This window comes from Canis lupus, chromosome 14 (genome assembly GCF_048164855.1).
Source record: "Canis lupus baileyi chromosome 14, mCanLup2.hap1, whole genome shotgun sequence".
NCBI lineage: Eukaryota > Metazoa > Chordata > Mammalia > Carnivora > Canidae > Canis > Canis lupus.
Window position 1 is genome coordinate 2,424,933 of NC_132851.1, and position 465,365 is coordinate 2,890,297.

The 465,365-nt window shown below is 38.8% G+C and overlaps 3 protein-coding genes, 1 long non-coding RNA gene, 1 other non-coding gene and 2 pseudogenes across 14 annotated transcripts; 4 read left to right on the top strand and 3 right to left on the bottom strand.

The window, feature by feature from the left end:
- The first annotated feature begins 32,096 nt into the window (after positions 1–32,096).
- Positions 32,097–48,574, top strand: KCNS2 (potassium voltage-gated channel modifier subfamily S member 2). Its single transcript, XM_072773967.1, has 2 exons — positions 32,097–32,211; positions 32,815–48,574. The coding sequence occupies exon 2, from the start codon at positions 32,857–32,859 to the stop codon at positions 34,288–34,290; it is 1,434 nt and encodes a 477-aa protein (XP_072630068.1). The 5' UTR covers positions 32,097–32,211; positions 32,815–32,856; the 3' UTR covers positions 34,291–48,574.
- An 8,218-nt stretch (positions 48,575–56,792) lies between these two features.
- STK3 (serine/threonine kinase 3) lies at positions 56,793–432,335 on the bottom strand. 8 transcript variants are annotated; one of them, XM_072773990.1, is made up of 12 exons: positions 330,192–330,414; positions 295,931–296,011; positions 287,669–287,797; positions 274,547–274,661; positions 249,805–249,969; positions 249,129–249,296; positions 180,213–180,350; positions 174,245–174,370; positions 141,594–141,786; positions 128,556–128,731; positions 123,839–123,998; positions 56,793–58,164 (listed from the first exon to the last, which is right to left on the bottom strand). In XM_072773990.1, the coding sequence occupies exons 1-11, from the start codon at positions 330,215–330,217 to the stop codon at positions 123,861–123,863; spliced, it is 1,455 nt and encodes a 484-aa protein (XP_072630091.1). In that variant the 5' UTR covers positions 330,218–330,414; the 3' UTR covers positions 56,793–58,164; positions 123,839–123,860. The 8 variants fall into 8 exon arrangements, with proteins under 8 accessions (XP_072630091.1, XP_072630098.1, XP_072630096.1 ...); XM_072773997.1 differs by lacking the exon at positions 123,839–123,998 and adding an exon at positions 292,715–292,750 and having other exon boundaries at positions 330,192–330,395; XM_072773995.1 differs by lacking the exons at positions 123,839–123,998; positions 330,192–330,414 and adding an exon at positions 432,317–432,335.
- LOC140603599 (nucleophosmin pseudogene) lies at positions 250,245–251,169 on the top strand (annotated as a pseudogene).
- Positions 306,140–306,562, top strand: LOC140604226 (U1 small nuclear ribonucleoprotein C-like; annotated as a pseudogene).
- LOC140604406 (U6 spliceosomal RNA) lies at positions 344,994–345,097 on the bottom strand. The gene has a single exon (XR_012007308.1). It is a non-coding gene; the product is annotated as a U6 spliceosomal RNA (small nuclear RNA).
- Positions 430,898–443,312, top strand: OSR2 (odd-skipped related transciption factor 2). 3 transcript variants are annotated; one of them, XM_072774000.1, is made up of 4 exons: positions 430,898–431,004; positions 440,101–440,869; positions 441,872–441,971; positions 442,735–443,312. In XM_072774000.1, the coding sequence occupies exons 2-4, from the start codon at positions 440,214–440,216 to the stop codon at positions 442,915–442,917; spliced, it is 939 nt and encodes a 312-aa protein (XP_072630101.1). In that variant the 5' UTR covers positions 430,898–431,004; positions 440,101–440,213; the 3' UTR covers positions 442,918–443,312. The 3 variants fall into 3 exon arrangements, with proteins under 3 accessions (XP_072630101.1, XP_072630100.1, XP_072630102.1); XM_072773999.1 differs by lacking the exon at positions 430,898–431,004 and adding an exon at positions 435,742–436,140; XM_072774001.1 differs by lacking the exon at positions 430,898–431,004 and adding an exon at positions 435,742–436,140 and having other exon boundaries at positions 442,817–443,312.
- Positions 443,313–457,546: 14,234 nt separating this feature from the next.
- On the bottom strand, positions 457,547–464,083 carry LOC140603603 (uncharacterized). Its single transcript, XR_012006523.1, has 3 exons — positions 463,926–464,083; positions 458,845–458,930; positions 457,547–457,664 (listed from the first exon to the last, which is right to left on the bottom strand). It is a non-coding gene; the product is annotated as an uncharacterized lncRNA (long non-coding RNA).
- Between the last annotated feature and the right edge of the window lie 1,282 nt (positions 464,084–465,365).

Sequence of the window (465,365 nt, forward strand, 5' to 3'; positions counted from 1 at the left end):
CAAGTTCATAATAATAATAATAAACTAATTGGTCACCTAGGAATATGCTAGGGAACTAACTCATTATTCTGAAAACGAATTAAATATTCTACTTCTTCAAGTAGTCAAATAGTTGATGTAGAAAAGATCTTTATAGAAGAATTCTAGCCGACAACTGAAGAAGGAATTATAGAATCAGGATATCACCATAACATTTGTAGCTACCAATGTTACAATGGGACTAGGCAATATCAATGGCTGCTACACTAATATATTATCTCTATCAGTGGCTGCTAAAAACATTACTGAAAAACTGAGGGGATTCTTCATAAAGAATGGTTTACACTGATAATACCAGAACCCAATGATCAATCTGAATATGACAAAAAAAGAGAAATGACCAAACATTGCATGCCACCTGATGTGATGCATTTGGAAGCACACACTACCACTGATTATTCCTCATATATTATTATTATTCCTCAAAAAAAACCAAATTGAACTCTAATCAAGCTTCAAGATCTAACCACAGTTTCCAGGGCATAAAAGGGACAAAGGAACATATTAATTGACACGAGTGGGATGAAGTCTGCTAAATCTAGAATCTTACAAATAAATTGCAAGGAAAAAAAGTGGGAAGGGAACCTGTAAGTTTTCAAAGAGACCTACAAGGCCTATTCACTAAATTCAATTTGTGAACCTTGTTTGGATCTTGACTCAAACACATCAAAAGATTTTGAAAAGACAGTTGAGAAAATTTATTATTTAATAGTATAGGAAATTGTTAAATATTAGCTGATGTCTTATGCCATTATGATAAAAATTCACTCTAATCTAGTACGCAGTGCCTTACACTTGAATAAAAAGATTTGGTTTAAGTTCTACATGTGCTACTTACTAGGTTATATATCCTTTAAAGAAGTCATTGAATGGCTCAGAACCACCTAACTAAATTCTTATGAAAATATGAGACAATGAATGTGAGAGCACTTTATTTTTATTTTATTTTTTTTTTTTGAGAGCACTTTATAAATCATATAGAACGTCTTCCATAACTAACCCACATGATTCCTTCAGGTATACCTGAGTCGTTGCCTTTGTTCACGTAATTTTTCCCCCTACCCAGAGTATTTTCCTCTATCTTGCGTGCTTATGGGTGTTTCACCTTTCCTACTACCTCCAGGCCAAGTTTTACCTCTTCCATAAAACCTTTTCTAATCACATTAATCCACAGTGGTTTTTCCCTCTTCGTGGCCCATATATATTATCTATAATGTTCACTTGGCTCTTTGAAATGGTATTTTGAGGTATAACTGCCTTCTGATCTAAACAGAAGGACTAAGAAAAAAAATAAACAGAAGGGCTCTTAACAATATAGACTCTGTCTCATTTATCCATTCTTCCCTGTACCACAGATCCTAGCACAATATTTACATACAATAATGTATTTGCTGATGGTGATAGTTGCAGCTTCAAATAAACTGTGTTATTCAGAAATGTTTTTTTGTAGTGACAGAAACCCAACTCAATATAGCCAAATTACAGGAAGGTCATGGGCGGGAGGTGTCAGCCTGAAGGATGACTGTTACTATGGGCTGGATGTGCAGGATGCATGATATCTCATTCTCTATTACTGCACAGTCTTTTCCATGTGACAGGGACACAACTTCCTACCTCACATCTCCCTGCCTAATTCTGATTCAAGAGTCCTGGGAAAGTACTCTCTTGGTCTGGCTTGGTCTATACCCATCCCCAGAGCCAGGGAGTGAGTTGAACTCTTATTGGAATATATGTTAGAGATAGAGGAACTGTTGCCCCAAAAATAAGCCAACTGCCACCAGAACGAAAGAGAGGAGCTGAATATATAAACCATGAAGTTTCCACTATATAAGTTAATAAGATGTTCACTCTGTGAGCCACCTGAGACAATGGTTATGCTATTTTACTAAGAGATATTTAAGTACCTTCTCCTATGGATTGTAATTTTTTATTAATTCAAAGAGAATTGACATTGAATCTACTTACCATGTGCCAGGCACTGTGCAGTAAACAAAAAGACGAAAACCTCTGTTTTCATGAAGTGGGACATGAGAGACAACAAATAAACAAATAAGAAATTAGATGGTATGATAAGTTGATAAATGCTATGGAAAAAGACAAAAGAGAAAACAAGGAAAGACAGTGCCAGGGTAAATAGAGGAATTTTCAGTTTTGAATAGAACAGTCAGGGGAATTCTCAATGAGAAGGTAACATTTGAGCAAAGACCTGGAAGAGATGGGAGAGTCAGCCATATAGACAACTGAGGGAAAAAAGGTCCAGACAGAGGAGGCAACAAGTGCAAAGGCCCTGAGGCACTGGAGCCAGTTTATCTGCAGAGGAGCATGAGAGGGGAGAATAGTAGAAGACATCAAAGAGGTAATAAAGGGCCAGGTCATATGGGGCCTTAAGTGTTAGAGTCAAGACTGGCACTTATTCTGGGTGAGCTGAGGCACCACTGAATTGAGGAGTGACATGATTTTGACATGATCTTATACTCTTCCTGCTCCCCATGTCCTCCCACAGCACTGATTTTTAGAACTGCAGTTTAATGCATGTCTTAGAGTACCCTTAGGGGGGTAAAACCGGATATCAGAAATAGGCAAAACCAGAATACCTCTGCATTTTCAATAACACTGTTTCCAGCCATTTACCATTTCTTTTGCTTTCTCATCACTCTTGATGTTCTGAGTTTCTCATCTGGTATCATTTTTCATTTGTCTGGAGAACTTTATTAGCAATTCTTTTTGAGCAAGTCCACTGGGAACAAATTCTTTTAGCTCTGCTTACTCTGAGAATGTCTTTATTTCACTTTCATTCCTGAAACATATTTTCACTAGAATTATGGGATGACACTTCTTGTCTTTCACCTCTTCGAAAATGTCATGCCACCACCTCCTTCTGGCCTACCACATTTCTGATAAGAAGTCCTCCATCATTTGAACTATAGTTCCATATTGTGTTGTTTTTCTCTGAATTCAAGACTCTCTTGTCTTTAGTTTTTAGTAGTTTGGTTATGAAGTGGCTGAGCATAGAGTTCTTTGGATTTATCTTGTTCATGGGTCACTCAGCTTCTTAAATCTGTAGGTTTATGTATCTCATCAAGTCTTGGAAGTTTTCAGACATCTTTTTTTTTTTTTTTTTGAGTATTTTTTTCAGCACTGCAATATTTCCTCTCTCCTTCTGGAACTCTGATGACATAAATATTGTACTTTTTTATATTGTCTGACAGGTCCCTATTCTCTGTCCACTTTTCCAACATTTTTTATTTCTGTCATTCAGATTAAATAATTTCATTATTATTAATTTCATTAATCTATCTTTAAGTTCACTCATTGTTTCCTCTGACACCTTCATTCTGCCGGTGAGCCCAAGTGAGTTTTTATTTCAGTTAATATTATAGTTTTCAATTTTGAAATTTCCATCTTGTTCTCCTTCATATCTTCTATTTCCTTGCTGAGACTTTCTAGTTTTCCATTCCTATCAAGAGAATTTGCCCCTCTATTTAAAAGCTTAACATCATGCCAGCTAACAAAAGAAAAAATATTTATATCTCATATCCATTATTGCAGAACAGGAAAAAAGAGTGAGTTTGGAGCTGAGAGGCAAGAAATTGATAACCAACAAAAACTGATGCTTCTTTAGCAGATATGTCTTCCTGTTTCCTGCAGTGAACCAACAAAGCCCCCACGTCAACAACAATTTTGTGTAAATGATATGTTCACCATCAACTTTCTTGAGAAATGGAAAGTCAGTACTTGATTATTCATTAAACATGCACCTTCATTTTTTTAGGCTGATGCTAATAATTTTTTATTAAAAATAATAAATAAAATTATAACTAAATATAAAATAAAATATTATTATAGCAAGACCAGAAGAGAGAGGAAAACAAAGAAGAGAGGGAGGGGATGAGAGACAAAGAGAGGGAGAGAGAATTTGTCCTTACTTTTGGATCATTTATATAATAGGTGCTCTAAATTCTTTGTTAGATAATTCCAATATCTGTGTCATCTAAGCATTGGCATCTATCACTTACCTTTCCCCATGCAAATTGACATTTGTCTGGTTTTTAATGTAACATGTGACTTTGAATTGTATCCTGGACATTTTGATAATTATGTTATGAGACTTTCAGTCTTGTTAAATCCTGTGAGGAATGTTGTTATTTTTGTCATAAGAGGCAATGGATCTGATTAAGTTCAGGCCTTAAGTTCCAACCTGTCTTCTATGGGCGTGATTCCAATGTCAGTTCAGTTTTCAAGTTCTTTGTAGTGTCATTGATATCTGTCCATGTATATGTATTCTCCACTAGCTAGTTCGGGATAGAAGTAGTGGTTGATCAGTGTGTTTGGTCTGTTATTTGGGATCAGATCCACACATGTACAGCTTAGCATGAGCCCTCCAGCTCACAAACACCTTTATGTGGTCACTTTCTCTGGTACTTTCCAACTCTCTGGGGTTCTTCTTTTCATTTCCCTAGTCAGAAATCTGGGGCTTTGCTTACCCCACCCTGTCATGTACCTTCCACATCTGCATTCACTTTTAAGTCTAAGCTGTAAAGGGATCAGAAGGAAAAAGTGGTGAAGTTTTTGCTAGTTCAGTGGTACATCAAATTCTGGTTTTCCTTCCCAATTTGCCTACTACTATTTGCTTTTGAGTCCTCAGTGTCCCAAGAATTCTTTCCAGGTTTTAGAACTGCATTGCCCTAAGAGAGATAGGGTGGAGTGTGTTTACTGCATCTTACCTGGAACTTGAACACGATATACTAATTTAGAAGTATCTAATTTAGAAGATACTCTTCAATATGTTCCTTGATGTACCTTATATAAAGACTCATCTCAGAACTCAAGCTCAGAAAAAAGCTAGTGATAAATTTATTTAGATTTCTTTTCTTCCATTCTTAATTCCTTTCTTTTACCCTGGTTACTGAAAAGCTCAGAAAAAAATAATTTGGCTCATGCAACTGAACTGCAGTGTCTGGCACACAGGAGGTGCCTAGTAAACATTAGTGATCTCTATATTTATCTGTCTATCCTGTTATCCCTCAGGAGCTAAATTTTATGCTCACTTGAAGAAATATTTCTTGGTCTGGTGTTTGGATATAATTTTCCTCATTCCTATTCTTTTTATTACTTGGCTTTTCTTGTAGTTCTGTGATAGTAGTTTGGGGACTTATTTTCACCATATTAATCTTGTGAGCTGCCTCAATTCTGTTTGAAAGCAGTGAAGCTATGAATGAACAAATAAATGAAAAAATTTTATATTTATGGAATGCTTCATATTTCCAAGGCTGCTTTCACACTTGTTTCCATATTTTATCCTAAAAAATATCCCAGATGAGTGAAGAAGAAAAGGTAGCATGAGCCTCCTCTACAGAAGAGGAAGCTGGTATCCAGCCAAAACAGGCTGACTTGAAAATTCTTTGGGTACCCCTCCTACTCAACAATGATGAACTGTTTTAAATTTTTGTGTTCTGTTGAATGTTGCAGCGAGGCTAAAAGCAGTTTGGAAACCACTCTAGAGAGTTCTGGGTATCCTCTAGGACCCCCACACTCCAGGAACTCCAAGCCTAGAACTTTCCCCACCAAGCTCTCTTTTCTAAGACCATCTCATGATTGGTTTAATTATCCCCTGGGGACTCAGGGACCCCCTAAAGATGCTGAACGTTTGATGCCACTTGAGGGAGCATAATAAAAGTTTCTACCCCTTCCAATCTGACTTAGAATAGGAACTCACCCCTGAATAGGATAGACTGGTCTACTCAATGAATTCTCCACTCCTGTTCCTGTCCATGAACCCTTCTTAGGTTGGCACTAGAGATGAGACAAAGAAATTGACCTCCTGGCATATGTGAAGGATGATGGTCGCAACTCATTCTTATTCCTCATCTACATCCTGGGGCTTCCATTTTTAGCTCAAAAGGAGGGTCAGAATGTGGCCTTGATCATAGAGAGACCAGCCTGAAGCTGGCATCTGAATTAGCCTTTCTTCTTCTTTCTCTCCCTCCCTCAGTCACACTCAGAGGGGGCACAGATTGCAGCCACCTTCCTCTTAGAAGGCATCCACCCAAGAGTGACTTGCCGCCTTTGGCAGTCCTAGGAAAACAACACCAAGTAGGAGGCTAAAAAAGAGAGAGTTACTCAGGAGACTTCTTAAACAGTCCCTTCTCCCAGTTCTTGGTGAGCTTTAGAAGCCATAGTCAGGCTCCCTTCGCATTCTCTGGGTTGAGCTTGAACTTAGGCTCTGCCTACTGCCATGGTATTGGCATGTGTGAACATGGTCAAAGTCAGAAGACCAATAGTAGGAGCAGGAGTGATTCTGAGTGAATCTGGGCCTGTCATCAAATATCTTCTAGCCCAATCCCCCTGGACTCTCATCTCAATTCTAAGGGGAGGCTGTTAAGTGTTACCAATATGATAGTAGCCCTTTACTCTCCCCTATATCCATCCATACCCTTTGCAACGCAACTTTCTAGCTCTCCCCTCAAGAGATGGAGTCTTTCTCATTTCCTTGATTCTGGGCTGATCCTGTAACTTTCTTTGGCCAATAGAATCTTAGTATAAAAGGCATTTTCCAGTTCTGAGCTCAGGCTTTAAGAGGGCTTACACACTTGCCTTTCTCTTGGGACTCCTCCCCATCCATGTGAACTAGGCCACTAGAGAATAAGAGGCCATGTGACCCAGAGCTAGCCCAGTTATCCCAACTGAGACCCTGGACATGTGAAAGAGTCCAGTCAAGATTGGCAAAGCTGACCCACAGACACAAGAGGAAGCCCATCTAAGACCATTAAGACCACTTAATTCCAGCCTTAAGTGTTAACCCATAGAATCACAAGCAAAAGAAATGGTTGCTGTTTTATAGGCCTCTGTATTTGAGGGTAGTTTATTGTATAGTACTTAGCTAACCACTGCAGAGGCTGAGCCCTAAAATAAGTGTTTTCTTTACCATTTCTTAGGCTATTGGGAGCACAAGGCTTTAATGATACCAGTCAGCCAATAGACTGAGACAGGAAAGGATGGGTATAGTGGTTGGTAGCAGTGCAGGCTGAGTATTTGGGGACGTTGCTGTGGTTTTAGCATTTAGCAGTGATGGCAGTAACCAGAGAAGGAAGAAAATGGAATAAACAGGAGTCCACAGTATTAGCCAGAGAAATACCCTTAAAACTATATCCAGGGATTCCCAGAAATACTTAGGAGAAATATGAAGGGGCTAAAGGACTTACAGAATGAATGTAGTTAGAGCCAGGGAGAGCAAATGATTTGAATATTACATATTAGGATACACTTGTTGAACTTTTTTAAAACCTCAAATAAGAATTTTAACTTCCCAAAGGACATTAGAAACAGGAAGTTTTCATAAGCTTATTGTGCATGAATTCTTCCAAAAGTTACTACTCATAGTTACTTTATTCTTCCTCAAAGTATTCTGTATTTTTCTCTATAATGCCAATTCTTTGGGGATAGTTAAAAACCAAAAATGAGAAATGGATGCAAAGGCTGGCAGCATTTATCACATATTCTTTGTAAAAATGAATAAAATAAAGTATACAAGAACAAACATTAAGATATTGTGGCACAGAAGTCTGAGGCTTACTCCTATTTGGTTCTCTTCTTCCGGGCAAGTGTGAGGATTTCACATCTCTGCTTCCCTGGCAGTCAGAAGAGCCCTCATGATCAGGTGGGTCAAGGGGTGGTGAACATTAGTGACCCTGTCCTTTCTAAACTGAAGCATTTGATTGTTGGTCTCAGATCCTCCACCATCCTCACCTGCCACACTGACTGAGGAGGCCACGTGTGCTGGTGGTAAAGCTGCAGGATGGTGGCATCTCTGTTTGCCTGGGTCATTGAGTTACCCTGTAGGGAGGCACCTGCCCTAGAAGGCACTCAGTCCTGCAGTGAGTATTGCACGAATGCGAAATCAACATTGGTCTGTCAAGCTATGAAGTCTCAGCGTTGCTTGTCCCTAAAGCATTCTCTCACCTAGTCTGACTAATAGTATTGAAAAGCTGAAATTTTAAAAATCTGATTAAAATAAAAATTATCAATGCCACAAATAAATTACAAAAATGAAAAAAAATTTATGCTGTTGTTAAATACAGATTATACACGGTTTAACTTTTGGCAAGCAAGGTCCAATGTGCAGAGGAGCATCCAAGAAACTTTATGAGCATGAACATGATAATGGGAATTTTATCCATTTGGCAGAACTCAGAGCAAAATTTGATAATATTATGGCAGAGCGTTTATGCATAATATAAATATTTACACCAAATAATATCACACCTATTTAGGGGATGAAACATAAAACTAAATAATTAAAATTGTAGTAGATGCAATGAGTAAAATCAGTCTGAATAAGGTAAGAAGAGCTAACTATTACTCATTATTTTGACTACAAACTTTGATGTTGTTGTATTTGAGACACAACCTCTAATGAATATAGTATAGATAACAATGTTTGTTAGACTGTGGATTCCCAAAATGCAAATATTTCTAAATGTAAACATGTTTAATTTTTTCCAGGAGATGACACAACTGGAAAAGGATTATAAACAGTGTTAGTAGAGTAACTACAAAAACAATCAAGAATAAAATAATTTGAGGGGCCATGGCTATCGCGATGCTGCAAATATTCATGGAAAACACAACAGATTGAAACAGATGATTCAAAGAAATGATTCTATGGCATTTTCTCTTCCTTGACTCGATATTTTAATCTTGGCAGGAAATGGTGCAGCAGAAATCTCTTCTGACACCACTGAATTTTTTTTATTCCATCCACTATCTACATTCAATACACAATGTTTCACTGAAGCCAAAAAGCATTTGTATAGATTTGTGTATTAAAAACACATTTACCAACATAAATTTGAAACATTGTCAAATGAAGGATGAGAAGGTTAAGTTTATGTCATATGGAACTAAAAATTCAATTAGATACTCTAAGCAATTCTTGTTTAGAAAATAGTGTATTAATAAAGACAAAGATTGTGGCATTCAAGCCAAAGGCAGGCTTTCAAAAACATCCACTATTACATTTATTTGCTCAGGGCTAATTTGGCAAGACATTTTAGGTAAAGGTAGTGTTACAGCCAAACTGAAACTGAAGGTGAAATTCAACATACCGCCCTAAGAAGCATCCAGAGAACGCTGTGTGTCTGCAGATGGTCATGGCATAGGCTGGATGGGAGCTGGGGTGAAAGCATGCAGGTCTCCTGCAGAAGCCTGGAGAAAGTTGCTTAGGTCTGCACTCTGTGCAAGAAGATAGGTCACAGTCATCCTCTGAAAGCAGGCCAGCCTGCCTTGCAGCCTGGTAGGCAGGGGACTGACCAGGAGGGATCACTCTGAAAAGACCTTTGCCATTGACACCTTAGAATTTTCATATGTGCTGGCCCAGTGGTCAGTGATCTCTGCACAGACCCTCAGGAAAAGTTTGTCAAGCTCCACAGTCTCAATTTAGGTCCGCATTCAAAGCGGGAAGTGCAGCCTGTCCATACCAGCCTGGGCGGTGGTGACCAGGCAGTAAGAGAGAATGGAGGATGCCGTGAGAAGAGCTGGAAGAGGTGAAAAGCCACAGCGGTTCCTAGGGCAGAGCTTCCCACTGGAGTGTGATTCTGACCACCATCAGGACAGCTCTGTACACTGCCATACATGGTGACTGAGTGTGTTTGACTCAGCCATGTCATTCCAGGGCCATAGATAATATTTTTTGGAGTTACTGTGTGCTAGGCCCTATTCTAAATTCTTTTATGTATTAATTAATTCTTCACAGCCACTATATCAGTGTGCTCATGCTATAGATTAGAAAACTGAGGTCCAGAGAGGTTATACGACTTACCCAAAAGGTCAAATTAAATGGCAGCCAGGACCCAGCAGTGTGGCTCCAGAGTCCACACTGTTAATAATTGTGCTGTAGAATTTGAGTGTTACCCTCATAACCAGAGAGTTCACCATAGTGTTCTGATTTAGCCCTAAAAAGAAAAAACAAACACACATACTTTTCCCCCCCAAGAGATAAATCCAAAACCTGCTGCCACGTTGAAGCTGCTTCAGACCATCAGGGTTTCAGGAATGGTGACATCCAACCTCAGAATCTGCCTCTTCAGCAGGGTCACAGCATTTTCCCAGTGACAGCCACTTCTGGTCATCTGCCTCCCCATGCAAATTGTAGATTTTTCTACCTTTTAGGGTAGGTTCAGAGATTGTCAGTGCCCCATAGCCAGCAGGAAAACCAGCTGACTTCTCTCAGCAGAGGGAAAAGGGCATTAGATATATAGAAATTAGGCCAGGACTCAGCTTTCCACTTTTACTCTTACAGCGATGGGGGCAATGCGGAATCTATCTTTCCAGAGCCTGAGGCCCTGAAGTAGCTGCTTGCAAAGGAAAGTTTCCTCCCATCCCAACCAAAGATCTATCTTGATCTTAAGGCCTGTCTTCCAAAGTCAAAGACATCAAAGTTAGAGTGACCAACTTGTCCTGGTTTGCCCAGAACTTTCCTGGTTTCAGTACTGAAAGTCCCACATCCTGGAAAACACCCTCAGTTCCCAGCAAATCTGACAGTTGGGACCCTGATCAAAGAAGAAATCAAAGAAATTCTCACCATTGTATCCTCAAACCAGGAAGGCCCAAACCCCACATTTCTCCTGATCTGTGGAAGTCAAGAGCTCCCCAAATTGTCACCATCAGGCTATAGATTGGTCTTCACTGCTCTCCATACAAGGGCACATGGTATCTTCTTGGAGCACAGAGAAAAAGGCATTAAGGACACAGACCCCAAATTCCATCTGCATGTTCCCATATCCCCAGAGGCTGAAAAAAATTGGACACTGGGAGACGGAGATGCTTGGTGGCTGGAGTCACTCCCAGCCTCGGGCAAATTTTTGAGGCTTTTACATCTTTGGATGAGATGGCAATATTCCCTCTCGACTCCAGATCCACATGGCTCAGGATCAGATGCATGGGAAATTGGCCAAAATAACTTTCTCTATGATAAAGAGACCACAGAGTTGAATATCCTGTGAGTTAATGTATAGGTGACAAAACATTTGGCACGATTTGGCCAGCACTGACAAGAAGCCATGATCACTTCCAAGGCGTTCTCCATCCCTAGTGGATTCTGGAGAATCCACTCTCTGGAGAGAGGTCTTGGTCCTCAGCATGGTTACAGATATTCACTGTATATAATCCAGACCTCATCTAATGATATAAGTAAATAAACTCTGGACATTCAGAGAAAACAAATCACCAGTCCATCAAAATCCTTGGGGTAAATTAGTTCAGCAGACTGGACTAGAGACATACTCCATGACTCACCCTCACCCAGAGTAAATAAGAGAAGATTAAGCACGACTTGATTGAATCATGCTGAAGCTTGGCATAGCTCAACAAACAGATCAGCCTGAAATCTCACATTAGGAACACATAAGCTCATAAAATTTATGACTGTTATTGCTCACCACATATGTTTCTGGGTTACTGTGTGCTGGGCCGAGCAAGTTGCATTTCTGGGGTCTTGAGGGGCCTGCCTGCTGATCCACGACATATTTCAAGAAAGAAGACACGTTCCTGGTTGACACTCTTTGGCATGGTCTCCAGCATTGCCTGGCCACGGCAAGGAAGGGGCTGGAGGGGGATATCGGCAGTGTGGAAGGAGGCTTGCACCATGCCCCAAGCTTGCACCATGCCCCAAGCAAGCAAGCAAGCTTTGCTTGAGATGCTGGTGGGGAGACAGGTAGTCACCTCACTTGTAAAAGAAGGGCAGAGCATTAGATGATCTCCAAGGTCTTTGCAAAGCTTCTCAAGGTCTATGAAGAAGATCAGAGGGAAAACTTGTTTAAAGAGGAACCAGACCAAAGTGTCATCAACTGAGGCCAGCAGAGAATAGGGATGGGTACAGGAGGCTATAGGCTGCTAGCTCTGAAAATCTGGAAGAAAAGTTAGATAGCCAATGGCTTTGAGAGGTCTGTTGCTGCCCAATGCTAAAACAATCAGGAGCTGTCTTCAGAACACCTTGCACTGCCAATTAATGTTGGCCCTCTTTCCCTCTGAGTGCAAAGGCAACCTTAGAATCCTTCTTAACACAAAAGCCAATGCTCACCCATCAGATCTGAAGGTGAAAGAGAGCTGCTTTCCAACCCAAATGACCCTGAGGCTCCTCTAGGACCAAGATGAGATATTCTGAGTCTGCTATGAGGACTCAGAATGCAGATTTGGTGAGAAGCAGAGCAAGAGACTGGAAGTGATTTCCCCTGCCATGAAGGGCCCCCACTTGCAGGAGATGTTCACTGAGGTGGGATCCTGCGGATACCAGCAATGAACAGAGGCTGAGTACATCCTTGACTCACTTGTGGGAATCCAGAGTGGAGCAGGAGCTTCTGGGCCCCCACGGCTAAGGCCCCCCAGGCATCCCCACCAAGGGGACCTATGTGCCTACTGTGCTCATTTTGGTGTCCCTCAACTCCCTTCTCCACGTACCCATCCCAGTCTCTGTCCCGAACATTTCATCTCAGCCATCTCTCATGCTCATCCAGGAAATCCCTGCCAACAGCCAAGGTCTGACCCTTCTGACCCTCGGGCCCTCTTTCAGGATTTTCCTATTCCATTTCCAACACTGCTTAGCTCCATCCAAGAGTTTTGAACAAGAGAGTAACATTTTTCTTTCTGGCTCGTTCATTTTCATTATGATTTTCACAGCCAATTCCAGTAAATCTGCTACACTAAAAGTCCCTATCCATCATCCATGTTCTTCTAAATAATCTTAGATTTGAGTGGAAGTCTACTCTGTTAATATTTTGCCTTTAAAAAAGAAAGTAGTTTTGTTTTTTTCCTGATTGTAACTCAGATATCAGCTGGGGACCACCATGCCCTTCAAAATCTATCAAATGTCTTGTGGCAGACTGTATTTGGCCAAAATGGCCATGACAATATTTTCAATCCCACATGCTCCATTCCAGAAACTTTCAATTCTTCCATCAAAAAATGGAGCCTGTGTCATCCCCCCTGGAGTCTGGGTGGGCCTTTTGAATACTTTGACTAATAGAATGTAGTAGAAGTGACTGTGTGACTCCCAAAGCTGGGTCAATAGGCAATATAGCTTCCACCTGGTTCCCCCTCTCTCCATACACAAGCCTTCAGAGCCAGAAGGGCCACGTAAGAAGTTCAGGCCCCCTCAAGACGACCAGCTGGAGACGCCATGTGGAGAGACCACATGGAGACAGAGAGAAATCCTTGAGGAGCCCCACCTGCTCCAGCCCCAGCTGCATGAGCATTTCTAGCCCAGGCGCCATTTGCCTGTGTGGGGAAAGCTTTGGCATGGCTCCCTCAGCAACACCATCTGAATGCAACCACAGGAGGTACCCTGAGCAAGAACCACCCTGCTGAGCCTGCTCAACCCCCAGAACTATGAGAGAAGATAATAAATGATTGTCGTTGCTTTACACTACTAAGTGTGTGATGGTTTGTTATGTAGTAATAGAGAACCAGGACAATGTGGCCAGAGCTTGAGCAATTCTATGCTCTAGGTCACTCAAGAGGCTTCCCCCTCCCCCCCCCCAAAAAAGAGGCTTCCCAAGATTTCTGCTGATTCTGGAGGAACCAAATGAGTTGTTCATTGTGAGTCAAGTGTCCTCAGACACTGCCTCTGTCCTATCCCACATTAATTCTCTCTCTCTCTCTCTCTCTTTTTTTAAGATCTATTTATTTATTTGAGAGAGACAGCTAGCATGCAAGTGGGAGGAAGGGCAAAAGGGAGAGAATCTATGCAACTGCAAAGCACAGACCAGGTGCTGAATAAATGGTCAAACTATTATTAATACTGATGATGTCTGGGGAAAACAGAACCAGAAGGATAGTGTGATTCCATTTGTGTAAAGTTGTGTTATACTGATAGGAGGCTTGTCAAAACATTAATAGTAATTGTGCAGACTCCCTGCTGCACTGAGCCTGATATGGGGCTCAATCTCACAAACCCATGAGATCATGACCTGAGCTGAAGTCAAGAGTCAGAGGCTTAATCAACTGAGCCACCCAGGCACCCCTACCCCACATTAACTCTTATGTGAAGTTGGGTCCCGGTTTCAGTGCCTACAATGAAAATCACTCTTACCAAGGATCTGAGTGAGCAGACTTCATGGAAAATATAGATACATGCTATTGACCCCATGAACTTCTGTCAACTAGCTGCCTCTCCCTTCCCCACCCTACCTCTTCTACTCTCACCAGACCCTTAGGTGAGAGTTGTTCTAGGAGCCCAAATCCTTCTTCTGCTATGAAGAATATTTCAGTTCTCCTCACTCTCCCAATTGAAAACTTTTATATTCAAGTGCATCAAGAATCCAACCTTTACTGGAACCCAATGAGGTTATAGATAGGCAATTCTTTTTATGTGAACATGCATTGTAAAAATATTTGAGGAACACACAGCTAAAAAAAAAAAGTAAAAATCCCCTTACCCGGAAACAATTACTATTAATGTTTTGACAAACCTCCTATCAGTATAACACAACTTTACACAAATTGGATCACACTATCCTTCTGGTTCTGTTTTCCCCAGACATTATCAGTATTAATAATAGCTTGACCATTTATTCAGCACCTGGTCTGTGCTTTCCGGTTGCATAAATGTGACATTATCCAATCTTTACCACACCCTGAAGTGCAGGCTCGTTACCATTATCTGCTTTTTCCTAAGGGATGAGAGCTGGGACGTGAGCCCAGGCCCACCTAACCCTAAAGTCTTGCTCTTTCCACTGAATCATAGGCTTCCAAATCCTTTTCCCAACTTACCTACCACTGTGGAGGCGCTATCCTGGCCCTGCATAACTCAAGCCAGATCTAGAGCCCTGACCAACCCCTGTTCCCTCTTTCAGAAGGCTAATGAGTTCAGAGCTCCCTGGGGTCTGGCTCCTGTGCCTGTTGGGGCTAAGTCTCTGAGAAAGGGAAAAGGTCTGTGCCTGATGGGAGGGGCAGGGCAGAGCCAGAGGGGAGCCCCCGGAGTCCCCCTCTGCCTCTGTGTCTGCTGGACCAAGAGAGCCCTGCTCTGCTGAGCCTGGGGACGGCCTCCACTGGGTTCAGCACGTGTCATCTGCATCCCCCACCCTGGGACTGTGTGTCCTGACTCATGAGGGCTGCATCTGTGTAGGGCCAGCTGGGTGAAGAGGACATGTCTGCAGGCAGTTTGTGCCTGCTCCTTCAGTCCTAGAAGAGACGCTGCCAGGTGGGATTTGCTCTTCCCAGAGAAGGAACATGCAGCATGTTCTCTGTAAACCTTCCCTGACGAGCACATTTTCCAAGCAGTGCCCCAGGAGACCAGCATCTGCTTTTTCCCCTCTAGAGGGACCCTGGGTGGGCCGCTGAAGGAGGAGACCTCATGCTGCTGCTAGCACCGAGCACATAGCCCCAGAAGAGGAGGAGAGCCTCCAGGGAGATCCTGACCTTTCTTTGAACAGCTTTCATGGCCTTGAGCTAATTGTGAAGAAGAATTCAAAACTGAGCAATCAGCCTGTCCCCCAGCTGTTCCCCTGGCTGCCCTCACTTTATGGGGGCAAAGGACAGCCAAACACTTCCCCGCCCCTCCCACACACTCACAGGCCTCCACTTGGAGGTGGTCCCCGTCTTGCTGCAGTTCCCCTTCGAAGCCAGGGGCTGTCAGACACTCACAATCCAGGGTAGGCCTTGAGAAGTCAGCCTATGAATCATAAGCTCCAGATTTGAATCCTGGGTGCCTACTTATTAACTGGCAACGGCGCACAATTTGCTTCACTTCTCTGATCGTGGGGCTCCCCGTCACCTTAGTTTGGTTTCCCCCGCAAAAAAAGACCCTGAGAGGATGATTCTAGTGCAAGTGGGAAGCACCAGAAAGCATCAGCAGGCCAGCTCAAGGAGGGAATGGGGCCAGTGACAGACGCAATGTGAAGCAAGTGGGCTGAAGTGAAGCTTCGTCCCACCCAGCACTCTTGGACACAGCGCAGAACAAGTGTTTTGGAATCACCACCCCCACAGGGGCAAAAGAGCTGGGGTATTGATCCTCAGTTCCTGGTTGGTTAGTGACTGGTTGATAGCTGCCCCTGGGGAGAGGGTCAGGGCCGGCCTGCTCTGAGCACAGGTGAGCAGGCTCCTGCTGCCAGAGAAACGCTTCGGCTGACTCACAGCCTAGGCCAATGAGATTAAGGAGAATTTGTTAGCATGTCCCATTCTCCCCTTCTTCTTCCTGGTAGATATACAGACACACCCTGGGAGGTACAGCAACCTCTTGAGACCCTCAGGTAACAGCTTGAGGAAAAAGACCGAGACCATCTCTGAGAAGCCAGCTCCGTAGAACAGTGAACTGGGGCCTCCAGACAGCTGTCTGCAGGTTATTTGTGAAAATGGCTCCAATTGAGTCTTCTGTTACTTGCACTTGAATGTGATTCCTCCCTGAACCAGGTGGGAGGACTTTTGACTCCTGAAGAGGTAAATAAGACATGGTATATATAGTTGTCCTGCCACATGAAAGAAAACACCTTCCTTGGGTAGCTTGAATCCAGAATTCGGTTTGGAACTCCCAAGTCTGAAAAAGAAGGGGTTTGGACCAATGATGGCAAAGGTCAGTTCCAGCTCTGGAGACCAGCACGCAAGAGGAGGCCACATTTGTGCACGTGTATGTGTGTGTGTGCATGCGTGTGTGGTATGACTGGTGGCCCTTTAGCCTCCAGACTGGTTGAGGGGAAAACTTTATGCCCTCACTTCTCAGTTCTGGTGGGTGCAGGACCTCTAAATGGCACCTGTAATCCTCTGGAGACTGAAGGAAAAAGGAGACAACAACGCCCTCACCATATGTCAGGTGCTGTGCTGGCACCTACGCGTTTATCACCCACAGGGAGCCCAGCCCGCAAGGCAACAATGATCAAACCCGCCTGATGGACTTTGAGGACAGGGCTCAATGAGCCCAGGACTCAGGACTGACCAAGCCACTCACCCTGGGTTTTAGTCTTGCTTCCACAGTTTATATCTTTGTGGCTGTGGGCAAGTCACCTAACTTTTAAGGACTTCAATTTACCCTCTGGAAAAAAGGAGCAGTTTGGAGTTGGAGGTACATTTGATAATTCTTACTTTGCTTAGTCCTCTGTGTTATAGTGAGGATGGAATGAAATAGTATTTGTGAATATTTTTTTTAAATTGTCAAGTGCCGTGACAATCAAAGGATTATAATTATTTTCCACAACAATAATAATAAGCTAAATTTGATTCTGGCGTAAAAATGCAAATAGCTGAAATTCAATGGTGTAGAACAGATCAATTTAGGGAAAATTATACTCCATCTGCATTTCACAAAGCTAGTGGGAATGCATATTGCCATAGCCAAGAAAAGGACCAGAAGAGGAGAAAGGTCCATTAATTCAGTAAGCCTGCCCAATTCCTGTTGACTAAAAGGCACAACAATTTATTCATGAATAACTCTGCCGAGCTTAGGGGAAGATTCAATGATTAAAATATATTCTTTAAAGCCTTTAAGAGGGTTTAAGCAATCATTTGTATTCTAAATAGGTCTCACTGACACAGTCTCTTTCAAACGTTAGATCACACGCACACAAAATCGAAAGCCAGGGGCTAGCTGGCAATGCTTCTTCTGGTTTTATAAAGTCGACCGTGGGTTCCCTTTCTGCTGAGACAATAGTCTGTATAAATAAGTGCATGTAACCAGAGTTTAGGGATGCAATCAAATGAACCTTTCAATCAAGTCAATCTTATACTGCTTTGGCAAGTTTTCCAGACCAGTCCTAAAATTCAGATCCTTTACGCTATTATCCAAATATGTCTCCTACTATACGACCCAATTTTGAGTTTGGAAGATAATGTCCCCTGTCACGTGGTCTACTTTTTTTCTATAATGTGGCTGGCCTTCTTTAAGCTTCATAAACATCAGTGACCTAGTATTCCTCTACCTGCCTTATTTTCTCACTCAGGACCTCTCATCCCTAAATTGTCTATTAAGCCCCATGTTCTCATTCACTTAGCTGAAGCTTTCTGGAAATCCACTGCTAATGGTACCCTGGGAGAATATTATTTTGGGTGAGAGGGAGGCATCATCTCTTGGAACATCTAGAGTCACCATCCCACGAGATGTAAGAGCAGTGCTGGGCCCCACACAAGTGAGAAAAACAGCATCTCTCATGTTTTGTGGGTGAGCCCCAGAGCAGTTTGGCTTGTGTCCAGACTGTCCCCAATCTCCTCATGAAAACAACCCCTTTGGCTTTCTTTCCAAGCCCCCTGTATGCATGGGGAGTGGCTCATGACACTCTGCCATTCCCTGCATCCTTCAATCTCTCTCCGTTCCTTCCCAGGGCAACTGCCACCCTTCCTGCCACGCTCTCCAGCCAACAAGGGCCCTGTGCATGTCACTTCATGTAAACGGGTGCTCAAAGTCTGACATATGGACCATCAGGTCAACCAATGGCAAACCTCCCCATCTTGCTTCGGACTCCACCATACCATCCTATGATGTGAATTTTCTAATTCCAGATTTTCTGTCCTATTGTAACTCACGTGTCAAACCATGTGTTTCAATTTTAAGGCTTAAAAAAAATATGGTCAGCATGGCTTTGGGGCCTTGTACTGGCGGCCTGAAGTCCCTTCTGACTCATCTGCAGCTGTCTTCAAGTTCAGAACAGTGCCCCACACCTTCTCTGCCAAATGCCTTCTAGGCCAGGCTTGGTTATGGAGGGTAAGTCTGTGTCTCTCAAACCCCTTCATCAGTCCCTTCCTAAGCCAAAGAGGGCCACACATCCAGAAGGAAAGAACTGACCCAAGTCAGAGGCCCAGCAATCAGATTTTGTTGGGACAGAAGGCCTTTGAATCAGTCCCATTTTCTCTGCACTTGAGTTTCCTAAGTATTTCCACATTATTTCTAATCTGGGCTGTTAGAAAAGGGGAAAAATTAAAAACCACTGATCTGGAGAATAATGGAATATATCTTGGTGGTTATTGCTGGCTAAGAGGGCTTTGGAAGGTCTTAGAAGGCTGTCTCTGACTCAAGCTCTGTACAAGTCATAGCTAGGAGTGTGCACAGGCCAAGGAATGGCTGAAATGCTGAGGATCTGCCTCCTTCTTGTGAAAACACATGTGGAGACATGTGAGCCCTGTTCTCTCATCTCCACATTGCTCTACACATAATGAGTAGAGAAATAAGGATTACCTTTTGGATCGGGGATCCTCCAGGCATCTCTAGCATGTGGACCTCATTTACTATGTGGCCTTATTGCTCTTTACCCCTTTACTCGTCTATATTGTTCAGAAGCCTTACTTAATAAGTATTTGTCAAATAAATGAAGGAGAGATCAGAGATACGACACATTTAGGCTATCTCAAATGCTTTTCTTTCTTTCTTTTTCTTTCTTTCTTTCTTTCTTTCTTTCTTTCTTTCTTTCTTTCTCTTTCTTTCTTTCTAGAATTAGATGTACAGGTGTGAATGAGTGGATGCATAGACAAATAAATAAATAAGCAATCAAATTGTTGCTCATTCAATGATATGATTGATAAAAAAACACCTGTACCATTTATATTAACTTCTCTCTTTGCTGACAATGTATAATTTAAACAGTAATATTAAATGTGTCCATGATATGAATCCTACTGTGTTCTTTTCTACCATAATCTCACATCTTACCTTACTTTCAGTTCCTTCTCCATGGACACACACATATTCATGTGTTCACTAAGACAAAGCCATTTGCAAATGGTACAGGCAGTAGGAGGAAGAAAAAAGATGGGGAACAGATTTGACATGCTTCTCCTACAATGGAGAACATAATTTTCAGCAGTATAGTCTTTACGATGGCATTTCATTATTACAATGAATCACATACTAACAAAGTATCCATCACCACCTTCTCCGAAAGCTTGGCCAATTGGTTTTAATACTTAGATGAGGCTTATTTTCAATCAGCTTCATCCATTTTTCTGTGTCCTTTTAAGTGTAACCCACACAAATCTGAGTGCCCTCATGGCCCTATCTGGTCATTTACAGTCAAAAGAAATAAGCATTCAACTCTTAAATCTTTGAAAGGAATAATGTAGACTCGGACAGATTTTCTTTTTTTTTTTTTTTTTTTTCGGACAGATTTTCTAAATGAGGTGGCACAAGGATTTTGCATGATTCTAGCAGCAATACTTATGAGAAGCAACCAACCAATGCTCTACTCTGTCTGAAAGCAGTGCAATAAAATCTTTAAATGTTTCCAGAGCCAACAAATCAACTGCATAACTCCCTTTCAGAAGTACACAGTCAAAATGTCATATGACCTTGTGACCAATGAATCCTCTCTCCACTTTCAACTTATCCTCTTGCTCACCCTAGATTCTCCCTTCTATTTCCTGACAGTTTGGAGACATGGGATTTAAGATGTTGGGCATGCTACCTTTGCAATATGCTTCCACCACTACTTATTGCATCATTGACATCTGAGACCACCCACCCCGCCTCATTCACCAGAGTCTCTGCCCCTTGGCAATCCCCACAGACCATACATCTTCAGTTACAATTTGAGATGTTTCTTGCCACAAATAAAACACACATGTCACTTAATCCAATGACCATGATAGCCTCAGGGTGACACTGTCTCACTCATGGTAAAGCCTGAGAAATGGCTTCTATGTGACCAACAATACCCTTCTGGGAGCAAATTCAGGGGTACTGTCTTCAACCTAAGTCCTGGGCTGGAATCTGGGTATTTCTTGAATAGGACTAGGGAAGCTGCTCTCCCATCCATCTTGCCTCTCAAGATGAGGCACACTGGTCTCCCAAATTATTCTGACTGTCCTGGTTTGCATTCCATTATCCCCTCTGGCTTCCAGAAAGTGCCATATTGCCTTTCTTTGTTCCTTCAGGTTCAATTAGGCATATTAACAGAAGGAATTCAGGAAGTCTCACCAAGTTTAAGATCAGATCTCGAATTGCTCAGCCACTTTTTGCTAAAAGTCGCTGATCTTTCTCCCACAAGGATTGATCCAAGTGCCTCTCATTATCCAAGCCAGCTTCTATGGCTCCCTTGGGGATGACTTGCTATAGCAGTTCCTCCTACTGCAGCATTGGAAAACATTTGTGCTGGTGGTAGAGTCCTAATTATGAACCCAGTATATCAATCCTGGCTTCTCTCCACTCTACCCTTTACTTGCGTGAGGGCAGTGAAGTGGCTGGCCACTAAGTCAGATGCCTGGTGGCTTGAGAGCTGCACACAATCTCTGTGGTACTTCATCTAACAAGGTCTTTGCCTTCAGGGCTTGCCATCCTTGAATCCAAGAACCACTAACACGTCTCAAAGTCCTTTTCTCTGGTTCCTTGCATAGAACTTCTTAAGTTTCTAGTACCAGTCAGCTTGTATAAATAATTCAAAGCCAACTTGATTGCAAGCCTCACAGTAGCAGCCGAGCTGCAGGGGAGCTGGCCCCAGCTGGAGCAGGGCAACTCTGAACTAGTCCAACTGTGTTTACCATTAACTTCCTCACTCCTTGCGTAAGAGTCTCTTATGTCTTACAACGGTTGGGTGTCTACGAGGATTAGATTAAATGCTAACATCCAGTTTGCAATCTCAAAAGAGAGTTCTTGAAGGCATCCTCCATTTAACCAACTAACAGGGCCTTGCATTTATTTAATTCTCTGTGGGGCGCAACCTCTTCTCTAAAATTGTGATTTTAATGTCAGAGTGGGTTCCACCGTGTGTCTCAGACTTTCCTGTGCTATCAGTATTTGTAACTGATTCATCTACACTTGCTTGTACTATAATTCCAACAATTTGGGGATCCCAGAAGGTATATCTGTGACTCAGGTCTATGATTATCATTTTAATCTAAAAAGCAGAAAACCATGCCTTATGGGCCACTCAGGCTTTCCAAGTGTAACCTGCACAGAGTTTGGTCCACTTATGGCTCTTTCTACACTCTTTCTACATGGAGTTACAATCTAAAAGCATACTCAAATCTGACTTTGAAAGAAGGAAGTCCTTTTGTGACATAAACTGGTCAGGTCCTCACAGGCCCAATTCCTCTGCCACCTGGTGGCACAGCTAGTTAACATTCCCCAGCCTCCCTTGTAATTGGGAGTGCACATGACTGTGTTCTGCCAATGAAATGCCACCCCTAGGTCCAAGCTTTAGGAACATTTCAGATCCATCTTCACACCCCCCTTCCCCCCACTGCTTTACCTTCACCTGGCTGAATGAAGGTAACCCTACAACATAGGAAGGTTGTGTTGACTATGGGAAGGAGGCCAATTCCCCGAATCACCACTTGGAGGAGAACTGCCCACCAATAGAATGAATATTTTGACATTTATGGATAAGAAGTAAACTTCTACTATATTTGAGACATAATACATATATATATTATACTGGTTGGCATTACCTTAACTTATACATTTTAACAGGGGTTTTCTTGGTGGGGCAGCATATCACACAGAAAAATCTTCTTAAATTCTTCCTTTTTTTTTTTTTAAAGATTTATTCATTTATTCATGAGACACACACACACACACACACAGGCAGAGACATAGGCAGAGGGAGAAACAGGCTCTCTGCAGGGAGCCCAATGCAGAACTCGATCCCGGACTCCGGGATCACAACGTGAGCCGAAGGCAGGTGCCCAATCCCTGAGCCACCCAGGCATCCCTTAAAATTCTTCAGACATCTTCTCACCTCAGTATTTCCCAAGCACTCACTTACTGTCTTCTTTGGTAAGTCAATGTTTTCATTATGGACCTGCCCACACCCATAATTCTCTGAGAAATGAGTCTACTTCTCATTCTGACTACTTTTATTTTGAGGAGTTGCTTTCAACCTTACCCTGGAATTTCAGTAAACTTAGAAGCCTCCTTTTGACACGAAACTTTTGCTTAAATAAGCTAAATATGTTCACCAGCAATCTTATTCCAATCCAACAAAAGTAAACTTCAGCCTGTTCTGGACTAAACAAGACTGATGATTTTGAAGTTCCAAAATAATCTAACATAAATTAAAATAATGTGGTGCTATTGTACAATGATTATTAGAAAAACATTATTTGTTGTATTAATCAGGATAGAAGAGACTTCACTGTGGGAGACAACCAGCTCTCCTTAAAGCTCAGTGATATAGTCCAACTAAAATGTACCTCTTAAGCACACAAAGTCTGCTTCAGATTCAGGAGCATCCAGGGCAGCTGTGCTCCACTAGGTTGCTCAAGGATCCAGGCTGTTTTGATCTTGTGGGACCATCATTGCAATATGTACTCTCCTAGCAAGGGAAGAAATCGCTGCAGCCTCTCACACTGGCCATGAAATGCTCTGGCCCACATATGACATATTACCTCCAAACACAGCTCATTGGCCAGAACAAGTCACATGATTCCCTCATACTTGGAGAGGTTGGGGAAATGTCATCCTTCCTTATACCCAGTGTGGGTGTGGGTGAGCACTATGTACTAGAAGACTGTACCTTTGAAACTTTTGATCTTTGGTTTCTTAATATTTATGCTATGAATTTTGAAAAAGTCCAAATTTTTTCTCAGAAATAATTCTGTAATTTAAACCTTTTTTTTTCTTGCTAAGTCACTTGGATTCTTCAACGCCAGTTAGTTAGAAAGAGTGCAGTGTAAGGAAACTAGCTTCCGTTAATAAAAACAAGAGCAAAGAAAACTAGAATCCCAAGAAGACTGCATCTTTCCTCAGATGTGCTTAATGGGGCAGGCCTGGGAGGTCAGTCCCAGATAGGAAATGGGCAAAGGAGGAGGCATTTCTAGCATTGTGTTCCCCACCTATTCCCAATCACATTGCTTCCTACCATGATAAAAATATCCAGACCCTCTGTCATCTTAGCAAGATTTAATTAAAACTGCCCTAAATTAAGAAAAATCTAGTCATTGTTTGCATTCTTAGATGCCTATGTTTAGTTGAGTTGCACGTAAGCAGAGAAGTGAAAAATTAGCTTAATTTTTTGGCTGCAGGACAGAGTGTGAATTGGTTTTTTGTCACTCGTGGGGAACATCTTGTGTCTTCCCTCAGCTCGGTTTCTCTGATGGGATTGCTTCTTCCCACCCTCCTGAAGGCCTCTGAGGACAAGCTGCAGCTTGGCTATGACCTGAGAAAACCCCTAGAGCCCACAGACAGACCAGTTCAGGGTGATAAGGGTCAGAGAACTCCCTCTGAGAACAGCTGTGGCCCACCCAGGTTTCTGAGCAACTGAGAGCTGCTGTCAAGTGGGTCTAGAGTGGAAAGGGGGGTTTGCACATACAGCCATTTGTCACCTCCAGCGCAGAGCTGAATGCCGGGGAGGTGTTCAGAAACCTACTTCCTATCTTGAAAAAAATGAATTAGGGAAGCTTCCAGAATCCCTGAGTGGGAAGGAATGGCTGTTGAGAGGTCTTGAATACAGTGTGTAAGAACAAATCTCTACAGTCAGACTGTTTTTCTGTAAATCCCAGCTCTGTTGCTGCTTAGCTCTGTAACCTTGAACATGTTACTCAATATTTCTGTGTCTGTTCCCTCTCAGATAATCATAAAATGTACCCCCAGTGGGTTGTCTTAAGGATTAACCTAGTTCATGGACATGAAATCCTTAGGACAATGCCTGGCTTATAGCCGGTGCTCAGTAAATGTTAGCTTTTATTATTATTAAAAATTATTATTATTTTTTATTCCACTTGGCTTCCTGTGACAGCCTCCTAGACATTGTACTTCTAGAACACCTCTCTGTTCAAATACTAGAAAGCTTTTATTTTAAATCCAGGAAGCTGATCACTTTGATGGACCAATGTGAGAACAGTGTGTGATCTGCAGGTAGGGAGACCATTAAGAAGTGTGGGACCCCACAAGCCATCCAGGATTTGAGTCCAGCAGTAACGCTGTTTTGGGAACAGCCTAGAATGGAGATTCTTTCAGTAAACCAAAGCAAACTCAGGCCCTGGAGTAACCATAGTAACAGGAGCCCACAGAGGCATCCAGGGTGTGGGATGGGTAAGTGGGTGGATGGATGGATCAATCGATAGATGGGTAGTTGGGTGGGTGTCACTTTCACAGAAGGAAAGCCTGGTAGCAGCAGCTGTGGGCACCTCTGAGATGAGGGAAGTTTGGGGAGCAGGGAATGTTCCCAGGGTAGGTAGTTGGGCATGATAAAGGGCAAGCAGGCCAGGGCAGAAAGGAAATCTTTCCCTGAGAAATTTCTCCCAAGTTCCCAGCCTAGGGAAGGAGTGAGATCAAAGGAAGAGAAAGGGAGTGGGGCTTTTAGCCCCTGCAGCTTCCACATCTGGTTTCTTGCCTGCAGAGTTTGTGACCTACCTAGTATCCTTTATTACACACTTCTGCTTAGTTGTCTGCTGCTTCTAACCAAGAACCAAGACCCACATCTTTCTTCAAATGTAGGGTGTGGAAAAATTCCAGAAAAAAAGGGAAAAAAAGTCTTTTCTGAGGCAAAAACTATTTCTCAGTGCCAGCTCAGGACTCCTAGGGAGACACAGGATGTCTACCAGCTTCTAAACACTAATTGGCAACAGAGAATGTTGGTGCCCCCAATTTCTCTTCTTCGTGCAACCATCTCTGCTTCTCCAGTTTCATAGGGCCATGTGATTAAGTTCTAGCAAAGGAATACGGGCAGAAATGAAGTCTGCCCCTTCCAGACCTGGCCCTGAAAACACCTCATGCCATCCTCCACATTCTCTTTCTTCATTTGCCATCTTGATGCAAGGGATCCCAATGAAGGGTTCCAAAGCCCTGGAAGCTGGCAAAGCTCTAGGTAGAAGGAGCCTGGGTTCTGGAATCACAATGTGGAAGGCTGCTCCCAAATACCCAATTGGACTTCATAGTAGGAGAAATGATCCTTTTATCATATTAAGGATTTGGGAATTATTCCTTATAGCAATTAGGCTACCCTAATTAATTCTGCACCTTCTTGAGATGGTTAAAAGGTGAGATTTGGGAACCAAAGAGCCATGTTTGAGTTGAAACACCCCACTGACTGGGCACTAGTAAAATGAGGTTAATAAGAGTACCCAAGTGAGGGCAGGAGACAAGCAGAGAGCCTAGCCCGGAGTGGATCACATCATAAGCACTCAGTCATTGGTACTAGTCATGGTTAACATTTGAAGCACTTGCTATGTGCCAGCCCTTGCTACAGCTCTTTAATGCTTCTTTTATTCTCACAATAATCTTGTGATTAGGGTCTCTCATGGCCATGGACTCAGCCATTGGATTTCCTTCTGCTACTGCCCTCACTGTCAGCACACTCTGCCTCATTTTCTCCACCACCTTCATCTTCATCAGCCACCTGCTGGGTTGAAACACCAGCCACTCCCCGAACACAAGTGAGGGCCTCAAGGTGAATTGTCCTGATCCTGTGTCTCCATAAGCCCAGAGATTAGGGCCAGGGCAAGAAGTGGGGGCTTCAGTTCACCCAGGGAAGGGTCAGGAAAGGAGGGACAACAGAAATGACATGTCTGAAGCAGAAGAAGAGGAGCTCCTGGGTCTCTGGGGCTCAAATTCCACACTGTGGGCTTTCAGGAGGGCCTAGGGTAGAGGAGAGCCCACCAGAGCCCAAGGGGCAGGTGAAGATGAGACTGGAAGGGCCCCTATCTGGGTGCCATGTTGTCTTCAAAGTGATTTTCCTTGTGGGGACCTTAAGTCTAAATTTAAGTCAAGTTTATCTTAATTATTCCAGCCTCTTCCCAGGATATTCTGGGAAATCAGGTAAGGGCCCCCATGATGGGGAACCCAGGAGGGCTCCCAAGGAGAAGGCACTCAGAGCAGAGATGCAAGAGGCAAGACGTCCAGGCCCCAACAACTGTACCTGCAGCCATGGGACATCTGGGCATCTCTTTTTACTAAGGGACTCAGAGAGGAGACCTTCAGAAACTTCCCTCCCTTGTTGACTTCCAGGGGGCAAGGGTTAGGGAGCTGCAGGAAGAGAGGAGGGTGGCTTCTGGGGATATAAAGCCAAAGGGCTTAGGCAAAGACTCACATATAATATATTCAGTCCTGCAACCAGAAACAATGCAAAAGCAATATAAATACTTACCATTGCCTCTTGAGAAAATACTTAATGAGGAATTGCATTCGTAATGCAGCAAAACTTAAAACCCTTTGTTCCTCAATTTTTCTCTTAATCTCCCACATCAGTCTCAGTCCTCCTCTCCCCCATGCCCTTCTTACTGAAGCTCCACTTGAGGCTCAAGCCAACTGCCCAGCTCAGGACAGGCCCCCCTCCCGCTCCCCTCTTCTATTCAGTCGGCCTCTGCCTCTAGCTAGTGTCTGGCTTCTCCAGCGTTTTCCACTGTAAATCCACTCAGACAGGCCTGCTGGCTCCTGCATTCCCAGTCCTCATGACCGCAGTTAGCATAATAAAGGCTCAGGAATGGAGGTCCTTCCAAGGTGCAGAAGAAATCTTGACTATTTCCTACTCACAGATTATCTTTAAGTGATTCAGAGAGGCACACATATACCAGCATTTATGGTGCCCCACTCTGGGTAGGCACTAACTTTACAGTTGGGGTAGGTGTGGGTGTTTACAAAGCTGAGTAAGACACAGACCCTTGCCTTTGATGCTGACCCTTGAGCTGCACTTATGCACAGAGTTGTGCGCGCATGCCCCCAATGACATGCTGCTCAAGCTCTCAACCTTGGCTCCACATTGTGATTGCTTAAGGGGCTTTAAGAAAACATTGATTCCCTGGCCCTACACCAGGGATTCTGATTTAATTGGTCTGGGGTGAGACCCAAGGCATCTAGGGGCTATTTTAAAAGCTCCTGAGTGATTCTAATGTGCAGCCAGGGATGACACCCATTAGTCTAACCAATTACTTGGGAGAGCATCCCAGAGTCTGGGGTTCCCAAGCCATAGCCCCCCGCACAGCAACTTCTCCTTTGCCAACTGCCTTCTTGGTCCGTCAGAGGAAGAGGAGATGGGGCCAAGACTCAGGCTAGCACAGCACAACATTAACATAGGAGTTGGAGCCTCATTCATTCATCATTCAATCACATATTCAATAGCTATTTAATATAAGTTCCGTGTAAGAAACGATAGAAACTGACTGCAGGATCCAGCCCAGTTTAAATTGGGCATTTGGGCCTCTCTGAGGAGGTGACATTTAATGCAAGACAAGAGTGGCAAGAAACCTGCTGTGTCAAGCTGCCATGACAAGCAGAGAGAAATAGTAGGTACAAAGGCCCTGTGGATGGAGCAAAGGGGCATGTGGCTAGAGTATAATTGGTGGATACCAGACCAATGGGATACAATGAGCTGGGCAGGGGTGCACCATGAAGGGTCTTGTAATTAGGGTAAGGAAGTGGCTTTGTTTTCAGTTTGATAGAAAACCCCTGGAAGGTTTTCAGGAAGGAAAGACATGACCTGGTTCGTGTCTTTAAGAGACGCTGGCTGTGATGGGAAGGGTGGCTGGTAGGGAGCAGGATGGATGGACACGGGTGACTAGTCTGTTCCAGTGGGATGGCAGGCACCCCAGGGAGAGGATGAGCGCTCAGCTCCTCTGCAGTGGGGAATGTAGGTCAGGCAGCCCAGCTTCCTCAGCCAAGCTGCCAGAGCAGCCCCCTCGCCTGTCAGAGAAAAAAGCCGACTGAGATGTGTGGGCTCAACTGAGATCAGTGCTGACAGGGGATGCAGAGATAATAGTCACCCAGGTGCAAGGATCTGGGCCACTGTCTGGGGGTCCCTTTGTCCCCCTTCTCAGGGTGTCTCTCCCTCCACCCCTCCACCCCTCCAGGATCTCCCTGGCCTGCAGGCCAGCCCAGGGGCAGGCCTTGATATGTGCCTGGAGCAGGTGGCTATATTTTAAGATCAGGGCTCAGACCTCTAAATAAACCATAAACACAGCCAGCTTCCCTGGTACAGAAGGAGAGAGACGGTTCTATTTCTCTTCAGCACAGTGGCTGGGAAATAAACAAGTGGCTCTGCCTGTCACATATACTTAACCCTCTGCAAAGACATCTGTCAGACACACAGAGCTCCTGCCTTAGCCTTTCTAAGAAATAACTGAGATGCCCCAAACTTGGGCTTCTCTTTGCAGCCTTTAAGTGCATTTTTCCTTCAAGGTAGGGCGGGCATGGGGGCTTGCCCTTGACCCCAGGCAAAACTAACAAGGGGCAGGTGTGAAATCTAAGCTGCCCGGTAGCTGGGGGGGGGGGGGCAGGTTGGCAGGGGTCTGTGGGCCATGGGAGTGGACAAGAGAGTGGTGGAGACGGAGGAAGTGAAGGGGAATGGAAAGGAGGAAGCGGGCGGGGTGTAGAGCCACAATGAGTGAAAGCCCAGGGGGCCTGGGAAGAGCACAGGTAGAGTGGTCACAGGTGTGGAAGGAACAAAGAGAAACAAAAGGCAGAGGGGGACTCCCTCTTCATGAGCCCATGGAGCGAGATCTCCCACGGCCATAAAAGAAGAAGGAATGAGCAAGAACAAAACCAGAAAGGAAGAGAAGGAGGCAAGCAGGTAAATAAAGCAGGGGAGGGGGATCCCTGGGTGGCGCAGCGGTTTGGCGCCTGCCTTTGGCCCAGGGCGCGATCCTGGAGACCCGGGATCGAATCCCACGTCGGGCTCCCGGTGCATGGAGCCTGTTTCTCCCTCTGCCTATGTCTCTGCCTCTCTCTCTCTCTCTGTGTGACTATCATAAGAAAAAAAAAATAATAATAAAGCAGGGGAGGGAGGAGAACCCCAGAGTTACCAAACCCAAGCATTTCCTCCCCGCGGCAGGAGGGGGGGCTCCTAATTGGGCAGAAGATGATGTTTACACTGAGCTAAACCAGGGGGAGTCAGTAGTGAGGCCAAGGGAATGGGAGTGGTTGGGAATGGTGGCTGTGCTGCAGAAACCGCAGACATGTGGTGGTGAAGCAGAAGGGGGCCTGTGAGCTTTAGGGTGGCCAGAAGCCAGCAGCACGCAATGAGGATGGGAAAAGAAGGTCAGAGGGAGCTGCAGGGCACAGAAGGCCAGCCCAGCAGGTGCTGCTGTGAAGGACACCTGCAGCAGGGAAATCTCCCAGTCGCTCCTGCCCCCAAGGTGTGGGAGGGGGTGGAAAAGAAACAAAGAGGCAGCGATCACGCATGTTCTAAAACACACACACACACACACACACACAGACTCAGCAAGGGCTGGCACACTCTCAGCAGCTTTCCCATGGGGATAAAGGAGACCCAGAGGCCTCCAGACTGTAAACCAGCCAAGTGTGGAGGGAGCCACGGACTTCAAATGATAGATCCAACAGACCTGAATAGGGGATGAGGTGTGCAGACTCCAAAGGCCAACCTGGACAGAAACAGAGATGGAGACAAAGACAACAAATACCAGATTCTCTTTCTCTCTCTCTCTCTCTCTCTCCCTCTCTGTCACTCACACACACACACACACACACACACACACACACACCTCTAAAGGCATCAGACACAAGAGAAAGGAAGCTCATGTGGCCCTCATCACCCTATTCTCCCCTCCCATATCTGCCTGCCTCCCTGGAGTTCCCTGCACTTGCAGATCCTGCAGGGATATGGCTGTGGAGCCCTCTCAGCAGGCAACACATCTGCACCCCCCCACACACACACATATCCAGAGGCAAGTAGCTGGCACAGGGACAGTCCCCTATAAGTGAGGCCAGGCTTAGATTCAGGAACTCCCACAAAAGGCCAGATCAAAGGTCTTCCCCCACTCTCCAGGGAATCTCAAAGCATTGGCGCTTCACAAAGCACTTGTATAGGTGGGTCCTCAGTGCCAGGCCCCCAGAAAGAAAGGATGTTTCTGTGCTGGCTTCCCTGTGGGTCCACAGCCACACCACAAAGGTTTTCCCCAGTACTTCTGACTGAGACTTGTAGCCCACTAGCTCCCTGCCAAGCTCACATCATGCACCAGTCTTTGCAAATGGGGTCTACGAAAAGGGCTGAACGACCAAGGGGGGAGGGTTCCCAGAGCTGTAGGTCCATTTCTCAACTCAAGCTCAAGCCCAACAGGCAGTGACTTAAGGAACAATCTTTGGGGACCAAGAGCTCAGATTTGGGCCACAAGTCTCCTGGGGAATGGGGACACAGATACTGAGCTCATCTACACTGGCCCATACCTGGATGGTTCCCATGGTGTCTACAGGCACACACTTCTCATTGTGTTTTACACAGACCCTGTCAGTCCCACTGAATGCTACACTATACAGCACACAGTCACCCATTGTGATGCATACACTGACATGCCCTATATCTCCTGTTCTGACATACTGTACACACCTCCTCACCCTTCACAGTTTCCATTTTTATCAGCACTGCACATGCAGACATTGAAAAATCCTACAGCCCTCAGACTTACACACACACACAGCCCCCACCATCCTTTAAAGCCTGCACACCACACCGGCCTGTGCACTATACACAGGGCGTCCACACAGAATTCCCCGAAAGAACCCTTTGCTCCCCAGGAGGTGGATCCCGCCCCTGGCAAGCTAAAATGAGCTGACCTCAGGCTTCCCTGCCCCTTTCTTCCCTCCCGCTGCCTTTCCCCAACGCCCACCCCCAGCTTCAGGAAACTTTCCATCAGATCCCTAAAAGGGGAAACCCGGGCTTCCTCGAGCCCTGCCCCCCCAGGCTCACGCAAGCTGCCCCCCCTTCCCCGGCTGGGCTCTCACCGGCACCCAGAGGGGAAAGGTCACCGTAGGCGGTCCCCTGCCTGCGCCCTGGGAGTGAACAGCTGTCACCGAGACCTAGGGGAGGTGCCGGCCCCGTGTCGCCGCAGGAGCGCAAAGGGGTCGCGGGGACGCTCGGGTCGAGCGTCGAGAAGCCGAGGCGGCGGCGGCGGCGTCTCCCGGGCCCGGGGCGGCCGAGCCTGGCGCTGGGGCGCGTGGAGCTGTCCGTTCAGCACCGGCGCGCGGCGCCCCAGCCCCACTCCCGCTCCGGCTCCCGCGGGCGCGTGCGGCGCGGGCCGCTGCCTCCCTCGGGGGCCGAGGGGCACGCAGAGCGGGAGGAGGGGGCTCTGCGAGCTGCGGGGCCGCGCAGCCACCTGTGAGCCTCCCGCGACCACGAGCGGCGGCGGCATCTCCGGCTGGACGCGGCAGGAGACGCTTGGCGGACCCCGCCCGCCGGCCCGCCGGGCGCACACACACAGGCGCACACCCGGGCGCACCCGCGCGCACACGCACAGCCGGCCGCGGCGGCCGCGGCGATGCCGACAAGCAGGTCGGGGAAGTTTCCCGCCGGCCTCGGCCGCGGGCCCCCGTGCTCGCAGGTAAGCGCCTCCAGAACGCGTGGGGTGAGCCCTGGCAGCCCGCTGGGTAAGGCGCGGCGCACGCGGCCCCGGGGCACCGCGCCAGGCGGGCGGGGAGGCCCGGGGCGGGGAGTGAGGGGCTTCCGTCTTGAGGGCCGGACGCAGGGGATGCCAGGCTGCCCGCCCCCAGCCTGGGCTGGCGGACCCAGGCAGCGAACCCCCCCCCCCCCCCCGGGGCTGCGCGCCGCCACCCCGCTCGGCCCAGCCCGGCCGTGCGCATCCCAGGGACAGTCCCGCCGGTCTGCGGCGGGCGGGCGGGGGCGTCTCCTCGGCCCGCCCACGCGCAAGGTCGGCTGCCTGCCCCCCGGGGCTCTCAGAGTAAAGCGGCCCACGGGACCCCCGCGGCGAGGGTGCAGGCGCGGCCACGCTCCTGGAATTCTACCCCCTCCTCCCGAGCCTTTCCTGGGGAAGGGGCCAAACCGCACGGGCCTCCCCCGTCCCGGAGCCCGCAGGCCTCGGATGCCCGCCCGGGGAGGGCTGAGCCGGCCGGGGACGCGCGGCGGAGAGGAGGGTCCCGGTCCCCGAGCGCCCCGCGCTCACGAGGCGTGACTCCCCCGCCCGCAGGTGTAGCGCCGCCGCGCGGCACGGGCGCCGGGAGCCTCCAGCATGACCCGCCGGAGCCCGTGGGACGCGAACGAGGCCAACGTCGAAGACGGGGAGATCCGCGTCAACGTAGGGGGCTTCCGGAGGCGGCTGCGCTCGCACACGCTGCTGCGCTTCCCGGAGACGCGCCTGGGCCGCCTGCTGCTCTGCCGCTCGCGCGAGGCCATCCTGGAGCTCTGCGACGACTACGACGACGCGCAGCGCGAGTTCTACTTCGACCGCAACCCCGAGCTGTTCCCCTACGTGCTGCACTTCTACCACACCGGCAAGCTGCACGTCATGGCGGAGCTGTGCGTCTTCTCCTTCAGCCAGGAGATCGAGTACTGGGGCATAAACGAGTTCTTCATCGACTCCTGCTGCAGCTACAGCTACCACGGCCGCAAAGTGGAGCCGGAGCAGGAGAAGTGGGACGAGCAGAGCGACCAGGAGAGCACCACGTCCTCCTTCGATGAGATCCTGGCTTTCTACAGCGACGCCTCCAAGTTCGATGGGCAGCCGCTGGGCAACTTCCGCAGGCAGCTGTGGCTGGCGCTGGACAACCCCGGCTACTCGGTCTTGAGCAGGATCTTCAGTGTCTTGTCTATCCTGGTGGTGCTGGGGTCCATCATCACCATGTGCCTGAATAGCCTGCCGGACTTCCAGATACCTGACAGCCAGGGCAACCCTGGAGAGGACCCCAGGTTCGAAATTGTGGAGCATTTCGGCATTGCCTGGTTCACGTTTGAGCTGGTGGCCAGGTTTGCTGTGGCCCCTGACTTCCTCAAGTTTTTCAAGAACGCCCTAAACCTCATTGACCTCATGTCCATCGTCCCCTTTTACATCACTCTGGTAGTGAATCTGGTGGTGGAGAGTACACCGACCTTGGCCAACTTGGGCAGGGTGGCCCAGGTCCTGAGGCTGATGAGGATTTTTCGCATCTTGAAGCTGGCTAGACACTCCACTGGCCTCCGCTCCCTGGGGGCCACCCTGAAATACAGCTACAAAGAAGTAGGGCTGCTCTTGCTCTATCTCTCTGTGGGGATTTCTATCTTCTCCGTTGTGGCCTACACCATTGAAAAGGAGGAGAATGAGGGCCTCACCACCATCCCCGCCTGCTGGTGGTGGGCCACCGTCAGTATGACCACTGTGGGATATGGGGATGTGGTCCCAGGAACTACGGCAGGGAAGCTGACCGCCTCTGCCTGCATCCTGGCAGGTATCCTGGTGGTGGTGCTGCCCATCACCTTGATCTTCAATAAGTTCTCCCACTTTTATCGGCGCCAAAAGCAACTTGAGAGTGCCATGCGGAGCTGTGACTTCGGAGATGGAATGAAGGAGGTCCCTTCCATCAATTTAAGGGACTACTATGCCCATAAAGTTAAATCCCTCATGGCAAGCCTGACGAATATGAGCAGGAGCTCACCAAGTGAACTAAGTTTAAATGATTCCCCACATTAGCTGAGAGGACTTGTCATCTTCAAACCCACACTGCTGAGTTGCCTCCTGTGCCTCTGGCACAGTTCAGGCACCTTGTGGTTATGGTGTAAGAAGTACGCCCAACCCTAAAGGGGAGAGATGCATGGGATATGCACCCCAGGTTGCTTTTACAAGTATTTAGAATCATTTTTAGAGGGTGTTGTGTCAGACACCATGCCTTTGCACCCTTCAATGAAATGACACTCACTGGTCTTTGCTTTGTGGGCATAAAATGTTCACCTTTCTGCCAGAGGAGTACCACCCAGAATGCTAATTTTTCTGTTTATTGTGTGCTCTACTCTAGTGCTCGTGGCCCAGTACTGTCTGTGAGTTGTTTGTGCTCTTGTCTCTGAGGTTGTCATGTGAGTTTTGTACAAAATGCTCCCACAAGTCCATCCAGTGAAAACACATCTGTGGGTTCAGCAAGAACGTGATGGGATTTTTGCTCAGTCAGGTGAAAACAAAATCTCAGTCCTTTAGCCACCGCTTTCATTTAGTTTTGTTACCAAAACAAAGAATGTGAAGTTAAGCACACATGACCGATGCAAGTCCGTGTGTTGTTTTTACAAATAATCTGTAGCTCTGTGGCTTGCATGGGCACACGGGTCACCTTTAGGATGATGTACACTGATGTTCATCTTGTAAATGTCGCCTTTAGAGAATGTGACTCAGTTAGACATGTAGTGATGATTGAAGTTTTCTTTTTGTTTTGTTTTGTTTTGTTTGTTTTGTTTGTTTTCCAAGAAGAGAAGCACTAGGGACAGGGCTTCAGCTAAATAGGCCAAATCGTGGGATATCTGAAGACCTTTCAAAGTCAGGCCTTCATCTTTCCAAGAGTGGCCATAGAGACATTTATTTCTGGCTGAGGTTCCTGCTCTAGGCCATTTGATGAAAGTTTGCTGTGTCTTAGATATACGCATGTTTCTTGAAATATTTATTTTTTAAGATGTTTAGAAATAAGGTCTTCTTGTCTTTCTCAACTAAAAAGAGGTTTACTGTCGTATTAGCTCCCTGAGGCAAACACTATTAGATCGCTAGCGAGGGCCGTAGCTTGGGAACTTTGTTGCCTCCTCTGGAAGCTCATAAAATGAGAGCCCCTTTATATCAGAGCAGAATTTACCTAGATCCTTTTGCTTCTAGGATACAGTATGTTATATGTGATGCTCTAATTGCCCTGCAGTTCCTGGTATGACAGGGAAACCCGGCAGTGTGGAAGAGTGTACTCAAAATATAGACATGCATGAATGAATCAAGTCTGTGTGGCTAACCCAGGACAGAAATACTGTAGTGCTTACTTTCATTTCAATGACCTTTTGGGAGAAGGTGGGTAGAGGCCAGGAGCAAAGAAAGAGTTGTAAAATAAAATATCATTACTTCATAAAATGTCATAGATAACTGCAAACTTCTTGAAAAGCTTACTGCTACTTAAAAGACCTTTCAATTTTTAAACTTGTGTTGAAAGTTGAGAACGCTTTCCTTCTCCACAATGCCCTCTTGCCCCTTCTTCAGTCAAACTAGCACACAACATGGTGAAGGGAACCTAGGGCAACTTTGTAACATAATTCTCTAGGTAATCAGGTGGTTCTTCAGGCGGCTTCCATTACTGTTTGGTCTTTGGAAGGGCTACTGAATCCAGGGGTGTAAGTGAGGAGTTAGGCAGGCTTTCTATCTAAGGTTTGGGCCTTCTCTAAAGACGTCCATTTTTAATCTTAGCTGGTTGAAGAAGATACATACCTCAGGATTCTGTCAGAAGGCTTTGTTACTTATGGTTGCTGTAGCTTCTACAAAGTGGGCAGTTGGTTGGATGAATGCACTAGTCCCTCACACCCTTGAGTCTCCAATTCAAATCCTCCCATGAGACTGGAGCCTCACAGGGGGCATAGAGGTGGCCGCCTCCTCGTGCCCGGGGGTCTACCATCCACATCTCTTTGCCAGAAGCATCAGAAAAGGTGAGATGACTTGGGGGCGACTGGCTTCCCAGTCAGAAGAGCAGGTTTGTTTTTTAGAGTTTGCACATGGTGTACATGGACCACCAGATTTGGCTCATGTTTCCAGCACTAGATGGCAGAGAATTTACAAAATTACCCCAGCTGCATGGAGGGCAGGTGATGGTACAAATTTGTGAGCACTGTTCAGTTTGTCAAGGATCATAGTTCTCAGGGCACTGAGCATGGTGTCCATGGTCACTGACCATAAAGCCTGTGAAAAGCTGAAACAAGGAAGGAGGCAGAATAACTCAGTCACTCTCATGAGTATTTTTTCAACAGGCAGGTCTTACCACCAAAAAAGAGACCGCTAGTGGTTACTCTTGACAGATGCGAAAGCTAAAAAACTGGACTTTCCGTTTTAGTAATGACTTGCATTTATTTGGTGCCTTTCACTGGGGGAATCCCAAAGTGCTTTAGAGACTGTCTTTTTAACATCTCTTGTACATATTTATGCACTTGTATAAAATATTGCTGTGTCCATCCTGGACCTTTAGTCACTTCTGAGAGTGAGAATGTCTTAATAGCATCGACTTCTCCAAGCTGTGGTTTCACATTAGAGGGAGAGAGAACAACCCAGCTGACTTGAACCCTGGAGTTAATTCCCACAAAGGGTGGTGCCTGAATGTGGCGTAGGGAGAAATAACCTTCCTTTCCTTCAAAGTACCACCAAGGTATGGAGTTCACAAGTGCTCTCAGTTGGGCTCTAACATCTTAAGTAGCTGTTTCTTCTGGTCTCTGAAACTAAACAGGGAGGATCAGGTGAATTTTATGCTTTGTCTCTGGAGTTAAGAATACAATTATGAGGTGACATCATTGGCCACCAGGCTGTCAGATTGACCCATAAGCCTCCTTTAGGGGGACACAATAGAAGCTTCAGATCACTTATTTCCAGCTGTGGCTTAAGAGCAACTTCAACTTTCAGCATTTGAATGTTGTTATTTTCAATGCCATTGGGACAAATGTATGGACCAGGGTCTTCTGACAACATATATGATGAGCATTTCAAAAGTGCCAGTTGGAAGTGACACTGTGTCTCTATTGCATGGATAATGGTTATAGATTTGTATTTGCTGCCAAACACCCTCATTTCCTGGGTTTGTTCCTGAGGAGAGGTGTGTTGTAATGCCGAGCTGATTTGTAGTTCCTAAGGTACTAACTGGTATTTAACATTTGGATTTGTTATTTCTACTTCTCTTAGTACTCAAATAATTGAACTACCTACTAATTCTTGCCTCATTTCAAAGAAATGATTTGTTCTGCACTTTGGGAGAGCAGCAATCTGTACTGGCTCTGTGTTATCTACTTGAAGGCTTAACTGGTATTTCTTGTATGTTTTAACAGCATGACTTGTTACAGAGTTGTAATTTTCAAAATTGAAAACGCTGTATTTGCGATGTCAGTTTTAACACTCATTAACACACTACTGTGCAAGCATTGAGATGGGCCCTGCTGAACCATTATGTCTGGTGGCTGAACATTAGTCTCCGTGCCTCGACTCAGGAATGAGGAGGAACGCTGACACACTCAGGACCCCAGCCCTGAAGACTGGATAGAAAAAGATTATTTATGCTTCCTTAAGGCACTTCAATTACATATGGAGTGGTAAACACAACAAGGGTGTTCAGCACTGAAGACCAGAGTTCCTGGGAGAGGCTGGGCTTTTTGAGCATTTGTTGGGAAAGAAGAGCTATTATTTTTTTGTGGGCACATGGAGGTGACACTCTATTCACCAGGACCTAGAACCTCCGGCCTGCTTTGTGGAAGGGATGGTCATTTATTCTTGGAACCCTGGTGAAAACAGACAGCCTTAGGATTTTCCCCTTCCATACTGCCTTGCTTGGTAGCACTGAGGGGCCTGCCAGCACCACTCCCACCCCTATCAGCTGCATTGTCCCTGCTGCTGTAGCACCTCCCCGATGGTGACGTGGGTCCTGGATAAGCTAAGTGCCCTGTGGTGTGAATATTGGGGATGCAAAGAACCAGCCCTCAGCACCTACTTAACTTGGTGGGGCCAAGTTAAGGTATTAGACCATGAGCTATTGCAAAGGCCACACTATACTATAGGAAGGTCACTGAGTTCTACTCCCGGTTTTGCCTTCAATTCTATGATCTCACGTACATCATCTGGCCTTTCTGAGGCTCCTATCCCACTGCTACAAAGTGAGATGGTTGGATTAGATCATCCCTAAAGCCCTGGCCAGTTCTCCATCTCAATGTAAAACCCAGAATTTCTGCAGGCCTCTCCACTCCATATTACAGCAGTGAGCAGGTCCTGATGTCCTTAAGCAGAGAAGAGGGACTGCTCACAAACCTATGTGCTTTCATTTCTCTCTTTAGTCCCCAGCCACGAGAGCCGAGAGTTTCAGGAACAACAATACCAGGGAAATCTTTGGACTGGTGTCCATGCCAGGTGAATAGAGTTTAACATAAAGAACAAGTGTCTCCTTTGGGCTTTAAACTATTTATATATCTAATCCAAATTCCTGCTATCAAAAAAAAAATCATTGGACACAGAGGAAAATCACATTGATCCCATTTGGCCTCAGGGCTCTTTGCCATTGTGTGGGTAGTGTGTGCGGGTGTTCTCTTCTGCAAGACCTGCAGAACGGTGTGCAGCAGGCCGTGTGAACCTGTCTCCGGTCTCCTGGGGGTTCAGGAAAGGTGCTGCCCTGGGAAGGCTCTTGAGGCCACCGGGGTCCTTACATCCCACCACAGGGAGCAGAGTGCATGTTTCCCCTCCGACAGGCGTAGAAATGAATGTTTGGGGATATTCTGGGGCCAGGATGCCTTGCATCTTAAAAGGAAAAACAAACACCTCCTCTTGAGGGAAGAACTTAAATACACGCTCACGTGGCTTATTATCTCCTCTTATTTATCTCCTTTTAACTAGCACTTCTACCTGTGGACCTTGTCTGGGTGTTACATCCAATTGATACAATAGGTCTTGAAAATCTGCAGTTTCCTTCCCTCGGTGACCTCATTTGTCAATCTGATCATCTTCCTGGCTGAATTCTCCAAAGCAAGTGATTGTGTCTGCAGGTGACAAGCTGATGCTTTTTAGAAGAACATGGAGACAAATGAGGCCTCAGAGATGTGGCTCAGGAGAAAGATCCTCAACAGAAGAAAGGGGACAGTCATGCCTAAGAGGTAGTGCAAGCTCCTACAGAAGGAAGAAGAGATAGAAAGAAGCCAGGAAGAAAGAGGGAAAACACACGAGGGTACAGAGAGAGTGAAGGAAGATAAGGCAGGCAAAACAGGAGAAAGAGCAGAGAATTCGGGAGGAGAGGAGAGGAGAGGAGAGGCTAAGTTTGAATGGGTTACTGTAGGCCTTCTCCTGAATTCATTGGACTTCCTGTCAGTGTGGCCTGCTCTCAGCCTACCAGTGGCTTCCTGGGAGGTGAGGGGGGCTGGCTGCACCCCCACCTCCACCCGGGGGGCACCTGGCACCTCCACCTAAGAGGTGCACGGTCTGGTAGAATGGAGACGTGGAAGCTCCCGAAAGCGTTTCGGATGAAAAGGGGCGTGAGGCCACGGGGAGCGGCGCAGTAAATGTTTCCTGCGGGCGTCTGAGCGGCCTCCAGACGCAGGGACCCCCAGCCCAGCCCAGGAGGCCCCGCGGGCCAGCGGGGGGCGGGGGGCACAGCGGCGAGCAGTGGAGCTGCATTCCTTGGTCACCGGGTGGGACATGGGGCGAATCAGTGCCCGGAGAGCGCGACTGTCCGCGGGGAGGCCCGGGAGACCCGGCTGAGGGCAGATGTGCAGGCGGGGGGCTGCGTGGGTGCCCCCGAGGTGGGCTCTGGGCCTCGGCCTGGGTCAGTGACTGCACATGGGTCAGCTGGGCGTCCGGCGTGATGGGTGGCGGGGTCGATGGTGGTGCCCCCAGGAGAGACGGGAGCCCTTGGATCTGTCCCTGAGGTTGAGCCCTGCGGCCTGAGTGCCCGGGGATGACCGGAAGGGATGGAGGTATGTGTGGGGGTGCCCAGGGGAGTCTGGCCCTGGACTCCCCAGCTGAGACGTGGAGTTGGAGGCCCTGGGTGGGACAGCCCGGGAAGGTCCAGGAGAAGAACAGAAGAAGGGAAGGTCCCTGCACCAGAAGGGGCGCTGGGGCAAGTGAGGCCCCCTGGCCACCCTGGCTCTCCTCTGCCTGCCGCCTGGAGCTGCAGGCCTGGTTCCCTCTTACCCCTGAGACCCTGCGGGGGGCTGATCTCTGCCACCAGCCTCAGCTGTCCTTCATCCATTTCCTTGTTTTATCTCTGCCATCGGTGCCTGTTCCTCCCACTCTCTCCAAACTGCTTTTTGAAAGCTCACCAGTGCTCTGCTGATAGTCAAAATCACTGGCCTTTCCTCAGTTCTCAGGCTCCTCCACCCGCGTTCTACCCCATGGGCCAACCTTCACCTTCTTTGCACTCTCTCCTCTGTTGCTTTTTGGACAGTGCACATTGCTGCTTCTCTCAAGGGCTCTGCTTCTCCTTCTCACATTCCCACCAGGGGCTTTGTCCTCCTTCTGACCCTCTTGACCATTCATTTCCCCTGAGGTTCTGTCCTTAGCAGCCCGCAGTGCACTTCAGCCAGGCAGCAGGCTTGACCAGTGTGCACACGCCTTGCATTTGTCCTTGCCTGACCCCACATCACTTCTGAGCTCCCAGCACATCGCCTATGCATTTGGGTATCACCATGTCTGAAACTGGACTTCTTAGGGTCACGCAAGCTTCTCTTCCTCCCACCTTCTCCCTCACTTCTGGCAATGGAGACACAGTGCTCTCAGCCAGCCAGGTTGGAATTTTAGTCATCCTTGGATCTTCTTCACTTACTTAGACATTTTCTCACCATAGCAATCATTTCTTGACACCTGACTAATTGCTGAGCACCATATTAGACGTAAGGGAAGGAAATGTTAAGGGTATTGCTTATAGCTCTTAAGAAGTATAGACTTTAGAGGTACTTTATTTGTGCATTGAAATCATCTGGGGAGCTTTCAACAAAGTAGATTTCTGGGCATCACTCCATCTACAAAATCAGACTCTTGAGGGTGGGTCCCCAGGAATTTGTAATCTTAAAATGCTCCTGTGTGATTTTGAGGCAAGTGGTGTTCAGACCCCTCCGGAGAAACAGTGACTCAGGGAGTCCCCTGACAGTCCTCCCCCTCCCCCTCATGCCCAGGCCTAGTGGGCACCAGGTCTTATCACTCCTTTCTTCACTGCATTTTGCACATTGGTCTCTTCATATTCACTCTAAAGACTTCCACCCCACTTCATTGCTCCTTAGCTCATGCGTTGCTCATTTCCAACAGACTCATCTCCAGGCTCTCACCACCAAGCCATCCTTCCCTGCAACCCAGGCTCATCTTTCCCTTCCTGTATCTTAGACTTACTGGTGACTATTGAAGACATAAGCACCACTGACATGAAGAGTCACAGCTGAGGAAGTGAAAAATCTGCATGGACAAAGAAAAGTACTCCTCTAGGAAGGAGTTGCCTTTCAATGAAGCAATGAGGGGCAGGTGATGGGGACATAGAGATTTGCAAGATCGAACATGAGAGTTGGTGGTACAAAGGGCTTGAATGTTGGGTGACCGAACTCACTACCTGTCCAGCATGACCAAACCTGAGTCCTAGACTCACGGTCTCCCAAAGAGGCGTGTGAGTCTGTCCAGCACTGAGTCGTCCCTGGACACCCAGGGATTATGGCATGAGGTAGGCAGACTGGGGTAATATGCTAGAAACGGAATTGGGGTTCTCCAGGAGGTTTTTCCACTCAAAACTCTTTTCGTCTCTTACATCTCCAAACATTTAAAGAATTCTGAGCTATTTTCAGACCTACTATGAAAAGAACTGAGGTGTTATCAGTCAGACACCAATCTAATCATTTCCTAAGAGGCAAGCTGGCATGACTCACTTTCGATCTGTCAGCTTTGTATTGGTTTTTCTGGCAAACTTTGTGGGTCTGCCAGGGCTGGCTGTAGCAGGAGCCACTGAATTGTAACCCACTGTGTTCAGGGTCCATTCTTACGAGGGCCACCGTCACAGGGTTGTAGCCTGCATTTCTCTTTGTGGAATATGCGGGAGGAGCAGAGAGAAACTGCAACACACAGAACTTAGGATGTCCCTAGGCTTCCCCCGCTTGCTAAGAGAGAAGCCAGACAGCTTTCTTTATGCCTCTCTCAGATTTAAGATTTGAGTATTGCTTTCAGATGAGGTGCTGGTAGAGCTGAGGGGGCCTGGAGGTAATTGTGGGTTCCTTCTCATGGCAGGTGAAGTCACTGGCTTCCACTCTGCCCTTCCCTCTGCCATGGAACTGGGAAATCAATGATGGGAGGCGTTTAAATATATTACTATGTAATCTGCCAATTTTAAAACATGAGATCACTGATTATTCAGTAGTCTCATTTTTTTAAAAAAGCCCTCTCATGTTAAAAAAAAAAACAAACTAAAAATTGCAGTCAAATCAAAATATCTTACTGGCCTTCGCATTTACCTGAACTCCCCTTCGCCCACCATGGGAATATGTATGTAAATGTGTGTCAAAGCTTCAGAACTAGCAGATGCTCGGAGTCTTGATGCTAAAGGACTCATTTGAGCTGGTATTTCAGGGATGAGCTGATGCCTGGAAACTGGAATGTGCAGATGTCACATATTCAGAGAGACTGGAGTGCTGGCCTCAGCAAATGATGCCAAGAGAGGAACTGAGAGGCTGAGTTAAATCAACCAACGGCCATCATCTAACTGGGTGCAAAGCCGTTTGCCAAGTGCTGTGCTGAGGGCGATGGCAACATCTTCCACATGTGCCCTCCGCCCCTAATATTTTCATATGGGCACCATCAGGTGAAAAGTCACCTTGGATGGCCTTTCAAGAGCAGCTTTGAAATGTCACAGAGGGATGTGCGCCTGCACATGTGCATGTATCCATGTGTGTCTGTGGGTCTCTGTGTGAATCTGTGTGTCTGTGTGTCTGTCTATGGGTGTGCTTGCGCCCCTGTGTGTTTGTGAGTGTGGAGGGTGAAAAGGAGGTGGGTGCAGCTGCTCTCCAGGACTCCCAGAGACATTATTTTCATAGGCTTTGCCTGCATTCCGCCCAATTTAAATTACATTTTTCTGCAGCTAGTGCCTCTGCTTTATGTTTTACAGCAGCCAGTATTTTTTCTTCTCAGCTCTTATTGCAATTTATCATTTTTGTTCATTGGGTGATGCCTGTCATCCCCAGTAACTGGAAGATCCCCGGAAAGTTTATCTCCAGTGCTCAGTATAGTACCCAGCACAGAGCAAATGCTGATAAACAAGAAGTAAACCAAGGGCTGAGGGGCCAGCCTAAAGTGTGGAGTTCAAGTCCTCTCATTGGGAGTGATGCTAGAGAAATCGCAGGTTGCTGGGCAGTAGATCTGACTTGCCACCTAACTGAAGTGGGGTCGGGAGGCCTCATAACGGGCTTTCATTGAGTGGACATCCTTAGCAAAGCCCCCCAGGCTGCAGACCTGTGACATGTGGCTCAGGCAGTGCTACCAGTAAGAGTGGATGCACATTTCTGAATGAGCTCCGGGACTGAAGAGGGGCTGCCAAGACATTCCCACTGGGTAATGACTAGTGCATAAGCCTGTGTGCAGGGATCAATGCATAAGCACCCCATTCCTCTGGGGCAGGTCCAGTAGAGATCATCCACATTGTCAGGCTTTGGAGTGGAGGGCACTGGATGTGCCAGCTGTTGGGATGGCAGGTATCATTTTGTACTGGTTGGAGGGGCAGTCTTAACATGAATGTTTCACGACTGATCCTCCAACAAAAACCAGAACTCTGAAACTGAGCCCTTTACTTAGATATTTCTTCTTTGTGGCTAGCTAAGCAAAATGCAGGGTGTGTACTGAGTGGGCTCTGCAGTTCACCAACTCGGACACTGACGGAGCTGGTGAGGCATGTGCTACTGTGAACGTGTCACATACACTGGCTGAAGTGTTGGGCATGACACAGCACCTTTGTGGCCTTCAGAAGACAGGGGACACCTGATCTGGGCCTTACTGTGAGGAGGGGTGTCAGAGAGAAGAGCAGGTGCCAGGTTCCTGGGGGCAGGACCTCGGAGGTACAGCTGTGGTGAGCATACAGCCTACTCTGTTGGATGGGGACAGACCCAAGAGGGCTGAGCAGACAGGTGGGAAGCTGCCCGAGGTCTATGTAGGAGTGAGTCTTGGTGGGGAACTGGGAGGAATTCAGATCAGCTGTGGGGAAGGCCATGGCCAGAGGCTCTGAGAGCCCCCAGCTAGACTGGCAGGCTTAAGGCAAATTTATTCCATATTTAGCTTTATTTATTTAAATTGTGCCCCAAATATACATATCAAAAAGTTACCATTTTAAGTGTGTAGTTCAGTGGTGTTGAGTACATTCACATTGTTCTGCAACCATCACCACCATCCGTATCTCCAGAACTTTTTCATCTTGCGACACTAAGACTCCCACCCCTTAAACAATAACTCTCCATTCCTCTCCTCTCCCCAGGCCCTGGCCCCTAGTGAGTTCTGTGTTTGTTTTGTTTGTTTATACATGCAGGTAGAGTGGAGAAGGGAGTTCCCACACAGTACAGTGGAAAAACACTTGCGCAGATCTGTGTTAATACTTGAGGTCAGACTTTTCCTAGCTATGGGGACTTGGTTAAGTAACCTCATCTTTTGAACATCTGTCTTCTCAGCTAAAATATAAGGATGAGGATGAGGATGTTAATAGATAACACTACGAAGGGCTATTTGGAGAGCTTGATATGTATTCCTGCATTTAATTGTCCCAACATCCTATAAAACAGGTTCTATAATTATTCTCACTTTGTAGATGAGAATACTAAAGCAGGGAGTGGTTAACTAAGCAGCCCAAGGCTGTGCAAAACCTCTACCTTATAGAATATATTGGTCATGGAAAGAAAGTGCCAGGCACAGAGTCAGAAATATCATTTATTGCTTCCTTTTCCAGGAGTCCTGACCAGGTACAGTGTCTGTAGTCTGTGTACACTTGTGTAACAAGAGCTTCTTTATGCCAGGAAATGCATTTTATAGTCATTGACTCATTTAAGTCTTCACTACAACACTGGCGGGTAGATCATTTTTAAATGTATTTAAAAATTTTGCATTTTGAAAAAGTACCCATGTGTGGTAGCTCAGTTGTTTTAAGTGTTTGACTCTTGATCTCAGCTCAGGTCTCAATCCCAGAGTTGAGCTGAGCATGGAGCCTACTTTCAAAAAAAATAGAATTTTATGGGAAGCACTCCAGATTTATATTTCCAACTACCTTCAGGATGCCTGCAGGGGATATCTCTTAGGCATATAAAATTCAACATGTCTAAAACTGAACTCATGATCCTATCCCTCAAATCCACTCCTACTGAACTGTATCACTGTTTTGGGGTAGCCCAAGTTGGGGTTCTCAGGGCCATCTCTGACTCCTCACTGTTCTTTAACTCTCCAAATCCATTTAGCTAACTTGTTCCACTGGTTCAACCTCCCAAATAGTTCTTGGATTTGCCCTCTCCTCCTCATCACCAGTCCCATCAGCATTCAAGCCCTCATCCTCTTTCCCTGGATTAGCACAGAAATCTCTTCCTTCCCAGTTCTCCCAGGCCCCCAAAACATACAACCTGTTCTGTTAGCCCTCCACTCAGCTCTGTGATTACAGGTATATTTCTAGTTGAGGCATGGGTCACGTTCCAATCATCTGAAATCTCTGGTATGTGTCTACAACTCATTTAGTTGCCTGAATGTTTGCTGAAGGAACTGTCAGCACCAATGACATTACCAGTAACACTAGATCAAACCACTAATGTGCTGGTTTGGGGGAAGTCGTGAGAATAAAGACAAAGCAAGATTTCCAGCTGAATGCCTGAATGTGTCATTGAACTGACTGAGGATTCTTATTAGCTGATCGCAGGTCTGTCATCAGTCCTTGGATTGTATATATTAATCACACATATAGAAAATTTATAAAATATGAAATAGAACTGGTAGCAAAATACATAGTATTGCTCTGACTTTACTGCAAGCAGGTACATTTTTATTTTCTTACCACATCATCTTACCATTCAACATTCAGTTGAATGTTTCATTTTATAAAGCACTTTTTAGTATTATGGTTGGTTCCTCATGATGTGGTAAGCCTGAGAGTGTTCTGAGAAACATAAATATCCTTTATTCTTCGTACAGTTTTTTGTACCATTGACAACAGAATTAGAGTAACAAAAATTACACTGTCTCAGAGCTGAATAAAAAAAGATTGTTCCTTTTCTCATATTTATGTGGCATATATGTGATACAGCAGTCTGTTTTGTATGAATCAAAGGGTCTGGAACTCCAGACATGTGACCATTTTTACTGTGTAATAACAATAAAGCAGTTCATGTCTCCCCTTTTAGAAACTGGGGAAAATTCACTGAGGCCTTATAATATAGTTGGATACAGGGAATACAGTAGTATTTGTCACATGAATTTTCACATTCAATAGAATAATTATTTTGCTCAGGGGCAAAGTAAATGCTTCCTTAGGCTCCAAAGTCTTGGGTACTGAGTAATCTTGGTTTGGGAGATGACACAGATACAGTGTTGTGAATGTCAGGCCTTTCTCAGGAAAGCCATTTGTTTACAGCTCATTTCTCTGTCTGTATCTTTGTTCATTTATCCATTTACCTTCCTACGCAGCCATCCAGCAAATACTGAATGTCATTGGAGATGCAGTGGTGAGCAAAGTAGACAGGATCCGTGTCCTCGGGACACCTGGGTGGCTGGCTCAGTGGTTGGGTGCCTGCCTTCGGCTCAGGTTGTGATCCCAGGGTTCAGGATCGAGTCCCTCATCAGGCTCCCTGTATGGAGCCTGCTTCTCCTTCTGCCTGTGTCTCTGCCTCTCTCTTTCTCAGTCTGTGTCTCTCATGAATAAATAAATAAATCTTAAAAAAAAAAAAAGGATCCATGTCCTCATGGAGAGAAATAAAGGTATTTAATATCTAAAAGTTGGATTTCTAAGATTTCTTAGCCATTTGCCTAGATACAAAATTTAATTGTATTTCTTTTACTTGTGGTTCATTCATTATTCCACAAGCATTTATTAAACATTGCTACGTCAGGGCCTAAGCTGGTGCTACAGAGATTATGAAAACATGGGCCCAGTGCTGGCTCTTAGGCAGCTTAGGTGGTGAGATGGAGGGATAAGTAGATATGATAATGATACTATATGGAAAGTGCAATGATGGGGATCTATGGGCGTTCAGAGGACACATCCCCGATGAACTTTTTTTTAAAGATTATTTATTTATTTACTTATTTATTCATGAGAGACACAAAGAGAGAGGCAGAGACATAGGCAGAGGGAGAAGCAGTCTCCCTGCGGGGAGCACGAAGGGGGACTCCATTCCAGGACCCCAAGATCACAGCCTGAGCCGAAGGCAGATGCTCAACCACTGAGTCACCCAGGCACCTCTAATGAACTTTATTCTGCAAGTGATGGGAATCCATTGCATTCTGGATTGATGGTGCCAGCAAATGGGATGGGGGGAGTGATCTGAGGGGCTAAACCTGGGTCAAAGACCTGTTAAAGGGATGCTGCAATCATCCAGGCAGGAGATGATGAATGCTGTGGGGCAGTGGGGAGAGGATGGAAATGAAGACACAGATTCAAGAACTATTTGGAAGTCTCAATTGGCAGAGGGATGGTGTGGGTTGAAAGACAATGAAAATTCAAGGAATCCCAGGTTTCTAGCATTGGTGTTTGGACGATAGATGGTAGTGCCAATTGGATAGAAAATACAGAGGAATAGTATTTGGTAATGCTGAACTTGAACGTACGTGTGTGACATCAGGAACGCCTGGGTCTGGAGTTTGAAGAGGCAGCCTTGGGCTGAAGGCAGGATTTCAGGAGCCTTTAGCATATGGGTATTTACTGAACAGGGTGTGATGCCACTGACAAATACTAGAAACACCATACAAGACAGACCTGCAAAAGTCATCCCTGTGTTTACTCTGAGAGTATTGGTAATGAATATTGATGCTTTCCAATGGGTGCTGTTAGAGAGATACTTCTTACCTAGGTACTAGGTACTAAGAATGGTTAGGTTTCTTCTGAGCAACTGAGTATGCTTTTATCTTTTTCCACACCCAAAGTTTAAAATTTTTTATTTCATTATTATAACATAGTTAAATATAATGTATTCATTTTTTAAAGTTTACAGTTTAGTGGTTTGTAATATATTCATAGAGCTATGCAATCATTACCATAATCAATTTTAGAACATTGCTGTAACCCCTAAAAGAAACCTTATACCCATTTTTCTTTCCTTTTTATTGTTGAACCATCTGCCCTGGCATGGATATACCACACTTTATAGTCCAACACTGTCCAATAGATTTACAATGAGAACCACAAATGTGAGCCCATAGCTGATGTAATGTTAAATTTTCTAGTAGTTGTATTTTTAAAAAGTAAAGAGGAGGGGCAGCCCGGGTGGCTCAGCGGTTTAGCGCCACCTTCAGCCCAGGGCCTGATACTGGTGTCCCGGGATCGAGTCCCACGTCGGGCTCCCTGCATGGAGCCTGCTTCTCCCTCTGCCTGTGTCTCTGCCTCTCTCTCTCTCCTCTCTGTGTATTCTCATGAATAAATAAATAAAGTCTTTAAAAAAAAAAAAAAAAAAGTAAAGAGGAACAGGTAAAATTAATTATAATAGGATATATTAACCCAGTATATCCAAAATATTATCATTTCAATATGTAATAAACATTAAAAATCATGAATGAGGTATTCCACATTTTGTTTTATACTAAGTCTTTGAAATACAATGTGTATTTTATAGTCAGGACTCATCTCAATGTGGACTAGCTTCATTTCAAGCACTAGTGGTTACCACATTGAATAGCATAGATGGTGTAAGCTGTCTGGTTTCCTTCTTCACTTTTGCTTCTAGGAAGCATTGAACCAAATGCAATGTAAACATGTTTTCTCTTAATACGATTCATGGCTCCAGATTGCTGGTCTACTTTTGTTTTTTCTTCATTTTATCTTTTTAAATTTTTTATTTATGCTACCTTGTTATACTTTATGACCCCTCCTTTGTAAATTGCTTTAATTGAAGGTGGAAACTACTGAAGGTCTTGAGAAGAGAACCAATGACAAAAAGAAGATAGATGCTTCAGTTGAGGCAAACAGCTGGCGAACTGATTTGAGGAACTGAGTACAAGCCTGTTCCTTTAGATGCAGCTGCTAACCCCTCTACCCACCTTTCTCTGGTCCCTTTGGCCCAACAGTCAACCTCAGCAAGCCACCATAGATAAAACTTCTTCTGGATAATACCAAATAATAGAAATGGGTGTAGCTGAGTGTGACTGGTAGATAGAGGCACCAGGAAACAGGCCAGATATTACTTGGAATTAACTTATCTAGAAAATATTCAATGACTTAGTAAAACAAAAAATAAAAACCAAACAGACCACGTGATTCTGGACCTCCTAAATTGTAGGATAGAGAAAGCAAGCAAGACAGAGGATCCTTGATGCATTCCCATCACATGCTTTCATGTAATGAAATTTCTAAGCCACTGAAAGGCATACCATATGTTCTTTCTCATCTCTCTGCCTTCCCACATGTTCTGACCTCCCTATTGCTCCCCTCTCCCTCTCTTGCCTTCCCAAACTTTTAGGCCCAGTTCAAATATCCCTGAAGTGAAGGTTTCCTCAATTCCTGCTGCCACAGGGCTTTGTTGGCACCCTTCTTATTGTACTCACTACACTCATGTACCTGTGCCCTGCACCAGGCAATACACACCAGCTCTTGCCTAGGAACATGTTGCCTTCATTTTTGTGTTTCCACATTTAGCTTGTGTTGGTGTGGTGCTCAAAGGGTGTTTGTGAGTAAAGAAAACGCAAGTAGCTAGAGCTCACTAGCTGCTGGGCTGTGTGCTTTACGTGTTTCTCACCCACTTTTCACCACCCTGAAGTTGTTCCTTGATAAAGAGGGTGGGACTTAGGCAAGGTCAAATAACTCACCCAAGGTCATGTAGCACGCTAGTGGCAGAGTTTCAAAGATACCTACCTTTGAGGAGTACCAGTCTGTAAAAGAGAGAAGTTTTGTGTCTTTTTGTAACGGTCTCACATACTGAAGCACTGAGTTTTCTTCACATTAGACAGAGCAGGGATAGGCCTTTTCTACCAGAAGAAGCTATTTCTTCCTTTCAGGCAAGTTTGAAATGGTTACTATAGACAAATATTGTATATATTTGTTTGTTTGTTGAAGATTTTATTTATTCATGAGACACACACACACACACACACACACACAGAGAGCGGCAGAGACACAGGCAGAGGGAGAAGCAGGCTCCATGCAGGGAGCCTGACGTGGGACTCGATCCCGGATCTCCAGGATCAGGCCCTGGGCTGAAGGCAGTGCTAAACCGCTGAGCCACTGGGGCTGCCCATATTGTACATATTTGTATACATTATATATGTTTGCTGTCATTGCTTTGAATACATGTCAGGGGACTGGGCAAGACAACAAGAGTCATTGAACTAAAAAAACTAGCAATCCATTCAACTTGTGTGAAATTTTTGCATTAAGGACTTTAAAAACATCGTGTTTGGGCTTCTGTGACTGCCTGCCACACTCAAGATTCTGAATCACACCCCAAATCACTACTTCGCATTAAAGCAATTAATTTACTCTATAAATTGAAAATCCTCGCTGAAACGTGTTAAGGGCCAGATTCATTAGTCTATTAATATCAGGTATCATTTCCAAGGTCTGCATTCTAAGCATTTAAGCTGATTTATAGTCATCTGCTGGTATGCTTTAAAAAAAACAACAGAAACCTTCTATATATTTCATGAAAGTCAACAGAAAATGAATTCATGAATTTGCACGTGGATTCATTAATAATGGAATGGTTCTACATTGTCAGATTTCTCAGTGTATCTTGTTTTTAACATCAGAGACTTTAGTTCCAACTGCTATTACGTCTTCTCATTTGAATATTTTTGCTCAGAATATTTTCTTTTTAAATAGGAAGGAAAGCTGTCGTGGAGTAAATAGAGAAGCTGAAGAAGTGCACAGCTGCAGGACCACCCCCTCCCACACACTCTGTACACACTGGAACATTAGGAAGAGAATATTGAAAAACTGAGAGCTTTAGTATCAGGTGTTATTTAGCTTCCACTCAACTAATTTTCCCCTTGGAAAATTCTATACGAATGTTAAAGACAACTAGTTGCTTGGTTTAAACGTGGACAGGCACTGAATTTTCTTCTAGAAAAACTTAAGAATGTGTTAGCTTTGAGTGCTTTCTCATAAAATAGAATAATAGACTTGTTTCCCTATTGAGGAAATGTGGGATATGACACTTTGTAATTTTTGGTTACAGCTGTCATTTTTAACAGGTGAAATCTATTTCCCTTTGCTCTTTCTCTTTTTTTTTGTTCATATTCTTCTCTTTTCTTTTTGAATATGAAGTAGCTTATGAATAGAAGAATAAAAATGGAAAAGTACTGAGAGGTAGGTAAGTTTCTTTAGAAATTCTGATCTGTGGGCTGACCCAGGGCTGGAAGGAATGGTGCTTGCCTGGTCATCCTAAAGCAGTTTTTGTGTAAATGTGACTTGTACAGGTTGCTGAGGGCAGGACGTGCAGGGGCCAAGGGCATTATGGTGTTGTCTAGCTTGTCTCCTTCCCAAAGAGGAGGGACAGGGATTCAGTCTCCAGGAATCTCAAACCCTAGGGATCCTTTGCTTTCCCCAGGTGGTAATACCCATATGTGGAGGATTCCAGCAGAGTTCTAGGTGCAGGACCTCAAAAACAACCCAGTACCATATTAGACACCCATAAGACTACTATGAGAAGATATAAAAATTATGGGAACCAGATCCTTCTACATATGGTGGAAGGATGAAAACCTCCATAGATTTTTTTTAAAGATCCCATCCATTTATTCATGAGAGACACACAGAGAGAGGCAGAGACATAGGCAGAGGGAGAAGCTGGCTCCCTGTAGGGAGCCCGAGGGGCGACTTGATCCCTGGACCAGGATCACTCCCTGAGCCAAAGGCAGATAGATACTCAACCGCTGAGCCACCCAGGCAGCTCTTCTTTTTCTTCTTAAAAATCTTTTCAGTTTTTATAAATATAGGATAGTGGAAATGGAAGTATGCAGATCATAGAATCCCATAAGGCTATTAACTGTCAATTTGATTTTGAGCTTCCTGGGACCAAAGCATGTTGGGAAACCATCAGTTGCATGACTCCTATTTGGAAGGACCAAGAATGCTAAAACTTTTGTGAAACAAAACATTAAGGGCATAAATCTAAAATTTCCAGATGGGTCTTCATAAATGTGGCCATAGATGTTGCCCTTAACAATATCTCTAAAATAGAAAAAGTCTTAAAGGGGCAAGGGAAATGTTTAGCTTATGACTTACTTTGTTTTAGGTAGAAATGAAGTATTTTTAACAATTGAATATTATTCTCTTCAGTGCAAATCACTACCTGAGAGTAGGCCAGGCCCATAAAGGAACACACGTCCAGGCTCTAGGAGACTCTAATGCACTTCAGAAGTCACAATAAATTTTCTTCATTCTTGTAAAAGGAACACACTAAACCAGAAAGGATTAAAAGTATTTTTAAAGCTAATGTCTATGTGCCATATGCCAAGAACTTTGTTAAATATTTTACGTGTACTAGAACATTTGATCTTCACAACTGCTGTGTTATTACAGATGAAGACATTGAAACACGGATTAGTTGCATGGTTATTCCTGCTCAGGACAACAAAAGTATAAAGGAAGAGTTGGGGTTTGAACCCAGGTAATTGAGTTTCTGAGGCTATGTACCTTCCACTATGCTGATTAATGTTTCTCCAAAGGACTCATGCATTATCCAAGCCAGACTAGAATATGTCTCAGTTTATAAGAAACATAGATTTTCAAGGCACAAGAACTCCAAATATAATAATGAGGGAAAACAAATCTTTGTACAACTCATCTTGGAAACTTAATGCACTCTGCTTTTTTTCACCCTACAGATAAAAAGGATGCCATTTCAGAAAATATAGGTCCCATGAAATGGAGAAACATCAGCTAACAATGGTCTTCTAAGTTTTAAGTGAAAAGATCAGCAAGCAGGCTTAGCAACCCCATCCAACGTTCTAAAGTCAGACCTCCTGACCATATTAGGCAATATGGTCCAGTGGAAAAAGCAAAGGTTTTGGAGACAGATGCTGGCATTGACTAGCTTTGTGACCTCATTTAATCTCTCCTATCCTTTCTTTCTGAGAAAAAGACCGCATCTTATTATGAAGGTTTGAGATAATGTATCAAAAGTGGCTTAGTAGATGCTCAAAAAGTAATTGATACTAGTATTATTGTTGTTACCATGATTACCTGGATATAATGAGAAAGATTAGCCTTTATGGCTAATGATGACAATTTTGTTGTTTGAGCTAATAGTATTCAATGAAACTTTATTTACTACTAATTTCATCTAACATCCCGGAAGGCATGTAGGGAAACAAGACAATAAACACCAAGTCTCTGCTCCCAGAAACATTATAATCCAATAATAAATCACATAATTATAATAGAGTTTGAAAGAAGTCTGGTTTGGTGGAAGAATGGGTTCAAATAAAGCAATAACATAAGATGAGTTGGGGCATGATGCAGGTCTTGACTGCCAGGAGGCGGAGTTCATTCGTAACTTGGTAGGCAAAGTTCTGCAGGTAGAGGAACGACCCCTAAAATCAGAATTATAAGAGCTTAATCAAGTGAAAAAAAAAATGTTTGGCATGGAGTCTGGCTACTGATAAGATCCAGTGTGAGAAGACTTGAAGTTGGTTTTCCAAGATTGGTGGAAGAATCCAGCCAGTCATTTGCTTTCTCTCTTGGGGTCTTTCCACACCTCAGGGAAATGTTTGGTTGAGGTTCAAGTATTTTGTGTGGACATGGAACAGGGAGAAGCTGACTGACTCCCTGAAGGATAAGCCACCATTCAGTGGCACCAGACTACCCGACTAAGATATATATCCTTGAGACCACAGCTCATCAAATTGCTCAAAAAGCAAAGAAAAATAGTTCTCTCTTTAGATCCCCAATTCTTGGGCTTTGTTGGGACCAAAAAAAGTATCTCATACTCCAATAGCATTTTGATGAAACACCTAATGCCTATGCCTGATAATAATTTAGTGGTGCAATGTAACTCCAATTATTTTTATTTTTTTTAAATATTTATTTATTTATTTATTTATTTATTATTTGTGATAGAGAGAGAGAAAGAGAGAGAGAGAGAGAGGCAGAGACACAGGAGGAGGGAGAAGCAGGCTCCATGCTGGGCCAATTATTTTTTTAAAAAATGATGTTCTATTTAGAGTGTTATATCATTAGTATTTTCAGGATTTGTTTTAATAATTAATCTTTAACATACAGGATAGGAAACAAAGATAGCACTCCTATTTGAATGCTAATGTGTCAGTAATTTGAAAAGATTTCCTGTGACTAAGTTAAAAACATCTTATTAATGTATTATATAATTTTTGCTAGAGAAGCTAGATATCCTTCAGTGAGTAGAGTGATTTTTAAACCTTGGAGATGTGATTCCGTAAATAAGCAGAGGAAAGAAATACAAAAGCATGTAATGTATGTAAGATGTTCAGCACAGTGTCTGACAAATAATAAGTGTCCCACATAGTAGACGTTATTTTGAAATCCATTTAAATAAAAACATTTTCTTCTCCAAATTATATTGGCTAAATTAGCTCATATTTTTAACATTAAAGTATTTCTGCTAAAATAAGCTAAGTGTATTGTAAGTCTGTAGAAATGAGTCATCTAAATCTAAGAAAAAACCTTCTCATCTACAGACTACATACAATGATGCTGGCTTTTCAGCAAGACAAAATCCTCACTCATTAGCTACAATTACATTTACAATTCTGCATTTATGAAAGGACGGGGGTGTGCAGAAAGTACACTTACCTATTTTTGGAATGTTCTCAGAAGCCAAGGTTAAGATAATAAGAGGCTTCTTCTTAAACTCATTAAAATAACTAGAAAACTCTTTCCTTAGCATCATGACTAATCAAGGCTTACCTAGACTCGAAGGATTCTTTCATGGCTTTTGGTTCTTCAAAACTTGCCATGAGTTCTTTTTTTTTTTATTGGTAGGGGGCAGAGACAGAAAAGAGTGGAAGAGTTTTGCAACAGATTATCCTAAAATATTCCGGAGTTTCCTGAGGCTCTAAAATAAAAATATGCTCACTGTTCTTAATTCTCTTAAATATACATGTGTTTGTGTATAAAGAATAAAAATAACAAGAGTTTAAAATGTATTTATATACAAATTACAATGTGATTGGAACAGTCAATGTTTACTATTAAAAGGAGGATTCTGGGATCCCTGGGTGGCGCAGTGGTTTAGCGCCTGCCTTTGGCCCAGGGCGCGATCCTGGAGACCCGGGATCGAATCCCACGTCAGGCTCCCGGTGCATGGAGCCTGCTTCTCCCTCTGCCTGTGTCTCTGCCTCTCTCTCTCTCTCTCTGTGACTATCATAAATAAATAAAAATTTAAAAAAAATTAAAAAAAAATAAATAAAAGGAGGATTCTTGTTGAGACTGAATTAGTAAGAATGGTTAACAGGCCTCATTGAATTATTTTGCATAAATTCTCTAATTTAGCAAACTGGAGAGAAATCATCTTGATAGGTTTCTTGACATTTCATGTAGGTGGTTTTACTTGGGTGATATCAAGTCAGTCATTGGATTTCATCAAATTAGGCAAGGTATTAGACAGGTTACCGAAAAGACGAACACTTTACAAAGGGGAAGTAAAGGGTAGAGTGCTTGAGTTGACTGACTCAGTATGCTGACCCAAGTAGACTCCACAAGGATGTAGCACAAGCATATGCTGTACAGTCTTCATTGTTAATGACCTTTAGAGACTTTTCAATACTCACCACTACACTTTAGTAATCTTATAATTCATATCCAGCCACACAATTTACTATTCATAAGAACTCAGCAGGGCAGGGATATATATTACTCCAAGGCATGGCCTGGGGTGCAACTGCCATTTTAAGATAGAACTAAAGCTTCCAGAGATGCTCTACCCCCTGTGGCAGTCATTAACGAACCCACTGGCATCTCCCTTCTCTCCCCTCCGGGCACACAGGTGAGGTTGTCTTTCCTCACTCCCTTGAAATTAGGGAGTTAGTGGCCACGTGACTAGTTCTGAATACTGGTTGTGGCCACCCTGACATGTGTCACAATGTCAGCACTCCTCCCCTTGCTGTCGTGACCACCAGTGTTGCAGATGGTGGAGGTCCTGGGGGTGAGTGACAGAAGCAGGGTGTCTTGCCAATGTGGGATGGGCATGGAGCACCAGTGAGGAATCCACACTGAGCCCCTGAGGCTCCCAGTTGTTATGGCTACATCAGCCAGGCTGTCCTCACGAACAGACCTTCCGTGCCAGGAAAAGAGAGAATCCAGGTGGTGAGTTCTTAAAAGACATAGAGATGATATGTGCTGGGTGGCACAGTAAAATTTATTTTTCTTTATGATTTACACATAGTAATTAAACACACAAAAGAACAAACACTGTCAAGATGGCCATATGTAGCTTAGGAACTGACTGGTCCCAGTTCAATCATACAAATGTTCATTCAGCTTAAAAATGAGTTTCTTTTTAACATTTTTTTTTTTTTTATAGTCCCCAAGGCTTGCACAGTTCAGTACAAATGTTTTTGTTATTTTGTTATTGTCAGGCACATGATGTTTATCAATTCCCAGGAAATGAATGAAATCAACAAAAACGTCCTGTGACGATTGAGCACAAATTTTACAGAAATAGATTTGATGACAGTTTGATAGTTCAGCTAACAGATCAATAAATGAAACATGAAACAATATTAACAAATTACATTTGTCTTAAGGATTTATTTCTTCTAAAATATTTACCATACTTCTTTGTGCAAGGGTTCCACTGACTTCTTTGGTTTTAAACATTATAGCCCTGTGTGTCCTAAATATATATAGTTCTATTTGTACCAAACATCGAGAATAAAAACATTAAACAAAATTTCAGAAGGTAAAAATGGAATTATTGCTTCAGTATAAAAAAGTGTCTGGGCCCATCTGGGTACTATTGCTATTATTGCTTTGCTTCTATTGGAAAACTATCCTGGAAATCAAGGAATGTATCCCATCACTACCTGCTGAAAGTATAATTTGGTTGTATATTATCATCTATTAATACGTCCCTCCCTTCACCAAAGCTATCCTAATCTTGTCCTTAAAAACAAAACAAAGTGAAACAGCATAAATAAATAAGCTTACCTGGGGATACAATAAATAAGCTACTAGAAATAAGAATAAAGAAGATTGTAACACAAAGCTCTTCAGTGCTGTACAATTAAACAATAGCTTCAGATTTTCAAGGTCTCTAAACACAGCGTTGGTTGTAGAACAGTTTTAGCGCTGATGAGCACCTGACAGATCTAGAGAGGAAGACATTTCTGTTGTTTTCACTATTTAAAGAATGAAAACCTAGAGGCTACAGTTGTAATTTCTGCCTTTTGGGAATTTACTAGGTATGTACCATCAACGGTTCTGGACTGCTGCCTAGTTGTAGAGCACAAATCTTAGGGATTTAGAAAAAAGACAGTAAGAATATTCCTTCAATTCTTAGTGGTTTCTTGGTCTCCAGAATAGTTAAACAAACAGAAAAAAAATGAGACTCAAAAGTTTTGCTGCCTTCTTTTCTTCGCATCCATCGCATCCAGAATGGGTTGTCTTTTTGCAGTGTATCTTTGACGAAGCTCTTCTATTTCTCGTTCCATCATGGGGTCCAGCGCTTTTAACCGCATCTGCAGTTCTTCTAAACTGAGATTTTTTAACTAGAAACAGAAAAAAAAAAAAAAGAAGATATTAACACAAAATTATCTACAATAGGATAAAATCTAATGGGCTTTAGCATGAATATTTCAGCAGTCTTTACATCATCTTTGAAATGTAGTTCAACAATTAAAATGGGAATACCTTCTCTGAAGAACCAAGATACCACACCTTGTAAGAACCTTAAGTAATCTTGCAACAAAAGCAATAAAAAACTCTGCTTTTAGGAAAGAGCAGAGAGAAAAATAAGCTGATGAAAAGTATTTGTTTTTTTTAAAAAAAAAGGCAGAAAGACAAATCCACCAGTGCCAACACACAGACATTCAGGATATGTTCCGAATATATCTACTCCAATCTCTCCTATCCTTTCCAGCTCTGGAGCACCGCCATAATTGTGAGTATTTGCAGAGATCACCCAAGAATGTGACAAGATTGAATACAGGTTAAATTAAGCATTCTATCTTGCATTTCACCAAGTGTTTAAATTTTAACTACCTGGTTAATCAGAAAATTAAATTATCTAGAATACTTTTGTCCCAAACATTTTGATATAATAAGGTTTTTAATTTATGAATCAAAATCCTGAGCCTGATGTAAACAAAGATGTGTAAATTCTGACATAAGCTTGGCTAATTTGAAGATATAGTGCCTATCAATTTTTCACTATGTATATTCTAGTTTGACAACAATGGTAAGATTTGACTAAATGGTATAGTTTGACCATAATGATTTAGTTAAATTATACTGCCTTCTGGAGGCAAGACCAGCACATCCTTTACTGGTTTTCTGTGTAACAGCAGGAAAGAAGCCTCATATATATGCAGGATGAGATCCATTCCACATAATGGGATTGGTGGCATCCTGAACTTTAGTGTAATTATTTGTATGTCACAACAGCAAGATATGGATTATCTCTTGAGAAACATATTTTAAGATATCCTGAAATATATAACCTAACACTTGGGTTTTTATCTTATTAACCTTAAAAAAACCCCTAAATCTCTTGTCTCCTTCAGAAACAATGGTGGCAGGTAGGTGGTTTTAAAAGGTCTGTTAGACGATAGTGATTTACAGAATGCTACTACATACTCAGCATCTTGGTAGGTATACTCTAAGGAAAGCAAAGAAGCACTAAACTACTTCCTTGCCTTAAGAAACTTACAAATTAGTCAGAAGGGTAAAGATCAGGAACTAGAAACACTTAGGACCTGACACAAGACCTTACTGGATGCGGGACAGATTACAGCGAGAGGTTCTCAGGCCCACAAATAAGCTTCGCAGGTGCAAAATTCTGCACGTTCATGCATACATTTTCCTGGGGAGAGTATCTATTATTGTGTGTGTGTGTGTTTTTTTTTTAAACAGATTCCCAACAAAAAAGAGAAGCCTCATTATAAATTCAATGGAGAGCAGATTCCCTTTAGGGAGCAGGGACTGTGTTGGTCCTTGAAAAGGGCGGTGTCTCAGAGCAATGAGCAAGGCCCAAGGAGGAAGCCTCGCCATTGTGAAGAAGGACTAACGTCACTGCAGAACTGGGGGCTGGTGGGGTCCCAAGCCAGGCAAAGCAGGGTTTGGACTTCAGGGAGTCACGATCTGCTCTAGAGCAGAAGATTCTATGAGAGTAATTCAGACTTGGTTTTAATATGCTAAAAAATTTTGTTTTACTAAGAGAACTGTTTTTGTTATTTTATGAGTCAAGTCACTAAATGCTCTCATTACTTTATAGTCAACATGTCAATTTTAACAAAAAAAAGTTATTTTTCAGCTTGATCCTCCATTTTACTCACCTTATCTGTCCCTGAGTTACTCTTGGTTCTAAAAATCAAATTTATTCACAACTGAAAAAGATTTGTTGCCACTGAGGATACTGATAAGAATGAGTCACAGGCTCTGAAGGAAATTCAAAAGAGGATTTCCAAAAATATAGGCATGACAGTGTTACGGGAAAATGTAAATGGGCTCCCAGGATGAGAACTCTGAAGGTGAGCACCACTTGCCTTGGTATATGAAAAGTTCTGGCATATATACAAAATATGCCCTATTCTGGTATACATATAAAATATGCCTTATCATGAAAAGAAGCTAGCTTACTGTATCATACCATCATATGCATTTATATACAATGCATTGTATTGCATATTATATTCCTTCTTCATTAATTTTTAATCCAAATATTAATCATGCATCTGTTAGATGGTCAAGGATGTTCAAGTCTCTGGGGGGATAAAGAATAAGCCAACAGGGGATCTCAGGACTTTCTAAACTGTATGTACAGGTGATGGTGAGATGAAGGGCCAATACAGACCACACACAGCTATATTTTCCCAGGAAAGACACACTTGGGTGCTATCTACATAAGATCCAATTTCACTTTGTCTCTTTTTCAGCCCATGTTAATCTTCCCATCTCTGAATTTCTATATAACATTAATAATTTAAACAATATAATTTTTTAATTATATTTATAATTATAATTATATTTAATTATATTATTATATTTTATATATATATTATATTTATATATATATTATTATATTTATAATTATATTTAATTATAAACAATATAATTTGTTTAATAATTTAAACAATATAATTTAGTATTTGATTCTAGTCATTTATTATTTCATAATTCATTTTTATGCATGAGTTTCATGTCTCCATGCTAGACATTCCAAAAATTATTTAAACTTTAGAGACTGTACACACACGTAGAAACTATAAAACTGTACTGCTACATATCATGGCATAAAGATAGGTAAGCAGAAAAAAAGACTCAAAGGAATGGGTTACTCAGTAATTAGGAGAAAGAACATCAAACAAAGCAAACAGTTTTGCATTAAGATATTCCTGTAGATATCTTATGCTACCTAACTGGGGCAAATTATCAAGTTTATAAATATTATATTATAGTAGTGGACTGAATTCAGAGATAGAAGGCAAGTTTTACTCCTGTAATCAACTGTAATATTTTCAATATGTAAAATTTGTGACAAACAGATCTGTGATGTTGGAGAACCATTAGTAGTATTGTTAGTGAATTAGGTGTTCCATATAAGTAAGTTCATGAAGTATCTAAATCTTAGTTTTTTAAGTGGTAAAAACTTTGCTTTAACCATTTTGAAGAGAAAATCTTTATAAATACTTTTTTTTTTTTTAAAGATTTATCTATTTATTCATTCAGAGAGAGCGAAGAGAGAGGCAGAGACACAGGCAGAGGGAGAAGCTGGCTCCAGGCAGGGAGCCCGATGCGGGACTCGATCCCGGGTCTCCAGGATCACACCCCGGGCTGCAGGCGGCGCTAAACCGCTGCGCCACGGGGGCTGCCCTCTTTATAAATACTTTACAGAATATGTTGCCTTCTAAAGCGGAGAGTACAGGACCTAAAGCAACTTTCCCTTGATGATGAATCACCATCATTAATTTCTATTACTAATCTGTGCTGTATGTTAATTTTCTCTCCCCTTTTTGGCTTATTTATCTTCATTTGAAAGAAAGTTGCCAGCTCCTTTTCATGGCCTTCATTAGACATATATCATTCTCTCTTTACTTCAAGCTTATTTATCTGTTGGGAACCAGAAAAGCAATTAATCCTCTAAGGCATTACACTAAATAAGAATAATATATTAAAGAAAGCCTGAGACTGTTTTAGGAAAGAAAGAGCATGGTTTTAGTGCTGAACTTTGTTAACACCTGTTTCTAGTGTTTTTCTTATAATCTGATTTCAGATTTGTGGCTCTAGAAGGTCAAGGTTACAGGAAATCAGACACCTATGTATGAAACATAAATAGTTGTATTTTCAGGTATGCTGTCAGAGAAATCCTGAGTACTCATTAATTAAAATATTTATTGATATTTTCTATGGACCAAGCACTGTGTGTACAGAGATGAATAAAATACTCTACCTCCACAAAAAACTTAAAATCTAGCTGGGAAGACGTCTATACATAGCTAATTCTCTGAAGGATGGGGACACTGAGAAGATAGGAAACAAGAGGGGAAAATGGAAGGAGCATGAGAAGAAACATGTAAGGTGCACAAATGCCTGGCATCCTTGGAGATGGCAGATGGCCACTGGGATGTGGGGCAGACTCATGGGAGGACAGGAGTCAGGAGAGGAAACAGGGAGGAGAGCTAATGGCCGTAAGCATGCTGCTACAAACTTTCCGTAGCCAAGAAAGAAATGCTAGATAATTCTGAATATGATTGGTGACAGAATCACGTATGAGATAGAAAAATATATCCAACAGCAGGTATAGAAAATGGATAGGCAGGGATCCCTGGGTGGCGCAGCGGTTTGGCGCCTGCCTTTGGCCCAGGGCATGATCCCGGAGACCCCGGATCGAATCCCACGTTGGGCTCCCGGTGCATGGAGCCTGCTTCTCCCTCTGCCTCTGTCTCTGCCTCCCTCTCTCTCTCTGTGTAACTATCATAAATTAAAAAAAAAAAAAGAAAATGGATAGGCATGGGGGGGAAGATGGAGGTATAGGAAGGCCTGTGATAGGTCTCTAGACTGCAACAGAGAGGATGAGGCTTGGACTAGGAGAAAGGAAGTGGAGATTGAGAAGGGAGGGAGCTGGGAGACTGGGAAGCAGAACTGGTAAGGCTTTCTTTGTGGAGTGATTATGAAAGATCAGGAAGAGGGAAGGGCTAGGGTAACTCTGCCTTCAAGCTAGGGTGATGGGATTGTCACCATTAATAAGGTAGGGGAGTAAATAAAATTGAGTTTTAGTCTCGTTGAGTTTGGCAGATGAACAAAGCACTGAGGTGGAGATGTTAGATATGGAGTATAATTTGGAGGTTTGGAGCTCAGGGAGAGATGAAAGCTACAGATGTAAGGAATCATCAGCATTGAGGCTATAATGGAAGCCCTTGATGACGACAGGATTATCCAGAATGAAGTTTTCTCCTTCATCTTACAATTTGACTATGGTGTCCAACAACAGAAAATCATCCCCAAACTTCAGCATTTGTGATCAGAGGCTCTTCTCATTTTGTTAATAGAAGGAAAATACCAGTAGATTCTAAATAACTAGATTATGGTGTCACCTAGACAAAAATAAATAAATTAAATAAATAAATAAATAAATAAATAAATAAATAAATAAATAAATAAAAGTGAAGTTAACTGATAGAACTTTTTACTTTTTATATAGAGTGGGTATGATTTATAGACATGAACTTCTGGCTGGGTTTTGACTTATGATTAAGCCCTAATAACATATATTTAGCACTCTGTATTTCTGTAGCTACTGAACCTCCCACAGGCATGAAAATGTTTTGGGGAGGAAAATGCGACAGAAGCAGCTTTCCAATCTCTTGGAGAGCAGTACTGCTTGATGGCTTAGTAGTAAATAGGGTCACAAACCAGATAAAATTTTATGGACACTCATAATGATAAAAATGATCCTATAATATTAAACAATCACTATCACCCTTTTAGAATACTAATCCAAAGTAAAACAATTTTGGGAGCTAATGAGGATAATATTAGAAGGAAAAGTTGAACTTCCTGAATTATCAATATTATTGTGACAAAAGTTTCATTCACCAAAATTAGGTTTCTTGAAAATCTTCACAAAAAACGAAGGGAAATCACTTTAGAATTGTTATGTTTGTGGGTCAACAGAGTTTGTGGTAAATTAACTTGAATTTATATTTTTTTAAATATAGCAAAGAAATGTTACTTATGAACCATCTTTCTACAATACAAGGAATTCAAAGCAGCTGTAACTACCATAGCCATCTGTCAGATGACTAAGTTCAAAATAAATTCAGAGTAAACCAGAGTTGGAGTATCACATCTTGGTCTACATTTTTCAGTTTAAAGTTCCGTAAGTGAAGTCAGTAAAGAGAATTTCAAGATATGCATACATTGTGGTTTTTAGTGAACAAATGTACAAAAATGAGTAATTCATCCAGAAATGGCCTTTATATGTTCTAGGCTAATTCTATTTAATGAAACTTGGTTTTGAATTTAATGATAACACAGAACTTGCACAACTAACCATGAGTCTTAAATTTTCAGGTCTTAACATTCTGAAAGAATACTGTAGTTTGACAATCATTATAAACATTATAGAACTTGATTAAGTGACTAAATGAGCTGACATGCAGTAAGAGAAAGGGCCTGAAAGCAAAGACAGAACTTCTTCAAATACACAGAGAAATGGAGAAGAGTTTTCAGAACAATATGGTTTTATTACCTCAGGCAATGTTTTTCTATTCACAAGAAGTTTTGCTTTTCTTGGACATTTGAAACGACAAATATCAGGGGGCAAGACATATTAAGGGCACAGTATAAAATCAATTTCTATAAAAAGAGTTTAAACTGAGGTCAGGTAAATTGAATCATACGGACCTCTGAGAAACACACTGGAATCTGGGACTATTAAACACCACTGCAACATATGAACAAAGCATTGTTTAACATGAGTATAAACTATAAGGTTGGGTTATGAGTTAAACCTTGCAGAATCTTACTGCAAAAGTAAACCTCAGAGATGACCTACTTTAGCTTCCTTGTTTTTGGTGAGAAAATGGGAGCCAGGTTGTTCAAAGTTACAGACCTGGATGATGATAGAGATAGGACCTGACCTCGATGGAGATCAATGTATTTTTTTTTTCATTATACCAAGTTTGATATTTTTTAAAATTTGTTTTTATTGATGTTCAATTTGCAACATATACTATAACACCTAGTGCTAATCCCATCACGTGCCCTCCTCAGTGCCCATCACCTAATCACCCCATCCCCCACCTACTTCCCCTTCTGCAACACTTTGTTCATTTCCCAGAGTTAGTAGTCTCTCATAGTTTGTCTCCCTTTCTGATTTTTCCCACTCAGTTCCCCTCCTGTCCCTTATAATCCCTTTCACTATTTCTTATATACCAAGTTTGATGTTTTGTTTTTGTTTTTGTTTTTTAAGTTTGATGTTTTTAATCTAGCACTGTCAGAGTGTTCCAAGTGTTTGAGTCATCACGAATGGGGGTGGGGGTGTGTGTGCTGCTAAGAAATTTCTAGGGTCTTCAACCTGAGCTGAAAGGGAAAATGGTTTGTAAGTGTTCAGCTGTGAAGTCCACAGTGAAGAGAAAACCTTGCAGATGACATTTTTTTTGTTTTTTTTTTTTTTTTGATGACATTTTTATAGAGCAGTTTTTTTTAGAATGAAATAAACTGCAGAAATTTAGCAAAAGGTAGAATTACCATCGTCTTTAAGTTTCAGGATAGTTGGTAGACTAGGATTTCCCAGCTCTTGTTTAAAACAAGTCAGACTCTAAATAAAAATCCCAACTTCTAAACAATAATTTAATGATGAGTAGTTTATAGGTTGTTTATAAGTTAAATGAAAAAGTCAAAACTACTTTTCAATAGAAGTCAACATTTGTCTGAAAATTGGTACAGTTTGGTACATAAGTGACAGCTTGAATGTGCAGACCGTTTTGTTAATAATCGTCCTGGATTATCACATTTCATCTGGGAGTAAGAAGATTACAGGTAAATATCCAAAAAAATTATATTTAACAGTATCCCTTAAAAAAGGAAACAAAAAAAAAAAAAAGGAAACAAAATCCAAATAAAAGATGTGCAAATTACTAACTAGCTCTTGCATAAAACAGCAACATAACCCAATGACATGAGAAGATAGAAAATGAGATTAAGTCTTATAAACTGATAATTTTGATAGTTTAAACTTTTAGTCATTAGGATGATTTCTAAACACTATGAGAAGCATTGAAAAACTGCTAGTTACTGGTCAGGAAGAGTAGTCACTAACATTAGAACTTTCTGCAAGTTTATATATCCAATCTAATATAAAGACCTAGGATATCACATTCAAGTGATAAGACTGAATTACTTTCCAAAATAATATCGTCTTAGGAGCTCTTGGAGGAAAACACTTAGATTTTTTTTTATATTATTTTGTTTTGTCAAAAATAGTCCTAATTACATGAGAGTTTTAAAAAACTCTCAAAAAGTAGCAGAAACAAGATTATAAAGTTTTTAAATGCATAAATGTGGTAACATTCAAGACTTAATGGGTCTACAAGTTGCTGGTATAATCAGTCTGTCAAAATAAACAAGACACCATCATAATGAAGCAGTCTTATATATTAATGTTAACACATTTAGTCAAATAGTCAATCAAGAAAATCCTGTACAAGGTTTGCTGTGTTTACTGGGAAAACAAACTCTTCCTAGCAACTGTTTAAATAAACTTCACAGATGCTACACACCTTATTAGTGGCTTGTGATTAAAAAAATATGGATTGTTAATACTGTATCCTGACTCATCTATTTTCCCATCTGCTAGCAATTCTAACAATATGAACTATCAACAGAATGGCTAACAACAATAATTTTCTATGGCAATTTTGATGCTGAATTGCCTATAGCACTTTTTTAAGATTTACCAGTGCATGCCTCAGACTGTTTTGAGTTGTTTATGGCCTAGAGCAACATACTCCTTTCCCCCCTAATATTTCATTTTAGCTCAAATTTTTACTGTGTTGAACAGAATCTGGTTTGGTTTTACAAATGCCACACTTATTTGGTTAACAATGAAAGTAGGAAATACACCAAAGAAAGTACTAGCAAAAAATCAGTCAAGGCCACTGATTAGTTTAGATATATTTAAACAGGTAAGGGACCTTCTTCCAAAGAACTGAACAACAGGGACAATGGGTACGACACTTAAAAACACTTAAAATATCAAAAAGTAAGGCATTTCCTGATTTAATTTCTGCTCCAAGAAGAACAGAATAAAATAAAAGAGCTCTCAAATCAATCCAAATACTATAAAGCCTGCTAAAGAAAAGCATACATATACATTTAAAATACACATTTACAAAAATAATGAAGATTGTGACAATTTCAGACAATTGACATACTAGAGAATAAAACTGGAATTCTTCACTATAAATCCCTTGTAAAACATGCCCTTAAAAGCTGCATTAATATTAATCTACTGGCAGAGCCTTCTCCCCAAAATAGGTGCTATTTACCTACCTGGAGGGAGGATTATATGTAATGTTTGAGCTGAGTGGCCCCCATCTTCTGCTGATTGACTGAATGACTATTAATATTTTGGGACTCTAACTAGAAAATGCCATGAAGCATCTGTTTAATCTCAGAGCATCTAGAGTAAATTTAAGACATTTAGATTTTATTTGCATTCCCAAAGAAAAGGGGGAAAACCATTTCTTGTGGGTATCAGTAGAGAAGAGAGAAGTACCAACTACTGATCATTTACAAAAAGTGAGACACTGTCCTAGGTCCTGGGCATTAAGTCATTTAATCCTAGCAATTACCTTATGGGGTAGATATTACCAACCCTATTTTATAGGTCAGGACACCCAGAAAGACCAAGTGATCCACCTGAAGTCACACAGCTGGGAATGTTCATGTTCACTCACAGACTACATCAAACCCCCTAATATAATTTGGGATTGAAGCCTACTAAGAGCTGTTTCTTAGGTCTCCCAAGAACCACAAGCACTTCAAAATCCAGATATCATATGAAACAGTTTCTAACAGATTATTTATAAATTAAAAATAGGGAAACACTTTTATTAAAAATACTGCCTTTCCTGTCAGAATATTTTATGTCATTAATGTATTTTAGCTATAATTGGCCTTACAAAATAAATGCATGTAGGTTTAAGCATTTAATTCAATCAGCTCTCTAGCAAAATAAACACATTTCTACATAGTGATGTGGGATAAATGCCATAATTTTTTCAATAACAGATACGCCATGACAAAATCAACAAGATGTGTCCCCTTGACACAGAAGCAGGACTTTGCTTATGCCCTACTCAGACTGCCCCATCATTGCTTTGGTGTTGTGTTCAGCTTCGATCTAGCAATGAGCTATGAGCTGATGAGCACTACTACAGTTATCCTGACCTGGAGAGATCTGAGCCATCCATACGGAAAAACAAATGATGAAATTTTAGTTGCATTCCTCAATAGCAGTTGAACACCCATTCCTTATATGCTTTTCAGTTTCTAGTAGTAGTTTTGCCTGCTAAAAATATCAGGAAAAAGTTAATTCATGCATAGCTCTGCTATATTGTAAGCAGCTCTAAAATTCTAGGCTCAACACAACAAAATCTGAGCATATCAAAACCAAACTACTAATTAAATCTTTCTAGATCTGTTAAGGGGCAGATGACCCTTCTCTCAGTGATTCTGATAAATACTTGGAATATTTTAAGACATTGATTAAGCTATAAATGAGATTAACAAATGAAGTGATTATATATATTGTTTCTTTAAAAATTAACTATACGACTAGTTCTGGAAGAAAATAAATTTTTAGAAAACAGTTCTTAAAATATATCTGTAATCAGCTTATTGGGCAAATTTTTATGTAACTATAATATAAACTTAAAAGAGTTTCATTTTTCTCCAATCATACTCTTTTAGCTGTGCTATGCTAGATTTCCCTGACACATCTCTTAAGGAATCTTGGGCAGATCTCACTGATTTCTGGTCACTTTTAGTTTTATGCCCCGATAAATTATAAACTCCCTCCCTTCCTTCTATTAGCTTGCACAGAGAAACCAAGAGGTTGTAGTGGGAAGAGACGCTGTCTGCATCTAGAACCTTCTCTCCATCTCTTTTCAAGGTCTAGCTCCTCCAGTGCTAGGAGTTGGGAAGGAAACCAGGATCCTGTGATAGACATGTTACTTCTCAGTGCAAGGAGCTTTCAGTCTCTGGTTTGGTTGATTACTGGTGGTCTGTGCAGAAGGGGTGTGTGCAGGTTTCCTGATATGGTGGCTGGTATTACTCTGGTGCTCTCATCTCTTGGAGGTGGGCAGGTCTCTGGATGGGGTATTGTCTCCTCTGACCTGAAAGCCCCCTTGACAGTATTATGATGTCTGATCTCTGTTTTTAGAGTCAGAGAGACCACAGAGGTTGTTCTCTAGATTCTCCAGGGCCCCCAGAGACCCAAGGGGAGAGGCCCCCCTGATCTCTTCTTTCTAAGCACAGTCCCCCATAGCCTATAGTTATCCTGAAGGCCTTGGCTCTACCTGCTAAAGTCTCCTACCTACAGAACTCTTTGGGAGAGAAATAGACATCATCCCCCCCCCCCCAAATATCTTTTCTTTATGTCTATGTTAACATATCCCCCAGACTCCCAGGAACTTATTCACAAGCTCTGCTCTAGTAGCAAATCAGTGGGTCTGTAGGTTCAATCAGCTTAGCAAGCAGCTGGCTGGGAGAGTAGATGCCAGTCTCTCTTTCCTGTAGACACCACCAATTTCTAATAACAGGCTCAATAGCCAATAACAGAAATTGGTGTACCAGCAGACTGGCATCTACTATCCCAGCCAGTTGCTTGCTAAGACATCCCCCCACATCCAACTCTAATCTAAGCAAGAAGAGTGGTATTTTCTTCTTCCATGAGACCACCAGATTATGAATTCCATAAGGATAGGAACTTTTGCAATAGCCAAATCCCCAGTGCCTAGAATACTACCTGCAACAGGTACCTAATAAATATTTACTAAATGAATGAAAGATGGTGGGACTCTTGTAAATTCTGGAGAGAGGTGTCTGCTTTCAGTTATTCTCTCCTCAGAATATGGGGGGCATACTGCCGTCTTCAGCTATGTGCCCCCGTGCTAATGTGTGGCAACAGCAAAAGTCCCTTTGAACATTGTAGCACATAGCTGTTAACTCTTAAAAAAAAAGTGTGTGTGTGTGTGTGTGTGTGTGTGTAGGGGAGACAACTTAAGTAAAGAAAAATCGGTATTATCCAGCATATTTCATTTATTTCTGCTACAGGATAGTCTCATGCTCCATTACATGTTTATTTCACAAGTCTGATAGATTTTATTTTTATAAAGATTTTATTTATTTATTCATAGAGACACAGAGAGAGGCAGAGACACAGGCAGAGGGAGAAGCAGGCTCCATGCAGAGAGCCTGATACAGGACTTGATCCAGGGTCTCCAGGATCACGCCCTGGGCTGCAGGCGGCGCTAAACTGCTGCGCCACTGGGGCTGCCCTGATAGTAGATTTTGATTTTAATTCATTCTTTTCTAGAAAAATGGCTTCTGTCAAAAAATTCTTCAAAATGATAATAAATATCATAGCTTACTCTTTTGGCTAACATGCACTGAATGAAGGATAGATTTCTTACTAATATCACCCAGTGCAACCATTTATACAATTTTCTACTGCAGCAATGTCACACTACTTAGTCTGACAATTTAAATTGTAACCAGTTTCATGCCATAAAGTAGCAAAATTTACTTTGCCAAATCTATAAAAAGAGTTTTAAAATAAAATAGAGCTCAGCTGAAAACCAGAAATCATGAAACTCAGATTGCGATAATTTTTTTTTCTTTTTGGACATTTTTAATTTTTATTAATTGGAGTTCAATTTGCCAACATAAAGCATAACACCCAGTGCTCATCCCGCCAAGTGCCCCCCCCAGTGCCCATCACCCCATCACCCCAACCCCCGCCCACCTCCCTTTCCAGTACCCCTTGTTCATTTTCCAGAGTTAGGTGTCTCTTATGTTTTGTCACCCTCACTGATATTTTCATTCATTTTCTCTCCATTCCCCTTTATTGCCTTTCCCTAATTTTCATATTCCCCAAATGAATGAGACCATATAATGTTTGTCCTTCTCCGATTGACTTATTTCACTCAGCATAATACCCTCCAGTTCCATCCACGTCGAAGCAAATGGAGGGTATTTGTCGTTTCTAATGGCTGAGTAACATCCCATTGTATACATAAACCACATCTTTTATTTATTTATTTATTTATTTATTTATTTATTTATTTATTTATTTATTATTTTTTATTGGTGTTCAATTTACCAACATACAGAATAACCCCCAGTGCCCGTCACCCACTCACTCCCACCCCCCGCCCTCCTCCCCTTCTACCACCCCTAGTTCGTTTCCCAGAGTTAGCAGTCTTTACGTTCTGTCTCCCTTTCTGATATTTCCCACACATTTCTTCTCCCTTCCCTTATATTCCTTTTCACTATTATTTATATTCCCCAAATGAATGAGAACATATACTGTTTGTCCTTCTCCGACTGACTTACTTCACTCAGCATAATACCCTCCAGTTCCATCCACGTTGAAGCAAATGGTGGGTATTTGTCATTTCTAATGGCTGAGTAATATTCCATTGTATACATAGACCACATCTTCTTTATCCATTCATCTTTCGTTGGACACCGAGGCTCCTTCCCCAGTTTGGCTATCGTGGCCATTGCTGCTAGAAACATCGGGGTGCAGGTGTCCCGGCGTTTCATTGCATTTGTATCTTTGGGGTAAATCCCCAACAGTGCAATTGCTGGGTCGTAGGGCAGGTCTATTTTTAACTGTTTGAGGAACCTCCACACAGTTTTCCAGAGTGGCTGCACCAGTTCACATTCCCACCAACAGTGTAAGAGGGTTCCCTATTCTCCGCATCCTCTCCAACATTTGTTGTTTTCTGCCTTGTTAATTTGCCCCATTCTCACTGGTGTGAGGTGGTATCTCATTGTGGTTTTGATTTGTATTTCCCTGATGGCAAGTGATGCAGAGCATTTTCTCATGTGCTTGTTGGCCATGTGTAGGTCTTCTTTGGTGAAATTTCTGTTCATGTCTTTTGCCCATTTCATGATTGGATTGTTTGTTTCTTTGCTGTTGAGTTTAAGAAGTTCTTGATAGATCTTGGATACTAGCCCTTTTATCTGATAGGTCATTTGCAAATATCTTATCCCATTCTGTAGGTTGTCTTTTAGTTTTGTTGATGGTTCCTTTGCTGTGCAGAAGCTTTCTTATCTTGAAGAAGTCCCAATAATTCATTTTTGCTTTTGTTTCCCTTGTCTTCGTGGATGTATCTTGCAGGAAGTTGCTGTGGTCAAGTTCAAAAAGGGTGTTGCCTGTGTTCTCCTCTAGGATTTTGATGGATTCTTGTCTCACATTTAGATCTTTCATCGATTTTGAATGTATGTTTGTGTACGGTGAAAGAGAGTGGTCTAGTTTCATTCTTCTGCATGTGGATGCCCAATTTTCCCAGCACATTTATTGAAGAGACTGTCTTTTTTCCAGTGGATAGTCTTTCCTGCTTTATCGAATATTAGTTGACCATAAAGTTGAGGGTCCACTTCTGGGTTCTCTATTCTGTTCCATTGATCTATGTGTCTGTTTTTGTGCCAGTACCACACTGTCTTGATGACCACAGCTTGTAGTACAACCTGAAATCTGGCATTGTGATGCCCCCACTATGGTTTTCTTTTTTAATATTCCCCTGGCTGTTCGGGGTCTTTCTGATTCCACACAAATCTTAAGATGATTTGTTCCAACTCTCTGAAGAGAGTCCATGGTATTTTGATAGGGATTACATTAAATGTGTAAATTGCCCTGGGTAACATTGACGTTTTCACAATATTAATTCTGCCAATCCATGAGCATGGAATATTTTTCCATCTCTTTGGGTCTTTCTCAATTTCTTCCAAAAGTGTTCTGTAGTTTTTAGGGTATAGATCCTTTACCTCTTTGGTTAGGTTTATTCCCAGGTATCTTATGCTTTTGGGTGCAACTGTAAATGGGATTGACTCCTTAATTTCTCTTTCTTCAGTCTCGTTGTTAGTGTAGAGAAATGCCACTGATTTCTGGGCATTGATTTTGTATCCTGTCACACCCCCGAATTGCTGTATGAGTTCTAGCAATTTTGGGGTGGAGTCTTTTGGGTTTTCTAAGTACAGTATCATGTCATCTGCGAAGAGGGAGAGTTTGACTTCTTCTTTGCCAATTTGAATGCCTCTTATTTCTTTTTGTTGCCTGATTGCTGAGGGCTAGGACTTCTAGCAGTGGTGAATAGCAGTGGTGAGAGTGGACATCCCTGTCATGTTCCTGATCCTAGGGGAAAGGCTCCCAGTGTTTCCCCATAGAGAATGATATTTGCTGTGGGCTTTTCGTAGATGGCTTTTAAGATGCTGAGGAATGTTCCCTCTATCCCTACACTCTAAAGAGTCTTGATCAGGAATGGATGCTGTATTTTGTCAAATGCTTTCTCTGCATCTATTGAGAGGATCATATGGTTCTTGGTTTTTCTCTTGCTGATATGATGAATCACGTTGATTGTTTTATGAGTGTTGAACCTGCCTTGCATCCTGGGGATACATTCCACTTAGTCATGGTGAATAATCTTCTTAATGTACTGTTGGATCCTAGTGGCTAGTATCTTGTTGAGAATTTTTGCATCCATGTTCATCAGGGATATTGGTCTATAATTCTCCTTTTTGGTGGGGTCTTTGTCTGGTTTTGGAATTAAGGTGATGCGGCCTCATAGAACGAGTTTGGGAGTACTCCATCTCTTTCTATCTCTCCGAACAGCTTTAGTAGAATAGGTATTATTTCTTCTTTAAACATTTGATAGAATTCCCCTGGGAAGCCATCTGGCCCTGGACTTTTGTGTCTTGGGAGGTTTCTGATGACTGCTTCAATTTCCTCCCTGGTTATCGGCCTATTCAGGTTTTCTATTTCTTCTTGTTCCAGTTTTGGTAGATTGTTGTTTTCCAGAAATGCGTCCATTTCTTCTAGGTTGCCTAATTTATTGGCATATAGCTGCTCATATTATGTTTTTAAAATTGTTTGTATTTCCTTGGTGTTGGTGGTGATCTCTCCTTTCTCATTTATGATTTTATTAATTTGAGTCTTTTCTCTCTTCTTTTTAATAAGGCTGGCTAATGGCTTATCTATCTTATTAATTCTTTCAAAGAACCATCTCCTGGTTTTGTTGATCTGTTCCACAGTTCTTCTGGTCTCTATTTCATTGAGTTCTGCTCGAATCTTTATTAATTCTCTTCTTCCACTGGGTGTAGGATCTATTTGCTGTTCTTTCTCCAGCTCCTTTATGTGCAAGGTTAGCTTGTGTATTTGAGTTCTTTCCAGTTTTTGGATGGATGTTTGTATTGCGATGTATTTCCCCTCAGGACTGCTTTTTCTGTATCCCAAAGATTTTGAATGGTTGTATCTTCATTATCATTAGTTTCCATGAATCTTTTAAATTCTTCTCTAATTTCCTGGTTGACCCTTTCATCTTTTAGCAGGATGGTCTTTAACCTCCATGTGTTTGAAATCCTTCCAAATTTCTTCTTGTGATTGAGTTCTAGTTTCAAAGCATTATGGTCTGAAAATATGCAGGGGACAATCCCAATCTTTTGGTATTGGTTAAGACCTGATTTGTGACCCAGTATGTGGTCTATTCTGGAGAAAGTTCCATGTGCACTTGAGAAGAATGTGTATTCAGTTGCGTTTGGATGTACAGTTCTGTAAATATCTGTGAAATCCATCTGGTCCAGTGTATCATTTAAAACTTTTGTTTCTTTGGAGATGTGCTTAGAAGATCTATCCATTGCAGAAAGCACCATGTTCAAGTCTCCCAGTGTAAGTGTATTATTATCTAAGTATGTCTTAATTTTGGTTATTAATTGATATACTTGGCAGCTCCCACATTAGGGGCATAAATATTCATGATTGTTAGATCCTCTTGTTGGATAGATCCTTTAAGTATGATATAGTGTCCCTCTTCATCTCTTACTACAGTCTTTGGAATAAACTTTAATTTATCTGATATGAGGATGGCTACCCCTGCTTTCTTTTGAGGACTGTTTGAATGGTAAATGGTTCTCCAACCTTTTATTTTCAGGCTGGAAGTGTTCTTAGGTCTAAAATGAGTCTCTTGTAGACAGAAAATAGATGGGTCTTGCTTTTTTATTCAGTCTGAAACCCTGTACCTTTTGGTGGGATCATTAAGCCCATTCATGTTCAGAGTTACTATTGAAAGATACTTCGGGTCATCATAATACCTATTCAGTCCCTGTTTTTGTGTATGGTTTCCTTGGACTTCCTCTTTCTTTTACAGAGTCCCCCTCAATATTTCTTGCAGAGCTGGTTTGGTGGTCACATATTCTTTCAGTCTCTGCCTATCTTGGAAGCTCTTTATCTCTCCTTCTATTTTGAATAAGAGCCTTGCGGGATAGAGTATTCTTGGCTGCATATTCTCTGAATATATCTTTCCAGCCCTTTCTGGCCTGCCAGGTCTCTGTGGAGAGGTCTGCTGTGAACCTAATACTTCTCCCCATAAAGGTTAGGGATTTCTTGTCTCTTGCTGCTTTAAGGATCTTCTCTTTATCTTTGGAATTTGCAAGTTTCACTCTGAAATGTTGGGATGTTGAATGGTTTTTATTGATTTTAGGGGGGTGGGAATCTCTCTATCTCCTGGATCTGAATGCCTGTTTCCCTCCCCAAGTTAGGGAAGTTCTCAGCTATGATTTATTCAAACACTTTCTGGTCCTCTGTCCCTTTCGGCACCCTCTGGAACCCCAATTAAACGTAGATTTTTCATTCTGAGGCTGTCATTTATTTCCCTTAACCTTTCCTCATGATTTTTTAATTGTTTTTCTCTTTTTTCCTCTGCTTCCTTCCTTGCCATCAACTTGTCTTCTATGTTACTCACTCATCCTTCTACCTCAGTAACCCTCGTCGTTAGGACCTCCAGGTTGGATTGCATCTCAATTGATTTTTAATTTCGGCCTTATTAGATCTAAATTCTGCAATCATGAAGTCTCTTGAATCCTTTATGCTTTTTTCCAGAGCCACCAGTAGCTTTATAATTGTGCTTCTGTATTGGCTTTCTGACATCAAATTGTAATCCAAATTCTGTTAACTCTGTGGGAGAGAGGACTGTTTCTGATTCTTTCTTTTGTGGTGAGTTCTTCCTTCTAGTCATTTTGTGCAGTGCAGAGTGGTTAAAAACAAGTTGTACTGGAAAAAGGAAGGAAAAAGAGAGAGAAAAAAAGGGAGGAAAACAAACAAACAAAAAACAAAAAAACAAGGAGGGTATCCTCTGATTCTATATACTGTAAATCCCTCCACTTCCCCTGGAGCGTTCCAGCGCTGCTCAGTGCAGAACTTGCTCTTCCCCTGTCCTTCCACCTGGTCTTCTGGAGTAGGGGCCTGCTGTGCTGACTCTCAGGTGTGTACCTGGGGGAGGTGCCCCGCCCCCTGCAGGTGCACGGCTCAGTGGGAGCTGTTTATCCTGTGAGGCCTCTGCTCCCTGGCAGTCCCGCTCCATCCCAGGCACAAGGTGACACCAGGAGAAACAACAACAGTGGCGGAGGCCAGCTCTCCAGTCCTAGAGTCAGTTCCCGCAGTAACTACCGTAGTCTCCCAGTCCGCAGGGACCTGGATGCTCTGGGGGAGGGGGGTGCTGATCTGCACAGCTCATGGCCCCAGGCGGCAGAAGCATCCTCAGTGTCTTGTGTCCTCCCGGCCTCCGCCTGTTCCAAGGGGAGCGCTGGATCCTGGTCTGTGTCCCCTGGTGCCCTGGGCTCCAGGGCCCGCGCTGCTGCCCCAGCTGCTCTTGGGGCTGCGCAGCCCCCTCTGCTCGGAACTGCTGCCTGAACAGCTGCGATAATTTTTTAAATAGTGAAGCAATACCTACAAATAAGCAGGATTCCTAATACTTTAGTTTTGAGGCATCTACATCTATAGGTCTTTTAAAATACTTCAGAATAAGAATCAGGTCTGATAGCTATTTACAAAACAACAGGAACTCAAAATATAGCAAAATGTTTTTTAAAAACTTAGCAAAAGTAAATTTTGATAAAATTATTCATCCTTGCTTGCCACCTGAGCCTTAGAAAATAAAACTGACCAAAAGGGTAACATTTTAACATAATTATTTATTTTAGATAGGCATGATTTGTGGCTGAAATAGTATTTTAAATTTCCCAGATATTAACAGATAAATCTACAAATTCAATTAAAACCCCATGAAGATATTCAGGGATTTAAAACAATAAAGGGTTAGCACCTGGATGGTGTCTCAGTCAGTTAAGTGTCTAACTCTTGATTTTGGCTCAGATGATAGTCTCAGGGTCATGAGATTGAGCCTTCCATCTGACTCTGTGCTGAGTGGGGAGCCTGCTTAAGATTCTCCTTCTGCCCACTCCCTCCTTCTCTAAAAAACTAAACTAAACTAACTAAACTAAACTAAAAATAAAAAAGCATAGGAGGGCTCTTAGAAAATGTTAACAAAAAATCCTTGCCTACTTTAATAAGTCTTATGCAAATTTACAAGCAAAACCACTAAATGAATAAAACTGAAGTTGACAGCTTCTGCCCTTGTCCTTTCATTAACAATTGTTTTAAATATATTAATAAATGTTATCAATCTAAAAGAAAATAGAAAATGAGACAAAGTAAACATAGAACTGGCAAATTATTAACTTAAGTATGTCTTATGAGGGAGGCATCAACTTTCAAATGTAAATGTTTCAAACTTTCTCAGTTAGGAAGAGGACAATAGCCTTTATGGGGTATGTCATCATCTTAGACTGACAACTAATATGCATAAATCACTTAAAATTAAGATGACAAAGTCATATGCCAGTACCATTTGCAAACTAAATAGCTTAAGAGTAAAAACTTATTGCAAACTAAAATTTTTATGCTTAGAGACTACAGTAAAATGAATTTCTCATGAAAACTTTTTTTTTTTTTTTTTTTTGGTCTGAGAAAGGCACCAAATTAGATTTTTAAAAATTGTTTTTGGTTATCAACTAATTTAATAGGGAACATGGCATCAAACTGGTATTTGTAATTCCACCTTGTAAAATGAGTGCATTCCTAAATGTTCTCAGAACTTTCCAGCACTGACTTGGAACAAGCTATCACCTCTCAGAGGCAGCAAGACTTTTGGCGAGATCTTCCCTTGAGCCAAACACCTGCTTGCTGAGTGCACTCACCACTAATGTGGACATGAAAGCAGAGGCAGAGATTTCACAGAGACTGGCTGATCTCACTTTGCATCTCCTGGGGAGCCAGGAGATTGTGGTCACTAGTGGAAACTTGGGGATCAGAATGTGAGCTCTGGCTTGAATAATATACATTTACATGAGGTAGTTCTGCTAGTAAATCTTAGCATTTTATTTTTCAGGATGAAATTTCAGCTCAGCCTTAAAAAGTCCAATTTTATTTTATTTTATTTTTTTTTTTAGAAGTCCAATTTTAATAAGGATGAAAGGAAAAATACATCTTTAATTACTGATCAAATAAAAGATATACTATTGGTTTACCTCCTGTGGAAAAGTAACAAAAAAAGTATATGGCTATTAAATTCAATGTGCTCTTGAGGAACTTGTTGTTAGCAAGTGACTGGCTATTCAAAGAGTAATAATCCACAGGATATTTTTTCTAAAATTATTTTTTAAAAATATTTTATTTATTTATTTGAGAGAGCATGAGAGGGAGGAGGGGCAGAGGGAGAGGGAAAAGCAGACTTCCCACTGAGGGGGGAAGCTTGACTTGGGGCTCTATGCCAGAACCCCAGGATCATAACCTGAGCCAAAGTCAGACGCTTAACCAACTGAGCCACTCAGGCCCCTGAAATTATTTTGTGTTAACATACAATATCAGGTAACTCCCAATCCTTAATAAATGACCTAACAGACTTAATGATGAGTACCTGGTACCAAGAGATGCCAGAATTCTCTGAAGCATCCCCCCCCCCCCCCCGCAAAGCATTCTTATACAACAATATTGTGAGTAAAATTTCCTTTGCCTTATTAGATTCAGAGTGGAGGTATAATACCGGAAAAAATGAAGTAATTTTGAAAAACACTGCATGCAAAGAAATTACCTTCCCACTGACTTGCAGTAAGCACTGCAATCTGGTCCACACAAACTGTCCATTTCCAGCTTCCCATGACATCCAGCCTATTTTTAGTTAGGAACAACCTTGTAAATGAACCTCTTTCTGCTATAGTTCTTTTAACCAAAGTGCATGATCTTGTAATTGTCAGGCAGGTCCACCCCAGTCTTGTGGTCAACACCAGGCACATCTCTTCTACTCACCAGCAGGATGAAACAGGCACTGGCCCCTTCTCAGAGATATGCTCCAAAGCCTCCTCTCATCCTACTCACTCTAGAGTTTTCTAAGTAGACCATACTCACTCTCTCAGCTCACCTGCCAGTCAGAATAGCTGAATGTACTACTGGACAATGCTGTCCAAGAGAGAGGATACTTTCTGTAAAATACTGAGGCAGTTGTAGATGTTATTAGCTATCTCCTAGTTTTCTTAAGTTTTTCAATCACCAGAAATTTTGTTTTTTATTGGCTTTTAATGAGTGTCATCCTGAATTATACCAATTAACGATAAAGAAGGCAGATTTCCTATTGGTAGTTTTGCTAGGTCAACAGCAGAGGAAGTTTCCCCATTCCCTGTCAAATTTCTGCTCTGAGTATAAAAGAGAAGGCAGTATTTATTGATTTTTTAAGTAGTGGGTCTTTAACTTTGCAGGGTGACCAAGTATTGAATAAGTGGTAACTATTTTGTAAAATCTCTTAAATCCCACGAGAAATTAACGTCTAGAACACTGGAGAGCAGCAAAAATGAAAGCAATAGGATGGAATACAATTAAATTCTCCTAAACCCACTGAATTGTAACCAAAGGGATTTCCAAATGAGCAAACCTTTCCTGAAAGTGGCAGGGGTGACATGAAAGCTTGGCTGGCTCAGAGTTAACAGTTTGACAAAGGAGGGGAATAGGTTTCCAGCTCAATTCCTGGTCCTGTGAAGGAAGATGGGCCACTCTCGGATCAATGGTGATTGGAACTGAGAAAACATGACACCACTGAGTTCCACAGATGTGATTAGTGGCAGCTCCTGAACCACTCTCACAAGGGCACCATCTCAGCCTCTGAAGGGCTATGTCGCTGGCTATCCGGTACCCTCTAGTGGCCAAATTCGGCACCACAAGATTTTTGCCTTTTTAGAATATATATATATTCTAAATTCTTGTAATTGTCAGGCAGGCCAACCCCAGTTTTGTGGTCACCACCAGGCACATCTCTTCTACTCACCCAGCAGGATGAAACAGGCACTGGCCTGTTTTTTCAAGAAGAGACCGTTTCTTAGAGATTTTTAAATTAGCTAGAGAATAGCATAGAGACTTGCCAGTCAATGATGCTTAAACGATAAATGAAATCCCTATGCCAGCTGTGTTCATTTCCTAGAACATTTCTTCAAGTATGCTTCAGGGTCGAAGGGGGAGCTTCTAATTGGCCAGGAGAGCTTGTGATCTAATATTTTTCAGACGATAATATATTTTGAGATATTTTACAACTTACAACCCATATTTGTAGATATATCAGATGGACCTCATAATAATTCTGTGAAATGGGACAGTCTGGAAATGGGCATTATTCTTACTTTATAGGTAAGATTAATGAGGTTTAGAATGACTAAGTGACATCCTTAAGTAACATAATTTTTTCAAAATTCCAGATGTCTCAAATGATTGAATGTACAAGGAGTTAGGCTAAGTCTATAATCTTTATCTTCTGTTACATGCAAAACAAAAATGAGAATTTCCATGAGAAACCAAAAGATATTTTACTAATGCCAGAATATTTGGTTTCACATTATTTCTACTTTATTTCTATAATTAATAATTCAATAGTAATTACAAAAAAATAGTAATTACTATTGCTGAACAAGAAGAAGGAAATGAAAATCGGAAAGTAAAAAGCTATGGATCATAAAATCCCTACTAAGTTGGGAGCAAAATGGCCCCCAAATTATGAAGGTAAGATTAATAATCATACACAGCCCTTTATAAAGTGTCTTCAAAAATTTGTTACTTTTTTTATACCCCTGAGATATCATTCAGAGGCATAATAGCTTTTACATGGCAGATAAAGAACATTTCGAAAGTACTATAAAAGCAAGCTATTATTTTTGCTTAAAAGAAAATGACTTGTGACTCGCACTACAAGACAAAGTCCCAAATTCTTTCTGAATATAAAGTGTTGTATTTGAGAAACATGACCGCCCACCCATCTTCCATACGTTCTGTTTTAAGGGAAGACGTGTACCTCCCTCTGATCCAAGACCAGGCTGTCCTGGGGTAGTCTTAGAAACTAACTATATGGTTCTTTTCTTGTGTGCGCCATCAAACTCTTCAAGCATCAAAATTGAAATACTTTCCAAACATACCCTGTTTTCAGCAAAGCACACCACCCATCTACAGTTGCCACAATTTTCTTCTCTTTTCTCCTCTTGAAATTCAAACTTCTCAAAGGTGTGGAGAAAAGTGTCTACTTTCTAAACTGGTAATCACACTTGAACTCTCCCTACACTGGCTTCTGGCTCTGTCATGCTCTCCAACCTGCTCCTTGGGTCACTAAAGTCAAATGATTCTTTTTATAGTTTTTATTTTAAGTCCCACCCCCAAAAGTTCCACTTTACCCTGTTGTCCACCCCCTCCCTCATTTCCTTCAGGTCCTAGCACTTAGTAGGTGCCCAAGAAAGGCTTGTTAAATAAGCTAGTAGACACAACTAAGCATAAACATATCCCTATCAGTCAAAGCTCTTCCAACCTTGTAAAATATCTTTTCAAGGTCTGTAGTTCATCTTGATTCTGTTTAATTTTTGAGGTGGAATTTTGCCTTGGCTAGATACTGAAAAGCTTGAGTTCTTAAGAATCAGTGTACAATTCTTCTAAAGAGCTGGCAATCACAGACAAAAGAGTAGATATTACTATTTTAGGAATATCTCTTAATAGTAGGTATTAACAAGGGATGACTCATCATCACCCAGTCCGTGAATCATCAATAATACATTAATAATAAGAGCCATTTTACACTTCAAAAACTACTATGGAAGATTCCGTTTATCAATTTATCAGTGTTTATTATCACTAGGGCACATTTACAGAAATTCAGAACATTCAATCATTAAAAATGCTACTGTGATGAAATTTCCTGAAATCAGAGTTCATCTGTATATCCATAATCAATGAACTAAAATGTCTTAATCAATGTATTAGCATAACTCTCAAATAAGGAACCTCAATTCAAACTGTTGACATCTTAATCTTAATGTTGGGTAGAAGCCAGAGGCTAGTGGACTCCCAGGTTCATGTGTCTGAAAGACTTCTGCTTACGATGGGACTATAAGCTTGGTTAGACACATCAAGAACAGTGGCCAGAAGAGGGGGCACAAGGTAGAATTCATGTGCACAATAAATAATGGGGGGAACGACTGGCCTATCTTTGCTTATCTCCAAAGCCTTCATTACTCAAGCACAATGAAAACAGTTTTAGAGTTGACTGCAATAGTTTTTTTAGTAGATTGTTCTGAAGGCTGCTATGTTTTGGAAAGTTAAAAAAAAATCACAGTATCAGAAACATTAATCCATTATAAGATTAAATACTATTCACTGAAGAAAACATTCCATGTAGTATTATAAAAATTAGGTCTGAGCAGAAAAAAGTGTGTATTTGAAATATTTTAAAATAAAAATAAACAGATCTCTTCAGGTTGTTTAAAGCATCATCTGACAGCTATACTACAATAATACTAAGCATCAAGCTTAAAGAAATGAAACAAAACACTGCCACCATGCTCCTGTAGGCTAAAGCTCTGAGAATCTTGTAAATAGCAGATTTAACAATAATAATCCCCTCCCCCAAACTCTGAACTGCTCCCCTAAAATTTCTTGTTCTATGTGCCAATGACCTTTCTTAGTTTACCCCCAAGTGGCATCATATAAATGGCTGATTGAACTGTTATTTAATCATGACAGGTAATCATGACATATTGGTCATGACATAGTCATGACATTTGGTCATGATTAAATATGGCAGACAGAGGAGCATGATGTTCTAGTTTATTTTAAAGTGAACTAATATAAAAAATAGCAAAAGGGAATAAGGGGAAAGGAGAAAAAATGAGTGGGAAATATCAGAAAGAACATAGACTCCTAACTCTGGGAAACGAACTAGGGGTGGTAGAAAGGGAGATGGGCGGCGGGTGGGGGTGACTGGGTGATGGGCACTGAGGGGGGCACTTGATGGGACGAGCACTGGGTGTTATTCTATATGTTGGCAAATTGAACACCAATAAAAAATAAATATATAAAAATAAAAATAAAAAAAAATAAAGTGAACTATCTAGCACTGCACTATCTACACCTTAGATACATTTCAAGGCATATTGGGCAAAGAAAACATCAAAATCGGACATGTGACATTTAATCCAATGTACTTAATATAGTTAAAAGTTTTCATTAAAACTACTGGGAGAGAAAAGTTTCATGTTCCATGTGTATGCAACATCATAATGTCCTCTGTTTTTTCAAGGTAATTTGCCAAAACCAAAGGTATGGAGGGAAGGTGAGAATCATGCAGTGATTTTCTTGCAGATGTGAAGACTTGGGAGCACCTCTAGTGCAGTGCCCAGAGCTTTACTGTCCCACAAACTCTAACATAGGCAAACTTGGGATCATACTGGTTAGGTGATGAAAAGTCCAAGGTAATTATCAGGACTACTCAGAATTGCAAAGGGCACTGACATGAGGTCGTAGGAATAGAGTTATACTTTATATTTATCATTAGTCTTAAATGGCTATGGGTAAATGTTCGGGTGTGTGAGCCTCTTGTAACTAGGATATCCATTCCAATAGAAAAGGGGGAAAAATTGATTCCAGGTGGGAAAAATGTTGCCCCTCTCTCTTTTTTTGAAGTTGAGAACTGACAATCATGTTATTGGCAAATGAAAAAGGCAAATGCAGGAACAGATTTTAGAGTTGCAATAAGACAAATCTTACAAAAAAATCAACGTGGTATTTTTAATGACATAAAGGATAGATACTGAGCAAGTGATAATTATTCATAATGATTTCATTTCAAAAATAACCACAGCCAAAATTATTTTTATAGTCAACCCCCAAATTTCCTAAGTTCCCTAAGATTCATAAATTATATCATTGTTGATTTCTTCAACGTAGCACCAAATACACATTCATTAAAAGACATGTCTTAACTCAGTGCCATAGCAGTCAAGGTACCTCTGCCATGGCCATGACTGAGGACTGATGGTTCCTATCCTCCTCTTCTCTACAAATCCCACACATGGGTTCCTTCTCAAGAGTCCATTAGCATTTCATTCAGTTACTGCCCATCCTACTAGATGTTCTTTTCCAGAAAGGGCCACCACTGAAGCTTTGACAGCTGGACAGGCCCAGGACAGCTATAATTCTGGGGTATAAAGTTCCACTACTGGCCTAGCACAGTATTAAGACTAGGAGGAATGGCCCTAACAAAGGAAGGCAAGGGACAGGGAAAGGAAAGGACACAGAAAGAAAGCTCTAGGAGTCTGTTCCAGGGTTTTTCAACCGTGGCTGTATTGATATATTAGGTTGGACAGCTCTTTGTTATGGAGGGCTGTCCTGTGCACTGTAAATGGCTTGGCAGCAACCCTGGCTTCTACTAATTAGATGCCACTAGCATTTCCCCCAGCTGTAAGAACCAAAAATATCTCCAAACATCACGAAATGGGTCTGGAGTGAGAGGTTTTGGAGGCCTGGTTGAAAACCAGTGGACTTCTCTGAGTGTCTTGGACAGAGAGAGGTGTAGGAAAAAAATTCAAGAGAGGGACCTGATTTCAGACCTGTTAGCTATGTGTAGAAGAAGTTAATGCCTCTTAGAATATGCTTCTCTCCCTCTGAACAATACTCAATGTAATAGAAATTTTAGAGTGAGCATAAGGATAAGGGCACTAGAGGTCAGAGAAGTGAGAGAAATCTGTAAGGAAGAATTCTAACCTCAAATAATCTGCCCCTCACTGACTGGGTGATCCCCACGTGTATCTTCGTAAGAGTACTCAAACTTTTTTTTTTTTTTTTTTAATGATAGTCACACACAGAGAGAGAGAGAGAGGCAGAGACACAGGCAGAGGGAGAAGCAGGCTCCATGCCGGGAGCCCGACGTGGGATTCGATCCCGGGTCTCCAGGATCGCGCCCTGGTCCAAAGGCAGGCGCTAAACCGCTGCGCCACCCAGGGATCCCCAAACTTTTTTTCTTAAAGATCTAGCTTATAAAGCCCATCAAGAAGTAGACTGAGATGGCAGGGGGTGGGGTGGGGAGAGGGCAGAGAAAGGAAGAGGAGCTAAGAAGCGGAGGGCTTACCATAGCTCAACCATGCTTAAGGCAAATCAAGTTTGCCTTCTCAGCAGAGAGTAAAGACCTAAAACATAGAAGAGGGTCATAGTGAAGCTTCTTAGCTGACTTTTCCAGGCCTGATACCTGGGCTTCTCACTGAGGAAGCTGGCAGAACCAAGAAAGACTCTTCCATTCCCCAGTGTTTCCAAAGGGACTCCAGATGAGTAAAACCAACCTGAGGAGAGCAAAATGACATTTTATTTTCTGCCTAATCATTTATTAAGTTATGTGGTTTGAAGAAAATTATCTGAGTTCTTTTTACTTTCTGAGCCCCTCAAATAAAATGTAAATACTAGACCTCACTTCACAGGGTGGTTCTGGAGATTACATAAAACCACATGGCAAAGGCCAAACACAAAGGTGGGCATGGCATGGCTGGCTCCTTTCTCTCCTGTCTCTCCTCCTTTCTAAACTCTTTTCCTTTCAGCTCATGCACATAGCCTGACACCCCCACCGGCCTGCACTAACAGAGCTTCCCTCCATCCACTCTTACATACTCTACTTCCTAGCTTCTGTTAGCACCTTGTTCTGAGATCTTCCTCTCTGCACATTCCTGATGAGGTGGCAGGGGTACCTGTTGCTAATACATCAAAGTTCTTTCATCTCCGGAGACAAGAGTGCACATCAGGGTGGCAGTGAGGAGGACACAGAAACAAGGATGCCAGTTGTGAGAGTGACAAACTTCACCTTTGTGACTATTTGACCCTTGGCCGCTCTGACTGATTCTACCCAGGTAAAGATATAAAGGAATTTTTGTCTGTGTGTTAGTACAGGCACATAGGTTAGTAGGCAGGTAAAGGGTCAAAAAGCATGTAAGAATTCAGCTTTTGGTACATTAGAGTAAGCTCCTAATAGACTCTTTCACAGATAACAGCCTTCAACTGTGGACAAAATATAAAAAGCAACTACTCTAGGCTCTGAAGGGTCAGCAGAAACACTTGTCCCTTCCACCACAAAACATTCACAATGTCTGGGATATAATGAAAAATTACTTGACATTTCAAGAATCAGGAAAATGTGATCCACTCTCAAAGGAGAAGACAATCAACATAGACCTACCTTGATATGATCCACAGAGAGAAATTGACGGACTTCAAAGCAGCTATAATTAAAGTCAGGAAGGGAAAATATGCTTTTGATGAACGAAAAAATGGGAAATCTCAGCAGAGAAAGAGGAAACATAACAAAAATACCAAATGGAAATTTTAGAACTGAAAAACTGAATATCTAAAATAAGAGTTTACTGGATATGCTTAATGGCAGAATGGAGATGACAAAAGATCTGCTGGAAAAAGATTAATAGAAATTATCCAATCTGAACAGAGAGAAATGAATGAAAAAGAAAAAAGAGTTTCAGGGACTTTGGGGATAATATCAAATGATTTAACAGGTACACCAGACTCCCAGAAGATAGAGAGTCAGGGAACGGGCAAAAGAAAAAAAAATCTAAAGAAATAATAACTGAAGGAGTCCCTGGGTGGCTCATTCAGTTAAGTGTCTGACTCTTGATTTTGGCTTAGGTCATGATCTCAGGGCCATGGGATCCAGCGTTGCACTGGGCTCCTCACTCAATGGGAAGTCTCCTTGAGATTCTTTCCCTCTGCCCCTTCCCCTACTCTGTCTCTCTTTTAAATAAATAAATAAATAAATAAATAAATAAATAAATAAATAAATAAGTTAGTTAGTTAGTTAATCTATCTTTTTAAGAAAAGAAATAATAACTGAATACATTCCCAGTTTTAGTAACATGTAAATTTACAGATTTAATAAGCTCACAAACTGTCAAGAGGATTAAAAGCATTGATCACAAATACTTATTCCTAAATTTGCTGAAAAACAAAAATAAAGAAAAAAGATCTTGAAAGTAGAGAAAAATGACAAGTATATGTGATATATTAATCCCTTGTATATAACAATTTATATCATCATAGACTTCTCTTTAAAAAATATGGAGACCAGAGGACAAGTGGAACATTTTAAATGTTCAGGGGGAAAATATACTTCACTTTAAATATAAAGGCATAGATAGGTTAAAGTAAATGGACATAAAAAGAAAGCATGCAGACAGGAAACACAAGAAGACTGGAGCGACTATACCAATATTCGGAAAAAAAACTGTATCACCTGCCTTGCTGATACAATATAGTTTTTTTTTTTTTGTAAAGAAAAGGAACATTCACCAAGAGCAAACAAAAAGCCTCTTCAAATGTACTATGGCATTGAATTCAAACCATATCAGAAAATCTAGATGCAGTGTCTCTCTATAACAATCTTGACATCCTAATTACTGCAGAGGCCACCCAGACAAACTCAACTTTAGTATGCTTTACACTACTATCTCCCCACCTCCACAGTGAAATTCAACAGAGTCAGAAATTCTCTATTTGGGGGAAATATTCAGGCTATGCTCTTGCATCACAACTGGCTGGGGAAAATACACACACACATATATACATACACACATATAAAGCAAATATGGAAAAGTGCTAGTATTTGTTGATTCTAGGTGATTAGTGTGTAATCACTGTACTATTTTTCAGCTTTAAAAAGTTCCACAATGAAAAAATGTTGAAGGAAAATAAGCTGGAAGAACTTTATTTCAAATACCTTCCCCTGTCTTTCCTCCATATGTGTGTGTGTGTGTGTGTGTGTGTGTGTGTGTGTGTGTGTGTGTATTTTATTAAAGAAAGGGATGGGTCAGTGCGGGGGGGTGGGTGCGGACGGGGGGAAGACTTTTAAGCAGGCTCCGTGTCAAGTACAGAGTCTGACCAGGGCTCCATCTCACAACCCTCGGGTCATGACCTGAGCGCAAATCAAGAGGCAGACACTTAACTGACTGAACCACTCAGGAGCCTCTTAATATATTCTTGCTGGGGAGAGAGGAATGGTAGGGTACTGGCCATATACTCTGAAGAAAAAAAGCCCTCACATGATTTTGATATACATCAACTGCTGCTAGAAAATCCACATGGATAAACACTGCCAGAATTTATGTTAAAACTTTTTGTCTGAAGGTTATAAAGTCTAGGAGTCTTACACAAAGTTCTTACACAAAGTTCTTAAACATCCAAGACAGCTCTCATGCATTCATTAAACAAATACTCCTTGAAATCTACTATGTGACCAATGTATTAGTGAATAAACTAGCAGAAGTCCTAGTCCCTGGTCCAGTGAAGAAGAGACAATAAGCAAACATATGTAAGACGTTGAGTAGTGATAAGTACTAATGAAGAAAGAAAACAAAGTGGGGTAAGGGAACAAATGACTGACTGTAAAGTGACTAAATGAAGTGAGGATATCTGTGAGAAGAGCATTCCTGGCAGCATCAGCCAAAGCACAGGCCTCAGGGAAGGAGTAGACTTGACTCTACTTAAAGATCAATAGGGAGGGCAGCCCCGGTGGCGCAGCGGTTTAGCGCCGCCTGCAGCCTGGGGTGTGATTCTGGAGACCTGGGATCAAGTCCCACATCGGGCTTCCTGCACAGAGCCTGCTTCTCCCTCTGCCTGGGTCTCTGCCTCTCTCATTCGCTCTCTCTGAATGAATAAATAAATCTTTAAAAAAAAAAAAAAGATCAACAGGGAAACCAGCACAGTCAAAGCAAAGTGAGCAAAGAGTGGTAGGAAATGAAGCCAGAGAGATGGCTGGGTGCTAGGACATGAATGGAACCAAGAGATCATAGTAAAAACCTCGGATTTTACTTTGTAATGGAAAGGTTCTGATATATTTTAAGCAAAAAAGTGACATAACTTGATGTACATTTAAAATGAATCAATCTGGCTCCAGAAAGAAGAACAAAATATGGGAGTTAGGAATAGCAATAGAAAAATCAGGATATCAACTGGCTGTTGCCAAATATAACCACTATGAGTGGAAAATACATAAAGAACTTTTTACTACTCCCCTCCTTCAAAGGCAGGAAAATAAATAAGAGATGGGAGTAAATATTATATACTTATCAATTACTAAGGCTCAAGTACCTGTCTCTGTTGGTTTGAGTAAGGAAGGGAACTTCAACTGGAAGAATTATTCGTGTGAATACACTTGACATTTTTTAAATAATGGAATGAAGTTTTGAAAATCAGGTTTCCCTTGTATTTGTCAGCTAGTCCTCCCATACTAAAAAAAAAAAAGTCATTGAAGTGCAATATTTATTCAACTGAAACTGGTTTCACAAATTTCTCATACTTTCCTCGAGCTAGCATCAAAGATTAACTTAAAAGGTCATGAAGGAATTCAAATTCAAGGTTTTTGAATTCCTGCCTGCCCCATCTCAACACTTAAAAGTAAATGCAAACATATATCCTCAGGTTGCTTCATCTATAGCATTCAGCTTCCCAAGGAGCTCTAAAAGACAACACCCTGCAGGTGGATTTGACATGCAAATCTTGCAGACAAAAAAATACAGCATTCCTTCCAAACAGTTATGTATTCTTAAAACATTATTTCTCCCTGAATAGAAATAAATCAGAGAGTTCTGAGTCCTAATAGCAATTAAGGTCAAATCTTAATGTTCTCAAAATAATTTTATATTGCTCTTTTAAAATGTTCTTCAGTTAAATTTTAAATAAGAATGACATATGAGAGACAGCTCAGATGTTTTTATAAATACTGTGAGAAAATTATATAAAGATCAAAATGAAATATATAATAAAATATAACAATTTGTAAATGAGGGCAAGGATTGGCAATGCCTAGAATGGGTAGGTCTCTGCATCTCCTTATGAGATGGTCCTCAGGAGTTGTTAAGTCTCAACATTTGCTCAGCAGTGATTCAAGGACCAACACTCAAATAGCACCTCCTTTGATACTCTGTGCATGACCTCTAGCTGCTTAGTGCCTAACTCTGCACACATGTCAAACAAAGACGAATAATTGCTAGCTACCTCTCAGCAATTTGAGAAAATTTAACGAGACAAGGGAACCAGACCTCCATGGTGAGTCAATTATTCCTTGGGTGGAAGTTACGTTATTTGTGAGGTGCTGTAACCCTAAGGATAAGACACTGTTGTACAAGTTTTACAAATAGCTATTCTTGATTCCCTGCAGTGTTTACATTAAAGCTTTCAGAATAATGCACTCACCAAGTAACAAATGGTCCCATGTTTCATAAAAAAAAGTTTGAGTTTGATGGAATGAAATCATCAAACAGATTTTATAATGTTGTTTTTCTCCTGACTATTAATAAAAGAGAGTACACCATTTGGGACAAATGGGTTTAAAGGAACAGACAGATAAGGAGGAATGGAAGGTTTCTAACTGAATCCAGACCTATTAAAACAGCCTGGTACTATGAACTATATATTTCATTGAGCCAAGACCAGAGTCCACTAATTCCAGCTTGCCCCAGGCAAGGTCAGGGTATTGCTCTAGAAAGAAAAGACATGGATCTGGTAGCAAAATATGCTTCAACTCTTAAAAGAAATATGGCCCAATATTAATAGACAGTTGATTAATAGAATACATATAAATGAAGGCAGTAACAAATACTTAAATTTGGATTAGTCACAGGCTCTTTAAATAGTTCACACAGGATGGTCATGCTCTCATAAGTTAAAATGGATAAAATTGATTTTTTACACCAGATTAGCCACACAATATTAATCATATGAAATATTTCCCTGAAAGTCTTGGCACAAAAATGGGCCAATGTGTTCTGTTGTGGATATTTTTTTCCAAAGTAAATTTAGATGGGGGAGAAACTTTAGAAAGCAATCACAAATTTCAAAATCAATAAATTCAAATTGTTTTTAAGGCGGTGAATGCATAGGCCTGCCAAATGTTGTAGGAAATTGATGTACAATCTGTCTGGCAGCTGGACCATGTGAAAAAATTTTAGGAACGACCTTAAAATAACCAAGCTTCTGAAGCCTCAACAAAACTCATTTTAGTAAGACCATTTTCCTGATTCATAAAAAAGATAAGGAAGGTGTGCAATAACCAATTTAATATAGGGTGTGGTGAATTCTCTTGGGTATTTTTAATTGGTACTTTCAATTTGGGCCTGGGCTCAGAAGAAAGGTTTACTATTGCCATGAAGAGCAGCTGCTTGGTGGCATGAAAATTAAGTTATCCAAAAGAACACAGCAGTGTGTTTAAAAACAGAGGGTAAGTTCCAAAAAAACTAAGATTGCCATTTCTGTTCAGTGAATATTAATTTCTTAATACCTTTCAAAAGCTGCCTCAACCAATCTGGTAGTAAGACTGAATGGGAACAGTTGGTTTCCCAACAGAAGTGCCACTATGGCTTAAATACTTAACGCAGCCCACTTTACCCTAAGTCCCACAAGTTTTCAAAAGGACCAGAAAATATTTACACAAAATAATTCCTTTCTGGGCGCCTGGGTGACTCAGTTGGTTAAATGTCCAACTCTTGATTTCAGTTCAGGTCATGATCTCGGGGTCATGAGATTGAGCCACATGTTAGGCTCTGTGCTGGGCGTGGAGCCTAATTAAGATTCTCTCTCTCCTCCTCCCTCTGCACACTCCCATCTTTCTCTCTCTCAACAAAGAAAAGAATTCCCTTCTATAAAAACTGGGGCGGTAGAGGGGGATGCCAACTTTCGTCTTTAAGAACAGTTCAGTTTGATACCATTCAATACTATGAGCAGATGCACTAACATTTTATCTTTCTGTTCACTTAAAAATTACAAAAGCAGTACACATTTAATGAAAACATTCAAACCATATCAATACGAAAATCTACTAGTGAAAGTCCACTTCTGACTCTCCATTCCCAGCCACTTAATTCACTAAAGAAAACTGTGATTTGTTGTATAAATTCCACACTTTTCCACACTAAAGAAAACTGTGATTTGTTGTATAAATTCCACACATGAATATTTTTACAAAAACAGAATCACTTTTTTTGTCTTACAACTTTTTATTGCATAGAGAGTATATCATGAACAATCTTCTGTATCTGTATATACGAATCTACCACTTGCTTTTAGTGGAGGCAGAGATATACACACACACACACACACTTAACTGCAAAGTTCTTCCAATTGTTCATTCATTCATTCTACAAACCTTTACTGGACGTCCACCATGTTACAAATGCTGTTCAGGTATAGTGCTAGGCTGGGCATGATAATTGCCAGAGAGGAAAAAAAGCAATTGCAGGTGCTACTGATATAAATTGGGGAAGGTGGGCTTTCTTAGAGGAGGTACACCTAAGATTAGTCTTAAAGAGAAGCTAGGTAAAGAAGTGAACAGTCTACATTAAATTTAAATATGAAAATGCTCAGTTCATGAGGTTTTTATACCAATATATGTACTTCCATGTTAATGAACTATTTCACCATATTTTTTTCCAAAGTAAATATAAAGAAAATAAGTGAAACTAGATTTTCAATAGTGTAACTAATAATGATTCATTTAAAGAATACTTTATATAATGGAAAATATAAGCTTTAAAAATTTAAGATCCTCTTTTATATATATGTATAATATATACTAATGAATGTATACACATATACACAAACTGCACATTATAGCATACTAAATACTGAAGGATAAAATAAATAGGGTTTTTTTTTTTTTTTTTTGCATTCTTGACAAAAGCAAACCTAGTCATTTGATGGGTGCAAGAATTTTGTTTATAAATCCAATGCTTTTAGAAGCAGGCCAAGAAACGACCCATAATCAACTAGTCCATTTGAATTTCACATAGAACCATTACTGTTGCCCTAGAAGTCAATTCATTTTAGCCATCCAAAATTTTATGGAGTATGTTTTTATGCAAATTATTACATGAAGCTCTGAAATATAGTCAGCTTAAGTTATAGTCCCTACTCTCAAAGGGCTTCCAACGCATTATCAGGGGCATACATAATCTCAAATCAGTATAATATAAAAACAGCACACACAGAAAGAGATTAATTCTAACTCGGGGAGCTGGATAATGTTTAATGGAAGGCTCACGTGTCAGCTGAGTGGAATTTCAACTGGCAAGACAAGGATGGAGGATACTTCCAAATCGTAAGAAAGGCACAGGTAAAGACAAAGAAGTTGGATGTTGCCATGTGCATGGTAGAGGACAGGGACATGGCAGGCGAGGCTAGAGCTCAGGGGCACAGAGAAAGCAGCAGTGGGAAATAAGGCTAGTGAGGTAATGGGGGATGCTCATGGAGCACAGTAGCTGCTTATCAAGAAGTTCAGCCTTTATTCTATAGAAGCCATCATAGATACCTCAAAGGAAATGGTATGTTCAAAATAATGCTATGTGAATAGGAATGGGAAAGAAGACACAAATGGGGAGACAGCCTAGGGAATCATAACAAGCTCTAAGGAAGAGGTGATGAACAGCTAAGGACAGTAGTAGTGGAAATGGGACGAAAGAAATAGAGTGAAAGACACCTTTTGGAGGCAAAATGAAAAAGGTAAAGAACTTGGTCCCAGATTTGAATTTAGGCTTCTCTAAATGCTTGTTTTCTGGCATTGGGCAAGTTTGGCTCTTAAGTGATAGCTTCCTCATTTATAAAATAGAAATAATGTACCTGCATGTGTGGAAAAAAAATTATCAGAAAAACACAGGAAGTTGTCTAGATAAATCACATCCAGTTACTTTTTCAACACCATATAACAACAAAGAGGAATAAAATGCAGCTCTTATCTGGCTGGGGAAACATATATAAACACAAAGGAGAGAGACAATCTAAAGGCATTGAAGACTGGGTAAAGATGGTGAATTGATAAGGAAGTTCTCACAGAGGTGACATCTGAAGCAAGCTAATCACAAGTTGGAGGTGTTTTCTTCTTCCCTTGAATGACTAGGTCCTCCACTTTATGGCTTGGTTTTCAACTTCACCATATACATTATGGGGCAAACCCCTAGGACACTGTGCCATTTGAATTTTAGAGGGTAAAAGGCAAGTCAGAAGAAAGTAGTAGAAATAAAGGTGGAGCTAGAGGAGGAAGGGAAAAGGCAGAAAGATTAGAGGAATAGGAATGAATCTTAGGCAAATATCTTCTCAGGAAACAGTACTTGAAAGAAAGCCAAACAATATTTAGATTCCCAGTGTGCTACAATGTCAAGGCAGCAAAACTCAAATGAAAAAATCTAACGAGTTCCAGGTGGCAGTTTAGTAGATTTTTTTTCAGTAGGTGAAGCTGAGTTGAGGTGGCCATCAGTTGTCAAGTGCCCTATCCGAACAAGTTTTAACCTAACTTCAGGCAACAAATATAAAGACTTTTGTTTAGACTGCATCCATTTGTCCACTAAGAGCCCAAATAACTTGTCCTCAGAAAGTAAGAGAAAAATATGGTTGCAAAGATGTTGTCCTTAATTCTTTCATATCTCAGGTAATTTTATCTCATTTGCTTGGTAAATATTTACTGAATGCCTACTCTTGACACAGTGGGAGGATAAAGGAGTGGGTATGATTCAGATCTTGTCACCCAGAGTCTCATAAATAAGTTTACTATAAAGTAGAAAGTGATCAATTTAATGAGTGGTACAGATAAGTAAAACCCCAGCATAAAGGAGGGAGAGAGTACTTTCAGCTGAGATCAGGATGTGGCACTGGCAGTAGGACAGGAGACTATGCTGTGATATTCACCTGATACATATTTAATGAGTATACATAACATGCAAGCCACTCACCTAAAAGGCAGTGAGGCTGTGAGGTGATTTAGTCCAGCTCCTTTCCTGAATTCACTAGGAAATGAAAGTTCGGAGACCCAAACAGACAATTCAAGCACATCATAAGCAGAGGTAAAATTAGAACTGATATCTCCAGGCTGCAAGTTCAGTACTTTCTACTACTTTAATCTGTCTTCTTCAAATCCTTGTCTAAAGATTCTGTGATGGACAATCCTTATTTCAAAATGTACCCCCATTCCATTTCTGCATTAAATCTAATTTGTTGTAAAATGCCTCCTCTAACATGTAGTTAAAATCTACCTTCATTTCTAACCAGTGACCCCCTCTGAAGCTACACAGAACATCCCACGGCCATATGACCATTGCTTACATACTTGAAGACTGTGTTTGTGGTTCTATTATTACAGAATCAGATATCACTGTGATTGGGGAACAGGCATTGAATTAGGAAGATATGGATATGGAATCCAGCTTCTACATCTAGTTGGTGTGTGATCATGAGCAAGGTTACTTAATTTATATAATCTGTGTCCTCATGTAAAAAATGGGATGTCTATTATCCTTCACGCCTCCCACAAAATGTAACAGCTAATAGCTATCCATGATGGAGAATTGGTTCAACTTTTGGTGCAACTAAGAATATTAGAGTTTCTCTATATACGTTAAGCTAGCACAGAATCACTTGAGAAAAGTTACAAAACTGAAAAACTATGGCAGTGCTCCCCAATCTCTCCTGTTCTCTCCCTCTCCTCCAGTATCCCATTTTTCTCCTCTCTGGCACAGGCCAGTTAACAAGTGACAGCTCTGAAATATTGAAGAAAAGCTAGGAAACTATCATGGCTTCACCACAGGATGTATGCAGAGAGAGCTGCTGGCAAAAGTGTAGAAGTTTTATTAAGATAAAATACTGAAAAATATTTTCCTATCATATAAAGCACAAATATGCTTCTTTCCTTTTTAAATTAGAAAGATCTTCAAGGGTAGCATTCAGATACAAACTGATACAGTGTTTCCAATGTATTAAAGGACTGAAAATGGTACAAGGAGTGCTCCCTCTGTGTTTCATAAGTTCTAAACAATGCTGTGCAAAGCTGACTGTGCTTCTTACTTAATTAACTAGGGTGGGGAAGGAGTAGAAAGGAAGAACAGAAGATTTGGAGTTGCTTCTTTTCCTACTTTCAAATGTTACAAACCAGCTGGTAATGTTTAGTAGCAATAACCTCATCTGCTAAGCACTGCAACAAATTTCCTGTATTTGGGTACGAAGAATGTATCATGTTTCAAAAAATGACATACTGACAGGGAATTTAGTGACAGCCCCTAAAGATAGATACATAGCTCCCAGGGATGAGAAAGTAGTCAAGGACTCACCTACATGACATACAAACAGGACACATGGTTTGTGGAAACAGAGGCAGAATGAGTCAGTGCCCTTAAAAGAAGGGCTAACCTAAGAAATGGAAGATGCAAATGCAGAGGAGAGGGAGCTATCCCTTAATATGTTTTACCTTTCTTCTGCAGAGTAACATTTTTAGCTGGCCCCAGGACCATAAAGGCAACATTTTCCAGTCTCTCTTGCAGCTAGGTGTAGCCATAAGACTAAGTAGTGGCCAGCATTATATGGCAGTTTCTGGGCAACTTTCTCAAAAGGTGGAGGGGGCATGCCCTTTCCATCCTTCTCTCCCCATCCTGCTGCCTGGAATGGAGATGCCTCCACATTTGACTAAGAAAATGAGAGCAGATCCCAAGAAATGGCAAGTGGTGATAACTTCTGACATCTCTATTTTATTAGATTATATTCCTGGAATTGGGTAAAAGGATAAAAAACATTCTCAAGTTTTTCATACATATAGCCAAACTGCTCTTAAAGTTTAAATTTACATGTGTTTCTCACCTTCCCGGCCCAATACTAAGTTAATCTTTTTTTTTTTTTTTTTTTAAGATTTTATTTGACAGAGAAAGAGGGAGCACAAGCAGGGGAAGAGGCAGAGGGAGAGGGAGAAGCAGCCTCCCCATAGAGCAGGGAGCCTGATGAAGGGCTCGATCACGTGACCCCAGGATCATGACCTGAGCTGAAGGCAGATGCTTAACCAACTGAGCCACCCAGGCACCCCTTAGTTAGTCTTTTTATGATTAATTGTTAAGAGCTCTTTTCATATTAAGGGGATGGGCACCCTATTACAAATGCTTCTTTCTTATTTAGCTTTCATTTAGTTGGTTATCTTGTTACTGTGCAGAAATTTTAAATCTTTATATAGTCAAATAAATCCCTTTAAAAAAAAGTGGTTCTTGCTTTTACTATCATACCTTTTTTTTTTTCTTTAAGTAGGCTCCATGCCCTGTGTGGAACCCAATGCAGCACTTGAACTCATGACCCTAAGATCAAGACCTGAGCTGAGATCAAGAGTTGGATGCTTAACTGCCTGAGCCACCTAAATGCCCCTTCATTCCCATACATTTAAAAAGCCTTCCCCACAACAAGACCACATACATATTCTTTTTCTTTCTTTTTTTTTTTAAAGATTTTTAAAGATTTACTTATTCATGAGAATAAGTATTCTCACACACACACAGAGAGAGAGAGAGAGAGAGAGAGAGAGGCAAAGACACAGGCAGAGGGAGAAGCAGGCTCAACACAGGGAGCCCAATGCGGGACTCGATCCAGGGACTCCAGGATCATGCCCTGGGCCGAAGGCAGATGCCCAACCACTGAGCCACCCAACCAAATACATATTCATCTACATTTTCATTAATCTTTTACTTTGAGTCTTTAATCCATATGGAATTTACTTTCTTCACACATTTAGCTGATTGTACCAACACTACATTCAACACACTCAATAACAGATAGTAGTGTGTATCTCTTCCTAATAATTAAAAATTCCACTTTTATTCTCTTCTATTTTACTGTATTTTCTATTATCTTTTTAAACTTAATACTATTTTAACTGTTGTTTATTCAAGTAACATCGTTTTTTTCTTTCTTTCTTTCTTTCTTTCTTTCTTTCTTTCTTTCTTTCTTTCTTTCTTCTTTTTTTTTTTTTTTTTTGGCAAAAGTCTGTTTGGTTTATTCTTCCAGGTAAATGTTAGAAACACACACACACACCCCTGAAATTTTAATTGGAATTGTTTTGAGTGATGGAGAGAGATTTGGAGTGGGAGGGAGAACACATAACTTTAAAACATTAACTCTTCTCATTCACAAATATGGAATGTTTCTCCACTTATTAAATTGTTCTTATGTCCCTTAGTTAGGTCCTATAGTTTGTATAGTTAGTTCTACAGTTTCCTTAAGTTCTATAGTTTACTTCATTTTATAAACTTCTAAGTATGGTTATAGATCTTCTTTCTCTATTTATAAGTAGAATCTTCAAAAACATTTATCTGTGCTAGTATAGAGGAAATAATTTTAAAATTTACTTTGTGACTGATCTTCTTACTGCTTAGTTCACACCTTTTAATAATGTGTATAAATGTTGGCTGATTATCTTGCATTTTCTAGTTAGTCAATAATATTTTACATTGCCTAAGATAGTATTTCTCGCTTCCTTTACAATATACTTCATTTCCTTGTCTTACTGTATTAGAATTTTTAAAACGATATTAAATAGTAGAGTTAAATAATGGTAAGAGCTGACACTTTTACCTTTTTCTCCCCTCTAACTTTACATCTTTGGGCACTTTGCTCTTTAGAGAAGTATACACAGTTGTTATGTATCGGTCTTTCCCAACCCCCAACTATACTGTAAACTCCTTGAAGGCAAAACCGTGTTTTAGTAATCTTTAAAATAACTGCAGCACACAGCACAGTGTCTTGCACAGAGAAAACAAATCAATAGATTAGCGGTTCTCAAACCTGGTGGATCACTGGAATCACACGGGAGCTTTATTTTAAGGTTTTTTTTTTTTTTTTTTGAGAGAGAGAGAGCAAGTACATGCATGTGCACATACACACAGGAACAGTGGGGAGAGCGGCAGAGGTAAAGGGAAAAGCAGACTCCCTGTTCCCTGGATTCCCAAGACTGAGAGATCAATGACCTGAGTGGAAGACAGATGCTTAACCAACTCCAATGAGGTGACCCCATGGGAGCTTTTTAAAAAATTGCAAGTTCCAGAAACCATTTACAGACTACAAATTCTCTGTTCATATGGAGGAAACCTAGCTGTTTTAAAAGCTTCTTAGGCTGTTCTTATGATCTACCAGGTTTAAGAACCGATACTCTAATACTTTTATCATTCTTGGAGATTCTGTTTCAGAGTCAGTGATCTAATTTTTAACAAATCTTTCTAGATCCATATGGAGGCAAGATTGGAAATTACTTAGATGGTAATTTATAGAAGGGATCAGATTGTTTTTTTTTTTCCCTCATGCTCTCTGCATTTTATATTTTTAATACACAAAAGTGAAGAAAGCAAGACATAGAAAAAGATAATCTTCCATCTCTCCATCCTTGAAGTAACAATTTATAATATCTGTTAGTGGTATCCTTCTCCACACCTTTTTCCTTGCTTACACAAGATAAACACAAAAGTGTTTATGTGTATGTATGTATGTGTGTAGTTTTCTTTCTTTCTTTATTTTTTTTTTTTAAGATTTATTTATTCATTCAGAGAGAGCGAAGAGAGAGGCAGAGACACAGGCAGAGGGAGAAGCAGGCTCCATGCAGGAAGCCCGATGTGGGACTCGATCCTGGGTCTCCAGGATCACACCCCGGGCTGCAGGCGGCGCTAAACCGCTGCTCCACCAGGGCTGCCCTGTTTTAACCAAACAAAATAATAGTAAACCCATCACTTTGTAATTTGGTATAGTATATTTAAAATATGTTATTGCAAATATCTAACAATGAATGGTCTCAAGATCATTTGGCATACTTATTAGTAAAATGAAAACACATAATGTTTTCTCAACCTACTACAGACCTAAAACTAGCAATGAGTATGAAAACATTTTAATTTCATTTTAACTTTTTCCCTTTTTAATCTGTTAGCAAGTACAGAAAATTTTAGAAACTCAGCTAGAAAGTTTAAAAATTAAAACTAAAGTTAATATACAAAACAACATGGGTTCATAAACCAAAATAGCATCTTAAAACCACGAGAATAGTATTAATATCGGAAGGCAAAAAATGGCACATAAAGCTTTCTTTTCTACACAGATAATAAAATAATTAAAAGCCACAAAAAAAGAAATCCTATCATAGATGTTACTTATACTTCATTATTACTCTTTGTGTAGACAAAGACTATTTTTAATGCGCAAGTAAAATTAAGCCTCAACTGACTTCCACTTAATATGCTTTAACAGAACACAAACGGTAACACTTAAGTGGTATGTCTGAAATTAAATTTTCTAAAATAGAACTACTAATAGGAGGAAAGAATAGAAATTACTGGCTAAGACAAAAAGATCATATTCTAAAAGACTAAGTCATGACTTGGTGAAGTCACTACATTATTCATTTGTTATTACTAAATTTTCATGAAGTTTCTTCTCCAAGAAGCTCAATGAAACACCCTAATGAGTATTAAAACCATGCAAATGAATATTCCTAAGTTCACCAATACTGATAAGGAGAAGATAGCGTGGGAGTGGCAGAGGAGAGAGAGAAAAGTAAAAATAAAAGCAACAACCAAAGTAAGTTAGAGATCTTCCTCTCTCAAAAGTAAGCTAACCTGCAATTTCTGGTTCATTCTACAAGGATCCTTCTCTAAGAGAAGGATTTAAAGAAACCGATGTCTTCCTGACTGTCAGGAGTTTGTTAGAAGTGTATTTGATTGTTAAATTGGAATGGGAGAGAACACAGTGGGGAACCAAATTTATCTAGAAAAGACGTGAAACTGAGGAAAGACCTAAAAATCTAGTATCAATATGCTGAGAAGAATAATTTTCAGAGGAAATAGTTTTGAGAAAGGGAACAACATTCACTGTGGTGGTTGCAGTTAAAAGAAGTGATCCTAAAAATAGTGTTTTGCTTTTCAGGCAGGAATGAAATGGATTTTGTGGGTCGGGAAATCAGGGAAACTTACAATAGTAGTTCAAGTTTGAAATAACTAGATATTTCATAGGAGAATTGATCACTGGAAAGGAGATTAATGATTAGGTGACATCTCCAACTGCTACTCCCCTCCTCATCTCCAAGCCAGGGCCCAACCTCTTTCCCTAATTGCTCTGACTCAGAATAACACCTCTCTCTTCTCATCAAACCTGGTTTCTCTTCCTGGGTCTCTTCCCCTATTTCCTTAGGAACTTCATTTCTTTGATTTTCTTCAGTCAATCCTCAAACTCCTGCCATAGCTCTTTCCTATACATACAAATCCTCAAGCTTTTCATATCTAAACTCAAACCAAAAGAAAAGAAAAAGTTTCTTTAACCTTATGTACCCTTTAAGTATCATCTGATCTTTCTTTTCACAAGCCACTCCTGGAAAGAAGTCTACTTCTTCCTAATTCACTCCTCACCCTGAAGCAACCCTGCTTTAGGGCCTCATCATCTCCCTGTGGCTGTTCCATTTAAAAAGCAACACTGATCTTCTCGGTGGCAAATCTAATCTCTAGTTTTTAGTCCTCATATAAATGAATCCTGCTTAAGCTTTTTACACATTCACCTCCTCTTTCTGGAAAAGATCTCCTCCCTCAGTACCTAACACATCACATCATTCAGTGGAATTCTCCCTCCCAGTTATGACTTCAATGATGCCAGTTCAAAAATTATCCACAATTCTGAATCTCTAGCCTTGATAGATATTTCTGTGGAGCTCTGATTCTAAATGTTTGACAATACTTACATGTCCAAAACTGATTCATCATGTCTCTCCTTAAAAAAGTCACTCATTATTTCTTAACAGTGAATGGAGCCATCACATACCCTGGGAATCACCTGAGATTCTTCCCTCTTCCTTACTTCCCAGAGTGAATCACTAAGGACTAGAGATTCTTTCAAAACTGTTTCTTTGCATTTATTGCATTGCCTTTGTTCATTTCTCATTTGGACCATGTCGTACTGCAACAGTCTCCTTAGTGATTTTTCTATCTCTAATCTCAATCCATGTAACTCAGTTTCTAGAGGAAACTGGGTTCTAGTTTTTCAGTGGCTCTCAGTTATCTACAAGCTAAATTTTCAACTTTGTCTAGATAAATGTACCTGTCTACCCTACTTCCTCATTCCCACCACTTCCCAGCACAACTTTATGCTCCAGCAACAATGAACATGTCTTGTGTCTAATTCTTCTGTACATGCTGTAACACCGTTTTCCCACTTGTCTGCAAGTATATCCTTACTTATTTTTAGATATCTATTTAAATGCTTATTTCCTTAACAGCAGCCTTTTTCTCTATCAGGTAGACTTTGGTGCCCTTTTATACATTCTCAACTGTAATTCTGAAGATTCTTCCATTAAACAATTACTTTACTGCATTATAACTGCTTGCATGGGCATCTTAAGCATTTCACTGGCTTACATTAGGATATTAAAATAGATCTCTTATCCCAGAACAGTGGTTATCAAACTATTCCCTTAACTTAAAAAGTTTTATAACACCAAATGTCCAGAAAGATCTTTTAATTAATTTTAAGCTATTTGAGTTAAGCTCTAGTTAACTAGAGATGGGATAGGTGGGATAAGCGACCACCTCCTATTATTTTTGTTTTACCATAGTCTAGTATAGGATCTAGCACAGAGTAGTAAAGATCTGTAGCATCTACCCAATGAGTATTTCACTGAACAAACACTGTCTGAATAACTGTTATTAGCCAGAGACCATTCTTGGCATTAGGATACAGTGCTGAACATGACAATCAAGATATCTACCTTCGAGGAAGGAGATGACAGATACTTAAAAAGTAATCCCAAATGTATATAATGAGAGCTTGACAAGAGACTACAGAAACATTTATTGGGAGACCTAACCCATACTTTCTTCTGAGTGAATCAATTTTAATCAGTGCCTAGAAAGACAGGCAAACGAGAAGCAAGATAAAACAGGAGTTGGTGATGCTCGAGAAGTCCAGGAAAACTAAAACACAGATACTGCAGAGTGGAGAACAGCAAGGAAAAAGCCAAGAGGCACCTGCAGCTGAATTGTGAAGGGATTTCTAAGAGAAGTTTAAGCTTTGTGCTTCTAGTAACTGATTCTTACTTCTCCATGAATCAAACCACACTAAATTAAACACCTGTTTTCTAAAAGGATACTTTCCTGAACTATGAGAAGAAAAAATACTCCAAATAAAATTCTTCACAGACATCCCATCCCACGGCACCCACTGTGACTAAGCACTGAGGAAACAGATTAGACTAGAGATGTTTTGCTTGCACATCTCCAGGGTCTGTGAAAATGAAAACAACTGAGACTCAGAACTCTCAGAAGTGATTGGAGCTCTAACCATGAACTAACTCGGTGTGGCAAACAACATATTACATATTCACTTTTGAAACAGGAAGAGTATACTTTACTTTTTATTTGGGATAGAACATGAGATTCTAATCTTTTGGTTTTCCATTCAGATGAGCACAGTAAATGGGATCATACTTCTCTAATACAGGTACATTTTTTTTTTGGAAAGTCTGTGAACACTTTAATTTAAAAGCCATGGATAGCAACCTAGAGGAGCTCTGACCATGCAAAATGTTTTATAAATAGTTCCATGTGCACTGTTCATCTGGAGTCTCACTAGAGATGGATAATGACCTTGTATTTTGTACTCATTTACTCTGAATTAGCCAAACCTCTGTTTTTAATTATGTACTTAATTCACCTAGCATGGTCTAATTACAGAAAACAAAACATCATTTAAACAAAAGGTGGCCTTGAACTTAATTTATCAAAACACCAGTTAGTTGTAAAAGTTTTCAGTTTTTAATAAACTGCCAAGACATGCAACAGCAATTTTCCAAATGTGATCATACACTTTTATAGCAACAGATTTACTACATAATCAAACATCTGTATATACTTTGAAATCTCGATGTGTTGTCTCACTATTAATGCAAATCTTAAATTTTGATTGACCTAAAGCAAAAAAATCTTAAAGCTGAAGTACTACACATTTCTTACACATTCAAGGTCATTTTGGCCTTGAAATGGTAAGTTATTATAACCATGGCTACTTATTTGAGAGATGTTCCAGAACTCTATGAACTCATTTGTAGAATTTTCCCTGACACCCCCAGTGTAGTAGCTCTGCTCTTCTATGCTACTATAGTACCTATGTATCTCTCAACCATGGTGTTTACAATAATGAATTGCAATTCCTGGTTTAAAGATCTGTTTCCTGACTAGATTGCCAACTTCACAAAAGCAGAGTTTATGCCTTTTATCTCTGTATTTACAACATGGGACATGACGCCTAACGCTACAGCAAGTCCTCAATACATGTTTGCCGAATTAATGTATTTTAACACAATACTAGAGAACTATCTCAATTTGTGGATGACATGATCATGTATACAGAAAATCTTAAGGAATCCATCGAAAAACTACTAGAAATCACAAATGAGTTCTGCAAAGTTGCAGGATACAAGATCAACATACAAAAATCAATTGTATACCTATACAGTAGCAATGAGCAAACCAAAAATGAAATTAAGAAAAAAGCAATTCCATCAAAAAGTCTAAGTATTTGGGAACACATTTAACAAAAGAAGTGTAACACTTACACTATGAAAACTACAAAACATTATTACTGAAGAGCCCAGTAAATGAAAAGACATCCCATGTTCGCAGGCTAGAAGATTTAAGATTGTTCAGAGGGAAACAGTCCCAAAGATGATCTACAGAACTGAGAGATTCAAAGCAGTACCTCCCAAATCTCAGCTGGCTTCTGTGTAGAGACTGACAAGCTAAACCTAAAATTCATATAAAATTAAAGGAATTAAAAATAATAGCCAAAGCATGAATGGAATACCATTCAGTCTTAGAAAGGAAATCCTACCATGCTACAACAGGGATGAACCTTGAGGACATTATGCTAGTGAAATCAGCCAGTTACTAAAAGACAAATACTGTATGAGTCCACTTATATAAGGTATCTAAAATAATCAGATTCATAGAAACACAAAGTAGAATAATGGTTACCAGGAGCTGGGGGGATGGGGAAACAGGGAGATATTTAAATGGATATAGTTTCACTTCTGCAAGATGAAAAGAATACTGGAGATGAGTCGCACAACAATATGAATGTATTTAACAATACTGAACTGTATAATTAAAAATGGTTGAGATGGGGGCTCCTAGATGGCTCAGTCTATTAAGTGTCTACAGGGCTCCCTGCTTGGCTAAGAATCTACTACTCCCTCTCCCTCTGCCCCTCCCCTCACTCATGCACGTGCATGCTCTCTCTCCCACATAAAGAAATAAAATCTTTAAAAAATGGTTGAGATGGTAAATTTTATGTTATTTTTTAAAATCAAAATTAAAAGATATTTTAAAAATGAGCCAAAACAATCTTTGAAAAGAACAACAATGTGGGAAGACACTCACTTCCTGATTTCTGATTATGGAGCTACAATGATCAAGATAGTGTGGTCCTGGCAGGAGGACAGGCATATAGAGCAATGGAATAGAATTGAGAGTCCAAAAATAAATCCTCACATTTATGGTCAATTGCCTTTCTGTAAGAATGCCAAGACAATTCAATGGGGGGAAGAATAGTCTTTTCAACAAATGGTACTGGGACAGCTGGATAGCAACAAGCAACAGAATGAATTTGCACTCCTATCTCACATCCTATACAAAAATGATCTCAAAATGGACCAGACACTTAAATGTAAGAGCTGAAAGTATAAGACTCTTAGGAGAAAACATAAATCATCTTAATCTTTATGACCCTGGATTAGGCAAAACTTTCTTAGAAATGACACCAAAGCACAAGCAAAGACAAACTGGACTTCACCAAAATTAAAAACTTGTGCTTCAAGGGACTCCATTAAGACAGTAAAAAGACAACCCTAAGAATGGGAGAAAATGCCTGCAAATCATGTATCTAATAAGCAATTTGATGTGGAATATATAAAGAACTCATAACTTAGTAACAAAAATATTAATAACCCGATAAAAAATGGGCAAAGGACTTGAAGATACATAAATGAGAAATAAACATATGAAAAGATAATAACATCGTTAGCCATTAAGGAAATACAAATAAAAACTGCAATAAAATACCACTTCATACCCACCAAAATGGCCATAATCAAAATATAGATAATAGCAAGTGTTGGTGAGGATGTGAAAAAACTGGAACCCACATAAACTGCTCATGGGAATAGAAAATGGCACAGCCTAGAAAACAGTCTGGCAGGTCCTCAAATGGTTAAAACCTAGTAGCACTATCATATGATTTGGAATTCCATTTCTAGGTCTATATCCAAGAGAAATGAGAAGTCCATACAAATGTCCACACAAAAACTTGTGCAATATTATTCAGAGCAGCATTATTTGTAATAACTAAAGAGTGAAGAGAATCTAAATGTCCATAAGTTTGTAAATGAATAAACAAAATGTGGTTACACTGCTACAATGGAGTATTATTCAGCCATAAATAGGAATGAAGGGCTGATATATGCTGTAATATGGGTAAACCTTGAAAACATGCTATATGAAAGAAACCAGACACAAAAAGCCTCATACTACATGATTACGTTTGGATGAAATGTCTAGAATAGGCAAACGTATAGAATGAGGAGACAGAAAGTAAATTAGTGATTGCCTAGGGGTTTGGGTGGGGGGAGAAGGTTGGGGATGCTGGTTGGAGGTGTGGTTTAATTCTGAGGGTAATGAAAATGTTCTAAAATTGATTGTGGTGATGGATGCCCAACTCTGTGAATATGCTAATATAGTGAGTGATAGTTCACTGAACTATAACATACTTTAAATGAGTGAATTGTGAATTATACCTCAATAAAGCTATTATACACATACACAGTGCTTACAATATTAAATGACTGAAGTATGTTTCTGGGAAAGCAGCAAACAATGATGAGAAAGTACAAGGCTGCAAATTATTAAAGCCATGTCTTCACACCTAAACTGTTTCCTGATTCCTGACAGGAAAACTACTGGCAATATAAGCAATTTATTTACATTTTAGATACATTACAACACAGACATATAAACGCTGTCCCTCTCAGCAAAGAACTTTTGGCTAGTGCAGTGGTAATAAATAACCTAGCTAAAGAAGCCGTAGCTCAAATTCCAAAGTAAATTTTTCTTAAAAAGCAATTAGGCAAAACTAGAAGATTTAAAAAAAAATCATAACAGAGTATTAGAAATCTCATACAGAAAATGGTAGCAGCAACCCAAGAGAAACAGTTGAGTAAGAGAAGTTGAGTAAGAGAAGGTTATAGGCTGTCATGAAAGGGGTTTCAGCCTGGTGAAATGAAAAATTAGATGTGGATCCAGTAAAATGAGAGCTTGGAAACTAAGAGAAATCACATAAGAATGAGCCTAGAAATATGCAAAAGATGGGAAATATACAGGTAGGGAGAGCTGTGGCTGAGAATGGAATTTTTTGAATATATGAAAAGAAATCTCCCAAATCTTTCTGTTTTTAAATCTCCATGTGAAGGTGTGAACTGACTCAGGAGTAGAGAAAAATGTTTTTTATCAAGTTCTTCCAGTGGGGCTGGGACAGAGGGAGAGAGAACTCTTAAAAAACTGCTAAGGAGGGGATCCCTGGGTGGCTCAGTGGTTTAGCACCTGCCTTCAGCCCAGGGTGTGATCCTGGAATCCCGGGATTGAGTCCCACATCAGGCTCCCCACATCAGGCTCCCTGCATGGAGCCTGCTTCTCCCTCTGCCTGTGTCTCTGCCTCTCTCTCTCTCTCTCTCTCTCTGTGTGTGTCTCATGAATAAATAAATAAAAAAATCTTAAAAAAAAAAAAAAAGCTGCTAAGGAGAGAAGATCCCAGAAACCAGTCTCTGTGTTCCATTCTGGAGCAACCTGGGTCTCTCAGCTGTAAGTAACAAAACAGAAGGGGTAAGAACCCCCACTGTGGTAGGTGCCACAAAAGCATGGCATGGCCCTGCCCTTCAAGAGATTTTGTTCACAAAATATATCATTATTTCATGTTACTATGATAATTCTTATCATTATCTGGAGCCCTCAGGAGGATCTTTTGTATTTCAAGAGTCTGTGAACCCAAATTACTCATCAAGATCACCAATGACCTGTAATAGAAGAATAATTTGACAGCTGCCATATTGGTAAAAATTCAAAACTCTAGCAATAGGAGTTAGAGAGTACAGAGCAATGGGAAACATGTACAGAAATTTTTATAGGAGTACTGTTTGTGATGGCAAAAAGAATGAGAAATCACTCAAATATTAGTTCATAGAGAATGGATACATAAAACTATGGAATAATCATTTAATGGAATACTATATAACATTGAAAATGTATGAACTAGAGTTTCACGCATCCTCAAAAACATACCTACCACTTTACCAGGTAATGTGTTGCAGTCAATAGTTTGACTCCACTACAGTGAAATTCATTTGGACTTCAACTTACAAGAAATGTAAGAATAAATTTGCGTTAAGTCACTAAACAACTAAAAAAATGTGTGTGTATACACATATATATATATATATTTAAGAATCTATACTGGTTGGCAAAACTAAAAAGAACAGAAATAATTACCATAAAGCAAGGACAGGACAGTGGATATTTCTATGGGGAGGGGAGGAGGACACACAGGGGACTTTCATGGAACTGAAATGGATATTGCTTGACCCAGGTGGTAGGTATTTGGGCATGTGTGTTTTATTCTTTAAACTGTAAATACAATATTTGTCTCATAAAATTTAAGGATATAAATACAAGTGCAAGAATTATAAAAAGGTAAAGGTAGAAACAAATACAAATAAAAGCAACTTTAGAAATTTATGTTGTTGTCTTGAGTCAAATATTTTTAAATGCTATATACCGTGACAAAAGGAGCATAAGTTACAGAAAGGGAAAAAGAATGTATATATTGTTCCCTAACCCATTGTGATAAATTTCAGATATCCCTAGAAAAGTTAAACCAACAGTACAATGAACACACCTATATATCCTCTGCTTTGGTTCAACAATTGTTAACATTTTACTATATCTGTTTGCCTGCTTTCCTCTCTCTCTCTCTCTCTCTCTCTCTCTCTCTCTCTCTCACACACACACACACACACACACACTTACTTTTTATTTTGAACCACTGGAAATTATATGCAGAACATCTTGGTATTTTGCACCTAAATACTTCAGCACACATCTTCTGAGAATAATTAAGTACATTTTCCTACATCACTGATTACTATCACTGTGCCCAAGAAGATGGTTGGTAAGTCTATAAATCACCTTATATCCAGGGACTACATATCGTTCTAAAAAACAGAAAGCTTGGGAAACTATTATAAGAATAAAGCTAACTGAAAGATTACCCACCATAAGTTCACTGAATATTCTGAGGGAATATTTATTTTAAAATTCACTGAATTTATTACCTATGAATTAAGTTTAACTAGGGCAAGATGGGTGCAGCCAAATTTCCCAACAATGTATACAGTTATCAAATTTTTGAAATAAAAAAAATCACAACATGTGGCTTGACACTGGAATGGAATATGTGAAATTAGAAACTCCAAGAAAAACCAAGCTGTGTGGTCACAGCAAAAGGCTACAAAGAGATCAGGGTGGTTCTGCTGTAAGGCAAGTTTAACAGAGACTACACAGGGAAGTTATCCTGAGCTGAACCCAAGGAAAAAAACAGTGTGAATATCAAGACTTCCACGCAGGATGAGCTAGGCTCTTGGGGCATAACTATATATGTATTACAACTGATTTTTAATATATAGAAAAGTTAAGTACCATAGTATTTAAGGTCCTGAGAGAGTAAAAAGTATTTTATTTCAGACTTCAAAGTACATCTATGCTGCCTTAAGAAATACTTTGTATTATCTATTATTATTCCAATAATTGGCAAATTCCTAAGTCAAAAAAAGATACTCCGTCATCCTGCTATTATAATCCCCTACCTAGCAGACAGGTAGAAAAAATAGTCATGGCTCATACTGTATAATTCTATTTATGTGAAATGTCAAGAAAGGCAAAACCGTGGAGACAGAGATTATGGTTGCCTAGGGCTGGGGGGAATGGGATGTCAGTGGGAAATAAGGAGTGACTGCTAATGGGTGGAGGGTTTCTTTGAGGGGTGATAAAAATATTCTACAATTGATTGTGATGATAGCTGCACCAAACAAAAACAAAGCTGTACTAAAACAAAAACAATGCTGAATTGTATACCTTAAAAGTAAGAATTATATGACATGTGAATTACATCTCAATAAACTTGTTATAAAAATTTTTTAAAAGTTATGGCCGATAATGTTTTAGATTAATTAAAAGACATAATTTATGAAAATACTATGGGAAAATTAATTTAAAATAAAGTTCTTAATAACTGAGGACTAAGAATTACTATCACAATTTGACAGAAATTAATTAAAGCAAAATTATTTATTGGTGCACATGTTCCAAAAGCTTTCCAGTAAATATTTTAAACATATGGCCTTGATCTCTTTTAAGATGCAGAAGAATTAAGAAAGGTCAAGTTAAAAACTAATGAAGTATTCTTACATGCTTTATAAAATGAGTAAACAAAAGCCCAGGGAAACTGGTCTAAAAAAATAAAAAGCCTTCCAAAACTCATTCCAAATTTGCCCAATCAAGCCTTTTCCTAATTATCTACTTTTGACTTTTTTTAATCTAAGAAGTCTGTCTAATGATCTAACCTGATAGAGATTCTGCACATGATGAAAGGGCACTTGCAGAAAGTAAAATAATTATAGGAACAAAATACCTTTCCCTCTCTTCACTTAGACAAAATATGTTTAGACAGGATTAAACAGCAATTTCTTAGGCAGTTCTCTAAGGTTTTTTTAAACACTCTTATGGCTGGCCCATCAATATAAATTGTGTTTTAAACTTCTTAAAAATTGCACATGTAATTCATGCTCAAAACAATTTTGGTAAAGTGGTGTTTGTATATGTGTATGTGCGAAAAATATATTTTTGTTTAAAAAATCTAGATTCATAGCATTAAAATCCTTAGACTGTTTTATATAAACTACCTTGTGAACCTTGTGTTGAGTTAGATGACAATCATGCAGATTATTAATAGGTTGGTGAATTTAATGAAAACATCTTTTTTTTAGTAAAGATTTTATTTATTTATTTGAGAGAGAGAGAACACAAGCAGTGGTGAGGGGCAGAAGGAGAGGGAGAAGCAGGCTTTCCACTGAGAAGGGAACCCAGCTTGGGGCTCGATCCCACGACCTGGGATCATAAACTGCCAAAGGCAGATGCTTAACTGATTGAGCCACCCAGGCATCCCTAATGAAAACATCTCAATGGAATTATTTTAGTAAGGAAAATTACTTTGACAGACTTTAAATTTTGATTGGATTTGATTACTCGTGCCTAGTAATCAAACAGCTTTTCTAGCAACAATGGCATAAAATAAACCAATCTCATAAACCTAAGCCTAGAGTTTGTCATAGATTAAGATGACTTTCAAACTTTCAAATGACCATAAATCAAAATACATACTGGGGAATAAAACAATATGAGAGTACAATAATATTCTAACAAACCATCTTTTAACAAGACTATAAGTAAACCTAAAACTTATCAATATTAAATAATTTATCTACATATTAAAATTAGTATTCCATATTCTATCAAAAAATCTTTTTCTACTCACAGAAGTTTTTATAGAATAATAGAACTCAATAATAAAAGTTAATCCAAAAAATAATTAATATTTTTCTAATACTTGCTAAGCCTTTATTTGAAATATATCTATTCCTCATTAACATTTACTAAACTCACTTCTTATTTAATAAAAGGTCTTTACTTTGAAATTTTATAGGGCTTAATATCAAAGTATTTTATTAAACAGTAACCTAGAATAAATTCAAAAGAAAGGTTTAAAAAACAAAACCACTAGCTTTATTTTTTTTATTTTTTTAAAGATTTTATTTATTTATTCATGAGAGACAGAGAGAGAGAGAGAGAGAGGCAGAGACACAGGCAGAGGGAGAAGCAGGCTCCATGCAGGGAGCCCGACGTGGGACTCGATCCCAGGTCTCCAGGATCACGCCCTAAGCTGAAGGCGGCGCTAAACCGCTGAGCCACCCGGGCTGCCCAAAAGCACTAGCTTTAGAATGGATCCTGTCAATATTGGCATTCGGTCCACACAAACGTAAAAAGAAAATCAGAGCAGAAATTGGCATAATGAAAGAACAATTTTGAAACTTATCATTCTAATACATAATAAATTTCCATAATGAAGAAAGGATTATCAGGGACACCAGATGCGATTTTCTTATGATGTTACTAAATATTATTTAACAGTCAAATTCAATTTAATGCCTAATCCAGAGCCACATCACAAATATACTAGGTACATTTTGTCTATGTCAAAAGATGGTTATGTATGCTATTTTTCTCCTTGCAATTTCTTAATTAGTTTTGCAAATAACTACAGATTTTTCACCAGGCTACTGGCTGCATGTTCCCTACCCCCACCCACAGAATTTCCTTCTTTTTTTAGTCCCTGTAACATCAGAGGACTTTTAAACTGTAAATAAATCTTAACTAGTTAGGAGATTTATTCATAGATGTTCTCAATAATATTATGAACTAGTATGCTTTTGAACTATTAATAATTTATATAAGATATTTAAATCTAGTTTTTTTTTTTTACAGCCAGAATTCACATTTGTACAAATAAGCAAGCACCAAACAGACTGAAGGTGAATTTAAAGATGTACTGTTAGTTTTACTAGTAACTAATTCTTTGTTAAGTTTAATAAAGTCACTGGCAGTTGTTTGCTTTAATTTGGAAGCATCTGATTTGACTAGGGGTTAGGATCTAAAGTCTAACAGCTACATACAGATAAAGTAGGATGCTTTTATTCTGAGCAAAGTAGGAAGAGCAGATCACAGTATAGGGGATCTTTTGCAAGTGATTCCCTTGACTGAGTTAATTTTTAAAGGGGAAAAAGAAAAGCACAGAGAGGATACTTACAGTAAACTTTTGCTGAATAAACATTAAAAACTAAAAAGGAGGTTTAATTGTTGATATGTTACTCTAAAAATAATAACTAAAAGTAGAACCTTATATATTAATTAATATTTAAAACAAATAATCCCGGGGCACCTGGGTGGTTCAGTTGTTTAGTGCCTGCCTTTGGCTCAGTTTGGGATCCTGGGATTGAGTCCCACATTGGGCTCCCAGTTGGGAGCGTGCTTCTCCCTCCCTATGCCTCTGCCTTTCTCTCTGTGTCTTTCATGAATAAACAAATAGAATCTTAAAAAAAAAAAAAAAAGCAATCCCAAGTAAGTCTCAAAAAATATAAAGAACTACATGTTCTAACCTCAATATTAACTACCTTATTAATATTTTTCCATGGTCTGGAAATACCAATTAAAAAAAATTGATTTCTATTCAATAAATGAATAAAGACTAGTGAAATCAGTGCTTATTCATATGTGTTGAATTTGAATCACTTCAAATGCAATATCTAGTAACTTAATAATTATGAATGTAAAAATTTTAAAATATAATAAGATACTTAATTTTAAAAATATGAAGTAGCTACCTGTGATATATACCTGTATATAAATGCCTGTGATTATTTTTATTCACTAGAGATGCAAATAAATTAAATTTCTTTCCATTCTAAGAATCAGAAAGAGAATACATAGTCATGCTTAGGAAATTTAGAACATTTTCCCTTAAGGAAAAGCTAACTGAAGCTACCCTAATTACAAGAAGCCAAATATACTGTTAAGTACATTAATATGAAATTGAGTAAAAGTATGAACTGGTATGTTTCTTGAATGCCTTCTCTTATACTGTTATCATTTCTTTTTAGAATTTATCATGAATTTAAATAATAGCTTCCTAACAATGATCCAAGAAATGTATGGGCACATAAATATAATCCCCTTTTTGCTGGAAATCTATTATGTATCTGAACACAGAACACAAGGCCTTAGTAGAAAAATTCCAATGTTTTAGAAGTACTTTCCCAGCCATTAGAGGTTGGTTTTATTTTTTCATATTTATCTCAAGTATTAATACAAAATAAGTTTTTCCTAAATTATAAAATAAAGGTGACATTAGAGGTATATTCATTTAACTTAGAGAATATGCGTTAAGTTACCAACAGCAAAACTGATATACATCATAGTGTTTTTTAATGTTTTAGCTATGAAACAGAAACTGGGATGAAAAACTCTGTATGTATCACATTTAAAAATAAGCTTTAGCTTTTCAAATGGATGATTTTTTTATCCAAATAATAACCATAAAGAGATGATGATGTTTGGCCTGAATTTTTCTAAGCTCCTTTGCACAATAAAAAAATTCTGTTTATATTTAGTTAAACCTTCAGACTCAATGTTTATAGAGTAAACAGACAAATTATAAGGTATTATCTTGGAGATATAAAATGAATATAATTTTTGAAGTCTCATTATTATAGAATTCTAGATGGCAGGAACCAGAACTAAACAGATAAACAAATATTGGTCACATATGTGCAGTACCCACTTAATATTAGCATGAACCTAAAATTTTTTTTTTTTAAGTAGGCTCCACACCCAGCATGGAGCCCAACATAGGGCTTGAACTCATGACCCTGAGACCAAGACCTGAGCTGAGATTAAGAGTCAGATACCCAACCGACTGGGCCACCCAGACACCTTGAAGCTAAAAATTCCTTATCAGAAAGTAGGTAAAACAGACATTATCTATTATCTTATTTAAATCACTCTGAAAGAAACTTAAAGCTAAATATTTATTATCTATAGTTGTACCAATATTTATATTTATAATCTATAAGAATTATCAGTCTGGTCCATGTGATTGCAAGGTCTTATGTATCCAAGGCCAACAGAATTTCTGTAATGCATGAATTCTGAATGTCAGTCAAACATTATTGTTGAGTCATAAGTTAGTCTCAATTAAAATTTCACATTTTCACCTTAAAAATTTTTGAGCTTACTGATTCCACCACACCATTTTTCAGATTAGTGGGTAGGGCCAACTTACCTATGGATGAAATTAAGTGCTTGTATGTCTATTCCTATCAGTGACCTAGGGGCTTCTCCAGGGCAGGAACTTGTTTAAATTATAAGTATGCAGAGTTTGGCATGTGGTAAGGACCAAAAAATGTTAAATGCATAAATGATGAATGAAGGAAAAAACTAAAATATTTCTGTAGAGATAGAAACATGAAGTGCTCTTAAATGTATTTATCAAGTCAATAATATTTATTCTTATAAAGAATGCTGAGTGAGACTTTTTGGCTGTCCCTGAAGACTATTGCTCATAGCAAAGAGGAAGATGGGGCACAAGTACACCCTATCTTAAAGAGAGCCACTGACCAAATGTATTTTTAGTCTTTTGTATAAGTTCTATATATTTTGGATATTAAGCCCTTACCAGACATATCATTTACAAATATCTTCTCCTCTTCAGTAGGCTGCCTTATTGTTTTGTTGATGGCTTCCTTTGTATGAAAACACTTCTTATTTTGGTGTAGTCCCAATTGTTTAATTTTGCTTTTGTTTCCCTTGCCAGGGGAAACATATCTAGAAAAATGTTTCTATAACTAATGTCAAGTAAATTATTGCCAACAATTTCTTCTAGTTTTATGGCTTTGGGTGTCACATTTAGGTTTTGAGTTTTTGTATGGTTATAAGAAAGTGGCCCAGTTTCACTGTTGTGCATGTGAGTGTCCAGCCTTCCCTGCCTCACTTATTGAAGAGATTGTCTTTTTCCCATTGTATATTCTTGCCTTCTTTGTCATAGATTAACCATATAAGCAGGGGTTTATTTCTGGGCTTTCTGTTCTGTCTCATTGATCTATGTGTCTATGTACTGTGCTAGTATCATACTGTTTTGATTACTACAGTTTTGTAGTGTATCTTGAAATCTAGAATTGTGATACCTCCAGCTTTTTTTTGTTCTCAAGATTGCTTTGGCTATTCAAATTTGTATGGAATCATAAAAAACAAATTTGATAAGAGTTACTTTCCTGATAACAATTCTGTACTGGCTATCCACTGCTCACAGGATTAAGGTTAAATACATGCTAGAAGCAGTCTCAACTTGCTGTTAAGGTCTTTATAACCTAGGTCATTCCTGCATCATATTCAGTATTACTCTGTTCAGTGGGCATTATCTCCATTACAACCTGTTCTCTGGCCCAGTTGAAGTGTATAGAAATCTTTCTGTTTTGCTAGCAAAGCCAACTCATTCTGAACCCTGCACTCTGCCCACCCCATGTCCAAATACCTACTTTATTCTAATGATCTTTAGTTGTGCTTCTACCCAGTTCGGTTTTGTCATGATTCAACTATCCTCTTCTTTCTTTGATTAATGACTTAATCTTAGGACTTAAGCTAACCTCTTCACAAAGGCTTAATAACACTGTGATTATTGAGCAGTACTGAGCTATACTCTAGAGTCATAGTTCCTGGGTTCAAATTTTGGCTCTGCCACTTAGAAGCTATGTGACTTTGGCCACTGAACTAATTTGTCCTTTAGTTTCCTCAACTTAAAAAAAAAAAAAAAGTTGCGTGTGTGGGAGATAACAGTACCTTCTGCAAAAGGTCACTGTCAAGAAAGTACTTTGAAATACATTCAACACATAGCAAGCCCTCAATATATATTATTTTTATTAATAGTTTATTAGCTAGAAGCAAAAGGACAAAAAACATTCTGAGCACTAGAATTATACATGCAAACAAACTGCATAACACTTTGAATTTAAAGAACTAGTAGTTAGAAAAACAATGTCAGATGCTGAAGTTTTTTTTTTTTTTTTTTTTTAATTTATTTACTTATGATAGTCACAGAGAGAGAGAGAGGCAGAGACACAGGCAGAGGGAGAAGCAGGCTCCATGCACCGGGAGCCCGATATGGGACTCGATCCCGGGTCTCCAGGATCGCGCCCTGGGCCAAAGGCAGGCGCCAAACCGCTGCGCCACCCAGGGATCCCCTCAGATGCTGAAGTTTTAAAGTTAACGCAGCTTCGTATCAGGAATTACAGCAAAATGGGACTGTATCCAAATGAATGAAAGCTTGATAGTTTTAATGTGGAATCAAGAGAAAAAAAGTATAAATGATTCTAAATAAGGAAGAAATTCTCGCAGATGAGAGCAGCTTATAAAATACAGAAGGAAGCTCATAGGTTGACTAAGTTCTGGAAAAGACAGGGATATCCACTCTTACCACTGTTATTTAATATTATACTGAAAGGCTAAACACAGCAATCAGACAACAAAAAGAAATAAAAGGCATCTAATTATCAAGGAAGAAGTAAAACTTTCACTATCTGCAGATGACATAACACTATATATATAAAAAACCTGAAAGATTCCACCAAAAAATTGCTAGAACTGATACACAAAATAAGTAAAGTCACACAATACAAAATCAATCTAAAAGAACCTGTTACATTTCAATACACCAACAATGAAATAGCAGAAAGAAAAATTAAGCAATCAATCCCATTTACACCTGCACCAAAAACAATAAGATACTTAGTAATAAACCTAACCAAAGAGATAAAAGACCTATACCCTGAAAACTATAAATACTCCTGTGAAAGAAACCTAAGATGACACAAGGAAACAGAAAGACATTCCATACTCATGGATTGGAAGAATAAATCCCATTAAAATGGCTATGCTACCCAAAGCAATCTACACATTTAATGCAATCTCTATCAAAATACAGTGTTTTCCACAGAGCTAGAACGAACAATCCTAAAATCTTTATGAAATTACAAGACCCAATAACCAAAGTGACTTTGAAAAAGAAAAGCAAAGCTAGTGGTATCATAATTCTGGACTTCAAGTTATATTACAAAGTTATATTACAAAACAGTATGGTACTGGCACAAAAATAGACAAATAGATTAATAGAACAGAACAGAATATCCAGAATAAACCCACAACTATATCGTCAATTAATCTTTGACATTGCAGGAAAGAAAAAGACAGTCTCTTCAACAAATGGTACTGGGAAAACTGGACAGCCACATGCAAAAGAATGAAACTGGACCACTTTCTTACACCATACACAAAAATAAACTTAAAATGGATAAAATACCTAAAATGAGACCTGAAATCATAAAAATCTTAGAAGAGAAGACAGACAGTAACTTCTCTGACATTGCTGTAGCAACTTCTTTCCAGGTATGTCTCCTGAGGCAAGGGAAACAAAAGCAAAAATAAACTACTGGAACTTCATCAAAATAAAAGGCTTCTGCACAGCAAAGGAAACCATCCACAAAACTAAAAGGCAACCTACAGAATGGGAGAAAATATTTGCAAATGACATATCTAATAAAGAGTTCATATCTATAATATATAAAGAACTTATGAAATTTAACACCTAAAAACTAAATACAAATCAAAACTACAATGAGATATCACCTCACACATTTCAGAATGGCTAAAATCAACAACACAAGAAACAACATCTGTTAGTGAGAATGTATTTATCAACTGATAAATGGATAAAGCAGATGTGGAATATTACTCATCCATCAAAAAGAATGAAATCTTGCCATCTATAACAACATGGATGGAGCTGGAGAGTATAATGCTAAGTGAAAATAAGTCAGTCCAAGGGAGAGACAAATATCATATGATTTCACTCACATGTGGAATTTAAGAAACAAAATAAGTAGGCAAAGAGGAAAAAGAGACAGAGGCAAACTAAGAAATAGACTCTTAACCTTGGAGAACAAACTGATGGTCACAAGAAGGGAGGTGGTGGGGGGATGGGTGAAACAGGTGATGGGGATTAAGGAGGGCACTAGTTGTGATGAACAATGGGTACTGTACGGAAGTCCTGGATCACTATATTTTATACCTGAAACTAGTATTTCACTGCTTATTAACTAAAATTTATTTATTTTTTTATTAACTAGAATTTAAATAAAAACTTTAAAAAATAACAAAAATGGTGAATTTCTACCATATCTAAAAGAGCTGCTGTTAAATGCTGACTGTTAAGGGTTGTGCAATGACTTAATTTCCTTAATTCAGTTATATTAAGAATTTTTTTCCATAAGACAATATCTATAATACTATAATAAAGTAAAATGGAAAAATAGAATTTGCTAAAAGATATTAGCTGTAATTAACTGATCTCTGCTACTCAAGGGTGGCACTTTCCTGTATCTTATTTCTATCGTGCCTTATATGGTTAACCTAAGGGAAAGCTTTCAGTGTTCAGAGTCAGACAAGAATGATTAAATGTTTAAAATTAAAAAGTAAAGCAATTTCAGGAATTTTGTACCATCATTGAAATTTTAATGAGATAAGACAGAAAATTTATTTTCTTTTTTTTTTTAATTTATTTATTTATGATAGTCACACACAGAGAGAGAGAGAGAGAGAGAGAGGGGCAGAGACATAGGCAGAGGGAGAAGCAGGCTCCATGCACCGGAAGCCCGACGTGGGATTCGATCCCGGATCTCCAGGATCGCGCCCTGGGCCAAAGGCAGGCGCTAAACCGCTGCGCCACCCAGGGATCCCGAAAATTTATTTTCATCAAAGAGTATAATCACTAAAACGATTAGCTGTTTTAGATCTTTCTTCCATTAGCAACAATAATTCACATTTCATCTGGCCAGTTACTAAAAGAGCAAGGCTGATTATTAGCTTTTTATATATTTATACATTTGTAACTTTGACTATTATGTAGCTTCACTGCATTCTCACATTAATATAGACAGTCAAAAACTAAACTGAAGGCCTATAAAATTACAATTTGATAACCCCACCCAGGTTACTGAGCCTTTTTGTAAGACCTCAGTAATTAACAACAGCTCTAATTATACCATACACTGTATATCAAATTAAACATGCATTATTACTTAATTCATAAAGAAAAAAATAGTTCCTTTATTAAGAACCATGAAAAATGTCTCTTCAAAATAAATTAATGAAATTAAGATGTTTTCCAAAATTCTTTTATCTGCTACTATATATTAGTTTGATACCCTCTTTCATCTCCTTAAGATTTGTCTATATTTATAGGAATAAGATTTTTCTGCTATTGCTAGGCAAATATATGAACCAAAACTAGTTTGGTTTTGAATCAAGACAACTAGGCTTTGAATTAAAAGCAAAACAAAAAATTTAATTTACTGGAAAGCCTTCCAACATAATGAATCTAACCTAATGAAATTTTTCTATTTGAATGAGTGAGAAGTACTATGGGAAAAAGTCACCAAACTAATGTCAGGAAGGGAGAGAATGGTGTCAGTATTAGTTTAACCATGCCAACAAATCTAATAAGCCCAAAAAGAACAGTATACTTCTGTGAAAGATATATGCTGGAAATTATGATGAAAGCTACTTATGTAAAAAAAGAGTTCTGCCACTAAGCTACCGTGTATATTCTGAATATCAGAATTAAGTACGAAAGTACAAACATAATTTTAGATTTAAAGAAATTTCATTTATGACAGTCAAAGGAAAAAGCAAGTCTTCTATTATTAACACATTATTTATACACACACACACACGCATATATATATATATATATATCTCGTAACCTCAGTTAGTCCTAACAACTTATTTGAAATCTAATGGTTTCTTTAAGAAGTAAACACTATGGGGCTTCAGTTTTAAACTAAAAGGTGATAAATTATATTGTTTGCTCTTTGATCCTAAATGCCATGATTGGTTCTTAACATCTCTTTTGATGTAATGATCCCAACAGTCCCCACTGCTTATTGACCAAACATTCAAAATGGGGTTATGAACAAAAAGCCCACATAGTCCAATTAACTTCCTCAGACATTAGCATTAGCTATAACATATGCTTGGAGTATCGTATCTTTGTTTTAAAATGTAAAGTAGCCAATTTTTCAACACAATCCTCTAAGTAAATGACATTTTTAAAAGAACAAATTACTATGAGGAAAGTTTATGCTTGTTAGAACTCTTCTTGGTAAGCCATTTCTCTTTTTGCCATGTGCTTTAAACATCTTAATAAATTCCAACATGATGACAAGAAACCACATGGTGCACCTGTGCTTTCTATCTTAATTAATCCAATAAGTACAGGCCTGCTCACTTTAATTTGTAAAGGAAATGATGATATAGTCGGTTTTAACTTAAGGTATTAATTATCTAAATAAGCAGAATTAGCTTAATGTTCCAGTAGACCTTGCCCGGATACAATCACTAAATAACATTTTCTGAAATTATGGAAGTTTTAAACAGCATATTTGGGAATAAGGAAGCAAAATGCCCATTTTACCTGAGGTGGCCAAATGCATTAAGTTATATTGAAGAACCAATGTAGCAGTTCAGAGACATTAAAGTTTTTGTTGACTTTAGCTACTATAGAATCAATTAAATTCAGTTTATTTGCCCAGTGATTAACTATTACTATTTTATTCCTACCTGTATATAAAGCACATATATTTCAAGAAGGCTACCCTCCTTCCAAATAAATAAAGGTTATGACTATCTTAAATGCCTCAGTATACTGATGGTCAAAATCTTACAAAAATTCTACATGGACCTAGAAAATCACATGCTATAACTGCACACGCCACACCATCTGTTGGATAGGACTGCCAGCACAGATTTCGTGAGCTGGCAAAGGACTGTAATAGTCAAGAATTCTGCAAGTATTTCAAAGTACAGGCTTCTCATTAATTTTAATTTCCTGTTGGCTCTACAAGGAAGGAGTGCATAGTGAAAGCACAATGTGCCACATATACTCAAGTTCAGTGCCACATGTACACCTGTAATCATAAACTCTTATCCAGGGCTATTCACTAAAACACTTGAAAGTCTGTGTTTATTTCTTCTTTGCCCCAGAAGAAATAAATCTGCAGTATCTACAGTTATCTTTTCATACTTTGTTAATACTCTTGCAAACATCTGGAAATACTTGACAATAATCACTTAATTAATGCAAAGCTAATCGATGACAATATGCTTAAATACCTCATTCAACTGAAGTGGTTTCCTCAGTCCACATAACTAGGGACTGAAGAGAACAAGAAGTTCTTTGACTAAGGGGTATACTACAAGGGAAACTTCTAGCCAACATCTCTTTGAAAAGATAAAGCAGATGACAAGACTACTACTTTGGTCAAAACTGGTGATGCCGCTGGCTTCAGTTTTCACCTCCAGACCTTTGACAGGGCCTGGGTAGCTGATGACTTTCCAAAGGGCTGGTGTTGCTACAAGTGTCTACATGGATTTTGTATTCCACCACTGTCTCCACTTGATTACCCTGCATTAAGGCTGACTGCTGTAGGAAGGTGAAAAGATCCTGAGAAAGAATATTTCTCCAGAACAAAGGACGATTCCTAAAATGCACATGGTGACTCCAGGAGCACTTTCTCTGGGTTTGCTGTTTTCTATGTTTTGCAGCAGTGAGGTGTTTGTTTTCTTATTTGCTTCCCTGGAACCATACAGACTTGCCAATTAAGGGATCAGTGTAAAAACACGTAGGAAAGTCTAAAGCAAATTTATACTTGGATTTTCTCCTCTGCTACTATTTTTTTTTTAAGATTTATTTATTTATTCATGATAGACACAGAGATTGAGAAAGAGGCAGAGACACAGGAGGAGGGAGAAGCGGGCTCCATGCCAGGAGCCTGACGCGGGACTCGATCCCGGGACTCCAGGATCACGCCCTGGGCCAAAGGCAGGCGCCAAACCGCTGAGCCACCCAGGGATCCCTCCTCTGCTACTATTATTGAGACTTTTTCTCTAGTTGCTCTGGATGATAGCTTAAAAGAGCAACACAAGTTGAATAAATATTTAAGAATCATAGCAATCAAGAAAGGTTAACTTACATTTCAATCTGAGTTAAAGACCAAAAAATGGCTGATTTACCTAATCCCTCTTACACTAGTAATTATTGTCAATCCAATTTTTTTCTTTTTTTAAAGATTGGAACCAATATAGTAGGTTAACAGATGGTTTTTAAAGTTTTTGTTCTTATTCCAAGATCTTTGTTACTCAAAATATATCTATTTAAGTACGATACTGTAATTTCTGCAAAACATGATCTACAGGCTCTCTATTTAACAGTAAACAATCTGGATGCTAAGGCTGTTTGGAAATAATTCTAACAAAAACTGAAACATCAGACTAGTGCTATAATAAACAGATTTGCCTTTTACATTTGTTTTAGGAACCTTCATAGGCACACCCTTTATAAACAGAATTTTTTTTAGGAGAATTAAAATAACTGGTTTAATTAGCCTGAATATATTTTGTCCTCTCTTTATATTACCTCCAAATTGGTTAAATCATAAATTAATACTATCACCTCATTACATCCAGAACATTAACATGAAACAACAGTTCACAGGAAAATCCAAAGGACAAATGCTTAAATAAAATATACAAATTACATTGCATAGAGGCTTTAAGATAAATAATGCTTCCTACCTACTCTGCATATCTGTCTAGCAAGTACCTCTCTGAATAAGTTTTGTCCTTTAGGAATCTGTCCTGAATACTACAAAAGACAATGGAGTGTTCTCTTTGATTTTTCTTTCCGAAACCTATTTTCCTCAATGCAAAAGGAGCTAAGCCTTCTATGTGCTGGAAATATGGTCAAAACAACCTTGGGTTGTTTTACGCAACTTCTGCTTAATAGACAGAGGAATCATATAAAAGTCCAGTTCTTTTGGAAGGTAGCCTTGAGACACATCATAAAGAGGGGAGATAAACACATAAACCTTAGCACACTTTATATTTTGATGAGTCACATTTTTAACATTCTATATCTAATGTATGATGGGATGAATAAGACCAGATTTCCCTTATCATTACCAGCTGGTGTTGTTAGTGGAAATCTGTCTTTGCTTCCAGTCCATTTCCCTACTTTGTAAGCAAAGCATCCCATCCGACCCCTTCCACTTTGTCCCGCCTGTGCTGCCTTCCTACTCCTTTAGCCTCTGTACGCTCTTCTTTGTCTTTTACCACACTCACCAGACTCTTGGCAATTCTTTGTTCATCCCCTGGTCATCCTTCTTTTACTCATCTCCTTTTTATTCCCATTTACATTCCCATCAGTAGCTATGACAATATTTTCCACTTTCCTCAAAGTGATGAGAAGGTCGAGCAGTTCCAGCTGACAGATGAGGAAATGCTGGAGAAGAAAGAACTGCTCTAGTAACTCTGTCATTGCCTGCCCCCTCCCACTTCTCTTTTAAGGCTATATGTATGCCCTGTATATATCAGAAAAGAAGTAATTCTGCAAAAACTGGATCTGGTCATGCCTCCTGAAGTCTCTTTCCTACTCTAAGGACATTCTCTCTCTCTCTCTCTCTTTCTCTCTCTCTAATTTTCACCTTCTACTATCCAGTTCTCACTTAACCAAAATTGTATTCTTTAATCTAGTAAGTCAGCTATTTCTGTTTTTTAATCCTTTCTAATGTCTTATTTCCCTCACCTCTAGTCTTTTCCTATCAATCAATCCTGCATGCTACCATCGAAATTAACATTATAGAATATGTTCATCATGTCACTCTCCAACTTAAAAACCTTCCGTGTTTTTTTATTATCCAGGAAATAAAAAATTTAGACTTTAAAATCTTCCATATAAGGCTTCAACCATCTGAGCCAGACATACCTTTCCACTTTATTTATCATATCATTCCAAATAACTTAACTTCATAAATTTATTTACCTATAGTGCCCAGCACAATCCAAAGCAAAGAGTAGGACATTTGTTAAATTTGGTTAATGTTTTCTAACAAATTTTGGAATTTTCAGATAGAAAGACTCTAAAATCTATGATAGCTGATGAGGTTACCAAAAGTTTACTTATAGGAATGGGCCACTGGAAAAACCAATGTTCTAATTCACAAAACTAGAATGAGCCTAAGAGAGACAGTTGAAAGCTGTGCGTGAAAATTAAAAAGCAAGGTAACTGAAATGGTCCTTACCAGAATCACAAATGGCCGCCAGTTCCAACTTCAATATTCTAATTTCTGTTGCATTTTAATTATGACAATTTCTAGTAGGATGTTTGCAAAGATGATTACAACAAATCCTTTCATTCCACAGAGCTCTCTACAATGTGACTCTGCTGTTCTCCCCATCGTGAGGTAAAATCTATTTCCAAATCTCTTGAATCTGGATGGCCTTATGACATATTTTAACTTAACAGAATATGGTAAAAATGACACTGAGACTTCTCCCCTTCCCTTATTTATTTTAGTGTGGTGAAATATGTATACCTTAAAATTCACCATTCTGACCATTTTTAAGTGTACAGTTCAGTGGCATTAGGTACACTCATACTGTTGTGCAAACATCACCACTGTCCATCCCCAGAACTTCTTTCACTTTGCAAAACTGAAACTCTGTTAAACACAGTAACTCCCTACTTTCCCTCACTCCCAGCCCCTGGCAACCACCATTCCAACTCTCTGTTTCTATGAATTTGACTACTCCAGGTACCTTATATAAGTGAAATCACACAGTATTTGTCTTTTTGTGACTATTTTAGCATAGTATCTTCAATGTTAGAACGTTAGTCAGAATTTCCTTCCTTTTCAGGCTGAATAATATCCTATCATATGTATATAGCACATTTTGTTTATCTATTCCTCCATCAAAAGACACTTGGTTTGTTTCCACCTTTTGACTATTATGAATAATGTTGCTATGGACATGAATGCACAAATCTCTGTTCAAGTTCCTGCTTTCACTTCTTTGGGTTATATACTCAGAAGTGAAATGGCTGGATCACGTGGTAATTCCATGTTGAATTTTTCTGAGGAAAGCCATTTTATTTTCTACAGCAGGTGAACCATTTTACATTCCCCCCTGTAGTACATAAGGAAGGACTCAACTTTCTCCATATTCTCACCAATACTTATTTGCTCTCTCTTTCTATATATGTTTATATAATATTCATCTTGCTGAGTATGAATTGGTATCTTATTATGGTTTTGATTTGCATTTCCCTAATGACTAGTGATAGCGTGTCTTTTTATTTGTTTGTCAGCCACTTGTGTATTTTCTTTGGAAAAATATTTGAGTCCTTTGCTCATTTAACTTGGTTGTTTTGTTTTTTTTTTTTTTTACTGTTGAGTTGTAGGAGTCTTTATATACCCTGAATGTTAATCCCTTTATCACATATGTGATTTGCAAATGCTTTTTCCTATTCCATGGATTGCTTTTTCACTCTGTTGATAGTGTTCCTAGGTACACAAACATTTTAATACAGCTTAATTTATCTTTGTTGGTGTTGTTGTTTCCTGTGCTTTTGGGGTTATATCCAAGAAATCACTACCAAATCCAATGTCATAAAGATTCTCTATTTTTCTTCTAAGTTTTATAGTTTTAGTTCCTATGTTTGGATCTTTGATTTATTTTGAGTTAATTTGTGTACATGATGTAAGGTAAGGGCCCAACCTCCCTCTTCTGCATGTGACTATTCAGTTTTCTCGACATCCTAAGTTGACAAGACTGTTCTTTCTCCATTGAATGGTCTTGGTACCCTCATCAAAAATCATTTGACATATATGGGACAGTTTATTTCTGGGCTCTCTATTCTACTCCATTGGACTATATGTCTCTCTTGTTTTCATTACTGTAGCTTTGTAGTAAGTTTTGAAATCAGTTAAGTATGAGACTTCTAACTTCATTTCTCTTTTTCAAGACTGTATTGACTATCTGAGTCCTTGAAATCCCACATTAACTTTAGAATGGATTTTTCTATTTCTGAAAAAAAAATGTCACTGGGATTTTGACAGAGATTACACTGAATCTGTAGATTGCTTTGGACAACACTGACACCTTAACAATATTAAATCTTGTAATCCATGAGCATGAAATATCTTTCCATGTATTGGTATCTTTAATTTCTTTCAGCAATGTTTTGTAGTTTTCAGTGTATAAGTATTTCATCTGCTTGGTTAAGATTATTCCTAAGTATTCATTCTTTTTTGATGCTATTATTAATGGACACTGTGCAGGTTCCAGGTATAGGTCTGAAGAGGCCTTACAACATCTGCTGCCATCCTCTTGGTAGGCTGCTACTGCCAGATAAAAATGCCAGTCTTGCCTGATAGCATCATATGGCCTAGCCTAGTGTGGGCACCACTGCCAGAGACACAAGACTGAGAATTTTAGAAAGATCATTTAGATCCAGTCAAGCTGCCAGATAATTACAGCCACTTGAGAGACTGGAGGTGAGACCAGCAGAAGAACCACTCAGTTGAACTTAGTCAAAATGCTTACCCACAAAATTGTGAACAAATAGTTGCTATTGTAAGCCACTAAGTTTTGGAGGTGGTGGCAAAGACTAACTAAAACAGAATTAAATCCTTTTATTTGCTATTTCTTCACCAAGGTAACTTATTCATTACTTTGCTGCTCATCTCAAACTATTTCCCAGAGGCTAAGACTTATTCCAACTAAGACAAGACAGAATTCTAAGACAAGACAGAATTCTTTGATGCTAAACACTCTACATAATTCATCATGTTCATGAATAATTTAAAGCTTGAATGTTAGCATTCTAAATAGTTTATGATTTTTAAAAAAGTAGACAGCTTAAAATGATATCTTATCAGAACTATAGAAATACAGGTTTTATTTACTAATGTCTAACTTTAAAATAGAAAAAACAAAACTAAGTAGATATTATAATTAATGTTTTCAGGCAAACTTGTACCATCGCTAATATTTGCTAGCAATTTGTACTAACTATATTGGGGACAGATTTTGAAACTTTGGTATCTGATTATTTAAAAATACAAATAATCACAATATTTAGGAGAAAAGTACTTAACATTAAAAATATTTATAATCCCAAAACTAAAATTTAGAGGCCTGTTGATTAAGCAAAATGGCTTAATATTACTTAAAAAATTTAAAGATATCCATATATCTAAAATTCTATTTATTCATACATAAATGTACTTATTAATATATATAGCTATAAAGGATTGTAGTTATTTTATGCGGAAAAAATCTTACAAAACAATACGTAAAAGTAACATTATTTAAAACATGCTATAGCAAAAATTTACTTCATAAAAACTTTTACTCCATTAAAGAACTCATTTGAGAATTTACTCCCTTGAGATGTGGAAATAGTTGCTTTAAAACAGTTTACCTGTATTATACGCATTCTTTAAAATAAATGAGTAACAAGGAGCAGAGTAGAAGAAATAAAGAGAAAATATAACAAAGAAGCAATAAGGCATAGTTTTATATTGAAATTTATATGCTAACTAGATATTCAATAGGACTATTATTTCTGACAAACCAAGTGGCATTAACACTTAATCAAGTAGAAACTAATTCAATTAACTTTCAAAGTTGAGGTAAATTTCTCAGTCTATGTCACAAATAGCTTTGCATCACTTATTTTGGAAACTGAATTAACTGTCAGAAGTATCTCATATTTGCATTATTAAAAACATTTTTTGACATGGTTGTCATTTTAAAGGGTCCTAGACATTTCCTCTACATTTAGGCTCTGATATAAGCAATTATTTACATTTTTCTGCAAGTGCCTATCTACCAGTAAACTATGGTCTTATCATTCCCATATCCACATATATAGCTACATGTTGAATATTAATATGCAGTCTAAATTTAATACAAACATACAAACTATGCTGCTCAATGTGATGGTAAAATGAAAAAGGATAAAACACAAGTGGAAGAATTAAAATGTACTTACAAAGTCAAAGTCTCCATCTTGAGGAACTTTCCAGTTATCAGGAAAGACATTTTTGGACATAGGGAAGGGTTCATGCATGTTCTGATTACAGTTTTCATGACTCTTATTCTTGAAGTCCTGTTTATCGAAGTAGTCCATGAAAGATGGTCTTTGTACTTGTGGTGAAGTTGCATTTCCTTAGGTAAACAAAGAACACAGGGAGGGTATAAATTCTTAAATTTAAAGAAGCTTTTATTGAGGTACTTTTTTTTTTAATTCAGCAATATAATACATTTGCACTGGTCATATTCAAGGCTAACACTGTCAATTTAATGAAGAACAAAGTAAAACGAGATAGTGAAAAACCAAAAATATCCAGGCCACATAAAAATTCAACTAATGATTAATTAGGCAGAGATCCACAATATTCTTAGATTGTAGAAATCTTTAAGAATTTTGGCAAGATGGGATGCCTGGGTGGCTCAGTGGTTGAGCATCTATCTGCCTTTGGCTCAGGGTGTGATCCGGGAGTCCTGGGATACAGTCTCACATCCAGTTCCCTGCAGGGAGCCTACTTCTCCCTCTGCCTATGTCTCTGCCTATCTCTCTCTGTGTCTCTCATGGATAAATAAATAAAATCTTTAAAAAAAAAAGAATTTTGGCAAGACTATCATAATTTTATTAAAAATCATTTCAATTATATTTGAAATTTGTCAAATGAAGTAAAATTTTAAAACCTAAGTGTTTAGTTTTAAGCATTTAAGTTGTATTGTTATTGTCATTGTGCACCACTCTAAGCTAAAGAAGTTATAAGGACTTACCCAGGTTTGTCTTAGACGACTTCCTTCTAGTCTCTCTAGCTGATTCCACCTCATCCTGGACTCCCATGGCTTTGCCTGCCATATTTATATCTGACTCCTAACTCTCACTTCAGCCCAGACCTTGCTTCTAAGTTCTATTTCTAAAGCTCTGCCATATTTAAAGTCAGAAAACCAATTTTTTATTTCTAAAGCTCTCTTCTAAGTTCTATCTCTGACTTTCCTGCTGCTTACTACTGAATCACTCTACCAGAGGTGAGTTAGTGTTACCTCAAACCTGTAAGTTCTATTTATTTATTTGTTTGTTTGTTTATTTATTTATTTATTTATTTATTTATTTATTTATTTATTTATTTATTTATGATAGTCACAGAGAGAGAGAGAGAGAGAGAGAGAGAGGCAGAGACATAGGCAGAGGGAGAAGCAGGCTCCATGCACCGGGAGCCCGACGTGGGATTCAATCCCGGGTCTCCAGGACCGCGCCCTGGGCCAAAGGCAGGCGCCAAACCGCTGCGCCACCCAGGGATCCCTCAAACCTGTAAGTTCTAAAGCCAAAGTTCTGTTCTAAAGTTCAATGTCCTTAAGGTTCATCCATGTTGTAGCATGTGTTAAAATTCCCTTCCTTTTTAAGCTAAACAATATTCCATTATATCTATATGTTACATTTTGTTTATCCATACATCTGGCAATGAACACACCTGACTTGCTTCCATCTGTTGACTATTGTGAATAATGCTGCAATGAACATGGGTTGTACAAATAGCTCAAGATCCTGTTGATTAAATGTTTTTAAGATAACTATTCTTTTAAGTTAAACAAATTTTTCTTTATACATCTGCAGATCTTTATTTACAAGTGATCTTATTTTTTAATACCTACGCAGAGGCCTTTTTCATTTTTTTTCACGAGTGTTTTGACAGTTGAACTTAATCCCTGATCAAGTGAGTCACTATGATACAATGTAAGCAAATAAGAATAACTATTAGAAGTAATGCTTATGTTTTTTATTTTCAGCCTATGAATTATGCTTTTTATATACATTTCTGAGTTTACCTTTTCATTAAATTGTAAGTTTCCTAATGCAGGAAACCCGAATCCTTTACCCAAATAATTTCACTAATAAGATAACTATGATCATCAGTGAGTGTTTTTGATTATCCACCCAGATGTTCAACATCAATGGCATGAGGAAGAGCTAATGGGTTGGTATGTGGCTTTTCAACATCATTACTTTTGAATTAGTAGAGGCTGCTAGTATTGCATTACTAGCAACTGTGTATTGGCAATAATAAATTTGAGAAATTATTGTGACTACTACAGTTCTTAGAATGATCTGTCTCAGTAATGTCAGAAGGAATCTGATATTCAGAGTATGCATGTGTTAGTGGAAAAACAGAAACAAAAAACTGTTTATCTAAACACTCATCCTCCAATTAGAGCTGCTCAGGCTTTAGAAGGCTTGAAAATAAGTGTGACAAGACATCTGGGACCCAAATGGTACCCCCTGAAAAGATACTGAGGCAGTCCATCAAAATTAGGATAAAACATCAACATTCATAGTAAACTTTAAGGACTTAGAACACTCTCATATCTCAAATACAAAATTCATGAAAAAAGAACTCCTTAGGGACAGTGTATCATGGTAACAGCCAAAGTTGCCTTGAGATTCCCTGTCAGAAGAGACATCAGTGGTAGGTTAAAAATGAACAAAATATAGGAGAAAAGTTATAATAGCTTATGATCAATACATGTAATAGAAAGATCTTGTGTTTACAGTATTTTATTCAACTTTCTTCTCTAAAATCTCCTACTATTAAAAAAGGAAGTTAATTAATCTGACAAGGCTAAGTTACTGACATTTGGATGGGACATATACATTCCATTAACATTTTCAACAGATTTTACGAATTCTCCATTCATCTCTGGGCCTCATCATTACAAGACATCTTTCTCAGTCTTCTGAATTGAAATTTGGTTCCTATGACAACCTTTTATTCCAAAATAAATCCAGGAATTTAATCCCAATTATTCTCCACCTGTGCCCCTTTTATGAGAACAAAAATAAAATATTACAAGTGTAGCTCAATAGATTTTCTATAAAATAACTGAGTAAATCAAATGATGGAGGGGGAGAAAAATAATCCCTCAAATGAAAGCTTTCTTTGCTCAATACTCTTTTCTTTTTTCTTTTAAGAGTAATTTTGTAACAGGATTATTTATTTGTGTCCTAAGTTCTTATTTTAACTAGTGAGTCTTAAGATGGGTCACATGCATAAAGATCTCAAAACTCTGACATTTGATGCAAGAGAAGGTTATCAATGTTTATATAGCAAAACCAGAATCAGAGTGAGTAAAAATTATTTTACTGGAAACTAATTCCTGGGAAAGTAAGAAATCCATGAATATCACAATTACTAACTGCATTTGACAAATACAGAGAATGTTTCATTGAAACAAACCTCTAGATAGCATACTTTTAAAAATATATCTTGTATATGTAGGTGCTTTGAGAAAAAAAAATATTATGACACCACTAGTCCACTGAGGAAAAGGATACTCCCTGACCTCTGCTCCTCCCTGCTCCCCCAACCAGGCCAGGCTCACGCTGCTCTTAGTCCTTTCCTTTCGAGGCAGCACTCGCTTCAGCACAGAGACTCTAACTAGCCTTCCTTGTTTTCTCCTCAACCAGGAGCAATGATACTCTTCATCCCAAAATTTTCACCAATGTCTTGGTGCTGCACTGAAACAGTCAGGGATTTCTTGATATATCAGTGACTCTTGATTCAGATCTTTGTATCTGAGTAAATACAAGGTTAATCTTGGAAACTAATATTTATAGAGTGGATATTCAAATATGGCTCACATTTTAAGAGCACCAACATGCACAAGGGGAGGAGAAAAATAAAATCTCCAAAGTTGTTTTTCCAATACAGAGAAAAATGTGGGGGAAAACTTAAATCTTTTATAAAAACCTTCATAACTATACTTCTATCCCAATTATCCTGTGCTGGTTCTAACCCTATCTTAATCAGGAGCTTTATCCCAAGTCATGTGAGCCAATAATAGTGTCCCAGTGTTTCCAAGGGAAAAATCTGCCTACCTAATATCTACAGATCCTTCCTTCCTTAAGGAGAGGGATGGCCAGGTAACACAATTCTGGCTAATGACACAAAAGATGAAGTTTTCTAGGAAAGCTCTATTTTCTACTCCACCCTTTTTCTTCTTGCTCTTTCCTCCCACCTGGAATGCAGACTTGATAGCTAAAGATCTAGCAGTTATTCTGTAAGCAGCAGGACAAGCAGCAGGACCTCAAAATGGTATCAACAGAAAGGATCTCTAATGACAGCATGAAATAACTCTATCAATGCAGGACACTCTTGTTTCTGGATTTCTTGTTAAATGAGAAAAGAAATTAATCCCATTTTGTTACATATCACCAAATTTAGTCCCTGATACTTTTCTATTCCCAAGTAGAGGATGCAGGAAGTGGTAGGAGCAGCAATCTTCAGTTTTACTATAGGAATACCCCAATTTGAAACTTGAAATCTACTATTCTACACAGTGGATTAATTTTCACTGCATTTCAGATACATCATAGTTTTAAGTGTCTTTTAAAAACCTATGGTAAAATGCCTGTTGGATTCCACACTCAAAATTTTGGAAAATGATCCATTCCTAAGTTAGAAATAAACATTCTCACAGAGAGTTAACAGAAGTCTATAAATCAACTTAAATAAAAGAAGGCAACTATTCCATTAGATTTTTCTTTTTGAATGACTTATAACAAGATATGCTGATACATATTTTTTATTCAAATGTATGTGCTTATAGTTTTCCTTTGTTTAAACAGTATTAACATTTAGAACATATCTTTGTTATATGTGAAGAAAATTTTAAGGACAATTTTTAAAAAGTTCTAAGGACAAAAATAGGTCAGGTTTGTTTTAAAAGTAATGGGTTTGGGGGGCAGCTGTAATTGCCTAGTGATGTTTAACTACTTAGGAATGCCAAACACATGCCCACAAGGTGCAGTGGAGTCTCCAAGGAGATGCATGTTCACAGAAGTGTGGGACAGACAAGATGATGTTCCTGGCTCACAATTTATTTTTTAAAAAAGGAAAAAAGAAATAGTAGGTCCTTCAACAGAAGAGTGAAGCAGGGCAGCCCGGGTGGCTCAGCGGTTTAGCACCGCCTTCAGCCCAGGGTGTGATCCTAGAGACCAGGCATTGAGTCCCACACTGGGCTCCCTGCATGGAGCCTGCTTCTCCCTCTGCCTGTGTCTCTGCCTCTCTCTCTCTCTCTGTCTCTCATAAATAAAATAAAATAAAGTAAAATAAAATAAAAAAAAGAAGAGTGAAGCAGCACATCTTGAGGTTGCAAGCTCTGTCTTATGTGATTATGGTTGCTATGGCAAATACTTTTTTTAAACACAGAAAGAATAATCACATTAAATTGACAACAATTTCTCCAGTTACAGCTGAATTCTGACCCTCGCTTATAACAATATATTTGTATTTTTATAATAAATTTAATGTCTCAAATGACCTCGTTCCTCAAATTTGGCCCCAATTCCTTCAACTACTTGCTGTGGAACTAAAAATTCCTTAGCAATAAAGAATTTAAAAATCATCACTTGATCCCTTTGTGTATGTGAAATTTTAAAGAAAAAAATTGTTTTCCTTCTCCTTCACACATTCCCCAGAATATGCACAAGGAAACTAAATTGTATGAAATATAATACCTTGAGCAAATATGCCAGTGTACCTACAATTAGCTATTAACTTTCATAATTTGCACATGTCTTCCAAACAGGCAAAATGCCTTCAGGGAAATTTAAACATAGAAAGGAATTTCCAAAACACTTGAACAAAATGTAATTTGTTTAATTTTTAATTTCTCAACATGAGCATAACAAAGACAGAAGTTAGGGAATGAAACAACAATTAATCACAACTTTAGCATAAGATATTTTGAGATCAAAGGGATTTATGAATATTACCTAATTTGTTCTAAAAATATTTTAAGATGTGGGTGTTCCACCTGATTAATGATCTTGGAAATCTGTCCTTTAATTTGTTGCCAAGAGTATGGTGAATACATATAAAAACCAGGATGTTAATACAGAAGCTACTGACATCAGCTCTTTCTTAACTTCATCAGACTATTTTAAAACAAAGGAGGATACAGACAACATGGAGAAGATCCAGAGGCTATTCATAAAAAAGTTTAAAAGCTTAGAAAATAATACCTGCACAAAGGTTAAAGGAACTGAAACTGTTCAGCCAGAAAAAGTTTGAGGATACAATTTAGTAAGTATCCAAGTATATATGAAGGATTCTTCCACAGAAAATAGTGACCAGCTGTTTTCCATTTTCAATGAGGACAGAATAAAGGGAAACAGATAAATTGAAGCCCAAGAATTTTAGTTAAATAAAAGGGATGATTTCCTGTGTGAGTAATGACCATTGTAATGGCCACTGTGTGTCTATGGAAACCCTTTCTTCAAAGGCCTTTACAAGAAAGACAGATTTTCATTTGTACAAGGAATGCTTCTATTTACATGCCTGTCTGTGCTTTTGCTAGTAAAAGAGGTATCCTATGACCAAAATATCCACACCAACAGGCCCAAGCTGGGTCACACATTATTAAAAATTCCCCAGACCAAGAGCACACATGAGAGCAGAACATATTCAGTACCCACAGGCAACTCCAAACCACTGTAGCCACACATTAGCTAGATTGTTTGTACCTCTGTAAAGGAAAACCAGGGGATGCTAACTGCCCAGTATTACTATAGGTATTTGCACCCAGCTGCAACTGGGAGCTGTAGTTTACTGTTGTCACCTTTATTACATCATGGGCAAGATCAATCTTATCAGTTAAAGATGCATGCAGCAGTTTTTCATGAAAGAATGGTAAGATCTCTGATGTGGCAACAGGATTTCCCCTACACACTCTGCTACACTGGTTAATTGTTTCCTGGCAATCAAATTCCACCCTTAGTGATTTATTCCTTTGGCCCAAAGCTTTGTAATTTTTGGGAAAAAAACCCTCACGAATATAAAACATTATTAATCACTTTATAACTACATATCTGATGCTTTCCTAAAACAGGTTTTGGGAGGAAGAAGGAAGAAAAGGATTTGAACCAGACCTTGGAGAGATGTTACTAAGCAAAGAATGGGACATGGAAGTTGCTTAGAGCAGATGATCTCTCACTTACAACTTCATCCAGGGACATTACATGAATGAAGAAGAGGGAATATCCAAAGGTCAGTCTCTCCTCCTTGTTATCTCTCCTAAATCCTTTAAAAATCAACGTAGAATCTATTTCCAGGATAAACTTCTAAAAATCTAAAGCAGAACTTCATCTTTTTTCTCTTAGTAATTAAGTGCAACTACATAAATGTATTGTCCAACATGAAATAATAAACTAGGATATATTTTAAAAATCACTATGTATTACAGGTATATGGGAAGATGACATTAAAAATATGTATTCAATTATAATTACTTGACCCTATATTTAATCATTGATAAACAGGTTATGAAAGGTTAATATAAACAATATAAAACCTAAACATGACAAGTTATTCCTCTACCTGTTCCTTTTTTTTTTTTTTAAAAAAGTAGACTCCAAAGCCAACGTGGAGTCCAATGCAGGGCTTAAACTCACCATCTTGAGATCAAGGACTGAGCTGAGATCAAGAGTTGTACACGTAACCAACTGAGCCACCCAGGTGCCCCTCCTCTACCCATTCTTAATACAACATGGCCTCCACTTTACATCTGGCCCATTCTCTACTCAATATGCTCTACTGTGTGAATACCCCAGGTAAATTCTAGGCCTTGAGAGCAGAGTGAAGCTGTTCATTTCTTTATTCTAAAAAAATGGTTATCAGTTCTAGCCACACTTCAGAAGTATTTGTATAGTTTCATTGTTTTGATTTTTTGATTTATTTTTTAGAGACGCCCAGGCCCTCCTCGGGCCTGCAGAACCAACATGTCTGAGGGGATACTGCTCTGATGTACACTTGTGAAGTTAGTTACCCAGACCCAGGATCAGGGTTTATCTTGTAAATCAAGTCCACTGCTCCAGCCTGTGGAGATCTCTGAAGATCCTGATTGTGTCTTAGAATGGATTTTTATTTGGCTCCACTTTGTGTCATTTGCCAATTTTAACAGACTTTGATTCTATAGCTTCATCCAAGTTTCTGTAAAAAATGTTGAGCATAGCCAGGGCTGAGGTCTAAGCCCTAGAGCATACAATGAGAAACCTTCTCGTTGACAATTTATGATTTAACACTATGGTTGACCAAAATTTAGTAACCACTGTATTGCCCCTGGAGAGCAAATACTGCATTTCCTAGAATCTCCCTGCACCTTATCCTGAATAAACATGCTTTTTCATGAGTAGGAAAGCAAGAAGTGAGGCAGAGGCCATGAGTCTCTGGCCAGTGTGGTTATGAAGATATGAGGGTCTCATAGCAGCATGCCAGCATCCAGCTACCAGCCTCCCATGTGCAGTAGCACTGATAATGTTTGAATCCCTGTAGAACAACAGGGACTGAGTTCAATCAGTACTACTGAACTCCAGAGGCCAGGGCTGCCTCCAGATTCACTGTCTTCCTGACTACAGCAGCAGTAGTAGGTTCCATACCGGGTCACTTCTGTGATACAGGAGTCATCCCGGGAAGCCTAGTCTACATAGCCCTCTCCTCCAATCTTTCCACTGATTTTGTTAATATTCACATCTCTGACTTAAATCTCTTTATGTTTAAAACACCCGGAACAGTTTGTTTCCTCCAATAAACCCTGATACAAGCCTATTCAGGTAGAACCATTCAGCCCTTATAACAGACTATTAGCCACTTCATACTACTGCAAGGATATCTTAAAGAGACCTTGTCAGATACTTTTCCAAAATCCTAAAACACAATATCCAAACCCAGGGCTTCTTCCAGCCTAGAAGTTTAGCAATTTCCTTTCCAAAAAAGGAAATTATATTATTCTGATATGATTTGTTCCCAGCAACCTATGCAGAGTTACAATGATCCAGGCCTCCTTTTCTAAAGGATTCACAGATGTTCTAGAATCCTGCCCAAGAAGGATGTCAAGTTCACCAGCCCATGAATAATGATATGATTGGGGGGCCAAACCTGGGTCTGTATACTGGTTCCACCACTTACTTGCTATGAGACCCTGGACAAGTCAATTCACACTGCCAAGTCTCAGTTTCCTTAGGGACAAATGGTAGTAACAATGCCACTCTACAAGGTCCTTGTGAAGGGGCAAAGAGATCATGTATGCAAAGTCCTGAGCACAGTGTTGGCCCATGCCAGACCCTCCACTAATGATAGCTTATAATTTGATAAATCCACCCATTTTTCTTTTCTGAAAATAAAAAATAATAATAATAAAATTTAAATTTACTCTTTCATGCTTCTGTGATACTTTTCCCCATTTTTCTCAAAAAGCCATCAAATTTCACAAACAGTGTAATATAGTTCTCCCACTTACAGGTTATCTCAACACACATTATCGGTCACACTCCTCCTTAGGAGATACGAGGTCAACTGAGTGCTCCATTACCATTTCCTCATCTTGCCATTCAAATCATTCACATTTACATCTGTGTTACTCTGTTCATTTTGGAGGTCATTATTCTCTATAGAATCCCCTCTGGCTATCTTACTGAATAACTAGAAATGGAGCAAGGTCTGGGAGGAGGATGGGGAAGGTGGGAGCAAGAATTTGCCTTCAGAATGAAAAGGACAGAGCCACTGAGCACACTGGCTGGATTATGTGCAGTCCCAGGAAGACCAGGCCTCCCTCACTGTGTGAGAAGCAGGGACGGGCTCTCCAGATGCTCCAGTTTTCCAAGCTGCTGGAAGGCCAAACTCACAGGCTGAGCAGATGGAGATTATCCCTTACTGATGACCTACTCTGCTAGGTGTTTTATGTATTTACCTAAACTAATCCACACTCACACACACAAAAGAGAAACAAATATACATCATATAAGCTCAGAAAAGATGAACACAATTAAATGTGGTCTGACTTTAAGTCCCATGGTGTTTTCATTTTCACTACACCACATCACTTGGTCAGGAAATATTTAGTGAACTTATTCTAGTGTGCAGGATGTTGCACTGAGCATTGGGAATGCAGTGGGGAGCAGAGAGGTAATCATCTCACAGCAACAAGCAATGACAACATAGTGTGACAACTGCAGTTCAGAGTAACACCATGAAGTGAGGTGGCAGTCTATGGGAGGGGCTAATATCCCCAACCTGGGTCAGTATGGGAAGCAACCCCTTAACCAAGCCTAAGAAGATGAATATGAATTAGCCAAAGAATCAGCAACCTGCTTATACCTACTGTCGAACTTTCATAATTCCAACTGGATAAAGCACAATATATAAGAATGGAGACACTCATTTGTAAATACTGGCTGGTGCCAGACTGAAAGACCTGGCTTGCCATGCAGAAGCCTGGACATCCCCTGGGCTCTGAGGAAGCCCTAGGGGGATGCAAATGGGTGCCATCACTGCTGAAAACAAGTTTGGAGAGTTCTTCTGGGGACATACCCTTATGCCCACTTTTTAAAAAAAACAGATCAAATTTTAAGTATTTCATTACTTTTCTTTGCTTCCCTTCAAAAGGTCTTTTTAATAATTTTGCTTCCTAGAGTCATATCACCACACTTTTCAGAAGTAAGGAAAACAGGTCCATAATTTCTAGCTTCATGAATAAAGGTATAAAAGAACATGCAAACATAATTTAAACTGACAAGAATATGATAACTAATTTGAGACTCCAATGGAAAAGGTTATGGAAATCAGGATCTTCAGCATACAACATTGTAAAGATTTTAGAAAATTAAAAATAATATATTGCTATTATTTGGGGGGGAACAAAAATGCCAAGAACACATTAGCAAATGTGGCTTGGTGTGACATAATCTGAGAACTCATATCAACTAATGTAAGAAGTTTTAAAGAAGATTTAGATCATGAAAAACTGTTATAAAAAAAAAAAAGAAAGAAAAACTGTTATACTACAGTATGACAAATCCTGCGGGCTACACTAACAACACTTGATTAGATTTTGGGGAACACATTAAGTCCCACATTATACAATGATGTCTAAATTGCAGATACTTAAAATACATGTAGAGTTGGCTCATGGGACTTAAAATTTGCTAAAGTACATAAACAACTGCAAATATATAAGCCACTATTTGCTCAACTTAAAAATGAGTTTTCAGGGGAGCCTGGGTGGCTCAGTGGTTGAGCGTCTGCCTTTGGCTCAGGCCATGATCCTGGGATTCTGGGATCGAATCCTGCATCGGGAGGAGGACTACTTCTCCTTCTACCCATGTCTCTGTGTCTCTCATGAATAAATAAATAAAATAGCTTAAAAAAAAAAAAGCTTTCAGTAAAATCTCTGTGGCCAAAAAATATCATACTTAGGACACAAAATTATAACATATATTGAATGATTTCTGTGGCTGTCAAAAGTAAAACTCACTACAAAAAATATGTGGAAATCTGCACTGTAATTTAAAAATATGATGTCTGATAAATCACCATCATATATCTCTTCCTTGAAATATAATCCAACATGAATTAGACTGCATAAAAACTAGTTTTTAAGAATCACTGCTTGTATTTAATGTTCAACTATGTGACTGCATAGAAAAAGTTGTTTATGTAGTTTTGTAGGGAGCTCAGTAGCTCTCCAGAAGATAAAACAAAGCACTCAAGGGTCATCTAACTGGTCTGCTAAGAATTATACAGTTTGACTAAAATAATTTTATCAGCTGTAGAAAAGTGAAGCTACATGCTAATGGATAATATGTTATAAACTGTCTTATAGAGTCTTTTTAATTTACAGGGCACATAACTTATAGCCTAACATGGCTTTGGAGGCTCCGAGATCATCTGATACAGATGGGTAAGCATATTACAGATGCAGAATGCCTACTGTAGTCAGAAGCCTAGCTAGGAATACAAGTTTCAGGTTGCTTTCCAGGGCAAAGGCTCAGGAGACTCAGCAGTTTTGGGAGATTAAAAACAAATTCATATCCCTTTCCCAGTTCCCACCTAGGAATAACTATATGGCAATCTGCTCCCATTTTGTGCTGCATGGCCCTCCCTTTCAAAGTATACAACCATAATGTGCTGTATGTACTAGGAAATGTAAAGAAAGCAAGAGCAGTGAACAAATGGATTGAAGTCATGATGTGAGACTTACTAAGCAGCCTCATGGAGTGGGGGAGTAGCAAAAAGAAAACAGAAATGTCACAGAGGAAACTGTTGCCTATTTCCATTTTATAATAGCAGCAAATCCCTGAATATTTATAACTTTCTAGGCTTTATAATGCAAGAAATCATGTATTACTGCTTCTGTGCCATTTAGAAGCAGTTCTGTGTAGTGGAAAACAGCCTCCTGCTTAGACTTTGACACTGACCACATGTGACCATGGTAGGAGTGGGAAGAAGTAGGGCAGTAGGTGTCAGGAGATAATTAATTTGCTTTTGCCTAGAACTGTGAAATCACAATGCCCTACCTTATTAAGTGCAATCTTAAAAGCTATATATACACAAAAAGGAATGCTAGTCTGTGAAAGTATCTCTATCTTCATTATTCTGTAAGCAACAAATGAGAGAGAATGTCTTAATCATCATTCTAGCCCCTGCAGCACACCTGGTACTGCGCCACACACAAGACAGGCGGTAGTAAATATGCACTGAACCAAATTTTCTGCATGAGTATCCCTGTCTCTTGATCCTTCTTTCCAGTGCTTCTTCTTTTCCAAAACAATCCCCTATTTCTTCTCTTAGCTTGCACCCCCTACCAATGTGGCTTAAATGATAATTTAGACAACATGAAATAATATTATGTTGTATTTACTGAAACAGATTTTCATGTTCACTTTCTTATTGGAAAAGTAAATGTTAGGAATGCTATCTTTTTATCTCTAAAATACTTTCCAAATTAAGTTAAGTTATGGGCTAGCATCTTTTAACAGAAAAAACTTCCATAACCTAAGTTAAAGATGTACTGTATTACATTTTTAAAAATGTATTTATCCCATACTTTTTTTTTTACTGTTAAATCATGCCCAAAAACAAAATTTTGCACAACTGGCTGTAAAATATAAGAACTATCCTGGTTTTGATAGAAGTGTGCTTTTAAAATAGAAAATTAATACTCAAAGGGAAAAACCACATACTTTTCATAGTTCCATCTTCTTCTTCTTCATCTTCACTGTTTATAACCATGGTCCCCAGGTCAGACTCTAACATTGTGCTATTATGTTCAATCATGGTCTGGGCTCCTTCACTCATCGTGCTCGTGGCCTTCATCGTGCCCACACTCTCTGAGCTAGTCTTCACCATGGTGTGGGAATCCAGCTCATCTTCATCCTGCAAGCACAAATACTGCAATGAAGGAAGACTTTTCTAAGGCAGCTGGATTTCTTAATCCTTAACAACATGACAAGTATATTATCCTTTTTTTACTGATGTACAGTTGACATACAATGTTACATTAGTTTCAAGTGAAATAGTGATCCAACATTTCTCTATATTATGCTATGCTTACCACAAATGTAGCTACCATCTGTCATCATATAATACTATTATAAATACCATTGTCTATATTCTCTATCCTACATCTTTCATCTTCATGACTGACTGACTGATTTATTTATTATTTTTTAAAGATTTTATTTATTTATTCATGAGAGACACATGGAGAGAGAGGCAGGGACACAGGCAGAGGGAGAAGCAGGCTTCCCACAGCGAGCCCAATGCAGGGCTTGACCCCAGGATCCTGGGATGACAACCTAAGCCAAAGGCAGATGCTCAACCACAGAGCGACCCAGGTGACCCTCCATGAAATATTTATTACATAACTGAAAACCTATAGCTCCAACTCCCTTTCACCCTTTTGCCCATACTCCTCCTAATATTTATATAAATATTTTATAATAATTTAAGAACATTTTACTTTTAATAATGAAAAATATTATTATAACTACTAACATTAATATAAAGACAAACACATAAGTGTTATCATAAGAGCCAAAGTTATCCCAAATAACCTAAAGTTCTAGATAATTAAAGTTCAAGCAATAGAAATTGTTTGATGAAATGGAAGGTTGCTAGTTGTTTTTTAAAATAAGGATTAACAATCAAGAAATGGGCAGAAGACATAAACAGACATTTCTCCAAAGAAGACATACAAATGGCCAAAAGACACATGAAAAAATGCTCTACATCACTTGGCATCAGAGAAATACAAATCAAAACCCCAATGAGATACCACCTTACACTAGTCAGAATGTCTAAAATTAACAAGTCAGGAAATGACAGATGTTGGCAAGGATATGGAGATAGGGGAATGTACAAGCGTTCCCTCTTGGTGGGAATGCAAGTTGGTGCAGCCACTCTGGAAAACAGTATGGATGTTCCTCAAAAAGTTGAAAATGGAGCTATCCTATGACCCAGGAATCAATCTACTAGGTATTTACCCTAAAAATAAAAATGCAGTGATCCAAATGAGTACCTGCACCCCAATGTTTATAGCAGCAATATCCACAATAGCCAAACTATGGAAAGAGCCCAGATGTCCACTGACAAATGAATGGATAAAGAAGATGGTGGGGTGTGTGTGTGTGTATAATTATTATATATATAATAGAATACTACTTAGCTGTCAAAAAAGAAATCTTGCCATTTGCAACAACGTGGATGAAACTAGATGGTATTATACTAAGCAAAATAATTCAATCAGAGAGACAATTATCATATGATCTCACTCATGTGGAATTTAAGAAAAAAAAACAGAGTATCAGAGGGGAAGGGAGGGAAAAATAAAACAAGACAAAATCAGAAAGGGAGACAAACCATAAGAGACTCTTAATCATAGGAAATGAATTGAGGATTACTGGAGGGGGGGTGGGTGGGAGAATGGGGTAACTGGGTAATGGACATTAAGGAAGACACGTGATGTAATGAGCACTGGGTGTTACATAAGACTGATGGAAAAAAAAAAGACTGATGGATCACTGACCTCTACCTCTGAAACCAATAATACATTACATGTTAATTAACTGAATTTAAATATAAAGACTAAAATAAGGATTAAGATATGTAAATTATCAACAAATGCAAAGCAAAGAATATGGTGACAAAACAAATACAAGACAGCACACTAATGACAGAATATGTTGGCACTATTCTAACAGCCAGAACATTTACACGAGTTTGTACAATGCAACTGAGTCTTTCTGTTAAAATTATGATAAATATATATAACATAAAATTTGCCATTTTAATAATTTTTCAATGTACAGTTCTGTGGCATTAAGTACATTCACAGTATAAATGCAGTCATTACCAACATCCACCTCTTTAGTCTCTCCTGTCTGCTGCCATCACATCCCCAACAACCACTACAGAGCACAGTAATCTTCATTAGCTACCTGAGAGTAAAAAAGTCAACAGGTCTTCTTAGGCTTACTCTCTCTTTGATTCCCCATATTCAATCAGTCAGCGAGTTCTTCAGAAATCTCTCTCCCAGCTCCATCTCTTCTTTTCTATCCCAGTGCTACTGAGTAAATTCCTTACCTCATACTTGGGTAAATAAAAGTTCCCTGATAAACAGTCTCACCCATCCTGACTTTCTAGAATCAGACAGATATTAGTTCAAATCCTGGCTCAAATCACTTAACAGACATAAGACCTTTAGGCAAGCTATTTAAATTCTCTAGACTTTAGCTCCTTTCATTGGAGTTATGAGAAAAGACATGCAAAATGCCTATATATGAGAAAAGACATGCAAAATGCCTACATATTACTAGGAACAAAGTAGTTTCACACTCCTTCAAAGTCCATATACCGCACCAAACTTTCTTGAATATTATTGTATCATAATATCCTACTCTCTAATGACCACAGCTCTTGCCTGAAGTAAAAACTAAACATTTCTGCTTAGATTGAAATGTCTTCTATGTTACCTTATTTTAGCTGGCTAATCCTATTTTCTCATTGTTCACATATCTTCTAATTTAGTTACGCTGACCTTCACTGAATCTCCAGCTGCTATAAACCCATGCCATGCCATGTCATTATGATTTCCTCTTTGTTCATGTCTTCTGTACCCAGAATGCTCTTTCCTCCCTATCTATTTTAACTAAAAGTTATATAGTCCCAGATCAAGTATCTATTACCTTCATGGCTAATTCAGTCTATTGATTATCCCCTTTTCCAAACTTCTATAGAACTTATAATTTGCATCATACACTTCTGCATTTAAATTTATGATCTCATACTGTGAATACCTGTTCTGTAAAATCTTTTATAAATGTAAGTATCTTATAGATGAGAATGCCTTACAGTACCTCTGAATCTACTTTAGTGTTTCATCTGGTATTCCATATACAGTAAGCATTCATTATATATTTACTTTTTCACAGAACTATAAAATCATAACCTGTAATAATTCAACCTCTCATTTTATATATCTGAAAAAAATGAGGCTTATAGAAAGTAAGAGACTTACTCGGGGAACCCCAAGGACAAATGTCTAAATGCAAAGATATAAGAAAGCAGTTCCTATTATTTCTTAGTCCCTGCTCTATTAAATGCAAGTACCATATTTCCATTTAAATTCTGATCTACTTGGGGACACCTGGGTGGCTCAGTGGTTGAGTGTCTGCCTTCGGCTTAGGGTGTGATCCTGGGGTCTTGGGATCAGGTCCTGTATTGGGCTCCCCGCAGGAAACCTGCTTCTCCCTCTATGTCTCTGCCTTTCTCTCAAATAAATTAAAAAAATATTTTTGATCTAGGGACACCTGGGTGGCTCAGTGGTTGAGCATCTGCCTTTGGCTCAGGTCGTGATGCCGGAGTCCTGGGATTGAGTCCCACATCGGGTTCCCTGCAGGGAGCCTGCTTCTCCCTCTGCCTCTTTCTGTGTCTCTCATGAATAAATAAATAAAACCTTAAAAAATTTTTTTTGATCTACTTGAATGCTTAAAATATATGTACAGCTTTACAATTTTAATAACGTATGTCTAATAACCAGCTGCTGTTCCCAAAGAGTCTTCTACAAATTATTTGGTCCATCCTAGTGAAACTCACCATCTTCTCTTATTCATACTATTAAAAACAGCTATTAAAATTGTTAAAAAATTATACACTATATATGTAAACTATATACATATATGTAAATTGTTAAAAACTATTTAAAAAACAGCTTCTGCACAGTTTTCACAGTTTCTACTTTTGCTCACGTCAGCCTCCCAAATAACAGATTGGTCTTTTCAAAAGATAAATCAATCACATTATGTTATTCTCCTGCTTGAAACCCTGAATTTGGCCTCCTATCACACTTAGAATAAAATCCAAAATCTTTCTCGGCCAAATGTCATTTGACTCAGTAATATCTGCCAAGCCTATCTCCTATCATATTCCTTCTCACTCACCAAGTCCCAGCTATGCTGGCCTCCTTGGCTGTTTCTTCTAGCATTCTAAGCATGTTGCTCCTGCAGCTTTTAAATTGGCTGATCTCTCAAGCTGTAACTCTCTTCCACAGGAGAGCTTTATCCTTTACTAAACTCAAGTCCCTGCTTGGATGTCACAACCTTAGTGAGACTTTTTTTGCCACCAAGTTAACATTAAAATCTCCATCAATCTTTTATCCTTCTGTATGCTTCAAAGCCTTTTCTCTACCACTAGAATGTAGGTTTGAAGGCAGAAGCTTCTTTTTTTACTGATGAATTCCCAATGCTTCATACAATTGGCACATTAATAGGTACTTATTAAAAATTTATTTAATGAATGGCTCTATTTATATTTTCACTTATTAATCATTCAATAAGCACTTATTATAAATTTACAGTATGTCAAGAAGTAGAACAGGCATTGGAGATACAAAGATAAATACGAAACAGTTTTGCTCCATTTTGTTTTTTTTAAGGAGTTAGTGTCTAAGAGAAACTGACTGATGTGAACAATAAATTCCAAGGCAATTTGCTAAGCACTATGAGAAAAGTGTTGGCAAAGTACAATGGGAGTACCAAGAGTAGAGCCTCTAACTCTGCCTATAACAAATGAAGAAAGCCTCACAGAGAAGGCTGCCCTTAAATTAGGTCTTAAAAGATACACACTATATATGTAACATATGTGCATAAATTTGAGTGATATATTACTTCTTTTTTTAACAGAACCAGACTCAGACATCTCTTCTCAGCTGAGACACTCTGAGACTGAATTAAGTGTCATATTTTGTACTGTCATAGCACTTCACACTTAGGCCATTCATATGCTTACTACACAGTACTGTAATAGTCGTCTATACACTTGACTTATCCAAATCTCCCATTAGATCCTAAAATCTGTAAGTGCAATAATTAAATCCTAACAGTTATATTCCTGGTATTGAGTACAAAGCTTGTTCTTATTACATGTATCTATTAAACTAATGTCAAAGCCCTTATTATGAAGTAGTGCCAAAGCATAGAACTAAGGACAGTGTTATATAAGTTCTAGAGTAGAAATTTATTTCAACTAATTTCGTGTTTTAAAATATAGAATGGCTATTGAAGAAACTTTGAGAGGGAAAATAATGCTATTAACTAGAATTTTTAGTTGATCATTTCTCTAATAACCACGAAAACAGTTATCAATTATGTAGAAGTACTATACTAAGCACTTTCTGTAGACTATTTCCAGTAATGCTCCTATCAATTATGTAAGATATTATTAACTCTATTGTGCAAATGATGAACCTGAAATACAAATGAGTTTAATAATTTGTCTAAGGTCATACAATAAGTAGAGGGGTAAGGATTCTAATGAGGTCATTCTGATTCTAAAGCCCAAGATCTAAATTCTAATTTTATAAGGCTTTAAAATTATTTACAGCATTTCTCAAGTCTAGCTGAATCTGTATTACAAGTTAGCCAGAGCATGTTTTTGTTAAGAGAAAGAAACTGACATACACACAAACCAACAGATTTGTACTTGGTCCAAAAGTTAAAAAAAACAAAACAAAAAAAAACCCCCAGAAACTTGAATTTACTCTTTCTAGTAGACCCTACTGAAGAAGGCAAAAAGTTGATTTTCTACCAGTTCTTTTAAAAAATTGACTGCTAGTTTAATATCTTATTTTATCATGGTTGCAACCAGTGTAATTCCCAAAACACTAAATCTATTTTTATACGTGTGAGTCATTTCTCTCTTATCCTTGTAAGATTCAGTGCTATGACAAACTTAAGAAACATTCCATTTGGTTGGTATGAAATAATACTTTTAGTCCTCCTATATGCCATATTAGAGGTGAATCGACAAGGGGATAATGAGAGTTGCGCCTCTGGATTAACACAACTGGCTCAGACAATCTATAAAATTATAAAAACAGGAACCAAGTTTGGAAGGCACTGCTTTTACAGCATATTATTTTCACTTATATAGTCACTTTGCTAAAGAATGCTAATCTAATTTACAAACTGGCAGTAAAAAAATAGGAATGCAAAAAAACCAGAAGACTCAATTCACTAATCAAAGGGTGGCAATCCAACAGTAATTAATAAAGTACAAATGGAATGAGAACTGGTTTATATGAAATTTGAAGACTTGAACACTTGGTGATGGTGGTAAAAACCTTTCAGTAACACTTTTTACTCTTTTTTTTTTTTAACACTTTTTACTTTTAAAAATGATTAACTCAAATTATTCTTGATGTTTTAGAGTACTAAAATTTCATTTGGTATTTATAGCATTTTCAATAGAAGTTATTTAAAATGTTTTTCCAAAGTTATACTTCATTGATATATACTCTGTAATTCCTCACAAAAGAAAAGCAGAAGAAAAATATGTTGATACTTTATAGAAAAAGGGTCTGTGGAACAGATGCTTCTCCACTGTAGAAAGGAGCCAATTCCAGTAAGGAATACAATAGCATTTCAATCAGTGGTCATCATGTGCCAGGAATGCAAAACAGAGTACTGATGATAATCCAGGTTATGAATCATAAAATCCACATGGAATACAAATATTTGAAAACATTATTAGGAAATCCTACTCCATTGCTAAGACAGATTTATGCTGTAACAGTCTGAGAAATAATCAGACTTTGCATTAGGTATCTTCACACATGTAATATTTATTACTTTAAAAGGATTTTGTAAATATTCATCTACTCTTTGATTTTAAAGATACTTACACAAACACTTTAAGAAAGCATTTGCTATTTGTAACATTAATGAGACAGACTACCCTTAAATAGATGTCCTTCTAATTAGAAATATTCTAATTATTTCTCTTCTTGAGATATTAATTACATCTTTATTACTATTTATTACAATTATACAACAGCACATTAACAGCATATAGCAGTGATCTTAACAGTTTTGATTCAACTAGACAATTCCACTGAGAATACATCCTGCTATACCATAAAATATTTATGTTTTTTTCCCCAAAACTATTTTTAAGGGAAAAAATGAATGTGTAAGATATACAAGTGAACCAATTATACAAGAAATTGCAATATTATAGTGGTGTGGACATCTTTCAAACCTTTTAGAAGTGCTAATCAGGATGACACTGAAACAGCAAACAATGTAACAAACATACTCTAAATGCATAACTGAGCTTTCAAGATATTAAAGGAAATCTGCAAGGGCACCAAAGGAAGCTGGGAAACAGTGAGAATAAGCTAAATCTGACATTAAGGGCTGCCCTAGAGGCTTAAGATGATGGAGGTGGGGTAGGGATGGGGTATCCATTTTAGTGGATAAAGGGGGACAAGTGACAAGTCTTTGAGTTCTCTCCAAAGTGGAACTGAAACCCCTGCATAAAGTTGGGGATTTTGAGGGTCTACAACCTCAGTGAAAGTGTAAACAAGAAAAAATGTACTTGCATTACCCACAAGGTCTGGGGAACCTCATGCAGAGAAATTAAAATTAGCCTAATGCATTCCTACTATGAAGTACCTGGGGTGCCTGATGGAAACAAAAATCTACCCTGGGTAGGGACTCAAACTCAATCTTCAACCCAGAACTCACACCATTCTCAGAAATAAAATCAAGCAAGAGTTGAATTCACAATCCAAAAGATAAATAATAAACAAGGTACTGAGAATGGGTAGGAACAACAAACAGAATTAACACATCTTCCTTAAAATTAAGTTAACCCCCTTAGAAAGTTGCATCTTTCTAAGACAAAAATTTCTAGGATAAAAATTAGGAGTATACAGTGGCATTCTAGATTGGAGAAAAACAAGTACAAAAGTAGAAATATTCTGGCTATAAGGGAAGGCATTAAGTCAGTTTGACTGCATTAAAAAGTGACCTACAGTTTATAGAGTACTCTATACACTAAGAACCTGCATGAACTGCTTGGCAGAGAAGTGACAGGAACCTTGGAAACTAAAGGATGACTAGGAGAAAACTGGAGAAAGAGAGCTTGGAATCAGGTTATTACTGAAATCCAGATTCGAGGTAATCACAGCCTCACAGTACTGAAAAGGTCTATAGAAACAGAAACCACAAGTCAAATCTGAAAGAAATCTTGAAAGAAGAATCAATATATTACAGAAACCTTCTGGACAGTTAAGTATCAAAATAACTCCAATACTCTAAACTTAAAGAGATGAAACTGAAGCTAAAGAAAATAGTGTGAAAGATTCTCACTTGAATAGATGAAGACAGAAAATAGACAATGCCAGTTATTTGTAACTAAAAAACCTAATGGAATTTGCTACTTCATCACATGATGAAGGCACTGAAATCTTATGATCAATTTGTGGTGAAAGGGTCAAATAAGAAATCAACAAGGCATGTACTGTACAACTTCAAGGGAATGGACATACAATTGGGGGAGAGTATGGCAGGAATCTTTCACTTTTCTCCCTGTTCATAACTAAATTCGAAGTTGTTGATTCTGCTAAAATGCTAACATGTGTCAATAAATAAATCTGAGTTATTACTTGAATTAGTAAAGGCAAAAATCAAAGGGTACATTTGCTTGTATTTCTCACATCCTGGAAGAGCCCAATGTACAAATGAACTAAAAATACTTCTGTGCTATATAGCAAGGTGAAAATACTGGTGTGACACACCGAGCATTACCTTCAAATTTCCACTTCCAAACACTGCCTTCCTTACTTACCTCACTGCCTCTTTATCAATAAACCCTGTAGTGTCTATTGTTTCTGTGTTACCAGCAAAATGGCCCACAGCAGAATCAGCTGGTTAACTCTGGTCTCATTAATACCACATTCAACCCAACTGAGCTAAGAAATACTGAGAAAGCATCAAAAAATATTCTCCTTCAAACAGCTGCCCTTAAGCACCGCTTCAATGTCTGACAGACTGAAAAAAGTAAGAAATTGGTATTTACCAATTAAAAGCTACCAAGATTTATAGTATCTGAAACGTGTACAAAGAGTGAACTTTCTTCCCACTGCTATAAGTAGGTGGTCCTTCTACTTCACTACAAGAGCAGCATAAGGGCTTCTACAGCTGCTGTCTTTGACATACCTGTCTTTAACAAACAGAAAACTTCTGCCTTCATGGATCCTATTTTTTTGCATGTTCACGAAGGCATGGTTTAAAGTTACATCAAAGCATTTAAGATCTCCAAAAGTCATAAAAGACTTGTTCCTCAGTACAAACCTAAATAGTGAGAAGGTGTGTGGGCAGGACTTCAGAGGCTCCACAAAGCAAGACTGCACAAGTTCTTGGCATTATATTAAAAGTTTCCAAACAAAAGATTATCTTACATCCCCTGTGCACAATACTAATATACAAGAGAGTAAATTAAAAAGTAAAAGCAACTTTAGCCATGATTTTTTTTCTCTTACAGCCAAAAGCATGTCAAAAGATTAACAAAGTATAAAGATTATAAAAATCAAATATTTAAAAATAAAAAATAACATCTTTAAAAATCGCTGTTGTTACAAGCAGTTTATAAAAAATCCACAAGAGGGCACCAAAGACAAAACACTCAAACAAATTCCATTAGATTTTTACAGATAATCCAGGTTTATAAAACAGGTTATTATATTTACTAACATACTACCAGTACTTTTAAGAAAGAATGGCTACTTATTTTAAGCTGATATATTTCAAAATATCAACCACAATTGTCAATTCCACAAAACTGACAGAAGCATACAATAGGAAATAACATTCATATTAATTTATCACTGCATTCTAAACAGTTTTACATTAAAAGATTTATGATTATATATCTTATGTTTGTAGAACAAATATAAGGGCTAATTTGTCTTTGAAATGAAATTTTTCTTTTCCTTGTCCTTTATGCTTTTTCTGTTCTATTATGATACTGTTTAACAGCAAATAGAAACTTTAATATACATTTAAAAGAAGAAATATTACTGTATAAACTTAGAAATGATAAAATTATGAAATGACTTTGAGAAGTCACCCTCCAAAGCATTTAATTCAGAAGACGACTGAGGCACACTAAAATAACAGTAATTTTGATGTGTAATTTACATTACTGATACAAATGATACTCTGGAGCAGAGGAGTGTCAGAGAAGCAAAAAAACAAAAAACAAAACATAAACAAGCAATCCCCTCTACACCTCCTAACCAAATATTTATCACATTTGGTTTAAGAATTGCATAAGGAAAATACTTCAGTACCAGTATTATGTACCTTATTCATTTTAAAATGAATTCATTTTAATAGGAATACAGTCTGTGCTGATGATAATCATGTGTACTATGCTACATAATAAGGAGTAAAAGTTGGGTAAAATCTATTATAAAGGTTTTACTATAAAGACAAGTATATATTATAGATATAGCTGTTGATTCAGAATTAAATATATATTAAATACTGTGTGCCAGGCAGTGTGCTAAAATATTTTTTGTCCTTGAGAAATGCACAGTTTAGTAGAAAGAGGTAGAAAGTAGATAAAGTCAAATAAATATTCTCAGAGGTAAAGAGAAGATACCATACTGGAACCATATACAGGAGCACTTCCTCAACTGAAGCATAGAAGAGCATCATGAAACATTCCCCCTTTCCAGAGGAATCAATGTCCAAGATGACTCCTGAAGGATAAGGAGTTCATTGCGCAAATCAGTGTGAAGTAAGTAGTCTAGGGAGAAGTTGCAACTTGTAATTTTCTTTAAACACTTTTTAGCAATCCTACTTTTGCTTATGGTTTCACTATCAACTGCAAAAAGCCTGTTGATTCCTAATCGCCTATGCTCTCCTTTAGAGTTCAAACCTGTATATCCAACTGCCTGCTACACAAAATGATGTGGATGAGCTAGGGACACCTCAAACTAAACAAGTGCTAAAGCAATCTCATCTTACCCAGAGGGTCGCCTTGGAGAGAGTACTACTGAGAGAAAATTTCACCACCGTGTAAGGGGTGGACAGAAAATGTGGTTAAGTGAAGAAGCAAGGGTTCTGACTACTGTATTGTGAAGTTTGTTAGCAAATAGTTTGTTGATTTTTCCCTTTTTATTTTAATGGTCAAGATAGAACTATATTTTTAGGCTGAGGAAAGAGGCCCTAGAAGAGAGAACATGAATGACAGAAAAGGCAAGTAGAGAAGACATCTTTAAAGGGAGGTAGAAAGAATATCAAGGGGCAATAAAGCAACAATTTCTGTTCTTAATGCACATCTTTATCACACTACTTGTCATATCATATTGTAATCAGTCATCAGTTCACTTGGTGTCTCGTGCACCAGACTGCAATCTCCTGGTATGCAAATATTATATCTTAGTTTTCTTCTAAATGAATATTTATGAATGAAAAAAAGATATATCCTCTGAAACAGGGAGAAAGAGAACCCTAGTGACGATACAGAAATATTAAAGGAATACTGAGATCTAGTTTTCAGTAAGATAAAAAATATATATACATATATATATAATAAAGATTGCAGGAAAGGAAATAAAACTACCTTTATTTTTTTATTTATTTTTTTAAAGATTTTTTATTTATTTATTCATAGAGACAGAGAGAGGGAGAGGCAGAGACACAGACAGAGGAAGAAGCGGGCATCACATAGAGAGCCCAACGTGGAACTCAATCCAGGGTCTTCAGGATCACGCCCTGGGCTGCAGGCGGCGCTAAACTGCTGTGCCACCGGGGCTGCCCAAAACTACCTTTATTTCTAGTTGACATGACTATGCAGAAAATTTCAAAGAATCTACAAAAAAACTCCTGGAACTAATAAGCAAGTACAACAAGGTCATACGATGTAAAACCAAAATAAAAAATCATTTGCTTTCTCTATATAACAACAGTAAAAAATCAGAATTTGGAATTGAAAACAAAATTCTTTAATCTTAAATGCCAACTCAATTTAGTTTTCTAAATGAAGCAACTTGGAATTTAGGCCAACTGACTGTGAGTCTGTAGTGTCATACTTTTGGTAAGGTAGTTTGTATCCTGCTGTGTTCAAGTGCAACAACGGTAGGCCTTGGGTACTCAGCAGAGCTGAGGATAGTTGGTTTCTTTCTTGCTTGCTTTTTAAACATTTTTATTCAATTTATATTAAAAAAATTCTTCCATTTCTCTCACTCACCTATTCCCCAGCCTCAGCCTCTTGCAGCAACTAAGCAGTCCTCTTTATCTATGAGCTTGCTTTTTGGTTTTTCTGTTTTTGTTTTTATTTATTAGATTCCATACATAAGAGAGATCAAATTTTTTCTGACATTTAGCTTAGCAAAAGGTCCATCCACGCTGTCACAAATGGCAAGATTTCACATTTTTATGGATGAATAGTATTCCATTGTATATATAACACTATCCATTCATTCATCCATTGGTAGACACTTAGGTGACTTCTATATCTTGACTATTATAAATTATACTGCAATGAATGTGGCAGAATGTATAGGTCTTTTTGAATTACTGTTTTTGTTTTCTTTGGGTAAATACCCAGAAGTACAATTGCTGGATCATACGGTAGTTCTATTTTTAATTCTTTGAGAAACCTCCACACTGGTTTCTATAGTGGCTGCACCAATTTAAACCCCCACTAACAGTGCACAAGTGTTCGTTTTCTCCATGTCTTTGCCAGCACTTGTTATTTGTCTTGATAATAGCCATTCTAACAAGTGTGAGGTGACAGATCATGGTTTTGATTTGCATTCCCCTATTTTTTGGGAGATTCTTGATTACTGATTCCATTTCTTTGCTGGTTATGAATCTGTTCAAATTTTCTATTTTTTCCTGTTTCAGTTTTGGTAGTTTATATGTTTCTAGGAATTTGACCATTTCTTCCAGATTGCCCAATTTGCTGGCATATAATTGCTCATAATATTCTCTTTTAATTTTATTTCTGCAGTGTTGGTTGCAATCTTTCCTCTTTCATTCTGATTTTATTTGGGTCCTTTCTCTTTTCTTAAGTCTGACTACGGGTTTATCAATTCTGTTAGTTCTTTTGGAGAACCAGCTCCTAGTTTCATTGATCTGCTTTACTGTTTTTTGATTCCTGTATCATTTATTTCTGTTCCAATGTTAATTATTTCCCTTCTTCTCTGGTTTTAGGCTGTATTTGCTGTTCTTTTCCCAGCTCCGTTAGGTGTACGGTTGGGTTGTGTATTTGAGACTTTTCTCCTCAAGAATGAAGAAGGCCCATATTGCTATATACTTCTCTCTTAAGACCACCATTGATGTGTCTAAAAGGTTTTGGAGTGTCATGTTTTCATTTTCATTTGCTTCCATGTATTTTTTAATTTCTTCTTTAATTTCCTGGTGAAGCCATTCATTCTTTACTAGGATGTTCTTTAACCTCCATGTATTTGTGGTCTTTCCAAATTTTTTCCTGTTCTTCAAGTTTCATAGCATTGTCATCAGAAAATATGCATGGTATGATCTCAATCTTTTTGTATTGGTTGGGGCCTGATTGGTGACCAGTGTGTGATATATTCTGGAGAATGTTCCATGTGCAAAGAAAAGAATGTATATTCTGCTGCTTTGAGATGAAATGCTCTGAATATGTCTGTTAAGTCCATCTGGTCCAGTGTATCATTCACAGCCCTTGTTTCCTTGTTGATTTTCTGCTTAGATGATCTGTCCATTGCTATGAGTGGGTGTTAAAGTCTCCTACTATTATTGTATTATTATCAATGATTTTCTTTTGTTATTAATTGATTTATATATTTGGCTGCTCCCAAGTTGGGGTTATACATAAATATTTATAATTGTTAGATCTTCTTGTTGGATAGACCCCTTTATTATAATATAGTACCCTTCTTCATCTCTTATTATAGTCTTTGGTTTAAAATGTTGTTTGTCTGATGTGAGTACTCTGGCTTTCTTTTGATGTCTACTAGAATGATAGAAGGTTCTCTACTCCCTCACTTTCAATCTGGAGGTGTCTTTGTTTTTTTTGTTTAAATATTTTATTTATTTAAGAGAGAGAGAGAGAGAGAGAGAAACAAGTAGGGGAAGCTGCAGAGGGAAAGGGAGAAGCAGACTCCCAGGGAGCCTGATGCGGAACTCGATCCAACACTGGGATCATGAACTGAGCTGCCGGCAGATGTTTAACTGACTGAGCCACCCAGGCACCCCTGTAGGTGTCTTTGGATCTAAAATGAGTCACTTGTAATCAGTATATCTATGGGTCCTGCTTTTTTTTTTTTTTTATCCATTCTGATACCCTGTCTTTTGACTGAAGCATTGAGTCCATTTACATTCAGAGTAATTCTTGATAGGTATGAATTTAGTGCCATTGTATTACCTGTAAAGTCGCTGGTTCTGTAGACTGTCTCTGTTCTAGTCTTTTTTGCTTTTGATCTCTCTTTCCTGCTCAGAGGATCCCTGTTAGTATTTCTTGCAGAGCTGGTTTAGTATTCATGAACTCCTTTCATTTTTGCTTGCCTTAGAAACTCTATTTCTTCTTCTTTTCTGAATGACAGCCTTGATGGATAAAGTATTCTTGGCTACATATTTTTCCCATTTAGCACGTTGAATATATCATGCTATTCCTTTTTGGCCTGTCAAGCTTCTGTGGACAGGTCTGCTGCTAACTATGCGTCTACCCTTGTAGGTAAAAGACCTTTTGTCCCTGGATGCTTTGAGAAGGCTCTCATTATCTTTGTATTTTGAAAGTTTTACTATATATATATATATTTTTTAAGATTTTATTTATTTATTCATAGACACAGAGAGAGAGAGGCAGAGACACAGGGAGAGGGAGAAGCAGGCTCCATGCAGGGAGCCTGATGTGGGACTTGATCCCGGGTCTCCAGGATCACACCCCAGGCTGCAGGCGGAACCAAACCGCTGCGCCACCAGGGCTGCCCACTATATATATATTTTAAAGATTTTATTTATTTATTCATGAGAGACAGAGAGAGAGAGAGAGAGAGAGAGAGAGGCAGAGACACAGGCAGAGGGAGAAGCAGGCTGCATGCAGGGAGCCTGATGCGGGACTTGATCCCAGAACTCCAGGATCATGCCCTGGGCAGAAGGCAGGTGCTAAACCACTGAGCCACCCAGGGATCCCCGCAAGTTTTACTATAATATGTCTTGGTGTCGATCTGTTTTTGTTGATTTTGAGGAGAGTTCTTTGTACCTCTTGAATGCCTGTTTCCTTCCCCAGATTAGGGAAATTCTCAGCTAGAATTTATTCAAATAAACCTTCCGCTCCTTTTTCCTGCACTTCTTCTTCTGGGACTCATATAATATGGATATTATGCACTTACTGGAATTGCTGAGTTCCCTAAGTCTATATTCATGATCTAATAGTTTTCCTTCCCTCTTCTTTCCAGCTTCATTATTTTCCATAATTTTATCTTCTATATCACCTATTCAATCCTCTGCTTCTTTCATCTTCACTGTGATTACATCCAGTCCATTTTGCATCTCAGTTATAGCATTTTTTATTTGGCCTGACTAGTTCATCTCTGCAGCCAGGGTTTTTCTGCTGTCTTCTATGCTTCTTTCAAGCCCAGAAAGTATTCTTATGATTGTTACTAAATTCTTGTTCTGATATATTGCTTATATCTGTTTTGAGCAAATCCCTGGCTGTGATTTTTTCTTGATCTTTCTTCTGGGAAGAACACTTCTGTCTTATCAGTATGTGTAGGTTTCTGTCTTTTGTGTATTATGAAAATTTGTTACGTTTCTTGCTTCTGAGAGTAGTACTATATTAAGAAGGGGTCATACACTGTCCAGGGCCTGGTACTTCAGGAAGTGTTTCTGGTGTATGTATGCTGGGTGCACTCTGCTATTTTGTTTTGGCTACTCTTTCCCATAGGTCAGTCCTCTACAGAGTTTCTCCCTGCTTGCACTAAGGGATGTCTGGACCTTTAACTAGGTGTGCTTTAATTTGTTTGCTAAGATATGCCTGGGGAGGGGGGGCGGGGGCGGGGAGGCCTGATCCAAGAAAAAAGGAAAAGGAACAAAAAGCAAACAAGAAACTATAAGACTGATTACAAAGAATAAGAAAGGTCGGAAAAAAGAAAACAAAAAGCAAAAAAAGCCTGACCCAAAAAGTAAGAAAAGGAAACAAACCAACCAACCAACAAATAAAAAATTATAAGCGTGATACCAAAGAAAAAAGGGGAAAAAAGAATAAATAACAAAATAAAGGGAAATAAATTTTAAAAAAAGAATAAAAGAAAGCCTGGTTCTATTTCCACCAGAACTGAAGCTGACCCTTTGGAGTAATCTATGTAATCAGCAGACCTGGTACAGGGGTGGGGGTGGGGGTGAGCCCTGTTTTGATCTTCTGAGGGATAGGCCTGCTGGACTGGCTCACAGTGAGACCTACTTTTGCAAAGATGTCTCTGCCAGGCACGGGGGTGTGGGGGTGCTGTGGGGATGGTGGACTCCAGCCTCCACCAGAGATGCTGTGTTTCTCTCTGAAGTCCAACTGTGCTGGTAGGCAGTGGTGTGGGTTGGGGGAAGATGGTCCCACTTTCTGATCCCTGGGGAGGGGAAGGCATGGCCACCGCTGTTCAGGAGGCCCTCACAGAAGAGTGAACAATCTCCTCTCCTATGTCCTAGGCTTTCATCAGACTGCTGCCCTCAACCTGTCTGTGCCTCAGGTTGGTGTCCTCAGGACCATAGTTCTGTTTTATCTCTGGCTGGTGGCTGGGATTCAAACCTCCAGATTTTAAAGGGCCCAGCAAGATGTGGACCTGTTTCTCTCCCAGCACGCTCAGCACCACTGTTCCAGAAAAAGAGCTGCACAGCATGCATGATGGCTGGATTCTATCATGATGCACAGAGAAAAGCAGCCATGGGGTTATCTGCCCTCTGTGCTGGCCTCTCTCCCCTGCTGCTAAATGGCCAGCTTGATGACTCCTGGAGGGCCTGTTGTCCTTGGAGAGGCAAAATATCCTCTTCTAAATGTACTCCAAGGGGGGGGGGGGAGTGGCAATCCCAGTCAACCCAGTCAACCAAAGGGATCCCCTCCCTGTAGTATATTGTGCCACTGCAGCATACTGTTCGAACAGTATGTGACACACTCTCTCCCGCTCTCTTCTTTTCTCCCTAATTTTACTCCATAAATAAAAAGGGCTCCCTCCACTTCACAGCACCATGGCTTTTCTCCCCCCCAGTTCACAGATCTGAACCTTGCATCTGCCAAATTCTCTCCTTCCAATTTTGCAGACTGTTTTCTTAATCCTCAAATCTATTTCCTAGTTGTTCAAAAGGATTCAGTGTTGATCTAGCTGTGTACAAAGGACAAGGCAAGCTCAGGGTCCCCCTACTACTCCACCATCTTTACTCGTCCAGCATTCCTCTATTGAGATGACATTGAGCATCTTTCATATAACTGTTGGCCATCTGTATGTCTTCTTTGAAATAAAGTCTATTCAGATCTTCTGCCTATTTTGTAATTGGATTGTTTGGTTTTTGCTATTAAGTAGTGAGTTCTTTCTGTATTTTGGTTATTAGCTTTTTATCAGATATATGATTTATAATTATTTTCTACCATTCAGTAGGTTGTCCTTTCATTTTGTTGATGGTTTCCTTTCCTGTGCATAAGCTTTGTAGCTTGATATAGTCCCATTCATTTATTTTTGCTTTTGTTACCTTTGTTTTTGGTACTAGATTTCAAAAATCATTGCCAAAACCAATGTCAATGAACTATCTTTTCTTCTACAAGTTTTATGGTTTCAGGTCTTATAGCCAAGCTTTTAATCCATTTTGAGTTAGTTTTTTGTGTATGGTGTAAGCTACTTATCCTGTTTCTTTTTTTTTTTTTTTTAAGTAGGCTCCACCCTGGACATAGAGACTAATACCGGGCTTGAACATACAAACCTGCGATCAAGACCCAAGCTGAGATCAAGAGTTAGACACTCAAATGATTGAGCAACCCAGGTGCCCCATCCTGCTGCATCTTTGGCATGTAGCAGTCCAGTTTACCCAATACCATTTATTGAAAAAACTATCCTATCTCCATTGTATATTCTTAGCTCACTTGTTGTAAATTAACTGACCATATAAGGGTAGCCTTGTTTCTGGGACCTCTATTCTGTTCTACTGATCCCTGTGTCTGTCTTTATGCCAATATAATATGGTTTTGATTATCATAGCTTTGTAGTGTGGCCTGAAATCAGGGAGTGTGGTGCCTCTGGCTTTGTTCTTTCTCAAGACTGCTTTGGCTATTCAGGTCTTTTGTGGTTACATACAATCTTTCTGTTTCTTTTATTTCTGTGAAAAATGCCATTGGAATTGTGATAGGAATTGCATGTATCTGTACATTGCTTTGGGTATTATGGACATTTTACAATATAAATTCTTCTAATCCATAAGAATGGAATATCTTTCCATTGATTTGTATCTTCTTCAATTTCCTTCATTAATGTCTTACAGTTTTCAATATACAGGTCTTTCACCTCCTTGGTTTTATTTATTCATAGATGTTTTACTCTTCCTGATGCAATTATAAATGAGATTCTAAAAATTAATTTCTCTCTCTGATAGTTCATTATTAGAGTAAAGAAATGCAAAATATTTTTGTATAATGATATTGTATCCTGCAACTTTACTGGATGCATTTACTAGTTCTAATAGTTTTTTGATGGAATTTTCAGGGTTTTCTTGATATAATATCATGTCATCTAAAATATGGTGACAATTTTACTTCTTCCTTTCCAATCTGGATACCTTTTATTTCTGTTTCTTGCCTAAATGTCTGGTTAGGATTTCCAATGCTGTGTTGAATAAGAGTGGTGAAAATGGACATCTTTGCCTTATTTCTGATCTTAGAGGAAAAGCTTCTGGCTTTTCATAGTTAAGTATGATATTAGTTGTGTGCTTGTCATATATGGCCTTTATGATATTGAGGTACATTCCCTCTATACCTGCTTTGTTGAGAGTTTTTTTTTTTATCATAAATGGATGTTGAATTTTGTCGAATGCAGAAGCATCTACTGAATGATCATATGATTTTTTATGGCATGGGGAGGGGCAGAGAGAGATGGAGAGAGAGAATCTTCAGCAGATTCCAGGTCAAGCATGTGAGTTCAGTGAGGGGCTCCACCCCACACTCTGAGATCATGACCTGAACTAAAATCAAGAATTGGATGCTTAACCAACTGAGCCACCGAGGCACCCCAAAATGATCATATGATTTTTATCCTTCTTTTTGTTAATGTGGTATATCACATACACTGATTTGTGAGTATTGAACCACAAATGTATGAAACTAGAAATTAGTTATAAAAAGAAAACTAGAACATTTATAAGAATGGGGAGATTAAACAACATGCTACTGAACAACCAGTGGGTCAACAAAGTAATCAAGAGAGAAATAAAAAAGTACCTGAGACAAACAAAAATGGAAAAATAACATACTAAAATTTATGAGATTAAGCAAAAAGTAATTCTGAGAGGGAAGTTCATAGCAATAAATATCTACTTCAAGAAAAAAAGAGAAGGCTCAAATAAACAACCTAACTTTACACCTCAAGGAATCAGAAAAAGAACAAATGAAGCCCAAAGGCCCAAAGGAAATAAAGATTAGAGCAGAAATACATGAAACAAAGACTAAAAAGACAACAGAAAAATCTATTAAATGAAGAGCTGGTTCTTTGAAAAGATAAAACTGATAAGCCTTTAGTTAGACTCCCAAGAAAAAGTGAGAAGACTCAAAACAGAAATGAAAGAGAGGTCACAACTGATAACATAGACATACAAAGGGTCATAAGAGACTACTATAAACAATTATACACCAACAAACTGAACAACCTAGAAGAAATGGGTAAATTTCTAGAAACACACATCCTACCAAAAGTGTATCATGATGAAACAGAAAAATAAAAACAGAATACCTAAACAGATCAATTACTAGCAAGGAGATTGATTCAATAATCAAAAACCAACAAGCAAAATTCCAGGACCAAAAGACTTCACTGGTAAATTCTACAAAACATTCAAAGAAGAATTAATACCAATCCTTCTTAAATTCAAAACATAGAAGAGGGGAGAACTCTTCCAAACACATTTTACAAGGCCAGAATTACCTTGATACCAAAACCAAACAAGTATGCCACAAAAAAAGAAAATTATAGGCCAACATCCCTGATGAACACAGAGGCAAAAATATTCAACAAAATATTAGCACACTGAATTCAACAATGCATTAGAAGGCTTGCATGTTGTGATCACATGGAATTTATTCCAGGGGTACAAAAACAAACATTTTTAATAGCATCAAAAAAACCCCCGCCCAAAACCACATAGGTCTAACAAAATATGTACAGAATATGTGTACAATGATGAAAGAAGTCAAAGTTCTAAACAAGTTGAGAGACATTCCATGTTCATGGATTAAAAGCCTCAATACTGTTAGGATGTCATTTCTTCCTAACTTGGTGTACAGATTCAATCAAATCCCAATAAAAATTCCAGCAAGCTAATTTATAAACGTTGACAAAATGATTCTAAAGTTTATATGGGAAGGCAAAAACCTAAACAGGCAACACAGTTATAAATAAAGAAAATAAAGTTGGAAGACTCACAGTACTCAATTTTAAGACTTCTACTATAATCAAGACAGTATAATTTACAAAAAATAGACACATATATCACTGATAAATCAATGGAACAGAATAAAGAGCCCTGAAACAAACCCATAAAAATACAGTCAACTGATCTGTGAAAAGACACAAAAGGCAACCTGGAATGCCTGGGTGGCTCAGCGATTGAGCGTCTGCCTTCAGCTCAGAGCATGATCCCAGAGTCCCGGGATCGAGTTCCACATCGGGCTCTTTGCATGCAGCCTGCTTCTCCTCCCTCTGCCTGGGTCTCTCCCTCTTATGTCTCTCAGGAATAAATAAATAAATAAAATATTTTTAAAAATATATTTAAAAAAAGACACAAAAGGCAACTCAATGTAGAAAGGATAATCAAAGGGTGCTAAAACAACTGGACAACCACATGCCAAAAAACAAGGACCAAGACACAGATCTCATGGCTTTCACAGAAATTAATTTGAAATAGACCACCCACAGACCTTAATATAACATGCAAACCCAGAAAACTTCTGGAAGAAAATAGAAAATCTATGTGACCTAGAGTTTGGCAGCAGAGTCACTGATAAAACACTAAAAGCAAGATACATGAAAAAAAAACCTGATAGTGGATATTAAAACTAAAAACTTCTCCTCAGTGAAAGACACTGTTAAGAGAGTAAAAAGAAAAACCACAGGTTGGGAGAAGGTATTTCCAAAACATATATTATACAAGACTTGTGTCCAAAATATACTAAGAACTCTTAAAAATCAATAATAAGAACAAACAAAACAATTTTAAAAACAGGAAAATACTGAACAGACACTTTATCAAAGAAGATATATAATTGGCAAATAAGCACTTAAAAATGCCCAACATCTCTATCATTAGGAATTGCAAATTAACACTGAGATAGCATTAAACATTTATTAGAATGGCTAAAAAGCAAAACACTAACTCCTATGAATTGCTGGTGAACATGCGTAGCAACATAAACTCTTATTCACTGTTGGTGAGAATTACAAAATGGATAGTTTGACAATTTCTAGAATACTAAACAAACCATAAAATTCAGCAATTATGGTCCTAGGTATTTACCCAACTGATTTGAAAACTTACATCCACATAAAAGCCAGCATGCAAATGTATACAGCACCTTTATTCATAGTTGCCAAAAACTAGAAGTAATCAAGATGTCCTTCAGCAGGTGAATGGATAAACAAACTGTGGTACATCCACAGTGAAAACATGAGCTGACAAAAAGACATTGATAAATCTTAAATGCATTTGTTAAGTGAAAGAAACCAGTCTGAAAAAAAAAAAAAGAATAAAGAAACCAGTCTGAAAAGGCTATATGTCATTATGGAAAAGGCATAAATATAGACAGTTAACAGACGAGTGATTACCAAGGGTTGAGGGGTAGAGGAAGAGTTGAATAGGTAAAGCGTGGGTATTTTTTAGGGTGGTAAAACTATTCTGTATGACACTGCAATGGTAAATATGTACCACCACACATTTGTCAAAACCCACAGAAATTTATACCATAAAGACTGAACTTTAATGTACACAAATTTTTAAAAATCACTTAAGAGGTCTGGAGATCTCAGAATGGGATGTGACATACACACAAATATACTTGTATTACAAATGTGTAAAAGAACTTCACTTAAAAAAAAAATAACTTCACTGAAGGAGGTAGGTAGAAAAGGTACTAACCTAAGTAACCTTAGAAGTGAGTCAAGTCAGTAAGACTAAAAAAGAACTGTACATAAAAACTGTGTCCTAGTTGATAAAGTTGTTTCCCATGGGGCTATAGATTAACAGTTCTGAAATCACTATACATGTATACAGGAATTGAATATTTAGCAAAGGAGTAGCAGATAAATGGGAGCTAAGTTTCTCACCACTGTAGAGGAAGGTTATAAACAAGCAAGGGGAAACACATAGAATGAGCCATGTGATAATGAGTTAGTCAGAGATATCAATATGAACTAATGTTCAGCTTAATATTGACACAGAGAAATATAGATACAGATATATACAAATACATACATATATAGATATATAATTCATAGGTATGTGTTCATACATAGGTTAGTATAAATACATTTGTTTTGTCAGCTGAGAGGGTCTACAACACCCCACCGTAGCAGTAAGCACACCAAGTTCAGGTCTTTGGTTTGAACATCATTCTCTAATGAAAGGATCTAGGTTCCTAGGACTCCAGGACTGTGGCAAGATATATACAAGATATACAAGTATCTTATAGTGTTAGAGAGTAAGAGAATACTAAAAACAGAAAACAAAAATCCTAAAAAAAAAAAATCCACAACTATGGGGGTATGTCAAAGACCTAAAGGTGTCAACTGGGGAGGCTTTCAATTGTCAAAGCTGGAATACTTTGAGAAAAAAAAAAAAATAAAGCAGTATTAAATTCAAATTGTAAAGTGTAAATTAGATAACCATGAATTAATATTGACATAAATGACCGAATAAATGAGAATAGACAAATCCTCTGTGTAGAAAAATGACATGTAATATATATATAGACACTCACAAACAGGAGGGGCATGACTCTCCACTCCTTAAGTGTAAGCTGTATAGTGTGATTTCTTTCCAAAGTGTGAAGTATGGAAAGGGGAAAAGAGTAATATCATCGTGAGGAAACCTGATAAACACTAAGACAGCAGGTGATCATGGGTAACATCAACAATAATAAATCATGTTGACAGAATGCATTTGTGATATTGTGACATAACAAGAAATATGTGTTAGCAAACTTCAATATGTACATGCTTTAAAAAAAAAAAAAAAGAACACATAGAAGCCTGTCCTACTTTTCAAATGGCATCCTTTACTGGATAAGATTTTTTAAACTTATATGGCAGAAACAATCCAAATACCTTTGCTTTATATATTCTGCTATTCGTGTTCCTTGGTAACAATAAAATATTGTATTTTTAAAGTTCTACTGAATTGGAAGAGCAACTCTATTAGCAGATACTCTTTAAAAAGTGGACATTTTAGAGGCAATTTAAGTATTTACAGTAAATATGAACCAATACAATTATTTAGTCATCTCACACTACAGATTTGAGAGTATCTTCCATTAACATCTAGGAAACAAATGCTTTCTATGTTATATAGTTGACCCATCTCAGAACCAAATTTATATCACATGCTCAGAAATGCCAAGAAAAAAAATCTTTGTTATGTTTAGGAATGCTTAAACTAACACAAAAACCTTGATATTGGGATTAACCTGCTGTAGAAATCTCTGTTTGCAATTTAATTTTTAAAATCTGTACAATTACCTCAACACCTATCAAAACATGTCAATTTGTCAGGATATATTCTCATCAGACTAGCTTTTTCTATAATAGGTATAAAAATCAAATTCATAAACCACTATTTCCACTCATGTCCCATACCTTTCTTGAATAAAAAAATATTTAAGGAGGTTTGTTTATAATAGTTACCCAGGACACAGGTGTACAGAACTAAAATTTTTAAAAACAACATATCTTGAAATGGTTATCATAAACTGTTTCCTTTTCAAAAGTCACATTGAGAGTTGATGGAAATATCTAATTTTAGGCCACAAATTTTTCTCCATCTGTAGTAAGCTGAACTATGTAGAAGAAAATTAAATTTAGAAAAATTATAAGTTGATATCGGTATAACTCCTAAATTCTCAGGAAATTGCACTCACTGAGAATGGAAAAAGCAGGATCCACAATGAGCTCAAGTATTAATACTGAATATCAAGTATAAATGTCTCTTACAATGTAGCAACTCAATATGGTGAATTTCACAGCTCAAGATTTTTAAGATCAGGAAAAGAATTCAATCTACACTATTTCAAAATTTAGCTTTATAAAATTTTCCAGTGGTCCCAGGCCAACCTGGCTCTGTGTCCTATTAGCCCCATCACTAGATAAGGCCCAATCCAGCTACTATAAAGGTTGTCAAAGAATACAGTCCTTCAGGATAAAAATAAATGCAGAAATAAAAACTGGCAGTACACATCTCCCACCATGCTGAAAAAAAATTCATCTTTTTGAAATAATCAAAAAGGAGGGAAAACTAATGGGGGAAAACCTCAATGAAAACAACCAGGGTATCAAAATACCCATCCAAAACCTCCTGGCATATCCTAAAAGGTGACCAGTCTCTAGAACTATAACTAGCAGGTACTGGCCAAATAAATCTCCCAAATTGGAGCAAGTTAAAAAAAAAAAAAATCAGCAAGTTTCATGGGTCACCAAGATGAGTTACAAATGAAAATAAGGAGAGGTTGCAAATCAACAACCTTGACATCACAGATATAAATGTTAAGACAAAAATAGCATCAATCAGATAATGGTTTATTATAATTATTTTCAAATGCTCAAGGTTGGAAGGTCCAACAGTGCACCTTTCTTTAGTCCACCATCTAAAGAGAATTAGTTGTAATAGACAACACAGTGATTCAGAAAAAGAGAAATATCCATTTACTTCTTATCAACTACTAATTTGCCTTAAATTGTCCTGGTTTTGTGTGTTACTTTTTAGAAGTTTCCCTTCCCCGCTTAGGTCACTGTGATTTACAAACTGTCCAGAATATCTAGAACAGAACAGACTATAATTTTTCTTTGAATTGTGCTAATTTATAAGTACTCAGAGTTAATAACTATATGAAATTTTACAGATTTACATATATTTAATATCATATTAAAACTCAATGTTTCAAATTATGATTTCAGAACACTCAAGAAATTACAAGTGATAATAGTTTCCATTAAAATAGAGGACTAGGGATCCCTGGGTGGCGCAGCGGTTTGGCGCCTGCCTTTGGCCCAGGGCGCGATCCTGGAGACCCGGGATCGAATCCCACATCAGGCTCCCGGTGCATGGAGCCTGCTTCTCCCTCTGCCTATGTCTCTGCCTCTCTCTCTCTCTCTCTGTGACTATCATAAATAAATAAAAATTTAAAAAAAAAAATAGAGGACTAAACATGTGGGTTTGTGCCTATCCCTCTCAAAACTCTTCCAGAATTATAAAGGCACAGAAAAGTAAAAATTCCTAAAGACAAAGATTATGGGAGAGAGAAAATAGCAAACAGGAGATGTCCAAAAATTTGGAGCTTGAAAACAGATAAATATATAAGTAGCAACTAACTCACCAGACCGAAGAAATCTAAAACTTAAGCTTGCATGGAGAGAAGTCACAAGAAACAAGCAAATTCAGGCCTCAGTGCAGTGTATGCTACCATTTTTTTTTTCAGTAAAGTTCACAAGTCAACTAGTTCTACTCTTACATACAGAATTTTCAGTAGGCAATTTTAGAGCTTCTCTCAAATACAATAACTAGACCTTTGAAGAAAGCCCATAAAGTGAAGTCAGAGATCAAAACAAAGAAAATAGAGACAAGGTAGGAAGCAAAAGAAAATTCAAAGTGATAATAAAACAACAATGTGGAAGAAGAGAACATTTTGGAAATTAAATATTTGACATGGGAAAAAAAATAGAAGGTTTAGAAGATAAACTTGAGGAGACCTCCAAGGAAAAACAAAAAGAGAAAACAATGGAAAAAAAATCACTGAATGATAAATCTAAGAAGTCCAAAAACCAAATAAAATAGTGCCAGGGAAAGAGAGAGAAAATGTACAAGAGCAGAGACAAGTAAAGAGATTAAAGTATCATGAAAAAGCACACATAAAATGACACAGCAGTTATAGTATTTCCAAACTGAAAGGGCCAAAAGATACTCCACACAATGAATGAAAAAAGATCTACAAGGCACATTGTCATGAAAAATTTAAACAATAGGGAAAAGTGAAGATCTAAAAATCTTCCATAAAAAAAAAAAGATCAGGTATCAGATTGTCATTTGTCTTCTGCCAAGTTAGAAAATAGAACAAAACCTTCAAAATTTTAGGGGAACATTATTTCCAATCCAGTATTTTATGCCCAGAACTTTATACTCAATCTCTTAAGGGTAAAGGTAGAAGAAAGATAGGGTCAGATAAACAAGGGCTAAAAAATAAACAAACCCTGCTAATGTCTGGAAGGTCCTGGAAAATAAGACCTATCAGAATAAGAAAGAAAACAAGAAACACAAGATTCAGGGAATAGAGGATCCATTATAGAACAGAACAAAAGGAAATTTCCAGGATGATGCTGAAGGGAGGTCTTAGTCTGCTCAAGACTCTAGAAAGTAGTCAGTACAGACTAGAGGAGGCAAGAGGGCCAAAGAATGCGTAGAAAAAAGTATGAAACTAATAAATAATCTATGTTTGAACATACACAAGTCTATGGCTCCTACAGAGAGTGTAGGAATGTAGCATTTGAGAAAATACTACATAGAAAAAATAACTACATAGCTACATAGAAAAAATAGCTACATAGAAAAAATAACAACAAACAACAGTAACAAAAACGGAGATGATCATTAGTTCTAGAAATCACAAAAAAAGAGAGAACATGTAACCAAAATATAATGTTTCTCTGCAAACAGTATTTGTATAGCCATAACTATGTAAACACTGAGTAGGGGTTTTTTAAAATTGTGATTTAACTGTATGCGGAAAATGAAAATTAAAAGTAATCAATTCTGTTAAGGAATTTTAATTTTGATCAAAAATTTTACCTCAAATATAAATGTTCCTTACTAAATCTAATTTACTTTCAGGAAGTGAAGGAACAAGAATAAATTTTCTTTACTGGTTTTCTTCAAATATATTTTTTGTAAGCTTAGAGCACGTTTCCAAAAATCTCTACCAATTCTTCCAAACACATCTGGCCACTTAAAGTTTGTCTTAAAATACTTCAAAAGAAATTGTGAATATAAATTTTACTTCAGATTTGATCAGTGACAGCATCCTGTTGGCCCTTTGAGTAGCAAACTAGCAGCAGCACCAACTACTACCAAAGGAACCAAAAGCTAAACAAACCAAACAATAACGAAAACAAAAAAACCTGGTCAAAATGTTATAATTAATAGCAATATTGCTGGTACAAGTAGCAGCATTAATGAATATGAAAGCTAAACTTTATTGAGCATACTATGTATAATATACTGTTCTAAGTGCTAAAATATATTTTTAAAAATTATATTCCCACAGGACTCTATGAGATGTAGTCTATCACTAATTTTCTTTTTACAAATAGTGAAAGTGAAGTGGACAGGTTAGCAACTTGCCCAGACACAGAGTTATATGTGAACACAATCAGGACTCAACTCCAAGCAGTTTGTCCTGCTCTTAGATCAAGTCTACCCACCTCATTTAACCAACTAGGTACATTACAGGCTTCTAGACTGAATGAAGTTGATTTTTCTTTTTCTTTTCTTTTTTTTTTGAAGCTGATTCTTTTATCTATTCTCTACCTAGGTCAAAAAGGTCTTAGCAGGTAGACCGATTTGAAGTTCCCTTATGAAACAGGGGCAGGGAGAAAGTGGAAGGTTCTGAAAAATGCTCATATGGAGGCTATACCATCATCTGTAGGGGAGTGAATTTTTCAAAGCACCCTTGCATTTCTCCCCATATCCATGCTGAGAATTACTGCTTCCGTGGATTATTTAAAGGCGATGCACCACCCCAAGACCTTAAGGACCATAGCCTGAGAAGCTTAGAGTTCAAACCATAATGAAATCACCAGAAAGTCCCCATTTCTTTTCCAAAAACAGAACCTCTAAGACATAGTCTCAGGTCAATTAATAGGCAGAATCTTTTTCATTGAGTCATTACTAAATTAATATGAAATTTAAAAAACCTTCCTTTAGGTGGAAGTGAAAATAAAGGGCCTGATACATGCAAATAATATAGACGTGCATATATATATATATATATATATATATATACACACACACACATATATATATACATACATACATATACACACACACACATATAACATCAAGAAGTATCCTACTTTTTACTCAACATTTCACTTAATATACTCTTCTAAATCTGTTCAACTCCTTGTATTTTACTTAACTCCATGATCTACATGGGAAATGCCTAAACTCCAGTGACAAGGCAACTCTTGTAAACTATCAACCTTTTAATCTTCTTAAAAAATAACTGCTTGTCAAGGTGCATTTGGTGCCTTATCTCATAAATTCAACTTATTAACACCATCTATTCTGCTTTTAAGTAATCATCCAATATACCACATGTGGAATGTTTCCCTTGTTCTTTTACTTAAAAACAATAAGCACTAACTCTTTTACTGTATAGATATTTAAACATTTATTCAACTGCCTGTATAATATTTCAATAAAACACACCAGCTAACTTAAGACTAGTTTTTTTTTGTTTTTTTTGTTTTTTTTTAAGACTAGCCTTTAAAAAATCATTGGTTAATTAGAGTTTAAGGACTACCTGGGAAGACTGAAGAAAGGATATTCTCATTATCTTGTAGCTAAAAATTTAGGACATGGTTATCTATAGTAGCCAGGGAGTAAAAAAAATGTACCTAATAAACTGGGTAGTCTACCTAGGGAGATTTCCAGGCAGAGTGTTTAAGGTGATGCCTGGTTTCTTCCTGCTGCTTACAACAAAATGCAAAAGGAGAGAAATAATCTTAAGAAAGAATTAAAAAAAGAATCAAGACTTGCTGGTTTTGTAAGTTCCTAGCCTCTAAGACAGCAAGCAATGCTACAATTATGAAGAAGCTTCCAAGCAAACGTCAAATCCAAAACACATTCAAAAAACATCATTTAAAAATCAAGCTGCAGGGGTGACTGTAAAATCCTTTGCTAAGACCTCAGAAAGAGTCAAGATAGGTAATAGGGCTTTTAAGAAGCTTAAAAGCATTGCCCCATAGCAGTCTTAGCAGGAACCCAAGGTAAAGAAACAATTATTTCAACAAAATGTGTAAGTGTCGCCTGCTCTAATGGAATGAACCACAATAAGATTCATAGGACAGCCACAAAGCTTTTTGGCAGAACCACGAGCACAGTCTCAGTAGGACTCACAGTTCCATTCCATTGGTCTATATGTCTATCCTTATGTCAGTAACACATTTGATTATGACAGTCTTATGTTAAGTTTTGAAATTGGGAGGTAAGAGCTCTAACTTTGCTACTCTTTTTCAATCTTGTTTTAGCTACTTAGAGTCCCCTTGGTCCATCTGAATTTGAGGATTGGCTTTTCCATTTTGCAAAAAAGACCACTGATATTTTGATAGGGATTGGATTAATCTATGAATCACTTTGGCGAAATTGTTATCGTAACATTATTAAGTCTTCCAATCCATTTATACAGGACGTCCTTCCATAGATTTAGGTACTCTTTAATTTCTTTCAGCAATGTTTTGTACTTTTCACTGTACAAGTCTTTAACCTTCTTAGCTTAAATTATTCTGATGAAAACATAACTGATTTTTGTATATGATCTTATACCCTGTAACTGTGCTGAACTTGTTTATTAGCTCTAGTAAATTCAGATGTTTTTGATAAACACCATCCCGGAGGCTGCTCTAGCTCAAGGGGGGCAAAACAAGGGCAAGTCTCTGCGCTGGCTCCTCAGGGAACCACCAGGCAGGTCAAAATGCAAAGCCACAATTTTTTGGGAACAAGGTTCTTACTGCTTTCCCCTATCACCTCTCCTTGTTGCTGTTTCCACAGCTGCTGCTAAGCTAGAAAATGGGGGATGGCAGGCATGTAAAACTGTGGAGGCAGAGATTCTTGGAGCTCCCTACTCTACCATTTTCCATGACCAGTAACTTATTTTAACAAACAGAATGTGGGGGATCCCTGGGTGGCTCAGCGGTTTGGCGCCTGCCTTTGGCCCAGGGCGCGATCCTGGAGTCCCAGGATGGAGTCCCACGTCGGGCTCCCGGCATGGAGCCTGCTTCTTCCTCCTCCTCCTCCTCCTCCTCCTCTCTCTCTCTCTCTCTCTCTGTGTCTATCATCAATCAATAAATCAAGCAATCTTTAAACAAACAAACAATGTGGCAGAAGTGACAGTGTGTAAGTCTTGAGACTGTCATAAAAAGCATTAAGATTTCCTCTTGGATCACTTACTCTGAGAGAAGCCAGTTACCATGTTGTGAAGACTCTCACGGCCCTAGAGAGAGTCCTACATGGCAAGGAACAGAAGCAGCCCACCAACAGCCATACGAATAAGCTAGGTTAGAACTCCAGTCCTTGTCAAGCTTTCAGATGACCACAGCTCTCACCAACACTTAGACTGCAACCTCATAAGAAACCCTGAAAATCATCCAACTAAGCCACTTTTGAAATAAGTGATCTGCAGATATCATGAAATAATGGATGTGTATTGCTTTAAGCTACTAAGTTTTGGATGGTGATATTTAAAGCTGAGACTCAAAAAGGTAAGAACCAAGTGACTCCAGTTCTTGGGACGAAGTGTTTCAAGCAGAGAGAGGAAAGGTGTTTGGCACATTAAAAATAAAAAACTTGAAAGAAGATCAATCAGTGGAGAAGAGGAAAATAGTGAAGAAACAGATCATAGAAATGGCAGAAAGTCACCAAAGTGACTATAGCAAGGTCTTAAACCTAGTAAAAACTGGTAAGTTCTGGAGTAATCAATGGTTCTTTAGCCATCAAAAATGGAAACTGGCCTATAATTTAAGCAAGGAAGACAGAACAAAGCAAAACAATCATCTGCCCACTGACAGCTAAGTGAAGGCAGGTCTACCAGACTAGCACTCATATGAAGCTTGCATGAGGTGAAAGCAAGGCAGATGGGTGCCACCACAGAAGAGCAAGAACTAGACATTTTTGTGAATATAAACTTACCAGAAATTATATAACTCTGATTATATAACTCTGATAAGCCAATGTTGTTTATTTCTAAAGTACCAGTAAACATTTGATTGCAAAGTAAGCATAAAGTATTGATGAATGAACATGGGAGCTTACAAGTAAAAACCTACTTTTACTCTTGGTTCTTCATTAGCTTCATCAACTTTGGTAAATCTTTTCTCTCCTAACCTAATTTTACTCATCTGCCATATGGGATAACAACACATAATATGTGACCAATCTTACTTTTTCTAAAGATAAAATGAAATAATATATGATAGAAGTGCTTTAAAAACTACCCAAAAAATCTAGAAAAAAATTAACATTTATAAATATCAACTAGAGAGAAATCAATTAACCATATCTATCAATCAATACGCAGGAACCTAGGGTGGGATTTATAAAGCCTTTTGAAACCAAGAACCAAGGTCTTTACCTCATTCCATATCACTTATTTCACTTTGTAGAATATACAAACCCAAAGTTACAGATAAAACCACCTTTATAAAAATGTTATTTAAAATTCTGAATGAAGTCGTTAGTAAAAATCTTACATCTAGAAAATAATTTTAAAATATCTTTCTCAGCAGGCAGTCCATAGTCACTGCCAAATGAATAACTGGTGTAGTTACATGTCTAAAAAAAATATGATCATAAATCAGCTCTGCAAAGACGTACACTTGTCCTGGGCTACCTTATAACACAAAGTTTAATAATTGATGAAAAGGGCATAAAAGAATTTCAAAAGAAATCCCAATTGGATACCAGTCTCTGAAATTTGAAACAAATATAAATTAGCAAAATAATTATTTTTAATAACTATAAGATTAGAACTATAACTTTAGTAAACTATAAGATTAAAACAAACTTCAATGGGAAAATAAAGATATTATCAATGACATTTTCAATCAGTAGAAAAATAAAATGATATTTTTGTTTTCAGATTTTATAACTATCTGAATTTCAAGAGGTATTCATCTCTGGATCTTCCAGAAAGAAAATTTATAATTTAAAACAAGGAAAACATCATTATTGAAGAACAGAAGCATTGGACATCATAAAATGTGATACATAATTACGTTATTTTGTTATTAAAAGTGACTCAGAAGAAAAAAATGGATTTTTTGAAGGTATTTACTAACCGAATTTTCTTCCTCCTCTTCCAATTCTCGCTGCTGCTCTTCATGTCTTTTAGCTTTGATCTCCATAGCTTCTGTGATCAGGTCTCTTAAAATTGATACAGGCTTTGCATTCTTGATAAAAGGATGCTGGAAAAGTAAAAGTCGATGGTATAAATTCAAAAGATTTCTCTGAATTATGCCTAAAATATGTTAAAACAATATATAAGTGCTTCATAGGTTTCAATGATTATTTCAACCAGAATTAAATGTAAACATTAAGAAAAGAGAATATTTCAGCTACTTTAGAAATAAAGAATTTGTTTTTAGGTTTACTTGTCTTTAGAAAACCATTAAAGCACACATAAAAAGTGCAATCCTTTTAATAAAACTACATTACCTTTAAAAATGTAATTGTCCAAAGGAACTATACATTAGGTAGTGAAAAAGATAAAATTTTTTTAAAGACTGGTGATTTTCAGTTACCACAGGGGAGGTGGGTGATGAGGATTATGGAGTGCACTTGGTGTGATGAGCACCAGGTGTTGTATGGAAGTACTAAATCATTATATTGTATACCTGAAACGAATATTACACTGTATGTTACTAACTGGAATTTAAATAAAAGCTTTAAAAAATTAAAAATTAATTAAAAACATAAACAAGATTGGTGATTATATTACATATAAAAATAAAATTATTCTAGTAATATGTACAAATTTAATTAATCTTAAACTGACAGTGATCAAAAGGAGGGCAACTACTTTGTTACTTCTTTTACATATTTTTTTTACTTTAGTATATTTTCAATAATATAATAATCTCCAATGGAGAAATAACAGCAATAAAAGAAAAATACCTTTCAGAAAATATTGTCTCATTTCTATACTATGTTTACAACTTTTAACTTCTTTTTTTTTTTTTTTTAAGATTTTATTTATTTATTCATGATAGTCACACAGAGAGAGACAGAGAGGCAGAGACACAGGCAGAGGGAGAAGCAGGCTCCATGCACCGGGAGCCCGACGTGGGATTCGATCCCGGGTCTCCAGGATCGTGCCCCGGGCCAAAGGCAGGCGCCAAACCGCTGCGCCACCCAGGGATCCCTTAACTTCTTTTTTTATATCATCCTGATCTAGCTAAAATATCTGAGTTTGCTACAATTCTTATAAACAGAAGGGAAACCACCAGAATAGACCAGGGTTTTCAAAGACTTTTTTTTTTTTTAAAAAAGCAGGAAAGAGAGAGAGAGAGAAAGAATATCTTAAGCAGACTCCACACCCAGCACAGAGACTGATGTGGAGCTCAATCTCACCACCCTGAATTCATGACCCGAGTCTAAATCAAGAGTCAGGCGCTCAACCAACTGAGCCACCCAGCACCTCTTTTATTGAAGGGGTGGGGTAGTGTGAGAGAAAGTAGAGGGACAGGTTACAAGTACAATTTGAGGGATCCCTGGGTGGCGCAGCGGTTTGGCGCCTGCCTTTGGCCCAGGGCGCGATCCTGGAGACCCGGGATCGAATCCCACGTCGGGCTCCCGGTGCATGGAGCCTGCTTCTCCCTCTGCCTGTGTCTCTGCCTCTCTCTCTCTCTCTCTCTGTGGCTATCATAAGTAAATAAAAATTTAAAAAAAAAAAAAAAAAAAAAAAAAAACAAGTACAATTTGAGATAGATAACCTTTCGAGGCAGCCATACAGTTTCAAAATGTAATTTTCACAATTATATGTCAATATATAGTTATTTTAATAAAGATGAACAGAATATAAAAATATTTCCTTCAGGAAAGAAGAGAAGTTCAGACATTCTCAGATGAAGGAAAACTAAGAGAATGTTACTGTAGATCTATCTTTAAAAAGTGGTTTCCAGGAAGTCCTCTAAACAGAAAGGAAGTTTAATAAAAGAAGGGACTGTGAAAAGCTAAGAGAAAGAACAATGGAAAGAGCAAAAATGGGGTAAACACAATAGAATCCTCTTATTCTTTTGAGTTTTCTCAACTGCTTAAAGGTTAAAGCAAATACTATAACACAGTTTGATATAGATCTCAATGTATGAAGAGAAAGTATTCTGACTACTGTAAATGGGAGGGACAACAAGGTAAATAAAGTTTCTACTCCTTAGCTGAACTGGTGAAATGAAGAATAAGGCACATGTCACAGGAGTGCAAAGAGTAACCAGGATGCCATCTATAACAGCCAAGCCCAGGGGTCAATTCAAGTAATGGCAGCTCTCAGTCAACCTCACATTCTCACAGAAGGACATCCTGGAGCAGGAGCCCACTTCAGGGTCTGGGTTTCCCATGAGCAACTCTAGCGCTGGTAGGCTGAACTTGAAACCTGTCCTTTCATTTCTTTGGGGTTTTAATTTCCTCATCTTTTGAAAACTACTATGAGTTAACTAATAATTTCAAAGGATCCTTTCAGTCCATGATTCTTTTAAATTTATACAATTATTATGTTGTACCATGAGAATAAACCACTATAACAATTCACCATGAATTTTTAAAAATTTTCTTTTTCAGGATCTAGAAATCAACATGGTATCATCTGTACAGGTAGGCTATAGACATGTCCACTAAAATTTGGTGATAAGGCTGTCCTCTGAGAGCCATAACATGTAAGACATGTGCAAAACCCCTTTAAGAGACAGAATGGCTTCTAGGCATCTAGCAAAGTAAGACTCAAATGCGTCTAATGAGACTCAATCATTCTATCTAGTACACATGTATTAAGCACTGGATACCAATAGGTGATATGAACTTATCAAAACACCAAGGAATGACAACTAGCCTAATAAACAAGGATGAGAGGAAGGCTTCCTGGAGGAGTAGCTAATCTGAATTCGAAACAATTAGATAAGAGTAGGAAGGAGCCTGTTGGTGAACGGGGTTTTAAACTAGGTAGGGGATGGGGAAAACAGTGTGAGAAAAGGTACAGAGGATTGAAAAAGCATGGTCTGTATAAGAAATTACAAGTCCATTATTTCAGAATCTATAGAGAAAAAAAAGGAGGTAGCTAGGGGTCAGTTAAGAAGCTAGACCAGCGGCATGGCTGGGTGGCAGTCAGTTAAGCACCCAACTCTTGGTTTTAACTCAGGTTGTGATCTCAGGGTTGTGAGATTGAGCCCCAAGAGGAAGGCTCTGCACTCAGCACAGTCTGCTGGATATTCTCTCTCCCTCTCTGTCTGCCCCTCCTCATGTGCTCTCTCTCAAATAAATAAATAAATCTTAAAAAAAAAAAAAAGACAAGAAAGAGTACATTATAATAGAGGGCCTTGAATGGTCAATAGCACAACAGAAAAAAAATCAAGAAAGCAAATATTAGTTCATAAGCACTATATTATTAAATCAGTTGCACAATTTGCTCTTGTCATAAAAAAAAAAGATGTTTGAGCTAAACCAACTAGAAGGTAACAGAACTAGAGAGTAACAGAAGTTGTTAATGTAGCCCATACAAGTCAACTTCCTGGACAGAAAACAGAGTAGAGAAAGAGTGGAGATGGGGGCAAATGGAATAAACCCACAACAGTCATGTTCACTGTGTGATATTTAGTGAGTCATTTAACTTTTCTGGGCTTCAAGACCTTCATCCACAAAATTAAGGAATTGTACTAGAATATTTCTTTTTATTAAAGATTCATTTACTTGGAAGTGGGGGGAGAGAGAGAGAAAAAGAAAGGGGGTATGGGGAAGGGCAGAAGGAGAGGGAAAGAATCTCCAGCAGACTCCCTGCTGAGCACAGAGTTCAATCTCATGACCCATGAGATCATAACCTGAGCTGAAATCAAGTCAGAGGTTCAACCTACTGAGTCTCCCAGGTGCCCCTAGAATATTTCTTTTTTTTTTTTTAAGAATATTTCTTAAATGCTTTTTTATCCTAAGGACTCAAAGGATAAAAAACAAAAACCCAGAATTTCTTAAGATTAGAAAAGATTATAGAAAAAAAGACTACAAAGAAACACTAGTTACATTATCTAAAATTCAGTTAACAGTTATATTTGGATTTATTTTCATCACCATTTTTTGTGCCCTATCTGTCCCACTTCTTCTGTTTTATTCCCCCCTCTCCTTTCTTACCGTCCTCGGGGTTAAATAATTTAGATACTCAATATGATAACAATACCGAATGGCTCTTGATTTACATGCTCAAAACTCCTTTGAAATGCTCAAAATATTTCAAAATAAATATTTCAATTAATTTTTGAAAGGCAGTATTTGCATCTAACACAGAACTCAAAAGGCTCAAAAAGAGAATTCAGCAAAATGTATGTCTCCATGCCACTCCTTCTTCTCAGCTTTATAGTTGCTTTCTCTGAGGTCAGTTTCTTGATTATTTTTCCAGAGCTGCTCCACTGCAAGCACTGGCGCATGCATACACACACATGCACGGTTTATAGATGAAAAACATTATAATGAAATATATAATTATATAATTATTATTGTATATTAATACAACATATTAGTGATATATATGATTGTGTGAGTATTATAACCAATACTATAAACTACAACGATACATATATATACACACGTGCAGGTGCGTGTACTCTGTCAGCCACTCCTCCCAGGGGACTGCTTCCAACTTGTGGACAGATATTTATGTTGTTTCTGATCTTTTGTGGTTACAATGTACTATGAATACTTTTACACATCAGTTATGTCACACATGGTTAAATTTTTCTGTAGAACAAATTTCTAGGAGTGTAATTGCTGGGTCAAAAAAGAATGAACTTCCAGATATCAAGTTTTATTAATGTGAGACCCACTTATTAGTTTAGACCTCTAAGCCAATTGGGAAAATAAAGATACAAACACTTTTTAAAAATGTTACAGGACGGGATCCCTGGGTGGCGCAGTGGTTTAGCGCCTGCCTTTGGCCCAGGGCGTGATCCTGGAGACCCGGGATCGAAATCCCACGTCGGGCTCCTGGTGCATGGAACCTGCTTCTCCCTCTGCCCATGTCTCTGCCTCTCTCTCTCTCTCTCTCTCTCTCTCTCTGTGTGTGACTATCATAAATAAATTAAAAAATTTAAAAAAAAATGTTACAGGACACCTGGGTGGCTTAGGGGCTGAGCGTCTGCCTTTGGCTCAGGTCATGATCCTGGGGTCCTAGGATCGAGTCCCACATCAGGCTCCCCACAGGGAGTCTGCTTCTCCCTCTGCCTGTGTCTCTGCCTCTCTCTGTGTGTCTCTCATGAATAAATAAATAAAATCTAAAAAAAAAAAAAAAGAAAAAAGGGACACCTAGGTGGCTCAGTGGTTGAGCATCTGCCTTTGGCTCAGGTCATGATCCTGGGGTCCTGGGATGGAGTCCTGTAGCAGGCTTCCTGCGGGACTATGCCTGTGCCTCTGCTTCTCTCTGTGTGTCTCTCATGAATAAATAAATAAAATCTTTTAAAAAATAAATAAATAAAAGTGTTAAATTATTTCTAATTGCATTAAATGTCAAGGTAGATTAAAAAAAAAAGCCTCCTGATACTCTGGATATAAAATATACTCATACCAGGGGTACTGAAAAGTATTTAGATAATCTTATAACCAGTATGTATATACAGTATGAAATCTTTTCAAGGGGCTCAAGGATCTTGTATTTATATACCATATGGTAGATCAAAAAGTCAAAGACGAAATACCGAGGCAAGGAGTAACACATCAGGGGAAAAAAAAAACACGAAAAATACTAACAGTGGAGAAAATAACTCACTTCTGAAATGAGAACCCTTTGGAAGTTTTGTTTTACTTTGGAGAAGAGTTGACAACAAAGAAACAGAAAAAAGGGGAAAGGCAGAAGACTCAATTTGGAAAACAGAAAAGAAAAAAATGAGACAAAGAGAACATGTAGGAGAAGAATGATGTGTATGTCTTTGATAATCCATATTTCCTTAGAGGTTTACATCTTGAGAAATCAGTTAATAAAACCCTCAGCAATTCTGGTTAATGTGAGACAGTTACAGAGTATAAAGAAAATATTTTTCCCTTAGATGCATAAATACTGACCTGTAAAAGTTGTGTTGCAGTAGCTCTCTGCTCAGGATTCTTCACTAGGCACTTTTTAACAAAATCAGTGAAATCATCAGACCAAAGTTCTGGCTTCCTGAATGTTGGTGGTGGGTTTGTGGGAATCATAAAAATAGCCTAGCAAAAATGAAATAGCCAAAAGACACAGTAAGAATCACGACAGAACACCAAATAAACAAATCTATCTTTCTATCAGACTCTAAACCTGAAAAACAAATTTAAGCTGTTCTAGGATTTCCAGTAAGATTGCAATTCAGGAAGCAAGTCCATCTGCTACTAATGTAATCATTTCCCATTAAATTTCCTCTATTTGAATTGTAGCTCATTGAGCACATCATTCTTTATTTTATCTATTATTTTTAATCAGTCTCCAAACAAGACTGCAATTCTAACCCTTTTACCAAACTAAGGACATTCTCTAATTAAACAGATGTATTCCCTAATATTGCTATTGCGTGCCAGATTTACTTCCCATTTCAGTTTTATATAAGTACTGCTGCTCAAAATGGACAGCAGCAGTCCAATCTGCTTCTGCAATCCAGATTATTTAAATATAAATAAAAGTACTACTGTGATTTGAAATAATACTAATAGAGCTAAGACTTTTATTTCCTTTTCTAAATACATAAGTCAGGGGGATCCCTGGGTGGCGCAGCAGTTTAGCGCCTGCCTTTGGCCCAGGGCACGATCCTGGAGACCCGGGATCGAGTCCCACGTCGGGCTCCCGGTGCATGGAGCCTGCTTCTCCCTCTGCCTATGTCTCTGCCTCTCTCTCTCTCTGTGTGTGTGTGACTATCATAAATAAATAAAAATTTAAAAAAATAATAAATAAATAAATAAATAAATACATACATACATACATAAGTCAGGATTCCAAACGCAAAGTTTTGAAGGTAATATAACACTTAAATTTATTGCTAATGATTTAATTTAGTATTAGTATCTTAGTACTAATTAAATACATTCAGATAGTTCAAAATTCAAAAGTTTTAAAAAGTCTTCCTGGCATCCCTGTCCTCCTAGCTATCTAGTCATCCTTTTTCAACCAAAAGAGTCAATCCCTAATGTTCTTAGGAAATCACTATATGTAATGAATTAACTGATCCTGTTGGTATCTACAATAGTTCCTGATAAAATATTATCACTAAAACATCATTTTCTTTGAAAAGATATAAAAAATAAAAACACAATAAAGTTAAAACAAATGTGTCAGCACTACTACTACAATCAACTGTGACAATAAAGTTGAAAGTCATCCAATGAAATAAATATAAATGAGGTAAAGATCATTAAGTAGAGAAAATATAGTCTTTTCAACACATGGTAAGGAGAAGACGGAAAATACATATGCAATAAAAATGAATTTGGATTCTTATGTTGTATCATATACAAAAAAATTAAATGAAAATGGATCAATGACCCTAACAGTAAAAGCTAAAACTATAAAACTTACAAGAAAACATAAGAGGAAAGCTTCAAGACATTGGATTTCGCAATAATTTCTTGGATGTGACACCCCAAATCCAGGCAACAAAAGAAAAAATAGGTAATTGGGCTTCATCAAAATTCAGAACTTAGGGCAGCCCGGGTGGCTCAGCAGTTTAGCCCCACCTTCAGCCCAGGGCATTATCCTGGAGACCTGGGATCAAGTACCATGTCAGGCTCCCTGCATGGAGCCTGCTTCTCCTTCTGCCTGTGTGTCTCTGCCTCTCTCTTGGTCTCTCATGAATAAATTAATAAAATCTTTTAAAAAAATTCAAAACTTATGCATCAAAGGACTCTATCAACAAAGTGAAAAGGGAGTGAAACAGTGAAAATGGGAGAAAATATTTGCAAATCATAATATCCAGGATATATAACTCAACAACAACAAAAAAACCCCAAAGAACCCAACTTAAAAGATGGGCAAAGAACTCAAAAAGATATTTCTTCAAAGAACATACAAATGGCCAATAAGTACAGGAAAAGGTACCAAACATCACCAATCACTAGAGAAATGCAAATCAAAACCACAATGAGATACCTCTCATATCCATTAGCATGGCTATTATTTTTTTAAAAACAAAATAACAAGTGGTGGCAAGGATGTGGAGCAACTGGAATCCTCATGCTTTGTTGGTGGGAATGCAAAATGGTGGAGTTGCTTGAAAAACAGTATGGTAATTCCTTAAAAAATCAAACACAGAATTATCATATGATCTCCTAATTCCACTTTTGGGTACGTACCCAAAAGAAGTAAAGGCAGGGAATAGAACAGATATTTGTTTTTTTTTGTTTTTTTTTTTTTAATTTTTATTTATTTATGATAGTCACAGAGAGAGAGAGAGAAAGGCAGAGACACAGGCAGAGGGAGAAGCAGGCTCCATGCACCGGGAGCCCGACGTGGGATTCGATCCCGGGTCTCCAGGATCGCGCCCTGGGCCAAAGGCAGGCGCTAAACCACTGCGCCACCCAGGGATCCCTAGAACAGATATTTGTATACCCAAGTTCAGAGCAGCACTATTCACAGTGGACAAAAAATGCAAGCAACCCAAGCGTTCATCAACAGATGAATGGATACACAAAATAGTGGTTATACTGTAAATACACATGCAATAGAGTATTGTTTAACCTTAAAAGAAAATTTTGACACATGCTACGATACCCATAGACCCTGAAAATATTATGCTGAGTCATGAAAGGACATTATATGATTTCTCTAATATGAGGTTCCTACAGTAGTCAAATTCATGGAGACAGAGAATGGAATGGTGGTTGCCAAGAGTTGTGGGAAGGGGGGAATGAAGACCTAGTGTTTAACAGGCAGAGAGTTTCAACTGGGAAAAATGAAAAAATTCTAGAGGTGGATGATAGTGATTGCCGTTCAGCAAACGTGAATGTACTTGGTTTCACAGCACTGTACATTTAAAATGGTTAATTTTATGTTATGTGTATTTTACTACAATAAAAAAAATATGGATGAAGGATAACAAAGTAGTAATCAAGGTCAGAAGTATCTGTTAAGTGCCTGCCACACAGAAAGCATGGTGTTGAGCATTAAATGGAGCTCAAAGCAGCAGCAGGAAATATTGCCACTACCCTGAACGAACTTCTAGCCTAGCCTGATAATGAAAGCACAAACAATAAAAGAATTAAATAACAGTATAATAATAAGAGAAATGATACAAGGCACACAAAAGAAAGGTCATTCTCCTAATAAGGAAAAGCAAGAGAATGGAATGGAATGTTCCTCCATTAGGAGGAACAGCGAACAAGCGAACAAATGACTGCCTGGTAAGGGACTAGGAAATGAGAATATTAGAAGGGGAAAGGAGGATATGAAGTTTAGTCAGCAAGAAAGTACACACCTAAAAAGTTTTTTCTGGAGTGTATGTGTATTTGTTTTTGAACTGAGTTGTTTATAACCCAAGAAGTAGATTAAACAAAAACAAAACCCTAGAAACACTCTAACTATGGAATAGAAAAGGCAGTTAGGGGCTAGTAGAGATGCTCCAAGATAAGTAAGGATGAGTTCAAACTAGTTCCTTCATTTCTACAGGAATGAAATGGAAGAAATAAAGTAGGAGATACTATAAAGGAAGAACCAAGAATATATCCTAACAGCATTGTTTGGGAGGGGTGGAAAAAAAGGAGAATGAACAATTACGCTAGAATTCAAGAAATAAAAAAATCAGTACTTTAATTGCAAGGCACTCAGGTATTTTAACAATTCACCGTATCACTCTTTTGAAAGCCCTTACAGAAAGGAGGGAAACTGAGTGGGTAAAAAAATAGAAAGGAAGACAAACCACGAAAGACTCCTAACTCTGGGAAACAAATGGCTACGGAAGGGGAAGAGGGTGGGGGGACGGGGTAACTGGTGACAGGTACTGAGGAGGGCACTTGATGGGATAAGCACTGGGTGTTATACTATATGTTGGCAAATTGATTTAAATAAAATATATATAAAAAAATAAAGCCCTTATAATATGGTGCAATCACTGGCTTCTCACTTGGAAAGTTCCAGAGGACTTTCCACGGACAAAGCAGTGAAGATTCAATATCCAAGTCTGCTGATACTAGGATAAGAGTTAATTTCTTTATTAGTATACTTATCTTCTTTCAAAGTGGGAAAATCCTTTAATAGAAGAGATTATTCTTATACATCTTAACCTCATATTACACGTATTTACATCTAAGTCCTCTTCAACAGCCCGTTTTATGATACACGCACCTATCAAATGACATTTATCAAGTACTTTCTGCATGTTCAAAACTATATTCTAATAAAGTAACAAACTTATACACCATAGGCCAAATAACACCAGTGGACATATTTTGTTCAGGCAATATCAAGTTCACATTTCAACAAGGTAAGAATCTGCTGGAATGAGGCTAGTTTTACCCAGGATGTTTTCCCTTTTACATGGGCCTCGTTTAGTCTGGCTCAATTACCTACTTTACCTGATGGCTCCTTCAAGTACCTAACTTTCTGAGCCCTGCTATTACAGATTGTAAAATAAGACACATCTCTCAAAGCCACAGTCAGCTTGTGGAGGAGAAAACTAACACATAAAACAAATAGCAAACAGTGAAGGGCTAGTAAATAAAATTCTTCTGTAAATAACCTAATTAATCTCAGCTCCATAGTTGGAACCTAGTCTGGCTTTAAGGATGGGCAAAATGGGGTTAACATCAGCTGCTGGAAAAGGCACACAAAACTACCTACTACTTCAATTTTTCTTTTTTTTTTTCAATTTTTCTTTTTAAAATATTCTTTCATACTTTTACAGTGAAAGAAGCATTTTAAAAAAATTTTTTATTTATTTATTCATGAGAGACACAGAGACAGAGAGAGAGGCAGTGACACAGGCAAAGGGAGAAGCAGGCTCCATGCAGGGAGCCCAACGTGGGACTCAATCCCAAGTCTCCAGGATCACGCCCTGGGCTGAAGGCGGCACGCTAAACCACTGAGCCACCAGGGCTGCCCCTACTACTTCAAATTAAAGAACAAAAATAAATTTGAACTCTCATCTCTGCAAAACCGGTTCAAAGCACCCACGTAAGCCCCTATACAGACTGACCTCAAACTGCAGGTAAATGATACTAGATTGTCTTGATAAATGTTGTTCATCTGCACTTGTTACAGATTGATGGCTAACAATTCAATGATTTATGTTCCTGTAGCTAATGCTGCCCTTTGAACTTTGAGCCAATGAATTGCAGTCTTATCTTCAGATAATCTTAACATATAAGGCTCACCTCAGCAGTAGCTATTAGAAACTCGAGGATAAAAAACTTAACTCTCTTATTTACCCAGTACTATCATAAAGATCCTAAAATGTTCACCTTCTATTCTCAAACAAGCAATTAACTGCATACAGTTCAAACAAATAAGTCTTATTATATGATCTACCAAATGTAGAGATGCTAAAAGTCTCCAGGAAAACCACTTTTATTTCCACTTCCATTTCTTTAGGTTAGATAATCAATAACAAATGGGCAGACTTTCTCACAGACTTAATTTTGTTCAACTAATTTAACCTAATCATGAATCATAAAAGATCCTCTTAAGAATCTCTAGGTTTTGTATGAGCTAATTAGGTAATAGGCCCCTGCTGTAGAAAGTTTTGGCAATCAGTGGCTAGCCTTAGACTAACAATTCACTCCCTTCCTTGCCACCAACCAAATCGCATGGACACACATTACAGCCATATAATTTATCTTATCTCTAACACCATTTTGATTGAAGAATGTTAGTACAATAAATGATATGATTATCCTTGTGTTTGTTTCTACACAATGTGTTGCTTAACTACATATTGAATCTCTGATTAAGTTTTAGAACTTCCCTGATCACAAGTAGTCTAAAGAAGCCAAGAAATAGAAGTGCCTTAAAAGAACTAATTGTCTCCATGCTTGGAATTTCATGCCTTAGGACTCCAGGAGTACCCAGATGTGGAAAGAGCTGGAGCTGAGCAACTACAATGCCTGCACTTTATCATTTCAGTGGAGTGAGTCAACACATAAGCCTGAAGTGAAGGTAGATGGATTTGTGAATGTACAGAAGCAATGGACATGCTGGAATAACAAAGGATTCAAGAACCTCAGGTATAGGAACAAAAAGATTATCTTCACAACAAATAAATGAGATAAAGAATGAGAAAGCACTTTTATAAAACTTCAAAGAACCAAACAAATGTAGCTGTTCCTGATAGCAAACATAATACATAGACAGCAAGCTACTAAGTCAAATAAAAATAGATAGCTTCTAAAACGGATATATAGCAATAATAATTTTTAAAAAACTACACAAATAAGATGGCAAACAGTACAACAGAATGAAGCCAACAGGGAAGCCCGGGTGGCTCAGCGGTTTAGTGCCGCCTTCAGCCCAGGGCTGGATCCTGAAGACCCGGGATCAAGTCCCACGTCAGGCTCCCTGCATGGAGCCTGCTTCTCCCTCTGCCTGTGTCTCTACCTCTCTCTCTCTCTCTCTCTCTCTCTCTCTCTGTTTCTCATGAATAAATAAATAAAATCTTAAAAAAAAAAAAATGAAGCCAACACTGAACCCAAGTCAGAAAATAGGCTTGAGCTCTTAATCATCCTCTGACTGACTCTGACTGTGCACCTTCAGTTTCTTCAGATAAGTGAGGACACTGGACTAGTATTTTTTAAGGTTCCTTTTTGGGTCTAGAAGACTCTGGCACACTAGCTGCCTAGCAATTGAGGAGTTAAATACTCACTAGACAAACACTGTTAGGAAAGGAGATGGAAGTGGGGTCTCAGAACAGGGAGGGAGAACAACAGGCCTACTAGACATTAATACAAAAATACAAATCTACATTTTTATTATCACTCCTTCAAATGCAACTTTGAAATAGAGAATACTAAAAACCAGAGTGAACCTTGCTCTTAGGGTGCAGCTTCTACAGTAAGCACAGTTAAAGTATCGTGAACATGACCTCACAATTCACTCCAACACCAGTTGCAGGAACTGCAATAATCATTAATCTGTCCAATAAAGGCCAATTTGCCTGCCTATGAACCAAATTAAGGGAAGAGATGTGGCTGGTGTCCTGGCAGTACAGAGTTAGTAAGAGAACCAGCCCTAGAGGTCTAAGCCAGCTTAGATAGAGCTGGGTACAATAACAATACCTGACCTATTTTACTTCTCTGTGCCTATTTTCACATAGGAGGAATGAAAATAATAGTACCTACCACACAGAGCTATTCTGAAATTTAAATCAGTTAACCCAAGAACAACAAGTACAATGGCATCTGTTACCCTGTAAATGCACAATACTGTCAGCTATTTTATTAACCCCAATTTACCACTGAGACCAACAAGGGTAAACTAGCTTACTCAAGGTCACACAGCCAGTGTGTGTGCCCAAAACTGGAACTCAGGTCTACCCGCTCCTTAGCTACTTCACACTACCTCTATATTTCCATTAAACTTCTGCCACAGATAAGCCTATTATAAGATAAAGCATCTATAATTTGAATACTGAGTCTCCAGAGAAGAAAATGGAAAGCTATTTGTATAAAGACAGTTCTGGTTCACTTTCTGTAATGGTGGAAAATCGCAAACAGAAAATACTGACTATTAAGAAATGGCTAGTCTACTATATTATCAATAAAGTAGAGTAACATATTGCCATTAAAATGACAAATATGTGAATTACAAAATTACAACCAAGCGTTTTATTTTATAAAAGGGTGAAAAATGAGAACCTAAAACAGCACTCTGTATTGTATGATTATCTTCACACAAACATGACATGTAGCAATAAAGAGTGAAAGAGGATACAGAATCTCAAAAATTCAAAATATCAATTCATAACAACTGTCTACAAGACTGCATAAGATTCTTTTTTACATTTTTTTATTCTAAAGGCCACTATATATTCAACTTTTAAAACTCCACTCACAACTGATTCAAGTCTTCATTTAGAACCATTGCTCAAGTTACAGCCTACTGCAGTCTGCCTCTACAACCACCTCACGCAGCATAGTTTAAACTCCAACACCTTTCATGGCTTCCATCTTTCAAGACTGAAATGTAATGTCCCTTTAATACAATGCAAAAGTATTAAAAATATATATAGCTACAGAAGAATAAGAAGCAAACAAAAGCCAAACTTAAGGAACTTTATCACCCTACTCTCTCCCCAGTCTCCCAAATTAGAATTCCTGTGTGTGACCAGTTCAACTTTTGAGCACATAAAATGTATCCATACCTCCATTACAAGAATTTCTTTAAAAAATACTTTCTTCAAGAAGCTTAGAATCTAAATGGGATAGGAAAATGCACACCAGATCATTTCAATAAATAGTGTAAGTATTAAAATAGATGTGAACACTGGGCATTATAAGATGACTTAGCCCAAACTGATGTTTAAAAATAAAAAAATGAGACTGAAACTGAGTCCTAAGGAATGAGTGAACTAATGAGTCATAGAAAAGAGAACAGCATGTTCAAGATGTGAAGTCTGAAACACCAGGGGTTCTATGAGGGAATGTGACTGGTTTCAGGCATGGGGAAGGGAAATTACAAGATGAGCCTGAAGCATCTTATTGGCCCTTAAAGACTTAAAGAAAGGAACCAAAGACCAACAGAGTCATGTCAAAATAAGTTCTCTGAACTTATGGAGGACTTAGCTCCACCCATAAAAGATTTTGATTTACTTGATTTGAAGTAAGGAACAGGCACAGTATCTTTTATCTCCCAAGTAATTCTAATGTTCTAGAAAATAAAATATAAGGCAAGTATTATAACTCCATATACCCCAATTTTAGTACCTCCCATATTTTAATTTGCACTCTGGTTAGTTATACACTCTAAATGCCCTGGATAACATAACTTAAAGGCAAAGGCACAGTGCCTCAAGTTTTGTACTCCCACAGTCACTTCTGCAAAGTAAAACCTAAATTTATATTGAAAGTGTTGATATAAAGACTTATAGTTAAATATGGTTATTTGAACATACTGATTTACCTCAACTCCATTCCAAAAATCCTACCAAAGGTCAGTAAGAATTTAAAAAAAAAAAAAAAAAAAAAAAAAAAGGACAACAGCAGCTCTACCCCTAAATGGCTATGTGGCTTTGACTCAAGTCTTAAGTCTTCATTATAAAAGAGGTAAGAGGGATCCCTGGGTGGCGCAGCGGTTTAGCGCCTGCCTTTGGCCCGGGGCGCGATCCTGGAGACCCGGGATCGAATCCCACATCGGGCTCCCGGTGCATGGAGCCTGCTTCTCCCTCTGCCTATGTCTCTGCCTCTCTCTCTCTCTCTGTGTGACTATCATAAATAAATAAAAATTAAAAAAAAAAAAAGTTTAAAAAAAAAGAGGTAAGAATAGTGTAGTGTCATTTGTTATTTTTTAAACCCATCCAACTTAACTTATATAAGTATATACATCCAACTTATAAACTTATATAGTTATTATTATATAACAGCTTACCTGAGACATAATTCACATATCCTACAAAATATGGACTATATCCAGAATCTGACCACGTCTCAACACCTCTACTTTTACCACTCTGGTCTAAGCCAGCATCATTTTAGCTGGACTACTAAAAAAGTAACCTCACTGTTCACTTTGCTTCCATTCTTGCCCTGCTACAATCCCAACTCAACAAAGAAGAATAAGTCTTTTACATCATATGTCAGACCACATCAATCCTTACTCAATCCTTAGCTTCCTGTCTCACTCAGAGTAAAAGCTAAAGAGCTCACCATGGCTTACTAACACTCTAAATGATCTGGTCCTCTGCTATCTGTCTGACCTCATCTCCCACTTCTTACCCCTCCTGGGCAGTTCCAGCCATATAAACCTCCACCTTGTTTGTTAAACACCAAACATACTACCACATCAATTTCCTCTGACTAGAACACTCTTTCGCTAGAAATCTGCACGTCCCATTAACTAATCTCTTTAGATCTCGACTAAAAGTCACCTTATTAGGCCTTTCTTGACCATCCATATATATTCTGTATCACAACCCTGCCGTTCTGTATCCCTCTTATCTTGCTTTATTGTTCTTGTACAGTGGCACTTGATATATTACAGTGTTTGAGTATAATTTATTGTATCTATCTGCTACAATATAAACACCTAAAAGGCTGGAACTTTGTTTCATTCACTGCTGTATTCCAATACCTAAAATATAAGATGAATTAATAATACATGACAAACTCAGTCTCTCTCAGCTTTACTGAGATTTTTTATTTCAAAAAAAAAAAAAACAAAAAACCGTGGGATTTAGATGTAATGACCCCTAAGGCACCTGTACAGCTTTAAAATCTACAAACCTAGCAAAGAGACAGAACTAGAGAGCTAACGGTAATGCATAAAAATGTAAACCAGCCTTCTACGAAAAGAAGGAAGATTTGACAGTAAATGATTAACTACCAAAAGAGTAACGTATATATGAGAGGTACCTCCAAATAAACATGTGAAAGACTTTATAATAAAACTATATAATTAAGCACAGAGAACAAGACTATCTTGCCAAGATTTGCTATCATTGGCAAAAATCCATATTAAACTCAGCTTCCTCAATTCCAGATACAAACAGAATCACAAATTTGGCAACTCACTGGAGAGAAAGACTGAAGTACAATCTGGGTTCACATTAAAGTTACCTCATTCTTCTCAACTTCAATCTGACCCAGAGGAAAATTTTTAACAGATTGTGTTGGACTAGTGCCATACTATACTCAGTAAGGTTCAAAATTAGCATTTTAGATACTAACCTAAAGGATTTGTATTTTGTTTCCCTAAAACTAAAGTGGGTTAAAAATAAAATATGACGAATTATGAATATAAGATGAGTTATTTAAAGAAACATTTTGTCAAAGGAAAACCAAATTATAACATCAGTCCTTCCCTCTTGTGATTTCATTCATGCAGTGTCTCACCCAGGTCTGAACACATGGTAGCACTCAAGTTGATAAGAGATAATTATAATTCTCTTCTTTCCTCTCAAAGTTTATTCAGATTTAGTGATATACTATATATATATATATATATATATATATATATATATATATATCCACCTCAAACTTCCTAGTCATCAAAAAATGCAAATAACAATTATGTACTTCAACTTTTTATACAACCATTTATTTTATACCTATGTCACAAAGCACTGTATTCTAGATAGACACTAAAGTCACAAGATAAAAGCTACCATGCAGCTCTCAATAAATTTATAGTCAAACAAAGTATAATAGAGTCTGATAAATTCTGTGATGTTGGTATACAGAGGGTGCTAAGGAAGCCCAGAGGAAGGGTTTCCAGGTTGGACTGTAGAAGAGAGATTAGAGAAAATACAGGTACAGAGAAGTAACACTGAGTGGAGAGTAACAGTAAAGAACCTAAAGTATCTGTAAGTATTAGGATGGTTAAAGGAAAGTGGACATCACATAAATAAAGAGGTAGGAAGAGCCTCAAGGCTTTGTATAACACCTTAAAGAGTTTGGCTCTTAACCTAGAAACAAACAAAAGAAAATGATTTGAAGTAAAGGAATAATATGATCTGTGTTTCATTTTGGAATGATCAATCTAGCAGTATTATGAAGAACACTTTGGAAAGGGGAGTGAAACCAAACTCTAGGAGACTATTGTAGAAATCCAAAAGAAAAAATATGAGGTCTGAAATAAAAAAGCAAAGATGTAGATGGAAAGAAGGGATATATTCAAGACATATTAAGGAAGTAACACAGGTAAAAATTGGTAAATAACGATAATTCATTACTGAATTAGCTTAGTGGCAGAGAAACTATATATAGTAAGGAAAGGAATTGCAAGAAATTTAGGAGGCAGCCATCAACAGGCCTTGGTGATTGACTAACGGTGGAAGATTGGACAGATGAAGTACATTCTCCAGATTTTCAACCTGGCAACTGGTAGAGGGTAGTGCCATTAGCCAAGATAAAATATATAAAGGTAAAACCAGGATGATGAGAAAACAGTGTAAAGAGATCTGGAGCTATTGGATTTGAAGTGTCTCATGACAGTAGAGAAAAGATTTATCTAAACAGGTAATTTGAAATGAGTCTAGAGCTCAAGACAGATAAAAAGAAAGCCAGGAGATAGAGAGATCCCAGAAATCAAAAGAGGAAATGGATTTAAAGGAGAAGAAAATGGTTACCAATGCTAAATAGAAGTAAAAGTTGGTGAAAATTTTTAGTAGAATGGTAGGAGAAAAACAACCTAAGTCTGTTCAGGGGTAAATGGGAGGGAACTGGGGAAATTGAGGCAGTAAGTCTTTTCACACATGGCTCTGTGTGAGACACAGCGGCAAGTGAAGAATAGTGTAAATCCAAAGGAAATTTGTTTCTTTCTTAAAATGAGAAGAATCTGAGCCTGTAATGTTCCATAACAAAGAAGAGGTAAATGATGGATAGAAGATGGAAGCCAATAATGGAAAGAGCATGGCCTTCCACTTAAACCAGAAAAGAGAGAAATTAAGCCCTTAAAGTTCAGGCACCTAAATTAAAGCTAGTTAAGCAATACTTTTTTTTTTTTTTTTTAATTTTTTTAATGATAAACATCCTGCATGCTGAGGTTATTTTTAAAAAATTTTTGTTAGGTAAATTTTGACACATTTACATATTATACATGGTAAGAATAACTGTTGTTGGTATTACATTTACTCTATATAGACAATGTGTATGGCAATGTACTAAGTGGCTTTACAAAAATTATTTCTTTTAATCCTCATCAAAACCCAATGAATGATTACTACTCCATTTTGTACATCAAAAAACTGAGGCATAAGGAGGTTAAATACCTTATCCTTGAAAATTCAGCAAATAAAGGACAGGGTTGGAAATTGAACCCAGATACTATAGCTCCAAAGCCAATATTCTTTACCAATAAGTTGTAAAGCCTCTACAAATAAGGAATACTATTGGGTCACTAAATTAGCCTTAAGACAACATATTTTCTATCAGAAAATATTTCTGATTTTAGAATAGAAAAAAAAAACTGGAGTTTACTGATAAAAAAAAATTGCTAAACATTAAACATTAAATTTTAAAAGCCTAGATAAATTATAATATATTATTAAAAATATCTCACCCCTTACTTAACATCACTAAACACAGTCTTCTCATCTGTGTATATATATGTATATATAGAAATATACATATAAATTTTACCATGCATCAGAATTCCTTGGAGGGCCTGTTAAAATGCAGATTGTTAAACCTTGCCCTGAGAATTCCAGATTCAGTAAGTCTAATATGGGGGCCCAAGAATTTGCATTTCTAACAAGTGCTCAGAAGATTTTTTTTTTTTTTTTTTTTTTTAGTGCTCAGAAGATACTAATGCTATTGGTCTAGGCACCACACTTTGAGAACTATTACCTCATTACAGTAACTCTATATAAGAGTTAAGTGACATGAATATAAAAACCTAGCAGAAGGTAGACAAAAAGTAGTATTTGCAAAACCTATTCTTCAAAAGTTTACCTAATATAATTCTCTCAATGAAGCCATATATGCCTTCTACAATTCCAAAGTACCTCTAAATTAAAAGAGAACAACAGGGATCCCTGGGTGGAGCAGCGGTTTAGCGCCTGCCTTTGGCCCAGGGCGTGATCCTGGAGACCCGGGATAGAGTCCCACGTCGGGCTCCCGGTGCATGGAGCCTGCTTCTCCCTCTGCCTGTGTCTCTGCCTCTCTCTCTCTATGTGACTATCATAAATAAATAAAAATTAAAAAAAAAAAAAAAGAGAACAACAATGATATTATTAATCAACATTTGTGGGGCATCTCCAAGGGTTTTACATGAATCATCTCACTTAATTCTCATAACAACTCAGGATAACAACTATAATTATTCTCATTTTATATACAAAAAAAAAAGAGATATGGAAGAAACAAATTTGCTTTTGGTGATAAAACTGGCATGGAGAAAAGCCAGGACTCTACCATTGCAATTAAACTATACTAACAACTGCTAGACTGTACAGTACTTGGATGTTGTTTAGATAATAGATTTTTGTAAATACCAATCTCAATAATTTCCTTATTTATTTTTACATTATTTAACTAATATTTATTGCCTATTATATGCCAGGCCTCATATTATGCAACAAGGAATATCAGATTTTTTAAAAAATGGAAAACCCAGTGCCTGCTCCCTTGAGACATGCAGTACAGTGGGGAAGACAAATCTGAAACCAAAAATCACATAAATATTTCCATAAATAAGTGTTAAAGACAAAAAGCACAAGTTTCTTGGAGATTAAAATAGGAAGATCTAGCCTATCTATAGCTATTGTACTTTACCTTCAGTGTCCTACTACAAGGGTATAAGTAATGCAGAATATAACTTTCAGAACGCCGAATAACTACATTTTAAAGTGACACTTTTGAAATCAAATTAAGTGATTCAATTATAAGATCAAAGTCACAAAGTTTGCTCCTTTGGCAAATGTAACTGTTGCCTCTCTGAAACAATGTAATCAATATAAAAAACTAATAAAATTGCATCTGAAGGGGCCTTGCAAATAATAGTCATGATAAAGGGAAAATAACATGCCAAATAACATGCCAAGTTCCTGGCAATCCTAGTAGTGTGGAAGAGAACTTCCATTTTGGACAATGCTAACTTTCTTAAGATTAAAGGAATTAGATCCATGACTTAATATACTTCATTTGTAAGGTTAAAAAAGAAAAACAAAAATAAAAAAAAAATTCCTTTATAGTAAGTTTCAAAGGAAAACCAATATTCTGTTATAGGAAAATGTCTAAAAGTCCAAAATACTGATCTTACAAAAAGACATGAAAGGTAAAATCAAGTATGAACTAGGTCTGGATCCCCATTATCTTCAGTTTCTATTTATCAAACAGAAAAATCTTTCCAACTTTCTCCTTTCCTGTATAAGACCAAAACTATGCGATATTCTGTTTGTATTACAATTACACTAATTCAATGCAGGTCACTTGCTTTTTACTGAGTCCAGATGACATTCAGTAAACTAAACATGGGCCAATTAGTTTAAAAAAGAGAAAAAAAGAAAAGAAAAAAGAAAGAATGAAAAAAAGAAAAGTGCATTCTGATTGCCTTTGGGTAAGTCATACAGTGGCTACAGAGCATGATGGCCTGACCTTCATTCTGGCTAACACCAATCATACACTAATACTAAGGACTAGCATTTTTCATTCCTTTCAGATTTCTCACATTTGAAAATTCTAATTTAAATACATATTCTGGTGAAAGTGAGGACAGTACTGTTATACACAGATCCCCAGTCTGGGGATCCAGACCTGGTTTTCCTTTCCTTAAACTCAAATGTCTTATTTTGGAGCTACTAAGAGGGAATCTGCATATTGTCTTAAAATGTCTGATTCTTTTAAAATCCATTATTTTTTCTTATCACAGCTATGAATAAGTAAATAACACTGCTAAGTTAGCTGACACAAAGAAAAAAAAGTCATTCTATGGCTCATCAACCTACACCACATGACAAACTGGGTAATAAGAAGATATATTAATAACTAAACAATAATTTTCTTAATATCAGGAGCTGGCACTCAACATTTTCTTATAGTCTACTGTGTAAAGAAAGGTGATTTACAATTCCTTTTAAACTCTGCTCACTAATATGCATTTTGGTTAAAATATAAAAATCTTTAAAAGGTTGTAATGCAACTATAAGTTAAAACTTACATAAAATCATTATCTGAAATCAGATTGCACTCCTGCATAAAAGCCACATTAATTAATTTTCACTATACTTACCTATCATTAATTGCTGGTATTTTAAGTTAAAAATCATTTACCATTATTATAAAAATATAAGTCTCCAAATGTTTAAATTAGCCTGATTTTTTAAAATGTTGTTATTTATTTTTAGCCTGATTTTTGTAACTTGTATAAATTTAACTGAAGAATATTATGTTCCTGCAAGTGTTCATGAATACAAAGATAGAGTAATGGAGATGGAAATTATTTACTCTGCAAATCCTGACTGCATGACTGTTAAATCACTTACATACGGCCAAATGGTCTACAAGGAAGCAGGGAGGTCCTGAAATTGTGTACTCATATCCATTTTCAACTACTGCACAGGTGACACACTCAATCAAGTCATTACTGAAACAGAATGGGAATAGAAGGCACTTGGTGAATAAAGGTGACTTCTCTAAACAACACATAAAATGAAAAAAGAGACTATCACCATCTCATATTAAAAAGTAGCTATCAACTATAGATTTAAGAGTATTTCCTACTCTCTGTGGTGTTCAGTAATGTAGGTTCAACTCTGGACACTATATTATATTCAATATATGGGATACAGAAAAATATGTATAAAATAATTCAGTAATAACAAACTCCTTAATAATAAAGTTTCTTTTAACACAGTTGATATTCTCTGCAGAGAATCAACAGAGCCTATAGCCTGCATAAGTTAGCTGATGATTAAGGAAGAAGAAATACTGGCACCATATCTAGCACAGAACTATGACAAGCAGGCAAGGGACCAAAGCCCAACCCAAGGGAAGAGCTCAGCCAAGTGATGGATGCTTAACTGGTATATAAGAAATGTGTAGTCCCATATATGGGTTAGTGGAATAAGGCCCATTCAGTCCAACTGAAGATCAGGAAGCCCAACTTACCAATTTAGGAAAGCCTGAGAAAGAAAGCACAATGAAAAGGAAATTTATATCCTAGAACCTACCTCTGAAGGTTCTTTTTTCTACTCTTTACAACATAGTACACTATCAGAAATTTCCTCAACATAAGTGCTTCCTATTCTAAAGAAGTGCTTTGGAATTGTTAAGTGCCTTGGAACATAAACATTAACACAAAAAAAAAGGTCAAAACTTTATTCATTCACTTTGTATCCCTAAGTCAACTCTATACTATTATCTATCTATATATATAAATACAATGTATCTATGAGCAACCCCAGATCACATAAACTTTTCTGTGTATGGAATTCACTGTCAACCAAATTTCTCAATGCTTTTTATGTACACTGCTGTTACTCCATATCTCGGCCCAGTGCTGAACTCCCTGCCTAGCCTTGTTTATGGGGGATGAGGGTGGGACAATATTCAAATTTAATATACATTTAATTTTATCTTCTTTTTTTTTTTTAAGATTTTATTTATTTATTCATGAGAGACAGAGAGAGAGGCAGAGACACAGGCAGAGGGAGAAACAGGCTCCATGTAGGGAGACTGACGCGGGACTCAATCCCAGGTCTCCAGGATCAGGCCCTGGGCTGAAGGTGGCGCTAAACCACTGAGCCACCCGGGCTGCCCTAATTTTATCTTCTTGGACTTAGAACTATTGCTTCATCCTGCAAGATTTTTCTATATCCTGATGATGCCATTTAATAATACTTACTTTCCCTACTTTCTTCTTTACAAGTATGAAAAACATGCTTTCTTGAAGTCATTTATAGAACATGTTCAATCGCTGAGAGAAACAGAAACTAAGAGCTTACTTCATGTATCTACTTACAACAGCTGACAGTAAGATTTCATAAAGAGGCTGATTATGAACTAGACTAGGAAAACAGGGTATATACTGGCACTGGGGCAAGAGAATAGTGTGGATCAGAGTAGTAGCAGCAGGCACTTACATGCTACTCATACTAAGAAGATAATCAAGAGTCAAGGGATGGAGAAGGATAACACCAGCAAAGACAGAGAGGCAGTCATGACTTTAGAGTGTGAGAACAGCCCAGTTAAGTATTTCTAAATAGAAAACCAGAATGGATACGTTAGGCAACACACACGTATATTATCAAACTAAACATTTTAAACTTTATTAAATAGCCAAAAGAGTTGAACATGGGGATCCCTGGGTGGCGCAGTGGTTTAGCGCCTGCCTTTGGCCCAGGGCGCGATCCTGGAGACCCGGGATCGAATCCCACGTCGGGCTCCCGGTGCATGGAGCCTGCTTCTCCCTCTGCCTGTGTCTCTGCCTCTCTCTCTCTCTCTCTCTGTGTGACTATCATAAATAAATATAAATTAAAAAAACAAAACAAAACAAAAGAGTTGAACATGGAGCACAGAAAAAGTAAGAAAAAATGGCAGTTTCACTCAAATATTTAAAAGAATACTTGCTCATCATTAAATCAATAAACACTAGTCTCAAAAACTTAACAATAACATACAATGAAATGTGGGTAACATAAAAATCTTATTCAAAGTAGTAGTTACAGTTTTAGAAAACAGATATTTTAAATATCAAATAAAAAACTAACAATAGGTAAAACAGGCTTATGGTCTAAAATACATCACTACATATTACGGGAAAGGGTTACTATTATAAAATCTATGCACAGAACTATAAAAATGCAATAGTTACACTGGTCTGTAGAAACAATATTCTAAAACTCACAATGCAGATATTAATCCCTCTAAAATAGACAGGGTTTTAAAATATAATACTTTAGCTGCCTCAGTTTCAAAGTCAAAATTTGCCCTTTCTTTGTTGAAAATGACATGGCACTATGAATGCTTAATTTAAAACAGAATTTTTAAAATCCCACATAATAAATTCTCATAATGTTTACTACTTTCAATCAGCTGCATGACTGCTAATGTTTTGGGGGAAATTTTAATTTTGTGCTTCTTCATTTGCTTTTCAAAACCAAATGTATATAATGGTTCTTTATGCTTGTATAACTAGGTTTGATCTAAGGTCACTGATATCTTTGGTAGCTTTTTAAGTGCTTTTCCATGTTAACTAAAGCTTTATTAACTTTATATTGAAAGAAATAAAGTAGGATTTATATTTCTTCAATTTCCAAATTTTGGTTCCTCATTTTAGAAGAGAAAGAATGCTTCCAGCTTCAAAACTTTTTAACAGTTTTCCCTCTTTTAAGTTTTCCTATGCTATTACATACTCTTTTTATTCAAAATTATGGCAAGGGTTTAAGGAAGGTATTTCTTTGTAGTTCTCTAATTTTGTGAAAAAAAATGTGTTGTATAAAATGTAATATTTCATGATGTACTAATGAAACATTCCTAGTATTAATTTCAACATATTTAGATTTATTTCCAACCTATTTTAATACCATTTTTCTTATAAAATATTATTTCCAACATTTTCATTGTTGCCAATAAATAACATTATAATCAACTACCTTATACTTACTATTAAATAAAAAATAAAAAAACCCAAAAGCATTTCCTTGAAAGGAATATTCTGATATGTTACTTCAGTTGTTCTTGGTCAATTGTTCATGTTTCCCTCTATAAATATACTATACTTTAAAAATTCCTATATAAACATTGTGTTAAATATTATTATTAAACTTTTACAAATATTTTTGTTCTCAGAAAGAAACCATAGGCCTTCACGTAAAGTTTATAGATCTATTTTCTAGTTCACTGTAAAAACATGAAACAAAAAGGACAATTAAACTACTTACTCATCTTAAATATTTAAGAGCAATACTATGAATTTAGTCACATGACTTTCCAAGTATATTTCCTAATTTCCTTCACTTACTACTTTAACTGTGTAGTTTGCAATTCATGAATTTCCCAGCACTATATTTTCTCACAGAAGGATTTCTCTTACTAGGTAGTATTAACACAAAACGTTTAAGTATTACTTAATAATAGATTAAATTTGAAAAATATTTAGAACTTCTATTTTCATTTTTCTTTCCTGCTAATTAACTTTGACTTTTTATTAAAATACAGATCCAAATTGGTTAAATTTCTGCCCTCCAAACCAGGAGCCACTCTAAAGCAAAGGTGTCAGCTGACTGCAAGCTCTATTGGAGCTTATCTACTAATTTAAGCATTCATTCTAGACCACTTTGTCAGATTTGAATCAGTCTAACAACAGAAGAATATTCTTAAATATTAAAGGTTCTATCTTTGATATATAACATTTATTCATTTAACAAACACCTATTAACTACCTACTAAGTGTCAAGCACTGTTCTAGTGGTTAGCACGTATTAATGAATGAAAGAAAGAAAAAATTCTTACTCTCATGGAGCTTTCACTAGGTGGTAATAAGTAGTATTAATTTACCATTCCTGGGCTTCACACCAAGAACAAAAAGTTGAAGACATTGTCCTTTCCTTAAAGAATATTTAATATAATTATGGTAGCAACAATAAAACCACAATACAAATGATCACATAATGCTACAAAACACGTGTCAATGGTAGGGAAAGCATTACAAAGTGCCATGGAAATAGAAAGGAAATCATCTCTGCACACATGTTACTGGGTACACCACCACAAAGACTACAATTCTTTCTGCTTACATTAACTAAATATAAGCATTACATCCTGAGAATAGGAATCCCTAGGACAACAATAAATTTTATATCCAACTCTATGATATCTTTTCTAGAGGTTAATCAAGGTGCTATCTTACCTGACCTTCATAATCTGCATCCCATTAGCATCTTCAATGGTAAATGAAAAGGGTAGGAAAATTCAAATATCTTCATTTTGCCAACTGTTAGTAGTCAAGAAAAAGGTTCTCTCAGGATGACAATGAAACAATTCTGTAAAATTTCTATGTCAAATGGGCCTCAATAACCCATACCATCCTTATCTCTTATTCATATGAAGACATTAGCTATCTCTTATGAAGTGCCTCCAGTGAGAGTAGAACTGTGAAGACCATTTATATACATTATTTCTAAGGCTTACATCTTTGGATTGCTATTTTTATTCCTCTATTTTGTACATAAAACAACTGAGGGTCAGCGAGATTACGTAATTTGCCCAAGATGGTACAAAATAGGGCTGGAATAAAAACCAAATCTGTCTGAACACAGGGCTCTGAATAGGAAGGATATCAGGGATCTTTCACTCTATTTCATAGCCTCTCACTCCCACAGGGAATCTCGTACTGAGTACTACTAATTCCCTTCTTATAGTTATTCTAACCATCCTATATATAGATATATATGTGAAATGATCTAAATCAGGTAATGTCCTTACTGAAAATAAGAGGGGGGGGGGATGACAGAACAAAATCTCAGGTATAATGTTATCCAAACAAAACTGTTTAAATATACTCTGCAGTATTCTAATCAGTCTCCAGTGGCAAGTACAAAAACTATTTAACAATATTTCAAAAAGACAAAGAAAAAATAAGCGTATCTTGAGATCTTCATAACAACTTTATTACCTCAATTACCTCATCTCCCTCTGGCTCACTTCAGCCACACTGGCCTCCAAGTCAAGCTTCTAAGAGCCACGTATAGTCCCATATCCCAGATTTTATACTCTCTGTTCCCTCTAAACAAAGAGGTCTTAACTCATATATCCAAATGGCTCACTCCATCATGTCCTTCAGACCCTTGCTTTAATGTCTCCTTTTACAAGACTTCCCCTACCATATTTAAAAGTTCAACCAGACCTTGACATGCCTCATTAGCATTTTCCAAAGTGCTAATCACCATCTAATACTATATACTGTCCTTGTTTCATTTATTATCTGTCTAATCCAACTGGAATGTAAACATCATGAAGGCAGGAATTTTTGTTTTATTAAGTGTTGTACCTCCTGCCCATAGAACAGTGCCTAGTGCTCAATAAATATTTACTGACTGAATGAATAAACTTATCATTTAGAAACTAGAGAAAATAGGAGTTAGATTTTAATATTGCTAAGGAATTCAATTAATGTTTCTTCAAAAGTATAATTCTATATTAGTTAATATATATTAAACCTTCCCATCTTTTATTCTAAGATTTTATTTATTCATGAGAGACAGAGAGAGAGAGAGAGAGAGAGAGAGAGGCAGAGACACAGGCAGAGGGAGAAGCAGGCTCCATGCAGGGAGCCCGATGTGGGGCTCCATCCCCGTAACTCCAGGATCACTCCCTGCGCCAAAGGCAGATGCTCAACCACTGAGCCACCCAGGTGTCCCTAAACCTCCCCACTTCGTAAACTATTTACTTCCTTAGTCTGGTCAACAATTGTCTTTTCATTGCTTTTTAGAAGTTTAACATGAAGAGAAATCCAAAACTTTGATTTTAAAAGTCAAAGTTTAAATAAAACTAAAAGCTTGTATATACACATCTATTAATTCTCACTTCTATAAACTGTTATTAATAAACACATAACTTTTGAGAGAAAAAATCATAGATTAAGAAATAAAATTAAAATTTTGATGTTTTCACATCCTTTATATCAAATGGGCATCAACATCTATTACACTGAATGTGTTTAATATTCCTAATCATTATAAAAGCTTCTGAGAAAACTGAGCTCATACAGAAATGTGCTGTCATCAAATATTATAAGACATTCACATAGCTAAAGCATCCCAAATACAACAGAAATTACAATATCACAACATACTGAAGCTTTAAACTATCCATGTCTTTCATTCTTTCACGTTTAACAAAGAATCTCTTATCCAAAAAGATTTAAAAATCTTCTTTTTCAACAATAACCTCTCTCCTAAGATAAACAAAGGCCTATAGCACCCCCCCATTATATAACTTTTTATTACTTCAATTAAATAATTAACTGATCCCAGCATCTTTTAATATCACCACCCCTAAACATTTGGAAAGAGTAAATAACCTAGAGATCAAAATACACAGTAAAACCATAGGAACAGCAGTTTTTCATTGCCAGCTCTCTCTATATAAACACTGAATGCAATTCTATGAAAGTATGGCTCCACATATTAAGATGAGGAATATGTCTGTTTACATGTGTCTCTTTCCTGCTCTCTATTATACTGGAACCTGTGTGTGCCTCTGTGGTTAAGATTTACTTCATGTTCATATTAAAGTCCCATTTCCAACACTTAAACACACAGCCACAAAGACCAATTACAACAGTTATTAGTACAACCCTTGGTGTACCAGAGATTTGGGAGTTCATAAAATTGGAATTGATTGTTTATGGACAATTACAGGTACTGAGATTATTTAAAACATTTCAATTTTTGTTTTGCTCTACTGAACCAGAGAGTCTCATTTAAACAACAGAACCAGATGCAGAGATTTACATATCAACTTTTAATCAAAAATCACCACTAATGTCTTAGCAGGGTGGCCATCCTCTTGCTCATTAAAGAGTCTTTAAAGATACAGTGATTCTGAGAAAATGGTAGTACTGGGGCAAAACATTTTTAGATTATATAAAAATATGTTGATAAAAAATATTTTACTTAGCAAAAATATGTTAAACCTGGACTTTCAGCTTAAAGAAACACATAAGATCTAAGAAATAATTGCATATGTTGGACAGTCTGGAATAAATAAGTGCATTTTTTAAGCTTATAAAGCTGTCTGAGGCTAAATAATATCTATAGAGTACACTAGAAGCATTTTCTTGCTAAATACTGAATTACATATTAAACTGTAGCAAAGATAAATGAATCTACTAGAAAAAACTTCAACTGAATATTTGCAAGCACCAATTTAATGTCATACTCACAAATGGTAAGCTACTTTAAGCCTGAGAGTGTGTCTGATTCATTCATCTTTGAATTACTAGTGCTTGAACATAGAGCTGATAGTCAATAAATACTGAGGGAAGAAAGGCAGAAAGCACAGTAATGTTGAAAAGTAAAGTGTGTGCCACCATCATCCCTCACCTGGATTATTGCAATAGCCTCCCAACTGGTCTCTTTGCTTCTACCTTTGCACATCCCTCTCCACAGTCTAGTCTCAATCAAACTAGTCTCTAAACCTTTTAGAACAGTAAGTCAGATCTTCTCATTTTGCCTCTCAATGACTAGCAAGGATTAAAAATGTCTAAAAAATGTCTACAAGCCATTACTCCTGATCTGATCTACCATTACCATTAGTTTCCTTAGTTCTCTTACTTCTCAGATCTCATCTCTTGCTTGTCTCTCCACCACTCTGTTCCAGCTTCAACGGCCTCCTGGCTATTCCTCAAACACAACAGGTTTTCCACTGGCTATTCCTTCTACCTGGAATGGTCTCCCCAGGTCTGGTTTACTCCCACAGCACCTTCAAAATGAACATAGGTACATTCTGATATCCTTTTCCAATGCCTTCTTCCTAATCAACTGTTAATAACCCATAATAAACTATGGCTACCAGTCTCAGAAAAGGTATATACAATTCCAAACTTTTTATATGTGTCTCATAAAACCCAGTGTATACCAGGAGGTCTGCTTTTTGCCTCAAACCTTTTTATTGCCGCACTGGTAGTACTCTAATTGAGTCCTCTTCAAAGATGAGCCTGGAACTAAGTGAGCCTCATCCCAAAGTTCCTACTTTGCTGTTTTCATATTTTTCCCTATCCCACCCCCCACAAGTCCCAGTGTACTGTTCCATAATTTGTTCTCCATCCTTATATAATCACAAACAAACATACACAAAGGTTTGAGATTTTTGTTTGTTTCTTGGGAGATAAGGTTGTCTCCACATACAATCCTCTACATTGTACTTTTCTCATTTCATTGGAGGCAGTACAGTATAAGCACATGAGCCAATACGGGCACAACTTCAGACTCCGTAACGGGTGTGTAATGAATATGGATGAAATGTATCAAAGGAATTCAACACTTCCTTCCTCGTTTCCAGTTTTTTACCACTACAGACAATACTGTAAAAAGATCCTTATATAAAAAATACATATATCCTTACATATTGGTGCCTTTCTATGAGACAGATCCTCAGGAATGAAACTGCCAAATTGCTTTAAAAAAAAAAAAGATATGAACTTCATATTTCTTCCATCAATGCCCATTTCTCAAATTTCTCCCCAGCACTGAATGTCCTAAGTCTTTTTAACTTTTAAAGTCTTTTTAACCTAAGTGAGATAACACAGTATCTCACTGTTATTTCAATCTGCACTTCCCTAACTACTATTGATCTTTTTTTTGGGGGGGGGGGGGAGGGCTATGTGGATTTTCTCTTCTGTGAATTATCTATTCATATCTCTTATTTGTTTTTTGTTTACACTGGATTATCTTTTTTGTTATTAGTTTGTAGATTCTCCTATATCTTAAACAACCATCTGTCTGTCATTTGAGGTATAAATGTTCTTCCCCAACTTACTGTTTATTTATTTTGTTTATGGGATCTCACACAAAAGTTTCTAATTATTATGTGATTGGATTTATCTTTTCTTTCATATCTTCTGGTCTTCCTGCATTGGTTAGAAACTTCTCCCCAACTTCTAAATTATACATTCACTGTAGGATTATTTTTTCATTTGTTTTTGGTACATCTAAAATTTATTTAAGTATTAAAACAAACTGAAGATTCCATTTTCTCTTGTGTACATCTCTTGACATTATGATTATCATTTTCCTAGTAAATTAACATTTTTACCTTTACCAATTAAATTCCCATTTATACTCGAATCTATTTCTGACCTCTATGTTTATAAAACATATGTCAGTGCCATACTATTTTGATTAACGTGACATTAGAGTATCTTTTCATATCTGGAATGGCTATTTACTCCTAATTCCTTTTTTTTTCTTAATTTTTTGGTTATGAAACATTAATGTTATTTTACTCAATTCCTACATAAACTCTGATGGAATTTCTTTTTTTTAAATATTTAATTAATTAATTAATTAATGATAGTCACAGAGAGAGAGAGAGGCAGAGACACAGGCAGAGGGAGAAGCAAGCTCCATGCACCAGGAGCCCGATGTGGGATTCGATCCCGGGTCTCCAGGATTGCGCCCTGGGCCAAAGGCAGGTGCTAAACCACTGCGCCACCCAGGGATCTCTCTGATGGAATTTCTATCTGAAGTATGATAAATATTTTTCTATTATTTTTAGAGAAGAAGGAATTATGACTTAGTTCTTAGATGCCAACACACAACCATAAGAATTGGGAATGTATTTTATAAAATCAGCAAGCTTTTTTTTATTTCAGTTACAAATGAAAACCATAGTGAAAAAAAAAAAAAAAAGAAAAGAAAACCATAGTGAGACACTACTATTCCCATGTTAGGGTGGCCAAAATTGAAAAGAAAATACATGTGACAGCAAGGATAAGGTTTTCAATGAGATTTTATAGCTTTTTTCATACTGAACTGTACTTCTTACAAAATTCATTCCTAAGTATTTTCTAGTTTCTAAAACTACTCCGAATTATCTTTTCTAATTTCCCTTTAGATTATCATTATTGAGAAAGTTATTAATTCCTGTGTATTTATACAGCTGTTTACCAAACGCTCTTCTTAATTCTATTAATCTTTTACTGGTATCTTTTGAAATATTTAGCCACACAATAATGCCAATAAAGCAAAATTCATTTTTTCTTTTATTCTCTAATTTATACTAATTGTCCCATTATTTTGTCTTACTGAACATGTTAGAACATACAAAACACTGGATAATAATTATAGGGGGCTTAACTATTATCAGAGATAGTTTAGCATTTCACTAAATGTTAAAATAATATATGTTTTTTTGTTTTTTATGCACTTTATTACATTTATGCATTTTGGAAAAGCTGTTGAATTTTATCAAACCTTTTTTTTTTAGCATCTATCGATATAACTAACTTTCTTTTTTCAATTTGATGAATCTCATATGTTCTGTTCTTTTCACTCATTCATGGTTTATTACCTAAAGGTTATTAATTAGTTTGTCCTATGCATTTCAAGGATTCTTTAGTGTACTTTCAGTCACTTTATCATTAGTCATTTGGATTTGGTAATATATGTTGAAATGTTCATTGCCTATAACAGTTTCCTCTTCTCTTTATAATATTCTTTGATTCTGATTCAATTGCTCTTTGGAATTTTCTTCAGGTGGAGTATGAGAGATAAGTTCTGTGCTTCTCTGAAATATTGTCCACTCTGACAAGTGAATGAAATATTGGCTGGCTCACTTACTCATTCAAGCATCACAAATTTACACTATGGAACATGCCCGATTGTTGGTACTAGAGATAATCCATGGAAAAAACAGAGTCCTTGCCTTTAAAGAATGTATATTACAATTAAGGGAGACAAAAAAAATGCACATAAATAAATAAATAAATAAATAAATAGATAAAACAGAAATTTATTAAAACCTAAGAACAAACAGTAAGTCTGGGAAGAGAAACTTATGGTGAAGTAGAAGTGCTATTTCATCTATACACAAGTGCATGCATGCACACACAGACAATAATCAAAAAGAATCTCTAATGATGGCAATAATGGTAATGATGGTGACAGCAGTTAATCTGCATACAATGCTAAGTGCCAGGTACTGTGCAAACAACTGAATATATGTCAACTCATCTAAACCTAAACAACTGTATGATATGTTAGTATTAAAATAAAAATTGGGGACGCCTGGGTGGCTCAGAGGTTAAGCGTCTGCCTTCAGCCCAGGGCATGATCCTGGAGAACCAGAATCGACTCCTGCATCCAGCTCCCTGAATGGAGCCTGCTTCTCCCTCTGCCTCTGCCTGTGTCTCTGCATCTCTCTGTGTGTCTTTCATGAATAAATAAAATCATTTAAAAAAAAATAGAATGTTGGAGGGGCAAGATGGCGGAAGAGTAGGGTCCCCAAGTCACCTGTCCCCACCAAATTACCTAGATAACCTTCAAATCATCCTGAAAATCTACGAATTTGGCCTGAGATTTAAAGAGAGATCAGCTGGAATGCTACAGTGAGAAGAGTTCGCGCTTCTATCAAGGTAGGAAGACGGGGAAAAAGAAATAAAGACACAAAAGGCATCGAAGGGGGAGGGGCCCCGCGAGGAGTCGGGCTGAGGCCGGGGCGAGTGTCCCCAGGACAGGAGAGCCCCGTCCCGGAGGAGCAGGAGCTGCACCAGCCTTCCCGGGGGTAAGGGGCTCGCAGGGAGTTGGAGCAGGACCCAGGAGGGCGGGGATGCCCTCGGGCTCCCGGGGACACTAAAGACACCTGCGCCCCGGGAGAGTGCGCCGAGCTCCCTAAGGGCTGCAGCGCGCACGGGGGACCCGGAGCAGCTCGGGGGGGCTCGGGGGCGGCTCCGCGGAGGGGGCTGCGGGGCGGGAGCCGAATCCAACAGCGCAGGCCCCGCAGCACAGGGCGCCGGGACACAGCCCAGGATCCCGCCTCCCCCGGGACAGGCAGAGGCCGGGAGGGCCCAGGACAGCGAGGACGCTCCTGCCCCAGCTGAGCAGATCAGCGGCCCCGCCCGGAGCCTCCAGGCCCTGCAGACGGAGAGCTCCGGAGTTACTGCGGGGGCTGACTCCAGGGCTCCAGAGCTGGCCCCGCCACGGTGGTGGTTCCTCCTGCGGCCTCACGGGGTGAACAACCCCCACTGAGCCCTGCACCAGGCAGGGGCACAGCAGCTCCCCCAAGTGCTAACACCTGAAAATCAGCACAACAGGCCCCTCCCCCAGAAGACCAGCTGGACGGACAAGTTCCAGGGGAAGTCAAGGGACTTAGAGTATACAGAATCAGAAGATACTCCTCTGTGGTATTTTTTTTTTCTTTTTGATTTCTGTTTGCTTCCCCCATCCTTTTTTTTCCTTTTTCTTTCTTTTTCCTCTTTTTTTCTTCCTTTTTTCTTTTTTTCTTTTTCTCTTTTCTCTCCTTCTTTCTCTCCTCTCTTTTTCTCCTTTTCCCAATACAACTTGCTTTTGGCCACTCTGCACTGAGCAAAATGACTAGAAGGAAAACCTCACCTCAAAAGAAAGAATCAGAAACAGTCCTCTCTCCCACAGAGTTACAAAATCTGGATTACAATTCAATGTCAGAAAGCCAATTCAGAAGCACTATTATACAACTACTGGTGGCTCTAGAAAAAAGCATAAAGGACTCAAGAGACTTCATGACTGCAGAATTTAGATCTAATCAGGCAGAAATTAAAAGTCAATTGAATGAGATGCAATCCAAACTAGAAGTCCTAACGACGAGGCTTAACGAGGTGGAAGAACGAGTGAGTGACATAGAAGACAAGTTGATGGCAAAGAGGGAAACTGAGGAAAAAAGAGACAAACAATTAAAAGACCATGCAGATAGATTAAGCGAAATAAACGACAACCTGAGGAAAAAAAACCTATGTTTAATTGGGGTTCCTGAGGGTGCCGAAAGGGACAGAGGGCCAGAATACGTATTTGAACAAATTCTAGCTGAAAACTTTCCTAATCTGGGAAGGGAAACAGGCATTCAGATCCAGGAAATAGAGATATTCCCCCCACACACACAAAAATCAATAAAAACCGTTCAACACTTCGACATCTAATAGTTAAGCTTGCAAATTCCAAAGATAAAGAGAAGATCCTTAAAGCAGCAAGAGACAAGAAATCCCTGACCTTTATGGGGAGGAGCATTAGGGTAACAGCAGACCTCTCCACAGAGACCTGGCAGGCCAGAAAGGGCTGGCAGGATATATTCAGGGTCCTAAATGAGAAGAACATGCAACCAAGAATACTTTATCCAGCAAGGCTCTCGTTCAAAATGGAAGGAGAGATAAAGAGCTTCCAGGACAGGCAGGGACTGAAAGAATATGTGACCTCCAAACCAGCTCTGCAAGAAATTTTAAGGGGGACTCTTAAAATTCCCCTTTAAGAAGAAGTTCAGCGGAACAATCCACAAAAACAAGGACTGAATAGATATCATGATGACACTAAACTCATATCTCTCAATAGTAACTCAGAACGTGAACGGGCTTAATGAACCCATCAAAAGGCTCAGGGCGTCAGACTGGATAAAAAAGCAGGACCCATCTATTTGCTGTCTACAAGAGACTCATTTTAGACAGAAGGACACCTACAGCCTGAAAATAAAAGGTTGGAGAACCATTTACCATTCAAATGGTCCTCAAAAGAAAGCAGGGGTAGCCATCCTCATATCAGATAAACTAAAATTTACCCCAAAGACTGTAGTGAGAGAAGAAGAGGGACACTATATCATACTTAAAGGATCTATCCAACAAGAGGACTTAACAATCCTCAATATATATGCCCCGAATGTGGGAGCTGCCAAATATATAAATCAATTAATAACCAAAGTGAAGAAATACTTAGATAATAATACACTTATATTTGGTGACTTCAATCTAGCTCTTTCTATACTCAATAGGTCTTCTAAGCACAACATCTCCAAAGAAACGAGAGCTTTAAATGATACACCAGACCAGATGGATTTCACAGATATCTACAGAACTTTACATCCAAACTCAACTGAATACACATTCTTCTCAAGTGCACATGGAACTTTCTCCAGAATAGACCACACACTGGGTCACAAATCAGGTCTGAACCAATACCAAAAGATTGGGATCGTCCCCTGCATATTCTCAGACCATAATGCCTTGAAATTAGAACTAAATCACAACAAGAAGTTTGGAAGGACTTAAAACACGTGGAGGTTAAGGACCATCCTGCTAAAAGATGAAAGGGTCAACCAGGAAATTAAGGAAGAATTGAAAAGATTCATGGAAACTAATGAGAATGAAGGTACAACTGTTCAAAATCTTTGGGATGCAGCAAAAGCAGTCCTAAGGGGGAAATACATCGCAATACAAGCATCCATTCAAAAACTGGAAAGAACTCAAATACACAAGCTAACCTTACACCTAAAGGAGCTAGAGAAAAAAACAGCAAATAGATCCTACACCCAGCAGAAGAAGAGAGTTAATTAAGATTTGAGCAGAACTCAACGAAATCGAGACCAGAAGAACTGTGGAGCAGATCAACAGAACCAGGAGTTGGTTCTTTGAAAGAATTAATAAGATAGATAAATCATTAGCCAGCCTTATTAAAAAGAAGAGAGAGAAGACTCAAATTAATAAAATCATGAATGAGAAAGGAGAGATCACTACCAACACCAAGGAAATACAAACAATTTTAAAAACATATTAGGAGGGATCCCTGGGTGGCGCAGCGGTTTGGCGCCTGCCTTTGGCCCAGGGCGCAATCCTGAAGACCCAGGATCGAATCCCACGTCGGGCTCCCAGTGCATGGAGCCTGCTTCTCCCTCTGCCTGTGTCTCTGCCTCTCTCTCTCTCTCTGTGTGACTATCATAAATAAATAAAAATTTATAAAAAAAAAACATATTAGGAACAGCTATACGCCAATAAATTAGGCAATCTAGAAGAAATGGACGCATTCCTGGGAAGCCACAAACTACCAAAACTGGAATAGGAAGAAACAGAAAACCTGAACAGGCCAATAACTAGGGAGGAAATTGAAGCAATCATCAAAAACCTCCCAAGACACAGAAGTCCGGGGCCAGATGGCTTCCAAGGGGAATTCTATCAAACCTTTAAAGAAGAAACCATACCTATTCTACTAAAGCTGTTCGGAAAGATGGAAAGAGATGGAGTACTTCCAAATTCGTTCTATGAGGCCAGCATCACCTTAATTCCAAAACCAGACAAAGACCCCACCAAAAAGGAGAATTACAGACCAATATCCCTGATGAACATGGATGCAAAAATTCTCAACAAGATACTAGCCAATAGGATCCAACAGTACATTAAGAAAATTATTCACCATGACCAAGTAGGATTTATCCCTGGGACACAAGGCTGGTTCAACACTCGTAAAACAATCAATGTGATTCATCATATCAGCAAGAGAAAAACCAAGAACCATATGATCCTCTCATTAGATGCAGAGAAAGCATTTGACAAAATACAGCATCCATTCCTGATCAAAACTCTTCAGAGTGGAGGGATAGAGGGAACATTCCTCGACATCTTAAAAGCCATCTACGAAAAGCCCACAGCAAATATCATTCTCAGTGGGGAAGCAATGGGAGCCTTTCCCCTAAGATCAGGAACAAGACAGAGATGTCCACTCTCACCACTGCTATTCAACATAGTACTGGAAGTCCTAGCCCTCAGCAATCAGACAACAAAAAGACATTAAAGGCATTCAAATTGGCAAAGAAGAAATCAAACTCTCCATCTTCGCCGATGACATGATACTCTACGTAGAAAACCCAAAAGCCTCCACCCCAAGATTGCTAGAACTCATACAGCAATTTGGTGGCGTGGCAGGATACAAAATCAATGCCCAGAAATTAGTGGCATTTCTATACACTAACAATGAGACTGAAGAAAGAGAAATTAAGGAGTCAATCCCATTTACAATTGCACCCAAAAGCATAAGATACCTAGGAATAAACCTAACGAAAGAGGTAAAGGATCTATACCCTAAAAACTATAGAACACTTCTGAAAGAAATTGAGGAAGACACAAAGAGATGGAAAATATTCCATGCTCATGGACTGGCAGAATTAATATTGTGAAAATGTCAATGTTACCCAGGGCAATATACACGTTTAATGCAATCCCTATCAAAATACCATGGACTTTCTTCAGAGAGTTGGAACAAATTATTTTAAGATTTGTGTGGAATCAGAAAAGACCCCGAATACCCAGGGGAATTTTAAAAAAGAAATCCATATCTGGGGGCATCACAATGCCAGATTTCAGGTTGTACTACAAAGCTGTTGTCATCAAGACAGTGTGGTACTGGCACAAAAACAGACACACAGATCAATGGAACAGAATAGAGAACGCATTAGTGGACCCTGAACTTTATGGTCAACTAATATTCGATAAAGGAGGAAAGACTATCCATTGGAAGAAAGACAGTCTCTTCAATAAATGGTGCTGGGAAAATTGGACATCCACATGCAGAAGAATGAAACTAGACCACTCTCTTTCACCTTTCATTTAGAAAGATCTAAATGTGAGACAAGATTCGATCAAAATCCTAGAGGAGAACACAGGCAACACCCTTTTTGAACTCGGCCACAGTAACTTCTTGCAAGATTCATCCACGAAGGCAAAAGAAACAAAAGCAAAAATGAACTATTGGGACTTCATCAAGATAAGAAGCCTTTGCACAGCAAAGGATACAGTCAATAAAACTAAAAGACAACCTACAGAATGGGAGAAGATATTTGCAAATGACGTATCAGATAAAGGGCTAGTTTCCAAGATCTTTAAAGAACTTATTAAACTCAACACCAAAGAAACAAACAATCCAATCATGAAATGGGCAAAAGACATGAACAGAAATCTCACAGAGGAAGACATAGACATGGCCAACATGCATATGAGAAAATGCTCTGCATCACTTGCCATCAGGGAAATACAAATCAAAACCACAATGAGATCCCACCTCACACCAGTGAGAATGGGGCAAATTAACAAGGCAGGAAACCACAAATGTTGGAGAGGATGCGGAGAAAAGGGAACCCTCCTGCACTGTTGGTGGGAATGTGAACTGGTGCAGCCACTCTGGAAAACTGTGTGGAGGTTCCTCAAACAGTTAAAAATAGACCTGCCCTACGACCCAGCAATTGCACTGTTGGGGATTTACCCCAAAGATTCAGATGCAATGAAACACCGGGACACCTGCACCCCGATGTTTCTAGCAGCAATGTCCACAATAGCCACACTGTGGTAGGAGCCTCGGTGTCCATCGAAAGATGAATGGATAAAGAAGATGTGGTTTATGTATACAATGGAATATTCCTCAGCCATCAGAAACGACAAATACCCACCATTTGTTTCAACGTGGAGGGTATTATGCTGAGTGTAGTAAGTCAGTCGGAGAAGGACAAACATATATGTTCTCATTCATTTGGGGAATATAAATAATAGTGAAAGGGAATATAAGGGAAGGGAGAAGAAATGTGTAGGGAATATCAGAAAGGGAGACAGAACATAAAGACTCCTAACTCTGGGAAACGAACTAGGGGTGGTGGAAAGGGAGGAGGAGGGGGTGGGGGTGAATGCGCGACGGGCACTGAGGGGGGGCACTTGACGGGATGAGCACTGGGTGTTATTCTGTATGTTGGTAAATTGAACACCAATAAAAAATAAATTTAATTAAAAAAATAAAAAATAAATAAAAAATAAATAAATAAATAAATAAATAAATAAATAAATAAATAAATAAATAAAAATGGTATTATATCCTTAGATTTGACCTTAGGTGGCTGAAACAATTCCATATATCTACAGAAAAAGGTTTTAATTAAAATGTTAAGCATTGATCAATTAAAGTGTTTAGAATTAAAATGCTAAAAAAAGTACAGAGAATATGTTATTGTGATTTTAAAAAGACTTCTAAAACTAAACACCAGAATTATACAAAATGAAGAAATAGACACATTCTCAATAAAAAGAAACAAGGCATCTGGGGGGTACAGTCCATTAAGCATCAAACTCTTGGTTTCAGCTTGGGTCGTGATCTCAGGGTCGTGAGTCAAGCCCTGGGTTGGGGAGGGCTGCTTGGAGTCACTGTGGAGTCTGCTTCAGATTCTCTCTTCATCTACCCCTCCCTGCTTGTGCTCTCTCAAATAAATAAATCTTTTAAAAAATAAAAATAGAAGTAGAAATAAGATCAAAATGTCTGTATATTGCCCCACTGTACCAACATGTTACTGGATCCTTTATATGCAATCTCATTGAATTCTATGATTCCAATAAGTCTATTATGTCCATTTTATATCTCAGGAAAGTGAAGTTTAAGAGAATATCTTACCTAAACTTACAAAAGGATAAAAGGGAGAAGAAATAAAAACATGAATTTGTACAAATGGCATGATCATAAAGTGATCGTGAGCCACGAACATCAACTTACTACAGGTAATATACATATTCAGCAGAGTTGTAGGATAAAAGATAAATCCAGAAAAGTGCTTTCCTATCCAAGCTGGATTGTACAATGGATAGAAAATGGGCTTTGGAGCCAAATATGCATGATTCAAGTCAAGCAAACTAACCTAAGGAGTTAAGTGAAAAGCATGTGTTGCTGAGATCAGTGTCTACAGGGTTATGTTTACAATAACCCTAGCAGACACCACAGTGACAAAGTTGCTCAGCAACAATAGCAATCTAAAGCAATTCTAAAATACCTGATCAAACAGCTATTCCTGGTTCTGAGAGATCAAAGGCAATCATCTCAACTATGTTAAAAGTTGAGAACCCTAACTCCCTCTAGGCTCCAATTCTCTTCTTCTTTCTCAATAGAAACTACCTTCACCCTCTGTTAACCACCTCACTCTTTTTTCTTCCCTATTTGACTCGTTTTCTTTTTTTTTTTTTTTTTAGGGTTTTATTTATTTACTTGACACAGAGTGAGCACAAGCAGAGGAAGTGGCAGGCAGAGTGAGAGTGAGAAGCACCTCATCCAGCTCTCTGCTCCTGTGTCTCTGCCTCTCTCTTGCTCTATGTCTATCATAAATAAATAAAATAAATAAATCTTTTTTTAAATTAATTAATTTATTTATTCGAGAGAGCGAGAGAGAGGCAGAGACACAGGCAGAGAGAAAAGCAGGCTCCATGCAGGAAGCCTGACGTGGGACTCGATCCTGAGTCTCCAGGATCACACCCGGGACTGCAGGCAGCACTAAACCGCTGCACCACTGGGGCTGCCCAAAATAAATAAATCTTTAAAAAAAATTCTTTCATACAATTTTTAATTATTTTACAAAATTCAAGGAATGAAATACAACTTATTTAACACATTTAACAAGTAATCTAAGAAAATTAGTGTCAGAAACAAACTCAGTTATTGCTTTAATGTCCCTCAGCACTATATTTCTTTTCTATTTGGACTTAATAACACCTCACAGATATAAATGATTTACAAAGGAAGGACAAGTCATTGACAGTTTACTATTGTGGGAATCAGAAACCGGTAATTACACAATGCTTTTAATTCTTATCATATTACTAAAATTTAATCAGAAACAGATATCAGCAGCACATTTTGATGTTAATAGTTAACTTTTCTTTCACTTTCATAACAAATTAAGCATTGCTCAGTTGAAAAGTTATAATGTCACAAGCCTTGAGGCAACCTTAGGTGGTTGGTAATCTAATCTAAATAATCTAAACTGGTACAGTGTAGCTTATTTGCTATTGGAAAATAATTTATTGACCTCATTATTGGTAATTACTAAACTGGTAAAGTGCCAGGTTCTTTTAAAATGTCCAATCAGTTAAATATCTGAAGAAACTAATAACTCAAAGATCTCTAAATATATAATTAATATAGCAATATATAAATTAGCAGTACAGCAGCAAAACAGGTGTAAAATATAACCATTAATCTGATTTCCAAAGAACAAATCAGACAAATGTTTTATAGCTCTAAATAAGCTAAAACCTAGAGATAAAGAAATTTAGTGGATGAGAAGGAAAGACATTTATCCGAGGAAGTCATACAGAGGGCCAACAGACACATGAAAAAATGCCCAACTTCACTAATCATCAGGGATATACAAGTCAAAACCACAATGAGATATTATGTTTACACTAGTCAAAATAGCTAGCATCAAAAAAGCAAGAAATAACAAGTTTGGTGAGGATGTGGAGAAGAATGCTCACACATTGTTAGTGGGAATGTAAGTTGGTGCAACCACTGTGGAAAACAGTATTTCTAAAAATGATCCAGTAATTCCCTTACTGAGTATTTATCCAAAGAAAACAAAAACACTAATTCAAAAAGATTTATGTACCTCTGTGCTTACTGCAGCATTAATTACACTAGCCAAGATATGGAAGCAATCCAAGTGTCCACTAATACACAAATGGATAAAGATGCTGTCATATATATTCAGTGAAATATTACTCAGCCATAAAAAAGAATGAGATTTTGCCATTTGAGACAATATGGATGGACCTAGAGAGTATTATGCTAAGTGAAATAAGTCAGAGAAAGACAACATATGATTCACTTATGTGTGGAATCTAAAAAGCAATGAACAAACAAAATAAACAGATTCTATAATAGAGAGAACTGCTGGCTACAGAGAAGAGGCAGATGGGTGGATGTGTGAAATAAATAAAGGAGATTAAAAGGTATAAACTTCCAGTTATAAAATAAGTAAGTTGTGAAAATGAAAAGTACAGCATAGGGAATATAGTCAATAATATTGTAATAATGTTGTATGGTGACAGAGGTGACTACATTTATCATGGTGAGCACTGAATAATGTATAAAACTGTCAAATCATTATGCTGTACACCTGAAACTAATATGACATTGTATGTTAACTACATTTATATTTTTTAAAAATGGGATTTCTATTTCACTCCTAAAATGGAGACAGTGTGGGGCACCTGGATGGCTCACTGGTTGAGCATCTGCCTTTGGCTCAGGTCATGGTCCTGGGGTCCGGGAATCGAGCTTCACATCAGGCTCTCCACGGGGAGCCTGCTTCTCCCTCTGCCTCTGCCTCTGCCTCTGCCTCTCTCTCTGTGTCTCTCATGAATAAATAAATAAAATCTTTTTTAAAAATGGAGACAGTGAAGAGATAAAGAAAATATAAGAAAAGCATCTTTGAAAATAAAATGCTTCAAAACATGTGGTATATGAATTATACTCTATGTGTCATGTATCACAGACATACAGTTACATCTGTAATTTGTTATTTTGCCTCAAGGTGGTTTCTCTTTAAGACTTTATTTGAGAGATAGAGAGAGCGCAGGAGTGGAGAGAAGCGGCAGGGGGAGAGGGAAGGGCCCAATCCCAGGATCTTGAAATCATTACCTGAGCCAAAGGCAGAAACTTTACTTAAAAAAAAAAAAAAAAAGATTTCATTTATTTATTCATGAGAGACCGAGAGAGAGAGAGAGAGAGAGAGGAAGAGATACAGGCAGAGGGAGAAGCAGGCTCCCTGCAGGGAGCCTGATGTGGGACTCGATCCCAGGACCCCGGGATTACAACCTGAGCTGAAGGCAGATGCTCAACCACTGAGCCACCCAGCGTCCCTAAAGGCAGAAGCTTAACCAACTGAGCCACCCAGGTGCCCGTTGGCTCAAACACTAACCTTATCTTGTTCATTTTACATCTCTTGAATCTGTCCCTTTCTATTACCACAACTAATAATACCTTAAATCTAGGTTATCATTTCTCACCTTGATTATCAGAGCTTCCTAGCTGGTCTTCCTAAATCTACCCACTCCACCCTAATTTATTTCCTACACTGCTGCCATTAGTGATGTAACAAAAAAAAACAAACAAACAAAAAAAACAAAACAAACAAAAAAAACCCCACAAACAAAAAACAAAACAAAAAACAGATCCTATCACTCTGCTTTAATTTTTCCAGTGGTTCCTCATAATATTCAGGAAAACAAAATTAATATTCCAGGATAAAATGCAGAATGCAGTTCACACAATAAAATTCATACATGATCACTATTTTTCTCTCCAGAATTACTACCACCGTATATATAAATGATCTATATACCGTATATATAAATGATCTATATCCATACTCTATGCTATAACCCTTGGGAACTATTCAGAACCCTGGAATGTTCTATGTTTCCTTTTACACATGCTACTTTCTCTGGTTAGAAAAACTTTATGTTCTACCATCACCTCATCCTCCCTACTCCAGCCAATACTTCCTTTTCTTCAGGACTCAACATCTATAACTACAACCACTCCTACAGAAGCACAAGGATTATTTTTTTATTCTTATTTTTTATCCCTCCATTTACATATTGTACCTGGCACAATGGTAGCAGTTAATAAACATTTGAAAAATATATCAAAGGATGAAGCACATTGTACATTAATAGACTGCTCAATTTGAATTTTCTACAACCACATCAAATATCTGAATTAATAATCTAATAAAACTGAAACACCAAATTAATCTTTAGTAAAAATAAATAATAACATAATATAGTTCTTAATTATTATAGTGCTCATTCTTTAAAATATATTCTTCTATTACAATGAAGCAGGACCCAGTGAAAATATGGAGACTGGTCCCAAAAGCTTTACAATAAAAAAATGAGTTTATTTCAAATTCTAATCCAGAATCCACAATAACTTTGCTGTAAATTAAACAGCAAGACCTGTGATTCAGATGTAGACCTCTATTCTATATGTAGATAAGAGAAATACACTAAATTTGTTTTTATCTTATGGTATAAATTAACAGTATTTGAGGGATTTTTTAATAGTTTTTAAACTGAAAAAGTAAAGCTAACAATTATTAATAGTCTGCAAATATGTTAAATAGGCCTTGAAACCATAAAATTTCCAGTAGACCTAAAAATGTGCTCTATTCCTGGTTATATTTCTAAGGTTAGAGAAAGGTCCCATAGTCTGTAGTACTTTCTCCTTCAGATCCAATTTTTCCTGACATACAAAAGAGAGCTCACAATAATACCTCCCCCCCATCAAACTATTGAAAGGATTAGAATTTATGTAGCGCACTTAGAATTCATGTTTCACACTAGTAAGAGCTGTTTAATTATTACTACTATAATTATTATGAAATTATACTATTTCCATGGCCAGATACAACCTATTAAAAAAACAGGCAAATTTAAACAAAAGAAAGTAGTCTGTAGTCTGTACACCCAATTCTTTCAAAGTAAACCAAAATTTTCCCATATGAATTTTCCTTTGGAAAATACAGAAATAAATCCCACTTGATCAAAGAAACTGCCAAAAGAATACATGCTAATCTAACATAGGTGGTTTAGTTTGCTTATTATAAGACACTCAATTCTGTTCTTTGGACATGGAAAATTAATTATTTTCAGCCACTTGTTTCAGCTGCATGTAAGTCTCAATTACCCACAACCAAAACAGATAGAATAATGACATTTCATGATGTCCCAAAACATGAATTAATAATACAGAGGGGAAAATATAATGCAGACCCTTTTAGAAAAGGTAACATTTGTATCAAGTCTCAACAGTATAAATCTTAATTCATATATCTTGACTCCTCAGAATTTACCAGAAAAAAAAGATTATGCTGCCTTAGAAGAAAAAAAAAAAAAAAAAGACTCAACTGTCAGTAAATGAAAGTAGGAATACCTTTCCAAGATGATTTTCTAAGTCTAGAAACTTTTCTTATTGCTGTCAATTGCTTTTCTAATTTCTAATTCTAATTCTAATAAAAATTTTAGCATAACTAAGAAAGACAAACCAAAATTACTCAGGGATTTTTACACAAAACTTCCCATTGTGTGTCCTAAACTCTTTTACTCCAAAGTGAATTCACAAACTCTGACAGATGTTTTATAACTCTGTTTAAATATTTAGTCAGTAAAAAGATGAAATAAAAAAACTCAGAATGATTTCATTCTTCTCAAAAACCAGGGTGGTCTATGGGCAATTTTGGTACCAGTGGTGTTGCCGGGGGAACAAAATGAAAACAGGTGCCATCAAATTCAAATTAAAGATTTAGTTCTATTTTAAACCACCTTAAACAATGTTTCCATAAACTTTTTAACTGATACTACTATAAATCTGACAATATTTTATAACAAGAAAAGGATTATAAATTGTCTGTAGACCATCAAATTTTAACTGTAACAAATTTAGACTGATTGGCAACAACACTTCCTTTTAAAAAATTTTTTTCATTAAATATGCAGCATCATTTAAAAAAATGGAATAAATATATAATAAAAGGCAACTCAAAATAAGGAAACAGAATAAGTATAAACTTGGATAGCCTTTTCTGAAAGATTTTACCTTGTTTTGAATCTATTCAGTTTTAAAAACTAAAAATCAAGCACAAAAAAATTATAACTCATAACATAAGAAAAAAGTTTTATAATTAATAAAGTTGTGAAAAGCTTAACTTTTTCTCATAAACCTAATTGTGGCATAAGCTTTATTGTTAAGAACTGAATGAAATTTTTCTCTCTAAAAAATTCCAGTGACTTTTACTTGCTTATTTATTTTTTATTTAAATTCAATTTAGTTAACATATAGTACAGTATTGGTTTCAGGAATAGAATTTAGTGATTGAACACTTACATATAACACCCAGTGCTCATCCCAACAAGTGCCCTCCTTAATATCCATCACCCACTTAGCCAATCCCTCCCCCTACCTCCCCTACCCTCCAGCAAGCCTCAGTTTATTCTCTATATTTAAGAGTCCCTTACAGTTTCCCTGTTTTTATCTTATTTTCTTTTCCTTCCCTTCCCCTATGTTCTTCTGTTTTGTTTCTTAAATTCCACCTACCAGTGAAATCATATTTGTCTTTTTCTGACTTATTTCACTTAGCATAATATACTCTAATTCCATTCACATTGTTGTAAATGGCAAGATTTCATCCTTTTTGATGGTTGAGTAATATTCCATTGTGTAAATATATCACTTCCTCTTTATGGACATTTGGGTGCTTTCCATAATTTGGCTATTGTTGATAGTGCTGGCATAAACATTGGGGTGCACGTGCCCCTTCAAATCAGAATTTTTGTATACTTTGGATAAATACCTAGTAGTGCAATTGCAGGGTCACAGAGTAGTTCTATTTTTAACTTTTTGAGGACTCTCCATACTGTTTTCCAGAATGGCTACACCAATTTGCACTCCCACCATCAGTGCTAAAGGGTTCCCCCTTCTCTGCATCCTTGACAACATCTATTGTTTCCTGAATTGTTAATTTTAGCCATTCTGACAAATGTGAGGTGGTTTCATTGTGGTTTTGACTTGTATTTGCCTGATGATGAGTGACACTGAGCATGGTCATGCGTCTGTTAACCATCTGTATGTCTTCTTTGTTTTTTTTGCGTGTGTTTTTTTTTTTTTAGATTTTATTTATTTATGATAGATAGAGAAAGAGAGACAGAGAGGCAGAGACACAGGCAGAGGGAAAAGCAGGCTCCACGCCGGGAGCCTGACGCGGAACTCGATCCCGGGACTCCAGGATCGCGCCCTGGGCCACAGGCAGGCGCCAAACCTCTGAGCCACCCAGGGATCCCCTGTATGTCTTCTTTGGAAAAGTGTCTATTCATATCTTCTGCCCATTTCTTAACTGGATTATTCATTTTTGGGGTGTTGCATTTGATAAATTATAGATTTTTGGATACTCTTTAACTGAAGTGTCATTTGCAAATACTGGGACCTCATCAAGAAAAAATGCTTCTACACAGTAAAGAGAACAATCATAAAACTAAAAGGCAACCAACAGAATGGGAAAAGTTATTTTAGTATGGAAAAGAATGTAAGTACATGTTTTCTGCTATTAAACAATACTTTTTTTTCCTACTCCCGAAAGAAATAAAGCATGACAATATAAAAGCTAATTGTTTCCTTTTCTATATATTTTATTTACTTACTTGCTAGAGAAAGTAAGAGAAAGAGAGCGCGCGCATGCGCACAAGCAGGGGGGAGGCGCTGGAGGAGAGGGAGAAGCAGACTTCCCATGGAGCAAGGAGCCTGATTGAAGACTAGATCTCAAGACCTTGGGATCATGACCTGAGCCCAAAGGCAGATGCTTAACTGACTGAGCACCCCAGGCACCCAAAAGTTAATTGTTTTTAAAAATACATTACAATATTAAAAGTTTTCTTACTGGTTTATACAGTATCAGGGACAACACAGTATTTTGTTAAAAGTTTTTGGTTTTTTTGTTTTTGTTTCTTTTTAAGGGGGAGAGGAGCAGAAGGAGAGGGAGAGGGACAGAATCATACACAGGCTCCACATCCAGTGCAGAGCCCAACATGAGCCTCAATCTCACAACCCTGAGATTGTGACTTGAGCCAAAATCAAGAGTCTGACACTTAACCAATTGAGCCACCCAGGTGCCCCTATTTTGCTAAAAGTTTTATTCTAAGAAAAGAGCTTAAAAGAAATTTTTAGATAGGTAATATTGCATATAGGTTGATGTTCTGGATAAGAATTACTAAGTCTTTCAGAAAGAATTAAGTGTTTTGTTCTCAAAGATGATTCTCGATATACAGGTAAGAGGAGATAAACATTCTGCAGTATTAAGCAGGAAATAATTTATCTTTGTATCAGTCTTGACACTTGAAAAGTTTTCAAATTTGTAGGGGCATTTCATCGTGCATGGATGAGAGTTCTTTAATTCTGATTATAAATAAATCAGATTCCATTGTCACTTCAAGTCTTTCAGACAGAAAGTTTTATTTTTAGCAGTGTTCTGCAGAAACATAAGTTGGTTCATTAGTGTGTAAGCACAGCTTACAGTCAGCTCCATTAGTTGGATGTTTTCCAATATTTAACCACACTGAGTGTTCTATCAGCTAGTTTTCTAAAAAACTAAAGTTTAAATGTGTATGAAACTAATATTTCTAGTTGAAAATTCTCTCCCATAAAATTATATGCAAAAATAATAGAATCTTTTTTTCAGATTAGCACTTGTAAGTATTTGAATCATAAAATAAAAATACACAGTATTATATAAAGTTGACCAATGTAAAACTTCCTGTACAGTTATGTTAGCTAAAGTTTCAAATAATATCACTTGTGTATAATTATAAAATTACTGTACTGGTCTACTGCTTACTTTGAAAGTGATTAATCAAAGTCAGAGAGAGCCAACCATCAACTGAAGTATGTTTCAAATTTCCTTCTCAGAGAAATGTCAAAAAAAGATGAACCAATTTCACTTTAATTAAAACCTCATTTAGAAATACAAAATAAATGTTTTCTATTTAATTCCAATTATATTTCAATTGTGTCCAGCTTTTAAACTACTTCTGCTACTTGATTACACATGCCAAATTAATCTTATGATTCATATAAAAAGATGTAAAATCAGACTTGTTTGTTATCTAGTTGGTATACAGTATTTTACATCTTATTCTAAATCAATGAATTCATTAACAAAAACATTAACCATAAACAAATTAGTTTCAATTCATTAATGGCTTATTTATCTCTCAAGAAAAATACTTTTTTCTTCAAACTTTTAGAAATCTTTTTTTTACTTCTTTTTTTCTTACATCCTCTACTATCTCATAGGAGCACAACAAATCTACTGGCCTAGATTTTTAATTTTGAATTACTTTCCCAAAAGAATTAGAAGTAACTCTTCCTGCTAGAACCAAGGAATATTATAGCAACTCAATTATAAAGTACCCTACAGTTCTGTGATCCAGGAAAGACTCATCTAATACCAAATGACCATAATGTCAAACCCACAAAATACCCTTAGCTACATTTCAGATGTGTTTATTTGGTTGGCTCAAATGCAGGAAGACTTGTCCTTTGTATAACCTAACATTCCTTGTACATACTTTCAGAGAGTAAGAAGGTAAAGGAATTAAATTCAACTAAAATAATTGTTTTTACTGAAAAGCAGAAATCTTCCAAAAATTGAAGGCAGAAATTTTAGAACACATTTAGAACTTTCTGTCATATCTTCTTAGGGTGCTTCACTCAGATAATCAAGTGGAACTACCCCACAAATCAATGAATAAGGGAATACAGAGCCTACAAGAGAATCAAGCAACATGTTTGCACAACTGAAAGTTAACTCAGTACCATTCCCTGTAATCCATGAATCAAATGAATCTCTCACTCCTTCCTTTCCTTCTCTTACTTCCTTTCTCATATGCTGTTCTTTTTTATGGTTTAGCCCTTCAAAGACATCTGAAGGCAGAAAAGATTCAGGATGCCTTTCAAATGAGAGAAGAAATAACTCACTGATGAAACAGATGCTCAGAGAAGGCACTAGCTCCCAGCATCCTTTAACCAAAAGTCCTTCAATCTATATTCTCTAGTAGATAATTGTACTTACAGATAACTTTTCAACCCTTTTCAAGGTCTCATGTTGACAAATATTTTAAAGTTAGTACTTACTACAATATATTTAAAAAATGAATGAAAAAGGAAAAACAAAGTACTGACTCATGGTAAGAACTAACAATCTAGATGCAAATAGAAATCATTAGATTTAACATCAAATCCTAGCCTCAATTAGAAGCTTACTAAATTTAAGCCAGTCAACATTGTGTTTAAATGTAAACAAAAAAAAAATCACTCAATATTAAAGAACAGGTACAGAATCCTAAAATATATTATTGAGAAGGCAAATGAAATTAGAAAATGTATAATAAAGTTGTCTGGAGTGGGAACCATCTCTTAAAACCTTTCTGTCAACTGTTTGACTTTCAGAAACATTACCTAAGAAATGAGAGGATGGTCTGTATGAAGAGAAGGGCTGAGTCTTTACATGGAGACTTTACACCTAGAACTATTGTCTAAATCCATGTGGGGAAAAAAAGCTAATCACTGAGATAATATCACCATCTTTTCCACAGGCTCTAGTAGATTTAGAAAAGAAAAAGGTAGTTTTGAGTTGTGTTTTGTTTTCCTGTACTCAAAGTTCAGCTAAGAGTAAAGGCCTATAAAAGAAATCCTTATTTCCCCAAAGGTTTCAAACCAATTGCTTCAGTAAATCAAAAGAATGCTTTCTCTACTAGCCAAACCATATAATTCAAGAGTAAAAGGTTCTTTGAGATAATTAAACTTTTCTCAAGTAAAGAAGTGTAAAGCTAGGTGGTAACAAGGTTAGTGACCAGAATTCCAGGAAACTGCCAAATTCTGGCACATTCTGGTCATCAAACTATTACTGTTATGGGGCAAGGGTGACATTTTTGGAGAATTTTTGATGGAGGTTTAAATTTTACATAAAGAGAAGCCATAAAAAAAAAAAAGAAGCCATATATGGGACACCTGGGTGGCTCAATGGTTGAGCGTCTGCCTTCGGCTCAGGGCGTGATCCTGGGGTCCTGGGATCAAGTCCCACATCAGACTCACCATGGGGAACCTGCTTTTCCCTTTGCCTATGTCTCTGCCTCTTTCTCTATGTCTTTCGTGAATAAATAATAAATCTTTTTTTAAAAAAAGAAGCCATATAATTGTTGTGAAATGGTTCAGAACTCCAACAGGCAGCTACCACACTTTGCTGTGTTTCTATTAAAAAAAAAACAAAAAACAAAAAACAAACAAAAAACCCAACACATTATTGATTTTAGGTGTTATTTAGCTCCAAAAAATACCAAAATATCAAAAAGATAATATCTATAATTAAAATTCAAATTTTATGTATGGCTTCTAAACTTTCCCACTGCCCACACATTAAGTTATACCACTTAAATTTTTCCAACTGTCACAGAATTTTCTTTTCAATTTAGTTCTGTAAATACTTAGGATCTACTTCATGCAAGGATGAATACAGCATTATCTTACATCTAGGTTAAGTATCTAGAGTCCACTGCCTGGATTCTAATCCTAGTTCTTCCAAAAACCAGTTATCTGTCTATGCCTTACCATTATCATTTATAAAATACATATCTGTAGTTTATAAACTACAGGGATTAAATGCTAGTGCATACAAAATAGGTAGAATACAACCATAAAAAGAAATAAAGCACTGACATATACTACAACATGGATGAACCTTGAAAACATTATGCTAAGTGAAAGAAGCCAGTCACAAAAGACTATATATATTGCATGATTCTATTCATGTGAAATGTCCAGAATAGGTAAGTGTATTGAGATAGAATGCAGACGGGTGATTGTCAAAGTCTGGAGAAAGGGATATATGAGGATAAAATGTTTAATGAGTACTGAGTTCTACTTTGGAGGGATGAAGTATTTTAGAAGTACACAGAGGTGGTAGTTGCACAGCATTGTGAATGTACTAAACACCACTGAACTGTTCACTTTAGAACAAATTTTTGTTACATGAATTTCATCTCAATATAATTTTAAAAGAATTAATAAACTATTGATATCTTTAAAAAATATTTAAAACTTGTAGAAACAGAAAAAGTTCAGTAAATGTCAGCTATAATAATTATTTTCCATGTCACAAAGACTAGTAAATACATAGGATACTATGCTATATTCCAAATTATATATATTGGTTTAGAATTTTATGTTTATTTTTAAGTATTCACTGTTAACAACTTATCTCTTTTAAATTAGGCATGAAATTATATAATCCATCTACCAGGAACTCATTTCAACCAAAAAATACACTCATATAGAAAATAAATATAAAAAATGGAAACTAAAATATTGCTGTGGATATTTACTGTTCCATGTTATCCAAGTTATAAATATAATTTTGACATATAGTAGTTACATGTTTAACTATCTGGGGGAAAAAAAGAGCTAAATTAGTAAGGAAATACACACAAAATAACAACTGAAAAACTATTTTGTAAATTTAACCCCACAAATTATAAATATATTGTTAGATCCAAGATGTTAAAATAATGCTATATGTAAAAATACCACTAAAGGACTCACATATTTACAAACTCCAATGGAAGGTTCAGTTTGTGATAAATCAGAAAAATTCTTCATAATGGAAGACAAAATGGGGGTTAAAAACTAGATCAGCCCATGGAAAGAAAATTTTAAAAGGACATTAAGTCATAAGGCTATACTTTGTAGCTATCAAAGATCATTAATTAATGTTCTTGTTTTTTTTTAAGGATTTTATTTATTTATTCATGAGAGACACAGAGAGAGAGAGAGAGAGAGAGAGAGGCAGAGACACAAGCAGAGGGAGAAGCAGGCTCCATGCAGGGAGCCTGACGAGGGACTCAATCCTGGGTCTCCAGGATCACACCCTGGGCTGAAGGCTGCACTAAACCGCTGAGCCACCAAGGCTGCCCATATTCTTGTTTTAGGGCAAGAAAAAAAAAAAAAAAAGACTATGTTCCAAACTTGAAGCATCTATCCTATAGTTTAGGGAGAATGTCAATAAATGAGATAGAGTCAACTCCCAAACTAACAATTATAGTAGCAGTAAGATATCAAGTCTGGGGATGCTTGGGTGGCTTAGCAGCTGAGCATCTGCCTTCAGCTCAGGTCGTGATCCTGGAGTCCAGGGATAGAGTCCCACATCAGTCTCCCCACAGGGAGCCTGCTACTCCCTCTGCCTGTATCTGCCTCTCTCTGTGTCTCTCATAAATAAACTTAAAAAAAAAATTAAATCTTTAAAAAGACATCAAGTTGAAAACCTTTTATTTCAAATAAAAAGCTACTAGAAGAAACCATGAGGCACCTTCTACTGTACCTCTAAAGAAAAACCATGAAATATTCCAAAAGCAAGAGAATAGTTCATATTTTCCATTTCTTTGCCTCACATATTTTTTTAGTATTAGAAGGCTGTCTTTTATTTTCTTTGTCATGCCTAATGTTTATCTTATAAATTTCCACTAAATGTGTTACTAAAGGTTCCTATTGAGAATAGTAACTATATTTCAAATATACATTTACAAGCAAAAAAGAAAACTGTCAATAATTTTAATATGAAATTAACTTACTGGAATAAACTTTCAAATAATATATGTTGAGATCGGTCAAAGAATTGGGACATGACACATGTAACCTTTACTGCTTCAAAAGCAAGAGTTTAGGTCAAGCTTTTTTTAGATAGCCAATGTTTAACAACTGAAGAAAAATATGTATTAAGTGCTTTATGAATAAAAGTAGTTCAAATGAAGAATGTTTGTGGGAAATAAAGCATTCTACATTCTGCATCACACATCAACATTGTTAACAGCATTATATTGCAAGTGCTATGAGAAAGAACTTTACAACTGTAATAAGATTATTTTTTTTAATTTTGAAAATAAGTCAGTTAACTTCCTGGAATTATTTAAATGTGATTTCCCCTAAACACAGAGATGTAATTTTCTTATATTTCATGAATTCTGTAAATATTTTTTTTTTTTTTTTTTTATGATAGTCACACAGAGAGAGAGAGAGGCAGAGACACAGGCAGAGGGAGAAGCAGGCTCCATGCACCGGGAGCCCAACGTGGGATTCGATCCCAGGTCTCCAGGATCGCGCCCTGGGCCAAAGGCAGGCGCCAAACCGCTGCACCATCCAGGGATCCAGAGTTCTGTAAAATTTTAATAAAAAATTACACATCCTGTATGCTTTCCAACCTGTATGTCTAATATCAAAAGAGTTGTGTTAATTGTGGAAAATAGTATTAAAAAGTTATAGAATTAATTTCCATATGATCTAGAAATTGTACTTCTAGGTATATATCCAGAAGAACTAAAAGCAAAATGTCAAACAGCTATTTGTACACCCATGTTCATAGTTTCATAGTAGCATTATTTACAATAACCAAATGGTGGAAACATACCAAGTGTTCATAAACAGATGAAAAGGTAAACAAAATATGGTACATATATACAATGAAATATTATTCAGCCTTTTAAAAAGACTGAAATATGGATACATGCTACAACATGGATGGATCTTAAAGACATTTCACTTATCAGGTGAAAGATGTCAGGTGCAAAAAGGCAATATTCCATCAATCCATTTAATGTGAGGTGTTTAGAGTAGTCAAATTCATAGAAACAGAAAATAGGACGGTAGTTACTAGGGGCTGATGAGAGAAAGTTATATGGAATTGCAGTTTAATGGGTACAGACCTTCAGTTTAGAATAATGAAAAGTTCTGGAGGTGAACAGTGGTGATGGCTGCAGAATAATATGAATGTACTTAATGCCACTTAAATTTGGTTAAAATGAGCCACTTGTGTGGCTCTCAGTTAGTTAAGCATCCAACTCTTGATCTCAGCACAGGTCTTGATTTCAGGGTTGTGAGTTTAAGCCCCACGTTAAAAAATTTGTTAATGGTTAAAATGGTAAATTTTATGTAACATGTATTTTACAATATAAAAAAGGAAACAAACTCTAAAATAAAGTTCTGGAAATGGATAGTGATAATGGTTGTACAACTAGGTGAATATATGTCACTGAACTATATACTTAATAACAGTTAAAATGGTAAATTCTATATTATGTATATTTTCTAATAGTTGATTTTTAAAAAGTTGGAAGATGTCCTTCAGAAATTAGTCTCACTCTGGACGACTTGTACAGCAGGTCAGAGTACAGTCGCTAAGAAGTTTCTGAATACTCTGTGGGCAACTAGACCACTACCACAGCTAACCAACACTCCTAAGCCAAGCATGCTTTTAGCAAAAATATTACTACCCTTCAACCTACTGGCCTTGCCTAAATCTGGCAATCTTACAAAATACATATATTGCTTCTGCAGCAGTAATGCACTATTAAACATATAGCACTTGGAGCACCTGGGTGCCTCAGTTGGTTAAGCATCTGCCTTTGGCTCAAGTCATGATCTCAGGGTCCTGGAATCTAGCCCCACATCGGGCTCTCTGCTCAGTGGGGAGCCTGCTTCTGCCTCTCCCTTTACAGCTCCGCTACAACCCCCCCCCCCTTGTGCTCTCTCTTGCTCTCTTTCTCTCTCAAACAAATAAAATCTTTTTAGAAAAAAATACAGCAGTTAATGTTCAAGCCTTGAGCATGTTTCAACAGAATATACTTTAAATCCATTTTCCGCAATGGCTAATGACTGCTTTTACACCCTCAATCACATTCCCTTCTATCTTAACTAGGGTCTTGTTTCATTGTTTATCATCCTTGGCCCCACTCCTTACATCTTTAGTTGTCTCCCTGGATCCTCCATCTCATTCTGAAATCAGATTAAGTCCCGTTATCCTATTAAAACCTTCTTCAACCCTGATACCTTCAAACATCTTCCTTAAATTCTCTCTTCTCCTTTACTCTCAAATACCTCAAATAGTCTACTGGTACTGCTTCCACTTCTGTACTTGCCATTCATTCACTGATCTCTCAGAAACTGGCTTCTGCCCTACCACTCAACTGAGCTACTTTCCTGAAAATTAACCATGACTTTCAATCTAGTAACTTCTTCATGCTACCCTACCAACTGGCAAAAAGAAGACAAAAATTTATAAAAGGCGATCAATCTTAAAACTTTTCTCCCTTACCTGAAATACCATAAACTCCTAATTCTTCTCTTATTCTCTGGCTTCTCTATCAACCTCCTTCCCTAAATCCCCAAGTTTATATACTTGTTATTCTGCCCTTCATCTTTTTTGCCCTCTCTCCTAGGATCTTTTAAAAACTTTTCTTCTTGAAACTTTGTAAAATATTTTCTAAATGTAGAATACCACCAATACAAGAGATCCTGGAAGGAGTCAGGTAGTTAGAGAACAATCCCACTTACCCCAAGAACTAATTAGCTGGCAATAAGAGTAATGCTTCCATACTGCACATGGACAGATCAGTGTTCACGGTTAAGAAAATCTCATTTGTATTTTTTGGCAGGTAAAATATATTTTAAGTGAAAAAAACATTTCGAATGTTTTCTTTTTTAAATGATTGTACTGCAAGAAGGAAGTATCTAAGAATCTGTTCATTATTAATTGCATGTTTTCTGATACAGTTAATTATTTAGGCTTGATGCAATCATCCAGCTGGTTAAGACTGATTGCTGATACAAAGTTAAAGATAATATTATAAATTGCAATATAAATATCAGCTTCTTAAGCTCAAAAATAATTTCCTCTAAAAGAGTTTTAAAAATTCTATATAAAAATCATACTTGTAGAACAAAAACAAAATCTATGGAAAACTGATACATTATACCTTAATTTAAAAGTTGCCATAATAAAGTCTTTAAAGATATGATTTATAACTAATGTATAATAATTTATTAGAATGAAAAAAAGGAGATTTTTACCCACTTTGGGATTATTGACTGGCAATGGTTTCTTTAACGAAGTTGTTCCCTTTTAAACGAACTAGGGGTGGTGGAAGGGGAGGTGGGTGGGGGGTGGAGGTGGGTAGGGGGTGGGGGTGACTGGGTGAGGGGATGAGCACTGGGTGTTATTCTATATGTTGGCAAATTGAACACCAATAAAAAATAAATTTATCAAAAAAATAAGTTGTTCCCTTTTGCCTTAAAAAAAGAAACCACTTATTTTAAAGCCTTACCATAAAAGCAGAATGTACAGAAAGTATTTCACTTAAGTAATTTTTTTAATATTTTAAGGTTTAAAAACTTAAGGATATGGGGAAGTTACCAAGATACAGCACTAAAGAGAAAATGAAAATAATAAAATAGTGTGATCTCATGATTTCAACTTCAGTTAAAAAACAGTATGTTCTCATGGGTGCAAAGCAAACAGGAAAACCATATATCAAAATGTGACCTATAAGCTTCTAGGTAGAAAAAATGTAACTGAGTTTTACTTTCTTCTTTCTACTTTCCTTTCTACAATAAACATGCATTACAGCTGTAGTTGGGCTTCCTGGAAGAATAAACTGTCTTCCATCCAATTCTCCACCTTATATGTTGACAGAGCGGAAAAGAGCCATTTTCAAAAGGTATGTAAAAGTGGCTTTCTAGCACTGTCAATGTTCTCATGTACCTGATCCATCAACAAATCTTTATTCACTTTCAAAACAGACCAGGAACCAACTACTTCTTACTATCTTCACCTCTTCTCATCCTAGTCACCATCATTTCTTGGTTGGTTTAAACAAATCTACTTAAACTAGTTTATGTGATTCCACCCTTATTATAACTCTTGTGGTTATCCTTAAGTCTTTCCCCTACACAGAAATCCCCAGTGACCTCATCTCATTCAAAGAAAGCCTAAGTGTCTTCTGTAACCTTCAAATCCCTATGATCTGTACCATGTGCTGCCCGCACACTCCCACTTCAGGACCACCGACTTTTCAGTTAGATGCCTCTACCTGTTATATTATGCACCCAGATATCCTCATTTCCGTCAAGATTTTATACAAGTGTCACTTTATCAATGAGGAAACCTAACACGATACATCAACCACTTCACCCTACCCTTGAGATTTCCCATCTCACTTCCCTGTTTTACTTTTTCAACTGTAGAACTTCTTGCTATCTAACATAATAGATGTTGTATTTATTTTTCTTTATTATCTCTCCCTATTAGAATATAAACTCAATAAAGAGAAAATTTCATCTTTTTTTACTGCTTCATCCTCAGCACCTAGAACAATCACTAGTAAATAGTGGGAGTTCAGCAAATACCTTCTGAATGAACAAATGCACTCCTGTAAAAAGCAAAGCTTCCCAGTCACAGTAATAGTTGGCATGCCAAATGTCACAAATGACACAACTCTGAAAATCAACATCTAAAATGACTTTACAGATGGCTAGAGAGCTGAAGAACAGCTATGGTATATAATAATGTAGTCATATTTTCTCAAGCCTAAAAGGAAGCATCTAGGATCTTCTCTTTAAAATACAGGGATAAAATTATGGCCTGATTTAATAGGTAAAAGGGACTCTGAGAGATCACATTACTGTTACTGTTGGCACTAAAAAAAAAGTAAGCAATACTGTCTGAAACCATACTGTTCCTCTTCTAAGTTTTCCACTAGAATATTCAATTCCAGTCCAAAAGGCTGCATATGAAACTTTCCTTATGTTTAAACAAAAAACAAGCTGAATACCATACTGCTATGCACCTGAGTATCTATTATCTAAAAGATCTTGGGTATTTTATAAACATCAATCAATGCTGTGCTAAGAGAGCTAAGCGGGAAGAGGCAATTAGATACTGTGAGAAAATGGAGGCAATCAGAAGAAATACAGCGGTGGCAGTGACACAAGCTAATAAGCAGGAGTTATGGGTAACCTGGGGAAGTGCCATGGAAAAATAAATACCATGATTGGGCTTAAGGCAAATGGAAACAGTTCCAACTGGCTTCATATAGTACTCTGTGGAACATATGATGTCCATATGTCCATTACCAACAAACTGAAACATGGAAAATAACAAAAGCCAACACTGTGATGGCTACAAGAACACATCCGATGCCAGTCTCTACCACACCACAGCAGCAAAACCTACTACAGCTGCCAGGTAAATCGGCTAAGAAGTCAGAAGCAATAAGAAAAGGGGGAAGGCCTAACTATAAACTGTTCTTTCCCTACAGAAAAAGAGTTAGGATCTATAGCACAAAATTTTTTAATTATTTTTTTTTTCTGGAGACAAGTTTCCAAAAGTATAAAATACTTTAGAATTAAAAGGGTCGGCATTTTATCCAAAACTAGAAGTGATTTAAAATCCAAAAAACTAAAAAAAAAAAAAAAAAAAAAAAAATCCAAAAAACGAAATAAGAGTGGACTAGTATGCTTTAAAAAATAGGATGGAATAACAAGTTTAAAAAATTGTAAACATGATTCTTCAAGTTTGAAATGCATAACAGAGAACTAAAACAAACGGACCAAAGATGAGAAAGATGAGCAGGGAATCCATTATGTTTTATGTCAGTGTTAAGAAGTCTCCCAAATTTTCTTTCCATATTCTCTAACCCCCAAGCTGATCCATCTTTAGGACACAACCACAGTTGATATAAAAGAAGTAGTGCTTATGCAAATGTCATAAAGTACCAATTTACACAGCAAACGCAAACCTATAAAATCCCATAAAAGGCAATACTAACATCTTAGAGCCTATCTGGTGGTCCTGATTTTTTTAACCAATCAAAACTAGACATTCTCAGCCAGGTGAACTACATAAAAATAACCTCAATTCTAATTCAGAAATATATTGGTTGCCACTCACTGAAACTATATAGTAATAAAATGCAGCAGTTAAAAATACATAACTATTTTACAGTAAATATCAATGTCATTCCTGTTTCAACCTGACTTCCCATTCTACCCGAAACCCCCAAACTTGAAATCAAGCACAATTTCTTGAGTAGCTGGAGTGTGGTTAAGGAAAGGAAGCTATGCTTGTTTGTATGGAATCTGTCATTTCCTCTCTGCCAAAACACTTGTTTAAAAAGTCATGTAATATTTCTATTAAATTGTAAATGCAGCCGACAAGGAAATGGCCTACTGGCAGTGTATTATCTTTGTGGCAGTGCCAACGGGCCTACAGCAAAATAGTGCACATGATAATTTCAACATGCATTCCCAAGTAACAAAATTGTGCTTTACATAAATACCACAGGACCTGAGCAAGATCCAGAAAAAGCAATGAAAATTTGCCTGAGCTTTCATGCTTGCCTATATCAATTGTATGTCATAACTAAAGCAAAATAGAAAAGCATCTACATATGTCCAGGAAGCTTGTGAAGTTAGATCATATAACCCTGGGAAAACTATTGCAACCTAAATCTGTGTATTTCTTGTTAACCACTGTAACAACTCACTAATAAAAATTTAGAAAAACTATAGGTATCAAATGAACCAAAATGTACTAACTACATACAAGTCCTTAAAGACCATAATGCAACTTATTAACAGGAACATATGTTCAGTGTAAGCCACAATTGTTATGTTAAATTGCTTCTTCCTTTGATATCACTCATTTAATCACAGAGTTTAAGAGATTCACAAACCTTACAATTAAAATGGTGACCTTCAGTTTGTAAGTCACTTACTACAATGCTTAAATGATCACCTCTGATCATTTATCCCTTACCTTTCATTACATAGTGCAACTACATGTAATTATGCTATTTAAATGATTCCAGATGTAAAGAAGATGATTCTATTTATGTATGGTTATACTGAAAAGAAAGTATAAAAACCTAATCTATAATCAATATAGTACTTTAAGACAGCTGAAGAATTCTATTCTGCAGGAACTTGAACTAAAATACATATATTTTAAGTCAATTATATCTTATCTTCATTTTTTAAATGTCTGTTCTGCCATAACACTGAAAGTCAAATTTGCTACAGATAACATTTCCTCCAAAAATATGAATTTTTAAGTATTACACATGTGAATTAGAGTCAACACCTGCCTTCAGATACCTCCCAGCCTCACACACACACACACACACACACACACACACACACACTCTCTCTCTCTCTCTCTCTCTCTCTCCTCCATATTTATGTCTTCTAAAATTAGTACTAGCTTAGGTCTCTAGCCTAAATAGTTTCTCTGAGTGGTACTAAAATAAAACAAAACTTACTAAGACCAATTACTTTACAATTACCAATTACTATACAATTGCTTTTAAGACATAAGCCTTCAATAAGGCTTGGCAATTGTGTTCCAATTAGCAAACCAAAGCTACTGTCCAGAGGCCAATGCTAAGGTGCTAACTAAGTGTTTCTGATCTCCTTCAACCAAGGAACAGGATCTAAAGTACCAAAAATATTATAACAATTTAAAATTTAAATTTTAAATAAATAAACTATTCTTAGTAAAAGTTTAAAAGGCAAGCTGTAAGTAATGATTGGCCTTTCACACTGTATTTGATTAGCATTTACTTAGTTTCAATTTTTAATTTATTTCACTGACTTTTATTATTATAAGAAAAAAAGAATCTGAGCCTGCCAGATTTCAGTATTTACATCACAGAAGTATATTTAAGATAGGAAATGGAATCAAGCAGATATTCAACAAAAATATTTATTGGATGTTCTCATGGATGAAACATATTTGCATTTAAAACTGAGACCTGGGGTAGCCCAGGTGGTTCAGTAGTTTAGCGCCACCTCAGCCCAGGGCGTGATCCTGGGGCATGGGGATCGAGTCCCACCTTGGGCTCCCTGCATGGAGCCTGCTTCTCCCTCTGCCTGTGTCTCTGCCTCTCTCTCTCTCCCTGTCTCTCATGAATAAATAAATAAAATCTTTTAAAAAAGAAAACTGAGACCTAGTATGGGGAATAAAAGAATTACATAGTAACTATGACAATACATAGTAAGCTAAAAAGTAGCATAAAAAGGTCATAGAAAAGGTGGTACGAGAATTCAGTGAAATAAAAGATTTTTTTAGTCAGTGATGAGGAAATTTGGACAGTAACTAGACATACCTAAAACTAACCTTTCTAGAAATAAAAGAGTATAGTGGGGGAAGAATCATACACAGGTCTGTTTACTGGTTCCAGATTAAAATACAGAACAGTGACATGTTGTGATAAACAGTAAACAAAATCATATCCTAAATATACAATATAACAAGAAACTCACTTGAGGGATCTTGATATTACTATTGAGAGCCACAATTCTGAATCTTTTTGGGTCACCTGAAAATCATGAACTCGCAACAGAAAAATGCACATTTGCACAAACACCAATATTTAAGTTCAACTTCAGAGTGTCCACTGATACTATGAGCTCTCTACCCCAGGAAAAAAGCTCTTTCTATGCTCTTATGAATCATGGTTTCCATGATTGAGCTAGTAGATAGTGAAAATTAGGTTAAAAAAAAAAAATCAATCTACCCTGGGGTTAGAAAAGAGCATCCACGAGTACCTCTGCCCTCATGGGCTTGTTAGATCTATATGGTTTCTAGTAGAGACTGCAAAGTCATCTCAGCAAGGGTTAAAAGCTTTCTGCAACCTACCCTGGTGGCAATAAACTCCTCTGGGTACTATGTAAGACCCCCAATACCTCCAACCCTACTAAATACCTTAAAATAAAGCCAGGTGATGATAAAGTAACTGTCTAATACTTTCCATAGCTAAAAAGCTCCTTAAATGACAATGGTAAACATTATTAAATAGCACCTTTTACAACAACTTGAACTTAACAGTCTCAATGTGAGACTTGAAAATTAAATTAATAATGTTACCTAATATTTCTACAGTATTTAATATTTTATATGTATCATTCATTTACATTATCTTATCTGATCTTCACAATAACTCTGTGAGGTAGACAGATGAGAGTCCATTACAACTAATCAGATAACAAAACTGATCAGGACTCATGAATCTCAAACACCAGGTCATACCCACTACTACATGGCAGCCCTAGAAACACTATGACATTGGAAGAATTCGTATTTCCAAAACCTGGTACAGTGATTCTTGCTCTATAAATACAAGTTACAATCCAATTCTGGGTCATAAAATCAATGTAATGAATTTGGACTACCTATTTTTTTTTTAAATGAAAGGAGGAAGTAGAAGAGAACACTCATACAACTGAAACAAATTGTACATAAACCAGTACTTATCTATCCATATGCAAAATACATTTTATACTCTGGATCACAATAAAAAAGTGTCAAATGTAAATGCCATCTTTAAATTATTAATAAATCAATTTAAATTGTGTACTGTAAACACTCCTATACAAATATGGAGAAATATGGTCTTTGTCAGTATCCTACATTAAAATCTTAAAAGGATGAATTCTCACATAATTTTGTCTCAATAATTCTTTCCAATATAATTCCTTTTTTTTTTAAGATTTTATTTATTTGTTCATGAGAGACATGGAGAGGCAGAGACAGGCAGAGGGAGAAGCAGGCTCCCTGCAGGGAGCCTGATTTGGGACTTGATCCCAAGACCCTGGGATCACAACCTGAGCTGAAGGCAGATGCTCACCTACTAAGTCACTCAGGCACCCCTCCAGTGTAATTCTTTCTCAATGATTCCTCTTCTAAGCAATGCTTAATATAAATGTGTCCCCAAAACTACAGTTCATATTCATGTAATGATGACTGCTTCCTCAACAGTTACCGAACTCTTTGAGTTTATAGAGTACTTAGCAACACAACACCAACAGCAAGATTTGTTTTGGGGTTTTTTTTAAAGATTTTATTTATTAATTCACGAGAGACAGAGAGAGAGAGAGAGAGAGAGAGGCAGAGACATAGGCAGAGGAAGAAGCAGGCTCCATGCAGGGAGCCTGATGCGGGACTCAATCCCAGGACTCCAGGATCAATGCCTTGAGCAAAGGTAGATGTTCATGAATGGTTACTAAGCCATCCAGGCATCCCAACACCAAGATATGAATATAAATTAACAGTGGGGAATTTGTCTTACCTGTGAAACCCTTAGAGGTGATCCCAGCAGGCCCAACCATGAGAAACTGAGACCTGTTTATGCTGTTCTCCTTGCTTGTTCGTCTCTTCAAGAATAACAACTCTGACTGGACAAAAATATATTGAAAGTGTCACTGTAATAAACCTTAATCCCCAATTTAGGGACTGGAATGCCTGGTACTCCCACATGTATAGGACCACAGGGCAGAAAATTCTAACTTTCAAATAGAGTGAGAAACCATATGTCCTGGAAGTAGTACTGAAATCCTCCAATGATCCAATTTGCCCCACTCCTCCAGATCCTTGGCTATTTCTGATCTGAAAGTATGGTTAACAGAATAAAGTATCAACCAGGTAGCAAAATGTAGGGGGAACAGACGGAGGAAGAAAGGCAAAGTGAAAAGCAAGCATAGGGAAAAGCAAAGCTAAGTTGGGGGGTGGAGATTGTGTGAGCATTTGTATGCATGTACTGTTAGGGGGAGAAGAGTCAAAGGAAATAAAGGCAACAGTAAGAAAAAAAGGAAGATGAGGATAAATCCAAAGGAGAAAAGCAAGCGATGTATGTAATGAGAAACAATAAAATTCCTATTTATAGTCATATGATCCTATATAATTTGTAATATACATATATTTAAGTGAATAAAGTTGTACCGTATATAATCTTATACTCTAAACAACTGAATAGGGGCATGGGGGTGGCTAAGTGGTTGAGCATCTGCCTTTGGCTCAGGACCCTGGGATCATCTGCATCAAGCTTCCCCCACAGAAAGCCTGCTTCTCCCTCTGCCTATGTCTCTGCCTCTCTCATGAATAAATAAAATCTTTAAAATAAATAAACAACTGAATATATTTATCTACTCCCCCTTTCCTCCCCCCACTCCAGAAAGCTAAATAATTCCAACAGTAGAATTCTAGTTCCACTGGACCAGAAGTGCCAAGAGAATAGGAAACATGCCTGTTCTGCTTACTACTACATCCTAAAAGTCCAACCAGTAAATGATAAATGTGCACTAAATATCTGAAGTAGGAGATTAAGGAAAAGGAAATAGAAATAAAAGAATACAGAACAGGGCAGCCCCAGTGGCGCAGCGGTTTGGCGCCGTCTGCAGCCTGGGGTGTGATCCTGGGGACCCGGGGTTGAGTCCCATGTCGGGCTCCCTGCATGGAGCCTGCTTCTCCCTCTGACTGTGTCTCTGCCTCTCTCTCTGTGTCTATGAATAAATAAATGAAATCTTTAAAAAAAAAAAAAAAGAATACAGAACAAAAATTCCAGGGTACTTTTTTTCAAAAATCAAATACCCATACTTAGATGACATTTAGTTTCTCTGATACAAAATAAGCAATGTAGTATAGCAGACAGACTCTCCAACTGATCCAAAAGTTGAACTCCCTGTCTCCACATTAGAACATGCATCTCTCATATTTTAACATTAATATCAAATAAAAAATATTTTAATATTAATGATTAAATTTTGATTACTGCTAAAATGAGTACATCCCACCATAAAAATATATGCAACTACAGGGCAGATAAATTTGAAAAGTGCTATTTTCATTACTAGAGGAATCATTAAAAACTATTTTTAAAAAACCCAGAGAATTTTAAATGCTGATTTGCACCTATTAAATATTTACACCTTCTTCAGAATATACTTACTGCAAACAGTAATATATGTAAGTAAATACAAATAAAGAATCCTCTACTTATAGACTAGTAAGTCATTTTCATATAAACAGGAATTGAAAACCATTTTGACTCAAAGACCTCCCAATGGACTGATGATAAAGGAAGAATTACAAAAGGACTTAGAGTATTAGACTTGGGGTGCAAAGAATGATGAGGGACAGCTGGAAGGATAATAAACAGAGGCAGTAAAAAGTCAAAGACGGATCTCAGTCAAAAAATAGAAAAAAAGCAAATACTAGAGAAAAGTCAATAAAATATATACCAATGAAAAGATGCTCAACATCACTAGTGTGGGAAATGCAAATCAAAACTACAATGACATACTACCCATTCACACCCATCAGGATGACTATTATCAAAAGGACAGAAAACAAATGTTGGAAAAAATGAGGAGAAACTGGAACCATGGGAATGCCTGGGTGGCTCAGCAATTAAGCATCTGCCTTTGGCTCAGGGTGTGATCCCAGGGTCCTGGGATGGAGTCCCACAATGGGCTCCTTGCAGGGAGCCTGCTTCTCCCTCTGCCTGTGTCTCTGCCTCTGTGTGTGTGTGTCTCTCATGAATAAATAAATAAGATCTTTAAAAGAAAAAAGAATCTGGAACTATGTGCGTCACTGATGGGAATGTAAAATGGTACAGCTATTGTGAAAAAAACAGTACAGAGGTCCCCCCCCAAATTATATGTAAATAATATGATCCAGCAGTCCCAGTTCTGGGTATATATCCATAAGAATTAAAAGCAGTTTTGGGGCACTTGGGTAATTCAGTCAGTTAAATGTCTGACTCTTGGTTTCAGCTCAAGTGATGATCTCAGGGTCCTGAGATCAAGCCCCGTGTCGAGTTCTGAGCTGAGGATAGAGTCTGCTTATCCCTCTCCCTCTACACACATTCTCTCTCTAGAATAAATTTTTTAAAATATTTCAAAAAAAAAAAAACAAAAAAGCAGAGTCTCAAAGAAATAAATGTGTATCCATGTTCACAGTAGCCAAAATGGAGAAGCAACCCAAGTGTCAGTCAATGGATGAATAAACAAAGTGTGATATATACATACAATATAATATTATTCAGCTTTAAAAGAAAGGAAATTCTGACATATGGTACAACATAAATGAATCTTTAAAATCTAAAATTTTACTTATGCTAAGTAAAAGAAGTGAAACACAGAAGGACAAATATTGTATGATTCCACCCATACAAGGTGCTCAGGATAGTCAAACTCAGAGACCAAAAGTAGAACGGTGGTTATGAAATGTGAGGAGGAGATAATGAAGAATTATTGTTTAATGGGCAAAGAGTTTCAGTTTGGGATGATAAAAATAAAATTTTCTGGAAATGGATACTATGATGGTTGCACAATGTGAGTGTACTTAATGCCACTGAATTATATACTTAAAAATGGTTTAAAATAATAAATTTTATGCTCTGCATTTTTTACCACAATAAAAAAATGAGAACAGATATGCTTGTCACTATTAATCTTAAACTGTCTATAATTTAAAAGGGGAAAATAGATTATGGAAGGTATAATAACTGAACGGTAGCCCCCTAAAAGGTGTATCCATGTCCTAATCCCAAGAACTCTGAATGTGACCTCATATGGGGGAAAAAAGGCCTTTGCTCATGTAATTAAGTCAAGGGTCTTGAAAGGAGGATATCACCCTGAATTACCCATGTGGTCCCTAAAACCAATGACAAGCGTCCTTTTACAAGAAAGGCAGAGGGAAATTTGAAGAGAAGGTAATGTGAAGACATAGACAGAGATGGAATAATGCAGCTACAATCCAAGGAATGTCACGGATTGCCAGCAGCCACCAAAAGCTGGAAGAGGCAAAGAACGGATTCTCCATTAGAGCCTCTGGAGGGAATGCAACCCTGTCAACACCTTGATTTCAGACTTCTGGTCTCCAGAATTGTGAGAGAATAAATTTCTGTTGCTTAAAGCTACCAAATTTGTAGTAATTTGTTAAGACATTCCTAAGAATCTATTATGGGGGTAAAAAGATAAAATAAAAAGTAAGGAAGTAGGCCTTATAACTATAGAAGATGTCATTCAATCCAAAATTTAGCTATGAAAACCGAGAAAATAAGGATACCTGGGCCTCACCACTAAGCCATAGTAGCCCCTGGCCACATGATGTCCATGAACGCAAATACTGAGGGCAAAGTGCTGAAGCCACCCCCTCAATGCTGGGCAGGCAGAAGAGATGTTTGCCTGAAGGCTCCTGGCTCAGTGAATGGGGAATCTAGGCCAGCACATCCCCAGGGTCAGACCATAGAGAAAGGCTATACCCTGCTATCTCAGGCTTTCAGAGAGAGGCTTTCATCCAGGATGTTCCTACAAGTAAATAATAATTCTATGAATTAGTACCCACATATTCCCTCATCCACTCTCAGACAAAATAAAGACACTTGTCTTTTGCCCCACATGTTAACTGCCTGATAGGAATCTTCCAAGAGGCAGTGCATGCACACACACTAAGATGGGCCAGGTGTCTACAAAGTCATACATGGAAGAGACATGGAGCTGGAAGATGTGTAAATATGCTGCATGCAGCGTTTCTCAATTACCACCCCTACTCAAGTCTAATCATTCAGAATTTCTCAAACAAATTCTATCATTAATTGGGCATGAAGGAGGTCATTGATTCAGTTTTATTTAATAAAAAAATGGATAACTCAGTTTTTACTTAGACATGGATATAATGCATTCTTTTTATGCCTTATTCTTTTTTATTAAAGAAATCTTATTAGATTAGGAGTACACTTGGTTGTGAAAGGAGTAGCACCATGTGATTTAAGATAGGGAAAAGCTACTGTGTGTTTTATTTTTTTTTTAATATGCAGTAAAAGGATTGATTTTTTTTTTTCCTAATGCCCATGTTTACTCTGCATGTACTGGAGCATTTATTTCACTTATTAAAATGTACTGTTTCCCCAAAAGATGTGAGGGTGAAGAGGCTAGCTGGAAAAAAACAGCAAGGTTAAAGAAAAAGTTCTTGACAAAAGAAAGATAACATCATTTTCAAAAACATTCATCAAAAATATATTTTCCATATTGAAAATATCTACAGGGTTCTTTTCTTCATAAGTGATGTGAGGATATATACAGAGAGAGACAGACAGAGATTTTTTTTTTTTTAGTGTAAAGTAACTCCTAATTTATTCTTAAACAGAGATTATCAAACTGTATATAAGTTGAATTTCCAGAAAATTACCATTTATATGCCTCCAATCGTCTCAAGTCACATTTGACATAAATCTTCCTAAAATATACAATATATTTCTACATCTTATTTTTAAAAGACAATAAACATTAATATTATGTTGTGCAAAAATAATATTCTTAGTCTCACTTTTCTTTCTTGATGCAAGCAATCATCAATCACAGTACCTGCCGTCTCCAACAGTTCTAAGTCTGACCCAAACACTCTGCCCTTACCCCCTTTCACCACACCAGGCAACATGCAATCAAACATAAAGCTTGTTAAACAAAAGAAAATAAAACAGAAACTGTATTTCATAAAATCAATAGGGTCTTAGTGATGTCTAAGAAAGTGCCTGGGTTTAGTGGCAGGGTACACTGATAAATATTTAGAAAAATGATACTATTTACGCATTTCCTGATTTTTGTGGTAATTTTATTTCCTATAGAGCTGAGAAAGGGCAAATTTCCAAAAAAATATGTGGTTAACTGAATTCAAAATTTGGTTTTTAAATCCTTTATTTATTTAACTGACCAAAATTAATTATCTTCATATTTAACTTTTTAAAATAAATTGGATTTTGATAAAACTTATTTCAACATCTTGAGATTTACTTCCATTTGTCATTATTCCTTAATCTATTTGTTGTTACTCCTTAATCTATTTTGATCTATTAGTTGTATGTAAATTTATAAGCACTTTCATTTCTCTCCTGTTTACAAAGCTTTACATGTTTTAATATGCATTTCATCACTGCCTTTTACTAGACAGGTAATTACTCTCACCACAGCAAAGATATAGCTTGCATACACTACAATTTCTCTTTTAAAAAAAAGAGAAACAGATAAAACTGTATAAAAACTATAAAATTTAGTTTATTGCTTGCCATTACACAAATTCATTTTTTTAAAAAGCTCTTATTAGGAAATTCCTCCTTGAATATCTATATTCCAAATACCTCTTACTCTGAGGAATGATTGAAGTAAGTATCAATCTTTGACAAATGAAAAACTAAACCAAATGACCTCTCCCTTAACACTTTCAAAAGACCCATTTTCATTTCAGGGTCAAGTTCCAATTTAATCACTTTCATTTTCTAATCTAGGGCCATCTTTAGGTTATTCATATCCCTCGGGCTATGACACTCGAAATATGCCCCACAAAAAGCTTTATCAGTGAAAACCACAACATTAATTTGTGACTATTTAGGTAGGAACAATTCCATTCTAAATTATCCAAGCCTGATGCCTCTCTTCTTCACCCTGATTCTTGCTGGCCTAAGCAAGCATAGGTCTGGAGCAGGCCTGGAGCCTGGGCATACTAGAAGAATGGTATATCTGAGAATATAACTAGGAACCAACCCCAGTTCCCTCAGCTTAGGAGTCAACTTTGTTGTTCTGGGGCTGTTCCTATTACATACATCTAGAAGTCAGGCATAGTGAGAAGAGCTACAATCTTATAACAATGGCCAAAGAGAATTTCAGAGGACTAGGCCAAAGAGAATTTCAAAAGCTAGGGAAGCTGACCCACCATATCCTAACTTAGCCTCCTGTTCCAGATAGCCAGCTATATGCAGTAAATTATATAATATCCTTTACTTAAAAGAACTAGCATTCTTTGCCTCCATCTTTTGTAGTGGTCTTTCCATCACTCCTAACTTCATTCCACTGTGACAACTTTGTAGACAATTGGTTATCTCATAAACTACATTGGTACCAAAAAAAAAAAAAGGATGTGAAATATAAAAAAATTCAACCATATTGGGGTGTCTGGGTGGTTCAGCCAGTTAAGCATCCAACTTTTGATTTTGGCTCAGGTTATGATCTCAAGAGTTGTGAGCTCGAGCCCTGCACTGGGCTCCATGCTGGGTATGGAGTCCACTAAGGCTCTCTCTCTCCATCTCCCTCTGCCCCTTTCCCCTGCCAACTCAAGCTTGTGTGCATGCTCTCTCACTTAAAAAAAAAAAATCATCTATATTTCTTCCCACTGGAAAACTTAGAAGGTTCATATTTTAAATTAATAATTATGAGATTAGAATGTTTGCAGATTTTTATTTTTGCTAGCCATGCCTTCATTTGCATACAGTTGACATATTAACAAAAGGCATTTCTTTTTGGTCAAGGCAAGAAATGGACCAGCACTAGTTCGTATCTCAGTTCTGCCACTTACAAGTTGTGTCATCCTAACAAAAAAACATAATTCTTTAAATATCCATTTCACCCAACCCTCATTAAAATGGAGATTGAAATATTTATTTGACAGAGTGGTTAAAGTAAGAAAATTATTTAATTAAAAAATAAAACTTCACTATTTCACTCACTAATCAGAGTTTTATATACTACCAGCTCTCTCATACCTTAACTACAACTTCACTGGCTCTGTGACCTCGCTAAAAAGATTGGGATTCTGAAATGATTGGTTTGGGGTATGGCTCTGGCACCAGAATTTTTTCAAAACTCTCCAAGTAACTGCATGGAGTAAGAGTGAAGAACACTGTCTAGCTCCCTGATCCCTCCATTTCCTTATACCATCTCCATTCTTTCCAGGCTATATCTCCTTGGTAACCACCTGAACAATCTCTCAACAGCATCCTTACATGCCCTGTAGCTCTGTCGTTCCAAGTAAACCCAAACCTGAGATCGAGGCTGTAATGTACTACACTCCATTGCCAAGCACTGGTAGAGCAAAGAATTGCACTGGGTGACAACACAATTCTCACTTTCCAACTTTAGCTGAGTCCTCAAAAATCTTTTTTCTCTCTTGGCCAGCTCTTTCTTTTATCCTCCCACCCAATCTCCCGCCAAACTAATCTAAACCTTGGTGAAGCAGAAAATATTATTAATTGTATTAAAATTCTACTCTTGAATGCTTATCTTTTTAATATTCTCTTTGACAAAATGAGAAATACACACAAAGCACTTGCCCTGCATACAGAAGAAGAAGGATTATCTTAAGAAAAACCACTTAGCTGCAGCTAAGCAAGCTGCAACTCTTTTTCAAGGAACACCATTCTTACCTGAAGGAATAACTGACAGAAGAGACTATAGTTGTTCACACTTGGGCATTTATTTGATTGACATTCTCTCAAAAATGAACCAAGTGAATATGTCATTTCAAGGAAAACTATCATAATTGTTGCCAATGATAAAATGTGAGCTTTCAAGTGAAAATTCAAATTTTGTAAAACTTCTACCTGTCATATAATCTTAACAATTTCCCAATACTTGCAGCTCATACTTGATTTTGTATAAAGCAGTTCACAAACATAAGAAAGGTTAAGTAACGATAACATAATTTAAATAGCAACTTAAGGGCAGCCCCGGTGGCACAGCGGTTTAGCGCCGCCTGCAGTCCAGGGCCTGATCCTGGAGACCCAGGATCAAGTCCCGCGTCGGGCTCCCTACATGGAGCCTGCTTCGCCCTCTGCCTGTGTCTCTGCCCCTCTCTCTCTCTCTCTCTCTCTCATAAATAAATAAAATCTTTAAAAAAAAAAATAGCAACTTAAAACCTTAACTATGTTTAGAAATGCACAAGACATTTGATTAACTGTCCAAAGAACTACAGGCACTAAGAACTGCCTATATACAAAGTTGTGAGGAAAGAAAGAAATTTACTTAGGGGCACCTGGGTGGCTCAGTAGGTTAAGCATTCAGCTCTTAATTTCAGTTCAGGTTATGATCTCAGTGTCTAAAGAATGAGCTCCACTTTGGGCTCTGTGCTCAGAGCACAGTCAGCTTAAGCTTCTCTCCATTTACTTCTGTCCCTTCCCCCTCTCGCTCTCTAAATAAGTAAATAAAATCTTTAAAAAAGAAATTTATTTCAGTAGTGGCTACCAAGGAAAGCTGTACATCGAAATAATATCTGACCTGACACTTGAATGGGTATGATTTAGACTGGTAGAAAAAAGTGAGGGGCAGCCCAGGTGGCTCAGCGGTTTAGCACCACCTTCAGCCCAGGGCCTTGATCCTGGAGACCCGGGATTGAATTCCACGTCAGGCTCCCTCCATGGAGCCTGCTTTTCCCTCTGCCTGTGTCTCTGCCTCTCTCTCTCTCTCTCTCTCTCTCTCCCCCCACCCCCCGTGTCTCTCATGAATAAATAAATAAAATCTTTAAAAAAAAAAAGAGAAAAGTGAGATAGATGATAGTTGATAGAATTTTAAAGAAGAATACTGCTTTCAGGTATATGTTTACAATTTCATTTGTGTTAGTTCAAATTGTCAAGTGGTATTTTAAGATCCTGGAAGTCAGGAACCACATACTACAATTCTTTACTATCTATATGAGAGACTACCTCGGGGTCACATTTAATATGTTCATCTACGTGGTTGGAAAAATAAAATCTATACAAGGAAAAGCAGAAGAGTAATAATCTAAGTCCTAGGTTCAATCCCAGCTCTGGCACTGGGTTAAGGTGCCTTGAATAATCCAATTAACGTCACTAACTCAAATTCAAATACACCAAGCCTGAGGATCACCCTAAAAATATTATAACCAAAATACCAAAGGCAACTAATAATCAGAGAAGAAATGAGAATTTATGTTGCTGGCTTTATGATGACCTTGTGATTTTTCATATTATTTTACAAACAATTTATGTCATTTTTATTTTTCACTTTAGAAAAAGTAATTTATATATACAAGGAAGATGATACATATTATACACAATTTTATTACTCAGAATTCTCTTTAAAGTGGCAGGCAGATAGTTAAATATTTTTAGTATAGTTACACTGTTACTTATATTACTGAATATCAATCCACAATAGTACTGTATTATCAGAAAAAATTCCAATTTATTCTTCTTCAGATGTTCCAAAATACTACATTCTCTTTTCTCCCATCTATTTACTTCATGCGTTTCTCTAGTCACCCTGATGCCATCTTTTCTTCTCTGTGCTCGCTCTCTCGGTCCTCTCTCTCTCTCTCTCTCTTTTTCTCCTCTCCCCTTTCTATCCCCTCTCCTCTCTTCATTCTTCTATCTTTTCTTCTTAAGGTGAATCCAGCCACTAGAGGGCAATAGTTCACAAAGACAGATGTTCTTATCTATAAAGAATTGAGATTCACATAAAGAAATCTAAAAACCGTATCATCACAAAGCCTGAAACAGGCAATTAGACTTGAATATGCAAGGTACATACTTCAAACTCAAAAAAAAAAATCATCCTGGAAAAAGGAGTTCATATAATAATGTTCAAGAAAGGAATTCTATTTTCTCACTAAGCACCAATTGAAGTAAAATTAATTTGCCTACAGGTAGGTAGCAATATTAGAAGTCAGGCTTTTTAAATATTAGCTTCAGACGAGAGAAGAAAAAAAGTAAAACAAAAACACAGAAAGGCAGAATTTGCAAAGTGGGTAGAAAAGTGAGAACTGATTTTTTCAAAGGCCTCCACAGCCACACTGAGAAACCAATAGATGAACTGAAGAATATAGCAAATTTACCAATCCTTTCTTCTACTTGAAAGGCAAGGGGAGATTTTACAGGTATATTTTGTGGGGAGGAAAACAGTGACTATAGAGGAAAATACAGCCTTCACATCTTTTCTCACAACTGAGGATGTGGGAGGAGAAAAGTTAACATCACTAACCTCTGATAATCTTTTAAAAAAAATTTTGCACAGAACCTAAATTTAAATCAACTTATTTAATTTACTTTGTATTTATTTATTTATACTGACAATTACAAAACTATAACACTCATATAACATCAACATTTTTAGCAAACCATTTTCTTACCCGCATTGGATGTATATCAGCATAAGGAGGTTTTCCTTCGGCCATTTCTATAGAAGTAATGCCAAGGGACCAGATGTCAGCCACACAGTTATAGCCTATTTCTTGAATTACCTCAGGAGCCATCCAAAATGGAGTTCCTATCACAGTATTGCGTTTTGCCATTGTATCCTGCAACAAAAATTACACTGACATAAATACTACTACAAAATCACTAAGGGACTCTACTTGCCAACACATTCATCAAACTGTATGGTGAAACCCTCAAATACTACAGATTATATCAGAAATTGACTATTTTCCTACAATTTCAACTGACACAACATAGTTAGGAATTTTAATTTCTGTATAAAGCAAGAGTCCACAAGTAACGATCCCCATCTTCATTAAAGATAGTCATTAAAGATAATATTGTAACAATAAAAGCTACAGAAATGGATCAATGTAGCTTTATTTTTTAAACATTTAAGCATTTCAATGACAACATTTTTTCATACCGATTCATCTCTTAAATTGTAAATAAAAATAATATATAGTACTGAAATTATGGCTCCTTCTTCTCAAGAACAATGTAGTTATGTATTTCTTCCCATCACCCCCTCCAAAAAGTTATCAACATTCAGTCACAGTCAAATCTGGACATATAGGCCACAAGTGTTTCCAAAATCATTACACTTACTGTTAACTGACCAGCCACTCCAAAATCAGCCAATTTGGCATGTCCTTCTGTATTGAGGAGAATATTTCCAGCTTTTATATCTCTGTGTATTTTTCTCATAAAGTGCAAATATTCTAGTCCTTTCAAAGTAGATTTAAGAATAGTTGCAATTTCATCTTCTGTTAACTGGAAAGAAATATTTTTAAAACTAGATTGAAAAACCATGCTAGATAAAAGAGCACTGGTAACAAACACTTCTTTCTAATGACCACTAAACCTCTAGGAAAAGGTTAACATGATAAAGAACTGGGAACTGCTTTTTCCTCACAAATATTTTGTCAGTCTCATTACAAATTTTACTGATGAAAAATTTTTTCAGCATTAAATTTCTTTAAAATTATCATCAAGTGTGATTCCATCTTGCATGGCTGTTCTGTAGAACAGTAGTCGTGTTATCTCCGTCCGCCTTCTCTCCCACCTAAGTGCGTGCCACCACCTCATGGAAGATTCGATGGACATGGACACGAGCCCCCTTCAGCCCCAGAACTATCTTTTTGGTTGTGAACTAAAGGCTGACAAAGATTATCACTTTAAGGTGGATAATGACAAAAATGAGCACCAGTTATCTTTAAGGTCAGTTTGGGAGCTGTGCAAAGGATGAACTGCATTGTTGAAGCAGAGGCAATGAATTATGAAGGCAGTCCAATTAAAGTCACATTGGCAACTTTGAAAATGTCTGTACAGCCAACGGTGTCCCTTGGAGGCTTTGAAATAACACCACCTGTGGTCTAACAGTTGAAATATGGTTCCAGGCCTGTGCATATTAGTGGACAGCACTTAGTAGCTGTGGAGGAAGATGCAGAGTCAGAAGATGAAGAAGAAGATGTGAAACTTCTTAGTATATCTGGAAAGCGTTCTGTCCCTGGAAGTGGTAGCAAGGTTCCACAGAAAAAAGTAAAACTTGCTGCTGATGAAGATGATGATGAAGATGATGACGATGACGATGATGAAGATGATGATAATTTTGATGATGAGGAAGCTAAAGAAAAGGCTCCAGTAAAGAAATCTATACAAGATACTTCAGCCAAAAATGCACAAAAATCAAACCAGAATGGAAAAGACTCAAAACCATCAACACCAAGATCAAAAGGTCAAGAATCTTTCAAAAAACAGGAAAAGACTCCCAAAACACCAAAAGGACCTAGTTCTGTAGAAGACATTAAAGCAAAAATGCAAGCAAGTATAGAAAAAGTGAATTGAACAGTCTTGGGCACTACTGGTAAATTAAACCCAAAGCTGGGGAGAGAGGAAAAGAAGAGACATATATAGTCCATACTGACTGTCATCATCAATCCACACTGAAGTCTCAAATCTCCTTTCCTGTTTTGCCACCCATCCACAACCCCTTCCAGGCTGGAAGCAATTTGATTCTTGATCTCCTAAAGCGCTTTTCTTTTGACTGCTGTGATTCAGTGACACCTTACACTTTGCTTTCTATGATTTGTGCATTTGCCTCACCTCTTTGGCCATTTTTTTTTCCTTTGGCCATTTTTAATCACCTTTGTGTCTCCTTAGTTGCTCAATAAATATTTGAATGAATCAAAAAAATAAAATAAAATAAAATAAAGTAAAATAAAATAAAGTAAAATTATTGTCATTCCTAAAACACATAACCTATCCCAAAAATCAATACAATGCTAAGAAATCGCTATTTCTCACATCTTCTGACACTGAGGTAGCGATATCACAGCTAACTGTCCTGAATGTAAATTCAGACATTCTTCCCTGTGATGTCACTAATTCTTGATGAAAATGAAAATCAAGTTTTACACAAAGGAAACAAGGGTGGCTTGCCAAGAATCTCCTGCATGACGCAATTATGCCCATATCACTCCTTTTCTAGCAAGGTCATCCCAACCTACTCAAATCCTGGATTTCTGGCCCTAAGACTAAGAATTCAAAAATAAAAATTCCAGAGAAAGACTAGGAAAATGGAAACACAAACAAAGGTTGTCAGGGGAAGGAAAAGGGAAGAAGGAGGGAGAAAAAGAGACCAACAAGAGAAGAAGAAAAGGAAACATCCTTAGTAGTTACGGCAATAGAGCCAGTGTTATCTGTACCAGCCACTGTGCTAATCATTTTGCATGCATTATCGCTTTTATCCTTAGAACAACCCTACAAGCTAGATACTATTATTACCACCATCTGACAAATGAGGAAGCTATTGCATAGGGGTTCAGTAAATACCTCTGGCACACATAAGACGGAACCAAGATGTGAGTTCTGACTATAACCTATGCTTTTAATCACTCTTCTATGCTGCCTCTCTTGAAAAACTTTGTTCAAGTGTTACTTATCAAAGCCTCTATTTTTATTGAAAACACCGTCCTAGTTTGTTTTTTTTTTTAAAGATTTTATTTATTTATTCATAGACACAGAGACAGAGGCAGAGACACAGGCAGAGGGAGAAGCAGGCTCCATGCAGAGAAGCAGGCCCCATGCAGGGAGCCCGATGTGGGACTCGATCCCGGGTCCCCCAGGATCACACCCCAGGCTGCAGACGGCGCCAAACCACTGTACCACCGGGGCTGCCTCCGTCCTAGTTTTTAAATATGTCCAAATGATATTAAAAGTTCATAACAAAGGTGCCTGGGTGGCTCAGTCGGTGAAGCACCTGCCTTCAGCTCAGGTCATGATCCTGGAGTCTCAGGATCAAGTCCTGCATCAGGCTCTCCACTCAATAGGGAGTCTGCTCCTCCCTTTGCCCCTCGGCCTGCTCACACTTTCTCTTACTTTCTCTCAAATAAGTAAATAAAATCTTTTTAAAAAATAAAAATAGACGTTCATAACAATAAAATCTACTTTTGCTATAAGCATAAGCAGCAAATATAACCCAAAGATAAACAGATAGAAGGGGGAAAGTTCCAATTTGTATAAAGATAGGATATACTACTCTGTATGAGGAGGGGAAAAAAAGAGAGAAAGAAAATTAAAATACCCAACAATGGGATAATAGAAAAATACAGTGGAAATTAAAAATATAAAAATATTGTACTACAGAGCTGTAGTAATCAAAACAGTATGGTACTGGTGTAAAAATGGACACAAATATCAATGAAACAGAACAGAAAGCCCAGCATTAAAGCTATATGTTTATGGTCAAAATCTACAATCAAGAACTCAAGAATATACAATTGGAAAGAGACAGTCTTTTCAATAAATGGTACTAGGAAAACTGGACAGCTACATGCAAAAGAATGAAATTGGACCATTTTCTTACACCATATAAAAAATAAACTCAAAATGTAAAGACCTAAATGTGAGATCCAAAACCATAAAATTACTAAAAGAAAACACATTCAGTAAATTATTTGATATCAGCCATAGAAACATTTTCCTACATATTTCTCCTCTGGCAAGGGAAACAAAAGCAAAATCTAACTATTGAGGCACAACTAAATAAAGCTTTTACACAGAAAAATAACCACCAACAAAACAAAAAGGCAACCCAGTGAGTGGGAGAAGATATTTGCAAAAAATAAAACCAATAAGGGGTGAATACCCAAAATATATAAAGAATTTATACAACTCAACACACACACACACACACACAAAAAAAAAAAAAAAAGTCAAATAATCCAATTAAAAATGGGCAGAACAGCTGAATACACATTTTCCCAAATATATCCAGATGGCCAACAGACACAAGAAAAGATGCTATCACTCATCCTCAGGGAAATGCAAATTAAAACCACAATGAGACATCACTTCATACCTGTCAGAATGGCTAAAATTAAAAACACAAGAAATAACAAGTGTTGGTGATGATGTGGAGTAAAAGACCCTCATACACTAGCTGGTGGGAATGCAAATTACTGCAGCCACTGTGGAACACAGTATGGAGGGTCTTCAAAAAAATTAAAAATAGAATTACTATATGTTACAGTAATTCCATTACTGGGTATTTACCCAAAGATAATGAAAACACTAAATCAAAAAGATATATACAGCCCTATGTTTGTTACAGCATCAAGTGTCCATTCATTTATACAAATACACACACATACACACACAGAGTAATATTATTCAGCCATTAAAAAGAATGAAATCTTGCCAACTGCAACAACATAGATGGACTTTATGGGTATTACACTAAGTAGTATAAGCCAGTCAGAGAAAGACAAATAACATATGATTTTGTGAAACCAATGAACAGGCAAAGAAAAAAAGAGACAAGCAAACCAAACTCTTTTTTATAAAGATTTTATTTATTTATTTATTTATTTATTTATTCATTCATTCATTCATTCATTCATTCATTCATTCGAGACACAGAGAAAGAAGGAGGCAGAGACACAGGCAGAGGGAGAAGCAGGCTCCATGCAGGAAGCCTAATGTGGGACTCAATCCCGGGACTCTGTGTGTCTCTCATGAATGAATAAAATCCTTAAAAAAAAAAAAAAAAAAAAAGACTATGAGGGGCGCCTAGGTGGCACAGTAGGTTGAGCCTCCAAACTCTCAGTTTTGGCTCAGGATCATAAGATCAGGATCGTGAGATCTAGAGCCAGTGTCAGGCTCTACACTTAGCAGGGAGTCTGCTTAAGACTCTCTCTTCTTCTTCCTCTGCCCCTCCCACCCCATTCACATGCTTTGTCTCTAAAATAAGAAATAAATCTTTAAAACAAACAAATAAAATATTGCTTTAAGACTATGTAGAATGTGAAAGTAACCACTGGAAGAAGTTTGTTTCAACTGCCACCAATGCCACGGTGGCTCATGTCTCATTAAGAAACAACTTGGGGGACAACTGGATATCCACATGAAAAATGAAGCTGGACCTCTACCTCACACCATAAATAAAAATTTACTCAAAATAGACCAACAACTTAAACATGAGTTAAAACCATAAAACATAGGATAAATCTTCATGACTATTGGTCTGGCAATGGATCATTAGGTATATCAAAAGTAAAGAAACATGAGGAAAAATGATAAATTGGACTTCATCAAAATTAAAAATTTTGTGCATTAAAGAGTATTAAGAAAATGAAATGACAACCTACAAAATAGGAGAAAATATCTACAAAACACACATCTGTTAAGGGTCTAGTACCCAGAGTATATAAATAAGTCTTACAACTCAACAACAAAAAGACAACCCAATTTAAACACGGGCAAAAGACTTGAGTAGACATTTCCCAAAAAAAGATATACAAATGGCCATATATGAAGACAGATTTTCAACGTCATCATCATGGCCAAAAGGTTGAGACAACCCAAATGAATAAACAAATTATGGTATATATAGACAGTGGAATATTACTCAGCCATATAAACGTATAAAGTACTGACACATACTACAATGTGGATGGACTTCAAAAACACTAAGCTAAGTAAAAGAAGCCAGAACAAAAAGACACATTTATATGAAATATTCACAATAGGTAAATCCTTAGAGAAAGAAAGCAGATTGGTGGTTGCCAGGGGCTGAAGCAGAATAGGTAAAACAAGGTGCAACTGCTTAATGGGTTTGGGGTGATAAAAGCATTTTTGAAACTAGACACAGGTGGTGATTATACCTTGTAAATACACTCAGATCACTGAATTGTTCACTTTAAGTTGGCTGATTTTACATGAATTTCACCTCTATTAAAAAAAAAAAACCCCTGGCCATGTTAAAATTCTAAACAAATTGGAAGATGGTTTACATTTACATGTAATATTAATATAGAATGTCATAAATGAATTGTACATTTTTATTTGTACTTGAGTAATGTGTTGGCTTATATAAGTTTGCTTTCTTCATCAAAAAGAAAGAAACTAATTAACTGGATCTCTTTCCCCTAACCCTTGAAGTGCCAACTTCTCCTAATCCTTTCCAAATTAAAAGACCCTGACTACTCTAAACCATCTCTCAATCTTATACTCCTCAATAGCAACATAAGAATCCAATTCACTTGATAAATCCACTCTAGGGATCCCTGGGTGGCGCAGTGGTTTGGCGCCTGCCTTTGGCCCAGGGCGCGATCCTGGAGACCCGGGATCAAATCCCATGTCAGGCTCCCAGTGCATGGAGCCTGCTTCTCCCTCTGTCTGTGTCTCTGCCTCTCTCTCTCTCTCTCTGTGACTATCATAAATAAATAAAAATTAAAAAAAAATAAATCCACTCTAGTTCAAGACAGCTGATCTAGAATGCCATTTATTCATTCAATAAATATTTATCAAGCACCATCTACATGCCAGGAATTACACCAGTTGCTGGGGATATAAAAATGAGTAGAACAAGTATTCTTTCTCTCATGGAGCTTATATTCTCTAATGAAGGGGTAAGTTGACGATAATATGATAGAAAATAGGGTAACGCAAGAAAACAGTTTACAATTGCTAGCAGGACAATAAAATAGAAAGCTGTTGATCAAGAATGACTGAGAAAGGCTCTTTAGAGTAGGCATTAAAGAAAGCCTGAGAGACATTTTTGCTGAAGTCTTAAATGACAAGAGAGCTAACAAAGCGACTGGCTGTCTGGGAACATGACATTCTCCACAAAGGAAAAAAGAAAAAAACATCATGATTTAGGAAGAAGCCTCCCATGTTTGAGTTCAAAAAAGAAGGCTCAAGTTAGTGAGTCAGAAAAACACTAGTTCTAGATGAGATATGGGACACGCAAAAGCCAGATCACACAAGCCTTCATAGGCCATGAGTAAGGAATCTGGATTTTCTGAAAATTCTAGTTCTACCAGGAACTTATTCTCTACCTTTGACTAGATGGTCAGACTTGATGGTCCACAGAAAGCAAGCACCATGCTCTAAAGTCGCACTGCCTAACAGAGTAGCTCCCAAGCATGTGAACTAGTCCAAGCTGAGAGATTATAAATGTAAAATATACACCAAAGTTCAAAGCTTAGTACTAAAAAGAGCAGGAAAAGTGTCTCACTTATAATTTTTAAATTTATTATACTTTTAAACGATATTTATGTTTATTATAAAATTTATTAATGTTTAAAATACATTGTTATTTAAATAATATTAGATATATTATTTAATATTATGATACTGTACTATATGTTAATATATTTAGTATATTATTAAAGGTAATTTCACCTATTACTTTTTTCTTTTTTTAGTATGGCTACGAGGAAATTTTAAATTACATTTGTGGCAGGAAGCCTGCATGGCTCAGGACTTGGGCGTTTGCCTTCAGCTCAGGGCATGGTCCCGGAGTTCTGGGATGGGTCCCCCACATTGGGCTTGCTGCAGGGAGCCTGCCTTCCTCTGCTTGTGTCTCTACCAATCTCTCTATGTCTCTCATGAATAAATAAATAAAATCTTTTTTAAAAATTACATTTGTGGCTCATTTTATGTTTCTATTGGATAGCACTGCACCAGAAAAAGGGCCCACAAGAGCAGGGATCTTTGTTCTGTTCACTCATGTAACCATGCTGGGCTATTGTTAGCACTTGATAAATAATAATGAATGAATACAGACTTGCAGTTTTGTAAAAAAAAGAAGATGCCACATAAATTAGCAGTTTACAGCCAAGGTGGGAGAATGGGAGGGAGGAATGTTGTTTAGGGCCACCACAACGCATCACTATGCAAGGCTGTGGTGCTGTCATATGTACCTGGGTTTTTCCCCTCTCCCCACTCCTGGTATAAAAATTAAAGAGCTTACAGGTGCTACAACAGCAGCACCAATCCATAAAACTGAGTCATGTTTAATTACTTCAATACTGATCTTTTCAATTACCTAGACTTCACTTTTTATCCTCGTAACATTCCATTATTTCCAACGAACAAGTCACTAATCCTTCATCAACTCTTTGATTTGTTATCTCTGCTTATGTACCCTATATTACAGAGCTATAGTAGAGAAAGTTCAGGATTAAATAGACTTGCTATATTTCTGGGTCTCAAGATCTGATTTCAGTGCTGTAAAGAATCTGCCACTAAAGACCTGCCAAAGATCTACTGATTCATGAACTGTCTACCTTTACTAGATGATTTCAAAGGTTCATTCCAACCCTCTGATTCTGTATTTACAAAAGATCTTCATAGTCTTAACAAATAAATTCACACTGATTTAGACATTCATTTTTTTTTTATTCTTTTCACAAATATGTACTTCACTGACTCATACAGATTCTGTTAAAGGTAGTAGGTGTTGAAGGTGAGGACATGGACAGTCTCAGTACCTATGAAGTTTATAAGAATACCGAGGGCACTGCCTATATTTGGCCCTGAATTAAGGGTAGAGAGGACAGACCTGGTGCAAATATATAAAGTTTATAAAGTCCCTCTTTCATTATGCTTTTTTCTCTTTGTAATTAACTCCTCCCTTTACTTTAGGGATCACCTCATATCCTGCCCTAATCAAAAAATGGCACAATATCCAATTATTCATACTAGTACATAGATACGTGTTAAAGTGATCTGTAATATAGTTTTATTTTAAGATTCCATTTGAATAATGAAGTTTGAATGAGGCATCTACACATTGGGCCTTTTAACTTCAATTATGAAATAAAAGGTTTTTATCCTTGAATACAGTTATTTAAACAACAGTAAACAGTAACATTTTCTAGAACACTGAGATATAATGCTGTCTTAAATTTTTATATTACTTTATAGTTTAAAGAGTATTTTATGAGTCTCACAACTCAATTAAGTAAACAGAAACACATAGTCCCTTTTTTAGATGAGGAAACAAACTCAGAGAAATAAAGTGGTCTGTCAAATATCATACAAATATTAATTGGTTTCAAAATAGGAGAGTTGCAAGGGAGTTGCAAGGCTTGCTCCAAAGATGATATTCAAATTTTTGACAATTAGTAAAGGCAATGTCTATCAAAACAGTCATCTGCCATAATACTAGTGCTTAACAAGAATAGATCCCAGCCATAAACAAGCAGTAAAACTGAGTATCAACCATGAATATCAGGGAAGAACTCCTGCTTCATCCTAGCATTCAAATGTGAATTATTATAAGTGGTGTACCAGCCAAACAAAACAAGTATTCTGTTAATAAATTCTGCAAGTAAGCACACGCACACTCACCTGACCTGAAAAGTAACCTTAACTGAGGACATTATAGGTGGCTTAATGAGTATTTCATTGAAAACAGATGCTTAATACCACTAAAACAAACATAGACATCAATGATTTAAACATTTTTAAATGATTTAAATATCTAAGTTATCAAATCAGTAGGCAGAATAGTTTCTCATCAAAGAAAGCAAACAAAAAATTCTGAGGATCGATTAGCTTTGTCTGCATAAAAGCTAGAAGCTCAGAAAACAAAAACACAGAAAATGTAGTAAGATGTTTAGCATACAGAATTATGTAGAACATAAAGAACTCACATTAATCCTTCAGAAAACAATAAAATCCAACAATAGGCAAAGAAATAAATATACAATTCACAAATATACAAAAACTAAAAATAAAGCTAGTTAACATACACAGAAAATATTAAACTTCACTAATAATCAAAGAAAAGCAAATTAAAACAATGAGATATCAATTATAAAATTATCCCATATGGATCACAATGTTGCCAAGGATAACAGCACATGTGTGGCAGACAGGAAGAATATAAAGCATGTGTGAAAGTGATCTAAGAAGGCAGGAAATAAGAAGGCAGAAGTATTTTCCAATAAGTCCTAGATAATATTAATTCACTGAAAAAGCATTTACTGAGTACCTGCTCTACACTGAATTTTTAAAATATTTAACCTAACCTTATGTGACTCCAATCTAGCATGAAAGACAGACTTAAAAACTCAGAAACTATTATAAAAAATACTTTTCAAAGTGAAATGGGACCACAGTGGAAAGATACTTCATTTAGTGGTATCCATCAAAATTATTTCCAATGAAAAATTTTATCAACAGAATACTTCATCTGTGGATATAATTAGGTTATCTTTAATACAATAAGGTTTAGTTTTATTTCTATCACTATATAAATGAAGGAATGTCATTTTAAAATCATTTGGGGGATCCCTGGGTGGCTCAGTGGTTTAGTGCCTGCCTTTGGCCCAGGGCGTGCGTGATTCTGGAGTCCCGGGATCGGGTCCCGCATTGGGCTCCCTGCATGGAGCCTGCTTCTCCCTCTGCCTGTGTCTCTGCCTCTCTTTCTCTGTGTCTCTCATGAATAAATAAATAAAATATTTTTAAAAATAAATAAAATAAAATCATTTGAATTACATTTTATAGTCTATTTTTAAAAGTGAATAAAGGAAGGTGGAAGAGATATAATAAACCATGAATGAAAGACTCAGTAATCAGGGATGGAAATAAGACTTATAGCTGAGCTAATACATTAAAAGACAAAGTCTACATCTGGATTCAATATTGGTATGAATTCATTGGCAAATTTAAAAAGAATTTCATTGTACAAAAACAAAAAGATGGTTTTGATAGGCTTTAGTCCTCTGGTTACTTTTGTTTCTAGAGTCATATGATTAGTATAATAATATGATACATTTAATATGTCACTGTGTATATGGTTTTGATAAAAATGCACCCACCAAATTGTCTCAAGGGCACATGCACAAGCTGTTTTAAAATATACATACTGCCTTAATGTTTTTATGTCAGTAAAAACAAATTCAAGTGAGCTTTTATAAGTTCGTACAAAATTAAGAATTTTAATTTTCTAAAAATGAATCTTGACAATCTTACTTAAACCCCACCTTTTGACATAATTACTTATATAAAATAATGCATTAATTCTCTATTTAGTACCTACTGTCCATTAAAATGAAAAAGAATGAAACACACTTCCCCCTTTCAAGGCACAGACAACTATATTTTATTATAAAATTTTAAGTTTCAACTTTCACAGTGACTTCGTAAAGTCTTGAAAACCATTTGATGAAAACTCACCAATGTAATCCTCACACAGTGTTTTAAGCCCTGGATCAAATCTCACCTCTTCACAGAAACCACCCTACACTCCCCAAGTCAGGATTGACCGATAGATGATGATACTGATACCAGTAACATCAGCAACAGCTGACATTTACTGAGATTTAACTCTGCCAGCTATAGTACAACTATCATTTCATTTGATACGCAAACACAACTGCAGGAGGGCGATACTAACAGGAATTTACTGAGGGCCTGTTATACTGCCCTTACCTTCATGGTGCTCAAAATTCAGTGGAAAGGATGGCACAGGAACAAATAATTATAATATTAAGTAATGCCTGTAGCAACAGGATTAGATAGAGGAGCACTCCAGGACAGCAGCTGATAATGCATTACAACCAGTACTCTTAAAATCGAAACCATAAAACTTAACCCTCAAGACCTTGAATGATACAGTTCCTGCCAGCCTTGACAACAAGCTCACCACACCATTCTCCCCACTTCAAGAAGACTCAACTTTTGAGCTGACTCTTGAAGGATGAACAGTTTGTCAGTGAATGCAAAGGCAGGTTAGGGCCAAACTCTGCTTTATATACCCACAAATTTTTAAGTGGAAAGATGATATGAACCTATGAGAACTTTCAGAAAGAAAACTCTGATGGCAGACTCAGTCCACTAGCAATGGAAAGCTAGTGTGGGGAAGATAAATCGTAAAATCATTTATAGTGGCAGCAACAGGAGCAGCAGCAAGCAGCTAACAAGTGTGCAACCTTGCTTACAATCCCAATGGACAGTTCTGTGGTAGAATAATGAACGTGTTGAGCAAAATTAGATACAATTGGGAAGATGAAGAAGAGTCAGAGCATGCCGTGAAACAGGAAGGCATCAAAAGCAAAATCCATGCTCCATTCATATTTCAAGCTGAAACTGCCCCAACCACTAAAAAATCATATACAACTTAGGTAGCAGTCTCTCAAGTAAAAACAAAATTGTTATTAAAAATGAACTTGCGGGGATCCCTGGGTGGCTCAGTGGTTTGGCGCCTGCCTTTGGCCCAGCGCGCGATCCTGGAGTCCTGGGATCGAGTCCTGAGTCAGGCTCCCGGCATGGAGCCTGCTTCTCCCTCTGCCCGTGTCTCTGCCTCTCTCTCTCTCTCTCTATGTCTATCATGAATAAATAAAAAATTTTAAAAATCTTAAAAAAAATAAAAATAAAAATAAAAATGAACTTGCCCTCTAACCCAGTAGCGCCATTTCTCAGAATGTATCCAAAGGACATAACATAGTATGCCAATACACAAATATAAACATTCCTGCAGCTTTGATTAGAACAACAAAAACGGAAAAGCTGGAACTCATTTTGTCCAAAGTACTGAAAGAAATATATGTTGTCACATACATGTGGACCTATATGTACCAGTGTAGGCAGATCTCTAAGATCAGAAGTTAAAGGGAAAAAAGACAAGGAACAGAACACATATACAGTATGAATCCCTTGTGTAAAATATGATATGTGTACATATGTGCTCAAAGGACCCACAAGAAACTGTTAACGGACATTACCTCAAGGAAGTAAAACTGAGGGGCAAGTAAGGAGACACTAATTCCCCTTTCATACTATTTGAAATGTTTACGATGTACTCATAATTACTTACATTTTTTCCTTAATTTATATCATTAAAAGGGTAAGTGGCTCACACACATTCTGGTTCAAAGTACAGAAAACTATGCTATACCATTTTAAAAACTCTCCATCTAAAATTGTTAAAATTAGAGATCTGCTACCTAGGAAGCTAAATTCCTATTTTCTGGAAAATTAACTTATATGCATCTCTTGATTTCCTAAGATTAACCAAGACTTTACTAGATAAGACACAATAATCTTTTAGTATATTTTTCCAATGCTAGAGAACATTCTCTATTTCAACAAGTATCACAAAATTCTTAAACCAGTGGCCATTAAAATTACATACTGTTTTAGATATTTTTGCCATGATAGTAATAAAATAGCGATTTAAGTTCATACACAATTTTCCAGGTTACAAAATGTTCTGACATGCAGCATCTTTGTTCCTCAAAAGAAAACACTGAGGTAGGTAAAGAAAGTAATATGATATTAGGCCTAATTTAGGCTTAGGCATCTTAAGTTTAGAGAAGTTACACAACTACCCATGGTCCCAAGAGCTACTAAGTAACAATGCAGGAATCCTGGGTCCTTCCACTAAATCATCTCCTTTCAAATAACTATGTCACCATGTACTCAGGGTCATATTTAAGGCAGGGAGGGAGAGCTCACCGTCCATCTGGCAGTGACAGGCAGTCCACCAGGCGAGGAATGTACCATACAAAAATAAAGTAGATGAAGGTGGGCCTGACTGATGAAAAGGAAACAGAACTGGGACAAATGCCAAGGAGAACAGCAACGAAGGTGAAGACCGGGCAGCTTCCCAATAAGGGCAGCCAAAGAAATAACTTTGTAAGGTTAATTTACTTAGTTAAGGTAGAAGAGAAAGTCTATTGGAAGAACTATATTGTGATGTGTAAAATCATAAAAGTGTGTATATCCAATCAAAAGATTTAGGAAAGATGTAATGGAGTGTACATGTATGATGTATTTAACCAGAGATTAAAACCTGGCACATGATTGCTATGAAAAATTTGATAGGTCTAATCCTACAGTGCACAGTCATATTAATGCTGTGGCTTGGAACTTTAAGAATCATATGCAAAATATACTTAGAACTCAATTTCACTCTATGGGATACACCAAGTAAGGAGCAAGAATTACTTCTCACACAAAAAGATTCATTCTCCTAAGATTCTAGTACAGCTCTAAACAGTAATAGTACCTGCTAGGGTAAGAAAATCCTTCTTAAGAAAAGGGATTGTAGACATCAGAACTAATACCAGGGTCAGTCCACCGTGGTTCTAATAAGGAACCACGGGTCTTTAAATCCTGATGAACAGACTTCCCAGAAGAAGTCTTACAGCAAACTTTTACTGCTGACACAGCAGAAACAAGGTCCCATGGATATCAACAGTTACATCCCTTACTGTGACAGAAGGAGAAAGGGTTAGAGAGCCAACAATTTTGACTCCAAATGTCAATAAATACTTCTAACATTTAACATACATTTTTTAAGTTATTTAGAGGTGAGGGTTTCTTTAATTGTTTTATTCTTGATACATTTTGCTTTGATTTGAGTTTTAGTAAATATATAGAATTATTCATTACATTTTGCCATTTTAACACCCATTCACCCTTCTCCTGCTAACATATTCTGATTCCCCTTAGGAAATTACTACTTCCCCATCCTCAGAATATGTTATTTCTACTACTCAGCTTCATCCTAGCTCCAGGTTAGACACAGATCAAAATGGTTAGACACAGATCAAGATGACGTGCTCAGAGAAAGGCATATGACCCATCCAGAAGCAATGAAGCACAAGAATCCTTGCTGGATTTCATATGAGGCAAAAATCTGTTGGAGACTAGACTCAATACAGAGGTATCAAAATAAAAAGATGAATTAAAGTTAACTCCTTTCACCCTGAATCAGCCATACATGAAATTAGCTCTACAAAGACTTTTAGTTATGTGAGCAAATAAATTCCCATTTTGGCTTAAACCAGTCTAGGCTGGGTTTTCTTATACTTATAACCAAAAAGTGATAAACTTGAAGTTGATACCAAAAAGTGGGGAAGCTCCTAGAAAAAAGGTTTGTATAAAGCACAAACCACTGACCAACTCTAAAACTACTAAAAGTTATTCCAGATATTTAACAGCATAAGATTTCTGAAGCTGATTTCTATATTCTGCCCCATTCCAGAATACGATACTGGGAACCAGGAAAATAGTATAATCATGTTTTTTAAAAGAACGTGCAGGGTTTAAGTCCCTTCTTTGCCTTCATTTCCTAGTACCACTTCCCCCAGCTAATAAATGCTTACTCCAAATCGTATTAATATTACATTTAGACTTCTCATTTTACAGAACTCCTTGAATGCTTCAGTGCCCATTAGTTTTTATGGCATACATGACATAATCACAGACAATGGTGATCAAACAACTTACTAAAAACCAGTGGTTTAGAGAAAGTTGAGGAGTTAAGTAGCAATCTCTGAAATAACCTAAATCTCAAAGGTAATACTTAAGGTTACATGCAAGACTTTATCTGAACAACCATCAAGCCTCAGATTCCAACTTCTTTACAATCAAAATTTTTTCCCCTCTTACTCTTTCTCTCTTGGGAAAAAGAATACATACAATTTAATGGGGCTTATAGGTATTCAACATGAGGAAAAGACTGGAAAAAACAGCAGAGTAACACCCTCCCACCCCTCACCAATCTATCTCCTCCTACCCCAAAGAAAGGAGGGTTGAGGGTATAAAATAGCCAAGGTTTTAAACAATAAAAAATTTATGGGATTTTTCCAGAAGAACACAAATCTGCTCAACACATAGAACATACATTAGAAAACATAACTAGAATATTTTAGCCATTATTATATACAAAAGGGCAGGGAGAGGCTGTCTTCATGAAATCTGGATTGCAGATGTTTGGCAAAAAAAAAAGATTAATAATCTATCACAAAGTCCCACAACTAGTGATTCAAAATGAAAGCTTTCACTACTTACACCATATGTAAATATACATATATACACGCTGCTTATAATCCCTTGATCTGAAGAGAAAGAGAACTGATACTCTACTGTGAAAATGGTCAGTGGGCAGACATTTTAAAATCCTTTCCCACATGAAAAGATTCCTGAAAAAGAGATCAGAAGACAACAGAAAAGCACTCAATATATATGGAGTTGTAAATCCTATATGAACTAGTATCTATTACACAAAGAGAGAGCATGCAACAAAGTGATTAGGGAAGTCAAACATGAATTAGTCCAATAACAGAGAGGCAAATATAAACCGCCAAAAAGCACTTTATGGAATAGAAGCCCATACAAATCAAAAAGATGACTATTATTATCAATGAAACAATATTAAACTTTGAAACTCCAAATAAATCTTAAGTCAATAAAAAATTGGTATGACTTCACTGAGGAAAAAAATATATCTGAAGTAAAACAAAATACATATCAAGGCAGAACATATATTTTTAAAATACAATAAATCAAATATTTACAAAAAAGATATATGTACAAGGCGTTAACTCTAAGTGCACGAAGATAAAAAACACCGTAGTCTATTGTGAATAGCCACTGTTTGATTCTATTAAAGAACCCTTCACTGTACCTAAAAATGTAGCCCTCTTATTAAGTCTATATCTCCCTCATCAACAAAGATAATTCAAAGTACTCGTGGTGGATACTAGGATTCTGTTCTTGATTCCATAGTCCTCTTTATATTCTGCTCAAACACATCTGATCGCAAAGACATTCCCATCTATATAAGTGAGATGACAGGATGATGATGACAGTAGCAAGAACAAATACCTACAGGGCTTTATATGTGCTAGGTGATATTCCTTGCATTTTATATACTTAATTGTCAGAACAACTCAGTGAAGTAGGGTGGTCTTCTTATCTCATTTAGTAGATGCAGAAAATGAGTAAGAAAAGAAAGTTGCCCAAGTTCACATACCCAATATATAGCAGAACCAGATTCAAACCCACAAACTCTGCTTCCAGAATCTGTGCTCTTAATTACTACAGTTTAATTCTAGTAGTTTGATATAATTTTAACCCTTTCTTTCCCTCTAATCTACTTACCACTCTATGATTCAGTTTCCCACCTACAACATGGGTCAATAGTTCTTATTCATACAGTTGTTTAATCCTTATATGAGGATTAAATGCAAAACCATACATGTATTTAGAATAGTGCCTGACACATACCAATACTATATAAATAGTACTGCTCACAAAATATCTATCAAAAATCTGTCACTGAAGTTGAGAATCAGTTATAAAACTAACAGTGAGAATTTACCAAACAGAATAGTCTTAAAGTGTCCTTCACACTTCTAAAGAGGTGATGTTTAAATAAAACTCGGCTTTCCCAATTATTTTCATAATAAAACAGACCACCATAAGCCTTGAGGAAAACACATACACATAACTTAGGAATTGCTTTCTTCAGTCTGGAACAACTTCTCCATTATTCTTTTTCCTTCATTGCGCACCCCCCCCTCACCCACTACACACACACACACACACACACACACACACACACACAACATCACAGAAATATATCTCACCTGGGTAAAGGTAAATACTAAAATTTTCTCTTATATACCAAGATAAATGTTTATACATGTTTTAAGAGACATAATTTATTTGGTATTTTAATGTTGTTCTCATCTGGACAACTGGGTCCTACATATTCTGAAAGGGTTCAGCCAGAACACTACTCTCAGTTTGCCTTTACCAAAGAGCTAGAGAATTATGGAGACAGAAAGAATGATAGCAATCTTCTAGTCCAAGGTCTAATACTGATCGAGATTTAGATTTGCTTCTAATTTTCTGTTGTGACAACATTCTTGCCTATGCCTCACTGTACAATTGTGCTAGGATTTCTCTAAGTACAGATGAAAGAGGAGAATTGCTGGAGGATCCCAAAGTCTGTATGGATTCAAACTTTTAAGGGATTATCAAATGAATCCTCAAAAGTAGTTGTACGAAACACCTAAGAATATGAAAGCTATATAAAATACACATAAGGCAAGGGGGGGGATATCGTTGATTCAGGTTCAAAAGCTAACCTAAATTTGTAATTAATTTGTTTAGTTATTTGTCTCTCCTTCTCCTGAAACCTCATTAAGCTGATAGAGACTTTTGAAAATAAATAAATAAATAAATAACTAATAACAAAAGAAATCATCACAAGAGAGTTTAATGACTTTGGAAGCATTCTATGGAAAGATCCACAGCCAAGAGGCAAAGAAGGAGTGTGCAACAAAAGGAGTGATTGCCAAGTAAACTCCAAGAGGCTCCACCACTGGGGAGGTTGGGCAGGAGTAAGAAGGGATGGAAATGGCAACTAGCTTTTTCATAGAAGCTGAAAAGAAGAAAATAGAATAAGAAAAGAAAAGAAGAAAATGGAATCCTTATTCTACCCCTACCCTCATCCCCATATATGCAGATGACATGCATTCTGGCACTTAACCCCACATGGGAGCAGAGTGAGAGGCTCCTCTCTCAAGAAATTGAACAAACTGCTCTGTAGGCCCTTCCCCGAAAAGCCATCTCCCAGTCCATTCACCCTAAAATTATATCTGCCAGTCAAAAAGCATTGCCCAATGTTTCCAGTGAGTGCTGGTCAGCCTTCCTGCTGACCCTTGCCATGGGCAAGACCAGAACAGAGGAAACAACCACCCCAGAGGAAGTAAAGATGATTCAGGAAACAGGAAATAACTTTTTCAAAAACTTGTTTTTCTTAGAGTGATGAGAAAAACTTTTGCATCCATGCCTCAACATCAAGATGTTACAAAAAAGGACAAATGAAAAATGAAAGAGTTCTTATAAATTAAAATATACTCCTGAAATAAGAAATTCAGTTAGAAGACTCACAAAATAAAGTAGAAGAAATCACCCCCTACCAACTCCCCAAAAGGTAAAAAGACCAAAAAAAAAAAAAAAAAAAAATCTAGGAGGAAAAAAAAAAAGAATAAAATTCAGAAGATTCATCATCCAGTGAAGAAAATAGAGGAGGAGCTTATTAAGGAAAGTGTTCCAAATCTGAAAAAAGACAAAAGTGCTATTTGAAAAGAATTGAGTGTTGAGCATAACTAATAAAAAGGACTCACATCTAGTAGGTACATCCTTGTGACACATTTTATTCCTTGTGCAGTATCAGGAACATCAAGATAAAAAGAAAAGTCTAAAAAGTTCCAGATTTGGGGGGTTTGGGGGAGGAGGCAGGTAAGAGGCCTACAGATAAATAAGACTCTGAGAGGCATTAGCTATAACATTAGCAACATCAGATGCTAGAAGATAATAGATGAAAGCCCTCAAAGCTCTCAGAGAAGCTTATTTTCAATGTAAATTTCTACATAAGCTATCAATCAATCAACTGTGAAAGCAAAATAAAGACATTTTCAGACATGCGGGATTCAAATAGTTGACCTCTTATTCTTGTACCATGAAGAAGATAGTTTAGGAAGAATACAAAACAAGGGTGAAAACCAAGGAAATAGGAAATATACAAGAAAATGATGGCACTAACCCAAAAGTCCAGTGAAAAGAAATTCCAAGGATGCAGCTGTACAGCAGACCTAAAAAGCAATGAGTCCACATTAGAACAAGAAATCAGGAAGCTCCAAAGAATGTCTTCTCAAAGAAGAATCACATAAATTCCAGGAAACAGGTAAAATGATTAAGAAGGTAGAAGACATTAGCAAAATGATAAAGATGGCATATGCTGCTTCTCTAAACATGAAGGAAAAAAACAAAAGGAATAACTCTAGGAAAAACAAAAAATTATACACAACATCATGATCCTAACATAGATCCATCAATCTACAACATGGCAATGATTTTGAGCAATTATGTGTGAGAAAAATAAATCCATTTAAACCAGATGCTGTTCTCCTTCAGGTGACCTAGAAGTGTGACACCTCAACTTTTAGAGAGGGAAATATAATTTTAGCATATCATTGTTTCCTCTTTCAAGATGTCCTTTGCCCTCTCGCTTCTCATTCATTCATTCATCCATCATGCTAACAAATATTTACTGAGCATCCTGCATGCCAGGCACTGTACTAAGAATGGAGATAAAGCAGTGAACAATGAAGATAAAACCCTGCCCTGGGGGAGCTTGCATTCTAATGATAACATGACTCCTCCTCTTCCAAGAATCTATTAAGCAGTTTTATCTCCTAAGGAGCTTTCTCTGAACTTCTGTGTTAGGCTAAGTGCTTTTCCTTTACTGCTCCTAAAGAATTTTAATAACTCTTTATATATAAAGAGAGTCAAAATCAGCTTTTTATATAGGTATTACCTCAACAATGCAACAACAGCAAAATTTCTTAAATTTATTAAAGTTATTTGTACCTCTACTGAAGAGCCCTGTGCCTAGATCCATAAATGTTTTGAACCTTTCCATTCAACTGAAGTGTAAATAAAACTGCCAAGTAAAATGTAAAGCAATATAGATGTTGTTTATTATTTAACAGATAGGAAGCTAAAGTCTCTGTCAGGTAAATGACTTGCTCAGATCATAAAACTAGTCTATGAAAAAGCCAAAACTAAAATCCATAGTGCTAGGTTAAATTAAAGTAAGTGGTCAAATAAAAAAATGGGCCAAAATGGGAGAGAATAACCTCAAAACTTTATTTTCTTAAAACTTTCCCAAGTACACGACAGATGTCTAACACAGAGACTCCATTTTCTTCCATATGTCAAGGCACAGCTTAACAATTACATAAAGACCATTGTGAAAGCCTCAAAAATATAATCTACTTTTTAAAAGCTTCAATTTCGGGATCCCTGGGTGGCGCAGTGGTTTAGCACCTGCCTTTGGCCCAGGGTGCGATCCTGGAGACCCAGGATCAAATCCCACATCGGGCTCCTGGTGCATGGAGCCTGCTTCTCCCTCTGCCTGTGTCTCTGCCTCTCTCTCTCTCTCTCTCTCTCTCTGTGACTATCATAAATAAATAAATTAATTAATTAAAAAAAAAGCTTCAATTTCATAGAGTTGTGTATTTCCACTTTGCAGTATATGATACTTGAAATGCATAAATGTTTAGATGTTAAGTGATAACTGATATAAAATATATTCATTTTAAAATATTTCTTCACAAGGAAATCTTCAAACTTATTCCCATAAATATATTATTTATTACAATATTAGACTACAAAAATAGAACACTTAATAGATGAGGAGAGTTGCTTTATATTCATAGGACAAGCAGCCAAGGAATTGATCCTGTTTCAGTTCAACAAACATTTATCAAAGCTTTGTTAGATGCCAGAAGCTACTCCAGGACTTGTAATATTTCCATAATGAATTATAAAAATGTCTGTCCTTGGGTGGCTTATGGTAGGGGAAGGCAACTGCAACTATCTTCCTAAACACTAAGAGCTGACTAATTAAATGTGACTTCTGGGTACCACAGCAGGGTTATCTACACATAGGTTTCACCACACTTAAAAGATGGGTCAAAACAATGTAATTATTTTTGAAAAATAGTCAATTGCTAAAATATACAATATTAGGACTTGAGTTGTTTGTGAATTTGATCACAGAAATCAGAGGATTTAACTCACATATGTTTATAGATCTCCCAACATTTAGTAGCTGAAGGAGTCAATGAATACTAACTAAACAGTGATTTTTATTCATAATGCAACCAGAAGACTCAGAGAAACTTTTAGCACCCACTAGAATACAAAAGGGTTTAACCTTCATCCTATCTCTAGTACCAATACCACTGATTAGCACAATTACCATTCATTACCAGCTCAAATGCCAACTCTGATCTGCCCCATGGTACACAGCACCATTTAAACAGATATAATTCCAACCCTTTGCTGCTCAGCCTCAATTCCAATTACTGGAATATTCCTAACTAACTCCTACACCTAATTCTATGCCTTTATCTTTTCTTGGATGTTTCCCAAAGGAAAAGTATAGGCCAAAGTATAAAACCTCTGGAAGAGATATTTTGAAGCTCCTTTTTTAATATCTATTCTGACAATAAGATAACTGGTTTTATGACTTTTAAAATATATGAAGCACGCATACAATCACCAGCAAACTGTCAGACAATCCTGAAAACTATTAAGAAAAGTGCCAACAACAATAACAAAAAGATAAGCACAAAAAGGAATAAACGAGCCAATACACATATAAAAGGTGCAAAGGCTACTTACTGGTCAAAATATGTGAAAAAAAATTAATAATAGTAAAAATTATAATAATAATAGTAGCTAGAATTTATTATGCCCTTTCTTTATGTGTGAATATACAGTAAAGACTTACCTAATTAATTAATCAACCAATTATATAAGAAACTACTCAGGAAAACAGAAAAAGTTCCAGAGCAGATGTGATGTTAGCTGGTCCCTCATAGATACAAATTCACTAGGCAAAGCCTGGGGTAAAGGCAAGCACTCAATGGTGGAAGAAAAGATGAGGTAATAACATTTACAAAAACACCATAATATGAATCCAGTCTCTATTCTAGGAGCCATTTCTATTCTAAAGTGCATAATAAAAGTGACAAGTTATGAAACTGCACAGAGAAGAGGGAGGTAAGACATAAACAGCACTGTATTTTAAGCTAAACAAATGAACTTAAATTTTTTATAGGTATGTAACTTAATCAGATTTGTTTTATCCTATACCTTTAATTTTCAAGAAAATATTTCATCAATACCAGATATCAACTGATAATTAAAATTCAGCAATACTTCATTCCTAATGAAGTATCTTTCAAAGACAAGCACAATTCTACAAAAAGTACATTACTTGAGTGGTCTTCCAAAAGTCATTACTTTTAAATCAAAAATGAAAAGAAACTGCCAACCTAGAATTCTTTACCCAGCAATTATATCATTCAAAAAATGAAGTTAAGTAACATTTTTACCTATCGCCATCATACCCACATAAAAGAGAGCATTGAAGAACATGTTCTTCAAGCAACTGTGAAATATAGGAAATATAGAACAAAAAGCAAAAAAACTGACAGTATAAATAAAAAGAAGAATGTCCTGTGCTGTTTAAAATGAATTAAATAGATGCACTAAATCAATAAATTAAAAGAAACAACCATGTAACAAAAACAAAAGAGCATATAAACTCTAAAAAAGAAAAAGTTCCCGTACCCTAAGGAAAAAATTGATTGTTCTGTGACCATGAAAACAATTGAGTTTTAACAGATCAAGGACAACTGTTTCACTGGTCACATTTCTAAAAGCCAGTCGATTAACAGGTAACAGTCACACCCTTGAAATTCAGACAAGAGGACTATCACTCCAGTGATCATTCCTATAAAATGATCAAATACTTACAATGCCTAGTCATTAAATAAAAAAAGATACAAATCTTTATATTGCTAACCTTCCCAGTAGTAGTACTCTTTTCTCTTTTTCAATAATATATATATACATATATATATATATATTCTTTTATATATATATATATATATATATATATATATATATATATATAAAAGAAAAGCAGGATGCAAATATTCTTGAGATCTAACAGGAGCTGTTATCAAGGCAACTGGGAATCAAATTCTCCCATTAACTCCAAACTCAAGGATAACTGTTCTGTGAGAATAACAAATTACTCCAAATGTAGGACTCCTCATACATATTCAGTGGATTCTATCTTCCAAAAATGAATGTGAGTAGGGTAAAATATTCCCTTTGCTAACTGGCAAAGAAGATTCCTGAGGATAATGATTCATCCATATCCATATTTTAGAACTATACTATACCTTCACAGTTTGCCATTACTGGCAACAACATAATAAAGTACTTGAATAAAATATTTCCTATCTATTCACAATGGTAATATTTACATTTAAAACCAAGAAAACAGATTTTCCATTTCATATATTTCTATACTTGATAGAAAGTATTATTTCATATATCTAATACTTGATAATTTTAAATACCAAGTGTACTAAGTTTAGCCCTGAAATGATTTTTAAACACTTCTCTAAAGTATAATTATTTTCAATTAGAGCACTGTTCTGTCACTCAAGAGTCATCTGATTTACATAAATACTAGTTAAGCACCATAGAAATTCTAAAATATATAATTAGAATGTCACAAATCACCTAATTCATCCTGTCAAAACAGGGATTATTTTAAGTTCTATTTCACTTCTTCAAAAAGAAATCATATTTACTTTATTTTCTCTAACAGAAAAAAAAATTAGTAGGATAAACTTACAACGTACTTCCCCAATCAAACCTTAAAATGATTCTGGTTAACCACTAATTGACTCAAGTAGTTAAGTATTTTTCTGAATGTATTTTACTTAAATATGTCTGACAACATACAATAATGTCATGTAGTAATTAGGTTACTGTTCTACAGTATTATAAATTATTTCACTGATTATTATTCTTACTCATTCACAGATAAAAAGGTCACTTTTGTCCTTATATCCAAGTAAATTAGATGCACTTCTAGCATAAAGTAAATAATTTTGTTAATAGCTCTTACTTATGGTTAAAGCATAACCATAAAAAGCTATTATTGGTGATCCCTAGGTGGCTCAACAGTTTAGCACCTGCCTTTGACCCAGGGCATGATCAGGAGTCCCCCAATCGAGTCCGGCATCCGAATCCCTTCATGGAGCCTGCCTCCCTCTCTCTCTCTCAATGTGTCTCTCATGAATAAATAAATAAAAATATTTTTTTTTAAAAAAAAGCTATTATTAAATAACACATTTCACTAACCTGAATTCACAGACACACACACAATTATGAGCTAGCTTTGTCATTTTCAAACCCCCTAACAATATTTGGGAAAATAAAGACAAAAAATGTTTTTGTATTATTTTTTAACATTCAGAAACATAAAACCTTAATTGTTTACCACAGATTATAACACAGAAAACATAAAGAAATACTATAAATATTATGAACTTGAAATAAAACTCTAGCCATAATTTATTGAACTCACATTAATAAAGAATATACATACTGATTCCAAATGAAGAAGTGGAGTACCTGGTAGATTCTAGGTGACTTATCAAAAATTTCCTAACAAATAAACAATCATATGACTCTCAAATTTGCCATACAAAGATATATGCTAGTTCTCAGACCTCATACTAGATCCTTTCACAATGTAAAACCTTTTCTTTTTTCACACTGATATTTTCTTTGTAACAAAATACTACCTAGTTAGATTGCTAAGCATGAATCTTTAGAAATGAGATTAGCAAAACAATTTAAAAATACTTACTGTCTTGTTTCGTAATCTAATTATGTCCGAGACAGAGCCAGCGCCGCAGTACTCCATAACAATCCAGAGGTCTGTGTTCTTAAAATAACTGCCATAGTACTTTACAACATATGGGCTAAAGAAAAATATATACACAATTAAACTTAATTTCCAAAGAAAATTATTTCTTAATCCCAATATAAGTATTTTCAACATTTCATAATGTTCCAATAAGTAAATATCTATTGTACATCAAATTGTCTATATGTAGGGTTTATATAATTAGGTTTTAATTCACGGATGAAATTTAACAGGATTACAAAGCAGAGTAGGCCCAAGTGCTTTGAGTGATTCCCAAGAACATAAGGCTTGGTTCTGGCAAAGAACTTGGTATATAACATAAGGAACAAATGAAAATATTGTCCTTTAACTAAAGCATTTTAAATATAAATCTTTAAGGGAGTTTGCACTCAGATATTAATACTCAACTCTAAAATACTCTAATTCAACAAAGTCAACAAAATTATTTTCAATTCTCTTTTATTTGGGCCTTAAAAATTCCAGAGATAAGTAATTACAACTATTTTTGCTTTAAATTCAGATTACTAAAATTAATCATTTAAAATATTTATTTAAAGAAAAGATTTTATTTATTTATTCATGAGAGACACAGAGAGAGAGGAGAGAGGCAGAGACACAGGCAGAGGGAGAAGCAGGCTCCATTCAGGAGCCCAATGTGGGACTAGATCCTAGGACTCCAGGATCATGCCCCAAGCCAAAGGCACTCAACTGCTGAGCCACCCAGGCATCCTTTAATTTAAAATATTTCTGAAGTTTTATGTCTTTCAGAGCAGAATAAACTATGTTTATAGCCTGTTTTTAGGAAGACTTAGAAAGGGACAGAGTGTCATATATTTATTTATTTAATATTTAATATTTATTTAATATTTACTAAGAGCAAGCTATATACACTGATATGTAAGACATCTTGCCCAACTCAAAGAGGCAGAGTACCATATTCATAGAATACGTAAGATAAAAATAAAAGTAGCATAAACTAAGTAGTAGACAGCTTAAATACCACAAGAACTAAAATAAGGAAATGGCAGGGCCAGCAGAAAGAACCTGTAGTAAGGGAGGGATTTGAACTATGAAAGAAAGGTTAAAACTCTTCAATATGAGTGGAGAAGAGATAAGAACATTCTAGGAAAAAGAAAAACTATAAGTAAAGGCACAAAATAGAAAGGGAAAAAAAACAAGAATGGCATAGAGGACAACTTGTTCAAAAGATATTTTTAACCAGTAGCGTTTATCATGAAAAGTGGCATCAGTGTAAGATAAATAAAACATAAAAATCAAATTAGCAAAAAATAATAATAAAAGGAAGTATTACAAAATATGACATAAAGAGACCACCAAAAAAGAGCTCAAAAGAAAGCAATCAGGGAAGACTTCTCAGTGGAGCCTTTAATTTTCACTAAGTCTTCAAGTCAAGGGTAGAGTAGACTGGTTGAAGCTTAAGTATTTAAACTAAAAAGGTACCTACAAAGCTAGGATTCAATCCTTTTTTATCCTTCTGCTCCTGGTTACCTCTTGTATAGACTTGCTTCCCAACTGGTCACCTTGTCATAGTTTTCTCCCCCATTCAAATCTATGTTCCATATAGTTGACAAGGTTACTACCTTCCTTTAAAATAGAAGTAAAATAAACTGGCATATTGTTCTCCCATTAAAAAAAAAAAAGAAAATTTTACTTAAAAAAGAAAACCTCCAATGCCTCTCCATTACTAAAAGGAAAAGATCTTAACTGCTCTTTATCACATACAAGAGCTTTCAAAATCTACCTCTCCACCCATATCTCTCATTACTCCCCACCTCACACCTTAAATTTGCAGACATATTCAACTCTGGTAGGTGCTGGCAATGGAAAGCAAATATCAGAAATTCCTCAGTGTTCACTGAACCACTGAACAAAAGTGCTTGTTTACAAACAAATGAAACTGATCTTTAACACACCCAGAACTTCAACCTATGGGAAACATAAAAATGTCTTCTTTACATACACGTTTTTGGGGTGTAAGTACCAGTGTAGAAACCTTTCCAGGGAGTACTGCTCCTACACACCTGACTATGCATCGGAAACACCTGTGACCCAGGTCCCACACCTTAGGGATTCCAATTTCAGTAGGTCTTTTTTTTTTTTTTTCCAAAAATCTTATTTATTCATGAGAAACAGAGAGAGAGGCAGAGACAGAGGCATAGGGAGAAGCAGGCTCCATGCAGGGAGCCCGATGTGGGACTCGATCCCGGGTCTCCAGGATCACATCCCACCCGGGCTGAAGGCAGCGCTAAACCGCTGAGCCACCCGGGCTACCCTCAGTAGATCTTTTAAAAGTTCTATTGGCAACTCTGATACTGGCCCACAGTTAAACCTCACTCCAGAAGAATATCCTTCAAAGAACTTCTTTAAATATTAACCTTCTCATTCAAAATTAAGTAGCAATGAATTCAGGATTATGTTGACTGAAAAACACAAAGAAAACATATATTTTATCTTGCAGGTCTAAGGGCAGGACTGACAGCCCTTAGGAAAATTAGGGATTCTAACGTGGGTGGCTACCTGAAAAAGCAACCCTATCTCTCTTTAACAAGGGAGAAGGGTCAAGGGATCCCTGGGTGGCTCAGCGGTTTAGCACCTGCCTTCAGCCCAGGGCATGATCCTGGAGACCCGGGATTGAGTCCCACGTTGGGCTCCCTGCATGGAGCCTGTTTCTCTCTCCACCTGTGTCTCTGCCTCTCTCTCTCTCTCTTTCTCTCTCTCTCTGTCTCTGTCTCTCATGAATAAATAAATAAAATTAAAAAAAAAAATAAGAGTGAGTCAAGAGGACAGCTTTGGGGACAAGTAAAATTCTCTTCAAAAAATAATTTGTGGGGGGCAGCCCAGGTGGCTCAGAGGTTTAGCGCCACCTTCAGCCCAGGAAGTGATCCTGGAGACCCGAGATCGAGTTCCACATCAGGCTCCCTGTGTGGAGCCTGCTTCTCCCTCTGTGTCTCTGCCTCTCTCTCTCATGAATAATTAGAGAGTCTCATAAGTCTCATAAGACTCTCATAAGTCTCTCATGAATAAATAAATAAAATCTAAAAAAAGAAAAAAAATACTTTGTGGGGCACCTGGGGGGGGTGGGGCTCAGTGGTTAAGCATCTGCCTTTGGCTCAGGTCATGATCCTAGGGTCCTGGGATTGAGTCCCACATCAGGCTCCCCAGAGGGAGCCTGCTTCTCCTTCTGCCTATGTCTCTGCCTCTCTGTATCTCTCATGAATACATAAATAAAATCTTTAAAAAAAAATACTTTGTGGTCCATTCTAATACACAAGTACACAGATCAAGGTCCAACAGTTCTATATCATAAACCACAGCCTCAATAATTTTAACCTAGAAAAGCATTCAAGCAGGTAGGGCTAAACAGCCACATTAAGGACATTTGCCTGAATATAGTTTCTATCATTTATTCATTGACCCTCTGCTTAAGCCAGATGTTCAATATGCAGTGGTGAACTGCACAAACACAATTCTGATTCTCACAGAGCACACACATGAAATACACTGGTACTAGAGAAGTAAATCCGCAGATAAATACAATTACTAACTGTGGTTTAAAAAAAAAGCCTGGGTGGCTCAGTGGTTGAGCATCTGCCTTTGGCTCAGGGCATGATCGCAGAGTTCCAGGATTGAGTCCCACATTGGGCTCCCTGCAGGGAGCCTGTTTCTCCCCCTGCCTATCTCTCTCCTCCCTCTCTGTGTCTAGCATGAATAAATAAATAAAATCTTTTAGAATAAATAAATAAAAATTTTTAAAAGGTGAGGGGCTGCCCTGAGTTTCAAAATAAAGCTTGAAACTTTATTTTGCATTCATCATTTATCCAAATAAAACTGTTCTTCGTTCATATGAAAGAATGGAATAATACTCATATTTTATGGTATTCTCTGACTTGGGAAGCACTAAAGTATATGGAAAAGCTTTGAAAGTAGACAGGAGTGAGCTTTAACAATAAAATATTCCCCCTCTATTGAATGGCTGTAGATTATAATTTAGATTTGGAAAAGAACAAAATTGTTTAACCACAAAAGTTTATATACAACAGTGACCTACAATTGGTCATATTCTGATAGCTTCTACATCAATACCTCTTTTTTTTTTTTTACATCAATACTTCTTTTAAAATTTTAAACCATTTATAATATCTTATAGTTACTTTGTCACTGACTTTATCTGCCTCCTCCAGAAGAAGCTCCATGAGATTAGGTGCCAATCTGGTTTGCTTTCCATTTTACCAGCAGTACCCCCCTTCTTATATGTACAAAAGAAAGCAGTGAATAAGTGAACAAATGAATAATCACAGAAAAATCAACAGAAAGGACCTAATATAGGCCTTCCCAAAAGAATAACATTTAAGGTAAGATTCAAAGGTCGGCTGGAAATTAACCAGATAAAGAGCATCCAGGCACAAAGAACTATCTGTGCAAAGGCCCTGAGGAGAGAAAGAGCAAATCATTCTCAAGAAATCAAAAGATCAGTGTGCCTAGAATAAAGTAAGTGAAGAATACGGTTGAATACAATATAGTTGCAGATGGATGCGGGAGCCTAGTAAATGAAGGGCATCAAAACCAAAGTGAGGAAATTGGGCTTTATTAGATATATAAAAGAAGATCTGAGAAGAATTTTAAGCAGAGCAATAACATGACCTAATTTATAAAGATTTTTCTGGCTGCTACATCAAAGCTAGATTATAGGAAAGCAAATATAAATACAGGCAGAACAATTGGAAGATTATGTTAATCTACGCACACAAGAAATTGTACTGGGCCTATCATTTTATTTTTTGTATTTGTGATACTTTGACTCTGGGACCTGCTGACAAGACCTCCACCACCATCCTTCTTGGGATTAGCCCATTCCTAGAGATAACACCTATGAGTGTACCCAATCAGGAGTCCATATCCCCAAGCAAACCAATTAGAAGTCCATATTGCCAACCACCTCCAAGAGCCACTATTTCCCTAACCTCATCAACCCAGAGCCATATACCAGACAACTAGTGATTACCCTACACCCCAGAACCCATTGAAATCATTCAAACTAACCAATCCTAAACCTGTTCACCTTATCTCATCCATTCCTTCCCACAGAACCATGATAAAAGCTCTTGCCCATGTTTTCCATTCTCTCCCTCTGCCTCCTAACTGACCTTAGTGCTTCCCTGTATAAGCCTTCCTTGCATAGCAGGCTTACATCTCTTAGGATCTATAACAATTTATCTCCTGACCCACTGGTCTCACCAAACCAAAAAATAATAATACAATCTACATTTTTAAAAAGAGATGTGGTAAATTGGAGTGGGAATAAAAGAAAAGAGAACAAACCCAAGAGATATTTTCAAGGTACATTCAACAGAATTTGATAATGATATAGACTGGCAAGTTAGGAAACAGGAAGCAAGTCGTCTTCCGTGTTTTATTCACTATGCCTCCTTTCAACCGCAAACTGAACACAAATTTAAGACTGGCAAATTAAGATTAAAATTTAAAGTTGTCATTAAAAAAAATTACAGATATAAATATGCTCAGAGAGTTCAAGATCTGGGATTTCTAACTCAAGCTGTTTCCACTGACATAGATATCATTCATTCAAATTCATTCATCATTCATTCATGTATCATTTTAAAATAATTGGCTTTCACTGAACAACATATATGAACTAATGGCAAAAGCAAGGGAGAAAAATGGGTAAACTTTGGTGACAAGAAAAGCCAGTCAAGGCAATGGGGAATCCCTGAAGAAGTTTATGCAAGGGACGCCTGGGTGGCTCAGCAGCTGCGCGTCTGCCTTCGGCTCAGGACGTGATTCCGGAGTTCCAGGATTGAGTCCCACATTAGGCTCCTGCATGGAGCCTGCTTCTCCCTCTGCCTATGTCTCTGCCTCTCTTTGTGTCTCTCATGAATAAATAAATAAAATATTAAAAAAAAAAGTTTATGCAAGAAAATAATACAATTGAATAGCATTTAAAGAGGATTATCCTACGAAAGACTGTCAGGTGACACTATTCATTTCAGCTGGCAAGTTAACTATACAGTTATTTAGATACCCTAACATCTGTTTTTTTAACCACACGTTGATTCTTAAAACACTAGAGAGGAGGCAGTTTCCTTCAAGACAAAAGCTCTGTTATTTATAGAATTTTAAGCAACACAAAAAATTTAAATTCAGCCACAATTCCTAAGAATCTTGACTAAGCCTCTGTACAGATTTACATGACATATGAGAACCCAGCAATTCCGTATATTTTTGGCCTGCTAAATAGCCAAATATGACTTAGAAAATTCCACTGGGTGGAGGGACAAGAAAGACTCAAGTCAAATTACTGCATACACCCAGAAGCAAAGGTGAAACATGATGCCTTGATAACTGGTGTGACAATCATGAGCCATGTTCCATTCCTTTCCTATGCCATCTCCCACTGCTTCCTTCTCCTGTCCCGTATATTCATTTCCCTTCCCCTATTTAACACCTTCAACCCAGTGAGACTATGTATCATCTTCCAGAACTTTTCTGGGGGGAGGGGGCAGTGTTGCCTCTCATCCTGTGCCTAAAGACTATATCCTTTCTATTCCTATCTCCTTTTCACACCTCCTCTACACCCTTTATCCTGACAGTCTTCCTCTAGTATTGTGATTCAAAATAGAAACAGTATAAAATGAGAAGAAAAAAAACAGAGAGAAAAATGGAAGAAGCACTACAAACTCTTCTTGTCTATTTGCACCTTATATAAACATTATTCATGGTACAAATTATTTGTAGTGAATCATTATGTTTAAGCTTCTTGTAGAAATTCAAACATTAATTTTTACTGCCTAAAAATTAACATTTTTATACAAGTTGAATTTATCTTAATTGAACAAAACCACGTATTGTTAAAAGTATTTTTATTTTTATTTTTTAGAGCAGATTTAGGTTCACACCAAAATTAAGTGAAAGATAGAGATCTCCCAGACACTCCCTGCCCCCACTCATGCATAGCTTCTCCCATCATCAGCATCCCCCTCCTGAGTAGTACATTTTATACAACTGATGAATCTAATCTATACTAACACATTCTTAACATCCAAAGTCCTACTGTACCTTAATGTTCATATTAGGTGCTATATATTCTGTGGGTTTGGACAAATGTATACTGATTATATCCACCACTATATTATCATACACAGTAGTTTCACTGCCCTAAAAATCCTTTCCACCCTTCTAACACCTAGCAACCACTGATCCTTTTATTGTCTCCATAGTTTTGTCTTTTCCGGAATGTCAAATAGTGGGAGTCATACAGTATGTAGCCTTTTCTGATTGGCTTCTTTCATTTAATAATAAGCATTTAAGTTTCCGGTTTGAGAGCTTATTTCCTTTAGTGCTGAAAAACATTCCATTGTCTCTTTATGCACTCACCTACTGAATGACATCTTAGCTGCGTCCAAGTTTTTGGTAATTATAAATCAAGCTGCTATAACCATACATGTGCAAGTTTTTCTGTGAACATAAGTTTTGGGTTTTTTTTTTTGAAGATTTTATTTACTTATTTATGAGACACACAGAGAGAGAGGCAGAGAGAGACACAGGCAGAGGGAGAAGCAGGCTCCATGCAGGAAGCCCGATGTGGGACTTGATCCTGGGACTCTGGGATCATGCCCTGAGCCAAAGGCAGACGCTCAACTGCTGAGCCACCCAAGCATCCCTGAACATAAGTTTTCAACCGCTGCTGGATCATATGGTTAAAAGTATGCTTAGTTTTATATGAAAACAGCCAAATTGACTTCTAAACTGAATGTACTACTTTGCATGGCCACCAGCAATGAATGGAAGTTCCTTCTGCTCCACACCCTCACCAGTATTTGGTCTTGTCAGTATTCCAGATTTGGCTCCTTTTAATAGGTGTGTAGTGGTATCTCATTGTTGTTTTAATTTACATTTCTCTGATGACATAGGATGTGAATCATGTTTCCACATGCTTATTTGCCACCTGTATATCTTCACTGTGAAGGTGTCTATTAAGGTCTTTGGCATACTTTTTAATTTTGTATTCTTGTTAAGTTTTAAGGATTCTTTGTGTATTCTGGACAAGAATCCTTAACAGATAGGACTTTTTACAAATATTTTCTAAAGTCTTCCCTATGAGCATGTGATAATTAAAATACTAAGAAACAGCTATTTTTCATTACATAAATTTCATTAACATCCTACCATCATAATAGTGTTCTAAACTTAAGAAGGGTAACACAGTGTTTTTACAAAGGCCATATGAATATTCTCCTATGAAAACTGAACTGTTCCCAATATAAACCTAAATCATAGCAATTTATTTCTTGGCCAATCCAAAAATGAATATACATATACATGAATTGATACAAATTGCCAAAGTTTATTACAAATCCTTCAATATGGTGATTTTCAAACTCTGGGGAGGGGGAAGGAAGTAAGGCCCTTACTAACAGTGTTTAAATGGGATTTTATCCAGAAACATCAGCAAACAGAACAGGTAGGAGAGGGTACACTGGTGGAAGCCTCTGAGCAGCCCAGCTAAACATGTGCTATTCCCAATATATGGATCACCTCTTCTCTTTGCCCCCCAAATCTAAGTCATCCAAAGTTACTCAGTTTGTGTATGACCTCCTAGCTTTCTAGGACCTTGTAGCTTTCTCTGAATCTTCAATGTCAAGATATTAGGTTATCTTCCAACTTACACAGTACCCCATCTTTACCTCATCACAGCTCTTATCACACTGTATTAAAAGAGCCCATCTAGTTATCTGCCTCTTCTGACTGAAAGTCTCTCTAAAGTCTAAGACTTATTCTTGTTGTATCTCCTGTGAGCAACACATAAAGGCTACTGTCAGCAATATGTACTCAATATATATTAGTTGAATGAATAAGGAAGTGATTGTGTGCCTTGATGGTAACAACACATTTCTCTTGGTTTAGATATGTGAAGTTCCTTGAGAAGTGTAAAGACCAGGAACATAGGAGCTGTGTCAACTGTGGCTCCCTTGTACCCACATTATCTAGCACAGTGTGTTCCAAGTATTTGACCAGCTCCTATCTCCACCTCTAGCAATGCCTTGAGAGTGCTTCACTTTGAACTGTTGGAATCTTTTGTGTAGATTTTGCTCTCTTCAGCGCTGGCCCTGGAGTCAGCAAATGTGAGTTATTATAGCATCCCAGTCCCTAACTAGCTGTGTGATCCTCGACAATTTATGTCAAAGCTCTAGGTTTCATTTTCTGTTACCTGTAAAATAGTTCTAAAATATGCTTTAGCACCAGGAGCCCTTCCCTCAAATAAAATTTTAGAATGAGTCCCGCTATAGAGAAAAGATAAAAGCAATGACTAAAGTTTCTCATTCTGCTCAATTCTTCACTGTTTGAGGAGAATATCCCCACCTCCCTTAGAACAGAGTACATCTGTAAAACTCTAAGCTAATAGAGACCTAGTCTAGCATTAACATTCTATGATTTATATATTCAACAAATATTTATTAAATGTCTACTCTGTGCAAAGCATGGGACTAGACACAAAAGATTCTGTAATAAACAATGCAGATGGGCTTCCTCAAATATTTATGCCAAAATGCAGTATTAAACACATGTTTAATATTTACTAAAATGAACAAAGAAAATTTAAACACCCTCTGGTCTCGTTTTAGAGTGTAGAAAGCAAGACAATGTGCCAAGTGCTTAACTAGCTCAATAGACTTTATTTCAATTTCAGAAATGCAAATCTTGTTTTCTCTAACCAAATTCTACAGCTGTAAGTGGGAATTTTTCAATTTGTATTGATTGCTTGCAAATCACTTTTATTTCAATTTCCCATAACACGTCTACATTAACACCAGTAGTAGCTGAAATGTAATGCTTGTTTCTGTCATTTCCTACTTTATTTTTCACTTGCCCTATCTTTTAGCATTTTTAGGATCTTTTAACCTATTAATTTTTCTGATCCTTTACTACTTCATATGAATACTGAATCTGGAAGTGAAATCCAAAAGGCATGAGCCATTTTTTACCAGTAATTGTTTCATCCATCTATTTATTTCATTCAACAAATATTTGAGACATCCCTACTATATACAAAGCATTCTGCCATAAAGTAGTACAAAATGGGGCACCTGGGTGGCTCAGTCAGTTAAGCATCTGCCTTCAGCTCAGGTAATGATCCCAGAGTCCTAGGTTCCAGCTCCACATCAGACTCCCTACTCAGTGGGGAGCCTACTTCTCCCTCTTGCCCTCATCCTGCCACACCCTCTGCTTGTGCTCTCTCTTTCTCTTTTTCTCTCTCTCTGTCAAATAAATAAATAAAATATTAAAGATAAATAAAGTGATACAAAATTTCTAGAAATGTATTCACATTTTTCTTCCCCTTTTATTCTTTCCCCTTAGTAGTTTAAAGTATATAACAAGAACAAAGACTAGATTTCCCTAGGGTTCCCTCAACCTATAAGGCTCTTTCATATTCCTTATATATACCATATCCATTCACATTCACTCAACAAAAAAGTACAATGCTAGGCATTGTATGTGGTAAGAAATAGGACTCCTCTCAGGGAATGAGGTAAGGATAAGATAGTGAAGACATTTCAGAAGGAGAATGTGTATGACGGTGTCATCAGAAGTAACAGAAAAAGAAACAAAGATGACTCTTAGTTTTGTTGTGAAAGACTAAGTGCTGATGCCATTAACAGAACAAGAATTTGCAAGGCTTCTCTGCAACAATTAAAAATTTGATCCAAGAATCTTAAACGTGAAGTTCCTTCTGGATATTGTCCAGTTGAATCACCCAGACAAGAATCAGTAATACTTGTATTTGAATAACCCTATATGGCAAGGTCCAAGAGCACTTAGTAAGATATAATCCCAAATTCACAGAATTTAAGAGTCAGGTGACAGAGAATGCAAGTAAACATTAAAAAAGAAACACAGGTAAGAGAGAAGATTGGAAACATAAGCATAATTATAAAGGATCTTATATGCTATCCTTAGGAGACTGGACCTATCCAAACAATAGGAAAACCACTTAAGGTTTTAAACTGGGAATGTTTGACTAGGTTTCCATTTTAGAAAGATGACTCTAGCTTTAGGGTAGAAAATGAGTTGGAAGAGCCAAAAATGAAAGCAAAGTGAACAGGAAGCTAAGAAAGAAATGTAAGCAAGAGCTGATCAGTCCTAAGATGTACCAAGGTTAGAGGAAGATATGTATAACAAGTAGTAATTGAGACCCTGCCTTCCCTAGAGCACACTCAATTAAAATCTCTAAAGGACAACACTAGTCCCTAAATTACATTTAACCATAATAATAAAAATAATTACAGCAACACCCAAGTATTAAGAATCTGATGGGGGCAGCCCAGGTGGCTCAGAGGTTTAGCGCCACCTTCAGCCCAGGGCATGATCCTAGAGACCTGGTATCAAGTCCCATGTCAGTCTCCCTACATGAAGCCTGCTTCTCCCTCTGCCTGTGTCTCTGCCTGTCTCTCATGAATAAATAAATAAAATCTTTAAAAAAAAAAATCTGATGGGACTAGCACTACTCTACGCTCAATCTTTCCTCTTCTACATCAAACTGGGGACCACATTCTTATCAAGTTACCAAATTAATACCAAGGTCTGGGAAAATTCAAATTATATACTTTGATCAGGGAGCTGAGGAATGTATTATACTTTCCTATAACCACTTAAACTTCCAGTTATGCAGAATTAATGGAAATATGCAACATAACCTAAATATATAGCACACACTAAAGAAAAGCAAAACTGAACAGACTCAAGAAACAAAATTCCTCTAGGATTATTCAGTCACCTCATTAGCCAAAGGACTTATATACATCTTATATACTTTTGGAAGAATAAGTTTTTCTCTTACTAACAGAACCTTGATTAGATTAGGGGTAACAGTGTGTCCAGTCTCCCCTAAATCAGCAGCTGTAAGACGCCATGTGACTCAATCAATTTTGATGAATAAAACATAAGCTGAGGGTTTCTGGGATAATTCTTTCCTGCTTTTTCCCTTTTCCTCCTGCCTGAAACGCAAACATAAGGCTGGAGCAAGAGCAGCCCTCTTATAACCATGAAATAATAAGCACAGGGATAACGATCACATACTAAGGATGGTACAATGTAAGAAAAGAAGCCTTGACAGTTGTTACTTTGTTGCTGCTATACCAGCCCTACCTGTAGACCTTTTGTAAAAGGGAGAGTAATAAAATCTCTTTTTAATTAAGTAACTATAGGCTAAACATAGTCCTAATTTATAAACTCTGCATCTCTGACTGGGTTATTTAATAGGGCATATAAGACCCTTTAGGATCAGCTCCATTTACCTTCCCAACTCATTTCACACCAATCTCTGTCTCCCACCTTCCAGTCAGACAATTCTAAACTTTGTCAGAACAGCACACCCATTGAGCTCTTTTTCACCTCTGTACCTGTAATTCTCTTTACTTTCTCATCCCTCCATTTCTTCACCCAATTTTAATGAACTCTTCCTCAGCATGCCAGACTTCATAACTCCTGGCTGGAGGAGGTGCTCTGCTTCCTTCCTCTCACATCACCCCACGTAGCAGTAAGCATAGTGACAGTGCTATATTACAGCTATTAAGTATCTGTCTTCCCCTAGATTACCAGCCCCTCAAGAAAAAAACAGTATCTTAGTTCTCTTGATATTCCTAGATCTTGGTACAGTACCACTGGGAATGCTCAGTAAGCATTTGTTGAATGACTTAGAGTTATATAAATCATAGCTGTTTTTAATTAGTAAAAATATATATATATATATAAAAGACTATGAAATGACCGCCCCTTAACAATAAAAAATTATTTTCACCCATAAGTTTGCCCCCAAATTTTTATCACATGTTGCTTTATAATATCATTTCTGCTCTAGAACTTTAAATCCTAAAGACAATCCTACAAAACTATCCTCATCTTCCCTGAAGGATTAATCTCACTTCAGACTCAAAGTCAGAAAACTAACCAGATGACCAAAAAACGTATTTACTTAACATTATTAGCAAAGTCATCAAAATGAAGGTAAATAAAATCTCTTCATACCTGTCACATTGCTGCATTATGGAAATTTCTTTAATTATTTCCTGAAGATCCGACTCAACAGGTACTTGTTTTATTGCCACAACTTGACCAGATTCCTTATGTATTGCCTTAAATACACTTCCATAAGATCTAAAAGAAACCAAGACATTTCTTTATTTTTTTCCTTTCAAACATCGTAAGAAAAATCTACAAATTTTGCATGTATAATGGTGATAAAGTAAACAAATAAGAAAAGTGACTTATACCTTAGCTTTAATGTTTCAATTATATACTTAAAATCTACTAAAATCATCAAATTAATACATAAGGATTTGCTTTTTTTTATGAATGAAAAAAAAAGACTTAACGGTTTGTCAACTCAAACAAATGCAGCATTAAGAAGATATAAATGGAAATTAAAAGGATGAAATGTAGAATAAAACAGCCAAAGTCTCAAGTCAGGAATAAAGGCAAAAGCAAAATCATCTCCAGAATATCAAAGTCCCATGCCTATGCAGACTATAAAAAAGGGAGTGAAACCCTCAGCTGAGGACCACACTATACCAAAGTTAGAGAAGCAGGGAATCTGGTTTCCCCTAAGTCATACATCTAAGGTCTCCTCAAACATGCCTTTCTCCTCAAGAGCAAGACCATAGGCTTACATAAATAAAATGAGTAACAGGATCCAATTTCCACTTGCCAAAAAAGCATCTCTGCTACAACTCTTGAAACTTTGCCAATTAAATATTTATGTGTTCTAAAAAGCAGAAACAATGAGAGAGAGAAGCCATATATACTTTGGTGTGAATTAAAAGACAAACTAAACCATGCTACCACTTACTGTTCTTATTGTAAGCCAGATACTATGACTGTTTTTACATGCATTATCAAATTCAATCCTCTCAACTGTAAGGTAAAATAGTACCATCACCATTTTATAAGATGAGGAAACAGATACAAAGACAGAATTTAAACATATAAGGATTCCAAAGATCATATTCTTCTCACTATATCATTTCTACAGAAGAGAAAGAAATGTATTTTATCCTATCCTGTTTCTTTAAGCTTTCCAAAGTAATTTAGTTTGATACTCACACTTTTGTGTGTGTGTAGTCCTAATTTACACACACACACACATATCCCTCCTTAAAAATAATATATGTATGTATACATGTATATGTATATAAACCTGAATGTGTGTATATATATTCCCTCAAAAGTCAATAAAGAATTTAGTGCTGGATTTTACATATCATGAATTAAGCAACACCATCACTCCCTTCTAAAGTCTCATCACTGCAAAAGAGAAGCTGGGAACATTTTGTGGTTCCCAAAATTCCTTTCCCTGAGTAGATCCCAGTTAAGAATTTGACAATGAGAAGAATATGCATGAAATATGAATGACAAAAAGTTAAGAAGAAACCATCAATCTTCAGATGTAGTTGTAGCAGATGCATTGGCAGATATGACATACACAGCGGCTTCCTACTGAGCTTCTGATAACCACTACACTCCTGCTACAGAATGAGATAGTTGGCAGGAGCTTCCCAAAGATTCTTGATTCCAGCAGATTCTCAGTGAGCTATTAAGAAACATCCACTTCAGTGTTTCAGGTTGAGATATTCAGTGTTAGCTTCTCTGACTTTCAACAGCAGATTTGATGACCTTTGCATTTGTGGCCCTTCCACAAGTCATTTGAGCTTCTAATTTTATAATGTCTCTATACCCAGAGTACATATAGAGTAGCTTTTCTTTTCTTGACCAAGCCCTGCTACCAATAGTTTTTGATACTGGAAGTGGTTCCAAGGGAAAGAATCTTAAAGATGAGAATCTTGAATTAGTTCTTTGTTAGACCTGAAGATAATAATGACTTCAATGCAAATAACAAATAGAATATTGACAGTTTATGGCATTCAGTGGCAAAACAATTATTTAAATTATTATTCTTAATTGTCTGAATTCTAGGTAAAGCTTTAAAAGACCAAGTACCTCTATCAATAGCATTATTTTCACCAATGCTACGGTGGAAATAAGAGTACAAATATTAAAGAATAGGCTAGCTGGAAAAGTTATATAATAAATATAACAAGCTCAGAGCTTAAACTTCAGCTCAAGACTAAGAATCAGAAAACTTCTGAAGACCCCAAAAGAATTTCTTAATTCTTGTAAGCACAAGGCTAAGAATTCTGAAAACAAATTCAAGATCCAATCTAAGCTGGAAGCTTAGACTGCAAACTAAATTCACAACGTCACCAGATCTATTCTGTTAAATTTAGACTTTTAACTATTAAGAGACATACCCAGAGAATTGGTAATGGGACACTTAAGAAGATATTTATTAATCTGACTGCCCTGAACCTCCCCCCGCCAAATCTTACCAAGCATCCTTTGCCGAGTGAAAGCATCCCATCTCGGTTCAAGATGGGCCTCACACTGCCTAAAGACTCCATAATGACCTCATCTGAGGCAGTCATTTTCAAGGGAAAGTAAATCCTCCTCCACCACCTCTCATTGCTCCTACTCCTCTAACTATACTCCAATCTCCATACATCAGAAGAATGAAAATAAATCTGATGCAAGAGCACCTACTACTATTCATACCAAAAAAGTTGTAAGATTTTGTCAGTTTTTATCAGCAGAATTCTAAAGAAGATATATGGGAATGGATTCCAAGATTTCCAGAGAGAAAGGCATTCTCTGTGATGGATGCAAGACCAGGAATTCCAGACTCAGTGTTATCTCTAACAGTTAGGAATGTCCCTAACAGTACGCTCAGTTAGTTAACTGAAACTTGGACTCTACAATGACCTATGTAAAAATGCCAGCAATCCTCAGTATACATTAGAGGAAGGAGATCAAAAGTTCAGGTAGCTCAAGTACTGGAATGGATATATCATATATGACTTGTTCACCCAATCTCTATGTTCACTGAAAGGATCCAGAGGATACTCCCTTAACTAACATCACTGGAAGATCCACAGTGCAGGTCAGAGATGTCAACAGTGGAGCTCTCCAATTTTAATGAATGATGGGAATCATAAAAGAAGTGAAAAGAACTAGCAATATCTTTCTACCAGAGATAAAGAGGGCATGGTAACCACTACGGGTAGCAAAGTAAGGCTGAACTTTCTTTTTTTATACATCTAGTTCTTGATATTAAACTTACACTGGATTCATAAAAATAATTGCAATTATGTGTCCTCAAAGACTTAGCTGGGTTTTTTATTTTTAGTAAAATGCATAGAATATAAAATTCACCATTTTATACTTTAAAATGTGCAATTCAGTGGCATTTTAGTGCATTCTCAATGTTGTATAACTATTACTTCCATCTAGTTCCAAATCATCTGGAATCTGCTTTTTGGTCTCTATGGACCTATCTATTCTGGATTCTTCATATAAATGGAATCATGTAATAATGTGATTTTTTGTATCTGGCTTCTATCACTGAACAGAATGTTTATTCATTCTGCAGCATGTATCAGTATTCCATTGCACAGATATATCACACCTTATCTATTCACCAGCTGATGGACGTTCCATATTTGGCTCTTATGAATACTGGTGCTATGAACTGGTATCTTTCTTTTTTATGATTTATTTATTTGACAGAGTGTGCACGTGCCCACACGAGTGGGGGGAGAAGAAAAGACCTCTAGCAGACCTCCCACTGAGCATAGAGCCCAACATGGGTCTCAGTCTCACAACCCTAAAGTCATGACCTAAGGTTAAGGATGCTTAACCAACTGAGCCACCCAGGTGCCCTGAGCTGTTATTTTTTTTTTTTTTAAGATTTTATTTATTGATTCATGAGAGACAGAGACAGAGAGAGACAGAGAGAGAGGCAAAGACACACGCAGAGGGAGAGAAGCAGGCTCCATGCAGGGAGCCTGACATGGGACTCGATCCCCGGTCTCCAGGATCACGCCCTGGGCTGAAGGCGGCGCTAAACCACTGAGCCACCCAGGCTGCCCTAATTCATAAACAGATATCTAACTGTCCTCCCATGTTTTCCATGGTAATTGATATAATTAAGTTTTAACCTCTTCAGGGGTCAATTCACATAATTTAAATTTTATTATAAAAGCAACTACTTTTGAATTCTCAAGTGAGTTGTCATTAGAGCAGCATGTAACAGTCTCTTTAATTCTTTAAATTGTTTCTCTATCGTTGGTTGTCTTCTCTCTTATTTCGAACACTTTTTGCTCGTTTTGCTTTAGTCAAACTCAGAAGAGGTTTAACTATTTTATTGACCTGCTCAAAGAAAATGCTTTTGTGGGGATCCCTGGGTGGCTCAGCAGTTTGTCGCCTTCCTTTGGCCCAGGGCACGATCCTGGAGTCCCGGGATCGAGTCCCGCGTTGGGCTCCCAGCATGGAGCCTGCTTCTCCCTCTGCCTGTATCTCTGCCTCTCTCTCTCTTTCTCTGTCCATCATAAATAAAAGAAAGAAAGAAAGAAAGAAAGAAAGAAAGAAAGAAAGAAAGAAAGAAAGAAAGAAAGAAAGAAAGAAAGAAAATGCTTTTGTATTTATCATTCCTAAATTTTATTTTCTATTTCATTATTTAAATTTTTTCCTTTATGAATTCTCTCTTAATTTTTTCATATATTTTATTATTTTTCTAAGTTCATTTATAAGCACTAAGTTTTTTTCTTTTCTTTTGGTCTTTCTTTTTTAGTAATGAAGGTATTTAAAACTGAATATGTTCCCCTAATTACTACTTCTCTGGATCCCACAGATAATGGTATGATTTGTTTCTTTTTCCTTTTCTAAATAATTCACAAATTCCTCTTCAATCTACAGGTTACCTCAGATTATGTGTAAATTCCAATAACTATGGGTTTTATCATATTGTAATTATTTTTCTCATTTTAGTAGAGTATAATCAAAATTGAGACAGAGACACTCACAATCTTTTTTAAAATTTAATCAATGCTCCATGAACATACCAAAAAAAGGCAGAATGCCAAAATATATGTAGTTATAAATATATAAATATATCTATAAATATATATTTATATATTTATAGAAATATAGATATATAATCAAGCTTATTGGTAATATTTATACCTTCTATGTCCTTTTTTCTGTTACTCTCATCCAATTCTGAAAGATATAAATGAAAATATCCCATAAACTTTTATTAGATTCCTCTGACATTTCTAATAGTTTTCCTTGACAAATTTAACTGTCTTGGTGACTGACACATATACATTTCATATATATTGTCTTTTAAGTCATTACCTTATGTCCCTTGTTATTTTTTATTTGGATATTATACATCTTTATTCACTTAAGATCATTTAAGTAATTAACTGGATATAAATATTACTCCTATTTCTTTTTATTTTTATTTGTGTGAATATCTTTCTTATCTGGTATCTCTAATAGGAAATATCCCTCCATTTTCACCCTTTGTATTATACAGGCCTCTTATAAATAGCATATGGCTAGATTTTCCATTTTAATTGACCCTACTAATTTGTCTTTTATTCTTTGATTATTTTTTAAGATTTACCCACTTGAGATAATGTGCTTGAAAGAGTATGGAGGGAGGGCAGATGGAGAGCAAAACTCCAAGCAGACTCCATGCTAAACACAGAGCCCAAGATGGGGCCCAATCTCATCACCCGGAGATCCTGACCTACACCAAAACCAGAGTCAGATGCCTAACCAACTGTATCACGCAGGTGTTCCTTAATGGGAGAACTGACATTTAGTGAAAAATATATTTCATTTTATTCCTTCCAACTTACACTTAGCTCATTACTTAACATTTTTGTTTCTCTTTTTTCCTTTTCCTTGCTCTCCCTGGGTTACACCATTTTAATTGTTTTGTGTTTTTTGTTATTTTGAAAGTCCTTCTACAATTCATATTCATAAATTATTTTAAAATCATATCAACTATTCTGGTCTCACTGAGACACTCTATCTACATCTATTTACATCTATTACTCATTTTTCCCCAAATGAGTCCAAATGTCCTAAAAGATGGCCTTATGTTCACTTGCTTAACAAAGTTCAAAATAACATAAGAAAGAAATGCATTTAATACATTTAACCTACTGAACATGGTAGCTTGGCCTAGCCCATCTTAAATATGCTCAAAACACTTAACACCATGCTATAGTTGGGCAAAGTCACCTAACACAAAGTTCATTTTATAATAAAGTGTTGAATATCTCATGTAATTTGTTGAAGACTGTGCTGAAAGTAAAAAACAGAACAGCTGTATGAGTATGAAATGGTTATATCAATTGTTTACCCTCACTTGCATGGCTAAGAGCTGTGGTTTACTTCTGCTAACCACCGCCACAAGAAGAGTATCATACTGTAGATCATTAGCCCAGGAAAAGATCAAAATTCAAAATTCAACACATGGTTTCTACTGAATGCATGTCACTTTTGCACCATCATAAGGTTGAAAAATCATAAATCAAACCATGTAAGTTGGGGGCCATCTGTATATACCAAATTTTCTTTAACCATTTAACCATCAATGGAACACTTATGTTGTCTCCAAGTAAATAATGGTGCAGTGAACACAGATGCAGATATCTCTTCAAGACAGTGACTTTGTTTCCTTCATATATAAATATATTTATCCAGAAATGAGATTGCTTGATCATATGGTAGTTCTATTTTTAATATCTTGAAGAACTTCCATACTGTTTTCCATTGTGGCTGCACCAATGTTCATTTTCACCAACAGTGCATAGCAGTTCCCTGTTCTCCAAATTCTCACCAATATTTGTTATTTCTTGTCTTTTTGATAATTACAATTCTAACAAACATGAGGTGATATTTCACTGTGGTTATGATTTAATCTCCCTGATGATTAGTGATGTTTCGTGTATCTGTTTGCCATCTGGATGTCTTCTTTGGAAAAATAACTATTCAGATCCTCTACCCACTTTTTAATTGAAATGTTTGGGGTTTTGCTATTAAGATGCATGAGTTCTTTGTATGTTTTAGATATTAACCTCTTATCAGATATATCACATGCAAATATTTTCTCCCATTCTACAGGTTGCTTTTTCATTTTACTGATAGTTTCCTTCACTGTGCGGAAGCTTTTTAGTTTGATGTTGTCCACTTGTTTTTGTTTTTGCTTTTGTTGCCTTAGCTCTGGGTGTCAAATCCAAAAAGTCATGTCAAGACCAAAGTCAAGGAGCTTACTGCTTATGTTTTCTTCTAGGAGTTTTAGGTTTCAGGTCTTACATTTAAATCTTTAATCCATTTTTTGTTGATTTTTTATGTATGGTATAAGACAGAAGCCCAGTTTCATCCTTTTGCATGTGGCACTTTTCCTAACATCACTTATTAAAGAAACTATCTTTTGCCCATTGCCCGTTGCCCACTGAGGTAACTGTGTCCTAAATTAATTTGCTAAATATGCATGGGTTTATTTCTGGGCTCTCTATTATTTCATTATTCTATATATCTGTTTTTATGCCAAATCTTTTTTTAAGATTTTATTTATTTATTCATGATTTTGATTACTACAGTTCTGTAACACAGTTTGAAATCAGGGAGTATAATGCCTCCAGCTTTACTCTTTATTCTAGTAATTCTTTTAGCTATTTGGGGTCTTCTGTGGTTCCAGACAAACTGTACAAATATTTGATCTTCTTCTGTGAAAAATGCCATTGGTATTTTGTTAGGGATTTCACTGAATCTGTAGATTGCTTTGGGTAATAGGGACATTTAACAATATGAATTCTCCTAATCTATGAGCACAGAGTATCTTTTGATGTATGTGTCTTCAATTTCTTCATCAATGTCTTACAGATTTCAGTATACAGATTCTCACCTACTTGGTTAAATTTTTCCTATTTTCTCCTTTTTGATATAATTATAATTCATTTATTGCTTTATTAATTCTCATAACTTTTTTGGTGTATTCTTTGAGATTTTCTATATATAATATCATGTCATCTACAAATAGAGAAAGTTTCACCTCTCCCTTCCTCATTTTGATATTTTTATTTCTTTTTCTTGCCTAATTGCTCCACAACTAGGACTTCCCATGCTATGTTAAATAAAAGTGGTGAGCATGTTCATCCATGTCATACAACTGATCTTAGAAGAAAAGCTTTCAGTTTTTCATCTTAAAATTTTGATGTTTGCCATGGGCATGTCATATATGACTTTTACTGTGTTGTGTTCCCTCTATACTACTGCTATTCAACTGAAGAAAAAATACTCTAGTGAAGATTAATATTACACAGTATTTTATCATTTTCTGTCATTACCTATGGCTGCTTTCATATTTTTTGTACTTACCCTTCTCCAAGTTTCTCTAATACATCAAAAACTTCTTCAGGTTGCTTAGTCAAACTGTCTTCACTCAGCTTTTTTAGCTTACTGATAAGAAAGAAAAATAAAAAAAAATATTTTCCTTAAGACCTTTTATAAAATTTTTAATTTTATTTTTAAGAGGCAATATGTTCATAGTTCAAAAATCAAGCAGTATAAAAAAAAATAAGGCAAACAGTCTCCTTCAACCCTGTTCTTAATCTGCCCAGAAACACCTAAGATAACTAGTTTTATTAGCTTCTTATGAAGGCTTTATACAAATATGAATGTATATTTTATTTCTCCCCCTTTCTAACACACAAGATAGCATTTTAAACATACTCTGTCTATCCACACTATTAAATACTTTGCCATTCTTACTTAACATGTAGCCTATGTTGGAGATTTCTACAACACAAGTACATAGAAAACATCCTCATTCTTTTTTTTTTTTTTTAAGATTTTATTTATTTATTCATGAGAGACACACAGAGAGAGAGAGGGGCAAGACACAGGCAGAGGGAGAAGCAGCCTCCATGCAGGGAGCCTGACATGGGACTCGATCCCAGGTCTCTAGGATCATGACCCGGGCTGAAGGCAGCGCTAAACCGCTGAGCCACCCAGGCTGCCCTCATTCTTTCTTTTTTACATCTATATCCTATACTATTACAAAGATGTAGCATCTCTTACTCACCACTCACTTATTTATGAATATCTAAGTTCATTTTGCCATTATAAACAACACGGCACTGGATAAATGTATACCTAAATCAATTGACACATGTGCCAGTATTATCTGCAGGATAAATTCCCGGAAATGAAACTGTAAAGTCCAACAACTACACATACATACACACAAAAAAATATATAAGCATATATGTTGATAAACAAGCATATATATACTATAGGCATAATCATATGTCATAACAATGCAATGTAACTAATAAAATCATTATAATAACTATATGCTAATTACTAAAGTTATTGATTACATTTTATATTTTATCTACTATAACTGTACATTATATAAATATATATGTATGTTGATAGATATTAGCAAAGTGCCCTTCAGGGGGCTTGTACCAATTTATTCTCCTACCACTAGCACATGAGAGAACCTCTTTTTTTTACAGTTCCACCAACAAAGTACTTAACTATATATTTGGATTTCAGTCAACATGTCAGCTAAAAACTTGTTACTCAGAATAGATTTAATTTACATTTCTTTTATTATGAGTGAAACGGAGTATCTTTTAATACTGTTATGAAACTAGACCATCTATTCAATTTCTTTGCTCATTTTACTACTGATTGGTTTTTTTTAATCTTTTTCTTATCTGTACACAAGGTAAATTATTAGTCTTTGGTTAGGCTGCAAATATTTTCACTTGTATTTTGACTTCACTTATGAGGCTTTAGTTTTATACTTTGACTGCATGCTGTAATAAAATGTGTTTTTGTTTTGTTTTGCCTTCTTTAAAAGTCATCTGCATGTATGGCATATGCAGATAACTAAAAGAAAGCAGTAAGAGGATTATTCATGGTGTACTTGATGGACCAAAATTAATTCAGTAAAAATGTAACATCACATATGAAAAATCAAAATAAGTTTGTATAAATAAAGAAAAAGTGACCAGAATGTAGAGGTAAACAGGGTCAAGTTTTTAAAAAAGCTTTACTTAAAAAAAAAAAAATCTTTGTAAATAATGTTAGGAATTCTATTTAAAAATGATCATTTCCCATAAAGAACATCTGAACAGACCTATTACTAGTAACAAAAGTGAAATGGCAATCAAAACATTACCAAAAAAAAGTCTAGGGCCAGATGGATTGACAGGTGAATTCTATCATTTAAAGAATAATTAATGCCTATTCTCCTCAAACTATCACAGGAAATAGAAGAGGAAGAAAAGCTTCCTAATACATTCTACAAGGTCAGCATTACCCTGATACCAAAACCAAAGACAATACAAAAAATGAAAACTATAGGCCAAATTCCCCAGTTGAACACAGATGCAAAAATCTTCAACAAAATATTAAACACATACAAAAATATATTAAAAAGATCATTCACCATGATCAAGTAGGATTTATTCTAGGGATGCAAGGATGGTTCAATATTTACAAATCAATCAACATGATACATCACATAAACAAAAGATAAAAATCATATAATAATCTCAACAGATGCAAGGAAAGCATGTAACAAAATTTGCCAACCATTCATAATAAAAACTCTCAACAAAGTGGGCTTAGAAGGAAAAACTCTCAACAAAATAGGCTTAGAAGGAAACATCTCAAATAAAGGCTTTTTATGAAATACCCACAGCTAATATCACACTCCATGTAAAAAACTGAGAGCTTTTCCTTGAAAATCAGGAGCAAGACAACGATGTCCACTCTCACCACTTTCATGCAACATAGTACTGGAAACCCAAGTCACAGAAATCAGACAAGAAAAAGAAATAAGAGGCAACCATATTGGTAACGAAAAGTTAAACTGTCACTATTTGTAGGTGACGTGACACTGTACATGCAAAATTCTAAAGACTCCACAAAAAAAAACTACTAAAAGTAAGAATGAATTCATTATTGGAGGACACAAAACTAATACTAGAAATTGGTAACATTTCTATACACCAAAAACAAAGTAGCAGAAAGAAAAGTTTAAAAAGCAACACCATTTATAATTGTACCAAAAAGAATAAAATATCTAGGAATAAACATAACCAAAGAGATGAAAAATATATACTCCAAAACCTATAAAACATTAATGAAAGTTATTAAAGATGACACAAATAGAAAGATATTCCATGCTCATGGATTGGAAGAACAAATATTGTTCAAATACCCATTTTACCCAAAGCAAACTACATTCAATGCAGTTCCTATCAAAATACCAATAGCATTTTTCACGAAACTAGAACAAATAATCCTAAAATTTGTATGGAACCACAAAAGACACTGTAGAGCCAAAGCAATCTTGAGAAAGAAGAACAAAGCCAGAGATACCACAATTCCACATTTCAAAGCTGCAGTAATCAAAACAATATGGTACTGCTACAGTACATAGACACAGAGATCAATGGAATAGAATAGAGAGCCCAGAAAAACTCACAGTTATATGGTCAATTAATGACAAAAGAGGAAAGAAGATATGATGGGGAAAAGACAAGTCTCTTCAAAAATTGGTGCTGGGAAAACTGGATGGCTATATGTAAAAGAATGAAACTAGATCATCTTTTAATACCACACATAAAAATAAACTTGAAATGGATTAAAGATTTAAATATGAGAACTGAAACCATAAAAATCCTAGAAGAAAAAAAAAAAAATCCTAGAAGAAAACAGGCAGAAAACACTCTGACATTAACCATAGCAACATTTTTCTAGATGTCAATTTGGCAAGAGAAACAAAAGCAAAAATAAACAATTTGGACTACATCAAAATAAAAACCTTTTGCACAGCAAAGGAATAATCAACAAAACAAAAAGAAAACTTACTAAATGGGAGAAGATATTTGCAAATAATGTATCCAATAAGGGGTTAATATACAAAATATATAAAGAACTTACACAACTCAACATCAAAAAAACCCAAACAATCTGAATAAAAAATAGGCAGAGGATCTGAATAGCCACTTCTTCAAGGAAGACAGATGACCAACAGACACATGAAAAGATGCTCAACATCATTAATCGTGAGAAATGCAAATCAAATCCACAATGAGTTATCACCTCACACCTGTCAGAATGGCTACAATCAAAAACAAGAAATAACAACTGTTGGCAAGAATATGGAAAATGGAACCCTCATACACTGTTCCTGGGAATGTAAATTGATACAATCACTGCGGAAACTTGTATGGATATTCCTCAAAAAGTTAAAAACAGAAATACCATATGATCCAGTATTTCTACTGAGTGTTTACCCAAAGAAAATGAAAACACTAATTTAAAAAGATACATGGACCCCTATGTGTATCATAACATTATTTACGATAGCCAAGATATGGAAGCAGTCTAAGTGCCTACCAGTTTTGGAATGGGTAATGAATGTGCGTTACAGACACACACACACACTAAAATATTACATAGCCATAAAAAAAGGTGAGATGTTGCCATTTCAGATGCCAAGGATGGACCTACGGGTTATCATGCTTAGTGAAACAAGACAAATTAAGGTAAAATTATATGATTTCCCTCATAAGTGAAATATTTTTTAAAAAATGAATAAATAAAAATCAGAATCAGACTTATAAAATACAGAGAAGAAACGGATGGTTTTCAGAGGAGACGGAATGGGAGAACTGGGCAAAATGGGTAAAGCAGAGTAGGAAATACAGGCTTCCAGTTATGGAATGAGTAAATTATAAGAATAAAAAGCACAACATAAGGAATATAGTTGGTGATATTATAATAGTGATATATAGCAATAAATGGTGTAGCTATACTTGTAATAAGCATAACATAATGTGTAAACTTGCTGAGTCACTATGTTGTACACCTGAACTAACGTTAACACTGTGTGTCAATAATGCTCAAAAAAAAAAAAAAATCATTTCCCCTCAAATGCAGTAGAAAGAAGATATGCGGTGAGCAAAATTGGGGAGGGAAACTATAATTAGGAGCAGATTCAAAATACGGATCCATAGAATACAGTATTAGCAGTAAGAATGAAGTTATTCAAAATATTAAAGAGATTATCAACAGGAACTGGTTTTGATTAAATAGGATTTGATTTTTAAATGTCTAAGAAATAAGATCAAAGAGAAAACAGATCCCAGGAAAATATATTTAAGAAATGAAGACATTAAGGACAAAAAGGTAGTAACTGACCATGTTAAAAGCTATTGGAAGTTCAAACAACTTAAAGATTTTAAATGTCCAATACAGAATTTCCACTTCCAACCATAAGAAAGTAACAGGATCCAGAACTGTCTCTAATAAACAACAAGAAAACTCAACAAAATGTAGAAAACAAGTATTTTCAAACAGTAGGTATCAGGCATTTCAGGACTGAGATTACTGAGAAAAGGGAAAGAAGATAAACCCTGCTATCACCTGCACTTCATATCTAGAGGCTATGTCCAGATTATAATACAGGGAAAGGGAAACCCAAACACAGGCAATAATTCTAGCTGAGTGAAGAAACAGAGATGGAAGTTTTGGAGGTAATGCAAATAAGATCTGCATAACAGAATACTTGAGAAGAGAGCTATGCAGAAAAAGAGCCATAGCAATCTATGTAGGAGTTTCCTTGATTTGTAGCTGAACACCAATCTCTGTATCATTACAAAAACACTCTACAGGGATCCCTGGGTAGCTCAGCGGTTTAGCCCAGGGCCTGATCCTGGAGACCTGGGATCAAGTCCCACATCGGGCTCCCTGCATGGAGCCTGCTTCTCCCTCTGCCTGTGTCTCTGCCTCTCTCTGTGTCTCTCATGAATAAATAAATAAAATCTTAAAAAAAAGAAAAAGAAAAAGAAAAAACACTCTACAAAACCTAACAAAATCAATTTCTTAAGAAAAAAAAATTACAAGGAAGCTGAAAAAGAACAAACCCAGAGGTCAAATGCGGCTAAGAATCTTTCCCACCAAGAGAAGCTAAGAGAACTCTTACGATAAAAAAGTCATCAGCAGAGATCCCTCAGTAGCTTTGTTTTAGAAAGGATACTACATCACCAAAACATAAATGCTACTTTAGATTCTCCAAAAAGGAAATTAAAAACAAGTCTTAAAAATACTATGCCAATCCACAAAGTAACTTAAACTACATACCAGAACAAGTCTAACTCCTTAAACAACTAAGGTACTCGCATGATTTGTGTCTTATAAAACAGGTTTCAAAGAAATCCCTAGCCCCTTTCTCCATTTGAGGACACAGAAACAAGAAAGAACAAGAACAAGAAAGTTTTCACCTGAATATAACCATCCTGGCATCTTGGTCTTGGACTTCCAAGCTTCCAGAACTATGAGAAACAAATTTGCTGTTTATAAGCTACCCAGTCTGTATTTTGTTATGGCAGTCTAAACAGACTAAAACAAAAACTCAGTTTGTTTTTGAAAAGACCAATAAAATTAAACTATTAGCTAGACTTGAGAGAGCGGGAGAGAGACAGAAAGAGCGGACACTCAAATAATTAAAATTAAAAATGAAAGAGGGGACATTAAAACTCATGGGTCAAAGAAATAAAAACAATTATAGGGGAGTACTATGAATAGTTATACACCAACAAATCAGATAACACAGAAGAAATGGTTAAATTCTTAGAAACGTACAGCCTACGAAGACTGAATATTGAAGAAATAAAAATTTCAGCAGACCTCTACTAAGGAGACTTAAGGAGTAATCAAAACTCTCTCAACAAAGCAAAGCCTGGGACTAAAGAGACTAAAGGAGAATTCTATCAAACACCTAAGGAAGAATTAGCACCAACACTCCTCAAACTCTTCCAAAAAAATAACTGTAGAGAAAGGAACACTTCCAAACTTACTCTGTAAGACCAGCATTACTACACATAAATACCAAAACCACACAGAGCTACAACATGAAAACCACAGACCAATATCCTTAATGAGGTCATGACCTCAGGGCTGTGAGATGGAGCCCTACATGGGGCTTCACACTCAGCTCAGAATCTGCTTGGGACTCTCTCTCTATTCCTCCTCTGCCCCTCGCCCTGCTCTCTCTCTAAAATAAATGAATCTTTTTAAAAAAGAAAATGTAAGGAGAGGGATGCCTGGGTGGCTCAGTGGTTGAGCATCTATCTGCCTTTGGCTCAGGTCATGATCCCTGGGTCCTAGGATCAAGTCTCACATCAGGCTCCCTGCAGGCTCTCCCTGCAGAGGGGGAGCTTGCTTTTCCCTCTGCATATGTCTCTGCCTCTTTCTGTGTCTCTCTCATGATTAAATAAAATCTTAAAAAAAAAAAAAAAAAAAAGTAGCCAACATACTGAAAAGCATTTATTCTTGAAACCCTCTCATGGCTTTGGGTAATAACAGAAAGATTCTGTGGCCTTCCAGCCTAGGCCTGTTACCATCACTTATCCCAACAATTCCATCAGTAGCAAGAACTGTACTTTTACCAAGACAAGGTTGACTATGAAAAATAGGAGCTTTGCTTCCAGAAAAAATGGGCTAAATTTGGGATAAGTATTGAAAATTTGCAATTTGGGCAGCCCCTGTTGCTCAGTGGTTTAGCACCGCCTGTAGCCTGGGGTGTGATCCTGGAGACCCGAGATCGAGTCCCACGTCGGGCTCCCTGCATGGAGCCTGCTTCTCCCTCTGCCTCTCTCTCTCTTTCTCTCTCTCTGTGTCTCTATGAATAAATAAATTTTAAAAAATTCTTTAAAAAAAAAAAGAAAATTGGCAATTTTCTCAACTAAAAGTGATAAGCCTAATAATAAATAAACTATCAAACCCATAGCTTGCCCCACCCCCCAAAAAAGATGGAAGAAACTGTCTCAGAGACTGGTGATACGAACAACATAGCAATACACATGTAATGGGAGTCTCAGGAGAAAAGACAGAATAAGGGGCAGAAAAAAATTATTTGAAAAAACAGTGGCTACAAACTTCCCAAATTTGGGCACCTGGGTGATTCAGACAGTTAAGAATCTGCCTTCGGCTCAGGTCATGATCCCAGGGTCCTGGAATCAAGCCCCACATTGGTCTCCCTGCTCAGTGGGGAGTCTGCCTCTCCCTTTCCCAATCCCCCCTCCCCTACTTATGCATGCTCTAACAAATAAATAAAATCTTAAAAAAAACTCCCCAAATTTGACAGAAAACATTAATTTTTACATCCAAAAAGGTAAACTAATCCTAAATAAGATAAACACAAAAAGATCCCCATGTGTAGACACACTGTAAGTTAAACTGCTGAAAGACAAAAAGTCTTGAAAGCAGCAAGAGAAAATGACTCATCATGAATAGAACAAGAATATGACTAACAGCCGACTTCTCACCAGAAACCATGTCAGTTCAAAAATAGTGAAAGAGACACACACAGTATAAGACAACAGAATAAAAATGAAGAGGCAGAGACAACAATTATGGATCACCTTCCACTTGGAAGTTTCTGGAAAGGATAAGTGACTGGAAACATGAATCTGAGAAGGAAGATAAAGCCAAACAAGCAAAGAATCCATTCGAAATGCTTGAATAAGTATAAATACTGTTTTGAATGAATTAGGAGAATAGGGGAAAATTGAAAATACAAGCGAAAAGAAGAGATAACTGCTAAAGCATGTCCCTGAAAAGGGTGGAAGGAAGGAATCCAAAACACATGTGGACGGGACTGCCTTAACATCAAAGGGTTGGGGACACCTCTCTCATTATATTAGGAGGAAAGGATGGACAGACTTAAACAGACTAATGGCAGAAAGTTAAAGGAGCTCTCATATATTGACTTCTATTTGCTTTAGAAGTCAGAGGGATATTCAACTGCTGTGAGGAAGTTTAAATCTGAGATTTGAGAAGATAAGACTATATTTGAAATAGCTAGAGTGAAGAATAAAAATTAAACACCTCATGAAGTTTAACTGCAGGCCTTATTAAGGTTGTCAAAGAGCCAGCAATTTAAAATGGGCAATCTTCAAGGTTTCATATTTTCTTCAGCCCTGTTCACAAGTGTCTTAAAGTATGCAAGAGAGGGACACCTGGGTGGCTCAATGGTTGAGCTTCTGCCCTCGGCCCAGGGCGTGATCTTGGAGTCCCAGGATGGAGTCCTACATCGGGCTCCCTGCATGGAGCCTGCTTCTCCCTCTACCTGTGTCTCTGCCTGCCTGCCTCTCTCTCTCTCTCTCTCTTCCTCTCTCTCTCTCTCTCATGAATAAATAAATAAAATCTTTAAAAAAAATAAAATAAAGTATGCAAGGGACAGCAAACAGAGGAATCTGGCATTCTGCCAGATGCATGCACAGAAGAACATGTGACAAAGGAGTCAAAGATATTGGCAAGGAACGCCTGGGTGGCTCAGCAGTTGAGTGTCTGCCTTTGGCTCAGGTCGTGATCCCGGGGTCCTGGCATTGAGTCCCATATCGGGTTCCCCACAGGAAGCCTGCTTCTCTCTCTGCCTGTATCTCTGCCTTTCTCTCTGTGTCTCTAATAAATAAATGTTAAAAAAAAAAAAAAAAAAAGATATTGGCAAAAGAAGGGCTGAAGACATGGACCAGGTAAGAAAGAAAGAAAAACAGGAAGGGGTTTGATGAGCAGGAGGAAAGAGCAAACTAGATACCATGAACCAAAAACTATCTCCCTACCAGAAAGAGAAGTCAGTCTCCTGAATTTTCAAGAATATTCACTACCATGCCTCAGAAAGCAAAGGTGCTTCATGTCCTTCATGGCCAAGCAAGCACAAGTAACTCACGATAAGCTATGCACGTAACAGAGTGAGGGAGAAGGTCTTCTACTGACAAGTAATCTAACCACTGCATACTTCTTCACGAGTTACGAAAGTTCTTCAAAGCAGGCTCATAATCTGGCTTTAAACCACCAAGTCATGGATCCTCCAAACAATGCAGTAAGCACTTAACAATTTTCTATGAGTTCACAGGTCTCATTTTCTCAACATGTTGAACAACTGAAATGTTACTAATGTAACTCAGGCAAAAAGAGGGTCTCTGGAGTGTCTGTCAAGTGAAAGCACATGATTTATTTTGGTAAGTTAATTCCTGTTTCATGTTGTTTGTTTCTATTTCCTCTTTCAATTTCTGGTGTTTTAAATGAAAATTAATCACTTCAATTATGGTTTAATTTTAAATAATTTTTATATTGTCTGCTTTGAAAACCCTTACAGCTTAAAAAAAAAGCTCTTAATTAAAAGCCAATTTAAAATACATATACACATACACATTTTCCTATTTCACTGCCTTGGCAAACACAATATAATTAGCATAATTTCATCTATACTTGATATACTGTGGTTTTTAATACCTCAGAATTTCATCATAACTATATGTTTTTAACCAGAGGTCCCAAAAAATTCTTAACTAGTGTCTTTAGAGCTCAAATTCTCCCAGGCACTAGGGAATTTTGTGAAGAAGTCCCCACAAGATATTTCTCTTATGGAACTGGATAGGTAGGGTTTATTACATACTTATGCAGCCATACCCCAGAACTGTCTTTTTAAAACAAGTAAGTGGCTGTCATTTCCGGGTGGTGTGGGACAGAGTGGTCAATGGCCTGCAGAGCAACATGCCTAAGCTTTATTGTGACTACTGTGACACATCTCACCCATGACTCTCAATCTGGGAGAAACACACAATGCAGTGGAGGGAAACATAAAGATAATGTGAAAGACTACTATCAGAAATGGATGAAAGAGCAAGCTCAGAGCCTGATCGACAAAACAATCCCTGCGATTCAACAAGGGAAGATACCTCTGCTCCTTCTTCTGCAGGGGCAATGATTCCACTTTCTCCCAGTCTCCCAGGTCCTCCACGTCCTAGTATGATGCTGGCACCCCCTATGGAGGGCCCTCCTCCTCCTGGGATGATGCCAGTGGCACCTGCTCCTGGAAAAAGGCCATCTATGGGAGGCCACATGCCAATGATGCCTGGGCCCCCAATGATGAGACCTCCTGCCCATCTCATGATGGTGCCCCTTAGCCAGGAATGACTGGACCACACGGATAAGAAGAGACAGGATCCCCTTTATGTCCATTTTATATTACTTGTTTTACTTCACCAGGGACCCATGGTGCTGAGACTCTGGGTGTTTTCTACCAACATGACAAGGAAAACTTGCTCCCCCTTCTTATCAAAGAGAAAATACTTTTTGTATTTTTGTATCAAAAGAGAAAATATCATTTGTATTATGAAATGTGAAAATAAAATTGTCTACTGTTTTCGTTTAAAAAAAAAGTGGATAATACAATCTGGCCTTCCTGTCATTTGACCTTCTATCTCAAAAAGCAGGAGAGAACATAATCTATTATACTGCCATTGCTAATACTGTGAGGAAAAGCAGTCTTCTTCCACATTGTTTTCAGACAGAATTCTCTCCTTTTTTTTTTAAGCTACAACCAACTTCAGTTCAGTATTTAATTCAGTATTTAAATGCCCACTTAAACCTCACTCCCATCCATAAGCTTGTTTATCTCATTTTTGTGTTTCCTGTTCAGTGTAAGAATTTGTTAATATTTTTTCCAAGGTCCCAATACAAAGTTTTCTACCCCTTCAAAGGGAGGTGGAGGAATCATTCTATATAGACTAATCTCAGTTTTTTCCAAACTCTCCTCAACATTTTATCATTTCAAGAGTAAGTTACAATTAAAATTACATCTCAGATAAGGGTATTATGCTGATTTACGGTTTACTATTCTTAGCTTTTAAAGATGCATGCTGAAATAGTTAAGAATGCTATGAAGGGCACCTGGGTGGCTCAGTGGGTTGAGTGTCTAACTCTTGATTTCAAAGCTCAAGTTATGATCTCAGGGTCCTGGGATTGAGCCCTGTGTCAAGCTCTGTGCTCAGTGTGAGTATGCTTGTCCCTCTCCCTCTGCTCCTCCCCACACCCTGCTCTCACTCACACTCTCTCAAATAAATAAAATCTTAAAAAAAAAAAAAAAGAATGCTATGATATCTGAGATTACCTCAAAATTTTACAGAGTTGGGGTATGTATGGAAATATAAATTATGCAAGATTGGCCAGATGTATTGTCAAACTGGGTATGGGTACACAGAGGTTTTTTCTTTCCTCTTTACAAAACTGTGTTTAAAGTTTTCCATAATTAAAAAAAAAAAATTAAAGAGTAAATGGTAGGAATTAAATGAACTGCAATTGGTCTTGGAAACAAAAAAAAATGTATATTCATTGTAAGTTATAACAAAATCTAGAAGTAAATTAAACGCTTAAATATATATTAGTTTAATTATAGAACATCTATTCATGAGATTATCATGATTATCCCTTTGCCCCTCACCCACTCTTGCTGTCTCTCTTTCTCAAATAAATAAAGTCTTTTTTTAAAAAAAGCATAGTGTAAAAAAATCTCACTGACATAAAACAAGTGAACAATATATTGCTAAAAGAAAAAAGTGCAGGCTACAAAATAATGTACACAGAATTAAACCATTTTCATGTTTTCTTTTAAGCATAAGTGTATCTGCATACACACACACAAACACACACATATAGACACCAAACTACTAGTAAACTTTGTTTTGTTCACTGCTATATCCCCAGCACCAAAAACTGTGCCTAGGACATAACAGGAATTCAACTATTTGTTGCATGTAAATATTTTAGGATTCCAAGCAGCAAGGCTTTTTTTCGGGGGTGGCTCTCCTTATGCTTTTGTTTCATAAGGTTTCTAAAATATTCACTTTTTTATGTAATTGGGGAAACTTTAAAAATTGTATCTTATAAGAAAATTAAAATTTTTCATGACTCTATAATTGTTTCATGAAATGTATTTCATAACATCATTTTATACATTGAAAAGAAAGGCAGTGTGTGATCCCCGGGGTCCCGGGATTGAGTCCCACATCGAGCTCCCCATGGGGAGCCTGCTTCTCCCTCTGCCTATGTCTCTGCTCCTCTCTCTCTATGTCTCATGAATAAATAAGTTAAAAAAAAAAAGAAAAGAAAAGAAAGAAAAGAAAAGAAAAGAAAAGAAAAGAAAAGAAAAGAAAAGGCATCTTCCATAGGCTGAATTAATAAACTGACCAAGGTAATCAGAACTAGTAAAATCAGTTATCTGTTAATCAGTCCTATTCTTGTGAGTGAATTTTGCAACTGTTTAGGAAATACTATCTTTAGGAAAACTAAACTTTAAAGATTAATTTACTTATTTGAGAGAGAGAGAGAGAGAGAGAGAGACAGCATGAGGGGGAGGTGGGAGAGAGGAGAGAGAAAATCTCAAGCTGACTCCATGCTCACTGCAGAGCCAGATGTGGGGCTGTATCCTACAACCCCAAGATCACGACCTGAGCCAAAACCAAGAGTTGGCTGCTTAACTGATTGTACCATCCAGCATCCCCCCAAAATTAAATTTTCTAAAATGAATCTTCAACATGGGTACAAAAACTTTAAAAATATTAAAAATTTAAAACTTCACCCATTTATATTCATTTCATATCAACTTACTCAATCTGTAGACAGTAAGCTACATGCTGGGGTAATTCAAAGAAAGTTAAGATATAGCCCTTGGCAACCCAGAACTTCTAATATAGTATGAAAAGCAAATACATAAGAGCTAAATGAATGTAATAATAAAGGTAGTTAACATTTATTACAGCCCTCATTGGCCTTGTGATAAGCACTTAACAAGCATTTCCTCATTTAATCTCTGTAATGACCTTTTTGGTAGCTGCCAAAATATCCTCAGCTTTTGAATAAGAAAACTAAGGGTTAAGTGACTTCCCCAGTCGCTTGGCCAATAAATAGCAAAACAAAATCAAACCAAGGTCTGTCCAAGACATGGTATCTCTACTGTTAGGAAGGTAGCATATGCCAAAACACACTCATTAGTTTCCATCTACTACTACATCAAGTATCATACATCAGTCTCATGTTTTAAGGGGGATTTTCTTTTGTAAATGATCCCAGGAATTTCTCATCTTCAAATCAATTAGTTATTTCTACTCTGAAATGCTATTATAGCCACTAAACTATGATTCCTAGAACAGGACTTAGCAGATTCTTTGTTTTTCCCAAAGCTATCCTATGCACTCAGGAGATGAAATGGATAAACTTTTAGCTCTTTTTGTGCTTAAATTCCAAATCACCATACCATATTATAGGAGATGATAGATGGTCTAGGCGAATATTAATTTAAATTATGTTTTAGGAAACGTGGTACAGGGGAGCCAAAGAAATGAAGTTCTGAAGTATATTATGGTGATTGTGGTAACAGTAGAATACTGCTGTGTAAGTTCAACAACATGCTCTTCCTCCAGAGATTTCTTCCCAGTCTTCTAAATGTCCTACAAGCCAAATTCTATAATGGAGAAGAGAACTAAAAAACTGTAAAACTAGGGGGAATCCCTGGGTGGCTCAGCGGTTTCGCACCTGCCTTTGGCCCGGGGCGTGATTCTGGAGTCCCAGGATCGAGTCCCGCGTCAGGCTCCCGGCATGGAGCCTGCTTCTCCCTCTGCCTGTGTCTCTGCCTCTCTCTCTCTCTCTCTCTCTCTCTCTCTCTCTCCCCCTCTCTCTCTATCATAAATAAATAAATCTTTAAAAAAAAAAAAACTGTAAAACTAGGGCATGGTTTTGTTTCTTGCAATCCAGAAATGTGGTCTGGGCTTAAAAAGTTAACAACAGAAATGACAGGAAAGAATGAATTCAAGAGAAATTCTGAAAGAATCATCATTTCTCCTAAATACAAGATAAAAAGATACAAGAGGATCTAGCTGATCCTCTCAATCACCTAATTTCCATAACCTACACTCTAGCCACAGTGGGACTATACCTTGAAGGTCCTGAATTTTCACATCACACAGTTTTTAAAAATCACATGATCACTGTACTAAAAAGGCAGATTTTGTATAGTTTTTTGTATGTAATGCAAGATATAGGTAATACTTCTATATGTCCATTCTCTCTTACATGACCTTGTCAGTTAACTACTTCTTTAAAGATACAGTCAGAAGTCTTCTCTGGGATGTCTGCAGAGAGAATCCTCTGTCCTCTACCACTGTCCTTACCACCTATCCACCCAAACACAGAGAACTAATCTCACTGTCAAATATGGCCCCATAGCACTTAGCACACTGAGTCATTATTCCTTTCACTATTTATTTATTGTATGAGCTGATCACTAGAGCTAAAACAGTAATTCCATGAAGGTACAGACCATGTCTCATTTAGCCTATCTCCAGTAAGTACCTAAAACAGAATCTCACACACTACTGTTTAACACACTTTTCTTCAAATAAATGAATAAACAAATGAAAAAACAAATTTGCTAACTACTAGAGACCCTATGAAACTTCAAAATGCCAGTGACTCACACAGTGCCATCACAAAGAAAAATCTCTCTTCCTTTGTAAGTTGTTACAGTTCATCATATGCTACTTCAAATTAAATCAGTCTTATCCACAAAAACAGACACATAGATCAATGGAACAGAACAGAGAATCCAGAAATGGGCCCTCAACTCTATGGTCAACTAATATTCGACAAAGCAGGAAAGACTATCCACTGGAAAAAGAGAGTCTCTTCAATAAATGGTGCTGGGAAAATTGGACATCCACATGCAGAAGAATGAAGCTAGACCATTCTCTTATACCATACACAAAGATAAACTCAAAATAGATGAAAGATCTAAATGTGAGACAAGAATCCATCAAAATCCTAGAGAAGAACACAGGCAACACCCTTTTTGAACTTGGCCACAGCAACTTCTTGCAAGATACATCTATGAAGGCAAGGGAAACAAAAGCAAAAATGAATTATTGGGACTTAATTAAGATAAAAGGCTTCTGCACAGCAAAAGAAACAGTCAACAAAACTAAAAGACAACCTACAGAATGGGAGAAGATATTTGCAAATGACGTATCAGATAAAGGGTATCCAAGATCTATAAAGAATTTATGAAACTCAACAGCAAAGAAACAATCCAGTCATGAAATGGGCAAAAGACATGAACAGAAATTTCACCAAAGAAGACCTACACATGGCCAACAAGCACATGAGACAATGCTCTGCATCACTTGCCATGAGGGGAATACAAATCAAAACCCACTGAGAAACCACCTCACACCAGTGAGAACGGGGAAAATTAACAAGGCAGGAAACCACAAATGTTGGAGAGGATGTGGAGAAAGGGGAACCCTCTTTCACTGTTGGTGGGAATGTGAACTGGTGCAGCCACTCTGGAAAACTGTGTGGAGGTTCCTCAACGAGTTAAAAATAGAACTGCCCTGTGGCCCAGCAACTGCACTGCTGGGGATTTACCCCAAAGATACAGATGCAGTGAAACACCAGAACACCTGCACCCCAATGTTTATAGCAGCAATGTCCACAATAGGCAAACTGTGGAAGGACCCTCAGTGTCCATCGAAAGATGAGTAGATAAAGAAGCTGAAGTATATGTATACAACGGAATATTACTCAGTCGTTAGAAAACGACAAATACCCACCATTTGCTTCGACATGGATGGAACTGGAGGGTATTATGCTGAGTGAAATAAGTCAATTGGAGAAGGACAAACATTACATGGTCTCATTCATTTGGGAAATATAAAAAATAGTGAAAGGGAATAAAGGGAAAAGGAGAGAATATGAGTGGGAAATATCAGTGAGGGTGACAGGACATGAGAGACTCCTAACTCTGGGAAACGAACAAAGGGTATTGGAAAGGGAGGTGGGCAAGGGGTTGTGGTGACTGGGTGACGGGCACTGAGGGGGGGGCACCTGACAGGATGAACACTGGGTGATATGCTATATGCTGGCAAATTGAACTCCAATAAAAATAAATAAAAATAAATAAAGATGAAAGCAAATAAATAAATAAATAAATCAGCCTTATCATCCAGCAGTAAAAAGTACATGTAGCTAGAAGCTGATCTAGAGGCCAAAAGTATCCATACAAGGGCTGAAATGGCCCATAGGGATATTCCAAATCTCATGGTTGCAAAATGACCCAATTAACCTTAGATTTCAGAAAGTGTAAATGCTATGTGAACAAAGATAACCAAGGCCATAGGAGCTCATGTCATTCTTCCAACTGACTCTAAGCTGCTATTTCCTTTATTAATGGAGCCTATTCCACAATTCAGTATTAGAGACACTGAATCTCATACGGGGCAAGCAGTTGACTAGGCACCTTCCTCTGCTACCCCATGCACATTTCCTGAGTATCCTTGCAATAAAATTCTATTACTGAAGATAATCTGTGTATCTCTCTTCCTTTTGGTCTTAAAGTACCTAAGGAACAGAGTAACTAATACAGGAAGCCAAGCAGAAGGAAGACACACACACCAAATGCAAACTGGCAAAAGAGTGACATCACTAACCAGTAGAGAGGTTAGATGGAAGGTAGGGATTCTGTTTGAACATACTGCTTTTGAGGAGCCAGCAAAGGTAGTCAAATGTTACTTAGTAGATTCAAAATACTGAATAAGACTGAGCACAAAAGACTGATTCTCAAAAGTGTGTATTTGTGTGTCATTTCGATCAAAGTTGAAGCCTAAGAGTGAATAAACTCACCAAGGAAATAACTACATAAAAAGAGAGGAGGAAGATAGAAAACAGAAAATGCAAGGTCAGTGTCCATTATGAATTGGAAAGAACGGCACATAAAGCAGAGAAACAGAAGCAATAGAAAAACCAGAAAGCCAGAGAAAAAGAAAGCTTAAAGAAACATGGAAGAGGGATGAAAACAGAAAAAGGGTTTCTGATCTCACCAAGCAATGTCTAAAAACCTGTAATCATTAGATAGATAAAGCCTGAGCATGTTTCAACAGAATGAAGCCTTACAAATAGAGACTTTAAAGATTCTAGAATTGGGAAACAAAAATATGACTACAGGAATAAAGTTATAAAACTATAAAAAGGGATGTATTCAAAAGTTACATGAAAGTTAGAGAGGAAACTGATTTCTATAATACAAGTAAAAATTATGTAGCAACACTCACCAAATGAAATTAAGATGAACCTACATAAGGTAAGGTCTTCTGCCTGCCAGTCATAGAATTTCAATCTTCTCTGCAAAGTAGATGAAATCATCTGTGTAATAGTATATGAAAATATGAAGGTAGAACAAAAAAAAAAAAAAAAGAAAGTACAAATTTAAGGGACTGGAGCTCTGAAGCTAGTAAGGAGGTACAGCCTTTTCTGAAAGTCTATTAACTATTTTCATGCAAGAAACAGGAGTCATAAAAAGGCAGAAAAGAAAGAAAGGAAAGGAAAGGAAAGGAAAGAAAGGAAAGGAAAGGAAAGGAAAGGAAAGGAAAGGAAAGGAAAGGAAAGGAAAGAAGAAAAGACTATATTTCATCCTCTTCCTTTCTTTTCTCTGTTTCCAGCTTTGGAGCAGGAGTTTACAAGTTTGTTGACAGGTGTAACTTCTGCTAATGACATCTCTTCAGCTTTGAAGAGACAAACTTCAGAAGAAAGAAGGCAGATATCACAGAATCACAGCCCACTGCTTATGATTGGCTAAAGGTTTATTTTACTATGTTTTATAACATAAACTTTATTATTTTAACTATATTATTAAAGATTTTATTTACTTATTTGAGAGAAAGGGAACAAGCACGAATGTGGGGGAGAGGCAGAGAAAGAGGGAGAGCAAGAATCTCAAGCAGACTCCATGCTGAGCATGGAACTCAACCCAGGACTCCATCTCACGACCCTGAGATCATGACCTGAGCTGAAACCAAGAGTCAGACGCTTAACTGCCTAAACCACCAGGCACACCCCTACTATTTTAATTATTTATAAGTGTACAATTAAGTGGCATTAAGTATACTCACACTGTTAGGCAATCATCACTACTACTCACCTTCAGGATTTTTCATCATCCCAAAAAACTCTTCATGCATTCAACAACTTCCCATTTTCCCCTCCCATAGTCCCCTAACCACCACTATTCTACTTTCTGTCTCGATGAACTCAATTACTCTATGTATATCATATAAATGGAATCATACAGTATATGTCTTATGTCTGGCCTCTTTCATTTAGCATGTTTTTAAGATTCATCCCTGTTGTATGTTGAATGTATCCCAATTTCATTCCTCTTAAGGCTGAATAATATACCAGAACCACATTTTGCCTATCCATTCATCTATCAGTGGACACTTGGATTACTTCAACCTTTTGGCTATTGTGAATAATGCTGAAAATAAACTCTGGTGTACAGGTATCTTTTTGGTCCCTGCCTTCAATTCTTTTGGATATATACCTAGAAGTGGAATTGCTGGATCATATGGTAATTTTATGTTTCATTTTTTGAGGAACCGTCATACCATTTTTCACAGTGACTATACTACTTTACATTCCAATGTACAAGGATTCCAATTGCTATACATCCTAAACAACAATTATTTTCTGCTTTTAAAGGAAAAGAAGCTGAGACAACACTTATTTTCTGGAAATATATTTATATATATGATATATATAATATATATATCGTGTGTGTGTGTGTGTGTGTGTATATATATATATATATAAAATAGCCATCCTAAACAGTATGACATTAATTTATTGTGGTTCTGATTTGCGTTTCCCTAATGATGAGTGATGCTGAGCTTCTTTTCGTGGATTTACTGTCCATTTGTAGATCTTCTTTGGGGAAATGTCTATTCAAGTCCTTTGCCCACTTTTTACTTGGGAGGTATGTTTTGGCCAAAAACTTTAAAAGAGAAACACAAATGAAGGCTTTCTACATTGCTACTCCTAGCTCCCTAGTCAAGAATAATTAGGATATGACTTCTAGATCTCTTGGGGAATTAATGATGGAGAAGAGGATCTGGTCAGAGTGCAAATGCAGCAGAAGAAAAGAACTTCCAACTCTGCAACTCTTGGTTTCAGCTCAGGTTGTGATCTCAGTGTCATGAGACTGAGTACCACATGCGGCTCCTCGCTCAGTGTGGAGTATGCTTAAGATTCTCTCTCCCTCTGCCTCTGCTACTCCCTAACCCCTCATGCTCTCTCTCTTTCTCTCTCTCTCTTTAAAATAAATAAATCTTTAAACAATAAAATAAAATAATGTTCTCTTCTTCAATCCTAGTAGTCTCATCTTGAACATTATTAGAAAAGTAAAACATCTTTAAAACACATGAAAGGGGCAGCCCGGGTGGCTCAGCAGTTTAGCACCGCCCTTAGCCCAGGGTATGATCCTGGAGACCCAGGATCGGGTCCCACGTCAGGCTCCCTGCATGGAGCCTGCTTCTCCCTCTGCCTGTGTCTCTGCCTCTCTCTGTCTCTCACGAATAAAAAAATTAAATAAATAAATAAATAAATAAATAAATAAATAAATAAATAAATAAATAAACACATGAAAGGTTTTCATTCTTCAGTCTCTCAACATTCCATTATTAAGCAAATGTCAGTCTCAATATTAGCCCTAACTAATATTTTCTAAAATATTCATGACTCTGTCTTGAATTCACAAAAGCAAATATCTTGTCTACTTCAACCACAGAAAGTACATTTTACCTCAAACTAATAAAATTCAATCATCATTTTTTTCTACTCCCTTTTTTTTGAAGGCCAAACATTTTGTAAATATTTAGGTGTTTAGTTCTAAAGTAATACAACCGATTTTTTTTTAAACTCAACTAGAACTTATGTATCCAAGTGAAAGTTGCCCTTTTATCTCTTTGGAAAGCTATGTGTTTCTTCAAAAGATGTGTCACTTCAAAAAAAGTGACAGATACATCTTTGAAACACCTTAGAAAATGTCTTCAGAGACAAATGGTTTCCAATCACGATTTCTTCTAATCTTCACAAAACCCAAAGAAAAGGTACTATTACCACCTCCGTTTTGTAAGTGAGTCCACAGAGACTTAGAAAGCTAACTTGCTCATCATTGCAATGAGTAAATGGCAAAGATAAGACAAGGTCCAACTGACTTTAAAGCTCTGGCTTTTCACTGTTTCACTGTAAGTACCACTGTTTTGATAATAAAATAGATGTGATTTGATGATCTCATAGAATATTTACTTTTTATAAAACTGTTTTAAAATTTATGAGGGTTTAGTTAACTATTGTCACTAGAATAAGATGAAATCCATCTAAGAAAACAAATGTTTTAGAATAGAAGACTTTTTAAAAGTAGTCTTATTTTTCAGCTCTATCATACCATTTCCTCTCAAATTGGGCTCTTTGCCCAAATGTACTCTAAAATTATAATTTCCTGGCAAAGAGCTTTAAAAGAAAAGAAGCTGAGATTTTTCTCCTCCTTTCACCCTTTAGAGTCTTTCACTTTTATTTTCTAAGAATCTCTTCACTTAACCTCAATTGGAACAAGAGGCTATTTACATATGAAATTTGCCAAGGACCCATGTACCTGCCATACAGAAAAATCTACCATGATTTGTGCCAAAGACACTACCTACATTTTAAAACTAGGCTTACCCATATATTTTATTCCTCATTTATTTCCCTACATCTCAAAATGTGAAGATAAAATATGAGGATTTACTCTTTGTACACTCGAAACTCCTCACTCCCATCCCTAGAACACTAGAATTAACTGCATTAATCCCAAACATAAATACATAAAGGTGTATCTACATTAATCAAAGTGTAACTTCAGGGAAAGTTTAAACTGACAATATTAACAAGTGCATCATTCAATGAGCTCTGTACTCTGACTTCTGCTTAATTTTTATAGGCTTTCATAAATAGAGATGAGGGCTGTAAAGACAATGGCTATGTTCAGCCATCTGCACAAATGGGAACTATTTTGCTTGATTTCTCAGTACAGTGTGATTACACAGTAACAGCACATATGAAGCCATTTCTCAGTACTTCCCTGTGGTTCTTCGTAAACAAATTAAGAAGATTATGAAGATTTATGAAAATATTTTTGCTTTTTTAAATTGGGAGTATTTTTACCAATTTGGTTTTGGGTTTTTTTGAAATAAAAATATTTTTTTTTTAAATCCCAACTGTATTTAATAGGGGAAAAATACGATCATTATAAGAAAGATAAACAGCCTAAATACTTTACCCATTGAAATTAAAAAAAAAAAAACAGCTATAAGTGTAATGTTACTGTATTTGTACAGGTATAACTTCAATATTACCATGAGTCAGGGAGCTTGGGTGGCTCAGTCAGTTAAACGTCTGCTTTCAGCTCAGGTCATGATCCCAGGGTCCCTGGGATAGAGTCCCACATTGGACTCTTTGCTCAGCCTGCTTGTCCCTCTCCCTCTGCCTCGCCCCCCTCCCATATCACTTGTGCTCTCTTTCTCACTCTCTATGTCAAGTAAATAAAATCTTAAAAAGAAATAAATAATACTGGGATCCCTGGGTGGCGCAGCGGTTTGGCGCCTGCCTTTGGCCCAGGGCGTGATCCTGGAGACCCGGGATCGAATCCCATGTCAGGCTCCCGATGCATGGAGCCTGCTTCTCCCTCTGCCTGTGTCTCTGCCTCTCTCTCTCTCTCTCTGTGACTATCATAAGTAAATAAATAAAAATTAAAAAAAAAAAGAAATAAATAATACTACAAGTCCTCAAAATCCAATATTCCAAAATGATAGAAATTTTTCTTTGCTTGGGAATTCCATGGGCTTAAGGTAAAATCCTGTTCCTTTTTTGAGGCAAAAACTTTGGTTATTTTCATATGAAAACTTAGAAACTTACGGAAGTTTGAAATAATTTTTTCTCCCTATCACTGTATATAATGTTCCTCCTTTTAGTCAAAAGATCATTTCAAGATGTACTATGAATCCAGAAGAGAAAAAGACCTCTGGTAAGCAAATATACTTTACTTTCAGAAAGGAATAGCTACTCTCAGGTCAGATAATTATTTTTAAGATAAGTAGCAGTTTAGAGAAGGACATAGTAATAAGAATGACAGATAACAGTAAAAGACAAGACTAGGTTTAGGGAAAAGACAGCCACATGGATACAGAAACAAAGCTTCAAATATGCTAAAAGAGCACACTTGACTGTTTCTATGAACTAAAGCTATGAACAGTTCTATGAACTGTTTCTATGACTACTTTTACAACAAAAAAATCAAGAAGATTAATTGCTTTCTTTGTCAATTTCAGAAGATTGGGTCAAGGCCTTCATTTTGGAATGATCTCCCTCAAAACTGGCTGCATAAAAATGTTTGTAAAATATTTTAAAAATACAATGCTTGGGGATCCCTGGGTGGCGCAGCGGTTTAGCGCCTGCCTTTGGCCCAGGGCGCGATCCTGGAGACCCGGGATCGAATCCCATGTCGGGCTCCCGGTGCATGGAGCCTGCTTCTCCCTCTGCCTGTGTCTCTGCCTCTCTCTCTCTCTCTCTCTCTCGCTCTCTGATGACTATCATAAATAAATTAATTTAAAAAAAAATTTAAAAAAAAATAAATAAATAAAAATACAATGCTTAAAGTTTACTTCATTTATTTAGAAAATCCATTACATGATACACCATACTTCCCAATGATGCTGAATACAAAGTATAACCATATCACCATTTTAGCAGGCTCTTTGAAATCATATGAGTTTTTTGTGAATATTAATTAAAGCTATCTAATCAAGTGCTAAGACTCTATAGAAGGAAGAATCCCCATTGTCTTTATCATTTGCCTAGTACGTGAATTCTCTATTTTTAAGATTTTATTTGACACAGAGAGACAGGGAGAGAGAGAGAGGGAGAGGGACAGAGAAAGAGAGAGAGAGCGCGCACACGCGCGCACAGGTGCACAGGTGCACAAGCAGGCCTAGCTGCAGGCAGAGAGGAAGGCAGGCTTCCTGCTGAGCAGAGAGGCAGGCAGTGGGGCTCCATCAGGGCCTGAGCCAAAGACAGATGCTTATGCTTAACTGAATGACCCACCTAGGCATCCCCTGAATTCTCTTCCATTAGGAAAAAAAAAACACAAAACCTTGAATGAGAATCAAGCTCATAGAAGGAAAACTCACTCTACTGGCAGAAGAAAAATCGTCAAAATAGTTTCCTCTCAAGAGTTAATTAGTTCATATATTTTTAATCTCCACTGGAATTTTATGAGATTCCATTGTTTAATTTAACCCTTATTTCTTATAATTCTTAGAAATTGCATGAACTGGGCAGCCCTGGTGGCTCCGCGGTTTGGCGCCGCCTTCAGCCCACGGCGTGATCCTGGAGTGCCTGGATCGAGTCCCACATCGGGCTCCCTGCATGGAGCCTGCTTCTCCCTCTGCCTGTGTCTCTGCCTCTTTCTCTCTCTCATAAATAAATAAATAAAATCTTAAAAAAAAAAAAAAAAAAAAGAAATTACACGAACTATAAATTTTCTGCAGAGCAATCATTTCTCTATGATACAAATTTCACCAATTACTAAAAATGTTTGAATAGCTGATCAATGGAAAATGGTTACTGGCTGCTGTTTAACTGCAAGATGACGGACTAATTCACATTCAGCTTACAGGTACAACCCAATGCAGTAAGTAATTAATATAGTAAGTAATTACACTAAAACTAATTCTTTCTAAAGTTACATGACATAATATCAAATGTAAAGTATCAATCATGTCACTGAGACAAATATATTATTTAGTTGAAAGTATAATAAAACTTAATGAGAGGTTAATATCAAAACTAAAAAGGAATAACATATGGCATTATCTGGATATATTTCATTTTGCAATTGATACTGCAGTCAGGATTGGATTTATAAAGCAGACTCAAGATGCTCTTGAATTTTGTCTGTGCACAGATATACTTTTATGTATGTAAGACAAAGCAAGCTAAAAGGTCTACCTTAAAAAATTAGGTCTGAAATCTAATCTTATCACTAGTGAGGTTTTTTATCTTAGATTCTTTTATTTTCTGTATCTTCTTTAAGAAAAGGAGAAACTAGGTCACTTGAAACATTCAGAGGTAGGAAAGAAGTGAGGCTGGATATTAGGATAACACAGGGTCAAAGGGTAACCTAAGTGAAGGAGAATGTGAAGGTAAAAGTCCACTTAGAATAGTCTCTACCATGGAATTTGTCTATACACACCCAATTTCTGACTTAAACTTAGAAACATAAAGATATGGTAGAGATATCTGCAGAGGAAGAAGCTCAAAACTGCCAGTGCCATCACTTTTTTTTTTTTGTTTTGTTTTGTTTTGTTTTTTTACTGGATGGACTTTTATTTTAATGTCAAAGGCACAGCCTTTGGGCTGAGGCAGTGACCTGTGGATGCCCAGCCCAGACCCTTGAGGCCCTGCCCCTAGCCAGGGGCAGCTATGCCAAGGGAGGCAGGGGGTAGGAAGAGAAGGGGCCTCCCCACCATCATGTTTTTTTGATACAGTATCCCACAGCTGGAAAGAATGAGTCAGTTCTCCTATCAATGAAAAAATACTATTTAAAATCAGAGCGGCACTAACCATACTACTACCCAGGATGGGGTCTTGAAACACCATTTCTGACAGAAAGAAAATACTACTTCTAGGAGAAATGGTTGATTCCAGATCCAGGACAGGAAGTGGATATGATAAGCCCTGAATATCTTGTCACAGCAGACAATAAGGAAACTACGAGACATGTTGTCCCTGGAGGGACTCCCACTGACCAAAAGATGGGGGTCACTTTGAGCTTCAGCAATAGTAACTGCAAAAGATTAAAATCCATCTAATATGTATGAATCCATTAGCTCATAATGGCACTTAAAAAGAAAAAACAGAACTGGTGCTCTCTGAAGAAAAATAGGGAACTAATTCATTCTCTTGCAAACAGGTACATAAAAGGGAAGAATCAAGCATTTATCCAGTCTTTCTTTCATAAACTATACCACTGCATAATCAAACAAAAGATAAGGGAAGTGATTCTATAAAAGCATTCCAACTAACAAATGAAAACAAAATGATTTAGAATTTCACCATTTTGCAACATCCAATAAATTAACAGAAATAAGCCTAACCACCAAGAGCTGCTAACATCACTAAAAAAAGAAAGGCAACCAGACACTAAGTGACTAATACAGTCTTGCCAAATACCACCTGTAACAGGTTTGCCTAAAGAATCAAAATTGAGCCTGTCAGTCTCTGGATCCAGTTACTTGTTTGCAGAAAATATGTAGGGCAAAACAACGCATAGAATGCACCTTGGAAAAAAAAAAAAAGAATGCACCTTGGGTAAGCAATCAGCAAATAGTGGGAAACTACCAACAGCCTGCACTCTTCAACAGGATAAAGGGAGGGAGAACTAGCATAAAAATTAAAAGTGACATTTCCTACAAAAATTATTCTTTAATTGGCAAGACTAAGCTACAGTGTCTAGCAATGCACATTTAGGTTATTAATATAAAAGTCTGTATAAGGGTTACTTATGGGGAAAGGCAGCTATGATTTGGATGGAGCACTAACAAGGGAGGGCAGCAGTTCCATTCCTTAACCCAACTGGTCATTACAAAGATGTCTGTCTTAACATTAATCATTCGTTTCTTACTGATGTTTTATTTTGCAATTAAAATACTTTGTAATAGGTTATCAAGACACCTGAACGTTGCAAACACCTAATAAAGGCTTTGTATGATTCCCATTCTCTAGACTAATGCAGTGAAAATGAGAGGTTAATAGACTAATGCAGTGAAAATGAGAGGTTAAAAAAAGGAGTCAGTGTCCAACATTCCCTCCTTTCCCACTTCCTCTTCTAAGGGAACCACCTAATATCACATTTGGGGCCTAACAGATTCACTTTCCTGGAATTTGGACAATTTTAAGAAAGAGAACATGAGATACCCAAACCTGTTCGTCTCCCAGTCTTCCTCCACCCCAAAGTCATTCAAACATAAAACCTAGGAGCCAAAATTGATGCTTTCTTCCTTAATCACCACATCTAGTCTATCAGCAAGTCCTTCATTTCTAACTCCAAAATACAACTTAAATCTATCCACACTTTTCTCCATCTCCATTGACTCCACCATCTAATCATGAACGATTGCCATGGTCTTCCAATTTATTCTGCTGCTTTTATTCTTAACCCTCTACAATCTCTTCTACCCAGAGCAACTAGAGTGATCTTTTAAAAACATAAGCTGCTTGTAATTCTGTTTAAAGCCATTTAATGACAGCTTACTGCACTTTCACATCCAAATTCCTTTCCGTGGCCTGCATCATTGAATCCCTGCCCATCTCCCTGACCTCATCTCCAACCACTTTCTCCCATTTTACAATCCAGCCACAGTGGCCTCATTTCAATTCCTCCCACACACCAAACTCTCTCTGATCTCCAGGCTTTCTCATAACTTTCCCTCTGCCTGGAATAGTCTTTCCAGCTACTCACAAGGATAACTTCTCAATCCCATGTCACAGCTTTAGTACTACCTTCTCAGAGAAGCTCTGTCCAACTGCCTTATGAAACAGATTCCATCATTTTTCTCTATCAGTATGTGCTACTTCTATCCTTCATAGTTCAAGCTCCAACTAGAGTGTATGTTCTGTGAGGTAAAAGATCTCAACTACTTCGTTCAACAATGTACCCAGCATCTAGCATTTGAAAGGCAGTTAATTAATAATTACTGAATATATAAATAAATGAGCAAATGAATGAACTCAGGTTGACATCCAATTTCTGTCACAAGCAATGATCAGTGAGTAAAGAAAGCCAGTTTTTTCCTTCCAATTTTTTTTAAATTCTAGTTAGTTAACACAGTGTAATACTGGTTTCACACTTACATACAACACCCAGTACTCAACATAACAAATGCCCTCCTCAATGCCCATCCCCCATTTAGCCCATCCCCCACCCACCTCCCTTCATCAACTCCATTTGTTCTCTAACGTTAACAGTTTCTTATGTTTAGAAAGCCAGTTTTTAGAAAGAAACGGGAGACTGGGGCAACTCGACAGACTCAGGAGAGATCATCCAGCCCCAGAGAGAAAGAGTCACGGAAATTAGCTGCCTATTATCTTTAATTCATTTTTTCCTCAAACATTTAAAAGGCGCACCCAAATTACAAAAATAATTTTAACTTGCATTCCTTTCCAACTATAGAACTCTAGGTACCAGGATTTTAGAAAATCAAAACTCCTAAAAATGAAAAATGATCTGGACAGAGAGTAACATTCTATACTTTGAATATAAAAAATACCTCATCCTTGGAATCACATATGCTCAACAATTTCCCCCAATTTTCTAAGACTATTGTGTGTATACCATGACACTAACATTTATATCAAGATATCTGGAACTATCTGAAAATATTACTCTATTTGATCTCTCTACTAAAATGTCTGATATCCTATAAAAATTTACAGACTAATTTAGAACCCACATATACTATCACATGTAGACCTATATTAATTATCAGCAATTTTAAGTTTTCCATAATTCTCATTTTGCTACACTTTGTAAGATACAGCCTTTAATATACTTTTAAGAAGTTCAAGGTAATTTGTACCAATTCATAGCATGCAAATGATGAATCTATTTTTAATATTCATACATGTCTATTTACCTATTTGTTACTTTCATTTATTCAATTTTAGACTTTCTGGAAAAAACAGTCGTAATGAGACATTTCAAATACAGAATCTGTTCTAAGAGCTAAGAATTGAAATTATAATAATCCTAACATATGAGGCAATTCAAATAAAATTACAACAAAAAAGAGGCTTGGGACAAATAAAAAAGATAGTTTCTATCAGATAGTGTAAATTTTCTCATTAGCAGAAAAACCTAGAGACCTTTGGTACTGAAAGAGTGGAGCTGGTAGGGAAAGAAATTGATGCAATCATAATTACAGCTTTGCAGAGGGTCATTCTACACCAAAAGGCACATGAGCCTTTTTGCCTCATAGCAACCTCTATCTATTACATATTCTTTTGTGAACTTCAGACATCAAGGATCAACATTTTCCATTTTCCCATATTTCAACTGGGACCTATATAAAGTGTTCAAAATAACATAGCTTTTAAATAATAGCTTCCTTTCTCTCTTTCACCTCCAACATACTGCATGTAGAAGTAGTTACCCTTATACAAGTCTGGATACCTCTGGCAAAGCCATCACTGAGCTCTGAAGTACCAGGATAGAGTCTGAAATGAAGTCAGTTTTTTGACTGGTACTACTACATATGCCAATGTTTTTTTTTTAAGCTGCAGATCACAACCCATTAGTAGGTCATGAAAATAATTTGGTGGATCATGACTAGTAGTTTTTTGATGAAACAGAACATAACAGAAAATAGAAAAATACCAAAAACAACCCACATGGTACACTGTATGAAACTTCTGTTTTAGTTTTGTATGTATGTGAGTATGTACTGGGTTTCACCATCAATACTTTTTAAAAAAATTTCTGAGAGCCACTAATATAGGATCACCTGCCTAGAGTGACAGTACCTTTAGTTCAACACAGGCTTCTCTGAAGCCAGGAAAATTAAATTCAAAGCACTTTTCACCCCCTTATAATCCAACTTAAACCTTATATTATTAAAGCTTTATTGATACACACTTCTGGAATGAGCATTACTTCAGAAAAACAAACTTCAACCTAGCTGTGTTTAGGTTTACCTTTTTCTTTACATTTCTAACAAATTCTTAAGTACTAATATATGCTATATCTCAGGCCCTTAAAGAACAGAAGATAAATTAATCTTTGCCTCAGGTTGACTAAAGACTGAGTTTATCGCCTGTTTTAATAATGTGCAACTGAGGTTTGCTCACCAGGAACTGCTCCAGGTATTACTGTCATACGCCCTCCCTCTCTTCAGGAAAGAACAGCCAAATGACCATTGCCATCTACAGGGCCTAAATCAATTCTAACAGAGTTGGTGCCACTCCCAATTAGCCAAGAAAAACCAAAAGGAGTACAGATACACTGTATGGACCAAGTCATTATGCAAAAAGATGCTCATGTTTGCTTCATTCTTTTCTTTCCCTTTAATCAACTTAAAACCTCCTCCCCTAGCCTGCCTCTGAAGTTGGGAGCCTCCCCCAGGTAGTAGGCCTGAGCTGCTGCCTTTGTTTTCTAACAGTTCTCAGGTCATCTTCTCAAAAAAAACTCCAGATGCCCACTTGTGAATCTCTCCAATAATAAGCACAGAAGAATTCTGATTCCAAGGACATATAAATTAGTAATACAGACATAAAACGAAGCCCACATCTCTTCTCAATATTTTCATGATTTTTGTCATATCCTCCTATCTACTTACCTGGTCTGTTGTTTTGTTCCACACAACTCAATTCCAAGAGCTGATACTTCCCAGCTGTTTATCTGCATTCCCAATTTCTGGTCTAAGGTCGGGGCTACTGATGCTACAAGCTGATATGGGCTTTTCATGCTAAGGAATCTATGAATACCTTCTCCTTTACTCTCCTATATCCTTGTCCTTTTACTGTTGCTTTTTCATTCCCTAATAAACTACCTTCTGACTGATGGTCCATTTATTCATAGCAACACTTTCCCCTAGGAAATAATTGCTTTCTTACCTTCACTTTTCATTTGTGTGAAAGCACTTTGTAACCCTAGCATTTTAACTTGAATCTTCAACTTTACTTCCCCCTAACTACCTTTTCACATCTTTTTATATAAAAGAAAAAAAAATTGCAAAGAATCCAACCATGGTTTAAATCAAAGAACTTTCCTTATCTGTCTTGAGAATAAATTTCAGTAGCTTACTCTCTTATTATCCTTCCAGTGTTTTCACTGTTCCACACCAACTTTTCCTCCAAGTACACTTTAACGATTTTTAAATTTTAAGTAACTATTAATCCTATAATCAAACTGAGGAGCAAAGCCCATCTGGTAAAGTATATCTCTCCAGCAATGATATTCTATCCTCTAACAAATATTGTTTATATAACTACCTATCCTCAAGCAACCAGTTTCCATGCTACCCACCACCTATCACAGAGCTCCACCCCCGCCTTTTAAGAATGTTCTACTCGTAAAGATCTTATGCTTCCAACATTCCCTCTTCTATCTGTTAAAACTTACCTGCTGTGGGGTCATTTTTCCTCCATCTAGTAGTTCCCCTACAAAAAAATCTGAGAAATTCAACTTACCAAAATGCTAACAATTAATAACCATTGAACAGTCTTCCATTCCCAAAGGGGACCTCTGTGACAGATCCGTTAAGGAAACCCAGGGAATCTAAAAGCTATTTTGATACCTCAAGTCAGTGACTTTAAGTGACCACACAGCCTTGTTGGTGAGACCAAATCAATGATGTAAAGGTAAGAGCGGCCTTCCAGACCCTCTAGTCACAATTCTCAGATCTGGCTGCCCAGTGGACTCTCCAATTCCCAGAGGACAAGAACGATACCAAAGAGCAAAGGCAGGCCTAACACTGGGTCAGATATACATGAATGGCATGCTAAAAATATAAAGACATGTATGGTAAAGGAATAACAAATACTCAGTAACAAATACCCAAGTAGTGACAATCCTTTGGGGGATAGGGAGGGAATGTATCTGAAAACAGATATACTTAGGGACCTTCAACTATATTCACAATATTTTATTTCTCAAGTTGGGTAGCATAATACATAAGTAGTTATTAAATTAGTCCCCATTACCTTTTGAATAGCTAAAATTTTGTAATTAAAAAAAAGAAAAATATGAAGATGGCATATATTCAAATGGATATATTAGGAATACCTTAGGCTAGAAAGCACTCAAATAAGATTCTATATGAAGCCGGCCTTTAAGGAAGAATAAAACACAGATTCGTAGCAAAAAATAATACAAACTTCTCCAAAGGAAAAGCCTGAACAAAGGCAAAGTTGGGAGTACCCATACCCTACAACCTAAATAAAAAACAAAAGGGAAACTTCAGGACAGATTCATCTTGGAGAAGAATAACAAAAGCCTGGGGATTAAATCTGAGACCAAGTGATAGGGGTCTTGGATACTAAGTAAACAAGTGTGCCCCAAACCAAAAAATTTTTAAAAATTAAAAAAAAAAATTTTTTTAAAGGGAATAGCATGGTGAAAGTGATGCTTTAAGAAAACAAATCAAAAGCCATTGCAGGCAGTGTCCTATGGATCATTAGGAGGTTCTGCAGGCAGCAAAAGGGGAGTAGAAGGAGATAAGGCAGTGAGAACCAGGTCCTAGTGCCTGCCTCTACTCCAAACACAGCCTTCCTGCTGCTAAAAAATTTTTTAAACCACTGCCCTAAAGTACCTAGTTGGAAGGCATTGCTGTAAATCAAGTATGACGGTCATAAAACCCAGGTATGGAGTAGTAGTATCAAAAATGAAAAACAGAAAAGAAAATGAATCTAGACTTCTTGATGGAGAATTCAATAGGACTTAGTGACAAACTAGAAAGAATAATGAAAGAATGGATCTGCATAAAAATATCAAATATTCCAACTGAACACACCTGCTGGTCATACAGACTTGAACATCAGCAACATAAATGTGACCATGTAAAAATGTCTGAGCCCTAAGGAAGTGCTCCTATGCAAGGCAGAAAAGCAAAGCAACATTCTTACAGGGATTAGGAAAAGAACAAGCAGAGGGCCCACAGGATCGTACAAAGACATGGCCACCACACCATGGAAGGCTAAAAGAAGTGTTTTTAAAAAGAGGTATCACTGTACACAATGAGAGGGTTCACAGCCTTTGCAGCCAATCAGATTCAGGGTTCTGGCAACTCCTCCACTTGACCAAATTATTTAACCTCTCTGAGTTTCATTTAATAAGGAAAAAATAAACCAACATTTAGCGTCGTTCAACACATTATGGAGCACTGTGCTAAGTGCTTTTACACATGACCTATTCTAATCCCCGTAACACACTTTACAGATGAAGAAATTAAATTTAGAACTAGCGTAATAAGCTGCAGAGCCATGATTCCTCTTTCTTATGACAATAAAATAAAGGAATGCATATACAAATTTCCTGGGGGAAAAAATGACCTCAAAAATGGCATATTTTATTATTAGAAGGTAATAATCAATAGGGAGGACACAAAAACTCACTTTCAGTAATCCCTGTCATAGCCTTCCATGGAGCAAACTCTTTGTGTCCTCAGCTACAAAACAGGATTACTTCCTGTAATCAAACTTACTTAATAGGGTTGCTATGATGATATTATGAAAATGAAAATGCTATGAAAAAAATTTAAGTGACATTCAAATATATGGGCTTAATGTCACATAGCTTGCTTTCCAGAAATGCCTTCCTGGAACAACGAAGTCTGTCTGAAGAGAACTAAAAATGAGCCTGTTGGAGTGCAAGCATCACTTTGTAAAGTATAAATGACCATGAAATGGTTATATATACCACCCACATCTCCCCCTGGCCCTTCTAGGTTTTCTAGAGCCCCTGCAAGGCCAGAGGATCTCTTATACCTATAAAGAAACCGATAATTTACAGCCAATGAATGAATAGAGCTTCTACTTCAATTTGGAGTTGTTCAACTTGACCTTTGGGCATCATCTCAGAGGTGGCCCCCTTACAGTCCTTCCAAAACAGAGAAGAAAAAAAGTTTCCAATTTTCTTCTAAGATACTAAAACTGGGTGCCCAATCAATACGAGAATTCAATACAAAATACCAGACAAAAATCAAGGGCTCTGATAACAAGTCTCTTTTGGACGCCCTTCCACACACCCACCTTTTTTCACCTGAACAGATGGTTTCCAGGCCTCAAGGCTCACATGTCTAGTCACACGATTCACAACAGCTCACAAAGTTCCTACCTTTTTAATTATTCCATGTTCCTGAATATATCACCTTTCGTCTAAAGATCTCTAAGTATCAGAACACAGGAACTCCTTAATCTTCACAACAGCACTCTCTGGGAGAAAGATTAGTACTCTTATTTTATAAATTACAAATGAAAGACTGAGATTACATGTTTTAAACAACACCAGTTAAATGACGTTGATTCATTCTTGGGGGGAAAAAAGATGCACATTATGAATTTATATCTCTGGGCAGCCTTGATTTAGCTTGATCATTTCAAATACTACTTTTAAAAGTATCTACTGTGTACTCTCACTCTTCCAATATATCAAAGATCAAACTAACAGTAAATACCAAAGCATCACTACTTCTATATGCTAGAAAACAAAACAAAGCACTATGCGGGGAAGGGGTTCTAATTTAGGATCCTACTGTCTCGCATCCATAAATACTTTTGAACTTGAGGGCGGTGAGGAAGGAACACCTGTCAGTGCGGTACACCCTCAAGGTCCACACACTACGTAGCTGTTCCTACTGAATTCCTTCGACGGGAAACAAATAATCCGCCTTCTCAAATAAATGGCAGTATCACGAGAAACACTGGACAAAAGCGCCGAGAAGGCTGCGAGCAGCCTAATGCATGCCCCGTTTCGCGTCCCGGGCTCCGAGACTCGCCGGGAGGAAGAGGCCCAGGAGCGCGGCGGGGAGGCCGGCGCTGCCCAGCCGCTCCCCAGCCGCTCCCCAGCCGCTCCCCAGCGACTCCCCAGCGACTCCCCACGCCGCCAGGCCCGGCCGCCGCGGCAGACGCCAGGCTCGGCCTCCCCGCGGCGCCCCGGGCCTGGGGGCAGCCGCGGCCCGGCCCCGCCTCGCGACGGCCGACGCGCCCGGCCCGGGCCCCGCCGCCGCGGAGGGGTCGCCGCCAGCTCGGGCCTAGCCGCCCCCGCCCGCGGCCGCCGGCCCCCCCGCCCTCCCTCCGCTCCCGGCTCCCGGCTCCCGGCTCCCGGCTCCCGGCTCCCCGCGAGCGTTACCTCTTGGGCGCTGGCGGCTGCTCCATGGCGGCCGGCGACAGAGGAACGGCCCCGGTGGGCGCTGAAGGACGCAGGGAGGACAGGAGCCGGGCACCGGCCGGCCGAGCCCCCGAGTCCCCGGGGAAAACCTCCAGGAACTCGGACCAACTTTCCCGTAAGTCCGCGGCGGATCCTCCTCCCGCTCGCGAGCGCCGCGGCCTCCGCGCCCCGCCCCGCCCCGCCGAGCCCCGCCCCTCCGCCGCCCGGGGAGAGTGGGCGGAGCCAGCGGCGGCCCAGGCTGGTGGGCGGAGCCGGGCCCTGATGGGGCGGGGGCGGGGGCGGGGCGGGGGCGGGGCCGAGGCGGAGGCGGAGGCCGAGGCGGAGGCGGAGTCAAGCGCCGGCCCCCGAGCTGCGAGCGGAAAAAGGGCGCGGAGACCCGCGGACCAAGGCCTAGTTAGGACCCGGGGCCTGTCTGTGCTGGCCGGGGGCGGGGGATGCACCTTCCCTGGAGCCGCTGAGAGCTGCCGCTCCGCATCTGCCTCCGAAAATTGGCTTTTGCCCCAATCCTATTTGACTCATTTCTTCTCTGGATTTCCCAAAGACACATCCCAAGCATCTTGTGCAGCCTTTTGAAGTGTCACTAACTGCCCACGCTTCTGTCTCTAGTTGTTTATAATTATGGGCTGTGTTTTACGCCCGCCCGGTTTGACGTTTGTAGCTACAGCACGAGGGATACTACTGGAAATTCTTGTTTGATGTTGATTGTGGACAAACTCCTCACTACATTTCGCTATAATTACGTCTGATTACAAAGAAAATTAGGACTGCGGTGAGATCCCAGTGCACAGATTTCATGCACTGTGGTCTTGCCAGCTGTTCGCTTGGATCACCTGGAAAACCTAAAACAAATTATGGTGCACAGAAAAGAAGTCAAGAAAAGTTTCTCTTCCTTCTTGTCACCTGTCTCCCCCAACCTTTTCCGAAGGCCCTGACCTCATTGTGATTTGATCCCTTCCTGCATCTATCTTTTTAGGATACCATTTAACATGAAGTTCCGTATATAAATATCTTTCTTATGATCATCTAAGGTGCTATGTAATGAGTTTGCTTTCATTAGAAATTATCCAGGTGTAGAGTCATAGAGGTTTCTTGAAGGTTAGAGCAAAGTCTATGAAGAGAATGTTAAATAAAGGAACTTTGTGAATATTAATCCAAATTAGACTTGTCTAATAGTCGTTTTCCTCTTTTTTGCATTGTTTCCATATGTAATAAACTTACATGATTTATTTTTCAAAGCACTATATTCCCCATTAAATTTAGTTATGTTAAATTTAAGACCATTCGTTGTTGAACCCTGAAGTCAGGTTCTGCAAAAAAGAGATTGTTATAAAATTTTATACTCCTTTTCATTTACTAAACATCGACGGACTTATAGTTCAGAACTAACAAGACAGCAAAAAGCTAAATTATTAAAACACAAAAACTAGGAAAAACTTTTGAAATTATGTCATTCTATCCCTCACTTCTCATCCTCACTTCCATGCCCTAGTCCCATCTTCTTCTATTTCATCAAAAAAATCTTTCAGAGAACAGCATTTAATCTTCTTTAAAAATTGTCATATTTTAAAATGGGATCAAATTGTCATACTTTAAAATGGACTCTGAATTATGCTATGAATCTTAATCTCCAGAAAGACTTTCCCAGTCAAACCACCAGCACCACCACCCCCACTATCTCTGACATTTAAGTTATGAAAGAGATGCCTCTCATCTATATGCCCATAACACACTGTGCTGGTTGTACTAAATTAAAGTTCTGTTTGACTATCATTCCAGCCATGAGTCTGCTGAGAATCAGACTATGTTTACCTTCTCTATCCCTTGCATAGCAGGTACCTTGGATATAGTAAGGTTGGATAACTTCCTTAGCCCCCCAGATTCATTCTCCATTCTTTCCCATCTGCCCTGTGCCCTAAGGGTTGACCTATATGGCTGACATTATGGAGCTCTCAACTCTCTGGCTTACAATAGGAAGACCCAGCAAGAGATCATCTGAGGGAGAAAGTAAGGCTACGTATTCTCCTGATTCCCTTCCAGTGAGGTCACCTGGAGCCCAGCTTTCATTTCTTCCCCTCATCCCTTTGGGCCTACAGGTAGTGAGTGCCCTGCTATTCCCTTGGTCCCTCTTCTATTTCCTATGTTCCCCTAGACCTCAACCGTCCTAATAGAGCCCTGACTGAGATACCCTTTAAGAAGTTTAGAAATAATCTAGAAGGAAGGAAGGAAGGAAGGAAGGAAGGAAGGAATAATATCAGAAAATAAATCTCTGGGGCCTTCCCTCAGTTTGAAAAGGAAGAGTGCTAGCAACTGGTGTATGATTCTAACAGGGTCAGACAATTGGCTAACATTATCTCATTAAACCCTTAAAACTGGGCACCTGGGTGGTTCAGTGGTTGAACATCTGCCTTTGGCCAGGCCCAGGGTCCTGGAATCAACTCCTGCACTGGGCTCCCCCCGCAGGGAACCTGCTTCTCCCTCTGCCTGTGTCTCTGCCTTTCTCTGTGTCTCTCGTGAATAAATAAAATAAAATGTTAAAAAAAAATTTTAAAAACTTAAAACTACCACTGAAAGTAGTTATATCTATGTCATAAGTGAAGAAACTGAAGCTCAAAGGGGTGAAAGGAGCTCCCCCAGGCCAAACAGAAAACGGGCATTCTCTAACCCAGGCCTTTCCAACTCCAAAGCCAAGCCTCATTCCACTGTAAGTCAACAAATGTTTACTGAGCTCTTATGTATATTGGATACTGTTCTAGGTGCTGGGAATTCCTCAGTGAGAAAAACAGACAATAATTCCTTGTCCTCATGAGGTTTAGATTCTGGTTGGGGAAACATAATAAAATAAATAAGCACCTAATTAATAAGATTAGGTATTGAAAACTGATAACGAAGGAAAGTAAGGGATGCCTGAGTGGCTCAGCAGTTGAGTGTCTGCCTTGGGCCCAGAGCGTATTCCTGGAGTGCTGGGATCCAGTCCCATGTCGGGCTCCCTGCATGGAGCCTGCTTCTCCCTCTGCCTATGTCTCGGCCTCTCTCTCTCTGTGTGTCTTTCATGAATGAATGAATGAATGAATGAATCTTTAAAAAAAAAAAGGAATAAAAGTAAAATAGGAAAAGGGATACACCGTGGAGGAGAAGGCATGAAATTTAGAAATGGGCAGCAGGGAAGTCCTCAGCAAGAGGGAGGCTGGGGAAGTCAGGGGAGCACCTTGCAGATAGTGAAGGGAAGAGAAATGTGAGGCCAAGGAAATAGTAAGTGATAAGGCATGGAGGCGAATGTGCCTGCTGTGTTGTATTACTAAATCAAAAAAGGTTTTCTCCTGAATTACTTTTGTAGAAAACAAAACAAAGCAAAAAAAAACTCCTCAAGTCTCTGTTTTGTCTATGAAAAGCCAATCTGAAGGTTCCCAGAATGAGAGCATAGGAATTATCATTCAACCTGCAAATAAAGGCAGCAGCCTTTGTGAACAATTGAAAACTGTAGGAAAATTTGAGATGTATATAAGGGTCACTCAGCTTCACTTAACCATGAAAGTAAAGTAGTCTGATTCTGCATCCAACAATTCCAACTGGAATGCACACTTCAATTTTTTTTTTTTTTTTAGTGCACACTTTAATTAAACTAGCAAATGGCTCACCAGAGTTCTCAACTGGGTGTTCTCAGAGAAATGTAAGAGAAATCTGCAATTTGAACTCAAATTGGAATAACAAGACTGCATTTGTGTCGCTGAATGCATACACCACGATGTTTTACAAGTAGAAAAATACTAATGTAAAGATTTTTTCCTTGTTATACTTGTTGCTGCTTTTTATTGAAACTGCATTTATGTTACTTTTTTTATCATTTTTATGTGTATTTGAAAAATAATACTAATTAACACTGAATCTTTTCTACTATTACTGGGAAGAGTTTGGGGCTGAGAGAAAGCTCTAATCAAATGTATTACATTATGTAACTTTTTATTTGCAGGAAAACTTGGAAGTATTTCCTTTCAAGAGGCAACTTAACAAAACATTTTCCTTGATAATATTTCTCTCTCTCTCTTTTTTTTAAGGATTTTATTTATTTATTCATGAGAGACACAGAGAGAGAGAGAGAGAGAGGCAGAGACATAGGCAGAGGGAGAAGCAGGCTCCATGCAGGGAGCCCGATATGGGACTTGATCCTGTGAGTCCAGGATCACACCCTCAGCCAAAGGCAAACACTCAACCGCTGAGCCACCCAGGCGTCCCATATTTCTCTTTTCTAACCCAATTTTATAGTGAGCTGGAACTAGCATGCTGCAGTTGAATTCAACTACTATTCTATCATAGCAATCTTGTGGGTTTTTTTTAAGATTTTACTTATTTATTCATGAGAGACACAGAGAGAGAGAGAGAGAAAAGCAGAGACACAAGCAAAGGAAGAAGTAGGCTCCATGCAGGGAGCCCGATGTGAGAACTTGATCCCAGGACTCCAGATCATGCCCTGGGCTAAAGGCAGGCACTAAACCTCTGAGGTACCCAGGGATCCCCTTATCATAGCAACCTTAAAGTTTTATTTCACTTGTTTCTCTACCAAATTGTAAGCCTCTTGGGAGTAAGGACAGTATCTCTTTTGCATATGTCATCTCAAAAGTCTGGCATATCAGTTAACTACAAGAAACATCTTTAAATGAGTTTTAAAACAAGCCTAGAGGTAGATGTTTCTAGGTTTGATTAAGTCTTTCATTTACTTGTTTCCTCCTCAAATGATGGCTGCCAAAGCTCTAAGCATCACAAGAAGACATGGCAATGCTTAGCAGCAGAAGAAGGTTATTTCTTTCTGAATACACTTTTCAGAATGGTGGGAAAAAACATCCTAGAAGCCTCTTTGCAGATTTCACTTCATATCCTATTGGCCAGAATTGTGTCATTGCTATCAAAGGAAATGGGACCACGAAAACCTGTTTAGACCAACGGTGATTCACCCCATGGAACTGGGTTTGTAGCTGAGACTGGAATTGAAGTTCCCTGAAGCTTATGACAAGGAGAAGCATGAGAGAACAAAACTGGGCTTCTATTATTGAGGGAAAAAATGGAACAATTGTAATAGGCAATAGCCCCATGCAACAAAAACATCAGGAATTTTAAGATAGGTAATTGATAAACTACATATTAAGTGAAAGTTAGGTGTACCATTTGTCATCTCGTTTCCTCTCAATTCCAAATTCATCCCTCATTGCCTACTTTGTTAAAATGGAGCTAAGTTCTTTAAATCTTTATCTTTATCAGATAGAATAATTGTTAAACTTTGTCACTAAAGAGCCATGGAGAGACATTGCAAAAGAGTTTTCCTCCCTGATTGGTATGTTTTCCACTGGAAGACTCCAACAGTGGGGACTGCTTATCTGGATCCTGCAAGATGCAATGCTTCTCCAGTAGTTGGCTGCAAGGCAGCAACAGCACTCAGTGGTCAACAGTCTCTCTCCCCACCACAACTTACTTCTTCCTTGAGCAGTTTTGGGGCAGAGTTTCTCAGTGAGAAACCTCACTATGGATAGTTTTCTCCAGAGACCTAAGAGAAGGATTTCTGGAAACTTCCAGAAGGCAGATGTCCAGCAAGTTCCACTAGTGTGGCACCACAGCAATTTCTCTGCTATTCAGTGAGATGTAATTGTGTCTTCTCCCACAAAATCTATATCACAACCCCTGCGGACCTCTTTTTGGGTGCTTTGTCTTAGCCCCACGGGGAGTAATCCTGATTTCTGCTATTCCTATTTTCTTTAGAGTTTTCTTTACCTGTTACTAGCCAATCCCCTGTTATTCCAATCCCCTATTATAGTCAATAATTGTTTTGTATTAAACTTTCTTCATTCAAATAACTATGTGGCTTCTGTCTCTTGTGGTTTCTGTATCAGACTGGACTTTGACCCATACAGAGAATAATAGCAAAGAATTTCAGGCCCAGTTGTAAACTCAGGGAAAGAAATGATAAAAATCAGATTGCTTCTATTTTCAGTTTTTTTTTTTTTTTTAAAGAGGGTCAGGGGGTGGGTGAAATAGGTGATGAGGATTTTTTTTTTTAAGATTTTTTTTATTTATTTATTCATGAGAGACACAGAGAGAGAGAGAGAAGGAGAGAGGCAGAGGGAGAAGCAGACTCCATGCAGGGAGCCCAATATGGGACTCGATCCTGGGATTCCAGGATCATGCCCTGGGCCAAAGGCAGATGCTCAACCGCTGAGCCACCCAGGCGTCCCCTATTTTCAGTTTAATACATAATTATCTACACCAGCAGCTCTCAAACTTTTTGGTCTTGGGATCACTTTACAGTCTTACAAACTATGGACAACCTCAAAGAACTTTTGTCTATGTGGTTTACATCTACCTATATTAAGAAATTAAAACTTAGAAATTTTTAAAGAAACACAAGGGTACACAAGTACACAATCCTTTAGTCATCAGAGGAATGACATCATCACATGTCATGTAGCATCTGGAAAATTCTACCATACACTCATGAAAGAATAAAATGAGAAGGGCAGTTAACATTGTAGTATTGTTTTTTAAATAGTTTTGATTTTGTGAACTCCCCAAAATAGTCTTTAGTACCCCCAGAAGTACCCAGATCACACTTTGAGAGTCACTGATTTACAGTAACTATATGTAAACACAGTAACTAGGACCTATGGGGGAAGAGATATAGAAAATATGATTATTGCTGTCTAAGAATACAGTTTACTCAAAAATATAAAGTATATATTCATATGAAAATAAAATGATTTAAGCCTTACATAGTAAACTATCAATAAATTCTGTCATTCAGAAAAGTGCTGTAGTTCAAATTAATATGGTCTAGAGCTCAGCCAAATAAAAATGCCTTCCATTATTCAAAATCACCCTCATTATAGCATCACTTTTAAGGAAAAAGAAAGAAGTTTCTGTTATATACAAAGATAAATTCCAGAACAAGCTGAAGATATCTCAGATCTTCACAACAATGATTGGTTAAGACACTGAACATAAAGACAGATCCAAGGAAAAGAAGAAAACCAATGCTAAGAAACTGGCAAACACCATCAGTTAAAGCCTTTCTGTGGCTGGCCTTTGTTACATTAATATAAGAAACTTAAGCTCTAGAAATAAATCGGTCCATGTCTTCATAGTTTCTCTTTTTATATTTTTGTTTTTTCAATTTTTTTCCATACATGCCTATAGTCTGAATAATTTCTAACTTGGTCTTGATTGAACTAAGCAGAAGGAAGATGTGCTTACTTCCTGGCCAGGAAAGCTAGAAAATAAGAATACCCCAAGACATGCAGCGGTGAGAGCAGTTAATGCTGTTGGGAAACTGGACAATAAGACCTAGGACAACAGGATAGAAAAGGGGAGATAGGTATTTAATAGAGAAGCTGTAATAAAATTGAGCCATCAAACAATCAAATCAAATTCAAATCCAACTTCAAAAAACTTGTAACAATAGAGATTTTTACTAACAATCCCATGTAAATGCTGAGGAAAGAAATATATGTCATATTCACACAACACAACTCCCTAAAAATCTTTATCCATCTTTCTCGCTTTCTCACGTTTTCATGACAACCATCCATTTTGCTTCTCCCTCCCTCATCAAACTCCTACAACCCCCTTCCCTCCCCTGTCCCCCCTTGGCAAGCTTACACTTCCTCTCCCCCTCTCCCACAATTTACCTCCCTTTGCTGTTGCTTCAGGCCTTTTCCTACTGAGAATAATCTGACCTCCTTCTCTTTGATTCTGTAGAGCTCTTTTAGATTTACTTATTTTTGTCAGCACAACATAGTCCTAGGAGACAAGAAATGGGGTGATTCTCTTAAAAGGGCAGAGGAAGCAAGAGAGAAAAAGATAGTGAATCCTCAAACGTTGATATTTTTGTTCCTATCAAACATTCTTTCAATCAACATTTTTTTATTAAGTTGACAGGCACAGACAATGAGGTATGATCTCTATCCTGAAACTATGAGGTTTTCCTATTGTAAGCTTCCCATGCTCCTTTCTTTGGACTCTTTTCCAAAGGGAGTGATTACTTTACAAAAGGTAATTTTTTGCTTAATGAAGTGATTACTTTACAAAAATTATCCATGGAAAACCTTTACATGGTTAATTTCCCTCAAGCATTTAAACTATGATTTCAATTTCAGTCTTCATTGAGAAAGAGGGTAAGATGACTGTGGTTTCTAAAATTTCTTTTGTGACAAATAGTCAAAGGCATTACAAAAAGTTATCTTAAGGGCACCTTATTAACAAGTCACCATTGACAAAGGACTATTAGATTACCACTTTATATTCAGGTACAAATGAAGGAAAGGGAGAATAATGGAGAAGCTTCTAGACACCATAGGCTTATGTCTAGCACACTGAAATTATTTTTAAAAATGTAAGTCAAGAGTAAGAGCATTGAAAATATAAATAAACATAACACTGATTTTTATCTGTATTAGTTATCTTTTGCTGCATAACAAATTGCCCCTCAAGATACCAACTTAAAACAACACACATTTATTAGTCTTGGTTTCTAGAAGTCAGGAATTTGGGTGCAGTTTAGTAGGGCCCTCCAGCTCAGTCCCTCAAGAGGTGTTGCCCAGGGCTAGTCACCTCTAGATTTAACCTGTAAATTTAAAGTAATCCCAATTTTTTAGAAGTCTCAAAAGAATTTTAAATAGGATTTAAAAACAAACCATCAAGCTTGAATAGAAGAGAAATTACATGAAAAGCGCCCATAAGTTTCTGAAAGAAAGAACAATGGAAAGAGATTTGTCTGCCAGATGGCAAAACACATGATAAAATTGTGGTAAAGATGTTCAACCTCATTAAACAATCATTAGTAAAATGCAAATCAAAACCACAATGATATATCACTTCATAATTCGTTAACATGGCTATTATCAAAAAGAAAAGAAATATCTTGACTATACCATTGGTGAAAATGTAAATTTGTGCAGCCACTATGACAATTGCATAGAAGTTTCTTAAAATATTACAAATATAAAAAAAATATTACAAATAGAACTGCCTTACGATCTGGCAATTCTACTTCTGCATATTTAACCAAAGAACATGAAAATACTCACTCGAAAAGATACATGCACCCTCATTTTCATTGCAACATTATTTATAATAGCCAAGATATGGAAAAACCCAAGTGACCACAATGGATGAATGGATAAAGAAAATGTGGTGTAAAGACAATAGAATATTATTCAGCCATAAAAAAAATGAAAACTTACCATTTTCAACAACATGAATGAACCTTGACAGCATTCTGCTAAATGAAATAAGTCAGACAGAGGAAGAAAAAATACCATACTGTATGACTTCACTTACATGTGGAATCCAAAACAAAACAAAACAAAAACCAACCTCAAAGATATAGAGAACAGATTAGTGGTTGCCAGAGGTGGGGGTTGGGGAAAGGAGACCAAAATATAGACTTTCAGTTATAAAATAAATCATGGGGATGTACAGTAGAACATGCTGACTATAGCTAACATACTAAATTGCATATTTGGAAGTTACTGAGAAAAAATCTTAAAAGTTCTCATCACAAGAAAAAATATTTTGTAATTATGTGTGTGACAGATAAACTAGATCTATTGCAGTGATCATTTCACAATATATGCCAATATTGAATCTTTATGTTGTATACCTGAAACTAATATGTCAGTTATACCTCAAAAACATAGTAGTGATTAAAACAGTGTGGTATTAATTCAGATGTAGATAAATTAATGTGTATAATGAATCATGAGCCCAGTACAGAGCCATTTTTATGTGGAAATGTTGTTTATGATAAGATGACATTTTACATCACAGGGAAAAGAATGAGATGCTCAATAAACTGTATTTAGACAATTGACTATTTGAAAGGGAAAAAAGAAATAAATAAATACAGACATATATACATACATACATGCATACACATCATTACTTCTCTGTTTATAGACCTCTGTATCAGGCTTCTTTATATTGCTACCCATTGAAGACTCAACCCAAACTTCGCTAACAAAGGGTTATTAAACTGGGTCTTCTAGAGCAGACTGTAGGATTGCTTGATTTAGTGGTTCAATACTGACATGAAAGACACAGCGGTTTTGTTTATTTGTTTTTCAATTTCTTTTTCCATCTCTTGGTTTTGACTTCTGAAATGTTAGCTTCATTCTAAGGCTAAGTAGCTGCCAAAGTTCCTAGCCTCAAATCTGTACACCAGCCTGCCCAAAAGGAGAAAAAGCACTATTTTTTTAAAGAGGAACACTATCTCCATCAAAGAAGGAGAAATATCCTTGCCCATAATGCTTCTGCAACAACATTCTTGTCACATTGGCTCAAGCTGTCAGGTTGACCGTTCCCTAACATGAAATAATTTGGCTTGTGCTTGAACAAATGATTGGCTTATCTTACTAAATCATGGAAAGCTGGACAGAAATTCCCTGTTTAGCCTTAAATAGCAGGACCCTCTCTTAGAGATAGGAGTGGTATCAATTCTTATTATGATGCCCCAAATGAAAGAAATGCCTATTGCACAAAAGAGGGAAGAAAGAAAAAATAAAAAAGGGAAGAAAGAAATAGCTCAATGTCCACTATGATAATATATCAGAATACCTGATGCATTAGACATCTAAATCATTAAAAATAGACAAACGTGAAGTAGAGCAGAACTCCTTACACCTTAACCATGAGCTATAAATAGTGGCTTCCTTCCAAAGAATATAGTATGTAAAGCGGGGGGAAACAAGTTACTTTTCAGTAGAAAAATAGAACCTCAACCAGGTGATCAAGGTCAACATCAAGAGTGATAAGTCATATTTGTTGTATGTATCCTTGATCTGATGTGATGCGAAGGACACTTTACCTCCGTGGTCTTTCTTCCAAAACCACAAGATCCAGTCTCATTATGAGAAAAACAGCAGACAAATCCCAACTGAAAGATATTCTACAAAATGTCTGACCAATATTCCTCAAAACTATTAAGATAATCATCAAAAACAATTAAAGTCTGAGAAAATGTCATAGGTCAGGCGAGGCTAAGGTGACATAAAGACATAAGTGTAATGAGGTATCCTAAATATGTTGGGAGTCCTATAACAGAAAAAGGATATTAAGTAAAAACTTAAGGAAATCTGTCAATTAATAATGACATCAATATCGGCTCATTAATTGTGACAAATGTACCAAGCTAATGTAAGATGTTAATAACAAGGAGATTGGGTTCGGGGTATATGAGAACTCTATACTACTTTAACAACTTCTTTGTAAATCTAAAATTATTCTAAGACTTAAAGTTTATTTTAAAAACATTTTAAAACACATTAAAGACCTCCAAAACATATTTTAGAAGAGCACATAAGAAAATATTTTAATATTTTAATTAACAACACAAGAAATAACAGGTAGGTGTTAGCAAGGATGCAGAGAAAGGGAACCCTCTTGCACTATTGGTGAGAATACAAACTGGTGCAGCCACTCGGGAAAACAGTATAGAGTTTCCTCAAAAACCACTCTATCTACTCTGTGGCCCAGCAATTGCACTAATAGGTATTTACCCAAAGGATACAAAAACACTGATTCAAAAGTGTACGTGCTGCTTATAGCAGCCTTGTCAACAATAGCCAAACTATGGAGAGACCCCAAATGTCCATCAACTGATGAATGGATAAAGAATATGTGGTATATATTTATAGATACAATGAAATATTACTCAGCCATCAAAAATAATGAAATCTTGCCATTTACAATGACGTAGATGGAACTAGAGGGCATTATGCTAAGTGAAATAAGTCAGCCAGAGAAAGACAAATACCACTTATTTGTGGCATTTAAGAAGGAAAACAGATGAACATATGGAAAGGGGAGAAAGAGAGAGGGAAACAAACCATAGAGACTCTTAATGATAGAGAACAAACTGAGGGACGATAGAGGAAGATGGGTGGGGATGCCCTAGTTGGATGATAGGTATTAAAGAGGGCACTTGTGATTAGCACTGGGTGTGGTATGTAAGCGATAAATCACCGAATTCTACTCCAGAAACTAATATTGCACTGTATGGTAACCATGTAAAATGTAAATTTAAAAAAGAGAATATTTTTATAATCACAAGCTAGAAGATCTGATAAGAAAAATGCAAAACTCAGAAAGCAGAAAGATTTGCCTCTTGAAGCTTGAAGATTTGACTACATAAGAATTGAAAATATTCATAAGAAGAAAGATAATAATCAGGTGAGTAGATACTTAATGGAATGAAACAGAAGTATCTTCATACATATTAGATGAAGAATTAATATCTAGAATACAATGATATACAAAGAAACTGACTAGGGTAAGACAATCTAAACAGACAAATGGGTAAAACATCTAAACTTATAAAATCATAGAAGAAATTCAAATAGTTAGTAAACATGAAAAGATGCTCAACCCTACCAATAATCAGGGAAATGCAGATAAAGCAACAGTAGTGTTTATAAGTCATCCATTTGGGAAAGAAAAGGGAAGGAACAGAGAAGGAAAAGGGGAAAGGGAGGAGAGCAGTAGAGAGAGTATATGATGGACCTTGAGAGCAACTTCACTTTATCAAAAATGTAAGATCAAAACATGCATAGGTGCTTCAAGACTTCAGGAAGCCAATGAAAGACAAGCTGGAAACTATGCTGCAAAGCCTAATACAGAACTTAGTGAAGTAGAATGAAAACAATCACTACTTTTGTTTATGGAAATATCTTGATAAGCTTCTTTGGGTGGGAAAGGTAGGACCCAAAGACTTGGTCTATAAGAGGAAATATGTAAACAAAGAGAGCTGGAATCAGATTTGGAAATGTATACAAGTTCCAAATGCTTTTGGACTCCAGGAAAAGACTTAGTGGAGCACTAAAATAGAAACAGAATTAGATTCCACTGCCACGCCATTGAAGTGTATTCAAGAAGACACTCAATGGCATTAAGATTAGGCATATTTTAAAAACTCCTGTAGAATTTCATCTTTCCTTAAAATTTAAGGACTGGTAATTAGTAGCTAGCTAATATCAACTCTAAGTTTGTGGAGTGATTATTTTTGCAGGAAAAATACAGTTGTGGAAAAGTTTAGGTTGTAAGCTTTAGTTGTCCACAGCTGGAGGAAGCCTAGCTTTTGGCATGCAGTCATGTCCAAGTTCAACCACTCACCTGAGGGCACCAAATTCTAGGCATAGTGCCTAGAAGGAAATAAACAGCCTCATATGTTTTAATGTATAAAGTCATGGCAAGCATCAAATATATGGATAAGTTTCATTTAAATTTACTTCACAGATTTAAGAATTTAACAAGAGAGGATGCTTCTTCAAGCTCTAAGAAGCAATGTTAATAGTACTAAAAGAAAGTGCCACTGTTTTATAACAGGAATTCACTAATCCATACAATCATAGGTTGAAAATATAAATAGATTTAAGAAAGATTGGAGTATTGTTATCGTTATAGTTTGCTCTGGTATTATCACAGATTATGGATATATCATAAGCTTTTTTTCTTTAAGGAGAAAGAGATTTCAGGCATGCTCTAAATATTTTTGATAGTGTCATAATGGAAGATAATCACTTCCCACAAAGACCCATTTTATTATTAAAGACCTTTCCATGGTCAGTACATCACCACCGTCATCATCAACACAGACTGAACACTTTCTTTATGCTAAAGGCTTTACGTGAATTTTCTTATTTTTACGTGTCAGATCTTATAAAATGTAAATACTTCTGAATGCTATTACTCGTTAACACAGTAGCAGTGATCAGAAAGCAAGATTCTTGGGGAATGGAAACCAGAATATACAATCTGGGAGTTAAAGGGAAGGTGGTGCAAGAGGTGGAAAACAAACACTGATTTTCCTTCCTTCACAATTTTGTTTAGGATGAGAAGTATATGTGTGCATAAAGCCAGGATGATCCCAAGATGTTTGTTATGCTGTATTTTTCATTAGCTCCTTTTAATAAAATGCTTCAGGGATAGTCATCAGAGTACCTACCTGTTCTGTATCAACAGGTACAGAACACTTTCCTAAGTGTTATTATCAAATATATTTTACTTAGAAAGATATAATCTTCATTCAAGAAAGAGTGGGTAATAAACAGTATTAAGGTAGGTTTTTAAAAAGTACTATCAATAGGTATACATCCTTTTTTTTTCTTTTTTAAAATATTTTTCTATTTATTTCTATTTTTCTATTTATATATGAGAGACACAGAGAAAGAGGCAGAGGGACAAGCAAGCTCCCTGCAGGGAGCCTGATGCAGGACTCAATCCCAGGACCCCAGGATCACTCCCTGGGCTGAAGGCAGACAATCACTGAGCCACCTAGCATCCCAATAGGCATACATCCAAAACACAATTGTTTTGAACATTTTGATTAAGCTTTAAATTAAATCTTGCCATTTTCAAGCAACATTATGCCATAAGCATTTTCCCATGTTATTCAACAGTCTTTGCAATTATCATTATAATTGCTACACAGGCCTTTAGAATAATTTACATGCTCCATTTTTAAAATTTAGGTTGTATCCTGTTTTTCACAATTATATATAATGTTACAAAGCACATTTTAAAAAAAATACGGGGGATCCCTGGGTGGCTCAGCGGTTTAGCACCTGTCTTTGGCCCAGGGCGTGATCCTGGAGTCCCGGGATTGAGTCCCGCGTCAGGCTCCCTGCATGGAGCCTGCTTCTCCCTCTGCCTGTGTCTCTGCCTTTCTCTCTCTCTCTCTATCATGAATAAATAAATAAATAAATAAATAAATAAATAAATAAATAAATAAAAAATACGGAGCGCTTCATGAATTTGCATGTCACCGTTGCATAGGGGCCATGCTAATCTCCGTATCATTCCAACTTTAGTATACGTGCTGCCAAAGCAAGCACGATGTTACAATGTACATATTTGTATAGAATTTGTTTTATGTTTTAGAACTATTTTCTGAGATGATGTCCACAAACAAAATTAATGGGACAAGAAGCATGAGCAGTTTAAGGCTTTTGGCATATCACTGTCAAAAAAACTGCTCTCAAAAAGATATTTGCGTTTACTTATTTGGAAATATAAAATTATTAAAGACTTGTTGGAGGATAATTTTATAGTATCTTGTAAAATACAAATGCCTATATGCTTTGAACAAGCAATCCCATTTCTAAGAATCTTTCCAACAAAAATAGTTACACATATATTCATATACAGATGTACAGGGTTCCATTATAGCATTGTTTAAATTAGGAAGAAAATTGGAAATAACCTAAATGAAAAGGTCAAGTAAAGGCTATATTATGGCAGAAATAAAGCTGTTAAAAAAAAAAAAAAAAAAAAGAAATAAAGCTGTTAAGAATTAACTGGTTCTACACTTACTGACATGGAAAGATCTCTTAGAGAATTAAGTGGAGGACAAAGCAGTTGATAAACAATCAGAATGACTTCATTTATAAAAAAATAAGTAAATATGTTTGAAGATTCATTCAAAAATCAATAGGGATTGATGGTTGTATGACATTGTGAATGTATTTAATACCACTCAATTGTACATTTAAAAATGGCTAAGATGGGAGCATCCGGGTGCCTCAGTCAGTTAAGCATCTGACTCTTGATTTCGGCTCAGGTCCATGATCTCAGGGCCCTGGGATCAAGCCTTGAGTCAGGCTCCTTGCTCAGTAGGGAGTCTGCTTGTCCCCCCCCCCCAATAAATAAAATCTTTTTTAAAATGGTTAAGATGATAAATTTTATGTTATGAGCATTTTACCCCAATTTGAAAATATCAGTAGGGATTATCCACCTGTGGCTGAGACTGTTAGCTGTCCCATGAAATCCATTCTCCCCTTCTTACACAGTGATAGAATACCAAATTTAGCTAGACACATTTCCCAGCCTCAGCCTCCCTTGCAGTTAGAATTGGCTTATCTAGCCAATAAGATGTAAGCAGAAGTGCTTATGGCACTTCCCGAGAATCTTCTTCAGAAACCACTAATACAGGACACCTGGGTGCCTCAGTGGTTGAGCATCAGCCTTCGGGTCAGGGCATTAACCCCAGAGTCCTGGGACCGAGTCCCACATCGGGGTCCCTGCATGGAGCCTGGTTCTCTTCCCTCTGCCTGTGTCTCTGCCTCTCTCTGTGTGTGTGTCTCTCATGAATAAATAAATAAAATCTTTTTTTTTTTTAAAGCCCATATTCTTTCCATCTCACCGCTCTGCATTTGTACTCTATTTTAATTCTGATAGGATAAATTACCCCTCATACTCAGATTATTCATCTCTGTCTTTGCTATTACAGTGTTTTCATCATTCCAAATGAACTTTAAAATCACCTTCTCATGGGCACCTGGGTGGCTCAGTTGGTTAAACATCTGTCTTTAGCTCAGGTCATGATCCTGGGTCCTGGGATCAAGCCCCGTGTCAGGCTCCTCACTCAACCAAGAGTATAGTTTTCCCTCTCCTTCTGCCCCTCCCCCTGCTCATGCTCCCTCTCCCTCTCCCTCTCCCTCCGTGTGTGTGTGTGTGTGTGTGTGTGTGTGTGTGTGTCTCTCTCTCTCTCTCTCTCAAATAAATGAATAAAATCTTAAAAAGTAAAATAAAATCACCTTTTCAAATTCCAGGAGCCAAACAAATAAGAAACCAACTGGAAATGAACCTATAAACTGACTTTGGGAAATACCAACATCTTAAAATGGCTAACTTTGCAGGGCACCTGGGTAGCTCATTTGGTTAAGTGTCGGCCTTCACGATGCAGGTTGCAATCCCGGGGTCCTAAGATGAGCCCCACTCAGGGGGAGTTGCTTTTCCCTGCCCACCTCTGCTCATGTGTGCTGTCTCTCTTGCTCTGCTCTCTCAAATAAATATATAAAGTCTAAAATAAAATAAAATAAAATAAAATGGTCAATTTTCTTAAAAGGGACATGGTGTAGCCCTGTTCATTGCTATCAATTTTATTCATGTAGGTCTACCTTGTTAACATTATTCACAATCAGCTTGGGCCTCCTATATTTTCGATCATTTTATCTATGACTATTAATAATATTGTCACTTTCTAAAATTTACAATTCTTATTTGTTTTCTGCCTTTTTATAAGTTAGATAAAATTTCCAGAAGAATATGACTGTATTTAACAAAAAGTACAATCATGACAGTTTAAAAGATTGTTTTAAAATCACAGTAAAGAAGTATATACCTTCTATATTGCTTAAAGACTTTTTTTACTTAAAGAAATTAGTATTTAATTATATCAGATGCCATTCAGCTATCACTAAGTGATCATTAAGTGATCATTTTCCTTATTATCCTTAACATATCCTAATAATTTTCCAAATTTTGAAACACTTATATTCCTAGGTGAATACTATTTGGTCAATGCAGATTGTTATTTTAATATGTAGTTAGAATTGACCTACTAACATTTATTCAGGATTTTCAAATCAAGACTTTAAACCCCAGAAAAGATTGTTTCAAATGCACACTACCTAGTTTGTGGGAGCAAAATTCTGCTTACAATTTCTACAGAGTCCCAGGGAGGTTTCCACTCTCATGGTATCCTCAAACTTCCAGTTCCTGCTTTTGTTTAATTGGGTCAACTGATGGATGGATGTGGCATGATGTTTCTTGCTCCTGTTCTGGACAGTTAACCCAAAGATGGAACTCAACCCATTCTTTTTTTTTTTTTTTTTAAGATTTTATTTAGTTATTCATGAGAGACACAGAGAGAGAGGCAGAGGGAGAAGCAGGCTCCCTCTGGGGAGCCTGATGCAGGACTCTATCCCAGGACCTGGGAATCACTCCCCAAGCCAAATGCAGACACTCAACCACTGAGCCACCCAGGCATCCCTAAAGAGCTTTTCTAATACGCATTACCTCCCTAACCCAATCTCCAGCACCATTCTGATTTGTCCCTGGAGATAGGAGCAGATATATACATTTTACAAAGGATCCTTAAGTGATTTTAACACTTTCTACTCTAACACTTTCCACTATCCATTGGAAATGGATTTTGGGGGAATGCTCTTAACATATTTTGTCCACACCATTCCTGGCACTTTAAATACAATAAGTCATCCATTTTCTAACACTATACACACAAACTCAAAATGAATTAAAGACCTAAATATGAAACCTGAAACCATAAAAATCCTAGAAAAGAACATACGCAGTAATTTCTTTGACATTGGCCATAGCAACATTTTCCTAGATATGTCTCCTCTGCCAAGGGAAACAAAACAAAACAAAAAACTATGGGACTACATCAAAATAAAAGGCTTTTATACAGCAACAGAAACCATCAACAAACAAAAAGTCAATCTACCAAATGGGAGAAGATATTTGCAAATGATATATCCAATAAGGGATTAATATCCAAAATATATAAATAACTTATACAACTCAACACCAAAACAAACAAAAAAAAAAACAAATAATCCAATTTTAAAAATGGGCAGAGGACTTGAATAGACATATTTACAAAGAAGACCTACAGATGGCCAATAAACACATGAAAAGATGCTCAACATCACTAATTATCAGTGATATGCAAATCAAATCCACAATGAGATATCACTTTACACCTGTCAGAATGGCTAAAATTGAAAAGACAAGCAATAAAAAGTGTTGGTGAGGACATAGAGAAAAAAGGAACTCTCGTGCACTGCTGGTGGAAATGTATATCAGTGTAGCCACTGTGGAAAACAGTATGGAGGTTCCTTCAAAAATTAAAGATAGAAATATTGGGGATCCCTGGGTCTCAGTGGTTTAGCGCCTGCCTTCGGCCCATGGCATGATCCTAGAGTCCCGGGATCGAGTCACACATCAGGCTCCCTGCATGGAGCCTGCTTCTCCTTCTGCCTGTGTCTTTGCCTCTCTGTCTCTCATGAATAAATAAATAAAATCTTTTAAAAAGAAAGAAAGAAGAAAGAAGAAAGAAAGAAAAGAAAGAAAGAAAGAAAGAAAGAAAGAAAGAAGAAAGAAAGAAAGAAAGAAAGAAAGAAAGAAAGAAAGAAAGAAAGAAAGAAAGAAAGAAAAAAGAAAGATCTATGATCTAGGATTTCCACTATCCACTACTGGGGATTTATCCAAAGAAAATAAAAACATTAATTTAAAAAGATATTTGCAGCCCTATGTTTATTGCAACATTATTCAGAATAGCCAATGTACAGAAGCAACCAAAGTATCCATTGATAGACAAATAATAAAGAAGATGTGGTATATATACACCATGTATTATATATGGCATATATACGTGTGTGGTATACATATTTATAATATATGGTATATATATATATGTGTGTGTGTGTGTGAGCTATACATGATGGAATATTACATAGCCATAAAAAGGATGAGATCATGCCATTTTTGACAACATGGATGGACCAAGAGGGTATAATGCTAAGTGAAATAAGTCAGACTAAGATGACAAATACTATGTGATTTCATTCATATGTGGAATCTAAAAAACATAACAAATAAGTAAATAAACAAAAAGCAGAACCAGACCTATAAATACAGAAAATAAACTAATGGTTGCCAGAGGAAAGAGAGTTGAGAGGATAAGCAAAATAGTTGAAGAGGAGTGGGAGATGCAGGTTTCCAGTTATGGAATGAATAAGTCATGGAGATAAAAGGCACAGCATAGGGAACATAGTCAATGATAATCCAACAGCATTGAATGGTGCTAGATGGTTGCTACACTTGGGGTGAGCATAGCATAACATAGAGAGGTGTTGAATCACTATGTTGTATAGCTGAAACTAATGTAATACTGTGTGTCTACTGTACTCAAGTTAAAATTTTTTTAAATAATAAACACAATGAGTCCTTCAATTAATGTTGCAGTGAGCACATAAGAGACATGAACAGGCAATAACATCTGCCTCATATGGTTGGCCAGGACTCTGCTTTTGCCAAGAGAAGGTTTTTACATTGTAAGGATTGCAGAAGATTTGCTACTTTAAAAAAAAAAAAAAAAGAAACTACTGTTGACATTTTTGCGGAATATATTTTGAAAGCATACAACCAAGAAGAGTGAAATATAATTTTAGATTGGACTGAATTTGTCAGTGTGGATGCACTTACCAGGAGCACTACATTCAAAGTGCTGGCTCAAGCAGTTGGGGATCTAACTGGGATGGATAAAGCAAATCAGGCTCCAACATTGGCCCTCATTAAAGAAAGTGGAGATGCCAAAAATCACTTGGCATAGATATAGGAAGGAAATTAATGACTCCTTGAGATAGGAATGCTGGAATAAATCCATTATGAGTGTCCTGCTTATATACCCATAACTGTTGCCCCAAGAAGGACTGGAATGACTATTCTTTCCCCAAGACCTTAAGATCTGTATTTCTGAGGGAAATTCCAGTGTCCTTTTTCTTTTAATGCTTCACTATTTTCTGAATGTCAAAATTGCTATTGGGAAATGTTGCAATTGAAATATGTTCCCTAGTTTCATTTGGGAAGGGAGAATCTTGGGATTGCAGAAGTGAGAAAGCCTCCATCAACAACCAGAGGCAAAGTGTGCATGATTACAATAGGCAGGAAGACCAACTCCATAATCAGAATGATTTCACTTTCAGAGATCTCTAGCTATGTCTCTGTATGTTTCTCACTAAAGTCTTACTTAATTTGTGTAATCAAAATACCCTAGGTAAGCTGAATAGGGTCTGATCTGAGCCAAGAAAATAGAGAGTCATGATTCCTCACCCAATTTCCAGAGCTGAAACTGCAGATCTACAGCATCTTGCTTGAGCAGAGACTAGTACCATAACAGTAGAAGATGATTCTTTGATTTCACCCCTAAATATTCTTTTTTTTAAAAGATTTTATTTGTTTATTCATGATAGACATAGACAGAGAGAGAGAGAGAGAGAGAGGTGTAGAGACACAGGCAGAGGGAGAAGCAGGCTCCATGCTGGGAGCCTGACATGGGACTCGATCCCGGGACTCCAGGATCCCACCCTGGGTCAAAGGCAGGGGCCAAACCGCTGAGCCACCCAGGGATCCCCACCCCTAAATATTCTTAAAGGTCATTTAAGAGGATGGCTTTTGGAAACTTTTAGACATTAGCTCTGAGCTGACAGTAATTTATGGCACACAGAAATTCACTGAGACTTACCTATCAGAGTAAGGATATACCTGGGTCGGGTAAAATGAATGAAGTTTGACACAAACTCTAAACCTATGCATTCTGTGGATTTTTTCCAGTTCCTGTGTTGAATAGAATATTCTCAACAACTGGCAAAAATTCCCAGATATTTTCCCTATTATGGTAAGAAGAACAAAATGGAAGATACTAGAGTTCCCTCCCCCTATTAAAATAGTAAATCAAAGGCAATACTGTTCCCTGAGGGAATTTCAGATACTAATGCCACTGTTTGTGGCTTACCCAACAGCTGTTTTTACTTGCTCAACACAATGCCTTTTCTATTTTAAAGTTATAAGACAACCATGTGCCTCAAGGAGACTGAACTCCTCCCCAGTACCCAAGGGTGAATTTTAATTAGACTAAACCCAAAGCTAAATAATTCCATTCTCCTTGCATTAATTGGTTTAGGAATGGGAATATGATGCCATTCTGACCAATGAAATGTGAGGGAAAGGCTGCTAGAAGGCTGAAAATATCCCCACAGTCTTGAAGAATGACAATGGCTGACATGATTGCATGGGGATCCTAGATGTAAGTGCTGCTCCACATACACATGGGACAAAATGCTACAGTCTCAGGCACCAGAACACAGTGACAGAACATTGACATTTTCACAGTGACATTTTCTAAAATGCTCTTTCCCACATTCTAAATGATCAGAGTAAACCAGAAACACTTTGCTTTCACCTGAAAAAGCCAATAATGGTTGTAGCAGGGCATCTCAGCCTCAATGACTTGAGATTGTCCATTAGTTTCTTCTGGATCCCTGGACTTGCTCTGATTCCTCTCCTTTCTGATACTTGATGATTCCGCCTTTTTCTTTTGATTCTGTGGCTACCCCAGAGCCCTCTGATGAATTCTTGTCTTTGCTCAGAGTTCATTTCTACAGCTTGCAAAGAGTCATAATAGATATACCTTCCTATTAAAAAATCATAAATCTTCTTCATGTTTGTTTTTGTGTTGCACTCACTTTTATATTTATGAATTTTATTTTTATATGTCTACTTGGTTTTATTTAATGTCAGTAGGTTTTGTTTTTGTTTCTGTTACAAATTCTTTTTTTTTATTTTTTATTTTTTATTCTTTAGTTTCGCTTTCTCTGCAAGAAAGCCCATCTTGAGAAATTTTTGAGACAGGGCATATAAATGGTCTGACTCTGAGATTGTTTACATCTGAGAATGCCATTTGTTTGACATTACACATAAATGGCAGCATTCCCACCCTCAAGTTTCTATGGATATTGCTTTATTGTTTCGTGATATTTGGTGTTGTACAAAGGTCTGAGGCCAGTCTGTTATTTTTTTTTCACTGATAATACCATTTCCCTTATTTATATACTTGGAAATTTTCTCTTAGTTTAATTATTTCTGCTCCTTTGTGGTTTTTACCTTCAGAATTTCTACAAAATTTTGCTGGACTCTTGCAGTTGCTACTGACAGAAAATCAAATTTGTTGTAGTGGCTAGAGTTTCCTTGTAGAAAACAGTCCACTTGAGCCAGTTTAAGGAGAGCAATATTTACTAAAGACTATTAACTTCCTACAGAATGATCAAAAGACTTGTAGTAACAGGCTGGACTTTGAGAACAACTCCTGAAGCTACATCTAAAATCTGCCTCAGGGGCACCCTGGTGGCTCAGTTGGTTAAACATCTGTCTTTGGCTCAGGTCATGATCCCGGGTTCTGGGATCAAGCTCCATGTCAGGCTCCTCATTCAACCAAGAGTTTACTTTTCCCTCTCCCTCTGCCTTGAGTGTCTGCACTTGGCTCGGGGAGTGATCCCCAGGTCCTGGGATAGAGTCCTGCATCGGGCTCCCCAGAGGGAACCTGCTTCTCCCTCTGTCTCTCTTTCTGTGTTCCTCATGAATAAGTAAATAAGATCTTTTAAAAAATAAAATAAAATTGCCTCAGTGAAGCTACTGCTTCAGCAGCTACATCACTGTTAACTTAGATGAAGACTTGCTGCTTCTATCATGATCATGAAAGCTGCCAGACCAGGAAATTGCTGCCATCCTTGCTGATCACAGAGCTAGGGACTAACCAGACATCAGAGCTTCTGTCATAAGTATCAAAATGCTTCTGCCACTGTCCTGCCAGGAGAGCCCCTCCATGATACTGTGAGTATCCCCCTTTCAAATCTCATTCAGATACATCTATTTGGTGAGTGCACATCACCAGCAAAGGCATCTGAGTAATGTGGACTTTAGTTTTCTAGCCTCTGGAGTACACAAAATCATGCTAGTATGGCCTTGGAGTCTTACTAAGGTGAGTCAATTTTTAATATCTGCCACATTGATTTAAAAAATAAAGGGAATTTATTGACTAATGTACTTGGGAAGTTGAAGGAGTACAGTTGGCACAACTGGAGCCCAAAGTTCAAACCATGTTACCATCATTCTCTCTCTCTCCCTATTTTTCAGTTCTGATTTTATTCATTCAACAAACATTTACTGAATATTATGTGCCAGACACTGTTATTACTGCTGAGGATGCCATAAAGAACAAAATATATATCAATCTTTGCTTTCTTGCCTTTCCTCTCTATTAGATTCTTTCTCTGGCAGATTCTCTGAAAAATGGGAGCAAAAATAGCTCCCAGTAGCTTCAAGTTTACAGGTTAATTGAGATATCATAAGGAGAAGGGAATCTTTTCTCCCCCAGAAAGTATATAAATTCTACCAAAATAATGATCCTAATTGCCTTAAATGCGATGCACCTATGACCAGAGTATGGAAGGGCATGTATCATATGCCCACCAGATGTTGGTCAGGCTGCTCCAAAATAGAAAAATTATGCTCCATGTCTAAACTACTGAGCATACTACACACGCTCGCTCTCTCTCTCTCTCTCACACACACACACACACACACACACACACACACACTTATTTCTATACATTCAAATTCCTTTTTAGAGAGAGAAGGATGGGGAGGGGAGAGGGAAAGGGAAGGAGATAATTTTTTTTTAATTTTAAAGTTTATTTTATTTGAGAGAGAGAGAGCAGAGAGAGGGGCAGAGGAAAAGGGAGAGAAGGAGAGACTTCACACTGAGCACAGAGCCTGACATGGGGCTCAATCCCACAACCCTGAGATCACCCTCTGAGCCAAAACCAAGATTCAGACGCTCAACTGACTGAGCCACTCAAGTGGGCAGAGGCAATTTTGAGCAGGCTCGACACCCAGTGTACCCAATGTGGGGCTCCATATCACAACTCTAAGATCATGACCTGAGTCGAAATGAAGAGTCAGACATTTAAGCAACTGAGCCACCCAAGCTCCCCTGTACATTCATTTTAAAAAGTGTCCCTCCCTATGACAACACAAGTTCCTCTTTCACAAATGAATACACACTTTCTTCCTCCTCAAAAGAAGAAACTCCAAAATTCATCCAATTAGCATATAATGCTCTAAAGACCAGGATTTCAGGTCCAGATGACTCATCATTTAGCAACCTATGGATAAATAAGAAATATAGCTACCCCCAACATATTCAATATTCCAATATATGAGATAAAACAGAAAATTTCAACAAAAGCTCTTATTTGAAAATGGGAAACCAACTTCCAGTCTCCACTCTATAGTATATATCTATACTGCAGGCAGAAAGAGCAAACACCCCGCCGTGGCAACATACTTCTTTTGCATCATCAACTCTAAGAACTAGTAACCAAAACCAGAGATCTGGCAGGATCATGATTCTTGAACTTAATCCCTGAGCCTAGTGACTTTTTCTCTTTGCCATAGGCTTTGTCTGTCCATCCCCCTAGTCCTTGGTTTAACTGTACTCTTCCTACCTTCTGTCCCTCAGTGTGGCCCAAAACCCCAAGACCCATAATATTCCTCTGGATTACATCCTGTGGTTCTCTCTTAGCAGTGGAATTATTCTTGCTTTTGTCCAGCGGAGAGGTAACAGCAGGAAGTGTCTGGGTAAGGATCAGGGGTCAAGCTTCTACCCTTGCCAGTCTTATCTTCCACCATACTCCTCATCTTCTGTTTTTACTCTCACTAATGTTAGCTTCAGCTTCAAGTACCGTATAGCACTCTTAGACTACTCCAATGTGTATGAGTAGCTGACTCTTGGGTATCTGAGACTGCAGGTTACAGGCAGAAAGGGCCTCTCAGTAAAGCCATATGGTATCATCTTTCTGCCTGTTGTTGAGGCCAGAGCTTGCACTTAAAAACAAAACAAAACAAAACAAAAACTTCATTAAGATTATCATTTCCATAACACATAATTCACCCATTTCAAGCATACACACCAAAGGCTTTTAGTATATTGACAGAGTTGTACATCTGTTGCCACATCAATTTTAAAACACTTTGGTTTTAAAGATTTTATTGATTTATTCATGGAGACACACAGAGAGAGGCAGAGACATCGATAGAGGGAGAGGCAGGCTCCTCTCGGGGAGCCTGATGTGGGACTCGATCCGGAACTCCAGGATCCTGCCCTGAGCTGAAGGCAGACGTTCAGCCACTGAGCCACCCAAGCATCCCAAAACACTTTCATTACCCCAGAAAGAAACCCCACTCTCTCAGCTCCCAATACTCCATCCTCCCAGCCCTGGAAACTACTAATCTACATTCTTCCTCTATAGATTTCCCCATTGCGGACATTTCATATAAATGAAATCATACACTGCATGGTCCTTTATGGTTGGCTTCTTTTATTCAGCATAATATTCTCAAGGTTCATCCATGTTAGAGCATGCATTAGTACTTCACTTCTTTTTATTGCTGAATAATATTCACTGTTTGCATATACATTTTGTTTATCCACTCATCAGTCAATGGACATTTGGATTATTTCTACTTCTTGGCTATTATGAATAATGTTGTTACAAACATTCATATACAGGTTTTTGTGAACATATTTTCATATCCTTTAGAGTATCTAGGAATGAATTGCTGGAACATATGCTAATTATATGTTTAACTGTTTAATGAAGGCTATTTTTCTTGATATTATTAAAAGCATCAAAAAGTCATTCACTAACTCCAATATCTTGACATTTTCTGCTGCCACTAAAGCACTAGCCACAGGAGGCATGTGGTCAAGTTTCCAAACTACAATAGATGATAGTCTAATTTGCGTCTACCTTGTAACCCAGATGTTCAGTACTCAGGTAGGAACAGAATTCTCACTACGCCTCAACTCAGACAGTTCTACATTTCAGAGCTTGACACATACTATATTTCACTTCCAGTTACCAATCTTTGTCCCATGATTACAAATGAATAAAAACTTAGGTCTCACTGAGTGCCTGGGTGGTGCAGTCCATTGAGTGACTGACTCTTGATTTCAGCTGGGGTTGTGATCTCTAGGTCCTGTGATCAAGACCCATCAGTAGGGCTCCACTCTCAGCGAGGACCCTGCTTGCCCCTCTCCCTCTCCCTCTGCCTCTCCCCACTCTCAATCTCTCTCTCTCTAAAATAAATAAATGATTTTTTTTTAAAAGTTAGATCTCACATGATTGTGAGTTTGATTGTGAAATCTGATTTCATATATGTTGGGATGCAATGGTTCAAAACTGTAAGTCAAAGGCCATCTCTCTACTTTTCAGCAATCCCTTTTCTACTTTGGCTTAGTTCTCAGGTGGGCTTGCTTTACTTGACAGCAGAAGTGCCCCCTGGCAGCTCTTGATTCAAGATTCCAAAAGAGACCCATACTGACCCTTCATAAAAATGCTAATTGGCCCTATTGAGTCAGGCAAGATCAAGGGAGCACGTTCCTATTCTTGGTTCACTGGCTCCATTTCCAGGTCTAAGGGAGTAAGGTGGTCAGCCTGAGTTACATGACCATTCTCACAGGAGAGATGGGGGGCATGGTCAAATGATTGATAGCCACACTAGGTATGGGATGAAAGATTTCTAAAAGGAAAAATACACCTGGGAGATGAAAAACAACAGGCCAAAATGCTTTCTATATCTATGATACTCAATTTCATTATTTCATTTTTATCTCTTTATCAATTTTCTGTGTCCCATGAAATATTTTTCAAATTTGCTCCATATATTATTTATTCAATTTTCTGAAAGACTGAGTCTGTATTTAGCCTCCTGGGCTTTAGATTTCTGTATGGTTTTTAGAGTATCATTTATGTTTTTAAAATATTTATTATGGGTCTCTTCTTCCCAGGATATTATGCTGAGACAAGAACCCTGTCTTCAGAGAAATTACTGTTTGCTAGAAGAGGAGAGAAAATTACAATAAAGTGATATAATTAAACTAAGTTCAAGGTGCTTGGATGTGCCTAGCAGAGACACCCAAACCAGCCTGAAGGATTCATCAGTTTTCTAAAGGAGACAGTGTCTTTAGAGAATGAGTGTTCATTGGATAGGGAGTGGAAACCAAAAAATGAAGGGAATTTTGGGTCAAGGCACAGTGTGTGCAAAGCCATGAAGATGTAAAAGGGCATGTCATGAGAGAGGAACACTGATTAGTTCAGTGATTAGTATATGCAGTGCAAGGTAAGTGGCAAGAAAGAGCTGGTGAGGTACCTAGAGGCCAAGCCATAAATCACATTGCAGCTATGTGCCTGGGTCATTGGGTTTTGTCCTGGGGGTAACAGAAGGGTATAAACAGGAGTGTGTCATGACCAGAATTGCATTTCAGAGAGGCAATTCTAATGATAATGTGGAGAATAACCTGCAGAATACAAATTGTTCAAGAGGTTACTGCAGACACAGTAGTGAAAAAAATTGTTAGAGTCTCAATTACGGGTGTGTGACAGATATGTGACCTTCAGAGAAGAAGAAAAAGTCAGAGCCAAGAGATGGAAGGAGCAAGAAAGTGATGGGTAGCCTCCAGTTCCATTTCATCCCTTAGACTTTGCATCTAATAGGATCCAACAAGCTACCTTTGGAGCTAAGCTTATTTGTGTTGGTTTTCCAGACTTTAAACTAAAAGAGTCCTGACTAATTTAATAACAAATCAAATCATCAGTCTATCTCTACATCTATCAATTAATTTGGTGTTTACTTTAAGGAGATAGTTTACAGATTCACTTGTCTGATTCTTCTTTTTATCTTTTTCTACTTTCTTGGAGTTTGTATCCTTTCCTTCAGATGCAAAAAGAGCCAGAGGGTGGAGAAAACTTTGTAGGGGTGATTCTCACAGTTTATTTTTGTTGTGTTTCTCTCAAATCTCCTTACATGTTTATGTTAGATACTACTGTGGGTCTCATGTTATCCACAAATCTTAAAAGGGATTATTAGCATAGCTGTGGCTTTCTCTCTTTAAAATAAACCCCATCTTACTTGGAATTTGTATTCCTCAAGGGATTGTCTTTTTTCTAGATACACAATACTAAATATTTTAATCAAATATGTGATCAGAAATATTTTCCATTTTACTTCTTTTATTTATTTAATAGACTCATGTTACCCTGCTTTTTGGAAGAGAATTATTTGGAATAATGGCTCAGCTTTTATATTCCAAAATATGAGAAAATAATTTCTCGCTTCTGGGACGTATAAAATGTCAGTCTAATTGTGCATTGTTTGGTATAGTCATGTATGGTTTGAGAATGGATTTTAAATTATATATACTAATATTAAATTAAACTGTTTTCTGGAATGCCTGGGTGGCTCAGTGGTTGAGCATCTGCCAGAGAGTGATCCCAGTGTCCCAGGATTGAGTCCCACATCAAGCTCCCTGTGGGGAGTCTGCTTCTCCCTCTGCCTCTCTCTCTCTCTGTGTGTCTTTCATGAATAAATAAATAAAATATTTTTAAAAAATTAATTGTTTTCTTTGGTAGTTCTCTGTCATAGTTAAAGGGGTTGGGGTCTAGGATATGTCTTGAATGGATTATACAGATCATTTTAGAATTCTCCTGCTACTTCATTTCTCCTCTTCTCTCATTCCCCAATGTGGTCAGAAAGCCCCCACATGTCTGCATTCTTGAATCTCAGGGCATCAAGCTTAGGGAATGGTTCCAGTTCACTACTTGCTCAGAAAAACTCCTGGGTTGCAGCTGAGGGTGGTGCAGTACCAGGCAATATCTCCATTCTCACTGCTGGGCTCTGATCTTTCTGCCTAAACCTTAGTTTGCGTCTTCTTTTATTGCTCTTTTTTCCCCCTTCCCAGATTTACATACCTCCTGGTTCTTCTCCTCCCTCTGGGATCTGCTGTCCTACTGGCTCTGTTTCAGGGCTGGTCCTGACTTCTCTGCTAATGCACATTCTGGCTCATATTGATTCACAAGTTGCTGACCCCTGACTGATTTTTTTTTCCTTCCAAGTCTTGCAGCCAGCCACACTCATTGTGGTTCACAACCCTAGTGTAGATGAATTGCATCTGCTGCCAACATTTACAGACAATCATTGGAATTGAACTATGACAAGTGAGGAGATCAAATCAGTAACTCCCTAAAATGTCTGCAAAGTAGAACCAAGGCCCAGATGTCTTCACTACTGAATTCTACCAAACATTCGATGAAGAATAAATCCAAATTCTTCACAAATTCTTCACAAATTCTCCCAAAAAAACAGAAGAGGAGGGAACACTTCCCAAATCATTCCATCAGGTCAATATTACTCTAATACCAAAATCAGACAAACACGAAAAGAAAACTATAGGGCAGTATCTCTTATAAATATGGATGAAAGTAGGCAAAAAAAAGAAAAAGAAAAGAAAAGGCATCCAGATTATAGAAGAACAAACAAAATTATATTCACAGGTGACATACTCTTGTATATAGAAAGTGTTAAAAAATTATTAGAACTAATGAGTGAGGGGATCTTTGGGTGGCTTAGCAGTTTGGCACTTGCCTTTGGCCCAGGGCGTGATCCTGGAGTCCCAGGATCGAGTCCCACATCAGGCTCCCAGCATGGAGCTTGCTTCTCCCTCTGCCTGTGTCTCTGCCTCTCTTTCTCTCTCTGATATACATAAATAAATAAATAAAAATCTTTGAGAACTAATGAGTGAATTTATCCATCCAGGTTGCAAGATACAAGATTAAAACATAAAAATCAATTGTCTCTATATACAATGATCAATCTAAAAATGAAAATAAGAAAAATATCCATTTATGATAGCATCTGAAAAATAACATGCTTAGAAATAAATTTAACAAAGAAGTACAAAACTCATACTCTGAAAATTAAAAATATTCTTGAAAGAAATTAAATAAAAGCTAAATAAATGGGAAAGTATTCCCACGTCCATAAGTCAGAAAACTTAACATTGTTACAATGTAATAGTCCACAAACTGATCTATAGAGCCAATGCAATTTCTAACAGAATTCCAAAGGACTTCTTTTTGCAAGTTGACATGCTGATTATAAAATTCAAATAGAGTTGTAAGGGACCCAGAATAGCCAAAATAATTCTGAAAAGGAAAAATAAAATAGGACTTACATTCTCAATTTCGAGATTTACTACAAAACAACAGTAATCAAGACAATATGGTATGGTCAAAAGGTAGACACAAATCAATGGAATAGAATTGAGAGTCCAGAAATAAATGCATACATCTATAGTTGACTGATTTTCAACAAGGTTGAAAATTTTCAACAAGGTTGTCAAGACCATTTGATAGGGAAAGAATAGTCTTTTCAACAAATGGTGTTGGGGGGCATCTGGATAATCATATGTAAAAGAATGAAAATGGATCTTTATTTTACAACATATATAAAAATTAAGTCAAGATGGATCAAACATAAATGTAAGAACAAAAATCATAAACTCTCAGAAGAAAACATATGGGCATATCTTTACAACCTTAGATTTGGCAATGGTCTCTAAGATATGATGTCAAAAGCAAGAACAACAACATCAACAAAATAGGTAAAGTGCACATCAACAAATTTAAAAACTTTTGTATAATAGGACTTATATCTAAAATATATAATGAACTCTTACAATTCAATAATAAAAACACTCAAAATTAGGTAGAGGATCTGAATAGACATTTATGCAGAGAAAACATACAAATTGCTGATAAGCACACATAAAGACTCTCAACATCATTATTATCAGGGAAATACAAATCAAAGCCATAATGAGATCCCACTTCACACTCACTAGGATGGCTAGAATCAAAGTCAGATAACAACAAGCATTGGAAAGTACATTAAAAAATAAGAGCACTTGTACACTGCTAGTGAGAATGTAAAATGGCACAATCACTTTAGAAAACAGTCTGGCACTTCCTCAAATGATTAAACATAAGATTATCACATGACATGGCAATTCCACTCTTAAATATGTGCCTAGGAGAAATGAAAACATATATCCACAGAGAAAAATTGTACATAAATGTTATAGCAGCGTAATTCTTAATAGCAAAAAGATGGAAACAATCCAAGTGCCCATAAAATGATTAGTGGACAAATAAAATGTGGTGTATCTATGCACTGGAATAGTATTTGGCAGTAAAAATGAATGAAAGTACTGATGCATTGCTACAATGTAGCCAAACCTTAGATCATTATGCTAAATGAAACAAATCAGTCACAAAGGACCACATACTACTATATGACTCTATTTGCATGAAAATCTAGAATAGAGAAATTTAGAGAAACAAAAGTAGATTAGTGGTTGTTTATGGAAGTGGCATAAAGAGTGTATTTTATTGTATGTGAATTATATCTCAATATAACTGTTAAAGAAAAACAAACAACCAAATCCACTCAAAGATTGTATTCAATGACTTAAAAACACTAAAAAGCTTTGAACATCTACTCCTGGAGGTTTAGCTTCATAGATCTGTTTATTTTGCAATTAATGAAGGTTAAAGGAGCATTCTCTAAAATTGTCACTTGGAAGCTTAGAGTTTCTAGTCATGACTCCAAGCACAAGTACACCACCATCACGTCTTTCAAAAGAGAATTTATTTGCCTTATTAACAAACCAAGAGTACTGGGTCTATCAGAGAGAGCAGAATAAAGGAAAAAGATTAAATGTTTTATTTGCTTAAATTGTTCAAAGAAGTATGCTAGAGAATAATAGATGGGTTTAAACTTCTTTTAGAGTTACAGCATTTCAAGTTCTTAAAAAAGGAATAATGCACTAAAGTCCATTTAAAACTCGTTAATAGTGATATTGATGACCATAAAGTAGAGGCTACATGAGTATTCAAGCTTAAATTCATTACTATGAACTACTGGCTATAAGCAATGAAACTAAATACAGAGTTAGTGAGTTAGGGAAGGAAGGAAAAATATATATATAAAACCTAAGGAAGGAGCTGTAACAATATTTGGATGAGAAGATGATGACAGGATCAATTAGGTGGCAAATCCAGAAAAAAGAGAAAAGAAAAAGGAAATGAACCCTCTGAGAACTATTTCAATGGGTGCTGGAAACATGATGATTTTTAAAAATATTTTGTTTATTTATTTGAGAGAGAGAGTGTGTGTGTACATGGGTGGAAGGCAGTGGGAGAGGGAGAGAATCTCAAACAGATTCCCTGCTGAGAGCAGAGCCTGACCCGGGGCTCAATCTCATGATCTGAGACCACAACCTGAGCCAAAACCAAGAGTTGGTTGCTTAACAGACTGAGTTACCCAGGCGTCCTGAAAACATGGTGATTTTGATTAGATTTTTTCTGATTTTGCCACACATTTACTAATAGCTAAATGTGCACATTTACTAATAGCAATGTTTATTATAAAGTAAATAATTTTTAAAAATAACAAGGTAGGCCCAGTGATTTTTTAAAAAATGTTCTATTGTACCTGCTTCCCATGTTAGCAAAAAGGTCTGAAAATTGAGGTATAGACTTAATCATTATTTGCCTGGTCTGAAGGAATAAGGGAGTGGATCAAGTCTCTAAAAGGGAGATATCCACACACTAGTGGAATTGTGAATTAAAAACAGGACTACCAGGTCACTTGGGTGGCTCAGTCAGTTAAGCTTCCAACTTTTGATTTCAGCTTGGGTCATGATCTCAGGGTCATGGGATCGAGCCCCACCTCGAGCTCTATGCTGGTATGGAGTTTCCTTGGTATTCCCTCCCTTTCCCTCTGTCTCTCCACTCCTCCTCCTTCTGGTTTGTGTGTGTGTGTGTGCATGCTCTCGAAAGAAAGAAAGAAAGAAAGAAAGAAAGAAAGAAAGAAAGAAAGAAAGAAAGAAAGAAAGAAAGAAAGAAAGAAAGAAAGAAAAAGATTATTTGTCATATTTGTCGATTTGAGAAAAACCAACTTGGCTTGTAAGAATAAATCATGTTTGACAGATCTATGAAATTCTTTCAAAGGAAAATAAGTGTATAGGGAAAGGGGAAATCATGAATGCATTTTATTCTTGAAAAAATCTTTGAAATTTGTTCACACCAATAGCTTAATTGGGTTACCCCAGGATTCAGCAGAGGGATTTATTATGGATAAAGAATAATATCAAGGTAATAGGGAAGAAACATTATCAAATAGGGTAATAATGTATATTGTGGTATTTCCTGAGGAATCAATCATAGGCCAATCTGATTTAATGATTTATTATATTTTGGAAAAGAGAGTGCACAGCAAAATCTCTAAATTTGAAAATGATACTGAATTTTTACAGGGAGTGATATGTGAGAATAAGAGGTATAAACTATGCAAAGTAAAAATAGCAGATGAATTTTGGCCTAAGTACAAGTTAACAAACGCATTAGTGGGAAAATAATCCAAGTTCCAGGTTTTTTTTTTTTAAGATTTTTGTTTATTTATTTATGAGAAACACAGAGAGAGGCAGAGACATAGGCAGAGGGAGAAGCAGGCTCCATGCAGGGAGCCCGATGTGGGACTCAATCCCGGGACTCCAGGATCATGCCCTAGGCCGTAGGCAGACGCTCAACTGCTGAGCCACCCAGGCATCCCCCAAGTTCCAGTTATAGATGGATTTGATTGCTAAGTCACAGTGGAGTCCAGGGTTCCAGGCATCACTGAGGCTGTCCTTTAAAGATATCTTTAAAGATGTGCTGTTGAAACTCAAAGTGTCAATACAATATTATTGGAGACGAGACAATTGACATTGTAGACTATTCTATCTATGGGCAAATTGCTGTCATGACAGCTCGCAGCACGTTTCTAAGACACAGAAGGGTGACTAGAAGGATTTGGCCATACAGCACACCTTCTCTTCCTGTGCAATGATTATCACATCCATGAACACACTTACCATAAAGACAGAGTACCAGGTTGGCTGCATCATGGGTAAGAACCCATATGGCATTCTCAGGCTAAATTAAACATCAGAAAATGGTAGGAGTGATTCAGACATTTACTGAGCAATGACAATGAGAAAGGCACTCTGCTGGTGGTAGGAAAAATACACAGATAAATTTATTTCGGCTCCTGGTCTACCCAGAGAAATAGGACAACTGCAACACAGGGGAGATAGTAACTTTGCTATGTGAAATGTATGGATGTGAGTGTCCAGAGGAAGGAGAACCAAACTCCATAATACATTTGTTCATTCATTCAACTGACATTTATTGAGTATGACTCTTCATTCACGTATTATGTCAATATTTATTTATTGCTTCCTAAGTGCTAGCTGCTGTTATAGGTGGTAGGGGGTAGTAATAAACAAGACAAGGTCCCTGTTCTCTATAGTTACAACAGATTTTTTTAAGAGACCAAAATAAAGCTGATAACATCAGATATTAAGTACTATGAAGAAAATAAAACAAATGAGTGTGATGGGTGGCTGAAGGTTGGTGGCTTCTTTTTGGGAATGACAGAAGTCTCTCAGAGAGGTGGCATCTGACTTGGGACTTACTGATGAGAAGGAACCTACCAAGTGAACAGCTTTCGAGGCAGAGGGTACAGTAAGTACAAAGGTCCTGAAGTGGGAAGAAGCATGGTGTATTTAAGAAACAGAAAAAAAATAGCATCTATAACTCTGTGAGCCTGGTGAAGTTAGACAAGGCTGAAAGAACTGGTTCTCCCCTTGAAGAATCCCTCAAGTGCAATGGAAGAAGAAAGAGAACATGCAAGCAATTACATGATAATGTGAGATATGCGCAGATATACAATAGACAATTTTATTTTAAATATGAAACAGGAGTCAAAGATGATTGGTTATGAATTATATTTTTGGAAAGAGCTAGGAACATAAAGTGAGGAAGAGGGACTGTGAACAAGGATGCTACAAACACACAGAAGTCCAGACCCTGAGCTGAGGTGGAGCCTCACCGTAGGGGTAGAAGCAGCAGCAAGGGTGGGCAACGGAGCTACTGTCCAGGACTGGGAGGTTAAAACTCCTTACACAGCAGGATTGAAATGACCCTTAAAAGGTTAATCAAGCCCACCCACCCCTATTTCCTCTGAAAGCTTCTCAGGACTCACTGAGGTCTCAGAGTTTCACTCACTTGACTTAAACTTCTGTCCAATTAAAATGCAAAGAGACCCAGGAGGAGAAATGCATCATATTTAATTACTTTGCAGGGTATTATTAGTGCTCCACTTAATCTTCAAAAGGTCTCTTTTCAGAAGGGATGGCAGCCCCTTGGTAAGAATTTGCATAGATGATTATAGCTCTTCCATCTTTATAGTGAGGCAGGAGATTCTAATGAGGCAGTTGCATCTCTTAGATCAGAACAAATTGGTAGTTTTAGAGAGACAGGGGAGAAGGCCATTATGAAACCGGGTTCCAAGTCCAGGGTCTGGCTTCCTGAGACCTAGGGAAAGTTAGTTAATTATTTGGAATGCCAGTTGCCTTATCTGAAAGAATGCCAGACCTAGAGATTTGTTCTGGAGTTTTAATTGGATATTTGAGTGAAAGTGCCTGCCAGACTCATAAATGTTTAATGGTCATTCTTTCCCACTCAAGCCTGTGGCCCAAATTCAGGGGCGTGGCCAGGTGTTCAGGAAGGTCAATCTGAGTGGGGCAAAGGGAGCCCGATGACCCTGAGGAGCAAGGGAAAACAAGTCAGCGTCCTGAGGAGAATCTAGAACTTCTTTCCAAGCAACAGGGAGCAAATAAGTGAAAAATGAAATTTAGCTTAATGCCAAAAAGAATCCCGAGTGGAAAAACTACAGGACTCCCAGAGTAATGAATTTTCTTGCTTCTTAATGTAGAAAGCTAACACAGCTTTCTACAGCTAGAAGATGCTAGCTTCAGGGGTGTTAAAATATAATAGGACTAAAATAATTTTAGGGATTTTAAAAAATATTTTATTTATTTATTCATGAGAGACATAGAGAGAGAGAGAGAGAGAGAGAGAGAGAGGCAGAGACACAGGCAGAGGGAGAAGCAGGCTCCATGCAGGGAGCCCGATGCGGGACTCGATACCGGGTCTCCAGGATCACACCCTAGGCTGAAGGCAGCTGCTCAACCGCTGAGCCACCCAGGCGTCCCTACTTTTAGAGATTTTGATAACAAAATCCAAACATAAGAAACCACCAACTCCACTTGCCAGAATTTAAACCAAGTTAACTTCAAATCAATCCATAGTACATCCAAAGAGGAAAAATATTTACATTGCCTGACCCGGGATTCTAGCAAACAAACTCTTACCTTTGTCAGATCCTAGGCCTCTTTTTTTTTCCCTAGGCCTCTTTAATATCACACTAGTGTAGTTTCAATTCCATTCCATTCCATTCCATTCCATTCCATTCCATTCCATCGTCTCTTGCCAGGAAAATGGGTTTTTAAATGGGTTTCCATTTGGAGATGGCTCAATGCCAGACTGAACAGGGCTTTCTAGAGGCATTGGAACACTCAAATGTCACCAGTTAGAGTTGGTGCAATTTCTGCTCATGAGATTTTATTTAATGCAATTACTTAAAGAAACAAGAAGGCAGATATAAGGATATTGGTATCAGAGGGACTGCAAAATCCATTGAAATAGCATCTATTGAAGGAGTCAGGTGACTTAGGTTAGGCTCTTAGTTCTATTAATAAGCTAAAAGTAGGACTTAATTGGATAAAGTGACAGATGTCTAATATTTTTCATTCTTATGTACACAGAACAGGTTCAAACCAGCCTAGCATAGATTCGGGCACTCACCCTGTGGATTGGCCAATTTAGTTTGAGGCGAGGAGGCACTCCCAAACATACCAGACTCCTTGGAAATATGTTAAGTGGTATTGATGATGGCCAGAGCTGCCAGGGGTGTCAAATGCATTTAAAAGTAAGCAGAGCCCAGGCCTGTTGCCCCCCTGGGTGGGGACACAGTTGATTTCAGGAGGGCATGGTTCCTTTCTAGTGGTGTGTGCAGGAGGCCTGCAGTCAGCAATCTCACCCGATAGAGAGCACATCAAAATAATATGAAAGGTACTACAATTGTAGCTCTTATATTTGTGAAAATAGTGAGAATGGTATTGTCATCTTTAGCAGCACTTGGGTTCTTTTTTATTTTCCTGTTTAATCTTTGGGAGGGGCAATACAACATTGAGGTGAAGGACAAACCATCAGGTAGATTCCCTGGATTTGAACACTGGCTCTAACACTTGCTAAATGGATGACACTGAGCAAGTCACTTAACTGCCTTGTGCCTCAGTTTCCCCATGTATATAATGGAGAGAACAGCAGCACCTACCTCCAAGACTTGCTTTGAGTCTATTAGACTGTTTAGAGCAGGCTAGCATGTGGCAGATCATCAATAAAGTTAGCTTTTATTATATTTCTGTGTGAGTAATTAGAACAGTAATATATTTAATATAAAACAGTAGACAAAAAATGTTTTAAGATTTATTTATTTAGTTTTAGAGAGAGAGAGAGTGAGAAGGGTGGGACAGGCAGAGGAATAAGGAGAGAGAGTCTTAAGCAGACCTTACACTAAGCGCAGAGCCCTGGGCGGTGCTCCATCTCAGGACCTGGAGATCACAACCTGAAACCAAGAGTTGGTCACTTAGCTGACATGTGCCACCCAAGCACTCTCAACATTTTTTTAATGAAGAACACCCATTACCTTCTATATTCCCACTACCTGCAGGCAATCTAAACATTTTAGGGAGGAAGTTATGTGGTAATAGAGATAATTATTTGCCTATACCATATTTATTCTTCCCTCTTCCTTAGTAACTATACCCTGATTTTGTTGTAGATAACATACTATATTTCCTGGCAAATGAGATTTCTTTTCCTATATTTCTTTGCAAATGAGATTCTGCACATGACTAATTTACAGCCAATGAGATGAAAATGCTCCTTAACAGTAAAATGGATAAAAAAAAGTTGTGGAATGGAATATTATATGGTGATGAGAATGGAGAAACTATAACTCAGCAACATGAATGAATCTCACAAACATAATATTGGGCAAAAGAAGACAGACACTACTGAATATACCCTGTATAATTCCATATATAAAAAGATCAAAAACCAGGCAAAATAATCCCTGCTTTTAGAAATCAGGATAATGGTTACTTTTGGAGGTGTAGTGACTTGAGGTAAGGGACATGCTTAGAGATACTCCTCAACAGAAGAATACCACAATGCCTTTAAAATAACAGGCTAATGCCATTGGCTTTAGAGCATCTTTCTAGAAATCAAAGGCCATCTTCATATTACTTGCCAATACAGTGGAGAATCAAGGGCTCTAATGGCCCTGCTCCTGCCGGGCAGTGACCAGTGGGTAGAACAGCTCATTAGCTTTTGTGCAAAGCCCAGAGCCTGCGCTCAGGAGAAGGCAGAGGGCTGCCTTAAACAGCATCTCCCTCCTGGCTACATAGTCCTCAGCCTGGGCTGGACACAGGCCCTGCCAGCAATGTCCTCAGGGTGCAGGGCTGTGTGCTGCTAGGCCATGGTGCTTAGATTTTTCAGGCATGTTGCTGATGGTGCAGAAATTCCAAATGTTGTGAAGTTCTCAAAGCACTCAGTGTTAAGAGAGTGTCTGTGTCTAGTTTGTGAATTCCATCTATTTGGAATTCTGAAAACTGAAGGGACCATTCTTCAGGGTCAGTAGGAGCCTTACGTCATCAATAGCAAACATTCACTGAAAGCCTTTTATGTCCCGGCCCGTAGGCAACTACCTACGTGGTGTAACTAGGCCTCCTCTGGAATCAGGCTCACCCTCTGAATGCTTAGTGTGCCTCGGAGATTATACAGCTTCCATCCAGGTAAAAAGAGGCACCAACCCATGACTATCCAGCTTTTAACAAGATGCTTCTCCATGGCATTGAGACATGGGATTGCTAAATTTTGATGAGACAGAGGTGGTCAGAGGCCCAACAAGCTCTCACGTGATGAGACATTGCTGTAGGATACACATGAGGTGAGTAGGAACCCGGGAAAGAATTTATTGAATGCATACTATGTGTCAGACATTGTGTAAACATTAGCTGTTGTAGGTCAGGAAACAGACTCTAGGATGAAGGTTCATTGGGAGGTGACCTCAGCACCAATACCTGAGAGAGATGAGGACGTGGTATTGGGCAGAGGAGGAAGTGGAGTGGTGATGCCAGGGCAGCAGAGGCCTCAGCCAGCCTGCCCCAACCCAGGAGCTTCTAGAGTTGGGATGCTCTCTCAGAGTTGCCCTAAATTGAGGCAAGGGGCCAGCCCCAGGCCTTTGTGCCCTGCCTCTCCACACACCAGAAGTTATGGGTCACCCACTGACTCTGGGGAGGCAGTATAATTGGGGAAGGCAGGTTCTGGAAGGGGCTCAGTTGTGAACAGTCAGCAGCAAGGGAGGGAGGGTCCTGAAAGAGTGGTCTGGGCAAAATAGCTGCCACTACACTGAACTGTTTAATCCATACATACAACGGTCCTGGAAGTAGTTCTTATAATCACCATTTTCAAACGAGGAAGCTGAGCCTCAGAGAAGTTAGCCTGTCTAGGTTTACATAGCCAGGATTTAAACACAGATTAGACAGCCTAAAAAATACATTTACTTTTATTTAGGAAAAAAGCCAGATGAACATATGGGAAGGGAAAAAAGGGAGAGAGATAAGCAAACCATAAGAGACTCTGAATGATAGAGAGCAAACTAGGGGTTGCTAGAGGGGGGTGGAGGGATAGGCTAGATGGTGACAGGGCTTAAGGAGGGCACTTGTTGGGGTGAGCACTGGGTGTTGTATGTGGGGGATGAATCAATGAATTGTACTCCTGAAACTAATGTTACACTCTATGTTAACCACTCAGAATTTCAATAAAAATTTGGAGGGAAGAAAAACTCTGTGTACTTTCTACCACACCATCCCGCCTCAGAAAGAAAACAAAACAAAAAGCAGAGAGGATGGAAGAACCCTGGAGACACTGCACTCACTTCACAGTGTTACAAGGAATGGATTCAGAGACATGCACAGTGATTAAGAACGCGGTCTTTAGAACCATCCCAGCGGGCTTTGAGCACCAGCCACGCTGCTTGCCACTTATCTTCTCAGTTTTCTCCTTGTAAAATGGAGATAATATTTGTTTATGCCTCAAGGGGTTTTATAATGTTTAAATAAAATAATAAATGTAGTCCATCCCAAGGGCCCAGCCCTGTGCCAGGCCCATAGTAAGCACCTCGGAAACATTAACTGCTCTTGTAACTTTCCCGTGTATGGTAACTTTGGAGAGCGCAGGAAATGCCCCCTTTAGGATTCTGCCTCCCAGGTGCCCTCCACATGGTCTCATCACCAATAAAGGCCCTAGATTGTTTGGTCCTGGATATTTTTAAGATCCAGTTTTTAGATGGTCAGGGTAACTCCAGAAATCTGAAAAGGAGCCAAGTGCCAACCACACCTAACCCTTAAATGCATAATTCTGGAGGCAGAATAAATAAGAGATCTGTTAAAATAGCCCCTTCTTGTCTGCCAAACAAAATACCTTTGATTGAAGTCAGCTTTTTAGAAACCTTGGACAGTGCGTGAGTGGAGGGTGTTTCACTCTCAAAGAAGCTTCAACAGAGTTTTGTAATCCAAATCCCACAGCCTGGGGAGAGAGGTCATTAGCCCTGATGCTGTGATTTCACCACTACCTCCTCCGGACAGCCAAGTGCAGGCAGCTGAGCCCACAGCACATGTCTCCTAGGTGTGTGGCCAGTATTTCATGACCCCACACCCCAGGCCCTGCAGCCACTCACTGACTCAAGATGAATTCTGCCTTCAGCTCAGTCTGCCCACCCTGTAGCCAAACAAAAAAAGGACCTGGAAAGTTCAGTCAACTACACTTTTTTTTTTTTTTTTTAAAGAACATACTTTCTCAATCTTTTCTTTTTTTTTTTTAAGATTTTATTTTTTTATTCATGAGAGACACAGAGAGAGAGGCAGAGACACAGGCAGAGGGAGAAGCAGGCTCCATGCAGGGAGCCCGACGTGGGACTCGATCCCGGGACCCCAGGATCACACTCTGGGCCAAAGGCGGATGCTAAACTGCTGAGCCATCTAGGCGTCCCAATGACTACACCTTTTTAAAAATTATTTTTAAGGAGAAAATCATTCATCCTAGTGTAGTAGATTAAACAGTGGCCCTCAAAATGCTGGGTTCAGCTGGTTCCTGTACATGGGTCTTTATGTGGAAAAGGGGTCTTTACAGCTATATTTAGGTTAAGGATATCAAGATGAGATCATCCCAAATTATTTGAGTGGGCCTTCTAAAGGCAGGTGTCCTTATAAAGAATGGCAGAGGGAGGTTTGAGACACAGAGAAGGCCAGTGAAGACAGAGGTAGAGGCTGGAGGATGCAGCCAAGGTAAGGAGCCCTGCAGCCACCAAAAACTGAAAGCGGCCACAGAGGATTCGCCTCTAGAGCCTTCAGGGTGAGGACAACCCTGCCAATACCTTGATTTCAGACTTCTGGACTCCAAAGCCATAAAAAAAATAAGCTTCTAGTGTTTCAAGCCATCAACTTGGTGGTAATTTGTCACAGCAGCCACAGGAACTAATACACTGATGGTTTCCTATATCACCTATAAGTCTATCTGTACTATCCCTCAAGATGTTTATGATTCTTTTATACCTTCAATAAATAGAAAATACCAGTTTAAACAACATGATCTAATTTTTATTACAAAGCAATATATGACAGCTATTCATTGAGTGAATACTACTACTTAGAAGGCTTTATACACACATGCACCTATGGTTAGGCCCCAGATCCTGCCCTCTTGTCCAGATTTAAGGAAATCGCATCTGGGATTGGGCCAGTCTCTCTCAAGGATCTAGAAATATCCAGTTATTTTCCCTTCAATAGATCCAGACCAGAGATCAAAAATTCAAATGTCCATAGGAGCCAGGTAGGTATATTTTTCAATGAATCGGCCTCATAGAAAATATTCAGGCATATTGGGGACTGTGGCACACTGGGAAAAACATACTTGCCTCAAATGGGAACTCTAACTCAGCTCATTGATTGTTGTCATGGAAGAGACAGACTGACTGTTTCCAAATCTTATTTTTTCAAGAGATACTGGATTCAAATTTTTTGTTTGTAGGAAACCCCCTGTTTTTTTTAAAAGTGTGGGCGTCTAATTCAAATTCTCTTAAAACATTTTTCAGGCCACACAGAGGTTTAGGTTTCCACTTGCTGTTTAGACCCTATAAAGTCATTTGACTCCTCCCAGAGGGTAAGAGAAAGGTAGCTTAGAACACAATGCCTGGGCTCCTTTGTTGGAAGAGATATCGAAAAATTCTTCTCATTCTTTGCTGATAATAAGCCTACAGCCTTGAACAAAAGATATAGTTAATTTTGTAATCAAATTATTCTGCCTCATGAACTTTTTCATGAATTGCCCTGCTAAGTAAGCATTGTGCCAAGGCACGTGGTAAATGCTCAGTGAATGGTAGCTGTCATCTCTGATTTGATTGGTATGAATTTTCTTCTCCTCCTTTGGATACTCGAAGAGTAGGGATGGGGTAGGACAAATGATGCCCAGAACATGATGGAAGAGCCTTGTTATTCATTGACCAAGCCTGCAGGCCCTGTTCAAAGGCAAGTGGCCCTATTCCTTCCATTACCTTGAGTGCCAAGCAGAGCCACAGGAAATTTCCATTGTGCACCAAAGTCAACAGCACTTAGTATTCACTCTGGTCCTCAGCACTGCTACGCTACTCCCTATCCCTATTAAAAGTCCAGGAGCGCCTAGATGGCACAGTTGGTTAAGCATCTGCCTTTGGTTCAGGTCATGATCCCAGGGTCCTGAGATCGAGTCCCTTGCATCGGGTTCCCTGCTCAGCAGGGAGTCTGCTTCTCCCTCTTCCCCTCCCTTGCTCATGCTCTCTCTCCCTATCTTTCTCTCTCTCTTCTCTCAAATAAATAAATAATCTAAAAAAAAAAAAAGTACTGTCCGTTATGGGGCACATGGGAGCAGCTGTTCCACTCAAGTCCCCTTCAGTCTTTGGAGTCCCTCTGTCTCTCGAACAACTCAGTTCCAACACCAGTAGGAACCTGGGTTTTGGGGCGATTAGGTGAGGAAAAGCCTTTTAATTCCCTCAAGGAACAAAAGTACCACTATCACCCAGGCTGCTTGGAGGATTATATCAGGGACCAAGAGAAATAAATTTGTACCTTTTTCCTTACTGCAGAAAACATAAACTAATCTCAGTGGATCAAGCTACCACATTATCCTATTAAGGAGAAATGCTCCTAAAATCCAGACTTTGGAGTCGGTGCAGGCATCCGAAAGCACTGATCTCTGGGTTGCCATCAACAAAGTAGTGCCCAAGAATGTCAACAATAGACCAAAAGCATAGACAAGAGAGACAAGAAGGGATTTTTATTGGGAAGAACTCTGGGAACACACACCACACTGAGCTCCTCAAACTTTTGGTTTCCTGGGTCTAAGGGAAAGTCTCCTGGCCAGGAAATATTAGCTCCCAGGCCAGGACCAGATGACTTTCTCCCAGTAGGGCTCAGTCAAGTTCATTCCTAGATGGTCTCTAAGAAGTTGTGTGAATGAGAGAAAGCCTCAATCTATCTGCTTCAGCTTCTTCTGTAAAATGTGACGAACATTAGCACCTTCATCTATCGCCAAGAACCGTTGTGCAGAACAAGAGAAAAATACACATACTTTTAAATGTAGACAACATGCTTGAAATTTTGCATTTTGAAAAGTTAGAAATGCCCTTGAGTAAACTGCCAACTCCTCACAGAACAGATAAAGGAACTTTTATTCTGCCCAGAACAAAAAGATCCTGGCTATTCCTTTAAAACTCTAACATAGCCTTGTAGTATTATCTAAGAATTTGTTGCACGTTTCGTAAGATTTCTTAGCTAGGATGACTCTGATTAGAGAGACAAATGTGATTTAGGATTACAACATTTATTCCAAAAGGTTTTTAAAACAACTTGCATTACCATACATTATAACTAGAGCTTCAAAATAAATAGTTCCTTTAAAGTTTATATAGGCTACACAATGACCCTGCTGCCCATAGTTAAATACAAAAAGGCATTTGATACCAAAGCTATATTAGATCAGCACTTATAGTGCAATATAATTCTATCAACTGTGGGTCTGGAATTTAAAACAATGGCCAGACTGACACCATCCATTGCCTCTGTTAGCACTCAGGAGACAGTATAGTCTACTTTTCAAATTTCAGAGTTTAAGATGTTAGAAAATGCTTTCAACGGATCTTTTAGGCTTTCTATTTTAGGTTCACTTTTTAAAATTTAGCAATAATACCCAGTTATTAAACCCAGTTATTCTATGTTTTATGGGAAAAATAATTTGAAAAGATATTGGAATAATTACTATACACTATTGCTTAAGTGTTTTCCAGAACTTTTTAAGACACACTAATTAAACAAAAGAATTGGAGAATTTGAGGGAATCTAAAAGAACTAGTAGATTCTCTGATTTTACAGATGAAGAAACTGGGCCCAGAGATCTGGGTGAACTGACCTGCCCAAGTTGATATAATTAAATCATAGCCAAAGTTATGGGTAGCTCAGTGGTTGAGCGTCTGCCTTCGGCTCAGGGCATGGTCCTGGGGTCCTGGGATTAAGTCCCGCATCGGGCTTCCCACAGCAGGCTCCCACCTGCTTCTTCCTCTGCCTCTTTCTCTCTGTGTCTTTCATGAATAAATAAATAAAATCTTTTAAAAAATCATAGCCAAGGTTATTACAAAAAAAGTCTATTGATAGAGAATTCTTTCAGGAAGATGGGTATTATAAGTTAGTGTGTTTGGGCAAACACACCCCTCCTCTTACTGTGGATGGTTATCACAAGGTCCATATAATATAATAGAGGAATTGATATATTTTGAACCTATAATAGGTGAGCTTAAAGATCTCCTCCCTGAGTGTATAAAGTGAAACAAAGGGAACCTGATTAGAATGAGTCATCATGGAATATCCCAGAAATGGATGGAGCTGACCTAAGATCCAGCCTATGATCATCTATATCAGAATCACCTACAACTGTGGTAATCAAGTCTTTGCCAGTCTGTTAGTTTTTGTTCACAACACCCTAAAACACTTTTTAGTATAAGTTTGTGTAGTTGAAACAAATATAATTTCTAATATATTTTAAGTATAAACATTCTAAAATAAAATGGCCACCTCAAATTTTAAATATATCTAAAACAATATAAATGCCAAAATGGCTAGTTACCATCACACATCATAGGTTAAAAACAAAAACAAAGCCTGAACAATGCTTTCTTTAGCATTTGAAGATTCTGCATCTTTCCCTTCCTTCTAATTCCTACACAGAATTTCTATTGTAACCTTTTAGTTCCTATTTAAAATCTTTTTTTTTTTTTAAGATTTTATTTATTTGAGAGAGACAGGAAGAGAGAGAGAGCATGAGCAGAGTGAGGAGCAGAGGGAGAAGTAGAGGGAGAAGCAGGCTCTGTGCTGAGGAGGGAGCTCAACTTGGGGCTCGATCCCAGGACTTGGGGATCATGACCTGAGCCAAAGGTAGAAGTCCAATCAACTGAGCCACCCAAGTGCCCCCCTATTCAAAATCTTTTATTAATTACCATGTCATATTTCTTTGTAACAAAAGTATTAGTACAAATTGAGTTTGTAAATTTTTATCTTGTTTTCTGTGACAATTCTCTAGGTGTTAAAATTGTTCTTCTGACTTGATTAATTATAACTCCTATTAATATACAATAATATAATGCAATATTTGATATAAAATCACTAAACAGGGGGATCCCTGGGTGGCTCAGCGGTTTGGGGCCTGCCTTCAGCCCAGTGTGTGAGTCCCAGGACTGGAGTCCTGGGATCAAGTCCCTCATCGGGCTCCCTGCATGGAGCCTGCTTCTCCCTCTGCCTGTGTCTCTGCCTCTCTCTCTGTGTGTGTGTCTCTCATGAATAAATAAATAAATCTTTTAAAAAAATCGCTAAACATAAAAAGCAATTTTTAATAGAAATGTATCTTTCTTAATGAGATTAATGGGGCTTTCTTTTTTCAATTAGTTCATGATTCATTGACTAATATGACTCATTGCTGGAACAAAATAGGGTTTTATATTCCTTGTTTTTTTAAATAAATGTAAATGCTAAAAAATCTTATCACATTTTATTTATTTTTTTTTAATTTTTATTTATTTATGATAGTCACACAGAGAGAGAGAGAGAGAGAGAGGCAGAGACACAGGCAGGGGGAGGAGCAGGCTCCATGCACCGGGAGCCCAACGTGGGATTCGATCCCGTGTGTCCAAGATCGCACCCTGGGCCAAAGGCAGGCGCCAAACCGCTGCGCCACCCAGGGATCCCTTATCACATTTTAAAAGTAGATAATAACAGAAGGAATTTGCTGCTATTGCAATGCTGAATAAGTTTTGAATTCCTTTTAAGTTATATTTCAAAAATCATTAAACTGATGTTGAATGACCTATCAACTGGACTAGCTTCTCCTTTAGTCTGGTACAAGCATTGAATTAGAAAATCTTCTAATTTACAAAGGAATTTGTCACTCAGCCACTAGAGTCACTCACTTCCTCTGTTTCTGGAAAATCTACTAAAAAGATGTTACCAAGGCTCATTAATAACCATTCATTATACTTGCTACTCTTTCACTTAAAGGCATTAAATTTAATCTTTTGGAATTGCAGTTAGGTAAGTAGTATCAATCTTAATTTCATTCCACTTTAGCCATTTCTTTTTTTTTTTTTCAGTAAAGTGTTCTTAATCAATACATGCTTTAAATATATTTTTGTTAAAACTTGAAGCTGCAGATATATCATGTTCCAGTTATGGAAAATATCTACAAAATAACCTAAAGACCTAATCCTCTTTGTCAAACCAATCAGCCTTTTTTACGTTCAGAAAAAGCCTGCCTTCATGTTTTAATCCGAATTAAAATGTTAATTCATATTTCAAACACATTATAAAAACCACTGAAAAATGTCTTCAGGAAAGTACCACTTATGATTACTCAAAAAGATTAAATTAACACAATTATAATTTAATTAATATACAAATTTTATAACATGTTCTTAAATCATGATAGACAAGATAAATCAATTTGCCGTTTCTCATTACTTGATTTGCAAAAATGTAGTATTATGTGTTATTCCATTTTTAAGCTATTGTGGGGCATGTGGTATTGTAAAAGGCATAGTATTCCTCTGGTAAATCTATTTGTATTAAAATTTCATGAAAGCAACTATGGACAAGTATTGACCAAAACTGGTATGAAGCCAGCCTTTCACAGAAGAGAACTTCTGTTCCTGACAAATTTCAGGACACCCCTAGTAAAGCTGGTGAAATAATTGTTTTTAAAGTTGAAGAATGAGACATTCCAATAGTTAGTTCACAGAGTAATCAAAGCTCATGAAAAAATAATGAAGACATCAGGTTCCTGACTAAAGGAGATAATGATGCAGTTGATGATAGAGGGGCTTCTACAACCAAGGCTACAGCTAGCTTGGAAAGAAAGATGTGGGAGGGAAGAGCTACAGGGTTTTTACCCTGTGTTGCTGTGGTCACTAATAATGAATGACTAACCATAATTCAAGTACGCCCTTTTGGCTTTAATGAGTGCCTCTGTGAATCCTAAAATGAGAAGCAGCTCCCAGAACCAGATTGAAATTAATTCTGTTGAAAAAGATGAAAACAAAATATTTTAAATATTCTATAAAAGGAAACAATGCAGAGAAGTTTTCATCTTGTTCAAATAAATGATTCATTAGTTAAAAAAAAAAAAAAGATCCTTTCCTTTTCCATCATTCCTTCACAGTTTTTTTTTTTTTTAAGATTTTATTTATTTATTCATAGAGACACAGACAGAGAGAGGCAGGGACACAGGCAGAGGGAGAAGCAGGCTCCATGCAGGGAGCCCGACGTGGGACTCGATCCAGGGTATCCAGGATCACGCCCTGGGCTGCAGGCGGCGCCAAACCGCTGTGCCACCTGGGCTGCCCCCTTCACAGCTTTTCTTAATTGTAATTCTACTATGTAAAAGAGCTTTCTCTTCTCCCTGTGAATTGATTTATTTAATTCTATCATATAGAATCATCAATTCTTATTTTATTCTACGACTTATAATCTATGTTCATCTTTATTTTGGTGCTTACATTGTCCCAGGTTTGGCTATTGGGGGCTCCCATCAGGTTCCTTTGGACATGCCCCTACCTTTGTAAGGGCTTGCTTGCTTTCTGTAAGGACTCATGTTCTGGACTTATCCTTCCCTCTCCAGCCTTGAGTCAGGGAACCCTCTTAGTTTAGAAATCCACATTCTTTAGATCTGGCAGATTTTCTTGAATTTTTTATTTGATGATTTCTTTTGCTCTATTTTTTCTGCTTTCACTTTCTTAAATTCTTATTAGTCAGACGTTTAAAATGATGCTCTAGGAGGGCAGGGGGATGGGGTAACTGGGTGAGGGACACTAAGGAAGGCATGTAATGGGATGAGTATTGGGAGTTATACTATATGTTGGCAAATTGAATTTAAATAAAAAAAATTTTAAATAAAAATCAAAAACATAAAATGATCCTCTATTTTTTTCTGCTTTATTATATAAATCACAAAACTGTGCAAAAGTAAGACAGTATAGCAACCCCCACATGCTCATCACCCAGTTCCAATTAATACTTTACCTTTTTAAAAAAGCATATTATAAAGCAAAAGCAAATCCCAGATACATTATGCCACTTCACCCATCAATACTTCACTATGTATCTCAAGTAGATAAGAACTTTTTTTTTAAGTTTTATTTATTTTATTTTTTTAGTGATCTCTATATTAATATGGGGCTCCAACTCAGGATGAGAAGATCGAGAGTCAGGTGCTCTTCCACCTGAGCCAGCCAGGCACTCCAAAAAGGACTTTTTTTTTTTTTTACATAACTATACACACCATTATTACATTAGTAATGTTATCAATAATTCTTAATATCATGTCATTCTAAGTCCATGTTCATATTTCTCTGTTAATTTTTTAAATATTTTATTACAACTGGCTTGAAGTTCAAAGCAAGATTCCACATCGTATTTGGTTAGTGGGTCTCTTAATTTATATTTCCTCTGGGATCCCTGGGTGGCGCAGCGGTTTGGCGCCTGCCTTTGGCCCAGGGCGCGATCCTGGAGACCCGGGATCGAATCCCACGTCGGGCTCCCGGTGCATGGAGCCTGCTTCTCCCTCTGCCTGTGTCTCTGCCTCTCTCTCTCTCTGTGACTATCATAAATAAATAAAATTTTAAAAAAAATTTATATTTCCTCCACCACCACCCCCTATGTCTCTATTTATGTCATTTAGTTGTTGAGGATTCTAGGACCCATGTGTGACTCTCCAATTTTCTTGTGTCTCTCCAATTTTTCTTTGTCTCTTTTTCCCATAATTTTTTTCTCATTTATTTTTATTTAGATATAATTAACATATAATGTCACATGTTTCACATGTATAACACAAAGTGATCACAAAATGATCACTGCAATAAATCTAATTAACACCCATCACCATGCATTGCTACACACTTCTTTCTTGTGATGAAAATTTTTTTAATTTTATTTATTTATTCATGAGAGACACATATGAGGGGCAGAAACATGGGCAGAGGGAGAAGAAGGCTCCCTATGGGGAGCCCAATGAGGGGACTTGATCCCAGGACCCCGGGATCACGACTTGAGCCACCAGGCATCCCATTGTGATGAAAATTTTTAAGATATACTCTTTTAGCAAATTTCAAGTGTATAACACAGTATTACTAACTGTAATTCTTTGATTATTTTAGTGTACTTGCTGGGAGGTTTCCTCAACTTATCTTCCAATCGTTCTACTGAATATATTTTTGATAAAGAAATTTAAAATTCATGTTTTCTCAATCTTTGCTTATCACAGCAATGATGTGTTCTTTTTTTCATGATACACTAGCTTATCTCTTCAAAAGTATTGTCTATTTGTTTAATTATTTTCCTGCCCTCTACATTGTCCCTATTTCATCTGTGGTTTTTTTCCCCCCTGTTTATTTGCTTTTGTGTTTGTCTTTTTTGTTAGAAGCTTTCCTTCAGGGACACCTGGGTGGCTGAGCGGTTGAGTGTCTGCCTTTGGCTCAGGCCGTGGTCCAGGAGACCCGGGATGGAGTCCTATGTTGGGTTCCCTGCATGGAGCCTGCTTCTCTCTCTGCCTCTCTGCCTCTCTCTCTCTCTCTCTCTCTCTCTCTCTCTCTGGGTCTCATAAATGAATAAATAAAATCATAAAAAGAAGAAGAAGAAGAAGAAGAAGAAGAAGAAGAAGAAGAAGAAGAAGAAGAAGAAGAAGAAGAAAGAAGAAGAAGAAGCTTTCCTTCAGTGTCTAGATACCCTTGACTATCTGTCCTCAGTATTTAGGAATAAGAGTCTCAGAAGCTGATTACGCACAGGGCTGGTGGATTTACGTGCTCACTGCAGGGTGAGTGCGCAGAAATTTAGCCTTTTATGTTGTGGGGATCCTCTAGTGTCAGATGCTCTTGGACTTTTCATTTGAACTACTGAATTTCCCCAGAGTGGAGCTCTCTAATTTCCCATCTGGTATGTGTAAGTTCAGCTGCCAGTGTTGAGATAATTTACTGTATATTATGCAGTCTCTACCTTGGGCTCTTGTTTTCAGCACATGCCTCATCGCATCTCAGCTGGGTCTGGCATCCCTGAGACCAAAGCCTCTGTGAGAAAATCTCTCCATCAGGTGAACCTCCTACCTTCTGCTGGAAGGTGGGAGGGAGCAAGATGCTGTCAGCTGGCTTTTGGGCTGGGGAGGCCATCTGGAGGTCTAATTCCTCTTCTACACATTTTCAACTAATCTCCATGGTTTTTCAGGCCCTCCTTCCCCCTGTGCTTAAAGGCCTACTATCTTCTACCACTGAAATTTTCAGAGGTTCAGTGGAATGAATCTGCTTGTTCCTAATTGGCTAATTGTTCCTAATTGGCTTTCTTCCTTGCAATCACTTAGATTCTCTGTTTTCTAGTTTTCAAACAGTTATATATTTGTTGATTTCTATGGGCTCTTATATAGAGAGTATATATATATATGTGTGTATGTGTATATATGTGTATGTGTGTATGTGTACTTTTAGATATTTGCTTTTTTTATTCCTTTACAACCCATTTAGTGAGATTTCAGAAGGAAGTGAAGGCAAACGTGTATGCTGAATCTGTTGTTTTATTAGAAATCCCTCATATTGCTTAACTTATTCTTTTAATTGAAATATAATTGACATACCATTTTATATTAGTTTAAGGTATACAACATATTGATCTGACAATTCCTTGCTTGCTCATTGCTCACTATAAGTATAGTCACCATCTATCACTATGCAACATTATTACAGTATTATTGACTATATTCCCTATGCTGTACTTTTCATCCTTGTGACTTATTTATTTTAACACTGGAAATTTGTGCCTTTTAATCCCACTTATTTATTTCACTCATCCCCTCACCCACCTCCCCTCTGGCAACCACCAATTTATTCCTGTATTTAAGAGTCTGTTTTTGGGATGCCTGGGTGGCTCAGCGGTTGAGCATCTGCCTGCGGCTCAGGTCATGATCCCACAGTCTTGGGATCAAGTCCCACATCAGGCTCCCTGCATGGAGCCTGCTTCTCCCTCTGCCTCTGTCTATGCCTCTCTCTCTCTCTCTCTCTCTCTGTGTCTCATAAATAAATAAAAATCTTTTTTAAAAAAGTCTGTTTTTTTGTTTGTTCATTTGTTTTGTTTTTTAGATATAAGTGGAATCATATGGTAATTGTCTTTCTCTGTCTGATTTATTTCACTTAGTATCATACCCTCTAGGTCCAAACAACTTGGCCTAGTCTTGGTTCAGTTAATTAGCCAGTGATTATACACTCTTGGCAAGATCAGGCTCTGGTATATTAAGAAAAGTTTGTTAAAGTCCCTAAGGCCATTCTCTATAATGATGTGGTCAGTTACAACTGTGAAACAGGTGATTTGTTCAACACATTTCTCATTGTTATTAGGGTAGTTCAACTGTTTGATATTTATTTCATCTCCTTTACAAGGGCCATGCCTAACTGTACAGGAAACTTGGTAGATGGTACTGCAGTATTTCCCATGGTTTTAGGGAAAAACACTTCTTTTAACAATGGCTCCTAGCATCACAAAACTTTTTGAAAGGATTCATTCATTCATTGAGGTCATAATATGTACCAGATACTGTTTTAGATACTGAGAAAATCATGTTGACCCCCTCAAAGAAGGACATGGTCATCATCTTCATGAAGCTTATATTCTTATGGCAGAGACAAGTTAACCAAATAGTCACAGATAAATATGAAGTTAAAACTGGGATGAATTCTACACAGGAGAGGTACATAGTGCTATGAAATTGTAGAATGAGAAATTTGATCTAGTTGCTGTCGGCTGTGAAAGGAGAAGGGGAGGTCAGGAAAGCCTTCCTGGTGAAAGTAAATTGAGCTAAGAATCAAACAACGGATTTTTTTTTTTATCAGTCAGGGTTCAGATAAGAAAAAAAGCCCACCACACCAGGCAGCTCACTAGAGGAGATTTAGTTTAGGAGATGGGTTGTGAATCACTAGGGCATGAAGAGCAAACAGGAGAGTGAAATAACTCAGAGACTGGTAGCAGCAAAAAGCTGCAGGTGCTTCAGGGTTTGGGGTGACATTAGAACCAGGGCTAGTGGTGAGAGCTGCCAACACAGAGGAAGGGGCTGTCTGCAGATGCTAGAACTACAGAAGCTAAAAGGAGCTTCACAAACTGGGGAGGGAGGGATTACCTGGCTTTTTTTTTTTTTTTTTCTTAAGATTTATTTATTTATTTATGATAGACAGAGAGAGAGAGGCAGAGACACTGGAGGAGGGAGAAGCAGGCTCCATACAGGAGCCTGACATGGGACTCGATCCCGGGACTCCAGGATCAGGCCCTGGGCTGCAGGCGGCGCTAAACCGCTGCACCACCGGGGCTGTCCAGATTACCTGGCTTTTTACCTTCCTCTGCCCTCTAATTTTCTGCCAATGTTTTCCACTGAGCAAATATGGCTAGAAACCAATTGGAAAGGAAGCTTGGAAAATGGAGTGGGCAAGTGTCAGTCCCCTACCAAACAAAGCCAAAGAGAGGGAGGAAGTAGATCTAGGCAAATAACTGGGTTAACCCAGCGGGGAGGGGGGTGGGGCAAAAGGTGGCATAGGATAGCACTCTAGGCAGAAGGGCTACAGGTAAGGACTCAATGGCTGGAGGGGACAGTACGCAATTGAAAAACATGACAGGATTAAGTTGAGAGAAAGTAGAGCCAGATCTGGCAGGTACAGCAGGCCATCTTAAATTGTGGGCTTTAGTTGTTGTTTTTTTTTTGTTTTTTTTTTTTTTTTTTTTTTTTGAGAGAATGAGCAGGGAGAGGGGCAGAGGGAGAGGGAGAGGGAGAAACAGACTCCCTGCTAAGTGAGGGCCCATGTGGTGCTCCATCCTAGGACCCCAGGATCATGACCTGTGCTGAAGGCAGCTGTTTAACCAACTGAGCCACTCAGATGCCCCAAATTGTGGATTTCAGTGGAAACGCAATGACATGCCAGTAGTGTTTTAAGCAAAGAGTCATTGTGACTGACAACTATACTTTAAATGAAAAAAATGACTATCATATTCTGCAGAATTGAATCGATATACCATCAGCGGTGAAAATGTCATGAACACTAAGGACTAGTAAGATAAAACAAAATTTCAGTGAGCCCATTAATCACCACAGTAGGAAATTAGATCAAGTTGGCATATAGATAGAGAGTTGGGACCACAGAACATGATTCTCCATATCTAACTGAAGGCCTCTGCAACAGTAGCTGTAGCACTTGCAGTATCTACTATGAGCTATGGAAGGGGCTCAAGGAAAAGAGAAGATAAATAATGATCCTCTGAGTTAGGTATCCTTATCCTTAAGTTACAGATGAGCAATCAGAGGCTCAGGAGGGGTGTTCTGGGTCACCAGGTAGGAAGTGGTGGAGTTGGGGTAAGAACTCAAGTCTTCCTGATTCAAAGTCTAACTTTTGCCTGTAAAACTTTCAGTTTCTTAGGCACGCCATCGGTAGCTCTGAGGAACCACCCTTAATGCCATCCAGGTTGAGATGATAAAATAGTGCTTCCTACACTGAAGCACAGTGCTTTCCCTATACTATTTCCCTGGGGCAGGCATGGTGGGAGATAGCAAACAGAAGCAGGACACCCAAGTGGTCACCATTTCCTTATTTAAAATGGGACAACCATGAAACTGATGGGGGAAAAACATTCTAAGGACCCAATGACTCAATTCTGATAGAAGGCTGCTAATCAGCCTCTCTGAAAATGTGGCAGCAGAGATGAATCTAAGGCAAGGAACAGCCAACAGGGGTGACTCCATTCTGGACAAGAGCACTAAAATGAAAGATGAACACCATATTATGTAGGCCTGGACAAACAGCCACAAAGCCAAGTAGCTTTGGAGAATTTATGCCTCAAGAAGGCTCCTTATCTTTTTTAAAAAAGATTTATTATTATTATTATTATTATTATTATTATTATTGAGAGAGGGTGCACAAGCAGGGGGAAGGATAGGGGAGAGGGAAAGGGGAAGCAGACTCCCCACTGAGTGCAGAGCCTGACTATGTGGGGCTGGGGCTCCATCCCTTGACCTTGAGACCATGACCCCAAGACCATGACCCAAGCTGAAACCAAGAGTCAGATGCTTAACCCACTAGGCCACCAGGTGTCCCAAGGCCTCTCTGTCTTTGAGTGAGGTTCTTGACAATCTGACTAGATGCTAGATGGTTGGAGACCAGAGTGAGACAGGGCAGGGGAAGCCTTTACCAGGGCAAGGGAATAGAGTATTCACATGCAGGGTTGAGGAGCAGAGAGAGCGATGGCTGAGTCTGGAGGAAGTGTTGGATTTGATGTCTGAGCTGACAGAGGTGACCAAAGTTGCTCCCCAGTGCCTCCAGCGTTGGAGGCTTGTTTTGTGGGATAGCAGGTAGACTAACTTGATTTATAGGGCAAGGGTTTGGCTGGACATTTCTAAATATCTAAGCCTGTGCTTTTCAAACTTTTTAAAGCTGTGAAACATTTTCTCCAAAAGAAATCTTAAGTGGAAGTGTAAATATCCAAAACCAAATAAAGTGGAATCACTCTGGTGGAAGCTGGCGGTCCTGCTAGATTAGAACTGCTTCTCCACCTGCTGCCAGGCCCCCTGATGGTCCTACACCCTGATGTTGAAGCAAAGAGGATTCATAAATGCAGTCATCATCTTCTCTAGTGAGATGTTAGATGAACCCAATTCTTAAGTATGCAAATTGCCTAGACTGTCTCAGGCCTCTGCTGGGTGGAATCCCAAAGGGAAAGCTGAATTAGCACACCAGTAATCCTTTTCAGCCTGCTCTCTCGGCAGCCCCCTGGGCCCCTGTAATTTAGCTGGTTAAACCTCTTCCTCAGGGCCAAGCAGCTACTCTTGAGCCAAGTGGACTTAATGCATGAACCAATTCAGAGTTCACTATCCAAACATGAAAGACAAAAACCTGCCAGCATCTTCTGCTCATCCACATGAGGTTCCTAAGAGCAGAACTCAGGCCCTCCTTCCTTCCTGCCACAAATACACAGAGTAGAGGCCAGCCCCAGGGAACTTCAAACAGAGCGGCCCTGCAGCCCTCTCCCTGCACGTTACACCTAAACAGGCCAAAGCAAATGCAACTTCTTTACCAGTTTCATAAAGTAATTGCCTGGGAACCATCCTTTTTCAGACCTAATTATAAAGTCAGTTTTAAATTACAAAACAAGATGGTATGAAAGCCAGTGTTCAACAAGCAGAACAAACAAACACGCAGATAAAATGCAGTGGGCTTTTAGCAGAGGGCTGCTGCCAATGACAGCAGGAATGGCTCTCTTTCACCAAGTCTGGGGAGCCCTGGGAAACTTCATCCCTTGCCAGGAGACAGTTCTCAAAGCCTCCCTTTACAAAGCACTCCCATTATAAATAAATAAACTACATTTCCCAGAAATCTCTTTGCTCAGGCTTGGGGCTATATTTCCAACCATTCTGTAACTGTCACACAAAAAAATTAGAAATGTTTAAACGTGACAATCTTTTGACATAGAGATGACTCAGCTCATTTCAGATCTCATTTTATCACCAGTTCCCTTGGACATGTTTTTAAAGATAAAAATACCAAACTATTAGACTATGTCAGGGTCAGCAGCACTTAGTAGAGCAACAGTCCGGGGCTTTTTACGTTCACTGTACACATTACACTTTATTCAAACATTAGCATGCACCAGAATATCCTGAAGGGCTCATTAAACCACAGGTTGCTGGGCCCCACTCCCTGATGCAGTGGGTCCACAGGAGGTCCCAAGAGTGGGAATCTAACAGGTTCCCAAGTGATGCCAGTGCTCCTAGTCCCCAATCACATTTTAAGAACCACTGAGTTAGATGATCTACACGGCCTATGTCAAAACTTTGAGGGAAGCAGACACACCATAACTGATTTCTACTTACTCTGATTTCTACACATTTTGAAACTAGCAGTATCTGTGGAAATGGAGACCCTAGGCTTCCCTAGCAACTTTGGGAAGGGTAAAAAGCAATAACTAGCTCAGGAAGATCCAGAAACTGACACTGTCTGGCTCAACGCTTTTCATTTTCCCAGTAAGGAAAATCAGACTTAGAAAATCTGTTTGTGCAAAGTCTCCCGGCAAGTCTGGTTGTGCTGGGACAAAGAACCTGATGTCATGCATGGCTCCCTCTCCAGTGCTCTTGCCAGCGCTGGAGTAAAAGGAGACGAGAGGACAGGTAAGGAACCAAGAAGCTAATGGTATGATTCTGATTTATACTGACTTCTCCACTGGCCCCTACCATGTTGTTGTCTCTGCCCTAGCAGAGGTACGATTCCTCTGCTCAGATCCCCAACCCAGGAATTCCTACCTTCCCTTCCTTTGTTGTTTAGCTCCTTCATAGACTAAGGTAGGCAAAATTAGGTGGCCAAATAACCATAACAGCCTTTAACTACAATATTTAGGGGGGGGGGTGAATTAATGAATGTAGAGTCATTTATTTACTTTCCTATCTACCTTGTCTCTGCAACAGCAAGCAGTGATAGAATCTTTGGAAACACCAACCAGATCCTATGCATCAATCTGCTACTGATATTTTAAAGAAATTACTGCTTAAGAAAAATTGTTCAGGTGCACCAATCACTCCCACCAGCCACCAGGGGTCACATAATTAGAAGTTTTCACTAGGACCTTTCTAATTCACCCTCTTCCTCCCCAGTCCTTGGCTCCAATGCATAATTCAGCAGCTAGAATCACTTGAAGAAGAAAATAAAACACAGAACTAGTTTTTTGCTTGTTTTTCTTTTCTTTCTTTCTTTTTTTTTATTTTTATTTTTTTATCCCAGAGACATGAAACCATTTAGGAGTTTAGGCCAGGGTTCACAACAATCCGCTATCTGAAAACTTAGATATTCAGATAAACTGTTATTTTGGTCAAGATAAACACCACTCAGTTAAGCGTTGTGTTTGTCCTTGAATTGAAGTATGATCACATTTTATTGTCTTAGCCTTGAGCGTGGTTATCAATGCCAGTAACTGAGAGGCTTCATTTGAAGGATGACCATGCTGTCCAGCTTGCAGCTGCCTTTATTCAGTGAACAGGGACTGCTTTTGAAAGCACATGGGCTTAGACAAGGTTGCACCAGCAAAAAACTTCCCAACACTTCTTAAAGGTACCAGCTAAGAGACTCTGGTCAGTCTGCCTGGACTGGGGTTGCAACCACAGCTGTGAAGCGCTGAGCCTTTTGCAGCTCATTACCAGGCAGTGCAGCTGTTATATTGGCCAGAGAAAGTGCTGGCAGCCCCAAGAAAAACAGACTAATTCACTTACAGGAACTTTCCTGAAAGAGCCTTTTAAAAAGCATTTAAGGCAGATCAGGTGCACTTATTTTCTTCTTAAATCTCATTGCTTCGTCAGATATTCTCAGTTATGGTGTTAATGCTCCTATGTGCAACATGAACTTTTCTTTGTTGCATTATAGATTATAATAAAAACACATAAAACATATTCATGATAATTAATGGTTTCTACATAGATTCCTTTAGATGTATAACATTTAATACCTGTGCTACAGAACTTTGGATACATATTTGGGTATGTATATTTCTATTTCGGTCACCTGGAGTTTTGTTAAAGATTTTGTAAGCTACGCATGCTTTTTTTTTTTACTATAGCCATTAATACACATTGCTTAGATATAAACAGTAATGATTGATCAGTAATTGAGAGCAGCAGTAACTGGTTCAGTTCAGCATGTCATGCTGTTAAAAGACTGCAGCTGAAAACTGCTTCCATTATAAAAAGGAGCTGGGACCATTGGGATCCAGAGGGAAAAGAAATTGCTTAAATGTGAAACTTCATAATGTGAGAGGCAGGAGGTTGGACTCAAGTCATCTCCAGGTGAAAACTGCCAATAACCTAAATAATTCTAGGAAATACTCTATGGTCCTTCCCCAGACTTTGAAAGTACTCAGTTCATAAACACGACAATCCTAACAAAAAGACCTCCCCATGCCAGTAAATAAAGATGGGTGCCAGAGCTATCCTTAAAGGTAAATATTGGGAATAGGCAGCTGTTTGCATAATGTGATTTTAAGTATGACAAACACGCACCCCACCCAAAAAATAACTATGCTACAGACCAACCCAGGTCATGGATGCCTGCAATTCTGCCATTAAGGAATATTTCCATCCCAGTCAAAACTTAAGAGTCAGACTTGACTCCTCTCGTTCTCTGACCCCATCCAATCAATCACAAATTCCTCCTACATAGCTCTGACTCTGCCCCTTTATCTTCGTTCTCTCTGATGGTGTGATAGCTTGGGTCACTCCTGCCAAGGTGACTGCATTGCCTTCTGACCTGTCTAGGGCCTTCATTCTATTCTCCACACTGCAACTAATGGGATCTTTTAAGATGCAAATCTGATTATGACAATTCCCATCTTAAAAGCATTACCTGGCTCCTTGTAGCCCTCAGGATGAAGTCCAGGTTCCATTACAGGCTTTCCAAGGCCCCTATGCTCTGGCCATTACGGACTGCCCCAGCCTCATCTCCTGCCACCACCTCCCATCAGCACACTCACCCTTTCTTCGTCACTCCTCTTTGCCTCCAGGGCTTTGGACACATCATCCCCTTTGCTTAGAACACTCCTCACTTTCTACTCTTCTTCTCAAAGATGACATAACCCTAAATTCATCCCTATTTTATTTTATTTTTTTCAGATTTTATGTATTTATTTGAGAGAGAGCATGAGTGGTGGTGAGGGGCAGGGAGCCACCAGTCGCCCCTAATTTATCCTTATTTTAGCCCTTTCTTACTATGTAAGATTCTTCTGTTTGTCTGATTTATTTTCCCAATTAGAATTCCATGAATTTTCCCAATTAGAATTCCATGAATGCCAGAACTGTCACTACTGTGCTTCCAGGACTCGGCACAATGTTTGTCACATAATAGTCACTCAATAAATATTTGCTGAATAGATAAACAACTGAATTCTATTAAGGTCTTGTGTTCTATCAACATACTAATTGGGGGAATTTATACTTTTGTGTGATTTTCCTTACTACAGCTCTTTGAAGATATGTTTGAGAGGGTTAGTGAAATAAAGGCAGAACTGGCTCTGAAAAACCAGGGGACAGTAAAAAGACAACGACTAGCCATGCCATCGGCAAGGAAAGACTATTGGAGAAGTTAAGAGGTCCCTTCATGGGTATAAAGAAAATAACAAACGAAACTTGAGTTTTGCCCTTGATTTCATCCCTGAGGCCACCACTACTGAAAGGTTGGTTCCAAGGGTGTGTTCAACATCAAGATACCTGCATTTGGCCCAGTGGCTTCACCCGGGGCTGGCAGGATGGCTGTGCCCAATTGCCAGACCTATACCATGAAGAAGCTGTAAGGGCAAGGTGCAGAGGACTGACAGATTTGTTTCATCTTGGCCAATTTCACTGAACTTCTCTAGAGAGAGATGGCTACCTTTTGCTTACCATAAACTTTCAAAGAAGTATTCAAATTTCACCAACCCATACTTCATATATTTCCATGCCCAACCACACTCTTTTATCTCTGATCAGTGTAAAAAAGGATAATATGTAACATTAGTTGTTTTATATTCTTACTGACCTCAGTAGAACACTCAGTGATGTTTCTGGGCAGGGGAAAAAATATCTCCTTCCCTTCACCCCAATATTAAGAGCAGTCTCCAAACCTCAGCATGAGTTCCCTGATTTTCTTCCTTCCAGATTCTTTCCTTAGTGAGTTAGTTCTGTATCATGGCTCTCACTTTTGGAGTTAGGTAGCATGCTAATAATTCCTAAATCTAAAACATCTACCCTGATCTTTTTTTTTTTTTTTTTAAGATTTTATGTATTTATTCATGAGAGACAGAGAGGCAGAGACATAGGCAGAGGGAGAAGCAGGCTCCCTGCAGGGAGCCCGATGCAGGACTCGATCCTGGGACTCCAGGATCACGCCCTGGGCCGAAGGCAGGCACTAAACCACTGAGCCACCCAGGGATCCCCTACCCTGATTTTATAAGCAGACTTCAGGCCCACATTCTTCATTGTCTGTAGGACATTATTTGTTGAATATCCCACCAAGAGCTCCAACTTAATATGTCCATAATCTTGCCCCCTCAAAAAAAAATTTTTTTTTGACCCACAGCTGCAATGTTCTTATTTTCACCACTGGTATCACCATTCTCCCAGTCCCATGTCAAAATACTCCACTCCTCCCACTAATACATCAACTGCCTCCTCCTCAACGAGTCCCACTTTGACTAGTCCATTTAAAATTGCAACTCTAGGGCAGCCCGGGTGGCTCAGCGGTTTAGCGCCGCCTTCAGCCCAGGGCATGATCCTGGAGTCCTGGGATCGAATCCCACGTCGGGCTCCATGTGTGGAGCCTGCTTCTCCCTCTGCCTGTGTCTCTGCCTCTCTCTCTGTGTGTGTGTGTCTCTCATAAATAAATAAAATCTTTAAAAAAAAATAAAATTGCAACTCTAGTGGCACCTGGGTGACTCAATCAGTTGGGCATCTGCCTTTGGTTCAGGTCATGATCCTGGGGTCCTGGGATTGAGCCTAGAATCAGGCTCCCTGCTCAGCAAGGAGTTTGCTTCTCCTTCTGCCCCTCCTCCCTGCCCATGCTTTCTGTCTCAGATAAATAAAATCTTAAATAAAATAAAATTGCAAGGGCAGCCTGGGTGGCTCAGTGGTTTAGTGCCTGCCTTTGGCCCGGGCGGTGATCCTGGAGTCTCAGGATCGAGTCCCACGTCAGGCTCCCTGTGTGGAGCCTGCTTCTCCCTCTGCCTGTGTCTCTGCCTCTCTCTCTCTCTCTCTTTCATGTCTCTCATGAATAAATAAATAAAATCTTTAAAAATATATTAAAAAAATAAATAGATAGATAGATAATAAATAAAATTACAACTATTCAGTCCCAGCATTCTTGATTTCCCCCTTACCTGCTCCATTTACTTTATAGCACTTTTACTTTATAGCGCTTAGTCTCTCTGCCATACTACATAATTTACTTATCTATTTACTATTTATCAGTCTCTCCTCAATATTCACTAGAATGTAAGCATCACTGAAGATAGGAATTGTATGTTTTTATTCACTGATGTCAACCCAGTGCCTAGAACAGTACCTAACACACAGTAGTGCTCAATAAATAGTTGTTGAGGGTGCCTGGGTGGCCGAGAGGGTTGAACATCTCACTCTTGGTTTGCTCAGTTGTGACCTCAGTGTCATGGGATGACCTCAGCCCCACATTGGGCTCTGTATCAGCGAGGAGACTGCTTGAGATTCTCTTTCTCCCTCCGCCCTTCCCCCTGGCTTATGCTCTCTCTCTCCAATAAATAGTTTTTAAAAAAATAACAAACAAATTAATAAATATCTGTTGAATTAATTAATCCACTCCACAAGTATATATAACAAAGAATATGTTATAAAATATCTCTTCTCTAACTAGAACTTCAGTTCCATGAAGTACAGGACTTTGTTTTCTTCATTGTTGTGTCTTCAAAATCTAGATAGTGCCAGGTTATCACAGGTATTCAATAAAAATCTATTGAATAGGGGCACCTGGTTGGCTCAGTCGGTTAAGCATGTGCCTTCATGATCTTGGGGTCCTGGGATAGAGCCTTGCATCGGGCTCCCTCCTCAGGATGGAGCCTGCTTCTCCTTGTCCCTCTGCCCCTCCCTCTTGTTCATGCTCTTTCTCTCTCTCTCTCAAATAAATAAATGAAATCTTTAAAAAATAAAAATCTGTTGAATAAGTGAATGAATGAGTAGGAACTCATTGAGTTCCAGGTACTAAGTTAAGTGCTTAGGGATTCAAAAATAATTTAAGCAACTAACTGTCATACCCTGCGAGGGAGATATGTGATAGAATAGGAACAAAACACCATGGAGGCGAGGAGTAACAGCACTGAAGTTAATTCTTCACACCTGGGTTTTGAAGACAACTGTTCATCTGTTCTATATGCCAGGAAAAGTTTTAGAAGGGATTAAAGTATATGGTATGGGGCAATGCTTCTTGAATGTTAACTTGCATATGAATCACTGAGGAAATCTTGCTAAAATACAGATTCCAGTTCAGTGGATCTGAGGTGAGCCCTAAAATTTTGTTTCTGACAAGGTCCCAGGTGATGCTGGGGCTGCTCATATTCAACTTCACATTTAGTAACAAGTGTACTCAATTCTACACTCATTCTCCCTTCTTTTTAGTAGACTCCAGTTTTGTTCGTGTGCTTTTTTTTTTTTTAAGATTTTATTTATTTACTCATGAGAGGCACAGAGAGAGAGAAGCAGAGACACAGGCAGAGGGAGAAGCAGGCTCCATGCAAGGAGCCTGATGTGGGACTCGATCCCAGGACTCCAGGATGACTCCCGGGGCCAAAGGCAGGCACTAAACCACTGAGCCACCCAGGGATCCTCACGTTCATGTGCTTAATGGTCTCTCCCCTGGAACTCAGAGGAAGTGATGCTAGTGCCACCCCAGGGTTAGACCAGGATTGAGCCCAAAGCTTCTTTGGGTTGATTAGTGGATAAGTATAGGGATAGGAACTAAGGATTTATAGTCTATGTTTAGGGGAAAGGTTTTTCTTTCCCTTCTGCTTTCCTTAGATAAGGAAACATGTAGCTTGACCACTACAGACAGCCACACTACGTGAAGAGGATCATCTTAAGATAAAGCCAATGCCAAGAACACTGAGTGGAGAGAGGGAAAGAACTAGGGTTTTTAAGGACATTACTTAGCTGATGACTGCACTGAGCCTAGAAGTTACTCTGCTTGTGATCTGATGTAATAAATGTCCTTATCTTTGAAGTCAACTTGAGGTCAACACTTCTCTTATTTGCAGCGGAAATCACCCTAATGGTTACATTTGATCCTTTTTTTAAGGCAATAAGTATTTATTGAACACCTATTATATCCCAGACACCATCTTAAGGAAACAAGACAGATATAATCCCTATCCTTATAAAGTTTATAATCTAGAAGATAAATTAATTTGATAGAGTCTGAGTTGATGAGATTAAGAAAATTTAATTTTATATACTATTTATTTCCTTGGATGCAGATTACTTCTCCTCCCCTGGCTCTGCCTCTGAAATTGTTCTAATTAATCATCTATCACCCTGAAACAACTGCCCAATTCCTAAATTGGAGCTTTGTCTCCTCACACTTGAAGATTGCAACAATACCTTAATATCCTCCTCAGATGTGATATACTAATTAGTACCACACTGCTTTTTCTAAACTATCAAATCCACAGAGCACAAATCACTAGAGACACTCTTTGCTTATAGCAGATATTTTCAAGCTCATTTTATTAAAGCAAGAAATGATTTCTTCAAAGGCAAAAAGTTTCTTGCACAAAGTCTCAATGTATAAAATGAATAAACCAGCGTTATGCTGTGGAAGTAGGGAGGAATCGGGGGCAGCCATAATCTCCCCATCCCAACTACCCCACTACCCAGCAGATTCACCAGCCCAACACACCCAGCCCCCCTGAAGATTCATGAAATTCAAGTACTGCCTTCATTTCACATGGTTTCTCAAAAACTCATCTTGCGGTAGGGTAAAATTCCATTTGATAATAATCTATTTCTATTATCTATCCCTGTTCTTATTCACTTAGGTCAGTCTTCCCACACTTCAAACATACACACTCTCATTCTCAAACTTTGCTCAGGTTATTTCTTGCATCAGGAGCATTGTGTGTCCACCTCTGTATAAAACTGATCCACCCTCACAAGAAACCTAACAACACAGTACACATACTCCCAGCACCCACAGAGCAGACATTACCAATCAATCCCAATCCTGAGTCTGGTAGTGTCACAATCTTTTCCATGCATCACACTGGTCAACCCCTCGAAAACAGCAAAAAAGCAGCAAAGCAAAACAAAACCCATAAAAGGCCAACATGCACATGAGAAAATGCTCTGCATCACTTGCCATCAGGGAAATACAAATCAAAACCACAATGAGATCCCACCTCACACCAGTGAGAATGGGGCAAATTAACAAGGCAGGAAACCACAAATGTTGGAGAGGATGCGGAGAAAAGGGAACCCTCTTACACTGTTGGTGGGAATGTGACCTGGTGCAGCCACTCTGGAAAACTGTGTGGATGTTCCTCAAACAGTTAAAAATAGACCTGCCCTACGACCCAGCAATTGCACTGTTGGGGATTTACCCCAAAGATACAGATGCAGTGAAACGCCGGGACACCTGCACCCCGATGTTTCTAGCAGCAATGTCCACAATAGCCAAACTGTGGAAGGAGCCTCGGTGTCCATCAGAAGATGGATGGATAAAGAAGCTGTGGTCTATGTATACAATGGAATATTCCTCAGCCATTAGAAACGACAAATACCCACCATTCGCTTTACGTGGATGGAACTGGAGGGTATTATGCTGAGTGAAGTGAGTCAATCGGAGAAGGACAAACACTATATGGTCTCATTCATTTGGGGAATATAAATAATAGTGAAAGGGAATAGAGGGGAAGGGAGAAGAAATGGGTGGGAAATATCAGAAAGGGAGACAGAACGTAAAGACTCCTAACTCTGGGAAACGAACTAGGGGTGGTGGAAGGGGAGGAGGGCGGGGGTGGGGGTGAATGGGTGACGGGCACTGAGGGGGGGCACTTGACGGGATGAGCACTGGGTGTTATTCTGTATGTTGGTAAATTGAACACCAATAAAAAATAAATTTATTAAAAAAAACAAAAAAGTTAATTTTTAAAAATTGGGGGGAGGGGTAGCTAAGTGGCTCGGTCAGTTAAGCACCTGCCTTCTGCCTAGGTCACGTTTCCGGCATCCTGGGATGAGTCCTGCATTGGGTTCCCTGCTCAGCAAGGAGATTGCTTCTCTCTCTACCCTCCCCAGCTCGTGCTTCCTCTCTTTCTCTCTCAAATAAATAAATAATCTTTTTTTAAATTTATTTATTTATGATAGTCACCACAGAGAGTGAGAGAGGCAGAGACACAGGCAGAGGGAGAAGCAGGCTCCATGCACCGGGTCTCCAGGATCGCGCCCTGGGACAAAGGCAGGTGCTAAACCGCTGCGCCACCCAGGGATCCCTAAAGAATTTTTTTAATATTCTATTTATTTACTCATGAGAGACACAGAGAGAGAGAAAGAGAGAGGCAGAGGGAGAAGCAGGCTCCATGCAGGGAGCCCAACGTGGGACTCGATCCCAGGTCTCCAGGATCACACCCTGGGCCAAAGGCAGGCACTAAACCGCTGACCCACCAGGGCTGCCCTCTAAAGAATTTTTTAAAATTTTTAAAAAGAAATGTCTTTTTTTATCCCCTGTCACAAATAAACTTCTCATTCTACCATTCTATAGGCTCAGATTATCACTGAACTATAAAATAGTTTGATGTGTGTGGCTCCTGAGCAAGATTATAAATGGCTGGAGGGAAAGGACTATATTTTCTCTTTCTTTCCCTTGAATTCCTAGCTCAGTTATAGCCTCCTAATCAGTATTAAATGAGTACATACTTGGTGAATGAATAATAAAATGAATATTAATTTGTTTCTTCTAAAGCATTCTTATATGATCACCACAGAGAGTCAACACACAAGGCAGCTCTAGAGCTCAAAGAACTATATTAGGAATTTGGAAATGTGAGTTCCTCTGCCATGAGTACTACTAGGTAACTCTGAGCCATCCTGTCTTCTGGGCCTCAGGTTTTCTCATCTATAAGAATGGATCTGATTAACGTATTTCTGAGTAATGATATTAGGGATGCTCTTCAAGTTTGCTGGGAGAAGAAGCACTCAGTTACCAGGCTGTCATTTGGAAGTGAGGTCCACAATAGGTAAAGAATATTACACAATCCATAAAGAAGGATATTGGGCATTCTCCATGTACCTGGCTGTGTTGGGGGTCCCTGGACTTCCAAGCCAGGGCCATTCGCCATGCCTCATGGAGAACTGGAACAAGCTCTTGACATGGAGTGTGACTGACTATCCTTCTTTGTCTGAACTCCTCATCGGTTTATCCCAATCCAACAGACTCTGCCGAGGCTCATGGCAAACGCTGTCAAAGGCAGTTAATCTCCCACATATCCAGCTTACACATGATTGTCTTTGGCTTAGACACCAGTCCTAGTGTAATCAGCTGGGGCCAGGGTTTCAGGGTTGGTTTCACTCAGGGAATATTCTACCAACTTTATGTAGGAAAGAACTGGTTTGGGATACTCTTTTTACAGAGGGGGCTGCAGGTATGCCACAAACCTTGTGCTCTTCTGTCTCCTTTTCCAAAATGTTTTATGTTGTTTGACCAAATACTGCCAACCCTCATAAGAAGCATTAAGAAATATGCATTCTGAATAAAAGGTTAGCAGAATGAAACTTAGCAGTAACTTGATCTCTCTGCTCAGTAGACAAGTATATAGAAGTAGATCTAGAGAAGAGGGAAACTACAAAATGTATAAACTCGACTCCTTCTTCTGGAATCAAAAAACCTCAAATGTAATATAGTATTCTGTCAGTATTCGAAAAATTACTTTTTAAAGGGGACACAGAGTATGAAAGTGTTTCATAAACTTCTAAAGCATGGCTAATTCAAACATAGCCAGAAATGTATGCTAATTACAAATAGATGGAACATTTTTCTCTCCACCTCATTGTCCTTGAGGGGTATAGTCTGGTGATGAAAAGTTTGGACTCTGTGAGAGAGAAACCTAGAGTAGAACCCTCGGCTTCACCATTTTATCACCATGGGACTTTAGGAAACGTTCTGAACTAAGTCTGTTTATTTGTAAAATGGGAATAATGATTCCCATATCATTGGATTATTGCAAGGATTGAGATAAAAAATAAACGAAGCCCCTATGCTTTTGTTATTTACTATACGCTTTTATTACCAACTATAACTGTTCTCAACTCTGAGCTTCCTCCCCCTTCCCATTCACGTTTTCAGTTAATCAATGGCTTTACAGAAATATGCTTATGGATTACATAAGTTTAAGAAAGAGCAAAGAGAAAGGGGAGAGAAAGAGAAAGGAGAGAGCACGTTGCTAGGAGGCCCTGCCAGGCCCTGGGCCTGCACATGGTGCCTGCCTCAGCCTCTCCTGCCTGCTCAGCAGGAGCAGTGGGGGTTCCCAGGCTGAAATTCCATTCCCAGGTAGCTCACAGGGCCGAGCTGGTGGCTGTGGGACATGGGGGCTGTGCCCACCTGCTCCCCCATGGCAGCCTCATTCCATGCTGGCTCCCTCGGGATGACCAAAGCTGCTGCGGCCTGGGAGGGAGGCAGCTGGGGAGGGCAGGGCAGCTTTATGTGCTCTGGGAGAGCGTCTCAGTTGTCTGAAATCCCCAGCTTTTCAAAGTAGGACTGATCCCTCATCGAAATGTGAAACTGCTGTGAGTCAAATAAATCATTAATAGGCAAGCTGGGAAAGCATGGGCAGTAAAGAGGACAAAGGGTCAACCCTAGGCCTTCTCAGGAGGATTGACTTCACATGTGCTCTCTACATCCTCATGCCATTCACCCTTCAGCTTGCAAGATGATTTTTGCTCTTCCGAGGAAGTGCCTGGGGCTGTGCCAGGAAAACTCTAGGAGCATTCCACCCAGTTGAGCACTCCCTGCTTCTTGAAACTCTATTCTCTTGGCTTCCACGACGAGGTCATCATCTCCTGGGCTTTCTCCTCCTTCTCCAGCTCACCCTCCTTTGTCAGCCATTTCTCCTCTACTTGACCCCTACACTTACAGTTCCTTAGGGCCTGGTTGAGCCCTGTCCTCTTCCTGAGCCTTCCTGCTCCCTCAGTGACCTCATCCATTTTTGATTTGAGAAATCCATCTCTATCCTGGTGACTTCTAAATCTTTACTTCCAGCTCAGACCTCTCTTTTGATCTCCACACCTGTAGCTCCTATACCCAGACATACGAACCTCTGGTCTTCTGTCACTTACTGGGTCCAAACATAACTCCTCCAAATGGCCCCTTCATCCAGTGTGCCTCTGTCAGCAAATCTCAGTCACATCCATATCTGGCCAGGGGTTCATGCATACCTGACATCCGGGGAGTCATCCTTGATACCCTCTTCCCACACCGCCCCCATCCAATTCATCACAAATCCCTCTCAATTCCTCCTTGAAAATATTTCTGCACCCTCCCGCTGTCACCATCCTGGTCCAAGCCTTCTCTTCTACTGACCTGTTACTAGTTAGTCTCCCTGAGCCCTTCATGTGGCAACCAGGGAACATTCAGAAACATAATAAATGGGATTGTGTCACTGTTCTACACGAAACACTTCAACCACTGCCTGTTGCACTTTACAGTAATCAATGTATCAGGTGCTGTGCAAAGAACCCTACATGCACTAACTCAGCTCACAACCCTGCACTTACCAGTGCCTGTTTCATAGATAAGGAAACTGAGGCCCTGAAGGCCTCAGTTGGTATTATTTACCTATTTTTCCAATTGCCATTTTCCCAAAATAGGCAACTGGAATAAGTCAGGATTTCAGTTAGGATTTGAATTCAGTTAGTCTAAAGCCAAAACCTAGGCTCTTTAGTTGCCACTATCCTGCCTTTCACTTCATCCTAACTCTCTCACACAGCTGAAAAGGCCCTGTGTGACCAGGACTCTACCTACCTCTCCAGCACCAACTCCTCCATCACCTGCTCTGCTCTTTGTGTTGCAGTCATCTTCTTTCATTCTTATTTTAGTCATTCTAATACCCCAAGCTCTTTCCTGCCTCAGGGCCTTTGCACATATAGGTCCCTCTGCCTGTAACATTTTTCCCTATATATGGCCTAACTCCTCCTCATCCTTTGGGACCCAGCTCTACTGTCACTTTCTCACCAAGGGAACTTTTCCTAATTCCTTATTAAATTGTTTTATTATACTATGCTTTCTTATTGCATCTTCTACTTTTATTTCATAATACTTACCAAAATATGTACACAATATATAATTGTATAATATATAAAATACATGCAACATATAACTGTTTAATATTTATCTCTCCTGTTAACATAATCTCCATGAGAATGGAGACTATGATAACTTTTTCATCCTGTATCTCCTGAGTAATAGATGCTTAATTGATATCGGTTAAACAAGCAAACTTATTTATCTTTATGGGATAAATAATTTATGCCCATCAATAAGAAAAACACTGGGATCCCTGGGTGGCGCAGCGGTTTAGCGCCTGCCTTTGGCCCAGGGCGTGATCCTGGAGACCCGGAATCGAATCCCACGTCAGGCTCCCGGTGCATGGAGCCTGCTTCTCCCTCTGCCTATGTCTCTGCCTCTCTCTCTCTCTCTCTCTGTGTGACTATCATAAATAAATGAAAAAAAAAATAAGAAAAACACTACATTCCCCAGTAGATAAATAGGTAAATGATACCAACTGACAGTTAACAAAATTGGAATAAAACAAATAAACAGGATGATATTTGACCTTATTACATAATTAGATAAACTGAAACAGAAAAGAGGTAGGCTTTTTTCATCTATTTCAATAGCTAAAATGAAAAAAATAAATATAACTTCTTAATGCTGATGTTGAAATTACCCATTGATGTTTTGATGGTGAAAGTGTTCATTGAGGATGCCTGGGTGGCTCAGCAGTTGAGTGTCTGCCTTCAGCTCAGGAAGTGAACTCAGGATCTGGGATCAAGCCTCACATCGGGCTCCTCTCGACAAGGCTGCTTCTTTCTCTGCCTGTGTCTCTGCCTCTCTCTTTGTGTCTCTCATAAATAAATAAATAAAATCTTAAAAAAAAAAAAAGAAAAAGAAAAAAATAAAGTGTTCATTGATTTTAAAAAAGAAAAAGAAGAGAATCTTACCAAAAGCCAATTTGACAAGTATCAAGAATCTTAAAATATTTATATCCTTGATCCTATCATTCTACTTCAGGAACTTCTATTGCAAGAAAATAATATTAGGATGGAAATTGTTTCATACAAAAATACTTTATCTCAGGTTTATTTATAGTAATGAAAAACAAGTTACAATCAAGTGTCTAACAATAAACTCTAGTATCCCCACTGTATTATGCAGTTATTAAAATTACGTTTATCACAACTTCATATAGCCAGGGGGAAATGATGAGTCTTCAATACTGAATGCATTAAATGAAAATGCACAATCGCTTATATTATATATGCCTGAATATAAGGCAACTGTGAATACTATACCCCAAATTATCCTAATGAAAATTTTAAAATAACTGAGTTTTAGGAGTGGGGTGGGGACCAGAATACTGGAATATGTAAACTTTTAACAATGAAATGATTTAAATATCTTCTTATAATATTGAATGTATTAGTTTAGTTTGAAATATATATCCTAAATCACATGTATAGAAAATATACTGAAAAAAGGTTTCCACTCTCATTTTCAATGAAAAAATTTTATTCAGACTCTTCAGAGGCATATTTGACATCATCTGTCATCATTTGACATCGTGTCTTCATCATCTGTAAAGAGATATCCATTTTTTAAAGGTTTACTTACAAATATAACCAACATTTACAATCATGTAGTCATGACCTCAGTGTATTAGTTAGATTTCTCCAGAGAAACGGAACCACTAGGATATGAGGAGATTTATCTTCAGGAATTGGCTCACATGATTATGGAGGCTGAAAAGTCCTAGTGTCTGCCATTGGTGCTGCAAGCTGGACACCCAGAAAAAAGTGATGTAATGCAGAGTACAAAGGCCTGAGAACCTGGGTAGCTGGTGGTGTAAATCCCAACTTGGAGGAAGGAGATGAGATGAGATGTCCCAGTCAAGGAGAAAAGCAGGAGGAAAAGGGACCAATTCTTCCTTCCTCTGCCGTTTGTTTTATTCAGGCCCTCAATGGATTGGATGATGCCAAGCCACAGTGGGAGGGCAATCTACTTTACTGAGTCCACAATTCAAATGTTCAACCTTATCCAGAAACATCCGCACAGATACACCTGGATACAATGCTTAATCTGGGCACTCCATGGCCAGTCAAGTCAACACATAAAATTAAACATCACACTCAAGAAAGAAATGTTAACTTTGTATTAAGTTCTTTACTAACTTAAAGACTTCAGTAGATGACTTCAATAAATGCAGAAAACTATCATTGATAAAGGTTTTTTTTTAAGCTAACATGTCTTCCCCTAAACAACATGTTGTTATTTAAAACAAAAGAATTACCCTCGTGTGTTTGCATCAGAAAAAAAAAAACAAAAAAATAAAACAAAAGAATTGAGGGAGCACCTATGATAGACTTTGTAAAGACTTGAGCATATGGTGACTCTCGTTTCTGAAGAATACTTTTCAGGAAACCCTGTCTTTTATTGGATATATATAGTACATGATTTGCTACTGTGCTTTTAAATAAAGCCTTATCCCTATACAGCCTGCATTATTGGATGACTAATCATTAGGACCTTTTAGTTGTTACTTGGTTATAGGAGATCGCAGTATTAAATGATATTGCCCAGGAAGTGTTCCTGAAATCTATGCCCTACCTGTGAGGGTATGCTTCTTCAACTCAGAGTCTAGAGAAAATGAATCTTTCCACCAAAAGATATTTAAGATGCTCTTCCTGTGGTTACAGTGCTCAGGAGAAATACAACTGGACAAGGACAATGCAGCCCCAAGGAGAGCCTGAGTGTATAGCCTACCAGAAAGAGCTCAGTGGCCAGCCAGCACACTCAGCAAGGGAAACAGAGCAGAAGCATCATAGATTTCCTAACAGTGCCCACACACAGCAAAGCAACAGTCAGCCAGCAATTTTGCAAACTGCTGGAAGGAGCACACTCTAGAAAAGATTGTCACTCATTCTTAGAGAGAAAGAACTAGGGACCAGAGTTAGACAATGCTGCGTTTTTTGCTTTTTGCTTTTTTTTTTTTTGTACATTGTTATATATAATCTAGTATGTAAACTCCAGTTCTCTCTTTTTAAAGTTTTTTTAATTTTAATTCCAGTGTAGTTGACATGCAGTGCTACATATTGGGTTCAGGTGTATACAATATATTGATTCAACAATACATTGCTCAGTGCTTATCACGATAAGTGTACTTTTTAATCTTTAGTTCTCTTTACAAAGAGTGAGTTTGGTCATTCTCATAAAATTACTTTGTTGATTCCCTGAAGCTCTAAGTTAAAGAAGCTCTCTTGGTGTAAGTGAATTAGGTGGACCACAACTAATTATTAAGTCAAGATTCTGCCCTTGGAGTGATCAATGATGTATCAGCAGCCTCCTTTACAAAGTGACCAAGACAAAGTTACTCATAGAAAATATTTTTAAGGAAATATTCCAAAACATTGGTTTCAGTAGATTTTTGAGCAGCAGTCTTATAAGAGTAATTATCCTAGTTTTTTCTATTTTCCAAAAGGTATTTAATGGGCATGTCTTTTTAATGAAAACTAAAGAAATGAAAAATAAAAATAAAGAACAGAGTTTAATCCGAAAGGATTCATATTTGTTACAGTTGGTCACAAGGCTAGTTAGCCTTGAAATATTGATTTAAAAAATTACTCTTAGAGGAAAAAATTAAGAGTTTGCCTATATAACGTTGTATCTGTCAAAGTTTTACAGAGCTAAGTCCCTTTTTCCCCTCCTGAATTTAAAACCAACCAAGAGATAGACACAAGATCAGGAGAGTTACAAATCAAAACTTTTATCTCGATTACTGTTAACACTAGATTGAAGAATTTGGGCTGTGAGTCTAGGACCACAGTGGACTTACCCACACTGTGCCCACAAATTAAATTTATCCACCTGGTCACAGGAAGAGCTAGAGAATCAAAGGCTTTCCTGACTAGGATGGGACATACCCTGTTAACAGTCCTATACGGAGAGCAGCCCAGAGAACGTGCTTTCTCTAGGCACCTGAGCCAAGAGAAAAATGAAGTCTAAGAGGGCTGAGCCATATACATCCATAGTTCTCACACCCAAACATAAGCCAGAGGTAGAGCAGTAGAGAAAGATTGGGACTATTACTTTAAGGAAAGTCTTTGGCATGGAACTATGAGAAGACCAGGGGAAAAGAAGAATCCAACCCACTTGCAAGCATAATACATGGGAAAAACTTTGTTCAGATAACTAAGACAATGTGATCCTAAGAAGCAGTTTTGACTATTTTAAAAACTAAATTAATAAAAATTTTGGTGTTAAGGAAATGCAAAAAAAGTCATTAAACAGAAGAATCTCTTGTATTTTGAAAAATAAATCTGACTTTTCTTTAAAATGTGCACCAATATATGTATTTGATGTATGCTTCTTTCATAATTCCACAAATTAAAAGTGTTTTGCCAATTAATCTAAAGCTAGAAAAACATTGTTGTGCTGAATAGAATTCTCTCTCTCTTCCCCAAACACTACTTAGCCAAAAACAAAGAAATAAAGACTTCTGGAAAAGAGAACAGAGAAACTGTTGTTTTTAAAAAGTCAATCCAGTGTGTCTAAAGCTGGTAAGGAAAGCCCATCCTCTTAGATGGAGTTGCATAATCTTCAAAGAAGAGTCCCTGGACAGTCATAACCAAGTATGTTGATTCAACACCCACACTTGCTGGGCAAGACTCTGGCCTTCATCCAGGCTCCTTGGGACAAGATGTCCACATGAGTCTCCATGCCGCCAAGGAGATGTCAGGTAAGATTTTCACATAGGTATTTCAGTGTTCAAGGCTCTTGCACCACATTTGCCCACTCAGGCATTAAACCAAATCCCTTTCCATGCTGCAGTGTAACCAAATCAGAGGAAAAGAACCTTCCACATCAGGCACAAATGAGTATCTCCACTTAGGGGGAAACAGAAGTCCAGGAATGGGAATGGAGTCTCCATGGTGATTGCCACTGGTAGTAGGGCCGTTACCCAGGTCCTCTCTTGACTGAGAGACCTCGAAACTCTTTCAGCTTCTTTTTCCTTATCTCAAAAATACCATGGCTGGATTTATCAGGCTGAAACTGCATTAAAATTCTGTTTCTTCAGCTCCTTTCTATCCAAATAGTCTTAGGGTAACCCGGTACATTACGGTGAAAATTATTTTGCTGATTGTTCTCAGATATTGCCAATTCTTTAAGTCTGTCAGGTAGGCTTGTGTGCCTGCACACATACACACCCCACTCACAAAGAAACTTGAATTAATTCGATTGTTTGTTCACACAGGCCCAAATTACTCAACCTTGCACTTCATGCTGCTGCTATTGACATGTTAATTGTGCCAGGTTGTTTTTAATACTTTCAAACTGTCCTCATCTCTCTTTAAGTGGAATAGATTTCTAAACGTGGGTCCTCAAAATAGGATGGTTGAGCCAACACCATATGCTCCGGGACATGTAAGAGCTGAATATACTGATAATGCTGAATGTGTTCTTGAAAGATGGATCTATGACACAAGGACAATAAAAGTGGTTGATTGAAGCAAAATGTCCTGAAAAATTGAACATGAACAAATCTTTCATTAAATGGAATCACATTTTATGTGTTGTACGACAATTCCCTATTTAGGGGTACATTTTTAAAGGAACACTGGATTTAGCTCCGGATTTCTTTCTTCCACTTACTGGGTAACCTTAAGCGAGGTCCTGAAACCCTCTCCCAGAAGCTTTTAGTTTTTCCTCAAATAGTGTAGACAAAACACACACCTCAAATGGTGGTTGTGAAGATTGAATAAAAGACTGTATGTAAAAATGCCTGACAAAGCATCTAATATACTCAGAAGTTATATAGATATTAAAATATTTATTTCGGGACAGCTGGGTGGTTTGTGGTTGAGCGTCTGCCTTGGGCTCAGGTTGTGATCCTGGGGTCTGACTCAGAAGATCCTCAGATTGAGTCCCACATCAGGCTCCCCTTAGGGAGCCTGCTTCTCCCTCTGCTTGTGCCTCTGCCTCTCTCAGTGTGTCTTTCATGAATAAATAAATAAATACTCTTGGGACGCCTGGGTGGCTCAACGGTTGAGCTCTGCCTTTGGCTCAGGCCGTGATCCTAGAGTCCCGGGATCGGGTCTGGCATCAGGCTCCCTGCATGGAGCCTGCTTCTCCCTCTGCCTGTGTCTCTGCCTCTGTGTGTGTGTGTCTGTCATGAATAAATAAATAAAATTTTAAAAAATAAATACCCTCAAAAATAAAATAAAATGTTTATGTCATCATTTGAGAAATCCTTTTGAAATGTAAATAATAATCACCACTGATTGTGTGTGTGTGTGATTTTTAAAACAGTATTAAGGCAGCCCAGGTGGCTCTGAGGTTTAGCGCAGCCTTCAGTCCAGGGCCTGATCCTGGAGACCCAGGGTAGAGTCTCGTGTCAGGCTCCCTGCATGGAGCCTGCTTCTCCCTCTGCCTGTGTCTCTGCCTCTCTCTCTCTCTATGTCTCTCATGAACAAATAAATAAAATCTTTAAAAACAAAAACAAAAACAGTATTATAAAAAAAATGCTCAGATAAAGTATTTGTCATTTTGTAAAAGGTACACCATAAGAAATATAGCCAATATTATAATAGCCATGTATGAGGACTGATGGTAGCTATGCTGTGGTGAAAATTAGAATAATGTATAAACTTGTCAAATCACTATCCTTGCATACCTGAAACTAAGGTAACATTTAACATTGTGTCAACTGTACTCAAATCTTATTTTTATTTTAAGATTTTATTTATTGATTCATGAGAGACAGAGAGAAAGACAGAGACAGGCAGAGGGAGAAGCAGGCTCCATGTAGGGAGCCCGACATGGGACTCGATCCCGGGTCTCTAGGGTCACGCCCTGGGCTGCAGGCGGCGCTAAACCGCTGAGCCACCCGGGCTGCCCTGTACTCAAATTTTAAAAAGTATTTGTGCTATCTCTCTCTCTCTCTCTCTCTCTCTCTCTAATGAACAAGTAAATCTTTTTAAAAAAGTTTTTGTTTATTTATTTCACACGATGAGAGAGAGAGAGCACAAGCAGGGGGAGCAACAGAGGGAGACGGAGAGGGAGAGGGAGAGGGAGAAGCAGGCTCTTCGCCTGAGCGGGGAGCCCCATGTGGAGCTCAGTCCCAGGACCCTGAGATCATGACCTGAGCCGAAGTCAGACGCTTAATTGACAGAGCCACCCAGGTGCCCCTAAATAGACCTTTTTAAAAAGGGAGTGGGAGGCACCTGGGTGGCTCAGTGGGTTAAGCGTCATCAGACTCTTGGTTTCAGCTCAGGTCATGATCTCTTGAGTCTTGAGATTAAGCCCCGCCTCTGGCTTCATGCTCAGCAGGTAGTCTGCTTAAAGATTCTCTCCCTCTGCCCCTCCCCTCACTTGCTCTTCCCCCTGCAAATAAATAATTAATCTTTAAAATTTAAATTTAAATTTAAAAAAGGATCTGTCATTCTGTCACATGGAGTACCCACTACTCTGAGACAACATCCCCACCCCCTACACACACAGCCAGTTCACCTGCAAGGAGAGTTCCCTCCCCCTCTCCTCCTCCACAGCCTCTACCACCACTCCTTTATCCTTCACCGCCCCTCATCAATGACGACATCGTACCTCATACTTTCTTCACTAGTGATGTGAGGACACTCTTGGTGTCCACACACTTAGTCGGATAGTTACATAGTCAGGGCCAGGGTCCCCAGCAGGAGAATATGGAATCAGCTGATATAAAACAGCACTAACATCCTGTTTTGTAGCTTAGATAGGACCACACTAGCATTCTGCTTTGCAGCTTTTACAGAAATAACTTCTGCAAAACGTCCTAAAATAAAACAATTAACCATAAAGCATTTTTCACCATCATGGCCAAGGGGCAGTGAAGCTACAAGCCCCTGATATCAGCTGAAAAGACCATTGGCCTATAGACATTAACCTAAAAGGTACACAGATCCATAGCCAAAGCCCTGATTGGCACAACTTAGCACACCCTGATTGCTCAAGATAGTTCCACAAAAGAGCTCACAAAAACCCCTAAACATAGAAACTGCAAGGGCAACCCTCTCGGGGCCCCCTCCCTCTCCAGGAGCTTTATACTATGACTCAATAAACTTTGCTTTGCTGCCCACCACTTCTCTATCTGGTCTCCCTCCTCATTCTTCAAAGTGGCAGTGTGACCAAGAACTACAGGCACTAACGGCAGAGAAATCCTGCAAGAGTAGCAGAAACAGAGGATCAAAGGATAATTTTACTCCTCCTTCTACTTTAGGATAGCTTTTCCAGAAACCATTAAAGGTAAAAAAATTTCTCCCTGTTTCAGAGACCTACGGAGGAGCAGCAGATTCATGACCTCCTGCTGGAAGCTCTACAAAGAGTCTTCATTTACTGTTTCAAATGCACTTTTTTTCCCCTGCTATGACATGAGCCTTTATAAACTCCAGAGGTTAAGTTTCCTCAAGATAAAGGGAGTGGTAAGCCCCCAGCTTCCAGCCTTATACTGAACATGTAGGGAGGGATGCAAGAAATTTAAAAAGGCAAATAGGAAATAAGCACTATGACTAGAGTCTGTCTCCACAACTGACAGTTTCTTCTTCTCTAACATAAGTATAATTGTCCTTCCTGTCTCCCCTGTTATTGGGAGGACCACATGACTGTGTGTGGTAGCAAAACATTAGCCAAATAGAATGTATTATTTTTTTTTTTAGGATTTTATTTATTCATTTGAGAGAGAGAGAAAGAGCTACAAGTGAGTAGCAGAGGCAGAAGGAGAAGCAGACTCCCCACTGAGCAGGGAGCTGATGCCCGCTGGATCCCAGGACTGGGAGATCGTGACCTGAACTGAAGGCAGACGCCCAACCATCTAAGCCACCCAGACATTATTATTATTATTATTATTAACCATCATGCATGGAACAAATATTAACTGAAATCACTGTTCTAGGCTCCAAGGATACATCATTAAATTAGCAGATGAGGCTCTCTATTCCTTGTGCAGTTTAGTAATTGTAAGACAATTTCTGTCAGAGATTAGACCTAGGTGGGAAATAAATAGGACAATGTAATCTTGAAAAATCAGAGGGGAGGGGTGCCTGGGCGGCTCAGTTGGCTAAGGGTCTGACTCTTGATTTAGGCTCAGGTCATGATCTCAGGGTCTTGAGATAGAGCACCAAGCACTGAGTGGGGTTCCCTGCTCAGCATGGAGTCGGCTTGAGATTCTCTCTCTCTCCCTCTGCACTGCCCCTCTCCCTCTGCACTGCCCCCCTCCATGTGCACACACACCCATGCTTGCATTCTCTCTCTTCCTCAAATAAATAAATATCTTTTTAAAAATCAGAAGGGAGGGATCCCTGGGTGGCGCAGCGGTTTGGCGCCTGCCTTTGGCCCAGGGCGCGATCCTGGAGACCCCGGATCGAATCCCACGTCAGGCTCCCGGTGCATGGAGCCTGCTTCTCCCTCTGCCTGTGTCTCTGCCTCTCTCTCTCTCTCTCTCTCACTGTGTGCCTATCATAAATAAATAAAAAATTAAAAAAAATAAAAAATAATAAAAAAAAAAAAAATAAAAAAAAATAAAAATCAGAAGGGAGATGGGAGTGGTTCCAGGTTAGTTAGCCCTCTTTGAGTTTGGAGACTGTTGCTGAGACCTGAGCGATGGGAAAGAGCCAGCCAAGAGCATTCCAGGCTAAGAAGAGCATCTGCACATGTCCTGAAATGGACGTGAGCTTGATGTGTCAATGAAATAGGAAGACAGCCAATGTGGCTGGAGCATGGTAAGCAAATGGGAGAGAGACAGAAGATGAAGTCAGAAAATAGATGGTAGCCAGGGCATCTAGGTCATAGTAAGGATTATTTCAGAGACGTGCTGAAATGCACACATTTCTGAGAACCTATTTAATTGCATCAGCATATAATAACTTAATAAATATTTAGATGAATTGATTTCCTATGCATAATGCTTTGGATAAATCTATGATTCATAGCCATCTAATTGACCAGGATTCTGAGCTACTAGGATATGTACCAGCATAGCTTTTTCAAAGAAGACAGCAGTGCAGATTGCATTCCAGGAAGCAGAATTCAGAGGCAGGCTTCTCATCTATCTTGGCAGAAACCTTTCCTGTTCTGATGTGGATTCCAGATCCCAGCAACCCCTTGCCAAATACTAGGAACTAAACCCAAGTTTAGGGCCATGTCTTCTGGGTCTGAAGACTCAGAAACCATCCCTAAGGGAGTATATGGTAAGGGAAAGATTCTGAGCTTAAGACCCCTCCTTCATTTCTTACTAGCTGTGCAACCTTGAGTAACTTACCTAATAATAATAGAAGTAAATGTTTATGTAGTGCTTTCTACTGGCCAGGCTCTGTTCTAAGGCCCTTACTTGTGTAAACTCATTTAACCTTCAGTTCCACCATCTGTAAAGAGGGGATAATAGTAGTGCTTACTTCATAGGGTGGGATGTCAAGTGTAAAATTGATATACAATAAATGTTTCCTTCTCCTTTTCTTTTAAAGACTCACATCACTGCCTTTATTAAAAGCACTAGTAGAGACCAAGTATGTTAAGTGCTGGGCCCATAGTATGCCCAACATATCATAGCTATAATGAGAGCAATGTTATTGAGTCTTCCCCAGTGAAGCCAAGCCCTAGTTTATCTGCAGGATCAAAGTCCTGGTGAATAACGTATGGAGGCCAGCAATTTGGGGTATCTTACTGCTAACTTATCCTAGAAGCTGATTGAGAACCTGGCACATAATAGGTGTTCAATAAACATTCCTCTCTACTGAAGCACAGTTTTACTGTCAAACCAGGAGCTACATTAAAAGGTAGCTGTCTTACATCAGAGAACACTGTTATCAATCAAGAGTATTATCAACTAGAAAAAAAAATCTAAAAAAAAAAATCTAAATATCTGTTTTAGGTAGTGATCTCTAATGTTCAAACTCATGCCTCAGCAGAGAGGCTGACAACTGGGACATAAACAGGGGCCTGGAACCTCTATCAGCCATGTCAGGACTGGCCTCAGAATAAGAGGGAGTAACAGTGCTATAGCCAACCAGAAGAAATGGTCGGAGGAGCTTGGCTCAGGCAGATGAGCCTAAAGCAGTGAGAAGAAACCTTGGTAATGACAGAAGAAGTAGACAGAGTTCACAAGCAAAGATTTCTCAAGTGAGATGCAACTGTGTACAAATCCTATATCCTCCCCTAATTAGTACCATATACATGAGGCCCTAGGGGTAAGAATAGAGGGGCTCCTTCCATGTCTCCCCTACCCCAGCTGAGCATAAGACCTCACCTTGGAAGATCGATCCTTTGTATTTAATGTCTATATCTCCATGGACCTTTGTGAAACACAAAGATTTGACTTGAAAGGGGTAACACATCCATCCATTAGCACCTACCCATAGATGAGAGTGTATTGTCTCAGCAGATAAGCGGACTCTCATCTTAGGAAACTGAGAATAGAGTTCAGAGATAGGACACAGATCAGAAAAATCTTTGTCAGTTCTAAAACAGGCCCCCAAAAAACCACCTAAGGTTTTAAACAAAAAAAATCAGAACAATGGTTGCCTGGGGGGATTGACGAGAAAGTACATGAGGGAACTTCCTAGAGTTGTGAAAATTCTATACTATAAGGCAGTGTAAGTTAATGGGTGGTGTATCCATTTGTCAAACTTGTACAGCTAAGAGCTGTGTGTCTCAATGTCCATGAATTTTCCCTTAAAAAACTGTGAGAAAAATAAGAGTGAAGTGGAGAGGCAAAGTCAAGGTAGAGATGATATAGAAATGGCAGCATGGCGGGGATCCCTGGGTGGCTCAGTGGTTTGGCACCTGCCTTCGGCCCAGGGCGTGATCCTGGAGACCCAACATCAAGTCCCGCATCAGGCTTCCTACATGGAGCTTGCTTCTCTCTCTGTCTGTGTCTCTGCCTCTCTCACTCTCTCTCTCTCTATGTGTCTCTCATGAATAAATAAATAAAATCTTCAAAAAAAATAAAAAGAAATGGCAGCATGTGATTGGGTACATTAGGGTTTATATTTGCTTTCTTTTGTATATTTTTAGAATTTTCTATAATAAGAAAAAAACAAAAATGTCTTTGTCGGGAGCAAAGGAAGGTATGACCAGGGGTCAGGAAGGGGCTAGGTGGGATGGAGGCCTACACACTCAAAGGGCAGCATGGGGAATGGACTAAGTGCCAGGGAAGAAATGCTTTGTCTCCTGCACATTTCATGTCAAATTTAATTTTATGTATTACTTGGGGGGGGGGGGTCTTATTAATCTGATCCTTTTCCATTGGCTTTTCTAACTATAGAAGTGAAAGCTAAAGCTAATACTTTAATGTATTTGTGCAGCCACTGGTTAAATAGTTACAAGCACACTAAAGGGAGGGGAAATATCAGGTAAACCTGTTTTAAACATGTCCTAGGCCAGTCCTGCTCATATACAGTGAGAGACTTCAGAGGAGAGGGACCCACAAACACCAACTCAAATTGCTTAAGAAACTTCCACAGGAAGATTGTTGTATTCCCAGAAATGACTCTCATCAAATAAAAAATTGGGGGGTGGGGATAGGTTAATGAATAGCCTTCATGTGTAGATGGATCTCCCCACCAGAGATGGGGTTGACAGAACAAGCCCTGCAAACTCATGGAAATTAGCAGTAATAAGACATAAACAGTCAAACCTCAAAATAACATCTTTGGCCTTTAGAATCAACACAGCTCTCCTGTCAGCCTGCACCTGGCCTGTCCGGCTGAGTCCAGGAGCCAGTGGGGTTTTAGGCCTCTTTTAACAGCTGCCAAGAGCATATTACTCATGGCGGGGATGTCGGCCTTTTATGTTGCCACAAGTGGCCCAACCGTTGTTGGGGCTTGGCGTAGTCCATTGACAGTTTTTTTCCCAGGGCTGGGTCTTTGCTCTCTGATTTTTCCAGCAGCTCCAATTTGTTCAAATGTTACCAATGTACACTCAGTGAGCCCCCCAGGCTCCTGTGCTGGCTTGCAGCCATGCTTGCTTCCTGGCCACATCCTCTGGTCCCTGGCGAGATAGGACAAGAGGCTAAAGTCAGAACAGCCAAGGGCTACAGCCTCACTGGACAAGCTGTTTCATCTGCCTTATCAGTGTCCGGATTCCTACCACAATGTGAATAGTTAAGAGGGGCCATTTAGAACAGAAGGTCTACCAAGAGCATACTTGTGAAACTGAAAAAAAAAAAAAAAGCCTAATTGCAATACTTGTGTTTGAAATACATCCTCGAAATGGGTTGGTCAAAGAGTCTCACCTACATCAAATTAGCAAGGTCCCTCTTGGATCAGTGGGGCCTGAGGAGACTGAGTTTGGGGCAAAATCCTAATGAGGTCATTAGTGTCTGATGATATAAACTCATCATATTTACCACAGTGATTTGTTTACCACTTATTTTTCCTTCTAGACTTTGTTATGTAAGAGCAAGAGTAGTGTCTTCTATTCACTGTTAGATTTTCAGGGTCTGGCCCAGAGAAAACCATCACAAAAATCTTTTCTGAATGAAGGAATAAGCTGAATACTGAGTCTGCAAATTGCTACCACCTCTGGTGGCCTGGAGGCATTTCATTCTGCAGGAGGTTCCTTGTTGACAGACACTGTTAGCTGGGTATGCAGAAGTCACTCTCAACCTCTTTCTCCCTTTCTCTCTCCCAGCATGCTGATTGGAAAGTCTCCCTTGTAGCTTTGAGTCTAGCCCATAAGGCATAAGAGGGACTCTGTTGAAGTACTTCTGGGACAGATTATGCTCCCTGATTAAAAAAAAAAAAAAAAGCCAGACAAAAGAAGAGAAGTTGCTGGTGTTGCCCTTTCTCCTTTTGTTTTGCTCTGAATGTAGACTATAAAGCTGACACTATGACAGTCATCTTGCAACCAATAGTGACAAGCATGAGGAGGAAAATACAACATCTAAGGATTATTGAACAGAAACACAAAAATAACCTGGGCCCCTGAGCTTCGTTGAGTCATGGAATCATCCCTGGAACCACTTCCCTCTAGCCTCCTTGTTAAATGGGATAATATAAACACTTATACTGTTGAGCCACAGTTAGTCTCATTTTGTTTCTATCACCTACTTTCAAATACTTGATAACTGGTAACTTTTCTAACCTCCACATTAGGCAGCTAGGATAGAGTCTGTTTTATTCAAATTGTTATTCCCAAGCACATAGTTCAGAACATTGTACGGAGCTCAATAATTATTGAATGAACTAACAAACCAGGAAATGAATAAAAAGCAATTCCAGAATTCATTTACTGAGCTTCTACTATATACTAGGCATTGCTGGTTGCTGAATGAGGACTGTTGTTAGAATTTATTATTTTAGTTGAATGTGTTAGAACTACCTAGAGTCTCACAGAAGAAGGATGAATGGTCATGTAGCCTGAGGTTGATGAACAAGATGGTCTACTCTATAGCTATTAAAACTCTTAAGTCTAGAGTACCAGCCAAGACATGGGAATGGATAGGTGCAATAAAGTGAAAAAAGCAGAGCATGAAACTCTGTGTACACACAGATCACTGCTCTGGAAAAACATATTGTGTATGTTGACAGTGATGAGAGAGAATTTGGAGGCATGTCAATGGTTTAATGCCAAACCAGCCAGATCTTTATTTTTTCTTTCTATCCTTTGGAAGTTGTTTAGATTCGCAATATAAGAAAAAAGGAAAACCCTAGCGTGAAAACTGTCCATGGTTCCCTGAAAGAGTGGGTAGGCCTTTGTAAGAAGCTCATGGAGGTTTGAGGATCCAAAGAGTTCATGTCAGGAAAGTAAGGAAGCATGAACACAAGGATGCCATTGTTGTCCATGAAAACTTCAAGGAGGGAGCCGAGGAAGGGGCCTCCTATCTCTTATTTCTTCCAACTGCAGTTTGGACAGCAGGGAGAACCCTTGTCTGTTTAATAAGTTGGTGAACAAAGGCTGATTGCTTCCCTTGTCAATAAAACAAACATTATCTGCTTCTGTTTCTCTGCTAAATTGAATCTCTGCTTATCCTAACTGGTTATATAAAGACTTTATGTATACAGGAAAAAGAAATGACAAGGTTGTGTAAGCAGGCAGCCCTGGGTAGAGTTATGAAGTCTGTACAGTTTATCTCTTGGGGATCCTTGCTTCTCTTTTATGCTTACTTTCCCCTCTTTTAAAGACCCAGAAAGCTCACAAAGCCACTATTTCCATCATGCATCAATCTATTAAGTGACCAATGGATTATTTCTGTCCAGAGTTTTTTTTTTTTAAGATTTATTTATTTATTTATTTATTTATTTATTTATTTATGAGAGATACAGAGAGAGAGAGACAGAGAGAGAGAGAGAGAGAGGCAGAGGGAAAAGCAGGCTCCATGCAGGGAGCCTGACATCAGACTTGATCCCAGAACTCCAGGATCACACCCTGGGCTGAAGGCAGCGCTAAACCGCTGAGCAACCCAGGCTGCCCTGGAGTTTTTTAAATTTAAAAAAAAAAAAAAAAAAAAAAAAAAAAGGACCCTGACAAAGAGTGCAGATAAAGGAATGCATCACTATAGGCTGAATTTTAGGCATGGCGATAGGGTTTATATTGGAGAGTAAGCACTTTAAATCACACTGCATAGGCAACAGTCCTTATGAAAGCCAGAAAGGACCAAGAGTCTAATTTATTGGTTCAATGTTGAACAACTCAAAGGAGGGAAAGTCAGGAGTGGAAGTCAGGTCTGCAGAAAGCAGTAGATACAATGAAAGGCTGTGAGAGTTCCCAGGAATGGGGATGGGACCCAGCTTTCTCTCCTGAATGGAGCCAGGGACAATGTCCCCTCCAGGGAAGGGCCCTGCAGCCATAAAATGCATCAAGATTGCTGCCACTGTGTGATACAATAAGTAGGATGCCAAGTAGAAGGTACAAAACAGGGGTGCATGGGTGGCTCAGTCAGTTAATCATCTGACCCTTGATTTTGGTTCAGTTCATGATCTCAGGGTCATGGGATCAGGCCCCACATGCCTAGCCTCCATGCCTAGCCTGCTTAGGATTCTCTCTCTCCCTCTGCCCCTCTCCTCCCCTCTCTGCAGGCATTCTTGATCTCTCTCTCTCTCTCTCTCTCTCTCTCGGGGAAGAAAAAAAGGAAGAGGACAAAATCTTGATTTTGATAAGGTAGGAAGAGACAAGGGAGGTGATCAGGAGAAAAACTTCTCATACTAATTATTCTAAGCTAGATTCCCAGTGAAGTTTGTCCTGGGATGAGAATAGTGTTGCCAAAGTCAAAATTCTTTCCAAGGTAGACATGAGAAAGTCAGATTGCCTGAGTAGAGTGGATGCTCTCCAAACTCATCCCGATTCTGACTGCCCCCTCTCTCTATGTATCAGGCTGCCAGAGCTCTCCAGACAACCTCTAAGACAAAGTTGGCATCCAGTTTTTGGTTCACTAATCCTAATTTTTCTGGTAGCTTTAGGGATACTAGTCATTTGGCATTCAGTTAAAAATTACAAAATAAGGTATCAGACTTATAGTATCACAAGGCATGAAAAGACACTCATGGAAGATTGAGAGAGAGGTCACCTGGGTGGTGCAGTCAGTTAGGTGTCCTGACTCTTGGTTTCAGATCAGGTCATGATCTCAGGATTGTGAGATTGAGTCCCACATCAAGCTTCACACTCAGCTCAGAGTCTGCTTGGAACTCTCTCTCCCTCTGCCCCTTGCCCTGCTCTCTCTCTCTCTAAAATTAATGAATCTTTTTTTAAAATATAAAGAGAGGGACACCTGGGTGGCTCCGTGGTTGAGCATCTGCCTTTGGCTCAGGTCGTGATCCCCAGGTCCTGAAATCAAGTCTCACATTGGACTCCCCACTGGGAGCCTGCATTCCCTCTGCCTATGTCTCTGCCTCTCTCTCTGTGTCTCTCATGAATAAATAAATAAAATATTTTTAAAAAAATTTAAAGAGAGATACATTAAAACTCTGCAAAAAAAATTCATTAGCTCTTTCCAGGTCAGAGAACAGACTGGCAAGAGAACTAGAAAGGAAACTGTTTTCTGTACTGTGTAAGCTCCAGTCACACATTTCTCTGAGGAACCATGGTTTTCAGGAAACCGATACAAAAAACTTAGCACTTGATAGTATAGAAGGCAGCTCCATATCAAACATCTAAACTCATTTAAATTGGGACACCTGGATGGCTCAGCGGTTGAGCGTCTGCCTTCAGCGCAGGGCGTGATCCCAGAATCTGGGATCGGGCTCCCTGCGAGGAGCCTACTTCTCATTCTGCCTGTCTCTCTGTGTGTGTGTGTGTGTGTGTGTCTCATGAATAAATAAATAAAATCTTTTTTAAGAACTCATTTAAATGCCTGTGATTTTAATTTTTTTCAGTCTCTCTTTCCATCTGAAATGTGTATTGTTGTTGGCTCAAACACCAACTTTCGATTGTCCTTGCTGCTTGCTGAGAACGCGATCTCTAAGGCACTCTGTTTAATCTTTGAATCAGCTCAGGAGGATGGAATTACCATCTCTGGAAAACTGCAGTTTAGTTTCAAGGAACTCACTGCAGCTGCAACAATAAGATGGAAATGTGGCTGGTTTGGAGGAGGCGAGGCTAAAGGTATGGGATTAAGACAGCCTAGCTTGTCCCAGTGAGTAGAATGATCACATAAATCACAGGCTAACCTTGGCTCCACTCAGCTCGTATTAAAGTATGTGGTGTCACTGCCTCCCCATAATTAGAATTTGTCATCTTGAGCATCAGAATGGGAGACACAAATGCCAAAAGGGGGCCAGAGAGAGAACAGAGGCTGAGGAGGAAATGAATAATTTTGGTGACAGTGACTACTATTTTGATAGGAACCAGAATGTCTGCAATATTTCAAGAACCATGTATAAGGGCAAGAGCTGTTGGAAAAGTGCCTTCCAACTTCAAAATATGCCTGATCATAAGAACGCTGATAAGCATGAGGGGAGAGCAGCTGGAACTCTGAGGCTGCTTGTGTTTCCTTTCTTGATACTTATGCCGAGATCACATTTGCAGCTGCTTTTATCTGCTCTTTAGAAGTTCTTGTATTTGGGGAATCATTAATTGTAAAATAAATACCTACTCAGTAACATGGAAATGTAATTTATTAGCTAGCTTACACAACTGGCTATTACATATATAGAGTATCTGGAACTTTCTATCCTAACCAAAATGCCATTTATGTAGATTCAAGTTCATCGCACCTCATGTTGCCTCCACATTGGTGCCCTGGGCTAAGACATTAAAGATAATGCTCTTTTCAAGAAAAAAAAAATTTTAAATTACATTACCCAGTCATATGGTTGGAAACATGGGAAGAAGTTTTTGAATGAGAGCCAAGAGCCCTGAAAGAATGACCAGCAAAGAAGAAAGCATACAAATGCAGTTGTAAGAGCAAGGTTTTTAAGAAATAATGTAGAGATTCATCTTGTTAAAATAGGACCAACACATGTTGGGATTTGGGGCAACGCAAGAGGAAGTTAGGGTGGGGCAGAGGTGACACCATGAGAAAACTGACCCCAGGACCTGTAAGACACAATGTCTTCTTATACAGCAAGCTTAGGTGTGGTCAGCATTAGCTAGTCCAAACTGGTAGGTAGGGTAAGATCCCCAGAAGTGTGTGGCAGCAGCAGTGGGTAGTAGTGTGGGTGTCAGAACCACAGGGGTCATGGGACCATAATCCAGACTAGGCTATATAAGGGCCACAGCCATGCAAAACGAGTTCACAGTATGTCCCATTATATATAGGGTCAGATGTTTGAGGCTGGGTAACCAAGCAGCTATTGAGCTGGAATCAAAACATCCAGATGGGCCCAGACCTGAGACAGTGAGGAAGATGATGCTTCCATTTTAGGGCTCCATTAAACCCAGGGTTCAGCCTCTGAATGTGAGATCATACTGGCAATCCAACTCCATTCCAAATCATACTAGAGGCAGGGCTGAGACTACCAGTCTCTTTCCTGGCCTGCTCAGGATTGTAGCAGGTATTGGCACTATGGTGGACATATGTTATTTGTCTGCCCAACAGCCCTTTCTTTGGAAATGATGTCTCTGTGATTAAATGTAATTTGGATATTGCCCTCCTTGTGCACAAAGGTGGGAATGTGACTCAAGTCTGGCCAATCAGATTACTTCACTCCCCCTCCCACAGTGATTTATCTAGAGAGAGGCATATGCACAAGCCCAGCCAAATCTTCTATTCTTCTCCTACTACCAACATTTACTGAGTGCTTACCAAGTGCCAGGAACTACTCTAAATGCTTCAGATGCATTTATCTTGTTTAATCCTCCTATCATTTCAATAAGGTAATGTTATTATTATCTTCCCTTTACAGATAAAGGAACTGAAACAAAGATAGAGTAATTTGTCTAAGATCAGACAGTTAGGTGGTAGAGATAGACTGTATAACCAGGCAGTTTTGTTCCAGGCTATGGATGTGTAAGGAAAGACACATTCACTCTCCCTGGTATCAAAAACTATAAGGATTATGTAAATTGGATATGAACCACCATCTCCTCTGGCCTCAGGGTGAGAGTTGTCTATAGTGGAGGAGAATGAAGCCATATATTGTGAAAAAGAAAGGGAGAGAAAGAGAGAGAGACAGAAAGAGACCTTTTTAAAAAATATTTTATTTATTCATGAGAGACACAGAGACATGGGCAGAGGGAGAAGTAGGCTCCATGCAGGGAGCCCCATGTAGGACTCGATCCCAGGACCCGGGGATCACGCCCTGAGCCAAAGGCAGACACTCAACCATTGAGCCACCCAGGCGTCCTGAGAGAGACCTTTATAATATAACTTGAGTTCCTGGATGCAGGTGTGCCTAAAGCTATTCAATCCATGAACTTGTCAGTTACACGAATCAGTAAACTGGCTTAAACTAGGCAGACTTGGGTTTTTGTCCTTTGCAAATAAAGGTCCTGACTCATGCAAGCCTGTCTAGAGTATACTTCAGTGTGTGCAGGGGAAGGAGGGAGTTGGGCAAGGTCAGAGCAGATGAGTCAGAATGTTAAAAACAGGTTGGCATCCTATGCTATGCATACAATCGTGGTGGCAGTGCACAGCTCCCGTTGTCCTAACATTACCAGTGTGCCCGGCTCCCTACTCAGTGATGATCTGTAGACACTCTGACTGTCCCTCTGCAGACACAGTCCACTGGCTCCTGGAGAGAAACCCAAAGATAAAGCAATGCAGAGCTATCACCACAGTAGGAGAAAATGTTTGATCTGCCTTATCAATACCTGGGTTTATAGCACACTGCAAATAACCTGTAGAGTGCTGGTTGAACACACACACACACACACACACACACACATACACATATACACATACTTACATAAACCTTGGAAGTTGTGAAAGCAAGATAATTGGAATGCTTGTGCTTTGAAATACACCTTTTGAAAGATTAGGGGAATGAGGGAATGGTGATTGGTTGCTTGGCTGGTCCCTTGGGAATAGCTAGCTAGAGTTAATATTTGCTCCACCTTTGACTAGTTAAAAGTGGCCTTCGTAGGTTCCTGGACTCACAGAGCAGTGCAGTTTGGTGTAGTTTGGCCTTGAGCTAATAACACAGTGAAGCTCTTAGAATAGTGTCTGGCATGTAGTAAATACTTGCTAACCAAACGCCATTCTTTTTTTTCTCTTCCTGGTTTTCCAAAGATCTTTCAATAACTGATATTACTTTTCTAAGTAACAGTTTCTGTAGTGGAATGAGTGGGGAAGGGTTTAATCACTGGATGAACTATTAGAAAAGAATCTCTAATCAATATTCCTGCACATGGACAAGTGTTAGAGCCAGAACATATTTTTAATTCAACATCAAAACTGGAGACACTGACGTTAAGTGACCCAGCGTCACACAGTTGATGAGTAACAGCACTGCACTTAAAAGATCAGGTCAAAAAAAAAAAAAAAAAAGATCAGGTCAGTACTGTTAAATTGGACCAGCCTTAGTTTGCATTGACAATGAGAATAATCAAATCCCTATACTTTTGGAGTGTGTTATGATCTCAGTTTTAAAGTCTGAATCAACTATCACAATTTCCCCTGTCATCAGATGAACCAGCTTAAAAACTAGAAAATGCTTGCTCAGCAGGAACTTGTAGAATTTGGTAGCTGCAATGAACTTTAGAAATCAAGTAGAGGCAGGGAAGACCAGATTAAACAGGTATCCTTAACTGCGTAGGACTGAGGTCCAGAGCTTTGGTTGTGCTAACATGAGTTTTGATTCTCCAATAGGAGATCTAGTATACAACTTGTCTTGAGCTTAGGTTGACAATGGAATCTTTTTGTCCTCAGCAAAATGGTTAAAATCTCGAGGTGTCCTGAACACCGTCTAGGAAATGGTGGAGTAAAATATCTACATTTCCTGTATCCGCTCACATTTTATTCTCTAAATCCTAATTATTTTCCTGCTAGCTGAGGCCCAGAGTGACAGATGCTTCGATTTTCTTCGTGCACTTCCACTCCCCTCACTACTGGGGTTCCTGCTGGGGTCTCCAGGTTCCTGTTTTCAACCCCCCACACCTCCCCACCCCCCTCAGCATGTAAGAGAGAAGCCAGAAAGTGCAGCTGCTGGATCAGGCCCCCCAAGTCCACTCCCACTACTGCAGCTCTAAATTCCTCCTGCGTGTAATTATAAAGTATGTGTTCAGTTATTTACTTTCCCTGTTCCATGCAGAGTGTGTAACTGAATAATACAGCTCACAAGTAAGACCGGCTTTTCTGCTGCAAGGTCTGAATTAAAAAAGATTACAACTCTCTACCATTCTAGCTTAAAAAGAAACCACTACTTATGTAGCTTTAAAAAAAAAAAAGTGGAAACAATGATTCTCTGTCCTCTCAGAGTAGCAAGCAAAATTGTAGAATTAAGACGTTTACATGGGTTGTGTTGTTTCCGAGGGCCCTAAACTGCCTCATTTAGAAAGGTAGAAAATAAAAATGCCTATGTTTCTTGAATTTCCAGGAACCAAGCCTGGCAGCTGCTTCACTGTTGTCCTTTAGAGTTTGAAGCAAGAAAAATTACAACCAAAGTGGTGTCAATTTGCTCTATTTATCTTGGGAATTAACTTTAAAGCTTAATTGTCAGAGACAGTGACCTCTATACTCATGAAAATCCCCAAGGAATTACAAAAGCAGACTACTTGAGTGGAATGCGAATGTCATTCTGGGGTGAATCAGCCCCTGCACTGCCTGAAGGAAAACAGCGCAAGAAGGAAGGAGCTGACCCCACAAGCTTTTGTTCTCCATTTCTCAACACCCAGAACTGGTTCCTAACCCACTGCTTCTGTCTGACCTGAGTTTCTGCCGCTGAGCTGGTTACAGCATTGTCTGTGGATGTGTCTTGTCACAGAGAGACCGGGTATCTTGAAATGAGCAGAGCCTGGATCCAGCTGTTGACTCCACTCACCTCCTGAAGCCCCCAAGGAAATGGTACAGTAGGTTGACAAAAGTTCTGCTTGCTTAGGAAGGTTCCTGAGCAGGATTTTGTCTGGAAACTTTCCCTTACTCTGGCAGAATTTGGAACAAATGTTTGGCTGAAACCATATACTATCAAATTAATAGAACAATTGTAGGATAGAGAACAATAAGTCAGAAAACAAAAATGCAAGCATACAGCTCATAAAGTCTACTTTATGAAGTAGCACAGTGCTGAAAAAGTACACATTGTACTCAGTGGGATAACCACCCCCATCCCGACCCTGCACCAGCCCAACCCATCTTGCACACATTTAATTTAGGGGAAAAAAAGAGGGGAGGAGGAGGACAAAATCACTTGAGCAAATAATGCCCAGGCCTCTGCTGTGGTCAGTGGTAAACCCAGATACTCAGCAGATCACATCACCATTGTAATGAGGTAACAGTGAACAGCCAGAGCGGCACTGGGTTTGGTAACAGTCTTTTCTAAGTACAAAAACTCTGTTGACTGGCTCTGCCCATTGCCTAGTAAGCTAGTAAGAGAAGAGCCCTAGGAACAAAAACAGTAACACAGAAATAGATTACACTCTAGTATATACAACAATCCCCTTTCCTAGAATCTGTTAACATTTCAGAGCTGGGAACCGTGGTTAAGTGTTTCCTTTTCTCTAAAATTTGGGGCTCATTAATTGATTAAGCCTTGACTCACTCACAGAATGTTGTTCTTTTTGACCAAAACACAACTTCGGAAAGGACTTTAATGGAATGATGAAATAGGTGGAGACTTGTGTTTAGCAAACCAGATTAGCCACATCAATCCTTGTGATCACTGGAATATCAGATAAAGCATCCAGATAATCAATGACTGTATCTCAGAATGGGCCTCCAGGAAAATTCACTTCTGTTAGTAGTGATTAACAAGTGGAAAAGGAAAATTGGGAATCAGCATAGTTTGTTTTCTCAAATTAGGAGTGAGAAGTCAATGAAAGGGAAAGAAGAGAAAAATACAGTCAGGACAAAAACAGTTTTTATGATCTGGCATCTAAGAAAAATAAGGCAGCCTGATTAAGTGTCTGCTGTTTCCAAGGTTTTCCTATATTCTAAGTTATTCCAAAGCAACATTTTGTTTTGTTTTTTTTTAAAGATTATTTATTTATTTATTCATAGAGACACACACACACACACAGAGGCAGAGACACAGGCAGAGGGAGAAGCAGGCACCATGCAGGGAGCCTGACATGCAACTCGATCCAGGGTCTCCAGGATCATGCCCTAGGCTGCAGGCAGCGCTAAACCGCTGCGCCACCAGGGCTGCCCTCCAAAGCAACATTTTGGATCAATCCTTCTCAAACAGCCAATTTAAGGACCCATGAAGGCTAGTCACCTGGAGAGATCTTTAAATACCTAGATACCCCCATCCATCTAGAGAGGAAGTCTAGTATATGACCAGGGAAACTGTACAAGATTGGACATTTAAAATATTTGCATAGAAACAGATAAGCAATAGGAGTCATTTTAGGTTCTTAATGGATCAGAGGAAAATGATCAAATAGGTCTTTGGGACACAATCTGGCAATAGAAACAGTTACGGAGCAGTTCTTCCCAAATTTAATCTACAGGGAAATCACCTAGGGATCTTGTTAAAATTCTCATTCAGTAGGTCTGGCTGCATTTCTAACCAACCCCAGGTGAAGCCACAGCTGCTGGTCCTCCAACCACACTTGGAACAGCTAAGTCTGGAGGCTGGCTACGGCTGGAGTTCCGGTACCCAGAGGCTCTTGATATAGCATAGCAGGCTGCCGGGATCAAGTCAACATTTTTTTGTTGGAGGGAAATTGCAGCTCCAACCAAGATGAGACTGTGAGATATAACAGAAAGAGCCCCTTCTGAAATCAGGAGTTCCACTTCTGGGCCATGGGAAAGTCAACTAGCTTGAGAAAATATCTTTCCTCCTGGGCCACTGCAACCCCATAGGTAAAATGATGTCTCTAAAACAGTTTCTCATCCCGTGGTCATAAATCTTCTAGCACATAGGATAGGGTCAAACCAACTTAGGTGGCCTTTTCTAAATCTGCAGGTTATTAGTAACAGTATTCTAAAGAATCAACACGAGTATCTTACATCCTTTTGGTATGTTTGCTATAAAACATACATGTCCTTCCTATACATCAATTGTGTACATTATTATTTAGACATGTAATTACACCCTAAAAAGGGGTAAATACATTCGTATGTGGGGGGTTGATATAAGAAAATGCTATTGTATACAGACCGAAAAACATTATACTTTATTTTAAAAATATTGTAAGGGCTGGTATAAACAAGTCATAGCTTACAGATGTGTGTAAATGCTGCATGAATTCTGCACATTTACTATTTGGAGGGAAAAAAAACCTTGGTTTTAAAAATTGTTTGGACTGTATGTCCTTTTTCCTTTTTAGCAGGGTGGAGAGCCAAATGAATAGAATTACAGGGTAGAATATATAAAATACCTCCTTCAAGGAAATAAATGTGTAATAGGAACTATCTAGCCAGTTCTTTCAGGCATGGGAATCCCCTGAGGCTCGTGTAAATGTGTATGTCTCTCCTCGGTGTCACTCCAGATGTTTCTGCAGGGAAAGAATCCTCCCCATATATTGGCATTAATGCTCTGTATGTAACCTCCATGCTCAGACTTGCCCCAAGCCAAGCAGCATCCCCAGGAGAGACCCCAGGGGAGACTGGGGATCCACAGGCCCTTCCCTCTCCCCTCCCTGTGTACCTGGAAAGTCATGTTTGGTGATAAATTTTCTCCTAGGCTTGGAGAGGAGAATCAAGCCTGTAAGTATCACCAGGGAATAAGGCTCAGAAGTAAAGTTTATCAGGCAGAGAGGTCAGGCCAGGACAATTTTAAATGGTAATTAAGTCTCTCCACATTTATCTTTGGAGATTGTCGTTGGGCTGTAGCCATGGCGTGGGGGGCGGCGGGTCTGCTTATAGTTTTCACTCTGCCCCTGAGGGCAACTGAGCTACACATTTTAGCCACAGCCTCTGGCTGTCCAGTTCTTAAAAACCAGATCTTGGCTTCTAGTTGCCATGGCCAACCCCCTTCACCCCCACCTACCCCCACCCCACGCCTTTTTTATATGGCGACAGGGCCAAGAAGGTTCTAAGGCTCTCATTTTTCTTCTAGTATGTTCTGTCTCATTTCTTATCCCATGTTCCAAGACAAAAAATGATGTTCTCCTACAGAAGACCCACTCGCATGGCCTGCCTGACACCTCAGGACATATCCCACAAAGGGAATGCTGCCATGTGGTACCAGTGGTATTCGTCACAACCCACAGCAAAGTCATCCCCAGGCAAGTCCTGACAGCTTTTGTCTCCCAACCTCACCCACCTTCTTTGTTCACACCTCCCCACTCTAAGCAGGAAGTCACACACCAGTAGCCACAATCGACTAAGTAAGTAGTGACAACATGTCAAAGGGTTTCAAACAGAATCCTACTGCTCCATATAGTACTTAAAACCATAAAAGCAGCAAAGGGGACAGTGACCACTGTCCAGACCAATAACAGTATTTATGGTACTAATATATATAAGATAACATATAAAGAATCAAATACCAGGCCTCGACATCCTGTGGCAGAGACTTCTGGGCATCACCCATTATCCATTCCCCTCTTCTTTAGTAATAGAAGCCTGAATTTTAGCAAGGCATTCAGCCACCCAGAGTAAAGACAACATTTCCCAACCTCCCTTGCAGCTTGGTCTGGGTTCTGGTTTTTGTAAAATCTCCTCAAAAAAGTAGTGCTTGACCTTCATGCCTTCCTCCTTGCTGCTGCCTGGAATGTGGTTTTGGATTAAAAGTAAAAATCATTTCTTGAAGCTGATAGGACAACAAGATAGAAGGAGTCCAAATACCTGATAATCAAGGAGCTAGCCACCATATGACTCTGGCTTGCTATGTTTATGTGAGAGATAAATTAACTTCTCTAATGGTAGGGCACCTGGCACATATGACTCTTGACTTGGGGGTTGTGAGTTTGAGCCCCACGTTGGGCATAGAGATTACTTAAAAATAAAATTAAAAAAAATTAACTTCTCTGTTGTTTAAGCCCCTTCTCTGTTGGGCTTATTATTTTAGATTTTCTGATAAAGTTCAATTGTATTCTGATACAATTTCCTTTAAGATTTCATATGTCAATGACATCCCCAAATCAATTGCATCATTGTTTCACTAGATAGAACATCCAAAATAATAGCTTTGAAGCCTAAAAAAATCTATTTGTAATTTCTACTTCATGTATATAAAATAACTGAATACAATAAAATGTAATATACAGTATAGTACAGTATTCCTACTTTACAGTAAACAGTGAAAAACTCTTTTGATAAAATCTTCCTGGGGTGCCTGGGTGGCTCAGGCAGTTAAGCATCTGTCTCTAGTTCAGGTCATGATCCCAGGGACCTGGGATTCAATTATATAGGGCTTTCTGCTCAATGGGGAGCCCACTTCTCCCTCCCCCTCTGCCTGCCACTCTGCCTGCTTGTGTGCTGCTTTCTCTCTCTCTCTCTCTCTCTCTCTCTTTCTTTGTGTCAAAAAGTAAATAAATTAAATCTTTGGAAAAAAACTTCAAGGCAGATGACTTTTTCTCTAGAAATACTTGGTGCAGCAACTTAATTTTTGTACTCTTGATCACTAGAATTAGGCACTGGGTCAAATTTCTTTCCCTTGGTCTCCTTTCCAAGTCCTTGGAGGAATATGAAGAATAATTTGGGGTTGATGAGGTCAGTTCATGTTAATGGATAGGAAAGAATCATAAGTACTTACAGCACTGATATACATCCATGTCATTTAACCCTCAGAGTATTTTTAATTATCAGATTCAGAAACTGAGGCTCCAACAAGTGGCATGACTTCCACAAGTTCATAACCTATTAAGTAGGGACCTTGGATCCAGGTTTTCGGATTCATAGTGTATCATAATTACCTGTTTATTTGTCTCCCCACTAGACCATAGATCCTTATTCATTGTTATAGCCCCAGCACCAATCACAGGGCCTACTATATTAAATATCCTCAATAAATAAAACATGTTAAATGAATTAACAAGTCTAAAATCCCATTCTGCCATTGCTCCCTTGCTCTGCAAGGGTTCTACAAGCCAGTGCTCCTAATATATTCCAGGTCACTCCCAGGCCATATGGCCTGTCAAAAGAATGTGGTCAAGGCTGAGACAGAGGGGAGCAAAACTGGTGAACACACCCATATGACACACTCGTGTTCTCCTCCACACTCTCCTGGGCCTGGGCGGGCCCACCACGTAGGGCATTTGGATGCGTGCCTCATGGCCTGGGAGACAACTTGCACTTTGTGTACTTTTCCAGGGAAAGGAAAAGGCAAGCATGGTCTAACACATGTTAGAAATGCTGCTGCTTGGTGTCCTGACATCATAGCATCCACCCAGACTGATTCCTGGAGGCAGGCCCACTTGCCAGGCATGGGCTGCAGAGTACACGGGAAGAGGGGTTAGGCACAGTGAAATGGAGTATGTAGCTAAGATAGGCAGTGTGACCAGTCATTGTGACACAATGCACGGGGTAAGAATAGAATGGAGCCTTTCCACATGTCACATCCCTGTGTCTCCAGATCCATTGAAGTTGTCTAAGTTTTGAGCTTAGAGGCAAAGAGAATAGAACTCATTGCTCCTTAGGAGACCTGGATTCTCGGAAGCCAGCTGGATCTGAGCTGATATCGCTTTAAGTTCTCCCAAGGAACAATGAGGATGGGGCCAGCCTAGCTGTCTGCCACTTCCTTTACCCCTCTCTCCAGCAAGGGTGCCAGAGGAAGAAGTGCTTTTTTTTTTTTTCTTTCTGTGACTCCTTACAGGATCAGTACATGAAAACACCCTTGATTGAACCAATGGTCACCAATCATAAGGAATCTACAGCTAAATTATCACCTGGCATGATGGAAATAACATTATTGTAAAATGTTGTCATGATATTAAGGTCTTCCAATTGGAAAACCAAAAGTTAAGGCTGTGCTGGCATTCATTTTCCAATAAATGAGCTGGCTTAAATACTGACTTTCTCTCCTTGACTTGTAAAAATGAGCTAAAAATTTAAGAGAGAGTTCAATAAATATTTTAAAGATTGCTATTAAGTACAAATACTTTAACAATTTAACAGAACCAGAGGAAGCCAGCCTTCAAATCTGACCTTTCTTGTCTTTGCCCTGCTCCCAAGTCAGAATGAAATTTGGTGTCTCAAACAATAACACAACTGCCTAGAACCTGGCACATAGTACACACTCAAAAATAAGGAACAAGGAATTCTATGTGCCTTATGAGTTGGCACCTTAAAGACTTTTTCGAGTTTGTGGAGTTGGACTAAATTCAAAAATAGTATATTAATCCTCTGGTGAATATTCACAGAAACGGCTACAGGAATATACATTTTCCTTTGTTAAAAATTGTATCTGCATTCAAATATTGGCCTTGGCATTTCCTAACTAAGTACTGGCTGCTTTGAATGTTACTATGTTAAGCCATCTGCACTGGAAAGCAAAATCCTGCTAAGAAATACGATCACAGGTTGTAAAGAGATTATCATGTTCCTGATCACTATACATTATTTTATTTTATTTTATTTTATTTTAAAGATGTATTTATTTATTCATGAGAGACACACACACAGCAAGAGAGAGAGACACACGCAGAGACAAGCAAAGGGAGAAGCAGGCCCTTCGCAAGAGCCCCACGTGGGACTCCATCCCAAATCCCGGATCACGACCTGACAAACGACCTGAGCCGAAGGCAGACGCTCAACCGCTGAGGCTCCCAGGCATCCCACTATACATGTTATACTTCGAATATCTCCCTAAGAAAAGGACATATTAAAACAGCAAACTTTGTCACAATTGAGCTGAGTACTCTTACACAATCATGACTATGGGCAGCATATTCATTTTTATGTGTATTTTCAGTGGCTTCCCTGCACTGGCTCACTAAAATGAAACCTTTTTTCCTGAATCTAATAATGGACAAGAGGCTTCTCATTAGACCTGGTTTTTCAGGAACCCACCAGCGTCTGTGAGGCAAAGTGCCTTGTACTGTTCTTATTGCCCACAGTCAGAAGATCTGTGTGTGTGTTGGCGGGAGGAGGGGGGGGCGGAGGAGGGGATGCAAGTGGTCCAGTGGAGGGGGCTCATTGCCTGGCTAAGAACAGAAGTTCAAGTGAAGGTTCTAGAGAGAAAGTGCAAAGTGAAAGTTTAAAGGAAGTTGATTTGGCATAAGAAAACTACAAAGTGCCAGTTTCCTTTGGATTTTTAGATACCTGGGGTGGGGGTGGGGATTTGACCTAGTCTTAAGGTGACCAATCTGCAGGTTGAGGATCAGGCGACAACAACTTACACCTGATCTCTGGAAGCTGGTCAGTTGCCCCCCCTCCCCCGCCCCGTCCCATGGAAGATGGCAGGAAGCAAGTGAGAGCACGAGCAAAGTCTGGGAGCAGAACATGCATGACTGTTTGAGCTGCTCTCAGAGTGTCCTGTGCAGCCTCAGGGAAATCCAAGGGCACAGAAACTTCCAGCCCAGGTCCAGACACGATCCCGATCCCGCAGATTGTGACACTTCCTCATCTCCACTGGCATCACGCACTCTGACCCAGTGCAGGGAGGACTGAGAGGGTGTGGGCAGTGTGTCAAGGTGTGAGAGGAAGTGTATGCAGCAAACTCAGAATCACTAGGATGTGATAAAAATAAGAAGAGAATGCTATCTCGAGAATACTGGATGAGGGAAAGAGTGGAGAGTCCCAAATGGTGAGAAACTAAGATAAGGTGCAATGCTCCTGTGTGGTCCCTAACAGGAGCATTTCCTGAAATCATATCAATTCCAGTATTCGATTATAATTAGATTATAATCACAATAACAACAAAAATTTGCCATGAAATGGGAAGACACTGTACTACTTTCTCTCCCTCACTCTTGCCCATGCATCCCAATCCGTCTCCTTGAAGGGAATGTTCATGCTTAGATCACTTGAGGATCCTGTCATGTCTCCAAGGACTTGGGTGGTACCTCTGGAAAGTAGATGAATGAGAGCCAATGAATGAGTGAATGAGCGAATGAATGAATTAGCAGCCCTGGGCCAGGCATTTATGCCTGCAGTCTCTGGTGGAAAGAGAAATGAAGGCAAGGAGGGAAAAAGGAAGAGAGCAAATGATAAATTCCCCCACGCCTGTGATTGCCCCCAAATGTCAATTTGATCTAAGTCAGTGGTTCTCAAACTTTGGGGTGTATGAGAATTACCTGGTGGGCTTGTCCAAACAGATGGCCAGGCCCCCACTCCCAGAGTTTCTGACTCAGTAAGTGGGGCCAGAGAATCTGCATTCTTAACAAGTTTCCAGAGGTTGCTGATGCTCTTGGACCACACTTTAAGAATTGCTGCTCTAGTCAGCACTCTGGACCCATCCCAGCATCCCCAGAAACGACCTCTCTGCAGAGTATTGGAACCTCTAAGGCAATCCAAGACATTTTAGAAACAGACGACAGAGAAGGGAGAGCACAGCTGCTGGGCTCCAGCTAGCTCACTGCCACACGGAAACTGGAAATCAAGATTCTCATTTGAATTTTCTCAGTGTGAAAGCGTTGGCAAGTAAGTTTGTTTGTTTGTTTTTTAAGTGAAAGCCTAACAAAAATAGGTTTGCACATTCCGTCCTAGTCCTTTCCGAGGATCTTTTCAGAGCGAGAGGGCTGGGACAGTCCCGCGTTGGGCAAGTGGAGGTGACCACAGGGCCACCAGCCTCAGGGCCTTCCCCCTCCCTCCGCACAGCCTGGCCTTGGCCTTCGCTGCTCAGGTCCTCTTCTTAGTCACGAACACCAGCGGGCTCCGTTCGAGAAGCACCGTGAATTCCCAGGTGCCTGGACTCGGGGTCTGGCCGGGCTTTCTCTTTCGAGGCGGACTGTAGTCTGCTTCCTGGGCTCGGCGGCGCCGGGCGGGCTGGGGACGGGCCTGGGCCGCGGAAGCCCCCCGGAGCCCCCCGGAGCCCCCCGGAGCCCCCCGGAGCCCCCGCCCCGCCCTGGGCCCGAGCTGCCCGCCCCGGGCCGCCGCGCTCCCCGCGCCCAGCACGTGCCTCGGCGGCCGGCTCTGGGCCCAGCCCGTCACCTGCGGGGCTCCTCCGGGGCTCCTCCCGGGCTCCTCTCACGCAGCGGGGCCCTTCGCAGCGTCACGCGCCCCCCGAGGGGCGGAAGGGTCGCGGGGCGGCCTGGGCCCGGCGCCCGCCCGCCGCTGCCGCACACCCGGGGAAGCCTAACCCCGCGCGCCCAGGCTTCGGGGGGCCTCGCCTCGGGTGCCCACCCCCTGCTGCGGCCCGGGGCCGGCGACCCCTCCCGGGCACCCCCTGCGGCGCGGGCCGCCCTCCTGCCCCGGAGCAGCCCGCGAGGCGACCCGCCGGCCGCCCTCGGGACGCAGCGGGGCCGGGACTGGGCGGCCGGCAGCGGCCCCTCGAGCCCCCCGGCGCCCCCCGCACGCGTCTTGGCGCTCGCTCTCCGGCTGCAGGAGCAGGTCGGCCCGGAGGGGACCCCGGCGCGGCCCCGCGCGAGGGCCGGGAGGACGCAGACGCCCGGGCGCGCGGGCCGGCCTCCCCACACGGTCCCCCGCAAACCTCTCCTGCCTGTCCCGCGGGGCGGGGGCGGGGTCGGGGCCCCGGAGTCGGCTGGAACCGGCGCTACTCGGCGCGCGACCGCCCGCAGGCTCCCCGCGCCGGGGCCGCCCCGGGTCTCCTCCCTGCCCTGCCAAGTCGGAGTCCCCCGGAGCCCGGAGCGGCGCCGTGAGTCCGAACCCGCCGCAGAAAAGCCCCACCAGGCGGGAAGTCGCCGGGGGCCTCGCGTGGGGTCGAGCAGCCTGTGGGCCCCGACGGCGGGCCGAGGCCTCCTCTCCGGCAGTCCTGCGGCGCACAGGACCCTACCTCCGCGGCCGAGGGGCTCAGGTCCAGGTGGAAGCGGTTCTGCCGCGGCGGGGCGGCCGCCGGCTACGCACACGCGCCCCGGAGCCTGCGGCCGGTGACCACCGGGCCCCTGGGCCGGGAAGTGCCCGGCGCTTGCCTCCAGGGGGCGCTGCGACTCTTCCCGCGGCCCGCGGAGCTCGGCCCGCGGCGGTGCCTTCCCAGCCGGTCCCGGTGTAGAGCGCCCACTGGAACATACTTTTTGAAAAGATAAAATTCTTAGTCGCTTGGTCCCTGTTCCACACCCTCAGTTCGAAGCCCGGTGCCCGGGAGCCTCCCCTAGGTTTTCACGGGCCCGCTCACTGCCCGCGGCCGCAGCACACACGCCCCGAGAACTGCGGGATCTGGGAGAGCCGCGAACAGTGCGGGAAGTTCAAATGCAAAAGGTCCCCGCCCTAAAGAGGCTGAGGACGGCTCGGAGAAAGGGAGGCAAGTTCTCAGAGAAAATGGCAGCTGGAATCCCTGGAGAAAAAGATGGGGTCACCATAATTTGTGTCTTAAAGGGTAAACATTTTTAGGATAATCGCAGTGCGCGCTAAGAATTAACCGCCAGGAAGCCTGTTGTCTGACACCTGCTCGCTGCTTAACCGGCGGAGCCTCCTGGGTGGGCCGTGGCGGGGGCAGAGGGGACTACTCTGCGGGCGCTTTCCTCCTCCAACCCAGCTTCCTCTCTCCGGCCTTCACCCCGTCCTCCAGGGGCGTAAACTTTCGGCGGTTCAGGTTTGAGCAGCAGCTGCTCGCGCGCCCCTCGTCAGTCTGTTAGCCACCGCCTTGGAAGCGTCCTCGGTGCAGAAAACCCAGAAGCCCAGAGCGAAGACAGCAGATGACCACGTCCGCGGAAATGTCAGCCTGAACCGGCCGCGCAGCTCCCGGGGACGCAGGGCAGCGGGACTGCCGCGCAGAGCTTCAGATCCCGGGAGCAGCCGGGCCGCGGCAGGCGACAGGACTTCACTCTCCGCACACCTGGACCCCACGACTCGCCGTGGGCGGGGGCCTGTCTTCCCAGCCGAGCCTTGGCGCGCGGGGAGGCCGGCGGGTGAGGCTGCTCCGGGGCGGGCCCCCACCCGGCGTGCGCTCTGGATGCTGGCGTGAGCAAGGGGCTCGCTGGGGCCGAGCGAGGAGAAAGCCAAGGGCCCACCGGGGTGGGCGCGGAGGTGGCTCGGGGAGCCCTGCGCGCGGCGCGAAGCTCAGCCACGGGCTCGCCCTCGGCCTGGAGCGCGCACCTGCCTGGTGCGGCGGCGGGGCCTGGGGACTGCGTAGGCGCTGCCCGCCACGCGGCTTCCCCAAAGCCCGGAACTCGTCGACTCTTCCCTACCTTTCAAGCAACAGCAGCCCTCGGGCCGGCGTAGCCCAGACTCCACTGTGGAATTTCGGAAGCTGGGGTGGGCGAGGTAAACACGTTTATGAAAAAACCTGGGCTCAGGAGGTTTGCGGAAAGAGGGCGCAACTCGTGGGTGGTTGGCAGTGCTGTCCACCCCGCAGGAACAGCTGGCGGTGCCTCGCACACACACACACACACACACACACACACACACACTGAGCGGGTAGGTGTGAAGCCGGCCGCTGGGGAGTTGCCTCCACTTTGGGAGAGGAAAGACGAAGCGTAGGAACGCTCTTCAGGTCACCACCCCGGGTGTGTGTGTCCTGGGGGTCTGAAAGAAGAGAAAGTTCACTCCAAATCTTCCAAATTGAGAAAAGCTGCGGAAGGAATGAGGTGGTTAGAGAGAGGGGACCACAGGCATCTCGGTACTTGGAGCTCAGGACTGAGCGCTGAAATGAAAGCACCCCTACAGAACCAGTAGGGGAAACGTGTTGTTGTTGATGTTGTTGTTGTTGTTGTTTTAAACCCCTGAACTCTTAGGCATTCTGCTTCTTCCACGCTGTTTGTCAAATCCACTTTAAGCAGTTAAAGACTGGAGGATATTAAATACTTGGTTCTCCATTCCAAGCTCACTTTTTAACCTTTGAGAATTTGAAATTGGAAAAAAAAAAAAAAAGGTAAAAAAAGGATCTACTATCCCTGGGTTACGTTTTACCAAAGGAACGAAATATTCCGTCCATCTGGGCATAAATAAAATAGAAGGAATTGTATCTTAATACAGCACTATCTCGTAGCTTCTGCCAGGCTCACCACTCACTGTTTAACCTCTGGACAGGTTATAGTCTTCTGCTCTTATTTGTCCACTACCCCGCACAATGAGATTATTTGACCTGTCCTTTGGGGCGGCACATCCAGCACCAACTTTTGACCAAATTCAACTTTTGAATTTTGAGAGCTGGAGCATTTTGGCTGGAAAACGTGCCCCTCAGAGCGCGAACTTGCCGGGGGCTAACGCAAATCCCCTCCAGTGACTCCTTTGGGACGAAAGGCGTTTTGCTCAATGTTGTTCACGCAGATCTCATCTGGAAAGAAGCTATTTAAAATGAGTGTGTCATTCCCTTTCTGTTACTCGATCACCCTACTTACAGCGTAGCTGAAGTGTGTTCTGCAATTACACTCACACAGAACCAGACATTTAGAAGAACCTGAAGAAATGTATCACTACACCAAATTCGATTAAGTTTCCTGGAGACTGAACAAAGAATGGTATTTCTTTTTCTGGGAATGAAGATGTACATGTTTTGAGAAGCTACAATAGTATTTTCCGAAAATTTTTAAATGATCGTTCTTCACCCATTCCAGATGGATTCTGTATTGTTTACCAAAGGGTCGCAGATGCCCACCCTTTAACCAAGTTGGTTAACTGCTTGTAAAATGTGCACTGGCTGATTAAGCCTTAAATATTGGAAGAAATTTCTGGGACATTCTACATATGTCTTTGCAGCAATTGCGGAATCAATCAATTGTCATCTCTAAAACCAAACTTCGTTTAGAAAACAGCAAGCAAAAGCAGACTACAGTTATAATCGTAATTGACAAAAAGTATGTGCAAAGCTGTACTTAAAATTGAGGGAAGGGTGATGTATCTTGGAGAATGCGATCTAGAACCGATTGGTTTTACTCTACGGAGAAGATGGTTATATTAAACTTGTTAAGATGTTGAAATTAGTCTGGAGAGCGCGAAGTAAAACTACAAAATGCCCGCAGGGTCTTCAGGAAGCAAAGAACCAGTTCGGTTTCTAACACTACGAGGAGAAGTGGCACCGCGAAGGAAAGAGGGTGGGCTTTGCTGCGAGTGAGCTTTGAGCCGAGTCACCTTCGGCTCATCTCGGCAACAGGGAAACCTCGGGCAAACCTGCTCCTTTAAGACCCAGTTGCTATCCAAACACAAGTAAACAGAGTGGACCATTAGCGGGCGCCGGGCGCGGAGGCGGAGCCAGGCTCGAGGGCCCCGCGCCGCCGCGGGACGCCCGCCCGAAGGGGAGGCGGGGCTGCTACTAAAGCCCCGGACGCCGCGCGGCGGGCAGCCCGGGGAGGGACGCGGGCGGGAACGGAGCTCCGGGCGCTCGCGGCTGGAGGGGGATGGCCCTGCGAGCCTGCGGGCCCCGAGCTGAGCTGGAGTCGGCGGCCGCAGGCAGGCGGAGGCGCGGGGTTCCGGGCGAGCGCTGAGCGCCGGCTCTACCCGCCCTCGGGTTTTGCAAACTCCGCGTGGACGGAGCTGGACCTCGGCGAGGATCCGCTCTCCTGTTGTGCTGCTCGTCGACCTCCGGACCATGTCCGCGGCTCCCGGGATTCCGCTCGGAGAAAGGAGTTTGCCCGGCGTGGGCCCAGTGACCTTCCCGAGCTCCGCGCCTCGCCACCTGGGCCGGGTCTGAGCGGCGCCGCCCGGCGGACCTTTCTGCGGGAGGTGAGTGTCCGCCCCGGGAGGGAGCTGCAGCCGCCCAGGGAAGGAGGGGAGCGGGGGTGCTCGGATCCTCGGCCGGGCGTGCCGCGAGTCCGGGGAAAGGAGATCCTCCGGGTGCGATCCTGGGGCATCGTGTCTCTCACTCGGTGGGATCCCCGGCACTCCGCCCGCAGCCGGCACTCAGGGACACACACTGTTAGGTGTCGATTGCAGTTTTGTTTTCGACATCGGCACATAGCATTCATCCAGGCTTTTATAAAAGCTGACCCAAAGTACGCTGAGATAAAACCCCACAGTCGTGTGGCGCTTCTGACGCTGCGGTAGTGCTCCTGGTCCGCGCGTCCCGGGGCAGCCGCGGCGGCGCAGCGCGAACGCGCGGGGACTCTCGCTGCCGGCCTAGCCAGCGCGCGGCGAGAGGGGAGCAAGAGTTCAGTCCTAGGTGATTCTCCAGCCTCGTAGCCGGCCTTTTGATTTCCCTCCCACCCTCCAGTCCTGGAGGAGCGAGCCGAAGGCAGATTCCCCGGGGATTCATACGCCTGGATTCCCGTAGCAGAGCTACAGAGAAAGGACTGGCGGTTGCAGGGAAGGAGGGAGAAAAAGGTGTTTGTGGAGGGAGCGCTGGATCCGTCTCCCTACCTGTTGGCGGAGAACAAAAGAGGGTTGGCGTTTCCGAAGCGAAACGGCGCAGACAGCTCCTTTCTCTGCTAAACAAACTGCAGTCTTGAACAGAACAAGAAAACACGCAGGGGGAGCGAGGAAGCGGAGAGAAACAGAACCCTGATTATGCGGAAGGCATCTTAATTTAATTAACTCCTTGGGAAGGCAGAGGCGCTGCGAAGGGGGCAGGAACTTCCCAGCCGTTTCCTTCTGTTCACCTGATCCAGACTTATTTCAACATTATTACTTTTTAAGTGATCTAGTCCTTATATCTACTAGGACTATTGCTCTTATTTATGTAAAATTCCACTGTGGCTTGGGCTGAAATTCAGCGAGTCTATGGACCCATCAAGTCATTTCTCTCACACCAACACACAGATTTTAGCAGATGACCCCTGACTGTATATTATTTTTAGATAACTCAGTGTAATAGCAGCATTACCAAAGAGCAAGACTTCATCAAATTACCACATACCTTCCCCCCCCCAATGTTTTGAAAGCTTCACTAAACTGAAATTAGTTGTGTACACATCTCACTTGTTGACAACCAGTGACCTAAATTTTACAAAACTTCTATACATGCCTGGAAATCCCTGTGAAGAAGACTGCTGAAAGAAAACTAGCCTCTGCTCCACCAAAATATTAATGTCTTTTCACGGGTTCTTTCCTTGTAAAATTAAAAGTAAGGAGTGGTCCGAAAAGGAGTAGAGAGAAATGACAGCAGAGGAGGAGGATGATCGCTGTTATTGCCTGAAACTCAGTGTGGGAATTACATGCTCAACTCTAGACAAAACGAAAGTACTTTAAATCTCTTCGTTGACTTAAAATATCTTTTGACGTATATTTCTAGCAACTCAGTGGGAGAGTGGAAATCTAAATTCTCTAATTACTTATGGCAAAAGTGTTTGGTGGATATTTAGGTCTGTTCTGTTTGTAAAAGTGTTGAAGTCACCAATGGTTTGCTCTTCCTCTATGAAGAAACTATCTGTCCTGCAAATTAAAATGAAAACTTACTATGAAATACACTTTTGTGCCATTTTGGATCTGAACTGTAATAGAGCTGCTAATTTTTGTTATAAACCCCTTGAAGAAGGGAAGGAAGATGGCACTCCGCTTTCTGCTGGCAGAATTAACATGTAATGTTTAGGGCAGATTTCACTTAGTGCATGTGACATGGAGCTCACAGGTGGTGATATTCCTTCAGTTGACAACCTCCCTCACCCCCCACAACAGTGGTAGGAGTTGTACTTCACCTCCTGTATTTATTTCTAAGAAATCTAGTCTGGGAATACGCCCAAATAATAATTTCAATTTCCTCTCTATGGGGGAGACCACTTTTTAACTAGGGGAAAAATAATATTTTGAATCTCTGGAAAATCCTCATTACACAAAAAGAAGGAAATAAAAGTGCAATTTATTTTTTTAATGGAAGAGGAAATAATCAGAATACCGGGGATGTTAGTAGAATCCTTTTTTTTTTTCCTTTCCTGCCTTTCTAGGAGGGCTTGAGTGTTGCCACTGAACAAAAATGAATCGTGATTTGTGGTGGGAAAGTGTATTACTAATGGAGGTTTACAGTTTCGGTTGAATGGTCTGAGACCCTCTGACGGTTACACACCTCTCATTAACTCCCAGTCCGAACTCCCAGACCGAATGCACCAGGCCGAGGCGGTTCATTAATAAATCCCGGTCTCTGCGCACTCCAGGCAGAAGAGGCGGGAGAGGAGGTGTGGGCCTCCGGGGGCGACCGAATTCTGACTTGTCAGAGCGCGTCATTAGCGCGGTCCCCCGCGTCGGCCCTCGGAGCCACGGGCACACTTCCCAGGCGGCTGGAGAGGATTCCGGCGCGCAGGGCGGTGGGCGGTGAGGGCAAGACCCGACCGACTTTCCCACCTTCCTGCTGGGTTCAAACGCCGGGCTTCGGGGTCGGTGGCTCTTAGCTGCGCGCCTGCCCCGCTCGGCGAAGGGGCTTAGCTGTGAGCCACCCACCTGGCTGCGCTGGGAGCTGCCCTCCGAGGCGGAGGCGGAGGCGGAGGCGAGGCCCAGGTCCGCTGAACGGCGGCCGGCGGTGGGAAACAGTGGGCCCACCCTGGGTACAGGTGAGCAGCCCCGAGCGGCCGGGGTCTGAAGTCCGACCTCTGTGTTGCCATTCGGGGCGCAGGGAGATGGGAGTGTGTGCGCCCCGCTTAGGCCCAGGCCGCGCTCGTCTTCCCGCAGATAAACGAGCTTCCTCCAGGCCCGCAAAGCCGCACTGTGCCCCGCCGGCTGCGGCTCCCCTGCTGCCCCTCCCGTACCCCTTCCTAGGGAGCCCACTCTCCTCTCCACTCCTCTTTTCTCCTCTACTGAGGCCTCCCTGGTGTAGGAGCGCGCCCGGTGCCAGCCCGGGAATCCGCGCTCGGTCTGGGAGAAGGGGTTCCGGCCTTAGGGAGGTTCTCCGCCCACCTACCCCTATCCCGCACCACCGCACCCCACCCCCTGGGAGTCTGAACCATCGGGAAGGGATCTTGGTGGGGGGTGGGAGGGGACGGCCCCTGGGAAGGAGGAGGGGGGCAATCCTAGGCTGAACCTGGCCCCCGAAGTGTCACTTTCCTTTCCTGCGGCCCCGTCACCGCTGATAAATGGGACTGAGGCAGAGGAAGGAAAAAGAGGACCTCCGAGGTCAGCGTGGGGCCAGACCGGCCCTTCCTAGGACCCTGCGGCCCCGGAGCGCAAAGTGCACCCCCGCTGCGCTCCAGCACCCGGGAACGGCGGCGCTGGGCGGGGCAGGCGGCGGGGCGCAGCGTGTGACCGGCAGCACCGACTCTACCGGCCCTCGGGGTGGTCCCCCAGGGAGCTCGGGGGCGCCCAGGCGACAGCAGCGGCCCTAGGCCTGCCGGTATTGGCGTCGCGCGCCATTGCGTTTGCCCGAGCTTCGCGGGACAGGGTGGGGTGGGTGGGCAGAACTGGGTGCTGCCTCCGCTAGCGCACCCTGCACACACACGCCGCCCGTCTTTCTCTCTCCCGGGACCTGGGTCTTCCGTCCGTGGGTGCCCGCAAGCCGACCTTCCTGCGGGCGCCCACGGAAGGGCCTCCAGGGTGCCCCGCTCGCCAGAAGGCCACTTCCTGGCCCGCCTGACACCCGGGCCCCAGGGCCGAGCTGGTGCAGACTGGCCTGGCAGGCGCTCAGCACTCCTTTGGGGGACCCCGGAGTGGAGGGAGGAGGAGGACTTTGAAGGAAGGTGCGGGAAGCCGCGCCGGCGCCACAGGAAAGGCCGAGCCGGCTTGGGTAACAGTCACAACTCTCCCTCTCTTCCCCTGCATTTTTAGGGTCTTACCTGCGTGCTGTTGTCTCTCTGGGTTTTCACCGGAGCCCCACGCCCACCTGCCTCTGAGTCCTGGAAGACAGGGGCGGTTCCCTCCGCCCCCCAGCACCCGGGAAAATGGGGAGCAAGGCCCTGCCGGCGCCCATCCCGCTCCACCCGTCGCTGCAGCTCACCAATTACTCCTTCCTTCAGGCCGTGAACACCTTCCCAGCCGCGGTGGACCACCTGCAGGGCCTGTATGGCCTCAGCGCCGTGCAGACCATGCACATGAACCACTGGACGCTGGGGTACCCCAACGTGCACGAGATCACCCGCTCCACCATCACCGAGATGGCGGCGGCGCAGGGCCTCGTGGACGCGCGCTTCCCCTTCCCGGCTCTGCCCTTTACCACCCACCTCTTCCACCCCAAGCAGGGAGCCATTGCCCACGTCCTCCCAGCCCTGCACAAGGACCGGCCCCGTTTTGACTTTGCCAATTTGGCAGTGGCTGCCACGCAAGAGGACCCCCCTAAGATGGGAGACCTGACCAAGCTGAACCCGGGGCTGGGCAGCCCCATCTCGGGGCTCAGTAAATTGACTCAGGACAGAAAGCCCTCCCGAGGGAGGTTGCCCTCCAAAACGAAAAAAGAGTTTATCTGCAAGTTTTGCGGCAGACACTTTACCAAATCCTACAACTTGCTCATCCACGAGAGGACCCACACAGATGAGAGGCCATACACGTGTGACATCTGCCACAAGGCCTTCAGGAGGCAGGATCATCTGCGGGATCACAGGTGAGGTGGGGAATGAGGTTGGCCTGGGAAGGGAAGGCAACTTTGTCCAGAGTACCGAGTCCTGAGAGAGATTCCAAATGTCCCTAAAATCCCCTCTGAACTAGAATATATCCCCCAAAGGCCCTTGCTGGCCAGCTACAGTGGACCTCCAACATTTACCTTTTTCCTCTGCGGCCTCCTACTCCGACCTGTCCTTGTTTGGAATGCCGGAGGGCCTTTCCTCATCCTTAGGCAGTTACAATCTGGTGGGTTGGCCTCGGCCCTGAGATCAGTTTCCCCTTGATCTGTTGCCAAGGGGGGCGGGGGGAAGGGCAGTGGGTAAAGCCAAGGGACCCCTAAGACCTTCCTGCGGTGGGTAGTAGTCCGGGCTGCTGTCAAAACCACTTCTAGAAATGTCCCTTGGACACCGCTACTGGGTTCCCTTCCTTCCCTATCTCCCCACCCCTCAGGTGCACCCCAGAGCCTACCAAGCCTATTTTATTTATGGGGGTCTTGAGATCACTGACTTTAGAAACAGCCCCTCACAGCCTGCCCCCCAAGACCTTAAACTCTACATTAATAAACGGCAACTGAAGAAATACTATAAGTGTTTTCCTCTGGGGAAAAACTTCCCAGGAGAGAGGTTGGAGATCTCTTTGGACTCTACTTGCAATTCCACAGGGCTAGGACTTCAGTTGGGATTCTCCACGGCTGTTTAGGGATTTGCTAAAATAGTTCCCTTAAATTCTATCTTGCCTAACATCCCAATTTGGCCAGTTTAAGTACCAGAGAAAACCATACAGACCAAGAAAGACTCATTCCGGCACAATTTTGAGCTCCAGAACAGCCAGAGAGGGCGATCAAGTGTAGATAAAGCCGGAGGAAAAAATACAATCTAAAAATATAAATAAAGGGAATCCTGTTTCTTTTGTCCTTTTGCGACTTCCTTTGGAATAACTGTCAAAAGAAACTCCTCACCATGGTGGTAAAACCATTTCAATGAAACCTTATATTGATTTACAGGTATATCCATTCCAAAGAAAAACCTTTCAAATGTCAGGAGTGTGGGAAAGGATTTTGTCAGTCTAGAACTCTAGCAGTTCACAAAACTTTACATATGCAGGTAAGTTTGTTTTCTTGTTTAAAGACAATGGCTGGTTTCGTTTTATCATTTTCGCTCTTAAAAGGTGTTCAATGGCAGGCACTTTCTCTTAAAAGGCCATGTTAGATTTAGTTTTCTAGGTGGGGAAAACACTCAACCTTTTTATATACACACCAAAAAAGTAATCTTACTTAACACAAAACATTATTATATTTTTCTTAAAGAAAAGGCCATTCTCTATATTTCTAAATTCTAATTTTAGAATTATTATTCCCCCCCATCTGATCTGCCCTGCATTTAAAGCTTTCGTGTTTGAGAGGAAATAAAGGTAATTTTGATAATGGAGGCATGATGAAATCCCATATGCTCACTCTCCCAGGGGCCTCATAATTTGTAGTTTACAGAACATTGAGGAATAGTTTAATTTTCCAGCAAAGAGGAGTCTTATTGCCTGGGAGAATGTCATTCCTTAAGAGAGGATTAGCGTTTTTCCTTCCTCCTTTTCCTGCCTGTGACACGGTGATGAAATGTAAAGAGCTGGAAATCACAAAGCCCACCACGGTGGCCACCGGTAGTTATCAGTGCAATTGGGCCTCTGTGTGTGCCTGCAAGTGTGTTTCTGCGATTGGAGGATTAGGAGCCAGATTTGTTCCTGCAAGTCCCCTCTTTTGTTGTCGTGCACGTGTTAGGTTAATGCTTGTGATACCGATAAGACAGAAACTATTGAGAAGGGTGCGGTGGTGGTGTGAAGGATTAATCCTTTGCTTGCTTCACATCTGAACAGGAATCTCCACACAAATGTCCCACATGTGGAAGAACCTTTAATCAGAGAAGTAATCTGAAAACTCACCTTCTCACCCATACAGACATCAAGCCCTACAGCTGCGAGCAGTGCGGCAAAGTGTTCAGGCGAAACTGTGATCTGCGGCGGCACAGCCTGACTCACACCCCGAGGCAGGACTTCTAGAGAAGCCCAGGATGTGTCCCATGCTGCCGCCGCTCCCCTCCCCAGACACCTCTCCAAGCCTCCCACCCAGGGGTCGCACCCCCAACCCCTTACTGACCCCAGCTCCTCCCCTGCAGCAGCCGCACCTGCAGCTCCAGGGAGTTAACTCTTCTTCTCGAGAACTGAAAACTGTAGAAAGCCACACCAGTACATCCCTTCACAAAGAGCATATGCTAGTTTCTTGTAGATATTCACAGCTCATTTTAGAGCTCTGTACATAATGTCATGGGTCTTTGTTTTGTTGTTTTGTCTTGTTTGTTTTTGTATCTTGTTGGATGCACCTAGATATGGAAAATGGAAGCCAAATTTATCTTTAAAGAGTGTATTTTCAAAATAAAACTTCTTGTTTGTTTCAACACTTCTGCAAAAGTGTCTTACTATTTAACTTTGTTTTTTCTTCTGGGTTCTGGAAGAGTAGGATGCCTCTAAAATATTCAATCCTTTTAAAATATTTTATTTATTTATTCGAGAGAGAGGCAGAGACATAGGGGAGAAGCAGGCTCCTTGTGGGGAGCCTGTGCAAGACTTGATTCCAGGACCCTGGGATCATGCCCTGAGTGTGAAGGCAGACACAACCACTGAGCCACCCTCACATCCCTAAAATATTCAATATTGAGAGGGTTCTTTGTCCCTAGGTTTTAAAAATGAGACTTCTCACATTTTTTTTTACTGAAACTTCAGCTCTTCCCTTTCTGTATTGTGGCAATTTGGAATTGGAATTTTTGTTTTTCAAAGATATTAAAATTGATATCCTTAAGTTTTTATCCCTTTTTGTTTATTCTAATTCCTTATATATTATGCCTTCAGATAAAAGCAATATAATGATCATTATTAATAACATACAACGCCATGACTGCCCTACCTGAAAGCGCAAGGTGAGAAAAGTCCTTGACCTAATGTCAAAATTTATGATGGACAACTTCTCTTACCATCAGCTTCGAACACTATGACTTAGCACTATAGACACTTTATTTTGGTTTCAGGAGAGAGCCTAATAATCCTCCTATAGAAGAGCGCAGGAAGGTACAACCTTTAGAAGACGGCAGGCAAGAGGAGAAAGGAGAAACTACTTAGCCGTGAAAATATTTCTTTCCTAAGGTGGAGATGCTTTCTTCTAGAAGGTTCAGCTTTCTTTGCAAAGCAAACTAAGTTAGGTCCCTTGCAAAGTCTCCATCACTGGTTGGCCTTTTGTCCCTGGGAAAATGCCAAAAGTATAGGTACTCTGTATGGAGCTCATGGCAAGTATATAATAATCTCCTGAGGCATTTCAACCTTTCCCAGATGGTTCCTGGGGAATCTGACCCTGGTATCATGATAGACAACCTGTATAGGATTTGAGTGGAAGGCTTTAGATACAGATAAACCGTGGTACTATGCAGAGGCAGGAAGGGAAATAATTGGACTTAAGGATGGAACATAAGAGGAACCTGCGGCCCAAGAGCCCAGTAGATACTCACAGACTTTAATACTGAACAAAAGGGTGAATAGGTACTGTCAGATTTTTTTCATTTTTATATTTGTGTTGGACGGCATGTTTCATCTTCAGGATGCTACCAGGCAACACAACCTATGTTTGTACTTTGGAATCTTCCAGAAGGGTACATAGGGATTTGAGGGCTAGAGTCCAAATATTTCACCAGGGCCTTGTTCAATACAACTTACAAAGATGTTTCAAAAAGCGTTCCACATTCAGTGCTTATTCTGTTCTTAGGGTTGCTGGCTGGAAGTCACTTCTGCTTCTCACGAGAGATGAATTTGCTCCAACAGTGTCCACTCACCAAGCCTGTGTGTCTAACATTCACACAAATGCATTTCCCAATATGAGATGGGCCCAGGCCTTCACTGAGGAGAGGGGGCAGGGATGGAGTGTGAGGGTGCCTGTGTGTGTGGTATTTAGAAGACTGAAATTCTTGTTTGTTTTCTTGTGTTTGTACAGAATTAACTCAGTGACCTTCCTACCTCTACTCTCTCAAGATCCTGCCCACCTTGGCACAGAAGATTTGAATACTTTAGGGCGGGGTTACACATTGTCCCTAGAGCTCCCCTAATCCTGCAGGCATTTTCCATGTTGTCAATCTTGCTTCCCCACCCACCCCAACAGACTACAAGCATCAGAGTTCCATTGCACAGGGTTCAGTCCAATTATCAAAGAACAACCCTTGCTCGCTCTCAAGCTCAGGCATATCCTTGAAGTCCCTGACACAAGGATATTTAGATAGGAATAACCACAATACTGTTCCTCTGCATTTATTTTAGTTTAAAAAATGGGAATCAGAAGTGAATGAGGAAAAAATAAAGTGAAGGAAGCAGTTCCCCTTCCCGGATACACACTATTTCAAAAGTTAACATTAATTCATTAATTTATTTATGCAGTCATTAATTTAACAAATGCATATTTTGGAAGCTTGACTACTTAGGTAATTTAAAAATCTACCATAGGACTTAATTTAATAGCTTCCTTCAAGCTGCACTCTTAAAACCAGCATCTATCTAGACTTAGAAAGTGATCTAGCCTCAGAGAACACTCTTTCCACACCTCACCATCTCAGGGGAACTTATGAACAGTGGGTTCCTTCTCCTCCAAATTCAGAGTTTTGTTTTCTTCTTCCTTAGAATGTTCAAGTGTGCAGGAAATGAATCTTATGTGAGAAAAACTTTTAAGATATAAGGAAAATGATATCTTTTAGCTTATGAAATTAATCTACTGAGGGTTTTTTTGTGGGCTTGTTTTGTTTTGTTTTTTTGGTTTAGAGAAGAGTCATTATTTGAGTTTTAGATTAGCCTGTGTTTTCCTTACACCCTCTACCATAGTCAACTCATGAATCAATACTCCTGGCCAGAGACCAGGAATGGGAAATATCACGAGTCATAACCACAGTGCTGAAGAACTTCATTTACAACAGTTAAGTATTAAGCTGTGACTTTAATCTTATTTGTAATCCATGTGGGAGATTTTTAAAATAATATCTAAAATTTAATTGTAATCAGTTATTAATGTAAAACTATGAATGTGTGTTAGGTGCACTTATTGATACTAATATTGACATGTAGGTCATCAAAGTCCTAGGTGCTTTATTTATTTATTTATTTTAAAGATTTTATTATTTATTCATAGAGACACAGAGAGAGAGAGAGGCAGAGACACAGGCAGAGGGAGAAGCAGGCTCCATGGAGGGAGCCTGACGTGGGACTCGATCCCAGTTCTCCAGGATCATACCCCGGGCTGCAGGCAGCGCTAAACCACTGCGCCACCGGGGCTGCCCCCCTAGGTGCTTTATAATCACAGTAATTAAAATCGCTATTTTGCACAGGCACCTCCTTTTTTACATGAGGAAACTTTCCAAAGTTTAACTCTAAGACAACAAATATTTAAAAAGCAAACAAATCTAAAATTTCAAATTATAAATAGACCTAATTACTACTGGTGATAAAATCAGAAGCATATATTCGGAGTTTCTTCTACTGTTCATTTGTCAGATGTTAGCATAGACATTTGAACATTTTCTCTTAAATCATGTTCAGTCAGATATCTGTGCTCTAGTTTTGATTCTGGAGGGGCAGCCTACCCCTGGAAGGCACTTCAGATATTAGTTCTTAAATACTGTCAACTTGATAGACTACATGCATTTGGATTAAACAAACAGAAACTATAGCAAATTTTAATATAAGAAGGGTGTTACCATGGCATAATGGGCTACCTTTCCTATTCCCAAAATTATTTTAATATTATTATAATAATAAAAAGAGAAAAAGTTGATGAAACCATATAACACATTGCAAACAGGAATGACTTTCATATTTTGGAGGATTATACACGTGTTTACTTTTATTAGTGTATTATATTGAGACTATATTTCCCAATTTTTCTTTTTGAAATGTAACTTTCCACTGATAACTACCTCTGTTGACAGCAATGAGCAATAAAGGGAGTGGAGATTCAGAATGATTCACCTTTGATGACCCAAGATATTTCAAGTTCATTCCTGTTTCTTTATTGCATGCCCCCCCAACACAAATTATCATCTAAGCTACATAACTTTTTCTCTACAACTATTCAAGGCAAAAAGTTATAGTGAAAAACTATAAGTAACACAAATATGCTACTACAGGAAATTGTTGGGTAAACTATAATGCTGTATCAGTTATGTATAGCATTATACTAGGTATACACTAGGTGTATACTATACTATTAGGTATAGCTTTCTACTATAAACAGAAAACCTGACTAAAAGGGGCTTAAACAACAAGGGATTTATTTCCTAAAGTAAAAAGAAGTCTCAGGAAGCGTCCAGAGATGGATAATTAATTGGAGTGACAAGATCATCCAGAGCCCAGTTCTCTTCTTCCATCTTTAGTGTGTAGACTGGCTCCCTTAATGGCCACAAGATAGTAGGAACTGGTGGTTGGTGCTTCCTTTTCACACACATTTCATAGGCAGAAAAAGGATTTATCTGTTCTTTGTATCACTTTTTAAGAACTAAGAATCTTACATAAATCCAACCTGTAGGAGCACTTGGGTGATTCAGTTGGTTAAGCTTCTGCCTTAGGCTCAGGTAATGATCCTGGGTCACATGTTGGGCTCCATGCTCAGCAAGGAGCCTACTTCTTTTCCTCCTTCTGTTCTTCCCCCTCCTTCCTGTGCCTGCTCTCTCTCTCTCAAAATAAATAAAATCTTTTTTTTTTAGCTTTTTTTTTTTTTTTAAGATTTTATTTATTTATTCATGAGAGACGCACACACACACACACAGAGGCAGAGACACAGGCAGAGGGAGAAGCAGGCTCCATGCAGGGAACCTGATGTGGGACTCAATCATGGGACTCCAGGATGACACCCTAGGCCGAAGGCAGGCGCTAAACTGCTGAGCCACCTAGGGATCCCCTGTAGCATTTTAAACGATTTTATTTATGTAATGATATTAATTTTTCACACAAGCCTGAAAGTTCCATGAGGTAGGGACTGTTTTTTCTTGCTAACCATGGTATTACTAGACAAAATAAATAAAATCTTTAAAAAAAATAATCCAACCTGTAGACTTGCCCTCATATCTTATTGGTCAGAATTAGGTCAACCTGAACTTTCCTCAGCCAATCACTGACAAGAAGAATAGAATTATCCCATGATTGAATTAGACTAAATAATACTCATCTTCTAAGCCTAGAAATGGAACCAGCCTTCCCAGAAGCCCTTGACTACCTGGGAAAAAAAAAAAAAAAAACCTGAGTTCTGTTAGCAAGGAAGAATGGAGAGCCGAGTATTGCAGATGTTAAGCAGATGTTAGAAATGAAGTTTCTGTTAATAACCTTATGTTAGGAGATGCTTATGTTATAACAGAAGGACATTTAATGGCATATACAATATTACCCAAACTATATAAACAAACAAAACCTGAGAAAAACTAATCAGAAATAAAGACTAGCAGAAAATGCACCATATTGTTAATGGCAGTTATTCGTATCAAAGTCAGGGTGTATTTTTCTTCTCCTTTTCTTATTTTCAACTCTCCCACAACAAGCATGTGTTACTTTTATAAAGGAAATGTTAATAAACATTATCTTTAAAATTCCAGATACAGCTTAGTATCCTCAATATTTTTTTCATCTTGCTTTTTGACTCTGACCAGCCTTTGCTTGTCTCTTTTCACACATGCCTACATATACCCTCTTGCTTCTTCTAAACCATTTCTTTAATTTAGTTACATCCTTACTTCCTAGTTCTTTTTCTTTCTTCCTTTATTTCTATTCAAATCTCTTTTTCCTCTTTTCTGTTCTCTATGTTTCTATATTCTGGTTCTTTGTTTTCTTCCTTATTAGAGCTTTAATGTGTCTGGTTCAGTGTTCCTTCAGGTGTGATCATTAGAATTATGCAGGGTACTTATTTCTGGGCTCTCCCTAATCCACTGGGTGACTTGGAATTCCTGGTGATAAAGACTCAGGACTCTGTATTTTAAACAAACACTTCAGGTAGTTCTTATGTATAATGCAGACTGAGAACATCTGCATTAGCCTTTGACACTATCATTCCCTTTATCTTATCCATCAGCCATATACTATGTGACTACCGTAATAAACATAAAACAAATTTCAACCCACTTTTCTTTACTTATTTACTCACTGTCCTTGAAGTAGTGAAATTTTCCTCTGCCTTGGTTCTTATTACTCTTCCATGATCTCTCTATGTACTTTTCTATTGTTGCTGTCTCCAATTTAGATTTTTTTTGCATTAATAGACATCTTCAGCTTTGATATTTTATTTCTTTGTTCTTTTTTGTTCCTTTAATCCAATCACTAACTTAAAAAGGTAGGACAATAAAGACATTGTAATAATTGATGAAGATGAATAAATCACAAGAGAGGTAAAAATAATTCTCTTTTCCATTTGTAGATTGAAATAATGTCACCAAATTACTTGTTACTTCAGCTTCTGTACAAAAAAACATTAATTTGCTATATGAGTAATGCTTTTACCGAGATATGTGTGTGTGCTGATTTTAAGATCAGAGCTAAACAAAATAGTTTTTTAGATTATTTATATTATTGTTACACAGAAATTTCAGAGCAGGTTGCCATTTTATTATGGAGCTATGGACATGAAGTTAGAAGATGGATTTAATGTTTTTTTAAGGTCTGGAATTGTTTATGGACAAAACACTTAATGTCTTTGAGACTCAGTTTCTCATCTGCAAAATGAGAGTTTGCACTACATAATAAGGTCTTCTCCAGCTTGTAAGATTTATGGTTCTCATTGAGGTAAGCATAAATGCATTGATAGGTAAGTATTGCTCACTTCACAAAAGCTAGAAAATACCAAGAAATCATATCACTTCTCTCATAAAATATGTTGTTCACTCAGTAAAAATAAATGTAGGTTTACAAATTAATTTCTATTTCAAACTGTCATATCATCTTTTTTACTAAAACTTCTGAAACTTTAGAGGCTCTTGAAATGTCTGTAAAGTTTTGTTTGTAATCAAAAAGGAAGTGGGGCAGCCCTGGTGGCTCAGCGGTTTAGCGCCCAGGGCGTGATCCTGGAGTCCCGGTATCCAGTACCACGTCGGGCTCCCTGCAGGGAGCCTGCTTCTCCCTCTGCCCATGTCTCTGCCTCTCTCTGTGTGTCTCTCATGAATAAATAAATAAAATCTTTAAAACAAAACAAAAAAGTGTATCTATCATTTTCTTTTTTTCTTTTTAAAGAGAAAGCCTTTTTTTTTTTTTTAAAGATTTTATTTATTTATTCATGAGAGAGACACAGAGAGAGAGAGAGAGAGGCAGAGACAGGCAGAGGGAGAAGCAGGCTCCACGCAGGGAACCCGACGTGGGACTCGATGCCGGGTCTCCAGGATCACACCCTGGACCTACAGTGGTGCTAAGCAGCTGAGCCACCCGGGCTGCCCTATCATTTTCAGTTGACAAAAACAATCATGCTTAATGCAAAAAATTCAAACAACAAAGAAGAGTAGAAAGTAGAAGTCTCTTATTTCCTCACCCCCACTAATGACCCTCTTAGTTCCCTTCCCCTTAGGTAGCCTCTATTAACATTTTTGGTATGTCTTTCTGGACTTTTTGCTGTTGATATGCAAAGGTAAGCATATACATAAAAACACACACATATTAATAGGATTATAGTATAATACTGTTTTGCAACTTTCTCTCCCCGACGCACACTTAACAATAAAACAATATATATGAGTCTTTTTTTCATATCAGCATAAATGGATATTCCTCTAAGGTAATGAAAAAAACTTTAAAGGCTTCTAAACCTGAGGATCAATTCTTTTCATTAGGATTTAACATAAGAAATAGGAAAATCATTCTGTTACTGAAATTATTTACAAAATGCTATCCTTAACTGACAACCTTTAGTCCCCTATCTTCATGACAGCAGCTGAGAGAGCGCCTGAGGGTTTTGAAGATTCTTCAAGGTGTGTCATATTATGGTTCACATCACTGCACATTGGTATACCTCCCTGGCAAGAACTGAAAGATACAGTTCTTAAATCCCCTGGTGACCCATTATCCATGGATCATTGACAAGATAGAATGTAATAGCTCCTGTCTTTTTACCAAGATAAATTTCCCAGTGAAACTGTACTGTTCTCGCCCTGTCTTTTATTTAAACAAAAAATTAATAATCTAGAAAAAAGAAGCTACATTAGGTAGATAATACAAATGCTCTCATATTCTTTACTGTATTTTAATATTTATTGAATGAGAAAATGCCTCTTAAAATACGGTAGCTGTTCAGTACTAAAGACTGAGACTGAGAAGTTTTTCCCACAACTTAGCTTTCCAAATAGATCATCTGAAATTCAAGGCTAAATGATTTGCACAAGATTCAGCAGTTAGAGCATCAAGTTAAACTTAGAGATGTTTTGATTATTTAAGGCATATAAATAATAGTTTACTTGGTACTATGGACCAAAATTGAACATTTCCCATTATTTTACTATGGTCTAAAAAGTCAGTACTTCTCTATCTAAAAAATTGTTTCACTGTGAACTGAGTCATAGACATAAGCTCTCAGGGATGCATTCATAGGCCTCTGAAATGTTTACCATGTGGCACCATGTTTTTGCAACATCACATATTGACAGTGCTGTGTTGTAAATATAATGTGATGACAGGACATGGCCGTGTTTTTAAATGGTTCTGATCTAGATCCGTCTGAAAGTTCCTTCTTTTATGTTAATCTTCTTGACTTCTATAAGGATTCTTCCCCATTTCTATCAATTTAGAGTTAGAAAAGGTTAGAAATAGGAAGATAATGCTCTTGTCAACTTAACACTTTATTTCCTGCCCAGGTCAAAGAAAAAAGGAAAAGAAAAAGAAAAAAGACAGTAACATAACCAAAAAAGCAAGTTGCAGAATGATAAGTATGTATCATTCATGTAAAGTTCGAAGCCATGATACAGATAAATACGGTAAAACAATGACATGTTCTTGGAAGTAATAAACACTAAATTCTGGATAGTGGCTATCTTTGGGGAGAAAGACAAAAGAAATTAAGGCCTGGTACATATGGAAGGGGGACTTCAACTGTATTTATATCTTATTGCTTAAAGACATCTGAAGTGGGGCACCTGGATGGCTCAGTGGTAGGTTCCCGGTGGGTGGCCTGCTTCTCCCTCTGCCTGTGTCTCTGCCTCTCTCTTTGGGTCTCTCATGAATAAAAAAATAAAATCATAAAAAAAAATCTGAAGCAAATTTTGAAATAGTTGAGACTTGACAAAGCTGAGTGATACGTGTAGGAGTTTATTATATTAATCTCTATACTTTTCTATATGTTTAGAAATTTTCATAGTAAGCCTTTCTTTTTTTTCAAAAAAGGATCTGATTTTGGGGCTGAAAGGACTTTAGGAACTATCTAACATTGATATTTAATGAACAGCTATTCTGTGGGGCTAGAGACTGGTATACCAGAGAGATGAGTTCTCTACCCCCCTTGGAGCTTAAAGTCTACTTGGAAAGAGTCTGGATTTTTTAAAAATGTGAATACACAAAAACATGTTGATAAGGACCACATTTGAGGATGAGGCAACTGAGGTAGAGAAAAGTTAAGTGATTTTCCTGAGGTTCAAGCCAGTTCTAGAGTCTTGCCTTCCTAAATACTTATATTTCCCCCTGGTTTCTCCCCAACTTAAGGCGACTCTAATTATTGATGGTGTTAGGCACAAACACACTGACAATGTCTCACACTTGTTTTATAGCCATCTCTAATTTAAGACATGATAAAAGTTAAAACTTTATCAAATGCTATGTTAACTGAAAAATCTTTAAAATTATTGGAATATTTTAAAAATATTTTATTTATTCACAAGAGACACAGAGAGAGACAGGCAGAGACATAGGCAGAGGGGGGAGAAGCAGGCTCCATGCAAGGAGCCCGATGTGGGACTCAATCCTAGGACCCCAGGATCACACCCTGAGCTGAAGGCAGACACTCAACCACTGAGCCACCCAGGCGTCCCTATTGGAATATTTTTGATATGACATTACATTTACACAACTTTCTTATTAGGTAGGTCAGCATTATCTTCCTTTCATGGGTGAAGAAAGAGATGAATGGGGGAGTAATCATGGAGTGAAGTAAATTGCCTAAGGCTCTACAGGAAATAAAAGTGACAGGTTCTGGATCAGAATTCACAAGTCTGACTAATCTAATGCAAAATCTTGAGTACCTTTCTTTCTGATCTTTCCTTTCAGGTTACTGTGCCTTACTTCCACACATTCCTGTAAAGCCAACACAACTCTTTTGAAAATTGTAGGAAAATAACCCACAGCATTAATATCTTGTCAGACAAATTGAGTATTTTTTCACCTCAAATTTGCAAATTCATTGATAAAAATGTTTAACATAAGCTTTTGCATCCATCTGAATGTGCAAACCCTTCTCTCCAGATGTCTCAAAGAATGTTCAGGGAAATAATTTCCCAGACTGCAACTATTCTATTCAGAGCTTTGAAGACAAATTTCAGGTGAGTTTTATCCACTGTTGGCAAACAAAGGGAGCAGAACAGAATGATTATGGTGACCTAATCTTCCTAGATGGTGTTATGACATCCATTCTACTTATAAAATCTTAGCATTTGTAAAATTTCTATTAAAGTAATTGTCTTCGTTTCTATTAAAATAATTGTTTTAATATTATGAAAATATTATAAAAATGATTGTTTCAGCTTCTTCCAGTATTTCATTTTTTTTTTGAATAATGAATTATTCATTCATCACTTGTAGAAATGAAGTCCTTATGGGAAAATTATCCTGAGCAGGATTTAAATATTCAACGTCAGAAGGTAATATGGTCTAACACCATTCCTACCCAGGAATACATCAGCAGTCTTTACCCCTGTGCACTACATGCTTCCCTACAAAGCTGATTATAGGTTTATGTTGTAAGTGCTTGATATTGATTAGTACAGGAACACTCCAGAATTACTTATTATCTTAATTTTCCAATGAATTCTTTCTTCCCTTGGCTGATGTGTGAAGCTAGGCTTCTAAAGACTTCTTCAGTGTCCTTATTAAGAACATCTGTAAAGAGCATCAGAATGAAGTGTTGAATTTCACCCATTTGGATTTCATTAAAGTGTCTATAGTTGTCAAGCATTTAGAAAGTCAAGACACTTAGAGTTTGGGGTTTGACCCAAAGGAAATTGGTCCTCAGTTTAAGGCTAAACAGGAGGGATAACTGAGCCAAAGTTTTTTAGAGAGTTTTTTTTTTTTTTTTTTTACCATTCCTTTCAGATATATGCTCCTAAAGAATGAACGCTTAAACAGTCATACTTTCTAATGGTAAGTTTTCCATCTTGCCAAAGCAAAGTGTAGGTTTACTGCAGAGGTTCTTAACCCAAGATTCATGGACTTCTACTGGGCCTATAGGCAGACCTCAGAGAGTCTACAGTTGTGAAATTGTAGACAAAATTTCATGTGGATATTCACATTGTTGTTTTTTCTGGGATGAGGAAGCTGTAGCTATCATCAGATTTTCAGAGACATTTGTGGTTCAAAAAATGTTAAGAAATGTTGGCTTATTTTTGTATATATTTAGGTATGTTAAAAAGAGCTGAATAAGCAGAACTTTTAATTTCTCTTTTCACTAAGAGTACATAGTATACATAACTGTACATAACATAAATGCTAATAAGATAATTTTAAATATTAACAAATGAACAGAATTTTAGTAATTTGTGAAATCTCAATTATGACTAAATTGCCCATATACACACTCTGATCCAATCAGTTTTAACAAATGTAACTGGCTGATTATTTGGAATAAATAATATAAAAAGAGTAATCTGATTGAAAACTGAAAATATGCTTTATTGACAGTACACAGTGGTAAAAAACAAAGAAGCTTGAAAATTTTCCACTACATTTAATAATAATAGTAGTATAGTAGTTGTTGTTTGGTTAAGTAATTATGCTCTAATTATAGTAAAATATGAATTAATTTATATCGTGACTTAAATCCACTTCGAGTAAAAACAACTATTTCATTTTGTAAAGAACACTAAGTGAAATAAGCTCTGATGTGAAAAATCCACTGAGGATTTTTAAGTTTTCCTTTTTTTTTTTAGAGATTTTATTTATTTATTCATGAGAGAAAGAGAGAGAGAGAGAGAGAGGCGGAGACACAGGCAGAGGGAGAAGCAGGTTCCTTGCAAGGAGCCCAATATGGGACTCCATCCCGGGACTCCAGGATCGCGCCCTGGGCCAAAGGCAGGCGCGAAACCGCTGAGCCACCCAGGGATCCCCTGTTTTAATTTTTTTTAAAGATTTATTTGAGAGTGCGCATAAGCAGGGGGAGGGGCAAAGGGAGAGGGAGAAGTAGACTCCCTGCTGAGCAGAGAGCCCTAAATGGGGCTAATCCCAGGATCCTGAGATCATGACCTGAGTAGAAAGCAGATGCCTAACCAACTGAGCCACCCAGACACCCCTATAAATCTTTAAATGCTTATAAATCTTTTATTTTTTTATTTATTTTTTTATTTATGATAGTCACACACACACAGAGAGAGAGAGAGAGGCAGAGACATAGGCAGAGGGAGAAGCAGGCTCCACGCACCGGGAGCCCGACGTGGGATTCGATCCCGGGTCTCCAGGATCACGCCCCGGGCCAAAGGCAAGCGCCAAACCGCTGCGCCACCCAGGGATTCCTAAATCTTTAAAAATAGGTTATTTAGTATATGTTCAATGAGCAACTTTTTTTCAATGTGGTTTTTCTGGTGAATCATTCACTTCAGATCGGAATCAAAACAAAGAAAGCATGGCAGCCCCGGTGGCTCAGCGGTTTAGGGCCGCCTTCAGCTCAGGGTGTGATCCTGGAGTCTTGGGATTGAGTCTCATGTCAGGTTCCCTGCATGGAGCCTGCTTCTCCCTCTGCCTGTGTCACTGCCTGTCTCTCTGTATCTCTCATGAATACACAAATAAAATCTTAAAAAAAAAAAACACAGAAAGCAGAAATATAGCATAAATCTTTGATTAATGAGGTATCTTAGCTTGCTCCTCTCTTCTCTCTCTCAAATAAATAAAATTCTTTTTTTTAAAAGAAAGTGTTTTGAAAGATATAAACTGCAATATGGACCCTAGATATTTATCATGATTATAATAACTATTACCTACATTATTTAGCTTTACAAATTCTCTGAAGCCTTCCTATAAATTGATAATTTAAATTCTTTTGCTAGCTCATTGTCCTAGAACTATTTACCCAAATATAGATTATGTAAATTAGCCTAGCACAGTGGCTGGCATAAAATAGGTATCTCATAAATGTTAAAAAACAAAAAGAGTTATAGTACAATTGATAAAGTCATATATATTCGTATAGGGTTTAAAAACTTGAAGAATTTAACCTATACCTAAAATAGGAGTGAACTTAACATTATAAAGAATCTTATTCTTTGAGGCAGCCCCGGTGGCCCAGCGGTTTAGCACCACCTGGTGTGATCCTGGAGACCTGGGATCCAGTCCCACTTCCAGTCCCACGTCCGGCTCCCTGTGTGGAGCCTGCTTCTCCCTCTGCCTGTGTCTCTGTCTCTTATGAATAAATAAATAAAATATTTTTTAAAAAAGGAATCTTATTCTTTGATACTATTAATGATATATGTTGTGACAAGAGTAGCAGGGCTGGGAAGCATCTGATTGAAATTAATTTCTTAGGCCTTTCTTAGAAGACTGTTATGAAAAGATTTAATAAGACTGAAAATTCGTTTTGTGGAGTAATATGGTAATTCCCAATGAGCTTTCTTCTCATCATGGAGATTCTCACAGGTCTGGAGACCAAAGAATATTTATTTCAACATGGTTCCTCCTTTTGGAAATAGAGAGCAACTTTAAAATTTTCTGTTAAATATCCAACAGTGAGTATGTATGAGTTCAAGATGTTTTAGTTACTCAGGAGGTATAATGTTTTTTCTACATTTCAACCCCACCTCCGTCTCAGGTTCTAAGAACCAATGAAGAAGGAAATATTACTTACCAAAGAAGGTAGAATCAGAGTTCATGGGACACTGGTTTGCTAGTCAGGACAGCTAGCCTATTTTCAAAATTGTGGTCTGTTCATAATGCTTTAAGAATAGTAATGTCTTTGGATTGGAAGGAACTTTAGAAATGAATCTTTGTTCATCTTTCATATAGTATTAACTGGAGGCACATTCACTATTTTGGGAAGCTACAGTTTGTGTTGTTACATAACTCTGAATGTTAGAAAAGTCTTATGCGCAATCAAAAACCCACCTAGGGACACCTGGGGGCTCAGTGGTTGAGCATCTGTCTTTGGCTCAGGGCATGATCCTGGGGTCCTGGGATCGAGTCCCACATTGGCATCCCTGCATGGAGCCTGCTTCTCCCTCTGCCTGTGTCTCTGCCTCTCTATGTGTCTCTCATGAATAAATAAATAAAAGTCTTAAAAAAAAAAATAAACACCTAGCTGCACCTTCCAATGATGAATCCTAGATCTGCCATCTGCTTTTTCTAAGCTGCAAACTTGGGGGAAGGAGAGAAGAGTTCTTATATAAACAGATGAGATGTTTGAATTGAACTTTGTAAAATGTTTAGAATTGTTAGGGAATAGTGTCACCACACCAACAGGTCCTCAGAAAAATACACTATTTATTATTTCTTTATCCAGATTCTACACTAGGAAGTTTTCATCTCTTTCATCCAAATATGCCAGTAAATTTAGCAGATTTTCAGTCTTCCTGGGAGACCTGCCAACAATTATCAATGAATCAATGTTAGCACACCTTATGGGAGAAGGGAAAAGGAATTATAAACTTTATAGTTTTATTTCCTCCTCTGGTGGTATGGTAGGAAGGAGGATTAACTGGTTAGAGCTGAAGCTTCTCTATCCCTGGTCCAGATTAACTGAATGATCCCAGCACTGAGCACACAGGTTGTCAGGAGTACTTGTATCACACTGATTTGCCTAATAACTACTCTGTTTGCAACCTCCTCCACATTTAATGAGGAGGTTTCATTGTCCTCTCATGCAAGTTTTAACATGCTATATACCTATGTTGATTCAAAAGGACCTGAATTTCATGATAGTATTTCAAGGTGCCAAAGGCCACAGCTTCTTCATTAAAAAAGTGTGTGTGTGTGTGTGGGGGGGGATATTATTACAGATCAAGCAGCAGGACTCTCAGAGTCTGCACCTGGCTGGCTCAGGTTTGGCTCTTCCTCATATATTTATTCATCTGAATAAAAACTTAAAAAAGGGGATCCCTGGGTGGCTCAGCGGTTTGGCGCCTGCCTTTGGCCCAGGGCGTGATCCTGGAGTCCCGAGATCGAGTCCCGCGTCGGGCTCCTGGCATGGAGCCTGCTTCTCCCTCCTCCTGTGTCTCTGCCTCTCTCTCTGTGTGTGTCTATCATAAATAAATAAAATCTTTAAAAAAAATAAAAAATAAAACTTAAGTTAAAAAAAAAACTTAAAAAAAAAAAAAGTAAGAAAAAAAAATGAGTCACTCTGGTTCCTAGCCTGAGATAATGTATATCAGCTTTGATCACATGCTCTGAGGTTTGGGCAAATGAATTACTATAAACCGGTGTCATCCTCAGCTCTTCCCTGGAAACACTTTTCTTAAATGTTGCTTTTGATCATATTTTAAGACATAATTAAGGATTCCTTTCCCTAGTCATGTTTTCTTTCTTGAGCTAAAACCTTATGGAAACAATCCAATAGAATTATATAGCTATGGTTCCACTCACAGGAGCTCTTGGTAATGATTAAGGTTGCCTGGACAAAAGAATATGGAATAGGTGTTTGCCTAGTGGGTGTGTCAATGGTGGGGTGGGGTGGGGAGTCCTTTTTATCTTTCTACAACCTGAGGTCCTATGAGGAAGCCTAAGGCATATCTGCAACAAAGAAATTACTCTGATTGAATTTACCTTTTTTTTTCCCCAACACTTCTCACTCATTGAATTGCCATCCAACAAATATTTGGTTATCTTCTTGAGTTAGGCACTGTATTAAACTATATAAGAGACAAATAAGGGAAAAAAACATTAAAAAAGAAATAAATATGTTATGATCCAGATATGTGTTGACTTCTGTAGCAGTACATAGAAGATTCCCTTGTCAGTGAGGGGGGGAGGGAGGAGATAAGGAAGACTCCCTGGTGGAGGTGAATGTGATTTCAATGAGGAGAGAACATTCAAATGACCTTCTCCAATGGAAGTATGCTATCCCAGTAATGGTCAGATGGAAGTGGCAAATAATAGTTTTCTTCAAAGCATAATCTGTGATCTGTGACACAAAAGTCTCTTTAGACCCTCTGAGACCAAAAAGATTTTGTAGTCAAATACATCTGAAACTTCACAAAGCATGTTAACAGTTAACATCTCTGATAAACCCAGGAGTAAAGAGACCTGATTAAGAAAGTATAACCTGGCATTTCCCATGTGGCCCTGACCACACTCCTTTTGTTGTTTTAAGGGGGAGATATACGGTTGTCCTGACAGATGTTAAAATTCTTAACCTAAAGAGGATAATTTCCCATGAAAAATGAATACTGTGGGTCAATAAAATACATTTTAGCTTTTCTAAGTTTTGCAGGTAACTATTATCATAAAAGTGGTTATTGGCTATGGCTTTTAGAATGGGCAAATAGGGCCACAACTTGGAGTCTCTTGCTTACTAAAGCTCTTTCCCTAGCCCTTGAAAAATCTGCATAGGATCCTCACCTTAGAGGTAAACCAACTAGAGCCCTAGGGCAGAATATGTCTCTACATTCCTTGAAACAAGTGTGAAGAAACAAATAAAAGAACTGCCATTATGAATTGTACTAAAGCCATGATCAAAAGTTTCTATACTTTGAAATACCTAATCATATTACAGGATTAAAAACACATGAGTGAACACTAACCAATAATTTATTCATTTCTGTATCTACTTACATCTTTTAATTTTGAAAACATAAATTTGTGATTCTTTCTCAATTGTACTGACAAAAGCTTTCTCTTACTTTCAGTCTGGTAGGTCCCTTTTGCTATATGTCTTTTTGTTGAATTTGGACTACAGTAAATTTCTGGCTTTATCCAAACTCACTTCTCAGAGTGACTTTTGAGTAGAAGATGGCCTAAGTGTCATGAAAGATTAAGAGGAATTCATATAAAAAGTCTCACCTTTTCTAAGAATTATGAAAAACGTGTAACTTTTATATGAACGTTGGGCTTATTTTGTTGTGTACTAGTAAGGCCACAGTGTTGAGGCCATAGTGTAAGGTCATACTCCCACTCTAAAGAAAGTGCATCCCCCATACCAATCATCTGGAAGGGGCAGTTCCTCAGACAGGTAACAGGGTCTCTTGGAATTTGGGTCTTGGACGTCAGTGAGAACTCTTGACTCCCTGTGGGATCACACTCTTTCTGAACTTTGTAGTATATTGATTGTTTGACAATGCTCCCTGGTGGTTTGGGAAAGATGGTTTCCCCAAGGGGTTAGATAGGAAGGGACTACCTCTCTGTAGGAGATCCTAAAATGAAGTGATTTAGTTTATCTAGCTTTTTCTTGCTGTGTTCATGCCCATCTGGCTATGCCCAAATCTTTAGAAGGGCGTCTCATAATACATTAACCTGGGTCAGGTCCCCATTGTGTACTACAGACATTAGGTGAGAATTTGGAGTCCGTGTTTGGGCCAAAGAACTAAAGAAGAGACAGTAGCTATTCAATATAGCAATATGTGGTGATAGTTATTTATAAGGATAATAACAATCAGGTATTGAGCACTCACTTTGTGCCAGGCATTTTTCATATGCTATCTCATCTGATCTTCACAATAATCCTCAGAGGAAGGTTCCATTTTAGTTCTATTTTGTAGATGAAGACATCAAGAGTCTGAGAGATTATGTATTTGCACACATCCCATAGCTATTGAGAGGTGGGATTTCAATCTACATTTCATTGGACTCCAGAAGCTAAACATACTCCAGTCAAATTACTTCTCAGAAATTGAGTTTTCCTGTTTGAAAACATCTGCCTTCTAGGGTTGTTGTAAGGATTCAATGAAATGACGTATACAAAGATTCCAGGCCATTGATTAGAAGATGATAGGTATCCCCCAAATGATGCTTATTGTTATGTCTTCCTTCTGTCTTTCTGGCCATTCCTTCTTAGTATCCTTCAAGGTTTTCTCTTCTTCTGATGGCCTGCTAAATTGGTGTTTCCTAAATTTGTTTTTTAACTAAGCATTTCTCTTGAGTAACTTCCCCCACCCGGGGTTTCAGCTACTATTTTTATGCTGATGACTTCTAAATCTCTACCCTCAGCACGGATCAGTATGTAACTCCAGACCCAGATATCCATTCATCTGACATCTCTCCCTGGACATCTCACACACGTAACAAAATCAACATATCCAAAACTGATCACACCATCTTTCTGTTCCAATCCTGGCTTCTCTCTCAGTAGGTGGCATCATCAAGTCTCTAGACACCTAAGCTAGAAGCCTGGGAATCTTTCTCTACTCCTCATTTCTCACTCATCCCTCTCACTCAATTAGTCATCAGGCTCTTTCAAGTACCCTTTTTATTATCTCTTATATCGCTCCCTCCCTCTCCCTCATGCTCCCTCTATTTCATTTTACAGCAACTATCATTGTCTAAATTCAGACTCTCATCACTTCTATCAGGCATTCCTGCAATAGTCTCCTAACAGGTTTCCCTACAATTTACCCAACCTTCCTCTGTATCCTCAACATTCTGGTTAAAAAAAAAAAATCTTTCTATAATGCAAATTTTATCATTTATTTCCCACTTAAAATATTTTAAGAGCCTCCTCGCTTTCAGGATAAAGTGCAAGTTCAGCCCATAAAGTTTTTCAAGATACAGCCTCTGCCTGCTTCTTTGGCTATATTTCCCAATATTCCTTATTTTTCATTTTTGCCATTTGGTTTCTTTTAAAAGACTACTTGAACTTCTCTAAGGGAAGCTATTCCTAGCCTCCTGCCTTCAGGCATGTCCTCTGAATGTTTACCCTTTGCCTCTACCCCACCCCCTTGCCTGACTGCCCCTTTCCACTCCTTCCCTAAAGTTCAGTTTAAGGGGCACTCCTCTGGAGAGCATGTCCTTGATCTTGACTCTGGTGGTTTTGTTTTGTTTTTTTAAAGATTTTATTTATTTATTCATGAGACACACACACAGAGAGAGAGAGAGAGAGAGAGAGAGAGAGGCAGAGACATAGGCAGAGAGAGAAGCAGGCCCCATGCAGGGAGCCTGACATGGGAGCATCCCAGGTCTCCAGGATCACACCCTGGGCTGAAGGTCGCCCCAAACGGCCCCAAACGGCTGAGCCACCCGGGCTGCCCCTGATGTTTTTTCTTAATACTCGCCTGATACCCATGTATCAATATGTAACAGTACGTTTCATATTACCCATTTTTCTCACTAGCCTGTAAACTGGCCCCCAAAGTTTGTTCAATACAGCATCCTTAGCACCCAACCCTTAGTGCCTGGCTCATAACAGATACAGACTGTTTATTAAGGAAGGAGTAAATTCAAGAAGAGAGTTTTTTAACCCTTGGATGTGCTGTGTGTAAACCTAAGAACCCAAAGGCAAGGCTTTAAGTTAAGGTGGCATGTAATTGGATATGCCTTAAACTACATTTCACTGTTCTGCACTCATTTTACATTTTTTCTTTTTCTTTCTTCTTTGTTTCTTTCTCCTTTCTTTCCTTTCTTTCTGCCTTTTTTCCCCTTTTCTTTCTTTTTCTTCTCCATTTTACTTTTGACCAGGTTCCACCACTCATACTTGGAAGAGTAAGACACAATAGCTTTTAGATGTACCTGATGAAACAAACAGTTAAGATGTAGAATATCCCATTTAGCAGCCTAAGGAGGTGAGAGACCTGTAAAGCCAATATATGACCTGTGAAGCCAGTATACACCCTGCCCTCTACAAACCTGAGCTTCAGTGTTCCTTTGTAAACCTGAACCAGAGGCTGAGCTCCAAAAGGATCTGTTTAGTTTTATTTTCATTGGGGAAATTGGGTACTTTTTAAAAAATTACAGTAATTGATCTTTCTCTTTCTCCATTTTTTTCCAGACTTCTCTGAATGTTTTCTCCTTTTTAAATTTAAGCTGTTCCCCAACTTTCCTTCTCTGAATGTAATAGGGATAAAAAGGGTTAAAAAGAAGAAAAGCAAAACCAACGGACTGAAAAGCTAATCAGATTTTTTTAAAAGCCTCTTTGTGGGGGGAGATTCTCTAGGTTGAAAAACCCCACCCGTATCCTACAGCTGACTCCACAACTTGATGTAGTAAACGTTGGCACGAGGGAGGGGACGGCGGGAGTCTGACCTCGCCGGAGCCCGGGCCAGTCGCGTGGCCTTGGCCCTCCTGGGCTCCCTCGGTCAGTCTCGGGGTCTCCTTCCTGCAGACGCTCTCCGCTGGCGCCCACGGCTAACCCGTTTCTGCTTGTGCAATCTCCGGTCATGGGTGAGAGGTCACGTGTCACGTATGTTCATGTGTGTGCTGCACGTGTATCGCGGACGGTTTTCACCCGAGGTCAGCACCCGACAGCGCGCCGAGAAGCCGCCGGCGACGCTCGCCCCCGGGGCTGAGAAAGGTCGCCGAGGCCCTCGGGCCCTCAGGCCTCGGGTCGACACGGCCGCCGCCCCGCTCGGGTCTCCCCTCCGGGGGGCTGCGGCGGGGGGAGGCCGGGCCGCGTCCGCGGGGCCCCGGCCGGCTCAGTCACCGGGGCGCGCCCCGCTCCCGCCCGCCCGCCCGCCCGCCCGCGCGAGCCGGCCCGGCCTCTCCCGCCTCGGGCCACAGCTCGGGGCCGCTGTCGTGGCTGCGGCGTCTTGGGCCTCGGCCCCTGCGGCCTGCCCCGGCCCGGCCCGTCGCCACGCAGGAGCCGCAGCCCGGCCGCGGGGTCTCGGGAACCAGGCGGTGCCCGGGCCGCGAGGGCGCAGCTGCCGGCCGGGCCCTGGCGGGGGAACCGTCCCCTTCCCTCCTGCGACGTCGATACTCACGCGGCGCCCTTTGTCTACCAGCAACTGTAGGAGGTGCCGTAGGTTCTTTTTTTTTTACAGATGAAATTAGCCTCCTACCTAGAGGCAGCTCATTTCCACAGGGGCCAGGAAGCCGCGAGGTTCTGCGGTGCCGAGCCGCCGGATGGGCTCAAGCAGGGGCCGGGGCCGGGGCCGGGGCGCGAGACGGAGGAGGGCGGCGGAGCCGTGGGTCCGAGCGGGGAGACTGCGCGGGGGCGGGCGCGGGGGCGGGGGCGCGCGCGGGGGCGGGGGCGGGGGCGGGCGCGGCCGGGGCCTAGTGGCGTCCCGCAGCCCCCAACGCGGCCCCGGCGGCCTCCCGGCCCCTCGGCCCGGAGACCCGGCGGCCTCGCGCCCCCACCCTGCGGCCCGGGCCCTCCCCCGCGCCCTGGCTCCGGACGCCGTGGGCCTCGGGAAGGGGCTGCGCCCCGCGGGCGGCCCTGCCTGGACGGCGCCCGGAGCCGTCGTGCCCCGGGCTAGGCTCGCTCGCGCCGCTTCTGGCGCCGTAGCCGTCGGGCGCACGAGGGGCGGGGCTCCGAAGGGCCGGGACCGGCCGCGCCGGCGGGAAAGCAGACGCAAGCCGGCCCCGGACGTCGACGGCGGCGCACGCGGAGGCAGGCTGCGACCCACCCCGGGGCTGGGGCCTCCGCGACCGCGCGGCAGCCGGGGGCGCAGGGAGGCGGCCGGGCGGGCGCGCGGGGCGGCGGGGGGCTGCTCTCGGCCTAGTGAGGAGGCGGCCGTCGTCCCTTCGTCGGGCGCGGGCTCGCCGCCCCGGGCGTCCCAGGCGGCTGGCGTCGTCCCGCCTCGCGTCCCGTCCCGCCGCGGGAGGAGGGCAGCCGGGAGGGAGCGGCCCGGTGCCCGCGGCCGCCCTGCCCCGCGCCGAGCGCACCCGCCGCGCGCCGCCTTCTCTGGCCCGGCAGGAGGCGCTGTGCGGACGAATTAAAACAGGGCACGGGTTTTAGGACCTTGGTTCAGTGGCCGATTCAGACCTCCTTCTCCACCTCCTTCCTCTTTTTAATATGAGAGACAGAGGTTAGCCAGAAGGAGGAAATGTCAGCGAAAGGGATTGAAAAGTGTGAAGTCTTAAATTTTCAGGTTCCATGACCGTTTTAAAAGGAAGATGTAAGGGGCTTGGGGAGCCCTACCTTGTCCTGTACCATCAATAAACTATATTGCACCCAGCCAAAAAAACGGGGGGAGGGGAATGTAAGGCAAATATTCTAATTCTTGACCATAAAGGACTCGCCTATCACTGCCATTTGTTAAAGATCCTACAGTATTTAAAGGGTTGGATTCAAATCCCTTTACTGAAATGAAGGTTTATATAAGACTCTTTCTGCTTATTGCTCTCTGAAAGATCACATCAGTAACAGGAACAAGAGGCAATTCCAAGATATAATTGAAATTACAGTATAATTATAACAA

Bases quoted from the DNA above. Each gene is read 5' to 3' on its own strand.
- OSR2 (XM_072774000.1), top strand. From the start codon at position 440,214: ATGGGGAGCAAGGCCCTGCCGGCGCCCATCCCGCTCCACCCGTCGCTG. The intron at 440,870-441,871 runs GTGAGGTGGGGA...ATTGATTTACAG, and splicing joins GATCATCTGCGGGATCACAG to GTATATCCATTCCAAAGAAA. The intron at 441,972-442,734 runs GTAAGTTTGTTT...ACATCTGAACAG, and splicing joins ACAAAACTTTACATATGCAG to GAATCTCCACACAAATGTCC.
- STK3 (XM_072773998.1), bottom strand. From the start codon at position 330,217: ATGGAGCAGCCGCCAGCGCCCAAGAG. The intron at 296,012-330,191 runs GTAACGCTCGCG...CTTTCTTATCAG, and splicing joins CAGCCGCCAGCGCCCAAGAG to TAAGCTAAAAAAGCTGAGTG. The intron at 287,798-295,930 runs GTAAGTACAAAA...GGTTTCTTTTAG, and splicing joins TTAGAGAAACTTGGAGAAGG to ATCTTATGGAAGTGTATTTA.
- KCNS2 (XM_072773967.1), top strand. From the start codon at position 32,857: ATGACCCGCCGGAGCCCGTGGGACGCGAACGAGGCCAACGTCGAAGAC.